At 43.4% G+C, this 576716-nt stretch overlaps 3 protein-coding genes, 2 long non-coding RNA genes and 2 pseudogenes across 11 annotated transcripts; 4 read left to right on the forward strand and 3 right to left on the reverse strand.

Moving 5' to 3' along the window:
- Positions 1 to 916: 916 nt before the first annotated feature.
- RAI2 (retinoic acid induced 2) lies at positions 917 to 61657 on the forward strand. Of its 4 annotated transcripts, XR_015550710.1 has the most exons (3): positions 1358 to 1685; positions 15907 to 16013; positions 17815 to 18209. XR_015550710.1 is itself a non-coding variant. In XM_004435166.2 (2 exons), the coding sequence occupies exon 2, from the start codon at positions 59710 to 59712 to the stop codon at positions 61297 to 61299; it is 1590 nt and encodes a 529-aa protein (XP_004435223.1). In that variant the 5' UTR covers positions 917 to 1098; positions 59686 to 59709; the 3' UTR covers positions 61300 to 61657. The 4 variants fall into 4 exon arrangements, 2 of the variants coding, with proteins under 2 accessions (XP_004435223.1, XP_004435224.1); XM_004435166.2 differs by lacking the exons at positions 1358 to 1685; positions 15907 to 16013; positions 17815 to 18209 and adding exons at positions 917 to 1098; positions 59686 to 61657; XR_015550711.1 differs by lacking the exon at positions 17815 to 18209 and having other exon boundaries at positions 15907 to 16314.
- A 19315-nt stretch (positions 61658 to 80972) lies between these two features.
- LOC147912006 (uncharacterized) lies at positions 80973 to 89030 on the forward strand. The gene is made up of 3 exons (XR_015550721.1): positions 80973 to 81911; positions 86785 to 86834; positions 88446 to 89030. It is a non-coding gene; the product is annotated as an uncharacterized LOC147912006 (long non-coding RNA).
- A 5920-nt stretch (positions 89031 to 94950) lies between these two features.
- SCML1 (Scm polycomb group protein like 1) lies at positions 94951 to 108909 on the reverse strand. Of its 3 annotated transcripts, none has more exons than XM_014791131.2 (8): positions 108789 to 108909; positions 104263 to 104412; positions 102965 to 103048; positions 102393 to 102470; positions 100440 to 100544; positions 99505 to 100063; positions 98014 to 98165; positions 94951 to 96688 (listed from the first exon to the last, which is right to left on the reverse strand). In XM_014791131.2, the coding sequence occupies exons 2-8, from the start codon at positions 104290 to 104292 to the stop codon at positions 96533 to 96535; spliced, it is 1164 nt and encodes a 387-aa protein (XP_014646617.1). In that variant the 5' UTR covers positions 104293 to 104412; positions 108789 to 108909; the 3' UTR covers positions 94951 to 96532. The 3 variants fall into 3 exon arrangements, with proteins under 3 accessions (XP_014646617.1, XP_014646616.1, XP_087283836.1); XM_014791130.2 differs by having other exon boundaries at positions 108677 to 108886; XM_087427710.1 differs by lacking the exon at positions 102393 to 102470 and having other exon boundaries at positions 108677 to 108885.
- A 1260-nt stretch (positions 108910 to 110169) lies between these two features.
- Positions 110170 to 447745, reverse strand: NHS (NHS actin remodeling regulator). 2 transcript variants are annotated; one of them, XM_087427737.1, is made up of 9 exons: positions 446723 to 447745; positions 153616 to 153768; positions 147954 to 148087; positions 126179 to 126241; positions 123951 to 124143; positions 121185 to 121316; positions 117227 to 120208; positions 116796 to 116922; positions 110170 to 114250 (listed from the first exon to the last, which is right to left on the reverse strand). In XM_087427737.1, exons 1-9 carry the CDS (start codon positions 447261 to 447263, stop codon positions 113641 to 113643), a joined length of 4935 nt encoding a protein of 1644 aa, XP_087283863.1. In that variant the 5' UTR covers positions 447264 to 447745; the 3' UTR covers positions 110170 to 113640. The 2 variants fall into 2 exon arrangements, with proteins under 2 accessions (XP_087283863.1, XP_087283864.1); XM_087427738.1 differs by lacking the exon at positions 446723 to 447745 and adding an exon at positions 207229 to 207470.
- LOC106802595 (calcineurin B homologous protein 1 pseudogene) lies at positions 131046 to 139011 on the forward strand (annotated as a pseudogene).
- Positions 191539 to 204989, reverse strand: LOC147912007 (uncharacterized). Its single transcript, XR_015550730.1, has 3 exons — positions 199652 to 204989; positions 193388 to 193481; positions 191539 to 193291 (listed from the first exon to the last, which is right to left on the reverse strand). It is a non-coding gene; the product is annotated as an uncharacterized LOC147912007 (long non-coding RNA).
- Positions 447746 to 454146: 6401 nt separating the features above from the next.
- LOC101391006 (poly(rC)-binding protein 2-like) lies at positions 454147 to 484739 on the forward strand (annotated as a pseudogene).
- Positions 484740 to 576716: the final 91977 nt, after the last annotated feature.

Raw genomic sequence — 576716 nt, forward strand, 5'->3', positions numbered from 1 at the left:
GAGTCATGGTTACTACTCACAGTGTGGGGACTGGAGGTTTGAAGATGCAAAGGATGGCTCGATTCAGACTGCTCTCTGCTCTGATTAAAGTAATTTCTGCTCTGCGGTTCTCTCTCAGATATCTTCATCCTGTTTTGATTACCAAAAAAAGAAAATCTTTACATCTTTAGGGATTAATTAAACCAATGTAGTTGCTTCCTTTGCTCTCTTAAAACACATAGGATTTAGCTTTTTTATTTTACTTTAAAATGATCAATGGTACTACTGATACCTATTATTTATTTACTGGTTTGCAACCGTATATTCATCATCTCTGTAACTCCAATTCTTAGCCCAGTGTCCGGCAAACACGCGGTGCTTAATAAATGTAAGTCACATTAATAAATAAATCACCTCTGGGGCAAGTATGTGGAAATGAGATGATGTCCGTGGACTAATTTTATGTTTAATAATCTCACACCTTGTGAGAAGGATCTTCGACTTGTGTCACAATTGGCATTTTAGGAGGTGATCGGTGGGCCCTTGCCACCTCTCCCGCCTCCATCAGCCAGCCACTTCCTCCCTCCTGGGCTCTGTTCTCTCCCCTCTTCATCCTGGGGTAAGGCATGGTCCCCAGTCCGTCAGGAGGCAGCAGGGTCCCCGTTCCGCTGGCCCTCCCCAGCGCCCCCCCACGCCCCCCGCGTCCCAGGCGCCCCTTCCTCCTGCCACCCCGCGCCGCCCACAGCCACGCCCTCCCCGTGGGCGAGATCACCTGTCCCTCCTCAGCCACCGCCTTCTCGGGTACCCTTTCGCCCCCCTCCTGCTCCCCCTCCTCCGCCACCTCCCCCAAGCCCTCCCCTTCCCCGCCTCCTCCCACCCCTTGGTGTATATAGTAAAGGCCGGGCGCCGCACGCAGACACACACTCGTCCGGACACAGGCGCACACACGCTCACGCACAACCGGCAGCGGCGGCGGCGACAGCGGCTCAGTGACAGCGGCGACGGCGGCTCCCACCGCTGCGCACCCCCTTCAGGCGGCCGGCAGCGAGGCCAGACCGGAGAGTTCCCGCACCCGCGACCACCCCGCGGCTTCCTGGAGGCGGCGGCCGCGATTGCGAGGTAGCGGCCGCGGCGCCCCCGTGCGGGCCGGGGTCCCCCCCCGCCCTCCCCGCGCGGACCTGCCACCGGGACGCAGGGGGCGCGCCGGGCTGGGCGCGCCTGGCGGGGCCCGGCGCCCGGGGAGGGGCCTGCTCCCGGGGCAGGACGGCGCCCGGAGGCCGGGGCCAGCGGAGAGGGCCGGGCAGGGCGGGGACGCGGGCCGAGGCCGCCACCCGTGCGGCGTCGCCGGGCCCCACTCCTGCTCCCGGCGCCGCGCACTGGCCGGCAGGGCCGGGGACGGCCGGGGAGGCGGCGCCGGCCAGCGGGGCGGGGGCCCCGAAGTGGGTTTCGGGCCGCCACCGGCGCTGGCACCAGGCGCAGAGGGCGGCGCGCGGCGGACTCCGCGCCCGGGCACCGCACCGAGCCGCCTCCGGCTCTGCCGCTCTGCCCCGGCCCGGAAAACCCGGCGCCTTCCAGGCCCTTCGAAAGATGGATTCTGTTGACGTATCTGGCAGCCCTGGCGAGCCGGGTGGAAAGTTGGGTTTTGCCAGATCGCACTGGGCTCGTCTTTGTGACGCTCGGCCAGCCCCGCATCATCTCGGAGCCGGGTGAGTGTGCGTCGGCGCCCCGGGAGCCCGCGTGCCCCCCAATGCCCAGCCCCGGGGTGGCCGCACCAGCTCGGGCTTTCTGCCATGTTAGGCACCGAGCAGCGTTCTCGCTGCATTTTTGCGTGCGTTTCAGCCGTGCCTTTTGCTGCGGAGAGAGTTCTTGCTTGTCTCCGCGTTGGCTTTTTCGGGGTTGGGGTTTTGCTCTGTGTGTTTGCTTGTTTGCTGTTTAAAGCCCGACTATTGTTCAGGATAAGCTCCGCCTGGGTGGGGAAATGGCATCCCACCACAGTTGCCGGCGAGGGGTAGAAATGTTGCCAAACAGCTGCTGCTTTGTGCTTCCCTATCAGAAGTCCCTGGAGGAGGTTTGGGGCACGACGGAGAGAGGGATAAGGCACGGAGGAAGAAGGTGGCTTTGGAGGAGCGAATTGTCACCCACCCCATGGCACGCAATCAGCCTCCCTTTCTGCCTGCCAAACTTTTATGAATATTCCTTTTGTGGCAGGGGAAAGCTTAATGAATTCAGCCCAGTTTTCCAGGGAAAAGCAACCCGGCTTTAACAATGGTTTGAGAACTTAATCAATGAGAAAGGCAGGGGGAGGAGGAGGAGGCGCTGACACCATATCGGGGATGTGGCTGCTTCTTGCAGAGTCAGGTAGGGGAGAGGTGGGCAGAGCAGGTCACAGCGCCCGGGTGGCCGCGTTCCCAGAACTGTCGGTGGCTCTTACCTGTGCCCGCTGGAGCCACTCTCCGTCGTACCCCCACCTCACGGTCTGCCCACAACTCGGTGATGGGGCTTGAGGGACGGTTTGTGGCAGTGCGCGGGCCGGCCCCCCTCATCTGGCGTTTTTAAGGATGTGTAAATATTTTGCTGAGGATAAGTGACATCAACAGAATGATATTCCGCAGAGCCCGAGTGTGCAGCGATGATAAATAGATACGACCAAACAAAGTTTTGATAACCGCGGATTCTCATGGCTCGCTCTGTTTCATTTGGGTCTTTGTTTTTGTTGGTTTAGCATTATCTCTCATCCTCTGGTGTGATCCCTTTATTTAGCTGATTCTTCGAAGCTTCTCTTTAGAACAGAGAGAAAAGCAGCCAGCAGGGAGAAAACAATTCTTAGCCGTACATGCAGCAGGCAAGGTTTTCTGTCCTTTTCCCAGGGAATCCTTCCCACTGTTTTCGAGATGTCTCTTTTCCTCCTTTTGAGTCGTTTGTTGATTGACCAAGAGACTTTTGATAACTTTGAAAATGTGCTGTGATGTGCCTTTGTTACAGTAGAGGGGTGGCTGAGTGGGAGGAGGACAGTGGGGAGGCTAGTGGGTGGGAGACACTCACCAGAGCAGCATTACGCCCCCACCCACTGTTTTGTCCTTGGTGTTTTCTTGTCAAAGGGGAACATGGGGAGCTGTGCCACTTTCAGAAGCTGGGGGTGGCCGGAAGGCACAGAATCATAAGCCCAGTGGCATCCCAATCTCTCTGCCCCTTAGAAGCCCAGAGAAGCCACCCACTCACCCCCAAACCCACCCCCACCCCTACACGCAATATCCTGCGAATGGGCACTTGCACCTCATCCTGAAAGATGCCCACTAGAGGCATCCGCAAGGCAGCACGGCACCGTGAGCCGAGTCAGACTGGAACTTGGGGTACTGGCTGCTTTGGCACCAGCCTCTGGGACCATTCAGCCACCCAGGGGGTCCTTTATTATGCAAAAAAGCCCCAGACCTCCAGCAGTGAGGTTTGGCCCTGGAAAACCTGCCCATCTCGGGAACGAATGAGAAAACAGCTTTTCAGGTGATGCCAGTTGCCAATGTGAGAACTTAGTTGGTGGGCAGTTGGGCAAGAACTGTGAAATAAATAAAAAGCCTTGTGGCCAGAAAACAGAGCCACTGAGACAGGGCCTCTGAAAGGCAAGAAAGAAAAGGCTGGGAGATGTGTGACGAGGTGTTGCTATGAGGGCTGTAGCACCAGGACACACATATAGCTCGAGCTATAATGACGCGAAAACTAGATAGGACCAGCCTCCCCAAATCCGTTTGACCCGGAATGGGGGTATTCTGTATGTGGAGATATCCATGTACAGTGTGCTCTGAATCTACAGTAGGAAAATAGCAAGTGTCTGTTCTCTGGCTCCTTCCCTAACCTTAGGTTTAGGGGAGGAGGGTAGTGGAGGGAAATAAACTGGGAAGGGGATTAACATTTGTTGTTGCCCTCTGTGTGCCAGACACTTCACGTGTGGGAAACCATGATGCGATGTAGGCATTATTTTACAGATAAGGAATCTGAGGCTCAGAGAAATTTCCAGTCGCACGTCTGATTCCAGACTTTGGTGGTTATGATTTAAAGGGGCAACATGTTCCTCTCCCCCTCCCCCAAGTCTCTTGCTTGTTTCTCCCAAAGGCCGTCATCCTCAGCCCCTACCCATTCAGAAAATATGGTACCTAACTGGGGAGGAAAAGCCCACCAGTGAGGCAGCCCAGCTACCCAGGGTACATGCTTATGTGCCGAGCAGATAGTCCTAAATAGTCCCTAACTATTTCAGGTGGAAAGACTGTGCGTTTTCATCTTGGAATCCCCAATATCCAACCGTTGCTTAATAAATGAGAGTTGAATGACTAAATGATGGAGCTGATGGAGTGATGAGGAGGCAGCTGTAAGTCATTGTAAAGAGAGACCCAGCAGGGAGAAATCCAGAGATTCGTATGCTTACTTGGGGACTCAGAGTTCCTGGTGTCATGCCCCTGGGTAGTTCCAAGCTGACAAACCCAGGTAAGATGGGCAATAGCATTCCCATCTTGTAGATAAGGAAACAGGCTGAGACAGATTAAGTAATTAGCGCAAGGTTCATGGTGGGACCAAATAAATTTGAGACCATCTCAAATAAATAAACTCTTAATAAAGATGAGGTGGAGTCTGCTATGCAAATGTGTCATCAAAGCAAGTCCCTTAGCCCCATTCCAAACAGATGGTAGCTTTGAACTCCCTAGAAATTCACAAGCCATTGAAAAAGCCAGGATTTGAATCCATATATGAGATGTTTCTGACTCTGCTGCCTCCAAGATCAGAATATGTGGGGGACCTCAGAGAATGAGGCACTCAAGGGGGGTGGAGAAGACGGCTGATTGTACTCTCCCCTGCACAAAAGCCTGTGTGGGCTTCTGAATTAAGCTTGATTTGGGGATCAGGGTGACATCTTTGCTGTAGAGTTGGCAGCTCTTGTCTTTGGAGAATGCCTCTGATTACCACTTCTCCCTCCCACCTGATGGTCTGCCCGAATGCCCATCATCTCATTCTTTCCAGACTCACGGCGTCTCCTTTGTGGCTCACAAATTTTGATGAGCCTCTTGAGTCTACCGCTCTCCTGTGTTCTGATGGCAGCTGGTGAGGGGGTGATTTTGGTGGCCACGTTAGTACTTCTGGATTTTGCACATGACCTTTCTTCTCTCTCCAGCCAAGAACACCCACACGAACACACATGCATGCGCAGACACAGACGCACCTAATTTGATCATGTTTCTGTATCTGCTTCACCAAATTAGATTGCAAACCCAGAATTGTTATTGAAAGAACGTACGTGACTTGGGTGATCTTCTCTCCGAGCCCCTGCCTTAAACAGATCAGAAGAGCTAAGATGGAGGCGGCTCAACCAGCAGATGCCTTGAGTAATGATTATACTCACTGGCCTTTCCACTGCTGTGGGGCAGCCCCCCACAATGTAGGCATGGCTTCTGGGCCTCTCAGACAAGCCCATTTTAATCTCCACTTAGAGGTAGCGCTGGGCTCCTAGAACATCTCAAGCCTTGCAGTTCCCATTTCTGCTGTAATTCTTAGCTCCAATAACTCTCAAGCCAATCCTGCTCTCACCTGCCACTCTTCTTCTCACAGCCTTTTTGGTCGTTAAGCACAGCACTGTCTAATAGAACTCCCTGTGATGATAGAAATGTTCTATATCTGCACTGTCCCCTGCAGTAGCCACTAGTCACATGTACCTATTGAGCAGTTGGAAGGTGGCTAGTCCAAAGTAGGACGTGCTATAGGATAACATATGCACAGGATTTCTAAGACAGTAGAAAAGAAGAACGCAAACTAGTGCATTAATAATTTTTATATTGATTATATTATATAGTGAAATGATAATATTTTGAATATATTGGTTAAGTAAGCTATAGTATTAAAGTTAACGTCACTTGTTTCTTTTAACCTTTTTAACGTGCCTACTTGAAACTTCAAAATTATATATATATTTCTACTAGACAGTGCTGCTCTAGAGCAAACTAACCACCAATCTGTACCTTCAGCCTCGTAGCACCTCCAGATGTTTAGGGGACATAAACGCCCTCCATCTCCGCGGCAGGTGGGAGGTATGGGGCTAACTCAATAGCATCGGGTGACTTTGATTTTTTGTAGCTAAGGTGCCATTTTGGGGGGTCCCCATCAAGCCTATCCTTGAGCATGTTTGCTCAGTCAAGTTCCGTGAGGAATGGGGGCTCCAGAAACTTTATGGAGACAGGAGAGCAGGGAGGGGGGATAGGAGTAGGCAGGGTTGGCCTGAACAAAATGGCCCCTTTCCTTTCCTTTCCTCCACCCCACCCCACCCCAGGTGGGTGTCCTTCTCCACTGGAGAGCTGTCTCCCTGCCTGAGCAACTGATTGCCTTGACACCTGCTCTAATAATATCCTTCCCGGGGATGTGTGCTTGGAGGAGAGTGTCCCAAGTAGACACCCTAATGCTGAGAGTGGGTTATTTGAGGCTGGGGCCAGTCTTAATGAAGGAAAAAAGGGGATGCACATAGTCATTTCCTGACAGCTTGTGATGAATACAAGAGCAAAGAAATTAATACAGTTTCTGTGAGACAGACAGAATAAATGCAAGGAAGCCCAATTTCACACAGTGTGGTGCCACAGATGAGGAAACCTGACCAAGGGACAGTTCAAGGGGGTGGGGGAAGGATCGCAGCTGGTACTGGGGTCTTCCTGGGCCCTTCCCTGGGTGCTGGGCATGGCCCGAGTAGACAGAAAGGGCTGGAATAATGAACTTGGGGCTGCAGTGATTTATAGGTCAGACGCCTGTGGCTCTGGCTCCTGAGGGGGCTGCCCCCACAGGGGACCCTTGGCTGACCTCCTTGAGCGCCTCGGAAGGAGCTGGTTTTGTTTCCCATGGCAGAAGCAGACTGTTTACTGGAGCACAGGAAGAATCCGACATTCTGGCGAAAAATAATTCATTAACAGCCAGGGTATTACCAGTTCCCTGGAAAAGCTCCTCCAGCTGCACTGTAGCAACTGTTCTTTTTCAACAACAGAATCAGGCCTCGCTGGCAGCCAAGACTGGGTGTGTTTGGGCGTTTTTGTCATTGTTGTTATTTTTGCCTTTGTGTGTATGGCCACTTTTGCCTTATAATGCAGAGAAAGGAACGGTGGCCTGGAAGGGCTGAAATGGTATAGCTGTCAGCCATTCTTTCCTTCATGGTTTAAGCCTGAAAGCTCTAGGCCGACTCTAAGAACATGTGTTTTTCTTGACCAAAGCCCATCCCCGTGCTGGGGGCACTGCAGAGCCACACAGAATGTTCTAGAACTATAGGAATTTTGGAAAATCTCAACACCTGCTCTTAAGACCCTCTGGAAACAATGGGTTGAAGGACTCCCACCCCCACCCCTCTACAGACACACACACATCAGGCAGAAAGTCCTATCTTAGCTGTGTGGAATTCTTTGCTTACTATTAATTGGCACAGTGGGGCCCAAGTATGTGATTCATCATCCCAGTTTGGAGGCCATTTGGAAATCCAGGCAGGCATAACCAAGAGAATGGGCTGCATGTTTTGCTCACTAAAGAATGATTGAATCTACAGTAAATAAAATGGAATGATTCAGGAAGCTTTTTGTGCTCTGGAAAAATCTGCTTTAAAAAAAGGTTTTTGTCTGCTTGTTTGTTTTTTAATGCCTCATGCTCAGAAATGTGTACCCAGCTAGCACGAAACGGGAAAGAATGGCATTTCCTTGTTTTCGTTTTTTTAAAACTCTAATTGCAGGTTAAGTAAGATACAATGTATTGATTTTGGTTTTGTATGGAACATAACTAAATAATCATTTTATTTTATGAGATATTAATTTCCATCCATTTAGACTGATGAAATATGCATTTAAAAATGCACCTTACCTACCCCCACCATTATCACAGTATTTCTTTAATGTTCCTAGATTCAGATTGAGAACGTATTTCATTTATTTGGAAAGGAATAAATATGTCCTTAGTCAATATGTATGTAAACCAACCTTAGATTTCAAAGAAAATGGGGTCTTCTCCCTTTGATTACTGCCAAAGATGAATATTAAAGGCCAAGCATAGTTGGCTTTATTTAGAGCATAGTTTCTCCACCTTGGCTCTGCTCACATTTGAGGCCAAATCATTCTTTGTTGTGGGGGTGTCCTGTGCACTGTAGGATGTTTAAAAGCATCCCTGGCCTCTACCCGCTAGATGCCATAGCATTGCCCCCTGCCCTAGTTGTGACAACCCAAAATGTCCCCAGACCTTTCCAAATGTCCCCTCTGGGACAAAATCGCCCCCCGGTTGAGAACCACTGGTCTAGACCAAGATTTAATAAGTTATTTGTGGTTTTTGGAAAATTCAATTTGAAATAATAAGAGACACAATTTTCCCCTCTGACTTTTATATATACAATTTGTAGGAGTGATTAATTAACAGTTGGAAGTGGGTCATGTGCCTGATTTAATTCTAAGATTGGTGAGAGGGTCTATAAGATCCTATAAGCACAGTTTTTTTATGGCAGGCAATCGAATAAGACATAGGTAATGGGGGGCACATTGTAATAACTAAGGGCTTCTCTGGTTTTTCATAAAGAGAACAGGTTGATTCCCCCCTAATTTCTTTTTCATATGCACCTGATTCCAGGCATGCCTTCAAACCACCAGGCATCTTCCTCCACCCCCACCCCGTCATTTCTCCTGTAGCATCTTAAGCCTGAGCCAATTAATTTAGCCTTTTAGTGTACTTGGGAGAGCTCTGCTCGTAACACTGTAATAGACTCATTTCAGATCGTGGCAGCCCTTTACCCATCACTAATTTCTGTATTTTCCAGTACTGTTGAGAAAGTCAATGGTGAGTAGAGTGAGCATTTTTCAAAATTATTGGACATTCAGATTCACGTGGTCTCCACCACCCCTCCAAATTTTTTTCCCTCTTACACACATTTGTTTCCTTGCAGCAATTCTGCTTGAGAAAGAGAACGTCAGCAGGGCTCCTTCAGGCAGCTCGAACCTGATAAGGCCTGCAGTCAGCAGCAGATGAAATGCTGCCATGGGACAAGCCCTTGGCCATCTTCTTCCTGATGGTCCCTTGAAAGGCTGGGCAGGAGGGTCATGCATTCACAGGGAAGGTGTCATGGGGGTAAAACATGGAAATGGGATTGGTGCTTGGGGGACAGAGGGAAAACGGAGACGTGGATCACTCATTACACAGGAAAGTGTCCAAGGTCAACCCTGCCCTGCTAGTCTTTGGAGTGGGATGAGCATTTGCGGGTGCTTGAGGGCTGGGCAGGTGCTCAGTGCAGACATCAGTGGGGGCTGCTTCGTTTTGCAGCCATCCAAGGTAGGCTGACTTTTTCCAAAGTGTGTCTGAAGGAGTTCAGAGTATCGTGTGGAGAGGGATTCCTTTGCAAGCTTAGCCCGTGAGGAAAGATGGAAAGGTGAGCATGTAGTGGGTTTGCCAAGCCAGCAATAGACCTTCATTGGCGACTTCTAGCCTTGCTTGAAGAGTAGTTTAACTCTTCCTTGTCATCGTAAAAGAAGAGGCAGTGGGCTGGCAGACATCCACGGTGCGCTGGGTCCAGGCAGATAAATAATTGATTTGCAGCACGTGACACTTGGTCATTGTAAGTTGCCAGCCCCTCGCAGGCCAGGATTTGGGTGATGGTTGCAACACTGGGAGAGGAAACAGGACCATAAATCTGGGCTTTGGAGGCCAGTTTCATGGTGCAGAGGCCACTGGGGCCACCGCTGTGTGCTGCAGAAGCAAACAGACAGGTCCGAGTGGTATGTTGTTCCTCAAAATAATGGCAATGGAAATGGCTGTGAAAAACATTTAGACCCTTGTCATAAAAATGCAAACAGTCTTCCTGCTATAGGGAAAAGCTAAATAAACTCTATTGCAGCTGTATTAAGTAGAAACAGATTTGAAAATCGGGTGTTTTTTTTCCTGAGACACTTATTTATAGCAGGTTGGGCAAAGGCTGCCACTATCTTTCGCGACTCCGGAAGAGTGTTTTCCAGATGGTCCTTGCTGTTTTTCTCTTTATTAAGCTTAGCTGAACACAGCCTCACTTGGAAGGGCTCATAGAAACTGGTGTTATTTTTTTCGGATTACAATGGCCATTGATTGGCTAACAAATCAATGGATGGGAATAGATTGAGTCTGTGCCGATGAATTTCCTTTTGCATTTAAAAATAAGAAAAATGTTAAAGAAATCTCAAAATAGGGTGCTCTTTCTTCGACTATATACATCAAAGCTTTGAAAACCATTCGTGGCCATATTTTCTATTAATTTACATTTGCCTTTTTTTCTAAAATAATGCCCTCCTCTTTGCTAAAACTGCAACGTTACTGTTTCCTTTCCAACATCTAAACAATGTCCAGATACATTTCAGATTGAGCAATTAGCTCTGGCTGCAGTTTCCTTTCATAAAAAAAAAATCACTAACCCGCTAGACTAAATATGAAATGATTGAATGTGAAAATATCAATATGAGACCATTTGTTCTCGGATCCTTTGTGGCTTATCACTTGCATTTTAAGAAGGCAAGTAAAGACTGCTTCTTGCTCTGTCTTTCCATGTTGGGCACACCCACGCCAGAAACCTCAAGCTTTGTTTTTGCTCTCAGGAGCTGCACAGCTGGATTTGGGGTCATCAAGGCTTGATTCTTACAGCTTAAACCACACAGGGAACCATTTTGGAATGTCATGTAAACCAGTGGTCCCCACAGACCAGGCTTGTGGACCACTGCCTGCATGGAACAAAATTTCTACCCATTCACAGTGGCGTGAAAGAAAAGTGAAAATGTAGTGAGTTTCTTTTGTAAAGCTCAACCCTTTCCGTTTTACAGAACTGCCCTGTATTCTTAAATGGCCTTTCCCACTTTTCTTGGTGTTAAAGTCTCTTTTGTGAATGATCGAGAGAGTACATGGCATTTGTAGTTGGACAGCTTTTTTTGACAAAGTCAGAAGTGTCCAACTCATGTTGGATCCTCCATTTTTTTTAATGTTACTCATCCAGAACATTAGAAAGTCTGGGATTCACCCAGGAGGCCTGAGTGGATCAGGAAGGGGAGGCTTTATGATGATTCCTCAGCCAGACAAACCAATCTGAGCGAGGGTCCCTCACTTGACTTTTCTGACCCATCACCCACAGAGAGCTGGCTTGTCCAAAGCCCAAGTGAAGAATGGAATTGCTTCTCCAGCGGAGTTTGAAGGGGAAAACTGGCCTCGTGGTCATAATGTCCAGATGGCCTCAGCTCGGCTCACCTGGGTGTGGCCCCAGTCTCCTTATTGCTCTGCCCTACATTGCAGCTGTTCTTGCTCCCCAAGCTGCTATTCCTCCCGCTAAAGCACCTCTCTAGCCTCGTCACCCTAGCTCAAGAACAGTCAATGGCTCCCTATTTCCCAATCAGTTAGAATAAAATTTCACATATGAAGCCCTCTTCCTGGTTTCCCAGCCCATCCTCCTGCTCATGACTGGCCTTCAGTAGGGAGGATGTCTCCAGGTTGTACAATTGCTCTGGGCTGGGTTTTGTTTGTTTTCTTTTTTTTTTTTAATTTTATTTATTTATTTTTCCCCCAAAGCCCCAGTAGATAGTTGTATGTCATAGTTGCACGTCCTTCTAGTTGCTGTATGTGGGACGTGGCCTCAGCATGGCTGGAGAAGCAGTGCGTCGGTGCACACCCGGGATCTGAAGCCGGGCCGCCAGCATCGGAGTGCGAGCACTTAACCAATAAGCCACAAGGCCGGCCCTGTTTGTTTTCTTATATGGGGGGAGGTTTACAAGAGTGTTACAAGCTCTCTTGGGCATCTTTCTAGATGAACACCACCGAAGCCTTGAGTCTAATGTAATGGACCATCCCGGGGATTGTGACATCAGTGATTTAAAAAAAAAAAAAAGCCCCACACAACATGAGGCTCTCTGGCTTCAAGAATTGTAGCCTAACTATGAGTCTCTTACACACTGCTTCTGGATTAGAATGCCACCTTTCTGGCCTGCCAGAAAAAGGGGATTGCTTTGGGATGGCCCTGCTGGCTTGTCCTGCTGAAAACAGAGCCACTTACACAAGCTCTGAAATTTGCAATTGAAACGCAGTGGAAGGAGTCCATCCTAGCCAATGCAGACTGTCCGTTCCATTAGAAAATGTCTCCAGTGGCTGCTCATAAAATCATAATGGCAACAATATTACCTGTCATTTGTCAAGCTCCTGCTATAGGCTGGACAGTTGTACCAGGTGACTTACGTTTATTATTTTGTTTCCAGCTCCATAACAACCATATGAGGTAGATGGGTATTATAAGCTTCATTTCATAAAGGAGGAATTGGGGACTCAGAGAGGGTTAGTAACTTACACAAGGTCTTCCAGCTCATAGGAGGTAGAACTGGGATTCTATACGACCCGGTTCAATAGAACTTTCTGCAATGATGGAAATATCCTACATTGTCCAACATGATAGCGACTAGCTATAAGTCACTATTGAGCACTAGAAATGTGACTAGTGTGGCTGAGGCCTGAATTTTTTCTCTTATTTTTAATTAATGTTGTTTAAAATTTTTTTTGTTAACTATTTTTAGTTGTACAGTTCAGTGGTATTACGTACATTCACATTGTTGTGCAACCATCACCACCATCCATTGCCAGAACTCTTTTCATCTTGCAAACTGAATCTCTGTACCCATTAAACAGTGGGTAACTCGCCATGGCCCCCTGCCCCCGTCCCTGGCAACCACCACTCTACTTTCTTTTTTTTTTAAATCTCCCTTTTTCCCTCACATCCCAGCCTCTGGTAACCACCATTCTACTCTCTGTTACTATGAGTTTGGCTTTTTTCTTTTTAATTCCACATTTAAGTGAGACCGTGCAATACTTGTCTTTCTATTTTTAATTTTAAATGTAAATTGCCCCATGTGGCTAGTGGCTACTGTATTGGACAGAACAGCTCTAGAACATGCTTGTTTCACTGTGCCTTTCTGCCCCTCTGCTCTCAGCTTTATATGCCCCTCTCCTATAATGCTCAACAGCTTTGCATCTCTCTTCCTCCCTCCCAGCCCAACACAGCTCCTTCCTTTCTCAGAGGCCTGGAGCCCAGTGGTTCTCAAGCTTTAGTGTGCATTAGAATCGCCTAGAGGGCTTGTTAAAATCCAGATTCCTGGGGCCCACCCCCAGTGCTCTGGAGCGTGGGCCCAAGAATTTGCATTTCTAACAAGTTTCCAGATGCTGCTGGTGCTGCTGGTGCTAGGACCTTTGGTTGAACATTATCTACCTGGGCTTAAGGACTAATTCCTGCATCTTAAAGTGGTGTGGCCTGGGCTTCAGCTGTTACCTCCTGGTACGCAGAGAGCAGTGGGTGCTGGCTCAGATCAGCTGGGAGAAGCTCTTGCCTGCTGCTGTCCTGGGGACCCGATTCTCCCCTAGTCCCAACTGGATTTGGGCCACAGTTAGGTTTGGTCACTCCCTTGGCAATTGTTCTGGAATGCATTTGTTTTAATTTGGGGTTCCTTGGGAGGGGATGGAGAGCCGGGCAGAGTGAAGGAAGAGGCACGATCTCTAGGAATTGCCTGAGCACCCTAATGATGTAGGGCAAGCCCAGACAGAGGCCCATTTGCTGTCCAATCTGCTGGTCTCTGGCAGAAAAGTTAACTAGGAAAGAAAAAGTGAAGCAAGGGAGGCAGACAGGAAACAAAGCTGGGTCCCCTCACCCTTATTTCTTCACCCTAAAGTCCTTGTCCGTTTTGGAGGGCAAAGGCCAAGTGCTCTGAGGCAGGATTGGAGGCGAGGGGTGTGAGTGGCAAGGGGACCTGGCGAGGTCCCTGGAAAGGGGACTGTCATGTTGGCTACCTTGCCTCTTGATCTAGCTTTCATCAGTGCTGAGAATGTTGTTCTTGTTTTTAAAAAATACGGGGGTAAAGGTAGCTGAGGTTACTCCTGAAAGTAGCTGTTAGGCTGTTTTTCTTGTGAATATTTGTAAAATATAAGAGTAAAGTGGAATCATTTTTTTTTCCTAAGTGTGCACAAATCTTCTGTGTTTTCTCCCACAGAACCGATGCTTTTTTCTCTTCTCTCTCTGTTTCTCCCTCTGTGTTTTGTTTTGTTTTGTTTTTGGAGAGCAGAAATCATGTGTCTTTTTTTGTGGCTTGGTCTCAAACCAGCTTTCATTCTCTTGAGCCAGGCAGCACTTCCTAAAGTTCATGTTAATCACCATCTATAACAACCCAGCCCTCCTTGGTTCCTGGCAGTGTGCTCTATGGCACTTAGATGCTGATAATGTGTTTAATAAAAAAAAGTACAAACACACAAATTTCCCCAAGTTTGTCAGTTTCCAAAAGCAAGTCTTCAAAGGCATGAACTCAAGGCCTCATTTCTGTTATTACAGGGGTTCTGTCCCCATTAATTGGTGGTGAAATGTCAAATTCTTGTGCTTGGAGTACTTCCATCTTCCCATGTAGCTCTGTGCCATCTACCCAAGAGAGAGCTCAGCAAATCACAGCACACCACTGGGGCCCCATCTCCCGTCCCTCTCGTCTCTATCACCGCCACTCATTAAGGGATGAGACCCAGCTCCCTCTAGTCAACAGGGCCCACTCTCAACTCCATCTTAGATATTTGGAACACGAAGCTCTTCATCCTCCCTCTATACGAGATGCTTCTTCCCTTCCTTCAAATCTGTTGCTTGCCCCCTCTCTGTAATGGTGAACGCCAAATGCTCCATCCTTTTTTTACCACTTCTATGGATGGGGATGAAGAACTCCAGATTCTCCAAATCCATGATAGAGCTAAACCACCTGGCCAGGAATTTAATATACATGCTCTCACTTAAACCACACAGTAATGTTTAGAAACAGCTATTTTCATTTGCAGAAGAGGAAACTGAGGTGGCAAAAGGGCAGCTATGGACGCTGAGCAGAAAAGGCGGGCAGGGCCCAGATCGTAATGGGTCTTGTAAGCCTTGATAAAGAACTTGGATTTTATCCTGAGAAGTTTCACAGAGGCCAGTGACGTTATCTACTTTATATGTATGGTTTTTCCCTAGTGGAGAAGGAACTGGGACAAGAGGGAAGGAAGACCAAAAAGGCTCTGTTGCAGTAATCCAGAGAGAGCAACGACCTTGCACTGAAGCAGTGTAGTGGCTGTGGATAGGGAGGCAAGTGGCTGGATTCTAGAAGTACTTAGGAGGCTGACTCTGTAGGACTTGGTAATGGCTAGTAGACAGAGTCAATTATGACAACACCCTGGTTTCTGTTGTTTAAGCCCCTTGATGAGCCAGGGAACTCAGGAGCAGGGAGAGATTGGGGGCCTGGGCCCCACCCTCCCTTTGCAGCCAGGAGTGGGGCAGCCCACACCTAGGCGAGTGCTCAGAAAATCTTGGCACTGGCCCATGTAATCCTCTGAGCCCCAAATTTTGAATGGAGTGTGATGAAAACAATGAATGGGCCAGAAAATGGGGGACAAAAAGAAAACCTGACAGATAGTTAACAGCCAGGAGCACCTTCAGTCAGCAGCTTTAAATACACTTTCCAAATTCATGTACTTTAAATAGGTCAGAGTTTGTAAACAATGGGGGACATGGGGTAATCCTGCTGGTTCAGACCTGGCTGGGCGTGGCTGAGGGAGAGGGGTTTGGATGGTGGCCTGCCACTAGGGTGACCAACTGTCCTGGTTTGCCTGGGGTTGACGGGGCGTTCCTGAGACATGGGACTTGCAGCTTTAAAACCCAGGCAGTCCTGGGCAAACTGGGATGAGTTGGTCACCCCACCTGCCAGAGGTGGTATTGCAACATGGACATCTGGGCTTGATGGGGCCAAAGCAGTGGAGACTCAGTTCAGCCTGGGGAGTCCGTATGGGAATTCCACCATGGAGCGGAAAGGGAGCTTGGGAATGGAAAAGGCAAGAACATATCCCAAGCCCTTTCAGATAGCTTCTCAGGGTCCCAATGAAATGCTTCTCTCAAAATAGGAGCCTGAGAACTCCATTCTGCTTTCCTGGAAACTAGCCTGTGCCGTGTCCTCCTTGTAATCCCGCCCATCTGAGGGATTCATCCGGACATTTCCGGTGAATTTCAGGTGAGTGAACAAATTCTTTGGTCCTGCAGCATGTGGGACTTGCAACCAGATGGGACATGGGAATATTTTAAACTGGGTCCTGGGTGAGCAAAACAATTTCTTTACGTACTGTGTTCCTACATCCTTGAAATCATGGTTAGAAAAGACTTTTTATTTTTTTTAGAGGAGCAACACGCAAAATCATTTGTAGCAGTAGACCATTCAGGTCTTAATTTGCAAAGCGACCATGGCCCTCCATTATTCATAACTCTTTTGAAACCAAATGACAATTTGTTTGTCTTCAAAAGCTTTCCTTCTCTGCCTCCACCCCAACGATTTCTGTTGCAAAATAAACCTCAGTAAATAAGCAGACAACATGTTGTAAATGGTAGGACAGAGGAGCACTTGGCCTAGGAAGCTAACGAAATGGATTTTTCCTGTGAAGGCCTGGGCTGGTGCAAGCCTTTAGCTACATTCAGAAATGCAGAGAGAATCAGAGAGTGAGGTGACACACTCGTCTGACACCAGTGACACCAGTGACAGGGAAAAGCATCAGAGTCCATTCTCATGGTGGACAGCAGCAGCAGGAATAAAGGATTCAGTGTGAGGAAATAAAAGAGAAAGGGGAAAATAGAGGAAGATGTGAAAAATGTAAGGATGAGATGCCTCTGGCCACATGGCCCAGGTAGGGAAGGAGCGAGAAAGGCCCCAAATGGGACTTGGGTCTTTGGAAAGAACCTGCAGCAGTGCCCTGTCCTACAATGAGTCCAAGAGTGAACCTGAGCTTTGTCATTTCTCTGTGCCCTTCTGTATCATTTATGAGGAGTGGATATTAGTTATAGCAAAATTGCCTACAGTATATTCTTTCCCAAGCATCAAGGACATGGGGGTAAAAGCTTAAATAATAATATCAGCAATTTAAAAAGGTTTTCTATTTCACATACATTTTAAATAGGTCAGAATTTTTAAGTAGTGGGAGGATATAGTTTATTCTTTTCTTGATAATGTTTGATATTTAAAGCCAGCTATATGGATGGGAGAAGTTCTAAAATTATCCATGATGGATTTTTGTTTTCAGATTTCTGTCTACAGTCCTAACATACATACAGAAATGCGCACGTATTATTAAGTGTACAGCTTGAAGAATTTTCACAAACTGCATACCAATGGAGACAGGGACCACACCAGCCCCCAGAAGCCCCTTGTGTCCTCTTCATTACCCCTCACCGACAGTAACCACTGTCTTCCGACAGCATAGATTAACTAGTTGTTTCTCACACAAGAATATTTCAACTGTAGCTTTGTGAATGAGTACCAAAAAAAAAAAAAAAAAAGTCCTTGTAATTTTTTTTAGGGAGGAGGGCAGAAATTTTGTAATGGTTTCCTTTCTCTGGCTGCTCTGAGTTAGGCCTGTTAAACAGGAAGTTTCCCAGCTAGGTCCCTGCTGGTGCAGGGTTTAGGGCAGGCTGCTCTCTGCTGCCCAGAATGAGGCCCAGGCTGCGAGCCAGTAGCCTGCCCTTGGAGCCACCTCTGCCAAAGGCAGCCACCAAGCTTGCCTTATCTGCTTTATTAAAGCCTCTGTCAGATCTTGCAAAGACACGTGTCTGTAAGCACTAAGGACAGGACAACAAAATGGCTGAGAGTCCCTTGAACGTATTGGCCTTCTGGAAAGGAAGGCCAGGCACAACCACTAAAACAGCATGTCAAACGTGTTCATTTTTCTCCAACTTCCAAATGAGAGTGTGATTGATTAATTTCGCTTCCTCGTAGGTTTCCTCGTAGTTTTTGATGTGCTTTCTGCCCCCTTTTCTTGTTGCTGCAGGAGGCAAACAGTACGAATGCGGGAATAAAGCTATGGAACATACATCGTAATGTGTCTGGAGCGGCATCAGAAAAGGACTTATTTGTTCTCCTGGGCTGTGTAGTGCCGAGTGATTGAATGCTCGCCAAGCTGTCAGTTTTATGAAACAAATTCCCTAACCCCCTTGGCCCAGAGCTTTGCTCAGCCTGAGATGGAAAAGAAATAACTTTTAATAGAAAACTCATTGCTAAAATCTAAGATAAGATTTCAGAGTTACTTCTCTCCTAAGAATAAAATGAAATATTGAAGAAAGCATTTGATGGGGGACTCTTAGGGAACCTTATTTCTCAGTTCTTGGTTAACAAACTATGTTAATAAAAATATTTAGACCTTCGTGATGCATAACGCATTTTTATTCCTAGTGAGCTGGCCTGTTTGTATACACAGATGTTTCCTGTGGTCCTTCTATCATTGCTTCTACTTTTTCTGAAACAATATTTCTAGCAGGAAACAGAATCTTATGTTAAGAACCTAAGCCCCTCACAGATCCTGTTAGTTTGAGTGAGGGTATTTTCATTTCTAGATTTGATACTTGGTGGGGGAGGGGGTGGTGGGAACCTTCTTTTATTCAAAAACACAGAAAACAGTTTTAATAAAAAGATAATGCAATGAATCCACTATATTGAGACATTATTGGACAATTCTTTCTTGGCTTCTAAATTAGATCTGGCCGGTTCATCCAGGCACATTCACTGCTGAAGGGCTGATGGCTTTTCAGTCTCCGTTCTCACTGTCAAAGGCGCTGTGAGTAATGCCTGCCCTTTCATACAAACCTTAGGTGTGTTCAACTAGATTTTACCGATTTTCCAAAGCATTGTTCTCACAGAGCTGCAGTTTCCTTTCCAGCACCAGGAACACTGTGGCAACACAGCTCACCAACCCAGTTTCTCTGCCACTCTTAGGAGCACGTGGAAATCAATTAAAAATAAAATTCATAGGCCAGCGTGCTAAGGAAGGAAATGAGGTTTTACACATCAGCACTTTTCAAAGAAAAAAAAAAAAAAAGATGAACCTGTCTTAATTGAAAAATGGCACAATGCCCTAATGAAAAATTAAGCTTCAGGATTCAGTGCCTAATATCTCAGTGATGAGTGTATATTTCCTCCTGTGGCTACCCCTGTGAGCGAATTCTGAAATAATCAGGCAGTGTGTTGAAATAAAATATCATTCACGTGACTATAGGAGTGAGGCATTGCCCTGTCTGGCTGACTTGTCAATTACCGCTTAAATGCCAGGAGAGGAAGGTTTTAGTTCTTTAGACTTTTATTTTCTTTCTCATTTTAGTAAATTTTGTTTCTCTATGACTACTAAGTAATAAACTTATTTTAGAAAATTTACAATTATAGAAAAGCAACAAGAAGAGAATATCATCTGTAATCCTGCCACTCAGAGATCGCAACCATCAATGTTTTTGGTTCATGTCCTTAAGAGTATTTTTTTTCCTATACTTATATCCTTTATGTTCTCCAGGAGTTTAGAAGGCATAGTTGTGCTTAAATTGATTTTTTTTCCAAAACCTCTGTTAACGTTGTTGTTAGTACCACCGAGTGGATTCTGACTCGTAGCGACCCTATGTACAGCAGAGCAGAACCCTGCCCGATCTTTTTCTACCATCCTCTCACCTTCCAGCACTATATCAGACAATGCTCCACTGCTATTCATAGGGTTTTCATGGCCAATTTTTTCGAAAGTGAGTGGCCAGGTCCTTCTTCCTAGTCTGTCTAGTCTGGAGGCTCCACTGAATCCTGTCCACCATGGGTGACCCTGCTGGTGTTTGAAATACCGGTGGCATAGCTTTCAGCATCACAGCAACACGCAGCTGCCACAGTCTGACAACCGATGAGTGGTGTGGTTCCCTGACCGGGAAAGGAACCCAGGCCATGGCAATGAGAGTGCCAAATCTTAACCACTAGACCATCAGGGCTGGCTTCCGTTAACATATTTCTCTAATTATCAACATCAGGAATGAAAAGATATCTATTTTATTACCTCTCATGTGTGACAAAAATTTTTGGCATGTTTACTCTCCCTTCTACCACTGTCCCTCCACCCCTAGTCTTGTTCACTGCCTTATCCCCAGTACCTAGAACAGCACCTGGCATCTAGTTGTTGCTTAATAAATACTGTTGAATCAATGAATGAATGGCAAGTTTATCCTCACATTACTTCCAGAAGGTGAGCACTGACTCCTGAAGCCAACCTCTTTCCCCCTTCCTTTCTGCCTCTCCCAAGCAGTCTGATTAAGCCATGGGACCCACCGCTGTCTGCTCTGTCTGCTTTCCCTGGTCTTCCACTCACTGTGGGGTGGCAGTGAGGGGTGGCAGTGAAAAGTGCCCAGTCTTGGGACTCAAATAGACCAAATTCCCAGGTCTTCAGATTTCTACATAATGGGACAAATGTCTTAATCTCTCTGGGCCTCAGAGATGCCATCTGTAAAATGGGCAGTGGTGATACTTGCCTGGCAAGATGAATAACAAGTATGCATGATGCCTGGTACATAGGAGGAATCCAAAATCTGTAGCTACTAGTGTTATTCCCATGTCTCTTTCCAATGACAGCATAAATAAAGAGCCCATGGGGACCCAGAACATTGCCTTTCTCTTCGCATTTCCATTCATTTCATCTAATGAGTATAGGAGACTTTCTGATGAGTTACTTTGTGCTTTTGTGCCAAGTAAATCAGAAATGGCAAAGAATCAAGCTTTCTAGTAATCTGTGCTTCCACTCCATCGCACATGCTTCAGCTGCAGCATGTGTCTTGTTGCATTGTAATCGTGTGTCTGCATAGCTGGCTCCCTCATTAGACAGTGAATGGGCCTTCCATCTTGGTATCCTCTGCCTGGGACCCATAGTGTTGTAATTGAGGAGTCATCCAAGATATATTTATTGAATGAGTGAATGAATGAATGAATAGTATCGCTTTTTGCACATCTTGCCCTATCTCAACCACACCTGTGGGCTTTCTGCAATCTCCTGGATAACAAAAGCAAACCAGACTGTAGAATTAAATCTCTAGCCCTCTGAATCTACAATGTAAGCTTCTGACAGATGCGTAAGTATTGGTTCTGCAAAGTGTCAGCTTAAGGAAAAAAAATTATGTTTCCTCTTAGTTCCCATGATTAAGTCCGTGGATTCACTGGCTGGCATATCAGGTTCTTCAGGAGAGGAGTGACAGTGTGTGCACAGTAAAGCTCCTGTCTGCAGCTTTTAGTTTGAGTTGTATGTATGTTGGCATCTCTTTTACACAGAATCTGATGAGTTTGCATTTATTTTTGACAGCATCTCAAATCTTGTGGAAGTCAGAGCTGGGGGCTGGTGTTGTTTTTTAGTAATATCTCAGATAGTGGCAGGACAACCTTGATAATAAAAAAGAGAGGTTTAAAAAGATGTCTTTTCAGAGTTCTTCCAGAAAACTCAAAGTTCAGCAGAGAAGAACTTCGGAACTTCCCAGAGCAAAGGCTTCCTTGAGCATTGGCTTTTTGCAGACTGGACATAAACACACAAACACACAGTCACTGAGGTGTTCTTCCTCCTCTAATTCACTGTAACAATAATTGCTGGTTAGTCCTCCAAACCTGTTTTGTTCATCTTCCCAGGCACCCACCTAGACTACATTTCCCAGCCTCCCTTGCGGTTTTTTGTGTGTGTGTGTGAGGAAGATTAGCCCTGAGCTAACATCCGATGACAATCCTCCTCTTTTTGCTGAGGAAGACTGGCCCTGGGCTAACATCTGTGCCCATCTTCCTCTACTTTATATGGGACACTGCCACAGCCTGGCTTGACAAGCCGTGCATTGGTGCACACCCAGGATCCAGGGCTGCAAACCCTAGGCTGCCGCCGAAACGGAGTGCGCGCACTTAGCCGCTACACCACCAGGCTGGCCCCTCCCTTGCAGTTTTATGTGTGGCCATGTGACTGAGTTCTGACCAATAGGATGTGAGCAGAAATGATGTGTGCACCTCTAGTCCAATCATAAAAGCTTTCCAGGTTTTCCTCCATGCTCTTTTCTCACCCACTGGCTTCTGGGCTAGAGCAAAGTCCCAGGGTAACCTTGGAAGGTGGCGGAGCCTCCTCTGCCTGAGGAGGATCATTGCATGAAACGGAAGTGCCTGATCTGGAGCCCCCACCCAAGCCTGTTACATAAACAAGCAATAAGCTTCCATTAGTGAGCCATTACAAGTGTGGAGCAATTTGTTAGGCAGCCTATCCTACCTTAACTAAGTCATACTCCTTGGATGTTTAAAACAAAAGTAGCTGACAGTTTTCAAAGGCCTTTTATGTGCCACAAATTGTTTATGATACTAATAATCCTTTCAGTTGCCCTCCAAAGTTACCCTCATTTTACAGCTGTAGGTACAACTTCAAGCGGGAAGGGAGTGAGTATTTTGTTAGCCATAATGGCCCCCAGGGTTGGCACAGAGGCTGGCATTGAGTAGGCTCTCAATGAGGCTTGTTGATGATGGAGGAAAGGAAGGCTCAACAATGCAAAGTCACATGCCCAGGGCCCACAGCTGGAAAATGCTGGAACCACTACTTCATCCCAATCTGCCTGGCTTCATGGTCCAGCTGCCTCTGAGTATCCATAACCCCAGACTTTAAAAAGAATGGGTGGAAAGCCAGTGATAGGTCCTTAGAAAAAAGGTTTTAGTCTCTCATCTTATATTTCTGACTGGAAAAAGTAAGACATATTAAAAAATGAAAACATTATAGGCATCTAAAACAAAAAAAGGACACCCCTCTGTCATCTTACCAGAGAAAACTGGTACAAGCTTGGTTTTATTCTGTAAGTTCTTAACATATGCACACATTCAACAAAAATTAGTTCACTTTGTGTGTAGAAAATCTATATTCTCTCCCGCCACATGACTTTTTCACTTATTTTCTCCTTAAATAATTTCCTTGGACATTATTTCCATGTCAGGACATACCAATCTGTGTCATCCTTTGCAATGACCAGTAATATTCTGTGTAACAATCTGCGATGATTAACCAGTTCCCTCTTGTTGTCATTTATGTTGTTTCCAGTCTTTATAACACAGAAGAGCTGTGGTGAACATGCTTGTGCATATCTCTTTGGGGTAGGATCCTAAGAGTGAAATTGTGAGTACACCAACAGGCATGTTTCACTGTCTTCCACATGTGGAGACCTATTGCTGCAGAAAGTCCAAATGGCCGACAGATACTGAAATGGATACTATGGGTTTAGTTCTTCAAGTTAAGGTAGCAAAGAACAGTGGAAGAAAGGGTTTCTAGAACCTCAGAATGTTGTAGGTAAGCTCCAAGCCCATGACAAAAATTAACAATGAGGAGGCACTGGCGTCCCAACTGGAGGAGGTGCCGCCTTCCGGCTGTGGGCTGGTTTCTCTGACCAATGAGTGCCTCTGTTCCTGCCTCTGCTTCTCGGCCTTCTCAGGCTGGACCTTTCCGTCACCTGCTCTTAGAGAGCACTTCTGAGTCAGAGTCTTGAAAGCAGATAGACTCCATGTTTGGAGAACCCAACGTTTCTATTGAGAAGTCTCTGGGTCCCCTTTCTCTTCTCTGTTTTTCAGGCTGACTTTTCTCAGAAAATTGTGCTTTTAATTATTTTTATGTATTCTCGGGCCAGGTGTCCTGAGTCGAGGCTCTGAGAATACGATTTATATCATGGCGTGGATGGCTCATGTACTTATTGATCATTTGAGTCGAGGTTTTGTTTCTCCACAGGAGAGTAATGATTACACCACTACTTGCTTCGGGACTAAAATCTGTGTGTTCCTAGTGCAGGTTCATCAGGGTGTTTTACAGTATCCTGCCAGTAAGAATGTTGCCCCGCCAGCCTTCGGTATTATTCTCTTCCTTGGCCTGATTTAGAATGCCACCACTCAACACCTCCAAGGAGGAGCTGCAGGACTCCAGGCCGCACAGCCTTTCACCCACCCCAGACGAGCAGAATGTCTCTCCTAAGATATCCTCCAGAGAAAACATTTTCTCAGTGTCTTTCTTTATCCTCTGCCTATGCCTCAGTTTCCACATGGCCAGGGCTGATCTGGGCCCCAGGGAAGACACTTGTCCCTCGCTAAGAAGTGAAGCAAGGCTTCCTTTTGGAGGAGGGGGCAGTGGCCAGTAGGCCAGAGAGAAATGGAGGAGGAGGGTGTATACAAGTCGCCACAAGGTTCCTACAGGGGCTGAAGCTGAAGGGGGCAGGACACACTCACTCCTCAGGACTAGGCATAAACCTGATGTGCCTGGACAGCTTTCGGGACGAGCAGACGGCTCCAGGCAGATGTCTTTGTCTGTGGGCACAGCTGTGCGTGCTCTGAGATATCCCTGTCCGTGAGGGATGTTCCTGGAATGATGGCAATGATGATAATGATGATGACAGTGGCCATGGTTGGCAGCGAGAGGAGGGAGATGATTACCCAGACAGTGCTGGAGCACTAAAAGCTGAACCCACGAGAAGGGCTGCCTCCCCTCTGTGTGTGTGTGTGTGTGTGTGTGTGTGTGTGTAAAATCCCGTGTGGTGTGAGCAGCCGCTGTGTTAGTGTTTGTGTGTGTGGATGTGGATCTGTCCAGCGTGATGTGGTTGTGTATGTGAATGTGATGTGTATATGTGGTATGTAGTGAATGTGTGATGTGTGCACTGCTCCATGTGTGTGTGACTGTGTGGGATATGTGGTGTGTCATGGTGGTAGTGTGTGTGTGCTGTGTGTGGATGTGTTTGAAGGGGTGCCCGTTAAATCCCCCAAAGCATTCATGTGGCCTCCCAAAGGATCCACGCTGCTCATTCTGAGTTTTTCCTCCTGTCTCCCCTGTTTCCTCTGGCACAAATGCCAGCTTCACCCAAGAGAACCCTCTCGAGCATTTTCTCCCCTAGGAGGCCAAGCTTTAGAGAAGTGGTTCAGTTTCCTCTGATCACTGCATCACCTGGCAGAGTTAGAGAGAGGGAGGCAGAGTTCTCCAGAGCTGACTTATTTTATTTTATTATTCTTTCTTATTATTCAATTTTACCTTTTTATTGAGGTATATATAACATACAGTAAAGTGCATGGAGCGCACAAATCTTAAGTGCTGACGGACTTTTACATGTGTATACACCCATGTAACCACCCCCCAGATCAAAATAGAATCCATTTCCAGCACCTCATAAAGCTCCCTTGAGCCCTTTCCCAGTCAATATCCCCCAAAGGCAACCATGATTCTGACTTCTGTCTCCATGGATCAATTTTGTCTGTTCTAGAATTTCATATAAATGGAATCATGCAGTCTATAGTCTTTTGTGCCTGGCTGCTTTCACTGAGCACAGTGCTTTCGAGATCCATCCACGTTGCCACCTATCTCAGCAGCTCGGGTCTTCTTATTGCTGTGTAGTATCTTATTGTATGGATGTATTACAGTTTGTTTATCTGTTCTCCTTCTGATGGACATCTGGGTGGTTTCCAGTTTGGGGCTATTGCAAATAAAGCTGCTAGGAACATTCTTGAACGTGTCTTTTGGTGGCCATATGTACAGCTGTCTTAATGTTGCCTGTGATAGCATTTGACAAAGATAGATCTTGCAAAAATCAAACAACAACAACACAACCCTCAACTTACTCTAGGAGGTTTCCCAGGAAGAATGAGGCAGTTGACTTGCACAAGGCTTATCTTCAATCTGACTATTTCTCTGCCTTTGGGAGAAGAGAGCTGCACACGTGGGGGAGAGGCAGGCTCTCTGGGACTCAGAGCTCTGCTGTGAAAAGGACACCGTCTCTGAGGATTGCTGTATTTGTGGAGCCAGGTTTCCCAGTCTAAAAACCACTCCTTGGGTATAAACTGGAGTCTTTGGAAGGGGCATTGGCTGCTGCATGCTCTGTGGGCTGGGATTTGGGCTCCAACGCCAAGATTTTCCCATTGGGATCCACATAAGTCTGGGTGCAGACAACTTCCAGAGACGCCCAGTTTACTTTGAGAGAGTTCAGACCTCGGGAAAATTCGCCCTGTTGCCTGACCCCAGGACACCAGGAGGGATTTCAGGGAGTGAAGAATGAAGAATGAACAGGCCTGCACCTAAACCCTTGACCCTCTCTCTACAGAAGCTCTGGGGCCAACCCCTATGTGCCAGGCACACATTCCACCTGCCTGTGTGCTCACTGCCACCCCCCAAGGCTCTCCCTGAGAAGACTTCTGTGCTGGCCCTGGGAGCGTGCTTAGTCCGGGCTTTGGGCAAGCAAGAGGCGCTGGAGTTGATGCCCCGGGGGGCAGCCCCCAACCAATGCTGCATTGGAATTGGGAGATAGACACCAGCTTCCTCACCTCTGCAGGGATAGCTCTGAGATTAAGTCCCAGAGGAACTGAGGTCCTGCTGCCCACAGCAGGAGCCTGCTCATTAAAGCGCCTGGGAATGGCTGCCTCCCTTCCAGGCTCCCTTCCCCATTCCCCCACTGGAGCTACCTGGGACCCGCTCCCACATAAACTATCTGCACTTCAGTCTTTGTCTCAGGGTCTGCTTTTGGGGGAATCCCAGACGAAGGCATGCTCCTCCCCAAGAAAAAAATGCTGTCTGGCACATACATTAATTTTGTCTGGGAATTTTGCAAATTCCACGGCACCTTTTGCATCACCTACTCTGGGGTTCAGCTAAGCCACCACCAGGTATCTTTGCTGTGGAGAAGTTTGAATTAGTGGCTGACCCAAGGGAGGGCAGTAATAAACGGTATTTAATTTTCAAGCTGCAATGAAAGCAGACAGCCTTCGTCCCGTTGCTTCCTGTCAGCGTCGCTCCCAATACTGTGCATGATGCATGTGACACTGCAGAAAGGTGTGGGTAAATGGAATCATTTAAGACACCCACTGGGGGTGGGTGGAGTGGGATGGGCATAAGACTCCTAAATGAATTTTTCCTTTTGTTTTTGATTTTCCGACATGCGGTTGTAATGTAGGTGTGAACATTTTAGAAAGAATTCTAAGACGAATCCTTTTGGGGGGAAAAATCAGAAGGCACAAGGCAGTTTGTCCACTTTCTTCCTAATCTTTTCTTGGAGGGGTATTTTTCCACATCACTTAAGAAAGGGAACAGAGGAGGAAGATGGGGCTTGGGGCAGAGGGCTATAATTAAACAATATTCGATGATTTGAGTTTGAATTTGTGGTTCTGGAAGGATAAACACATGGACTTATCTCCATGGGGCTGGGGCGATCCAGAGGCCTACAGCATTTAGGGGGGGCAGGATGTCAAACTGCAGATACAGATGGTAGTTCATCTGTGTGGAGGGCACAGCTGCAGCAGCAAGGGGGCGTGAAAGGATTTGAGGACACTGATAAACTTGCGCTACAAGAGTAGGGATGGGGGAGCAGGGAGGGCGTGTTCTGTGTCCTGAAGGACTCCCTTTGTCTGGTTCTGCTCACCATTCCGGCATATTCAGAAGCACACAGGCTGTTTAAGTTACGTTCTATGAACCTTTCCCCAGGGCTGTATTTGCCTGCGTTGATCCGGCACAACAGCACACACATTTTCTAATCGTTTTGCTGTTTCACTGATTGCAGAATTAGAAGCCTCCCATGTCTGGTAGAAGTGGGTCAGGGAAGTTCCCGACTTAGCTATGCTGCTAATAGATTTCTGAATGGCAGCTTACAGGCGCCTGGATGTGACATTTGAGCAGAAGAACAATGGTGATCAGTCACTGACGATTTTGAGCATGAGTCATTCTTTTCTTCAACAAGAGCACGTGCGGGCGAGGGCTCCCAGATTACAGGTGCTGGTGAGAAGTAAAGGAGGCCCCGAACTGCTCCTTTGAAAGCAGAGGAGTGCTTTTATCAAAGCCTCATCTCTCCAGGTCTCCTCTTTTTGTGGTTCTCTGCCATTTCCCTGTCCTGTCACCACTCCCTTCCCTGAGCCGCCACCATGGAAGCCTTTTCTGTAACTCCTAATATGGAATAGCCTCACGCACAGGATCCCATTCCATCAGCCCTCCCTCCTCTCCTATAAGCTGCCTTGGCATAGCCATCTCGCCTCTCCTACCCAGCCTTCTCCCGAACTTCCTTCTTTCTCCTCTTGGTGTTTTAGTCTCTTCCCATATTATGTTAGCTTTAGGAAACTGTCGGCCGTACAGAACCCATAGAAAATGAAACTGCGTAGCCTTATAATAAAATAGTTAAGCCTTTAGGTTGCCTCTAGGAAAAAATAAATTGAATCAAATTATTAAGATCTAGACATTATCAAATTTACCATATGGGCATTGCTACTGTCAAGTAATTATTTACATAGGGTGTGCTGTGGGTATCCCTCTTGCTTGCTCTCTCTACGTTTTTTATTTATTTTTATTATTATTTTTTTTTGTGAGGAAGATCGGCCTTGACCTAACATCTGCCGATCCTCCTCTTTTTGCTGAGGAAGACTGGCCCTGGGCTAACGTCCATGCCCATCTTCCTCCACTTTATATGGGACACCACCACAGCATGGCTTGCCAAGTAGTACGTCGGTCTGTGCCCGGGATCCGAACCGGTGAACCCCAGGCCGACGCAGCGGAGCACATGCACTTAACCGCTTGTGCCACCGGGCTGGCCCTCCTTTTTTTATTTTTAACGTGAACAGTTTTTGTTTAAACCACTTCTTTCTTCTAGCTCCAGACAATGGCAATCATAATCATGCCCAACCAAAACATATTGCTAGTGTGTGTTCATGTTTAATTTGAAAAATGACAACAGTGATTTCTTTGAAGTCTCGTACTCACCCAGAGCTACCCCAGCATTGGTTGTTTTAGAATCCAGAATTTCCTACAGGAGGAGAAGAAATAAATCAACATAAAATGAAATAATAAAATCCTCTTAAATAACAACCAGGTAGTAAATTAACATATACACGACCTTTGAAATGATCATGTTCAGGGAAGTCGAATCCAGCAAACAGCTGGCTAGGTGCCTGCCCTTGACTAATAGGCTGAGATACAGCTGCTGGAAAGATATTTGAGAGTGATGCAGAAAGCTGTCTTTTATAAAAAAAAAAAGAAAAAATCAGATCCTTCGTTTGACAAACCCTAATTTCATTGAGATTGACAGCATTGCCTTTGTCGAGCATACATTTAACAAATGAGATTGAACAACCACCCCACTCAGTTTCATCTAATTTAATTTGACAGCCAAAGCAGGTAGGTAGAATAATGTACTTACAGAGGAGGTAAGAATGCTTTCCCGGGGTTAAATGACAGGCTTGCGGGATCAGGCTTAAGCGAGCTTCTCCTCCATTGCTTTAGTATTTCTGTTGTTTTGTGTTGTATTAGTTTTTTAATTGACATATAAAGTACGTCAAGGGGGCTAATCTTAAATGTACAACGTAATAAATTTTTGCCAATGTGTGCATTTGTATAGCCACCATCCAGATAAACATAGAGAACATTTCCATCCCAGCAAAAAGTTCAGTTCCCAATCCATATAACGCCCCTCTCCTGCCCTCAAGGTGACCGCTACCCTGACTGATTTCTAACAGTATTTGACAACAGCCACCTGTTTTTGAACTTCATTTAAAGTGTATCATACAGTATGTCCTTCTGTGTCTGTTTTCTTTCACCCAATGTGAAATTCATCCAGGTTATCGCGTGCATCAGTAATTCATTCTCTGTGATCCATTATGTGAATATAGCACAGTTTATGTATTATTGATGGACATTTGGGTTGTTTCTGGTTTCCCCCTTGCCTTCAGCTTTAACTTATATTTCTAGATAGTCTATAGAAAGACATCCTAGAAATAATCAAGAAGGTTGTACCTGGGTTAACTTGTTCCAAACGGGTGGCAAAATCCACTCACCATCGCGTAAACAAGCGCTCTGTATCCTGAATGATGGCTCTGTCGTGGGTTATCTTCCCCCTAAGAATCAAACCAGCTCTACGTTCTCTCATCCCATCCCCCACAGAATTGTGGGGCCAGGAGGCTGCTTCATCACCTCACCTCCTTTAACCCTGAGATGAAGGAGAGGGAGGTGAGCAGGGCCCGTGGCCAGTCATATCGAGATAGCTTAGCAAACAGATGGAAAGGTGGGCCTTGGGGTGGGTTTGAAGGCAGCTAGGAAGGGAGAGGAGCCATTTCTCCTCTGGAGTGCCTGAGTATCTGGCACAATGCCCACCTTTGGGCAGACTCAGGGACGCAGCTTCAATTTGAACATCCTTCCTGATCATTCTGACACCCTCTCAATTTCTGAATCTGGGAAATAAAGAAACCATTATTATCTCTCATAAAGAAGCTGACCAGGCAGTAGGCTAGGGTAGGCATTTGTCATTGGGCAGAAACGGGACACAAAGGGTTGTCATCTTGGAAGGCTGCCCCCTCCCTCCAGCTGAGGGGTAAAGCCAGCAGCTGTACATACAGGTGCAGCAGGGCTGGGAACTTCTAGGAGGGGCGGGTCTGCAAGCCGGATCTGGTGGTGTGGAAACGAAGGGAGAGGATAAGCCGCTTACCCATCCCGGTTTGCCTGGGACCTGCCTGGAACTGTTGCCAGGTGAGCACTGAAAGTCCCAGGTCCTGGAACGCCCCTCAGTCCAGGATGGTTGGTCACCCTAAAAGAGGGAGACCTTTTTGCTCACTTCTCTGTGCATTCAGTTAACACATACTATTGAACTTCTATTACACACTATGCGCCGGGCAAGGCTGTGGGGATGGAGTGGTAATCAACAAGGTAGTAGTGATCGCTGCCCCCCTTCCAGAGTACTTCCTCTAGAGAGAAAGGTGGGATTTAAAAAAGTGATTACAATCCAGTGCAACACTTGCTTTGATAGTGATAATAAGGCAATGAGTGCTCTAATTGGGAAAATACTGGAGGCTCTGGAACCAGGTGGGGAAGACAATCCACTACTGGTTCTTTATCTCCTTAGCATATCCACAAAGTTCTAGAGCTGCTCAGAAAGGCAATTTACACCAAACTCTGATGCATTCAAAATGGCTGTGGAACAAAGAGGGTGGGGATGGGGGCGATAAGGAAGTAGACAGAGTTAGGTCTACTGATGTAGTCCTTTGTGTTACTTGGACCCCCGGGCGTGTCTGCCTGCCGCATTTCTTCTCCCACCCCGAGGGCACCTACTGGGTGGTGCAAAGCAGCCAGTTGTATGGTGAGCAGGAGATCTTGGACTTGTCCATGCCCATGAATTCACAATGACAAGCGTGCCCTGGCAAACCTTCTGCATCTTTTCGGGTCATGTAGATGAAATGTGGCAGTGGGGGCAGGGATGATGTACTGGGTTAATAATGCAGGATGTCTTTAAACAGGGCTCTAGGAGCGAAAAGTCAGTGCCAGATTCTCTGTGTGTTGTGTTACAACGGAACAGCATGTACTTCTAAGTATCTAAAACTAATGGACATGTGCTCTTGCCTAAGAGGCCCAGTTATTGTTGGTTAAAAAAAAATTTAATGCATTAGAAATATATTGCAGCTGTTATAAGATCTGAAAGGCCAGCCCAATGCAGGTTCGTTCATTCATTCGTTTATTCATTTCACAGATATCTATTGACGTATATGCCCCTCAACACTTTACTTTCCATCCAGTCATCACATAGATTCAACAAAACAAAACAACGCCCGCCCCCCCCCCCCCGCAAACTAAAGCCCTTATCTCCATGGGAAGGTCCAAACATTTAGTCCAGTGTCAAACACACAGTCAAGCAGAACAGGTCTTCAATTTTAGAATCTCTTTCTTGTATTCCTCAGCCTAGAGGATGTCAGTGGTATTTCTATAAGGTGTGTCCTTTTGTTGACGTCTATAGGAAAGATAGAGATGGAGGATTTTTCTAGAGCAGAATTTTCATTGCTTTCATCATGTGTTAGAAACAGCGCGGATACATTGGGTTGTTTTGGGTTGTTTGTTTTATTTTTTGGTTTTTTTGGTGTGTTTTTTTTTTCTTTTTTTTTTTTTTTTTTGCTTCTTTCCCTACCTTTGCCATTGTGCAATTAAAACAAAGATCCTTCCAAATTCTTTTTCTATCACATAGGAAGCAACACACTGCCCACCTGCTCTGAGTACTGACTCTTTGGGGGTTCCCGATTACCTTGTAGCTCTTTCCAGTCCAGCTTGTGACAGGTTAAAGGAGGGACGATGGTGCCCTCCCCTAGATGACCTCCGAGCTTCCCTTCAGAAGGAAGCAATAATGGAGACTTAGCCATGAGGAACGAAGTGCCTCGTCCCTTTACAATTTGACTATGCCTTCCTTTTGTAGCTTGTTCAGCACGCTTGTCCTGATTTATGATTTTTTGCCATCTGGTTTATTTCTCTTGTTGTTTTGTATTGTTTTAAATATGCTCGAGGCCATCTTTGAGTCTTTTCTTTAAAAAATACAAATTAAAAAAGCAAATCATATGAGTGTCATTTGAAGGTTAGGGATGAAAGAGAAGTTTAAATAGGACTCGGATCTTCCCTGTGAAGTTCAGTAGCTAAAAATAAAGTTCTTTTTACTTTGTCGATTACGTAAGAGAACGTGTGTTCTCAGATGTGAACACTATGGAATGTCTCCGTTGTCCCGAGAATTTTTGTTTGGGTTTTCTTAAACGGAGGTGCAAGAGTTCTATCAAATAATTGAATTCATTCAGTTAGTGACTGAGCACCTACTGGGTGCAAGCCACTTTGGTGGCCACTGTTGTGGATCAGTTTGTGATGTTGATGAGTTTTAACCAGAGGCAGGACCTGCTTTTCACTTGATCTAAACTCAGTTTTCATTCTATTAAGCCAGGCTACTCTTTCTAAAGAAAAACTTGTGCGAGAAGGGAGCTGGGAGGGGATCCTTTTGTAAGAGGAAAGGGTGGAGTTGGGTAGGGGCAGTCTTTGTTTTGAAAAGAGAAGGTACTCTGGGTGCTGTGTGCTGTCTGTGTTCTGGGAAGCCATGAAATATCAGTGACCTGGATAACTATGTTTAAACCATGTTCTTATTAAAACCAGCAGTCCTGGCTTTCCCAGACAAAGAAATTCTGAAACAATTTTGGAAATACGTTCGCAAGAGTGGAATTCATAAATGGAACTGTGCAGCCATCAGCTACACTGTTTAGACATAAAGTTGGATTAGCAAAGGGGGAATTTTACAAGTGTGGATTCAAAGCTTTTAAATGAACTTGCCTAATTGGTAGTAGTGATGTAGAGCATCTTGCTGGAAGGAAAACAAACCACGTAGCTAAAAATGTTCTCTTAGATGTAAAAGCAAATGCAGCTTCAAACAATGCTTGGGAAACGTCCTGGTTAAGGATTTTGGAAGCGATTTAAGGATCATGGGTTAGTGCTTGGCACTTGGTAAATTGCTCCACACAGTTTAGAAACCTCGTCAAGAGGTTCCTACATCCAACCCGGCTGACCTTAGAATTACCTGGGGGGAGTTTGGGACCTGCACATTCCTGGACCTCATCAGATGTATTGAATCAGGCTCCCGGAGTGTCAGAGAATCTCTGTGGTCAAAGGGCTCTCCTGGGGATTTTGATGATTGGCCCAGTTTGAGAACTGCTGGTCTGGTCCATTTCTCTGGACAAGATCCTATCCATGCCATCCAATTTTTTGCCACAAAGATGGCCATGAAATAGCATCTCAGCAAATGCCATTGACTCTGGATTGTACATTTGTTCATTAGCTGAAGCCCGATTTTAAAATCCAATCAACTGTATGATTCCTGCATACGACTTCAAATCAAGTCACATACAGTGCTTCTTAGGCTTATTTTTGTTATTATTCTGCTGAGCTCAGGATATCTGACTGCTCCTGGATTGGTGGCCTAGAGACATAAATAGCTTTTGGATCTCTCGGGTATCAGGATGGTTAAAAGGATAAATGGTGATAACAGAATAAAAGGATGAAGGTTGGTGAGCGAGCGAACAAAGAATCAACAAGGCTCTACCCTCAACCACACACAGTGTGAGGCCCTTTTACCCCATCTCCCGCTGACCCTAACAGCATCTTTATGGGGATATTGCAAACCCATTTCACAGGTGGACGAGACAGAGTGATGATCCCAGGTCACAGAGCTCAGGGACAGAGCCAGCATTCAAGCTGGGCCTTCAGGATTTTCCACACTACCTAGTTCCCCCACCTTTTTCCACCCTAAGTCTGATCCTGAGTTTTCTTCTTTTTATCATCTATAAATAGCATTTCAAATTTTGGAGGGTTCTGCCCTGGGGTCCACCTTGGGGATCTGGTTCAGCCTCAGCTGGGCTCTTCAAGGTCCACTTGCTTCTCCAGAGACCTCCATAACCATTTGGAGAAACAGCACAGTTCTTTTCTGATTTGGCATGTTTGAGAGCAATCAAAGATAGGACGACTCATTTCTCAAGTATACATAGGTTTCCTTTCATCTCTAGAACGTAATTAAGAAAAACGGCTTGAGGAATACCAAATTCCAAGCCAACAGTCTTACGAAGCTGCCAAAGGAAGTGGGTATTAGCTGCCTCTGCTGTGTGCCATATGGGCCAGGACTGCTCTTAGCTTCTCGGCAGGAGGGAGTGGCCGTGATGCCAGGAGACAGGAGAGAGAGGCAGGCAAGGTAAGACTCTTGCCTTCTGCCCTTCAGATTTTGTAGAGGTGGAGCAGGATCCAGGCTGGCATTTCTCAGGGATTCCCAGATGCGCCCTCCCTTGCTGACCTTACCACCGTTTTCGTTAATTTTCTGAAAGTGGTCTCTGGACCACCAGGGTTACACACCCTTAGCAATACTGACATGTGGGACCAAATCATTCTTTGCTATGGGGGCTGTTCTGTTCATTGCAGGATATTTAGCAGCATCCATGTCCTCCATCCACTAGATGCCAGTAGAAACCCCCTCTCCCAAATTGTGACAACAAAAAACGTCCCTAGACATTGCCAAATGTCCCCTTGGCAGCAAGGACAGAATTGCGCCAGGTTGAGAACCGCTGGCCTAGACCTGTAGTAGAAACAGGAAAGGAAGAAGAGCTCTGCTTCAGGGGGAGGAGCAGAGGGTTGAGAATGCTGGCAGGACCCCCAAAGTTCCCACCTCCCCACCTTCCCTGGCGTATAAAGTACATGAGACTTCACCACCCAGGGCTCCCCTAAGGACTAGGTACCCAACTTTCCCACTTAGCCCTTTTCCATGCTGCTTTCCCTCTCACCTGTCCTTGGTACATAGCGCTGTGGCCCTAGCTCAAATCCCAGCTCTGCTACCAAGTAGCAAGCCCACTATTCTTTACATGCTTCAGTTTCCTCATCTGTAAAGTAGTGATAATAACAGCATCTCCCTTATACGATTGTTTGTGAGGACTGAGTGTTTGTAAACGTTTAGAAGAATACTGAAGCATAATAAGCACTTTGTATGAGTGTTTTGTAAATAAGACATAGATAATCTGGATGAAGATCCTCTGTTAAATACAGCCATTCAACAAATGTTCATTGGGGGCTGAACAAGGCCTCACCCCTAACTTCCAGGTGCTCCAAGTTTGGCCATGGGCCAATAGTAATTTAGGCCTGATTCTGTGGCCCAAAAAGGGGTCACAGGTTCACTCAACTCCCTCTCAGCACTAGGCGGCGCTGTGGGAGCAGAGCCACTGCCCTGGCCGTGCTCTCCTGTATGGTCCAGAAGTCCTCAGTATTGCAGTGGACAGGCCATTGGGCCTTAGTGCCCCGTGGAGTGCTTCTTACTCATCATAAATTGAACACTACCTTATATCAGTTCAACATTCCATTTGACAGCAACTCAACCCTATATAGCCTCAGCTATAGCCAAAATAAATGGAACCCATTATTTAAAATTTAGGGGCATCTCCGTGAGGAATGTGAGATATACCAGTCTTTGGGTACACTAGTTGGGAACACTGTCCTCCCTCCCTCACTCCTTCCCTCTCTCCCCCTCCCTCTCTCCCTTCCTTCCTTCCCGCCTCCAAATAAATATTCATTGAGTACTGTCTATGGACTGAGTGTTATTCCAGGTGCTGGAATACTGCGATGAACATGGTAGACAAGGACCTACATTCCAGATGGAATGGAGGAGACAGACTATAAACAGTAAACAAAGAAAAAAGAAGATCATTTGTGAATGTGATAGATGCTAAGGAAAGACACACAGAGACTGATACGAGAGAGAATAACTGGGATGAAAGTGGGGACTTACAGATGGTCATAGAATCTTCTCTAAGGAGACTGTTTTGATTTGAGACTTAAAGGCTGAGAAGGAACCAGCTGCAGGAAGGACATTCCAAGCTGAGAAAACAGCCAGTGCAAAGGCCCTGAGGCAGGAAAAAGCATGGTAGCTTCTAGGAAAAGAAGTATCCTGATGGGAGAAGAAAGTAATAGGAGACAAGACTGGAAAGGGTAAAAGTGGGGCCAGCTCAGATAGGGCTTTGTGGTGCTTGGCTTTTAGTTTAAAGTACAATGAGAAGCCATTGGGAGTTTTATGTAGATGAGTAAAACAATCTGATTTATGTTTGAAAAGAAGGACAGAACGGCCAACTGTGTGGAACTGCTGAGATAAGTAAGACGAGGGCTGAGAGAGACTGTCTCAGTGGATGTGGCCACGTGGAGGTCAACATGACCTAAACGAGAGCAATTGCAGTGGAGAAGTGGACAGCAGCTGAGCTCCCTGTCATTTGGTTTTAGAACATACAGTCTCACCTAGGAATAGGCATTTGCATTTGGAAGGACCGGTAATTCAATAACATTTCTTAACACTGCTTTGGTCAGTTTTCAGGGAATTACTTGGTTTTCTTGTCTCTTCAATAAGAGGCTTCCTACAATGGTCACAATGATATTGTTGGTGGTAATGTCATCCTTGGTATCCAAGACATCACTCTGTGCCATCAACCCCTTTGGTGATTGTCCAGTTGTGGGATGGTGCTGGCCCAACCACACACAGCCCCTGGGTCTCCGTGCGGTCGACGACCCATGTTCATTGCAGAATGGCCAGCTGAGGCTGGGGGCTGCCCGTGACACAGGAGAACTACCCAGGCCCAATCTAAGTGGGCCGTGCGTGACACAGGAGAACTACCCAGGCACATTCTAAGTGGGCCGTGCAGGGCTCGGAGGGGTGTTCTCAGCCTCCTCGGTGCCATGTTCTGATGGCTGTCCTCCTCGTGGCCTTTTTCTTCCAAAATCCACCCAACTCCTTAACCTTGCCTGAACTTTTAAGCCCAAGAATGGTAGGAAATCCCTCAGAATAAATCCTTAAAGAGGCATTTGACAAAGCAGGTATAAACTTACACTTGGTGAAAAGGGACTGTAGAAAAAAGTATGTTTAGCACAAGCTTAAATATTACTGTGCTTTTTATGTGGTCTCCCGCAGCATTTTGGAACCCTGACATTTTTCCTGACTGATCATCCTCTTTGATTTTTTTTCCTCCACTGCTTTGATTTTGTAACACAAGAATAATATTTTTTCTGGACTAAACTTCTTATAAGTGGTCTTACCCAGGGAATGTTTTTCAATTTAAAGATGATTCTATTTTCTCTTAAGTACCAAGAAGTACACACACATACAAACACATTTAATAGCTTTCGACAGGATAGTTTGACTTTTTAAAGGCATATTCACAAAATTTGTTCCTCTTGATTCCAGCCCCTAATTCAAAGTTCCATCATTTGAATGCTGTGGCATACATAGTGGAGAAGGTGCCTCCTCACGTGCATGGTAGAGATCCCGTTCTGAGGACCAGGACTTGGTTCTTGACAAATGGATTCCCCCGACGTACAGTGTCTTCAAGATGGACTTCAAAGAGAATCCATCCCATTTGCAGAAAGAGAAGGTTTTTAACTCCCCCAGGTTAAATCCCCATCTTCAGTGTATTGGACAGGGCTTCAAAATGCTGACACATGTGTTCTTACCGGCTGACAGGGTTGGGTCATGCCATTAACCACACCAGGGCGCTTTTTGTAGTTACCTCATCCTGGGGGGTGCTGATAGAAAGCTGCTCTGCTCACAATCAGACATCAGGCCCTGCCTTACTGTTTTTTTTTTTTTTAATGGTTTAGGTGACTGGCTGGCAGGACCTTCCTATAATCTTTCTCCTACCTGGAAGAGTCTCTTTTGTGTTTACACCACTGAACTTGGGGGTTTAACCTGAGTTCTTATCTGAAAGTCTGTGCAAATCCCAATCCTTAATGGAAAAAAAAAATATTGGCCTAGCCTGAGGGTACCCTTTTCCCATCTTCCCCTTGAAGTGGAATTACAGGAGCACAGTCGCCCTGGGTTGTCCACTCTCCCACTTCTGTCACCCACGGATCTCTCTTTTATCAGAACTGCAGACACTTGGGAGAAAATCCAGCCAGGGCCTGCATTGCCTTGGGGTGATTCCAAGAAGTAGATTTTCTGGGTCAGCGGGTATGAATGCTTTTAAATTGCCCTCCAGAAAGTTTTTAACCAATTTTACTTCATATCAGCAGACATTCGCTATTGTGCTGTATTCATTCATTCATTCATCTATTCATTCATCCATGTATCTATTCATTCACGTACTGATTCAGCACCAATACTGTATTGCAGGCACTATGGACTCACACTCAAATACTAATGAATTCTTGCCCTGGTTGGGGCTTGGTGGGTTTTCTCTGTCTGTGTGAGGAGAACTGAGACTGTGCGTTTGGGCCTCCTGAGGACTGACTAAGATAAGCGCTCATTCGTGCCAGGAGGAGGAGGATCCAGAGCTGGAGGCAGTGTCCTCAGCCCTGGCTGCACATTGTAATCACCTAAGGAGCTCTAACAAATGCTGATGCCCAGGCCAACCATGCAAAATTCTGATTTCATTGGTCTGAGTATCTGGATCTTTCAAAGCTCCCCAGCTGAGTCTCCTGTGCAGCCTGAGTTGATTGTTGCTCCACACCCTTTATCCCGGGGAGTCTGGCCTAATGAAAGCCCCCCATCAGGTCCCCAGTGTCTCTGCTCTTGACCTTGCACTTGTCACTTCAGACTTGATGGCAGTTACTGTTCCGCTGCACACCTTGTCCATTCTGGGCCGTGGGAGGCCAGCACCATGCCAGGCTTAAAACTGCTGAGAAGAAGAATCACCTCATTTTCATCCTATTTATTGCTTATTTATAGTTTAAAATGAAATTCTCACCTTATTTATTTCGTGTTCCTCAGTGAGGGTGCTTTGGCTCGCCATCTTTATGATAAAGCAGTCGCTAAACCCTATCGAGTGCTCACTGTGCCGGGATCTGTTCGAAGTGCTTTGCATGTTACCTCACTCACTCCCTTTGACCACCTGCCGCATATACACTGTTATCACCCCCATCGTACAGACGAGGACACTGAAGCACAGAGAGGATAAGGAGCTTGCTCCTGCCCCACAGCCAGTCTGTGGCTGAGCTGGGCATCTCCATCCTATTTCGTTAAGTAAGGCTCTTCTCCACAAGTTGGAAGGGTTTGTCTTGGATTTGTTATGCTTCCACTTTGTATTTTCTTTCTCAAATTAGAGCTATGAGGCATGAGTGAGGGTATGCCTGTGAGGGCTACCAGCGGCCCGATGCTTTCACAATGGCGAAGAGTGGCTTAGCACAGAGAGCTTAGCAAGGGACTCTTTCAACAGCTTCTCAGCCAACAGTTTGAGTCACTTGAGTTGCATGCGCTGGACCAAGCTGTCTTGGACTTGTGGAGACACAGCTTAAGTAACTAAAAGCAGACGGTTCTTACCTGCGCCAAGAGCCGTCAGGCCCCTCTGCCATTAGCGCTCTCACATCTGCAGACTTTCAGAATTGTCCTCGCAGGAAAAACGAGAGGCGGGGGAAAGCCTGGGCGTGATTTAGAAACAGCCTGAACTCGTCTCTTTGAAAATACGGAGAACCTCTCATCTGCTTATTCTCCCTGGAGAAGTCAGAGGCTCTCGGAAGTCAGTAATTGTGATCTCTTGAGTCATAAAATCTGCAGTTGTATCAGAGCCCAGGGTGGGGACACAAGATGGAAACAGCACGTGGGTCTGTTGCCATAGACGAATCACAGAGTGAAGGGGCTGGAGTCTCCTCCTGGAAGGAAGGGATTAACTGGTCAGAGAGGAAAACAGATTTCAGAAATCCATTTACCCTGAAGGTTTAATAGGGAATGCAGGTCAGACTTACTCCACTGTCTTTAGTCATGGCTCACTCGCTCTCAGAGTTTCAAAAGATGCGAGTAGCTGAGCCTTTAAACCCTGACCTTAATATTTCCATCCACATTATTAAGGATAAGAACCCATCGTTTACTGAACTGAAGAGATGGCATTAAAGTATGTGTAAGATTATTAATCTACTACTTGTGTATTTCTCAGTCATTTGCAGGTTATTAAGAAAAAATTATTGCTTCTACTTATATGATCATAGCACCCAACTCAAATTTCAAAGAACGTCACTAGCATATCCTTGATTTTTCTCTTGAGAATAAATATCACCTATGATAAGAAAATAACTTGGAAATATTCACATGAATTTTGACATGGCCCCAAGGCCATTAAAGAATGTCAGAATCCTAATTAGTCTTCAAATAATCTTTTTTGCAGTAAAGAACTTCTGCTTGGAAAACACCATTTCAATATACGATTTGTCACCTCATTACCTGAAAGCCTCTTGGAGGCGTTTTGTGGAATTCAAACCATTTGAGGGGCCAGAGGGGCAACGCGTTGTCATGGAAGACGCACATAGCCTTGAAGAGAGGAGACTTGGAATTCTCACCATAATCTTGCCCCTAACTAGATGCGTGGCCTGGGGCAAGTCACCTTTTCTGAGCCTTTGTTTCCTCATCTGTAAAATGGGTGGTACTAGATAGTCTTTGTAAAATAATCATAAGGTGAACGGTGATCTAGGCCCCTGCCTTTCTTTCCTGCCACTCTGGAACTTGCTCCCTTCCCTCCTTCTGTCTCTCTCTCTCTCTCTCACACACACACACACACACACAGGTCTTCTTGGAGCGATGGAATGCCGCTGTGCCATGGTGTCTCCTGGTCTTTCAGGTCTTTACTCCTCAGAGAGGCCCTCTCTGATCGCCCTCCCTGAAGTAGTCTCTTCCCCACCCTATTTCCCGGGCTCGCTTACTCTAATCTACTTTCTTCTTAGGGCTTAGCACCATCAGAGAGTGTAATAAGACACTGTGATGCTGGCGAGGGGGTAGACTAAAGAACTGATGGACTAGAATAGAAAGTCCAGAAAAAGACCCACATGATGTTGAGTTGAGTGATGCCTTCATGAGAGTTTATTTTGTTATTTTAAATTTTATAATATTAAGAATGAAACAAACAGTTTTTAAAATAAAACAAAAAATAGTAAGCCAGGCCTAGAACAGTGTCATGGACCGAAGATTATGACTATACAAATTCTGTGCACATGAGGTCCAAAAATTAAGAAATGAATGCTAATTGGGCTGGAGGGGACCCCTACTCCAGCTGAGAGATTGGCATCGATGCCCAGAAAAGACCTTTGGAGTCCAGACATGATTCTCTGCTGAGCGTTTCCGGAATGTCAGGCAGTTTCTACCTCACCGGCAGTAGGCGTTATTTCCTGCATTTCACAGGCAAGGAAACTGCAGCTCAGAGAGGCTGAGTCACTTTCCCAAGGCCACACAGTTCTGAAGAGGCAGAGCAGGGTCTGTGGCAGGCCTGATTGGCAAGCTCATGCCTGTGCCAGTACGTGCTCAAGTCTCCCTGGGCTGTTTGAGGGCTGAACACGGTTAATGGGCGGGACTGCTGCAGCCTCTTCCTAGGGAAATGGAAGATTCCTCTCCACCATGCAGAACAGGAGAACTTTGCCCTTAAGGAACTTCCAACTTCCCTTCAGCCAGGGCTTTTCTCGGTGCCCCACCCCAGAGACCCACGAGGAGGTCTCAGCAGCAGCACTTGGAAGCCTCTCCCGCAGGGCCCCTCAGTTGGGCAGCAAAGACCAACACGTTTTGGCTCTTGCTCGCCTTAATACTCCCTCCCCTTTCCCAAACACAAAAATATTGGCATTTCCTGGAAAGTGGTTTTGGCTCAAAGCCTGATAGCTCTCCCACACCCTTGGGCCAGCTTTCCTTGAGGCCTCTGTTCTTTTATTTCATTGAGCGTTTGTTTGGGGGCTGAGCATTTGTTTGCTGCCTCCTTCGTTTGTACCTGATGTAAAGGGCCCCTGGCAGGTGCCCTGGGGGGTGCCCAGGCCTCCTGCCACCAGCAGCCTCTGTTCCATCTCCCCTCCCTCCACTACGCTCAGAATTGGTCAAAACTCTCAATGCATGCACACAGAACCACTTTGGGTGTTTTTTTCTTTTTTGCAGTTTGATAGTATTTTCAATGTCTTTTTTCTTAAATCGAGGGATAATTAATATAAAATCAAATGATTCTTAAGTGGTCAGATGGATCGGTTTTGACAATTGTGTGCACCTGTGTAACCACCACCTGAAATAGGCTATAAAACAGTCCCATCACCCCAGACAAGTCCTTTCTCCTCCCCCTTCCCTGAGCAACTGCTTTCTGATTTCTATCATTATATATTTTTTGGCCTGTTTTTGGATTTTGCGTCAAAGAATTCTTATAGCATGTACACTTTTGTATCCGGCTTCTTTCGCTCAACACAGTGTTTTCAAGACTCATCTATGTCGTTGTGTGTGGCAGGAGTTCACTGCTTTTTATTGCTGAGTAGAAGTCCACTGTGTGGCTGTTGCACAGTGTGTTTATCCATTCACCTGTTGACAGACATTTGGGTTGTTTCCAGTTTGTGGCTTTTATGACCAGGCTGCTGTGAACATCTGTGTACAAGTCTTTTTGTGAATATATGTTTTCATTTCTCTTGGGAGGATATCTAGGAGTGGAATTGCGGAGCCAGGGGGTGGGCAGTTCTTTAACTTCAGGGGAACGTGCCAGACGGTTCTCCAAAGTGGCTGTACCATTTTACCAGCAGTGGACGAGTGTTCCAGTTGCTCCATAGGCTCATCAACTTTTGGTGTTACAGTCTTTTTTATTTTAGTTGTTCTAATGGATGTGATATGATCCTTTAGTTTTTTTTTTATTTTAAAGGACATTTTTAAGAATTTTCAAGCATGTCAGTCAATGCCAACTCAGACACTGAAAAGCTCCTGTGGGAGGGGAAGCCAAGTGTTACATTTTTCTGGACGGGAGGTTTCTGCTCATCATCCCTGTCCCTGAACCGGAGTCTTTCCAGCCCCGAGGGCTGTCTGTGGGCTGCCGCAGGGCAAGCTCAAGGCCAGAGCCCCAGAGGGGCGAGGCAGGGCAGGAGAAGGAGGCAGGCAAGAGAGTCTGAGTGGAGAGGGGAGGGGCTCCTGCACGGGAGCTCAGAATCACGCTGTGACAGCCGGAGGAGCAGTCTCAGGGCGACTTGTGCAGCACACACACAGACAATGAGAATCGAACACGTGAGCAGCCAGCAGGCACAGACCAGTTCATAAGCCTGTGCTAGGGAGCCCCAGCCGGCTGTCCTTCCAGCTGCTGTGACCACACACGGTATGAAAGCTCCACTCAACGCAGATATGACAACATTTCCCAGGCAGAATTTGCTTACCTACTAGTTGGCATAGATGACAGAAATCCTCCAAAACCAGTTGCCAGGCATGGGACTACTTTGGTGGCAAGCATCAGAGCCATCCCTGGGGGTGCTAGCTATGGGCTTTCCTGGATTCTCCAACCCTATGCACACAAGGGTGAGGACAGCCTCTAAACTATTTTAGCTAATCTATATATCTTGAATATCGCTAATTTTAGCCATTTCTTATAGTCATCAAGCCGCTCATTTCACCACCAAAAGAATATTTCTGATATTCCCTGTGCTCTGTAGCCAAGCCTTAAGTATTGATAGAGAGGAAGAGATAACTAGAACGTGGGAGCAGCCTGGGGATGGGGCCTGCCTGATTAGAACTTCAGCTGACCCGCCTCCTCCCCGCCAGGGTGTGTATGCTTCATGGCAACGCCGGATGACTGGGTGAGGGCTTCACCTAAGTCACGGACAGGAGATGTCCCACTGGAGGTGGTGGTGCCCCTACTGTGTAGAAAGTGTTCTCGTCAGTTCACTCCGATGTGGCAATGAGCCAGAGTCTTTAGACGGATCAGTATTTTGGAGAGGAACCCAGAAAGGGGGCACTAATGTTGAACACAAGGCGAGAGCTTGCTAGAGGTGAAACTTCAGTGTTCAGTGGAGGGGGAGGATACTTTTGAATGAGCAGTCTTTGCCTAGAAAATCAATTATGTAGGGCATCAAGGGAAGGCTGGCCCCAGACCCTTGGCCATAGGTGGTGAGCTCCCCGTAAGGAAAATCCGCAGGGACCTTTCCTATAAAGAATCCGGTGTGCTGGGGAAAGGGCAGAGATCCCAGGCCTCCCTGCTCTGCAAACCAGCAAAACATCAAATGGCACAAAGAGAGAAGGGATGTTGTGGTCCTAGCAGTTTCCTCTGGCCAGATGCCAGGCGCGCCAGCTTCCAGGGTCTGTTTGCCCTGCTGCTTCTCCGTCCCACACCCCTTCCCACTCACACCCACAAGGGCCGCCTGCGGGTCTCTAGGGAGGAAGGCTGCTGAAGGGCCTGCCTCTTCCTGCTCTCTGAAGGCAGCACCACTCCCCCTGCCCTCTCCCAACCCTGCCAGCCCTATGAATGCCAATGAAATGGACTCTTTCAGTGGATATTTATGCAGTAACCAAGCACAAAATGGCCCCAAACCCATGTTAATAAATCGATTCAAGTCTGGAAGAACAGCCGAGAGTGTCAGTGCTTTTGGTGCAGAAAAGTTAGCACATGGAAGCTCAGAATTGGGCTCTGGGCACTTGGGCTGCTCCTGCAGTTCTGGTTTGCAGCTAGTGGGCTTCACTGTGCTCTGAGGCTGCAAGTCAGTCTGTTCCTAGCACTCCTTGTGCACGGACTGGGTACCAGGAAGCACTGTGTCAGTTAAGGTAATGGTAGCTGCTATTATCAACAAATCAAACGTGTATCATGGCTGAAACACAATAGAAGATTATTTCACACACACATAAAGCCCCAGATGGCTGTTCCTGATGGCAGGTGGCCCTCCTCCAAGCCGTGATTCAGGCATGCAGGCCCTTCCATCTCATGGCTCAGCTATCTTCATCAGGTGGCTTCTGAGAGGTCCCTGTGCATCAAGCTGAGGGAAGGAGAAAGAGATTGGAGCATCATGTATGGAAGGTTTGTAGGAGCCAGGCCTGGAAGTGGCACCTATCACTTGCATCCACATTCTGTTGGCTAGAATTCAGCCACATAGCCACACCTAACTGCAAGGGAGGCTGGGAAATGTAGTCCAAGCAGAAAAGGAAATGAGTATGATGAACAGCCAGCCAGTCAGCCACAGATGAAATTTATTCCTGGGAAGGATAGGAATGAACCCCTGCCTGGGATTCCATTGAGATGTAGAAGGAGAGGGTTGTGCTTCAAAACGAAATGGAAGCTCCCATGTCCTTCAGGAGCCAGGACTGACTGGCTGCAGTGGCAGTGGTGGAGGGGGGAGCTCAGGGCTGATCAGAGGCGAGAAGACACTTTCCCCTTCTCTCTCCCTTCCTGACCTTCCCCACCTCTACCTGCCCCCCACACATGGTGCCAGGAACCTTTGCCTTCTCTTTCCCCCTTCTCTCCCAGACCTGCCTTCCCTGCACTGAATGTTGTTCGCGTTCTGGAAAGCTCTGTCCCTCCCTCACGTCAAAACAACCATTCTCTGGGGATTCACAACTCAGTTCCTGGAAAAAAAAAAAAGCAAACCAATTCACACCAAGGTGGTACCCATCTGCTGGGGTTTCTGAGAAACTGAGATGAGAAAATGAATGTAAAATATCTAGCAGGGTGCCTGGCACATAATAAGTAAATGCTTAGTAAATAGTTTATTATCATCATCCTGTGAGTGTGTGTGTGAGAAAGAAAGAGAGAAGAAGGAGCTAGCAAAGCCCTGCAAATTAATCTACTTTCTCTTTTCCTCCCAACCTAACTACTGAATCATGGCCTCCTGTTCAACAGGGCTGTGAAAACATCGAAATTGTGTTGGTTGAGTTGGCAATCCTCTGGGGCACAAGGTGCATTGCTGAGGGGCAACTTTTAACACCCTTTGGAGGAGCCAGCCACCCCTCTGATGTTCACAGCACCCTCTCTCTCCCTCCAGCCCTCACCAGTCCTGGGCTCCAGCCACCGAGCCTGCTGGCCTCACCCCACACCTTTCCTCTTGTGCCTTTCCACCTGTGCTTCTGGAAACGCACTCCCACCTTCCTTCCACCATCTCCTCTGCTGAAATCCTCCTCATGTGGCAAGGCCCAGTTCACACGTCACCTTTGGGAATAAAAGTTTGATGACTGCAACTCAGAGGTGGAGCAGGTGAGAACAAAGTTGAATTGATAGAATTCTGGTTTGAGTGTTAGAAGGACGACAGTTGACCTCATTCCTACTCGCCCACTGTGGGGTGTGTGTATGTAAACACATGCATTCCAGAAGAACTCTTCCCCAAAAGACACTAGGAAATAACACCTATAATCTTCATTGTCAGCTAGCCAGATGTTACCCAACAGATTCTTCCTTCCCCCATCCCAACCTTGCATTGTTTATGTTTTATTAGTTGTAACCACGATTCTTGCTTTAAGACAAATATAGTGAATTTATAGGACTTCAAAACTCACCAACCCTAAGATTCTGCAGAATGTGTTGTTCTGCTCTTGAGAGAGCTCACCTACAGGTAGAGGGGTGCTTCTGACAAAACAGAATTCCAGAAAGAAGCCTCCCTGTTTAAAAGATGAGCACTCTCTGCCCTCTTCTTGCATTATCTGCATACTTCTCGGGTTGAGGTTATTATTATTATTATTTTTAGGCAGTATGCAGCTGATGATGTGAAGTGGCATTTGTTTATTTATTGATTTTTGGTCCCTGAGTGGGAACACAAGATCACAAGAAGAGAAGCTCCCTCTGTGACTCATCCCAGGAACATCTTGCATTCCAGCCAGCACAAATAAGATTAAAAGAACTTTCTCGAGGGCCCCAGTTATATTCTAGCAAAGGAACATGTTAGCCAAACTGACTATCTCTGGACCATTTTGCTTTTGGAAAGAGCCATCTCTGGCTTCCTTGTGTGCCTGGCATTTTACGAGATCTCAAGGCATGGTGCTTGTGGTTCCTCTGTGGCTTGGAGATTGTTATCGTAACAGAGTATCTTCTTCACAGGGGTCATAGAAAGTGCCACCCATTGGGGAAACACCTGGTCATGGTGGCCTGAATTGGTGACATTTGGGTCTTCATATAATAAGCACTGGAACTTTCGAAGGCATGGCTTGTGTAGCAGACGTGGTTGGTGCCCCGCCCCCATGAGCCCTCAGACTGGCCTCTATGTCCCAAAGGCTGCTGACTGAAAACACCTGTGACTTTCCCTGAGGACTTGTGTTTGTTCACAGGAGCACACTAGGCCCGCAGGCTGGGCTAGCTGGAGGAGCCTAGGAATTAACACATCATCCAGGGGCAGCCCTTGATTTGTGATGGATGGGGGTTGACCTGTGGTGGATGGGGGTTGGTGAACGATCGCCCCAACTCCGAGGCATGTGTTCTCCACTGTCTCCCAGCATCCCCCAGTGGAACTGAGGCCCAGTTGCCTGCAGTGGTAACTTACTTGATGAATTGGCTTTCTTCCTTTCCCTCTCTCACTGCTTCACTCCTCTACTGGTATTTTCTGGCGTCTTCTCACAAATAAACTACTTTCACTCAAATCAGTCTGTTTGTGGGGGAACCCAAACTAAGAGAACTAACCAGTTGGGTTCACCAAAAACCAACAGCCTCCCTACTCCACCACCCTCATCATGTCCGCCATCATTGGTGATGATCATTAAGTTTCCATTGTGGCTGTAGCGCTGCAGTAGCGTGTTGTATGTCAGGGTGTGGTCCTTTGAGAGCCCCTAACTTCTGCATAGAAACCTGGTAAGACAGAAACCAGAGTTTCAGGAAGTAGCCAGTTCAGTAACAGGGCCCTGTACCATGAAGTAAGGACAACTCCAGACACTGCTCAAATCTCTGGACCCGGGAGGGACATACTCATGTGGTTCCTGGTGGGTGAACAATAAGTGTTTATTGATTGAGTCTATAAAGGAATGAAGAATTGACTCGCATTCACTTCCTCTCTTAGCTCTGAGTGCTTAAATGTTGAGGCCATGTCCTACCCCTGCCCCCCTACACCCACCTCAAGTGCCTTTTAATGGAGCCAGCAAACTTGGTCATAGTTGTAGGCTCTTGTCTCTATGGAGAGATTTAAAGATAGGTAGGAAGGTCGCTCCCCATGATTGGTGTCTGAAATCCCTCAATCAGAGTCTCATTTCTTTGTCTATAGCTTTATCACTGACTGAATTATATTTATTATGCCAATAAAGGAAACAATTCTTGAACTTATCAGTCATAGACCTCAGTGAGAATGAGTTCATCAGCTTCTTTCGGGAAACCCAATTTTGACAGAGGAAACCCAATTCTGACTGCCCACGGAGGGGTGAGGAGTAGGCAAAAATGAAGATCAGGCACCAAAAGAAGATAAATCTATGTTTTTTTCTAGGACTGACAGCACAGCCAAGGCACAGGTGAATGTACTTGGTGGTTTTAAAAGCACGGGAGAAGCTTTCTCCAAATTTGGGTCGCCTTCCTTATGTACCTCTAGTACTGGTGAATAATTTCTTATTTTCCCCATGTCCTCATTCCACTGAGAAGCTCCAGGCCCACCTCTCCCTCCACCATACTGCTCAGCAACCAAGCTGTTGTAGGTCAACAGCATCCCCTTGTGGCCAGCTGAATAACACTCATCGAATGCTTTTCTCACAGCTTTCTTCAGTTTCTCTTTTTTATTTCTTCCCGCTGAGAACCTCTCTCATTTGGACCTACACATACTTTTTAATCTTCTCCCCACCTCCTTCCTTCAACTCTTGCCCAGTTGTCTCAGAAAATCCCTCTGCTTTCTGTCTCCCTCTTGTCCTTACCCTCTTCCTCTCCTCTTCCATCCCTCCCTTGTTTTTGCTCCTCTGGTGAGTGATAAAATGACCCCAATCCCTCTGATAAGCAGGAGAGGAGAGCTACTTAGGCCCTTGTATCAAGGAGAAGGAAAACTGTAGGATCTGAAGTGAAATTATGCATCGGAGCCAATCAGTGGTAACTTCAGAACCTTCCAGATGCTCATGAGTCCATATTCAAGATCTTAAAGGCTCTGGCCACCTCTTCTTTCTCCCCCAGCCTTTCAGCCTGAATGAGAAATAGATTTTTGTGTTTATTTAATTGTTTTCCCATTGTCTTTCATTTCCAATAGTGCAACCCCGCTGTTTTCTATTTTCACTGCAGTGTTCACTATTTCAGCTATGTTGGGGGTTAAGTGAGTTTTTGTGGAAACCTCGTCATCAAGTGTCACATTAATTCTATGGTACCTGCCTTCCCAGTTCCTAGCAGCTGATTTTAAATGAACCTTTGAACAAACAGGGTTTTAACCTGGGAACTGAATGTACAAACCCATTGGGAGCATTTGTTATGCTGCTTAAGATGCTCAGAGGAAATACGGGCAGTGGATCTGATAATGATGACAGTGACGCCAGTGACAAGATGACAACAATGACGATAAGGATGATGATATATTAACGATGAGTATGACAATGAGAATGATGATGATGAAGATGAAGACAATGATAATGACAATGGTGACAATGATGGTGGTGATAGCCATGTTTTATTGAGCACTTCCTATGTGCTGGGCTCTGTGCCAAGTACTTTACATAGATTATTTCCTTTAATTATTACAACCACCTTAGGTCTTTTTTAAATCCCCATTTTGCACAGAGGGAAACTGAGGCTTAGAACTAACTTGCCCAAAGTCACACAGCTAGCAAAGTTAGGCAAAGCTGAAATTTGAACCCAGGCCTGTCTGAGTTCAAAGCTGGTACTTCTGACCACTCTCACGAGGGGCCTGGTGCCCCAGGTGAGACTGGCACTGTTTCCATGCCAGTGGTTGGTGAGGGGCTTACATGCATTAGAAGAAAGGGAAAATCTGAACTCTAGTCCTTTGTACTTTACAAATCTACACCCCTTTCTTCCAGTGACCCCTTAGAGGGTCTATTTCTGGCACACTAGTCTCTGGAAAATGTCCTGCTAATGACACGGGATTATAAACAGTCCTTTTCCCAGAACAAAAATGTAACCTTTGTATCTCAATCTAATTAGAAGTATTTTCTCTTCCAGAGGCAGGTTTTTTCCCCCCTCTTTGTTCCATATTTAAGAGGTTTCTTTATTGCCAGAAAAATCTCCAAAAACCATAGCTTTTAAAGATGACAGACTCTGGCCTGAGACCTTAAACGTGACCTGTGCTCCTGCACAAGATGGCCGCTCTGACATCAGTGCCCGAGGATGTTTGGGGTTCTGTGTGTCCAGCTGAAGGCTGTGTAGTCTCGGCCAAATGCAGGGACAGACACTGGCTCTCACAGTCCACTGTCCAGGTAAGTGACCCTGCCACCAGCAGCAGTTCTCTGTGATTTCCTCCTGCGATTCTGAGGTGTGCCTCTCACATTCCACTGAGGTTTGCCAAGACTTGAGGAGGGCACTTCCTTCCTCTTCATTTCAGGGGCAGCCCTCTCTGGAAAATGAGCACTTCTTCTCTCCCTTAGAGAGGTCTTTGCACTAACATCTCTTCCCACTGCTGTCTAGGGACTGGCATTCTTTCTTTAGAAACTTACTCCTTTACCTCTGCAAGAAACGTGGGCCTTGAAGGAGCCCTGTTAGAAACATGTAAGCCGGGGAGAATATCGGTTGGTTAATACTTTGGGAATTGAGCCGAAAGAAGGCAACGAGCTTATGGAGAAAACAGCACCAGGGTGGAGAAATAGGAAATGCATGCCTGGCACACAGTAGGTGCTCAGATAGTTTTTGAAAGAATAACTAAATGAATAGACATGAACCTAGTTCCCTATTCCAGCCCCGTACCCAGGCCTGCACGGCCCAAGGGCCACCATAGGTCCTTTGTGGGCAGGCTAGAGGTAATCAGAAGTATGAAACGAGATTGTAAATGCAAAAACGTCTGACACTCTCCACCTGAGCAAGAAAGGAGGCAGGGTAACCCCATGATGCCCTCCCCAGCCAGCCTCCCAGATCCCTTTTGTGCTCTGGGGGAACCCAGCGAAGGCCACCCATGATAGAAAACCAGGCCTGTGAGCTGTTGGCTGTAGTCATGAAGTTTTCCCTGAAGTCTTCGGATTTGTCCAGCTTTACTATTTCTCTTTTCAACCAGCTGTTTACTTAGCAAGGCCCAGCCCCAGCCTGAGACCCTGCAGAGACCCCAGAGTAGGTACGTTTGATATATAGTGGGTTCTTTGCCAGTGCTCTGACGTCTTCAACCCACAGACATGGCCCTGCTATGGGAAGTCGAGTCCCAAGAGAGCCAAAGCAGGATCTGACTGAAGCTGAAGAGGTCTTCTTACCTTCTCCCTTCCTTTCAGCCTTCACTTCTCCCCTGGCCTGGTTTAAAGATGAACCAGAACTCTCGGAAGAACCTGCCTTGTTTCTCCAACCTCTCCCTCGTCACCACTTCTGGTCCCTCCCTCCAAGCTGCACCCCTCACCCCCTCCCATGGCCTTTGGAGTTGGGGGGAGTAGAGTCTTCTCAGTGGTTGTGGGAGTGGCCCCAGGAAACCTCCCCCCAGTTCTGCCCCTCCCTCCACCCCTTTGTACACTTTGCTTCTTCCTGCCAATTCTCCTTGAATGCCCACTCTTTGCCATCCTTCACGGCCCACAGCAGTTCCTAGAAGGCCAGGTTTAGCTCCTTCCCAGCAGGCACCACTCACTCATGGGAGGCCTGAGTTAACTTTCCACCCCACTGTGGGAGTGGGGCAGTACCCCCTGTTACAGAAGAGGAAACTGAGTCCCAGGGACATAAAATGACTTTCCTACAGTCATGAAAAGCTCGTGTCTGTGTGTCTTGAATCTCATCTCTTACTTCTATTTCAATCACTTGTCTATTAGGGATCACAGACTCAAGGGTTTATTTCATCTTTTTTATCAAGCTCCTCACTCATCAAACTCGATTTGACATTTTGATGGTTGAATCAGACCATCCTGCGTACTTTGGTGTTTGGTGCTGGTTACAATAGAGATGTAGCAAGGGACCCCTTAGACTCAAGTGAAATTTGAAACCAAAGCAATGAGCAAGGGAAGGAGCCCAGGTCTGGGAGTCAGTGCACTCTACAACCTCTGAGCCTCGCTCAGCCTCTGAACCTCAGCTTCCTGCTCTGCAAAATAGGAGGGGTGAACTGAGCCAGTGACCCCAAGACTTGTTCAAGCAGGGGGACCCTGGAAGTCTCACTGGGCCTTGAGAGCTTCATCTCTCCTGCTGAGTCACAACTTTTTCATTCTTGAACTCCTGTTAGAAAAAAAAATTTGAACACCCCTCAACACACACACACACACACATGCACACACACACACAGATATATTATTAAATTATATATGTCTTCCTGTATTTATTTATTACATATGCTATAAAATAGAAAAATGGGAATAAAAAGGATGAGATGATAAACTGAACATAAATCAGTTTTATGGCACCCCGGGGGATGACCTGACCCTGCTGCCTGGAAAGACCTTGGAGTACCCTGGTGTCAATGGCCAGTTTATGATGCTCAGGCCCACCACTTCCTCTGCCTGACTCGGCCACCTCTTCCCTTTTGCACCAATATCACATCAAAGCTAAGGTTCGCACTGTGTCCTCTCTGGTAGAACTTCCCCACAGCCACTGCCCATCTTCACGAAGGTGAGACTCAGTCATAAACTGCATGGCCACCACTGTTTTAATAAATTAAGTAACATGTTGGGGAACTCATTTGCAAAGCTAACCTGGGTGGTCGTATTCCTTTTGGAGGGCTGTTTAGATCTCTGGATGTAAAAGGCAATCGGCCATAAGATGGGCGACTATTTTGTGTAGTCTCCGTGTTTTAACCAATTTGGGAATACATTCATGTGGCAGTTATGTTCACAGCTTCAGTAGAAAGGCCCTGGGCTGATGTTTAAAGCTCAGAAAATTTAATCACTGGGGCAAGTAATTGACAATTATTACATCCTATGAGAGGAGCAAAACCATTTTTTACCCAGTTATAATTACTTCTTAGATATTTAGTGCATATCAGGTCCTGAATGGTGAAACCATATCCACGTTGCATTAAAGGACGAAAATTATGCTTTGCTCATTTAACTCATAGTAAGTGGCTGGTGATTTTTATACAGACTTAGGTCAATCATTGAAGGTGTAGTTGAAGTACTGGATCAAAAGCAGAAAATTGACGCAGAATAGGGTGCGATTGGAAGGGGGGCAGGATTCTCAGTGGAGGTCTCTGGGAAATCAGCCTTTCAAGGAGAGACATCTCGTCTTTTCCTGGGGGCAGGGGGGACATGGGGAGATGCTGTGAGGGCGGGGGAGAAGTTGAGGGAATTCACGGTTGATGGCTTTAGTCTTCTCTGCGAAGCGAGAGGCAAGATCAGCCACTAAGAAGAAGGTTGGCTGGCCAGCTGCCTTGTTCTCTAGCCTCTGGATTAAAGGTGCCCAACCTGACTACACATTAGAATCCCCTAGGGAATTTTTTAAAAATCCCAATGCCCCGGCTGCACCCCAGGCCAGTTAAATCAGAGTCTTGGTGGTGGGATCCAGGTATCAGTATTTCTTAAAGCTCCCAGGTGATTCTAATGTGCAGCCAAGTTTGAGAACCAGAGCTAAGCCAGGACTTGTCAGACTTTAATGTGCACGCAAATCACTGAGGAGCTTGTCGAGAGCAGATTCTGGTTCAGGAGGTCTGGGGTGGGGCCCGAGATTCTGCGTCTCTAGCAAGCTCCCAGGAGCTGCTGCTGCTCCAAGGACCCCACTTTGAGCCACAAGGACATAGACGACCCGATTTTGACCTGAAATAACTGATGACTGCCTACAGGCTTCATAAAAACCAAAGCTGTAGATATTTTACAGTTGGAAAACACATATCTTGAGAGAATTATCAGGATATATTTTTTTTAAATGGATGTTTTAGAGGAAGAATTTTATCTTGATAGAAAAATTGAGATGAGGCTTATTTCAGTGGAAGAGGAGAGAAGGTCATATCTGCATGCTGAAGGGGGGCGTCCCCAGGAGCAGGGCCAGGGCCCCAGCCTTTCCAGAACTCATGCATTGGGGTGGAGGCCTGAGGGGGAGACTTCGAAGCCGGTACTGGAGCGTCCAGGTCCTGGGGGTAGAATCTGCCCGATGTAGCCCAGATCACTAAGATGGTTTCCCTGGAGGCTGAGTTTGCTTTCCAGTACCCTCACTCAGGTAGCCCCAGGGTCCTCAGAGGGCCCCCAAGCAGGCAGGCGATGCGCCCTGGCTTGAGTTGCTATGAGGTAACCCCTGCCCACCATACTCAGGTACCCAATCCTAAAGCATTTGCTCAGGGGCGATTGGCACTGCAGACTGGGGGCCTGTGGTCGTCTTGATAGTTGTTTCTGTGGTAAAAATGCTCTCAATTCACAAGATAAAATCAAACCCCTCTCCAGAAAGCAATCTAGCCCTCTCAGAGGGGCTCCCAGCATGCCCCAGGGCTTTTGTCCAAATTCCCGGCTCAGAAACCAGCCTCTGTCTGAGGTGGTCTCAGGAACCCTGTCCTGGGTCAGTGTGGGCTTCACAGCCACATTCTGAACTTCCTTCAGTTTGAGTTCATGCAGGCTCTTCACCATGGGATCATGGGCCCCCATGGGATCATTTAGGATGTGGCTATGGGCATGAGGGGTGAGGGTATTAGATTATTTGTGTGTGTGTGTGTGTGTGTGTGTGTGTGTGTGTGTGTGACTTAGACAGTGTTAAATGCTCACAAGGAAATAGATAGACTCTAGGACCTAGAGAATAGTCTAAATTGTCTGAGTGGTCAAGTGTTTTCGTTTTTTAAATTAAGCCATAAATGAATCCTCATTATAAAAATGTCAATCTGTACAGAGGCCCATGGGGTGAAATGAATGCTTTGTGCAACGCTCTGGAAGCAGGAGACTTGAGAGACAGGCATGGCTTGTGGGGGGACCTGGTGGGGCTCAGATGTGGGCCCGTCACTGACTGACCGCTGGGAGTTGGGCCCCAGGTTGGCTTCTTCATGAACGTAACTCCTTATAAGGCAAGCAGCGCACATGCCACTTTGCTTTGGTTTTCTTTTTCTGGGTGTGTCAGAGGAAGACGGGAACCCAGGATGAATTCATTCCCACGTCACCCCCATGGGACCCTTCACTGTCCACAAAGTGCTTTAATGGCTACTGTCTCAGCAGAGTGTGCCACTGGCTGGTGAAGGTGGGTGGCTGCCATGTTCCCTCCACGGCGGCTGTGGGGCCTGACCCTCTGCTCTTTCCGCAGTGACAGCATGCTGAGCTCTGTAATAACTGGCCTTGGGCGAGTTTCAGTCAGCCTTTGTGTCAGTTTCCTCATCTGTAAAAAGGGTCAGGAAGAGGACAGAGATGTAAGCTTTAATGCCTATTCCAGCCTTGACATGCCATGATTCTGTAAAGGGTGGGCGTGTGACAAGAGGCTGGACATGACAATGCCAGGCTGAGGAAGGCCTAGATACTCATTCCTGCACTCTGTCATTCAGAAAGTGTTCACTGAGCACCTGCTAGTCACCAGGTACGGATATAAAGATGAGGCAGTGCGACAGCCCCTCCCTCCTGGAGAAACGAGCAAATAGGCAATCCCAGGATGGGGGAAGGTCAGGACTAGACAGGGACAAGTCAAGGTCCTGTGGGAGCTCAGTGAGGGAGTGGGGGAGATCTCAGAGGATGAGACCCCAAAGTCTGACAGATGAGCAGGAGTAGCTGGGTGAGGGCAGAGGCCGAGAGGGCTCCAGGCTGAGGGGCAGATCCTAGGGACAACCCACCTCTGGTACACTTAGATCTTTGTGACAGTTAGATGAGGGGTTCAGATAACAATTCTGTGCCCCCCAGGTTTCTGAGCCCGACTACTGCCCCACACAGACCCTCCCCACCTCCCCATCTGCCACGGGCCCTGAGGCTTTTCTCCAGAGTCTCCATCTAGCTCCTAGTCCTCCAGCCCCAGCAGCTGGCCAGGGGCCAAGAGAGTGAGGGTCTCCAGCGACCTGCAGATCCAGATTGCCCACTTCCCACCTGGCCACACTGCCTTCATTTACTGATCCCCGCCCATACCCCCAGTGATAATGGGTGCAGATGGAATGGATGGGTGACCTCATTTAAACCCATTTGCAAATGATGTTTTGAAAAACCCAAACAAAATGGTTCCCTGTCACCTCTGAAGAAATCACGCCCCCTCAACTTCAGCATTAGTTGGTGGCTCCTGTCACACTCCTTGATTTGAAGAAGTCTCCAGGCCCGTGCTAATTAGCAGGGAGGATGGGCCTCTGCCTTCTCTGCAGCCATTATCTGCTCTTGGCTCCTCCTCAGAGACCGAGACTTGCACTTTGAACCCTCATCTCATGAGCTGGTTGTTATTCTCAGGGCGTCGCTGGGGCTTCCAGCACTGGCTCCTGTAGCAGATGCCCACTCTGTCCACACTGGGCTCACTCAGGGCCCCTAGCTGCTGACCCAGAGCTAGGATGCCTGCTGGCAGGGTGAATGACAAGGGCAGGCTGGTGTTGCCCCAGGCCGGCATGGTACCTGGTGGGAAGCCAGTACTCAGTCCATGGTGGAAGAAATGCAAGCCTCATCTCAGCGGGCCAGTGGCTCCCTAGGGAAGGGACTGGGGGTGCTCACAGGGCCTACGTTGGCCGAGTAGTCACGCAGGTCCAAAGCTGTCATGTGGGAAGGGGTGGAAGTGAGATTTTGGCCCGGGGCTTCCTTTCTTTCCCCTTTGCCCCGGCCCCTGTTCCCAGAGACTTGAGGCCCCAACAGGGGATCTGAGGGCCTCCCTATAACTCATGGGTGCTCAGGTGCCCTCCCACCCGTGTGACGTCCATCTCAGGAAGACTGAGGCTGAGAGGGTAGAGGCCTGCTAGCCCTCTGGTAACAGAACCATAACTGCTTTGGGCTGCACCCCCCAAAGATAGGAACGCTCGCGACCCTTCAGCTCCTTCCCCGGTGAGAGGGATAGAGGAGGGCACTGGTGGAGAAAAGAGAATGAGCCAACAGTTCCCTGATTTTCTGGAAAGGACCTGGCCACTACTTTGAAGAACTCTTATGCTCGAGTGCTGTCTCTTGCACAGCTCTGCAGGCACATGCGCTCAGCGTTGAAGGGGAGGCTGTGGAGACGGCTCTTGCCAAGAAACAAAATGCATGGAGGAGTGTGGTCCTCCCAGCTCCCACAGGGAGGCAGAGCCTGGGGTTGACCCTGACCTCTAACCAGCCTCAGTGTACCCTTAAGCTAATTATTTAATCTTCCTCTGGAATCAGTGTTCTCATAAGTAAAATGGGCATAATTATAGGACCCCTCTCGTAGGTTTGTTCTGAGGATTAAATGAGGCAATGGATGGAAAGTTCTTAGCATGCTCAGCAGAGGGTCTGGCCCATAGCAAATGATCAGTGGGTTTTAGCTCCAGCCATCTGTGAGAGGACCAGGGACCTGTGGGAGGCACCCCACCCTGGCAGGGTCCCCTCCTCACACTCTGAGCAGGAAGGTTCTGGGCGAGTAGCAGGCCCAGAACCAGGGCCAGAAAGGGAGAGGAGAGAGGTTTCCAGGAAGAGATGAGAGCTGGCACCTGGCTCATGTGCCAGGAGCAAGGGGAGAGGCATTGAGAAGTTTGCCTTCTCTCCCTTGCGGGGGGGGGGGGGGTGAGGGAGGCAGAGAGGGAATGAGGCTGTCACCTGGAAGTGTGGATAGGTGTAGCCCGTTATGAGAAAGCAGTCTCACTGCTGGATAATCCTAAACCCACAGGAAGCCCGAAGATGGCACAGAACATGTCTTGACTTCTCCCAGTGAGTTGCTTCGCAGGCCACCAGAAGCCACCTCAGATGGGTGGCCGTAGGTGCCTTCTCTGACCGTTGCTGTCCTTGTCCTCACCAGCCCCACTCCAGCTTCCCTTCAGCCTTTTCTCACCCCTCCCTCACAGTTCTGGCCACTGTGAGGGACAGGGCAGACCCTTCTGGAGGAGGCCTTAGGTTTCCAGGGCCTTCACAGAGCTGCAAGCAAGTGGCCAACAAAGCTTTGTCCTATTGACATTGATGCCTCTCCTGGCATAACTTTGATGCCTTATCATGCTGGCAAATCTCTGTCTGATCAAAGATCTGTGCCCCCCACTAGATTATAATCCCCATGACAGCAGGAACCTTGTCTGTGTGGCTCATGACACACAGCAAAGTGCTGGCATGCAGGAGGCATTCAGCAAATTAATTGGTTGGATGAGTGAATGAATGCATGCATGCAAGAATGAATGAATGGTGTATTGAAGGCATGGTGTTTTCTGGGCTGAATCAGAGAGCACTCCTCTCAGGAAAAACCAGGCCCTTCAGTTGGGGCCAGCCCCCTCAGCTTCCCTGGGGGCAGGTTGCCTCTCTACTCTGCCCCAAGGTTATTATGGGCCAGCATGCTGGGTCACCTCGTGGTTTCCAGAGGGCACCCTGCCCCTAGGGAGCCAGGCTCTGGAGCGCTCCCTCAGGGGCACCGCAGTGCGCCCTGTCAAGGGTGCCGCCCACTAGTCCTTCTCCACGAAGTTGTTTACACAGCATCCTTCCCCTTGCCCTCTCCTCCTCCTGCTCCAGAGAAACTCCTTGTTCTTTGCATTTGACACGTTTTGATTGTCTAGAAATATCACAGAATTGTTCATTTGTTAAAGCTGCCTTCCTGTAGTGAGACCTCGTTTTTTTATTTCTAATCCTACCATGTGCTGGGCCCCTTCCTTTACTTGTTTGGAGGTTGTGTTGGTAATTTGAGGGTGAGGAGAGGAGGACAAGATGACCACAGGACTAAAGTCTAGGCAGCTCAGACAGGTGAGGTCAAGAATTGGAGTTGCCTAAGGCCTGCCCAGCGAGACTGAGGATTATTGAATTATTATTGAGCCCAACCAGACTCCAGAGCTGCACAGATCCCTGAGTTAGACATGGTGCCTGCCTTCTCCATGGTAACGAGGCTAAATATGGACGTGTTTCCATGGAGAGCCATATCGCAGCTGCAGCCCTGCTTCCTCCAGGAAGCACCCGTGTTGGGTTCCTTTGGCCTCTCAGGAGGCAGCCAGAGGTGCCACGGACGTCAAGAAAGCGTATCTTGATGCTTTCCAACCTTTGAGGATGCTTGTTTCCAACAAGTGTTCCATTTCTCCACCCCTAGAATCATCAACATCCTCTCTTCTTGACAGCTAGAAGTTAGGAGAGGTCACGGGTCAGACACATGAGCTGATTGGGGAAAGGGACACTGGACCTGATGAGCATTCATGCAAGTTATCCCAACTTTGCCTTGCTCTGCAGAGTGGATTTTCCTATTCTTGGGAGGAAAGGGGATGTCATTGGTTGGAGGGAGACAGTGAGAAAACTGTAATGACCCTCGTGTAAATGCACTGCTGTTCCTCTCATCAAGCCTCTTCTGAAAGAATTACTGCTACAAAGAGTTTTTTAAATGCTTTCCATAATTGGGATGGCCCCCTTCCATTTTTATGGAATATTCTAATGTGACAGGGTTTTACTTTTTTCTTAAAGGAAAGTAAGTCTTTGCTGCCTGTTTGAATTTGAACAAGTCAAAACTCCACATATCTTAACTGTCTGATATAGCAATGTGGAATGAAACTTTGTTTTTGTTGAAGGCTAAACATATAAGCTGAGTATTAGGCTTAAAAATACTCTGTTTAACCTCACTTGGCTATTTAGTCATTACATCATCTGTGTTTATAGCTTAATCGTCTGTTAAATTGGGGCTCTCCACGCACAGCTGATCACATGGGTGTGTTCGTATATATTAGGAAATATCTATAACACATATGTATACATAGAGAGATGGGTGTGCTCCCTGGTGAACTAAGATATGGAAACTTTTAAAAGATGTGGAGAGAGCTCTGAAGGTCATTATAAATAGTCTCAGAAGGAAGATTCATATTGTGTGTTCTGTGTTGCAGGCCGAGTGGCATCGGAGCCGAGTGATGGACGATCTGCAGTCTCAGAACCTCTCCATGGACATGACCGACTCCTCTCCTGCCCTGGCCAATAACAGACTGGAGAATGGCATGGCCCAGCTGATCACCACTGAGGCCTGGAACATCAATTCCACCGACCTGGTAAAGAAGGCCCTAGTGACCGTGCCGGCCCCATCCATCCTGAACCCCCCAGCGGAGTCCCAGAGTGGCATGGCTCTGAAGGTGGCGGCCACCGTGCTGCAGCCCCTGTGCCTCGGGGAGAGCCCAGTGGTGATGCCCATTCACATGCAGGTGGAGGGAAGCTCCGCACCCGAGCTCAACCCTAACGGCAATGCCACCTACGTCATGACCACGCAGGGCCCCGTGCAGCTGCCCGTGGTGCTGGAACAGCACGTCTTCCAGCACCTCAACTCCCCTCTGGTCCTGCCGCAGGAGGCCCCATGCTCCTCCAGTGCCATCCACAACAACCTCTTCCAGGGAGCCGAGGACCCCGAGGCCCAGCCCCAGCTCCTGGACCTGCGGATCCCTAGCCAGCCTCAGGAGCCCACGTTGCCATTTGAAGCTGTGCTCCAGAATTTGTTTCCCTCCCAGGGTGCTCTCGGCCCCCCACCCTGTCAGCCTCCTCCTGGATATGCCCCTGTGCCCCCCCAGCCCTTTAACTCCCCCTTGTCCCCCCTGGTCCCGCCGGCCACCCTCTTGGTGCCCTACCCTGTGATCGTCCCCTTGCCTGTTCCGGTTCCCATTCCCATCCCCATCCCGGTGCCTCAGAGTTCTGAATCCAAGTTCAGCCCCAGCTTCCCCAAGCCACCATCATCCTTTGGCCTGCACCCCTTTAAAGGCACCCAGACCCCTCTGGAGAAGGAGGAACTGAAGCCCTTCGACATCCTCCAGCCGAGGGAGTACTTCCAGCTCAGCCGCCACACAGTCATCAAGATGGGGAGTGAGAACGAGGCCCTGGATCTCTCCATGAAGTCGGTACCCTGGCTCAAGACTGGCGAAGTCAGTCCCCCGATCTGCCAGGAAGATGCAGCCCTAGACCTGTCGCTGGCAGCCCACCGGAAATCCGAGCCTCCCGCCGAGACACTTTATGACAGCAGTGGGTCAGTGGACAGCCTGGGTCATGCCGTGATGGAGAAACTTCCCAGCGGCATGGAAATGCCCTTTGCCCCTGCCACGCCCCATGAGGCCACAGCCATGATGGATAGCCACATCAGCAGCAGTGATGCCGCCGAGCCGCTCAGCCAGGCCAGCCAGCCCAGCAGCGAGGTCAAGGCTGAAAATAACATTGAGATTGTGAGCGAGTCCCAGGCGGCCAAGGTGATCGTCTCGGTGGAAGACGCCGTGCCTACCATCTTCTGTGGCAAGATCAAAGGCCTCTCGGGCGTGTCCACCAAGAACTTCTCCTTCAAAAGAGAAGACTCCGTGCTTCAGGGCTATGACATCAACAGCCAAGGAGAAGATGCCATGGGAAACATGGAGTCCCTTAGGAAACCTGTCAAACACCGGAGCATAAAGTTAAAGAAAGTGACCTCCCAGGAAATACACATGCTCCCAATCAAAAAACAACGGCTTGCCACCTTTTTTCCAAGAAAGTAAATAATGGCTTTTTAAAATTTTTATGATTATAATATGGGGAAAGGTGCATTGGTTTTATAAAAAGGCATTTAAAACAAATTATCTTTGTTAATTATTTGGGGGAGTAGTTGGGAAGCGGGAAGGTGAATTGGCTCTAAAGCCCTGTAAGCTAGTATCATTTTCTTTTTTAATTTTTGACTTTTCACAAATGAATAAATAAGAGCAACCTATTTTTCAAGCAGATTGCACATTTTTTGCAGCTTTAATGGAATATTGGGTGAATCAGAGGGGTAAAAAAGCTATTTTCATTGCCACAAAGTGCTTTGATGATGTAATACCTAATAAAGGGTAGGATGAATATTTCACAATAAATGTTTGTTTGCACTAATTGGTTGCAGTATTCTATCATTTAAAAAATTTGCATTCCTTAACTGGCATGGTTTGGCCAAAACTGTTGCTTGTAAAGCTCTGCAAGTTATCTGAGTTTAGAGACCTAAGCTCTTAGGGGATATTGGGCAAAGAAGAACTATATTGGCCCATGCCCCGCAAAAAAGAGGATTAGGAGTATGGATGACCTTGACCTAGTCGCTTTCCCTCTAGGCCTCAGTTTCTTCATTTGTAAAAATGTGGCAAAGAGAGGGGGTGGGGAGGTGAATTTCAAGTACCTGAGGCCCCTTCCAGTTCAGAGACCCTGCGTGTGTAGAATTCTGTCTGAACCTTACATAGACTAAAACAGACAAATATCTCTAAAAGGAAAAATTATCTGCTTCCTCCCCGCCCCCTCCCAGAATTTAGCTGGAAAGGACGTTCTTTTCAAGGGCAATAAAGCATTGTTCTGAATGACTGAAAGTCTTGCAAGACAAAGGAATGACCGAAGGCCGCTCAGAATAAGAAGAAAGTCCATTACCAGTGGATTAGGAGATGTCTCATAAATATCCCCAGCCCTGGATACAGATATCTGGGAATGGCGTAGAGGAGGGAAGAGAAAGTCATTCCTTGTTAATTTAGCCTAGTAATTCTCGACTGGGGGTGATCGTGCCCTGCGGGGAACATCTGGCAATGCCTGGAGACACTTGTGGTTGTCACAGCTGGGGGATTGGGTGCTACTGGCATTTGGTGGGTAGAGACCCAGGATATTGCTAAATGTCCCACAATGCACAGGCCAGCCCCCACAACGGAGAGTGATCGGGCCCAAATGTCAGCAGTGCCGAGGCTGAGAGCCCCTGGTTACGCCATCTCTTGATGGATGGAAGCAGTGCAGCTGGCAGGAGAGACAGTGCATTGCTCTTCTCTGACAGCATAAAGCCACCCACACAAATGAGGAACTGTGAGTGTACATTTAAAATAGACCTGCTAGGTGGCACATTGCACTTGTGTTTGAAACTGCGCTGGTGAGAGACTGCTGATGGCATGCCTGCTTTTAAACTTAAAGCTCTTTCTTTCACTTCTTGCAATTAGTATGTATCCAGCTGTTCTTGTGAACACGAGCAGGAGGAAAAGCAGTTGGGAGACTGTTCTTTTATTACCAGGCCCTCCGTGGCTAGGGTTACAGTTTTAGCTGGTCCTGTACCATACACCCAGAATAGATTTTCTTTCTCCTGCTCCTTTCCTGTGTTGTTAAAATTTCTTTTTCAAAGTGTGACACAATGGTAAATAAGCAAATAGCTGCTCCTCATCAGGCTAACTAGTCCCGTCCTACGGCACCAGCCACACTCCATCCTTTCAGCCTCTACATGGTGGAGCCTTTTTCCATTTTTACTCCCCCTGTGGGTTTCTGGCCACCTTTCCTGAGCATAACATGTGTATTCTAGTTTCAAATACAACAAACACAAATGTGCCTAGGGACTAGCATTTCCCATTCACCTGATGTCTCTTCTTACCATGTTTGTGGCTGTTTCTGCTGCCCCTGCAGTGCTAGGCAGCCTTTCTACACCAGCCAGCAGGGGCCCTGTCTTCACAACGTACTGGGAAGAGCTGCTGCTTACCTGGCTTTGAGGGAATAGAATTCTCAGTTTGCCCTTTAGAACCAAGTGCTTACAGCTGAGTGACATATAGGTAGAAAGGAAGGCTTTTGGAGCCTGTAATTACATTATAAACCTCAAGCCATGAATTTCTCTTTGTTGTATCTGGAAATGCCCTTTTCTCTTCAGATGTCAGCTCTGGTTAGGTGAGAAATGTTGGCTCCACAGCCAACCCCGGGTATTGAGCCAGCGTGGGCTATTTCCCAACCCTAGTAAGGATTCCTGCAACAGGCCTCCCCACCCCCAGTCATGCCCTTTCGGGGGCCTTGCCATCATCACTGGGGGATTTGGGGAGAGGCTGTTGTGGTGGGGACTAGCTGTAGTGTTGGGAGACTTGCCCACTGAGATCTGTGAAGGCTGCATGCACACGGTGTTGTGTTGGGACCAGAGTTGTACTACTGGGACAGTGACACTCTCTGCCTGCCCCCTTGTCCAGCCTTTGATGGAAACTAGAATCTACTTGGCTTCATGCAGGCCAGGGAATCAGGAGAGGGCAAAGGTCTTGTTGCTGTGGCCAGAGTGAGCCTAGGGTTCCCGTAGTTCATTCCACGCTCCCTCCCCAGTTAGAAGTTTGCAGCCTTTCACACAAACCTTAAGTAAGAACCATCAGGCTGGAACCATGGTTCCTGCTCTGAGCTGTGGGATCACCACAGGGCTCACAGAGTGGCCTACTGGCAAACTCTCAGGTCCCATCATTTTTCTGCTTGATTGAGACAGCTGTGGTCACTCTTAGTTCCCCACCCCTCACAACTGTCTCCAGCTAACCCACTTTCAGTTTCAGCCACGCAGGATTCCATCAGGGTTATTCTCATGGCTTAATTTCCCATCTCTTCTAAAAAAAAACGTTTGGGCCAACTAGCCTAAAGAACAGCATTTCAGAGTCTTTTAGGAAATAGGATTAGTCCCCAGGAATGTTGATATTTGCTCAGACTTGTCAAGATGGCTTCAGCTGGCCTCAGTTCAGAAATGATAAAAAATTGGAACAAGTTACAAAGATTCATATTTGGAGGTAGTGATCCTCCTGGTAAAGTAACAACTAGTTGATCTAGAGGAAAAAAGAAAGATTCAAAGAGGATAGTTACCATCCTAACTTGACAGTGAGTAGAAAATTTTAAAGTGAGGCCAAAGATTTGTTTAGATTCAGAGGCAAAACTCTCACACTTGAAGCATGAAAAAATATGTCTGCAATGATGAAAACTCCAAACAAAAGGGAGGAAGGGAGGGAGGGAGGGAGGAAGGAAGGAAGGAAGGAAGGAAGGAAGGAAGGAAGGAAGGAAGGAAGGAAGGAAGGAAGGGAGGGAGGGAGGGAGGGAGGGAGGGAGGGAGGGAGGAAGGAAGAAAAAAAGGGGAAAAGAAAAAGGTAACCAGTTTCTGAGACAGTACGTCAATATAGTCATTATCTTCATAAATAGCATAATTAATAAAACAGAGCAGGAAAGGATTTAGATTCCATTTTACAAGTGAGGAAATTGAGGCTCAAGAGAGCTTTCTGCTTTCAGTTTTTAAGCATCAATAACTCAGAAATATGTGCTTTGCGATGATTCTTAAATATTGGGTTTGAGGCCCAATGAACCCATAGGAATTTGGATTCTTTGGGGGCAAAAACCAGTATGAATTAGTGAAGAGTCTGAAATACAGATTTTTTTTCAATTATTTTCAAGACCATTTCAGTTAACTGGAACGCCCAGAGGACTTGGCACAATGGTAAAGGGGAGATTTCAAGCTGAAGCGTGGTGATGCCAAGCCTCTAAAAGCCACACTCAAAAGCTGCGAACTTTAACAGCAGGGAGAAAAGCGTTAGAGCTCAGTCTGGCCGACTTTACTCCTCATTAAATAAAAAAGGCAATTTTCCAGAACAGCTCACTACCACCAGGTCAAATAACTGACCTCCCACATCAGTGAAACAAAATAGGGTGTATTTGAGGTCCTTAGGGTACCATTTTAATAAATGGATATTTAATTTTAATTAACATATCGGTTGATTTTATAGTAAGTAGTATGTATGAGTGCTTGAAAGAACTAGTTCCTAAACAGTGCAAATAATCCATCTGTAACTGTTATTAGACCTCTAAGCAAAATGAGATTTTAGCTCTGCCCTGCTGAAATTACGAACAAGTGCAAGTTAAAGGAGATGGACTGTTGAGGTTTACTGTATTAACCCAACTTGTAGGTTATTTTCCATCCAACTGTATTCTATATATACACTCAAATAAGAGTGTAGGCTCACTCTGCTGATAAAGATGATAAAGGTCACCTGGAAACTGTCCTCTCTCTGCTAAATAATTTTTTAAATCTAAGGTTTGATAAGTCAGTCAATTAGTAAGAATGTAATGAACCCCTTTACATAGATAGCGTCACACTGTCAGTCCTGAATGGTATTGGGAATTCTGTTTTATTTATAATCACTTCAAATAAGGACCTTGAAGAGTTTTTTTCATTGCAGAAGTTTTCATTAGGACACATTTCAAGCCATATTAAGAAGCACCACAATGAACAGAGGAAATTCTTTGAGGGCAGGGACTGACTCTCATTTCTTTATCTCAAGGTTTCTCCACCTCAGCACTACTGATATTTGGGACTGGATGACTCTCTGTTGTAGGGCACTGTCCTGTGCATTGTAGGATGTTTAGCAGCATCTCTGGTCTCTACTCATGAGATGCCAGTAGCACCCTTCCCCCGCCCCAATTGCGACAATAAAAATGTCTCCAGATATTGCCAGGAGTCCCCTGGGGTGCAAAGTCACCCCTGGTTGAGAAGCACTGCTTTATCTCTAGGGTCTGTCTTATACCTGGCCCATGGCAGGAACTTAAAAATTCTTTGAAGAATGAATTTAATCAGGAAACAATCAGGAAGAAAGATCTGTAGCTGTGGTCTCTGGTACCCCACTCATATTTTCTGGTTTACTACTACAAGTCTGATCTGACCAGAAAACTATTATTTGGAACTTCCATTCATCCATCCGAAGGGCCATCACTCATCCAGCATGTAACAGGGCCCTCTAGAAGCTTCTCCATATTAAACGGGGTTCAGTAGGATTATTCCACCTCACAGAAAGGGCAGGCGGCTCAGCCAGTTCTGAGGGGATGCCTCATCATTTTACCAACACCATGAAACTGGAAGCACCCATTATTCCACACTCACCTTGTGATGAGTGACTGTGCATCAGTCTTATTTCCAAGGGCAGCATAACCCAGCAATTTACAAACATTGCCAGGAAGTTGGGGTGTTTTTTTTTCCCCTCGTGTTTTACCTAAATCCTTCTTGTTGTAATCGAGCCCAGTTTTTTGTTTGTCCTTAATGGAAACAAAGACCAAATCTCTTTTCAGTAGTTCCCTATTTAAACACCAGATCTTTTTGCAGCCTCCTTCCCTTGGACTCGAGAGTCCTGTCTCCTCTTGTGCTCTGAGCTCCTGCTTTATAATCCTTTCATCATCCTGGTTTCCCTTTCCCCAATTTCTCCATCTACTTTATAGAGTCAAGAACTCCAGGTAGGTAATGAAAATGTTCTAAACTTGATTGTGGTGATGGTTGTACAACTCTGTGAATATACTAAAAAAAAATTGAATTGTACACTTTAAATGGGTGAATTGTATGGTATGTGAATTATATCTCAATAAAGCTGTTATCTTTTTAAAAATAATAAAGGAACTCCAGATAGAAACTGGGAACAGACTGTGGGTTCCAGCAAAGCCTCCTAGAACTGAATAGTCACTTCCCATTTTGGATCAGTTATGCCCCTGTTAATATAGCCCCACTTCCCATTGGGCTCCACCATCTTTGATTAGTTATGTGCCTGTTAATACAGCCTCACTTCCCTTTGGACCCCACCTATCTGACTTTCCCAGGTTTCTCTTTATGGTCAGAACTTTGCTTGGAACATCATCCCCCATGTCTCATTTCTTGGAATCTAGCATCCCTTCCTCCAAGTGGCCTTCCCAGGCTTTCAGCTTGGTTCTCCCCATTTCTCTACCAGAGTTCAAACTATATTTGGCCACAGGCCTCTTAATTCAAACAAAATCACATGAAGAAGACTAGTGTATAAAAAAATCACAGAACAGCAGCTGCTCTGGCTAGGAGTCCCACCTTACCGCACCCTCACCCTGCAGGGCCTGCACACATGGTTCAGAAAAGCTACCACACAATGGTGGCACTGTACGTGCCCTGGCACTGCCGCTTTTGTCACCCTCCTCAGCCCCTGCTCCATCAGGACCCTGGATACCATGGCAGTGTGCTGTCTACTATTTTATCTTACATATTATCAAGGAGTAGAGGACATTCGGGGCACATATGGTCTAACGACCTCTGAGCTCAGAATTAGGGGCCAAGATCCTGACCACCTGGGTCCCTGGGCGGGGGGAGAAACAGCCGTGGATCCGAGCAATGTCCTCACCAAACAAAGACTCAGCCCCTGATTACAGGATGTCAGCAGGTATCACTCCCCAAGGTGGCCACAACGGCAATGGAGACGATTGAAGTGCCCTGGGAATTCGGTCTTCCTGGAGGCAAGGCCAGCAGACAGTTAACAGTTTTTTGTTAACAAGTGATGTTTTTTTAATGCGGCTTTATGATTTCAAGTACTGTACTAATGGAAACCAGCTAACAAGGTCTTGCTGGCAGAAGTCCTTGAGGGAATCATGTTAACACTGGGATAACATTATTTGTAAAGAGGGTATCAACTGTTTGTAAGTGAATGGGTGCTCCTAAGGTACTTGAGGGTGGATGAGAACAGTCTGTTTTCTTTGTGTGGCTGGGGAATGCGACCAGGCAGGCAGTGGGAGAGCCAGATAATGGAGGGCTAATTCTTTAAGCTTCAAGACCTTTTATTGCTACTCTTTTCAATGGGAATCTTTTCAAAATGCATCAAGCATCTCGCAGAGGAAACCTTTCCTTGACTCAGTCATTGTTACAGGCACTGGTGAGCGGCCTGGGCTGGAATGACATGATGCCCTCCAGGAGGTCCAGGGAAGGGGTGCTGTTTGTCTCTAGCTAGTTTTGGCTCTCCTGTCCCCACTGTCCACTCCACACTGGTGTCTCTCTTCTTTTTTCATTTTTTTTTAAATCTCTTCCAATCATATCCTTTCTCAGCTTCCACGACGGCAGGGCATGCCTGGACAGCCATTGCTGGCCAACCGGCTCTCATCCATAACCTGCCCCATAGCATGAAATTGTCCCCACGCCCCTGGCAAGTGCCTCCTCACTGCCCCGTGAGGCGTACCCCTGTGCCACCTCTGGGAAGATCTTCCCCAGCTCCTTTCCTCCACACACTTCTCTGAGACCCACTGCAGAGGAGTGACCCTGCTGGGGAAGGCCTCTCCCACCTTACTGAGCAAGTCTCCGGCCCTTAGGTGGTAAGCTCCCTGAGACAGGCCCATGTCTTAGAAGTGCTTGCTGGGTCCTCAGCTTTTCTCCCACGGTGCAGAGTAGCTAGGAGAGCTCAACCATCGCTTATTGAATCAAAACACACACTGCCTTCTTGACTTTGTTATTTATCACTCCTTGGCTGTACTGGCCCCGGCCCTGGGCTCGGCCACTGTCAGGCCATTCTGCTTTGAGCCTGTTCTGGATCCTAGTCAAAGGTGACCTGCACAAGCACCAGACGAACAGGACACTGGGTTTTAGACATTTCACTCACAGCCCGCCTGGCCTATTTACTTCCTCTTTAGTCCCTTCTCTTGTTGCCACCATAACGGTTAAAATCCAGCAGAGCGCATTTGAGTCATTGCAAATTTCCAAATTAATGAAGTTTTAATCAATGTTTCACTGAAGCTCCTTTCTTTCTTCCCTCCTTCCTTCTTTCTTTCCATCCTTTCTTTGTTTCCTTCTCCCTCTCTTTCTTTCTTTGTTTTTTTTAAAACTCCCAGAAGTACTACTTCTGTTTAATTCTACAAGTGACAACAATTACCCAGGGAGCCATGGTCGCCTCTCAGGCCTCATCTCCCTGACCCTGCGGAGGTGCAGGATGCTTTTACCCCTCTCTCCCTCCTCAGCATTCCTGGCCCGGCTCTCTCCGTGTTCTCCTGTCTCTCTGACTGCCTCTTCCTTTTGCCCTCCTCAGGTAATGCTGCTGAGGCTCCCTGCCTTTCTCTTTCTCTCTCCATCGCAGACTCCGTCCCAGGCCCACAGTTCTTCTCATTCCATGTGCTCTCCTATGGTGACCTCATCCACTCTCATAGTTGTTTCCAACATCCGTATTATGTTTATTCCTCTCTATCTCCAGCCCTGACTCCCACCACCCCATCCCACCTCAGACTAAAATACCCAAGGTCCAACCTGCCATCTTCACAGGGTGGTTCTATAAGTTCTTCAGACTCATCATCCCTAAAACTTAACTCGGCCTCTCCCTTCCTCACCTCTGCCCCAGGTCCACCTGTGCTGCGTATCATCTACCACTGCCCTCTTCTCGGTTGCCCGAGAGAGAAATGTGGAGCTGTGTTCAATGACTTCTCCCTCACCTTCACCTCCCACATTCCGTCTTTCTGACTTTGCCTCCTTGATATTCCTCAAATCCATCACTCCTTTCCTCTACACTTACTCTTCTTGACCCAACCCACATCATACCTTGCCTAGACTTGTAAAATAGCCTCAGAACTGGGTGAGCACCATGCCTCCACTTTTAGCACCCCCAAATCTCTCTTCTGTACTTCCACCAGCATCGTTTTGGTAAAAGCCAAGTCTTGCCATGTCACTCTGCTGCATAAAAGCTTTCAGTGTTGGATATCTCCCCGTACCCTGCAGAGGCCTCCCATGTCAGGCCTTCTGAGATCAGGCCCCAGACCACCCCTGTGGCTGGAGCTCCTCACTTCACCCCATGTGTAAGCTACAGGAATTCAGAAGGTTAACAGTTTCCAGCACAAGCCTCTGTGGTTCCACCCTTGAGTGCCCTGACACTCTCTCCCCACCTTCTTACTCTGGCTAATCCTTCAAGAGTTAGCTTTAAACAACACCTCCTCCAGAAAGCTTTCCATGACTGCTCCAGCATAAGCTAAGAGTTGTCTCCTGCCTGCCCATAGCGACACGTGCATACCTGTTTCATCTCGTCCACCTCATTCAATTGAAAGTATGTCTCTGTCTACCCTATCATAAACTCCTCTAGGGCCAAGATCAAGGCCATTGTAGCTCACATGCCTAGCACAATGTTTGGCATTTACGGGGCTCTCAATAAATGTATGTGGACTCAACTGAACCCACTGGGAAGGTAAAAATATGTCCCTCTTAGCCAGACCAGTACAGCACATGGAATTCCAGACGTACAAAATAGAGATATCTGGAATGGATAATTCAGTTTGCAAAAAAAGATGTACTGATTGATTCTTTTAAATCATATGGTTCGCTATGCTTCAAAACAACATGGCTTCTTCAAAAGTAGTTTCTACACTCTTAGAGAAATACCCTTAGAACATAAAGCAGGCAATAGTCAAAATCTCATCAGTGGTATACAAAGAAAATGTTTCAGCATGAACCTCCTGAGAGTTTGTGGATTTATTTATAACTGACATGCATGGACTATAAATGCATAGATTATAAAATATGTGCAAAACTCAAAATTTTGAAAGAATGAAACAAATATAAAGAGGTTCAATATTTTCTTTCTGCACCCCAATTCATCATCTTCTGTACCCCAGTGGGTTATTGTGAAATGAGAATATTCTAAATCTTTCAACTGACTGAATGAACCTTGAAATCCTCCTATGGATCCAGGCAGCCCTTTGTCAAAATGTGGAAAATACCCAAGTACAAGAGGTTTCTGTGTCGTGCGAACTAGAAACAGTTTGTGTCACTACACCTAAGTGCGGGGGTGGCTAGAGACCCTGGGTGGAAGTTAGGAGTGCTGACTTTAGAGCTGCAGAGTCTGGATTCGGTTCCCACCTCTGCTCCTTTCTAGCTGTGTGACTTTGGGCCAATCTCTTAACCTCTCTGCCCCCATTTTCTCACCTGTACAGTGAGTGTAATGAAATATCTGCTAGGGCACGAGTTAGCACATTTGGGGCACCAAGGACAGAGGGCTCAGTAAACGAGTTCATATTATACTTTGTTGACAGATAGTAATAGAGAGCAAGGCCAACAAAAGCCATGGAAATCCCTGACTTTACAAAGCCTTTTATCGTGGCTGGCATATTTTTAGATTCCACTTTGTTCCACAAAGGTGGGTTTCTAGCCAGGCCCTTTCATGCCTTCCTCCAGACTACTGCTTAATAGGTGAAGCAGCATAAATGTCATCTCAGTTTCCTTCCTTTTGGCCTGAGAGAGAGGTTGGTCACTTGGCCATCAGTAGGAAAATGGACTAGTTAGAAAAGGAGAAAAAGAAACACTGGTTGGGAGAAAAAAACCTCAAAGGCAAAATTGGCCATGGAATCAAAGTGGTTCGTTTACTTAACCCTCACTCTGCTGTGGGTTCCTCATCGGTGAATCCCTGACTCCGCTGCCTTTGTCGTGGGGATGATGACATAACACATATGCCCAGGGCCTGCAAGTAGGAGGCTCACCTGGGCCACCATTCCCTTCCTCTGCTGAAGCAGACAGGCCCCCAGGGCGGTCATGGGGCTCTCAGGGGGCCTCCAGAGACAGACCTTGTCCACAGGCCGCTGCCCAGCCCCGAGGTCCATTGAGAGCCAAGGCCCAGTGGCAGCTCTGTAGCAGCCCCGGGGGCTGTGCAACCTGGTGAGCAGGGCGATGGAGCCTTCCTCCGAGGTAAATATAGAGAGCTCCATTCCCTTTTATCAAACACTTCTTATGAATATCTGATGTCTTGGAGCAGATAAACCTTTATTTGAATTAGAAATATAAATTCGCTTTACAAAAGATAACAGCAGTCTCCTTTTTCGATGAGAGTCTTCTTGAGTGCCCTTTAAAAATGATCTAGCATGGGGGCAACCTCTCAGGACCACAGCTACTAGATAAATAGGGGCCAACTGTGTTTGAAATAACTACAGAAAAGGGTTTGTGAGGTGAGTGCAGAAAAGGAATCCCTTGCTCATCCTGTGTAAGAGCTGCTGACCTCTCTGCCACCGGGAGAGGAGCCTTTGCAGCAAACGAATTTTCAAAAAAGTAAGAAGAGCCACTGCTTCTCTGTCGGCCTGCTGGGGAGAAACCATCCCCTACCCACTCCATTGGAGCTGGGGGGACAGCGCCCTCTGCTGCCAGCTGCGGCGACAGCCACAGGGCACTCCCACACATAGTGGTCCTGACACAGGCACGTTGCTAGTGACCTTGGTCCTCTGAAGGAAGCTAGTCTGTGAGCATCTTAGGACATCCGCAGAAAGGATCCAGAGTGAAAATCCTTGAGGGCCAAGTTTTCAGCAAGGAGCCTCCTCACCCCCTATAGTAACAGAAAACTGTTCCAGCAAAGCTGGGGAAAGGGTCTCGCTGGTCCAGGCCTTTCCAGCTTCCCTCACAGGCTGCAATACAAGCTGCAGAGTGTATGGAGCTGAAGCGATGACCTCCACAATTGTGGGGACCAGAAAACTCCAGCAGGGAAAGGTTGGTGGGGTTCTTGGATGCAACAGAGGGAAGGGTGGGCCAGCTGGAGAGCACCGGGCCCAGACTCCAGCCACTGCCCCCGAGGGAGGGCAGGCAAGGGGCCCAGCTGCATTACAACTGGCATTGGTCACTCTTCTACACGCCTTCCCGACCCTGGCTGCGCCCGGAATCGCCAGGGGAGCTGTAAAGACTCCTAGTGGCCAGGCCTGGGCCCCAGAGATTCCCATGTCACTGGTCAGGGGCGGCCGGGCACTGGGGTTGAAAAGTTCCAGGGCATTCTCACGGGCATCAGGCCGAGGTGCACTGCTCTGTACTCCAGGTGGGTGGGTCACAGGATCATCGCATTTACTTCTCACCCCCCGCGCGGGTTCGTGCTATCAACCCGGTTTATGTGCACATAGAAGCCAGCAGGCCGCGCCCAGGGCGCAGGCAAGAAGAGCGTGTGAAGTGACTTTAAATGCAGGCTCCAGCACCGCCACCCACTGCCCGCAAGACACAGAACAGACACAACATTCTCACAGAACAGCACTGACCCTTCCGGCGTGCAGTACACGCTGACGGTTTCCGTTCGACTCCATGAAAACGATGGCCCCCCGCGGGATGCACTTCCCCAGGCGCGGCAGGGGTCACGCACGGCTCCACGGCGTTAAGAACCCTTCTCGCGGGCCGCGGGCAGGGGGCGGGGCAAGAACGCAGGAGCAAGCCGGACCACCTTAGTTTTCTTTGTAAAGACAGGGAAAGGCCCAGAGGAGGCACAGAGCGCCGGGCTGCGTCCTCGCGCTCGTGAAACTGGCTCTCATGGGATCCTTAACGCCGGCGTGCGCGTGCCTATGAGACAGAGGGAGGGAGAGACACAGACAGAGAGGATGCGTGTGAGAGACAGATGCGACGGCGGCAGAGAAGAGGAAAGGACCTCGGAAGCAGAAGGTGCAAAGAAAAGCTAACACCTCCCCATTGTTGTGTGACCTCCAAGGAGGTGGCCTCGGGCGACCTAAGTCTGACCCACAGCCAGTCTGTCTCCCAGGCTGAGTCTGGGCCTGAGGCCCCCAGCGGGGGGGCGAGGAGCAGGATGGAGGCGGGCAGCAGGCGGCCCAGCTCCGGGGAGCAGCACGGCCAGGGGGTGACACCTCGTCCTGCCCCGTTGGCCGCATGATGGCTGCCAGGTGCAGAACTCAGGGCCTCTCCTCACTTGCCTCCTTTCTGGCAGTAACGCAAGGGCCCGTCGTTTCCCGGCCGCGGTGCGCGGCTGCTCAGCGCCCCGGGTGGGTGGGGAGACCCGTCCGCAGCCCATCACCCGTTCACGCCTGAGAATGGCCACAGGCACACGAGGCCCTCCCCTCTGGGCCCAGAACTTTCTGCTTCTGAGCATGGTGCACAGGGAGTCTGCATCCTGGAATCCAGATCACAACCGGTCAAGGCTTCTGGTTGCCTTTCTGTATTCTTTTTTTTTTTCTTTTTTTAATTGATGTCACATCGGTTTATAACATTGTGTAAATTTCAGGTGTACATCAATATATTTCAGCTTCTGTGTAGACTGCATCATGTTCACCACCAAAAGTCTAGTTTCCATCCGTCACCATACCTATGGGCCCCTTTACCCCTTTCCACCACCCCCACCCCCTTCCCCTCTGGTAACCACCAATCTGTTCTCCTTATCTATGTGTGTGTTTGTGTATCTTCCACATGTGAGGGAAATCATGTGCTATTTGTCTTTCCCCGTCTGACTTACTTCGCTTAGCATAATACCCTCAAAGTCCCTCCAGGTTGTCACAAATGGCACAATTTTGTCTTTTTTTATGGCTGAGTAGTATTCCATTGTGTATATATACCACATCTTTATCCATTCATCAGTTGATGGGCACTTGGGTTGCTTCCACATCTTGGCTATTGTGAATAATGCTGCAATGAACATAGGGGTGCATATATCTTTTCGAATTAGTGTTTTCATGTTCTTTGGATAAGTACCCAGAAGTGGAATAGCTGGATCATATAGTATTTCTATTTTTAATTTTTTGAGAAATCTCCATACTGTTTTCCATAGTGACTACACCAGTTTGTATTCCCACCAGCAGTGTATGAGGGTCCCTTTTCCCCACATCCTCTCCAACACTTATTTCTTGTGTTTTTAGTAATAGCCATTCTGATGGGTATGAGGTGATATCTCATTGTAGTTTTGATTTGCGTTTCCCTAATAATTAGTGATGTTGAACATCTTTTCATGTGCCTGTTGGTCATTTGTATATCTTCTTTGGAAAAATGTCTGTTCAGATCCTCTGCCCGTTTTTTGATTCGGTTGTTCATTTTGTTGTTGTTGAGTTCTCAGAGTTCTTTATATATTTTGGAAATTAACCCCTTGTTGGATATATGATTTGCAAATATTTTATCCCAGTTGGCGGGTTGTCTTTTCATTTTGTTCATGGTTTCCTTGGCTGTGCAGAAGCTTTTTAGTCTGATGTAGTCCCATTTCTTTATTTTGTCTGTTGTTTCCCTTGCCTGAGTAGACATGGTATTCATACTGCTAAGACCGATTCAAAGAGTGTACTGCCTGTGTTTTCTTCTAGGAGTTTTATGGTTTCAGGTCTTACATTCAAGTCTTTAATGAATTTTGAGTTAATTTTTGTGTATGGTGTAAGATAATGGTCTACTTTCATTCTTTTGCATGTGGCTGCCCAGTTTTCCCAACACCATTTATTGAAGAGACTTTCCTTTCTCCATTGTGTGTTCTTGGCTCCTTGTTGAAGATTAGCTGTCCATGGATAGGTGGGGTTTTTTCTGGGCTCTCAGTTCCGTTCCCTTGATCTGTGTGTCTGTTTTTCTGCCAGTACCATGCTGTTTTGATTACTGTAGCTTTGTAGTATATTTTGAAGTCAAGGAGTGTGATATCTCCAGCTTTGTTCTTTTTTCTCAGGATTGCTTTGGCTATTCGGGATCTTTTGTAGTTCCATATAAATTTTAGGATTCTTTATTTCTATGAAAAATGTCATTGGGATTCTGATTAGGATTGCATTGAATCTGTAGATTGCTTTAGGTAATATGGACATTTTAACTATGTTTATTCTTCCAACCCATGAGCATGGAATATCTTTCCATTTCCTTATGTCTTCTTCAATTTCTTTCAATATTGTCTTATAGTTTTCAGTGTATAGGTCTTTCATCTCATTGGTTAAATTTATTCCTAGGTATTTTATTCTTTTTGTTGTGATTGTAAATAGGATTGTATTCTTGAGTTCTCTTTCTGCTAGATTGTTGTTAGTGTACAGAAACGCAACTGATTTTTGTATGTTGATTTTTGTACCCTGCAACTTTACTGTATTCATTATTTCTAATAGTTTTTTTGGTGGATTCTTTAGGGTTTTCTACATATAGAATCATGCCTTCTTGTACTCTTAACCTGGCATTTTAATGCTGAGAAAGCAAATGGGAGAGACAGTCATTAAAAACCTCTGGGCGGAAGTTCATCCAAGACCTCTGCAAAAAGCTGGGCTTCCCAGAGCTGGGGCAATCTTTAAAGTACATGACTACTTCTATCATTTTAAAGAGAAAGGTGGTTGTGTTTGACTGTTCGCTGGCTATAATTAACCCAACAACTCAGGCCACCCTCAGAGGAACACCTACACTTCTGAGAACAATCCAGAAAAAGGTAGAATGAAATCATGGGAGTCGCCGCCAAGGAAAATAGCTGGATGGGATTACATCGAGGGTACTGTGCATAGTGGACCATCAGTTCTGCTTGCTGAGAGCTCTCCTCCCCACCCCCAAGAGCTGCCAGAATGATCTGTCCAGAATGCAGGTCTGGCTGTGTGATCCTCCCCTCCATTGACAATCCTTTAATTGCTTCCAGCGGCCCTTGGGATCTGATCCAAAGCTGACCCAAGAGCCTTCCTGTTCCAGCTCTCCAAGTTCATAATGACTCCCCAGTACCCGTTCCGTGTTTCAGCCTCTCTCAACACTTTGTGGTTTCCCAAATGCCTCAAGATTACACAGCCTGGCAATGACCTGGAATGCAGGGAATCTGTTTTCCTTTAAGTGTGGCCCCAAGTGCTCAAGCAGTCAGCTGAGCATGGGGTAGTGCAAGGAAGAAAGATTTGAACCTGAACCAAGGTAGACTGAGGGAATGCTCACAGGCAGGGCCAAGATTCTTCTTAGAAATTTGGGGTTAGCTCTACCTCACATATAAATAAAGGGCCAATCAAGACCCCAGTTCCTAGGCCAAAGTGCTAAGATCTTACGTTGGTAGCACATAGGTCAAATTAGGCCTGCAAGCACATTTGGTTGGCCTGTGTTTTCATATACTTAAGCCTACATTTTAAAATTGGGAGATTTCACATTAAAATCTGTGTTGCTACTTACGTTTGAAAGACGGGAAGATCTGTAACATAAGACTCAAAATCTTGCTTGGCAATAACAGCAAGGATTACTACCTTTCTTAGGAGCAACAGGTGGGGTCCAGCCAGCCCCAGCCCCCTCCAGTCACCTGTGCACACCTATGCACTACACCCAGCCAGCTTCTCACAGTTAGGCCACCAACCTGGGCCAGCCCCAAAGGATGTCTGCAATCATTTTAGCCTGAAAAATGTCTAAAGCCTTGTGGTAGAAACAATGTATGTGTTCACCAAATCTTCCATTTTCCTCTCCTCTTCTTGGGAAAAGCACTCTACCCAGCTCTCTTGCACTTAAGCAGGGCCACATGACTAGTTCTCCCAGTGGGCTCTGTGTAGAAGTGCCACATGTCACCTCTGGGCTGAGGCAACATAAAGGTTCTTGGAGGCCGTGTGTTACATGAGCAGAGCCACAAGAGAGAAGGAGCAGCTATGGAGAATCAGACTCTGCCTGGGAGGAAAAGAAAAGCCAGTAAGATTTCAGGGTTTGTTTGTTACTGTGGCACAGCATAGCTTATCCTGACCAGTATAAGCATGGTGACCAAAATCACATCTCAATCAGGCAGTTTACTTATTATTACTTAATAATAAAGCTTAAAATCTTTGCACTATTGTCATAAGTGTATCCATTTAGCAGGTAATACAAACACCTGGCAATGTCTGGAGTGGAACTCAGCGCTGATTGCCACCACGCCCCACCCTCGCCAGTGCCTCTCCATAGTCCCCTGATGGAGGGAGGCTCATATGTCACTGACTAACTCAGGCATTTCAGGAAGGGATTATATCAGGGCACTCTTTTCTGACCAGAGTCATTTCTTGTGTACCTGCACTTTTTCTAACAGAAACATTGCTATTGACTTCACCAGCATCCATGCTAACTTCCAAAATATATTGATACATAAATTAATAAAGTAAGATACCACATTAGAAACCAGTAATCCTCACTCAGTGAATATTTCTAAATGGTGACACTCATATGCTGGTTCTACATTATAGATAAATTTTCTGTATAGAAATGAAATATATACTCATGTATAGGAAAAGCAAACAACAAAATATTTTTAAAAGACTAAAAGGGAAAAAATAAAAAGAAGAAGAAATAAATCTACATGCACATACATAATTTCCCCATAAAACATATGTGGTAATTCCTTCTTCTTCCTGGGAGTTGACCTCATTCAGTCATACACAAACATTGAAAGACAAGTGAAAACAAGACCCAGGCACTCCATCAGAGAAAAGATCTAAAAATAACTACCAAAGCAGGTTGCAAATATCAAATATTTCATGCACCAAGAGGAAACTTTGCATATTTTCCTTTTCAAGGAAGAGCATTCACTCCTTCAAAATGTCACTGGGACTTTAGGCAAAGATTTTTCACAGTTCAGATTTGAGAGATCAGGACTTTAAACAGAAACCAGCTAATAAGAAGTTCCCATGCTCCATAGGCAACAGGCAGCTTTTCTACCAGGTGTTGTGGCTGTTATCAGTGGTGGGAGGGAAGCAGGGGGAGAATGGCTTGGCAGTGAGATTTGGGGAAAATAGAGTAATAATCAAAGAAAACTTTTGCCTTTGAAAACAGAGCAGAAAAGGTAGAAACTATTGTTTTAGATATAGATCACTGTGTGACAACAAACGTTTGTTATCTCACATTTTCTGTGGGTCAGAAATTTAGGACTGACTTAGCTGGTTGCCTCTATCTCCAGGTCTCTCATGAGCTTGCAGTCAAGCTGTCAGCTGGGGCTGTGATCTCATCTGAAGGCTCCATGGGTGGTGAAGTGGGAATCCACCTCCCAGCTCACTCACAAAGTTGTTGGCAGTCCTTGGCCCTCACTCATGAGACCTTTCAAGGGCTGCCTTGTGTGGCTGCTGGCTACCCCTGGAGAGAGCAATTTGAGAGAGTGCCTAAGACAGAAGCCACAGTCTTTCCAATCTGATCTCAGAATTGACATCTCCTCACTTCTGCATTCTGTTCATTAGAAGGAAGTAAGTCCAGCCACACTCAATGGGAGGGGATTACACAAGGGTGTGGGTACCAAGGAACAGGGATCATGGGCACATCTTCACTAGTGAGAAGAAAACTGCTTTAAATATTTCTGATGGGGTTTATGAATTTAATGAGGTGAGAGGAAGACCTGAGTATAGAAAATGGAAATAGTGTAAAGATAACTTGGCTGGTATGAAAGGTGTGGGCCAGGACATAGCTAGAAATGAGATTAGCCAGATAGGAGAGAATTGTATTTGAGTTCTGAGGGCCATAATTTTGAATATGTATTTAGCTGACATAAAAATTTATTTTAGATTCGTGGCACACAACATTCTGGAAAAGATAGGAATTCTTGACCATGAACACAGGTAACTAGTGTCTGTAAAATGATGCAGCAAGAATGATGCCAAAAGAGATGGACAGCGGGGGGCCAGCCCCGTGGCTTAGCGGTTAAGTGCGCGCGCTCCGCTACTGGCGGCCCTGGTTCGGATCCCGGGCGCGCACCGACACACCGCTTCTCTGGCCATGCTGAGGCGGCGTCCCACATATAGCAACTAGAAGAATGTGCAACTACGACATACAACTATCTACTGGGGCTTTTGGGAAAAAACAAAAAGGAGGAGGATTGGTAATGGATGTTAGCTCAGGGCTGGTCTTCCCCAGCAAAAAAAGAGGGCGATTGGCATGGTTGTTAGCTCAGGGCTCATCTTCCTCACAAAAAAAAAAAAGAGAGAGATGGACAGAATCAGCTGTGTGCTGGAGAAGGAAGCAACAGAACCTGATAACTGACTCTGTGTGTGTGTGTGTGTGAGGGACAGAGAGAGAGAAATTAGATACCTACTAATGCTGCATATTGAGATTTCCAAGGGGACTCCGGTAACCATCACCCCTCTTTTCCCTGCTCCCCGATTCTGAAAAGTTGAGAAATAAGAGAGTAAAGATGGAGGCTGAATAACATCTTCCTCCTACTAGAGCTAAGTTGGAGGACACAGCTTGGTGTGCAAGCCCAAGGAGCCTACAGGTGAAGTCCAGCATTGGCTGGACTCATCCACCCAGAAATCCCACCCTGCCGGCAGTCTTTCTCCCAAGGGGAAGAAGACAGCGCTGATAGAACATAGCCAGTTATTCTTGCCCAAATCACCGAACAGAAAGATCCCCCACTTCCCCAGGGATGAAGTACACAAAATGGAGACAGAGGCCAATAATTAGCTGCCTTCACTGTTGGGAAAAAGTGATCTCCCTAGCCCAGGACACCGTGTGAAGCCAGTCTACATAGATGGGTGTAATCCTCCATTGAAGGGGAACGGAGACCAAGGCTGCACAGCTCGTGCTTGCTAGTAACTCAGGACCCATGCTGAGATTTATTTGAAGAACAAATTTAAAGTCTTCTTTAATATCCAGGCCACACAGCTGCTTTCCTGGGGCTCCAGTACAATCGGGGTGAGCTGTGAACAGGACATGGAAAAGGGAGCAGCAGGGACTGAGGGGAGGGGCAGTGCAGGAATAAAGGAAGGGAGAGTTCCAGCCCATTGTGTCAAGCTGCTTTCCATCCTCCATCTCCCTGAATTCTCACACCCCTGGGGGAAGGGGGATCCTCAACTCTGAGAGCTTAAGCAGTGTAACCAAAGTCACACAGAGAGAAATGGAGAGGAGGGGGTCTGTCCTCGAGTCCCTTGGGTAGGTCTTTCTCTCTCAGACCTCTTTGTAGCATACCTGGTAAGACTCTGACTCTCTCGGGCCAAGGAGATGCTCCAAGAGGAGAGACAAGGAAAACGCCCAAGGGCCCTTTATGGACGGGGTAAAGCGGGGAGGGTCCTGCCCTGAGGACACTGAGCCAGCACACCCGGTGGCCTGCACAGACCCCCACTCTGGGGCTCCCCACAATGGAGCACTCGAGATTCTCCACTGGGGCCCTGTTACCCTGCATGTTCCGAGGATTGCTCCAGAAGCCTCTGAACCATCCCTTCAAGCTCTATGACTTATCCCACCACAACGAGAGGCCGATGACAACTGGACCCTCCCCTGTCCAGCCCAGTGGCTCTTTGTAACGGTCTCCATTTCTACTGCTCTCTCGAATCCCACTGTTCCACTGGGAACCAATCAAGCCCCCTCCTTTCCCTGAGCCTGAGGCCGTCACTAGTGAGTTCCACCCCAGCCAGGCCTCCTGCCTCTAACTCTCCCTCTGGGCAAGGCCTCCTCCAAACACCACTCCCCGGCTCCTCTGCCTTCCTCTGGGTACCAGAGAAGGGCTCCTTGTGCCTCAGGTCAAGCGCTCTGCCTACACACCGGACACCCCAGGTCCTTTCCCCTGACTGGGCCTCGACGGCAGGGCCAGCCCACCATGAAGGAAAACAAAACCCCTGGCCAGAGGCTTACCTCACCCCCTTTAGGCAGGTCTGTTCTTCTTTGGCCGCCCAAATTCTCAAGTTGCCTTTCCCACTGCATCTACCACCCAGTCTCTCCTTGTCTTCTCCCATACTGCCTTCTACCTCCTCCACGCTCCTCTAACGAGCACCTTGCCCAGAGGTGACCAATGGCTTTCAAATTTCAAATTCACTGGCTAGTCTCGCTTGTCACCTTCCTTGATGTCTCCACAGATTTTAGCGTTATTGACCACTCCTGCCTAGCGTGTAATTACTCCCGGAATTCACTTCACAAAGGCTTACCGAATACCTCTGTGGTGCCAAGCACAATTCTAAGGCTGGGACATAGCGGTCGACCAAACACGCCAGTCACTCCTGCAGCGAGCTCACCTTCTGAGAAAGGAAGGTAAGAGCAAAACAGAAATGGACAAAGTCGTTCAGATGGTATTGAGGGATATGAAGAAAATGAAACTAGATGCTATGGAAAGGAGGAGGCCCCAAGATTAGACAGTCACAGAAGACTTCTCTGAGAGGTGACATCTGAGCTGAGATATGAATGATACAAAGAAGCCAGTCACAAATCCTGAGGCCATGGAATTCCAGGAAAAGAGAATAAGAAGTGACAGGCCTTCGAGGAAGAAAAAACCTGAGCTACTGTAGGGTCGGAAAGATGGCCGGTGCCGCTTGGTAACAGCGAGTGAGGACACGGACATGTGAGGGTGATGGGCACGGACCAGATCACGTGTGGGTGCGGATCACAGGAAGACAACAAGAGATGGGCAGGGAATAAATCATGTGTGGGAATCAATCATAGTAAGACAGAAAGAGATGGGCAGGGACCATATCTTGTGTGGATCTGGATCATAGTAAGACAGAGAGAGATGGGGAGGGGCCAATCATGTGTGGGGATGGGTCAAAGTAAAAGAGAAAAAATGTGCAGGGGCCTGATCATGTGTGTGTGTGTATCATAGTAGGACAGAAAGATGGTAAATATATGTGGTTTTAATATATCAATTACACCTCAATAAAGCTGATTTAAAAAAAAAAGAAAGAGACAGGCAGGGACCAGATCATGTGCAGGTATGGGTCAGAGGAAGAAAGAAAGGATGGCTGGGACTAGAGCCTGTGTGGGGTGGCATCATAGGAAGACAGGTAGTGATGGGCTGGGTCAAGACCATGCATGGGTTAGGATAACAGCAACAGAGAAAGAGACAGGCAGGACGAGATCATTTTGGGGTATGGATCGCAGAAAGACGTGTGTAGGACCAGTTCATGTGTGGATAACGATCACAGTAAGAGAGAGAAAAAGAGACGGGCAGGACCAGATCATGTGGGTATGGATCACAGTAAGACTAAAAAGAGATGAGCATGGAAAGATAATATGTGTGTGTGAATCATAGAGAGGAACAGGGGCGAGTTTATGTGTGGGTTTGGATTTACAACACGGCAGAAAGAGATGTTCAGGGCCACGTTATGTACGGATATGGGCTATAGTAGGACAGAAAGAGATGGGCAGGCACCAAATCATGTGTGGGTGTGGATCATAATAAGACAGAAAGAGATGGGCGGGGGTAAATAACATGTTGATATGGATCACAGGAAGACAGAAAGAGATGCAAAGGACCAGATCGTGTGTCATATGGATCATAGTCAGACAGAAAGTTATGGGCAGGGTCAGATCATGTAGGGCCTTGTGGGCCATGGGGAGGGATTTGGAATTTCATTCTAAGCACAAAACGAAGCCACTGGAAGACCGAGTTTTGAGATGATATTGTACATATTTTTAAAATATCGCTTGGGCTACTGTATGGAGACTGGAGTGCAATGTTTAAGAAGGAAAGGAGGAGACCATCGAGGTGTGCTGCTGAGGTCCAGGGCTCAGGCAGCAGGGGAACTGGGGGAAAGAAGACGTGAAGTGTGATTCTGATGCATCTCTCGTCCCTTCTGTACTCCATTCACACCACTGCTAGAGGCACTCCTGGAATATCAAAATTCCCCCAAGATTTGCTCCATTTCCCTCTGCTCTTCTCATTCCGATTTTAACCCAAAATTAGGTCCAGTCTTAGCCTGGGAGGCTTCAAATAAACAGGTCAGCAACCAAAAATAGGTTGCAAAATTCTAATATTCACTGCTTTTTACATTACCATTGAAGGAGCCGTCACAAATCATCAGTGTGCCTGCTCTAAAATTCCCTTGTCCTGTCCAGCTCTCACTCCCCACATCTGCCCACAGCCTGCTATGCTGCAAACTCACTGATAAACTTTGTTCTTGCCACATTTGCTATCTTACCGACACATAAAATTCAACTTTCATTTCTATGTGGATGATGATCAAACACACGTATGAGACAGAGACTGCTGGTTGTCTATGAAATCAGTTCTCCTGTTCTTAGGTTAAGAGCCTTATGGCTGGGCACACGCGCCTAGTTAAAAGACTCCCCAGAGTGGCTGAATGTGAATGTGGATGTGATGGCAGGAGTTAGAGCAACCGTATCAGGTCACGAGATGGAAGCCACAAGCTGAGGAAAGCAGGACAAGAGGGAAGGAGTATGGATCTCTGAGATATATGGAGCACCTATGTTTCTATCTTTCTGAAGCTCCTGGGATTTGAGGTCTTTCTGTTCAAGTACCCAAACCCGTATCCCAACTACCGCACTAACAACTGCAGGAGAGGAGGGAGGCATTTCACCACTCCACGCTTTCCTTTCACGCCACCCTGGCCCCTCCAGGCTTTTTGTGTGTTTGTTTGTTTAGCGCCCTAGGCCATTGAGAAGGTGGGAGGGTTAACAAGGGCAGCTTGGGGTCAGGCGGGTGTCCTGATGATCTGCGCGTGTGCCACAGGCAGCGGTGGATGGGAAACCCACACTCCTGACAAGACTTCTCCCACAGGGAGCCCTGGCTTCCACGCAGCTCTCCGGAAGGGCCACACGCCTGTTCCGCAGGCTCTGGACTGACCAGCTCCTCTTCGTGGTCCTCATGGTCCTCCAGGCCCCTCCGCCTCCTTCCTCCCTGCCCAGGCTGCTCTCTAGGCTCCCGGACGAGGGGCCGGGAGGATGGATCTTCCGCCAAGCGCCACTGCCCAGGCAGCTCCCGTTTCCTTTCTCTTTCACGTTCTTTTTCTTGACGATCACAAAGCCCTCTCTCATCTCCACCAGGTCAAAGCCTACTTCCTCCATTAAAAAAGCATCCTCTCTGCCTCTCACCTCCATCTGTCCCTTCTTCAAGGAGAGAGAGACATATCCTGTCATCTCTAGTAACTCACTGGTTGCTTCAGACCAGCATTTAAATCGTTTGTCTTCTAACACCCAGCAATGGTTCTCAAACTTCAGAGTGCACCAGAAGCACCTGGAGGGCCTGTTAAAACACAGAACGTGGGGCCCCACTCCCAGTTTCTGATTCAGCAGGTCTGGGGCGAGCCTGAGGATGTGCATTTCTAACAAGTTCCCAGGTGAGGCCGATGCTGCTGGCCAGGGGACCACACTCTGAGACCCACCTTTGGTCTGTTGGGCTGGGCCTTTCAATACTGCAGCCCTACGTGGCTGTTGAGCACTTGGATGGGGCCAGGCTGAAGCGAGATATGGTACATTTGCCACAGCTAATGGATCAATACTGATACATTACTATTAACTAAAGCCCACACTGTATTCAGATTTCCTTACTTTTTACCTTTTTCTGTTCCAGGATCCCCTATTATGTTCAGTCATCCTGTCTCCTTGGGCTCCTCTTGTCGGTTTCTCAGACTTTCCTTGTATTTGATGACCTTGGCAGTTTTGAGTAGTACTGCTCAGCTATTTTCTAGAATGTTCTCCAATTGGGATTTGTCTGATGATTTTCCTCATGATGAGACTGGGGTTATGAGTTTTAGGGAGGAAGACTACAGAGGTGAAGTGCCCTTCTCATCACATCCTATCAATGACACATGCTGTCAACCTGACTTCTCACTCTTGCTGTTGACCTTGGTCACCCGGCTGAGGTAGTGTTTGTCAGGTCTCTCCACGGCAAAGTCACTTTTTCCCCCTTTCCATACTGTCCTCTTTGGGAGGAAGTCTCTATGCGCAGCCCGCACCTGAGGACTCGAGTAATGCACCGCCTCCTTGAGGGTGAGGATCTACATAATTTGGGATTCTCCTGCACAGATTTGTGTATTCTCCCCCATTTGTTCATTTACTCAATCACTTGTTGACGGCAGTATGAACTCAGGGACACCTATTTTATGCTCTGGGTTATAATCCAGTACTGCTTTATTTTGTTGCTCAGATCATTCCAGATTTGGCCATTGGCAGCTCTTTCAGTTGGCTCCTGTGTCCCTTTGACATACCTCATCATTGTGCTTTCTTGAACATATCCTTCTGATGCTACAAGATGCTCCAGACCCATCATGTAAATTCCCTGTCCCAGTCCTAGAATCAGTTGTGTCACCAAGGAGCCCTGGTTTCTGTTATTAGAGAATGGTGTTAGAAATGAATTATTAACTTTTAAAGTGTGATAATGGGGTACTTTTCTAAAAGGTTCTTTATCTTTTTGATATACATACTGACCTATTTAGATTAAATGATAAGTCATATTTGCTTCAAAAGAACATGGAAATGGGAGATGTGGGTTGGAGTGTGGATGAAACGAGATTGGTCATGAGCTGCTAATTACTGAAGCTGGGTGATGGGGGATTCCTTTACTATTCTGTTTTTGCAGGTGGTTAAAATGTACTACAATAAACCTTTTTAAAAGAAGAGCCAGTGTTTGTTGATGGAAACAGATGTTTTATAGGAGATACCAACACCAAGCACCACTTTGACCTTCTATATTTTTATTTTTAAATTCCAATTCCAAAGCATGAAAAAGGTGGCCCCCAAATTAGAAAAATATTAGCTTGCTCGATAAAAATGGAATCATGCAGCAATTGGCTCAGAGACATAAGTTGTCTCTAGGACATAAGACAGCTTTATTAAAACTTGTTTTAAGCGTTTACAGGTCATAGTTATATCTTCAAATCCTACTCTAACACACATACCCACACACATGCTTACTTACGTCAAAGGCTGAGAGATACAACAGTCATTTTTTCTATTGCATCTCTATTAAATTATCCATACGGTCTATCTGGTTTTGCTTCTACTTTGTGATTCTCTGTAATGGATCACACACTAGTGCACGGTCTGTCTTCCCTGTACTTGTGCCTCTTACCAGTGTCACGCCTCCTGATGCATTGACTGCTTCTTGCCTGTAATTCTACCTTGCAGGGATCAGTATTATCACCGTGGCCTACTTTTTATTTATTTGCAGATCAATTCCTGTCCAGTCCTTTATTTTTAATGTTTAAAGCAAATGACAAGGTAAGTAAAAGCATGTAATTATTTTTAAAATCCATCTTGAATCTTTTTAATATGGAGGTTTAATCTATTTATACATAATATCATTAAGATGGTCTTCTGACATAGGTTTTGCTTTTTTCTTGTTTTTGCTGTTTCTATCTCCCACTGAATGGCAATGTGCTTTTTCCTTTTATCTTGCACAGTGATTTGAACGTGATATGGCCTGTGTTTTTGTAATTAAACAATTATTGTAAAAGCAATACACGGCAGAAAAATCAGAAGGTAAAGATAAGCAAAATGAAGTGAAACACATGCAGAAGCCCACCCATCCCGAGATGCCCACTGTAAACATGTTTGTATATTATCATGTCTTTCCGTGTGAATACACCTCCTCCAGATAATTTTGAAAGTCCCCTTCTGGTGGACCTGTTCAGGCTTTTTACATATATTTTCAAACTGCCCTCTCGAAATGCTGTACCAAATTTACTTCTCATCGGCATGAATACTTACTACTGTTTTTGACCATTGCTAATTTGATAAAAGGTGAAGAATAACGTGCATCCTGTTTTGATTTGTACTTGTTTAGTTACCAGTCAAGTTGAACGTTTTCCTGTTTTCTTAACATTTTTCTTTAAGGATTTAACATATGATACAGGTGTGTTTTTTTACTACTTGGGAAAAGATGATTGTTCAGTAAATGACATGGGAACAACTCATTTACCATGAGGGAAAAAGATAAAGGTTTTTAATAAAATGATCACCAGATGTATTTGTGACATCTTAAAAAGAAACCCACAAATCTTCTAGAAGAGCCACAGCCGTGCACTTATAGATGCTCTCCCCCGCTCAGTGTCCTCAGCCTTAAACTAAGCACACCTCCCTTCATCCCTGGCCCTCGTCATCCTCCTGGTCTTGGCTGAATGACACTTCCTCAGGCACGTTGCTCGTGATCCTCTCCAGCAGGGAAAGGTCATCTGGTGTACCTCTATGGCTACTTGACACCTGCCACATTTTGTATACTTCAGTTTTAGTGCTGTCTTCCCAGACAGACAGTAAGCTGCCTGAGGTCAGGGATCTCACCTGTTTGGTTTACTCATATGCCAAGTTGCCTGGCAGCTATTTAGTACCTTTCTGGGGGCACTTTCTCCTACCTCCACTTTTTAAAATACATTAACAAACAAATGCTATTCCCAGCACGTGCTCCCACAGGGCACCTCTTGTTTCAGCCCCCACCTCTAGTGCTGTGCCTGGGGGTCCCGGTGCACGACCCACACGCCCACCTCCAAGAACAGCATCAGTCTCCTCTGCCTGCTTCCCTACAGTTTGCTGGGTGTTTTGGAATTGACGTAACCTGAACGAAAAAGCAAGAGGTGGAGCATGGCCGAGCTATGAATGACTGTGCTTCACGGAATCTGAAGGTGCCCTGGACTGCAAAATGCATGCAGAAATCAGACACGTTCACACGTGCGGAAAAGAGTCTATCTTAAAATTGATGGCGTGGGTATTTTCTGACTCCAGCTTCCAGGACCTTAGAGTTAGTAGGAACATTTCCCAAAACTCTAGCAAAAGCTAACCTGCCCATCTTAGTTTTGGGGCGTACCATGCATTTTCATCATTTTCATTTTCTTACAGGTATGTAGTGAGAAGCCAAGAATGAGTGATTCAATGGCTACTAGCAAGATGTCGTGTTAAACCAGGTGACTGGTTGGGAATTTTACAGTTTTTAATTCTCATCAGAACCACACTGTTCTCTAATAATTCACTCCTTCTTTCTATAGTTTCAATGCTTGGCAGTATGTATGTAAAACCAACCAGAAAATAATCTCAAGGCCAAATGGCAATTTACGGCATTAACTCTCATACTTGTGGAAAAGCTCAGGAAGAATTTGATACAAAAAAAAAAAAAATCAAGCTAAATTTGATTCCCGGGGAGTATGATTCAGTCAACAAATATTTGAGCCCTACTCTGTGCTAGGTGCCAATCTGGACACTGACGACAGCAGGAAACAAGCCAGTGAGATTCACTGCCCTTATGAAGAGTTCATTCTCGTGGGGAAGCATCCAACGTACAAATAAACACGATGTCAGGAAGTGCATCAGCTATATTTCACCATAGGTTTGAGCTGTGGTACTAAGTACCCAAAACCCAGTACGTTACAACCACACACATGGACTTCCTCCTCACATATGCTGTAGGAAGCGGCAGGATGGCTTGGCCCACCCGCGTGCCTTCTTGCTCCAGAACCCAGTCTGAAGGAGCAGCCCCTATCTGGCATACTCTGTGCTTGTAGTGGAAGGGAACGAATGAGGGAGAGAGAGAAAAACAGAGAGAGAGAGAGAGAGATGATCAAGAAACTTGTAAAGCTTCTGCTGGGACGTGGTGTGCTTCAGGTCCACTTACGTCCCATTGGCCTAAGCAGAGTTCAGGGCCAACAAAGGGGTGGGCAGTAGATTTTGCCTTCAAGGAGGAACTACAAGTCCCTTGGCAATGGATGGGATGCAAGATCCTTTGACATGGAAGGGAAGAGTCAAGGACTGGGAACAATAATATAACCAACCTCAAGTTTAAATGCTGTGGAGAAATAAAGCAGGGAGGGAGGATTAGAGGAGCCATGTGTGTTGAGTGTAATGGGGGTGGGGGAGTAACAGGGAAACTGACACATTTCAAGGAGGGATTAATGTGTTATGTTTTGCTATTAGGATCACGATGTATGATCGAGAATGCTAGGTATTTCTTTTTTGTTTGTTTGTTTATTGTAACATTGGTTTATAACATTGTATAAATTTCAGGTGTACATCATCATACTATTTCTGCATGGATTACATCATGTTCTCATGTTCACCACCCAAATACTAATTACAATCCATCACCACACACATGTGTCTAATTATCCCTTTCGCCCTCCTCCCTCCCCTCTTCCCCTCTGGTAACCACCAATCCAATCTCTGTCTCTATGTGTTGCTTGTTGTTGTTATTATCTACTACTTAATAAGTGAGATCATATGGTATTTGATCTTCTCCCTCTGACTCATTTCACTTTGCATAATACCCTCAGTGTCCATCCATGTTGTCACAAATGGCTGGATTTCATCGTTTCTTATGATTGAGTAGTATTCCATTGTGTATATATACCACATCTTCTTTATCCATTCGTCCCTTGATGGGCACTTAGGTTGCTTCCAAGTCTTGGCTATTGTGAATAACGCTGCAGTGAACATAGGGGTGCACGTATCTTTACGCCTTGGTGTTTTCACAAGTGTTGGAGAGGATGTGGAGAGACGGGAACTCGCATATACTGCTGGTGGGAGTGCAAACGGGTGCAGCCGCTATGGAAAACAGTGTGGAGATTCCTCAAAAAATTAAGGATAGAACTACCATACGATCCAGCTATCCCACTGCTGGGTATCTATCCAAAGAACTGCTAGTTATTTCAAAGATCCATTTCCTTGTCTTCCTGGGCCCACAGACTGCTTTTCTGGTCACCATTACAGTCTAGTGTGGCCACGTGACTGAGCCCCAGTCAATAGAATGGGAACAGAAGTGATGTGTGCCATTTCCCCTGCCACCTGGAATCAGAGGATCCCAAGTCTCTAGGGGAAGGCGGAGCGACAAGATGGAAGGAGCCTGTGAGCAAGAAATACCCTTCTACTGTATTTGAGACATAATACATAATACATTTTGGCTCTATTAGTGCCAACAGCCTAGGGTATCCTAAGACATCACGTAGCTTCCCCAAACACCCTTGCCTGGCAGATGCTTTATTTGCAGCACTTCAACCAGAGGAAAACTTGGGAGAAGGTGTTGCCCCAAAGTTCATGTCAAGGACTAGTTAGGGCAACTAATGCAAAGGCCGCACTCTTAGAAAGTGTGCAAACTATAAAGGTTGAAACAGGAAATTTATGATATATGGAAACCCACCTGGTAGTGCCATCGTGCACAGTAATGTTCATTTAAGTGGACTCTCCCTGGAAGGAGAGACCTGCGAACATGCGGAACAGGGTATATTGGCAAAATGAACCATGAAGGGCTTTTTCAGGTATATGTAAAAGGATTACATGTGGGGAAAAAGAATAGAGAAGGAAATAAATCCGTGTGTCTGGAAAGCAAATATAATTAGAGAAATAATCACTGGAATAACCAAATCGAGAGAGAGTGCTAACAACTTGGAAACAACCAGGCCTGGTACTTGGAGGAATTTACCAGAAGGCTCAAGAAGTAAAGAAGCAGCTTTTGAGGAGGTGTGTTAGTGATGTGATGAGAGTCTTCCCTTTCTCACAATTGCTTCTTCCAGAAAAGCCCCTTGAGATTATGCCATAAATTGACAAGTTTGAGAAACATCTATGTTTTCATTCAACAGAATGGCAGACTTGCCACACTGTGCAATTTATCCTATTATTTGTTTCTTCAGTTCTTCACATTGTTTTCTAAGTGCCTTCTAATAGTATTTGCTGACCAAGGAATGCATTTTCACTTTAAACCATATTATTTTATATACTTTACTTCAATCTTGTTTTCTTCTTTAACTCCATCAGGAAGAACAGGTGTTTCTCAATGGTAAGCAGCTTAACTGTTTTCAGCTAATATTAAGAAATCTTGAGGAAGGTGTCTAAATATTATCGTTAACTTACTGAAATTCTGTCTAGACTGAATGTTGCTTAAATTTAGACATCTCAGAAAAAAAATAGAGAGCTTTGTCTTCATATTCTGGACACGTACTTTTCTTAAACTTTTTATTACAGGAATTTTCAGGCATCCATAAGAGTACAGAGATTTGTATAAAGAACTTCCATGTATTCATTACCTGGCCTCAACAAATAACACAGGGCTAATCCTATTTCATCTACACTCCCCTTCCTGACTGGATTATTTTGAAACCATCCCAGATATCATCTCACTTCATCTGTAAAACTTCAGCATGTATTTCTAAGAGATAAGGGCACCCCCCCTTTCAAACATAATACCATTGGCACCATTGTCATAAATGAATGCCTCTTTAATATCATCTAATATCCACTGGGTGTTCACCTCTCCCGGATTGTCTCATAAATGTCTTTTTACTGTTGGCTTCTTTTAATCAGGATCTAAACAAGGTCCATGTGTGGCATTTGGATGACATGTCTTCAAGACTGTGTTACTCTATAATCATTCCAATTTCCTCTTTTTTTTCTTGCTGGATGCAAAGAAATTGTTAAATCTCTTACTAAATGTGATGGCTTCATCCAAGCGTTAGCTGATACCTAAAGGTAAAATATACATTCATGACAAAGCTTTTGGCTTATGATAGTAGATATGCTTTCACATTTCAGTCTTAATAATTGTGAATTTTTGGCAGATCTGATTAGACTGCTTTTGTTTTAATTTGCACTGTGGTTGTTGCAAAGCTCTGACTAGCTCTGCCGTTTTCCTGCTGTTCACTTGGGCTCACATCATTAGCCTTTAGTTCTCAGTTTCTCTGCATTAACACTTTACAACTACCTGTTCAGCTTTTGAGAGTTAACATTTTACGTCATAAGCCACCCACTTGTTTTATATCTTAACATCTATGAAATTGGTTGCATATTATAATTGATGGTGAGTAATAGTTTAATAGGGGGCATTCTTCTTTCCTATTTGATTCCTGAAACAATGGCACATCTTACAATCGAAGGAGTTCTACATTTGATTACATGTGCTAGTTTATTTAAACTAGAGAATATAAAGGCCCCTCCCTGTGGAACGTCTACTCTTCTCTCTGAACAGTGGACAGCCTCTATAGAACAATATTCTGAGGGAGGGTGACCAGTCAGGGTTTGAGTGGGACACACAAGCCATTCTAAATCTTCAGAATGGAAGTGGTTTAATACAAAAGCAGAAGCTTATATAGCTGTTGGAAGGCAGGGGGCCAAGGTGAGGAAGGAAGTTTCCAGAGATGCAGGAGTGCAAGGGTTGCAGGGAAGCTCCCTCAACAGTTTCAGCTTCCTGCATGACTGAAGTAGATGAATCTCAAGATGACATCCAGAGGCCGCTGGCAAGATGCACGTCTGCCTTCTTCTGAGGCCCAAAGGCCTGTCCTGAGCAGCCACCAGAGGAAAATTGCTTCTCCTTACCTTCCTCCTTTCCGCTCGTAGAAGAACCTAACCCAGCCTACTGGTAAGGGAGTGTGGAGCAAAGGAGAGAACTTAGAAGGGCTGGGGTGGTGGCGAGTGTCAACACTCAGCACATTGAACACTTCACGTTAGTCAATCCATGCATTAACTATAAAAGAGCTTCATTTCTCTCATCGTATATAAATATAAAAGGAACATGTAATATATTCGTCCTGCTCCCAATGGATTGACTTCTGCACCTCGCAGAGCATCTACACCCCACTCCTGACATCACTGGACTTGAGCAGCCCAGGGCAGCCAAAGGCAGCTGGACCAGTGAGGCCAAACGTGGACCGGGGCTTGCAGAGGCCAGAAGCCTGCCCTGGCCGCCCCCTTGCTCCTGAGGGATTCTTTCCTCAAACGAATGAGCTTAATTAAGTGCTTTGGTTCTTTGGTTGAAGAGCAGGACACAGAATTACTGAAACATTAGGACACTTATCAGTCGGAATCGTTTGGAGCTGACTCCCATGCTGTAGCACAAGCATCCTGAGGCTCTCCTTCCCCTGAACGTTGGGTCACCTCAATTACGTTCTAGGCAGCTTGAGGGGAGGAGCTAGGTCCCTTATTTCTTAAGGATCTCCTCTCAGTGCTGATAGTTCCCCTAAAGCCAGAGAAGGTGATCCCATAACACCAGAGTTGCCTCTAGGGTAGCAGCGAGAGTGGGCAAGCTCGATCTGAGTATGCGCTCACCGTGGCGAGTTGCTTTCAAGGTTCAATTTCATCAAGCTGCTGGGGAAACGTCAGGAGGTAGAGGAAGGGAAACTGCCATGCATTCCGAAGGTGGCCCCTTGTTTGCACATCTTCCTCACCCAGAGCCCTCCCTCATTCCCTGGATCAGCCTCAGCGGACTTATAAATACGAGCAAGTCTCAGCATCACACTAAAGAAAAAGGAATACAAACATGCTTCATTTACGCAGCCAGCTGTGAGTACGAGCCCTTACGTAGCTTGAGAAAGCAGTGCTTTTCCTCCCAATCACATTGTTCCTAGGCATGATGTTCAATTTTTAATTTCTCATAATATTACAGAAGGGCATGGCTTTTACATGCTTACAGAGGGGGCCTGGGTTTAAAAGTCTGGGAAATCCTTCCCTGGAACCTGTACAACAATTAGACATTCTAACGATTAGAAATCACACAGATGAAAGACGAAAGCAAATGCTCAATGTGCCCAGAGGGCTTTAGAGCTCAAGTTGCAGAATTCTGCTGGCTACAGAGAGCCTAAGGATGGACTGAGAAGGAAAGATCATTTTAAAAGCCTGGAAAGTTCACAAGAGCTAACATGGCATGATATTCTCTGGGCTAAAAATGTACAAAACCAGACAGTGAAGAACAAGTGGTGCTGAATCACCCAAAGTCCCAGACAGCAAGTTGACACCCCCATTCCAGGCACTTGAGCATCATGCCTGGAGCCTCAGTTAGGGCCCCATCGTCTCCAATGAACTGCAGGACACCCTGCTGAGAAGCACCAGCAGTAAGAGTTTCTGGGTTCCAAGCCATCAAGCAGCAGCTCCTGGGGCAGGGTGGGCTGAGGGGTCCAATACTGAAGGCGATTCAACCACAACCCGGAGCCTCTAAGGTTTTTCCACCATGTAAGCTGGGAGAGCTTAAGGCATAGGGAGTATGGCTTCTGGGCCCCAGTGGTAAAAAAGCAGCCAGAATTGCCAGCCAGAGGTATGAACTCAGGTGGGACCAGATAGCTGGGGGCACTGGCATTTTCTAGCATGCTTGCATCATCGATAACTGCAAGCAACAAATGTTTTGAGCACAGATAAAACTCATTGGTTTAACTTCTTACTGCTCCCCTGGGGGTCTCATTTAAGGCCCCTACAAGACGTCAGCCCTCTGCTCCTAGGAATGTGTTTACCTGTAGAATGAGGTCAAGGGTTAAAATTCGAGTATTTGGACATATAAAATCACGGACTTACTAGAGTGCTTCTTGTTCAACACAACCAATTCAAGGATTAATGTAATGCCGTGAAAGCAAATAAAATAAAATCTGAGGCTTTGACATCGATTGTTGCAGTTATTTAACTTTATTATATTTTAAAATCTGAGAACTGTAAAACTGTAATATTCATACAAATACCTGAGGACTCTTCAACTGGGCACAGAATCTTCACACAAACAACTTGAGAGAAGACCGAGTTTAAATTAGCATCTTGTCATACAACACAAAAGGAATAACATAAATGAAACCACTCTTTAAACCACATATGCCCAGTAAATAGTTACATTTGTTTGTAAAGTACACTTGTTTTTCTAAAAAAAAAAAAACAAAAGTACATTCTTGACCCTGGTGAACATTTTATTGGCATTTGTAACAAATGGCTAATACAATTAGCACCAATTCTCATAGCTTATAAACATTACACCAAATGTTATACAATATAACAATGTAATAAATAACAAAATAATAACAATGAATGTTCGCTTGAAAGTTCTAATTTTTAAAATAAAGTCCAAAATGACAAATCAGAACTAATATATCGTCCAAAGTTTAGTAGGATAAATGGCTCAGAAAGAAAATTAACTAGAAACATTGCACAAGACAGAGAACTTCCCTGTACGGAAACCCTGAAGAGTGAGCTGAGAGGTACTAGTGATGACAAATGATGTGCGTATTTTTTACAATAAAAACATCACACTATATACAGAGTTAACCTTTACCTCTGTGGAAGTGCAAAGTGCCATTTTAAATTCACAAAGATTTACTTGTGTGTATACTTCAGATATAGAATAAAATGCAAATATGAAACAAGATCCAAATGAGAAATAAACACAGACAATAAAATATATATCTTTTAAAAATTTGGACATAAGCATCTTTGAAGAGAGATGCGAGCAATGTATGCCTAGTTAAATGTCCAAGTTTCAGCGAAATATGGAAGTTTTAAAATTATGGAAGTTCTAAACTTTAAAAAAGGTATTTAATTGAAAAGAATAAATCAGACTCCATCCAAACTGCACTGTAGTATAATATCTCCTGCATAAAATGACCATTCTATCTTATAATTATTAAAAAACTGGTAAGAACACTTCATGAAAGCTTACAAGGTTGCTTTTTTTTTCTTTAAATAGGAACAAACACAACATACAGAGAAATGACAGAAAGGAAAATAATTTATATGGCTATTCCCTTTCTGGACACTGGTAGAACATGAACAGAACATTGCAGTGACAGACATAAAATATTTGAGAAAGAGATGATAGCTACAGTTGTATCTTTAAATTCCCTTCTAAGGAAAACTTCTCATGGATTTCATTAGAGAACTTGTCAGTCCCTGATATTTTCTCTTTGGGATTTAGCTGTTTTCACCAAAATCAAAGCTGTTTCTCGGTTTCCCGCATGAAGTATGTTTGTAAACAATACAATGAAAATAATAAAAAGATATAAAGAACAAACTAACAGTTTGGATATGCTAATACTAACACATTATATGGTTTCTAAAGAAGTAGACTGAACTGTAACATAGTTCTGCAATTCTGGATATAACCTATTTTTAGAGGAACCTTCCACACAACACAAACTTCTAAGGGCGGAAAAATGATTTTACAGTAAGAAGGCCCTGGTCTCCCCAGAATTAAGTCCAATCTAAATCCACGCAAACATTTTTTCAATTGTTGAAGCACTTTTTTCTTTCAGCCTTTCGATGTAGTGGCACAACTTCACAGTTGTCCCCAGCTTCAACCCCATGTACTTCATCATTATGTCACCCTTGAGTAGTAGAAGAGCTTTCCCATCAATGTCCTATAGAGAGAAGGAAATTACAATAATTAATAATGCTTTCATATTTTATCAGAACGGTTATTTCTTTCTATATAAGAACATGTAACACCAATTAGGGAGCAGCTCATTCCAAATGTATATTCTCTGAATATGCATTTGCTTGATGAAAACTATTAAAAATATAATTTGTACAGTGAAGCATCATTTGATCATTTGTAAATTTACTTGAAATTTTAAGAAAAAGGAAATTTAACCTAATATCTTAAAAATGTCCTAAGGGTCAAACTACCTCATTTTAAATACTGTGTGCTGAATAAAATACTGTATAGCTATGACAAAAAGAGTAAAAACTATGAATTCTAGAAATGAATTTCAGACGGTCATGAACTTTCTTAGAAAGGCTGGGAATATGAGTATGTCAGCATCAGTGCAAACTGTAAATGTGCTCTACAGTATGGTCTTGATGTTGAAAGCTCATCAGTTAGCTGTCCGAAGCTAACTAAATGCTAAAAATTACTGATTTTCTTATCATATTGAAAAGGGTACATCAGATATGTGGCCACTAATTTGATTCATTAGGAAACACTATGAAAGTATTACTTGATAGTCACAAGGCATCCTCCTAAAATTATTTATTACATTAATTGATCAACTGATGTTGCTGAAGCATATTATTTGGTTTTCATGAGTCCTGGTTTAAAAATAAAGCTGTACTGAATCATATATCACTGTCTAAAAAGACCTGAAATCCCTTAAAATCCTGCCTTTGTCAGACACCTTCTATACTTTTTCTACTAAGCAAAACTAGAAATTAAAGAAATTAGAACTTACAAAAATTTAGCCCATGATGTTAGTTTGTAAATGCCATGAGGGTATCAGCATCCCAATATGTCAATAACCATCTAAGGTTAACAGAACTGAGACAAATGGAATCAGTTGCTGGATTCACTGGGTATGATAACAAGGAGGACAGGACACCCTGTCACAGCTTGGTCACCCCCTCCTACTCACAGTCCTGGGGCCGAGCAGAGAGCAGGTGGGGAGGAGGATCCTTGTAGCTGCCCTTACAAAGGAGAAGACGCCTGAAAATGGCCATGCTGAATCATTTTCTCTTGAGAACTTGAAGACTTGTGGTATTTTAGGTACTCAGGTACCCATTTAAAGCACAGATCCAGCCTCGACCATTTAAGGATCTAATTTTGGGCAAAGTAACCTTTCCCACATATGGAAAAATCAGTTGGTAGGGTTCCCCCACCATCCACACTAATCAGTATCCATCTGAAGGGCCTGCACAGAGGTCATGCAAAGGCATTAGGGCAGGAAAACCAGATCAAAAAATACATTACGTGTTGCCTGAAGGTGTCGGCGAGGGAGCATGATATCTGTGGATCTATATGTTTCAGAAACAGGATCACTTCATCCACAGACCAGGTTAAAGGGTCATCAGAGAAGCCGTGTTTTAGCATACCCGGGTCAGCTCTAACTGGTGAACTTGTAGCTTCAATGGGGGAAAAAAGACAAAATCAAACTTGACCTGATCATTATCCTGAAAGAAGAGATGTTAGGTAGGGAGTAATGCTCATTCCTGGAACCTTCTGTTAGGTACCCCAGCAAGGACCCAGGACTCCAAGTGTAAATCCAGTGAAAGCCTACATAAAGATGACCTGAGGATGGCTACCCAGGAGCATCCCATCTGACCTCCCCCAAACAACAAAAGCAGCTTCAGAAGTTACTGTAAAGCTTCAAAGATCATATAACGGACTGAGCAATCCGAGGCCTCTTTGGCCACAGGCAAATACAGCCAAAGATCCGTTACTTGGGTTGCATTAGGTTAATCTATGCTCACCTATTACTCTCTTACTTTGAGTATTTCAATGAATTTCTCTCAATCTCTCTCTTCTTGGTCTGTCTAGATTAGGTTTACTTTACTAATTACAATGTAAATTCCCAAAATCTACAGTTTTATAATTGCCTAAATTTATTTGCTTTAACCAATGCATTTCAATAACCCCATTATCTTAGAGAACCAAATTAGTTATTTTCCTGAATCTCTTTCCTGTATTTAAGATGAATATTTTTAGCATCACTTTACTCTTTAAATTCCTGCCTCTCAGACTTAGATGCTTATCTGCATTTTGAAGAAAACAAGATTATTTTATGCTTAGCTAGGTCAGAAGTAACTTTAACATTATACTGAATACCTCTTTCGAGTTTAATTGCATAGTAATAGATATTTTGGTTGAAGGTTTACAAGTTTAAAAAAGAAATAACTGAGACATGAGACAATTTAAGTACTCAGACCTCAAAAAGTTTTAGCTGTGCTGTTCACTAAGTTGTACTGAAAGTTCTTTGTGTCTAGACAAGTATTCATTTATTCAACCAGAGCGCTCAACTCTCTAAAGTTAGTGTGTGATAACAGAAGTGAGTTTTTTGATTTGCTAGGAAGATCTGTTTATCTAGCCAAGGACCGTCAACACATATTTGATCTTTTTTGTGTGAATTAGCCAAAGGTGTACCTTTTCTTTCCTATCATTTGGGCTCTGGCTATTTCAGGAACATTTTGAGTATTTACCCTGGGAAAGGGCAAAGAAAAACAGAAGATCAAAGAACTCACAATGGGGTCATTGTGAGTATTAGTGGAGAAGTGGCATGTCGGTTGATTAGCACAGTGCCTGGCACATAGTAGTCACTCCATAAATGTTAGTTACCCATTATGAATATCACCCAAAACCAGCCCTCAAAATAGGAAACAAACAGCTTCCACTAGTTTGCATCAAAGATGTTGAAGAATATACGTTAAATAGTGCTACTTATAATACGTGTCATTTCACACTCACCAATGCCAGCCGGCATGCAGCGAGATGAGGCAGTAAGGTCAAAGCTCTTATTTTCCAGTGAAGTTGGGTAAGCCATCATCTCAGGGTTATGTACTGGACTGGGTTCGTCTTGGGCCAGCATGGCTGCAGATCCTGGTGAGGAAGCTTGGGGAGATGAGGCGACACTCCTGGTGCTGTGGGCCTCTGGGCTGCCAAAACAGGTCACGGTGGGGGTGCCCTGCACTGGCTCATCGGGTGTGAAATACGATGGATATGAATGCGAAGAGAAGAGGGAGGGAGGCGACAGATTCTGGCTGAGGCTCGGCTCCAGCTCCTGCTCCAGCTCTGGCTCCAGCTCTGCAGGGAATGACTGCAACTCGTGTTCCGGGGACTCCTGTGACTGGTAAGGTGATCCTACAAAGTTGCTATCGTAATCAATTTCCGGCCTTCTTACCGGTATAGTTGGGCTATAACTTTCAGGGTAAGAGAATGAAGAAGGAAGCTCCTTCTTCTTCATTTTCTGCAATTTGACCTTTCTAGAAAGCAGGTAATAATACTTTTTGTATGAATATCCAAACTTCTGAAATGACACAAACCATCATAAACCAACTGTGAGTAAAAAAGGAAATAAAGTAGTAAACACATTAATATTTATTTTCCATGCAACATTGCTTTATATTATTAAATATTAATGCTCTATTTTGATTATATGATTTTTATTCCTCTTCAACCCTACATTTTATACATTATGATTACAAACATAATATCCATTGTCATACATTTCTCAAACTTAAACTTCAGCATTTTTCCAACAGTTTTAGTCGTTCATCTGCTGCTACAGCAAGTATAGATCAGCCTTCAGTCTCACCGAGTTATTAGTTCTCTCTCACTTCTGACTGGCATCTTTAGAAATCAGAGGCTTATTATAGTTGTGAAAATATTTTTATAACACTTACATGATTTTTCCGTAATGGTTTCACACGAAAACGACGAATTTTTGAAACCTTTCCATTAATGACATCAACCTTCTTATCCAGGTTTTGAATAGCATCATTGATAGCCTATTATAATACAAGCTATTAGTAGTTTCTATTTCAAAAGAAAAGTAACATATAAAAAGATCAATAAGCCAAATTTTAACTGCTAGAAACAAACAAAGTTCTCAAGCCATCAGAAATGTCTCATTTTCCACTTGATGCCTGGCTGTAGGTGACATAGAGCCGAGCTGGCTGAGGTGAGGAGCCCCCACCTCCTCCTCAACTACTCCATGTCATTCTAGCATTTTAAGAAGCTTTACTACTGGAAAGTCAATGTCCCACAATTCCTATAAGCCATCGCATTTATGATGGAGTCATTTTACATCAAGGAAGGTGCCATTTTAGGAAAGAAATTTTCAAAGCTGCTAAAAGGCCAAAGAGCCTCTTTCCATATGATGATGGTATTGAACTAATAGGCAGTGAGCGTTCCACTCAGGAAAGAACAATGAGCCAAACAGAACAGATGTGACTTCCGGCTTCAAAGTATTTTAAAATCATGCAATCAACAATGAACCTTACAAAACCTTTGAGTATACGTCCCCTGCATGCCAATCAGCTGTGTGACTGATAAAACCTGAGAATTCTTGAAATACACAGAAATTTCATTTGGGCAGAAGATACACTTAAATAAGAGGCCAGAACCATTTCTCATTGAGGGCCCACCACCTGTCAGAAATACTTTGCTAGATGCTGGGAACATAGATCTTAAAGAAAACAACAACAACAAAGCCAGCTTCTGCCCTAAGGAACTCCCATTTTAGCTGGAGAGAGAGACAAGTAAAGAGATGATCCCAATAGAGAAAGTGATTAGCAGGCTGAAGCAGTGGTTCTCAAAGTGTGGTCTGTGGACCAGTGGCATCAATATCACCTACTGACTCGGGAACTCGGAGAGTGGGGGGCCGAGATTCGTGTTTTCACAAGCCCTCCAGATGATTCTGAGGCACGATCAAGTGTGAGACCCACTGGCCTCTAGCACTGAGGTAAACAGCACAGGCTCTAGGGGAATGAAGTTGGGTTCAAATACTAGCGTTCTGACACTTATTAGCTCTGTGACCTTGGGCAAGTTACTTAACTTCTCTGTACTTCAATTTCCTCATGTATAGAATCAGGATGAAAATCTCTCTCAGAGTTCTCTTGAGGACAAAGTGAGGTGCTATAGTATAGTCCCTCCTACATCCTACCCTCTGTACATCCTTCCCCAGAAGACTTGATATGTTCCCTTTAAGCATTCCACTTCTGTTCTCTATAATAATGATGATAAAGACTCACATAAACATTTTTTACTTTTCAAAGTATGTTAGTTCATTTTATTCAAGAAACTTTGTATGTTTAGACACATTTATTTTTTATAAACATCATTAGCTCTAGGGTATGCGGCTCGCAAAATCCTTGACAATTACATACTTCTATTAATCTCTACCAACATGCTAGTTTTTACAAAATCCCCTCAAAACTCTAAGATACACTCTTTAAAGAACAGTGGTGGGCTGCCATTTTGATTCACTTGAGATATCTTGATGTGCATTTAGGCACATCCTAAATTTCATCCAAATCAGCCAATTTCCTCTAGAGATTTTATAGGGGAAATTAGTTCAATAGTGAGCAATCTAGACGAAAGAGACATAACTACATTTGATTAGGTTAGGGCTTTTAAAAAAAGCTATAAAATCTACATATTGCTATTTCAAATTTTTCACCTGGAGACGCTATTCTAACTAGAAATTGTTAAAAATCATCACAATGGGGTGCTAATCATAAATAATTTGATACAGCAAAATTTTCATTAATTGTATACTTTCTCTTTTCATGAGATAAAGAGAATTTTAGCATACTATTTTAGAAAACTACATTTGAGAGACAGAACTTTTGTACCTGGCAATGATTAAAGACGTCCAGAATTGTTTTATCTTGCTCTTCATTGTAGGGTGTGTCAGATAGAACACTTTCCTGCTAATATTTTAAAGGTTAAGTAGTTAATGCTTTACTTCTATGAGAGCCAAATTGAACACGAGGAGAAAATAACACTTTATATTTATTTATTTAAATTGTTATTTTCCACCAACTTTTCAAAGGGTTTCAGAAGTCTTAATCTAAAGCAGAGACCAAATAAAATAGAAACTCACATTAATATGAGAATGAAAATGATAACTGCTAATTAAGAGAGGGTATAAGGAAATAATTTATTATATCAGGAGGCCCTTTAGAGTTTTGTACTAAAAATGAGTAAAAACTGCTCTCAATTTCCTACTATATAAAGAAAAGAGGGAAGTAAAATGGTTAAGTGTTCAATGTCTAATGAGAGGAAGCAAATAAATTCAGGAGAGACTAATATGTTCTTGAGCATGAGTTTAGAGGATCTCTATCGCATATGAAGAATTGAAATCTTTTTCTTTACGATGGTTAAGTGTTAGTAAATTTGGCAAATGGCAATTAATGTTACTTACAGTCTTGACACGTGCAGGGTTTGGTTCAAATGCATAAAGAATAGTGTCATCATCTTCATCATGAACAGGTATTCGTGTTCTTATCTAAGGAAGATTTATTAACGTATTAAAAGGAAAGATGAAAGATAGAACTGAAAGAAAAACTGAAGACTTCAATTACACTTTCAAGAAGCTCCAAAAGCCTATTTGTGATATCAAAAGACCTTTGTCCATTGTAAATACCATGGCTACATGAAAAGATGAACTTGCAGAACTGTTTTCTCATTAATCCAACTACACTTAAGACATCATTTTCCATCAAGCTTGACCTCTTGTGTACGTCAGGGTAGAAAGACTAGTAATCTGGTACCAGGACAGCTGTAAAAGCAAATGTTTCTAACCACAAAGAACCCTATTACATGGCTTTTGATTTTTAAATAATCCAACAGTGCCGCTCTGTGGACAAAATAGGAAACACTTAAGCACCTATATTTCCTGATAAATTCATCTCTAAATCACCTTAAAACATTTTTTGGAATAAGACAGGGTATAAATAAATAAATTTAGACAGTAAATAACTATTACATCTCATTTAAGAACTTTATTTTGAGAATGAATCATTAACTATAGAAATAATTTTAAAAGAAACATACTTAGAAGCTATGCATGTCTTTGTTTCAAACCACATAACCAAAATAATATGGAATTGGGCTATAGATTAGTACTTATAAAAATATACCATCTTACCCTTGTATAGTGCCTTATGCTTTTCAAAGTGCTTTCACATAATTATGTCAGAAAAAAATGACTTGGTAGGCAGTTAACATTATCTCCAAAGATGAAAAATATTGGGACTGATAGAAGTTAAGAGAATTGCCTATACCACTTAGGTGACATTAATATCTACATCTTCACGTAAGTAAAGAAATGTGTTTTCTGTTAAGCCAAATTACATATAGTTTAAAAATCTACATTTTTGTTCAACTTCAAGAATCAAGAAACAGCAGAATGTGACAGAAATGTACAACAGCACAACCACTTTGAAAAACTGTTTGGCAGATTCTTATAAAGTTAAAGTTATATCAACCCTATGACCTAGCAATTCAACTCCTGAGTATTTACCCAAAAGAAATGTTAGTATCTGTTCACAAAAAAACATGTATGTGAATATTCATATCAGCTTTATATATCACTGTCAAAACTCATGAACTGTACACTTACAAGCTCTGCATTTCACTGTATGAAATTAAATTCAATTTAGAAAAGAAATATAGCACAATGAAAAGAACAAAGACAGATTTTCAATCTGAAATACAAACCACATCGATTTCACTGGAGCCACTAGACATCTTTTTTGTGCAACAGGAGCAACTCCACTTCCTCTGAGTTGGGCCTAATTATTTTTAAACTTGCTGGAGGGTTTATTTGTAAAACTGCTTGGTCAGCTAGGATTGGTAAACCTTCTACTTCTGAAAAGCAATGCATAAAAAAGTTAACTTCACACACTTACTGCCTTAATAAACTTAATATGGATATGTTCTCAGAATGCCAAATTAAATTGAATTGGAGTCCTGGTTGAATTTTAGAGAGTGACAGAACAATTAATTTCCCATTAGTGATTTAGAATAAATCTTTAAAAATTGAAGGGCTATACTGCCCATGCCTACGAATAAGAATCAAGACCGAACACAATTCCAAATTGTGAAATGAATGCTTCACAACATGAAGGCTATAGAGTAAATGCTGGAAACAGATGAACAAGAGAACTGCTTTTGTCAAGGGGCTCAAAAAGGCTTTTTACTTAGGGAGGCAGCAGGCCTCCAAATGTGAGTCAGGAGTCTATTCCAGCTTGGGCCCCCACCACGGTGTGGACTGGGCAGACCACCTGCCAGGTGAAAACTGGTTGAGATTGTCTCGAAGGTCATTTCAGCTCTAAGATTATGATTGCTTCTGTAGTTACATTTTATATTAAACCTAAATAAATGTATGTGAAATAGAAGTCAAAAAATCTCCAGAATTACGTAGGCTTGGTTATGGTTCTGAGTCATTTAACTCTGCAACTATAGAAAGACACTGAGTGTGATGTTATCATATTATATCTTGTAGCAGAGACTGGAAGGCTGGCGGCATGGTACTGGGAGGGGCGTGTTAATGAGAGCTGACTCCCTTGGTCCATCCTGAGCCAGGGCAGTAATGAGAGGCAGGATGAAGGGAGAATTAACTCTCAAGTTAGATAAATGCAGGCTAATATTGTGGAAAAATTCAAGTTATAAAATATCTCCAATTTGAGCGGTAACTTCAACCGAATTTTACTTTTTAGACTGTTTATTTTTTTCTGATTATAAGACTAATAACAGGCTATGAATAATTAAATTGTGGTGTTTTCATACAAAGGAAGACAACACAGCAATGAGAATAAACCAACTACTGCTACACACAATGAAGACAAAGCTCACAACCATAACTGAGTAAAAGCCGGACACAAAAGAGTGTATATGATTCAATTGATCTAAAGCTCCAAAACAGGCAAAAGTCATCAATTGTGGAAGAAGTCTTTACCAACCAATACCTTTAGATATACTACACTCATTTTAACAGCTTCTTAGTTTCCTATCTTGCAAATAGACCATGATTTATTTAACTAGTCCCCAATTCAAGGATATTCAAGTCACTTCTAAAGTTTTGCTCTTACAAAGAATACTGCAGAGCAGTCTTGCACTTCTACTTGAACTCTCACAGAATGAGAATAGGGAGTTTGTCTCCCAATTTTAAGAGTATTTCTTATACTCTCACTGTATTTCTAACATTGTTTCATAGATTTATATATATAATTTTTCATTAAATATGGTTTCACTATAGAAAATCTGGAATACACCACAAGACACAGATAATAATATCTAACAGATTTCACTGCTTACTCTGTGCCAGGCAATGTTCTAAGCACTTGATGTGTGTTAACTCATTTAGTATGCCTGACAACCTACAGGGCAAGGCTCTATTATTATCCCCATTTTCCTTAAGAGAAAACTGAGGCAAGGAGAGTTTAAATAATTTACCCAGGTCACATAGCTAGTAAGTAGTGCATCTGCCTCCAGAGTCTATGCACTTTACTTCTTCATTATTAAAGTCACCCAGAATCCCTTCTATAACAATAACAAAACGAAACCCAAACTCCTACCATGGCCTAGAAGGTCCTTACACAGTCAGGAGCCTCCACACCTCTCAGAGGTCACCTCTTACCACTTGTCCCCTTGCTCTAAGACTAAAATATTTACTATCTGGCTTTTTATAGACAAAGTTTGCCAACCACTGTTATAGATTCTTACAATCAGACAATTTCCTATTGGATTAATTACAATACTGCCAAAACTTGGTTGTAATTAGACACAGAAACAGCACTCATTGAGTCTACCACTGGACTCCCGCGATTTCTACCTTGTGGCACATTTACAAATCAACACCAATCTTGCACTCTTTGAACCTCTCACTCTGGTCATGCCCTCTGCCCACAATACCCTGCCATCTTTCCACCTAGGAGAACCTATTCAAATTCAAGGCTTAATTCAAGTTCCATCTCCACAAAGCAAAGGTGCTAGGTCACCCCATTGGAAGTGACACTGCTTTCCCTGAAGTACCAAAACATTCACACTTTAATGCTTTTAAGGCAACTGTCACACACTGGCTAGTTTCATGAGCAGCAACATCAAATAGCATTGAGACCTTAGGCTTGGGGCCAGAATATCTGGGTTTGGGTCCCAGCTCTTCCATTTACTAGCTGTGTGACTTTGGACAACTTACTTAACTTCCCTGTGCTTTTTTTTTAACCTGTAAAATGAGGATAACAGCACAAAGCTCATGGAGTTATGAGGATTAAATGAATTAATATATGTCAAGTGCTTAAAACAATGACTGGCATAGCAAGGGCACCCACTGTTGGCTACTATTATTTTATTATTTGGGTATTCACAACATCCTCCCAACAGAACTACTCAGCACGGAGCACATGAACAACAAATCCTCAGGGTCATAACATGTAATTTTCATTCACACTGCACCTGTACACTGCAGATATAGCAACCATTTCTTTTTTTTTTTTGCTAAGGAAGATTCACTCTGAGCTAACAACTGTGCCAATCTTCCTCTATTTTGTATGTGGGTCGCTGCCACAGCGTAGCTTGATGAACGGTGTGTAGGTCTGCACCTGGGGTTCAGAACGTGTGAGCCCTGGGCCGCCCAAGCGGAGCCTGGGAACTTAACCACTAGGCCACCGAGCCAGTCCCTAGCAACCATTTCTTGTAAATGAATTTTAAGTACCAGGGCATAGTGCAAAGGACTGGGATTTAAGAAATACTTGAATCCAAATCCGAATTGCAAAATTTGCTATTTTGCTTGAGGCAGGTATTTAACGTCTCTGTGCCTCTATTTCTTAACCTGTAAAGTCGTGAACCCGTACATCACAGGGCTAAGACCAAACGACATAGTTAAGCACTCAGCATCAGGTCTGGTTTATAGCAGACACAGCACAAATTATAGTTCCCTTTCATTTCTTCCCATAAAGTAAATAATTAAAGTTTCTGCAACACTTTCTTAGAGCCCAGCCATGACCAGCTTACCCAAAATTAATGTAATTCGTTAAATGCAAAATGAGCTTACTTAAAATGAAGCTCATTTATATTTCATGACAGAAAATCTAAACTCTTGATAACATAAGAACAAGAAGCCATCTGGTTTTTTAAAAGACATTTTTTAGACATTAAACACATTTCAAAGACATTTTTCAAGTCGTTTAAGGCTTCTGCACTGAAGGTGCAAGGCATTCACTTGCCATCAATTTATCGCGATAGCGAGGGATGAAAACGGCGTTTCACCCGAAAACCAGGGCAAGGAATACGCAGCAAAACAGGGCGGGTTACAACAGCCAGACCGCTCCAACACACACAACACAACTATGTGTCAATACACTCACTGAACAATCACTTTCTAAAAATTCTGTCAGGACTCTCAAAAGCAGCCCTGCTACGGTCCATATGAAACTTCGTAGACTACAAAGTCGACCAGATGGGGGACAATGCCGCCCAACTGTATCCCATCGCCCAGCCCATTCGAGCCCGTGCCCTGCTTCATAAAACACTGTGCGGAAAAGTTGCTTTTAAAATCACGATTTGTAAACATTAAACCAGTTTAAAACCCGAAAGCAATCCGAATTCGGGGAGAGGCAGGTAGAGGAGGGAGGGAAGCGATCCCCAACAGATGAAGTTATCAAATGACCATGCTCAACCCACATCTTTACGCTCTTTCTCCTCGTTTACGTATTTACAATAAAACAGCGAGGCTGCACGATCTGTCTTGGATCAAACGCGGTTACCATTAAAGCCTCAAAATCAACGTCTCAATCTCAAAAGATGTTATAAGGAATCGACTCGCCACTTTGTCAATCCTTTAAACTCAAATTCTATATAAAGTCTGAGAGTCTTGGTCGTTCCTCACCCCCCTACCCGCCTCCGCCAGGGAAGATAAAGGACCAACTCATCCCAGAAATTCAGCACCAAGGACTCAATAAGCAGCCAAATCTCAGCAGCTCACACGCGCTGGCATCCCGGGAGAGGCAGTGGGAATCACTTCGAACCACCCCAAATCACCTCACCACAGCGCTACTGAAATCTCAGAGTAGACTCGCCCTTCCCGAATAGCAAATCTTCCATTAAGACAAATCCTCTCCCCTCACCCCCTCACCTCTCACGTCCCGGAGCTCTCCAGCCGTTAAGCCAAATCGCTCCTCAATTGCTTCTAGCGCACACCCGAGGCAAGAAAGTTCAAGAAGAGGAAAAGGTGCCACTGGACAAACCTTTTGTGGCGCCAGAGCCTGCCACACCAGCCTCCGGAGGGTGCAGGAACCGGTTACCAGTGCCTGCCTTCCTGAAGGGCAGCGGGGAAGACCGTTAAGACCACTCAACGTTCTACAACCGTCCTCGCACCGGAAGTCGGGCCTGACCACGTGACGCACCCCCCGCAGTCCCACGGAAGCTCCCAATCATCAGGGACCACCCGTGGCGCGCAGGTTCCCACGCGTGCGGCCAGCCGCTGACCAATCAGGGGCCGCTACCAGACACACCTCGGCCATTAACCGACCAATCCCGCGGGTGCCTGCGCAGCCCTTGGGGAGCGGGACGTTGCTAGGGAGACAGCCGAGGGGCGGGGCTTTGCTTTTCACTGCGCAGCGCCAGTGCCGGCCGCCCAGCGCCTGTCGCTTGGCGACGGAGCTCAGGTTTCCTTTCGCGGAGGCTGGTGGGATTGGAACCCGGTGCGAGACCACAGGCGCGAACCTCCAGTGCTAGAGGGGTTTCTGCGGCTGCGCAGGAGCGCCGGCGCGCTCTCGACTCTTCCGGCGGGAGCGAGGCAGGCGTGTGGCCTCCCCGCTATCCTTGGTTGGTTCTTTGAAGCTTTTTTTTTTTTAATATAATTCCGCCCCTGCGCCCCCCATGACTCACCACGGACGTCGACGTTGACTCGATCGTGGGTGTGTGCATGTCAGTGTTGGAATTTGAAGGGCGAGAGGGGCAGGGCCTTAGCAATCGACCTTAGCAATCGTGTTTTGGTACTAACAGGGGAAAAGTTATTTTAAAAAGTTGTTACCTCTCCACACAGACCTTGGAGCCAGATTTGCTGGGTTTGAACCCCAGCCGCAACGCTTAGTCGCTCCATGGCTTAGTTAGTCGCTCTATGGCTTTGGGCAAGTGAAGTAACGGCTCTGTACTTAACTTTTCCCATCTGTAAAATGGGCACAGTATGGGGAGTACATGAGTTAGACTAAGCAAAGCACTTAGAACAGTATCTGGCACATAAATTTGCTGTGTAGTAGAGGGTGCATGACATTATTTAGTGGCATATTGTCTTATGTATCTCGAGGCTGCCCGTCTTGGGAAGGAGGCACAGTCTGAGTAATTATCAGAAGCAGAGCAGCTGAGTATTTCAAAGTAAAGCCATAAATGTTTTCCTGGCCCAGAGAGGAACTAGAAGGAAGGTATACTGGACACTGGAAATGTATTCTTTCTCCTCTCAAATACAAAGCTAGATTAGAGCCCATTATAGAGACAGTATTTATTATTATTTTCTCATACTTTTGCCATAGCACTGCCTCTCCTTTATGTCCAGTTCCCTGTGAAACACTTGCTGTCTGTGAATCCGAAAGAATGCAATTACATAGCAATGAAGGGAGAAACCAATTGTTTAATTGCAGTCACGTTTATTTGCAGTTTCTATACACACTTTCTAGGTAATCAAACTTTTCTGGTACATTTCTTTGAGAGAGGTTCACAATGAAACTGTCACCATTTTTACTAAAAATAAATACAAGACTTAAAGTGTTGCACAGCTCTAAAATATACAAAGGCTTGAATTGAATGTAAACGTTGAAAACATCTTACAAAAGAAACCATTTTTGCAACGATTTAAAAAGTTCATATTTACAAATATTACAAAAATACAAAATGGATGCAAGTCCATAAACCATTGTCTTTTCGGCCAGCATGAACTGGTTCTAGTACCAAAATAGTTACACTGTAACCTTCTTCATAGTTTTAAATCTGTCATGATCTTTGTTCTCTAAGTCTGCCACCACTGCAGCATATGGACTCACTCATTGGCCCTCAGCAAGAGCAAACAGTGTGTTTTGTTTGCTACAACTAGTCCATGTCCTCTACTTAGCCAAAAAAAAAATCAAAAAGTAAGGAAAAAAAATGTTCCCCACACAACATAGACATGTTGTATAAACAAGAGAACAAAACATTAGCATCAGTGCAAACAGAAGAAAAGTTTGGATCGATGTTCTTCACAATACCTAATGTGTGTACCCTGCTTCAAGATGGCAGTGATGTTGAAGACGGCCCTCTAAATCTTGGTCTTATATGCTATGTAATAAAGCCATGTAGAATATCTCAGATTACTAGGGAATTTCTTGCTTTTGTACTCAGTTTGCTACTCAATACTCTTTTCTACAGTGAATTTAAAATCCATCTTTATCTGGGTTTTTTTAAATCTATGAAATATAAAATAGAGAAACTCTGCTATAGATTTTTAGAGTAAACAAAATAAGTAAAACTATGTTATAAGTGTTAGTTCTGTGATCATTACATATAGAAGGTATCTTATTGCCTCACAATTCAAGTCAATATGTATTTTTAAATATATATGGTACCTTACTTAAATTAATGTCAATAATAAAAAGGTGACATATTTATTAAACCAATTCATGTGTTTTCTATTCAAGATTTAGAATCACTTTTAAAGCCCATATACCTTTCTTTACGCTTAAAAAATTCCTAACTACACAAAAGCCATACTGCAAACGAACTGCTTTTATGAAAATTACAAAAGATCACCTATTGTGACTGGAAATGACTGTTTCTCATCGCATTTGTCTAAAAACTTTATTTTTAAAATTTTGCCAAGTGTACTTTTCAAAGCATGAGAAAAAGTTATTCATGTTCCCATGTGGTGTTAAACCATGCTGGTTTTCTTAACTAATGGGTTCCAATGAGAAATGATGGTCCATGTTTTCAAATCCCCAAACATTTTTCTTTTAATAAAAAGTATAACACTTTGTAAATATTCAAACATACCCCTTATCACGTAGCTTATCTATCCCAGCATAAGCGCACACGGGCACACACACACACACACACACACTCTCTCTCCCTCCTCTACCCCGCCACCCCCAGCACCCATATTACATATAAGGATGACAAGAAATTAAGAAACACAATTTGATAGTGAAAACAAATAGTATAAGAAGCCAGACTTTTTTTTCTTTCCAAACAAAAACCAATAGCAATCAGATTCTCTAATTCTTATCTGTAACATCTTAGAAAGTGTTTCTATTAAAAGACAGCATCTTCTTAGACCAGGCTTTCTCCTTCATATTGCATGAATTAAACCAAAACCACAAACCGCCTTCCACACATCCTACTTTCCTAAATGCCACTTGCATAAGCTTAAAGCCAGCCGCTTATCAATTTCTTGGTAACTCTGGTATGTTCTATCATTCTAATCACATTCTATTCTTGTATAGGCCATATCCCTTCTTAGTTCTCTCTACTTTCTACCTTCTCCCATTCAAAACATACTCTAAGTACATAGCTGCTTATTTTTCTGACATATCATTTCAAATATTAGTATCAGTTCATGTTAACATCAGAGGTGTAAAAACCATTTGCAGATTTCAACTTGTAACTACATTTTTTTTCAGTTTTAAGACAAGAAAATTCAAGTAATTTCAAGTAATTCAGCTTGTTTCCCTGCCTTCATTTTATCAGAGCACTTGCCCTAACATTTCCTTTCCCACCCACCACCCCTCCCCTTTTGCCATCAAGCAGATATAGTAAAATCAGACAAAAACTCAGTTGCATGTAGCATTGTGAACCAGAGCTGTTCCCCATTCCCAGTTTAACAACGAATATAAATAATGCATATACACATACCTATTTCCCAACTACATTGTTCACAGTGTCATTTCTATTCATTTCTAGGTAGCATGAATCTCATCAGCACAGAGAGAGAGCTTCACTGAAAACTCATTGCAGGTACCGACTGATAAATCAACAGCTCTGTGGCATGCTTATGTTTTATTTTTGTTAGTTCAAGAACCTGGAGCTCATTGCTAAACGTTTAAGGAGTTTAAAGATTATAGTCATTAGATTATGACTGTTTATATCCCCAGTGGCCTAATATAAAACATAACCTAAAATTAACTATTGTTGTCCTTACTCATTCTCTTTAAAGCAATCCATTGAAAAATTAAAATCTAAAGGACACTGTCAAATGTTGTTGTTAGGGCTGTGTGTTGAGAATGATGATTTCTCTCACTGATTTAAAAAGAAAAATCAGAAGCATGCTTTTCATTCTGTCCAAATTGCCACATGGCATATCACAGCCACGGGTTACTATTAGCTTGTTTGGTGCTGCAATTTATCACAAAAATGGCTAGGTCTGAATTCATTATTTTAAGTTAATCACACTTCCGTATATGACCTCAGAATTGCCTTTATTTCACCACTTTAAAATTCATATTGAGGTTTATCACTCAGAAATCATATTGGTGGAGACATTTAAATATGGTATTTGATATGAAAATGGTATTCACAGAATACAATTATTACACTTTGTTGTGTTCCATAAACAGTTGGTGTGTGGTAGATAATTGGCCACGTCCACTCGTCACTGATAAATCTATTTACACATTTTTATCAAAAATATGGTATTTACATGTGTGCAGTTCTGTCTTCTAAAATTTGCTTTAGTTCATTTTAATGTAAAAAAATACCAAACCTCCAGAGTAATTTCATCTTAAGAATTATGACAGTGAGGGCTTTGTTTTCTGAATAGGCAGCTCTGGGAAAACTTTTTCTAGGTTCCATGAGAAGCAGACATTTTCCAATTCTATATTATCAAAAGGAATGAGATTGGGTAAATCAAACTAAGCTAAAGGAAAATATGTAAGACAGTGCAGCTACTTAAAAACATGGAAAATAATCAAGAAAGATCAAACCACCTTCCGCTTGCCCAGCAAATATTTAGGAATTCATTGGTAAGCAGTGATGGTACCCCATGATGTGCTGACTTCTCTGAGTCCTCTGTTCTGTTACTCCGTCCTCATATGACTAAGGGATTTGGCCTTCGACGGCCAGCCTGGCACAGGCCACCTATGTTGAGCTCTGGGAGGATCGGTCGTCGTGTGGGCTCCCATCGGAATTTTCCGTCTCGCCCTCGGAGATGGCCTGCATGGGTGCGTTGTACAGCCTGCAGCGGACACTGTAGCGGCTGCTGCTGGCCGCAGGGGGGGCCCGGGAACGTCCAACCCTTGCCGATGCTGAGGTGGCAAAGCTCTTTGAGGAAAACCCTTCTGCATTAACTCGTGGGGAGCATGGAGAGAGTGGGGACAATGCCTCGGCCCCAGGTGCCCCCTGATGGGCCTCGTGGGTGCTTTGGGGGGACTCGGCTGGGAACTCCCCGGGAGGTTTGGGCAGAATGGGACTCTTCAGGATCTCAGTAGCAGACATGCGGTAACTGGAATCAGAGCGACTGCCTTTCTTGAGGAGTAACAGCTTAAACTCTTCATTTGATGTGTTGGACTTTTTGGCATTTCGGTAGATGAGGCCAGGAGACCTCTGGCTGTTTGGGGTGGTCACATTGCTGTTGGGTGAAGTGACAGAACCAATGCAGCTGCTGCTACTGCTGCCAAGGGAAGCTCTCGATTTGCTTCGAACAGACATGTCCCCAGAATCTTTTCTTCCAAGTACTTTCCTCTTAGACCTTTTAAGAAAAGGAAATGTCTCAGTCCACAAGCATTTTTATAAAACTCAAACTGTTGAGTCACATTCATGCATCTCCTTAAAGAGTACATTGGTGCCCCCATCTGATCAGTTACTAAGCATTCGGCTGTGGAGAGGAGGAGTCAGATACATTCCTCGCCCTTTTAGCACTCACAGCCTGACGGAAATTCTCCAATAACCAGTGGAAATAAATTAGGTTCCGGAAATGACCATTTGAAATAACAACTAATGTGGAGGCTAGAGGTTCTAGAGGAAGACTTATTGGGATATTTTATGAGAGTATAAGAAAACACTGGTATCTGACTCCCAGTTAGAGTGTAGGTGGGGATAGACTGTAGCTTTCTCTTATTAAATCTGTTTCTGCAATACAGATAAAATGCTCTGATGTCTGGGATTGGCTTCCAATGCATACCAGAAGAGCAAAGTGGATGGGACAGGATTCACCATAGGTTGATGGTTGATAGGCTTGGGTGATAGATATGTGTGTGTGTGGGGGGGGGTGCATTATATTTTTCTGTCTACTTTTTAAATTCCTCCATATAAAAAGGTTTCTTACATGACTTTTTAAATAAGTCAGTCCATTTTTGGCTGCAAATACCATTTTCCATAGCTGCCTAGGAACATCAACCCTGTATTAATCAGTAAGCCAACTTTCTGTGAGGAGCTGAAAACCTGGACTACCTCTGGAGCTCTTAAAGCTCTGTACACTGTAAGCTCTCAAGAAAACAAAATCATTCCTGTCACTGTGCTGTACACAAATAAATAATCCTACACAAATGCAAATCTAAGATTACCAAACTCAGTGTCTACCAAACCTAGGCACCCATCATCATATTATTTCTTTTGATAAGTAAACAGGCGTAAATTCAGTGAATCTTCAGGGTGACTCAGTTCATTGATAAGTATTGGCAACATGCTCTCTCACCAACCTCAAAATCCATAAAGTAGAGAAAACATTAGCTTTGCAATTGGAGACCAGCCTGATTTTGGTTCACTGAAACCTTTATGGCTGTTGTCTTGCATATGCCAGTGTCTGGCACTCCAATAGGGTAGGAGTTTCAAACTAATATTTGCTTTTAGCACCTCCCATATTCTAGACACTAAAATGTTATTTTATCATCAAAATTGTGAGCTATAGGCATCCCCATTTACAGTAAGGGGATAGGTACAGAGGTTTGAACTGACTCATGAGAGGATAGGAAGTGGCAGTGTTGGGATTCAATTCCAGGTCTTTCTGGCTCCACTACTTATGTTCTGTCCACTATTCCAGACACTAGCATTTGGTTCTTTGGGGTAAGAACTTGGCTCTTTAACTTACTTAGCATTTTAGTAACTTGTCCTAAGGTTGAGAATAAAGTGTGGGGGTGAGGGGAATATAATGGGAGCTTAGACTACACACAGGGCAAAGAAAACTAAACTAATGATTCTTGACTCTCCGAGTGGAGAAGTGTGCCTGCTACGGTATACACAGAAGGCATTGCTGATTGGCTCCTTTAAAAAGGTGTTGAAGAGCAGCGCTCCTTCTGTATGAGAGAACCATATCAACAGAAAACACAAGTTCCCTTAAAAAGTAAAATCCCAGGAAAAATGATGGCAAGCTGCTTATAAAGAACTTGCTTCAGACAGTATAACTTTATGAGGTAGAAAAGGCAGTCCCCGCGTTTTGTCCCTTGGGAGTCCCATGTAGATCATTGAGGCCTAGTGGAAGAAGGCAGTCGCTGTTGTGAAAGGAGTAGGCACATCAGGATTGGGTAGCTCAGTCTGATATGGGTTCGGTTTCCAAGGGCTAGTTCCTGCTCTGTTCTTCGGACACAGGTTGTAAGGAGTGTTCTGGCAAATATGGGCCTTGATCACAAGGTTGCAGGTGGCAGATGAGAGAATGTGAATGGGCAGCATGGTCCTGACACTGTCCTGGGAAAGCAGCCCAGAGGCCATCCCCTATCAATGGGATGTGGAGCATTAATTTTAGAGAAGGCCTGTGTTATTAAAGAAATTTAAGTTTTAGGAAGAGAAGAAGAAAAAGGAGCAGTGATGAGTTTGTTCTGAGCTCTGGAAAGGGCAGGCTTATACACTGTTTTGCCTCAACCTTGGAGCTCTGACGGTTTAGTGAATCAACTTATATTTATCTCTGCTAGTGTAGGATTACAGCTTTAAGCATATTTTTTAGGTTCAAGAAATTATTTAAAAGTCATAGATTAGACTAGAGCTTGAGCTTTCACTCTACATTGCTTAACCACAAATTGTTTTCAAATAAAAATTTGTTCCAGAATGTCTTTCCTAGGGAAAAAAACATCTTCCCTCAACAGTTTTCATGAAAGTCTCTCAATTTAGGTCTATGTAACTATATATAAAGACTCATATTTCCCAACTTGAATATGTCTATCAATTTGATTTGGAAAAATAATTTTTCTTTGCTTGCTTTTGTTTTTTTTTGCTGAGTGTATTACAAGTATACAAGGCTTTCCCATATTTGCATTTGATGAGAAGCACCGTAAGAAGCAAAACCTTTGGTATTGTTGCCTCACCTGTGAATAACTGCAAATAAATCCTCAGTTGTTCGAGGTTTGTTTGGAGACACAAACACACCTTCTGCTTCAGCCTGAGAATCTTCACTAAGTGGTGAAATCATAGAGTCATCGCTCGGTGACGATTCTTAAATTAAGAACAAAAGCATCTTTAGGAGATGTTACCCGGAACACTGCTGTGCTTCACTGACTCGGGGAACAAATAAACAACAGTTACCTTACTGCCATTTTAAAAAGAGAGAGAGATCTGTCACAGCTTAGTCCCTCAATAACGAAAGGTCTTTATCTCAATTGTTTTAATAAATGAAAATAAATAGTGGAGGGAAACTAACACCCAGGGCTATACCATGTTATGGGGAACGTAAGGAAGAAAAACTTCAGAAACCGCCAAGAGATACCTTTCTATTGTGACAAAGGTATCAACCACTGACCTTTCAGTGAAGCCTCATCCACACCTCCTTGGGGCTCCTCTGCTCCGCTGTTATCAGAGGCACTTTTGGCTGAAATACCTGAAGCACTATTTTCTTGCTCAGAACATTTTTCAGAGCATGAATTTACAGTTGATGTCTCTGCTTCATAGCTGATATTCCCAGGCACTTTGTCATGGTGGCGGCTCATCCACAGTTGATGCTTAGGTTGATTGCTTATGTCTGTGGCTCTAGTTGGTGAGTTTGACTGAGATGTGAGCACATCCACAGACTCAGGGTGTGCAACTTCCTCCCGATCTGCAGAGGATGCCTTCTGGACCTGTGCTAAGGCTTCATCTGGAGCAGCTCCATATTGTAGTATTTTGCCATCCAAATCATTTGTGTGGGTAGCAGAGACCCTCTGAAATCCTTCTGTGGGAAAGTCACCATTTTTACTTGGTGTGTTTTCTGGGATAGGCTCACTCTCCATGTGTATTTGGTCTTTTGTGACACTTGAATCTAGAAGGTTGCTGCCAGCTGAGGTTATTGTTTCTGGATCACAATGATTCTTCACATCAAAAGTACGTTTTTTTTCTAACTGTAGTTTATCTGGTCCCATTTCAACTGCAGAGGAGTCTAAAAAGGACAGTATGGTGTCTTCAGTGGAGTACTGACGTGATATTGATTTCTTAGCCATATGTGGCCTAATCTTACCTGGAGACAGAGCAGCCATAGTGAGAGTGCTTTCCTCTAAGTAGGGGAGATCCGTATTGTTGCCTTCTTTTGGCTTAAGTTCTTCAGACTTACTGATGGACCTAAGGTTAACAGATTTCAGGACTGTTGGTGTAATTGCAAGGGATGGTGGAGCATTCGACTTCAGTGTGTCTCCCACCGTGTTCTGCTTATTATGACTAAAAACATGCAATGGGTGACGGTGGTGGAATGGTTTATTCAAGACATTATGAAGAGCACTTAGGTCAAGATGGGTAGGAGGTATAATTGGAAGTTCAAGATCTTTACTCAGTGATAGAGCTCCATCTTTTAGAGAGGGTTGCTGTAGTGAGGATTTCCTTTCTGGGACTTTCGGTTTTCTTTTGCTACCTCCAGGAGACAATGGACCAGAAAAGAAAGCTGTAGGGAACGAGGATGTTGGCGTTTCAGACTGGCTTGAGTAGCCACTTGATGGAGATGCCAAGCCAGCCAGCTTTTCCGGTGAAGCCAGTTTAAACTCATTGTCAACAGAAGGAAGGGATGGGGTGGTGGCTCTTGATTCTGATTGGGATGTTTGGGATTCAGAGCTCTCTGGAGATTTGATGCATTCAATAACTGTGGTACCCGTAGCAGTGCTTGAATTAGATAAAGATCTGTAAGGATCATTTGTTTTCAAGTCATTTAGAAGCCAGAGGTCTGCATAGCGAGTTGATTCAGCACCTTCGTCTTTGAATGGTGGAATATCTGAAGTGTCTAACTGAGGTTCCTTAATGCCATGTTCACTCTGGTTCATCCAAGAAGGTTCCTGCTTGGTGGGAAGATTGGCATTTTCCATTCGAGAAGGCGTGTTAGAGAAATCAAGAGGCAGCTTCATTTCCCTGGAACTATGAGGAAGGAGCTGGCCACTGCTTATCTTTGGTTCTTTCTTCTCAGAAATGTCTGCATTTCCATCGGACTTCCTCAATGATGAGCTACGTTTCGGTGGGGTCGGCTTTGCCTTTGGTTTCCTAAAAGAGATGCTTGGTCTCCCCTGCTTCCTCTGGTCTAAGTAGTCCTGCCAAGCACAGTCCGGAAGAGTAGGAGGAACCCCAACGCCCTGGCCGTTCTCTGGGCCCAGGGCTGCATAGTGACAGACATAGCTCTTACTACCTTTGAGACCACAGTCAAAGTGCATCGAGGTGTAGTATCCCTCTGTGTCCACCGAAAAGTGAGAGCTAGTGTCTGCTTTGTCTGATGGAGACTTTTCCAGAAAGCTGTCGTAAGTGGCCATGCTTGTGAAGCTCGGGCAGCCCAGGCTGTCTGCCTTGGGACGCTCAGGACTAAAATCCTGGCGGCAGGAGGCATCATGATGGTGGTGTAGGTAATTCCACTCACTGTCACTTGTGTTGCTATTGTTGGGGTCATCCAGGAGATCTGCCACAGTGGAGGTAAAGGAGTTTGCCCGGTGGCCTCTCACTTTATCCAGGTGGTCATTGTACTGCTCTGTCACAAAGACACTTGTGTCCTCATTAGCATGAGGGGCTGTGTTTAGTGACAACTCTGAGTCACAGTGTGAAGAGCCAGTGAGGGGAGGAGAAGCTGCAGGAGGGATTGTCTCTGAGGTCTGTGAGGGGCATGTGGAGCTGCTCCCACTCCAATTGCCACTGGATGACTGGTGGTCGTCTTTCTGGTCCATGTGGCTGCTGAGGAGGACGCCAGCTGTGGAGATGCAGTGGATGGGGCTCCCAAAGGTGTCTGAGTTGGAAGAGATGTCACAGCTGCCAGAGTCGGCAGCCATTCGGGACAGACGTGACCTCCCTCTCTCACTTAACTTATGCTGGGGGCTGTGAAGATGTTGAGAACAGGACAGGCCCAAAGCAGGCTGGTGTTCCTGTGCACTTGGGCTGCTGGGAGGCTCACTGCAATCATTAGAGGTTCTTTCTTGGTCGCCCACAAAAGGCTCCCCCTCTTCATATGCTGAGGGTTTAGCACCAACTTTGGGCTCAGCATCCCCACTTCTGTTGCCCTCCCGGGGAAGGCTCCGAGATCGTGTGCGGCTGCTCACTGCAGTAGTGAACATGGTGTCGCCTTTGTCTGCCAATGCAGAAATGTTGCCAGCGGAATGAGAAAGGGAAGCTGCAATGCTTTGACCCCTCTGAGCTCTGATTCTCCTTCTGGATGGAGCAGCAATCAGAATATCCTCAGTTTGGCACTCGGAGTCCCTGGTTCCAGACCTCCTATTGACAGTGTTGGAAGGGTCTGGATTTGTGTGCACAATCACATTCCTTTCCCTGGCCACAGGTGATTCATCAGAATCTAGGGCACATGGAAAGCACAGATATTTTATACATCAGCAGAACAATAGACATTCTGAGAGATGCTCACAAATCCGGGTGCTGGCCTGGTGGAGATTTTCTTACAGAAAAAAATCAGCATATAAAATTAGGAGAAAGTTAAAATGCTTTGGAGAATCTCTGTCCCTCTGCCTTTCTGTCTCTGTCTCTGTCTCTGTCTCTCCACACACACACACACACACACAGTATATATGTATGTATGTATGTATGTATACTAAGAGAAGATATGGTTTTAGATCTTTTATGAATTCTCTCTCTCTTCACTATCAAATTACTTTGCCCCAATAAGTGACTACTATTTTTTTAACTAAAGTACATTTTATCTTCTTGGCCACTATTCATTTTTATTTTGTAATATAAATATAATGAAATAAAAATCATAGAATTCATTATAAGAAATAAAAATCTCATTTACAAGAGATGCTACCATAGTTATAATAATAATAAACCATAGGAAGAGATATCCAAAGCACAATGAACAGAAAAAATGTCACCAAGGGTATCATATTATCAATAGTCAATATTTAATTGAATATGCTTGAAATTTATCTTTTAAAATAATTAATGCCATAAAAGTATATCTTTCTTCAAATAAAGATATACTTTTCTATTAGAATCTTTCATTGAATCTTTTTACTTTGTATTAGTAATTTCCACCTTAATACAATTTTTAAAAATTAGCAGAATATTACATTTCAGCTATAAGACCTGAATGCATATGCTTACATGCATAAGGTCAAACGTTCACAGTCGAAAACAGAGATTTAAAAAGTAATGCCACCTGGCTTGCCAAACACAAAACAAGTACACCCCATTTCAAAACCTCTACAAGTTACGTTAACTGTTTCTAAGGAAGCTGGTTAAAGGCCGGCTTCCATTTCATCTCCTTATAATCAGCACCCGACAGAATGTTAACCATTAACAGTTTTATACCACACCTATTTCTTGTTGGACTCTTCTGGGGATACCCGAGATGGTCTTCCTCCTCCTCAGTTTTCGTCTCCGCTGTAGTACTGATTGTGAATGAACAAGAGAGCAGCGTATACTAGCCTCTCTGTCAAAACCAACTCCTGCAATCCACAAATAGGTCTCATTAGCCTTTAGAAATGGCAAACAAATTTTCATTTGCTTGGAACACAGTGATATTTATTGATTGGAAGTAAAGGAAGAGTTTGGATTAAGCCTGTGAACAAATATAAGGGAGCCCTTATTCAGCTCTTATTTAAATTATGCTGCAGTACATTAAGCTTTACTTCTAAATGCAGCTCTCCACAACAGCTTGCACTGCCAAAAGGAACAAGCCAAGAAGGAAAATCAAAAGAAAGAGGAGAGAAAAATCACATCAAAGAATCACTGTCACACAGAAATGGCTCCTTAAGGACTTCCAACCTTTAGTTACTACTATTTACTGGTCTATTTCTGGGCTCTCTGAAGCTAATATCTTTGCACAGTGCATCCGTAGCCAAGATGTTAATCTGAATTAGTTCAGCTAACATATCCTCACCGACTTCTTCATTAAAAGCATCTTTGTGAGGTTTTTTCCCCCCTCCACTCACTATGCCCAAACCCTCTACACACACACACACACTTATTGTGAGGAAAAAACGGCCTCGAGATTTGTTCTTTAAATCATCATGTAACTCTGTCTACTTTCTAAATTGGACACTTTTTGGTTTAGCACCAATGTCTTATCAATATAAAATAAAAATACAAGATAGTCTCCAGGTCTGTACTTAAGTGGATCTACCTTCTATACCAACTCTAAATAAAGCTGGAATCCCCAGTCTTTACAACGTGTGTCTGTTTGCTTTTGTAAATACAGGGGGAAAACCATGATGCTTGTTAGTTTCTTTCTCCATGATCACGTTATTGACACACTACATGCGGTCCTATCAAAACTAGAATGATGAGGGAGGAGGTGAGGAACTCAAATTCCTGTCTGGCACAGGCATGTGCCATGGATTTTTCAGAGCGAGCTTTGCCCCAGAAAGCTGTAATGAAAAAAGAGCTTTGGAATCTGGTTGCCTCATGAGTTGTCCTGAGTGTTAAGCATGGGGCAGGATGGCATGCTAAACCTTGGTTCAGCTGTATAATGAAGCCGTTTGAGTTCTGCTTAGCATCACAGTGACAACAGTTGCTAGAACTCGCTTTGAAAAATCTGTATGAGGTATCACATGATGAATAATTACAAAATTATCAGAGAATTTGTACTAATGGAATTTTCCTTTCTTAGTTCCAACCAAAAATTAAAATCCTTCGCTTTAATTGTAATAATTATAGAACACATGGCATACAGACACTATGTGTTATATGGACATAATTAACAACTTTCTCATTAAAGCTCTTGAAATCAACATCTAATCTAGGCTTTAGCCTGAGAGTTCCTGAAATAAAGCAGAAGGAAAGATCTTCCCTTTTCCTAAATCACAAGACCCATGATCAAAGAACTAAATTTGAAAACAAGATTTTACTTACAGTGCCATGAAGAAAGCAGGTGATGCTAATAATCAGATGTTCCCAGAACTGAAAGTTAGTTTAAGAGGATGCCAAAATGATCCATTTTGACAGCTGAACTCCCCTAATCCATCCCATTTAGATTACGTAGATCAGATAAAGTGCACATCCTTAGAATAATTTATCCTACAAGTTGAATAGGTCATCGGGAAAATTAACTCCCCACTCACAATCAGCTGATCAACAAGAACTCCTTTTTTTCGGGAAGGAAATAATATCTATCCCAGATACCTGATCATCATTTGCTTCCACTTTGTGTGAGAGTAATTTGAGTGGGCTTAATAATAGCTGTGTCCAAAATGCATCATAAGCGACATGCAAACTTTGGTCACGTGGTACCAGGATGAAAATCAGTCATAATATGGCCATTTTGAAATTTTCAATGTACAAATAAGTTAAAATATAGCTATTAGAGATGTTTAAAGAAAGCCTAATGGATAGATCATTTAATTGCTATCTTTGAAAGTTAGAATAATTTATAACATTATTTTACTTATAACTAAGATTACCAGATCCAATTCTGGAATTTACAATTGCTCCCAATAAACTTTTCAAGAAAAGTCTGAGCAGGCTTGCATTCAATCCAGACTAATATTCAAACTCTCAATACCCAGGAGGAGGAAAACAGAGTGAATGGAAGACAGGCTTGCTGAATTGAGAGTAGAATTCAGCCTTCATCTATGAACCTATATGTTTTTAGGTCAAAAATCCCTAAAATCAATGCACAAGTCTAAACGATCTTTTAAACAAGCCTACCTTCATCCAAGGAAGCATGAAAACAGATTTTATAGTTGGTCTACAGGATCACTATTTGCAGTTTTAGAAACCTGGGGTTTGCTGTTTCCTTTCTTGCAGTGCCTCGCATCATTATCATATGATTAATCACTGCCGCTTTCTCCGTTATTTCAGTCAGCTATGGCCAAAGAACTATTTGGTGACTTTTTTTTTTTTTCCAAAAGAAAATGTCCATCATTTACATAACAAGTGGCCCAGCAGAACATATGCAAATTGATGTTCAAAACCTGACAAAAGCGTATTGAGCATCTTCTGGTTGTATTCTGATGAAAAAGGTATTACTTGTTTACAAAGCGGTATCCTTAACTGGTATGCCCAGCAGCACAGGTTTTAAACATATTTAATAGACAGAATATTCTGACCCGACTACCCCTAAGAAAAGAACAGAACAATACCAGTGACATTGATGGGAATAATGCAAGAAGAAATCACTTGGGCATCTTGTTTCATCTTCTCCTCCGGCGTCGGGAGAGGTAGTGCTTTGCTCCAGTTGGTCTGCTTGTCCAGTGTTGAGGGGATATTGTGTACTGGGTTTTTTGGCCTCTGCCCTAACATGACATCTGTATCTTCGTCCTCTGGGGGATGGGACTGCAAATGAAGTACATTCAGACTCAGCCATCGTGGTTATACATAAGCACACATATAAGGAATTTCATAGTTTAGTTAAGAAAAATGAAGTTAGAAGTAAGCTTTTAGGTCAAAGGAAGAATTCCTAGAAATAGTTAGTAAGCACAGCTAATTGAAAGTTATAATTTCAATAGTCAAGCGACAGAAAAGGAAAAAAATGGGCTAAATAAACATGCTTTTTGTGTCAAATGGAATTAAGAGGAGAGACAAGGTAGCCAGAAATCCCCAAACTTCAAACTGAAGAAAAATGTGAGTCTCCAAGAAAGGTAATCCACTTTCTGGATATCCGCCTCGCCATCAATTCCTAGTGAAAGTCTTGAGAGCTCTAGATGACTAGGATCAAAAGGAGATGATTTAGATGCCTATGAAAAGATTTGGAAAATGTGCCAGAAAATCTGGAGTCAGGAGACATTCCAGAACATGTCACCTGAAGGACAAGCCAACCTAATCCAAGAGGCCGGATTAAAACACAAGGAGTCAATTTCACTGCAGGACTATGGTGTTTGTGAATAACATTTTCAAAACCCAGTTTCATCAACAACGTATGCACATAGAAAAGCAAAAGTGAAGAATCTCCCCCCACCAACTCTAGTGGAAAATACAAATACTGTTACTGGGAGGAAAGATTCAAGTGGGTTTCTTTTTTAGATTCAGAAGAGTAAAACGGTCCTGGTTTATTTTCTTTCAGCTTTGCAGTGCGAAGCTTTTCTCCCAGCTGTGTAGTGAGAGGCCTGACTTCTATATGACCTTTGAAAATTCTCCATCCAAACCTTTGATAGATATTAATATTGTCTAACTTTCATTTCAGGGTTGGGCTCCTGGCCCAGATTATTAAAAAGGCTCCATACCAATTTTGATTTTAGGGTTGGGTTTCTAAACCAGATTATTAAAAGACACAGTTTTCACCACTGAACCTAGTTTTCTTTCTTTCCACAATTTAGAGGAAGATGGGTATTTGTATAAAATAAATATTTTTTCCTCTTATTCCAGTTAGGTTTTAATAATATTCTGTCCTAAAATCAGGATCATTTAAAAATGTGATCATCCTCACATTTGGAAGCTTCATGCCCTGTTGACTCAGAGGATTTCACATATTGTTAAATGAACTGTTCTCAAGTGCCCTTAAAGAGAAGATTCGAGAGCTACTTGTTTAAACTAACCCCCAGCATTTGCTTACCTTGTCAGAGGTATCTGCAAAGCCCCCCAGCACACCCAACAGGATATGATTCCCCCCCTTGAGAAAAATGTGTTCGCCATGAACATTTTAGTAAAACATTGCAACCTTCTTTCTCTCTTCAGCTTTTGTGCAGATTCCCAGCGAAGTGAATAGCTCAAATAAAGTTGGAGCACAAAAGACTTTGTTTCCTAGGTAACTTCCAAAAAGAAAAAAAAAAAAGTTTGGTGCATGCAAAAAGAGAGACAGAAAGCGAGGGAGAGAGAGCAAGTGCCGGAGAGAAAGCCCCACCACCAGAGGCCACATTTTGTAGGCGATTCCTTCCTTGAATAACAATGGACTGGGAAACAAAGAAAGAATAGTGACCTGACTACAGGCTCTGACCAGCAGCCAAAAGCACTTTTTATTTAATGGTGACAGAACAATTGGCTGCCAGAGAATCCTTTTGTCCTGTTCCCTTTTTTTGATTTGAGAAGCTGAACCTTGACAGTTCTAATAAATATAAGCCAAGCTGGAATTTCTTTCCTCCTAACTACAAAGTCCAAGAGCGGCAGTAGGTGATGCCCATCTTGAACAGAGCCTTAGTTGCAGTTTAGGGGGGAAAAGTAAGTGGGAAAAAAAGCCAATGGCATCACTGTCTACATTATATTTTATTTAATTCAAGTTAGGAAAATACCACTCTTTAAATTGATTTAAAAGGAAACTGTTAGTTAGTTAGTTAGAAACAACAGAGTTTGCCATAAAGTTAAAAGAGAGAAGAAAGTGAAAGTGTCTGGAGACAGTGGGATAGGGCTGTGTATGGAATGTTCTCAGAACCAATACCTTTCTACTCCATGGGGTCATGTGGCAACACTCAGTGGGGGAGGGCGAACGGGTGCTGTTAAACTATGAACATGAAATGCAAAAAAAGAAAAAATTAAAAACATGCACACAACACACAGTATACCCTGGTTAAGCCATATCTATGATACTGATGAATGAATATACTGGGATAACTCCTTCCTTCCTTCCTACTTTCCTTCCTTCCTTCCAAATGCATCTTTATCTTATGAGAAGTAGCATAAATACAGTTGCGCTGCATAATGATGTTTTGGTCAATGACGGACTGCATATAGGAGGGTGGTCCCATAAGATTAGTACCATATAGCCTGGGTGTATAGTAGGCTATACCATCTAGGTTTGTGTAAGTACACTTTATGATGTTCACACAACGATGAGATTGCCTAACGACGCATTTATCAGAGCATATCCCCGTCATTAAGCAACGCATGACTAGAGCGGTTAAGAGCATAGACTCTGGAGCTAGACTGTCTGAGTTCAAATCCTGGTTCTACCGCTTATTTGCTGTGTGACCAGGGGCAATTATTCAACCTCTCTAAGGTCAATTTCCTCATCTGTAAGATAGGGAAATAATAGTATCTACCCCCCAGGGCTGTTTTCAGGATTAAATAAGTAAATATACGTAAGAGACTCAGAGGAATCCTGGCACTTAATATGCTCTATATGTTGGTGTCAGCTACTACTACCACTGCTACTATTATTATTATCCTTACCTTGTAGCTGGGAAATACCTGTGAAATTGTCTTTGCAAATTGTAACTTGTTTTTTTCCTGAGGAAGATTAGCCCAGAGCTAACATCTGTTGCCAATCCTCCTCTTTTTTTGCTTGAGGAAGATTAGCCCTGAGCTAAAATTTGTGCCAATCTTCCCCTATTTTTTATATGTGGGTTGCCGCCACAGCATGGCTGATGAGTGGTGTAGGTCCACCTGGGATCTGAAACGGTGAATTCGGGCCACCAAAGCAGAATGTGCCAAAATTAACCACTATGCCATGGGGCCGGCCCCTGTAACTCTCTATCTTTTAGATCCCAATCTCATTCGCAAATTTGGGAAAGATTGAATTATTCTCTTTCCTTAGAGTGAGTTTATTTTCCAGTGAACTACTTGGAAGAAAATTTCCTGTGTATAATTTCCTCCTCTGGACTGCTCAAAATTTGCCTCTTCCTCATATTCAGACTATATTTGAAGACAGGACCAGTTTCACAGGCATGTGACCTGTGCAGTCACACAGGTCCCTGCATTCAGGACTCCACACTTGGTTTAATGCTGTCACTGTCTTGAAACTCTTAGTTTTTCAGTAAGGGGCCCTGCATTTTCATTTTGCACTGGGCCCCACAAATTATGTAGCCAGTCCTATTTGGAGAATAATCTGGTAACCAGAATCTCCTTTTCAGGATCTACTGAAAAGGACATTGAAACTGTTTCAAACTCTAAACTATCAGCTTGGGATTCAATTAGGCCTCTATTACAGCTTTCCATGTAGTGTTGCCTTAATGTAACATGAATTCTCCCTGGATATGTCTTTTTCACCTATTAGGTTATGAATTCCTAGAGGTCAAGAGCCATATTTAATTTTCCTTTCAGTCTTCCATGATGCCAGCAAAATGCCTCCTCATTGTAAGAGCTCAACAAATTATTTGTGCACTTGAATGATACTAGCTCTGTGTGTTTTAACAGTGACGGGAAACCCCAATAAAGTAAGGGTCGTGCTCAAGATCTCAGGAGGAAGCAGACACCACAGAATCCAAGGGTACTTACCATCTTAGTGCCAATAGGTGAAAACAAATAGAGGAAACCACAAGCAACACTTGGTTCCCCTGGAGGCTCAGTACTGATTCTGGTTACCCTTCAGCCGATGGCAGATAGGTGTTTGTGGGGCAACGCTCAAGGTCTAATTCTATCCTAAGTTTCTAAATTTTAACTGACAGAGTTGCTCATTAATTTTTAAGCAAAGCAAATGCCGTCTCCTCAGGCCCAGTTAACTTTGATCTAGATCTTATTTAAGACAAAAGATTTTGTAGCGTCTATGGCTCCCTCACTGAAAGTGATCATTTTACTAGATGTGGTGTATGTGGCCTGAGTTCAGACACTAACCTGGCTCTCTCATATGAATCAGTCACAGATAGTGATGTGCAGGTCTCAGGTAAGACAGGGGGGTGTGCAAAATAGAGAGAAAACTCAGGGAAGTGGGAAGCAAAGCCTACATGGAAAAGGAACCTGTTTTCAAGAAACCAAAGGCTTTGGTGTCTCATGAAAGGATTTCAAAAAATTACACAGCAGGAAGCTGCAGAGCAGAAAATATATTAATTATATTAATATATTAATTTTGGTAGTTTGTCTTAAATCTCCTAAGTCAGCTCTCCTGTTGAGTATTTTTTCCAGGAGTGGGGGTGATGAGTGGTTTTTCTTTTCCATCTGTTTGAGAACCACCCCGATCCCATTAAACAAGCATGAGGTAACACCTGGAAATAACTAAGGATGGCAAGGCCAGAGAGGGAGCTCAGACCATTCAGTTCTGGTCACCATCATTAAGTCAAGGTCTCTGTGGGTTATGCTCCACAGAAGATTCCTTCTCAGCTAATCAGCCTCCACTATTTTGATAGTAGCTCCAACCTCCAGCCTGTGAGGGCTAAAACTAGGTACTCTTGAGCTTGTATGTGGAAAGGTTGTGTTCTTTGATTCTACCACCTAGACACAAGCACACAAGTCCCTGCAGATGATCTGTTGATTTAGAGTATTTAAATTTATAATATTCAAATGGGCTATGGTTTTATTTTTGCCATGAATTAGTAACTACCTTAGTGTAGTGTTTTAAAGCATCCTCTTTCCTTGGTGTTTGGTCAAAGGAACTAAAATCGTTTTGAATATTTCTGATTAGACTTTTATATGGTGAATGCAATAATCAGTTCATAGAATTTTTTTTCTAAATTATCTAAGAAATAAAACTGCAAGACAACTGCTCCCTCAGGGCATCTCTACATGGCCCAGCATGCCACTCTTTAACGGGTACAGATGGATACAGTTAGGAAAAGCTGCATGCTGATGAAATTTGTATGAACTAAATTATTCTTTAAAGGCTCTATTTAAATGAATCCCTATTGCTTATTCAGAGTAGGACTTGTAAGGGCAGGAATCATTTCTTCTTCATAACTGTATTCCTATTGCCTCAGTAATGCTCAATAAATATTTGTTGTACTGCTAGCACCCCCCATGTGCCTGGCATAAGCAAACAAAAATCCTCTCCAAAGAAATAATATCCAATTATTTTCACATATAATTTTGCGGTACAACATCTAGCACAAAGTCAAAGATAACAAGGCAAGGAGGAGACAAGACAGCATGAGCAAGAAGCATCCAAAACAACAGATGATAGAAGCAGACCCATAGGGACTCCTGCTTTTGGAATTATCACTCCATGCAGGAGTAGCAGTGAACAACCTTGGCTTCCCCAGAATAAGTGTTTGGGAAGATTGTTAGACCACTCATTCATTCATTCAAGAGCATTTCTTTGATGAGGGTCAAAGTCAGCGCCAGTGGAAACAAATTGTCGGATCAAAAATAATATCACCCTCATGAGTTCACTACACAATTCTTTTGACTTCTATACTTCTGAAATTTTTCATAATAAAATGTTGGAGAAAAATGCAAAAAAAAAATTTCTCCTTCCTTTTCCAGTCTCCTATTCTGGCCCTCCTACCACTGATTTTGAGAGGCCTCAGACTCCAAGTTATACCATTTTAGAATCAGCTACCACCAGTCATGCCTGTCTTGTCCCTGACAAAAGATGCTTCTTTGATGCTTTCACCCCATTTCTGTCCCTGCTGGCCCCAACAGTTATACCGTCAAATCCTTTCCCTAGTTTCCCATGAAACTGCTTCAATAAAAGCTAGAGTTTTACTTATGACTAGTGTTCAGAACAAGAAATAACAGACATTATACTCAAAAGCAGTCAAACAAATTTCTTTGGTGAATAATGAAAGAATATTTTCCAAACTCTAATCTTTCTTGTGGGGTGTGTGTGAGAAAAGTTCATTTCTTCACATTTGTGGCTATGAACAAGCATGTCTCCAAAGATCTCAAGATTTTCCCCAACCTTTCTCTTACTGCCAAAAGAAAAAAATCATCCCTCCACTCCATATTTTACTTTCTTTTTGGTTTTATTTTATATGCTCATGGGGGCTTATTTTGCTTCAAAACTTTCCAAAAGACATCTGTTAAAATGTTGTGGGTATTACAGCAGGAAATGTTTTGAAAAATTGGCTTTGGTTTGTGATCTAACTGATACCACATGGCATTTATAGCAGTCAACTTTCAGAGCTGATTTATTACTATCATGCTGTCTTAAACATGAGAAATATTTACTAGAGAATGGATGTTGTGCTACATTTGAATACAGGAATAAAACCTTAGTGTGAAGATGTCCATTGCAAGCCACACTGAGTTCCTAGTGAGGTGATCTGGGCTCTTATTCTCATTCTTCCCTGGGGCTTGTTTGTCCTTAGATCAAGTCCCTGCGTTTCTGCACATATTATGGCCTGTCTGTGAGATGGAGGGGACCTTGTCTGCTTCAGATTTTTCTTCACTGGAGTGTATGTAAGTGTTGTCCATAAATATGAAGTGCCTTGATCTTTCTGGAAGGCTTAAAGGAGTCTGGCAATACCTTCTTCACATATCACTCTTGCTCCTACAATTACATAGCACTTTTATTACCTTGAGACTGCCCCGAAGTCTCCTACTGACTGGCACTATGCTCTTATCTTCCAAATATGTTTAATAATATCATTTTAACTCATACTGTGCTGCTTCCTTTCCTCTCTCCTCAACTCCGACTTTTACCAAAGTGAACAACCATGGGAAAACAAAATGATGAGGTAAGTAAAAGTTTAGGACACATCTTACGCTTTCTCTGTCCTAAGCCTTTCTTCCCTTTCCTGGTTTATCCTTTGTCACCACTCTCTCCCAGGCAGCCAGGGCCTTCATGCTTCCCCAAAGGGCCTGAATGCAGCACCCCCAAGTACCCAAACCCTTCACACGCTCTCCCAGCCAGCTGTAAGGCTAGCAGGAAGCCCGCAGCACTCACGTGAACGTGTTGCCAACTCCTAGTGATGAACCGAAAGGAATAAATCTCTGACACAGAATTCTGGACAATGGTTGTAGGCTAGGAGGGAGATATTTGGGGACAGGTGCCTACTGGGTTCTTCTTTTTTGAACAACTTTATACAGTAATATCTATTTAAAACACCAAAACGCGTAAATATTCGGGACTGGGAAACATGGCCTTATCATTGTTAAGTCTGCTTTTCCAAATAATACTCTTGTTTCTCTTCCCTGACAGATATTGCCACCACCACTTCCTCAGTTCTCCTGAGCACTTTGCAAAAGAAAATATACAAAAGGCCAATAAGCACCTGCAAAGGTCCTCAACATCATTTCTCATCAGGAAAATTCAAATGAAAACCACAGCGATATACTAGTATACACCAGAGGGGCTGAAATTCAAAAGATGAATAATACCAAGTATTGGTAAAGATGTGGAACAACTAGAACTCTCATAAATTTCTGGTGGGAGTGTAAAATGGTGTAGCCACTTCAGAGACTGGCAGGATCTAATATACTTAAACATATGTCTATCCTTTAATTCCTTCTTAGGTATACAGAGGTAAGAACAATGAGTATGTCCACAAAAAACCTTGCACAAAAATATGTATAAATATTTTTATATATAGCAGCTTTATTCATAAAAGCCCCCCCAAAAAACCCCCACAACTAGGAACAACCCAAATATCTACCAACAGCAGAATGGATAAAGAAATCGTGGACTAATGTATTCATACAATGGAATACTACACAGTAATAAAAAAGAACACACTATTGATACATGCAACATCGACTTTAAAACAGTATGTGGAGCAAAGAAGCCAGACACAAGAGAGTAGGTGCTCGTTCACTTTTGAATCTCATCCTGTTGATAGATTGATAGACATTTTGGGTATAAGATCAGCCTCTAGTAAGCAGAGCTTGAACGGCAGTGGCAATGGCAATGGTGCAGTTTTACCCAAAGAGAGGCTTTCTGCGAGACAGTGTGTAACTGCAAAGAATCTCTCTCCTTTTGATCTCAGCTGCGACTGAACGAAAATTCTTAGGGTGATGGAATGCAAAATTATTTTATGTATTTTAAAGTTCAGGAACACTTTTTTTAATGGTGTTCTGTTAACGAAGCAATTTAAATGTGTAGAACATAACAAAATTATATTTTGAGGTATGTGTGGAAAGTAGTCCCCACGTGAATGGAAAAGAGGGCTCCAGGGAGGCTGGGGTGGCGGGGGGAGAACACTTTCTGCTGCCGCTCAGTGGTTTATTCACAGAATTGCTCTGGCCTGTCAAGAAATACACAGAACAAGGCCCACTGGACCCTGATCACTGTGATGTTGATGCCAGTGAGTATCTTATTCATCCTCTGTGCCAGCTTTGCCAATTAGTCGGGTCACTGCCAAAGGCCACTCAGCTCGTCAGTCCTCAAAGGTTGCTAGCACCAAATAAAAGACATGAGTGGGGAAAAGGCAGGCCAGGCTTTGAAGTGCAGGGAAGAAGGAGGCTTTGAACTCCTTCTTGTACAAATAGCATAAATACCCTCACCCAAATCAGAGTTGCTGGCAGCGTGAGTCCCAGGACAGCCCAGAGGTGTGGGCAGAGTTCCTCCCTCACCCTCCGTGCCTGGCCCTCAGCTGGGGGTTCGGAGGTGCGCCGTGACTGAAGAGATGCTCCACATTTGGTCTCACTCCAAGTGACGCTTTTCCCTCGTAACTCAGGCCAGATGTGGCAAAGGCTCAGTAGCATCATACTTGACCTCACCACAGCAAAGTTTTTAAACATATAAAAAGATAAGACCTTCTCACACATAAGCCATGCACATTCTGCCTTTACTTTTTTCCTTGTTTTTTTTTTCTTTTTTTAATTGACTCTTTTTTTGAGTATAGCTCTATGAATGTTATCACATGCATAGACTCATGTAACCCTACCATGGTCAGGATTCAGAACATTTCCATTTTCCCCCAAAAGTCCCCCATGCTGTCCCTTTATAGTCACAGTCTTCCCCAACTCCTAGCCCCTGGCAACCACTAATCTGTTCTCCATCACTATAGTTTTGTCTTTTTGAAAGTGTCATATCAATGGAATCATACCTTATGAGACTGGCTTCTTTCACTCAGCATCATGCCTTGAGATCCATCCAAGTTGTTGTGCGTGTCAGAAATTCGTTCCTTTTTATTGTGAGTAGTATTCCATTGTCTGCTTATACTTTGAACAGTGAAATGTCTCAGGCATGCAAGAGAATGTCAACCTGAGAATATTCTGTAATGATGTGTACAGAGAAGTAATTTTATTGGCTGTTCCACAGCCAGGCTAATGTTTTAAAAAGAAAGAAAGAATTCCAAAACTAAAATCTGCAACAAGGAATTTTCTTTATTTCTCACAATATTTAATGTAAACCAGACTCACTGGCTAATGCTTTCATTAGCTATTATGCTGGCTATTAAGCTATTGTCTGTCAGCTCCAAATCTATTCTTCCATACTCTGCTCTGTGATACTGGGAATCTGCAAACAACATTTCTTTTTTGCCAGCTTCTCCCTATTAGGTTCTACCCTAGGAATGTCAGCTACTTTCTGCCGTCACTATCTCTGTGTTACCTCAGTTTCCCATTTGCCATGTCAGTCTCATTATACCATCCCTATATTGAATTCTCTCTGTAAAAATAACTGGTGTGGTTTTTGTTTTCCTGATTGGACCCTGACTGATAAAGTACATGGTACCAGGCTTTCAGCCCTGGCTTGCTTGTGTCTGAGGCATCTACTTCCAGTTCCTCAGTCCAATGAGGAAAATATGAACCAGTTTGATGTTCCATGGGGGTGTCAAGATGATAGTGATCTCTGCAGATTATGGTAGAGAACAGGAGAGCTGACACAGTCTAAAAAACAAACTGCTTCTGGTGACCCTTGAAAATGGGTATAGAGGGAAAAAGTATTTGCTGGGGTCAATAGCTGTATCATTCCACATGCTAGGTGCTGTGCTGATTTGCTCCAAGAAAAATACCATATTGTAACAGCAGCTACAATTAAAGTCACAAGCTACTTAGAGCTAGTCTCCAAGATTTGTCTACCTTCTGCAAAGACCAGACAGATGAGTTAAATGGGGAGTATGATAGGCATCGCCACTCCTGTAATCTTATATTTGAATCTAATGTCAGACTCTTCTCTCCCTACTATCCCAAGAAAGATCCTCTAGAACTCGAGGAAGTCAATCCTATACATGTATGGCCTGCTATCTTCATAAAGCACTACTTTTTCTGATCATGTTATTTCCGTACTCAAAAACCTTCAAGAATTTCCCATGCCTATGGAATAAATTCAAACTTTGTAGTCTGACATTCAAGATCCTTCAAGATCTGGTCTTTCGAAGCACTGCAGCCAAACCAAAATATTTGAATTCATGTATACGCACTCCATTTTCTCCTGCCCCTGTGTGCTTGCTCTCGTGGTTTCTTCAGCCTGTAATCCCTTTCCTCCCAGAATTCATATCAAAATTCTGCACCAACCTTCAAGGCCTTCTCAGATGCTACCTTTACCGTGAAGTTTAATCCTAACACCCGACCCCATTCTAATACCACATACCAGTTAGGTATTAACACCTTATATTCAATACCATATAATTTCTTCTAGTATCCATGTATTCTGGATAGCAGAGATTGTCTCACTCATTTTTGTATCCCTCTAGTACATTAATAGTAGGTGCTTGGTTAATTTTTTTCAAAATAAAGGAGTAAATGAGAGGCCACAATGGGAGAAAGGGCATTCCAAGTGGAGATATGGTTTTGAGAGTGCAGGATATTTTCTAGAGAAGCACATGCAGTTTGGTTTGGCTGAGGTCTAGGGTCTATGCAAAGGATTTGTGGGACATTCATCTGAAAAGGTAAGTTAGGACCAGGTTGTACAGAGGCTGGAGAGTTGGGCTGATTTGAACTTATTTCTTTAGGCAGAATGGAGGAACTAAAGGTTTAGGATTAGGGAAGAATTTGTATGTCAAAGATTCTTATACCAAGGTTAGAATTTTTCTTAACTGGTTTAAAGGAGCAAACTAGATGAGATAAAGGGACCTATGCTGAAGCAAGAGAGACTTAATTTGGATGGACAGAACCATTTTGAGACAGGTTATAGAACAACAGAATACTTCTGGGAGAGCTTGCAAATTATGAAGATATTTTATAAAAGCAAAACGAGACCTGTCTAGGACACTGTGGTATATGTAATTCTTTTATAGCAAAGGAAAGGCTTGATCAGCGTTTCCCAGTCTCAGCTCTTATAAACCAATAGAATATCAAAAATCTCTAATGTGGACCCATGGCGACAGGGAAGGAGGGGAGAGGCTGGATAAGAGAAGACAGAGCTGGGGATGGGAGAGAGAGTGAGGCAGTGAGAAAGTCTACCCAGGGCAGGTCAAATACTATTGAAATACCCCTCCTGCCAGCTCTAGTCTTTAATCCTCTCTCCTGGCTTAGAACTCCATTCTCAGTCTTCTAATTCTTCTGTAAGCTAGTTTAGTTTTTCTCAAAAGTTGCTTTCTTGTAAGACCTAGTCTTTTCCTCTTAATAGAAAATGAAAGAGTAAACATGCTCATTGTTTATAGCTCTGGACTATGACCAAGGAGGTCTGGGTCCTAGTTTGAATGATTTTCCTCCATTTACTTCCCAATGAGGCTGTTGGTATGTCCCCTGTCCTTCAAATGCATCTCCTTGGTAAGAAGAAAAGTATGATTTGACAGTCTTTTATCTTAAAATCCCTGGATGCCACAGTGTGATAAGTTAAAAAACCACTATCAGGCTATGAAATGACAAAGAATCCCTGATATCCTTTCTTGGCTAATTTTATCAAGTCTGACAAAGAATATAACTGTGAACACAATATGCTGGAATGAGTTAACTGTCAATCCTGATGATAAAGATTTAGGCCTCAGTGTTCCTCTGGAACCTGATCAACTTTTTCCATAGGGCTCCATCTCATGTCAAGCATCTTCATCCAATACCATAGACACCATTAGACATTCTACCTCTGGATCACTGAAGAGGCTTGGAGAGGGACGCTTGGTGAGACTGCTGGAGTCTCTCACCACATTTGAGGAAGGGTGACTTCTGTGCCTGTCTGTCTAGACATCAGAATCTAAGCAGGGACTTAGACATCAAGGGTCCCCATGGACCTGACTGCAGGCTGAACGCAGCAATAGGAAATGTTTCAGCTCAGGTGCCGACTCTGATCGGTAGTAGCTGTGTGGACTATGTTAGAAAGAGTGTTATAATCTATTGGAAATGCCTGCCTTAGGTGTGTGCAGGGGAAGAGCAGGTGCATGTCCCAAGTATTTGCAGATCTGGGCCTGGATCAAGGGACCTGACTGATGAGAACAGATGAGCTAGACATTCCATTCAGCAGAGGGCGAACTGCTATGACAAACTGACTCCACACTCTGAAATGGGAACCTGTGGCATTAGGGGCCAAAGTGTCATACACCATGGCAACTTCTAATCAGATTAGATTCTCTGTGGTCTTCTAAATTTTGCTAGTTAAAGTAAAGAAATTCTGAACTAAGCATTTCCTGGTTGAACTTACCTTCTCCTGAAGCCATATATCTGTTATAGCACTGGGATATAAGTCCCGACCCAGGAACTGTGAAATATCCACAGCTAAAGGTATATATATATATATATTTTAACTTTCTATTTTGAAATAATTTTATACTTATACAGAAGTTGTAAAAATAGTAGAGAGAGTTCCCATATACTCTTTATTCAGCTTTTCCTAATGTTAACATCTTATATAACCGTAGTACATTTATTGAAACCAGGAAATTAACATTGTTTAATACTATTAACTAATCTATTAACCTTATTTGGATTTTGCCAGTTTTCCCACTAATACCCTTTTTCTGGTCCAGGATCCAATCTAGGATCCCACATTGCATTTAGTTGTCAAATCTCCTTAGTCTCCTTCAATTTGTGATAGTCCCTCAATCTTTGTCTTTCATGACCTTGACACTTTTGAAGAGTGTCAACTGGCCAATTATTTTCTAGAGTGTCCTTCAGTTTGTGGTTGTATGATGTTTTCTTTTGATTAGATTGAGGTTACACATTTTTGGAAAGAATCCCACAGAAGTGTCATCTCAATGCATCACATCAGGAGGTTCATATATAGGCGTGCCCTATTACTGGGGAGGTTAACTTTGATCACTTGGTTAAGACGGTGTTTGTCAGGTTTCTGCAGCTGAAGCTACTATTTTCTCTTTGTAATCAATAAGTATCTTGTGGGGAGAAACTTTGAGACTATGCAAACATCATATTTCTCAACATAATTTCACCCAACTTATTTTAGCATCCTTTGATGATTATTGCCTACAAAAATTGTTACTGTTGTATTTAGCTAACAGTGATTTTTAAAATTTCCATCAATACTTTTACATTTATTAATTAGAATTCTTCTTTAAGGAAGAGCTACCCCACCCCCATGTATTTATTTACTTATCCCAATTTTACTTATATCAGTATAGACTCGTGGATATTTATTTTATTCTCTGTGTTATAATCCATTACTATCATTATTTATATTATTGCTCAAAGTGTCCCACGTTTGGCCATTGGGAGCTCCTTCAAGTTGGCTCCTGTGCCCTCTTTCCCTAATGCTCCCTATTATTTTTTGAGCAACAAGATCTGGGCACTAGATGTGCTCAATGTTACTAGAGTGTCATTGCTTCTAAAGCCCTCTCAGATGACAGAGCTAGGAAATATACATTTGTATACTCATACATGCACATATATACATATTTATTTTATGCCTAGCCATCTGCATATACATGTATATATGTATGTATGTGTGTGAGAGAGAATATATGTATGAATTTGTATTGATACTTTAGATTCTAATCCAACACCACAGGATTCATTCTAGACCATCCCCTTTTCTTATTTGTAACTCCTTTCTCCAACAGTGACAAACTGTCATTATCCACAACATATTTATTTATTTGCTCAATCCTATTATACACATAAAGTAATTTCATAATTTCTAACTCACTCTCTTGTGAAGAACAAATTTACCAACTAGAGTACAATATTTATGTACAATTCCTTTTGTCTTTAGCTTTTACTATTGCTTCAGGCACGGCTGTTCCCAGAGGAGCTCCTGCTTGGGGGTAGAGTCTCAGGCCTCCACATTACTGCAGAGGGAAGAGCTCAAGGAAATCCAGTAGGAGACTAGCTTTTCCCACCATCAGATTACCCACCTCCACAGGTGGTTCACCAGCCTGGACAAAGGTTAGAAAAGGGCCCACAGCTAGGAAGATTTCCAGTGGATTCCAGAACTTGTCATCAACCCACTGGGAGACCAGCTCATCAGTGCCTTCTTTCCAGAGGGAGAAGACCAGGTAAACTTCCATGGATTCATAAAAACTTTGGCTCATTTCTGACCCATTGAAGATAATGCAAAGAACAAAAATAAGAATGGACCAGAAGCACTCAAAGCTGAAGCAACAAACTGTACTTTGTTTTCTGACTATATGATTTGGATAAAGATGATAAGATCCCTCGCAATGAGCATTCCAGGTGCTAAGCATGATGGTTGGAGTGAATATCTCGGATGAGCAACTGAGCAGCATCACAGACAGGAGCATCCAGGAAGCTGATCAGGATGGGGATGGAACCCTAACTTTTGCAGAATTTGTTAAGGTTTTGGAGAAGGTGGACATAGAACAGAAAATGAGCATCCAATTTCTTGACTAAAAGGCTGAGACCAAACTGTTCCTTGCTCTCTAGTACATCTCCTTTCTCCCAAGATACGATGCTGTCTTGTGACAACCTCACATGTGCTCTGTCAACACAAACCTGCCTTTGGTGTAAACAGGGCATTACAGAATGGCACACCCAGTCGATTTCTCTTCAGTATCCATTCACCAGTTCTCCATTTGTAAGTATCACCCCCTCAGTTATGCTGCTGAATGCCACACATCCATCCAGTCTGAGAAAGTGAGAGAGAGACTCATGCTAAGAACCAGCCAAGTAAGCTCTTTCACTGGGTGTAGACTGTAGCCATGCTGCCTTCTCTGCAGTTAGGCTTCAGCACGCTCCTTCAACTTTTTCCATATGTCCTTTGCTTCCTGCTTCTCTGTCACTCAACCTACCATTCACTTGATCTTTCAGTCTTCCTGATTTTTATTATGCCTCAAAATCCCCTCTGTTCTGCCTGGCACCCCAGGCTATGCCTGTTATATATATGTCTAACTTGACAAGATGGTTCTGTGGTCTGGCAGTTTTTATTTACCTTCGCTCATAAATGGCCTCTGGGATGTTGTCTCCTCAGGAGCTTTTAGGGAACCAGCACTTCTCTCAGAAGAATGAGACAATCTCCTGGTCCCCTGCACTCTGCTGTGTCATCAAAGGGCTGCTGAATGGACATAGTCTTCTTGAAATGTGAAAGGTGTCAAGCGAAGTCTTCTAGGTGGCTTGCCCAGGTCACTTGACCTCTGGCCTCTGATTCTGCACACGTACAGTACCTATATGGCTACTCTTGTTAGTACAGTGTTGGTTCTTCAGAAAATAGCCATATGCCTGCGGGTTTGCTCAGCTTTGGGGCATTGTCACCACCAGAATGGCTACTCTGACAATATGCTTGGGGACATTCTCATGGCTTTTTGAACAAGGAGGCTGGGCACCCCAAAAGCCTCCTGTAGTCCCACCTCTGCAGCAATGGTTTATGCCTCAGTGTTGCATGCCCTGGGATGTTTTTCACTTCACATTTCCAAGTAGAAAGATGAGAGGTACGGAGGTGCCTAACTTATCCTGTCCAAGAGATTTAAAGATCGTCCTCACTGTCCTGAAGGTTTTTGCATTTGGCAAATGATTATGCTAGAAGCCATAGTCAGCTCCCAGTAGAGGTCCAAAGCATTGACTGTACTGTCACATTACCTGCCTGGTTACATTGGCTTCCTACCTCCTCGTGTATACCACTGCTAATCTCTTAGAAACACGGGGTCTGGCAGTGATGGCACAACCTGAGGTGGCATCATAGACCTTTCAGCAAGCTAGAGCAGCTTCTTTGCCCAAGTCAGCTTAGTTTAGACCTCATTGAATCAGGCTGTTGCCATCCTAACGTCTAAGTCTATTCAGTCATATATCTGACCGTGGCTGGCTTTCTCTGACTCATTGCTTGCTAGCTTGCTTGCTTGCTTGCTTGCTTGCTTAGGAAGGAAGATGTGCACACAATTCTTTAGGGAGGGAATGGCTAAAGAACACCACTGCAAAGGGAAGGGAAAAGAGTGGGGAACAGAGGAGTGGCCAGGTGGGATGGCTCAAGTATAAGTGCATGAGGAGTTCTGTCTGAAGGATCATTCCAATATTATTGGAATATAGAATATTCCAATAATATAGGAATTGTATAAAAGGGAAAAATTGATACTTATCTATTCAGTACCTCCGAGGGTCTTTGACTTGTATGTTTAAAGTTCCTAAGTTTATGGCTTTTCCCTCTTTTGGCAATATAGCAAACTGTTTTAATCCATGGTTGTGCCTTATTGTTCTATTTAAAATTATATTCATCAATCCATCAATAAATATTTGTGGTTAAAACAAAAATACTTCTTTCTAAAGTTACTTAGCTTAGCTATTATTTTCCCTACCTCCTTCAGTGTGGTTTTGATAGTCATTTGTAATATAGTTAGGTTTATTTGTTATTGTTTGTTTTTCATTTTGGGTTCTCCTCACATTCTGGTTGATGTTAATTATTTATTTATTGGGGGGAGAGGTATGTGAAACATTACCTGGGTTCTAAGAGTTAGAGCTACCCAAAAAATATATTCCAAGAATTGTCCCTCTCCCTCGACCCTCCTACCTCCTTCCGATCCCCCATTCTTTCTATCCCATTCCCACCCACTGCCTATTGGTAAACCAATCTCATTAGTTTCTGGTTTATCCTTCCTGTACAGTCAGTTTTGCTATAATGCTTGTTTTGAAAAAGCAAATTTGTTCCAACGTGATTGATATCTTAGAGAAGAATTTGAGCTTAATGTGCATTTTGTGTTTGTTTATGCATGATTTCACGCATGAGAAATTCTAGGTTTCTGTGAGCTGTGTAAGAATACACAAAATGCACACACCTCAAATATCTCCGAGCTCCCTCAGTTCACTCATGTGTTAGGAGCCACACCATCCACACCTGGGGTTACAACCTTCCCTCTGATTTCAGGTACCCCTCCTTCCACCTCTTCACAGTAACTCATAAGCTGCAGCCCTCTAACACCCACTCCACAAGCAAACTTTAGGGTTTTTTCTAGGTAAAGTGACTCGTTTATTGTATTATGTATTTCTTAACCATTTAATGTGTAAAACTGTGCTACTGTTTTTTTATTAAGTTCCTATCTTTTTGTGCATGTGTGTGTCATGGAAGAAGTTTTTTGAGGGTTGTGCCCTGTTATCCCCAGAAACCCTTCAGTTTTTATTGTGCAACTTTGCATAGTGTGGAGATTTTCAGGGATGCATATGTGTTATAGCAGAATTGGCTATTTCTTTTACACAGATAAGTGGATACCTGTATATTTTCTTATACATCCTTCTTTCTAACATGAAGGGTAGCATACTATTGACACTATTTGGGGCTTTGCCTTTTTCACTTAAGAGTACGTCACGGAAATCACTCCTATTAGTTTGTAAAGATCTTCCTCATTGTTTGTACAGCTGCATAGTACTCCATTGTGTGGATGTCCTGTAGTTTATTCCATCACTACACGTTCATATACCACAGAAAAAGGGCTAATACCACTAATGGACAAATAGCTCTTAAATACCTCCATCTATGTGTAGGCACCTTGGCTGTTTCCAATATCTTGTCATTGTAAACAACACTGCAATGAATAACCTTTTTGTATTATTAGAGGCGTATGTTGAGTGGATTGCTAGGGCAAAAAGTACATATGTAGTTTTGTTAGATGTCACCATATTCCCCTCCACATAGATTGTACCAAGTTTGCATTTCCATCAGCAATGTATGTGAGTGCCTGTTTCCCCCCAGTTCACCAATAGAATATGTTGTTATATTGTTTAATTTTTGCCAATCTAATAGGTGGTAAGTGATATCTCAGTGTTGTTTGCATTTCTCTAATTATGAGTGATGTTGAATAATTTTTCTTAAGTTTAATAAACATTTTTATGTTTTTTTCTGGATTGTCTATTCGAGACTTTTTTCTCAATTTTCTACCAGGTTTTTGTTCCTTTCTTTGTCCCTCAGTTTTTAAGAGGTATTTATCTATTAGTGACATTAGTCCTTTCTCTGTGGCATATGTTGCACATATTTTCTCCCAGTTTTTGGTTGTCTTTTGACTTAGTTTATGGTGTTTGAGCATGCAAAAATATTTACTGTTCAAATTTATCAACTTTTCTTTTATTGCCTCTGTATTTTGAGTCAGAGTTAGAAAGCCTTTTCCTAGGCTGAGGCCAAAGGATAACTCACCCTTATTTTCTTCTAGTACTTTTATGGTTTCATTTTTTGTTTAGGTCCCTGATCCATTTGGAGTTTAATCTTCTGTATGGCGTGAGGTATGGATCTAATTAAATGGTTCTCAACCAGGGACAATTTTGTCCCCCTGGGGGACATTTGGCAGTGTCTGGAGATGTTTTGGGTTGTCAAAGCTAGGAGGAAAGGTGCTCCTGGCATCTAGTGGGTAGAAGCCAAGGATGCTGCTAAACATCACAAAGTGTGCAGGACAACCCCCACAGCAGAGAATTATCTGACCCCAAATGTCCATAGTGCCGAGGTTGAGAAACTTATAAAATTTTTTCTTTTACCAAGTGGCTACCCAGTTGTTCCAGCATCATTAAGTAGAACTCTATCTTTTGCCTCAGTGTTTTGAGATACTACTTTTATCACATATTATGTTTTCATTTATACTTGGGTCAATTTCTGGACTTTGTATTCTATTCTACTGGTATATTTGTCAGTGCCAGTACCATGCTGTTGTTAAGTATAAGGGTTTTAAAGATATTTTAATGTCTGGTAGGGCTAGTTACCCCTTGTAGGTTTTCTTTTTCAGTGTTTTCCTGGCTATTCTTGTATGTTTGTTTCTTCCTAAGAACTTTAGTATCAATGGGTCTAACTAATTTTTTAAAAAGCTTATTGGTATTTTTATTGGGATTGTGTTAAATTTATAAATTAACTTAGAGAGAACTGACTTGTTTATAATGCTGAATCATTCTATCTAAGAACAGAGGACCTCCTTCCATTTGAGAAAGTCTGATTTTGTGTCTTTTAAGAATGCTTTTAAGTTTTTCTCATATAGGTTTTGTATATTTCTGGTAAATTAATTCCTAAGTATTTAATCTTCTTTGTTATTTCTGTAAATAGAGTTTTCTCTGCCACTAGGTCTTCTAATTGGCTACCATTTGTGTAAATGAAGGGTATTGATTTTTATGTGTTTATATCTTGCTACCTTACTGAATTCTTTTATTGTGTGTTAGTTTTATCATTGATTCTGTAGGATTTTCCTGGTATAGTATCATATCATCTGCAACTAGATATATGTTTACTTCTTTCCCAATTCTTATGTCTGTAATTGATTTATTTTGTCTAATTGCATTGATTAATCTCTCTAGTATAAGGCTAATTAGTAGCAGAGATCATGAGCATCCTTACCTTGTTCTTAATTTTAGCAGAAATACCTCTAGTGTTTCCCTATTAAGTAAGATACTGGCTTTAGGACTAAGGTATATATATTTTATCTTGTTAATGAAGTACCACTTAATTCCTATTTTCTCAAGTCTTTTTTATAAAGAATAGGTATTGAACTTGATGTAAAGACTTTCCAGCATCTATGGAGATAATCATATGGGTTTTTTCCCCTTAGATCTATTAATATGGTATATGATACTAATAGATTTCCTAATGAACAAACTTCTCATTCCTGAAATACATCTCATTTAGTCATGGCATACTAATTTCTTTATGTGTTATTGTGTTCTGTTTGCTAACATTTAGTATTTTTGCATCAATAATCATAAGTGATATTAGTCTGCAGTTCCCTCCCTCCCTTCCTTTCTTCTTTTTTTCTTTATCACATTTATTTATCAAACCTTCATAAAAGGTTTATAAAAGAAATAGGGAAGTTCTACTTCATTTTCAATGCTGTGAGACAATTTATAGAGCATTGGGATTATCTGGACTTTGAAGGTTTAGTAGAATTCCTCTGGGAAACCATCTGGGCCTGAAATCCCCTCCTTTACCACCATTGATGAAAGAGGACTCCCAGATGGGCTTTGACTAGGAGATACCCCATGAATTTTCAGCTGATAGAAAGTTTTAAGCTAAATTGGCTGGTCAGTTTCCTGTGAGTTCCCCTTGGAGAACTTTGATATAAATCAAATGTCAAGAAACCAAGCATCCCCTCTTTCTATTTGTAGGAGCTATGAGGCTACTTTGGAGCCATCACCAGATGTCACCAGACAGATGACACTGTGCCCCTTAAAAATTTAAAATATCCCAATTCACCCTTAGGATTTCACTACAGTGCCCTGGGGTACCTCATCACACAGTTTGAGAATCACAAGTATATAGTCTTCCAGCCTTTTTTCCCTATGCATGTGTGTATACATACTCACATATACACGCATATTTTTTGAGATCATACTATACACAATTTTATACACTGTTTAAAAATCCCTGATGATAAAACATACATTTTCCATATCATTAAACATTCTTGTATCACACTATTTTTGATATTGTAGTCTATCCTTTGATTATATCAGAATTCATTAAACTAAGTCCCTATTGTTGGACACTTAGGATATTTGTAATTATTTTTCCTATTGTAAGCAGTGTTTTGATGAACATCCTAGTGAATAAATCTTTGCATACACTATCATTATTGCCTTGGGATAAATTCCTAGACATAGAATTGCTGGATCAAAGGGTATGAATATCTTATAGTTTTGTTAAATATTGGCAAATTGCCCTCTAAAAAGGGTGCAACAACTTATACTTCCTCCAGTCTTATATATGATCATATGTTATAGGCTTTTCATTTGATGGTAAGAATTTTATTATAGGTGGTTATGAATATAGATTCAGATATTCATGTATTTTAGGCACTATGCCAGACACTTTTTCATACACACACACACAATTTAATCGTATTTGTACAACATTGTATTACGTCTTCCTATAAACCTTATAAAATTGAAGTTATTATCCCCATTTTACAGATAAAGAAACTGGGACTCAAAAACATATAACTTTTTCCAAATCAAACAACCAAAAAGTTGTAGAGCTGGGATTTAAACCCAGTTAGACCCATAATCTTATCACTATATTACTGATACCTCAGGGACTTGATTGGCTAATAATAATAGTGATGATGATAATGATGTCTAATAGATATTGAATGCTTATTATGCATCAGGTACTGTTTACAAGTATTACCACATTCAGTCCTTGTTTCAAACTTATGAGGTACTCTCTACTGTTATCCCTGAGACACTGAAATTATTAACTTGTCCAGGGTCACACAGCTAGTAAATGGTAGAGCTGGTATTCAAATCCAGGCAGTGTGGTTCATAGTCCATGCCATTAATGACCAAAGTATAGTATAACCGTTTGCAGAGTTGCAGAAGATTGTACATCAGAATCTCATTGTGGATGCTTTTTTAAAAGATGACAAAAAAATGGCTTAAGTCTCGTAGATGAAAGAAGGAGAGTTGCTGTCTAAGAAAATGTCCATCCAGCAATTGGGCTGCAAATTTCCTGTCCCTATACCTGCAGCCTTTCCTCTCACAGCAGCATACAGCCCTTGTAAGTTTAATGCATAGAACTGTGTTCTCTTCTGAGTCAGCTCCAGGTCTGAGGGTATAACTTGAATGGAAAATCTTCCAATGAACTTGGTGACCCAAACTCAATCGAACAAATGAAACAGTTAAAATTTTCCCAAATTACTTAGAAATACTAAGTATTACCATTTGAGATGGGTAAATTTTCTGGTTTACATAAGTATGATCTAGACTCCTCTCTTACTGATGTTTGTTGGGTAAATGAAGCACCCTCGTTGCCATTTATTACTTTAAGCCTTTTCCTATAGTCTTACTTTGGTATTTAGACATTATTAAAAATTATGCAGATTATGACAAAGGGTAATATTTTTATACCATTTCTGTAAATGCTCAACATTCTTCTCTCCTACCTCCCCCCACCAAGAAAACGAACTTAATGAACCACAAAACATGTTATAATGAATGGGAAAAATATTTTTAGCATTTTTATGCAGAAAATGCCTCATTAAAAGCAAATGCTTCAGCAAGCAGAATCGAGCTTAATAAGAACTTTTGTCGAGCAGGGGCTTTTATGACAAATCACTAGCATGTGTAGCTGCTCTATATAAAGACCTAGAAAAGCCCTAAGAGGCTCTTACCTTCCTTTCTTATCACTGGGCTGCACTGTAGCAATGTAGTGAGCGCGACATGGCACTTAGTAGGCACTTGATGAGTCTGAAGGACATGAAGCCTACTGTTCAGCCACAAGTAGAAAACAGGTCTATGTATTGTCCAATATCACTCACTTTTTCATCTGGGTATGTTATATCATGCAGATTCTCTTGGATGCAGTCTGTTCTCAGCTGGATGTTTGGCATCATGTGACCCAAATATTTTGCATATTGTAAAAGCCATTAGGATGCAGGGTTTATAATCATACATACAAACTTAAATTCAAATAAAAACCTCAATTTGTACCCACACTGTTGTAACTTCTTTAGACTTGGGGCCTCAAACTGGAATGACAAGGGAGCAGGGGTCCAGCCATTCGGGCAGGCAGTGTGGGCTGATTTGATCACAGAGACCATGGCCCCTCACTTTAACGATGCCCTACTCAGAGGCACAAAGTGCTCACTTGTCTCCACGGAGGCCTCAGAAGGCACACCTGGGGTGACGGTGTTGGCAGGCATTTTGAGCTGGGCTCAGCTTCATGATCTGCAATCCATACTTGGGGGCTTGGGCTGAGTTACATCCACACCCACTCAGGCAAGGCTGAAATCACCAGCAGTGATGACATCACTCTGGTAATTGGTTACCCTGAAGAACAAGCCTCCCTTATAGGATGGGGAAGCATGAAGTGATGAGAGGATTCATCTTCAAATGGTAATTTCACATCATTTACCTTCTTTCTCAGCTCACCCCACCGAGTCAGCCGTGCTATTGCCCGACTAGTAATAATAGTAGTTGAGGTCTTACTCTGTGGCAGGCACTGTGCTAAGCTCTTTCCATGCCCTATCTCATCTCATCCTCAAACCCTATGAGTTAGGTACCATGAATATTCCCATATTGCTGATGAGGGAACTGAGGGCAAAGAAGGTAAGTAACCTGCTAAAGCTAAATCTTTCAGCTTGTATGCAGAAGAACTAAGATTGGAAGCAATTTTTTTTTTCTGATTTAGAGTCCTTAACTGTGATTGTTTTACTGTATTGTGCAACCGGTTAACTGAAAGAATACACCTGTATCCCCACTCTATTCCAAAAAATAGGCCTTCCTTTCAGGAATAAAAGGGGAAAAAATTCAGTTTTTCTCAAACCCCCATGGTTGTCTCTCTCAGGCGGCCCAGCCTCCTTCACTAGGACCAGGGAAACTGACTCCCAAGACCCACTCATGCTTCCTGATGGGCCAGGACAGGACTGCCGGCTGGCCACCAAGCTTACCGTTAAGAAGTGCCGGTCCTTAACTTCGCGCCTCCTCTGGCTGTGAGCTGGCGGGTAGGCCGGCAGTGGAGGAACCGCTACGGAAAGGGGGACAGCGGCTCTCTGCTCCCTGCGATCACTCCGGCTCCGGTGTTCTGGGGGCAGAAAAAGCAATAATACAGAAGCATGCTTGGCATTTTCAATTTCTCTTGCCCCCTTGGGAGGATGAGCAAAAGTCTGGGAAAAAATGAGTTTTTGCTAATCTAGCTCATTCATATACTAAATAAGAATTTCTGATTGGTTCTGAACTAAACTTTCACTTCATATTAATATGAAGTTGGACACCTACATTTCAGTGAGTCCATCTCATAATCTTTGTATAAGATGGCTCACTCAGAGTTTGGAAAAAGCAGTATATTTCTCAACGTGCCTCATTTCCAAACAACATGAGCAAAAAAAAAAAAAAATTGAGAACAATGGTGGAAGATTTGCTGACATCAGTGCTGGAGTGGACAGTAGGCACAGACACACCAGAGCCTCCTGAAGAATGCCAGGGACAAATGCTCACAGCCATCCAGCTCACATTGGCTCAGGAGAGCTGATGGCTGTGTGTTCAGGAATTTTCCAAGCCAGTTTTTAAACTGTTGGTAGCTTGAAAAAGGCCATAGTGGGAGTATTTACATCACAGAAATTGGTGAGTGCTACACATCAAGGCTTTTATTTATATATCGTATTTTATTACATTTTTTGTTAGAGAGCCTGTGACCAGCACACCATTGCAGCCATCTAAGCCCTGTCACCCACAACGCTCAAAAGGGCTTTGAAATCATGGGCTCCTAGAGAAAGTAAAGGAATCCCAATGACAACAGTTGTCTGATTTAGGACTAAAGCTACCTCTGGGAAAATCCAAGAAATATCTGTATGTGGGATGAAGTGGACCCAACTTCATAACAAGAATCACTGAGACACCAAGAGCACAATTTAGCTTTCTGGGTGTCTCAGTGAGCCCCAAAGCACACACTGCCCAACATACTGGCCACACCAAAGGCCACCCCACCTACCAAAATCCAGCCCACACTCATAGCCAGGGCCTGAAATCTCGTGATCCCCTCATGACCAAGGTACAAATTTGTGCAGCAGATTTCTTAATCTGCCCTTCTGTTATTTAAAATTGCCATTACTCAGCACATGTACAATAATAATTATGATGCCCAATATTTATTGAGCAATTGCCACATGCCAAAGATGCTTTGTTAAAGCTCTTTATGTGTATCATCTCGACAACTGCACAAAGTAGGCACTCATACCGTCCCTCTTTTGCAGATGCCTAAACAGGCGTATGGAGGCTAAGTCACTGCCGAGCTGGCAGTGGTACATACTTGGCCCCAGGGCCCTGCTCTTGACCACTAGTTGACCTATAGGCTCTATAAGGTCCTAACACACCTTCTCACTCGTTAGAGCAAGACTGCTTAGGTTTGATAGTATTTGATTATAATTAATTATATTTTCTCACATTCTAATTCTTTAAACAATGATAATATAGGAAATGGATATTTGGCAGCTCATAAGACACAACTTCCTTTTTTACCTGTGTTAGAAAACAGAACTAACTGCACTCACCCTCTCAGGTAACATCAGATGCCCTTTCTGCAAAGGCCCTATAGTGCCCAGTGCCCATTTCATTTCTATCATTATATTGATAAAAATCAGGATCTCTCTATATATCTGCCTCTTTCACTAGAAGGAGGACAGAGACTACATTTTAGTCAGCTTTCAATCCCTGTACCCTGCCATGCCTGTGACATAGTGGGGGTCTCAATAAATGTTTGTTGAGTGACTAAAAGGAAGAATGAATTAATGCTTTCATTAAAGTCTTTTAACATTAGAATGCACTCCATACCCCTGTCTTTCTCATGGGGTGTGTTGTTGGTGCCCTCGCTGTTATGCCTTCTCTAGGTCCTGTTGCCTGTTTCCACTGGCCTCCCTATGCCAGCCCCTTTCCACTTTGCTGTATCCAGTATGCTGTGGTCTAAAGTTGTACCTGAGCACTCTAGAGCTTTCTGATCTCTTTCCATGTCTGATTGGCCTGTCCGTGTGGGCCTCCCTGTCTCAACTGCCAACTTCTGTCTGTGTCAGGAAAACACTGCAGTATTCCTCATCTTCCTTTGCTCGGGATTTAGACAAATGTTGACTCCCATTCACAACCAGAGAAAAGTCCTCATCACTGTGTAGGTAGTCTTTGCTAAACTGCCTCTGAAGCCAATGTTTATCAGGAAGACTTTTTGAGATAAATGTCTTCCTTGTTAAAGTGCCTGCCTCCGGGGCCACCCTCATTTTTCTTTGCAAGCAAACAGTGGGCTTTCCCAAATGGGGAGTACAAGGAAAAGCTTTTACATTCCTAAATTCATAATGAAGAGTAGAATACAGCAGTCACTGGTTAGGATAAGGTGGAAGGAGGGGAGGAGTCTGGAGAGAGATATCAACTCAATTTCCCATTCAATTGCTCTCCTCCCACACTTCCTTAAATATATCTCTTTCATTTGCCCTAGGCCAGCAGCAGGCAGGCTAGATTAATGGCTCCCAAATAATACTTTTTCTGGTGGTGAAGTGAGGAGAACATTCGTCTACTAGAGCCTGAAACTGCAGTAGACTTTTAGTCCTTATTCCCTTAGACCAATGGAACTTAGACCCCAGCCCTGAAGCTTGATAGGAAAGGAAATATAAAATATAAATATCTCTTTATAGCCACTTAGTAATCTTTCTCTCCTTGTCTTACAAACATAAATGATGCCATAACTTAAAGCTATTATTGGCTCTGAGCATTAAAGAATTGCTAAGAAAAAGTGGGAAAAAGAGGAATTGGATTCGAGACAACTTGAAATCCATTAAGGTGCTACTTCCTCTGGGAAGCCTTCCCTGAAGCTCCATGGCATAATTAGTGCCTTTCCTCTGAGCCCCTGTATCACTGTGCTGAAATTACCTGGTTACTTGTCCGTCTCCCTCACTAAACCAGGAATTCCTTGTGGGCAGGGACCACACTTTATTGCTCTCTGAATCCTAGGGTTAGTACAATGCCTGGCCCTCAGCAGACTTCGTTGAGGGGTTTGCTATTGAGCAGATCTTGAAGGCAGCCAATTACTAGGTTCTGATCTCAGTCCCCTAGCTCCCTCCTTATAGCCTCATCTCCAAAACGAGCACAGCGTTGCTGCCACCGAGCCTCCCTTGTCTGTGCTTCATTATCCACTCCCTCCTGGTGGAAGCCGGGATATTCCAGCTGTCCAAATAGAGAACCTACAGGGAAGCTCACTGAGGCATTTGGGGAGCAAGGTGGTTGTCTGATAGGTCAGTATTAGTCATGGCCACCAGATGGCAGAAGTGGTATTCTGATGAATGCACTGCTAAGCTACTGTGTTTCTTGGACAAGGTTAAAAAAAAAAAACTCACTTTCTAATTTTAATTCTACACTGCATGTTTTTAATTCTATGATGCCCATAATTCCTGTTTATGGCTCCCTGCAGTGCTATTAAAACTACTACACCCAAGATTTGCTATTGAGACAACCACAAAGCAAGCCAGCCTGTGGAGGGCAAGAAGCAGCTCCATGATCTTCCTTCCAAACCCCAGGAGGCCCCGCATCCCTCTCTCAGCCCCAGGAGGAAGTTCTGAGAAAATTGATATTGGCACTTGCTGTTCCTCAGTTCTGCCATTAAGTCCAAACCTGACAACGTAATGAAATGTGATAGCTTATGAACAGCTTAATGTTATCTGGTTGAGTCTGGAAAAATCTAAACAGGGATGACTTTTGAGTAAAAATAATTATGTCTAAAGGGCTAACATTACTCAAGCTCTCTAATGATGGGATCAGAGAAAGTATTTAGTGAGAATGATAAGATTCCTTTGTTGTCATTCTGTGCCCTCAGTGCTCAACCAGTTTTCTGCAGAATTTGATTCAGTTGCACAAACATTCATTGAGGACCTACTCTATGTCAGGTTCATGCTAAGTGCTTTGAATAAAAAAATTAATAAGATATCATCCTTGCCCTTGAGTTGTTCATGGATTAATGGTGAAAGACAGGCCCATAAGTGGTGAGTTATGATATAAGCTTATAAGTGGCACGAGGGGAAGATGCACAGGATATTATGGGAAGGGTGCCTAATCCAGGCTACAAAGGAGTGGCAAGAGTGTAAAGAAAGATTTCCGGAAGGTGGCTTGCACTAAAAATTTGGTAAAGAAGAACTTTTTAGCCAACTATAAAATTGAAGTGAATAGTAAGAATGCCAGAGGTATGTCTAGAGGATAGTGATCATCACTGTTCATTATAAGTGTCAACAGTATCTGCAACTAATAACCAAGGGGAATTTTTAGAAACAGTTGTGTTAGGGATATTAGTAGGTTAGCTCTTTCATTAAAAGGGAAAAAGGCTAGGGATAGGGGAAGGAGAAGTCATACATATGTGGAAGAAAATAAGCTGAAAACAACATTTGTCATTTTATTTCTCCATCTTGATAGAGACATTAAAATATTTTACTTGAATTTTAATACTTTTGCAAAATACCATTCTGTAAAGGAGCATAGGGAATTTGGAACAAAGATATTGAATGTACAGACGCCACCTGTCTCCATAGCACAAATCTAAAGGCCAAAAAAGCAGGCATGTCAACTTCTGATACCCAACTTAGGGGACTCTAAAAGGATGATGCCAGTTTTTAATCTCCTTGTCCTCATTAGAATGGTTTTAAGGCACTGAAAAGTAACCAGTGTCAGAAAAGGCTGTATCTTCTAGCTTGACTGCTATGTGCCTATTCCGGCTTTCTCAGGACTGAGAGAGAAATAGAAATGGAAATATTTCTGTATTTCCTGAGGACACAGTGTGTGGTGAGGAGGAATAAAGCTCTGGCTGGGGGTCTGGAGGCCCAGGTCTGGGGTCCTGGCAGTCTACCTAACTTGCTGTGTGTGACCCTGAGCAAGTTTCCTGACCTCATTAGGCCTCTACGTGCTCTGCTATAGAATGGACCAGATCACTGGTGCTCAAGAGGAGCAGAAGAGCCCCCTGGGGGAGGTTCTGGTTGTTAGATGACAGCCATCCTCCAATGCACAAGATAGTCCTGAACAATGAAACAGTGCCCCAGGCCCCACCAACATCCCACCAGAACTGCTTGTAAGGGAGAAGCCTAGAATCTATTTCTGAATCAAACCTAATTCCCTTTTAATTATAATACAAAGGTTTATTTTTTTTGCTCATATTTAATGTACGCTGAATGCACCAGTTTTCATGGTGTGTCCTCCTGCCCCTCGACTCCTTCGTTTCCCTATACATTTTGTTCAGAATGGCCTCTGGTTGTCTTTACTAATCCAAACCTACTTTTGATAAGTGCGTTCATTATGTCTTCTAGTGCAATCATGCCCAGGCATTTGCATATTGCAAATATTATTAGTAGTATAAATAATTTTCCTTTTAAATTCTCTTTATTATCATATTTAGACCATAATTCTATTTTAAATTATGTGTATAGGCAGGTTATATTACCCATGAATTTCATTTTAGGGTAGAAAAGGGAATGTTTCAAAGTACTTGCTATAACGAGGGGTGGCGTTGGGACTGATGGGACAGAGAACAACCCCTGGACAGGACAAGCTCTGACTTCTTTCTCGGAAAAGACCCCCAATCCCAGGAGCAGTCACCTCTGCGCAGGGCTTGCAGGCTCTGCCGGGCGTGGCGGTGCAGCTCCTCCACGCAGGGTGGCCTCGTGGCTGGGAGGAAGATGTTTCTCTGCTGGTGCCACGGGGCACGGTAGTACACGCTCAGCTTACTCTCAGTGTCCAGGTTGGAGACAGCTGCAAGACAAACAGAGAAATGGGGCATTATACATCAGTAGCTTTAAACTGTGCATTTGGCAGACTCTGGGGTGGGGATGGGGATGGCGTGGAGTCTGGAAGTCCAGACTGCTGCATTCACATTAGGAGCTCACTCAAGGCTGGAGAAAGGTTTGAAGTTTATGATATGGATATAGGGATATGGATAACCTTTGCCCACAAGCCAAGGGATGGGAGACCCCAGGACACAACCATCTTCCTGTGATCAGCTAACTTCCTCTCCACAACTTCACTTCACACTCTCTGACACAGTTGCTCATCGACCTGTGGCCAGCCATGCTTGAAGGTGGGATGGGGTCTTGCCTTCCAAGGAAGCAGAGAAAAGCCTCAGGGATGAGTTGAAAAGGTTGCCCCAGCTCTAGTCTTCTGGCCACAGGGCTCAGAACTATGGTTCTGCACACCTGCTCCTGATGCCCACCTGAGCTTTGCCCTCCCCTGCCTGCTTTCTCTCCTGTGACCCCTGGCCCCCGACCCTCACTATTTAACCTCATCCTGCCTTCCACCTGCCAACTCTGTTGCCTGCCATGTTTCAAAGCATTGCTCAGTTTACCCTAGTCTCACCCAGGGGAGAGCATAAGCATAAAAGAAACCATTACAGGGATAATTGGTGTTAAGGGAGGGAAACCACAGACAGTGCTGGTGAGAAGGGCATGATCCTTGCAACTCATCCAAGAGATCAAGGAAGGAGGCCTCCTTCCCCCAAACATAGCATTTAACCCACTATATCTTCTTCATGTACACACTGAGCCTAGGACGGAGATCACCCAGGAGTCGAAGATCAATTCTCGTGGAAGGAGCTGTTCCTAAGCAGGAGGATTCTGATCAGGAAATTACTGCACAGAGGAATTCCTGGGCAGCCTGCCAGCCTCAAGAATGGTGAGGACTGGCCCAGGATGCTTTATCCTCCAGACCCACTATCCAGACCAGACCCCTGTCCTGGGCCCACTCTGCTCCTCCCAGTCTCATCACCTCCTTCCGCTTCTTTTCTTCTTAGTCCCAGTGTGTGATTTGGGGGCATTCTGCCCAACTATTCCTGTGCCCCAAACAGGCTTTTGGTTCCTCTCTGATCCTTTTCTTTTTGACGTCTAGTCTACCATTTCACTTTATCTGAGAAGTCTTATATAGGACAAGATACACTACAGATAAAGCAGAGAGGCAAATGAAGAAGAGAGGGTACTTTTGTAGAAGGAGAATAGAAGAAAAACTGGGAAAAATGCAATCGTTTGATAATTAATCCCCCACACACACCAAGTACTGCACTTATGGCAGTTATTTTTGGTTTTGGTTTTGATTTCCATTGCAGTCTTCAGTAGTGTTTTTTTCTAGAATAATGCATCATAACTGCAAGAACCACCAACAGAAACAAAGACACATTTCCAAAGATGCTGAAGAAACATCATGTGGACAGGGTCAAGGGGACAATGCCATGCCTTTAAAACAGTGCTGTCCAATAGAACTTTCTGTGGTGATGAAATGCTCTGTAGCTGTGCCATGCAATGTGGTAGCCACTAGCCACATTGGCTATTAAGCACTTTCTAATTTTTAATTTTATTTAATTTGAATTTGAATAGCCATAAGTGGCTATCATATTGGACAATCATAACCATAAAATCTATTATATTCTCTCACCTTCAGCTACAGACCAGATTACTCCTTTTGACCTAGATTTATTCTTCCTTGCTGTGTAATCTCCAAGAAGAATTCAAGACCAAGGGTTAGAGATCCCAGGATTCTCTTCCTGGGTAGGGTAGAGCATTTTTAGGGGAAAGTTCTGTGGGACCAGGAATAAAGGCAGCAACTTTTCTTTCCTTAGAAACTATAAGTGCTTGGTGAACCAGTCAGGGGTCACTGAGTCCTGGAGACAAGAAGACCTAGGAGAAACGAGCCTCTTCAGGCTTCAGACGAGGCACGGGAGGCCTCGGGGTAGAAAGGGCAAGCCATATCTGGATCAGAGCTTTCCTTCTCTCATGCGTAAAGTAGCGGGGAGTGCTGAAGACAGAGGCTTTATTTAGCAACTGTAGGAGGAATTCTCTGGTCCAGTGACCAGGATTGACTAAAAAGTTAGCCTCTCCCTGGATGCAGAGGTCGACTCTCCCCCAAAAGCGAAGAGGTCATTATCAAACCCACCAGAGGTGGCTGTGAATTCTTCTGCTAGTGACAACTGGGAGAAGGGACAGAACAGAAAGCTTGCCTGGTGGAAAGAAGAGGCAAGAAGTTCAGAGCACAGTCCCGGAAGTAGAGGGGCTTCTGAGTACCTCCTCTCCCAGGCCCATTTCTTCAGGAAGGCAGGAACCAGGATTCGGGGCTGGGCCAGGTGACTTGGGGATAGACCAGAAGACTCTTATAGCCCCGCATTCCCTCAACGCCACTGACCAGAAGCTCAGGGTGTTAACTTTTGATAGCCCTTCAGAAACCAGGTCAGGTGACCATGGCTCCTCAATCTTTGTGTGGGGAAGAGCTGAGCTCCTGCTGTTTATGTCAAGTTCAGACTTGATCTGAAGAAAAGACTCATCAGAAATGCTTGTCAAAAACATAGATTCCTGAGCTCTAACCTAGACTTCCTGAACCAGTATTTTCAACAGAGAGGCCTAGTAATCTGTATATTTGAAAAGCGCCCCAAGACTATTCTTTTATCATCAGGCAAGTTTGAGAAACACAGAATGTTATCTGATGATGGCTTGGGATCTTATGGGATCTTAAGGGAGATGGACAACACGGGGGAAGGGAAGAGACTGCTGAAAATGGAAATATCCATTCACCCATGGAACGTTTTCTAGATAGGTATTATGTCCCACACTCAGTGCTAGGTGCTGAGATACTGCACAGAACAAAACACACAAGAATCCCTGCCTTCATGGAGCATACATTCTCTGCAAAATGGTTCAGGTATGATGCTGCCTGGAAGCAATAGGTTGGGAGAAGTGACCTCTGGCAGACTCCTCCTGTTTTAGATTCCCTAGGGATGTTTTAAGACCTCTAGACTCTAAAGGCCCTAAACTCTGAAAAGATTATAGTCCCTACTCCTCCACCTCCACCTTTCTGCAGTAGGTAATCCCAAATTGAAGAATAAATTAGCATATCATAAAATAAATGTAAAGAAGCTCAGCAAAATTCTATTTCCTTATTATTACATATTAAATATCAGGTTATTTGAAAAAAGCATTTTTTGGTGCCCCTGCTTTGTGATGCTCTAAACACATTCTTACTGTGCCAACTGGGCAAGCCAGTGCTGAGTTTCTGGGCTGCTGATCTCTGCCTGCTGCTCAGGACTGGATTCTCAGATGCACAGACTAATGCATGAGTTCCAGCATGGGCAGCAAGTCATGGTTCCTGGGGAGAACCACCTCTGACAATGACAGCCTTCAGGGCTAGGAATCCTCACCTCCCCCTGTCCGAAGTCTACTTCTTTATCTGCTGAGAAGCTATAACGGATTTCTGCCACACATTAGCAGGTAACATTTCACCCACCAGTTGCCACAATGTGTTTATCGCTTAGACAGGGAAAGGAAGGAAAACTCGTTAATGCCTTTACTTCAGTCTGTCCTTTGGTTACAGAGCATTAACTAGTATTATGTGTCCACCGGAGGCAGACAGACAGGCACTAATGCAGCTCTTCCAGGGAAAACTATCCCATTTTCCTTCTTTAAAAAATCTATTCCTTTTCCTAAGTAACAGTTCAGCAAAAGTTGAATGCACTCATCCATAAGCTCGCTGTGCCACTGCCATTGCAAGGCTGTTGCACATCTTCAGGTTCACCCTGCCCCCTTTTCTTCCCTGTTTAACAATTTCACCATGGCTGAGCCATGCAAGATAGCAAGCTTAGTACTCCCAGGAATGTTTCTTCTCATAAAAATGATACAAAGAGAAGCGAGAAGGTTTCTCCTCTGCTTATCTGGATACATCCAGGGGCCCCTCTGTGGTAGGCAGAATTCTAAGATAGCCCCCACGATTCCTGCCCTCTCCTGTACATACCCTGTATAGTCCTCTCCCCTTGAGTGTAGGTGGAACCTGTGAATTATGTTGCATTACATGGCAAAAGGGATTTTTAAGATCTCTACTCAGCTGACTTTGAGTTAATCAGGAGACAGTTTTCCTGGGTGGATCAGGCCTACTCAGGTGAGCCCTTAAAAGAAGACAAGAAGCAGCAGAAACACTCTTCCTTTGGCCCTGAAGAACAAACTGGCACATCGTGGAGAAGGCCACGTGCCAAGTAATGGTGGGCAGCTTCTAGGAGCTGAGGGCCTCAGTCCTACAAACTCAAGGAACTGAATTCTGCCAACAACCAATGAGCTTGGCAGAGGCCTCTGAGCCTCAGATGAGAACTCAGCCCTAGCCCAAACCTTGATTGTAGCCCTGTGGGACCCTGAGCAGAAGACCCAGTTAACCTGTGCCCAGACTCCTGACCCACGGAAATTGCGAGATCATAAATGGGTGTTGTTTTAAGCTGCTACATTTGTGGTAATTTGTTATGCAACAATAGAAAACTAATACACCCGCCCACTATTTTATCTACTTCCCTAGAGCCAGTCACTTGCCTTGCCTGGTACTTGTCCTCTCCTCCCTTTGTTACTTCTCCCCAAGGAAGAGGCAGGCAATAGCACAGGTTACAGTGGGAAATAAGGCAGTGCCTCATTTTTACCCCTACAGCAGGATAAAGGTTATGTGGATGTATCATTTCTCCTGTCTAAGACTATAGGCTCTTGCAGAGAACTCCAGCCATAAGCCAAGATCTAAGGCAGATGCGTTATATTCATGGTGTCTCCACACAACCCAAAGATTAAAGTATTGCTCGCATTTTACAGGTAAGGAAGCAGAAGCTCAGAGAAAGTAAGTAAATTTCCAAAGTCACACACCTGGCAAGTAGAAGATCTGGGATTAGAATCTCTGTTTGGCTTACAAGCTGCTGCTCTTTCACAAACGAATATTGAAATAAGTTTGCCTCAACTAAAGCTGATTGGGGGAGGGTGTGGGGAGCGACTGTCTGCCACATAAAAAGTATCTAGTGCTTCTCAAAATAAAAATAAAGGATTCAGAACGGCTACACTCTGTATCATCCATAGTATTAGAACTGAGTGAATCTTTCAAAAAGTGCCCAGCAGATTTGTCATATTCCAGAAATACAAACAGCACCACAAACAGATACTACAAAACCCAACTGCTGAAAGAAAATGCCATTGTAGGAAAGGTCCACAGGGCAGTGAAAAGTCTTTATAGACTGAACTTAATTCATTCGCCTGTTGAACTCTGGAGATAATGGAATCGTCTAGACCTTGATTCATAGTGATATATTGAAAGCATGGATATGGTCACTGGGTTCATCTGAAATGAGCTGACTTGAGAGTCGAGAGAAACTAGTGGCCTCCACTCTCTTGGAAAAACCAGGCCCATTTCTAAGGGCAGGAGGAGGCTCGAGTTTGGGAACTGTTGGGAAGGGGTAAAAATCAGGGGCAAATATAATCTTGCCCCAAGCCTCTCCAGCCCTCAGTCTCCCCCTGCCCTGCTAGGGTTGGTACTTGTTCAATATTGCCTTTCCTGGTCTCATGAGCTTCTCACTCCCTTGATGCTGTACTACCCCTAAAAGGAGGGCAAAATGCTTATTCTTGGCCTCTCTTCCTAGAAAGCCTCTCAACTTCAAGTCTGCACCCCTGCCACTGGCTCTCTCTGCATGCTACTCCTTCTTCTTTCTCCCAGGCTCTTAAAAATTTAAAAGAGGGAAAGTAACAGCTGAAATCAAAGTTTGAATGCTATGTGTGGTGAAAATTGCAGAAAAATGTGCAAAGTGACTCAGAAATGGAATTTCTACCCTCTCGGGGAGGTAAGGGATTTTTGAAAAGGTTCTTAGAGTGCCTACAGGACTAACTACCCACATACACCTTGCTAACATCCCTTCCTGCCCTTCAACCCATCACACCCATCCCCATCACACAGCTTTCTGCTGGGAACACATCTCTCCACAAACCATCCATTCTGATGCCCTGTGACAGAAAGCAGCAAGGAGAGTGTTAGCACATTAATATATTAATGAGCATCTGAAATAGTCAGTGTCACAGATATGTCAGTGGTTTGCTCCCCAGGTCCCTGCTATGCTCAAGCTAATTTTCAGCAGCCATCAGCTTGGTAAGCAAGATGGAAATCTACTCGGGGTCTCTGTTACTGCTGCCCGAGTTCTCAGATCTTTTGAGAGACTTGGAGGGGATTTCACCAAGTGAAACCATTCGTTCTCGCCTGCCCTTCCTTCCTTGGCAACCAGTGTCTTGCTCACTCTGCTTGGCAGTGTGGACGAGGGAGCACCAAACCTCCTGCCACCTGTGGAGCAGCCAACGCCAGAGCCAGCTTCCCACAGTCTGTACCGGCTGGGCTTCCTTTTCTGTAAAACCACAATAATTCAGACTTGTTCCCCACTGTGGACAAGGCATCCAATGTGGACACCTCAGCATCAGAAAAATCTAGGTTTCCTAAGAAGTTCCAGTGCCCTGAAACATTCCAACACCCACAGAACAGGAGAACATGTCTGTGTACTTACTTATACACTAAAATGGTCTAGAACAATTTTTCCCCATAGAAATATTTCCTTCAACGTCTAAAACAAAATGACGCTTCATACCATGACTGTTTAATTATTATGGTTGCTATTGTTGTTGTTTTAATGTCCGACATCTTGTGGAAAGACCACTAGAAGCCTGGGTTCTACTCACAGTTCTGTGCCCTTGTGCAAGTCATTGAACCTGGAATCAGGAGTCAAATTCCCATCTTTACAAGTGAGGTTTTGGACTTTCTGCTCTCTGAGTCCTGTCCTGCTCCATTTACGCCTCTGCTTTCTACCAGTCACCAAAATTAAGTGCGGTTGCATCATCCACCAGAAAGACTCTATATTCAAGCTATGGCAGGATGGGTTGGGAGAAAGGCCCTGGGTTCTGGGATGGCAAGATGGGGACTCATCATGGCAGCAGGGGATCTAGAACAAGTTATTTAGAACAACTCTTTGGGCCTCTGTACCCTCCTCTGTAAAGTGGATATCCTAGAGCCTTCATAGAGTGGTTCTGAGGATCCAGTGAAATGATAAAGTCCTTGCTGTGACACTGATGACTAAATATTAGTTCCCTTTCCTGGACTTGGAACAAAAGAAGACCAAGAGGCCAGGATTGGGGACCAAGTTCAAAAGAGGAAAGTCTAGAGCTCTCTAAGTTTCTTTTTTCTTTATTTTCCTGTCTTCTTGGTGAGTGAACTGTAACCAAAGATGAAACCACTAGACATCACTCTTTGGAGGGGTCTTACAATCTGGAAATTGAAAAGAAGGCTGCCCACAACCGGGGAGCCTGTGACCTCTCTGGCAAGTCGGATGTTCCCAGTCTCTGATATTGGTCGACTTGGGCACCATTTGGTGTAATGACTTGGAGATTCCAATTCTCTGAGTCACTGTCAGAGTCGCAGCACTGTACATTATCCTTAGAAGCGGTTTGTAATTTACTTGTTTATCTTCAGGTAATTCTGCTGCCATGTTCTACACCATGCACTTCCTCCAGAATGTAAGCACATAGCCATCTGTCACAGCTCAGCTATTGTTTCAAGAAAATTCCTTTAGGCATCTAGCAGAGTCATTGGATTCTACTGCTGGAAGGGACCTCAGAAATTATGGAGTTCTGTGTTTTTTCAAACTGTAGGGCATGACTCATTAGTGGATTGTGAAATCCATTTAGCAGGTCAAGACTAGCGTTTTTAAAACAATGAAATAGAAGAGAGTAGAACAGAAAATAGCAAAACGCACTGCACATAGTAAGTATTGTTTTGTGAAGCTATTGTTTCTGTCATGTGTATGTGTGCATGTGTATGTGTGTGTATGCTGGGCTGTGTTATAAAAATGTGTTTCTTGCTCTGAGTAGCAGTTGACACACTGAAAACTACTGTTTAGGTCACTCATCCCATGTAATGATGAGGAAATCGAGGTTCAAAGATCTGACCCACGATCATAGAGCTGATTTTTGGCAGAGGCAAAAACAAAGCTCAGGTCTCCTGACCCTGGGTCCATGCACTTCCCTTGGCAACCTCTTCCTCCCATGCCAACATTCAGCCTGGCTGCCACGCCCTTCATCTCTCTCAGTCCTTATTTGCTACCTATCACATCTATCGGGTTGTTCTTTCAAAACACACACACACTTCTCACCTGTTCTCTAAGAAACCAGCCATTTTTATTTTAGTATTCCAGAAGCGCTTCAGCCCAAGGAGCAAAGAACAAGTTCCTCGGGGATGCTGACACTGCCAGTCAATAGACACATATTGAGTAGCACTAGTTTAAAGAATGAGAGACCACGGCAACATTGTAGGTATTAGATTGAACTATATTAAATTAGTGATATTCAACTGTTTTGCTCTACAAAAACTATCTCGATAGCTCAATCTAATAATTAGATCAACCCCAAGGTTATCTTTACCAGAGGGGGGCATCATGCTCTTAGATAGTGGTAAAGTGCTTGCTTTCTAGCAACCTGGACTGAAAACGACCAACCTATCACCAAGTCATGACACATTTGTGCCAGTTTTCAAGGCTTGCATGCCTGAGCTTAAATCAGAGTGGGAGGAATGAGAGCTTGGCTCAACCCTTGCTTCATCAGACCCATAATCCTTAAAGAGACACTGGCAGTTTTACAAGTTTGCAATCAGGTTAAAGTATAGAAAAGATGATACTGATCAGAAATAAGGAATTTGATCTTTCAGGAGAGCCAAATGGATAGTTAAGAAATACTTCCAAGATTCAGAAAAGAGAGAATGTCACAAATCTGTTTTCATTACTTGCAAAGAACCAGGTGAGGTTGGTTATAGGGAAGACCTAAGTATCATCCTTTGGTACTCTGGTTCCGTGAAAGCAGGAAAATGGAGAAGAAAGAAGGTACTCTGCCCACAAAGATGAATATGATGTCTTAAAGTCTCTTCAGTCCTGCTCAAACTACATATGTCATTCATGAACATGGGCACCTTTGACATTCCAGGGAAGAAAGTGGAGCTGGAGTGGGAAAGGCAGGTCAGAAAAAGCATGTGGAAATCACCTTTCTGTTCAGAAGACACTGCACACAACCACTGGATGTAAGAGGAAAGGGTTCTGTTTCCAGCATGGTGCATGGAGCTTCTCTGGTCCTCTTGGACAAATGCCCTTGGCTTGGTTAAATTGTGAAGCAGTAAGATAATTAGCATATGACACCCAATTATATATGCTAATAAATCTCTTCTCCTAGGTAGAGGTTAGTCTCTTAAAATTTACTTAGAGATCATCGGCAATGATGGAAAATTTAAAAATACTCACAGAAGGCCCTACATACCACCTCCACTGCACTTACTTAGAATTATTACTTGCTAATTAGTATCTTCGTAGGTAGAGGAGAAGTGATGCCCTTTATTGGGCCAACAGAGAAGCTATAAATACATGAGCCTGCAAGCCAAAAGGAATTCTTTTCCAAGGACATTTCCACCCCCAAAGCCTAGACATTTATAATGAGTTTTATGCTCTCTATAAAAGACACGGCATGAGCTATATGAATGGGGAACACTTAACACACAATATGTTGAACCTGGAGTCAGGAAAGATGTGTTCTCTTGTGACTCAATTAGCCTGCTTCTAGCTGAGTCTGCAGTATTATCGAGGGAGGCCCACTCTCCATGGACAATGGCTCTTTTCCTCTCTATCTTCCCATGGAATACAGGTTCAGAAAATAAAAAGAAGAATTTGGGTTTCCCCAGGACAGGCACTGAGACAAAGGTTCAGGTACAAGTAGTTTATTTAAGAGGTAATACTAGGAAGCTACCAGTAGGGGGCGTGGGGAAGTGAGAAAGGGAAGGGAAGGAAGCCAATAAAGGATGCACTCATGAGCATGTTATCACTGTAAGTACCTGGGGCTGGATCCCTTTGGGCGCCAGTGCAGAACACACACCTTAGAAGTGAGGGAGTTGGGATATTTATCTACCACTTTCTCTCAGTCGTTGGTTGAGGGCTGCCTAGTTGCCAGAGCAATATTTCCCTGGTACTTCTAGAAAAGCAGGCTCCCTGGTCAGAGAAAGCCCACAGGCAAAGAATGGAGGTCCTGGGAAGTGTAAGTCAAGCTGGTGTGCACTGAAGTGATGAGGGTGAGGGAATATGGGCAGGGCACCAATAGTCTTGGTGGTTTTAGAAATGTAACCCTCACAGCACACAAGCATGTGCATTTCAAATATGGGATGTCTTGATTGTGCAGCTGGCTAATTTTAAAAGTTCTCCAATGCCAAAGTGGCTTAAAATGGATTTATTGTCAAAATCCCACAAGTGTGGCGGTGAAGAACCCTGGTCAGACAGTTCTGGATCCCGGTTGGAACATTAGTTGGGAGGGCCGTGGCCTGGAGGCCTGGCTGAGGGAACGCTGCCTTCTGCGTGGGCATGGACCCAGCACTCTGGCTATTGCCAGAGTCCTGCCTCCTGTGTGGCATTGCACAGGTCACTGGACCTCTCGAGGTTTGTTTCCTCCTCTGTCTGAGTTTCAGGCATGATAAGGTGTCCCAGGTTCATCTTGCACATTTGCTGCCCAGACCTGGAATCGGCCCTTTCTCCAAGAAGCCCTGGCTCTTCTCAGAGGGAACAGGCTTTAGAGACCACATTCTGCATGCCAGGGGTATTCATTGTTCCTGGGTTGTTATTGACTCTTGGCTTCTTCGATAGACAAAGCTGGAAAATATGTAAATTTCAGAAGGTGAAGATAAATCTTGAGTTCAAACCACTATTTCCAATTCAAATCTAAGATTACAGGTTTTAATTTAACTTCCTTGATTTTATAATTGATCTCTTTTCTTTTATGCTGAAAATCTTGATTCTTAATGACAGTGGCATAATTTCTTATTTGAACAGTCTCAAAATGACTACAATAAGAAAACTGAATTCAGCTTTAGATTCTTTTTGTTTTACTTTTGTCTTTAGGATATTTTATAAGTGAAATAAGTCAGAGGGAGAAGGTCAAATACCGTATGATTTCCTTCATTAAGTAGTAGATAATAACAAAGATAAACAAACACATAGAGACAGAGATTGGATTGGTGGTTATCAGAGGGGAAGGGGGGAGGGAGGAGGGCGAAAGGGATAATTCGGCACATGTGTGTGGTGATGGGTTGTAATTAGTATTTGGGTGGTGAACATGATGTAATCTATGCAGAAATAGAAGTATAATGATGTACACCTGAAATTTATACAATGTTATAAACCAATGTTACTGCAATAAACAAAAAATAAAAAAAAAAGAAATGGACAGCAAAGAGTTTAAAAGTCACATGAAACAAAATTGACAAACTCTTAGCCAGACTTGCTAAGAAAAAAAGAGAAAAGGTTCAAATAAATAAAATTAGAAATGAAAGAGGAGAAATTACAATGGATACCATGGAAATACAAAGGATTATAAGAGAATACTATGAGAAACTATATGCCAACAAATTGGACAATCTAGAAGAAATGGATAAATTCTTAGACTCATACAACCTCCCAAAACTGAACCAAGAAGAAATAGAGAATTTGAATAGACCAATTACAAGCAAAGAGATTAAATAGTAATCAAAAACCTCCCAAAAATTACAAGTCCAGGACCAGATGGCTTCTCTGGTGAATTTTACCAAACATCCAAAGAAGATCTAACACCCATCCTTCTCAAACTATTCCAAAAAATAGAGGAAGATGGAATACTTTCTAACTCATTCTACGAGGCCAACATCACCCTGATACTAAAGCCAGACAAAGACAATACAAAAAAGGACAATTACAGGCCAATATCGCTGATGAACATAGAGGCAAAAATCCTCAACAAAATATTGACAAACCGAATACAGCAATACATTAAAAAGATCGTACACCATGATCAAGTGGGATTTATACCAGGGACACAGGGATGGTTCAACATCTGCAAATCAATCAACGTGATACACCATATCAACAAAACGAGGAATAAAAACCACATGGTCATCTCAATAGATGCAGAGAAGGCATTTGACAAGATCCAACATCCATTTATGATAAAAACTCGACAAAATGGGTATAGAAGGAAAGTTCATCAACATAATAAAGGCCATATATGACAAATCCACAGCCAACATCCTCCTCAACAGGGAAAGTCTGAAAGCCATTCCTCTGACAACAGGAATGAGACAAGGCTGTCCACTCTCGCCACTCTTATTCAACATAGTTCTGGAGGTTTTGGCCAGAGCAATTAGGCAAGAAAAAGGAATCCAAACAGCCAACGAAGAAGTGAAACTCTCACTATTTGCAGACGACATGATTTTATATGCAGAAAACCCTAAAGAATCCATTGGAAAACTATTAGAAATAATCAAAAACTACAGCAAAGTCACCAGGTACAAAATCAACCTACAAAAATCAGTTGCATTTCTGTATGCTAATAACGAATTAACAGAAAGAAAGCTCAAAATGATAATACCATTTACAATTGCATCAAAAAGAATAAAATATCTAGGAATAAATCTTACCAAGGAAGTGAAAGACCCATACAACGAAAACTAAAAGACATTATTGAAAAGAAATAGATAATGACGTAAAGAAATGGAAAGATATCCCATGCACATGGATTGGAAGAATAAACGTTGTTAAAATGCCTATATTACCTAAAGCAATCTACAGATTCAATGCAATCCCAATCAGAATCCCAACGACATTCTTCACGGAAATAGAAAAAAGAATACTAAAATTCATATGGGGCAACAAAAGACCCCAAATAGCTAAAGCAATCCTAAGAATAAAGAACAAAGTTGGAGGCATCACAATCCCTGACTTCAAAACATACTACAAAGCAATAGTAATCAAAACAGCATGGTACTGGTACAAAAACAGACACACAGATCAATGGAACAGAATTGAAAGCCCAGAAATAAAACCACACATATACGGACAGCTAATTTTCGACAAAGGAGCTAAGCACATACAATGGAGAAAGGAAAGTCTCGTCAATAAGTGGTGTTGGGAAAACTGGACAGCCACATGCAAAAGAATGAAAGTGGGCCATCTGCTATCACCATTCACAAAAATTAACTCAAAATGGATCAAAGACCTGAAGGTGAGACCTGAAACTATAAAACTCATAGAAGAAAATATAGGCAACACACTATATGACATTGGTCATAAAGGAATCTTTTCGGATGACATGCCTAGTCAGACTAGGGAAACTAAAGAAAAAAATAAACAAGTGGGACTTCATCAGATTAAAGAGCTTCTACAAGACAAACGAAACCAGGATCAAGATGAATAGACAACCCACCAGCTGGGAGAAAATATTTGCAAAACATACATCTGACAAGGGGTTGATCTCCATAATATATAAAGAACTCACACAACTGAACAAAAAAACAAACAACCCGATCAAAAAATGGGCAGAGGAAATGAACAGACGCTTCTCCAAAGAAGATATACAGATGGCCAATAGGCACATGAAAAGATGTTCAACATCACTAATCATCAGGGAAATGCAAATCAAAACAACACTAAGATATCACCTCACGCCTGTTAGAATGGCTATAATCACCAAGACAAAAAACAACAAATGTTAGAGAGGATGTGGAGAAACGGGAACCCTCATACACAGTTGGTGGGAATGCAAACTGGTGCAGCCTCTATGGAAAACAGTATGGAGATTCCTCAAAGAATTAAAAATAGAAATAGCCTATGATCCAGCTATCCCACTACTGGAATCTATCCAACGAACCTGAAATCAACAATCTGAAGAGGCTTATACACCCCTATGTTCATTGCAGCATTATTCACTATAGCCAAGAAGTGGAAGCAACCCAAGTGTCCCTCGACTGATGATTGGATCAAGAAAATGTGGTATATATATATATACAATGGAATACTACTCAGCCATAAAGAAGGACAAATTGTCCCATTTGCAACAACATGGATGGATCTGGAGGGTATTACATTAAGTGAAATAAGCCATAAAGAGAAAGACAAACACCGCATGATTTCACACATATGTGGAATATAAACCAACATACGGTCAGAGAAAACTGTATTGTGGTTACCAGGGGCACAGGGGGTGGGGAGTGGTCACAAGGGGTGAAGGGAGACATGTATATGGTGATTGACAAACAAAAATGTACAACCAAAATTTCACAATGTTATAAGACATCAAAAAAAAAGTCACATGAAATGATTGAAGGTGTTGAATACAATGATTGTTAAAATCCTGTATATTTCTTTGGGCACATAAAATGAGAAAACTATGAGAGACACCTGGCTGCCCCATTCAGGTAGATCTAGTTCATAAATAACTAAAATCCATCTAAAGTTTCTGCATTTTTAATTTACAGTTTATTTGAGAAAAACATACAAGCCTTATTGCCCTTCATGCTCATCTGCCCCATGTGTTGCAATATTTAGAAAACTAAGAGTTCCTTCCCTTCCCTCTTTGTCTATTGGGAACTCTGCCACTGGTCCTCAGAGGAGCTGGACTGGCTTTGTTGAGTAACAGCAAAGAGAAGCCCATGTGGTGATGAGGAGAGCCTTTGATCTCCAGAAGACTTGAAACCCAATCCTGGAGATCTTGGCATTTATCCTAGAGATCAAACACATGTGTTGGCACCTGCACAGAAAAGAGAGATGAACTAGCCATTTTTGAATCCAGAGACTATGATGGAAACTCCATAAGCAATGGCAGAAATTTACCAAAAGCCACAGGCCAATCAGAAGCTATGAGTAGTAGCCTCTTTGGGGATTGCTACCAAGGATTTGGCTGGGATCAGGGATCCCACGGATCAGACCACTTCACCTATGAACAACTGTGAATGAGCCCAAAACCAAGACTCTAGGTTGAACCATCTGAAATTGACATTTTTGTAGGTCAAAATAGTTGGATATTGTCGATTTCACATGGTCCAACTTTATAGCTCTTAAATAAACAAATGAGGATCCAAAAGCTCAATAATGTTTAAAAATAGATAAATGACACCCTATTTCCCCCTCCCAGGTTCAACGCATTTCTGTCATGTTTCTCTTCTCAGGTTGATTTGCTAAGGAGGCAGGCAGAGGTGAGAGGAGAAGAGAGAAAAAAGTTATAGCAGGCAACTGATTCTAGAGGGTGGCATTAGAAAACAAGGGCCTTGTTTCCATTTTGAGGTAAGAAAGATTTGGATATTGGCAATTTCTTATGAGGCAACCGAATATGAAAGTTGGAAAGAGTCTATCAGTGTGAGTCACAGGAGGAGTTCACTGCAGCTGGACTAGGAGCACACACAATGTGAAGCAGAGGGGGGCAGGTTAAGGGCCTCTGAGGAGGAAGACAACACCACTTAGTGAGCATGTACATGAACCAGGCACTGGGTTAGGCTCTTGACAGAAATCTCATTTGATTTCCACAGTAAACCCAGGAAGCACATTTGATTATTTCCCATTTACTGAATAGGCACAGATTAGTTAAGAAACTTACCCAAGGACCCAAAGAGTATAAATGCTAGAGCCAGGCCTTGAAGGGAGTACATCTGATTCCAAAGCCCTACAGCACTTTCTACCTTGCTACTCCACTTTCTAACCCACACCATTTCCCCACACAGAGCAGATATCCATGTGGGAAGACCATGGTCATCCTGGAAATGAAGATAAGAAGTCGTTCAATGGAGAGCCCTCGTGGCTGGGATGAGGAGCCTGCTACATAATGGAGAATATCTTAGTTGCCCCCAAAGCAGAGCTCAAGACAAGCTGTTTGAGGATAGAGATGGGCTTTCTTGTGTATTTTTTTGCATCCTCCAGCTAAGCAACAATCTAGAACACTGACCTATATGTTATAGGAGCTCAAGTATGTGGGTTGAATGGATGTGGCTCAACTCCATAAATGGTTCAATGTACACATCTTGTGGCCCTTTCTGTCTCCTATTAATCTACTTCTTTCCTTTTCCTGATCTCTTTCCTCCCAGATAAATTCTAGTCAATACCCAGTTCAAGTTGTACCTCCTCCGTGAAGACATTCAAGACGCCCAGGGCCAAGTTGGTTCATTCATTCATTGAGCAATGAGTGATTAAGGACCTCCTATGTGTCAGGCACTGTGCTAGGCACCAGGATACAGTGGTGGACATGACAGACACAATCCCTGCCCTCATGGAGCTTACATCCAGGTAGGAAGAAGGCCAGGAAGTAAATTGATTGATAAGGAAGGATATAATCAGGTAGTAGTAAGCACTCTGATGAAATAAAACAAAGATGTGTGAGGGAGAGAGAGAGCAAGGTTAGTGGGAGGCATGGCATGGAGGAAATGACAGTGGAGACCTAACGAGCAGGAAGGCCTGAGATTCTCAACTAGGCATCAGAGATACCAAGGTAAGGAATAGAGAGACAGCGTCCCTGTCCATATAGAGCTGACCTCTAGTGGAATGACCTCTTTCTCCAACTCAGTGTGGCAGTCTGGCCTAGCTGGCTACCAAAGTCATTTCCTCTTCTTCCTGGGCACACAGCTGGACTACATTTCACAGCCTCCCTTGCAGTTGGGTGTGGCCATGTGTTGAGGTCTAGCAGTAGTAGACCTAGTAGAATGTGAGCACACTTGATTTGCACGACTTCCAGCACAGCCCATAAAAACTTCCCACACATTCTCCTTCATGTTCTTGAGACTTTAGAAGCCATATACTGAAGATAGTAGATTCATAAGATAGAAGGAACTTGGATCCTTGAACTCTGGCTAAGAGAGAAGCTACCCACCAATGAAGAAAAACCCATGAAAAACCCATTTTGGACATTACACAGATGAGGAATAAACCTGAATTTTATTAGCCACTGAGATATTGGGGGTTATTTGTTATAGCAGCTCATATTACACTAATTCACTGAAGTCACTGTATCATTGTCATGGCTACTCATTTGGCCCCTTCTCAGTTTAGGACATGGTTCCTATCGTATTACCATTTACCTTTGTACTTGTAGTTCACTTTTCCTCCCTGTAGGTCGCATCCCTTCAACTCGGATGGCAACAGTGCAGTCAGAGGCTTGCTCTTCTTAGGTGAGTGCTTTGATATCTTATCTGCTCATTAAAGTGGGATTCTGCTTTCACCACTATATCATGTCAATGGATGCTTTTATAGCCCTTCAAGTCATTTTTACTTTTAGGTAGGGGAATGATCAATGCTTTCATCTTTTCTCTTTTAGTTTGCTTAGAAGACATGTTTTTTAGACTACCACAAATATAATCCTTATCTCAATCCTTCCCCCAAATTGTGATCATTTCTGAATTGGTGGGGCCTGGGTCAATATGACAGTACCACCCATACACTGTTGTAGTTGCTTATTTCCCGATCAGACTGTATGCTTTTTCAGAACAAAGAGTATTTCTTCTCTATATCTCAGCACCAAGCACAGTATCAGGCACATAGTAGGTGCTCAATAAATGCTTGCTGAGTGAATGAATAAGGTTATTTAATGTTGTTAAATACACCGAGATGCTATGGAAATAATCTGCAAAAGTTTTTGTTCTTCATAAAACATCTCTAAAGCCACTCCTTCAATTTACAGTCAGCGTTACAAAAAGCTTTTCCTTGAAAACCAGATGCATAGAAGTCAGGCTAAATTACAAGTCATTTCGGGGCGTCCACAGAAATGAGGATTGTGCGGGAGGGCACACTAAATAGGTCTCTGCTTTCCTGCTGCTTTGCTAAGTGCTGGCTTTTTTTTTCCTCTTTTGCTCTTTCTTTCCAAATTCTACCTCCAAATTATCTCTAGGAGTCTATAGGCAGAGTCACTATTTGTCCTGACACACACCTCCCTAAGTCACCTACCCAGTGAAAGCTGCAAGCACCTGGTTAGCCAAAACACTGTGCTCGATTTCTCTTCAGGGCCAATACTTAGGCAATGCATGGGCGCAGAGGAGCACCTGTGGCTAGCCTATGCTGAGATACCTTCTTAGTGCCCTCAGAGCAAGTTGCCCAACCCCATATGGGCTCTCGCCTTCACAGTTCCCTCCTGCTCCAGATATCAACTTTCTTTGCTATTCACAATGCAGAGCTTCACTGATCAGAGACACCAAGGCCAGACCAATTTGGCAAAAAAGCAAGATCAGGAAAGGAATGGGCTATACCATAACCTTGAAGGGTAAAGACATTCTTTTATTGTTTTTCTTTTATAGCCTCAGACCCATGCAGCAATAGGAATCAAAGTTAAAACACAAATGCTACCAACCTGCAAACCAAATGGCATGAGTTAATGACATAAGCCCTGAGACCTGTTTTGAGCCTAAGCAATGGTCCAAATCACAGGTAGGGCCACCTTGCTTGTTCTAACAGTTCAACCTCAGGAAGAGGCATTTTTGACAGAATTTCACCCACTGCAAAAACAGCTGGCTAATCTGGTCATTCCAGTAATAAATGAGAAAGATTTATTATTTCATTACACTCACACAATCCATAAACCATCTTCTAAACTGGCTGTTTCCCAAAAGTTGCCAGTGAATTCAATCAAAGGTATAGATTCAGTCCTGTGTAGACATGGAGTAGACCCTTTTTAGTAGGCCATTATGGGGCCCCTTCTGTCATTTTTGCAGGGAATTAAATATTAGGGCAAAGATATTTACATGAGGAGGTAAAGATATTGGAGAGAAGACAAATAGTACCTAAACACAACTTGGGAATCACATTTTATTTAAGAATCAGTTTCAGCCAATGTTCTGATTTTTTTTTTTGAACTTTCTTTTAAAGGCTGTGAAACCAATAGCTGTGGTGAGCATAACATTTATTTGCCTTTTATCCACCCAAGTAAAGGTTTGTGTTTTCCAGGACAAATGCCACTTGGGAAAGTGATACACAGAGGTGTCCAGATTCCGATCTCACTCACCATTGTGTCAGCTTACCACTGTGCCCTCCCGGGTCTTTCTTAGATATTGGCTACTGGCTGAAGCCCATTCCAGAAATACCAGTATCCTCTGTGGTAGGGTTTTCTGCAAACGCACAGAGGGCAGGATCCGCTGAGGCTGTCGAAGCAAACTGCCTTTTCAGGGGTAACAAACTCCAGAAGTTCCCTCCTCTTGGGGTGAATTCAAGCCAGTGGCCTGGAGGAGACAGTTCAGGGTCTGAATCATGGGACTATGAGGGCCATTTTTGTAACAAGTATGGATTTGGAGCTTTGGATTGGGTTGTATTGATTTGGATAGACCCCAAAAGGCTCATCTCAAAAATGAAGAATTGAATATTCAGTTGTTAGTGAGGACTCAAAGATTTTTAGGCCCTTCCTTCACCTCCTGTTTCCCTGCACTACACTTTATCCACCACTCTCTCACTCCACTTCCTTTTTCTGTCCTCTTCACACTCCTTTCCCTGTCATCCTTGGCAAGGGCCTAAGACTAGCCTGCCCTTTTTGGATATATTACATCTTCTAGCCTGTAAAGAAAGTCCTGTTGTTGGTGGTTTTTTTCACTTGATACATGGGGCAAAAGTAATGCTCTCATGGCCATGACAAGAATGAAATCCTTGAGTACCCAGAAAAATCAGACCAAGAAACTGGAATGACTAGTCGTTCTCTGGTCTTCACTCTATCCATTAAAAAACAAAAAACAATGATGTTGCTCATTCAACAAATATTAATCAGGCACCTGCCATGGCCCTCCACCATGTAATGTTCACCTTTGTTCCTGCAACTTATTTCTGCCCTGCTTCTCCCACACTTTCCCATGCTGAGGATAACAGTGATGTCAACAAAAGTTTCCATCTTTAAACCAGGATCAAAATGAAAAGACAACCCACCAGTTGGGAGAAAATATTTGCAAATCATATATCCGACGAGGGGTTAATCTCCATAATATATAAAGAACTAACACAACTGAACAACAAAAAAACAACCAACCTGATCAAAAAATGGGCAGAGGATATGAACAGACATTTTTCCAAGGAAGATATACAGATGGCCAATAGGCACATGAAAAGATGTTCAACATCACTAATCATCAGGGAAATGCAAATCAAAACTACACTAAGATATCACCTCACACCCATTAGAATGGCTATAATCACCAGGACAAAAAAGAACAAATGTTGGAGAGGTTGTGGAGAAAAGGGAACCCTCATTCACTGCCGGTGGGAATGCAAACTGGTGCAGCCTCTATGGAAAACAGTATGGAGATTCCTCAAACAATTAAAAATAGAAATACCTTATGGGGCCAGCCCCATGGCATAGCGGTTAAGTGTGCGTGCTCCGCTGCTGGTGGCCTGGGTTCGGATCCCAGGCGCGCACCAATGCACCACTTGTCAGGCCGTGCTGTGGCGGTGTCCCATATAAAGTGGAGGAAGATGGGCACAGATGTTAGCCCAGGGCCAGTCTTCCTCAGCAAAAAGAGGAGGATTGGCATGGATGTTAGCTCAGGGCTGATCTTCCTCACACACAAAAAAATAATACCTTATAATCCAGCTACCCCTTCTGGGTATTTATCCAAACAACTTGAAATCAGCAATCCAAAGAGACTTATGCACCCCTATGTTCATTGCAGCATTATTCACTATAGCCAAGAAGTGGAAGCAACCCAAGTGTCCATCGACAGATGATTGGATAAAGAAGATGTGGTATATATATATATATATATGCAATGGACAAAATTGTCCCATTTGCAACAACATGGACAGACCTGGAGGGTATTATGCTAAGTGAAATAAGCCAGATAGAGAAAGACAAACACCGTATGATTTCACTCATATGTGGAAGATAAACTAACACACGGACAGAGAGAACAGTTTGGTGCTTACCAGGGAGAAGGAGGTTGAGGGGTGGGCACAAGGTGTGAAGGGGCACATTTATATGGTGACTGACAAATAATAATGTACAACTGAAATCTCACAAACTATTATGAAATCAATAAAAAATAAAATTAAATTTAAAAAATAAATAAATTTAGGGGCCAGCCCAGTGGTGCAAGCGGTTAAGTGCGTGCGCTCCGCTGCGGCGGCCCGGGGTTTGCCGGTTCGGATCCCGGGCGCACACTGACGCACTCTTTGGCAAGCCATGCTGTGGCGGCGTCCCATATAAAGTGGAGGAAGATGGGCACGGATGTTAGCCCAGGGCCAGGCTTCCTCAGAAAAAAAGAGGAGGATTGGCGGATGTTAGCACAGGGCTGATCTTCCTCACAAATAAATAAATAAATAAATAAATAAATAAATAAATTTCAAAAGCCCACATTAAAGTGTTCTGTCCTCTTTGGCTCTGGAAAAAAAAAAGTTTCCATCTTTCTCTGAATACAGTAGTCCCCCGTCATTTGCGGTTTCGCTTTCTGGGGTTTCAGTTACCTGCACTTGGTAAATTGTGGTCAGAAAATATTAAATGGAAAATTCCAGAAATAAACACTTCATAAGTTTTAAATTTCATGCCATTCTGAGTAGCGTGATGAAATCTTGTGCCATCCCGCGCCATCCTGCCTGGGACGTGAATCATCCCTTTGTCCCAGCAGATCCACGCTGTATATGCTGCCCACCCGTTAGTCACTTAGTAGCCGTCTGGGTTATCAGATCGATTATCATTGTATCACAGTGCTTGTGTTCAAGTCACCCTTATTTTACTTAATAATGGCCCCAAAGTGCAAGAGTAGTGATGCTGGCAATTTGGACATGCCAAAGAGAAGCCATAAAGTGCCTCCTTTACGTGAGAAGGTGAAAGTTCTAGACTTAATAAAGAGAAAAAATCATATGCTAAGGTTGCTAAGATCTACGGTAAATTTTACTATAGTATATTGTTATAATTGTTCTATCTCATTATTAGTTATTGTTATTAATCTCTTACTGTGCCTAATTTATAAATTAAACTTTATCATAGGTATTTATGTATAGGAAAAAACATAGTATATACAGGGTTCAGTACTATCTGTGGTTTCAGGCATCCACTGGGGGTCTTAGAATGTATCCCCCATGGATAAGGGGGGACTATTCTGTTCATTCATTCAATAAACAACTACCGAGCATCCACTGAGTGCTATCCTTGCCTGAGGCACTGAGAGACATATGAGGTCTCTGTCCTCCTGGAGCTTAGCATCCAGTGGGAGAGACAGGTGACAAATAAACACATAGATATAATGTCAGGCGGTATAAGTTCTGTGAGGAAGTAAGAAAGTGGGGTAAGGGGATAAAGGGTGATGGGTCACGGTTTTGGAGAGGGTGGTGTAGAGATAAGCTCAGTGCCTTTGCCAGCATCCCCTAGCATTCACCTAGACACTCTGAAGGCCGCTTCCTGTGACCCCCTGAGACTGTCTGCCTGGGGGTGATTTTTTTTCTGGCAACAGGAGAATGCTTGGCCCACAAGCAGGGCAAGCAAGAAGTATTAGAGAATTCATGCCCCTGGGAGTAGCCCTCAACAATGACAGATGCCCTCCTCGGAGGTTAAGCTAACTCAGAAGTGTGGTCCACACCTCTCCCAGAGTTCCTCAGCAGGCCTGAGCTCCAGCTGACCACGTTGTAACTGCTCACTAGCACAGCTTTACTAGATCCATTCCCTCCTCTGTCTCTCTTCCGCACTCCCTACAGGTGTTACCTGGACTCCCTGCTCAAGTAAACCACTTGTACTCTGATCCTTGTCTCAGGGGCTACTTCTGGGGGAACCCAAACTAAGATAGGTAGTTAGAGAAGGCTTCTCTGCCAGGGTGACATTTGAGCAGATAGCTGCCCTGGTGAAGGGGGGAGATAAGTGAAAATGTGGGGTAAGAGAATTCCAAGCAGAGAGAATAGCAAAAGCAAAGGCCCCTAAGTGGGATTATGTTTGGGTGTTTGAGGAACAGCAAAGCCAGACTGCCCAAACAGAATGAGTGTGGGAAAGGGCATTAGAACATGTCTTTCTTACTTTCCTCATTTTATAGTTACAATATCTCCTTTCACCATTTCCTCCGATTGGTTCACTTCTCATTTCTCCAATGGCTCATTTTCTGAGAGTTCTGCTATTTTATTTGCATTTTTTATTTCCCTCTATTCAAATGTGTCTACCACTGATTGGTGCAGGGTTGCTGGGAGACTGTCCACGGCCCTGCTCAGGGAGGCAGCCACCAGGGGAAAAGCAGCAAGCCCTCTGAAGTGGCGCGCCCCCCGAGAAAAATTTTTAAAAGATGGGAGACATCATTTTCTCCTGCTTCATCACCATCATCATTATCAACAACACCTTCTCCTGAGAACCCATTGTGTGCCAAACTTCGTGCCATTTGCTAGGCCTTCATCTTCTCTGACTTGCACACCAGCTCTGAAAACCAAACAGTAACTACAGCCTAGCCCAGGGAGGCACACTTCTTCCCCCTATTTCACCCTCCTGCGGCAGGTGAGGCACTCCCCTCACACCTCTGGCTACACATGACACACCAGCAGCAATTCCCTTGGCCGCTGTGCCCTTGCCATGCATTCCGGCCCCTGCCAAGGCAGCTACTTTGATCCTGCACAGGAGACTCCAGATCACAGAGGATGTGGAGTTCTCTTTAGGCAGCTGCCATGAGCTTAGCACAGACGCCTCCCGGAGCAGGACTGCTTTGCTGCCTCCTGGGAGGTTCATCATCAAAACTTCCTGCCCTGATCCACATCATGCCTCTCTCTATTTGTGCTTCTGGCTGGAGCTACCAGGTAATGGACGGAGGAGTCTATTAGTGCTTCGTTCTGCTCACAGTTCCTTCTGGAGGAGTTGGCATCTAAAAATTAGTTGGCAATAAGTGAACCCTGAGGTGATAACTATTAAGGCCTAAAAGGCAGGCCAGGGAGACTGAGCTCTAGTGGCAGAACTGGTCTGTGGTCTGTGTGGCTGTCTTTAGTAAGTCCCTTAATATCTGGCTTAGGTTTCTCCCAGGCTGGAAGCAGTAACAAATAGTTTTAGGGCTCCTTTTTACTTCTTTCTAATTGTCTTTCTTAGTGCTTACCAAATGTCCATGTGCGTATCTACATTTTCCTGCTTCCTATGCAGTTAGATTGGGGCCAAATGACAGAGTGTCAGCTACTAGCCAGTGGGATGTGGGCAGAAGTAATGTACTTCTCTTTGAGGCTTGGTCCTTACAAAACCTTCCAATAGCCTTGCTTCTCTCTTCTCCCCCACTGCTTGGGGACTACATGTTCTAGGCCTACATTAGACCTTGTGTGAGGAAGAAATGGAACTTTTACTGTGTTAAATCACTGGAGTTTTGTTGGTTAATCTGTTATCATATCTTAGCGTAGCCTATCCTGACTAATACAGTTTTCCTTTGCTCTGCCTGTTCATTCATTCATTCACTCACTCATACTTTCAGATGTCATTCATTCATTTGCTATTAAGTAAGTGTCTACTACATGGCTAGGCACTAGTACTTTTGCATGCATAAACCTGGGGTTCTTCCCCTGGAGGAGCTGAATGTCCTTGAGGAGGTGGATATGGGAGCAGAGACAATAATAGAGTATGATAAGTGTGTACTAGGTGCATAACATCGTGTTGTGTGCAGAGAAATAAATATGCAGAGGCTTTTACCTTTAGAAAACTTCAAGCACTGTACTTTTCCTAGTTTCATTCTTTATCAGACCTCTTTCATCTAGGCAGTGCTCACCCCTGCATACTGCACCAGTTCTAAAAGAATTGCATTTACCGATACTCTCTCCTTTCTACCAGTCCATCATTCCAAATCAATCTTCCTAAAGTACCATTTCTACACATTACGCCCCTGTTTGAAAATCATCCAGGGGGTTTTCATTGCCTACATAAGGTCCAAACTCCTCAATTTGGAACTGATCCAGTTCGGAGCTATCTTTCTGACATTATTTTCCACTTCTCCTTTACCCAAAGCTTCTCCTTCAACCAGACTGGCATAATCCATGTCCAACAACCCACACCATTGGAGATCCCACTCCCATGTCTTTTCTCACACCATTCTTTCCCCAGGACTCCCTTCCTTGTCTGCCTAAGTCTCCTCTTCTCTTCAAAGTCCCACCTCAAGTGATATCTTTAAGTCTACAGTATTAATACATTCAACAACTAAGATGAGATGCACAATTCCTTGAAAAAAACCAACAAGGGACACAGGAGAAATAGAAAATGTAAACAGTCCTATATTTCCTAAAGAAATTGAATTCTTAATCAAAATTCTTCACACAAAGAAAATTCTAGGCCCAGATGGCTTCACCAGTGAATTCCATAAAACATTTTAGGAAGAAATAACACCAACTTACATGAATTATTTCAGAAAATATAGGAGGAGAGAACATTTCCCAACTCATTGTATGAAACTTGTATCACCTTGATACCAAAACCTGATGAAAGACATCTCTGAAAAATCTATAGCTAACATCATATTTAATGATGAAAATTGAATGCTTTCCCCTAAAATTGGGAAGAAATCAAAACATCTACTCTCACCAGTGTAACAAGATATAAGGACATAAGGATAAGAAAGTAAGTAGTAAATACTGTCATTATCAGACAACAGGATTGTGTAGGTTAAAAATCCTATGAAATCTATAAAAAGTGCTAGAACTAAAGAGTGAATTTAGAAAAGTGACTGGATATAAGGTCAATATATAAATGTCAATTATATATATATACACACACTATTAATGAAAAATTGAATAATTAAATAAAAAGGAATACCATTTACAATAGCATCAAAAATATCAAATACATAGGTATAAATCTAACAAAAGATGTGCAAATCCTCTGCACTAAAAACTGCAAGACATTGCTAAGAGAAATTAAAGAAGGCCTATATGATTAAAAACTATACTATATTCAGGGATTAGAAGACCCAACGTTGTTAAAGATGCCCATTCTTGCCAAATTCATTTATAGATTCAAATTAATGGCCAATCAAAATCCCAGCATTTTTTGAAGAAACTGACAAGCTGATTCTAAAATGTATATGAAAACGCATAGGTTCTAGAATAGCTAAAACAATCTTGAAAGAGAAGAACAAATTTGTAGGATTTATACTACCTGATTTCAAGACTTACTATAAATCTACAGAGGTCAAGACAGTGTGGTTTTGGCAAGAAAGTAGACATATAGATCAGTGGAGTAGAACAAAGAGTCCAGAAATAGACCCACACATACAGTTGATTGATTTTTTTAAAAAAGGCATTAAATCAATTCAATGGGGGAAAAGAAAGTTTGATTTTGTTTTTTTACAAGTGGTTCTGGAACTACTGACTATACATATGGGAAAAAAATGAATTTTGATCCCTACCTCACTCCGTACACAAGAAGTAATTATGGAAGGATCATAGACCTAAACATAAAAGCTGGAACTATAAAACCTCTGGAAGAAAATGCTTGAGAAAATCTTCCTGAACTTGATGGAAGCAGATTTCTCTGACAGGGGTCAAAAGGGACTAGACATATAAGAAAATACTGATGAATTGGACTTTGCCAAAATTTAAAAATTTCTGCTCATCAAAAGAACACAACTAAAAAATATATTGGCAAGGCACAGACTGGAAATAAATATTTACAATCCATATATTTGACAAAGAATTTTCATCCAGAACATATGAAGAGCTACTACAAATCAATAATAAAAAGACGAAGAACCCAATTAAAAATGAGGAAGAGGCTTAACTAGACATTTCACAAGAGAAGATATATGAATATCTAGTAAGCACATGAAAAGGTATTCAACATTATTTGTCATCAGAGAAATTCAAATTAAAACCACAATGAGATACCATTTCATATCCACCAGAATGACTGCTGACATACCAAGTGTTGGTAAAGGTCAGAGCAACTAAAACTCTGATACATTGCTGGTGGGAGTGTAGAATGGTACAAACATTTTGAAGAATCTCTGCCAGTTTCTTATAAAACTAAACATACACTTACCCTATGACTAAGCAGTTTCACTCCTAGATATTTACCCAAAAGAAATGAAAACATAAATCCACAAAAAGACTTATACAAAAATATTCTTAGCAGGTTTATTCATAATAGCCCCAGACTGGAAACAGCCCAACTAAATGCATAAACAAACTGTGGTATATTCTTACAATGGATTACTGCTCAGGAATGAAAAGGAATGAACTATTGATGTATACAACAACATGGGTAAATTTCAAAAATATTATGATGAATGAAAAAGGCCAGATATTTTTAAAAACTCGTTCTGTATGATTCAATTTATATGAAGCTCTTGAATAGGCGAATATAATCTATGTGATAAAAATCAAAATAATGGTTGCCAAAGGGGGTGGAAGATTGACTGGAAAAGGGTACTCAAAAATTTTGGGGGTGATGGAAAGGTACTATATATTATTTCAGGAGGTAGTTACACAAATGTATATGTGAGAGATCATTGAACTCAACACTTAAGACCTGTACACAACTTAGTTGTATGTAAGTTTTATCTCAATTCAAAAAAAATTACTCCCTCCACCTCCCAAAAAAACATGTTGGGTGCTACTGTATGTATTGTTATTTATTATTTTCATATGTGCTTATCCATTTTAAACTTTCCTAGATCCCTCAGCAAGACCTGCACAATACTTGAGACTCCATATTTATTGAATGAGTGAATGAGTAATAATCAGACAGTGTAAAAGGGAAAGGAGAGGTAAAGAAAAATTAGAATATGACACCATACACATTTCTACTGTTTCTGTTTCCCTGGGAGTCAACACCATTGCAAACGCAGGTCCCTATCTCCCAACACAAAACAATAACTCAATATCTAAGACATCTTGCTTTTATTTACAATAAAAGAGGAGGCAAAAAAATAAGAGAAAGCTTTTGTCTCCTATATTTTGAGGTAACACCACATAATTATTACTCTATTTCTTAACTCGAGGGAGATAGACCAAAAGACATCTGATGAATCACCTTTTCATTCATAAAACCCTGCTTATATCTTTCATCGCTTTTATCCTCCTAGAATAATAGCAGAGAAACAGTACTTGATGGGCCTGCATTATCAGACGCTATTGGAAAGGTCTAGATAAGAGTGCTGAACCACCTATTAGTATTCTGCATGCAAACCCTTCTCTATAACCCAGAGTCATCCGTATCCTGGCAACCCTCAAAATTTCATTCTCATTGAATTGCTAGATCTTTATCAAAATATAATTATAGCCTTAATTTGAAAGATAAATTTTGATTGCCAGTGCCATGCCCAAAGGAAGAAATAATCAGGTGGGAGAGCGCTTAGGCGCAATTGTTAACCATATAATCAATGTCATGAATCACCCATCCCCTAAAAAAAATAACTTTGGAGGAAGTTGTGAGGGGTAGAGTAAGGAGGGGAAAAATCATTGAGGCATCAGACTAACTTATGACTGTGTTACATTATGTTTGCTCTTTTTCTCGTATTGTTGCTTAAGTACTTGTCATCTCTTCCCAAAAGGAACAGTTTGGGGAAGGCCCATGCTGTGTGTCCTGCTTCTATGTGCGCTCACAGTGGCTTAACCTGTAGCAGGAAGTAACCCAGTCTACAAGTCCCCTATCTCGGGTCAGGTTCCCTGGAAGTAGACTGAGATAGACGTTGGTGTGTGGGAAGCTTAGTAGGCAATGCTCTTTGGGTCAACACTGATGGAGGAACTAAGTAGGACTGGGCAGAGAGAGAAGTTGGGCTGTGATACAGTCACAGCAAAGGCTCAGCCAGTCCCATGGGGAAGCTCTGGAGCTGGGATGGCCCTGCCGAATTGTCCTGAATTGAGGCAAGATGACCAGTCATTGGATGTGCACCTACCTGGGAAGGGGTGTGACCTTGGGCAAGGTGGCTCTCTTCAGCCAAAGCCAATTCCCAAAGAAGGACTTGGCTGTGAGCTGTCAGCCACCAGTGCCCAGCTCTGAAGAATGAGTGTTTGAGGAATGAGTGCTTGAGTCCTGATAAGGAAGGGGGTTTTGGGTCGTGCATCACAGTAGCCACTGCACCCCCACTGGCTATAGTGACTCAAGAGCCTGGGGAAGATGATCTGAAATGGAACCCTGATGGATTGAACCCATTAGCCCATTTCTGCAGGGGAGCAGCTCTACCTCCTGAGGCAGCTCCTGTTGTGCATGCCAAGTCACCTCAGAATGTGTGACTTGCTAGAGAAGAGTAGATGGAGATCAGAAATAGTCTTGTCTCCTGATCCAATTGGTATGCTCTTGACTTTTCAGAAACTATCCTTAGATCATGTCTGAGGGTGGGTACTGATACCTTTTTGAAAGTGGATACCTTTGAGACACACTTTGGGAAGGGCAAAAGAACAGAAGTCACACACTTCAGTTTCCTTTCCTTTTGGGCAGTCACACCTGCAGCCTCGGTGCTTTCATGGGCATACATTGTACGTTAGTTTAGGAATGGAGAAAGAAACAAGCATATACAACAGTCTTTCTCCACTGGAGTAAAAGGAATGGATTTTATTTAACCTACATTTTAATGTATAGTCAACTTCTCCTGAGACCTTTGGGAATCCTCATATTTGTAAATACAGAAGCTTCAGACTTCACCACTATGGGAGTCTGTTTCCACGCCTCCTGGTATTCACACTCTTGGTTAATTCCCTGCCCTGGAATCTGGGCTGGGCCTGTGACTTGCCTCATTCTGTTGGTAAAACAAGTCGCAGGCCCAGCCTTGAGAAAGCCTGGAAGCTTCTGCCTTTGCATCCTTGGGGACCCTAAGCCACTAGGTAATACGTCCAGTTACCCTGCTGGAGAGACCACGTGGAGAGGCCGCTTGGAGAAGGAGAAGCCTTGAGACTACACAGAAAGAGACAGAAGCACAGCCAGCCCAGCATCCCAGCTGAGCCTAGCCCCCAGGTAACATAGCAACTGGCTGACCACCAACAAGACTAGCAGAAGAACTGCCCGGTGAGCTCATCCCAGGCTGCAGAATCTTGAACCAATAGATTGGCTGTTGTTTCTTAAGCCAGTAAGTTTTGGGGTGGTTTCTTATGCAACAATAGGTAGACAAAACAACCCCAACTACCAATTACCTCAAGAGTCAAGTGATTATGCTCGCCTTGCCCCACCCCCACCACATCAACTGCCTTTTAACCTTACACCGAAGAGTCCTTCCTCCTGCGATGGCTGCTTTTCACAAGGAAACATTTTTATTACTTCACAATAGTTACTGCCTACTTAGTGATAAGTAAACCAAAAATTTTAAAAGGAAAAAATAAAGTCTCTACTGGACCATTGGAGCTGGAGGTTGGGGATTAGGCTCCGTCACTAGCTAAGTGGCTCAATCCTGTGTATCAATTTCATACGCTTGGGGCTCAAATTCATGCCTCAGCAAATTTACAAATGACTCCCTGTCATGGACCTTCAAGGTCACTCACTAAGAGAGGAAACTCAGAATATTAAATCCTGAGTATCAGGGTCTACGTTGATAGGACACACCAGAGAGGGCTGGGCCCAGTCTACCAGATCAGAGATGTAGTGTAGTAAAATAATCCAGGAGTGGATTCTGAAGACAGATCGCCTGGGATCGAATCCCAGATCTGTCACTTGTTAGCCATAAAACCTTGGGTAACTTCCTTAACCTCTCTGTGCCTCAGCATCCTCATCCATAAAATGGGGATAATAACAGTGCCTACCTCCCCAGGTTCTTATGAGCATCAAATGAGTTAATGTGTGTAGAGGGCATAGACCAGTGCCTGGCTATTCTAAGCCTAACTATAAGTGGTTTGACAGTAAGAACTGGAAAAAATCTCACGTGGATTTTAAATAATATGAATAGATATTTTTAGTGATTATACAAGATGAAAGGCTGTCCAGGGACTGTGTATCAGCTTTCCGAAACTATATCATATATAACTGTTTTCATAAGAGGGCAGGGTGAACGGAATACGATGGAAGGAGCACTGAGCTGAGAGCATGAGATCTAGGTTCTATTCCAGCCTTGCCGTAACCTAGCTGTGTCACATTGGGTAAGTGGTCTATAACATGGGAATAATGACAATGACCTTGCCTAAAGAGGCTAGACAAGATGGTCCCTCTAGGAGACTTCTATGTCTCAATACCTTACCAATTCCTGTGAGACAGGAAAGGACAGGTGGAATTACCACCATTTTTAAGATAGAAATCAGTATTTGACCATGTGACTTGTCCAAAGCCAAAGCCAAATTCCAAAGTAGAGCTAAAAGAAGGGCATCTTCCATGCCAGAGAGTTTATTGCCATGGCACAGACTACATTTCCCAGACTATCTTGCAATTAGATATGGCCATGTGATTGAGTTCTGGCCAGTGGAATGTAGGTGACGATGAGGTGTACTGCTTCCAATCCTTCATGCTCTCTCTTTCCCCTTCTGCTGGTTATCTGCAGAAGAACCCAGGAAGGACTCTGAGGCCCAAGGGGATGGTAGAGCCTCAAGAGGGCACAAGACTAGGTTCCTTGTCATCACAAGCTAAAAGTTGATTAGACTTTATGTGATAAGAAATAAACTGCATTGTTAAACTCCTGAGATTTGGGGCTTATTTGTTACAGTATTTAGCTTTCCCTGACCAGTACACTCAGTGTGAGTCTCTAGTTAATTGCTGATTCAGGTTCTGAGCTTCAAGAGGAAGCAGCCCCTTTCTGTTTAAGAGCAAGGGATCATTGACATGTTATTTGCTACAGGCAGAGCAAAGTTAATGACATCTTTATGAAATCTGAATCCTAACTCATGTTCTTCCCATCTACTCTTCTAAGCCAAAGAGTTAGCTACTGTTGCACTGGGCCTTTTGGCTACATTGAATCATCAGTAGTCTTGCATCATGTTGCTCTCCGGATCCTGAGAACACAAGGGAACACAAAGATTGGGGACATTTAAAGATAAACCAGCAATTATTTTCAAGTCTCTACTAGAAGACTAGAGGAATGATGGATTTCTCAGAGTTGCTTTCTGTTTCCTGGTCTTTTCTTTCCCCTAAATCAAGCCCTCTATCTTAATATTTGCTCAGTGATTATATTAATGATCTACAGAAAATAAAGGTAAAATTTTAAAATTAAAATTCACTTTGAAAGGGAAGAGAGAATCACCCGGTAGGTTCTATCTTGAATAGAGAACTGATGGTGAGTATTCACACCTTCCCTCTTAAATTCCCATGCTCTTTAGTTTGTTTCTTTCACTGTAGAAAAATTAGGCATTTACATTTTTTCAGCAGTTACCAATGCATTTTTGCAAAAAAAATTCTGATCATTCAACCAAATCAAGAACAGAGGGGGCCTTTTTTCTTTATGCTGGACTTTGCCACCTTTGCCACTAAAGAAAAGGCTAATGTGGGGGAAATGAAGGCTTTTGAAAATAAATAATGGGGGCCGGCCCCGTGGCTTAGCGGTTAAGTGTGCGCGCTCCGCTACTGGCGGCCGGGGTTCGGATCCCGGGCACGCACCGAAGCACCACTTCTCCTGCCATGCTGAGGCTACGTCCCACATACAGCAACTAGAAGAATGTGCAACTATGACATACAACTACCTACTGGGGCTTTGGCGAGGGGGAAAGGAGGAGGATTGGCAACAGATGTTAGCTCAGAGCCGGTCTTCCTCAGCAAAAAGAGGAGGATTAGCATGGATGTTAGCTCAGGGCTGATCTTCCTCACAAAGAAAAAAAAGAAAAGAAATAATGGGAGATGCCTAATAGGCTCTCAGGATCCAGGACCCACAGGAAACCTGGGCTTCCCGCCATCGACTGCAATCACTGAAAAGTCTCCATTCCATGTGGTACCTTCCCCATCAGCTGGGGGTGGCCCCCTTCAGACAGACTGTGTACCTCTCACTTAACAGGAAGATGTTCCTCACTCAACTCTCTAGGGGTTTCTATCTGGAAAGGAAAGAGCGGCACCCCAGTTACTATCTGCACTGAGGAAGCTGGCATGATTTAAGCACCACACTGGACCCTTTGGTCCCCCTGTATTCCGGGCCAAACTCCTTTGGGAGGAGTGGCCTGCTGGCCCCTGAAGCACAGAGGAGGACACCCCATATATATGGCTGGGTAGAACTCAGAGGGAATGTCAAGCTGCAGATGCCCATGGCTGGTGGTGAGAGAAGGGTCCCTGTCCAGGCTCCCATCCCCCAATATTGCAGCCCAGTTACTTTGGGCCTCACATACCAATGGATGAGCTGCTGCCCTTCTCACACAGACCAGCACCCCAGCATCCCTGCCCTGTCCTGACAATGGAGGCTAAACTGCACGGAAGGATGTGTGGACCTGGTCTCAGGCTGTCTGGGGGCCCAAGTTTGGCTCACTCTCACGCAGCTGGGAAGGGAGACCCCGTCCTCGTAATAGTGGGGTCAAGCTAAGCTGCATCTCCAGCCGCAGGCTATTTTTAGATGCTGTTATCTTTGACTTGCTAACAAGCAGCTGTGAAAAACAAACTGGTGACCAGGAGGCACAAAACTGCAAAATAAAAACCTCATAAAACAAGAGCTCCCAAACTCAAGAGCAGACCACACTATGGCTAAAACACTGTGCACCATTATGGCGGGGCCTGCTTAACCTTCTCCTGAGGGGGCGCCAGGAGGGGCTTTGCTCTTTTACTGCCCACACATTCCTGGCCTGGCACGTCCTGGGCAAGTCTAGCTTTGGCTCACCAGCCCTGGCAGGGCTAGTCAGCCAGACAGACCCACTCGTGGCCACAGATGGTGACCCAGGTGGACAGGTGTGCCAAGGGAACAGGCTGGATGGGGTTAACACTGCCACAAAAGGAAAAGCTCCAGCTCCCTCGCCTCTCTCTTCCAGCTCATCCTAACAGTCCATTTGCCTTACAGCATCGCAGCCAGCTCCATGACAGTGAAACCCTTGTACAGGCAAAATGTCACCCAACATCAAGTGGCAGGCAGGAAAACAGGATGGGGCACCAAGCAGGATCCCTGACTTCTCCCCAGCCCGCGGAGCTCCCAAAAGGCCAGCCTCAGGGCGCCCTCCCTCTCGCAGCGCCCTCGAGTCCCCCTGTCCCCTGCAGGAAGCCCATCACTAGACACGGCAACCCCTGCAGCCCCCTCCACCCAGCTGGTAAAGGCCTGGGCAGCCGCGTGGAAAAGTGCCGCCCCGCCCCAGAACCCGGGATGAGGGCTGGGGAGGAGGCGGCAAACTTCAAAGCTGCAGCTGCAAAATGCTTTAAAAAAATAAAAGACCCCTGAAAGCCAGAGCTGCTCCCTTCGCCCCTCAGAGCTATGCGCGGTCCACCTTGACTGCCCTCTTAGCTCTGCCCTGCTCTCAGACCTCGGCCGAGGGGATTTCCTCTCAGGCTAGCGCGCGGCGGGGCTGCGGCTCTTGCCTTCTCTGTCCCTCAAGTTCACCCACCACCCAGAGGTGTGAAAGATTAGTTAAAAATGATGTCACCTACCCATACCCCCTCCCCCCAAGCTGGTCCCATCTCACACACACCCGCATGGCCTGGGCTGCGAGTCGTGCAGCATCCCGGGGGTTTGCGTTGGGGCGCCACGCCGAGGCTAGCCTCCCCAGGCGCCCGCTCAAGCTCAGGCTCGGCCCTGGGAAGCCCGCCCGCGCATCGTTCCCCCGGTGCAGAAATCCTACCGCCCGTGCGCCCTGGGCGCGCCGCCGGGCCCCGCGCCGGCTCCCCGGGAATGCGGCCGTCAGGTGAGGTAGGCATGCGTGCCGGCTCCGCAGCGAAGCAGCAGCTGGCTGGAGCGCTGGGCTCAGGATCTGCCTCTTCTCCCTCTCCCCGCAAAGGAGAGGCCTCTGGGGGCTTTCCAGCGCCCTGTTGCTTTAGGACCGCATTCCCCCTTCCTTTTCCCTTTTATCTTAGTTTCTCCTTCAGATACAAAAAGGGAGATCGCAGGAGTCCATGCCCAGCTTCAGCCTAACTCGGTCCACAGGCAGAGAGAGAATTATGAATGGATGCTGCCTTCTGATGAGGAAGTCGACTGGGGAGGTCTCTGCGCACGGCGCGCTCCATCAAAGCCGGGGCATTGGCCCCTCCACTGCTTCAATGCTGCAGGCTGAGACACCTAATTGACCACTGGGAAATCAGGTGCCGGGAGACCTGGGCGGGACGTAGCCCCGGGGCCACGCTGGGATCGGAGCGCTTTGCCGGTGTAGACAGCTTCGATTTACAGCCCAGTGAATGGAGGGGACTGCGGCAGCCAAACCTCCCGGGCAGCAGGCACGGTTGCATCAACGCTCTGCAGACAGCCGCCCGGCTCCGCGAACATCTCCCGGCTCCGCTGGGCTAAAGGGAACCTGCTAAAAATAATTCGTCCCCTGCCGCCAGCCGCAGTGAGCTGCAGGACTCAGCCCCCAGCCCCAAACTCGGCGGCGCGCGGGAGCCGGCCACAAAGCCGGCCCTGTGCGCTTAGACAAGCCGGGGGCTGCGGAGGATCCCGGAGCCGGATTACTGGTACCTGTGCGTTTCCTTCTCCGGTAGCGCGACCGCTGGTGCTGCGCGTTACCCATGCCCGGAGTGGCGGTGGGCTCGGCACGTCACCAACAGGCTGGACCCAACACTGCTGCTCATCACCGCACCCCCGTGGCTCCCTTCTCACCTCCCTTGTCCCCGATCTCTTGCCAACAGCAGAGGAATCAGAGACGCTGACCGTGCCAACTCCTCCAGGCTGGGCAAGAGAGGGGACAGAGACTGGCCTGGAACATTTGTTCGCGTGTAACAGGAATAGAGCGGCCTGAAAATTGTAGCATTGCGTCCCCTCCCCCTATTCATCTCTGGACTCCGAAACCTAGCATCCTAGATACAACTCACTCTGCCCAGGCTTAAAAACACTGCAAAGACAATGCCTTTGCAGCCATGTGCTAATCTCCAGGGAAGGGTGGGTTACTAAACCAGCTCTGAGGTTGAACCTGGTTAAAAACCATGGCAGTGTGTGCCCATGCCTTAGGCTGGCAGGTTCTATATATAACAGCCACATGCAGAAGACAGAAAGCCATTTAGGGCCACTTACAACACTTATGGGAAATATCCTAATATATAACAAGGGAAAAACCAGTGAATGAAATTATCCAAAGATGCCTTATGTGACGCAGTTTTTGGTAATTTGCCTTGACGCCTTAGATACCCATTTAGGGAAAACTTGACTATTTTCTGACCAGGCCAGCCACCTATTTTCAAAGAGAGATGTTTATGCCCTGGGCAAATTTGCATGCATGGGCAGTACTGTGTCCATGAGGCCGGTGATTCCTCCATAATTCACAAATTGTGGTGAAACACTCAACTTGCCAGGGTCACAAGAAATCAGAGCGTTTGCACAAGCACTGGTAGAGAGTAGTTCCTAATTGACATTACTATGAATTATGATTGTGGTCACATAAAGTATCACACTGAACCCAAGTTAGTCTGGGTTGGCTGTTCTCCTCTGACTCCACTCATGCCAACCTCCTTGGAGGGCTGCCAGCGGCCAGCAAGGATGGAGAATCTGGCTGGAGTTCCCCTGGAAGACACAGAATGTTTAGGATAGGAAGGATGAGGTGGGAGGAGGTGGTGTGGTAACTCCTCCAGTGAGGGTGGGAAGAGAGCCATGAACCTCCAAGTTTAAGGGAGAGGGTAGGCAAAGGAAAAGAGGCCACCAGAGAAAAAGAGAGAGATGGGTCAGAGAAGCAGGCGACCAGGAGGGAGGGAGGACTCCATCTCAGAGACTGGGGGACGAAAGGGTTTCAAGAAGGCAGCACGATCAAGAATGCCAAAAGTCACCAAGAGGTCAGTGGGAGCAGTTCTGCCTGCCAAAGGCAAACCTGGGATGGCTTGAGCTTCAGGAAGTCTTGATGGAGTGGACACTGATAGGAATTGTAGGGTGGGTGGGAAGGCCAGTTGGAGTTTCTAAAAAGAAAAGGAAAGTATTTCCCTTAGCCTTGCTCATCAAAGGACCAGCGGCACCAGCAGCACCTGGGAGCTTGTTAGAGGTGCACATTCTCAGGCTGCACCCAGACAGGCTGAATCAGACTTGGGGTGAGGCCTGGCCATCTGTGCATTAACAAGCTCCCACACCAGCTCCACTTGGGGCACTGGAAGACCCACCACGTGTGGACTCAAACAGCTCAGACCTTAACGTAAGAATTTATGTTCGGGTGAGCAAAACAGCTGCCCTCTACAGCTATCCCTGGCAAGATCATGGGGAACTGGTGGCCAAGTCACTAATCACACATCCCAAGGAGATGAACTGTGTTGCTCTGGGTTTTCAGGGCTGCTCTATCAAAAGAGAGCCTTGGCAATGAGACCTGCAGAACTCCAAAAAGCAATGAAAATGGCCATGTCTTCCCCTTCTCATTGATCTTTACAATAATGAGGTTGTTGTTAACAGTCGTGATGAAAATGACATAACTAGATTGCTTACATTTGAATAAGGTTTTAGCAAGCCCCATGGTGTAGAGGGAGAAAATCTGGGCTTTGGTCCCAGAAAGACCTGTGTTTGAATCCTAGCTCCTCCATCTCTTAGCAGTGTGGCCGTGGGAAAATGATTTGACTTCTCTGAACCTTGGTTTCCTTATGTAAAATGCAAACAGGAATACCTAATTTATAGGGCTGTTAGGAAGAGTAAATAAAATAATAGCTATAAAGCACAATGATGGTGCTTGGCAGATAATAAAAGCCAACTAAAGTAGTTCCTTCTTAACCATGTTTGAGATCTTCACACATAGACTCATATGGTAGTTTTTCTGGGGTCCCTATCCCCTGTATGATAGTTAGGGTACTTGATGCTTCCTATGGCTTGATGGTTCAAACAGAAGCACTTATTGAGCATCTCTTGGATGCCAGGTACTGTGCTGGGTGATGGTAGGGATAGAGCAGAGTCTGGGCCCTGTTGGAGCTGATATTCTAAGGATGGAGTTTATATCCCAGTCCATGTGGGCGTCCCACTTGTTTTTCCTGGAAGCCAAGGGTACCAGGTCTCAGGAGGAAAACAATTGCAAATGTGTCCTCCCTTAGGACAGTGATGATCTAGAGCAGGGGTCAGAAAACTTGTTCTGTAAGGGGCCAGATAGTAAATATTTTAGGCTTTGTGGGCCGTGCAGTATCTGTTGCAACTACTCCACTCTGCTGTTGTAGCTCAAAAGCAGCCATAGGTAAGGCATAAATGAATGGACGTGGCTGTGTTGCAATAAAGCTTTATTTACGAAAACAGGCAATGGGTGGGATTTGGCCCATGGGCCATAGTTTGCCAGCCTCTGATCTACAGCGTGGCTCAGGACATAACTATTCCCTTTAACTGGTATTGCCAGGAAATGTAAACGTCTACATAGGTGATTTTCCATATAACTAAAGTTCGTCCAACCAAGAGCAGTTTTCTGAAGCCTCTCATTGTTTTAAAGCATATTTTATACTTTTCCTCAAGAAACTGGCTAGTTAGTTGTTCACCAAACTGTCTCCATCTGTCTCCTACAGCCAGCCTCCTTTGCAGTTAGGTGCAGCCATGTAACCGAGTGCCAGCCAATGGAATATGGGCAAAGGGATGTGTGCCTCCAGGACTGGCCCGTAAAAACTCCTCCCCATTCCCCCAGACACTCCCTTCTCTGCCCTGCTGGCTGAACACAGAAGCTCTATGGGGTGGTGGAACCCCAAGATGGAAGGAGCCTGGGTACCCAAATGACTATATGTTGACCTGCCTTAGACTCCAATGTAAGTGAGAAATAAGCCACTGAAATGTTGGGAGTTTTATTACCAGAATTAGCCTACCTCGAACAATTCACTCTCCTATCTCTTTAATCAGATGATACAAAACACAATTTAATGCTTTGCTGATTACTTAGGTCTTTATTAAGAAGGCTTATTATTGGTCTCTATGGTAACACATTTCAAAGACTCCTTTTTGGATTTCCAAGCTCTTTCCTTGATATTTAGTTCTCCACTACCATTCCTCTCTCACCCTCCTCTAGCTCCTTTCCCATGATTTGAATCAACAGTGGGCTGGGGAAAATAGACACCATGGCTGGGTAACATCCATCCATTAAAAAAGAGTTACTAGTGGTCTGAGCAAGAAGCTAAGCAATCAAGTGCATGGGCTTGCTCACAACTCTCTGCAGCCTCGGAAAGTTCCTTTCACTTACTCTCGGTCTTAGTGCTGTGTTTCAGAGAGCTGAAGTTACCAGAAGCTCAGCATCTCTGAAAAGAGTGGGGCATTTCAGTATTATCTAGCTTGCACATTTCCAAAGCTTCAATTCTTCTACTAGTCATCTTGGGGGAATCCATACTAAAGGTTCTAGTTCTGTCCCTTGACATTCATGGGATATTCAACTTTCAAAATACTGTCACCTCCTGATTTTCTACACATAGATTACCCCTGTTATATGCCCTAAATCCGTTTTAAACTCACCTTTTCTGCTTCATTATTTTGTTGACACCAACAGATCTTAGTTAACTCGTCTTATAAAAGCTGGAAGAATTGACTTGAAAAGGCTAAATAATTTTATTCCCATTCCAGAGGTGGTATATTACTTTTATATCTTGGGGCAATTTATCAAGAAAACCCAGCTGTGCTTTAGACCAGGTCTTTGGATTGCTCTGACAGGTGGTCCTTTCCCAGCATGAGGTGTGAAGGAGGAGAGGAACGGGTGGGGCAGATCAAGGGGAGGGAGACTAGAGGAGCAGACAGAGTCCAAATACCTTGACAGTCAGATTTTACTTTTTTATAGAAAGAACCAAGATGACAATATTTAAATGATCCTCTTGGTCTGTTTCTTCATCTGTAAAACAAGGAGGGTGGAGATGATCTGTAAGGTTTCCTCTAGGTTTCTCTTTCTGAAAGTCTATTGTTCTACGAAAACTGGAACCAAAAATACCTTCTGAAATGATTTCTGATCATCAGTGCTTATTTCTTCTTCCCGTTTCTGCTGATCATCCAAAACTGACCACTCTACACATAAACTTCAGCATCTGCAAGGGCAATAATATGTTCTGTGATCTGCCCAGGCTGGGTAAACTTTTTGCCCCAAGTTGACTTTGTTGGTGACCTTAGGGATCCCAATTTCAGCTCTACTCTTCACCATACACAGCCCCTCCTTATGTTTACCTAGGGTGGCTTCCCTGCTTTATTCTCTTTGGTTCCAATGATGGAAACCCAGTTTTGCCTCCAAAGTTTACTTCCCTCAGGCAAGTTGGATATCCCCTCCATAGCTATGGATGTTGCTGAGCCTTACTTCTCATCTGTCCTGGTAGCAGCACATTACTACTGCTGCTTCCCCACCACTGCTCACAAGAGAACCTAGGACTTCCAGAAGAAATCATTGCTATAAAATGACTCACTCGTTTATAAGGAACTATGTGTTTATTCATATATATTTTATATCACAACAAATGTAAATTAATTTCAGGGCACAACTACCCAAGCTAGTATCTATATGGCTGCCTGTATAAAATTTCTTTCTCAAAATTCTCCAAACCATCTGGCATAAACTACTGTATTGTGACCTGTTAAAATAAGTAACAGCTGTGATAATCCCTCTCGATTTATAGCAAGCTGTAAAGCTTTGCATATACTGGCAATGCATATAAAATAATAAATAAAACCATTATCATTCTGTGCTGTCTTGGTGGGAATTATGATGATTTAGCCAAAATGGAGCCCTATGGAATGCATCAGAGGAGAAGCAGAGGTTTTGCCTAATCTGGCCCCCCCTAGCCACCAAAGACCAACCTCACAACTTAGAGCTCCTGGATATGTTTGAGAACCTTATCCAATGCAAATGCATCCTTTCTGGGAGAACATCATTCCCATACATTGCTGCCCAACTTCTATTATTTCAAAGCCTTCTTTTCTGATCGTCGGTTTCCAAAATTCCACAGTATATCCAGACCATAAAGAAAAACCAAGCTATGCACAACTCGAAAATGTGAAATAATTTGTAGCACCAAAACTAAGAATTATCTTGGAATTGTTAAGTGTAAGCCTATGTTTGCAAACACTGCTAAGATCCTAGGTTGAAAAATACCATATCAAAGTAATCTCTCAAAGATAAGCAATAAGTAGAGAAAGAAAAGCTGGTATCTGTCAGGGAAAAGGACTGGGCAACTTTGTTTCGAGTAGAAGAGTTACTATGCCCACTACACATGCGTTTCAAAAAGTTAAGGTGACCGAGAAGGAAACTAGCATGAAATGGCTCTTTACTATGTGCTGGGCATGACATCATAATCTCATCTAATCCTCGCAGCAACCCTATGCCTTGGGTCTTATTATTCCTGTTTTATGGTTGAGGAAATTGATGCTTAGAGAAATTGAGTAACCTGCCCAAGGCCATCTGGCTAACCAGTTGGGGACATGGTGTTTGAACTCAAGTCTATCTGATTCCAAGGTTCATGCTCTTTCTACCTCACCACACTGCCTTTTAGACAGCTGTTTGCAACCTTTTCTGCCATGACCCACATAATAGATAGTGCTTACATGGACCACTCATTGTCATGGCCATGGGCAATTCCCACCCTTTTCTCTCCCACTTATAAAGTTTATTTGAATGCAAGCGCGAGTTACCTTATTAGTGGAAGAACTTCAAATTCACTTTAATTTGTATCTTAAAAATTTGCAAATAAGGGTGCTTGGTTATTGTGGTAGATTTCAAAAATAGCCACAGTACATTTCAGCTCTTCCCATCAAGAGGTGGAGTCTTTCTCCAGCTTGAATCTAAGCAGGCTTTGTGACTTGATTTGGCTGATAGAATGTGGTAGAAGTGACATTGTATGTGTTCTGAGCCTGGACCTCAAGAAGCCTTGCAGCCTTTACTTTTGCTGATCTTGGTACCTCCCCATGCTTACTGCCACTCTACAAAGAAGGCTGGGGTGATGAGACACATGTGGCCCAGTTGCCCCCCCTCATCCTGGCCCATCGCATGCTAACAACCAGATATGTGAATGAGGCCACCCTACGTCTTCCAGCCCCAGCTGACTGACTACAGACACTTAAGCAAGCCCTGCAGAGCTCAACTGAGCCAGCCCAGACCAGAAGAACCACCTATTAAATTTTAAGCCACTAAATATTGGGGTGATTTGTTACACAGAAAAGTCTAGCTGATGCAGTTCTTTAAAATAAATTTCTAGCCACATGACAAAACAGATACAAATGGTTGAGAATTGCTAGTTTGAGCAAAACAATGATAAACTAAAGCCTTCTTAAAAACAAAGTAAATCCTTTCTGATGGCTCCAAATATTGTCATAACTCAAGGTCTGCACATCATTTCAATTATGGCCCATGGAAGTGCCAGTTCAGAGAGGCTCCCTATGGCTAGCCTTCAGTCCCAGAAGCCCACCTTCCCTCCTCCCATCCTGGGCTTGTCAGGCTGATGTTGGGTCACGTGGTTTGGGGAAGAGAATAACCAAGGTGAGTGGCCCAGAGCCACTCTCAAGAAACAATCGGTGGATGTAAGGAAGAGAAGGAGAGATGATATGTTTAAAGACTATGAATCTATGAATGCCAATGCATAACCCCAGAAACCCCTCAGGGAAATAGCAGAGTGATGCCGTGGAACAAGAAGAACTACAATTTGTTAGAATGTGGTGTTAGTTTTGTAATATTCAACAATGTCCATGGCTGTCTTCTTAAGAAGATAAGGTATCCAAAGACACAGGTGAGAGAGGGGGAAAAAGATCTCCACCCTTCCCTTCCCACACACTTGGGAAACCTACAGATGGAGACCCTCAAAAGGAAGGAAGGAATAATTACAAACCACGTTAGGGCCAAAGTGAACTATCTGTGAGAGGAAGAAATAATGGTTACAACTAAATACCTAGAGCAGTAGTTCCCAACCTTGGCTGTACGTTGGAATGTCAACATAGGAAATCAACTCCTGCACTCTTAATCACTACATTAATTACTAACTTTATTTAATAGGAAAAAATATTCAGCATTTGGAGTTCTCATCAGTTTCAACAAAAGCCCTTTGTTTTGAAGAAAATGCTGGTGAGTAACATATTGGTTGATTATTTGGCTATCTTAGCATGTGGATGCTTGGGCTTTTTCTTTTCTTTTCTTATTTTCTTGGTAAATCTGGGAACCTTTGAACTTTGAATAATTTCTTTTTTTTTTCTTTTTCTCAGTGCCCTCTAGTTATACAAACGTAAAAATAATTACAGAGGCAGTATTTACATCTATGCGTCTATAGTTTTCTCATCTGGTATTTACAGTGCTGAGTAAATGAATTAATTTAGTTCATTTTACTTCTTGGGGAAAATGTATGTAATGAAAGGGGGTCCCTTTTAGTTGATTTTGGCAAGGTTTTCTAAGGAGCATATAAAAGAGAAGGAGAGAGAAAGAAACCTTCTTTGTAGTCCTGAGAAAATATGTTAGTCTATACCCTAAATAACTTTTGTACATTTGCGGTTAAACATGTATTAATTATATTCCAGAAAAGGGGACGTTTTACTGAGAAACTTTATGAATTACAAAGAAAACCCTCTCTATACCAGTATTTGCAGTTTCTCCCAGTTCAGGCTCTGAATTTGCTTTCCAGCAGCTTTTTCCAGTTAAGAACGTGGCTGGGACACTGGATTCAGGCTCTAGGCTGGGACCTCCATTGGTTGCCTTCCAGGTGGAAGCAGAACTGTCACTTCCAGATCACTATTATTTTCTTCCAATAGACATAAAAATAGAATTATGTGCCCATCTGGGAGGGATGATTTCTTCATTTAAAGATGGGGTCAAGTTGAAGAACAGAAGGAGAAATGACCAGGTGGGGAGAATCAACGGTCCCTATGATATACCGGAAGCTACACTAGAGAAGCCAGGTAGAGAAGTCTACCCTTCTTGTCAGAAGCCCTTTATCCATGTGTCACCACCTGGAATGTGACATGGAGGAGAACTGAGGCCTAGTTTGGCCTGTTCTTGAAGGGTTTTGGTTTAGAGTAATTCATTTCTAAAAGAAGGAAGGGGAAGCTGTGGGAAGTTTCTGAAGAATAATTTCATAATAAATGGATCATGCGTTAGAAAGTTGCTTTGTACATAGGAGCTCCTTTACTCATTAATATTTCTTAATAAACTTAAGATTTTTTTAATTGGTTTTTTTAAGGAGAGACAACAGATGATTCAGGTGTTCATTTGTCTAAGAGAAGGAACAGTTTTAGGATCATAGAGATGCAAATGTCAGCAGGATTTGCAAGAATGAATTTTTCTGGCTTCCTGGGAAGATTACACATCCAAGGTAGTCTGATGATGATGCTGGTAGAACCCTGAGAGACCCGAGGGAAGGACCAATCTGAGGTCATCTCTGCCCACTCCAGTGATTCTGGGATGTCACTTTGTGTCTCTGGCTTTAGGCTTCCTTCTCCCCTCCCTCAGGCTGTGGGTAATAAGCCATATAAACTGAAGCTGCAGGGTGTGGGGGTTTGATGCTTGACTACAGTCAGTCTCCAGCTTCAGAGTGTTCCAAAGTTCATTTGTAAGTTTTTCTTCTTAATTCAGGTCACATTTTCCCATGGAAAAGAAGTTACAAATGGCATTTAGAGTCCCAGGTTTGCCCATCAAGGCTTATTTCCTCCACAATATTGCTGGGGAAATATGCATTTACAATGAACAAGAGTGGAAAACAATACTGGTATCATGGTAGTGAATAAATATTAACATAACTCAAGAAGATGGTTTTAAAAATTAATCTTAAATGCCAGTCCCTGATGAAATGCAAGAATAACTGGAGAAAGAATAGTGGGCTGATGGAGACCTTGGCGTCTACAACTGGAATATCTGTCTCTTTGAGGATTAATGACACTGGTTCTTTATTATGCCCAATATCACTAGAAAGAGTCACTCATTCCAAAAAAGTAATATTTTTTGAGTATCTAAAACCCACTAGGGGGCCGGTCCCGTGGCTTGGCGGTTGGGTGCGCGCGCTCCGCTACTGGCGGCCCGGGTTCAGATCCTGGGCGCGCACCAACGCACCGCTTCTCCAGCCATGCTGAGGCCGGGTCCCACGTACACCAACTAGAAGGATGTGCAGCTATAACATACAACTATCTACTGGGGCTTTGGGGGGAAAAAAATAAATAAAATTATAAAAAAAATAAAAATAAAAAAAAAAATAAAATCCACTAGGCAATATTATAGCAGAGATGAAAGACCTAGTCCCTACTCTGAAGGAATCCATAGAATGGCTGACTAGAAAGACACTGTATTATACATGGTTTTCAGAGGGACTTACACATACTCCCGAGATACAATATGTTGTGCCTCGGGGTTCAGGAAGGCACAGGATAGATGCGAGGGGATCTTCCTGGACCACTAGTTTTACTCAATAATTGTTTAGGGGGAGATTATCTTTTATTAAATAAATAGTGCTAATTCTATAGGAATGTTTAGGATGATGCATACAATTACAAAGAAATCTTAAGATCTTATGGAACGCTGTTTTGGGCCATACCTGACTCTACCTGTCTCCATCACCACCCTCTGGCTCAGTTCCCCATAGGGGTACTGGTTCATCCTCTGCCCTTGGAAGCACCACTAAAATATAGGCATTCACAGCATATGGGCTCTGGAAACAGAGATGTCTAAATCAACTGGGCGATTTCAGGAAAGGCTTCCCAAGGAAGGTGATGTTTAAGCCAAGGCTTCCAAACTGATTAGGAGTTGGCTAGGTGAAACAGGTCATAAAAGCATTCTAGAGAGGGAAAAGTGTACACAAGCCTGGAGGTATGTGAGAGAGCACGGTGTGATGAGAAAATGCAAGCAATGTTACGTGACTGAAACACCCAGTTGGCATAGGGCATTTCAGGGACACATGTATTATCATCCCAAAGTACAACAAAGAAGGTAGCTGGAAAAAGACGTTGAGTCCAAGAAATGTCTGTTCCAGCCAACAGGTGGTGCTGTTGGCCCAGGGCAGCTTGGTGGCTATCCAAAGCAAATGGCCTCAGGAAATTTGGGAAAGCAGATGGTGGTATGAAGACGGCTAAGTGTAGAAGGGAGACATTTAAAAATAGGTTTTTGTAACTACAGGAAGAGCTATAATCATATCTGCTACTTGTTATATTGCTCAGAAACTTTGAATGAGATAAAGTATAATCCCTGCAAGCACCTTCACCAGGATGCTGAAGTTAGGAAATTAGAGGACAAACTCCTCCTCACCACTGAAAAACACCATCTCTTCACGCTGAACAGCCAACACATCCAAGCGATGGTATAGGAAATTCTGCACTGTAACTTCTTGACCTGCCACAACCTCCAGCACTTGTTAATCCATCACCTTTTATGATCCCAGAAGACATTTACAACCTTCTCCTAGGAAATGAATATTTGAACAATATGTCATTGATAAACAATGCCGGGTAATAAATATATCAGTTACAGGCAATTAAGTTAATTAGCAAAAAGTTCTAGAGTCATTATAGGAACTGAAAGAGAAAGTAAAAGGCCTTACCCACCCCCCTCTGTTTTCTCAAGATACAGGACACTACTGGTTCTGTCCCTTGTCTGACACCTCTTCTCAGCTCACAAACAGGCTCATATTTTGGTGGGGGCCATCTCTGCTGATAGGTATTTGCTCCTTCAAATCAGAACTAAGTTTTCTTAAGCAGAGATTACAGCATAGGCCATAGCACATCTTTTAACTCTTAACCTGTATGATAACCTAAAGACACCACCCTCACGTTTAGTTTGGGGTCATTATTTTCAAACCCCTGCAGGCAGAGTAACCTGGTGGTAAAAAGCATGGGTTTTGGAGTCAGACAGACCTGGGTCCAAGTCCTGGCTCGTCAACATCTGAGCTATAATCTTGGGCAAGTCATGTAAATACTCTAAGCCTCATTTTCCTCATCTATGGAACAAGCATAATTGTGCCTGCATCAGAGGGTTGCAATAAGAATCAACTATGACAGAGCAATTACCATTGTCCTGCTGAACACATAATAAGGGGTCATTAAATGACTTTTAATATTAACATCCTGGCTTTCCCCAACCACCGGGCCCAAAATCTCCTCAGCCCCCAATGTCAATGGACAAGCCCCTCTCAAACACATTGTATCGATCATTTATGATGCAAAAGTACTTAGCCTTCTATCTTAACTACCAAACTTTAGAAGAAATAAGTTTCATTGCTTCCTCCCAGAAACACCTTTCCTTTATGACCTGAATGAAACCACAGATTAGAAGAAAAAAATTCCCTGAGTGAATATTTTTTGAAGTTGCTAAAATAAGTTGTTGGAAACAAAAACCCAAGAGAAATGCTTGCATAAGATATTGGGTTTATATTTACACCTTCACTCAAATATCCATCCACTATTGAAATTATAAACCAGTGTATAAGATGTCATATTGGGAAACGGAGTCAGGTTAAAAACATCTTTTGATCTTGGTTGAATCTGCTTTCATTTTGCCAGAGGTGAACTGAAATTAACCAAAGTATGGAAGATATGAAAGATGAGAGTCAGCCTCAGAAAAAATGGGGTAAGATTAGAAGGAAAAGGGTTTTAATTACCTATGAGTGATAGCATCATTTCCCTGTGAAGGACCCTGAAGGTTTTGCTCACATGCTTCCAACACTATCTCCTCATAATAGTAATAACAACAACAAATATTCACTCAGTCCTTATCATGTGCCAAGCACTTTGCTATGTGCTTTATTTTCATTACATCACTCAATCTTCACAATCCTATGAGATTTTGCAGAAGAAACCAAAGCTTACAGAGGTATAACCCCAGAACATTTCTCCTGGATAATGAATTCCTACCAATCCATCAAAGCCTAGCTCAAATCTCAGCTCCTTCAGGAAGCTTCCTTCCTTTTCTCTCTTCACCTCCTTCATCCCCCATTCACTTTTTCTTTGATCGTTTTTGTAGCCTCTTGGTTTTTTTTTTTATAGATACACTTGCAGATGTAATTACACACCAGTTTGGTTTGACCATTCTTTCACTGATGGGTTGGGGCTCTGGATGTGTCTGCAATACTTTAAAGGTAGGGGGAGTCCTCAATTTTGTCCCAAATACAGGGCAGGATGTAGGGAGATTCTGTACCTACAGAATCTGATCCAGGCCCAGACATCTATTAAATTGCAATGAATTGGAATTTTGCCCTTTACTAAGTTTCAGATTTCATAGTTATTTTCTGCTTGATACTTTGGACCAATGGCAGAGAAATGTTACTGTCCTACAGAGAGCTCCAGCCACAAGAATGTTGTGGAACAGGAAAGGAAGTCATTTTTTATCATTGAACTCAAAAGCTTCCCTTCTTATATGAATCAAGGGTGTATCTTATCTCCCAGTTATTTCTTTTCAGTCCATCAGTGGCTGGGCCTGCCACCCTCCTATAAAAGGAAAGTAGACAAAGAGAAGCAGAATGCGATTTGCTGACAAAGAACATTTTTCCCCAGCAGAAAATGGAGTGACTTTTAGCTTATCTGCTGTCACCTTGTTAATGTGATCATTGTTCTTCAAAATAAAATCTCCTCTTCTTACCCATGATGTCTTCCGTGTAAAAAAAATTTTTTAATGAAGCAAGTAAATGCATAGAGGAGAGGGGCAGAAGGGGAAAAAATAAAAGCCTAATCAAGAGAACCTACAAATCAACTTCTTCCCAAGGAAAAGCACTCAATACACAATTATCTTAATTCTCCCAGGCAGCCATTTTGCTTGCCTCCCAAGGTAAGTATGGAAAGTACTAGAAACCTGTGGCCCCTGTCATCACCCCTGGCTTTCAGAGCAGAAGCTACAGGCCTGCATTAGTTAGGATGCGTAATTTATCTTCCGTTTAAGCCAAGGGCTCTGTGGCTGTTGATGTGTGCCCCTGGCCTGTTCTCAAGCACATCCTTATTTCAAAATTAATCATCCAGCTCTAACTTGCTGGTGAAGGTTTCCAGGGATAAAAACTTAGATGGAAGAGGGATCCTAGTTGTTAATGGCCAAATGCCATCCATGGCAAGCATAACACAAAGACAAGGCAGTGAGAGAAGAGTGATTTATTCTATCTTAAAGTATAAATCAAAACTCCCTCTGTGCTACTTTGTAGGGTAGGGGCAAGAAAGGAGCAAAGATAACATTCCTGGGAGGCCTCAGTTCTTCAAAGCTGAGGAAATATTTGCATCTTTCCTCTTATTGGAGTTGGACATTTGGCCTCTGAATGCTGAAGAACCAGTCCTGTGTGTTTCAATTGTGAGAGGATATGGCTGAGATGAATTCCCTTCTGCATCTCCTTTCTGCCACTTTGGGAGCCAGTAGTCATCACCACACTCAAGGTCAAAGAGTTATAGCCACATGCAAGGCCAGCATCCCTCAGGAGACTGGAGTTTCTCAGTATTCCTGCTGACCCAAAAAGAGGCACCGAGGAAGGAGGGAGCCATGCTACCCAACAGAGTGTTCAGAAGCACAGGTGGGCTTCAGAGAAGACTAGAGGATGCTGCCTTGAACACAGACAAGTAACTTCCACCTCAGTGTTCATACAGCAGGGCTATGCAGGAAAGAGAGGGTGTGGACAGCAGATTACAGTTGTTTATACCTTCCTGCAGCCTTATCCCTTCCTAATCTTACCATCTCTTCCACCTCCCCACCCCCCAGACTTAGAGAAGGCAAGAATCAACCCAAAGCAAGTAGGCTTTAATTTTCTACAAAATATTGGCTCTATAAAAGATGTTTCCCTTGGTTTTAGAGACTAGGTACTTTTTTTAGTTTTGAAGATCATCGGAGTGAGCTCATTCTGTCATCATCTATATAACAAAACAAAATAAGACAAAACCAAAAACAAACCCACAAACAAAAATCCACCCAAAACTTGATACACCTTAACCTATTTATCCTAACAGAATCAGTTCAAAAGTCCCCTCCTCCATCGACCTCACTTGGTTTCCCACACCACTCCATGAGGGAGACTTGGTCCCTCCTTCCTGTGGATGGACCCCGAGGTACTATATCTGGCCTTTCTGGTGCTCATGGTGCTCCTGACTTGGCAGTCTTCAGGGGCAGAATGGTGTCTTAGCCATGTGTGATGCCCAGAGCCAAGCCCAGTGACTAGCAAAGAGATGCTGCTCCATAAAGTTTAGCTCCCCAAATGCTAGCCTCCTTCATGGCCCTGGCCATGATGAGCAGTCAAGGCCATACAGAGTGGGAAGCGACCCAGTTGGGTAGCTGGGAAAGAGGCCAGGTTTGGGACAGAGCAGCTCAAATATTCTATTGAGGAAGATTCCACAAGAGACAGAGACTAAGAAACTTCAGAGGAATTTCTCAATGGTGAGTTTTTGTGCTGTGCTGAGTTTTTTCCTGGCTCGCCTCGGCATGCTCAATCCAGTGTAACATTTGGCTGCATGCCCTCCTCTAGGCATACTGTTGGTATTTTCATGTCCCATCTGCCAGTGCCTCTGGAGGACGTTACGATAAGTGGGTTGATCCACAAAGGACATCCACTGTCCTGGCCCTCTGCCTAAGACATGCAAATGGAGAGCAGCTTCCCAGCCACAAAGCTTTTGCCTGTGCCAAAGGCATATTATTTTAAATATGAGTATTATCCATAGCTACTGTGGATTGAGCAGCTACTAGGCATACTATACCAAGTCTTTTGCTTGCATTCTTTCATTTCATCCTCATTTAAAGAATACACAAGGCAGATATTATCATCTCCATTTTAGAAATAAGGAATTTGCAATCCTGTAATTTTCCCAAAGTCACACAACTGATAAATGGCAGCGTAAATATTCAAACCCAGATCTGGCAGACACCAAAGCCCATTTTCCCCACACCATGCTGCCTCTCCAAAACCTAATCATCTAGAGGATGAAACCCATAACAATAAGCCCACATAGTAAAAGCAATGGAAATGACCAAAGCTGTACTCTGAGGTAAATTTATAGCTCTCAGTTCTCGTATTTATTTTTTAAACTAAGCATTCAATTTAAGAAATAGAAAAAAACAAGTTTAAAACTCAAGTAAATGAATATAAAACCAGATCAATTAATTAAAAATGGAAAACACCAATAAAATGGACAAAACAGACTTTGTCACAAGATGGTGGCAGCCTACCCCTTGCTCCCTCTGAATGTGGACTTCCCAGGAATGAACTAGGGACCTGAGCTTATATTCATACTGATGTGAAAGCTTTGTTTCTGGGAAACATAAATGCCCAGAGATCTGGGCATAAAGAATGGCAGTAGCTGTTGGGGCCCCTGGCCCCCGACTATGGGTTGGCATAAGGGTCTGGGCCCTGAGAGCTTGCCTGATCAGCTTAAGTGGTTCTCACACCTGCTCAAGACACCCTTGTAGGCTGGATGCAACAGGAGCCTGAAGCTTGAGTCCCATGCTCCAGTTTTCCTGAAGACCACGCTATCCCTTTTAAGTCTACCCCCATATAGTCTATCAGCTACAAGATCTAACATTGTCAGCACGTGGCTGTGCCTGCCTCCAGGCTGGAGAGATTCGGCAGAGGCTGAGGAGGAAAGAAAGCAGAGAGTTTTATTTTTCCCTGAATTATTCCTATGCTTATAAGGTAATCCAATGGAACAATCGTTCCATGGCTATAAACCTAATCAAACTCCCATGAGACTCAAGTTTGAAAGATGGTGAAGAATGGAATAACTACATTGTGTACATAATAAACACACATTCAAAATTACAGCATTTTTATGATGAAACCTAGTGTAATAAAATTTCTGTTGAGACAAAAAGCAGTCATTTTTCCCTCAGCTTTTATTGTGCTGAATGCAATATCTGCCAAGTCCTACTTGGAGGCATCTTTGATTAAGGTTTGGTCTCCCCACTTGTGAGCTGTCCAGAGTTGGCGGGGTGCCATGACCTTGCTGACACTAATGCCAGAAGATGCCAAACTCATCAAGTGCCAGAAGCTCCAAGAAGTTTGAGCCCTCTGCCATGTAGCCCTGCAGCTTTCCCCATCCCTCCCTGGCCTGCCAGCCACCACCAGGCCTTGGATCTCCAACTCTCCAAGGTAAACTGGGTCAAGCTGTTCTAAAGGCCTTCTCCCCATTGTTCTTCTTGAGCTTAGACTGGAAACTTCTGGCAGGCACCTGGAAGGGTCGTTTTTGGTACTCTCTCCCATTACATAGTCCTTCAGGCCTGATGAATACTACCTGGCTGTTGGACATTCTCCCCTGAATCCACTGATCCTTATGAAAATGTGTGAACTTAGGTCCTTAATTGTCTCACTCAGTTCCCTGAGGGAAATTGGGGGTTAGAGTGGGAGTGGAGTCCTTACTTCTTACCTAAGTGAGGGATTCTCAACCCTGGCTATACCTTAGAATCCACCCAGGGAGCTTTTAAAATAATGCACTGATGCCTGAGTCCATCCCCAGAGATTCTGGCTTAATTGGTCTGAGGTGTGGCCTGCACATCAAATAATGGTTATTCATCATAAGCATATATGATACTAGGGATTTGGATTTGCACAACTTCTCTACCCCCAAATTCAGAAACTGCAATGCCCTGAAGAAACTGACAGAGTTTCAGTGGCACCCACTAGAAGCTGCCTGGTCCACAGGCACGTTTCCTTCCCCTCCTAAGGGATCTTAGGTAACAAAGCAGGCACAAACCAGTGCCTCCCCATCACCACACCTGGAAAAGCAACTCAGAGGGAGTGTTCTCTAATGGCGGGGCAGAACAACGCTTGCATGGACCAGGGCTGCATACAACCGTATTGGTAGTGGTTAGGCCAATGCGTGGCCCTTGGAGCATGGCCGTGCTGTGCATCAGTCTCCACAGAGACAGTGGAGGCAAATGTGCAATAAGGTGGTTTAGCTGGGGCAAGGAGAGTGGAGGCTTCGACAATCACACTGCCCAGCCTCTGCATGCTCAACATGACTGGGAGGGGGGGTGGAGTCTCTAGGAGAAATATAAGAAAGGCACCGTCCCTGACGTCAGGAGCCTGAGTTAAAATGGAAGGACTAACCCCAATGCAGGATGAATATTGCAAATAGTTCAACACTTTTCAAACAGGGTTCAATTGTGTGGCTGACCTTCCATGATAAAGGAATATTGTGAAGTAAGGTTTAGAGGACTACAGAAATCATGACACGCCCTCCAAATGGTTTAAGGCCATTTAAGATGGAACAGAAACTAGAAATTGGGAACTTGGGTCTGGGGACTCCCAGTTCAGGCTGTTTTGGGGCCATAGGGAGATAAATAAATCTCTCTGTGTAATCTCAGGATGAGGGCAGGATACTGAGGAATTCCGAGAAGACAGGAGGGCGCGGGGTGCCAGAGGAGAAAGGGACAAGCAGGCTGGGCCCAGTGCCAGCCGGTGCAGGATGCAGGCCTGAGCCTACAGTGGCCTCTCCCAGCAGCCCCGGGCGAGAGCCTGAGAATCCTGTCCTGAAACCCCGACTTGGGCTACCCTCCGGGGCCTCTTGGAAGACATACAAATATCAGAGTGGAGGAGGAGGGAGAAAGGCTTGTCCTCTCTGTCTTAAGTGGTCCAGCACCTCAGAAGGAGCACAGAGTTGCAAACTTGGCCAGCCAGAATGAATAACTCAAAGTCCCCAAAGCTTAGGAGCCACTGACCACAAGTATCAAGGTCAGCCCTGAGGGTCAGGCACGGTCTCTCTTCCTCACGTCTGTTCCTGTGAAAGGGCTCACTTTCTTCAGAAAACATACTTCTCGTTCGCCCCAGCATAGGAAGCAGCTGCAGTGCAAACCCCTCTCCATTAGGCCCGGCTGGCCTCCCCCAACTCCCCTCCCCCTTTGTCCTGCCAGGAAATGCTGCAAACCCCAAATACCTGCATTCTTGGGCATGCAGCAGGCGAGAGGCATGCTTGGATTCCCGCTCTGCTTCTTAAGGACGGGCCTTTTCTTTTATACAAAGCCCTCTCGGAGTCCCAGAGAGCTGCAAGTTGATCTGCTTAAGTCGGCAGGCAGAGCAGGGGGGCGGGAGGGCGAGAGAGGGCAACCTTCGGCAAGGAGGGTGGCAGATTTTCACACAACATCTGCGCTGCCTCCAGGACTCCCCCCTGGAGGGGGAGATGGTCTCACCCAAGTCCTGGGCCAGCTGCTAATCCCTCCAGGGTTCACTTGAATGGCAAATCAGGACTCCAGGGCAGCCTTTGACACACCCTGTCTCCAGAGGAGGGGCTTAGCACTTTCCTTTTCCAGCCCTGGAGGAGTTTAGAATGCAATGGTACGTTTTTACAGCCTCACTGCTCCAAGTGCAAAAGGCCAGGCAGTCAGTAGCATGGCATCACCTGGGAGCTTGTTAGAAATGCAGACTCTCAGGCCACATCAGTTTGAGAAGCTCTGCCAAGTGCCACGTGGCTATGGAAACCATTAGCACACTGCCAGAGACCAGAAGCTGGACAAATACTAAAACCTAGGGAGCCACAGCAGCCCAGCCTCTATGCCAATTGTCCAATCATGAGAAGGAATACATCCCATTCCATCACCCCACGGCTGCCCCACGTTGCCACCCATTCTTCTCACAAGGCTGGGACTGGTTCACTTGGCTGTGAAATTTTAGGTTGGTGTGAAGGTGAGCTGTTCAACAGGTCTGCAAATATTTGAACACACACTGAAAGGATGGGGGGTGGGATACAATTGGAGTTTGCTCTTTGCAGGTTGCAAATCAATTTCTGATCCTCTCCTACTCCCAACACACACACCACCTGTATCAACATGTTAGATTCCTGTGATGCCAATAACAACAGTAATAGTACATGGCAAGGATCCTCGAGCCCCTTCACAAACATCAACCATCCTGGAGCCTGTTCAAGTCATCCTCTTGGCAAGAAAGGGAGAATGTAGGGACTTCCACAGCTTTAGCTCTAATAGCCTTTATGTCATCATGGCACACACTTGACCTCCCACCTGAACCCAGCCACTGAATCCATGTGCAAAAGCTGGAAGGGTGAACAGAAGGAAAGAAGAGAAACTAATGGAAAGTCAGAGAAGAGCTTTTGTTTTGCAGTCCAGAGAGAACATTGAAATAACTAATAGTGATGTGGATGGGCTTGCTTTCTTCTCAGATAGTTGCCAGGTCTCTGCTGATGGCGTCAGCTCCCTGCATTGGATGCTTCCATTCCTTATCATGTGGAGCAAGAGCCAGAATGGGTAACTTCATTTCTGAAGAGGAACTGAATGGTGCTGAGGTTGTGGGATGCCTTAAGACAGCCCAAATCAACAGAAAGTCTGGCTGGAACCTCAGAGAAGTGACCCAGACAGAATCTTCAGCCTTCCAAGCATCTGTTAGTGGCATCAGCGGATGGCATGGCCATTGCCTAAAATACTGCAAATTGCAAGTGTTCTTGCCTGCATTTCCCTCCCATTAGCAGTGTCAGGGCCCTGCTGGAGGGAAGAAATCAAAGGGCTAGAGAGAGGGTGGAGGGAAAGGCAGCCAGGGATGAAGACAGACAAGAGAGAAAGCAAAGAGGGTGGCTCTGGGCTTCACTGGGATTTGTGTGGACTCGTAAAAGCAATCATGGTGGGCTTTTGAGTAGAAAACCAAACTAAAACAGTTTTTAAAAATCTTCTTCAGAGTCCCAGTCTTGCCTCAAACAACAATCACTCATAAAAAGACTCTCACGAATGGAAGGAAATGATGCCATTGTTTTATTTTCTATGGGAAGTCATAATAGTTTTTAAAAGGTTAATCTCCTTCTCAGCCCTGTTTTTTCCCTTCCAGTGACCCCAAGCTGAAAAGGAAAAATATTTGCACTTGGTGTTTAAAAACCACAGTGAATTAACTTTTGTTGTTCATGGCACAGCCACTATTTAGCTGCCCAGAATCAAACCAGATGTCAGGGAAGAAAGAAGGCCCCTCATCCTGTGAACTTGCTTTTCACCTTTGTAGAAGGGCCGAGGGGAAGGCTGTGCTGAGGAGACAAAATGGAGGGAGTTCAGTGGTCAGCAAACCTGACATGTGGTTTTGATGCAACCACTGTTATCTTTTTGTGGGGTGCTGTCTCTGGGACTAGGATGCTACAGCTCCGGGACCCCAGATGCACAATGCCTCTTGACTTCCAGAAGTTTCTTCTGTGGACACTAGGCCAGCAGCACTATTCCCATAGGTGGCAGAGACTAAAGCAAGCAATAGAGAAGTATAGAGAAGAGAATTAGGAGACAGAAGAAATACAAAAAAGAGGTTTGCTGGAACACTAAATCTATCAGAGAAGGTGAAAAAAAGAAACCGTAAAAGGAAAAAAGAATATATTTTCTTTCTGAGGCCTTCCAGGAGAGTATGAGGAGTAGATTATTATTCAGTCTTGTTTTTCTCTAGCACACCACCCACCACATCTCACAGCTTAAATTAGGCAAAAAAAAAAAAAAAAAAAGTTCCTACAGGGCTTAGTCTGTTTCTCACTGTTTCCTAAATCTAGCAGCATAGGAAAGCAGGAAATCCTCTCTACCGGGAGACCCTTTGCATCCACTCACCAAACATTTACTAAGCCCCGACTTTGGTTAGATATTTGGGTGATACCAGAAGGCCGTGGGTACTATTCCTGCCCATGAGAAGTTTACAGCTTATAGGAGAAGACAGACATGTTCATAACAACAACAACAACAACAACAATAATAATAATAGCAATAGGTACCATTTTTCAAAAATTAATGATTTGCCAGTGACTGCGCTTTCTATATAGTATCTTATTTAATCCTTACAATAACCCTGTGCCGTAAGTTTTATTATTCTAATTTGATACATGAGGAAATTGAGGCTCAGAAAGCTTAAGGAACGTGACCAAGATCACATAGCTATAAGCTAGCAGGAGTCTTTGTTTTTATCATAGATGAAGCCCAAGTGCCTAGAATAGTGCCTGGCACATCATAGATGCTCAATAAACATTTGCTGAATGAAGAAAGCAGCTGGGGTGTAGGGAAGGGCTTTCTGGGGCACTGGAGCTGAGCTTCGAAGCATGGCTAAGATTTACGCAAAGAAGGGGGTAAAAGGCACACCAGGAAGAAAACAGGAAATGAACAAATGCATCTTTAAGGAAACATAACTGTTGTACAACATAGCAAAAATGGGCAGGAGGGTATAGTAGTCAAGAGAGGGATGCTCGAGTCAGAGAGACCTGGGTCCTACCGTGGCTCTGCCACCTATAGCTTGTGTGAACATGGCCAAGTCACTCAGTCCCTCAGTGCATTTTCCTTATCTGCAGAATGGTGATAAGAATATTACCTACTATGGCTGTTAATTTCCTACCAAACCTTCCATGTTTGCCTTCCCCATCAAATTGATAAAAATTTCAATTTTTTAAACTGGGTCCATTGCCATACAATCAAAAGGCTACATGTTCAGGCCTCCCTTGTAGCTAGGGGCTGCTATCTGGCCAATGAGATAAAAGCAATTGTGGTGTGGATTTCTAGAATGTCTCTTTAGGAGACAAGCATGGTGCTCCTTCTTTCATCCTCCTGCTTGGGCCAATGATGTGATGATTGGAGCTCCAGTAGCTATCCTGGACCACGAAGATGAGGGCCACAATCTAATAATAATGGAACCAGGAGCTGGAAGGAACCTTGGTCTCTCATTACTGCTGAGTCTCCATACCAGTTCTGGACCTCTTTTACATAAGAGAGAAATAAAGTTCCATCTTTTGGAAGCCTTTGTTAATCCCCAACTGATATATTTACCTCCAGGAGTTGCTGGGAGGATTAAATAAAATAATGCAGACCAAGTAATTAGTGCTGATCCTTAAACATAGTAAGCACTCAAACAAATCTGAGCAATCATGTTTTGTTGCTATTCTTACCACTGTTATCATCATTGTCATTACAAAATCCAGAATACTCCCTTATTCTGCATTAGGTTGAACCATCTTCATTCAGTTATTTAATTAATCAATTTGCTTAAAATTCCTTAGGATTGTGTCTTTCATGAGAATCTATTCATGAATCTTCCTATCACAGGGTCCCTGATAATAGACCAAAATATTTCTCTTTGAATTTCTTCACCAAATCATCCACACAACCAATAATATTGAAAATCTAGGCCTGTTAGTGACAGGGGGGTTAGTAGGTTAATACTTCTGAGCATGGAGACTGGGAAGCATTAATTAAATCCTAAGTTTGGTCAAATATCCCTTTTTGGAAAGCTCCATGGCAACTCAGTGCCTCAAAAGAGCCTCCCTTTTCCCAACCAAACAGACCTTTACATTTCGGGACACACACGAAAAAAAAAAAAGTAAAGATACAATTTGCTTAAAAAGTTCTGAGAGTCAGCATGGTATGCTGGACTTCAAGAGATCTGCCAAGAACTGAGGATGCTTTTATTTAAATCTCTGCTTCTTCGTATCTTTGACAGATTGTGTGCTTTGTTTCTGAACCTGATCAATAAATGTCTCCTAAAAGATCTAAGCAAGGAAATAAAGATGATGCGTTAGAATGAGTGGTTCCCATTGGTCAAAGGATTGGCTGCATTAAAATTCCCAAGGATCCACTAAGGAACACTACAGAATCTCAGGCCCCACCCTAGACCCACTGAATCAGAATCTCTGGATGTAGGGCCTGAGAATCTGTATTTTTAGAGCTGCCCAGGTGATTCTGATGTGGAGTCAGGTTTGGGACTTTTCTCAAATGCCCCTTTCCGCCAACTCTTTCTTAGCTTGGGTTACTTAGAAGCAAAGTCTAAGATGGGGATTCTTGTTCAAGTGATGTATGGAGGGGGTGCTCTCAGAAGGGGCATGAGGAAAGCAGGATGCAAGAGGGCAAGGGACTAAGCAAGGATGTGGCCTCAGCTGGAGATTTGCTTCAGCCTGATCCCGCAGGAGGCTCTGGAGTACAAATTGCATCACAGAGCTGGTCTCACCTTGAGGCAAGAGGGTTGGCGGGGCTAACATTTGGCAGACAGCAATTCTCTGGGGAAGGAGCAGCTGTAGCCTTTAGCAGCCCACACTCACAGCAGCTGGAGGAGGGGTGTACCAGCTGGTAAAGGAGTTAGAGGTAGGGCACCAACTACATCCACTACCAACTCTGACCTGCCAGGCTGTAGTGGAGTTGGCCTCAGTATTTTTGTAGTTTAGCTCTCCACTGAAGCCTTTTAGCAGTCCACATTCCCTTTGCTGACTTGGCCTGAGTTTACCTTTTACAGAAGGGTCTTGGAGAAGAGTTTAACCTCTAGGAAGGTTTTCAGAATCCGATATGGTCCTTTCAGTGACCAGGGCCACTGAGCTGGCACACCAGATTACCAACGCATCTGCCAGGGTTAACATTTGCATGCTAAATTGTGCCAAGAGTTCACCCCAAAGTCAATGTCCCAGAACCCTTCTCATGAGTTCTAGCCATATTCACTCTTATGCTCCATAACAAGTGACTCAGGCAATCTGGCCATCTGGCGGTCCTTACCCTTGCTCTTCTCCCTTGACAAATCAAGATGCAGGCCACTGGACTTCCTTTGGCTTATCCTCAATGACTCCCAAATAGGTCAAATCTCTTTGGAGACTGGCCAAAAGCTAATTTCATATTCACCGCTGACCTGTTTTATTCCTCTGGCATTTCAGGAAAAAGTTGGGTGAACGCCTTTTCTCCTTGTTTAAGTCCCCATCCCCTGGAGCGAAATTTGCAACCCAGGCCGCTGTGATTTATTCAGAGCTACTGCTACTTGTCAGTGGATTGCTACCCAAGCTTGCTTGCTGCCTATCTGCTGGATCCCTGTACATATGTGAACATGTGTGGAAAAATTACAGGCCCAGCAGGCCCTGGCTGGAGCTGCCCTGCCCCACAGCTGTTCCAACCCCAGCAGCCTTAATGCCAGGGTCCACTGAAGCAGTCCTTAGCACATGGTCAAGAAATGGGGAGCATCAATGATAAAGCATACCCCAGCTCCCCATCTGCCAGTTGCTTTTCGTCAGGAGATCAGCCAAGTAGAGTTTATGGAGCACTTCATCCCCCTATAGAGCCCCACAGCTACTTAGTCTCTGCTCTCATCAAGGAAGTGCCACCATTTTGATTTCTTATATTGGAGCAGAGACCCAGGAAAGGAAGTAAAGAGGGGAGCAAGGAGTGAGAAGTGCTGAAAAAAGGGAACAATATGCTTTCCTTTTATGGTTCATTCAAATCCAAAAGGAAGCTCAATACTTCCAACCAGTCAAAGTCTGGAGCTAGAAAAATAAAAAACCCAGGCCTGGCCCAACTGTCTCTCCAGAAGCTGCTCTGTGGCAATGCCTTTATTTGATTGTAAGATGTCAATCCCCCTCTCCGCCTCACCCCAGACTTCATCATTTGTTTTGTTTTGAGACATTTAGTTGTTGTTTTTCCTTTTCCTTCATACACTGAGAAATAACTGCAGATGAGTCTGCATGGCAATCTGGCCCTACCATAAGAACAGAAGTTGTGATTCTTTTTTTTTTTTTTTGTGAGGAAGATCAGCCCTGAGCTAACATCCATGCTAATCCTCCTCTTTTTGCTGAGGAAGACTGGCTCTGCGCTAACATCTATTGCCCATCCTCCTCCTTTTTACCCCCCAAAGCCCCAGTAGATAATTGTATGTTATAGTTGCACATCCTTCTAGTTGCTGTATGTGAGACACGGCCTCAGCATGGCCGGAGAAGCGGTGCGTGGGTGCGCGCCCGGGATCCAAACTGGGGCCGCCAGTAGCAGAGCACGCGCACTTAACCGCTAAGCCACGGGGCTGGCCTAGAAGTTGTGACTCTTAATAAGATTCTCCTCAATCTTCCCACTAAATCTGAAGCCACCATGTAATGGAAGTTTCCTCATGGTAATAATATAATGAATAACGATAAAATTAATTTTTTGTTCATTCAGCATATCTTTATTATGCACCTCCTATGTGTCAGACATTGTTTTATATGCTTTGTATGTGCCTTTTCAATTAATTCTCACAACAATTCTATAAGGTAGATACTAGTGTTACCTCCATTTTACAGATCAGGAAACTGGGGTGAAGAGAAGTTAAATAACTTGCCCAAGGCATTGGAAGTGGTAACTGGTACAGCTTGGGCTCCTAACCACTATACTGGGTTACCCCAGTGATAAAGGTTAGGGAACTCATTATCCTGCCTCAGAAAGCAGACTCACCATCTCCTATCACTCACATCCCAATCCCAAATCAACCATGAGGCAAGACCAGGATTGAAATCCCAACTACCCCCACAGGAAATACCTGTCACTTGCTTTGCTGAGTGTTTCAGGAGGAACATTCATGTGCAGATGGAGCTTTGTGTGTTTGTGTGTGTGTATATGTACCAGTGTGTGCATGGATGTGCATGCGTGGGTGGCTACATATACCCTCTTATGCAACGCTCTCCCTTGATCCTGGATAAGAGGTCCCCATTCATAAGAAAATTGAAAACAAGACCTTAACCTTTCCACCTTGCTTGGCTCCCCACTGCTATTTCCACAAACTGGGATGGGAAAGGCACTAGCATTACCCTCTGGCAACACTGGGAACCCTCACCCTGGGCCTGAGCTGCCCCTCAGTCCCAGAAACTTCCACTTGGCAAGAGCTCCAGTTTCAGCAAGAACAATTACCATGTACCTGGATCACCACAGGAAGTCCAAAGATAAATTCATACAAATGCAGATGTTTTGGAAGAAGGGGCCAGAGTCTGTTGAGCCACAAGTAGGGCCCTCAAGTTCCCACTTGGGAGCTTTTTGCCCTCCAGGCTGGCATTCCCTCTTCCTCTCTCCAATCCCCTTGCCTTCCTGATATAAAACTAACCACACCTTACTTTGACCTTTCCTAGCACCAAAGTGAAAACACCTGATAATGATTTAAGTGTTAGCCTTTCCTAGGGTATTTGCATTTTAATGGCAATTACAGGCCTAATGCTGAAAGGATAAACCTGGAATGGTGGAACTAGAGAGTCAGCAGATGGAAGAGAATTTGGGCATGGAAGGGGAGAAGAAACCATTGGGCTTTCTTTAGTTCTAGAACTAGCTAATGCTTCACTTAAAATTTCTTGAGGATTCTAGTAAAGCAAAACTACATCTTACCCGGAAAGGGGAAAGATCATTAAAATGGTCTTAAAAGCAAAACCATTCAGGGACAGAGAGATAGCACTAGATAATCTTTAAGGTCCCTAATAGTTCTAACACTCTGATTTAACCTTTTTTTTTTTCTTCCATCTTTTGATGACCCTAGCTCCTTTAGGGTGAGTGCTGAAGAAAAGGCTTGGCTTCCCCAAATCCAAATGTATTCAAGATGGCAGCACAATTACTGTTTTAGTTATGCAATTCCTAACTCTAAGAGTTGGGTGTATTAATTGAAAGACATTTCGTGCCTAGCCAGTATCATGTGGTCATGGCTCCTCTGACACCCTGCACTGTGAACCTGGAGACAGAAAAGTTAGGGTATCCAGTTCAATAAGGAGCCCAGGATAACCTCAGTCTTCACACGTCATCTAGTGTGCAATATTTCAACCAGAATGTGCTAGCCTTCACTGAGCTCCTGTGATGGATGTGAATTAAGTTTATTTAGTTTGGCTACCTCAGATAAGGAAATTCCAGATGCTTTCCAGTTCCTTTTAGATTTATTTGAAATGACATCATGCATTCAGATGCAGGATTCTTGAATGAGTCCAACATTAGGAGAATGGATATGACGGAATGATAAGACTGGCTAAAAGCTTAAGCAGTCAACTTGGGGAAGGGAGAACATTTGAAGGAGATAAAACTCATTTTCTCATTTGCCCACTCAATGACGAGAATCAAACACTTGACCAACTACAAAACTTGCAGTAATGGGACCAAATGGTTAGACTTTGAATTCTAGTCTTTTTTATTTGGGGAGTTCAAGAAAGAGATCCTCATTGTGTAAAATGGGGTAGCTTTCATTCTCCTGAATTTGAAATGGTTTGAAGACGATGCAATTCACAAACAGAACAAAGTCTTTAATGCTGTACAGACTTTCTTTGGCTCTCTCCTTTGAAACTTGTTAAATTACTTTTGCTGCCTTTGAGTTATAAGATGCTAACCTCAGTGCTGCATCTTTACCCTCAGTGTTTTTGGCCTGGAATTTCATTCCATTGCTTCCCTTTACCTTTTGGAAAGCGAATGGAGACAGGAAGACAAAAGGCAAGAAAACCTGCCTTATCTTTCTGACACTGATGTGGAGTTCATCGCTAAGAATTTAGCGAACTTTCCGGTGCTTAGTCCCAGTAAGCACAGCAGCCTTGTCTAAGTCCTTCATGGTGTCATCCCATTCAAGTTCCTGCCATGTCCAATGAGAGAGAGGTCCATTCCAGGGCTGGCTGGGAGCAGCAGTATATTTCACAGCTGTATTAGTAACAGTGTGAGATTATTCTATGTACATGAACACATCAAATGAGAAAGTCCTGGAAACCCTGCCCAAAGGGTACCTGCCATTGCTGACTATAGCTGCAGAGCTCTCTGTCAAACATCCTAACCAGCCTATGAAAAAACTCACTGTGGTGCCAGTTTTCTAGAAAAATGATGAGGATGATTAACTTTTCCTAATCAGGCTTCTAAGCACTGAAGAACTAAGAGATGAGATGGATAAGGAAAGCAGAGGATAAAGTTTAGATTTGCTCTGTCCAATATGGCAGCCACTAGCCATATGTGGCTATTGAGCACTTGAAATGTGGCTAGTGTGAATGAGAAACTGAATTTTTAATTTCATTTAATTTTAATTAATTTGAATACTGATACTCCATTCAGTTATTGGGAGAACTTGAATATGTACTTTTTCAAATTTTGTGGAATTTTATGAAATCTAAATACAGATCAAGTATTTCTGATGAAAATTTAGTATATGAATTGAGATGTGCTATAAGTGAAAATAGACACTGAATTCTGAAGACTTAATATGAAAAAAGAATGTAAAATGTCATTAATATTTTATATTGATTTTATGTGATTTTACTTTCATATGATTATATTTTTGTTGATTTTATATGCCGAAATGATATTTTCTAAATATTGGGTTAAATAAAATACGTTATTAAAATTAATTTCACTTGTTGCTTTTTAATTTTTAAGTGACTACTAAATTTTTTTTTTTTTGATGAGGAAGATTAGCCCTGAGCTAACATCTGTTGCCAATCCTCCTCTTTTTGCTGAGGAAGATTGGCCCTGGGCTAACATCCATGCTCAGGATCCGAACCTGCGAACCCCAGGCCGCCGAAGCGGAGCACGCAAACTTAACCACTATGCCACCAGGCCGGCCCCCTAAAAATTTTAAATTACATAAATGGCCCACATTATATTTCTAATGGACATTGCTGGCTTCGAATGAACGAAATCAAAACATTTCAAATTAATGTTTTTACAAGTAAGGATTATAAAGTGTTGAGAAGAAAATATGAGTTTTTAATCAGCTAAGAAATGAATTAACTCATGGTGGTTTGGAGTAAGGTAGCAAATCCCCCCACTGAGAGGGCCAACTTGGGTGCCTGTTCACTGGAGGTTTCCATGCTAAAGCTGTTTGTTCTAGAGCAGTGGTTCTCCAGTTTGGATCAGGGGATCCCTGGAGGTCCCCAAGATCCTTTCAGGGACTCTGCAAAGTCAAAACTATTATCATAATGATACTAAGACCTTCCTTGCCTTTTTCACTATCATTCTCTCCTGAGTGACATGTGATACCATACCAGCTAGAATACAGAAGCAGATATGAGAATCCAGCAGTCTTAAACCAGACTACTATTCAACAGAATGGCAAAAAAAAAAAAAAAAGTAAAAGAATGCCACTCTTCTCACTAACGTTTTTTGTCTTGGAAAGTATGGCTACTTTTCTTCAAAATATTTTATTTATAAACATGTAATGTGTATAATGTAGAGTATGTACTTACTATTGTTAATTTTGAAATAAATTACCAAGTAAATATTTTCTACTTCTCAGTTTTAATTCCTAACATGATAATCATTGATATAACTCATATGAACTAAAGGTCTTCGGGGTCCTCAATAATTTTTAAAAGTGTAAATGGGTCCTGAGATCCAAAACTTTGAGAACTGCTGTTCTAGAAGGACTTGGTAGCAGATGCTGTTGATGGCCCATCCTATAGCTCCTCAGCCCACCTCTGAGTCCTCCTGCAGCCACTGTGGACAGTTTTTCACCTCAAACACCTGGGTCTCTCGGTTGTTCTGCCTGAGGGCTTTCTCTCATGCTGCAGGACTGTTAGTGCAAGTCCAAAATCAGAAACAACCAAATGCCAATTATCAGTAGATTGGCTAGATGAGTTCCAGTACTTTCACACCATGGAATACGACACAGCAACCAGAACAAACAAGCCACTGCTACATGCAACAACGCGGGTGAATTGTATAGATACAATGTTGAGTAAAAAGAGCCAGACACAAAAGAGTACATGTTGTATGATTCCATTTGTATAAAGTTAAAAATCAGGCAAATCTAATCTATGGCATTAGAAATCAAGGTAGAGATTTGCCTTTGGGGAGGAAAAAGAGCCTGTGGGGGATTCTGGGAGCTGATAACGTTCTAGGTCTTGACCTGGCCGGTGGGTACAGGGGTGTGTTCATTTTTTCATAATTCACTGATCTGTATGATTTGGGCACTTTTCTGTATGTATGTTAGACATCACTCAAAAGGTTAAAAAATCAAATATTAATTATTATTTTTATACAATGTTCTGCTAGGCACAGGAGAAGATAAATAGAATTTTCAGACATGGCTTATGGTTTCTGCCTTTACATCAGTCCTCCTGAGAGATAAATAATAGTAGAAGATAGAATTTGGGAGTGGACAATTTGGGGTGGGTTGTTTGGCTTGGACAGCACAATGACATTTTTTAATTTACTTTGAACGCTTTTTATTTACTTAGAATGCACACAGTGTCTCAGGCCCCACCACTCCTTCTTATGCTACACTGGCTCTGTCCCACAGTTAAGCTGCCTGCCTGACCCTGAAGGCACTCGAGTTTGAGGCCTACAATGTAAGCGATGATTCCAGAGGTGACCGGAGCTATTATGCAATGGAGACCCAGCTCACTGCACTGACAGTGATGGCCGAGGTGTGGCTAGAGAGGGGTAGGGAGGGAGTGTTGGCATGAGGAAGAAGAACATGGAGGGTGGGAGTGAGCCAGGTTGTGTGCTGTGTTCTCAAGGGGCCCTCTGAGGGAGATGGTGAGGACATAGATTTACAGGCCAAGATTTGTGACGAGGGCACTGCTGTCTAGGGGATATAAATGTGACCTTACCAGGAGGCCCCTGGGACAATTCTCCAGTCAAGAAATCACTTTTTGCCATCATTATCACTTCCAATCCCTGAGTTTCCTATCAGTCAGGACTCACGCCTGCATCCAGTCATTCACAGGGGTCTCTAGGGGACCTTGTGAAGACCTTTCAGGAGACCCAACACCCTAGCCCCCACCTTAATCAGGAGTAAGCTACACCACCTAGCCTCGCCTCTGTTGCAGTCCCCCACATACACACACACAGACACAAGCACATGAAAGGTGGGGAAAGAGCCTGGGCACCGTCAGGCCTGGCTCCACTAACCACAAGGAAGGGTGGGAAATGTAGTCTGATTGTGTGGCCAGGAAGAAGAGGAGAACAGGGACATTGGTGAGCAGTGGCTGCCTCTGCCTCAAGTTAATCCCCTTCTTCCTGCCTGGAGAGCCGACAACACCTGGTAAGGGGCATAAAAGAGGCTACTGAGAAGCCCCTCTCTGCCCTGGCACCAGAACTCAGGTGGAGCCCTCCAATACACCCTGCCTCTAGCTCCGATGTTCCAGGCTCCTAGACCTCTCAGACCTTCACTGAATCTGGACCCTAAATGCATGACCAGCTGGACTACAATACCCGTCACATCCCATGTCTGCCAGGATCCTTGTTCTGCCCCTCCTGGCTTGGCCACTACTGCTGCTGAGTGGAATCACAACCCATCTCTGGTTACAGCTTGTTCACCCCGTGTACCCCAACAGCCTGGAGACTATCAGTTTAGGCCTGCCCCTGGGCAGGGACGGATACTGCCTCAGACCTCTGCACATGTCCCACCCTGAAGTGAGATAACAGCTCCCCAAGGTTCTAGAACATGATTTTGTTTGGAGGCCCTGACTCCTGTCTTTGCTGGAGGAGGTAACATTGCTTCAGGACCACCACAGACAGTTAGTAGACTGTCTTCATAATGGACAGACCCATTTTCTTTCTTGAGCCACTCAGAAATGTTTGCCCAAATACCAGGGCCCATAAGCACATGTTGGCATTTAGGGAGCCCTTGATTGGGCATGGATAATTGTGCACTGGACCCCATTTGCCAATGACTTCAAAGCCAAGGTACATTCTCTCCTCCTATCTCCAAGACTTTGAAATCTCTCCTGCCCTCAATAAATGAAATTCGGGAAGCAACAGGAGGGGGAAAATTAGGCCTGTGGAATAGTACCTCCTCACACCTACATTGGAGTCTTAGGAATTCAGATGCGCTCAGTCAGATGGTCAAGGTTTGAAACTGAAACAAAGCGGGAGGTTCTGTGTGTTTTTAATTGAAGCTGAACAGCTGCAGCCCACCCAGCCTCCACAGAGCCTTGCACAAAAGAACAAAAGCCATTCTCTCTCAGGGACTGAAGGCTATTATACCAGCTCCTGCTGCCAATTCTGGAAGAGGCCACTCACTTCGCCCTGGGGGCTGAGGCAACCTAGAATCCGAAAATGTTAAAGCTCAAAGTACCCTTCAGTCCAATCCCCTCATTTTACGGATGAGGAAAAGGAGGCCTGGACCACACAGCCAGAGAATGGCAGATCTCAGACATCAACCCAGGCTTGCACACAGACTCCAGCAGCACCCTCCTCATCAGTGATGTTCAGGGCATGAACCATCATTTGAGGGGCTCATTCCTTAGAGCTGCAGTAAGTAGCAAGACCATATGACAGGAAAGAGAAGATCTCTGAGGATAAAAGCTAATGGGTAGAAGCAGAATGGAGAGCAGAAGCCAAGACTGGGTCAGACCAGCTTGGAGAGACAGAAATGACTCTTCAGCATCTTGAAAAGGAGATAGGCAAGGAAACGAAAAACAACAAAAGATGTCACATACAATCAAGTGGTTAGAGTTCAGAATCTCACCTCAACCTGCCTTTCCTTGTGTCCTTCCTCTGTAGCACAGAGCTATCACCTGATTGCTTACTCAGAATGCCCTCCTCTTTTCTCTTGGCCTCGCTACATATTCAGTTGTCTCCTGCACATTCCCTGTTGGCAATGCCTTAGATACCTCAGATTCACCATGTCTAGAACTCCTCAGCCTCCTGTGCACACCTGCTCCTCCCCAGGGTTTCCTATCGCAGAGGAAGGCGCCCCCACCTCTACCTCCACTGCCCAAGCCAGAAACCTGGGAATGCCCTAGATTACAACCCTCTGCCTCAATCCCCACATCCAGTTGATTTCCAAGTACCCTAAGTGCTACCTCCCAGGGAGCTCTGAAACTGGCTGCTTCCTTGCACACCTTCAGACCGCTCCTCTAATCAGGCCTCCATTTGGGGCTTGGGTTGGGCAGTTTCTCCACAGAGCAGCCAGTGTTCTTTGTACAACACACATCAGCTCATTTCTCTCCTCTGCTTACGATCTTTCTCTTGGATCCCCACTGCTCACAGGCTAAAATACAGACTCTGGAAACAGAGCAAACAAGGCTCTCCATAAACGACCCTCTGCCTCATTCTCTTGCCATCACCCGCCCCCCTGCCCACCCTCACACACCCAATACACTCTCTGCTCCCACCACTCAAGACATTCTCCTATTCCTTGACAGGCTACTCTCTCACCTCAGGGCCAGGTAAAACCTTAACATGTCCCTTTGCCTGGAATGTTCCCTTCCCAGATTTCTATATCGCTGGCTCCTTTTTATCATTCAGGCTTCAGCTTACACCTCAGGGAATACCCATTCCCCCAGAGGCCTTCCTCACCACTGATGGAATCTTCCTGACTGGGCATTTTCAATCACATTGGCCTGTTTGAATTGTTTTTCACAGAACATTATCTCCATCTGACATTTTCTTGATGTTTATGTCGGTCTGTCCCCCACTTGACTAGAACCTCCTTGAGAGCTGGGCCATTTTTTGCCTTGGGCACGTGTCCCAGCACCTAAGACCAGGCTCTGCCCTGGAAGAAGCTCAATAAAGGTTTGGCAAATGTACGCATGAAAGAGTAAAACATCAAGATCCGTCCTGGGCCATAAACAAGGTGATTTGGCTCTAACTGCTACTTGTCTTTTGTTCTCACATGTTCTCACTAAGGGACTCAGGCCATCAATTAATTGAGCTCCAGCTCTTAGAAACTCACAGGGCTAATAAAACAAAACCTGAAAATGGATCCTGCTCTTGTTTCTAATATTGATTTGTGTTTTGACTGCTGATAAAGCTAAAGTCAGTTTGCCTCCTTTAGTTTCCTGTTTTTAAATAGGAAAAAAAAAATTCCAGCCTTCCTCACTTAAGTGGTGGTACCAGCTCATGAATGATCCTAAGGCTATTTCTCATGCCTGATAACCAAAATCACATTGGCATTCATTCCCTTAATCATTCGGTCAAGAGCACATATGTGCCAGGCACTGGGTGGAATGTTGGGGATATAGCAGTGCACCTAAGTTGAAATGGCCCCTGCTGTCTAAGACATACATTCTACAGGGGATGAGAGTCAAGATGAAAAGCTAGACATGACCAACCAGTGAAGTAAGACGTCTAATGAAGGTGCATGGGCGGTGACGAGACCACAGGGTGTAGGTATGAGAAGCAAGCAACTCAGACACGGCTAGGGGTTAGGAAAGTCTATTTGGAGAAAACAAAATTGAAGCTGAAGCCTGAAGTCCTTGCTAATTCACATAGATTTCTGCACCCTACCCCCCATCCTCTCGGAAGCTGCTTACTGAAATGATCAGTTTTCACTACATGAAACTGTCCGTGGTTGCATCCGCCCCAGATAAAAGGCTGACTCAAACCAGAAAATCACAGTAACCATGTGGCTTAATTGGACATGGTGATCAAAGAGCCACATGCCTCATTGGTTACGCATTTTCACAACCTACCGTTCAACACCAGCAATGTGCTCTGCGTGTTCCACACCCCCTTGAAATTTGTAGAATGCGTATAAGGAGAATATTGATTCTCTGCTACATCTATAAGAATATTAGTTAGGGTAGACTAACTAGTGTAACAAACGACCCCCAAATCGCATTGGCTTTATACAACAGAGTTCAATTTCTTGCTTATGTCATACCCAAGGCACTTCAGCTGAGATACTCTGCCCCATGCAGTCATTCAGGGAACTAGACTCCTTCTATCCTGTGGTCCTGCCATCCCTCAGGGGCCCAGGTTCCTCTACTGGATTCTCTGCACCTAGCTAACAGGCAAAGGAAGAGAGAGGGTGTGGAGGACTAGAAGGGAAGATTTTAAGGCCAGGGCTGAAAGGGAATTCCATTACTTCTGCTCACATCCCATTGGTCATAACTTAGTCACAGGTTCCACCTAACTACAAGGAATGCTGGGAAATGTAGTCTATCTGTGTGTGTGGGAAGAAAAGAAAATGGGGTTGAGTGGACACCTAGCATTGTCTGTGCCACAAGGACACTTAACAGTGAGATAAAGTACAGAATGGGTCAATGTAATGAAAACCGATTGGTGATATTGTGTAAACCAAACAACCAATCACCCAACCACAAACAAACCATGAGCTAACTCTTAAATATCTAACTGTATTTTTCAATTGGTGAGTTAATCCTGTTTATTTAGTCAAAGGATTTTTCTCTTCCAGGTGACAATTAGAAAGAGTTATTAATTGATGAAAGTAATTTCTCCTGCTAATGGGCAGGATGTAACTCTGAAATGTTCAAGTATATAAAATTAGTAGAAGAAACTAATGTTGGCTATATTCTCAAGAGCATACCTGACTCTGTATCTAATCACTTACTCAAGGGATATTTATTAAATATGTCAACCCGAATTTAAGTCTGCACATTACATGTCTATATTCCAAAGTGAACACGTAGAAAGCCATAATTTTTCCTGCCCATTGAAAAAACTCAACATGAATAAACATGCTTAAATATGCAAAGTTCTCTGAATATATATATTTGTACTTAGAGAAATAAAAGTTTGCAGAGGGCCTTGCAATTTTCTGATGAAAGTTACTCTCTAAGTGCAAAGCATTACTTGATTTGTCTGAACAAAATGGTGGAGCAAGGTGAAAGACTGGAGACATTGGGAAGAAGCCAAGAATTAATGATGTGGATTTGGCTGTAACTATGCCCAAGAATTTTTCACATTGGCGGCACTGTGCTAACTTCAAAAGTAATAATGATTAAATATACTGAGTACTTATATATCATCGACTCCTAAACAAAGCCAAAAAACAGATAGTTCCAAGGGCAAGAAATGTGTCAGCACCACACTGTCACAGATCACAAATCCAGACCACCCTCAGGATGGTTATTTGGATATGTAATGAAATAATTGACAAAAGCCATTCCGAGGGCCATGACTCAAATGTGTCAGCAGATCTGATTGTCTAAAGTTCATGTAGCTTGGTAGCACAGAGGCCTGCACACATTTTTCACATTAGGGAACAGATGGAAGCTGTAATTCCCGCCATAGCTGAAGGATGCCTTGCACCCAACAGCAGCAGATAATAAGCTCATTTGGGGAGAAATTTGCCATTTTCATCCAAGAGCTCAGTGAACTGCTGCTGAACCACTCATCCAACTGTGGAGAGCATGCTTCCTGGAGGGAAAGAGGAGAGACTGCACCTGTTTCAAAATTCTTAAGGGTCTAGAGTCATTTCGGTTTCCCCTCAGGCCTCAAATCTTACATCAGAGCCAGCCACGGGAACATGCCTTGCCCTCACAGAATTCTGGGGAAATCAGTTCCTAACCCCAGTTTCCTATTATAAATAAGTAATGCTGAATGCTTTCACAGTTTTGCGTGAGACATGGGCGGCTAGATACTGGGTTAGGTGACACACCTCATTTTCATTTGTTCCAGAACATTTTTGCTCTAAACTTTTCAAGCTTTAAATTGGTCTCTGGGGTGTCATTCAATGGGAAACTTGAAGGAAGGGGAAAAACATATTCAACTATTTTGGATTTCAAAAATATGCTGTTTGACTGAGAAAGACGTTTTCCATATATTTGATCACTCAAAAGCAGTTAAGCACTGAAACTTCAAATATGTTCTAACCTAATAAAAGCCGTGAGCATCTAAAACTGTGTCATCCCAGTGCTGCAGACGATAAAACAGGCAATTGACACATGTGCTGTCAGACGCTGGTGTAGACCTCGACTACAGAAGGAAGCACACATCAGTGTGGTTGTGCAGGGGCAGCTGCTATGTAGACACAGACTCCAATCTACAGTCCTGCCTGGCCAACAAGCCTAGGAATTACACGGGTCGTTTCATCCCTGGATTTTCAAGTGCTTTGTCAACAGAATCCTATTATCTTTCATGGCAGCCCCAGGAAGCCAGCAGCAGGCCCCAGTTTCATGAAGAAATTGGTGGCAAGGCTGGCTAATTGGAGTTCTCTAATAACTCTCCCCATAACACTCTTTTCTTTTTTTAAAATTAAGTTATAGGAGCAAAGGAATGGGCTAAATGATACTTAAAAATACTTGTGCTCTAAGGCTGCAAGTCCTGAAACGGTAGCCACTAGCCACATGTGGCTATTGAGCATTTGAAATGAGACTAGTGCGACTGAGGAATGGAATTTTAAAATTTTATTTAATTTTAATTAGTTTAAATTTAAATTTAAAAGCTGCTGTTAAATTCAGTTATTGGAAAAATTTTAAACACGTTTGGAAGAACTTGGATATGTGAATCTACTTTTTCAACTGTAAATTTTATGAAATCTACACACAGATCAAGTATTTCTGATGAAAACTTAGCATTTGAATTAAAATGTGCTGTAAGTGTATGATACACACCAGATTTTGAAGACTAAGTACAAAAAAAAAGAATGTGAAACATCTTATTAATAATTTTTTAATGTTGGTTATATTCTGAAATGGTAATAGTTTGGATATATCAGGCTAAATAAAATATATTATTAAAATTAATATCACTTTTTTTACTTTTTAAATTTGAATGCTAGAAACTTTAAAATTACATCTGTGGCACACATTTCTATGGGACAGTGTTACTCCAGAGTAAAAGGAGCCTCACACAGATATCTACCTGCCTCCCCAAGTTCTTGCCATAGACACACATACATGCAGCTCCTCCACGCCAATGTATAAAATATCAAATGGCAACCGAACATCTAGTACCAAGATCTCTGAAAGAAGTGGAATCACCTAGCCACTGAGGATTGTGACAGAAGTGACAGTGTCCCCAACTTGACTTGCCCTTTGAAGGACTTTGGACAAATGAATATCTTTATCTATTCTTACAGCAGTTGATGCTAACCTCTCTTTACCTCCAACACAGGGATATCATTCACTCCCTCAGTTCATTTACTGAGCTCTCCTTAGGGCCAGCCCACTTGCTAAGCACTATAGCAGGTTCCAGAGCCAAATGAGACACCATCCCTGGGCTCAAACAGCTTGCAGTCTAGTTGTTTCCAAGCACATAATTAACTAACTAGATTGCTTTCTAGTTAGTTAACTATTTCATGCTGAAATAAATGCCAGAATGGAGCTCACAACAAAGGGATCCAGAAGTACGGGATGAAGAGTGATTAGTTCTGCCTGTGGAGATCAGGGTGGGCTTCCCATGCGGTAGCATGGAAGATGAACCATGATAGACGAGGAGGATTTTATCAGTGGGGAAGTGGGAGGAGGCATTCCAGATGATAGAAACAGCCTGAGCCAAGGAAAGGATGTGGGTAAGATGCACGGTGTGTTCAGGGAATGGTGAGGGGGTAAAGGGAGAGAAGTCCTGACAGATGAGGTTAGAAAAGTCCAGAGACCAGATGATGAAGAACTAGGAACGCCAAATGAATCAGTTGGGACCAGTGTGGCTTTCGAAGACAGGAGTGACAGGCTCATGGAGACCATGGCAATATTCCAAGCAAGAAATGGCAAGAGCCTGCCCTGGGAAGGGGGAAGAAAAAATGGCAAAGAGGGGGCATATGCAAAAGGCACAGTGGAGGACTATTAGGCTACCAGGGCAGTAAGGGAAGAGAAGATGGAGCTAATGGTATTGTCATTAGGCAAGATTAGGGAACACAGGAGGAAGAACAAATCTGACATGATGTGGTGTGTAAAAAAAAAAAAGTAGCACTGCAAACTCTTTGGAAGAAAGCCTGGATTAACACGAGACACTGATAATAGACCCACAGGCCCATAAACCGACTGTTTGCCTAGTGCTGTATTTGGCAGTTACCAAAAATCTTTATCACACAATGAAGATGAGATATTGCCAAGAGGGAAAATCTTCATTTTGGGATTTCCTGAGTTAATTTTCAAACAGGAGGTAGCATAAGTGTAGATTGTTGACACTTAATACATGAAACTTTGGAAATGAAACAAACGCATATTAAGCGTGGGCGCTAGAGTCCTAACAATACACCTATAATCAGTTGAAAGTCAAAGCTGTGCCCTTGGAAAATGTAACCCACTGTGATGAAAGGATTATGTAATTTTTGCAGGGTCAAATTATCAGAGGGTTTGCTTGTACAAGTGAACAGACACCAATGCCCCCAACCACCCACCTCCACAGCAACAGGAGCTCAGGTTTCAAAAGCAAGCTTTTTGCCTAGCCCTCAGGCTGAGGTTCTGTGGCTTCAGATTGGTTTTGGCTTCAAGCAAAGGCAAGTCCCTCCTTCTGCTCTCTGAACTAATTCCAGCATTTACGGCTGAGCCTCGTGGCCCTTTGTCTGCTGACCATGTGGGAAGCTTCAAAGTCTTTTAGATGTGATTATTTGTTCTGTCAACAGCTCCGTGCCTCTGAAAAGTGAGGGCCACTGCTTATAGCTATCACTCATCCTCTCTCTCTTTCTGTATCACTTCTCAACAATGTAGACCTTCTTCCGGAGAATGCTCAGAATTTTAACACCACCTCCCCACCCCGATCAATACTAAGTGATACCAGACGTCTCTTTTAATCTCACAAGAACAAACCAAATACTATGTTCCTGTTCCCACCCCCAAAAGAAAGTGCATATTGAGTGAAATAGAAGGTTTACTAGCAGATTAACCACCAACCCATTAATTAATTCCATCTCACGGGAGCTGATGGATCCGAAGCTCCTTTGTATTTTATCCATTGTTTTTAGTTGTCTTCAATAGACCCATTGGTCAGAGTGATCTAGTCGACTGTTATCCAAAGTGCAAATCCCTAGTGCTTAACTGCCCTCTTCAGTGTTTATCCTACTGCCACAATTTAAATATTTCTTTAAAAAGCCATCTTGAGAGGAGCCAAATGAAGCGAATGTACTGTGGAGGCGAAGGGTCATTCTCTCATGAGAAATTATGAAAACAGAAGTTGGGGTGTGCTTGAAACACAGAACTGAGTTGAAGTTAGACACCAGGGATCGTTTTTCCCCCATTGCTGCCATTAGATATGCCTTCAGAAACTCAGTTCCTCAAGCTCCAAAAAGGGGGCCCAAAAATCCTGCTTTCTTCACAGGCAAAATCAGAAGGAAAGAGCTCTTGTTCAAAACATTATGACAACCAGAACAAGTAGAAGGTCTAAAGGAAATGAAGCCAGGCCCTCAAATAAACCGAATCTGGAGGACTCATTACTTTTAGTAAAAATGGCCATTCAGATCCTGAACCTGGACCTTGGAAGCACTGAAACACTACAGTAAGATGATGGTGAGACCCACCTTTATCTCCCCCTTAGCACCAGTACTTTTCTGTTCAACGTCATTACTGCATCATTACTATGAGATGTGTGGAAGACTGATGACAACAGTGGTTACTTTTGAAAAATAATCAATCACTATATCTATACAGCATGCCTATTATACACAGGCAGCTAAGGGGATGCAATCTAATTTGAGAGATAAGACATACACATTGGGGGGAAAAATGACTCGCAAGGCTGTGTTTGAGGGTAACCAAGGGAGTGGTACAGGCAGTTAGAGCTATAATTGAAGGAGATATCACTTCCAGCTGTGGAAGCCAGGGCTGGCCTGGAGAAACAAGCAGAATTTGGATGGGTACGCAGAAGAGGAAGGCACATAAAGCATGAGAAACAATGGCCCCCAAACTGGAAGATTCAAGGCATTTCCAGGGTGTAGTGGAAAACAGCCCAGCAATCTGGGCATAAAGTAATATGGATTTATTTTCCCTTCTGTAAAATGGGGATAATTACCTTTCTCATTCGATTGCTGTGAGGATTAAATGTGATAATGTGTAGAAAGCGCTTTGCATGGGGTCTGGCACAGAAAAAGCATTCAATAAATGTGGGGGCAGTAGGGCAGTGGCAACCAAAGGGAATAGAGAAGGCTGGGAGAGGTGTTTCCAAGGGAGACCCATCAGGACCTGGCTGGACATGGAGAAGCAAAGGACAGGGAGCACCAAGAGTGGCTCTGAAATATGGGGTCTGGGAAGTGGGAGCATGGAGGGATGATTGACAGAACGAGGGGAGAGGGCAGGACAGGACACGTTTCAAACATGTGGTGCTCAAAGTGCCGGAAGGCAATGTTTTTCTATTTCAACGAGATGAACAACCACATTTTCACAATAATAAAAAGCACCTAAAAGTTCATGGGGAAACACACAAAGTAAATTTGGTATCTGAATCGATCTGATTCAAATTCCTGCTATTTGTTCCAGTTAGGTGATGCTGGGTACTTTGGAAAAACTGTGCTATTTGAAATTTTTCATAATAAAATGCTGGGGAAAAACAATCCCAGAAGAAACTGTTGTTGAATCTCACCTTCCCAAAAGTTAAATTCTAGTTTGCTTCAAATGCACAGGATCTGAACAGCAACTGAGATTTATATCATTTTTTCCCTGATATTTCTCAAACTGGCTGTGTCTATGCTCCCCGAGAACACACAAATCTCGCAAGGCCCTCTGCTTGATGGCTGGATGGTCTGGACTTGAAGACCCTTGCCTTTCACTCCCAAAGAGACAAACTCTTGACACATTCAGATAGCAACAAAGAGAAGCGCTCTCTTCTGGTAAAACATTAGTTCTGAACTTAACCACCTGAGAAAGACTCTTCTAACTACTGGGGTATGGATAATTTGGCTCATTCGTTTGCTGAAAATATTGGAATCTTGAGAATTTTGCCCCACAGTCTTCCCTAAATTCCCAATGGATGATTATTTAAATGGAACTAATATCGCTAAGCCAACTTTATTATGAAAAAGCCAGGCAAGTTTCTATTAGGTAAAAAGAAAAACTTTTAAAAATGTTTCTTTCCCTTTGATAATTCTTTCCCTCAACTTTTGTTTTTTATCCAGGGAATCACATGTTATGTTTCAGTAGTGGGAGGGGTAAAAGCCACTGGCTATCTAAGAGCACAGTTTGCCTATTGATTTAGGCCTGAAAGTGCCTCTCTGCAGGCACAGCTTTGGGCCTGAATGCAGAAAAGGTGCCTCTAGAACGGGAAAAGGCAAACGGAGGGTGGGAAGGAATCCAACGAATTATGTTGGTTTCCCCATCCCCTCTATTGTGTTCACTGGCTTCCCTCATATAAATGGAAGTCTGGAATTAGTTCTTAAATCTGACAATGTGCCTAATGACAGGATATGGTTTGAGATCAAATAACCAACCAAAACAAGGGGTCTGTTTCACCTCAGCCACTCAGCATTTTGCTTTTATCTCCCCTATTTGTTTCATGATAACTTTCAAAGGATCTTACTGATTCTGATCAAATGTGGGGCAGGGCTAAAGGGTTTCAAGATACGTCTTAAGCTCAATTTGTGGTTCCGCCAGCCATCCTGAAACAAAACAGTAGCCAGTAAAAGTTTCTAAACGGGCATATCTGCTGTAATCTTTAGCAGACTTCACTGAAGTTCATACATGAGTAGTGGTTACAGATCTATGTGATTACACGGAGTGAACTTTGCAGATTACAGACCCAAGAAGGTATCTAAATTCACTGCATACAATGACTTCTCACAGCCTTTCTAGAGGCAAGTGTTATCTCTGCTCAGACAGGGGGAATAAAAGCCTTAATACAGGAGGACAAAGTTACATTACTTTGGCTATATCCTGTGAATGATTCATGAGAGAAATAGTTCAATAGATGTAGAATCCAACCCAGTAGAAACAAGCAAAGCTCCAGTAGCTAAATCTCTGTAGTTGAAACAGAATCTTCAAGAAGCAATGCAGCCACAAGTTGATAAATCTGGATGTCCGAGGAGAAATTGTTCAGCCTGACATATTGGAATGAAGTCTTTATCATGGTGGCACCAAAGGATGGTTTGGACGGGTATTAATCCCTGCAAATCTCCATCAGACTCCCACCAAAAGCCACCCAAAATGAACAAATAATAATTCTGCCTCTATAAACCCATTTAAGTATCCTTTAAATGAGAACAACATGTGTAGCTACATGTTTTCATTAATCATGTTTGTTTTGTTTCATTTGTGTTGATCAGACCTGGGCAGCTGATGATATTACTCATGTAGGAAGAATTGTTTTGGTAATATTCCTATAATGATTTATTTTATTTTATATTTGTTCTTTTTCCTTGCCCTATTTTTATAGACCTGTAATATGCAATTCAGTTAAAAATAATGTGCTTCTTATGCAATACAACTTCCAGAGAAGCCCCCTTCCGGCCAGGCAGTCATCTTTAAGTCCTTCTTAGATAGAAACTCTGCAGTCACCATGGGACCTTGAATATTCAATTGTGTAATGAATAAGGAAAGTCAATCGAATACAACAGATGATTAACAACTCAGGAAGAACTGAAAGAGAGAAGTCTTCGTGCCTAATTGTAGGGCTGGAAGAACATGCTAATGGATTTCCAACTACCTGCTGGAGCAAGCACCTCAAAAGTCTCCTGTCCAGAGCTGAACATCCCATTTCCACCCAAGGTTACTGCATCTTAGTTATGAATGTCCACTTCCACCAAGTCCACTGAGCTGGAATCCTCAGAACCATACCCATCTCCTCCCTGTCTTCCAAATCCAATAACCAACTGCTGTTGATCGTACCTCATAATGGCTCCCAACTCCATCCATTCCTTTCTTTCCATTGCCTCAGCTACTGCCATAGGCCAATGGTCCCCTTAACTCTCATGTTAACTGTTGCCTCCTCACTAGTTTCCCTGACACTGCTCCATTTTTCCCCTCTGGTCACTCTGTCACATAGCTGTAAATGCCATCTTCCTACAAATCAAACTCCACCATCACTTACCTGCTAAAACAAACTTTATTGGCTCCCTGTTGCTTACAGGATTAAGTCTATTTCTGGCATCGCATTCAAAGCACTTCAGAATATGACACCAATGTAGATCTCCCACTTCATCTCCTATTGCACTCCCCACCCCGACCACCACCACTACCCAAACTCTATGCTCCAAACATATGGCACTTGTGATTCCTCTCTCTGGTATTTCACACCTTGTGGCTTTCCACTTATTGTGCCCTCCACTGGAATGCCCTGTGTCCTGATGAACTTCTACTCATTCTTCGAGACCCAGATCAAATATCGCTTTCTTCTTCAAACTTCCCTGATACTCCTGTGTCAAAGTAATGACTTCTTCCTCTGCCCTCCCACAGATCTTTATAAATACTTCCATTTTAGCTTTGGCTCAAGTTTTTCCATAAGGTAATTATGTGTTTGCATATCTGTCCCCCTCACTGTCTGACTCAATTTGACGTTAAATAAATCAATGATGGGTAGCTCAGTGCCTTCTCACTAAAATAATTTCATTTCCTAGAGGCTTGGCACAGCCACAATATTCAGGGGTGATATTCAAAATATTTAACAACTAACTGTACAGCATGGGCACTGACCAATAAAATGGTTTTCTGGCTGGGCTGGTGCATCCCAAGTGAACATCAACCTTGGCCATAGCTCAATGGTCAGGGTTTCAGTGAAGAGTGTTCCATATCTGATTCAGTCTTTTAAAACTGCTCAAGTTTCAAGCTGATTAGGTCAGCTAGGGCTGAGGCTTTGGGTCCCATTTGTTAAATCCTTCAGGATCCAAGAAATTGCCCTGAGTTAGACAGCAGGTTAGAAAAAAGTTACTATCATAATTATTTTTAGAAGGACTGGAGCCAAGAAGGTGAACAGTAGCCAACTGTAAGATTGCTTTGTAGTGACAAGGGCTTCAACACACACACACAAACTTATATCCAAAAAAAGTCTTTTCATTGTCTCTGCAGTCACAGTATAGCCACACAAAGCTGGCTTTCATTTATGTCTCCCTCTCTCTGGGAAGCCAGGCCGGAGAGTAAAAGATATCTTAATGTTCTCTTTCAAGGCTGCCGAGATTTAGAAACACAGATTGTTGGTAGGATGCTACAATATCGGCCTTTCTTTTACTCCCCTCCTGCCCTTTTTCTTAACTTCTACTTGCCTTTTTTTAAAAATAATTTTTAAGCAGCTCCTGTTTTACTTAGCTACCTAGAAATGTGTTCAAAGTAAGTAGCAGTGGGAAGAAATTCAACTGTGCAGGGAAAGACCGAATGTGGGGTTTTGTGGCCCATGTTCACGGATTTAAGTTTTAATCCAACAGTGCACTTTTGAAAGCTGCAGCTCTGGCCACCTATGCAAACTTTTCCTAATGAAATTTAGGAACTTAGAATAACCTGGACCAGGTTGGGAAGAGGGGGCTTGATGCCATGTTCAGGGTAGGAAAGTTCTAGGGCTGTGCAGTCCACTACAGAAGCCACCAGTCACATGTGGCTATTTATATTTAAATTTTAATTAATTAAAATTAAATACAATTTAAAATTCATTTCCTTAGTCACACTAGCCGCATTTCAAGTGCTCAATAGCCACATATAGCTATGGGCTACCCTATTGAACAGCACATAGAACATTTCCATCATCATAGAAAGTTCTATCAGCAGTGTTATCAGTGATTTGACTTTGGCCAAAGGGGTGGGAGTGGGGCAAGTCATGCTGGGAAACAGAAAACTCCTTATCAGAAGGACTAACAGAAAATCCTGGAAGATTTCTCCTTCCTCCTCTTTCCTTGCTTTTAGACTTGTTTTCCTATCCCTCATTCTCCTCTCCCTTGACTTTGTGAATAGGAGAATCTGATCAGGACATACACCAGAATGAAATCGCCTTGAGGGCAGGGAGTTGGGGCCCTTTGGCTCACTGTTATATTCTTCTGCAGTCAGTACAGTGCTTAAGAGCAGGTGCTTAGTAAGTGCTTGTTTTGGAGGAGTGATCCCAGTGGGGTGGGGTGTCTACATTTTCCTCTATAAGGCAGGAAACTAAAACATCTTCCACCTCTTGCTTGGTCGGTGGGAAGCTACTGTCTGGATCCACCAAGTACAGCAGAGACCGTCAGGGACATTCTCAAACAGCTTCAACCCTCACCTCCTGGATGCTGGACAAAATCCTGCCTTCATTATGAGACTCGGAGGGGCAGCTTGCCATAGGGGTTGAAAACTCAACTCCCTGGGTGTGAACACTGGCTCTGCCACTTATGAGCTGTGTGGCCCTGGGGGAAGTCATTTAACCTGCTCTGTGCCTCAGTTGCCTCATCTTTAAAATGAGGATAATAGATAATAGGTCCTACCTCATAGGGTTGTTATTTACATGTTAATACACGTAAAGGACCTGGAGCAGCTCTGGGCTCATAAAAAGTGCTCACTTAATGTTAGCTATTGAACTCCTCCTGCCAAGCCCATTCTGCTAAATGATGACTCTCACTATGAATTGTTGCCAGTGAGCCCACAAATAGCAGTGGAGCTGACTATACTGAATAAAATGAAACCCTGAAAATCTGCTCCAGCCATCTGAAGCAGGTATGTTAGGAGGCTTCTGGGAGTGCAAGGTGTTTGAGAGATTTAAAAGCAGAATGAACCACCCCATAAATAGAAAACATAAAACTTTTAGAAAAACTGAGAGTGGAAATCCTTTTAGGCCCCTCCAACTGGTCACTTTTGTTCAAGGAAGATTAGTCAACGGGGTTGTTTTTAATGGAAATGGGCTCTGAATATCTTCCAATGACAGAGAAACAACTCACCATAAACTGAGATTTAAAGGGCCAGACCAGCATGTGTTCTGAAACTTGACAGTTAGACAACACGTCACATCAGCCCCAGCAAATGCTGAGAGCATGCCCACTCTCTCATGACTCTAATGTCAACCAGGGCCTCCATCGGTTCAACAAAACATTCTAACTCCCAAGACTGTCATAGGCCACCACTGGTGTGAGTCTACTCAGAAGGAAACTGGCTAGGAACCACCACCGGCCAGCAGGGCAGCTTCAGGCGTCCCTTCTCTGCGGGGGTCCTTACAGGAGCTCACATGCTGTCCAGGGGCTCACCTCTGGCCACCTAAGTGACAGCTCAGCTGCAAACAGGCAACATGCACAGCAGAGAGTGCAGAATCCATCTTGGCTGAGAAGTCCGCTGCCCCACAGGAGCTAATATCTCTTGTAAGCAACTATAGTTTCCAGGAGTCCCGAAAGGGACGTGCCAGTCCCAAGAGTCCCACACTCAGGGAAGCCCAGAGCTATGGCTTCCCGCCAGGTATTTAGATTCATTTACAATCCTGCTGCACCAGAAGCAATTTAACAATTGGGTCATTTTTACTATAAGCAATATTGCCTGGTAACACAGCTGACATTCCACCTTTACCAGGTTTCCAGGGCAACAGAGCTGGAAAGTTAACACAAGGACAGATTTCTACAGAGAAGGGGAAAGGGTTCTGTTAACCCTTTACCCACAGTGACAAACTCTTCCATAGAAGGAGGCCTGCCAGTCCCTGCTAATTGGATGCAGGGATGGGATGGAATGCAGATAAGCTGGACCCCAACCCAGGCCTGAGGGGAAGGACCATTGGAAACCCTAAGAGAAAAGAGGCTTCCTAGGCAATGAATGATTAGGATTGGGGTTAGGGCCAATCCTGTGAGGGAAAGACCACGGGCAAGAGGTCTTTAGGACTTCCATACTACAGGTGCTAAGACGGCTGACCCATAATGAGAAAGCATCATGATTTGCACCCCAGGGAAAACATTATGAACCCCAAATAAAGAGAAGGAAATTTAAGTTAACCGAGCTACTCACTGACCTGCAGTGAAGGGTCTTAGGATGGGCCCTTTGCCTAGTTTCCTGGCTGAGCATTTGCTTGGAGGATACACTTCCCTAACCTCTGGCACTGCACCCTCATCATTTTTGTTCCAATAAGATACATATAACTGATGGTGCACGCATGTACAGTTCCCAGTAAGCAAGTTGTTTTCTCATTCACTCAAGAAAGCATATCAAAATGGGATGAGAGTGAAGTTAGCTGTAGCCTTAAATCCACCCCAATGTATATTTAAAAGTAAATTGTTCCCAAATGTCTGTCATTAATAACAAAGTACTTGAGGCTTACAACTTGAGCTTAAAACTGACACACTGATGTGTCAGGACCTGCATCTGAGAACCAATGCCCTGTTATATCAGCAAAGGAGCAGGGAGGATATCCCCTGTGCTGCCCTCAAAGCCCGCCTCAAAATGTAACCAGACATGCTTTCGTCTTTCTCAAGTCAAACTGGGAGGCGTCAGGCACCTCCTGGCCAACTTGCATTGCTCTTGAGTATTTTATTGGGATCAGGCTACAGTTCTGGTACACCCAAAGTGAGGCAGTTCTGGTATTTCTTCACCTGATTTGGTCATTTACCTAGGGTAAGGAATCCCAAATCCTCAGAATCCATTTTATATGCTCATATGACCCTGGGTCAAAGAAAATCAGGATCAGCTAGTGCTTGGCAGAACTCAAGCTTGGAGAAAGCATTCATTCATTCGTTCACCCAACAATCAAGTATCAAACATTTATGCTAGATGCTGGTGTGGTGACCTCAAGGAGTCCTCATGGAGTTTCTGGCCTCATGGAGTTCAAGACCTTGCTTCTTCAGATACCTAATCATCCTCTCTCCCCAACTCCTACCCCCCTTCCTCCCACGGAGAAGTCCCAGAAATTCTTTATTGCTAGAGGCATGGCCTACCTGCTGGAAGGGATCGCTCTTGCAGAAAGCTGCTTTCTAAAATGACATCTCTTGAAGTGTGTTTCATGGAACCCAAGACCCAAATGTGTTAACAGAGCTCTGTGGTCAAATGAATTTGAGAAATACTTCATGCTTGATCTGCTTTTACAGAGTCACAATATACGTCAGGATATTAAAGGCTCTGAGAGGTTCTGTAATAAAGAAACCTTTTTTTTTTTTAACTCATCCAGTTTTCTCAAACTTTTTTGACCACAGAAATGGTGTGTGTGACCTACTAATATTCTGAGGAACCCACGTAGTTTGGGAAACACTTTACTAAAGCAATGCACCCTTCACTTGTCTCCCACTTGATATAAATATCCCATAACTGGAGATGTATTTATTAACATATATTTGTACATACATAAAATACCTTACATTTGTACACTATTGTTAATGTGAGCAATATCTTTTAACCCCATTATTAAAAATAATATTAACAATATTTCATTATCAGGACAGAAATATTGTCTAAATTACATTCTTAAGGTTCCAGAGTAGGATGCTGTGGGGTGGAGATAATAGGTCATCAAAGAGGCAAATTCATGGTCCTCAAGGAGTCTACAGTCTTCTCTGAGAGGTCATTGAAACCAAGCCAATTTCTTTTCCTATTGACCCATGGGTCCTGGCGGCTTGGGCAAAGAAAGTTTTAGCACTTTATTAAAATATGTGCCCCTCTCTTACTGCCACTCTAGCTTTGGGTACCAATCAGAGTTAGGACTACAGAGGTTTAATGACTTGGCCATGGCAGCAGTAACATTAAGATGGTGTTGAGCCATGGTGTGAAGTCACAGAAACATCTTTTAGCACTTATAACTATATTTTATTATGTTCTTTGTTTGAACCATTAATAATGGGAATGTGAATGACTGAATAAATGTCTAACTATATAGTAGGTTTGGCAGGCATTCGTGAGAAGCTGTGGACTCTGGAAAGAGAAAAAAAAGAATGCAAATTCCTTTTGTTCTATTTTCTGAGCTCTGAAATATCTTGGAGAGAAGTTTGAAATGGTTACAAGTATCAATTCAGTGTCCCCAAATGAAGCCGGCATGTTTTGTCTGAGACTGTACTGGCACTTGGCCGACATATTTCTTGAATCCTGCTCTTCAGAAAGAAGGAAAGTAGTTTATCTTGAGTTAAACCCCCAAGCCTGAAATCACTGTTGCTAAATTCCTCAGAAAAGAAATGCAAGTGTGTGTGCAAGTGTATAGAAGAATGGAAATTAAAAGTTTAATAAGTTTATTGTGTTAACAGTAGCTGGGTTGTTGCCAAGTAGCCTTATGTTCTAAGGGACCCCCCACACAGAGAAGAAACTCCACTTAAAGAAGTGTAAAGAATTTTCTTCTTTGAACTTTTTTCTTTCCTTAAACACTTTTCTCAGAGAAAGAAAGGTAAAAATTGACTTGTTAGCAAGCAGCAAGGAACTTTCAGCATCCATGCTACGCCACTCTATATTGCTTTCCATGCAGGGGCACAGATATCTCACCAGAATATCTCCTCTCCAGTCTACAGCAAATACATTATCTTTCTCTAGTGGTAGCTCACTGGCACCTTCCAGAGCCTACTTTCTTAGACTGTATTGGGCCATCTCCAGTTGAGCAATCTTCCCTTTTCTTCCTCAGGAGCCTACCTGCCCCAGTTTCTGATGAATGACAGGAGGCATCTTTAGTTACTACCAAAGACCAAACGCCAGTAAGGAAGGAACTGTGACTCTGCATCCCTTCTCTGTCTTACTAATTCTAAGTATTCAGGATGCTTTCCTGGGAAGACTCTAAAATGATTTCTCAGATTATCCCTTAGTGCACCAAGGAACACCTTGAGAATCACATAGGTTTGATTCTCTGGTTGTGTGCGTAGGGTGTGTGTGTGTGTGTGTGTGTGTGTGTGATCAGTTCTTTAGGAATCCTAGCTTGCGTTATTTAGAAGGAGGAATTGTGTTTGCTGTCCTAGCCAATAGCTCTAAAGCTCCCCAGAAGGACTTTGCTTCTGGTCCTGTTTCCTTCCTGGCATGCAGGGACATCTCACATTTGCACGTTAAAGTCCACTTTTGAAGAGAACTGATGGAAAGCTACTCTCAAGGTTAAATAACAGCAGTTGGAAACTTGATTTGGGTTTTTGAATAAGCTTTGTGACTTTAGATAGTGACTTAACGCCACTGAGTTTAAATCTCCTTTTATGTAAAAAAGGCTGATCTCTCTCACAGTGCTAAAAAGAGCTTTCAGCTTGTTGCTCTTTTCCCAGAATACGAGGGTGAGGTCAGTTGAAGTACCAGTTAACAGCAAACCCTTAAAAAACAAGTAATTATGTTCCCTCCAGGCTGAAATGTTTCATTTATCATTAATAAGTTATCATTTGGGGACTGTGCTCTTTAAGCCACTTAAAAATCTACTTGAGGGGCTGGCCCCATGGCTTAGTGGTTAAGTTCAGCACACTCTGCTTCCGTCGCCTGGGTTTGGTTCCTGGGCATGGACCTACACCACTTGTCCGTGGCCATGCTGTGTGGCATCCCACATACAAAATAGGGGAAGATCAGCACAGATGTCAGCTCAGGGCGAATCTTCCTCAACAAAAACAACAACAAAAATCTATGTGAGACTGCTAGTATCCAGGCCAATCTGAATGAGTTTTTCAAGCAAGAATTTCTAAGATACCATAGAAACATCTTTTAAAGCTCTAGACATAATGTTCTCCTTCATCCAATAATTATGTAATTTTTAGGACAACTGCTCTTTTCCATCATCAAATCCACTTATCTTGATTTAAGATGTGTAAGCTGCCCATTGTAAACAATTCTGCCATGCTCAGGGTCTTTTAGTATTTTCCTTCCATGTTTACTTTTTACTTTATTAGGGAACTAATGTTCATTTTCTGGCCTGTAATTGGCAAGATTGTGCTTTATCTGCCCCCCGACCCCCGTCCCCAACAAAACACAAATGCTCTGCTTGACAACCTTCCTGCTTCTCCGTGATTTTTCAAAACATAATTGGCAGGAGACAGGGTGCCCATTTCTCTACCACACCAGGCTATTCATCCATGAGATCTGCTGAGTCTGCAAGTTTGGGTTTTCCAAGCAGCTTAAACAAAATTAATTCCATACCCTTCCTCTGCTCCACAACCTACCACCACCAACCCCTCCAATGCCACCCCCTCCCATGGTTTCCCCACTTCTTAATTAGTTACAACACTAGCATCCACAATAGTTTCCCAAGTGTTACCACCAGAATTTATCATTGACCTACTTTCTCTCTCGTTTCTTTACACTTCCTGTACCAAGACCAATCCGACAAATTGCTTATTTTAGATTCCCTTTATATTTGTTCCTGGGGGGTTGATCTTGGCATTTATTATTATATGACTGGCACATTTGCCTTGGGGTCCATCATGCCAGATAATATACCAGAGGGAAAAAGTTCGTAAGCTCCCACTCACATACTCATTCTTTCTCTCTTCTTTCTCTCTCTCTCCCCCTCTTTTATCCCCTACCTCCTTTCCTCCCTCTCTCCTCCCCTCCCCGTTCACTCAATTTACTCTCTCTAAATTCCACCTCTCCATGAATAGAGTCTGACAATACCAGACAGCTGAGATCTACTGGAAAATACTAAAAATAATTGCCTTTTGTTATTAAAGTCAAGATCAGGGCTGCTGTTCCCTCCCAGGAATTTGTAGAGTTTCCTGCAGGGATTCAGAGGTCTGTACCCCAGTGCTTTTTTTAGAACAAGAAGGGCTATTTCAATAAACATGCCACTAAATTGACAACATCGTCTTAATGGGTATTGTCTCTTGTCCCATTTAGCTCTGACTGCTGCTTTTCTGGAATTTGCTATTGGAATATTTTACACACTGATCTCTTCCTGCTGTGCTCCACACCCTCTTTGACATTAAAGTTCCTCTTGAGATTCCACGGGGGCCAAGAGCCCTAACTCTGTCTCAGCTTCCTTATCCTCTGGGGACCAGCTGCATCATATATGTTTTCCAGTACAATCTTTTTTAGTCAAGGTCTTGGGAAACCTAACTCAAGAGTCATCCTCCTTAGGACTCTGGTATTAACAGGCTGCCTTTTTGCCCACAAGCCTTTATTTTATTAAAATAAGTACAATGTGAACTCAATGAGTGTCTTAGTCCTAGATGCCTAGCCCGGAAAATGATATGACCCCTGGATTTAAAATATTATAGGTACTATTTACTGGGCTTGCTTTTCTATGCCTAGAACACAGATTATTAGGATTTAGAGTGCATTAGAACTGCCTGAAGTTTCTTGTTCAAAAGGCACATTCTTGGCCTCCATCCCCAGAAGTTTTGAGTCTTAGTGTGGGATGGGGACCAAGGACCCGCATTTTAACAGGAGACCCATGTGCTTCTTTGGGCCACATTTGGAGAATCTCTGATTGAGAATGATGATCATAAAGGTTTACACCAAGTAACAACTTCCAGCATCATCTGGTGGGTTTGACTTTTTCAAGCAAAGAACTGCACTAGAGTCATCAACCCAACTCTGGTCCATGTGAATAATCTAACTGTGAAACTGTTACCTAACAGTCCTCAATTTCACAAAAGGAGAAGACATTAACACATTTATTCATTTCTCAGGTGAGTTTGCTGTTTAACAAGCATTACATGAATGATAAGGTATCAATATTGGTTCATTAATTGTAACAAATGTACCATACTAACGTAAGGTGTTCATAACAGGGGAAACTGGGTGGGGGGTAATGGGAGGTCTCTGTACTATCTTCCCAATTTTCCTGTAAGTTTAAAACTCTTCTAAAATAGGCTATATTTTTAAAAAGTATGATACATGCCACTCACCAGAAAGGCTGAAAATAAAAAGACAGAAAATTCCAAGTGTTGGCAAGAGTATGGAGCAAGTAGAACTCTAACACACTGCTGGTGGGATTGTAAATTGGAACGCCCACTCTAGAAAACTGTTTGGCAGTATCTACAAAAGCTGAAGATTTGTATTCCCTATGATTTTGCACTTCTAGGTATAGACACAACAGAAATATGTCCATGAGTTCACCAAAAGATGTGTATATCACAGCACTATTCATATCATCCCAAAGTGGATATTAGCAAAATGTCAACATCATCAATAATAAAATGGATAAATCATTTGTGATATGTTCAAAAACCAAAATACTATACAGCAATGAAAACAAATAAATTTGAACTATATCCAACAACAAAGATGATGCAGAGGGAAAGAAACCAGACATGAAAGAAAGTATACCATATAATTCTATTTGTATAAAATTCAAAAAGCAGTTCAAACTAATCCATGCTGATAAGTCAGGATAAGGGTTATCCTTGGGGTCAGGGTAGAGGTGAGGGGGTTCCTCTGGGACTGGTGATGTTCTATTTGTTGGGGGTGGGGGTGTCGGGTACATGGGTGTGTTCAGTTTGTGAAAATTCATTGAGCTATATACTTAGGATTTCTGCCTTTTTCTGTACGCATGTTATACCATTTTACAAAAGCAACCCACATTTTCTTTGCAGAAAGAACATATAAAGAGTCAGCCTAGTGGAGATACGAACACAGACTCTGAAACTAGACAGCCTCGGTTCAAATTCCAGCTTTACCACCTATAAGCTGCATGACCCTGGGGAAGCCATTAAGCCTTTCTTATCTCTACATCCTCATCTGTAGAGTGGGGATAATAATAATAGTACCTATGTCATGGGGCTGTTGTAAGGATCAAATGAATTAATATCTGTACAACACTTACTTAGAATAGTGTAAGGCCGAGAGCAAGTACCATATAAGTGTTTGTTAAATAAATAAAAGTTTCCTTAGGACAGTGCACTTAAAAAAAAGTCTTTCAATGATCACTACTCCAAAGGAGATTGAAGAAGAGTTAAGAAAACAAGACAGGAGTTGAACTTATTTCCTAGGCAGAGTTCTTGATTATGAGGGAAAATGTTATCTTGGAGCTTGGCCAATTAATTCTGTTCTTCTTGACTGGGAGTCTGGACTTCCAGCAGGATCCTGGGCACCAGTCCAGAGGCTTGACAATGAGCCACATTTGGGACTGCCAGAAACTGCCACAAAGAGTCCGCCCCAGAGGGCCTGTGGGAATTGCTGGGGAGGGAGAGCACGATGCAGTCAGGATCCGCACCAGGCCCTGCGCCAGGCTGGAGGCCCCTGACACTACCTGCTGGTTAGGGCAGGCCCTAAGCCCTTACCCTGTCTCCAGCTCTCTGCCAGAACCTTCCCTTCCATCACAGGTCTCCTCCAAAAAGAGCTGACTGGGCCAGGGCTGCATTCACAGACAGGAAAAGAAAAGAAATAAAGAGAGAGAATTGAGCAGGAGTGTCCTCCCTTTCCAGAAATGAGCCTGTGCACATTCCGGCACCCTCTCTCAGTCGAGTTTGTTCTTCCTTGAACATCCCTAGTGAATGAGGAGCCTGAGGAGCCTCTCCTTTTACAGCCCACCTCCAGAGTCCGCCACAATCAGGTGCCTGCGGCGGGGTTTGACCCGCTCTTCCTCTCCCGGGTACTTTCTGACACAGCTGGGTCCTCAATCAAAGCACGTTTCTCTCTCATCTAATCCTTTGCTTTAGTAAGTTGAACTCACCCTCTAAAACCTGTGCCTGAGCAAAATAAACCCAAATGAGAACAATTTTTATCTTCCATTATGAGTGTGAGTGAACCTATTCTAACTTGGCAACTCCCCTAGAGTATCCCACTAACTTTTAACTAGTTTCTTGCCTGCCCTCTTTCTTTGCTCTTTCTCTAGCTCCCTTCCAAATGCTTGCTGAAGAAGCCATGGGTGGCAGACCGGCTAGACTTACACAAAAGCATTTCCCTTTACATATTGGGCACACAGATTTCCCAGCCTCCCCTGCATGTTTGTGGGTCAGGTGACAGTTCTGGCCAGAATATGTGTGGGCCCATAAAACTTCCCATGCTATCCTCCACGCTTTTTTGCCTCATCTGCTGGCTGGATGCAGTAGCTCAGGAAGTACAGGGTTAGAAGGTCCCAAGGGATAGTGAAGCCATAAAATGGAAGGAGTTTGGGTCTCTGCCCACAGGAACACAGCCCCCTTCCCCTTGGAATGTGACATAAGCAAGAAATACACCTTTATTTGTGTGAAGCCCTGAGCCTTGGAGCAGTTGGTACAGCAGTTAGCATACCCTGACTGATACACCAAGTTCCAGATTCTCAAACTTCTTTCTACAAGCCTGGACACTCCAGTCCTCTCTCTCAGTGGTGCCCCATGCAGGCGTCTCTGCGTGGTAGGCCACACACCTGGAGTATTAGCATCAAAGTCCCATGTCCTGACCCTCAGCCTCTAACCTTGGCTCATGTTTCAACTTTTAAATTGGTTTCCTGCCTGTTCATTAAAATATACTTGTTGGAAGTGAACTGAAAGTCTCATAAATGGTGCCCATTATTCCCTTAACTGAGTCTTCGCGCCATATGCTCTGTGCATCCATGTGGGCATGTTTGGGATATTTGAATTAGTCCCATTGGCTGCAAAGTCCCAAACAAGCAAAGAGATTGGAAGCTGCCAACTCCCTCCAAGCTGGACAAGTTCTCCCAGGCCATCCTTCCCAATCTAAGGCAGAACAATTACAAGCACATTACAAAGAACAAGCCGTTCAGCATCTTGGCTTTGCCTATGTCCTGACTTGCATCCATAATGACAAGAAACAGGCAACTTTGTGGTAAACAGAGGCTGACACAGACCTACAGACTGAGAAAGTGAGTTGATTTATTATATTTGACTTTGTGAGATTTGGGGCTGCCAGATTTCAACGAATAGTGGTAAGTACAACAAATGTTCAGTGCTTTTTTTTTTTTTTTTTTTTGGAGTGGGGCAGTAGGTGAGTAAATTATCTGTAATTTAAGCCCAGTTCAGGACTCTGAACATCTTTCAGTCAGTTCCTACTTGGCGGGAAGTTGGAGCTCTTAGAGCTACATAAAATTCACTTTTCCATTATTAAAGAACCAACACAAGTAACTGTTTGACTCAAGTTAACATTCACTCCTTGGAATAGATGATGAGTAAATATTTACCCACTGGCATAGCCGTTGAGTAATTGCCCATTAAGAAAGTTAAATGTTAATCGCTTATTTCTGGATTGAATAATTCCAACACGATCCTATGACTAATCCTTAAGGTTTAAAGGCAAGAAAAAAAGTCTACATCCATTGGTTTCTCTCCATCTTGACCGTAAAGGAAAGGCACACTCTTAGGACTGTCTCAAATTAGACACATAACCAGTTTTCACTCCCTTAGCACTCAAAGCCAGCTTGACTGCTTTTTCATTGTTCTTCACCCAAAGAAACCTTGTCCCCAGGTTAAGTATTAACAGGATTGGAAAGGGAAATGTTGGACAGGAGTTTAGCAGGAATATGGGAAACATCTGAACTAAGGGAAGAACTAAAACTTGTGGATAGGAGACAGAAGATATAACCTAGATGCCATGATGTTGGCTGTCCTACATCAAAGGGAACCGTGCATGATAAATGCCATTGAAGTAAAAACCCTAGGCTAGACTTTACCAAGAACATTAAGTTTCGACTGAGTCAGAGGGGGACCCCAGCAGCAGATGGCCAGCAAAGAGTGAGTGGGGAAAGTCTCTAGACTGGCAGGCTCATGGGAAGGATCCTTGCTTGGTACTCCCTCTCCTCCAGATCAAAGAATGAATTTCTAGGTGGACTATTTCCACCCGGCAACTCAATCTGCATTTGGATGAGAAGGGCAGTGGCCAGAAATTTTGCATACACTCCACGTCAGCAGGAACACAGATGGGAGCTTGGTGGGCGTAGTGGATGCTATTGCTACTCTACCCAGATCCTCTTAACTGGGCTGGAATTCCCTTCCCCAGCTACTATGGCTGTTGGCTGCTAACGGCAACTCACAGCTGATCCCTTCTCTGGAGAACTGCCCTTGGTCAACGGGACTTACCTAGCCCATAAGGTTATGCCCCCTTCCCCAGGGGCAGCCCATAGCTAAAGACTGACTGATACGGTGACGCAAAGGTCAGCACTTGCTTCAAGGTAGGATCAACTCTTTGGCACAATTCCTGCTTCTGTGAGACGAGGCTGAAGCCAGTCTCTAGCTAAGACCACAAACGTGCTTAGATCTTTTCCCCTTGCCCCATCCTGCTTCTTACTCCTCTTCTCCTGAGAGCACTCCTTCAATGAAGCATGTGCACAAGAATCAATGTCTCAGTTTCTGCCCGTGTTCTGCTTCTTTTTCTGAACCTGAACAAAAACAGTAGGACAGGGAAGACATTTGGTCTCCCTTCACTGCTTCCAGATTGCTTGAGAATTTGTTGGCAGAGGTTGCCTCTGTGGACAGGTGGGGTAGTGTGATCCCAGGGGTAGCCCAGGCAGAATGGAGATAGAGTAACTCACCTCACTCCTTCGAACCAGTGACTGAGTTCCACTTGAAGGAGAAACCTGAGAGTATAAGACTGCTTGGTATCTCTTTCCTCCCTGCATTGACCTATGCCTTCCCCTCATCTGCCACCCACCCTCCAATGAACATCCAAGTGAAGACTCCCTTTCTTCGGTTGGATTTTCTTCTGACTAGTGACCCCTGCCTCTTAGAAATGTATTTGAGTTAGTGACTCTCTTGCTTACTTCTATACAGGTACAGAGGGTTTTTACTATAGGTATGTCTGCTTTGCGTGACATACAGGAAAGAGCATGGACTTACATGGTGTGTGAACTTGGGCAAGTTCTTCAACATTTCTGAGCATGGATTTCTTCATCTGTAAGATAGTATAAATAAGGTTTACCTCATAGAGTGTTGTGAGGATTAAATGATATAAAAACTAAGTGTTCACTGACACCCCACTTGGTACACACAATAGGTGATCAGTGGTAGACTATCCGGCATACAGTAGGTTCTCCTTAGTGGGAAATTTTTTAAAAAGACAAGATACAAAAAAGAAGCTGAACAATAAAACTCTACCCTTAGCACACATAGGCATCCTGCCCCAGGTCAGTTTCCACCATCAATCCACCTATCCATCCATCTACCACCCACCCACCCACTCACCCATCCACCCCTCCACTCATCCATCCACCCACCCACCCATCCATCCATCCCCTCATCCTTCCCTTCCTCCCTCCCTCCCCCACTCTATCCATCCAAAAAACCCCTCAGTCCTTTTTTTGAGCCATGTATTGAGGGTACAGAAGTAAATTATACACAGACTCCATGTAAGATGCTCGCAGGACATTGCTGATGAAAGCTGCATGCCTCTTCCCCCCGGGAATCCAGGGACATCTGGATAGAGCAAGAAGCAGGAGATTTGGGGCTCAGTTCCACACTGAGAAGTCATTTAATTTAGAAGTCCTTCCAGTATGGATTCTTACTCTTCCATCCAATGAAACAACTAGGTGTCCCTTGGGATTTGATGGGATATTCTCCCCATTAAGTTGTTGTTGCAGCCTGGAAGAGGCTCCCAAATCATTAAGTTTCAAGAAATTGGGACTGCTGGGCTGGTCTTCCCTGTGTGACCTGAGAGCTCCTCTTTTCCTGAAGACCAAAGGAATGGCTGCTCCCAAACATTGCTCCCTCCCAGTGGGCCCACTGGAATCCATTGGGATTCTTAATCCACTTAGAATATTAATAATAAAAGCAGGCACCACTTTGAGGGAATGCCTACCAAGGCCAGGAAGAGTTCTAGGTGCTTGACATATATTAATTTCTCATGGTCTCAACAACTCTGGAAGGTGGGTGTTGTATTCTCATTTTATAGCTGAGGAGACCGAAGATCAGTGACTTGCCCAGGGTTACAAATAGAGTAAGAGACATGATGTGAACCCACGTCCTACTTCAAAGTCTGTGCTTATTATAACCTTTGTGCTATTGTGTTCTAATAAGTATAGTATTGTATTAAGTATGTCGTTTTTCTCTGCCACTAACTTATTGAATGACCTTGGCCAAGTTTCTTTCATTATTATTATTATTATTTGGGGAAGGGAGTTTAGGGTCTTATGGAGAATTCCTAACTTACCCCCAGAGTAGACAGAACTTTACAATGAAACTCCACATACTCATCACACGTATGCAATAACCATCTAGGGCCCATCTGCCCCATTCACACCCCCATCTACTTCTTCCCTCCCAGCTTAGCAACACCAAAAGTCAAACTCCATAGGTCTGGCTCCAAAACCCCTTTATCACGCTGGCCCCTACTTTTTTCCTAGCACTGGGCACTATTTCAGCACTTCCCAAGGCCACTTTAAATTATCATTTCTTATATATATTTCTCTTTTTAAAAAAATTCATTGTCAAAATGAATAAATTTGATGGAATATTCTAATTGACTGTAGAGAGCTTTTCCAGGTTTATCCTTAGACTTCCAATTGCCTGGCAAAGTTCTAAGGTGCCATCACTAAGCTACTCTGGCAATTGTTGAGACAATGTTAGAGTAGAATAGAATTCAAAGAACTTTTTTGCTCAAGCAAAAATAAATATATAACCAAATAACTGGCTTGCCAATTGGGGAGTACAAGTTGTTCCTTTTCCTCTCCTTAATTACCTTTTAATGGAACATTCTAGAATACCCAGGGGGTAAGTTTCCACTAATCTTCAGGCCTCTCTAAAAGCCAGTGCCGATATAAAAGTTAAATATAGAACAATATCCTATAAACAAAGTCCTGAGTCTTAGGACTTGAATGATTCTGATATTATTTTCATTCATGGCTTACAAAGAAAGTCACATGAATTGTGTCAATAGTCCCAACACCGCTAGAGAATATCATATTGGAATACAAAAGACATAGAAGATCACCTTCAAGGAATTTATAATATGGTTGAGTGTATGGAATATGCCCAAATGAAATGATAGAGATACACAGAAATATAGAGACAGTTGCATACATAGACTTATGACCACATAGTGCCACACACACACACACACACACACACACATGCATTGGCTGACCACTCCATCTCAGATGCACAGAGTCACAATGTGATGCAAATGGAAAAACACACGACTACCCAGGGACAATGAGAGTCTGAAGCCTTAGTTTTGGTTTCAAGTCGGCCACCTCAGATAAAGGCAGCCTGAAGGAAATGGGGGAAGGCTGCTGGACAAAATTCTTAAGATTGGAATATGTTCCATTCCTGGATCAGCCAGTATTGAGTCATTTCTTTAAGACACTTGACTTCACTGGAGCTCAGTCTCTTTGTTTCTAAGGCTCCTTCCAGCTCTAACATTCTATAATGCTATGAAGACTCACTTGAAAAACAGCCCACAAGGGCAATTGCACACACTATGGACTTGTGGAACAAGTGATGTGATCAGGGCTCACACTTTAGTCGGTGCACCTCACTCGATTTAATCAATAGTTATCACAAAACCGAGCAGTGTCTAGTGACTTTGACATGGGCATAAAGGCAGAGAGAGCACCTACTCTATCTGGAAGACATGGAAGATTCCTTCTTCATAGGAAAAACTACGGGAATAGTGGAGACAGATGTTTTCCTACCCATTATGAGGGCTTGAAATTTAATCGGCAACTATGCAGCTGTTTCTAAACATTCTGGTTTGGCTAGTAAATTTCGGGTTTGGTTCTCAAAGTGTAAAAATTGCTGTGTTGACACCTCTTGGCCACCAGAGAGCTCCATGCATCCAGCCAGAGGCACCTATTGGATCAGCAAGCACAAGTTTAAAAAGAGCAGGCTGCCCTTCAGTCCCTGCAGCCTGGAACACAGGTAATCTTGCAACTTCTTATACCAGCAAAATTCACTCATCTGTCCCATCAATAGGAACTCTGGCCTTGTCCCTCTACCGTTTAGAAGGTGGGACTTGGTGCATTCAGGAGGTAGAGGATAAACATGGGTACCAGGTCCCTACACTGGTCAAATGACTTCCCAGCTGTGGGGCAGGAAAAGCCTGGGCCTTCAGATTTACTTGTTTTGCTGGTGGCTACCAGCATTGATGGCTACGTGTAATATAGTACTCAAGAAAACTTCTTTTTATAGGTTTTATTTGGTGGTAACTTTCTTTTGTGCTTGTAAAAATAATATATGCCAATCATGGAAAATACAAACTAGTATAAAGAATAGAAATGGCAATAATCCATCACTCCACCATCCAGAGAAAATCACTGATAAGTTTTGGACATATTTCCTTCCAGTATTCTTTTACTTTTGGGATATGTGGGTATTCTTGCATAGTTGGAGTCAATGTATTCTGATTTTTTTGGTAATTTTTCTAACCTGGTATTTTCTCTTAATTTTATAAGTGTTTTTCCATGTCATTACATGTGCAATGCAAGACAATTTGGAGAATTCAGAGCAGCATAGAAGTAAATAAAAAACTCCTTGTTTTTCCAGTACCCAGGGATAATCATTTTCACATTTTGGTGTTTTACCTTCCAATCACTTTTCTAAGCATGATATTTATTTACTTTTATAAAACTGGGACCATGTTGCATACACTGTTTTATAGACTGCCTTTTTAAAATAAATATTATATCATGACCATTTCCCCACATCATTAAATATCTTCCAAAAACATGATTATTAATATCTGGGTAATATTAAAATATATGAATGGAGTTTAATTCATTTAATGAATTGTCTATCGTTGGCCATTTGTGTTGATTCCAATACTTTTTATTCCAAATAACACCTGGATGAACAACTTTATACTAATTATACCCTATGTTCACATCATTGATTATCCATCCAGCATAAATTCTTAGATTTTGAATTGCTAGGTCAAAAGTTTTTAACAATTTTAAAAGACAGATTCTAATGGCCACATTGTCTCCCAGAAATGTCATTATCAGTTCATATTCTCATGAGCAGTACCTGAGAGTCTCTGTCCCATCACACCCTCACCCACACTAAGGATTTTTTTAAATCTTTGCCTGTTTGATATACACGCACACACAAAGTTATTTCTCATTGAATATTTAAAACTTTGTGTATTGGCCATTTTTATTTCTTCGTTTGTGAATTCTTGAGAACCTAATAAGAATCCAGCACTGTAATGCATGTTTCATAACAATTATCACTAAGCCTTCCAAAGAACCATGAAAGACAGATGTCAGAATCTCCATTTTACAGATGAGGAAACTGAGGTGTAGAGTGTAGTGAGGTGTAGAGTTTAAGTGTCTTCTCAAGGTCATACAGTGAGTAAATGACAAAGATTGGCTTCAAATTCTGATGAGTGAGTCCCAATCTCATGCTCTGCCTACGATACCACATTGCCTCCCTGAGAAAATTTTCAAATGTATTTTTATAGAGGAGATAAGATTAAAGAATTCCTCTACTATCCCTATAACAAATGTTGTGAGACTGCCGGTTAATGTCTACTTAAACCTCAGAAGGTATAGAAGGAATGAATGAGAGAACCTTGGAGACCTTTTTGCATTTACGGAGTCCAACTGCCTCATTTTTATAGATGAGGACTCTGAGACCCTAAGGAGTTAAATGACTTGCTACATATGGAGGTTTGACCAAAAGATGGGGGAAAGAGGGCAAGAAAATACAAATAGCACAAGAATCTGACAAGCTCTTGCATGCCTCTATGTCTTTGCACATTGGGTTTCCTGTTTGGATTTCTCTCCTCCATTCACCTGGTGACTCAGCTAAAAATGTCAGTTCCTCTACAAAACCTTCCATCATTTTTCAAGGCAGAATTAACTGTCTCTGTACTCTGTATGATCTGTACTTATTGTATTAAAAGCACTTATTGTATTCCGTGGCAGAGATGTCCAATTGCACAACAAAATTTTTAATCTCTTCCACAGGGATCATAGGGACTGAGTTGATGATGGAAAGTGGCTGCCCAGCCAAACTGGATTTCCGGGCACCTCCCTTGCATCTAGGTGTGGCCATGTGACTTGTTTTGGTGAATAACATGTGAGTGGATGTGATCTTCTACCGCCCCTGCCTTGCTTACTGCTTGTGAACTCTGTCATTTGAGAATATGATACTTGGAGCAAGACAATCATATTGCAACCATGAGACAACGAGCCTCAGGATAAAAAGCCAACATGTGAGGATGGCAAAGCAAAAGAATGGGAAGAGCCCGGTATGAACGATATTGTCGAGCTACTGAACCAACCCCTAGAACCATCTACCTTCAGACGTTATATTTTGTAATATAATTAAATATCTTTATCATTTAAGCCACCATTTGTTGGGTATTCTGTCCTTGTAGTCAAAAGCATCCTACTGCTGTCTTTGATTTCTTGCCTCTGTCTTTCACTAGATTATTAACTTTCAAGGGCATCCTTCATATCTAATTCATCTCTGTATCCCTGTTCCTCAGGCCTATCACAGAGCCCTACAGGAGCTCAACAAACGTTCCCTGAATCAAATCCACCAACGATGTTCAATTTTGGTAAAAGACAGCACTACAACAAGTAATTCTTGATTTTCACTGGCCAATTCCTATAAAAACCTATTTACTTAAAACCAAACTCTTCCAACTGTGGCTCCATGAAGCTCTCTGCCATTCACACAGCCTGGTACAGAATTTGCTAGGCAAGGGTTCATTTACTGCTCGTTAATTAGTCAAGTGCTGAGTGTACCACATGACTCATTTTTACATTATTTGCACAATTAGCATTTTAAAAAGTTTTCTAGGAGGCTGGCCCAAGTAAGTTTACCTTGAAAAATGTCACAAAAGGAAAAGAATAATTAACAAATCAGTTCCCAAGCAGATTTAGTGGACCATTGGCTTCAGCCGGAAAGGCACTGCACGGAAGACTTGCTTTTAGTACGTGGCCAAGGAACTGACTTTTGCTGGACTTCAACCTCAAGGATCCTAGCTCCTACCCGCAAAGCAGCAGACCTGGTGAGAAAGGGAAGGAATTCATTGTGCTCGGTAGTGTTACGTGGTTTTTATACTGCTCAGTTCAACAATTAACTCAGGCACCTGTTCGATTGACTCCAACTCCAACTAATTGGAGTTCGGTAGTTTGTTTTTGGAAGAAGCTAAAGAAGCATGTGAGAGGCATCTCATCTTTATTATTAAGTGAAAAAAAATGTGCATTCTTTAATGTAGATTTGTAGCTGCTGCATGAATTAATCAATAAGCTAATAAATGTCAATATATTTGTATCTTCCCTCAGAAACTCCAACTTACTAAATCAGCACTGTCTTGGGTATTCAGAAATCCAATTTTTAGGCCCCTTCGTTCCCCCCACAATTCACTAATAAACAAGGTGACTCTTGGCAGGTCACTTAAGAAGTTAAGAGAAAAATCTTATTATCATTCCCTGTCCTGTCAACCTCAGAGGGTTCAGAAAAGAGACATAATCAGCCTGTGTAAAGCCTATAGCACAGTAAAGAGATTCATTTCAGGGCTCCTCTGCCATCTTGGCCATAGAGCAGTGGTGGCCATGCTTCTCACTGGGGTTGCCATCCTTTGTTTATGGCATCTCGGCCCAGCTTCCCAAGTCCTGGTGGAGAAGCACAGTTGATTAGAGGGCTGGGTTAAAGAAGTTATGGATTCTAGTCCTGTCAGGGGTCGAGCGACATTAGGGGCACTCTCAGACCTCAAGTAAATGGCTGTGTTTGCTCACAGAAGGTGGCCAGGGTGTGTGTGGCTAAAATGGAGAGCCTGATCTCTTCACTGAAAAAGCAACTGACAAGGTATCCTGTCACTGTCAACTGCTAGTGGGCTTCTAGCCACTTTCTCTCTCGGGCATCTCTCTTACTCTGAAATGCTCTTGTGGTGACTCTAATTTTATCTTTTTCCTTAGTAAGTGTTCAGGGAGCTTTTACAATGTGTGCTTTGGGTTCTCTTCAGTTCTAAGTCCTTTGAGGGCAGTGGCTTGTCTTCTGATTCTCCTGTAGCTGTTCTCAGTTTGGGCACCCAGACCTCTACACACTGAGAAGAAAGCATACAGTACAGAATGGACAGATATGCCTACACTCACCCAACAAATGTGACAATGTGACCCATTGTCAGATCTCTCATTTCCCTAAAATAGCTCTGTAGGGCAGGAACCTCTAGGCTCATTTTCTTAAATAGATGAGACACCTGGGACACAGAGAGGTTAAGTAACTTGTTCCAGGCCACAGATGGCAGTACCAGGACAAGGAGACAGGTTCTCTGATTCCTCCACTGGACTATTTAAATTAAGTTATCTTGGGCCAGCCCCATGGCTTAGCGGTTAAGTGTGTGCGCTGCGCTACTGGCGGCCCGGGTTTGGATCCCGGGCACGCACCGACGCACCGCTTCTCCGGCCATGCTGAGGCCGTGTCCCACATACAGCAACTAGAAGGATGTGCAACTATGACATACAACTATCTACTGGGGCTTTGGGGAAAAAAAAGGAGCAAGATTGGCAATAGATGTTAGCTCAGAGCTGGTCTTCCTCAGCAAAAAGAGGAGGATTAGCACGGATGTCAGCTCAGGGCTGATATGCCTCAAAAAAAAAAAAATTAAAAAAAAAAAAATAAATAAAGTTATCTGATAACGAATACTCTTGGTTTTGAAGAGAGACAAGAAAAGCATCTGCAGTCTGGTCTTGCCTTTTGTCAGATGGCTTGGAGGTTCTTCTCATTTCTTCTGCTTTCTGTGCACAAACAACCACACAGATATACTCTTATTATGGTTTTCACAGTGAAATTAGCAAAAGAAACAAAATAGCTCTTGTTTTCCACTTCATTAAAAAAAAGAAAACAAAACTAAAACCCCAATTAATTTTCCTTTTTTTAATTTTATTTTTTTAAATTTTTTGTTTATTGCAGTAACATTGGTTTATAACATTGTATAAATTTCAGGTGTACATCATTATACTTCTATTTCTTCATAGATTACATCATGTTCACCACCCAAATACTAATTACAACCCATCACCACACACATGTGCCGAATTATCCCTTTCACCCTCCTCCCTCCCCCATTCCCCTCTGGTAACCACCAATCCAATCTCTGTCTCTATGTGTTTGTTTATTGTTGTTATTATCTACTACTTAATGAAGGAAATGATACGGTATTTGACCTTCTCCCTCTGACTTATTTCACTTTGCATAATACCCTCAATGTCCATCCATGTTGTCACAAATGGCTGGATTTCATCGTTTCTTATGGCTGAGTAGTATTCCATCGTGTATATATACCACATCTTCTTTATCCATTCGTCCCTTGATGGGCACTTAGGTTGCTTCCAAGTCTTGGCTATTGTGAATAACGCTGCAATGAACACAGGGGTGCATGTATCTTTATGCATTGGTGTTTTCAAGTTCTTTGGATAAATACCCAACAGTGGAATAGCTGGATCATATGGTAGTTCTATCCTTGATTTTTTGAGGAATCTCCATACTGTTTTCCATAGTGGCTGCACCAGTTTGCACTCCCACCAGCAGTGTATGAGAGTTCCCTTCTCTCCACATCCTCTCCAACACATGTTGTTTCCTGTTCTGTTAATTATAGCCATTCTGACAGGAGTGAGGTGATATCTCATTGTAGTTTTGATTTGCATTTCCCTGATAGTTAATGATGTTGAACATCTTTTCATGTGTCTGTTGGCCATCTGTATATCTTCTTTGGAGAAATGTCTGTTCAGGTCTTTTGCCCATTTTTTAATTGGGTTGGTAGTTTTTTTGTTGTTGAGATGCATGAGATCTTTCTTTATATATTTTGGAGATTAAGCCCTTATCAGATGTGTGGTTTGCAAATATCTTCTCCCAATTGTTAGGTTGTCTTTTCGTTTTGTTGGTGGTTTCCTTTGCTGTGCAGAAGCTTTTTAGTTTGATGTAGTCCCATTTGTTTATTTTTTCTGTTGAAAACCCCAATTAATTTTCCATCAGCTCATCTAGTATGCGATTTTGGTTCGCTCTTCTTTCTATCTAAGTCAATCTGAGCTATTCTTTTGGCCCTAAATCCCCCATCATATTCCCAGGAAGTGGAGCTTCCTCTGGGTGATGGTACCCATATTAAGGCCCCAGGGGTTTAGATGGGAAGAAATAACCTTATCTGTCAGGACCCTCCTCAGAGCAAAAGGCCCAATCCAATCTTTTCCTCTCCTACTCAAGAAAGCTTAGCGTTTCTTAGAAGCCAGGAAGAAAATCAAACCACACTGGATCCCACTAGAGAAAACCAAATAAAGGGCTGGGTTTCTTCACTTACATGGGCCCTATCCTGAGTGAAAATGCTGTTGGCAAAATACTGCTCACTGAGGCTTGGCCATACCCTTAAAGGTCTGAATCTAGGAAAGATGCAAAGTCAACACTGATGTCTAGAAAAAGTACATGCTGCTGACAATAGCTAATATTGGTTAAGCAGAATATATGCCAGACATTGTACAAAATCCTCACAACAACCCTATGAGATGAGTACTAATATCACCCCCTTTTACAGATGAAGAAACTGAGGCATAGAAAAGTTAGGTATCCTGCCCAAGGACACACAAGCGGGAGCAATAAACCATGGTTCACTCTGGAGAATGGTTTGAAAAGGTGCTACTATCCACTTTTAAAAATTGTACACATTACTGTTTTATCTTTATTCTTTTTTTGCCACAAATAACTATATTATTTTTCTAATTAAAAAGATGTAACCAAACTGTAAAGTAAGCCTAATTCTGACTAAATGAAAAAATGGTAAGTTCTTTTATTAGCGACAAGTATAAAATATAAAATATTATTTTAAAAAGTATAGTTTAGATCTTTAAGTATTGAAGCCAGATCAACTAAGTGCCATGCAGGCAGGTTTCCTAGGGCAACTGTTTGTGAAGCGGTATTTGAAAGTAAGGACCCTTAAGTGACTGGGGATGCTTAAAACGCTTTATCTTGGGAAACATGTTAAGCATTCTCTCAGCACTCCCATCATTACTCTTTTTCTGGTTCTTGGTGAATCAGCATCCAAAATTCCACACTAGTGGCCTCCAGTCTAATAAGGTTTGTTCATACTACGAGGACAGAGCAGCTGAACACAATTCACGAAATATTGCCAAACCCGGGCCGGCCCCGTGGCGTAGTGGTTAAGTGCGCGCGCTCTGCTGCTGGCGGCCCGGGTTCAGATCCCAGGCGCACACCCACGCACCGCTTGTCAGGCCATGCTGTGGCGGTGTCCCATATAAAGTAGAGGAAGATGGGCACAGGAGTTAGCCCAGGGCCAGTCTTCCTCAGCAAAAAAAAAAAAAAAGAGGAGGATTGGCATGGATGTTAGCTCAAGACTGCTCTTCCTCAAAAAAATAAATAAATAAATGAAAATATTGACAAACCCAACGTTTGCCTTTGGTGCCACCTCCTTTTGCAAAACAAAACTTTGTGTGGCAGCTGCCTCATAGACCCCAATGTGCACAAAGACCAGTGAGAGGCCCACAAAGGCGACGATCAGAAGGAAAAAGAGAAACAAGACACCCAGCTCCTCTGCCCAGGAAGCAGAGAAGAGGCCACAAGGAGTAGCCTGTGGGCTGGGCTGGGTGCCCCACTCTGCACACTTACTTCCTCCCTCCCCAGAGGAGGGGCAGGCTCTCCTTTGTCCTCCCTTCTCAGAGCCCGGCTGGGGTGAAAGTCGAAACCCAGAGGAAGTTCAACAGTGTCGGGATGCGATTACTCAGGAAGGACAGACTTCCTTTGAGTCCCTGATTTTCAAATCAGAGAATCTAGAAAACTCAGCAGCCCCACCACTCCTCACTGCCCATCATCCCCTGGAAAGGAAATCTTGTCTCCTTACACAGACACAGAACAGCCGGTCTCAGTGACTGACTTATCCATTTTGATCAGGGCCTCCTCCGCGCCAACTTCTAACACAGAAAACAAAGAGAGGGAGGAAGAAGAATCAGGGACATCTGCTGGTTGCCGCATCCATCTGCATAATTGGATCAATAATCTCAAGTTTGCAAATGGCCTAAATATACTTTCACATGAATATTGTTCTGAAAACTCAATAAGAGTCAACTTACAACTCACCGAATAGCAGAGAATCCTCACTAGAGATATGATATCCCCAGTCAAACCCAACAAAGGAAACTGTACAGGGAAATCCAACAACAATCTGTGGACACCTCTGGCCTGAATGTGAATTGGGGGAGGCTGGGGCTGTGTGAAGACCAACTTTCCCTTCTTTCCTTTTGGAGTCCCATATGTGCCAGAAATCCCTCCCCCAACTGCCAGTTCAGCTCTAGGCCCACAAAATGCCCTTAGGTGTAATCCTTTGCCAGAAATAATTTGTTTGTGTGGCCATGCCTGGCGACATTGCCATGCTGAATGAGTTTGGTTCAAAATTAACTGCCCCAGATCACTCTGTTGAATGCAAGATGCCTCATTTAGGGAGGAAGGGGAGAGGAATGATCTGTGTAAACACCTGGAGGTCAGGCAGCTCTTTACATCCTCAACTGCTCCATCAATACCTGCTGAATAAATGAATGAATGGATTTGGAGGCAGTAATTGTTGAGAGATGGATTTGTGACGTCTTTTCCGTAGCACTCAGCACCACCTGACATAGTTTCTTGTCTGCCTCTCTTCCCTAGAATATAAGCTCTATGAGGTCAGGGACCTTATCTGATTTGTAGCCTACTGTATCTCCAGCCCCTAGAATTATGTAGTAAGTACACAATAAATATTTGTTGAATACTACTCGTGACAAAATTAGCTACGGGATATCATTGGAAAGTGGCACTCCAAATGGCATGAAGAAAGAGCCTGTGGAATGTTCTACTCCAAAGCCCATAAAACAAATGTTCAGATGCTTCCTAGAGCAATTAAACCCTGATCCATGACAGGAAGACAGTGACTCAATCAGTAGGTTGGCACGTGGTCCCAGTGGGAGTCATGTGCATATGATCCTGATCAAGTTAGCTCAGACTCACAGCTACAGCCCCTCCTAACTTGGCAGCCGTCACTAGTGTATTCATGTACAAGTGTGCATGTCTGCATGTAGGCACACACTTTTATGACCTGGATTTATTATCTTTATTTTACAGAAGAGGAAACTGAGGCATGCAGAGACTAAGTGACTTGACCCAGGTCATGCAGTAGGAAAGTTTGAGAGGCAGGATTCACCGCTGAGCACTTAGCTACCTCTGTATTCATTTAGCTGCACCCATCTAGACAGCAGGGAAACAGACAGTGCACCCAGGAGGCCTCTCTGTGCAGAGTCGGGTCATGCCCCGGCAGGCCCAGGGAGCGTGCCATCCTCTTCCATGTCTGAGCGACCCTAGCACACCCAGGAAAAGCTCAAAGGTCTTTCTCTTCTTCTCAAAGCCACCAGAAGAGCAGTTCTTGTCAACCCTCTCCCCTCAATTGGACAACCCTTCTCCCTTCTAGGCTTGCGTGGAGTCAAGAGGGAACATCGCTATACAGCCTTTCTTTTTTTTTTTTTTTATCCCCTATGGTGTTTCAGCTTTTCTTGGAAAAGAAATACATCCATTCTTAGTCATCCTTCCTAAGTAACAGGGCACAAAGAAAGCCACAGAATTTTCTAAAATCTCCTTTTGGCCAGCATTTCAACTTCACTTCATACCAAATCTTCTTCCCAGAAACACTCCAAGCAGCAAAATAAATGGCTGATTTGAGTTTTATTTCTTCATCCCCTTTCCCCCATGGTGGGTCTAAAAAGTGGGAAAATAGCCAAAAAAGCAGGTAATGGAAGAGGAAACAGGAGGCACTTGAGGGAACTGAATGAAAGTAAGGCCTAAATGCCAGCCCCTGAAAACCCAACCAAATTATTGACACATGCTGGCCTGACAGGTCCAGTGCAGTAGCCCCATGAAGAAAGGGAGAGGGGGAGGTGGAGCCCTTGGCAACTTTCAGCAGAGCAAACAACACAACTTCCTCCCTCTGCAATTTGGGAGCCCCTTTTTTTTCTTTTTTGGAAGAGAGATTAACGTCACTAAATAATAGAAGACCTATATTCTTGAAAATTTAATGACTGCCCTACATCAAGCAGCTGTCAAATTTATTTGTTTGTTTTCCTGACAAAGTGTTTCATCCCAAACGTTCACAGAGGATCTTGCCTTCATCAGTCTCAAGTCACTAAGAGGGGGGAAGGTGAGAGGCAACCAGAGAAAGCAGGAAATCCCAATTTCCTAATTAACCCATTAATTCTGAAGACTAGATCAGCCTGCCTTTCCCCCAAGCAATTCCACAGAAATCACAAAGCAGAGGATAAACCAGACACAGACAATCTCATTTTACTTTGTTGGAGTTATTAGCCGATTTGAAAAGGACACTAATGTGTGTCTTTGACTTGTCTCCCTTCCTTCAGTTTGCTTCATGGCTGGTGGTCCCAATGCCCAGAACACTCGAGGTGGCTTCTTTGGCTCCTCCCCTGCAGTCCCTCTTCCCTTCTCTGGGAGGCCTCTCTACTGTCAACCCTTTGGTGCAAGCACCTATTCCTTCCTCAACACCAGCTCTCCACCTTCCTCCCCAACTGTTGACTTTGCCCAGTCCTCTTTCCACACTTGCACTCCTCTCTGGGAACAACACCAGGAATAGGCGCTGTCATAAATAACCTGAGCTTTGTCCTTAACCACTGATGCCACTGTGTGAGGAGGGATATTACAATTGCCCCCTGCTCCCTGTCTCTCTGGTAAGCCCATCCAAAGTTGCACCCTTGAGACCAGCACTTTGTTCCAGTATTATGTCTGCATGGTCCCAGGAGGCAAAAGAAGGTGAAACTCAAATCTCTCCACTGTGCATGAGAGCCACCCCATGCCCTTGAAACTAATGATTAAGCTTCAGTTTTAATTACAGGGGAATTTGAACTAGGCACGCCCTCCAATTTCCTCCCTGCCCTTCCTGCCCCAGTGGTCCTGGCTATGGCAAGGTTAGCCATTAAAGTTCAACTGGACTTCAAACAGAGAGGTAGTTCCTGACATGCATGCGTCATTCATTGAACATTTACTTCTTGGTATCTACTGTTAGCCAACCTCCAGATGTGAGTAAAGAAGTCAATGTGAGCAAAGAATTTCATCTGGAGAAAAGGTAGACATGTGTTTCCTGTCCTTAGTGACTATTAATAGCATTAGCTTCTCCTTGGAGACCGATTTGGAAAATGAGGCGGGAGAAGGAGGTTATCTGGTGAGGACAGCCCATCCCAGCATCAAGCTCCATAGTCTTCCCTCTGCAGGAGACAGAAAAGCAACTGACAACCAGAGTTCAAATTGCAACCAGCCCCCTACACCTCCCCTTGCTGATGTCCCTTGCTTAGCTTGATTTCTTTAGTCCGTGGCAGTTACCACTTTCCAGCGTATAATATACTTTATATATTCATTACATTTATTGTTTATGGGCTGTCTCCCTCCACTAGACCACCATGGCCATGAGGGAGGGCAGGGATTCTGTCTGCTTTGCACACTGATATAATGCCAACACCCAGAATAGTATGTGGTACATAGTAGGAGCTCGAGAAATATTTGTTGAATGAGTTAATGAAAACTAGCAACCGAAGAAACCTTAGCTTCAAGAACCTAAACAGAATCGTACATCACAAACTGAAGTATGGCATAAAAAACTCTCCAACAGAGGGACCCTATTATAGTTATATAGAGAGAGAGTCTTTTCTCATCTTTTATTCTGGCTTTCAGAGAGAGTGGGGAAGGGGCAGGATAAGGAATATAATTGGGTAAATATTTTTAGGTTCTTGTCCTATTTTGGGTTTCCCCAAAACGCAGCCCCTGAAGGGATGATTTGGGTGCAAGAGGTAATTCTAGAAAGTCCAGCAAGAGGGGGGGTGGGGGTGGGAGAATGAGACAGGAGAAGGAAGGAAGCCGATGCAAGTCACTGTAGGTGATCAGGCTCGATCCTGCTGGGGACCCTCTGAGAGAATGTGGACCACATCTAAGGATTGTCCCATGAAGGGGGAAAGAGGAGGAATCTAGGGTATTCTTCCACCAAACCTCTCCCTCCTTGGTGGGGGGTTACTCTGCTGGGGGGGGGGTTGCGGGGGAGAGGAGTGTCGAGCATGTTCCTGCAGCCCAGAGAAAGCCCTCAGACAGAGAGTCTGCACTGCTGGCACGAAGAAGCTGTAGGTGTGTAGTCCATTGTCTGCTGAGCCACAGGCTGACCTCTGCGGGGACCTAGGGGATAGAGGTGGAGCACTGACAGCGTCTGCTCCCGTTTCCCACTGTTTCCTTCTGGACCCGGCATACCTACGTGAAGAGGGGTAATTGGTTTTGTTCTTTGTTAGTTGTCACGTCAGCCTGTCTTTCATTAGCCTGGTTGCCTGATGTTTAGATTTCTCCTCTCCTCCTCAATAAAAGCAATTGAAGTGTTTCCTTTGGGGAAAAAAGAGAGCAAGAGAATGGAATCCTGTGGTGCTTGAAAAAGACAGAAGAAAGGAGGCTGCTTCCAAATCAAAATAGCATCAAGACAAAAAATAGGAAAACATGCCCGCAGAAAGTTCCGCTTTTTCTCATTCATTGTTAACACTCTAAAATAAAGCACTCTACAAATATGAAGCACTGGGGTGTTTGGAGAACATCAACCTACTCAAGTTTAAAACATGACACACATTCCTGAGAAGCTAACTGTAAATTGTGTCATGTACTGAGAATTATTTTTTCACTTCTTACTTGCTTTTAAAATGCAAGATTTCCTGGCCAAAACAATCTGATCAGAGGAAATGTTTCTTGCCTAGAAATGACAATAAATGTTTAAAAGGAATTTGAATTGCACCAGGCTTACAGATCTGAATTTGATTTCCTGCAACTGAACTTTTGGCTGAGATAATTTACTGAGTGAGTTATTTGATTTGCCACTAGCACACACCTTCTTGTCCACTGGCACACACTCACGTGCGCGCACACGCATGCACACAGACACACACACACACACACACACACACACAGAGTGGGGGGTGGGGTGGCAGCATTATTTCTGGGCTCCAAGGAAGCTCTTAAAACCCGCTCTCCAACATTTCAGGAAACGGAAGCTGTATAGTGAGTAATAGCTAACATCTATCGAACACTCGCTGTGTGCCAGGCACAGTTGTAAGCAGTTTTGTCTTTTTTGGCAGAGATACAATGCACTCAGAATATCTTGGACAGACAGATCTAAGAAGAGGCTATAATACCAGTTTTGATTATTTCATAACACCAATTGATTTTCTGCTGTATGTCAGAAAACATTACAGCCTTACTTCTAGTTGCTAATGGTTGTTATTAAATATAAAATGATACTATTTATGCTCTGAGCATCTTGACATGTAGAAACTTACTTAGTCCACACACCCAGAGCAACTAGTTACTCTTCTAGTCCCATTTCACAGAGGAGGAAACTAAGACACAGAGAAGTTAAATAACTTGCCCAAGGTCATTCGACCTATAAGTGGCAGAGCCAGAATTTGAACCCAGGCAGTTGGGCTCCAAGCCTACTTTCTTAACTATCAATTAACCCAATGCTGCGATGCAGGAGGGCAGGCTCTACCTCTACCCATGTGTAACCTTGATGAGGTATGTAATCTCTCTGGACCTCTGTGTCTAAGAGCATTCTTCTTAGTTATTGGGTGAATACACTTCTCTGATCATTTCCAACAGCTAGAAAATGCTAAAAGTCTTTAATATGAGATATTGAATGTTGGCAAAATTAAAGAGCATCATTAATCATAGCATCATTCAGTAGAGCTGTTATAACCTCACTTTGTAGCACCCTTCAACAGCATTTATGAAGTGGCTACTGCATATTTAACAGACATATTTTATATCATTTCTGGGATAAAAATGGTATCGCATTCATCTTTTTCTCTTTCATGACTAGCACAGTAGCACCTGAGTGGCACTCAAACAAGTTTGTTAAATGAATGAATAGCTCAAAGTTATATCAGGACATATATATTCCATTAAATTGAAGAACTGTAGTACCGCAGAGTCCTTAGAAATACTCTAATTTAACCCTCCACGCCCACCCGTTTTTAGAGATGAGGAAATGGAAAGAGTTTAATGAAGTAGAGAAGGTGGAGGAAGGGAGAGAAGACAGAATGAGGAAAATGTAGACAGGCTTCTAACTCCACCTGAGTCAGTGCCTGCATTTCTCCATCATGGGATTTGAAGCCAACTTTCAGTACGTCAGCTAATAAACCAGGAACAATTTCCAAAATCAAATGTGAATGATTTCTGAAGTCTTGGCAACTTTTTTGGCCACTTTCTATTAGTCTGAAAAATTGATATTGGTATTATATTTAATTTACTTTAGACCAAATTCTGAAATTTAAGTGACTAAGGGCATATAGATGTTTGAATCTAAGCCGGCTTTAAGATATTCATCATATTCCATTCTCTGACGTAGGTATTTAGGCTAATATAAGAGGTATTTGACCTAATCAAAATGAAGAAAATTCAACTTAAAATTTAAATAGTGAACTATCAGTAACCCTAGGAATATGGAGCGTCAAGGTTCCAGATTGCTGGCATCTCCAGAGGTTGTCTTCATTTCCTCGCGTATCTGAACCTTTTCTCAAATTAGGTCCATGAGGATTTCAATGGATCCATTCTAATTCCCTGGGCTCCTAGTTATCTTTCATGAATTCTGATTATGATTCATAAAAACTTACAAAGCTACTTACTGAGACACTGGGGAAGTTGCTGGACCCTGGAAGTTTTGGATTTAGGGCTCAGGGAAGAAACATTGGCTACACTCAACAGCTGTGAGGGATAGTCATGTCAGTTCCATTTGCTCTTCCCACTGGCAGGGCAATTAGGAGAAGGAGGAAAACCAGAGAAGGATGTAGGTCCGAAACCCCAATCTTGGGCAACTGAGGTCCACCAGATAACCTTTTCTTTCTTTCCTTGTTTGTCTGCCTGTCTGTGAGCTGGGAGGAGAATGAATATACTATTTGTTTTCTTTGAAGATTTCCTTCTGATGAGAGATTCTGGGAATACATCAAGGCTGGATAAGTGCCCATCCCTCAACCTTAAGATGATGTAAATTGAGCAGACCTGGATGGGGTCCATCAGGTCGCCTCTCCCCATCACTGCTCCTTGTGAAAGGGAAAACAATCGCGTGTTTATGCTCACCGCTGACAGTGTGCAGATGTGTTTTCTTAATGGCACTTGCGACACGTTTATTTATCCTCTTTGGTGCTTGGAGCCTGTGCTTTTCACATCTTTTCCAGCTGTACAGGGTGAGTCTGTTGGTAACCTCCTATTTTTTCAAGCTGATTCTCCTACCCTGGATTGTTTGTCTTGTTTTTTAAATAATTTAAACCACACAAGTAACCCTTGGGAGAAGGGTTATTTCATCAAGAGAAAGTTGTTTAGAACACCACCCATGAGATCTTCCCATAGTTCACCCTTTGGCCAGGACAAAGGTGGGGGGATAAGAAAAAAATGAGGTTTGCCTTATACCAATCTTTCTGAGAAAAATTCAAGGAATGTCTGGAAGGTGGAGGGAGACCAAAATCTGTCCACTTTTCTACCTTTATCAGAGAATGTCACTAGTAACATAAAGGAGAAATTAATTTCCAGTGGTGCAAAGCTTTGTTCTTAAATGCACACTTAATTAGCTCATTGGTTCACATTCTGTAATATTAAATTATTTGAGAGTGAATATATACATGATTAGCTATGCTGTGGGTCTTAGATCCAACTATTTCAGGTGGCTGAGGATAGCGAGGGAGTAGCATATTAGGTATTCTATAAGTGCTATTTAGGGAGTAGCATTTCCTGGATACTCTGGACAATAAGAGAACTATTGAACATCTAATATCGTTCTACCTTTCCTTCTGCGTACTGCCACAAGGCCAAGACAGCCAGTTGCAACAGACACCATCTTTTCTTGCTGTGCAAGGGATCTCTGGCCTCTTTGCATTGAAATTCCAACAAGGGAACAACTCTCTGAAATGAGAAAGGCCCACGCTCAGCTCTGGAGCACAAGATGGCAGGCAAGAGTGTACCAATAAGACTTTCGGCAGCCAGGGAAGTGAAGCAAGGTGGTCTCCAGCCATAGCCTGTCATGTCTCCAAATGCACATCCCAGACATTCCAGATACACTAGCCACTCATGTATCAACAAATATTCATTGCACGGCTACCCTGACCAATGCCTTGTGCTAAGTGCTGAGGATACAAAAGCAAACAACATAGGCATGATATTGCTCTTACAGAACCTATCATTTAGTGGGGGAAGTAGAGAGAAAGCAAGGACCTAATCAAAGAAATGAAAATGCTTCTCAATCGTGAGAAGATCAATGAAGAATAAAAAGAGGGTGACGAGATACAGAAAAATGAGGATGGAGGGGATACTGAAGTATGAGCAGGGTTCTAAAGGATGAAGGGATGGGGAAAAGAGCAGAGGGAACAGCACGTATGAATGCTCCGAGGTAAGAAAGAGCTTGTGTGTATTTAAAAACTGGTGACAGGCCAGCATGGCAGGAGAGTGCTGGCCCATGGGGAACACGGCATGGTATGAAGCTGGAGAGGTGGGCAGAGCTTGCCAGGTCATGCAGGGCCTTACAGGCCACGGCAAAAAGCTTGGATTTCATTGTAAGTGCAACAGGAAGGGAATAAAGAGTTTGCAGAGGGGCACGTCACTGTGTGGCCCATGAGTTAAAGGATCACTTTGATGGTTGTGTGCAGAATGGACTGTAGCAAGCACAGTGGACATAGGGAGGCTAGAGAGGAAGCGACTGCTGTGGTCCAGGCAAGAGGAGGCAGTAACCTGGTTTGGGCGGTGCTGCTAGAGATGGAGAAAAGGAGGTGGATGTAAGTGAATTCTCTCCTGCCCTCGTTGTCACTGTCTCTTCTTATAATGGATGGGAGCCATGTTAAAACAGATCCTCATGTCCAGGTCCTGGGAACTGGGGCCATTCTGTGCCGGGCACATAGTGCTAAAAAATAAAATTGTTCGCTATTAGTGTGACATCACATAATAGTATCTAATATTTCCTGATCGTTTACTACATGCCACATGCTTGATATAGATTATCTCAGTTTTTACCCCAAATAGTGATAATACATATGGCAAACCATATGGGTTCTCCATCGCGTTAGAACAAACATTCTATCCAGCTTGCATGGAGGGTGAAGGCCCTCTCTGGGACTGCTTTCTAAATGGGACATCTCACCTAGATGACACTCTGGGATTGGAACAGTTGACACATGGACAGTTCTTTCTGGCGTGCCCGGCAACAAGTCAGTGGTTTTCATGTGAGCTAACCACGATGCTAGGAAGGTGGGATCTGGTCTCCTTGAACTTTGTAGCCAGATGGCTGTGCAGCAGAGCGGCAGACCCCACAGAAATGCTTAAATTCTCTAGTGCTTCTGAGGAGAGACTACCTGAGGCTTTGTGCTAGCGCTTCTTCAGTATATTTTAGAGTTAGATCCGAGGACTGGGGAGAAGGGTACTTACAACTATATCTGGAAGGACGGAGGGGGCAGGAAATTAGGGAGTTTGGAAAAGATATTTTTAATAGCTTTATTCACTCTTTGAAATCACTATTTGAATCACTCTGTCTTTTTTAAGCTAGTCCCTTTCACTCGCTTGCCTTCTTTCATCTTCCCTCTCCCTTTTTTTTCTTCCCTCCCTCTCCCTCCTCCCTTCTTCCCCCCCCTTTGTCTCTCCCTCTCTTCTTCTTTTGCTCTTTTCTCTCTGTCCCTCTCTCTCTCTCTCCCCCATCTCTCTCTGTCTCTCGCTCACACACACACACGCACACACACACGCATGCATGCACAACTAGAAACAGCTTCTTTTCTTCACTGGCTGTTCTCTCCCCGGGGCTCAGGGGCACGGCGACATGGAGAGGAGGTGGAAGCCAGGGAACCCATCCATTTCCTCCTAGACAAAGGACAGGGGTGGACTTTGCTTGTTTATTTATTTTTTCCTTCGAAGCTATAGCTCATTCTTGAGTAGATGAGACAGCACATAACCCCAGTGCAGTCTGCCAGGGACGCAGCCTGTTGGTCTGCGTGGGGGACTGAGCTGAGGGGGAAGGAAACCAACTGTCTTTCTCATTTAGGTCATCACAGAAAATGAAGTGAGCGGGTGGCAGGGGGATGGGCGTAGCTACTCCTAATCAGAGTGACCGCAGAGTAATTCCACCGTAGCTTCACCTTCTGCCCAAGCCTGCCGCCAGAGTTGCCACATTCTCATTCTTTCAAGCACCCAGCACACAACTGGTTACTGAGAAACACTGAGAATCAGACCACTCTTGGCCCGCACTGGGACGATTCTTTTATGGCTTCTGTAATTATTTTTAAAGTAAATGAATTAACTATAAGCCTCACCCTAGAGGCCAAATCTTCAGTTCAGTGTTAAGTAGAATCAAGATGAGAACTATTATTAGTTTCATATCAGAGAAGGCCATTTTGCTTTCACATTCTGGAGCACAGAAAAGGGCTTGGCTTGACAGGCAGATGAACAGTAATAATCATGTAACTCTGAGAGGTACATCTGGTGCCCGCTCAGTGCCCGGGTGGGCCAGGCAGCCCCTCAATGAGTCATGGGGCCAAGCAGAGTAGGCAGAATCCTGCTTTCAATGGCACAAGGCCAGCCCAAAGTCAGGGTGTTCCCAGTGTGTTCCATTGAGCCCAAGAAAAAATCCTCCATGTTTCCTCGCCCATAATCACCAGCTGTGACAGGTCAGTTAATCAGGTGTGTCAAGTGGCTTTTTAAGGGAATAAAGTCCCAGAATAAAAAACAAATGCTAATCCTCTCTGAATCTCAGTGTCCTCACCCCTCAGAGCAGAAGGCAATGAATTCCAAGCTCTCCTCCAGCTCTCAGCTTCTATAATTCATTCATCCATCAACAAATTTACTGAGGAACAACCAGGAACCAAACCCTGCGCTATGTACTGGGAATGCCATGAGCGAAGAGAAAGACAGAATTTCTCTTCTCTTGTAGGTGAAGTCCAGCGGGGGCCGGTATGTGCAACATTAAAGAAATAACTCACAAAGAATTATTGTCACGAGTGCTAACTACAGTTTTCCTTAGCTAATAAAGAAAGGGCTTCCTAAGGCATCTTCTATAGATCAAAAGACATATTCAATGATAGCATTAAGATAGAAAGTGAGTTAATGCCCACCATTTGTGAGGAAATTCTTGGTTTGAAATACCCCCTTCTAAACTATGACAGTAGGAAATGGAGGCTTAAGATATTTTCAGTCATGTAACCATGCCTAGGAGATGTGTCATGGTTAAACTGAGCATGGTTAAACTGGGTGTATATGTGTGACATTTGTATGTGGTGTATAGAACATGTCAGACATCCACTACATATGGATGCTATGTACGTAATCATTCTGTAGAGCAGACACTTGGCCTTTATAGCTTTTACTCGTTAAGTTTTTGACCCTTTCTCATGGCTTCCAAACATAGAAATCAGCAGTTTTCCTGAAGAATGTGACTGGATGGTGCCCATTGGGAGGCTGGTGTGAGGGTCTGAGACACTTAGCTAGTGAGTGATACCAGCGAACCAGCCAGCAGTCCAGGGGAGCATGGCTTTGCTGCTCTCTATTTGAAGTCATACTCTAATAGATTGTTAAAACCATAAAACCACCAATAGGTGTGTATCAGTTATCTACTGCTGCATAACAAACCATTCCAAAACTTAAAACAACGATGATTATTTCTCATGAGTATGTGGGTCCACTGGGTAGTTCTTCTGCTGATTTCACCTGGCCTCACTCATTTGACTGGATTTAGCTAGAGGATCAGCAGACTTGAAGGTCCAAGATGGCCCTACTTACGTATCTGGTAATGTAAGATATGTAAGTAGGCCTTGGCTCTCCTCCACACAGCCACTCATCTCCCAGTAAACTATGCCAGCTTCCTTACAGGGCAGTCTCAGGACAGTGGCCAAGAGGGCCAAGGCAGAAGATGCAAGACCTCTGAAAGGTCTAGGCTCTGGAACTTGAACAACGCTACTTCCACCACATTCTGTTATTCAAAGCAAGTCATGAGATCAGCCCAGACTCAACAGGGTGGAGAATATACTCCACCTCTTAATGGCAGTCACTGCAAAGAATTTGTGGCCATATTCAATTTACCACAGGAGAGAGAAATCTCGAGGGGAATTTTGCAATTTGGTGAGTTTGTGGTATGAGGCTCTGCTTGGAAAACATTAGACTCGCCTTAGAAATGTGACTGAGAAGAGTCATGAGCCTAAACAAACGTTTCCACATTCCAGAATTAGAGAATTTCCAAAGGTGTTCAGGACATATCTCTTAAAGTCTGTGTGTTTAGGTTGAACCTTATGAAAACTGCTGATATTTCACCATTTGGGCCACAAAAAAAATGGCAATTTGATATGCTCTAACACATGCTGAAAAAAAACCCATCTGATCTAGAGCTGTTAGAGAATGGCATGCCCTGGTAAGACAAATGTCCTGGTTGGTCGTTTGAACATTGCCAGTTCTCTCATGCACACCACTCATGGAATCATTCCATTTAAATGCCTGTAAGGAATTCTGAAGCCATATAAGAGTTATCACTCGAAACTCCCAAATCACACAGAGCAGTATAGCAAGTGTTGGATTCTAGGACCCACTAGGCCCCTATCTAGGCCAGTGGTTCTCAGTCAGAGGCAATTTTATCCCTCAGGGGACAATAGCAATGTCTGGAAACACTCTTGAATGTAACAACTGAGGGGAGGTGATACCGGCATTGTGTGGTTAGAGGCCAGGGATGCTGCTAAACATCCATTCCCAAGACAGTCCTCCACAACAAAGAATTACCTGGCCATAAGTGTCACTAGTGCCAAAGTTAAGAAACCCTGGTCTAGGTGGATGAGAGGTCAGTTCCCACGTTCAAGCCTCCATTGCCTCATCTTTAACAGGAAACAATACAATTGCTTTCTAGGGTTCTGTCTACTTCTAAAATTCTACTCATTACATATCTGCAATATCATTGTACTTCTTTGAGTTTTCTGATTATTTAAATTTTGCATGAATAAGATGCTTAGGTGTGTGTGTGCATCTAAATGGCCAGGTAGTATTGGTTAACATATCTAGATTATGTTAGCTTTAGGAACAAACACAGTAAGAAGATGCTGAGTCTGGAAGAACACAACCTGTTGGAAAAATACATATCTATCCCAAACTTTGTAGAATAAGCACACCACCCTGAAAATGTGACTCACACATACACACCACCATCACCCTCTATCCTTCCTTGCACACCTTTCCTCTTCCGCCCCCTCCCCCATCACACACACTTGCCACCCACAGGAACCATACACGGCCCTTCCTTCTTGGCTTTCCATTCAACCTCTTATCACCCACCAATCCCAGAGAACGACAAAAATTTTCTTGCGTGACTGATCAACCCTGGGAGGCTTTTGTGGTTAAGATATCAAGTTCCTGAAAAAACCTTTCCGAATCTGAACAGGCTTGCCGTGACATCAAAGCTTTTCCTGTTGAATGCCTTTCATCTTTTTCAGCCTCTGGCACTCTACCCACCAGCGTCAAGTGAATTAATTGAAAAGTCATTAGAAAGGCCCTCTGCTGTGAAGGCCCACCTGGGCAGCTCCAGATCTGGGTCCTTTGAGAAAGAACAGAAGAGCCCAACGTCCTCCACATTGTTGGTGCTTCTCCCACCTCCACCCCTCTCTGTTCTCAGCTGAGGCTGGTCCCAGGAGATAGCAGTGAGCTGGAGGGAATCTGCTCAGCCCATCAAACATTTATTGAGCACGCACTATGCTCCAGGCATTGAAATCGAACCTGGCCTAGTGCCCATCCTAAAACATCATCTCATCCTCATTTCCCTATCCAGCTGTGGCAGGCAGACTCAGCTAGTTTGACCAAAGAGGTTAATTCGTAAGATCAGAATCTTTCTCTCTCAATTTCTTCTGCATTGCAGATGTTTGACCTGTGGCCTCAGATATGGAATCCCTAGCCATTTCTCTTACAAAATGCATGCCACAGTCACAAGGAGAACCTAGCTAGGGCCACATGGGCACAACCCATGGCACAGAAGTAGCTGAAGGAGCCTGCTTTGTTGTTTGGGAGTCACTACCCAGAGAACAATGCCAGCATCCCATTTCAACATTCCCTGACTGAAATTCTAGAGAAAGGGCTTCAACTGTTGGTCCACAGCCCAGGTAGAATTTCAGGGATTCAGGCAAGTACACCCCAAATACGCAGGAACTTAGGATTCTACTGAAAGATATTAAAATTTGGAATTTCATATCTGCTTCTTTTTAAATTTAGGTATAATTTACATACAGTAAAATACACAGATTTGAAATGTATAGTATGATTAATTTTGACAAATGTATATACCATGGAACACACACCACTATCCTCTGGTTTTTGAAAAGCTATCTTTCTTTAAAAATTTTTATTATTCCCAATCTTCTGTTATATTTTATTAAAGGGTAGAAATATTTATAGAGACCATAATTGTGAGAAAACTCCCTCCCCAACAATCTACATACACACCCCTATGTGATTGTAGCAGCCACCATCAGTGTCCCCCGGATAGCCCTCGGACCTCTCACTTCAGTGCACTGCACTGCAGCTGACTTCCAAAGGCCTCTCTCTGCATCTCTGTGCCTGACTTTTTTCGCCATTACTGAGAAACGCCACTCTGTCCATAGGCTTGGCCAGAAATGCTGGGAAATTAGCAACCCCCAGAGCATCTCTTAACAAACGACTCTTGGGAATTGGAGTATAAATACCCCAGCTCCCTCACCCCTCAGGGGGGAGCACTCTGAGTGTCCTCTACTCTCTCCCAGAGTCCCCCTTGGGATTCAGCTCCAGTTGCTCACGGTGGTAATTCACTTAATGACTCTTTCACGGCTTCATTCCCTTTCCCATCTCCCTTCCCCACTCTGCTACCAGTGTTTCCTTCACCTCTCAAATAAACTATTTGCACTACAGCCTTTATCTCAGGGTTTGCTTCTGGGGAACCCAAACTAAGATGGTCATCCACAATCCATTTATAGAATCTACCATTTTGATGCAGCAGCATAGGGTTTTTCTACATTATGCACATATACACACATACTAAGGAAAAGGCTGAGAACAAATATCAGGAAAGAGGAAAACCAGAAACTTCAGACCCTGGCTCATCTGGACAAGGGTTCTGTTCCTGACCAAGATACACATTTAGATCCCTCCTATCATCCTGCAAGATTAGACAAAAGTGCCCCCAACTCCCTAATCTTTCTTCTCACAACCCCTTAAGACCTTTTCAATATTTTATTGCACTATTTTGGGAGATTAACATCATGTTTTCTGTTCCCAGGGAAAGGGTCTCTTCTCTGACTACTTCAGTGCCTTTTATTTCTCATTAAAGCTTCACCCATGAGCCTGGGTCATTTCTTTATTTTCTAAAAGTTGGCACCATATAATGGGCAGCTCTCCAAGCTCTAATCCAACCCTGCCAAGCAAAGCCATGCTTTGGGAAAGGCATGATATGCATGTGTGTGTGTGTGCACTTGTATGTGTGCAGACCTAAAAGTGATTCTACCCACTGGCTTGAGAAGTCTAGAGCTGGGAATGCAGGAAAGAGGGCTTCTCTTTGCTCTCCTTCCTTCCAAGGCCCTACAAGGGAGGACTTTTCATTTCAATGTACTCTTGATACTTCTGTGAATCCTCTTCTCCTTCTCAGACAATGGAGTGGAGATAGCACCTCTGCGCCTCTCCCAAGTGGGTGATCTGGCAAAAGTAGGAGAAGAGGCCCATGGGGCTTGGGATTGAGGAAATAGCAAGAGAAATGTTTATATTTTTGCCTGTTCCATCACCATAGATATTGTTCTCACTATACACAGACACGACATCTATTCAGCCAAGGAGTACGGAGTCAACGGGAAATTCAAGGGAACTTGGAACAAGACAAGGCTCATCGACCTTATGCCCTGGATAGTCAACCTGGCAGGGCAGAGGGATGCCCAAGACTTTCCCTACAAACCAGGCCTCATTGGATATCCCTTTGCTTCAGATTCATTACTGAGACAATGAGCTATTTGTAAAGACAAGAGAGGTTCTCTTGAGCAGGACTGGTGGGCAGGTGTGGGGGTGCGTGACACTCTCCTCAGATGAGCACTCTGGGAGACTGTTCTCAGGAGGTTGAAGCCCACCATCATTTAAAGGCCACTGGGCGGCCCTGGGGAAAATGGCCTTTGGGTGGGACTGTTAGTTTGTGCTGCCCCAGGTCTCCTTCAGCCAGGCTGAGCCAGCAGAGAGGGCCTTTACAGTTGAATTTGGAGGTTAAGGAGCAACTTAAATTTGAGTGGCTAAAAAATGTGACCACCTAAAAGACAACAGGAGGCTTTGTTCCAGGCAGAGAGAAAATAAGGGAGTATTCAGCCCTCCCAAATCTTTATGTTGAGGCCCGTGGAGTCTGTTTTCAAGCCGAAGGCTGTTTGAAGTGTGTTTATATGTCTACACAGTGCTGAACCATATGTAAAGCTGGCAAGTGAGAATATTCACACCACCCTGATATCATGAGGTTGCCCACCATGTAACAGCAGGATGATTCAAGAAGTACATGTTGCATGGTCTTCCTTGCACAGAAAGCTGAACTGAGAGAACCCATATGTTTTCCAAGGGCAGCAAAGTATTTGTGAAGAGGTTTTGCCTGATTCTGAACTTGGAGATTTCTTTTTACTTCATTGGAATTCCAAAGTAGTGAAATTACTCTTTCAAATACAGGAGAGTCTAGCAAACCCAATCCTGAAGATCTCCTTCCAGTCAGCTAGCCTGTGACCCACAAACCACCACCGCAAATCAACAAGAAAGCCCAAGCCACATTAAGTAAGTCAAATGGGTCTTGGAAGCAGGTGCCCAGGGAGAGAGGGCTCTGACATCAACCTCATGACACCAAATCAGAAGACTGGAAGGGGACCTTCCAGGTTCTTTAAACCAGTGGCCTTCAAAATGCAGAGTGCACACCCCAGGGGTGAAGAAAAACATTAGGCCATGGGTGTGTGAATGTATATGTATCTCCTCCTTTTAAATTTTCTATTTTTATATGTCTTTTAAAATGTAAATGTTTTAAAACATAAGTAAGTTGGGTTTCTCTAGCAGACTCAAAGACAAGGATTCAAGAGTCAAGAGTTTATTTGGGAGGTACAGGGAACCCTGGTAGGGGTGTGTGGAAGTAAAACAGAGAAGGGAAGGAAGCCAGTAAAAAGAGTGTTAGCAAGTAACTGGAGCTCAGTCCCACTGGGAGACTCTGCAAAAGTGGCACAGAACAGATACCTCCAAGTATTTTCCCTAGGGGCAAGAGAGCTGGAGTATTTACACACCAGCCCCCATCATTAATTGGATGAGGGCTCTTCATGGGTATTTGAATTCTCTTGCACTTCTGGCCTGCCCAGGGAGACAGCAGTGGGGTCTTCTTCATCTTTAGAGAAAGCCCACAGGCAAAAAGATGGAAAATCTGGCAGCTGGCTATCAGAAGGCTTGCCCTAAGGGTTAAGGTGCAGGGACTGCTACAGAAAGCAATATATTACTATAGCAACACATGTATATAATTCCTAAATAAATAATATGCATTCTATTTTTTTACATTGATTGGGGTGCATAGGGGCCACTGCTTTAACCCTGGCTCTGGCAAAAGAACACCCCTCCTCACCTTAGCTGAGAGGCCAGAATCAAGCCTCTGCTTAAAGGTCTCTGGAGTCAAATATTACAACCTCCTTCTGATGCAAAGGCCAATAGCTAACAGTTGGTAAACCAGTGGCGATGGTGTCCTAGTGGCAGGCAGGACTCCACAGAGAACACGTCTACATGGACTTCCATCCCACAGTGCTGCATTTCCTTCAGGCCATTAGCTCCTCTCTTCTGCTAAGCAAAAATCCCAAAGGCCAGCGCTTATTGGAGCACCTTCTCTTGATGGAACGACCCTACTCAGGCAGCTGGAAAAGAGGAAGATTTGAGCCACCTCTGATGTTTTTGCTACCCTGGACATGAATAACTGCTCACAAATAACTCAGATTCCCTTCCCAACCCCTGGGAGATCAAAAGGCATTAGAGTTTTAAAGAAGATTGGTCTTCACTTTCTTTAAGAAATATTCTTTGTTGAATGAATGAGTATAGGAATGAACAAATAAATCAAGGAATGAATGAAACAAACTTCAAGTCTACAGTAGGAAATTCAACTTGGGATCAAACGTGAAATTATGATGAACACCCGTTCTTTTTGTGGCATCCCAACCTTGTTACCTTCCAAAGCATAGTTTGCCCAGCCCACTCATGAATTGGCAAATAGCATTTGGGTGTTAAGAGATCTGGAGGAAACTTTCCTCACTTTCTCAAGTCCTTACTGTGCGCTGGGCATGCCCTTCAACTGACACATGTTTTCTCATGTATTTAATCCTCCAGGAATCCTTGAGATGGGTATTGTTCCTTTCATTTATCACATGAGAAGACTAACATTTAGAGAGTGTAAGTAACTTTCCCAAAGTCACGTAGCTGGTAAGGGGTCAGGACTCAAATCTAGCTGCAAAGTTCACATACAATCCACTGCTCTGGCCAATGGGGAATCTTGGAGAACAGACTTCTAAAATGTACCATTACCACCAACTTAATGAAGACGTAGTTGAAGAAATGAAAAAACACTTTTGATATGATACTAACATCTCTCTAAATCCGGTAATGAGAAACACATCCTGAATTGATTTTGTTGTTGATTATGATGTACTTTGGGGAGAATGAGATGGGAGTAGGGGTATGGGCAAGATTTAGAAGCAGCCAAACATGTGGCTACCGCTGAGGATTAGAGAGTTGGTAATGCCAGCAATCAGTTATATTTTACCAGTAAATATATATATTTTTTTTTTGTGAGGAAGATCAGCCCTGAGCTAACATCCATGCCAATCCTCCTCTTTTTGCTGAGGAAGACTGGTCCTGGGCTAACATCTGTGCCTATCTTCCTCCACTTTATATGGGATGCCGCCACAGCATGGCCGGAGAAGCGGTCGTCGGTGCGCGCCCGGGATCCGAACCCGGGCCGCCAGCAGCGGAGCACACGCACTTAACTGCTACGCCACAGGGCCGGCCCCTATATTTTTTCTTTTAAAAATTTATTATAAAATATTTTAGACATATTGTACTATGCAAACCTCTAAGATGTCGCCAATGTTCCTTATCACTTGGTATTCATGCCCTTGTGTGGGCTGGCCCTCCCCTTGAGTGTGGGCCTGACATAGTGACTGGCTTCTAATGAACAGAATGCAGCAAAAATGATGAGATATCACTTCTATAAGTAGGTTATAAAAGACTGTAAGTCCTTTCTGTCTCTCCCTCTCTCTCTCTCTCTCTGTCTCTCAAAACCGTCTCTCTGATAAATCTGCCTGCCATGTTGTAAGCTGCCCTATGCAGTGGGCCACATAGCAAGGAACTGAGGGTGGCCTTTGGGCAACAGCCAGTGAGGAACCGAGGCCCTCAGTCCAACAGCCTATGAGAATCCAAATCCTGCCAACAGCCACATGAGTGAGCTTGGGAGCAAATCCACCCCCAGTTAAGCCTTGAGATGCCTGCAGCCCCAGCTGACACCTTGATGCTGCCTGTGAGAGGCCCTGAGCCAGAGGACCCAGCTAATCTGTGCCCAGATTCCTGACCCACAGAGGCTATGAGATCATAAATGTTGTTGTTTCAAGCCCCTAAGTTCTGGGGTGATTTGTTATGTGGCAATAGATAACCAATACAAAGAGGTATGAAGAATAATATAGTGAATATTTACTCCGCCCATTCAGCTTAAGAAAAAAAATTACAAACACACTTAAATCCCCTTTTGTATTTCTACCCCAATCATATTCCCTTCCTGGCTCCCCAGATATAACCACTCTCTGGAACCAACTTTGGATGCAAGATATATATATATATATATATATATATATATATATATATATATATCACATTTATTTATCCCTTCTCCATTCAATGAGCGTATATATATATATATATATATATATTTGATTAAAACATATGAAATTGCCAATATTCAGCCACTTTTTACCTACAAAAATAGCTCTTTCATGTTATTCAACCTAATAAATTTTCATACACATTAACCATGGCCCTTTATTTACAATGATAATGCTACTGATGGTAATCACTATCTAAACTTATTCCTGGCCTGGGCGTTTAAGTCAGACAACTGTGTGGCTTTCAGAAAATTACTTCTCTTCATTTCCTTCATCTATAAAATGGAAATAATGATAGTACCTACTTTATGGAGCTAAGCGAGGATTTAATATGATGATGTGCATGCAGCCAGAAACACGATGAGGACCCATAAACATTAGCCATTGCTGTGGTTGTTTCTTTAATCATCTTTGTGATGCATTTAAACCTGACACTGACCCTTTTCCACACTGAGGGACTATAGAGGAAGCCTTTGGGGTGTGACCATTTGCCTGGCCTGTGGGCCTTCACTCTGTGTGGGGCCTCTTACTGCAGCCTCCCCTCATTGCCTTCCCCAGGATTGATCCTTAGCCTTTGGCCAGAAATCCCAAGAGAATATCGTCTCTCTCTTCAGATGAGACTTCTAAATCAGCCTGCTATAGAGCAGAATGAAAAAGCTCGAAATTCTAGGAACAACCTTTACTGCAGTCCAGATGTTTCTGTCACCCCCAGTCCTAACCTAGGAAGTATTTCAAAACAAAAAAAAATGAAAATAAAACCCAGACTTGATTCTCCTCCGTAGTCTAACTCAAAACCCCTTTAAATGCAGTCTGGGACCGAAGGCCAGGTTCCACAGAATGTGTATTTTATCCAAACCCGTCTGCTCTTCTCTCTTGCCAGCAACACATTTTTTAAAATCTAATCTCTGTTTTCTTTACATGGATCTAGACCAAATGTGATTTCTCCCCTGCATGTGAAAATAAATTATTTCAAATGTAATTTTCTCCTCCGGTTTGTTCCTGCTCCTCCGGAGACCTTTGAAGGGTGTAACTCCAGATGCAAACTGCCTGCTACTGCAGCGCCAACAGGAACTCCCAAGTCCCCAAGGTCCCCTGGGGGAGTGGATGGAAGAGGGAGTATGGGGGGCAGCCAGGCTATCCCCTAGCACCTAGGATTCCTGCTTTACAGTCTAAGATGGTATCTTAACTCCCCCCGTAAATGAGGATTGGGGAGTGGAAATCAAGAGCTAGGCTCAAAAAGAAAGGTAGAGATCACACTGAGTTCTTCTTATCCTGACATATTCAGTCTGTGCTAAGGGGGAGCTAGTAAGGGTAATAGCACCTCTTTTGGACCACTGCTACTCAAAGTGTGGTCCCCACACCAGCAGCATGGGCATCACCCGGGAGCTTGTCAGAAATGTCAATTCTCCAGCCCCACCCCAGACCCACTGAATCTGAGTCTCTGAGGGTGGGGCCCAGCAATCCGGCACTGCCAAGCTTTCCGGGTAATTCTATGCATGCTCCAATGTGGGAAGCCCTGCTTTAGGTGGTCAGCCACACACAATGGAGACCCATTGCCTTGGAGCTCAAATCTGTCACTGCAGTCTAGTGAGGGGACAAATGAACTACTGAATGTGACACAAGTCCAAACCAAGGTTTGAAAGACAACAATCCACTGCCAGCCCCCTCCCACTTACTGAACAGCCCTCACACAGCGCCCTGCAGCATCAACACAATGACGTCGCCGAGAGAAAGGGTCTTCTGACTAGAAGAGGATTAAAGGTCACTATAGTTGTAAACATGGCCAGTGACCCTTTAAGAAGAGCTGTTCCTTACAGTACTGCAAATAGAAACATAGGTCTTCCAGTTGGGCTTCAAACTCTTGGAGACGAATACAATGAAGAGTCAAATAGCCCTTCATCTTACCATATCCCAGTCGGCAAGCAATGGCTCCTACCAGAATGGTCCTGTTGGGCCGACCATGCCATAGTTCCTAGTTCTGCACAATAGAGAGCTTCCACAGTCCAGGGGTGAGACTGGCTAGGCTCTGCCTTTGTTTGCCTGTTGTTGATAAATGGGGCCTAACATGCCATCTTTCATTCACTTTATCATCCCTGCCTATCATCAGGACCTATGTCCCCCTGCAGCTCTGGCCTCTGTCTAGGAATATGAAACATTTCAAAGGTCTCTGTAAAGTGTTCTGAGAAAAGGCGTTGGAGAAACTCAATCACAGAAGCTTGGACTGAGGAACTACCCTGATACCCCACAGCTGTCCTAGACAGCAGACAGGTCTGAAGCAGCCCAACAAATTCTATACCAAGGCTCCTGGGTCTACCATTTCCCTGAATCCAAAACATCTCTTGTACAATAGCAAAGAGGTTAAGACAGAGATAAATACAGACACACTGGGCTGCAGTGAGCTGACTTGAGGCCCTGGAGAAAGCACTAGGTCTCCTTAGCTGTGTGGGAGAGGTTCACAAAGCTCCCACGGGCCACCAGGTTCACAACCAGAATGGCCAAACTAAAGGACCAAATCAAAGCTCTCAAGGAAGTTGCCCCAGCTTCTCTCGGATGTCTTGCCCCCTCTTATAGGTAGCACACAGAAGTTCTAGTGCATTGCACTGTGTTACTTGCCAAGTGACTCCCAGACACCAGGCTTCAGTAGCCGGGTCCTGTCTTCTCCTTCCCACTCCAGCATGCCCACGGTACATATTTGTTAATGGAGCGTGAGGCCTGAGAAATCAGTCATTCCCCGGGGCCCCTCAAACAGGGATTTCTGGGCAGCCACATGGGCTGCCCAGGGCATGAAGAACGAGGCTGAGCAGCAGAAGGGGGAGGACTCGGAGGAGGTTCGAGGTCAGGAAAAGTTGTTTTTTTTCCACTAATAAATCAGATCGCTCCAGCTCATTCCTGTTGCTCTTGGCTGGCAGGACTGAAAAATAACTCTGAGTCACCAATGCTCCTCATGACAAGTGCTTCCTGTGTGGGATTCGGGCATTTCTCTTCTGTTTTCTTGGCAGAAGGAAGAAAGCAACATGAAGGGGTAGAAGAAAGGAGTGAGAAAAGAGTTAATGTGCTGTGTTACCAGATTCTTAATCCAAAGCCCATTCATGCTGGCTGTTGATCTATTATTAAGTCCAGTAATGATACCTCTGAACCACCTGGATAAAAAGCCCACAGGGTTCTTAACCATCTCCTTGCCAGCTCTCCACACCACCCACCAGGAGGGCGGGGCTCTGCCATGTTCCTATGCTGATGAGTCCTGGCTCAGGCCTTGTTCAATCCCATATCCCAAAGGAAAGACCTTCGGTCTGTCTTTCCTGACCTCTCCAAGGAAACTTTCTAGGCTTCCTGCCTTTGAGTTATAGGCTCTGTCTTGATAGAGGCAGACGGAGAGTAGGACCCCACATACAAAAGCTGACAGGGTGGTTTGCCTGGGACTGGGGAGTTTCCCAGGTCAGCGCTAAAACCAGGACAGTCCTGGACAAACCGGGATGAGTTGGTCATCCTAGAGCTAAAAGCTGTAAGAACTTTGGTGGAGGTCAGGGAGAAAGTCCTGTGCTCTCGGTCTATGTTCTAGAAACAGCACTTCTCAAACACTAATGTGCACACGGATCACCTGGGATTGTGCTCAAATGCAGATTCTGATGCAGTAGGTCTGGGCTAGAGCTTGAGCTTCTGCATTTCTAACAGGCTCCCAAATGATAATGATGTCAGCATCAGGGATCCAGAATCACTCCCTACTTCAGGGAGGTCACAAACCATAGCAGAGCATCCTTCTGCCTTCTGATTCTTCTTCCATGCTTCAGCCCAGGAGGACAAAAAAGTCCTATTGGCTTGGCATAGCCAATAAAGAATGGGACACTGCTGGCCACAGGGTCTGCTAAAAATGCTCCCGGCCAGGAAGGCAAAAATATTGGTGTGGCAGGCACTGTTGGCCCAGAGTTCCCTCTCCAACCCCTCTCCCTTGTCGCCTTCCCTTTCAAAGCCTTGAAATATAAAATACTTTCTTTCCCAGTCTACAGCTAAGGGTAGCCCTGTGACGCAACTCTGGTTGATGAATCATGAGTAGAAATCTTCTGGGAGGTGGAGATGGAAGCCTGGGAAAGTTTAGCTTTCTTGAGAAAAAGGAAAGAGATGTGACTGATGCCCCTCTCTCCATCTTCTTTCTCCCTAGAACACAGATGTGATGCTTCGAGCTGTAGCAGCCATCTTTGCAACCTGAGGAAAAGGCCAAGAGAATTTCTGAGACACTAAACCCAGCATTGTTGAGCCACTGAACCAATCTCTCAGCCACTTATCTCCAGACCTTTGGCTATGTGAGGAAACTAAAACCTCATTTTGTTTAATCCCCCTGAGAGTTCAGCTTTTCTATTCCTTGCAGGGCAATGCATTCCTAACTGATACAACTGGTCTCCCTAAGCCAAATGCTATTCCCAGCAGATAGTCAGGGTGGCTGTATACAGCCATGTAGATTGTGTACTCCAAGGGGCATCATTCACAATGCATTTGGAGTTGTGCAACCTGCATTACCATACAAGGTAGCCATGGAGGTAGTGTGGTACATGGCGTTTGGAGCCAGACCTTGGTGGAAACCCAGTTCCACTATTTACTTTCCTAATCAGCCGTGGACCAGTCTTGTAACCAATCTGAGCCTCAGTTGCTTCTCTTTAAAGAGAAATGATAACGCCTCCTTGGGAGGATTCTTGTAAAGATTAAAGATATGCGTAAAACACCTGGCACGTAGCAAATACTCTATGAATAGCCAATATTATTACAGAAAACGTCATGTGATCTGTGCTGGCGTCTGTTTGGAGCGCCCTGCGTTGAACGGCTGCAGTGATTATAAGGGTCTCCTCCTCCCACAGCTGCAGTGTGTCAGGCCCAGGCTACTGCCAGGGACATCTGTGGAGGGGTGCGGGGAAGGCAGGGGGTAGGGGGTTCAGGGAGGGTGAGGGAGTGCAGGGAAGAGAGGGATGCTGCACATCAAGGAGGCACGCTGAGAGGCTGTCCTGCTCCATTTGGATGGCCTGCACTTGTGCGGCTGCCGTGTGCTGCCATTTTTGGGAAGAACAGTGTCCTCAGTGGAGCCCCTGCACCCCACCATGTGAAGCTGTGAGTTCAGACAATGTCCTGGGGAAACTGCCTCATCACCAGACCAAGGAGTTCTCATAGATGCCACAATGGAAACAAACCATTCTCTGTGTTTCAAGACGTGTGTCCACGGGAGGAATAGCAGACCAGATGGCTTTGGCCATTCCTGGGTACAACAGTCAACATCAAGACCACTGGGGAAGGGGACAGTCTCCCAGAGACACGCCATCCAGCTCACTCTAGTCATCAAGGCTGAGAAAGAGTTTGGCTTCTGCAGCTCAGTGAAAGCATCAGTGTTTGAGTGACAATTTGAGTGTCATCCCGGAAAGCATTCTCTGGTGTGGGTCCATTCATTCCTGCCAAGCACTGCTACAGGCCTTGCAGGTACAGTATTGAATAAGACAAACAAAAATCTTTGCTCTCACCGAGCTGGCATTGTAGTGGGGGAGGCAGATAACAAACAAAACATAGATGTAAAACATAGTTTGTTAGATGGTGATAAATGCTATGGACTTGTTCAGGTCCCCTCCCTCAGACTGAAGGTGTGGCCCCATTCAAACACACTTGTTCCTTTGCCGGGGTTTAAGGGCTTTGCAAATTCTTTCTCTCCCCATCCCTCCTCCCGCCCCCGCCCCCCAAATCCCCCAGCTGTTTTCCCTAAGTGCTGACATCAGCTGTCCTTCCACCTCTGAGAAAATCATGCCAAGCGTCCTCTTGGAGAATAAGTGGTGCCCATTTCTGTAAGGGACTATGGCAGCAGCTGCCACCCTGCCCCCTCTGGCTTCCGCCCAACAGGAACGAGCTTTTCTGCTGTGCGCGTTCTCACACTCGCGCTGTGAAGAGCTGACTTTAACGCCATTGAGTGTTGGGATGGAGGCTGACACTCGAGTCAGCTGAAAACCTCTAAACATAAACAAGAGGAAAGCCCTGAGCTGACTGGGAGGGGCGGCCAACAGCCTGTCTTTCTTTTCCATTCAGTGGGATGAGGCCCACATTTTTGCTGATGATGAGACCTGGGAACAATGGGCCGTCAGGACCACAGAGGACTTAAAGGAACAACTCAGCCCCTAGGGCAGCAGGGACAGTGCTCACTCTCTTCCACATTTTCCGAAAGAGCCTGTTATTCACAGTCACTAATGTCACTGGACCTGGCCACCGGCAGGCCCTAATGGAAAGCAGGCACTGATGTGGGTTGCTTCTCTGATGCTAACCTACAGCCTGGCTTTTTTTTTTTTTTAAATGAGGGGCCTACTTCTCTTGAAACCTTTTTAAATAAGTCTCCTCCCACCTCAGCCCCCCCACCCTCGTTCCTTCCCACCTGGCCACCAGCTCCTCTGTTATTAACATGAAGACTTGTTTCTCCCAAATGTGTCCACAGAGATGGGAAAATTCATTTAAACAGACATGTGTCAACCCCGTTCTTAAAAAAATGGGACAAGTGTGATGTACAAAAATGTACTTCAGGATTCGTTATGTAGAGCAGAGCATGGTGGTATCTTGATTCAACAGTCACCTGCCTTAAACGGGGGAGGGGAAGCTTCCCCCAGCACCTGTTCCCACTCTTCTCTCCACAGCCTGGTTTTTATTTGGTAATTCTGGGACCTCCTAGGATGGGCTTCCGTGAGTCATCTGAGGTTGTCTGCAAGATTGTGCATGTGCGTACACATTGTGCATATGTGTGGTGTGTGCACACGTGTGGTGTGTGTGAACACGTAGACATGTGGCCATGGGCACATGTGTGGGTGGGGGTGAGCATGCGTGTGTGGGAGCCCGTGCATGGACGGATATGTGAGTATGTGTATGCATGTGGGACATGTGCATGTGGACATATGTGTGTGTCTAGCCTTTAGCAGAGTCTCAAATCTCTCCTTCATCTTTTCTCCCATTATCTCTGTGTCAAGAATTCATACGTTTCTACTACATTACTGCCCCTACCCCAGCCTCTGTCCTAGGGGATCTAAAAATCTGGCACATAGATGGAGCTCGGGGAATATTTGTTGAATGACTTCGAGTAGTCTGTTAGATGGTAGTGGGGTGAGACCCATCAGCCCACCCCAACCTGCATAGAAACAAAATTTCATTCATCAAATCTGGTCCTCCTTCAGATTTTCTGGTTCTCAATGGTCCCACCATTCCTCTCATCCGGCTCCCCCTCCTTGACACCATCACAGCTGGCCTCCCTCTCGCTGGCCCCCACATGTAAACAAGCTGCCAAAATGCCTCTGGCACCTATTACCTCCTGTGGAAACTGTGTGCAAAATGGCCCTTGGGTCATCCCCACCCACGCTGACTCTCGCTTGGCCTTACGACTTGCTTTGGTCCAAGACACAATAGGAAACCTGACTCAAGCAGGGACATGCAGAAGCACCTGGGCTTCCAGGCTTGCCCTCTCTTGCTGCTGGGGGCCCTTCCAACACCACGCGGACAAGCCCCGGCTAGCCTCCTGGAGGGTGAGAGACCACGCAGAGAGGGGACCCAGCCAACGCAGCTGTCAGGCTGAGACCCCAGGCCTGGGAGTGAGGCCATCCTAGACCTACCAGCCCTGGCCAGGCCGGCCCAGACCAGATCTGCCCAATCGACCCACAGGATCATGGGAAAGAATAAGTATGCGTGGCTATAAGTTACAGCACAAGCTAACAGATACACCTCCGTTACATCCCCCCAGTCACCACCTCTAACACTCGACTTCACTGTTTTCTGACTCAGATAAAAGGTCTACAGAAAACAGAAAACATTAAATCACATTTGGTTATATATTTAGAAGTTGCCTTTATTGAGAGGAATAAAATTATATGAATCAGGACCATCTTGGAAATGCTAAGTTAAATGGGTCACCATAATGACAGCCTAGAAATAACCCAGTGCTTGGCATAGAATGAACCCTCAGTAAATATTGGCTGGATCCTGAGCTGATCTAATCTGACTCCCCAGTTTAAAGATGAGAAAACAGAGGCCCAAGAAGGTTATGTGGCTTCCCTCAGTCCTAGTCCTATGACTAACGGCAGGCCTCCGCTGCAACATGATATTCACTATAAAAAAGGGGGTGTCCAGAGGACCTGTGACTTTCCTAGATCAGAGGGGAGGGGGCGAGCCTCAACAGTACGCACCATCCACTGATTCAAATCCATAAGCTCTGTCTTGTTCTTTGTCACTGGCACACAGTAGGTGCTCAATGAATGTCGAATGAGGACATGGATGTGGAAAACTCGCCACACTAAAGGAAAATCTGCAGTTCCTACCTGCAGGGCCCTTTCTTTCCCCTCACACAGAATCACAGAAAATGTTACTGCATTCCAATGTGTTAGAAAAAGGTTCACCCTGAGTGCTCTGAGGCAAATGCCTAAAGGATGCACATAAAAGGAGCAGACTCCTCCGTGCACCCCAGGGAGGAAAGCAGAGGTCTCCAAGAGGCCAACGTGCATCAGCTGCCCTCATTTATTTTATACTTTTCTCATTCCGTTCAGTCAAGGTCAACCTCCACTTGATTTGCCCCCTGATCAGGAAGGCTGCTGGCTCGGAAAGCAAATCCAGGCAACAGAACAATTGATGATCTCCATGCCAGGCCAAGGACATGCTAAATGCCACTTTCTCCTCTCTTTTCTCCACCAAGAAGAGCTCAACTCATTGCCATACAATCCTCCAGCAGAGGCAGCCAAGAAGAACAAAGGTCTCTGCTCGCAAGCCCAGATATCTTTCAGTGCTTCTCTATTCCTTTTCTTGTTTATACCATCTGTGTGCCTACCTGCATATGTGTATACACGTGCATGTACGTGCTGTGTGTGCACGTGTGTGGTGTGACCTCCTTGTGGACAAGAACTGCCTCATTTATAGCTCTATCTCCAATACCAAGCACATGCCTGGCATTCAATAATATGTGTTCAGTGAACCAGTGAATGAATGCATTGTACTCAGAGGTCTCTCTGAGTGACCCTTTGAAATTCCACTGTGGTTGCACCACGTAACCAAAACATAAATTGTGTGAGTTTGAAACAAAAGCCCCTGCACCAGTCACTAAGTTATTGTCTCTCAGTTCCAAATTCACCCTTTCTAGACGCTGCTCCGTGACGCTGGGGCTGGGACTCTGCACACCTCCTTTCTGCTTTGTTAGCTGCTCCCTGCTGGGCTCTACCAGTAGGGGGAGCTAGAGGGAGACTGGCAGGATGGAGCAAGAAAGGACTTGTGCCTTTCTTTGCTTCCTGTTCCCATGAGCATCCCCTCAGTAATAGCCCTTCATTCGGGAGTGGCCACTGGTTCCAGAATCTAGCTGTTTTGTTTTTGTTTTTGGCAATCCCAGAACCAGCCTCATTGTGCCCCCTCTGAGACACCAGCACTAGCCAGGCAGCATTTCCTCCTCAGGGGTCTGGGTCCCAGCTCTGCAGGGTGTCACCTCCAAACTTCTATGTTTTGATAACCTCAGCCCCTTCCCTTTGTTCCCCCTTCCCGGGGGTGGTCGCTGCTTCTTGCAGTTTCCATCTCTGTTTCACTTTTTGCCTTTTCAGTCTTCTAATGCTTGTTTAAGCAATGGCCTCTGTTAAAATGACTGGCATGGCTGCTCTTCTCCTGGCTGAATCCTGATTGATATGGGAATCAAGGTGTTTCTAGGGACAACAGTGCCTTGTGCCCTTCCCCAAAAGATTAGAAGTCAGGCACTGTGACCTCTACTTAGTCTAGAGTCAAACCCTCCAAATTTGGCTCTGACCAAAAAGACAAAAGACAAAACTGCCCATGCCTACACCAAACAGGACACAAACGGCATCTATGGGCATGACACAGCAGACACTCCACAAACATTCACTGAACAAATGAATGTGCCTGTGGCCGAGACTGCTATGTGCTCCCCAGGACCTGTTACCTCTTCCTTCTCAAAACAGGGCTGGACTACATTTCCCAACCTCCCTCACAGTTAGGGTGGCCATGTGACTGAATGCTGGCCAATGGAATGTGCAGATGTGATGTGCACCACTTCCAGGCCTGGCCCATAGACATCTCCCATGGGTGAGACTCCTCTGTCGACCAGTCAGATTTAGAAGATCCAATAAAAGACTGTGAAGAACCACAAGGTGGAGGGGCCTGGTCTCAGGATGACCAGGTGGAGGATCTCCTACCGAATGTGGAAAGAGAAAATGATGAAACGGAACTGTTAGCTGAGCGCACAATAAATGCCTATTGTATTAAGCTGCTGAGATTTGAGGGCTGCTTGTTGCAGCAATTAGCCTCCCCTAACCAATAAAGAGGCCAAAGGCATGAGTTTGATCTCTAGCCCTGGCCATCCAACCTTCCACAGCAGGCTTTGGGTCATGGAGGTGGCGAAACAGGAATTTGGACGATCAGCAGAAGCTCATTTCAGCCACTGGAGGAACAGCTCAGAGGGCATAGCCTCCCGACAGCAGGTCTCTGCTCAGCAGGAGAGCATATGATTACAAGCAGTCCTTCCATCCAGATAATGGAGTCAGCCACTTTTGGGGCCTCATGTAGGTAAATCTACAGAATGATTAACCAAATTGACTAGCTCCTGCAGAGTTTGTGTCCCTGGGACTCTTCACAGAACAACAGAAGATCATCTGCCTGGGATGACTTCAGACATTGAACTAGGAGGAAAGAGACTGAGCTAAGGGATTTTTCTTCCAATTAATAAGTAAAGTATATTTTATTGTAAAAGTAATATATTGTCATTGGGAAAATAATTAGAAAATCAGAATGAAAGAGAAAAAGTCCATAGTGGTACCAATGCACCATCCAGACAAATCATTGTCAAAAGGTTGATATATTTCCTCCTAGAATTTTTGCCTGGCTTATATTTTTTTTTTTACCTGGTTGTGATTATACACAAATAAAGCATCATGGTTAAAATCCGAGCTCAAAATGTCAGATTTGAAGCCTATCTCTGCCACTTCCTAGCCCTACAACCTCGAACAAGTTACTTCACCTCTTTGTGTCTCCATTTCTTCATCTGTAAAATGGGGAAATGATTCAAATCTCATTCACCTTGTGGCAAGAGTTAAATGATGTTATGCCTGAAAGCACTTAGCACAGTGTCTACCTGGCTGAGACAGAGCATTTCTGAAGCCTTAACCTACAGCTCCATTTCTCTTGCATTTTGTCCTCAGGGAGACCTAAACTCAGGGACTCCCAGAATCCAGGCACTTTTGAGCGAAGGAGCCTCTGGTGTCAAAAGAAGAAAGAGAGGGCACGGAGAAAGGAGCAACATCCCAAACCCTGAGTGACGGCACCGACATAAGAAGACGTGAGGGAAAATTGACAGGACAATCTAGCCCCTTATTTTGATAGCAATGGTATTTGATTTTCATGTCTCATAACTACAAAAGAAAAAAAATCAAGAATTGCCTAGAGAGTATTCCCGAAGCACCTTTATTTCCCTCTCTGCACGAGCTCTGTGCAAGAGAAGCAGACAATGAGCATGTTTCCCTCTACCAGCACCATCTGCCTCCCTGGGGAAGGGGAACCCACACTTCTCTGTGACGGGGATATGCTCTGACTTCTATGTAGCATTCAGGTTCAGCAATGGGATCAGCCTTCAAGCCCCAAGCATTTCTTAGTTATGTCAGTTTTTTCTAGGCATTAGCTTCTGCCTTCCTGTCTTATCAATGCTTAGGACAACGTTAAGCATTAATTCTGCAGCCGAATAGAATAAGAGTTACAGTCAGGTAAAAGTCACATGATTCTATGTGGAGCCTGTGGCATGAGCTAAGATGAAATGCATTGCTTCCATCCGTCAAATGCTTCAGAATATCTGCTGCAGATAAGGATAACGCTGTCCTGTGGTTTATACCAATGCTATTCAAAGTGTGGCCCATGGACCAGCAACACCAGCATCACCAGCATAACTAGCATCACCAGGGACCTTGTTAGAAATGCAGACCTGTGGAATCAGAATCTCTGAGGATGGGGCTCAGAAATCTGCATTTTTACCAACTCTCCTGATGACTCTTATGCACACTAAAATTTGAGAAGCGCTGGTTTATACCACCTTCCCTAGACGGTCAAGCACCCATGAGAATGTTAATAATAACATATAAGTTATAATAGCACCTAGCATTAATCCAATACTTACTTTGTGCTAGAAACTGTTAATTATTACTTATTATCTCCTTTACTCCACATAACAATGCCACAAGCTATATACGATTATTATACCATTTCATAGATAAGGAAACTGTGGATTAGAATGATATGTAACTTGCCCAAGGTGACCCAGCCTGGGAGTGATGGATCCTGAGCTTGAATCCAGGGCTAACTGATGCAAAAGCACCACACATCTCAACTTTTCTCTGTCTCTCCACCTCTCTGGATTCAGGACTTCCTCGAGGAAAAGTTCCCTGGGGTATCACTTTGTTGTAGCAGTTGTACTTTCTCTGGATTCAGGTATCCGAATCATAGATGCCTGTGAAGCTGACCCAGGAAGCCACAACTGCTTGGAGACAGGAAGCTGTAAGGGAATGAGCAGCTCTCTCCAGTGTCTTCAGCACTAGTTTTAATGACAACAGGGAAGGTTCAAGCATTCTCAGGCCGCTGCTGCAGTGGAACTGCTTGGCACAGCCACGGTGGCATGCTTGGCACCGTCCCTATTCCTGCTGGCATGGGCCAATGCCAGGAAGGAACGGGCACCAGTGCCAGGCAGTGATGCCAAGCCTCCCCGGCAGGCTGCTTTGCCACAGCAGGTCAGGCAAGTGGCAGAAATGTAAAAACTGCTTCTCGCAACTGGGGAGCGGGCGTGCAAGTACACGGAACCCCAGCAGGCTCTCTGCAGGCCGCTTCCAAAGGCTCTGGCTGCCTTGCATGATGCTGTTGGCAGGCAGCTGGAATGAAGATCAATTCACGGCAGGCCCAGCTCTGTAACAGATGTCAGGCAACTAGTGGGTGATGACTGACCAAGCCAAGAAGATTAAGCCCTCCTCGCCGCACCTCTTTCAAAGGTTTAGATGCCCCTACAGGGTTGTTTTTCAGTGTTTCCTCTTCTTGCCCTTTCCGGGATTATAAACTACTGGACAGAGTTTTGACTCTTGATGTTTCACTCTCTTAGGTTGTGTTCTATGGAAAGCAGACCCTGAAAGAAGACTCGTGTGCATGTGAGGCTGTGAATAATGACATCATCACAATTGTAAGAGCTCCCACTGATGGAATGTCAACTGGGTACCAGCTCCTTGGCTTCAGCGGGTCACTTGACAACTCATGTCACCCTCTCCACCACGCTGTGAGGTGGGCACTGCTATTATCCCCATTTCACAGATGAAGACTCAAAGGCACAGGGAGGTTAAGCAACTTGCCTGGAGTTAAGTGGCGGAGTTGGGATTCAAACCCAGACAGTCTGGCTGCAGAGTGAGGTGTGAAGGTGACAATGGTTCTATAATACATCAGGTGACTGCGCGAGGCTTTTCTACGAGATGTAGAAAATGCTTTAGTGGACACATCTCTCCGTCTTTCCCCCTGGAAGTGGGGTTAATTGGTATTTGTCTCCCATCTTCCTCATAGGGTCGTTGTGAAGATGAACAGCTTAGTAACTTGGTAGGGGTGGGGGCAGTGGTATGGCCTTTTGGGAAATACCTGATGTTTTGCCCTAACTAGGGTTCAGAGAAGTGAAATTAATTTTCCAAAGCTCTTCAGAGGGTTAACTGTTAATCAAGGGCTAAGCCCAGATTTCCTCATTTCTGTACACTTCCACTCATCCTCTCTCCACCACCCATATCAGAAGCTTGGTAGTCTTGGTCTAATCAGTTTCTCTCTCCCTCAGCCCCACATTCCACCTTCTCAAACACCAAAGTCACCTGCTATGTAGACCCAAAGCTCACATCTAATTGCCCCACCCCAGGCCGCTCTAGCTTTCATCATTCACAATCGGTTCTGCCTTTCTCTAGTAACAAATCTCTTCATTCTAAGTCCAGGTCAAGGCCCAAATTCACCAGGAAACCTCCTGATAGCCCGATGTCATGGAATTTGTTTCCTCTTCTGACGCCCAAGGCAGCATGCCATGTCTACCTGGCTGAGATATTGCATCTGTGAGAGAGACTGGGTCCTCAGCAACTCCTCCCTAGGGCTTCGGTGGAAGTCACAAATTAAAGCATGCACACACATAGACACACACACACACACAGATTGAACATCTGTCCTATGGTACAAGATTGTTTATGAATGAGAAAATAGGGGTTCAGAGTGAAGTGACTTACCCACAGCAAACTCCTAGTACTTGATTATATTACTTAGACTAGGCTAGATTATGCTACAGTAACAAATAACCCTCAAATTAAAGGTTTTTGTCCATGTCATATGTCCAAAGCAGGATAGTGGGGGGCTCTGCTCCACATCATCACTCAGGGACCCAGGCTGAAAAGTTCCACCATCTCCACATGTGACTTCAGGGTTTGCTGAGTCAGGTGACAAGAGCATATGGAGACCTCACACCTGCTTTTCTATACCTCAGCCAGGAAGTGACACATCATTTCCACTGAAAGCCCATTGGCCAGAACTAGCCAATGGGTGGATGGAGCATGATCAGGAGAGGCGTGCGGGTAGAGGGCATGTGCCAATCAGATAGGCTTCTCTAAAGCATATGGTATGGCCCTGCCCCATTGAAGAGGGCTAAGGAGTGTAATCCTCCATGAGCCCAGAAGAGAGGAGAGCTGGATACCGGTGAGCTAGTAATGTCTAGGACATTGAGGGAGCTAAGCTCTGAACCTAGGGGTTCCAGCCAAGTTCTGCTGGGCTCCAAAGCCTCCGTTCTGTCTACTGCATGAAGAGAAACCTCCCTGGGGGTGTTTAAACTTTAGGGCAAAGAGTCCTGTTAGCCTTCCAGGCACTGTGCTAGTTGCTAGAGAAAGGGGGAAAGAAGGAAACATGTCTAAGCTCCATGTATCTCCATCGTACCATTCATTCATTCAACAATTTTGTTCCACATCTACAACGTGCCAGGCTCAGTTTTAGGTTGGGGATGCAGCAGTGAACCAAACAGACACAGGTCCCTGCCTTCATGAAGCTTACATTCTAGAGAGGCCAAGCAGACAAGTAGATATGTGATGTGATTAAACAAATAAATGGTATGGTGTGCCACGGAGTGTTAAGGACTATGGAGAACAATAAAGCAGGGAAGGAGGATGAAGATAAGTGGCTGTGTCATATTTGAAATGAAGTGGTTGGGAAGGGCCTCACTGATAAGGCATGATGTGAATGGAGACCTAAAGAGGAGACAGAGCCATGTGAAAAGTAGGGGGAAAGTGGTCCATGCAGAGGGCACTGCAAGGGCAAAGGCCTTGAGACAGGATCTTGTGTATTTGGCATGTTCCAGGGATAATGAGGAGGCAGTGCAGTTGCGATGGGACGAGAAAGAGGCAAAATAGGAGCATGATCAGAGAGGTATGCAGGTAGAGGGCATGTGCCGATCAGGTGGGCTTCTGTAAGCCTTGGCTAAAAGGGAGGCAAGGAGACAAGGGCTAGAGGAAGAATCACTGTACGTACAACCTGAACATCTAATGTGCTCCCATGAAAAAGAAAAGTGTGCACCCCTAGAGCACAGAAAATCGTTTTTCATCTATGTGATGTTGAGTCCCCAGAGAAATCTTGCCTGGACTTCAGAAAGGTCAGCCTCCCCGCTAGCCAAGGAGGCTGGCAAGAGCTTGACCAGAAACCCGTCTGGTGAAGTCCCTCCCCCTTCTGTACGTGCCCATGGCTCCCTGCTCCATGCACCTGCGACATTCTGTCTGAGGGCTTTCTCTGGCCACAGGAGCTCAAAAGTGCCCAGGACTCAAGGCCTCTGGGAACAGCAGGAATTGCGGATTCCTCACCCTCTGGGTGGGAAGCTCTGAAGTGTGTTCAACTCAGTCTCCCAGAGGTCCCCAGCAGGACTGAGCCCACTGGGAGCTGCTCATTAACATGCCTTCCCTCTCTTCCCTGTCTCACCTCCCCAGTCCCTTACCACGGCTTCCTGGGATCATCTCCTAAACACACAGCTTGCACTCCATTCCTCGTCTCCTGTCTGCTTTTAGAGGAAGCCAACCAAAGACACTGACAGAGTCTAGGAAAGGCACTTCACTTTTCTAGTCTTGTTTCCTTAAGAGCACCTTAAAATGAGGGTGTCAGACTGGATTAACTGTTCGGCCACTTTCTGCTCCACCACTCTATCAGTCCAGGAACCTCACCAGCCCACAAATGAGGAAATGACACAAACCTCCTGGCATTTGAGCTGCAGGAAAAGTTCATGGACCTGACCCTTCCCACACCTGCCTTTCTCTCCTCTACGTGCAATGGGCAAAGCCTCACAGGCCCCGGGGATGTTTTGTCTTGCACAAGATGAGGGCACAGTGGCCTCCCCAACCAGGCCACGTAGGAAGCCCTCCTGCCGGCGGCTGGCTCTGCAGTCCTCCCTTCCTGTGGATGTGCTGGGAACAGCTTCCCCTTTGTTTGCCCCTCTGATCCTCATCTGCTCAGCAACTGCCCAAATTCAATTCAGGCGTCGCGTGCCTCCAGCCTCCAGTCGCCCATTGTCTCTTAGGAATCACGCCAATCCCCCCAAACAAAGGCTCTCAAATCTGAATAAACCCTCTGACATCAGCCTAGCGGGTCAGGACACTGAGCAGGACAGTCCCCATGCCCGCCTCTTTGAAACTCTTTGGCTTTGCTGACCTCTGTCTAACCCCCTCATCGCAACGTAGTCTCCTGTCACCACCAGGCCAGACGCCACATTTCCTGGTGGACTTAGCCACTGTGCTGAGCCAACAGGACACCTCCAGTTTTTTGTGACCAGAAGCCTTCTTTTTTTGAAGTTCAGCTTTGTCCTTTTACAGAAATTAACCTCTGTAGGGTCTGATTTGTGAAAAGTTGACCTCATCAGCAGGGCAGCACCAGGCAGGACTCTGTGGTTACCTCTGCCTGGGATGGACTAGGAAGCATATTTTCCAGAAATTCTTCAGCTGTGTAATTTAGTTCAAATGTACTTTACTTTCTCCTCCTTAAGCAAAGAGATACTGTCTTCTTTTAGAGGTAGATTTGCCCCAGTTTAAACCTGTAATCACAGATATTTCATCGTTCATTATGCTTGGAATCCAATTTAAAGACCAAGCTTCCCTCTCCCTGTGGTGCTTTTGACAGAGCTCAGCTGGTGAGTTTTGCTGATGCCAAAGCCTCAGGGAACAGGCAAAGTGTCTACCAGCAACTCCTCTTGAAGGTTCATGCCATATGCCTGCCTGAAAGATGGGAGCAAAATGCCCCATTTTTAATTCCTTTTTTTGGATTGGCCCTTGTCTTGCTTGGACATGAGAAGAGTCATTGCTTTGCTTCCTATCTCGCAAGTCTTTGCTGCTATTTCAATAAGTTTTATGACTTATATTTCAATATACCTCCACAATTTAATCACTTTATGGGAAATCAAGATAAGAATCGCCCTCAACTTTCCTTCCTGGAAAAAATAAGCTCACCACACACCAAAGAAGCATGGTAGCATGGTCTTCCAATGCCTTCTTAGAATGGAAAAAAAAATCTTTGGAAAGAAAAGTTCTCAAAGGTTTCACACAGTGAACAAGAACTGCTTGTTTGTTGGTCAATTCAGTACACATTTATGGCAAGTTTCCTACGTGTCAGACAGTGGCTAGGTGTATGACATAATGAGACCAATCTTTCCCACACAGGAACATATTCTTAGATTTTCTTCCAGAAAAAGAAACAATTTATTGGGCTCTTGAACCCTTGTGTAAGAAACCAAAAGTAAAATAGTGGTGGCCCCAAATAACTCCAGTGGTAGAACAACAGACGGCTCAGGAATAAATCACAAATCTGACTCTACCTAAGACAGAGCAAACCTTCCAGAACTTTTTCTCCTTCTCTCTTCTTCTATACTATATGTGTGGCTCTCTGACAAGGTAGAGATAACCAGACACATTGTTACCCAGGGATGAGCCTGCTCTAAGGAAGATCCAGTGCTTTCACAGCATGTATATGTCTGCAGGCAAGCTTTTAAAGTTCCTCACTGACTACAAAAGCAGGGAAACCCTGTCAAATGAATGAAGGCAGAAATGGGTCAAGGAGTATAAGGAAACAGAGGGACTGAGTTAAACATTCCCTTCTTCAACGTTTCAGGAAGGAGGCAAGTCAGTGGTTATTTCTGACATCATAGAATGTACTCAAGAGTCATCATTGAACAGCCCTGCAAAACTGAAATATGCCATGGTGGGTGTGGCTCCACGTCTGAGGTTCTTGACTGATAAAGTAATGGTAGAATGTCAAAACCAGAAGGGACTCCAGAAATTATCTGGTAGCTGTTCTCTACTTGGGATGGTGCTGCCTCCTGCAGCTATTTGGCAGCGTGGGGGGTGTTTTTTGTTTCACCATGACTAGAGGAGGGCCCCCCTTAGTGGTTTTAGTAGGCATGGCCAGAGATGCTAGATGACTTGGAATGCCCTGTTCATCCCACACAACAAGCCATCGTCCCACCCAAACTGTCTATTGCACCTCAGTTGAAGCAGCCCATGACCCTCTTGTTGTAGAAGAGGCAAGATCTCAAGAAATGAAATTAATTGCCCAAGGCCAGAGACAATGATGGAGCTGGGGCTGATAACCCACGTTTCACATTGTACTTCAGTAAATGAGATCTTTACTTTTTTTTTAGGGACACTCTGAAATGATAGCTTACGATGGACTCCCCCCAAAGCTGACCCTGAGGCAAAGATTCAAGTGTAAGTAGTGTATTTGGGGAGCACGGTAGCAGAGTGAGGAAGTGAGACAGGGAAGGGAAGGCAGCCATAAATGGTAGGTTATCAAACAGGTTTCTACCATGGGCAATGGAGGTTCAATCTTGTTAAGGGCCTCTGGAGGATACTGTAAAACTCAGCTCAGAGTTGTCCTACTTGAGGAGTGAGGAAGCTGGGGTATTGATCCTCCAACTTCATCCTTCACTGACTGAAGGTTGCTCCCTGGAGCATTAATTCACAGGCACTTCTGGCCTGCCCTGCTTGCAGGCTGAGAATTGTAGCTACTTAGGACACTGTCCAAGTATGCACTGGAACAGTGAATGCACATGGGTGGGCATGAGTAGCATCTGTTAGAGGTACAAAAACCTAAATTGAACAGTGAGTCCTGTCGCTTATTTGGTTCATGAATCAAACAACCTTGGCTTATAGAAATTGCTGAAAATTGTTTTTTAAACACTTGCTTTTATGTTTGGAACAGTTTATACCATTAAGTTTTGGACCCCCAAAGCAGATTTGGCCAAGGGTCCCTTGTGAAGCCACAGGCCCTGGGGAATTGCCATTTATGGGGTCACTAGAGCCATAACTATACTTTTTATTTCTCTCTTTGAAGTGGTTGCTGATTTCCCAGCCCCAGTCCCTAACTTTAAAAACAGGAGAGCTATAGCAACACAAAATCCACCAAAGGCCACCAAGGTCTCTAAACACACTGGTTTCTGAAGGTGTGTGCAGGGTGGGCAAAGGTAGCCATGGGCCTAGGGGAAGAAAAACATGGCATCACTTCCCAGAAGCCAATGTCCCAGGCACCACTAGCCACATTGGCTTCCTTGTGACCTTCTTCAGGAGGCATTCTCTAATGTTCTGTCATCAAAATATACAATTTACTGCTCATGAAATCAAGTTGTGGTCCCAATCCTACGACTTCCTTCCAAAGATCCATCAGCTGCCAAGGAATCATGAGTGTGTCCTGGGAAAAGTGTGTTAATGTGGGGGTAGACACACATGCACAGACAGAATGACCTTTCAGACTACAGAATCTGAAGAAGCCTTTTTTTCTCTAGTAGGTGAGAGAAATCATCATCAAAAGGAGAAAATAGTAAAATATCACACTCATAAACTCCCTTAATTTGGCTTTGTAATTAATTCTGTTAAGTGCTGACAAGGCTTTCGCTCAGAGAAAGTGCATATTAATGGGAAAAGAAGGGAAATCAACAAGTTATTGGACATGCTGTTAGACACTTTTGTATCTATGTCATTTAATCTTCAAAACAGCCCTCAGAATAGGCATTACTATTAACCCCATTGTACAGGCCACGAAATGGGACTTAGAGAGGCCATGCAGCCTACCCAAGGTCACAGAACCTAAGGGGCTGTGTCAGGATGCAAACTCAGTTCTGTAAGACCCAAGGCCATGCCCGTGACCCTCAGGCCTGCCCATCTTCTTAGCGGGAGTCAGCACTGTGTGCTCAGTACTTGGAGGTCATGATCCCTGATTGCTTTAGATGTATTTTTTTAAACCCATAATTTTAAAACACAAGCAGCCTTACAAAAAAAGGTTGTTGAAAAATCTGTAAAGGACTTAGAGTAATAAACTGTCTAACCACATGGACTCAGGCACTTGAGAAGATTCCATATAAAGCCACTGTCAATGCCCTTCACTTTTCCAAGAGCTTTGACCGGCCAGCATTTCTTTGATGCCCCAGCGCTCCTGTGTCGTGAGCAGGGCAGACACTTACCAGCAACTTAATAGGCTGTTTTGGTGATGGTGGTTGTTCAATATAGAAAATGCCACATGGGTTTTTGGTAGGGACTGCTCTGTAGGCCTGATACTCATCATAACATTAGATTCAGTATCTCCATTTTACAGGTACTGTGCTGTGTGTGCTATGTATCTCGTTTTGTTTATTCCTCGCCATGGTTCTATAGGTAGAGATTATTATTCCCATTTCACAGATGAGGAAACTGAGGGTCACAGAAGTTCAGAAAAGTGCCCAAGTTGCCGACCAGTGAGTGCCAGGGTCAGGATTTGATCCCAGGTGAGCAGTTAGCTCACCCTATCCCCCAACCCGAGCCCCAGCCCCTTCCCTGGTCTGGGCTCTTTGCAACAAGGTTGATATTTTCACTGAAGTACCAAAATCTCACCCCCTCCCTGGAGACATTCTGCAGATGCCTCATGGTGATGTCTCAAGCTCTCTGAAGTGCGAGGTGCGGGGAGCGCTGAGGTTGATGCCAAGCTCAAAGCACACTTCTGGTGCCACCGTCCATACTGTTACTGAGTTCTTCCCTGCTATTAAACTCTCCGGGGGCCTGCCATCTGCCTCCCGTCCCCTCAAGGGCAGAAACTGCATCATTCATCTCCTACGGCTCCAGCCCAAGGCCCAGCATATAATCAGGGCTGAAATGTGCTGTCGATGGGTTGATTAATTTACATAGAAATGGCTTCCGCTTTGTCCTAATTAAAGCCAGAGCAAAGAAGCCTTCCTGACCTCGAGGGCCGATTCATGCTACCAATTATGGAGACATTTGGAGCTGAATTCTTATATATTTTAAAGACAATTTTAAAAAGGCAATTGTTAAAGGTTTGGAAAGGAGTCTGGTTTTTGTTTCCCAGTATCATATTTTTGGAGACCCACACTCCCTCACACCTCCTATGTGAGGTGGACAGTCCACCCAAGGTATGCACGGTGTGCGTGCCACTGCGTGGCATTGCAAAGAATCCCACTGGTTTCATCAGCAAATATTTATTGGGTGCATTCTAGATGCCAGCTCCTGAGGACACAGGGATCAACACAAATGAATCAGGTCCCTGCTGCATGGAACTTACAGTCCAGGAGAAGAGACACACATTGATTCAACTATCACGCTTTGAAGGTACAATTGCAAAGGGCAAAAAGCACTTCGAGGACGAGAAAGTGAATCTGTAACAAAGGAATCTCACTGGTTGGGGAGGGGTCAGACAGGCCTCCCTGGGGAAGCTTGAGGAGCAATGTGAGGGATGCTGAGGCATTAATCAGATGAGGTGGGGGTGGGGAGAGCATCTCAGCTCATGCAAAGGCCCTGTGTGGACCTGACAGTAAGGCCAGTGCGGCTGGAGCAGAGCACAGAGCAGGGTGAGGGCAGCAGGGAGGAAGATGAAGCAGCAGGCAGGGCCCACCCACAGTGCCTCCTGGGCCATGCTTAAGATTGTAGGCTAAGATTAATAGCTGAGGTCCCCATTTCAGACATGAGGAAATCGAGGCACAGAGAGGTCAAGTGACTTGCCTGGAGTTAAGTGGCGGAGTTGGGATTCAAACTCAGACGGTCTGGCTGCAGAGCGAGGTGTGAAGGTGACAATGGTTCTGTAATACATCAGGTGACTGCAAGAGGCTTTTCTATGAGATGTAGAAAATGCTTTAGTGGACACATCTCTCCGTCTTTCCCTCTAGAGGAAGGCTTAATTGGTATTAACCAATTATTAGCCACTGACAGGGCTGAAGTGGTGTCAGGGGAGGGGAGGGAGTGATGATGGGGGAGACTTTGAAAAGGTCACTCAAACTTTGAGGGCGAAAAGAGACTGGACAAAGACAAGAGGGGCTACAAGGAGCCCACTTGGAGGACACCAGCCCGAGAAGATGGGACTTGGACCACAGTGGTGGTAGTCAGAGTAGAGGGGAGACACTTGGGAGGTGAAGCAAATGGTCCTGGTGATAGAGTGGACATGGGGCTGAGGGAGTGGGAGGCCCCCAGGGAGCTTACAATCTGACGGGGAAGCTATCCGAGGGGGAAGAGAGAGCTCAGAGGGGCTGTGAAAGGTGAGTGTGGGCCTGGATTCACAGGCACGAAGTGGAAGGGAGGGGAAGGGAATCAAGGAGACAGGGAGGGAAAGCCGCATTGGTGTGGAGGATTTACATGGAGGCAGGAAATAAAGGGTGTTTGAGGGACCAGGAATCTCAAACTGTGGTCCTAGCCCCTAGCTCCGCAGCCTCACTAGAGAACCCATTAGGATACAGATTCTCAAACACTGTATTGTATAGTTGAAATTTGCTAAGAGAGTGGAACTTAATGTTCTCACCAAAAAAAAAAAAAGCATAAATATGTGAGGTGATGGATGTGTTACTTAACTTGATGGTGGGAATCCTTTCACAATGTATATGTATATCAAATCACAGTGTACGCTTTAAATATCTTACAATTTTGTTTGTCAGTTATACCTCAATAAAGCTGAAAAAGTGAATGAATGAACAAACAAATGAATAAATGCAGATTCTCGGGCTTCGCCACAGACCTGATGGATCTGAGAGTAGGGCCCAGCAATCTGTGTTTTAGCATGATTGCTAAAGACGGTGATTCTGAGGCACACTCAAGTTTGAGAACCACAGCACTGGCCCAGGGCATCTCAAACATTAACATGTATATGAATCCCCTGGGGATCATGTTCACAGCAAATTCTGACTCCATCAGTCAGGAGTGGAGCCTGAGATTCCACATTTCTAACCAGTGCCCAGGGAGACGATCCTACTGGTGCAGGCCCATACTTTGAGTAGCAAGGGTCCAAGAGGGTAAGGGACCATCCGTCTGCTCACTGGTGACAAATGAGCACTCAGCACAAAGCCAGAACATCATCTCTCCAGAAACCTGAGAAATGTCATGCTCCTTAACCGAATTTCTTCCAGGGAAAGCCCAGTACATGCTCCTCACTCAGCAGGGCTGGAAACCTAGTGAGCAGATAAAACTAAACTATGCCCATTAGCTGGAGAGGAGAGGCAAGATTTGAATCCAGAGACCAATGGGTGTGTTTGCTGAAAGTCAAGTTCTCCTCGAGGCATTTTTAAACGATTAGCTCCTTTAAGAGGGGAGTTCTCTCAGCTTGAGCTTGCAGTCACTGCAGGCATCTTGGTTCTTTCCTCTCTGTGGCCCAGAAATACAGAGGATGAAGCCCCCTCGGCTGCCACCAAAGAGCCAAAAGCCACACGGCATCACACACATCCAGAGAGTCCTGAAGCAAAGTGAGAGGTGCAGGTCAACAGGGTACAGCAAAGGGGGAAGCAAACACACACACACACACACACACACACACACACACAGACACAAGCAGCGAAAGTAAACAGGCTGCAGTGGGTTTCAGCCGACTTCCTGTCCTATGGACTCCACACTGTCATCTCCCAAACACGAAAGTTCCTCCTGAACATGAAACTTAAAAGCTCTCTCGGGACTAATCAAATCCTGACGAGAATTCCCCCTTCTGGCTTTTTAAGACCTACTGTGAACTGATTTTTTTTTTTTAGAGAAAATGTGCAAAGTAGCAAGAATTGAATAAATAATTCAGAGACTTTGAGTTGGAGTCTGTGTGGACTCTGGGCGGCTCGGTCTCATTTCTGTTTTATGCTGCTTGTCTGCACTGGGAATGTGGAGGGAGCGGATTTTTTTCCCTAGAAAAACAGCATGTCAGCTCTCTTGGCCGGCTCAGTGACACTAAAGGCATCGCCGTGTTAGCCAAACTGGAGCCAACTGACACTTGCACACTCCTGAGCAGGAATCAAGTCATCCGCCGCAGCAGACACTTCCTTGTCCCCCAGCCCCTCCACGTTTCTCTTTTGATCGCTCTTCCTATATGTGCCTGTGTTTTCCTGTGTTTCATATACGTACACACATCGACATCTCACTAGCAATTTTTAGCTCTCTGACACATAATAAAGGCATCCGTTTCCAGCTAAATCAGGCCTTGTGTTCAAAGCGTTTTCCCTAGAAAATACGGCATCTTCTAATTAAATAACGCACAGAGTGGCAGGAAGGGATAATGTGGAAATTAGAGCAGCATTTCAGCTTACATAGCACCTTCTTGACAAGTAGCCCACGATAGTTGACAGGCTTCAGAAAGCCGAGCTGTGTTACCTTCCTGCTGATGTGCTGAGATAGAAAAGGAGGAAAGCAGGGAGGGAGGGAAAGAAGGAGGGAAGGAAGGAAGGGGGAAAAAACCCTGCTAGTTAGTGTGGTTTCAGAAAGAATGTTTGATCCAAGGTGAGGTGAAGCAAGGTGGTGTGCTGGGCAGCAGTCTTCATCACAGAAGTAGAGGTGAGACGAGCAGTGGGGAGAAGCTCAAGGGAAAGAAAGGGAGACCCACTGGGAAAGTAAAGAGGCAGAGAGAAGAGAATATGGAGGGAGACATAAGAGGCCTTTGGGAGATCTCATTCAGCCCTGGCCCTTCCCTGGGAAGATGCAGACAGAGCCAAGGCCCTTGTTCTCCTGGCTCTAGAATACAGGTCTTCCTCAGCATCTTGCGGTGGCTCTCAAGATTTCTCAGTGTGCTCCAGGAAGACACTTTGAAGAAGGACAGAACTGAAAACCACTGCACAGATTGCAAAGGGCGACTCTACCTCCCATAATTCCTTTACCTGGAGGGATCAGACAGCAAAGGACCACATTGGGCATGGAGAGAGCCTGGAAGCTTGAGAGGGTGGGCAAGTCCAAGTTGCCAGAGTATCTCTCTTGGGTTATTGCGATGACCTCCCAACTGGCTCCCTGTGTGGGCCCTGGCCTCCCAATGTCTAGTGTCCACACGGTGCCAGAGCGACCCTGTTAGGATGCATGGCAGGCATGTCAGTCCCCAACCCAAAGTCACCACTGGCCCCCCTCACACTCAGAAGCAACACCCAAGCTCCTGACTCTGGCCTCTATGGGCCTATGATGTGATCTGCCCCCACAGCCCCTCACCTCTCCTTTGTCTTCTCCTGCATCTCGCCCCTTGTTCACTCCCCTCCAGCACCACCAGCCTCTTTGTTGCTCCTGGAACCCAGCAAGCACGGTCCCACCTCAGGGCCTCTGCCCTTGCCCTTCTGTCTGCTGGAATGCTCTTCCCCGGGCAGCCACACAGGACTGGCTCCTCTGCCTCATTCAAGTCTCTGCTCAAATGTCACCTCCTCTGAGAGGTCTCCCTTACCCATCCACTTTCTATCTCCTTACCCAACTTCATTTGTCTTTATAGCACTTATCACTACCTTCTTCTTCTCCCCCCTCATTTTATCTATTCTGTATTGTCTGTCTCCCCCACTAGAATGTCAACTACAGTGGGGCAGAAGCTCTGATGGTTGTGTTCACTGCCACCTCTCTAATGCCTAGAACAGTGCCTGGCACACAGTAGGCACTCAACAGATGTTGCTCCATGTTTAATGAAATGATCCTAGGAGAGAGGAAGAAGAGGAAAGAGCCAGAAGAAGCTATCCTGGGAATGGCCGTTACGAAAGGTGTGGCTTGTGAAAGAGGTGTAGCCAGCTCAAGGTGTCAGTTCTGACACCTCCTGGCTATACACAGGTCAACCCATCATCATTCCCTCGGCATCACTCAGCTGTCAATCTGGTATTGGTTAGTGTACTGTGCTTATGAAGAAGGATGGTGGCCCAGGGCTGTCTAACTTTCCCAAATGACAAATCTGGAACATTCCGAGGAGCCCATATATTTATAAATATTTGAGAAATGGGGCATTTCCAGTGTAACATATATTCAGAGGGGTTGCCTTGAAGTGTGAGTGTTTTAATTTATTTTTCTTTCTTCCTTTTTTTTGTTTTTTTTAAAGCCAGCAATCCTACCCTAAAGCCACACAAGCAGAGGCTTTGAAGAAGTAGTGAGCTAGTCAGCACTCCCAGAGAGAATTGGTTCATCGGAGAAGAGTCAAAGATTAGCTGCCATGAAGCTCCCCTTTGGGCAAACCCAGCACAGCCGCCACCCAAAGCAACCCAGAACCAGGAGTTCTGTTACAAATTCTTAGTGCCGACATGACCCAGTTATTCATATACTCAAGGATTTGAGGGTCAGCAGCATCCTTAAGGAAAAATTCTCTCCTTCTGTGGGTCTTGATTATTTAAAGGCAAGGTTGATATAACCAATATTAGACAGGAGAACAGTCCTTTCCAGGAAGGAGGGAGGGAGGAGCCATACCTGGAAGTGAGGGCAGAATCGACACCCCAGGTGAGAACCCTGGCCCTAGACAAAAGCCACAGAAAACAAGAGGAAACAGTAGAACAAGTCAACAGGCACCAATTAACTTGGGGGTGGAGTGAGGAAAGCAAAGAGAAGGTAGGAAGAAATGTAGAACCATAAGAGCAGAAGTTCAGAGAGGAGGAACATCTCACGGCTTCAGCCAAGAAGAATTCAAATTCAAATTCATCTTGCAGATAAGACCAGTGGGTAGAGTCTTCCAACACAAGAACTCACCATGCTTATGGGTCCCTTTGAAGGTAGCAGTGAGTTTACAAGCAGGCCAAAGGGGCAGTGAAGCTTCTTAAAAAGGGAGTGTCTTGTGGCTCAGCAGATATCTTATCAAACTTACTTTAAGAATTCAAAGCAGTAACACACTCCAAATGCCACCCCTGAATGCTCCTTTCTTTAACCTTGAAGACTAACAAAACTTTCTGTCAACACATAGGAGCCTGAAGTGATTAAAGCAAAAGGGAGCACTCCCTCTATTGTGTCTGCTTTTAATCCTCAGAGAATTTTTCTTCTAGACACACATACAAACAGCTTGGGATTTGTTTATGCTAACTGCAGAGGGGTTTGCGCAGAGAGGGGAGGGGGAGCCGCTGAGACCAGGAAGTAAAGTGAAGGGGGAAATAGAGGCAAAGATAGAGGGGCGGAGAGAGTTTCCCTCCCCAGCTTGGAGTCAAGAGCAGGCAGAATTCAAGGGCCTTTTGCACAGTCAGTGGACTGATCCTCCAGGTGCCTGGAAGGGCAGACCCAGGGAGGCTGGCAAGGCCCTCCCTCTCTTCATCATTCAGAAGCCAAATCAGTCACTGGAAAGTTACGTGCTGCCTTTATCATACAACAAAGGACACTGCAGAGTGCCTCCAAGCCTCCAATGCGCTTAACAAAAGCTAACTAAATAAACAAAAAGTCTTGAGAAAATAAAAATCTTCACACCTGGGTACCCTCTTTATTACAGACCTCAGTTTAGCAGTAACCTGCCAAGCTCTGACCTTGCGTCAGAAACAAGCCAAACAGGGTGAACTGGTCAGAGAAGGCAAAGCTGGACGTATCTTCCAGCCTTCAGCCCTTGAGAGGAAAATGTCTGCTCTGTGCTCAGATTGTTTTGCAATTTACTCAATTACCCATTTTGTGAACATATTTGAAGCTTGGTTCGCTTTACTGTCAAGCTAATCCTGAGCTTCATTTTTAAGTAAGGTTGGGGACCTCAGGTGACATACCCATTCAGGATAATAACAATCAACACTTTTAGAGCACTTACTACATGCTAGTTCAAAGTGCTTTATATGGATTAACTCATTAAATCCAAACCGAAGCTTTTAAATAACTTCTGCAATTATAACTTATCTGTATCTAATTTTCTTCCTCCCCTATAAATTCTCCCAAATCCAAAAATGGGGATAAAAATAACAGCCAGTCACATATTTAGTTGGTCTCTGCACTCGATTGTGAAAATGGCCACAACCATTCCCCTCCTGGTATCTCCATCCCTTTGCAATGAGACCTTGCAGGCCCTCCCATCAAGAGACAGAGTCTATTTCTGGCATCCTCAAATCTAGGCTTGGTTATGTGACTTGCTTTGGCCAATACACTGCAGCAGAAGTGGCATCGTCTAAGTCTGGGTCTCAGCAGGCCCTGCATACTTCTGCTCACATGCTTGGAATCCTGTGACCACCATATGAAGAAGCCCAGGCTGGCACGCTGGAGGATGAGAGAACACCTCCAGGAGAAGCACCAGATGAGGCCAATCTAGATCAGCCAGTCCCCAGCTGACCTGCCAGTTGACTGTGGACATACAACACAGCCTAGCCAAGATGGGCTAAGCCAGGACCAGACAGGAACCACCCAGCTCAACCCCAGACTAGATACATGTTTGTTGTTTTTAGCCACTAAGTTTTGGCATGGTTTGTCCCCCCAGCAAATGTGTACCATTCAGAGCATTGACTATACTCTTTTACCTTGTGATTCTCCAAGAGGGAGTTATGATTTGCAGTATTTTTGAAACTTATTCAACCACAAACTTACTTTCTCTTTCCCTTTCTCTCTTCTCTGTGTAGGCACACATGCACATTCCAAGGAGCACATGCACTTAGGGAAAGACCGCTCCAGATCACACATCACAGGAGTCACTAGCATTTGTTCGTTTGTAGGTTTTATGGAAAACAGCTGCTTTTCCTTCATGTCCACTTATAGCTTTCACTGCTGTTCTGAAAACAGTTACCTTAATGGGAACTGTAACAACCAGTGTTACAACAATATATGAGCTGAGAAACCTCCCCAATGGTCCCCTCTCTTCCTTTGTTCCTACAGTGGGCTATAGAGAACGATTTGAAAAGATAAAAATCAACACCAAGAACTTAATGGTCCAGCCCCAGAAAAACAACAATCAGAGGTTCCCTGATAGAAACTCTTTCCACAAATAGCAGTAAATTTCTGTAAAAACTAGACCAAAATGAACTGGCTAGAAACAGGTTAAGGATTCATTTTGAATCAAATCAATAAAAAACCAAAATTCCAAGCAATGCCATTCACTGCTTCGACCCCCCAAAAAAACGACCCCACACAAGTATTTTGAAACATTCCTGAAAATTCATGTCTTACTTAATTCATCTGCTTCCAATAGCTCGTTTTCTTTTTCAGTCCAACCATCCTTCTCAGAGTACAATCTCTCTAATTTTCCTCCTTTCTCTGGAGCAGGTTCAGATGGTGAGAAGGTATCATTAACACTTCAAAATGATCAACTTTCTGTTGATCAACACTGTGTAAAAGATCCAGGTGCAATTTTTCCAGCAGGCGCCACAAAAATAAATTATAACATACGTGACCAAAATTCTACCTTTTTTGTAGAGCATTTAAAAGGTTATTCCAACTTATACAGTGATGTATGTCAATTATTTCTCAATAAAACTGGAAAAAAAAGGTTATTCAAAAGTCATCGAGTATACAATAAGTATTTCCAAAATGAGTCACTACTCATGTCAACATACACACTCAACAGACCAGGACTGCATTACAAGAGTTTGTCGGTCAGCATCCAAGGAGGACATGCAGGCCCCTCCTCCCTGGGAGCTCAGCAGGGCGGATGTGCCTTCCCACCCGATCACAAATACAAAAGGGACAATGGATGCAACCCTCAGAGCAAATGTATTTACTCATCAAGAATCATCAATGAATGCTAAATCTAGGTGGTGAGAGTTTGAGGAGGAATGGGATATTTGCATAGTGTCAAAGTATCTTCCCACAAAGCATACTTGTTCATTACAAAAGGAAAAAGAGTGACTACACAGAGACCACCTTCACCAAGTGAGCAAACCTGACATTGCCAATAAGGGGCAAATGGACATCTGTGCCACCTGATATGGCCCCAGAGAAGGACGAATCACTTACATCACTTATATAGTATTCCAGCCAAAGATGCATATATTTGATCAAAACATGAGGAAACAGCAGAGACACCTAAATTAAGGGACATTCTATAAAATAACTGATTAGCATTCTGCACAAATGTCAAAGTCGCAAAAGACAAAGGAGAACTTATAAACTATTCTGAATTAAAAGAAACTAAAGAGACAGAACAATTAAATGCAATGTGGAATCCAGAACTAGCTTGTAAACCATAAGAAAATTGTTATAAAGGGCATTATTGGGACAAAATTAGAATATGGACTATTCAATCTAATCAATATTACATTTCCTGAATCTGATAGCTGTATATAGTTATGTAAGGGAATATTCTTGTACTTAGAAAATACAAGGGGTAAAGGGAATTTTATGTCAATGGCTTACTTGCAAATGGTTCAGAAAAAATGTACATATATACATGAATATGTGTGTGTGCGGAAAGAGAGAAAAAGAAAGAAGAGATAAAACAAATGTGGCAGTGAATCTAGGTAAAGGTATACAGGAGTTCTTTGTGCTATTCATGCAACTTTCCGGTAAGTTTGGATTATTTCAAAATAAAAAATAAAACATCATAAACACAGAAGTTTGCCAGTGGCAAGGCAGGGCAATGCTGGACCCACAGAGCAGTCGATCAGGGAGCAGTCTCCCTTCCCAGCCACCTTCCACAGCACTGTCTAGAGCCTTCCCCAGAAAGGACCCCCTCTTAGCTTCTTCTGTGATGGAGCTTTTGTGACCACAAGCCCCTGGCACTCTGGGACACTATGTGTCTTGAAAGTCAGGAAACTGAAACCACTCCAGGCCACAGTTCAATTCTTCTTGAACACTTTCTTCCTGTGGGTTTTCCATTGTGGTGGTCGGAGGCTATGTAGTTCCTTTGCTAGCACTGCAGTGAGAGAAAGATACAACTGTGCTTTTAGTGAGGCGCGAGGGGGCCTAGGGAGCCAACAGAGAGACGGGCGGGAAACCACAGGTTCCAAGATGATCCCTTGGGATGTTGGATGCCGCCCCATCTCAACTGTCTTCTACTTTTTGTGGAAAGATCTGCTGAGGTCAGCTTATCTGGAGTAACTGTCCCCATTACTGGTTCTGCCTCTGGACTGTCAGGGGCCTCGGGATGGGTCTCATGGCTGCTCTGAACCTCAGTTTCCTCTTCTGCTTGGTGGGGATAAGCAATCCTGCTGTGTGGGTCTTGCCATCTCTGGGTGAGGTGGGCCCTGGAAGGACATTCCCTAGCAGGACAACCAGGTCTCCGTCCCTCAAGTACCACTTGCTGCTGAGTCTCCTACTTGCTGCTATGTCCACCCAGTCACGTGACTGGGTTGCTACCTCAGTTTCCTTTCCAGCACTCCTGCATTCTGCCAGGGCTGGAGTTCTGCTTAAGACTCAGCCTGAGGGTGGTCCAGCTCTTGCCCGGCTCCCGGCAGAGCCATCAGACGTGTTGTGCTTCCTGCTGTCACCCTACTCACCAGACTCCACCTCTGTGAGTACACTTGCCAGACTCATGATGCTCAGACAGTGATAGAATCATCTTGCTGAGTGCAAAGGACAGCTCCTCCAAGGACACTCACCAACATGAGAAGTTTTCCCAGCTAAAGAGTCTTCCCTATCCATTCTTTTCCTAACAAGCCTTGGAGAAAGTAACCCCAGAGATGAACTCTGACCTCTAGAGCCATAAGCCAGCATAAACCTGACTTCTAGATGTACTAGGCAGGCACTAGGAAAAAGATCCATCATAACGGCAAGAGGGAGCCACATCACTTCCCCAACCGCAGTTACTGGGGATTGAGTTGCTGGGTTCTCACATAACCTTGAGAGGAATTATTTTAAGAAAAGGAAAGAAAGATTTCGGGACAGTGCCACAAGATGGCTCCTCACAGGCCAGTAGCCAAAGTCAGAAGTTAACAGAACCAACACTTCACAAAGAAAGGCTCCCTGCTACAGGCAAGCTGGCATTTGCTGTAAGCCAGGCCTGATCAAAAATCCAGTCCAGGTTTTCCAGATGGCAGCACCGGGAACTTGAGAAGAGCTGCCACACCCCTGGCGGTGGCTGCTCCTTAGACCTGGACCACAGAGGGTTCTGGGCTGCTTCTCAGAGGCTTCCGGCTACTATTTGAGCGAATGTGTCTGAAGCACCACAGGCGGAATTTGTGGGCCTGGCACAGAGCCCCACCCTACCCCCCAAATAGGTTCCTTTCAAGGGCTATGGCAATCACCAGGCCGAACCATCCTGCAACAGCCAAGGCCAGAACATTCCCAGGTCAGCTTCTCGCACAGCCCACACATCCAACATGACAGTCTGGTGGCTGGAAGAGCCACTGCATTTCTCTGAGGCCAGAATCCACACACTAATGTGAGAGCTTGCTCCAGGTGACTTGGGGACCAAACACAGTGGATATTCAGGAAGAATGACCTTGAAATGCCACAAGAGAACAGTGGACTCCATCTCCCGAGTGGCCCAGGAGCTGGAAGTGGCTGTGGCCCAGGGCCCATCTGTCTCTGTCCTCCAAGTTTAGGCCTCACTCCACAGCCCCCAGGGGAGCAGAGGCCAAGGTGTCCTGCCTTTGATGAAACCCAGTTACGGGCTGAGCGTGCGGGCTGCTTCCTCCGCCAAACCAAAAGGCAGCGATGAGGCAATTAGCCAGAGAATTGGAGCCAAACCCTGATTTGCCAAGGTCATTCAGTGACATGGAGGCCATTCTTTAATTTTCCACTTTGCTTCAGCTATGGCGACCTGGCCTTAGCCAGCTTGAGATTTTAAATGAAGCCCTATCAAATAAAAATACATTTCGTTTTGCTAAATGAATGAATGAATGGGGAAAATTAAGCCAGCAAAAGCACCATCTCTCCCAAAGAAGCACTTTTGGAAATATATAATACATCAGACATAATAAATATTTGCTGGGCAAAGGCGAGGGGATAGTGAGCAAGGGACTAAGGCAGAACTTACTGGAGATTTCTTCAGTGGCAAAAACATAGAGAAATGGGTTTAATTCTGCAAGGTCTCATGGGTCATATGTGACAAGGAGAGAAGTCTCAAACTGATCCCCTGCCACTCTGCCCCTGCCATCCTTCCAACAAGACTGCTGGAGCAGAGCATTCCTATTTCCACCATGGATATGAGGTTATGGAACACACAGCCAGCCCCTCGCTTCGTGCTCCTTGGGGAGGGCCAAATTAAACCCCTGCATGTCTCATGACTGGGTAAGAGACAGTCGACCCAGCAAGAGAATTGTCTGTAGCTTTTTAAAAATCCCAAGAGCAAGGCTTCCTAGACTACACTGTGCACACAAACCACCCGCCCCAGGCCCTCGTTGAAATGCAGATTCTGACTCAGTCCGTCTGGGGCTGGGCTGAGAGTCTCCATTTCTCAGGAGCTCCCAGGTGATGCCTATGCTGCTGGTGTCACTCACCCCACTTTAAGAAACCAGGCTCTACAATAAACCCACAAATGAAGGGGATGAGGGCTGGGGATGCACCCCAGTTCCAGTAAACTAAAGCACTCCCTACTTCCAATCTCTTCCCCATCTTGAGATCAAACTTCCAATTACAAAAGAGGAGTCAAGTTTGCAAAATCTCATCCCATTAATGAGGGCATCATTTAGGGTAGACGGAAATGTGTTTCTGCTTTCCAGTCATTCTTAGGAAAATTCCATTTACAAATTACTAATTTCCTCCCATCCACCCTCTCCCTCACTTCCCCTGCAACTCCTCTCAACATGACCTTAAACATGATGCCCTGCAGCCAGCCCAGCTGGAGGGCCACAACTCTAGAAGCAGTTCCTAAGAGGGGTAAAATGTTTCTGGTCCAGCAATTCTCCTTTCTGTCTAAATAGAATGTGAGCAATCCATGCTATCCTCCGAGCCAGCCCCAAATCCCTACGGAGCTTGCTTTCTTGGCAGTCAGCAAGACTATCACTGTCTGTGCTTTCGTTATCCACTCTTAGATCTTAATCATTCGGAGACATTTTCCATGTTTGTGGGAAAGAAAAAAACAAAAATGAAAAAATACCTTTCTCATCAAAACCACACAGAGATCAGAATTTACAGAAATGGCATCTTATTGGTCATCTAGCCTAATGCTTCAGGGACCCTTGCAAAATTGTTCCCTAGGGTGGATTCAATGGGTGCAGCCAAGTTTTAAATGTCTACAAAGATGAGATTTCCCATAAATTCACAAATGTCAAATGGAACTAACTCTCTGATGTGTGTGTCATATGCAAAGAATTAGGAATGATCAGGATATAGTTCCTGGAAACAGAAATATAAGTCTTGACATTTGCTCGTTAAATTATTAAAAATCCCATAACCAAAAACGAGGGGAAAAAGTCTTATCTCAGGAATTGAGAGACTAAGAAGCAAAGAACTTGCCAAATAAACGTTAGAAGGCTGAGAAACCCTGCTTGCTTATTTTAAAAGGAACAGGGATGATGGAGGTATGGCAGCGACAACCTGCCCCCCTCCCTAAGGGAAGTCTCCAAGGATGGTGGCCCCAGTGGGTTACCATTAACCACAAAGAAACATAACTAAAATCAGAAGCAAGTGGTTAGAGCTCTTTTAAGCTGGGTGCCACCCAGCCCCTTCCCGGCACTTCCCGTGCTTCGTGTTTAATTTCATAGTGAAACCCAAACACACGCAGGAACATCTGGGGGGCTGGTGTGCGTGTGTGCGCGCTCCTCTGGTCTTAGCCCAGCTGGCCCAAGTCTCCTGGTTGTGTAAGGCCCTGGAAGGAAGTCCAAACGCTGCCCTCCCGGCTTCTAAACAGCCTGCTCATTCATGTGGGAAAGTGAAATGAGCAGGGAAGCAAGGGAAAGACATTTTGAAATTGTTGCCTTTCATTCTTTTCTTGTTTTACCATAAAAGCTTCCTCTAAATAAGCCCTCCATGCTGCAAACAGGAGAATGAGTGGTGAGGGCCCAAGGAGGCCCTGAGGTATTTTTCTTCTCTGAGGCCCTGAGAAGTCAGGGAAAGCCAAGAGCTGCCTTCATGCCCACAACCTAGACCATCGTGAAATGCAGTCATGTTTAATAGCAGTGTGGCTTTTACAACACACCACTTCTTGACTGGCCAACCTATTAGAACAGGTGCTTTTCCAGGGGGCATCGGTGCAGCACAGGAAGCACACTGCAGCATGCTAATAATCGCAACAATAGCAAAAACCATTATACTTATTGAGCACTTACTAGGATCTCGATACAACACTTACTGCTTTATCCACCTCTCATATGACCACCACAAGAGTCTACCAAAACCAAGCAGCAGAGAAATAAAGAAACTTAGGCAAAAGCCACACATTTGAGAAATGGAGAAGTAAAGTTCTGACCGCAGGTCTCAGCTGGCTCGGAAGCACGTGCTTTGAACCGGAGGTCCTCGGAGTTTGCATTAGAATCATCCAGGCCTAGGCTGCGCCCAAGACCAACTCAACCAGACTCCCTGGGGGTAGGACCCAGACATCAGTATTTCTGAAAGCTCTCCAAGTGACTCTTGGGTGCAGCCAAATTTGGGAGCCAGTGTTGCCAGCCACCACTCTTCATTGTCTCTTCAGAAAATAAAGAACAGCTGGATAAGCTGGGCCCAGCCTTGCCCTTTGTTTAAGTCATCAGAACACCCACGTGAAGAGCAAACAGGCATCTTTCAGCAGACAGAAGGATTTTGAAAAGGCCAAAGGTCCCCAGAGGCCAGCCTGACAGGAGTTACTGCTATAATATGCCTCAAGGGCTCTTGTTTGGTGTGTTCAGCATGAAAGTGAACTCCAGTAGACCACCAGGGGGAAAAGAGAGGTGGGCAATGCTAGCTATGAGCCAACCTTGGACTGTGGCCACTCAGGCACTTCTTGGGTAGATAGGAGTTTGTGACGCTCTTTACTGTGGCATCTTTCACTGCTGTGGTGGGTTGTTATTATTGTTCTCACCCTTATCCCTGCAAAGGGCTGACACATCCCTATCTCTGCTCTCTTGAACTCAGAGTTGGCTTGGTCGCCTGACTTGCAGTGGCCAATTAAGTGTAAGCAGAAATGTGTTACTTCTGAGCATAAGCATTAAAAGCAAGTATTTGATTCACCGTTTTCTCTTCCTCCATCTACCACTCGGACCAACAGGGTTCTAGGCAGATATTGATCCTATCAGCCTCAGTCCTGGAGTGAAGGTGATGTAGGACAGGCCTGCAGCTGACTCATGACGGACATTTTTCATGGGCAGGAAATAAACTTCTGCTGTTGTAAGCCAATGAGATTTGGAGGTCATTTGTTACTAGGCCTATTCTGACTGATACAATCAACCACCCTCAGAATACTCTGATTTCATCTCTGCTCTAGAGTGGATGAGACACACCAGAGCATTCCCTTCTCTATGAGAAGTAAACTTGATTATGCTCCTCTTTTTTTGTGTGTGTGAGGAAGATCAGCCCTTAGCTAATATCCATGCCAATCCTCCTCTTTTTGCTGAGGAAGACTGGCCCTGAGCTAACATCCGTGCCCATCTTCCTCCACTTTATGTGGGATGCTGCCACAGCATGGCCTGACAAGTGGTGCGTCAGTGTGCGTCTGGGATCTGAACCCGGGCCGCCAGCAGCGGAGTGCACACACTTAACTACTACGCCACGGGGCCGGCCCCAGCATTCCCTTCTCTATGAATAAACTCTTCTCAAGAGGGAGGGATGGAGACATCCAATATTAGTTCCCCTCCCCTGACACCTTAATTCCTTTCTGAGATTAGAAAGGGCCTAACAAATTAAATTAAAATAAATGTATTTTCTCTCTCCCTTACAAGTGCATTACAAACAAACAGTATTTGAATTTAGACACTGACATGCCCCATTTTTCTCTCCTTGGTCCTCTAATTTTCCACCAAAAAAGGGAAGGCTCATTTATAACACAAACAGCCCCAACCCCAGAGATTCTGATTTAATTGGTCTAGAATTGGGCCTTGGCATCAGCATTTTTTAAAACACTCCCCAGTGACTCTCATGTGCATCCTGGATTGAAATCTAATCCCACTTCCTTTCTTACACCAAAGGCCAGAAGGATGGAGGTCATATAGCTAGTTAATGGCAGAGGTCAAGACTAAAATCTTTCATCCATGATCTTCTCACTACAATATGTTGTTTCTCAATGATGAGTGTTTCTCTAGAAGAGCCACTTTCCCCCACGAATTTAATTAACAGAAAGATGACAATACTAATGGCTAGTGTTCTTGTTGGCCTGCTGAGTGTTCAAGGGCACCTCTGTGCATTTTATTCAGCAATCAGGGATTGCTATCTTCTATAGAAGGATACACAAAATAAACATTTGCTCTTCAGGACTTTAAAACAACCCTGTACTCTTCTGAGTTGAGTTGATGTCCTTCATAAAGCTTAGTGCCACTAGTAGACAAGCATGAGAGCTCTGCTGGAGTTCTGAGCTAGCCACACAACAAGCTTGTTTGCTCCTAAGGCTTTAGATCCATACACTCTTACTGCTAGGTTAAAATATATATATTTCATTTAAATATATACATATATATATATTCCATTTAAATTATATTGGGGCCAAGATGGCAGTTATGTGAATGTTGAGCTCAGCCAGACAAAAGAAGGTATGACACAGGCACCAATAAAACACCTCTTCCTTCCTATACATTTATATTGAATCCTCAATCCAATGAAATGAGTACATTGACAATAAAGATGCGTGTGCGTGTGTGTGTGTGTGTGTGTGTGTGTGTGTGTGTAAGTTAATCCCCTTTCAAGAATATTTGTTGGCAGTTAAATATAAATATTGTTGGGTGTGCAAAGAAGGGTGTAAATGCTTGGGTCCATTTGTAGAAGCCTGGCCCTGGACAGAAGTAGCTACAGAACTCTGTCAAAATATGGAGAAACATTTAAGGTCTCTCTCTGACTCGAGCTAAGCAGGATTGGAAAACCATCTTTCTGCCTTTCAAAAGCCATTGAGACTCAGTTCTCAAAGCCTAAAGGTTCTCCCCAAGTATCAGCTAAGGCTGCGTGGTCCAATATGGTGGCCACTAGCCACATGTGGCTTTTGAACACTTGAAAAACAGCTCATCTGAATTGAGATGTGCTGTAAGTATAAAATATACACTGGATTTCAAAGGCTTCATACAAAAGAAAAATGTAAAATGTCTCATTCGTAATATTTTTTAGTGATCACATGTTGAAATTATAATATTTTGGATATGTTGGGTTAATAAAATATATTATCAAAATAAATTTCACCTGGTTCTTTTTACGTCCTTAAAAATTTGGTTCCTACGGGGCGACCCTGTGGCGTAGTGGTTAAGTGCACGCGCTCCACTGCTGGCGGCCCGGGTTCGGATCCCGGGTACGCACCAACGCACTGCTTGTCAGGCCATGCTGTGGCGGCGTCCCATATAAAGTGGAGGAAGATGGGCACAGATGTTAGCCTAGGGCCAGTCTTCCTCAGCAAAAAGAGGAGAATAGGCATGGATGTTAGATCAGGGATGATCTTCCTCACAAAAAAAAAAAGAAAAAAAATTTGGTTCCTAGAAAATTTAAAATTACATATGTGACTTGTGTTTTGGTTATCCTGGACAGTGCTGGACCAAGTGAATCATTTTAATGTTTATTCCACTTGGTTCAAGTCAGAGATAACAAATTGTTGACTACACTTGAAGAAGTTGAGGCAGAATAATACTCTTGTTAAGGACCTATACTGCCTCGGTTCCAATTGGAGTTTGGTCACATGGACATCTGTGTGGCTCTGGTATTTAACCTCATCTGTAAAATGGTAATAGTCATACTTCTACCCCATAGATTTGCTGTGAAGATTAAATGAGCAAAATACATGTACAATGCTTAGAACAGCACCTGGGAGGTGTGAGTGCTCAATAGATGTTCAGTATTATAATTATCCAAACCATATTGACTTTTCAATAATTTAAAAATATCCCAAAGGGTTTTCCAGACTTTAATAGGCTACAGATGAAAGAGGTTCCACATGTACGCAAGAGCATACACAAAACATCATTTTTTTTTTTTGTGAGGAAGATCAGCCCTGAGTTAACATTCATGCCAATCCTCCTCTTTTGCTGAGGAAGACCAGCCCTGAGCTAACATCTATTGCCAATCCTCCTCCTTTTTTTCCCTTTTTCTCCCCAAAGCCCTAGTAGATAGTTGTATGTCACAGTTGCACACCCTTCTAGTTGCTGTATGTGGGACGCCGCCTCAGCATGGCCAGAGAAGCGGTGCGTCGGTGCGCGCCCAGGATACGAACCGGGCCACCAGCAGTGGATCGCGCACACTCAACGGCTAAGCCACGGGGCCAGCCCCCCAAAACATCTTAATAATATACATGAACTTGTAAAATATCACTAATTAGCACTCAAAACATCCTTCTTTGTACATTATCTGACAAACTTTATCATTGAATAATAGGCTCATAATGTATATACATATTCCTTAGGACATAATATAGACTCTTAGAATTTCAGAACTGGAAGTTGAATTACCATTTATGCTACACATGAATTACCAGTTTTCAAAAATTCATGTTACAATGGAATATTCCCAATGTTGAAGTGATATTGAGCACTCTAACTCTTCATTAATGATTTAGAAGGTACTTCCAGATCTTCTAGTAAGCAAGGGTCAATAACAAATGCAGCATGGGAGTACCAGTCCAGGCTCTGTCCTAGGTGATGAATAGGGCTAGCTTTCATGGTATCATGTATGTATCAGTTAGGTAATAAAAATTGAGTATGTTTGACAAAAAATCCACACACACTGACAGAATAGCCCATTTCTGCATCTCCAAATTTGTGTTCTTTGCACTAACTCTCCAAGGGCCCTTAATCTCTAGGATGACTTGAGCTGACCTGATTTAAACTTCAATCATGGATGCTGGAGAAGGCATCTTTAAGAGAGTCAGCTACCACCCCCACCACCCTGATTCCACCTATGTGAAGCTGCCAGTCTGTGCAACAAGCACATCTCTGCTTATCCGGAGAACTTTGTCACTTCTCAACCACTCAGACATGAAGAAACCAAGGAAAATAATGACAAAGGAAACAGCCCTATAAGGGCAGCAGACTCTGGAGAAATCCCTAAGGGTCCAAACCAGGGTTTCTCAATCTCGGCACTATTGATGTTTGGAGCCAGATCATTCTTTGTTGTGGGGCTGTCCTGATTATAGGATGTTTGCAGCATCCCTGGCCTCTACCTACTAGATGTCAGTAGCACCCCCTTCTGAGTTATGGCAACCAAAAATGTCTCCAGACATTGCCAAATGTCCCTGAGGGGTACAATTGGCCCCAGTTGAGACCCACTGGTCTAAACCTTTGAGTTTCAACTCTTGGTGCACATAAGCATCATCCGGTAGCTTGTAGAAAAGGTAGATCCCTGAGCCCTACTCCCAAGATATTTTGTTTCAGGAGGTCTGGGGTGGAGCCCAAGAAGCTGTGCTTGTAACAAGCTCCCTAGGGATTCTGATGTGGGTGGTCTGAAGTCCACACTCGGAAAAACATTGATCTTGCAGCCTGGGTGGACATCCAGGTCAAAAATCAAGGCTACAGAAAGTATGAACTTGAAACCGAAGCAGAACCAGTTAAACAAATGAGCCATGTGGTATATAAGTTGCTTGATTGTGTAGAGCTACACGTGGGAGAAATCAGGTATTGAGATTAAAGAAGGTGTAGAATAGAAAAGAACCCATTTGTAATCTACCATGGGAAATTAAGAACGAGCTGAGCTCGTGCTGTAATTTTACCTCCTGGGAAGCACTGAATGCAGGTAAATAATCTATCTACCAAGGTTCTACTTTAATCTTTTTTTTTTCCCAATAAAGGAAAGAGCTGAGCCTTGACAAAATTCTGTTCCTGCTCATAATAATCTGACATTTGATTTTAGGTTTAAATCAGTTCTAAGAAACTGCAAATAAGCAACCAAGATTTTCAGGACTTGTAAAACAGGGTCATAGTTCCCTAGTGAGTTACAAGTAACAAGTGGGTGAAAGCATGTGGCTCAGGGTGCAGAACCTCCTGCAGGGGAAATTTTTGCCTGGAGATTCCACTTCCTACATCCAGCAGTCTCTGTTGAACTCATCTGGGTGTGAAGGAGTTTGTGTTTTATATATCAGCTTTGTTCAACACGAGATAGATCCAATTAAAAAATAAAACCACCATAAAGCTGCCATTAATAGGTATCTTACTTTAGGTTTAGAAACAAGGAAGCCATTGGAAGTACGGTCAGTTCTGCTCTAACACTTGTCTTGAAAATGCAAATTGCAACGTGATTGATATATTAGAGAACCATTGGCGCATCATGTGAATTTCGCATTTGCTTGTGTGCAATTTTGTGTGCAAGAAACAGTAGGTGAATGCAAAAAAGTGCACCCAGCAGAATGGAGCCACATTTACAAAATGCACACACATGCACGCACCTCAAACACCTACCAGCTACCTCAGTTCACCTTAGGAGCCCGAACCATCTACACCTGGTGTTACAACTGTTCGTCTGGTTTCTCATAACCCTCCTACCACCCCTTCTCAATAACCCACAAGTTATAACCCTTCTGATGCCCACTTCTGCAAGCCACCTTTGGGTTTTTTTTCTAGGTAGAGTGCCATAGCTATTGTTGTATTTATGCGTTTCTTAACCATATAACATGTTTAAAATTATGCTACCATTTTTATTAGGTTCCCATCTTACTTTTTTATGTGCTACTAAGTTTTTAAGTGTTGTGCCCCTAATCTCATTTATCCCATAAGCCCTGTGGTTTTTATTGCATAATTTTGCATAGCACGGTGATTTTCTAGGAACTCATGTCATGTTACAGCAGAATTGACTGTAGTTTATTTGAGAGGCAAGAGAACGCTGGTAAGGGAAGAAGGAAGCGAGACAGGAAGGACAGACAGCCTATAAGTGCGCTGTCATGCACGTTACTACTGTGGGCGACCGGAGTTCAATCCCACCGGGAAATTCTGGGAAATAGTGCAAGACACAGCTCAGATTCATCCTGCCTGAGAGACGAGGGAGCTGGGGTATTTATACACCAACCCCTCTCCTGCCCGGTTGAGGGCTGCTCCTGGGGGTGTTAATTCCAGCCTGCTGAGCCCTCAGGAAGGCAAGAAGATGCAGTTATTGACAGATGGAAATCCCCCTGGAGCACATTGAAGTGTTAAGACACAAGGGATATGAGTCATCTCCCTATGAGCATCTGCCATGAAGGCAAAAAAGGGAAAAACATTGCAGAAGAAAAGAAGACAAGAGTGTGGGATTGCACATTTCAAAGCCGTTTACTATAAACCAGCGTTTTCCAAGCACGCCTGGTACTAGGAATCACCTGAGGCTTGTTAAAATACAGATTCCTGGGACCCACCCCACATCTATTGAATCAAATTCTCCAGAGGAAGAGCCTGGGAAGCTTCCTCATGGTGAACAACACCCCCTCCCCCTCACTGCCATCCTCCAAAGGTGACTGTCTCATCCAGCAAGCCTGGGCAACATTGCCAGACAAATAATCCACTAGTTCTGCCAGATTCCGACTGGCCACGGGGGAAGTTACCATACTGAGCCCCAGGGGCAGAAGAGTGACTACAAATCACTGTGGCAGAGGCCTAAGGTTGTGCTCAGCCCCTCCACTCCCCAATTGCACCCACTCGCAGAAGACAAAGAGGTGGCAGGCTGGCTGTGGTCTTTTGTCTCTTCCTTTAATCTTCAACGGCAGTAAGTGGCTTATGGAGAGCGAGGGGCCAGGCATGCGGGCCTCCCATCCAAGGTCACATCCTGCCCACCCACAAGCAAGGTCACTCAAGGCCCCAGAATAGCTTCTCTTATCCTAGAGATAACTCGGCTTCAGGAAATTGCTGTACATTTAATCTCCTAGAGTTTAACGCCAAGGCAATCCCACCTCACTACCCGTGGTCAAGCACAGAACTAGAATTCTGCAGACAACTGGCCCATCTAACAACCAGGGTCAATCTCTTGTGCATCAGCCTCAATTCCTTATTTTTCCTTAACTTAAACATGGCTCATTTCCGAACCTGGTCAACCGAACAAACCCTTCATCTATGAAACGGAACAAAATAACTTGATGGAGAATGTTGCTCTAGAGTTGATAAGTAACTAAACCTATGTCATCACTTAAATTGGCCATCGAAGCCTTATGGCTGCATGAAAAAAGTCCAGAAATAAAACGCCAGAGTAATGAAGCTGGAGTTTATTTTTACATGCAACAATGTATGAATCAGAAGGATAGAATTGTCCCTCATGGCTAAGGGGATATGGAGAGACCAGCGACTCGGGATCCTTTGGGAAAATCTAAACAGCTTCACCACTCAATTCATAATCTCACTACTTAAGTACCACCTTGGCTGCTGCTATAGAAACAGTGCTAACCTTCGACATGTGTTTGTATTAGGCATCTTGGAAAGCAATGCTTTCCCCATCGCTCATTAATGGCAGTTCATCACACTGAACCCGTCCCCATGTGACATCTTCTGAACAAATATGCCAACAGGAAAGGAGGAGGTGGGTATCTGCAGACCAGTAAACCCCTGAGGAGGAATGAGACAGACCAGGAGGCTGTGTAAAAGCCCATGTCCAGTACTCAGGGCGAAATGGGGTGGGACTGGCCCTCCAAGGAAAGGCAAAGCAGTTTGGGAAGTTCTAGAAAGTCATTCAGAATTCTGAGTCCAGCTCTTACTTCCTACTTGATGTCTCTCGTTTCCAGGTCCTCATCTATACAAGGGAGATGGTTCATACAACCCAAGAAAGTGGGAAGATAGGGAGAGGTATTTAAAAAGAGAAAAAATAACAGTTCCTACCTGTAGTGAAGGGTAATGTCACCAAGGGTGGACAGCTGCCAGAAACAAACTTTGAAGTAGACTCTAGGCTATGAGGGTGCACTTTTCAGAGTTGAGAGCTTTTATGATGCTTATTCCAGATACTAAGGTGCTGATTAACAAATCACTTTTCCAACTGCTTCTGATTGCTGATTGGAGAGGCAGCATGGCACAGCGGAAAGACCATAGAAGACCCAGCATAAGCCCAGGATCACCTACCTTTAAGCTGTGTGACTCTGAGCAAGTTCCTTAACCTCTCTGAGCCCCAGTTTCTTCATATGTAAAATGGACATGCAAGTTATAAAGTTGGCCCTTCCTACATCAGATGGTTGTTATAAGGACCAAATGAAAACTGTATGTAAAAATCTTTTGTAAAAGTAATATGCCATATAGACTTAAATTAGTTAGAACTATTACCTGAAGTTCAAGAATAAAGAAGGTTGCCTCCCAACAACACTATTTGCTGGAGAGCAGCGGATGCTTTAAAGGGATTCCAGCTGAACTCCATCCATGGCTGCTGGACTTGCACTGTCGGTACTAAAGAGCCTTTGTTATAAGTTAGTTCCCTGGGAAGGACTCTAGGGACAGCGCTGTAGTGTGGCTACAGGAAGCAGCATAGCATGGTGGTTACATGAAGGCCCTGGATTTAAATCCTATCATATCCTTAAATCCTATCAATCCTTATTAGCATACCCAACCTCTCTGTACCAAAGTTTCCACATAAAATACCAATAAAGAGTACCAACCTCATATATACTCAAAAGAAATGAAAACTGATATTCAAACAAATACATGTACTCACATGTCCATACAGTACTATTCATAGTGGCCGAGAGGTGGAAAGAGCTCAAAGGTATATCAGTGAATGGACAGATAAACACAATATGGTCTATCCACACAATGGAATACTATTCTACCATAAAAAGGAATGAAGTGCTGATACATGCCACAACATGGATGAACCCTAAAAACACTATGCTAAGTGAAAGAAGCCAGACACAAAAGGACAAATATTGTATGATTCCAATTATATGAAATGCCCAGAATAGGCAAGTCCATAGAAACAGAAAGCAGATTGGTGGTTGCCAGGGCTAGGAGAGGGGGTAATGGGGGCAACTGCCTAATGGGTATGGGGTTTCCTTTGGGGTGATGAAAATGTTTTGGAACTAGATAGAGCCGGTGGTTGCACAACATTGTGAACATACTAAATGCCACTGAATCGTTTACTTTAAAATGGTTAGTTTTGTGCTACGTAAATTTCACCTCAATTTAAAAACTACAATTCCAAAAATAATAATAATACCAACCTCAGCTTACTATGAGGATTAAATGAAATAGTATGCATAAAACACTTAGCACTCTGCCTGGCGCAGAGTACACATTCAATAAATGCTGACCTTCATCACCACTGCCCTCATCTTTCAGAGAAAAAGAGTGAAATACTTAGCAAAGCCACACTTGGAGAGATGAACTAGATTCTGACTGAATGTTGACCTTGGCTCCTAATAAAAAAGGCTAATATAACTCGTGCTCTAAAAACAGATGAACACACCCCTTTCCCTCACATAATGAACCCAAAAGCTCTCTAGCAGTTTTGTCTGTTTTGGGCAAGTGCCAATAGGAAGATAGACCAGACACTTCAGGTAAACCACGGTGTGAGCAGGCCAGATCTTTACGGAAACTCCCCATCCACCACAGAAGCAGCAGCAACTGTTTTACATTCTAAAAGGGAAAACCCTTTCTGGCAAGCAGCACGGAGGATCCCTAGAGGCGAAATTTTCTGGAGATTTAAAGACACACCTAGGATGTCTTGCCATTCCTCATTTTTTCACTTTGATCTTCATTACAATATGGTGAGGTATGGTTTTAGGTATTTGTGTTTTTCCAGCTCAAAGCAAAAATCCAGCACAAGTGAAGGCCGGGAAAGGTGTGCCAGACAAGTTCACAGGAGCATACAAGTCACAATAGAAAAGATGTCACCACATAAATACCCCAGATGTCAAAACAGCAATAAAACCATCTCTTCACTCATTTCATGATTGTTAATGACCCATGAGCTAAGTATCCATTTATGAAGCCCATGAACTATGGCGTCTGAAGATGTCACCTTTTGCAAATGAAAGGTTAGAGTTTTTTTGTCCCATTTTTGTTTGCTGGCTATTTGGAGATTGTTTGTTTTAGCAAAAATCCTAATAAGACTGGCATTGGGATTGTAAAAATCCAAATACAGGCTGAAAAAACCCAACTATAAAAGATAATAAGGAATCTTAAAAATAGACACTTCAAAATACACTCCATCACATAAGATTGGTTATCTAATACAACTGGTGTTTTTTTCCCAGCCTTAAGTGTGTCCAGGAAAATATATGTCACAGATTTATTCCCCAGAAACCAGTGTACCTGAAAAAACCCCAGCAGATTCAAAAAGGCACAGCTACACCTACTTGACAAAATCTAATTTCCAACAAGGACCCAGCTGCAAGGGAGTCTGGGAAATGTAGTTTCTAGCTTTCCAGCCTCTCTAGCACAGTACAGGAAAGTGTGCTAGAGGGAGGTGAGACTGGATGCTAGGTGCCAACCCACCAGCTTGTCAAGCATTAGCAAGACAGAAAGTCTTGTAGGTCCCCTCACTCTCAAGGAATTACCAATAGTCTCAAGGAGAGAACAGCAGAGATTAAAAAGTCCCTGAAGTGTCTCCAGTGCTATCAGCCCACGGGCACCTGACCTTAATACGCGGTGTGTGTAATATTCCCATCATTCTGGCAAATATGTTTGTGAGAATAAGAGATGGGAGAGGCAGCCTGTTTATGCTGCTTCTAGAACTGGGTGCTTTGGAGATGCGAGGTGACAAAGTTCTTACCTGGTTCTTAAATTTCACAGATGGCCTTTTAATTCCATATTCTCTGGTTCTATTTCAGTGGGATCCTCAAAGTGATGATTTTGCTGAGAGTCAGATGAGGAATAATAATACTGGGTGTGAGATTTAAATCAGATAATGCAGAGGGAAACACCTGAGGCTCAAATGTGAATTTGTCAGGGTGTCAAGGGGGAATAGTTGGGAGAAAAAGAAGAGAAAAGATCCTACATTCAGTCATCTTCCCTTCTCAAGTCCCGGCACCATATTATGCACAGACATCCATGCGATATTTCCACCCTCATCCCTGCTGGAGAGACAATGCAATTTAGTGGAAACCAATTAAATCTTGAATCAGGAAACCTGGTTTTAATTCTCTGTTCCCTCCCTGCTTGGCTCGGGCAAGTCACTTTCCCTCTGAGCCTTAGCTTCCTCGTGCAAAATAACTAATCCCAACATCAGTATTCATTATGTAAATTAAATGAGAGAATGTAATCTAAGGTGTTCTATAAAGGAAGTCACAATGAAAATGATAGTTATTTTCAATCGGTAAATATACCTTGTACCACCTATTTCAGATGAGGAAAGGTTAAAAGCTTGGTAATACCCAGAGGCATTGCAGGTTGGAAGAAAGAAGGCTCTCTCGTATACAGGGGAAAAAGCATGAATAGTGCAACCTAATCGGAGGGCAATTTGGCAGTCTCTCTCCAGCTAGAAGACGTACCACCCTTTGAACTGGCAATTCCCAGATATACTTGCAAAAGTAAGTCAAGTTATAAGTAAAAGACTATACAACGCAGCAATGTTGATAGCAGAAAATGGAAAATCCTATGTCTGTCAGTGGGTACTGGTTCAATCAATTATAGAGTTTTAAATACTATGCATCTGATGAAAAGAATGAGTAGCTCATTTGGAACTAGAAAGATTTCTAAGGTTTGTTATTAAGTTCACTAAAAAGCAAGAAAATGAATATTGTGTGTAGTATGAGATAGATTAATAGAGAGATATTCATGCAAACACACACACATAGATAATCGAATAAAACCTTCTGGAATGGTACACATGAACCTGTTATTGATGTTTATCTTTGGAGAGAAGAACTAGAACTCAGGGGAGGGAAAGGCTTTCACATTTCATTTTATTTTATTTCTTTCTTTCCAGTTGGAGGTTTTATTTTTAATCTCGTGCGTATATTTTAATTTTTTAATTTCAAACTACACAGTATTAAAAAAAACTAGCAAACGGAGTAAAGAAGCCCTTTTTGCAAGTGGGCGTTGTAAAAATAATACAGAAATCAGCAGATGGAAACAGTGATGCTGCATGAGGTGGCCCAGGCTCACTGTTTAGGAAACATTGCTCTGCCGGCTGCCAGTTCTCTCGCTCCCTGGATATCCTTGTCTTCGGGAATCATGAAAGGTAGAGGGGACAGAGAAAAATAGGAGTGGAAAGCCAAGGAAAATAAATATGGAAAGAGCCCAAGAATAAGTGAGGAGAAAATATGATGTAAGAGGAAGGTGAGAAGAAGTCGATACGTAACCATGTTCTCAAGCTGGCATGACGTGGTGAAGGGAGAGGTGCCGTAAGCGTCAATTTCACATCTCTACATGTACAGTTTGTATGTAAGTGAATATTTTCACCATAAGGATGGCTGTGGGTGAAGCATACATGTCTTGTTAGCTGAGAATCCTGAGAGGTAGCAGATATGTAATCTTTTTACAGAAGACTCCCGTTGTTCCTAATATTTATCCAGCTATATATACACAGATGGTACCAACACAAAAGAGCTAAACTTTCAAATCCTTGCAGATTCAAAGGTGTAGACACCATTTACAAAGAATGCGTAAGCCAGTGTGTCCTTAGTGTCTGCCAGAACCCCGGCTCTGAGGAAAGCTACTCCAAGAGTGGATTCCATGGTAAAACAGCGATGGTAAACACTTGGATAATCAAAGTTGAATAGGTTTCTTGACTGTAGAACATCCAGGTTCCCTTAACAAGTTCATGTGCACTGTGAATTCCAAGAGGGTAGGGCAGGGTATGCAGTGCTTCCCAAAACTCCTGCCTGGGAACCTTCTCTTTTAAGCATGATGCTGGATTGGTGTGCCTCAGAATGTGCTTTGGGAAGCCAATGCATTCAAGGGTTGTTTCTCCTCCTCAATGTTGAGATCAGAGAAGGGGTATGGGAAGCAGAAACTACGCCACAGAATACTGTACCCAAAAGAACTGTTTCAGCCTATGGATTAGGGCAAAAATTACAAAAGGCAGATGTTGTGCCCAAAGAAACCCCTGAAGCTATCAGTGTCCTCCATCATATTAGTCCTAGAATAGAATTTAGAAATAATACAGTTCATCCCCTTCATTGTACAAATAAGCAAACGGAGCCCCAGATAATCCTAAACAGAGAGGGAACAGAGCTAGCGGTTCAGAGCCAGGACTCTGGAACCAAAATGCCTGGCTTTGAACCCCAACATTCTGCAGGACCTCAGGCAAGTTACACCACCTCTCTGGGCCTCCATTTCCTCACCTGAAAAGTGAAGATAACGGTAGTCTCTACCACATAGGATTGTGATAAGGATTAAGTAGGCTGATATTTGTAAAGCACACAGGCCAGCACCTAGTACATGGTAACTGGTAGATAAGTGTTTCTTTAAGCAAAATAAAGTTACCGGGGCCTCGGGGTCCTAACCTGAGGCATCCTTATTCCAACATTACCATTCTTACACAACACTTCCACTCTAATAAAATAGTGATTTAAAAAAGTGAAACCAAAAGGATAATAGTTTGGCCATCATCAAAAAGTCCATGTTAACGAGAAGTTAATAGGCCCACCATTGCCAGAGCAAATCTCAAGAATTCAAATAACACTTCTCCCTCCAGAAACACATACTGTGTAATTAAACAAATATATGGGCCAGGAAGGCAAGGGATACATTGATTTCTTTTCCTTGCCAGCCTTAAGGTTCTAGAAAGATTAGGTCATTTTTTAAGAAGATGTTCACAGTCAGCATTGGAGGCTAAGGGGGTGGGGACTGGAGACTCCGGATGCAGGAGGGTCAGGAGAGGGAAGAGGCGAAAGTGGGATGTATTGGAGCTCACAGGCAAATGGGGGTGTTTCTGGCAGCAAAGTGGATAAAGTCAGGATATAAAGGTGGGATGAGGTTCCTCCCTCTTCTTTAATTTGTTTTCAAGCAGGCATGTTGGGCAGAGTAGAAAGCTCTGCCTCTTGAAATGCAGGCTGTTCTTAAGTTAAATGGCACTAGTTGCCTTGCGCTGGCACTTGAGTTTCAGCCTGAATGCTGAAATGCGTATTTGCTAACTGGAGCATGGAGAAGCCTCCAGACAGAGAAGGGACAGAAAGGAAGGGAAGGAAGGGAGAGTGTCCACCTGTCCAGCCCTCCATTCTCCCTCCCCAACCGCAGAGGGTAAAGCTGGGCAGGGATGACAAACTGCCCATGAGACCCTGTTCACCTGACCCTCCTTGGGAAATGGGCCCCTCCTGAGCCTTGGAAGGACATTTCCAAATATTTGGCCAGGAGAATGGGGAGATAGAAAAAGATGGAAGGAGCCAGAGCCGACAAATGGGTTCTTTTTTTTCCAAGCTGACATGGGCATCAATTGAAAGTGGTATTTAAAAGTTCGGCCTATGATATCAAACATTAAGGTAAAAAAGAATTAACTGAATTAAACAAACTCTCCACTGAACAATTTAAAATGGAGTCATAAACACCAAAAGTAACCCCACGAGGAAACTGCTTTCTTTGAAGGTGCTCCAAAGACTCCTAATATTCCCAAGCAGGTCTGTCTAAAGGTGCATTTTCCCACAAGAACAGTGATCATATTTTATAAACCCCAAATCTGTACATTTGGCTGCCCACTGAAATGGATTATCTGTAAGTGTAACTCTCCTGGAATATTTGAGACATATGGTCACCCTACCCATGCATCTTGAAGGCTGCCTGTCACCTTCCTGTTTCCCACCTTGCCTGGGGTCTTAGGGAACTAATTCCCTCAAAATATCCTAATACTTTTCTTGGTCTCCCCAAGAAGGGCTGTTAGCTCTGGTCTATGTCTACACTCCCGTAAACCAGGAATGCAACCGAACTTTCTTAGCAAGCCAGAATAGCTGCTACTTGTTGAGTCTTTACAACGCAACAGGCAATTTACACAACACGATCTCATTTAATCCTCCAAACCACCCTTTAAGATAGGTATTATTTTCCCCACTTTCAGGTGGAACAACAGAGTCTGGGAGCAGTTAAGGGCCTCAGCTAAGGAAGTTTCCACAGCTGATAAGTGGTGAAACCAAGACCCAACCCCAGTCCCCACACACTTGTCCCTGTTCCACACCGCTTCAAATCCTTGTCATTCTCTCTTGAAGGAGGAGCTGAAGATATCTGCAGAGACATAAATTCCTCATTGAGTCACATGTAAAGCTCACAGACTCCTTTCCCCAGCCTCCTACAGAAAGGGAGCTGCAGTCTCAGCTATTTGTTCCTAGTGCCACTTCTTCAGAGTGGAAGTTCTAAGCAGACACCCAGGAGGAAACGTGGCCAGACATTACAACAGGCAACAATGGGACCACAGCCGGGACATTGCTATGAATCCCTTCCTCCCTCTGCACAACCTCCAGATGACAAACAAGTGATAAGACACAATCAGAATCAAGGAAGGCTCCCAGCAAAAAAAAACCTGACCTCAGCCCAGAAAACATTCACTTCAGTCATCTGGGTTCCCCAGGTTTATGGCTTAAGGAAGCAATTGTATCCAAAGCTCCTGGGTCTGCTGTTTGCTTTCCATGCCTCAAAGCCCCAGCTTGTGAATCATCTCTGGGAGCCCAGACTGGGAAAGGCACTGGCCTTCCTTTCCCATCTACTTGGGGATTAATTTCATCATGCCACTTATCCTGGTTATCAGTTCACACATGTGCCTTAGAACGCTTCTCAACATATAGTCAAAATGGCTTCCAGGCACACTGAAAGTCCCAGATTCAATTCCAGCATTAAGATTAAAACAGCAAAGATATATTCAGACCTGCAGCCAAAAGAAAGATGCATTATTAAACAAAGTTCTTTCAGAGCACTATATATCCATGAAAACTGTGCTCATTATTTGCCTACCTATGTGAAGCCCATCCCATTCCAGAGCCCTACATGGCAGTATGTGAGAGCTGGGAGTGTCATGATCTGTTGCCAGTCCACTAGGTATCCCAGAAGTACCCAAAGGGACAGTGGTGCCCCACCCAGATCCCCTTTACCAGGCCTGTGCACCTATCCTCCAGCTGCTCTAAGTGGTGGCTGCTAGCGGTTCACAACTACCCCCTTCTCAGGAGAGTTGCCGTTGGCTGATGAAAGCCACCTTGCCCGGGAGATGAGGCCCACTCCATCCCCACAGGCAGCTCCCAGCCATTGACTGACTGATACAGTGTACAAAAGCCCTCACTGTGAATCAGAGCAAAACTAGTCTCTATCTGAGCCCTCATTGTTGCTCAGCCACCTCCCTTTCCCAATTCTGCTTCCTTCACACCCTTACGAGTTTCTCCTTAGAGTCCTCTCCCAATAAATCCCATGCACTCAAATCTCTGTCTCAGGCTCTGCCTCTAGGGAGCCTGACCCAAGACACAAAGTTGGAAGCAAAGATAAGCAGTAGAGTAAAACCCGCAGTGAGGCACCCCATGATAACAAGACTCTGGATGTAATGCAATTGGTGATAGGTTGTGCTTTCAAATAGGCCCAAAGTAAAGTTCTTATTTGGGGGGAGGGGGATAGAAGGAACGTGGAGGGGAAGGTGAGGCTAGACTGGGAAATGGCAGGCAACTTTGCCTCAGCAAGTGACACAGGGAGGAGGAAAAGGAGGAGAGTTAGTCCCCTGAGTCCCCAGTATTCTCCTGGCCCAGTCCCCCCAAGATAGGCCAATGAAAGAGGGGCCAAGTCACCAGGAGATTCTTGAAATATCCTAGCCAACCATGGGACTCAGAATTGTCCCTATTGATATTTAAGCCAGAGAGGGCCACCGCCACCAGAGAATGCCACCAGAGACTGCACTAGGAGAGATTTGGATCACACAGTCAGACTCCTGGAACTCCTGGTCAGGTAGCTATGTAGACTTGTCCAATTTTTCACTGGCAGAGCATTGTACATGTTTGAATTATTTTGGGGTCCTCATTTGCATGCTGTAAGAGAGGTTTACTGGTTTAGGGTTAAAGTTGCTAAGTTCAAAGTGGAAAACAATTATAGCCTCACCAGTTTTCACCTTTTAAATTTTCTAAATCTTTACAAACACAGGGAGAGGAAGTTTAATATGAGCTTTCAGTGTGGGAGCAGGTTAGAAAGCCTCACTTAACTGTCCAGAATGCCCAAAGAGAGAGAACATTAGGGCTAAAAGATATTTCTACACTGCTGTGGTTTGAGTAAGGTCAAGGCTAGGATCTCTTTGATGTTTCTCCACAATCACTCTGATCTAACTACCATGGAAGTCTGGGGTTGGCTGAACATCTTGTTTCTCCAGCTGCTCAGGGGACGATCACATTGGATCTGTGGCTAAGCAACATTATAACAATATCGCCTGTGTCATTTGTCATTTGGTACCCCCAAAATTAGACATCACAGATGAGTGCCAAACCATGCCATGAAAAGTGTTAGACTTTTAGACCAAGTAGAAGGGATGGCAGGAACCTCTTGACTGCAACCCCTTAAACTGCAAAATAATGTGGTATTGGGTGCCCCAAGCTTTGAGTTACACTTTGTGAGAACAGTTCCTACTCTGCAACCTTAGGGCGAGGCAAGATTTTATCAGGGGATGAATCAGGTGGAAGCAAGTGTGGGAGGCCATCAAAGGGATAGCTCTCTGCCTCCTTTGAGATCCCTGCGGGGATAAGAACAATAAAGTTTAGGGGAGGAGATGATGCCACAGGAACAAGAGATCTCATACTCTGCTGGTGGCGTCTCCACTGGAACAACCATTTTAGAGAATAATTTGGCAATATCTAAAAAGCTGAAGAGGAACAAACCCTTGGACCTAGAAATTCATTTCTAGCTCTATACCCTGAAGCAATGGTTGTGAATGCTGGCTGCACATTGGACTTATCTGGGCGAGCTTTAAAAAAATATAGATGCCTAGATCCCACCCCACCCCCCAGTGATTTTCATTTAACTGGGCTGGGTGCAGCCTGGCGCTGGGACTTTTAAAAGCTTGCTAGGCAATTCTGATGTGTAGAAAAGGTTGAAATCCACTGCCTAGAGACCTTTTCCCCCATGTGCCACAGGGACATTTGACATAATTGTTTGTGGCAGCATTGTTTGCAGGAGGAAGAAATTGGAAGTAACCTAAATACCCATCAATAGGAGAGTGCATGGATAAATTGCACTTACTCCTTTAATAGCATTCCTCAGGGTGGGGAAAGATGAATACAGTAGAGCACTGTGTATCAATATGTGTAAGTCTTTATAAAGCAAGTTACAGAATGACATATACAATATTATAAGATTCATGCAAAGTTTAAAACATGTCAATACTGTTTTTGAATATATAAATATGTAGTAATAATATTAAAATGTATCCAGGCAAGGATTGATAAACACAAAAATGAGGATAATAGTTACCATTGGGGAAGGAGGGGGTAATCTAGACAGGGAATATAGGGCTTTCAATTCTAACTGTAACATTTTCTTTCTTTAAACAAACATAGAGCAAGCATGGGAGAAATTTTAGGATTGATAGAATTGGATGGTGGGTACATGGCTGTCATGTTATTCTCGATTTGGAAGCTTGCATAATAAATATTTAAAGCTACAGAACATAAAAGTGATCAAGCTTATAAAATGAGTCAACATGTGCATAAGCCCCCAGTTCATCATGAACTCAACAGGACAGAGAGCAGGGGTGGTGACTCCCTGAAAGAACCAAAAGCAAACAAAACCTTGAAGATACTTTATTATCCAGGCCTTATTAAGTCCCCAGAAAAACTCCAAGACATTAGTTGCCTGCTATCGAATGCTGCCATGTGTATTTAAAACAAAAAGGCACCTGTCAAAGGAAATGAACAGGGTACTGTACCTTTTGCGTGTTCCCATCCATTCAGCGAGCATTTCTTTTTTGAGAACCTATTGTGCGCCCAGCCCTGAATGAGGTGTAGGGTTTCCCTTTTATCTCTTCCCAATCATGAACCCAAATGACCGTGAGTCTCCCTTTTCATTGGTAAGAGTTCCCAACACTGTGCTATGAACCACAGAAATGATTTTTCTTATGCCAGGGTTTTCCCATTTTGGTTTAAGGGCATCAGATGTCTCCAATTATCTACACGGAAGGTTATGGAATGAAAGAAAAAAAGTCCTGCAAACAAACTTACCTTTAAGAGAGAAATATATATACGGAAAACGGAACCCTGGGAGTGGAGGGAGGACAGTGAACACAGGGAGACAGCAATCCTGCAAAATCCAGCCAATCAGGAGACAGTTTTGCAAAACTACAAAGGTTGAAATGAGTATTTTAATCAGGCTGATTAAGTAGTATCCAGAAGAATGGGTGATGTATGCCAGTCCTTTGGGTCTATCAGCTTGTTGCCAAACCAGTTCTCCTGGCAGGGCATTTGGCAGCGTTCTTTCTGACATCTGCTTGCCAAGATATTCATTGACATGGTCCTTTGTTGGGTCACTGGAGCTTTGGTCTCTGTGTCCCAAAAGCAATAGAAGTTTCTGTCTGGGCCTCAAATGTGTAACTGGACCAATCTAAATCACTTTCTCTCGCCTTTGCAAACTCCCGAGCATGTCCTTTTTTGGGTTCTGAAAAGTGGTCAAAAACGGATTACTGCCAAACCCGCTGAAGAGGGAGGGAGGCAAGTGGGAGAGGGTGTTATTAAGGAACCAGGGAGAATCAGGATCTTGGGAGGAGGAAAACTTGAGGACATGAACCTAGTTCTGGGACCATACCCACACCTAGGAGCAGAAGATGCCATGCTGGCCCTGTGCCTGTTACCCCCAGATCCATTCCTCAACTCCCCCTGCTCTGCATCACAGGGAGGGCTCACCCTCACAGACTGATCTTCCCGGTCCGTTGACTTCCAGCTAGGCTCAGCCAACAGGAGGCAATGAGAGGAGATTGAAGGGCTAGTGGAGGGGAGAAATTATGATATTTCCTCCCTTCACTCTTAGCCCATGGCCATGTCTCCTCTGGGGTTCCAACTCCCACCAGGCTGGCTCACCATTGTTTCAGCCTCTGCAAAGGGCCTCCAGCCCTTGGGTTCTGGTAGTGTTGCTCCTGCCCTCCATCCCTCCAGCTTAAGAATGGTAGCAGCTTCCTGCCATTGCTAACCTATGGCTTACCTCGCCATTCTGTTTGGCTTCTCAGCTCTTCCAGGGTCAGTGTAACCAAATCCCTGTATTAAATTTTCTCTGTATGAAATAGCTAGAGTGGTTCCATTTTCCTGGTTAAATGCTGAATGGTACAGGCACTTTGAGGCAGCTGTGTATCAATGGGTTTACAACTGGCTTATATGTTACTCTTGGCTGATATATGCCAACAGGCAACTGGTTTTGAGTCAGAAGACCTAGGCTCATATCCCTGCTCTAACACAGATTAGAGGTATAACATTGGGCATTTACATAACCTTTCTAAGCCTCAGTTTTCTCATTTTTAAAATGGAACTAACAGTGTCTACTTTACTGGATTGATGAGAAGCTTAGATAAAATGATGTATAGAAAGGGCCTATATATCTATGAAATGCTAAACAAACTGAAGCAAGTATTACTGTACTATCAGCAATATCATTATTATTAAGTTTTGAGTCTATGGGTAATGTTTTTATAAAATGATTCATCTTATAAATATGAAATGTTTGCTCTTTCCTATCCATCCATCTCTAAAGGGCAATTTTTATAAGATATTTTAAAGTGAATATTTCCCTTTCTTTTATGGAAATGTTTACCATGTAAATACACAGCCAGGCCAAGCTAGAAGGAGGATTGCTGAGCTCTGTTGGAACAAGCCCCAGGTAAACACAGCATATCATGTAATGGATGCGTGAGACAAGACTGGGGAGTGTCGGTGGGGGACAGTGAGGAACATTCACCTTGGCTGTCACTATTCCCTGTAATCATTAAAAAGCTTGAGTCCTGCCGCCCTGCATTGTCCAGTTGTTTAGAATCCCTCCAGATTTTAGGACATAGAAAAGTGAATTTAAAAGTAAGAATTGCCTTGAACTGTCCAACTACCCTTAAGCGGAACTGACTTGAGCTTGTCAGTCTATGGTTCCAACTAAAAGAAGTGGGCATGACCATCAGGACTCGTAACACCCAGGGCCAAAGCAGGCACTTGTCCATGTGATGTGATTCCAGAGGCACACACATATGCAAAGGTTTTTTTTAAAAAAGATTTCCCTCACCAGTCTTCTGATACCTACATCAGGGGAAAAAACTTTTATTCCACAATTGAGGACTCAAAATTCCTGAGTCCTGGGAATGGAATGCTTTGTGATTGCTGATATTGGATGTTTCGCCTGGGAGCAGGACCTTAGGAGACAGGACGTGTGATGCCCCAGAAGGAGAAGGATGTCACAGAAAGGGGGAAAAGATGCAAAAGTGAGAGGCTAGGCGCACCAAAGCCAAGCCTCCCACTTGACAAGTTTTCTAAGCACTCTCCATGATTATGGTCAAACAAGAGGGGAAAAGATTTCCAAAAATGGTCAAAATTATCAGAGCTGTTGAAAGATGAACAAATGTTATTCCTTCATATTTTGGAAAGATAGCCATGAAAAATTAGCCCAGGGGTTTTCCAGAACCTGCTCTGTACTCTACACCAGAGTCTGCCTCATTTAGTCTTTCCATGGCACTAGGAGATATGCCTCATTCACCCCACTTTTCAGATGAGAAAATAGAGGCCTACAGAACCAATAAGTGGGCAAAGCAGAGTTTACACCTAGGATGCCTGACTCACAGGTGAGTGCCCTTCCCTGCCCTCCTGGTTGGCGAGGTCTTTGAAATCACGATGGGAAGCTCTTCCTGGTTGGCATTGTCACTCTCCCAGGTCAAGGGAGCAAATCAGTGCTCCTTAAACTGTGAGGTGCCTACAGAATCACCTGGGAATCTTGTTAAAATGCAGATTCTGATGCAGTAGGTGTGGGGTGGGGCCTGAGATTCTGGATTTCCAGCAAGCTTCCAGAAGATGTCCCTGCTGTGGTCCAGGGATCCCACTTTGAGTAGCAACATCATACATCCCCATACCCTACCTTGCTTCTTTCAGCCATTCACTCATTCAAAATACATTGCATTTACTACGCACTTACTAAATGTCAGGCACTGTGCTGGGAGCTGGAGATGCCGCCATGGACAGGGAGACCAAGCCTTTTCTCTCATTAGGTTTACATTGTGGTGGAAAGAGACAGAAAAGATATGTGGAAGTGAACAAATAAATAATACAGCATCAGATACGTGCTGGGAAGTGGAGGATAGACAGTGACTGGGAACGGGGTTCTCTGACCCAGGTCCACTCTCCTGGGACACTGATCCATGAGTGGAACCAAGTGCTGCTAATGGCACTTCTGAATCAAGCCTCTGGCAATCCACAAAGATTTAGTGGCCCACCTGCTACATATATATCAAAGTATAGGATGAAATGATATAATGTCTGAGATTTGCTTCAAAATAATATGGGAGGGCCGGCCCCGTGGCTTGGGGGTTAAGTGCGCGTGCTCCGATGCTGGTGGCCCGGGTTCGGATCCCGGGGCGCACGGAGACACCACTTCTCCGTCCATCCTGAGGCCGAGTCCCACGTGCAGCAGCTAGAAGGATGTGCAGCTATGACATGCAACTATCTACTGGGGCTTTGGGGGGAAAAAATAAAAAATAAAAAAAAAAATCTTTAAAAAAAAAAAATAAATAATATGGGAAGTGGGTAAGGGTATAGGTGAAACAAAATTGGTTGTGAGTCAATAATAGTTGAAGCGGGGTGATGGGTACCTGGAGGAGATTCATCAATTTGTTCTGCTTACTTACTTAGATGCTTGACATTTTCCAGAATTAAAAAAAAAAAAAAAAAGAATTCAAGTATGTGAGTGGTTTGAACATAATACCTCAAAGAACTTACAAACCGTTGTGCAGCCTGATTCTACATCAGGGGCCCTTGACCTAGAATTCAGGGGGTCTGGGAACTTGGAGGGGAATTTTACATTTTATTTCACTCATCTATAACTGAAATGTAGCATTTCTTTCAGTTATGAATGTAGGTACAAACCACAGTGGTATTAGCAGGACCTGTTAGTCTGTCACCAATAGAAACCACAGGCATTTTCATATCGTAGTAACTGTTGTTACAGGTATCTCAAAATGTCACACCTTTACCCTTCAACTAGATCTTGAGAATTAGCGGGTTATTAAGAAGCTCATATTCTACTATATCACAAATTCATATTTTAATATCTATATTTCTTTAGTAATGATATTTAATGATTGGTCATTTATAATTCTATATATTTTATACATTTCCAAATCTTAGTCTGAGAAGGGTCCGGGTTTCACCAGTCCACCACCGGGGTCCATGGCATAGAAAAGGTTAGGAATCCCAGTTCTAGGTCAGGCTCAGGACATAGAGTGACCGCAGACCTCCACCACTGCCCAGGCATGGCTGCCACGCCCCCTGCACACCCACAGGAGCCCTTTCTTGCCTGTAGCGGCAATAAATCTCCCCTTCCCCCCAAAAATGTATGTCCTCCAGCCCTGAAGCCCAGATGTCATCCTGACTGGAGCACTCTAAACTGGGGAAAGGGGGCTGGAAGCATTTGGAAGTTTCCAGTGCCTTGGAGATAAGCCTTGACTCTAGTGTGAAAGAGAATTCAGGCAATGGGTTAAGAAACATTGGGCAGTGAGCCAAATAAAAGTAACATTCTTTTCTGCTGGTCCTTTCTGGATCATTGGCGCCTTATCTATGGGAATCTCTGCCTGTATCGGAAACTCCTAAAGGACAGGGGTAGAGTGGTCAGATTCTGACAGGAGAGAGGTTGAGAGGTGGGAGGGAGGGGGCAGGTGTAACGCCAGCAGGGCACAGGTGAGGAGATATACATTAACCAGATTTTTGCTGGTGTGGAGACATTTTCAAATGGGTTGCAAGGATGGGAGTATATTGGCACAACTCCCCCAGCTGATGAGCGGTAAGCACAGGGTCATGTTCAGAGCTGTTGGTTTGCACTTTATTTGGGGGTTGGGACTTCTGGTTCCCTGGAGCTCCCACAAACTGGTGGCTTTGGACCCTCTCATCGCTTTGGGGTGAAAATATTGCTCGCACCCCAACACTTTATTAACATTTTGACTTCCAGCTGAGGCTCTAGTGTCTCCACACAATCCAGACATCCTCAGGGCTGTGCTTTCTCCCAGGTTTCAGGAGACGAGCCCTGTGGCTTTGGTACACCTGTTAACACAGCCTAAAGAGCCCCCTTCACTCCCCCTCGCCTTTCATCCAGGACTAAAATTACAGCCGCTGAGCTGGCCTCGCTCTTCTGAGCCAGTAACCAGACACCACGGGACAGCCCTGGCTGCCACAGTGCTCTGTGGAGGAAGAAAGCGAGGGCAGGCTGCACGGGGGAGGGAAGGGGACACTTGGGGACATGCCATGTCATGAGAAACTAAGGATTCGGAGACCGTGAGAACTAACGTGCAGCTCTCTTGCCATGGCATCAATCCCATGCCAAGGAACCAGGGTGCAAATCCCCTGGCCACAAAATAAATAAATAAAGTAAAAGGATGCCCTGTAGGGTGGGAGCCCTAAATTAGAAGCCTCCCAAGGACTGAAGGCAGAATTATAAAGAAAAAAATACTTGGTTACTGTCGAGTTGCTCCTTATTCACAGAGGAGGAATTCCCGCTAGGAGCAAGGCCCAGGACTCCATGTCGGCTCAGCCACTTCCCAGCCCAGTGTGACTTGGGCAAGTCCCTTAACCTCTTGGAGCCTCAATGTCCTCCTCCGTGGTAAATGGAGAGAGAGCAAGACCTCCCCTACCTGGGCTCCCACAAAAGTTAAACGAGCCGCTATCTGTGCTAGCATGTTGCAGACTTGAAGGTGCTCCAAAGTTGTTAAGCATGCTTCTTGCTATCTGGAGAGGGAGGTCAGAGTGGTTAAGAGAGTAGGTGTTGGGATTGGACTGGCGGGGTGAGAGTCTTGGTTCGGCTGCCTGCTAGATGTGTGTCCTCTGGCAAGTGCATCAGTAATTCGGTGCCTCAGCTTGGAGCCTAAACGTAACAGCGCTACCCCCTACAGTTGTCATGATGGTTAGATGAGTTGATTCATGTCAAATGCTGAGAGTCATGCCTGGCACAGAGTAGCATGCAATAAACGGCAGTTATTATGAGAGTCTGGATTATTGTTCAGTGATTATTAATTTCCTACATGGTCCCACTGAGGGCAGAGTATACTTCACCACCCATAGCCTTTGGGCTTGGCCATACAACTTGCTTGGCCAAGGGGAAGTTTGAAAATCTGATGTGAACTAAAGCTTAAAATGTGCTTGTGCTGGGGGGCTTGCCCACTTGTGCTTCTGCCATTGCCATGAAAAGAATACACCCTGGTTAGCCCACTGGTCCCAGAAGGACAAAAGCCACATGGAGCCAATTAGAACCAAACCCGAAGACTAGAGCCAAGCTCAGACCAGACTAGCCAACTCACAGACCTGCAGCTTGAAGCAGAGTCACCACAGCTGATGTGCAAATCTGCAAGCCTGAGACTAGGTACTTACTGTTGTATGCTACTGAGTTTGGGGGTCACTTGTTATGCAGCCATGGCTGACTGATAATTATTATTTTTACATTCCAGCTACAGCTTGGACACTTTTGGGGTTTTAATGCTAAATCTTAAAACATGCTCCATTCCATTTTTGGACAACTCTCACTATAAAAAAGAACAACAGGAAGGATTGCTGTCTTTCCACTGTAGGATATATAAAACAAGCATTTGTTCATTCACTCAACTCCCATTTACTGAGCACCTACTACAAGCAGACACCACACTAGGTGCTGGGGAAACATATGCTTCAGAGCCATCTGCATTTAATTCCTGCAGCTAAATTGTCTTCTGCTGCCTAACATGCTGATTCTTAGAAAGCCAACTTGTGCCCTGTGATGCATTAGTCCTGGCCAGGGGAGGAAGGCTTACATGCCATGATCACCACTGGAATCCACCAGTCTTTAGCCAGCCATGTGTCTGCTCAGCAGGAAGGCTGTCAGTGTCCAGGATCCTCTCAGCCCTGTAGAAAGTTCTACAGCCTCCAAATTGCCACTGCCGTTCAGAATCCAAAGCACTGCCATCATTTTCCTGGATAAAACCCAGTTCACACCTAGCATCGGAAAGGCACTAAGTTATATCTCTCTCCCTCAGGCTAAAGCAGTCCTGGTCTTTAACAGCCAAATGCTTTTCTGAGGCTCAGCGGAATTGAAAAGCAGTCCATGTGGAAACTCTTCCAATAGCTGATGCTGTTTAGAACCTGGCAGGAGCGGGGATCAAGGGCTGGGCCGCTATTTTATCATTCCTTCGATGTAGGCCATCTAAAAGTCTATTATCCAACCCCAGGCTAACTGGCTAAACTCCAGGTCAGCACATTTCAGAGTCAGAGGGTGCCTCAGAAGCCATTTCCCCATGCTGCCCTCACTGCCCTCTGCCCCAGCCCTGGGGATAAAGAAAGGGTTTAGTCTGCAGATTATTCCATTTGGACTCCATTGCGAGCCATGAAATAATAGACCTCGTGTGTAGAACGTTTACAACTCTCTAGAAGGCATATTTCTTCTCTTAAGTGCAACATAGAACGTGGTAGCATAAAAAGAACTGGCAAGTGTTTATTTCTTCTAAATGCTCACTTGCTTTCTAGAAACATAAAATGTGGGGACCCTGAAGTTTGAACTAATGCACAGAGGGCTGAGACTGGTGCTATGTAGGTAACCCGGGGACCTCTGTAGACCTATCATAGCATAGTTACTGCAAGCTTTGAATTGGCCATAAATCTCAGCTTTTACTTTCCATCGTGCTTCTTAGGAGAATAGCCGTAGCTGCCAGTATGTGTGATGTGAGACCTTCTCACCATTGCAGCTAGAGGCGGCAGGGGGGTGTCTCACACTGCTTATCTGGAAACCACTCCAATCCAGTGTGGCTGCCTTCCACTCTCAGAAGAGTGTTGGCTTCTGTATCAATCATGTATTTCTATTCTGTATTTTTGATGCTTGACATCTTGGGGCTTGATGATCCTAGAGGGACTGCATCTCCCAGGGCTAGCTAATTCCTAGAGATAGCCAAAAACTCACCTGGGAGCACATCTTTCATATACAAACTAGCCAGTCCATAGACCTGACTCCCAACCACCTCCTTTATGGAGCTCTTGCACTCCAGGCCACTATCCATCTGCTCTAATCACCCCAGGGTCAGGTCCTAGACAACTAGGGACAGCTCCTATATTTCAGAGCCCACTAAAATCATTCTAACTAGCCAATCCTAAAGCTGCTTACCCTGTCTCACCCATTCCTTCCCTTGGAAACTGCAATAAAAGCTCTTGCTCATGGTTCCCCCTCTCCCTCTGCCTCCTGACCCACCCTGGGGCTTCCCCATGTGCCCCCCACCCCATGGTTTGGTGTACCCCTCCTCTTGGGATCTGTAACAAACTATCTTTTCAATGACAATCATCTCCCGATCTGTTGGCCTCATCATATCTGAATAATAATAAAACCTACATTTTAAAATAGCTTCAGAGCCCAGGAAGGGGTGGGGAGGACAGTAAGCAAGTAAGCCAAGACCTTGTGTCACCAAGGCAAACTGGTTCCTCCAGTTGTGAGGTGGTTGTTCAAACCCTTTCCTTTGGAGGGATGAAGACTGGGAACACATGAGGGACAAAGAAGCATGTTCAAAGGCAAATATTTAGCAACTAGTTTTTAAAATAAAAAATTCCCTTATTAGTGGTGTTTCAGGATTCCATCACATAAATAGTCCTACCATGGCCGATCACAAGCTACCAACATGAGAAGAGATGTGCACAATCAGCTCTTGTGAGCTTTCTGCGTCAGCTCTGGCACACCACTGGAGAGGAGCTCCTACTGTTTGCTGGGGAGCTCTGGGGAATTCTCAAAATGTGGCCCTGGAGACCCAAGAGTAAAAAAGGCTCCTTGATACTCCCACAGGACGAGCTTTCAGAATAGATAGGAGCCTCTCTTCTTCTCAGAGAACTATGGAAAATCCAAGAAAGAATGCACCCTCCAAGGTCTTTTAAAAGCCCTTGGGCATCCCTCATGCCAGTGTCTCTTAGGGGAAACTGCAGCTCAGGGCACGCGGGGTGTGGGAGCGGAAACGTAAGCCCTGGGGTCACAAAGGCCTGTTGTGTGACCTTGGGTGAGTTAGTCCGACTCTGAACCTCAGTTTTCTTACCTGTTAAATGGGAATAACAACAACAACTCCAACACCGCTGGGTTGTGATAAAGGCTCGGAATAATGCTTGTTCAGGGCTTAGCACAATGCCTGACACAGACAGAGGTTCTTAATTTGGTCAAGGGAACCACGGAAATATTTTTCTCATCAATTTGTAACTGAAATTTAGTATTTACTTCAATTATGAATGAAGGCAAGAAACCACAGGGTATTGGCAGTACTTGTGAGTTTGTTGCCAGTAGAAATTGCAGATATTTTCATCGCATATTACAGTTGATATCTTGAAATATTATTTACATCACCACTACTTCAAGTTATGATGGTTGTTGGATTCACTACTAAATATTATTTAATGTATTAATAAAGAAGCATGTGTCTATTTGCTGTTGTTGGTGTTGTCGAGTCAATTCTGACTCCTAGCACCCCGGTGGACAGCAGAGCTGAACCCTGCCCAGTCTTCCTGCGCCATCCTCTCACCTTCCAGCGCTCTATCAGACAATGCTCCACTGCTATTCATAGGGTTTTCATGGCCAATTTTTTCAGAAGAGGGTGACCAGGTCCTTCTTCCTAGTCTGTCTTAGTCTGGAAGCTCCGCTAAAACCTGTCCACCATGGGTGACCCTGCTGACATTTGAAATACCGGTGGCATAGCTTTCAGCAGCACAGCAACACGCAGCCAGCACTGTATGACAACTGGCAGATGAGTGGTGTGGTTCCCTGACCGGGAAAGGAACTTGGGTTGTGGTGGTGACAGCACCAAATCTTAACCACTAGACCACCAGGGCCAGCTATATATCTATTACAATATCACAATTTAAAAAATATTTTGATAACTGTATTTCAATATACTTGGCTTCCATTGTAATCCTATGTATTATATTTTACGCATTGAGAAACATTATTCTGAGAAGGGATCCATAGATTTTACCATATTGCCAAAGGGGTCCATGGTTCAAATAAATGTTAAGAATTCCTGGATTGATACTATAAATTGTAGCTAGATGATGATAATGATGATGATGATGATTCTCACAGCCTCTGGAGCAGTAACAGCCTTGCCTGGGTGACGCCCAATGGAGCAACTGCCCCCTGGAGAACATGCCAGCTCCGTGTGCCTATGAGCTGTCAGAACATCAAGAAAGCCATTGAATAGGAGGGCCATGCTTGCTGCCTGGTGTTCTCTCTTATTCCTGGAAATCCCAGCCATTGTTCACCTGGCCCCAGACAAGGCTCTCTAATCCACGATGGCACCAAGTGTGAATCCCAGCTCCCTGCCCACTAACTGGGTGTTTCCCAAGTTATTTTCATGCTCTGACCCCTGCAGGAGCCTGCTACAGCCACTCCTGGAGCTGGGAAACATGGCTCCTGCATGTCCTCGACAAGTACCAATTGCTAATACTCTGCCACGATCTGTGGTTCAGCAAACCTAGACATGGCACCTTCAGCCCTAGAAGAAGTCATGGGAGGCAAACCAAATGCCCTTGAGGCCAGACTGTCTGCATCTGTGAGCTGTTTTGGAGCTTGGAAAAATGTTTGGAAAGTAAGTAATTTTATTGGTTGAGTTCACACATTGCGGAGGAAATGGAGCTTCATTTGTAGAGAAGGACTGTGGATAAATTGCTACTTGGGCAGTTAATACTGTGTCATCTAGCTAAGGCATTTTAGGAGCTCCCTACAAAATCACTGAGTTGTCTCTTGTCCTTCCAACTGGGAACAACTGGGCACCCAAAAGTTGGCAGCAGAAATTCCACTGCAGGAGCTCCCCTGGCCTACCCTAGGCACTCAAAAATAATTTGTTGAATGAAGCAGCTCTTTCATTCCTCTCCACAAACCTTTGAGTTAAATACTATTACTACTCCCATTTTAGAGATAAGAAAACTAAAGTAAAGCTATTTGCCCAAGGTTGCACAGGTAGTAGGTGGTAGAAGCAGGATTTGAACCCAGTTCAGTGTAGCTCCAAAGCCTATATTCTTAGCCACTATTCTAAATAGATGTATCCTCAAAGAACTACAAGGACTGAAGAGCTCACTGGATGATTAGGTACATTTAAAGCAGTATGTGGTGTAGTGGTGACTTTTGATCCTGGATAACTCTCTGGCTGTAGTCAACAGATCAGCCTCAGGTATTGAACTTGACAAGATGAAAGTGCTGGTTGATTTGACAATTGGGAGCCAAAGGATGCTTTGTCAGCTGAGTTACTATGATGAGAGCATCAGGGGCATGGAGACAACCCGTTCTGGTCCCTTGTCACCCTGTCTTTCTCTTAGAGGGATGTGTCAGAAAGGATCATTTCAGCTGAACTCTATGCTGCCCTGCGGTGAATGCTCCAGATTCCTATCCCTGAGTGATGTCAGGCTTTCTGCTTCTAGCTTCAGCAGAAAACTCCAACCTCCTTTCTCTCATATTATTTTCAAACAAACCAGGACCATTCATCACAATGTTCAACCATTAAGTTTCCCAGTCTAAAATTCTGATAGATTCATTGATATTCCCAGATCAGATATAAGCATTAGCTGGAATTCTTCTGCAATTTCACACAGCGCTTTCAAGTCTGCAGAATGCCTTGTAATTATTTCCCTAAGCTTTTCCGAACAGCGGCATCTATTTTACTTGACATAATCATGCACTCAGTACCAGCGATATGCTGGTAAATGTTTAAAAACTGACTTTCCATAGAAAAAACAAAAACCCTGACTTGTAGTGTTTGCTGATTTCTGTGGTGTAAATACTCATACCTTGGCTGATTTCAAGTTACCAACTTGATGTCACTGAACATGGAATTGGTAAGAGAGGCACACAATTGGCTCTGGCGGACTGCTACCAGCTGGCCCCAGCACACCACAGCACAGGACCCAGCACCCAAACATGTTATGAAAAAGCTCATCTTTTAATAGTTCTTGGAATACCAAAAACTCACTAGGAGTCCATGATGAATAACAAGTGATTAACAGTATTTGAGACCCAGCCGAGCAGCAAGATCTTGGGAGCTGATAGCATTGTGCCTCTTCTGTTCAAAGCCAACTGCTAGGGCAGCAAATGCCGGGATCAGGCAAAAAAGCCCAGGCATCCACCACAGTCAGTAAAGCTGTACACAGAGGAGACAAAGCTCATGCCACGACATAGCTCTCAAGCACTTTATATCCAGACAAGCACTATCCCGTGGTTCTTAAGCTTTATTCCTCAAAATAACTACGAGACTGGTCAGTCACAGACCTCTAGCTTCCCCCATGCCTCTGAGATGAACACCAGCTTGGGTATGCATTTTGGGGCCTCAGCTTTGTTTTATTTCCCTTTGATCATATTTATTAGTTTTTTTTTTTTACTTCATCCTATATATTTTTCTGTCAACTCTTTCAAAAATGTTCAAGGATATCAAAAAATAAATAAATCTATATAAATTAAATGAATGAATGAATGAAATTTAAATACTTTGTAAACTGCAGAACAGTTGTTGTTACAACTAACAATAGCCCACCCATCACACATCCCTGTTCTCAGAGTCAACCTCAATGGCATTCACCTCCACTCCAACTCTTAAAAGGGTCCTAGATAAGCAAAGAGCTAACAGTCTTCATCAGGATGGTAATGAAAATAGCAACCACCAATTACCTATTATGTGACAGATATTTGACATATATTATGGGGAAAACACTAATGATGTAAGAAAAATCACAGCTTCTTTCTCTCAGATTTACTTGAGTGAGAGGAAAAGAATAGAGGTAAAAAGAAACGGGAAGAAGGATGAGAGATAAGGACCCATATAGGTGGGATATTCGAGACATCTGGGAGAGTTTGGGAGACTTGAGAAAGACTGAGGCCAAGGAGAGAAAGAACTTTATAAGATGCTTAAGTGTGTTTGAGAGATGAAGAGAGGCAGGTTTTGTTGTTTTTTGTGGGGTTTTTTTTTTTTTTTTGAGAACTATTGCTATGGGTTATGAACTGGATCCCCTTTAACATTTTGAGAAACATTTTGAGGAACAAGAATTATATTTAATCACTTCTGGCTGCTAGATATTTCTTATTGTGACAGTATACTAAGGCTGGACCATGTGGAGCTCCAGTTATATGGGAGTAAAATAGATTATCTCTGTTACTTAAAACAGTTCTTCTAAGTAGGCATTTTTATTCTCATTTTATGGATGATGAAACAGAGGCTCAGAGAGAATAAGCAACTATTCCAAGACCACACAAATCAATAAGTGACTGAGCCAAGATGCAGTCTCCTAGTGGGAAAATAATAATAATGTTGAATATAATAAGAGCAGTAATATTCTGTTTTCAGAATATTAAAAACAAACAAAAACAAATCAGTTATTGGGGAGATATCTGTGTACAAGTGATGACTTAACAACAACTGTGCTTAGCAAGAGTTTAGGTGGGATGACTGGCGTAATTGCTCCAAGGAGTCAAGAAAGTTCTGAGAGGTTCTCCTGGGCTAGGGCATAAAAAAGCTCAACACTGACACCTACACGCTCATTGCCCCAATTGGGGTGTGTGGCAATCCCAAGAAGTAAGCTGTGGCAGAGACTTTTTATAATTTCCCAACACCTATCCCTCTTTTATTCCACATTTATATGGGCACAAGGCCTCTCAGAATAAAGATGACCCTTTGCACTTGAGGGGAAGGTGGCTGTGAATCAAGTTCTGGTGCACGCAGTCTCAGCAGAAGTGGTATGCCCAAATCTTAGGTTTGTCGTTGCAAGGAAGGGGCATGCTGCCAACTTTCCCCTTTGCCCTCCTACCGTTGTCTGGAATGTGGATATGGTGGTCAGTCATCTTGGGACAGCAGAATGAGGGCCTCACCCTGAGAATGGCAGAGCCAAACCGCTGTTAGATTGGGTGTTTGTCAGAGCAGCCAAATCTTCCTTTTAATCTGATAACCCAGCAACTCCACTCCCAGGTATATACCGAAAAAAAGGGGGCGCAAAAGCCTAGGAAAGGACAAGTACATAATATTCACAGCAGCTTTGTTTGTAATGGCCAAAGGCTAGAGCCAATCCGAACATCCATCAATGGAAAAATAGAGAAACCAATTGCGGTATAGTCACATAATGGAACACCTATACAGCAATCCAAAACGAAGCACTGATCCATTCAACAACATGGATGAACCCCAAGGACATAATGTTAAAAAATACACTTTGTGTGATTCCATTTGTATGGAGTTCGAGAACAGGCAAAACTAATCTATGGTGACAGAGTCAGAATAGTTATCTCCGGGCGGGATAGATTGACTGGTAGGGGACATGAGAGAACTGCCTGGGGGTGCCAACAGTGTTCTATATCTTGATCTGGGTGGTAGTTATACAGATATTCATATAGTCCTGGTTAGAGTTGTAGTTATGTATGTATCTGTGTAATATATTTTAATCTGCCTTTTTAAATTTTATTTCTTCCATGTGTTTTTCTTCTAAATAAGATGGAACAAATTCCATGTGGAGGAAAAGCACTTGCACACACACATATCCACACACACACACACACACACGTGCACACCCCTCAGAATAAGACAGAAAGCTCAAGCGCTATGGAAAACATACTCTACTCACTACAAATAATTGCACCATCAGACACACAAAGAAGAAATTAATTTGTGGCTACATGTTGAAAAAAAATAGATTACTTCCAAAACCCAGAAAACACAATCTCCCTCTCAGGAAACAAAGTTTCCATGGATGTAAGGCCAGAGTCAAGAGGAGAAGAAAAAAAGTCACGTCAGAAGCAGCAAAGTTTGTCTTTCTCTCCTCAAATGTCATTGCCCACTGATCACTAAATCACTCCCACAGCTTATTAAAGTAAATGTCACAGAAAGTTACGGACACTACCTTATTCATTAAATGCACTTGAAGAGCTTTCTGGGGAAGAATTTTCTTTTCAATCGAATAGGAGGTTTGCATTGCAGTGAGAGGGTTATAACCCACACCTGCCGGGAGGTTATTCCTAACAGTGAATGGGTGTTAGATGAGATGTTTTCATTCTCAGGCTGCACTAAAAATACGAAGAATGTAAAGTTTAAAGTTTAAGCCAACTTACTCGCAATGAATTCAGCTATCTCCATCTGGGATTCAGGAACTCACAGGAGTATATGGCCGCCATATGCTAAGGAGTCAGGGGTACATCTTTTTAGACCATCCATTTGCTCCACGGTAGAGTATACATATTATAAAGAGCAAAATCACAGAAATTATAAATGCAAAATCATCATGCATTTTTAAGCTAAGACTTCCAAGTAATTTTGTACTTGAAAAATTGAACCCCAAACCATCAAGGTATTCATTCTCTTTTCTCTACCATCAGGAGCACTTCAGTGGAAAAAATTGAGAAGTACTATCTAGAGCTGCACAGTCTAATATGGTATTTAAGTTTAAATTTAAATTAATTAAATTTTTAAATAAAATCAACGCAAATTAAAAATCCAGTTCCTCAGTTGTGCTAACCACATGTTAAGTGCTCAATAGCCATAAGAGGCTAGTGGCTGCCATATTGGACAGTGCAGATACGGAACATTTCCATCATCACAGAAACTTCTATTGGACAGTGCTAGTCTAGATTATAAAAATCTGGTTAATCTATAGAGATGCTTCAAGATCCTTCCCTTCTCGCTTGAGAAGAAGGGAAGGTCTTAAGTATCAGATAGACTGTTGTAGAAACTGACCTCAATTCCATGGTCACATTAATTGAGAGTCTACCAGGTGCTAGGTGTTGGGAGGAGAATCAAAGAAACGGGCACAGACCTTGGCCTCAAGAAATATGCCCATCAATTACCCTAATACAAGAACATAGTACCAGGCCTTTTGTCAACACTACATTCAGAATACCACTCTCCACCCAACCCACAGAACCTAAAATAGTTTCAATTCCCAAATCAAGCTCATCCATTGGTAAAGCAGGTAGAAAACGAATATTAACAACTGGCACAGTTTTCCTCTTGGGGGTTAGGGGTTAGGGTTTGGGGGTCCTGATTTTGGTTGGGAAAATCCCTTTGAAGCTACTGGAAGTGAACTGTGAGATTCAGTGCAAAGTGGTCAAAAGCAAGGTTACTGATGATCTAGCAAAGTGCTCTTCATGACACAACGGATGGGTGTTTGTTCTCAAGAAGGACATGGAGGGCTAGAAGAGGCAGTAATGAGAAAGGAAAAAGGAAGCTGACAAAAGGACATGGTACTAGGATTAAAGGGAGCAAAGAAGTCAAGTGAAAGTGCTTCTCCAATTTGTTCCCCCATCTCTAGTTGGCATATGTATACCCACTGGCATAGGTGGTGGCTATGGTCTAAGACGACTATGGCACATCTTCCTGGACATTTCATTTTACTCCATAATATGAGGTGGGGTGGCCCAAGGATATTTCAAGAACAGGGATATTGGAAGTTCAATTTGAGGTTGTTTGCCATGGTAGATTGTTTGCAAAAATGGCTGCAATAATTTCCCTTCCTGTATCCACACTCCTTCGCAAAGTGACTTTGTAGCTCCTCCCGTCAAGAGGTGAGTCTATTTCTCCTTCCTTTGAATCTAGGCTTGTTCTGTGACTTGTTTTAACCAACAGAATGCAGCAGAAATTGTATTGTTCCAGTTCCACATGTGGGCCTCCAGAGGCCTGTTCCCACTTTCATTTTTTATTCATTTATTATGGAGTAAAATGGAAGGTCCTGGAAGATATGCTTCCTAATGGGTCTCCCTGTTTCCACCCACTCCTGTCCTACCTTGGTATATTCTCAGCACAGCAACATAAGCCAGAACATGTCCCTTCTTTGCTAAAAGCCCTCCAATAGCTCCCCACTTCATGCAGAGTAAAACGCAAAGGCCTTACAATCGCCCACAATGTCCTGCATGATCTGCAGTGTAGCCCTACCTCCTGACTTTTCTGAGTTCATCCCCCATGGCTTCATGCCTCACCCCCTCTGCTCCGATCACATAAAGCAAGGCCTCCTTGCTATTCCTTGAACATGCCAGGCACATGTTTCTGCGTCAGGACCTTTGCACTTACTATTTCCTCTGCTTGGAACTTTCTTCCTCCAGATATGCACGATTCATTCCTGCCAGGGTTTTACTCACATGTCAACTTCTCAATGAGGCTTTCCTTGACTGCCCGATTTAACACAGCACCCTCAGCAATCCTTATCCTCCATCTTTATTTTTTCATGGCATTATCACCACCTAACAAGCTATATAATTTATGTACTTTGTTTATGTTGGTCTCCTCATAGTCTAGTCTCTTTACTAGACTGTAAGTTCTCTGATGGCAGAGATTCGTATGTGTTTTGTTTACTGATGTATCCTTGACACTTAGGACACTGCCAGGAACATAGGAGTGGCTCAATAAATAGTTGTTGAGTTAGTGAATGAATGAATGAAACTTAGCTACTGTAGCAGATAATCAGTGCCCCATGCATATCCCTCAGACCTTTTAGGTAAGCTCAAGTAGCTTTCCAACTGTCCGTGCCTGAATCTCTGAGCCTGATGGCCAATTTTCCTGAACCAGCACTGCAGGAGGCCACTCTGCCTGTGCACAAGAGGGGCTGGCAATGCTGGCGAACTAACACCCCCAGAAGCAGACCCCAACCAATGACTCTTGGGAGGCTGGAATACTCCAGCTCCCTTGCTCCTTTGATGGGATGGTTGTCTTGCAGGATTAAGCTTGATAATGCCCCTTTAGTGGCTTCCGCCTTTCCCTCTATCATATCCTCATGACCTGCTAGTGTTCCTGAATCCCCCCAAACTATCTGCACTTGGCTCATTGTCTCAGGGTCTGTTTCTGGGGGAAGCAAACCCAAGACAGCTGAGATACTTGTCTAATTACACATTGAGTGAACATTTTCTGAGCCTCCACTATGTGCCAAACCCATGTGTTGAGCCCAACACAAGAGGTTTAATTCCTGCCCTCAGCCTAATGAATGAGGCAGAGGTAGACTTATGAAGGCTGGTGAATTATAAACTATATGACTATCCTCGCCATTTACCACTTTCCAGGAGGAAAAGAGAGAGAAGGATTAAAAAGGCCATTACAGCTTTCCTCAACAGCTGTCCCCAAGCCCCAATGACATGTCCCCAACCCATCTCTAAAATTAAATAAACAAAGGCTGCTCTGCTTCTTGTTTAGGCTTCTGATAAAATGCACTATGCTCATCATGTGGCTTAACCCAACTAATCCAAGCATCGTGAAGCCATCACAGATCTAAAAACTATGGCCCTTCCCTGCCGCCCCCCCCTTTACTCCCTTTCTTGGTCCCCACTCTCCCCCACCCCCATCCCCCTAGAGTCATTCCCTCTGGCGGATAAATCAGAGCTCTGAATTCTCTTGTAATGTTGTTACAAGCTGGCAATGGGCATGACATGTAGCAGGGGAGGGCATAGGAGCCCCTAAATCAGAAATAATGAGATTTCTCTCTCAGAGGCAGCGTGAAATGAGAGGCAAAGAGCGAGGCGGCTGGAGATAGGAAAGGGATGAGGGGGAGGGAAATGAGGTAGCTGGGGGCAGCTTTAACCCAGTTTGCACTAACATGCTTTTAGAGGTATGTGTGAGTTAAAGAGTGTGAGCACAGACACGGGCAACACACGCAGCTGTTAAATTACAGATAACTGACAGGAGAAGCAGAAGAGGCTTATGGGAAAATGCTCCTGTCCAATGATCACAAGGTGTTGGGCTTCTCTGATTAATCAGCATTTACAAATAGGCAGGGGAGATTCTTGAGAAGTAGTACCAAGATGTAAACTTGGCCTAAAGGACAAAACAGAAAGCAGGAAACAGAACACCAGATAGATGGACAGACAGGCACACAGAACAATCAGAGTCAAGCTCCCAGGGATCAAGCGGCTACCAAGCTCTTATTTCCTCTGCAGCAACTGCAGGTCACTCTCGGGAGGAATTGAGGGCTGGGACCTGCTCTTTCTTGGCTTGTTATCTGAGCGACATTCATTCTCCATATGGCTGGAAGCCAGTGGAATACTAGTCTACACTGAGAGTCTTGACTTCTCTCTAAATTGATCTGGGCAGCGTGTCTGCTCTGGGACTAGTTTCCTTCTCGCCCTTCCTGCCCCACGTTTGTGAATGGCTGCTGGGCTGTGGCTACAGCCCAATTCAGAAGTTAGAGGAAAATAAAATGGCTCTCTGCAGATTTATAACACCGGGGGATTTATGAGTGGTTGAGCCACTTTGATTCATCCTTCTAGTCTCCTTCTCCATTCTTCTCTCGCCTGTTCCCAATCCCTTAACCATTCTGTGCTCTAGAAGTTATGGCTCATTCTAAAGCAGGAAGGAGAGGAATGCAAGAAGATACATACCCTACTCTGCATTCTTAGGCACAGGGAGGTTTTTTAGTTCCCTGAGTCTAGGATGATGCGTTTAAAAGGTTTTGCATGTCTGACTCTGGCTGGGGGCTGATGGTTAGAGCAAGACTGAGATGTCATAGTGGATGCTGTGGTGTGCCACCCAGAGCCCCATTCTAGACAGAGCTACTCCTTCCCCCAGCTTCTGGGAGTTTTGGCTGCTGAGGGCTCACAGCTATTTCCTGCTCTGGGAATTGCCTTCTGTGGAAGGGAGCTGCCTCACTCAAGGTTCAGTCCCCTACCTAGGGGCAACCTGATCAAAAGACTGGTCAATTGGAGGATACAAAGGCCCAACCTCACCTCAATTGACACAACTCTAAAGGGCCCACCCACCTCCAAAGCTGAGGCCTCTGGTGTGCTGCATGGTAGTTCAGCACCTCCCCCTGCCCGTTCTCTAACTTTCCTCGCTCCTGTGTTGATCCCACAGGCACCCCCAGTACGCTTCCTGTACACAAATCTCCGTCTCAGAATCTGTCCGGGGAAGCCAACTGAAGACAGCTGTTAGGAGGAAGCACATTGTCCTGAAACCATTTACCAACTAGATTCTTCATCGAGCTCAAGGCTTAAACAGAACACATCAGAGTTCAGTAAAACCTAGCTTTCTCAGCACACAGAGATTTGCATTAGATAAATCACCTAGCGGTGGGGTTTGGGGAACAGAAGGAAAGAGCAGGGAAAACTTTCAGTTCCACATGAGGCTAGAGGGTCTACCATTTTCCTTAGATCCCAAGTCATTTCAATCTTCAGTGGCAAAGCCTTAGCCACCAAATGTGGTGCCTAAAGCACTGTCCAACTGAACTATAAGGCAAGAATGCAACCCACGTGTGTAACTTTACTTTTTCCAGTAGCCGCATTAAAAAAAGGAGAAAGAAAAAAAAAGGTAAGGGGCCAGCTCCGTGGTGTAGTGGTTGGGTTCACACGCTCCACTTCGGAGGCCCAGGGTTTAAGGGTTTGGATCCGGGCACGGACATACACACCGCTTATCAAGCCGTGCTGTGGCGACCTCCCACATACAAAGTGGAGGAAGACTGGCACAGATGTTGGTGTTAACTCAGGGACAATCTTTCTCAAGCAAAAAGAGGAAGATTGGCAACAGATGTTAGCTCAGGGCCAATCTTCCTCACCAAAATAAATAAAGTAAAAAGAATCAGGTGAAATTAAGTTTAATAATGTATTTTATTTAACCCAATATGTCTAAAATATCATTTCAACATATGATCAAGGTAAAAAATTACCAATGAGATATTTACTTTCTCTTTTTCATATTAAGTCTTTGAAATCCTATGTGTTTTTTATACCTAAAGCTCATCTCAACTTGAGTGGTAAATTTTCATCAGAAATACTTGATCTCTATTTAGATTTCATAAATTGTTGGAAAAGTAGATTCAAATACCAAAGTTGTTCCAAAGGTACCAAAACTTTTCCAATAACTGAATCAAGTATCAATTTTTAAATTTAAATTAGTTAAAATTAAATAAAATTTAAAATTCAGCTCCTCAATCACACTAGCCACATTTCAATTGTTCAATAGCCACCAGTAGCTAGTGGCTGCCATACTGGACAGCACAGCCTTAGAGTGCTTGACAAATGAATATTCTGGGTCAATAATAAAGTGGTTATTTAGTTGAGAAAATAAACAAGCAGGTTACTCTTCCTATGGGAAGAAGTGTCCTCCCTCTCAGTGGTCTGGCTTATTCATATATGTCAAAGAAAAAGCTTCCAGTATAAATGGACCACTGTTCAAGAACACTACACTTATTTCTACATGGGCTCTTTAAAAAGAATTCCATCTACCACCACTTCTTCTTTCCCACCACTTAGTAAGTTGGGTTCTCATTTTTCTTCTGGTATCCGTCAAGATTTTATTGGCACACTCATGTTTCCTGGCTTGGCTTGATATACTCGATATTCTGTGGTAAATAAATCATGTGTGTTTATGTTCAAACTTTTCACTCTTTGCATATCATTGGAAAACTTGAATCTCCCTTATTCAATACACGGTCCCTCTTCCTTTGACACCTTTGAAAAAGTAGAATATAACCTTTTCTTCTCGGTACAGCTGCTGTCTGGAACTTCAATTCCATTTGCTAAAAGAACACATGACTCTGGTATCACTCATTGAGGGACTCACCAGTGAAAACAGCTCTGCATAGGGTGGCTACATCATTCCACTGGCTCGGTGCCCTTGGGGTCCAAAAAATCCAGACTGACTCCCACCGGACACTACAAAGTGCCCTATTCTGGGTCTGTGATGGTCTAGACACTGGACCCAATTGCCTCTGGACTCAGGATTTATAGGGAACATTTCTTGTGCTCACAAGTGGACAGCACTAGGGGTTAACCACTGACCTTTGACCTCTCAAGTTATGTCAAAAGCTGTCCTGCCTTGCAGAGAATGTTTTCCGTGTATTTAGAATCAAAGGGCCGTCCAGATGGAAGGAACATTAAAAATCAACTCATCTCTCACCGTGGACCTCAATGGTGGGAGCCTGAAAAATTGGATTGGGCGAAATTTTCATCTTTAAGAGGGCAATAAGATCCGCTTTTTCATTATCCTAAACAGCCCAAATGTGTATGTCTGTCACTGTCATTCTCATTCTTGCTCTTCATCTCTCTCTCTCCCTTTCACTTTCTCTTTACTTCTTGCCCCTAATCTCCCTTAAAGTCAGAGACGATCCCTTCAAGATGCAGAATCCTTGGTGCATTCCCTGATCACATTACACATACCAACTAAATGCCCCCATCCTAACACAAGTGGACATGGCGTTGGAGACTCCCTGGGAGAATCAAGCCTATCGGATTGCAGCCCAAAGCCAGAATGAGACACAAGAATCCCTGAACAAATTTACGACCACTTCTCCGCCACTTTATAAGGCAGAGTTCATCAGATGACATTTTGCTGTGAAACCATTCAGTGTTCTCTGCACTGAGATTTCACCCCAGAGGTTAAGTGCCTTAACCAGATATTAAGCTCCCATCAATCCCTTCCCTGTCCCCCAAGCACACATCCCCATCCCCAAACGTCCATGCACAGGGATTCTCCTTGTTCACATAGGCTTCATTTCCTACTGGCTTATATATGCACTGGGAGAAGCATCCCTTAGCCATGCACCTTCTGACAGTTTGATTCTGACTTCGTTAATTTCCTAATTATAGAGATAGACTTTCTGTCTTGCTATTCTAACATAGTTAGATTTCACTTAGACCCAAAGAAAAGAGCCCCAAAATATGGTTTGAACTTTTTCATTCTAGCGTAACCTTCGTCTCCCCATGGTTTTAATTACAGCAGTAAAATAATAGAAGTAACACTGCAAACAATAGAATACATTTGTTAAAAGGGAATTAACAAATGACACTATAACAACGATCATGTTCAGAGGTTAGAAACCAATCCACATCAATTGAAATGTTGTGTAAAAATAGCTTGGTTTAAATGATAATTGGATAATCTGTGATTTTTTAAAAATCTAAGTATTGCTCTTTTCCACCCCAGTGGCTCATGCAAAACTGAGAAGGCAGGAGAAGGAGAGGTCTAAACCACGACTCCCAGCCATGGAGGTTCGAAGGTCTAACCTAGGCAGCAGATCTCATCATAGCTGTGGTTGCCTATGGTCTCAGCACTCCAACCACCTTTAATATATAGAGATAAAACATACATATACAAACCAAAGTAAATAAATATAGTGCTGAACAAGAAGAAAGGCATGCAATAAAAGACTTAACCAAACCAAAAGCTGGTTCTTTGAAAAGCCTAATGAAAAGATAAACCTCTGGCAAGAATAATCAAGAAAAAAAGAGAAAATGCAAAAATAAATAATATTGGAAATGTGAAATGATACATCACCTAAAACTTTCCTCCATTAAATATAGCTTCCAGCTATCCTCCTTGGGTATCAACTTTCTGAATTTTAAAGCCAGTTTCATTCATTCATACATTCAATATTTATTGATGGGCCAGGGATACACAATGATCAAAAACTCCCAGCCCATCTGAAGCCCAACTTGTCTGTCAGCTGATATAAAACAAAGCAAATCAATATATCACATGTCAGGTAGCAGAAGTACCTTGAAGAAAAGGAAAGCAGGTCAGGAAGTGGAAAGTGATGAAGAGGTTATTTTATACAGGGAGGTCATAAGAGGTCTCTTTAAATTAGGTGACTTTGAGCAGAGCCCTGAAGGAAATGAGAAAGCAAGCCATGAGAATATGTGGGAAAGAGAATTCCAGCCAGAGGGAACAGCATGTGCAAAGGTCCTTAGGCATACGAAGGAGGTCAGCGTGGCTGGAACCCAGTGAAGGGGTTGGGGGATCTGAGCAGGGAGAATGGCAAAATAAGGGCTAATATTCATATCATCATTATCTCACAGGTTTCTAGCAACCATCACAGAAGGTTGAGCATGTGGAGGGGCAAATAGAAATGATTAAACTCAGCTCTGAAATGGACTTAGAAAGGGGAAAAAAGAGGCACGGGGGATCATTTCTATTTGGGCCTGTGTCTATTACACCTTGGCTTCTTGGCAATAGCTTTACCAGAGAAACAAAAACTTGGACCAAAAGGGTCAACCACTGTCACCATAATGCATCACGCAGGCCCTTGACAGTCTGAGAGATTGCGAAACAGGCAGTGCGTGGGAACAGAATATTCTGGTTTGGATAACTAAGGAGGGGAGCCCTGGAGTCAGACTGCCTGGATTCATCTCTGTCTCTTTTAGATGTGTGTCCTTAGGAATGTCACCTAACCACTTTACCCCTCAGTTTACCCAGCTGTAAAACAGGGATAAGAACCTGGCTGCCTCGTAGGGCTGACGTGAGGAGGAAGGGAAGTAACACCCGTCAAGCGCCGGCACTGCGCATGTACCTCCTCCCGAGGGCTGCCGTGGAGACCTGGTTTCCCCCTCTCAAGTGAGGACAATGAACCAAAATCATCTGTTTTCAAACTTCTTTTTTTTTAACGACAGAACTCATTGTTAAAACAAAATATTGTGTGGAATTCCAACACTGTCTCAGAGCCAGATAAAAGAGGCGTTGCTCTGGTTGAAGGCAGAGAGCCCCAGAGCCCCACTCAAGCTCCTCCCTTCCCTCAGTGAAGACCCTTGAGCTCCTCAACCGAGGTGGGGGAGAATCAGAAAAACACTGGGCAGATAAATGTTTTTGTGAGGCCCCTTCCAGTCCTAAAATCCCATAACTACCTTACAGAAGATGGGGGGAAAAAACAAAACAAGATTCCTGGTTAAATAGTCCCTCTTGAATGATCCAGAATTTCCTCTCTTAGATATATATCCAACAGCAAAACAAACACGTGTTCTCCAAAAGTCAGGTACAAGAATGTTCATAGAAGCGCTGTTAGTGATAGCTCTAAACCAGAAAATACCCAGATGCCCACGGACAATAGACTGGATAAATACATGCCCTGTTGGCCTACTTACACCATGGAATGCAATGTAGACATGTGGATGAATGAGCCCCTACCATACACCACGACAGGGCTGAATCTCACAAACATACGTTGAGATACAAAAAGGCACATACTGTATGATTCCATTTATATAAAGTATGAAAACAAGCAAAATTAATCTATGGTGTTAGACATCAGAATAGTGGTTACTGTGGAGGCAGTGGGGGGTGGATAGAGACAAGACAGGCTTCTGGGGTGCTGGTAATGTCTGTTTCTCGTTCTGTCTTGAGGTAAACAAGCCATAAAATTTCATCAAGCTGTACTGTTAATTTTGGTACACTTTTCTACATTTATTTTATACTTCAATTTAAAAATGTATTGGAGCAAAAAAAAAAAAAAGTACTGGAAAGGAGTTCTTGGTGAGGCCGAACTCTGATGGTAACTAGCCCTTCGTGTGAGCATCGGTTTTGGTGCCACAGCCGGGTGTCACTCTCTCCTAGTTCCTTCAAACGGTGTGCTGAGAGTGAACAGAAGCAGCAAGCCCTGCGCTGAGAGACACTTCTTCCATTCAGGCTGCCCTGTATATGGCTGAACCTGCCAGAAGCTCACATCTCAAGCTGCAAGAGAAATGTTTTAACGTAGTTTACAAACTGTGAATGATGGTGAGGGACTTTTCATTTTGGATGTCAGGGTGAGCTTATTCCTTATCTTCTTTTAACACTTGCAAATAGCACAATAGGAAAAACTAGCAGTGGATGTGGTAGGTGAGAAGAGTATAAGAATTCCATGCCATGTCCAGAAATCACATGGCTTTGCTTCCTTTGTCTATTACAGTAGATTACTGAATCCATTTTATGTGTTCATAATATAAGCAGAAACAGCCCATTCCCAAATGCCCAGGGTACAAGTGGGGTTTACTGAGAGATAAAAATCAATATGATGATTTATATTAATGTGTTCAAGTCCACAGATTTGTTCTTTCCCATGAAGAGTCTGTAAGTATATTTCACATGCTTTTAATTGACTAAATTTTTTTAAAAGCCAATTAATTAAGTTAAAACCTTGGCTCCTATCAATTACATGATATGCCTTTTTTTCAAATTTTTTTTATCCCAGTTTCACCTACATACCACAGATCTGATCATCTGATGGTTTCAGAAATATTTCTTGTTAAGAAAAAATCCTTGTGTGAATTTTGTTCGCTTGTTTTCTTTTTTGCTTTTGCTATTAAAATCTAGGCTATCCAATTATTGGGTTAAGAGCCAATTAAGTAATTAATTAGTGAAATGGTAGTTAATTTAATTTTTAAAAATCTATATCTAGGGGAATAACATTAAGTGAGAAAACTCAAGTTCTAAAAACATGTTCAATTATAATTGGCAAAATTATAACTTGGAAGAATGGTAAACTCCAAATCCAATTTTAATTACTATGCAAGTTGATGTCACCCCCTCCATGACCTCCACCCCCAAGAAAAAGTCGTAAAGGAGTAGCAACCCAATATGCCCAACTCTTATGACAGTGCAACCTTATTAAGTTCATTTGTTTAGTTTGAAATGAAACCAAGAGATGAAATGCTATGTTTGACACTGAAAGGATAGAGCAAGAGTTTGGGGAAATGAGATGTACCCCCTGTGGTAAGTGAAGGTACATTTCTGTGTCTCCTTTTGAAATGTAAAGGGGAGAGAGGCAACTTCAATAGGACCCTCCTCATTCATTCGGAGCATTAAGGTAATGTAAGGGACGAGACAAATTAGGAAACAGATAGTAGAGCAGAAAGAGCACTAGATTAGGAGTACAGCTAGAGACCCTGGACTGTCCCCTTCATCTCACCACGTCTAAGAACCAGGGATCTGAAGCCCTCCCAGGCCTTCTAAGCTCTCATGTCCTGGGACTAGATGCTGAGCATGGGAGCCCATAAAAAGGAAGCCTTCGCTCTATGTGGAGCCACTGGCCATTGTACATTAACAGCTGGTTCGCGGGGACATCCAGGGCTTACGCATGACTGTTTGCAAGTTTGATTTTCTTCAATAAAAGCCCATGAAAGGAACCTATGAGGAGCACGTCCAGCTTCTCACATCATAGGATCAACCACATCAAATGAGCTTCCATCATCTCTAAACATACAATCAATAGTGTTACAGTCAGATGAGTGCATTGCTCAGGGCAGCAAGGTCTACATTTTTGGACTGCATCAAAAACCCCCTCAGAGATGATAATAAAATGTGAAATGTTAGGGGTCTGATGCTGGTTAACAGATCTCCTGGCAACAGTTTCTTCCCCAGAGATGCAAAGGAACTTTCTGTTCCTCCTTTCCATTTTATTGTTGACAAGATTACAATAAGATTATTTTCAGACTCGCTTCTTTCCACTAAGCGGTGCTTGACTACCCCAACTCTGGCCAAGTCTTTCCACTCAAACCGTGCCTGATACACAGACCTAGCCTTTCCATTGATTGATCAGCCATGAATTAAACATCATTATTCAATGTTTAGTTATATACCAATCCTTCCCGGGAAGTTGCTTTGTATCATCTAATTCTAACCTGTCTTGAGCACTGAAATCGTTTCTAACGCCCTAATATCAACACATTCCTTAAAATACCTGAGGACAACAAATTGGATTTTTCCAGACTTCTCCCATCTGTTTTCCAACCACTTCCATATGGCATCTCTATCTCCCCCTCCTCAGCCTCGCCTGCCTGCGTGCCCCACTGAGGCTCTCTCGTGGCCAGTGAGGTAAATATGATGCCTGTCAGGGCAGGAGGGCACAACTTTATTTGACCACCCCCACAATAAGCACGTCTGTGCTGTTTGCATTTGCAGGAAGGCACATGCATGTGGATGCATGTCATTTTGTAGCACATGCTTACACACCTAGTGTCACAGCTAATCACCTTATGCTAGACGTTCAAATTCTGTTATATACAGAGGGCAGGCCACACACGAAAGAAAGGACAGGCAGAAGGCTGCTTCTTCTGGGGCCAGGAGGGTGCCGCTGGGTAAACACCTAGCCAGATTTAAAGCGCCACCAGGAAATCTATATAAAATGGCTTTGGCGTATTGGACATTACCCATGATAAACTAGCACCACACACTGAAGAACTTGATGCTTTCAAAAGAGCCAAGGCAAATGGACAAATGGAAACTGCTACACGTACAAGCATGAAAAGGTGAAAAACAAACTCAAAAATGATGTGTTCCCAGAGAAAGAAAACACTCTCTTAGATCCTAACTTCCATTGTGTAAGGAGTACATTTTTTTCCCTGGAAGATCAGTTTCTTCTGAGATGCACGCAACCCTGTTCTTGCGCCTTCATCTACTACTCCAGCGATCTGAGAAATTAGCCAAGGGGAATTTCATTTTTCCTTCCCCTCCACAGATACCATTACAAGTATTAACAGTGGACAACCTCCCCCCATCTGAGCCCCACACTGGCAAGGGCACAAAGAGCCCTTTCCTTTTATGCTGCCTGCTGCTGTCTTGACCACAGATGACACACAGAAAAGACATTTCGATGGAGGCCTCCACAGTGCTACTTTAATGCTTTCCATATTTTTTGCTTTGGGGCATTGATGAAGACTTTTATGGGCTGAGCAGCCAATTGCATCATTTATTCACCCTGCAGTATCATTGCACTCTTGCCAAATCCATCCAAAAGCTCCTGGCTCCTGGTCAAACTCTGCATCACAGACACCTACAATCCACGTTTGTAATCCCTCAAACCACCTTACCTTGAAACATGGGTCGCTTTTCTCACTGTGGCCCTCAACAGCTCTCCTGGCCCCAGTGAAACCACATTTGTGCATCAATGACTCGCTAGCCACAATGAATGCCCTCACAGTCTGGTGGCAAGTTCCTATCTTCTGTTCTACATCTTTCTTCCCAGGAATTTAAGGCATTTTGCAAACATAAACCCAGTGTCCAAATATTGCCAGCTAGAGCATCAGAGAACATGTCTGCTTGGTTTGTCAGGCTGGCATTTCCATGGGGCTGGCTCTCCCCCTCTATACAGACTTTCCTGCTCTTCTGTCTCCACAGATTCACTGCTGCCATGACATAGTTGCCTCTGGTCTAAAAGCAGACCCAGCTATATATAAGAACTTGAGACATTTTCCTCTGTTATTTTTCTGAAATTTCTCTTGAAGTAAGGGAGGACAATGGTGGGACCAACGGAGAACGAAGGTTTTAGCTGAGCACAATGGTGGGATATTTTCCAGTGGCACACTCAACTGGGATCTTCCAAGTTGTTCCTTGCACCTGGCTTCTGACACCAACCCTAGAAATTCAGAGGAATCACCTCTCCCATCATCTTCATTTTCCTTCCATTACCTGAACTCAAGAGCACTTCAGAAATGAGAGTCATTTTCCATCATTATGGGGGAGGCGTGTGGAGGTGGGGACTCGTTTCAGCGTACTGGTGAATCCAGGATAGACTTGCTAGTTGTGGCTTCCCATTGCCATGCACTGACTCTTCTCCCAAACCACCCTGAAGGCCAGGAGCAAACCCTCCCAGTGGAGAACCAGCCACCTCTTGAGTCAAAAAGCTGCTCTTTCACAAGTCTTAAATGGTCACTGGGCCACTTCCTGGATCCCTGAGAGCCCTCACTCTTTGTCATTTAGAATTACATCTGCCCTGCAGAAACCCAAGAGGCAAAAATATGAAAAGTCAGAGACCTCAAGAGGCCACTGCCACCCTGGAATGTCAGTTTCAATAATATCTCATTTATCTGGCATCTCAGGGGATGAGGTGCTCCACCCAGGAAATATTAATATCATCATCATCATTATCTAGGGCAATCTTTCCAAATTACATTATTTAATTCCCTCCCCGATTGAGAAAGCATATGAACACAATCTAACCTATTTTCCTCTCTAAAAACCAACTACTGTACTAAGTAGTAATACAGTGACCCCCCTCAGGAGCTATGGAGCTCTTTATGGGCTATTTGTCCCTACACAAACACACACAAAACCTCATACTTTGAGTTCTTGTGCTTTTTGGTAAACTAGTTCTTCTGAGTCTTCCTTCATTGTCCAATTGTAGTGACTGTATAAGCTTTTGTCAAACTTTTTAGCCTAGTCCTGTTTTATTTGCTTTGCTAATCTATACAAGGTGGAAACCCAGAGGAGTGAGCTTGTGAGCACTGAAAGAGCACCACACTGCACACTCCAGTGCATCATTGGCATCATAGCCCATCCGAACAGTGCCCCTAGAGTGGGGATAGTGCACAGTTGGCTCAGCCATGTACAGTGGACAACAAACTAATAAACTCCCCTAGTAAATGTGTAAGCTTTGTGACAACAACTCTAACTTCTCCTCTAGATGCCTTTTTTTCCTTTTTCTTTATTATCATCTATGTTCTGGAAAGTTCCCAGATCCCCCTCTTCCAATATTGTAAAGTGAGACTGTGAAATAAAGCCTGGATAAGTGAAATGATGCTGTGATTTAGACAAGAGTGTTGACTCTTTGGACCTGGATTCAAATCTTCGCTTGCCTGTGTACAAGCTGTGCAACCTTAGACATATAACTTACTTCTTGGAGCTTTGGTTTCCTTATCTGTAAAATGGGGATAAAGGCAGTCCTTAATGGATCAGATTGCTAAGGGAATGAAATGCTACAATGTACCTAAAGTGCTTGGAACACAGCCAAGCACATCCTAAGTCTTCAATACATGCTAGTATATATTAGTCTTATTCTCATAGTTCAGTGGCACATCAACTAAATTTCACTAAGTTGGAATTGGGCAAGATGGCACAATGGTTAACAGCCCACAGTATCTGGAGCCAGACTGCCTGGATGCGAATCCTGGGGCCACCTCTTACTAGTTGTGTGACTCTGGGCAAGTTACTTAACCTCTCAGAGACTCAAGTCATTCCTATCAAAAATGGAAGAACACCTAGGTAACACCTAGCTCTTGGGGCTGTTGTGTGGTTTAAATGACTTAAAGTACTTCTAACAGTACCTGCGCCTTAGAAGCATTTACTAGATGTTGGCTAACCTTGTTGCTATTATAGTCTCTGACTTTGTGAATGGTTATTAAATGGCCACAGACTCGTCCTCTCCCTGCATTCACACCCTTGCAATATGACATTGCAGATCTCCCATCAAGTGGTGGAGTCTATTTTCCCACTCCTGAATCAGAGCTGGCCATGCGACTTGCTTTGGCCAATGGACCATTAGTAAATAATGCAGCAAAGGCTTGAAAAAGTACTTGTGAACTGGGGCTTGCCCTCTGTTGCTGCTCTTGGGAGCCCCGTGTCTACCTTGTGAACGAGCCCAAGCTAGCCGGCTGGAGGATAAGAGGCCACATGGAAGAAAACTAAGGCACCCTAGCCAATAGCCATACCCTGACTAACAGCCTGCCAACAGCCAGATTTGTGGCCCAGCCACGAGCCAACCTGCCTACTGGCCACAGATGCACACAGGAGCCCAACAGAGGTTAGCTGAACCAGTCCAGAGCAGAAGTGCCCAGACAACCCACAGAATTATGAGCCAAATAAATGGTTGTTGTTTTAAGCCATTAAGTCTTGGGATGGTTTGTTACACAGCACAAGCTACCTAAACCAGGCCTTCTAGAGTCTAAAATGCAACTCCATGTACCATTCTTACTCCTGAATCCTTGTCTGTGAGGCTTCTGTGGCCAGCCCAAGAACTGGATGTTGTGAGGCACTTTAAAATAAAGACACACACACACACACACACACACTGTGCCTTGGCTAACCAGTTTTTCTAAAGAGAACAAAATCCCTCAAGACACTTCTATTAAAAACAGCTTAAGAGGAAAAGCTTCTTGGTATAATTATAGACACACAGATGGGATCTAAAAGTTGGAACATAATAAGCAGAAAACTTTGTGGGTGGAAGGGACATTAAGACAAAGGGTGGGCTCTAAGCAATTACAAGCTTCCACTCCTGCAACTTGGGACTGATTAGGCCAAGGGGCTAGAACTGGCTCAAGGCCATCTCCTCTGCAAAGTTTTCCTCAGCTCTTCCCACTGACATCAACCTCTTCCTGTTGACTCCCTATACCTGGAGTACGCATTTAGGCTTTAGATCATATACGATCTCATGTAGAGGATCTACATTATCACATGCCTCTGCATCTTGGCTACCAAATAAGACACTAAATTCTTTGAAAATAGGAACTTGTCTCAATATCTCACAGTACCTAGCAAAGTTCTAGGCACAAATTAGGCATTCAAGAAAATCTTATCAGATTGCACAGAACTAAGCCATGTATTTTTAGAAATTCAGTGGTCATTATGTACAAAAAGCTCTCCAAGTAAGAAGTGAATATATATTCTGTACCCATGGAGAGGCAGCATAGCAAGAGGGTCCAAGAGCACAGACTCCAATGCCAGACTGCCTGGGTTTGAATCATTACCCTCCAAATTACTAACTGTACCTAGTTTCCTCATCTGTAAATGATGATAATAAAAGCAGCTAACTCCTGGGGTTGTTATGGGGTGAATTGAGGTCATAAATGTAATGCATTATATTTATCTCCAGAATACTATTTGGCAATAAAAAGGAACAAACTTCAAAAACATTACGCTCAGTGAAAGAAGCCAGTCACAAAAGATCACATATTATATGATTTCATTTATATGAACTTTCCAGAAGAGGCAAATTCATAGAGACAGAAAGTAGGTTAGTGGTTGCCTGGGGCTGGGGATAGGAATGGAGATTGACTGTAAATGGGCACAAGAGGTGAGAGAAATGTTCTATAATCAGATTGTGATGATAGTAGCATGATTCTATAAACTTACTTAAAAAAATCATTGAATGGTACACTCAAAACAGGTGAACTTTATGCTATGTAAATTACACCTCAATAAAGCTGTTTTAAAAAATGTAAAGGGTTTAGAGAACAGTGCCTGACCCAGAATAAGCACCATATAACTGTTTATCAAATAGTATAAATAAGCATTGTTCTTGGCAAAACCTGGCCTTAGCAGTGTACCCAAGGATGCTGAACCACCCTAGTTTTTCTAACCCGTTGTTCAGCCCACCTCCTCGTCCCGGGGCCCTACACCCGAGGATCCTCTTCCCAGGAGCCCAGGATGCTGCTGAGCCAGCCATATGTATCTCCTTGGCTGCTACTGTCCCTCCCACTGCCAAAACGCTACACAGTTTATTAAGTGCCTCTTGTTTATGTAGCTCACGATGCCAAGCTGTATTTTATTATATTGAGCCAACTGCTCTTGTGCAAGGTTTTTGGTGGGGGAGGTGTTTGGAGGAGGGAATGATCACACTATTGAGGGAGGGAGATTCCTTAAAACCATGACTCCAAAAACAGCTGCTGATTACTCACAGAAGCCCACACATCCCTGCCCTTGACAAATGCCATGCCACAGGGTAGCTTTAACCCTCATCCAAGTCTGGACAACAATACCCTCTTAGGCAGAAAGAAAGAAGGAGCTAGGCAGGGAGGGGAGAGTCCAAGAAAGTAAAACGGGAAATGGGATGGAAGAGAAAACCCAGTTTGAAATAGATTTACAGCAAGGCTCTGCCACAGGAATAGGGAGGATTTAATTTGTAATAATTTCCTGGAACAGACAAGAGTCCCAAGCATACAATTCTTGTCAACTTGTGGTTTTAGCATCTTGCCCCAAACCATCTGCATGGAGTTCTCACTCCACTCTGTTTTATCTCCTGGCCTTCACTATGCACTGGCCCATTCACTTGGTTCCCATCAGGTCACATGCTCAGTTGCTCACCATTTCCCATATCGATGATGTTGGAGTCTATCTTCCCAGCCATTTAAGTACATCCATCCAAATCTTATGAGAGGAAAAGAAACATGACTCAATATCCCTACAGTCTCCTCAGACTTGCCAAAATGGATACCTGGAGTCATGCCCACACCTAGCAAGACCAACCCACTTCCCCTACTCAATGTCAATATGCATGCAATCATTCAAAGACTATTTATTGAGCATCTACACGTGGCAGACCTGGGTTCCATACCCTAGCAGTGCTTCTCAAACTTGAGCATGCATCAGGATCACCCAGAGAAATGTTAAAACACAAATTCCTTGGCCCTACCCCCAGAGCTACTACTTCAGAAGGTCTGAGGGTGGGGCCTGGATTCAGCATTTCTAACAAGCTCCCAGGTGATGCTAATGCTGCTGGTCCATGGACCACACTTGGAGTAGCACTGTTCCAGAGGCTACAAAGGTGAATAACAGGTGGAGCTTGCCTCAAGCAGCTAATAGTCCATTACTGGACATACGACATGTGCGTGCACTCAAACATGCACAAAACAAAACTATAACGTCATGTAAAACATAATAAATCCTAGCCTTAGGAGAGACCCAGACAGCAAGTGAGGGAAATCGAGAGGAGAGTTTGGACAGAAGTGATGTCTGTATACACACCTGTGCATACATATTTATGTCTGTACACCTATATCTCCATACATGAGTTCTTCACGGGCAAAGACCTCATCTTATTCATTTTTCTACTTCCAACATCTAGCACAATGCCTGGGACACAGTGATGCTCAATGGAATGTTTATGAAATGAATGAGTGAATGAATAAACATGAATGTAAGCATTTGTCCATTAAATTGTATGTAACAAATTTCCTGTCTTGGTAGCACATTTCTCTGCCTCATCAAAAATCAATGGGTCAACAGGCATTGAAAGAGCACAAGGACTGTGCCTGGAATATTCTGTGCTGGATTGCATGGTGAGCATGACATATGTGGTTCCTGCCTTCCTAAAGCTGAGAGCCTGAGGTTCCTCTGCAGATGATGCTCTCCAGACTTGAGTTCAAAGCCCACTGGGGCCTTTCCTAAGATCTATCTCTAGTTGGAATGCCGTAGCCCCTGGCTCTAAACCCTGGTTTGCTGGCTACGGGTCTTAGGGTAAGTTACTTAACCTCTCTGTGCTTCTTTTTCCTCATCCCTAAAATGGGGATAATAGTAGAACCCCCATCAAAGGACTAGAGTGAAGACTGAGTTCATTTATGTCATGCACTTAGAACAGTGCCTGGTGCATGTGGTTGTTAAATGCTCACTTATTTTTATTACAATCATTATTACCGTCATTATTACTATCTTCATCATCATTATCATCATCAAAAGCTGACACCCACAGGAACGCAAGATGCTATCAGCCTATAAAGTGTTAAGCTGAGAAGTGAGTAGAAAGAAAATACCTCCTGAGCCTCAAAAAGCCCAGTCCAGTCTTACAGCTTTCTTCCTCCACCCCTATTTTTCCCATTCTCCCCCACTCCACTCTCATAACAGCTTCTTGAAACATCCAACTCGTTTGCAAATCAGGGCCATTGCTGGGATGGCTCGAGTCCAGGCCCAAGCTGGCAAGATCAAGGAAAGAGGGGCCCCTCTCATTCAGCCACACACAGTCTACTTGTCACCCTTTTGGAAACCAGTGACTCAGATATAACTCTCCTGCAAGGTGGCAGCTGGTGGGTTTTGGCAAAGCACACAAAGGGAGCACATTCTCTCTCCTAGTGACCCAGGGCACCAAGGAGAAGGTCTTAACGCAGCTCTCATTCATGCTTTAGCCTAATTAAAATGGCATTACCAGTTTCAATGGTGGGTTTCTTCTGCCAGCTGCAACTGGTTTTCTTCTCTGGAGCTTTTTCTTCTTGTTTTCACAGTTTATAGATCTCCAACATGGAACTGAGGATGGCTGGATTAAAAGATAGCAGCTCAGCTCTCTCTCTTCTCTCCCCTGCCCTGTCTGAGATCCCAGGTCTGCAGAAAATTATTGCTGCCTCTGTTTATGTAAACTGGCTCAGAGGCCTCACAATGGGCACATTTTTATAAACCAATAGCCCAAACTCTTCTGGGTTAACAAATGGACTTTATTTTATAATTTAGCATCAGATCTTCCAGGGACCAGGAGCCCACATTTTATACAAACCAAGACACCTCTTGACCTGCCCATCTCAAAAAGACACAGTGTCCATTGTGGTACCTGGCAGGCTGAGATGACAGGTAACAAAATGGACCTCATATCCCCTCTGCAAATTCTAAATTCCTTCCCCTCAGGAGGGGGCTACTTGCCTGCAAATATCTGCAGGAAATTCTGTAGAGAACTCAGTTTTGCCTGCCTTGACTACAAACCAAGCACCACCGTGCAGTTCATGGCTCAAGAGCCCTTTAGAAGCAACATGGTGGCATTTAGGGAGGAATTCAACTGCCACATCAAGCAAAAGCAGCTAAACTCTGAGATGAGATTTGTAGGAACAGAGCAACAGAGTTTATACTATTTGACTCGGGAAGTGAAGAGACAATAAAAGAATAAATAACACCCTGGTAAATTCACCACCATGACCCCCAGACCTTTTTCACTCTGTGGTATTTATTCTTTCATCCATTTGCTCATGTGTTCATCACACGTTTATCGAGTACCAAAGAAACCGTATATGACATGCTGGATGAGGGCATGGGCTTTGGGTTCAAACAGACCTGCTCAATTTCCAGTTTTACCATTTGACAAACTGTGTCCTTGGACAAGTCATTTGGCTTCTCTAAGCCTCAGTTGCCTAAGTGCAATTGAGTATGGTTGTGGGAGATAAATGAGACTACGTATGTAAACAACCTGGCACAGTGCCCCACACAGGGATGAGCTAGGGCATATATGATGATCATGATGGTGACGTGATGATGATGAGAATGAGGAGGAGGAAGAGGAGGATTAGGAGAAGGAGGACTTCTCTTGGGTTTTGGGAAGTAGCCAGTGGTAGCTATTGATCTGGCTATTAGTCCTGTCCGGCTTTTCCAACTCCAAGATTCCCAGCCTTTTTTGGATGAGAAACTACATTTAATCCTTCCAAAGTCTTGGGATTCCAGCTCACATTTTCTGGGGAAGCCAGCTCCTGATAAAGGTAGTAGACATGGAAATCAAGAGGGGGTTCCATTTTGCTCTTCACTATTACCCATCATCTCCTCTCTTCTGGGACCCTCTGTGATGGCCAAATTGGACCCATGAGTAGAAGGAAATCCACCCATTCTCCAATCCCTCAAGCGTGGAGTTCAACCTGCTTAGGGGTAGAAACCAACAGGGACCTTGTTCTAATTGAGCATAAAATTCAGCCCTTTCATCACAATTTGGCAGATGACCACTAGAGGTATTCCAGGCATCAAACAAACCTCAGCCCTTCAGACTCTTCTCTTCAATGAACATTCAGTGGAAACATAAGATGAAATTGCCATGAGGCTCTTGTGATGGAGCCCATAGGTGCCTTATGAGATTCCTTTCTTCTTCTCCATATGTTTCCATACCCTTTGATGCTCATAAGAATTCTAAGCAAGGAACTTATTGAACTCATTTAATAGATGAGGAAACTGAGGTGGACAGAGGTAATATGGCACTCCTAAGATCACACAGCTGTCTCTAGAACCTCGGTCTCCTTACACCAAACTTGTGCTCTTTACACCCAGCAGCCTTCTAGCCAACATTCAGCTGCTGAACTGAGCTTATCAACTCCTCACCAGCAGAATGAGGGGATAGATTGCTTGTTATTGGAATAGGGGAGGAGTCAGTAGTCCTGAGTGCAGGTATCAGGGAAGCCTCAGAGCTAACCTACATGAATGTCCATCTAGGATTGGCAGTGGCTAGGGACACTGATAAGATGGTGTCCATGAAGAATTCTCAACTTGCCTCCAGTCCATATCTTCTTGTCTTGACTCCAACTTAACTCCAGTCCTCCAGTCTGTGGCCCCTTCTGCCCTGAGTTTATTCCTTCATCCCATCCACCCAGTGGCTTCGTTTACTTGGCTCTCCAATGGTGAAGGCATGGACAAACCAGCCTAAATGAGTTTCAGTGACCTCAAATGGCCTATAAATCAACAGGGCTCCAAAGACTCTGACTTGGGCTCCTGCACAAAATGTACCCACTCTACTTCCTTTTAAACCACGGAAGAGAGGCAACAACTTAAAGTCTCGTATCATTCCAAAATGATATGAGACACAAAACACGTGAGGCTGATTAATGCCAGACAAGAAGACATGCACTCCATGGAATATGTTCACACACATACCATGGGGTGGGTGCATCAGGGCAGCTTTCATTAAAGGCCTCCTGCCACCGTCCTCTATAAGTTACTGTTCTACTCCTTGCATACCTTTGTCCCTTGACTACAAACCACCTGAATCACTCCCCCAAGGATCACTGCAGGATTTCAGCTTCAGGCTTTCCCTCCTTCAGACTTCAGACTAACACACACCGGTATAGCTTCAATGAATTAGAGACCCCAGAGTGAGCAGCAGCCTCCACAGTGAGTATGCGCGTTGAGGATTACTTTCTTGAACAGGGGTACCTAATCTTTGCTATGCCATGGGCCCTTTAGCAGGGTGGTGAAGCCTATGGGCCCCTTCTTAGAATTCATAATGCATAAAATAAAATACATAGGATTATAAAGGAAATCAACTGTATCAAAATGCAGTTATCCAAATACTAAACAGAAAATTGGTCATAGAATACTATGTGTGCTTGTTTATCAACACATGAAATAACAAGATCTAGTGGTGAGTCTAAAACCACCATGATTTTAAAGTAATGAGCATATTTTGAGATCTCTCTAGGGATTGTAATATGATACAGAAATGCCTATTATTTCTATTAATGACCAAGTCACAGGTACAGCTAACACTACTGTGGTTTGTGTCTTTGTTTGGTATTGAAGGGAATGCCAAATTTCAGTTTAAGGTTAATGAAACTAAAGATGTCATTTCTTTTCCTGGACTTCATGAATCCTATCCACAGACCATTTTGCAGGGGAGGGATACCATAGATTCCAGGTTAGGAATGACCCTTGTCCCAGAGAGGGGCTACCTGCATGGATTGCTGAAGAAGAAATGGATAAGCCCTCTATACCAATGAGGTGGAATGTCAACAACTAGCTGTTGTTGGGGACAGCGGAGGGACAATTCCTAAATATTGAAATGACACTCTGAGCCCCTAACAATGAAGAAAAGATGATGTTCTGGGGCACGGCATCACAAGCAGGGTGAAACCACAACCAAAACAATCCCAATGCCAGTGATCCAGAGACCTGCCCTGATCCTATTAAAGAGATAGGCTCCTGGATTCTTCCAACTCACTCACTTGTTATCCATCATATTGCTTCTCTAGGTATTAAAAGAACTTTCTAGATCAGTGCAGGCCTGCCATGCCACATGCTTGGGTAAACTGTCCAACCTACCACGGCCCAGAAAAGGTATATGTGTAGGAGGGTGACTTTGGTGGCCATTTTTTGTATATGTCCCTGCCCCTCCTCATGCCATAGTTGATTGGACCAAGGGTGAGCACCAGATTCAAGCCTAGCCTAATTATTGGCTGGTCAGCAGCCAATGGTATGGCTTGATTTTTTTTTTTTAATGATCTGAGTCAAATAGCCTCTCTTTCTCATGCTCTCCTTGAGAATGTGAACTGAGAGGAGGCAATTCTTGTGGAAGTCAAAGCTGAGAGAAAACACAGAAGAAAGCCAGACTTTGACTCCGGGTCATAAAAGGGAAGAACCCAGAGAGAAGCTGAGCCCAGCTAAGAGCGCTGGGTGGAGCGCTGTACTGGAGACCATGAACCCCAATGATGGGTCCCTAGGGTGGCCTCAGATTCGTACTGCCTTCCACTTTGTGTCTCCACAGTAAAATCTCATGAATAGAATTCAGCGGGTCCATGAAAAAAATCACATTTTTATTTTCACTAACCTGGAACTGAAACTTAGCATTTCCTTCTGCTTCCTCTGGGAAGCCTTCTACAACCACTCAGATTGGGTGAGGTGCCCCACCAAAGTGATCCCCAGCTCCTTTCACCTACTCTTATCAACGTAGGAACAATGTTCGTTGTAACACCTATGTACATATCTCCGTCTCACTTTAGACCATAAGTTCCTTGAGGGCAGGAACCCTGTGGCCTCCTGTGGATTCCCAGGGCTTGGCAAAATAATTGTACTGTAGTATATACTTAATAAATTTTATTGAATCAATCAAGGAATGAAATTTCTATAGGAAGTCATGGGGACATAAAAATAATTTAATGATGGAAGCCACAGCTCCTAAGAGGAAAATAATGGAGCAGATACCAAACCCTGTAGGAGAATATTTGAATTAAGGCCTCTCATGCAATGGTTGTTAAGGCAATTCAGTTCACTGAACATTTACTGTGGCCTACTGTGGGTCACACTCCCTTCTCCTAAGGATTTAACTAATACGAGAGAATAAGGCATGCAGAAATATCTCAAACACAATGCAGAGTAAGATACATACTATACAAGATAGATCATTTGGGGGAAAACTGCCATTAGAACTGGAGTCAGATGACCTATATCCAAATCCTGGCCCTACAACTTATGAGTAATAGAAACCTAGACAAGTTGCTAGACAGCCTCAATTTCCCTGTCTGTAAAATGGAGCTAATGAGACTTATCTCATAGAAGAGGTATGAAGATTAAATGCAACCATTATGTGAAAGGAGCTGGTGCCACAACTGGTAAATAACAGACATTCATTAAAGGCATAGATCTTTTCCCTCAGATATAAAAAAAATTTAATTGCATAATCAGCAAGGTAGTGGTAGTCGAAGACAGGAATTTGATCTCTGGCATGTTACTCCTAAGTCCATTTTTCCCCTGACTGTGCTAGAACAAAATTTTACTGTATTTGGAGCAGACTAGAAAGAAGGTTTCGCCCAGTGCTAGAAACCAAAACAGAAATACCATGTGAGCCACACGTGTAATGTTAAATTTTCTAGTAGCTATATTTTTAAAAAAGTAAAAAGAAACAGGTGAAATTAATATATTTTATTGAGCTCAGTATATCTAAAATGTTATCATTTCAATATATAATCAATATAAAAACATATTAATGATATATTTTACACACTTTTTCTCATACTAAGTCTTAGAAAGCCGGTGTGTATTTTACACTTAGAACACATTACACCTCAAGTGAACATCTAGATACATTTTACATGCTCAACAGCCACGTGTAGCTAGTGGCTGCTGTACTGGACAGCTCGGGTCTAGCTAGCACGGTGATAGCTGTGGGGATCACCCCACTAGAAACTGATTTTATTTAGACAGAGGAGAAGAGCTCAGACTCTGGAACCAGACTGGGTTCAGATGCCATCTCTGTCACTTAACAGCTGTGTGACCTTGGGAAATGACTTCATCTCCCTGTGTCTAACTTCTTCATCTATAACAGAGCAATAGCAATACCAGCTTCCAGAGTTGGCACGGATTAAATGAATTAAGGCATGTAGAATTCTTAGATCTGCATCAGGCACATAGTAAGCCGTCAATAAATGTTGAGTCGTGTTATTATTACAGCTCCAGAGTGGGGCAGGAAGAGAGTAGCAGAGAAGGATAAAACCTATAAAGGATTTGAGGTTTGCTACTTCCTTTCAGCATCATCCAAACTGATTAGACAACTTTGCTGTCCTCCCTTACAGGCCAATGAAAGCGAGACTCCTGGTACACAGTGTCCCAGCCTGAAATGGTCCTGGGCGGGTGGCGGGCCCTCAAGTTTGCAATCTCAAAGCAATCTGAGGAGCTATGGTTCCAATTAGGAAGGCAGAGCTGGCCCAAATACCATTCCCCACAGCTTGGCAGGAAAAGCCATTTGCAACAAACCAGACCATGTCTCCCATTTTCTGTCTTTGTTTCTCTGTTCAAACATTTGTAAGTCGTTCTGAATTTGGGAGAGGCGGCAGCAGCAGCAACCGTTTTAAAAGGCAGGGCCAGGATCAAATGAAGGCAGGCAAAACACACAAGCAGTCAGGGGCATTAGAAGCCAGAATACAAATCATAAAAATAAAGAAGAAATTAAGACTAATAAAATTAACGTCTGCAGAATACAAGCAATTACATCTTCCTGGAAATAACCTCTGCTTCTTACAGATTAAGAGCTATCTACACCTCTAACCCCCTGACTGATTTTTCTTTTAAATCTCACTCAGATATGTCTATTTCTCTTCCCCAGCATTCCTGGCACGGCTTCTACAATATTGGCACAGGTCAATCTGTGGAGGCACATGCCTCCATTTTTATTTACTTTTTTATTGAGGTATCACTTACATTCAGTAAAGTGTATAAATCTTAAGTGTACAGCTCAAAAATTTTTTGCATATATCTACAGCCAGTTAACACCATTCAGGTCAAAATATGGCCTATTTCCAGTGGTCCAGCAGACTCCCTTGGGCCCCTGCCAAGATAAGTACTCTTCTGACCTCTATCTCCATTGATTAGCTTTGCTTGGTTTTGAACTTCATATAAATGATGTGCCTCCCTTCTCTTTCCTGAGTCCTCGAGCACGTACTTAAGCATATTATAACAGAGACGCAGAAGAGAAAGGAGCAACAGGAAGTGACCGAGGACACGAGATCTGCCTCATTTATATAATCCAATGCCAAAAAAGGGCACGAGAAAAGCAGCCCCTGAGAGGATGACAGGTCCCCGAACACATCAACATGCTACCCTCAGGTCCTTGGACTCTAACGCATGAACACTACCTGCCTCAGGTTCCCAGGGGCCCAGACCCACTTCTGATACCACTCTGCACTGCAGAGTACTAAGCTGCATCCTAACAAGATTCAGCTTTATCTGGGGAAAGCTGAGGAGGTCTTGCTTCCCCTGGGGACATCCTTTCCAGTTTAGCATGCAAGTTAAGAGCTGGAGACAGCCAAGCTGGGTTTGAAGCCTAGCTTTGCCACTTCCTAGCTGTGTGACCTCAGGTAAGTTTCTTCACTTCTCTGTGCCTCAGTTTCTTCATCTGAAAAGTGGGGATAGCAACAGTATTTACTTCATTAGGTGTTGTAAGGATTAAATGCCTAGAACAGTGCTTGAAACGTGGCACTCCATAAAGATTGGCTATTATTATTATTATTATTATTGTTATCATTATTATTATACCTAGACAATATCCTTCCTGCCTTCAGGGACATCTGGAGTGTACGATATAGACCAACGAATGTGCAGCGTGCCTATACAAACACATGCTCATAGGTGCACACAAACACACATGGGTGGACACACAGGTGCGTACAAACACACATGGGTGGACACACAGGTGCGTGCATGTGCACATAAATGCGTATGCATGCATGCACACATATATACGCACATATATTTGCACACACGTGCATGTGCACACACACACATATGCACCTTCAACTCTCCTCTTCTCAGGATATAGATGACAAAAATTCTCCTAACCTTCCTAGAAAGCTCCTGCCCATTAAAACCCAGAGGCAAAAGATCAAAGGAAAGGAAGTGTAAAACAGAGAGGAACCTCATTCATAAGGAACATATTTGCCATAAGCAGGTCTGGGGAACGCAAATGTCTCACTCCCAGAATGCACGCTGAGTTCACTCATCCTGAGATGACATTGTGTGAGCTGGAATTCACAAAATGGCCACAAAAGACTGGTGGGAGACAAGACTCATGGCCCCAAACCACAGTGAGTATTCATGAGAGGAGAAGGGGAGTTGGGTTATTTTCATTCTCACAAAACCAAACACTAGATATAAAATCAAGTCATCCCATGATATCATCTTAGAAATTCCGACCACCTCTAGAATTCCATAGCACCTATGAAACGTCCCAAAGCCCCAGGGCTAGAGAGTGATGGGTAAGCGGCGTTAGGCAGTATCAAGGTGTGCTTGCCTCTAAAAGGAGTATCTACCAACTCAAGATTTTTTTTTCTAGAGAGCAATGAAAATTTTCGGAGATGCTGTGATCATAGTAAGAAAATTCCTACTAAAACATTTTCTAGTATAATTACAAATATTCCATAACACATTTCTCACCAGCATCTCACCCAGGAGGTTCTGCCATACTTACTGCACAAGAGGGTCAGAAGGCAGCAACTCCAAACCCAATCTTAAAGATCGGTTCAATGAGGTGGGGATTGGGCAGTGATGGAGTTAAGATCTCTGAAATCCCAGGAAGGCCAGGAACTTATCGTGAAATAAAGAAAGGCCTTTCTAAGCAGAAATAGTTATACCTCTTTATGGCACATGTAAGGAAGGACCTCAAAGAATTTCAGATTTAGAAATTTCTTCTTGTTTTATGGTTAAAGAAGAAAGGACTAGAAAATTCTCTCTCTTTCTTTCTGCCTGTCTCTCTCTCTCAATCTCAATCTCTCCCTCAGCCCCCATGTGTGGGGGGCTGCGAGTGTGTGTGTGTGTGTGTGTGGCCAAAGTCCAAATTTTATTATTGACTCAAAATCTTGCTAATACTGTGTCTATTTGTTCTCAAAGTGCTAGCCAGCAAATGTTGATAGGAGCCAAAATTACTTGGACTTTAGCCATAGCATGTGTATAAAGACAATGAAATTTTATTTCCTTTTCCTCATCATTAATGAGCTTATTGGCCTGAAGTGCTTTAAAGTTCTCCCAAGTTGTTCTGTGGTTTATAAACACTCTAATAGCATCCTCAATAAAAACGACAATGTCCACCTGTCTCTTTGGCCACCAGAAGACTGTGTGAGAATTAGGGATCCGATTACCATTTAATCCCTTTTGGTAAAAAGGAAAAAAGTCAACCAACGCCCACAGGTTCTAGTTAACAGAATTGAATTATTTCATAAAATTAAAAAGGTGTGCCTTCAAAATTAGAATCTTGTGACCCTAATGCCTAGTGGACACAGTGTGACTTTTTGGCAGGCGGGAAAGAGAAAATTCATAATCCCGACCTAAAGGTGAGTTAATGAAAAATCACCCCTTAGCTCTTGACTTTCTGAAAATATAACCAGAGATTAGGACACTAGACACCTAATATTGGCCTTCATTTCAGAAACACACAGAGACTCTCCCATCTTGACAACTATGCCCACTCAGCTTCTCGCCACCCAGCAGACACCAACTGGCACCCACAAGTTTGGGGCAGTCAAATACACCATTAAGACAAAAATTAATGTCTGCTTTCCTTCAAAAGAGTTGGCAATGTTACTTACTTATTGCAATTTTATGACAATAAAAGCTGTTTAAGGCAGCTCATAAATCTCATGCAAAAAAAAAAGTTTAAAATATATTAAGCCCAATTTTTCTATACAAAGAAAAACTATGCAACCATTAAAGAGGATGTTGCAGAAGAATATTTAGTGACACAGAAAGATATTCTTGTTCTAGTAAGTGTCTAATAAGGAAAAAAATCAGTTTACAAAGCAATATGTAGACTATAAGCCCATTTGATTAAAATATGTACAAAATATCTCCTGGAAGATATACACTAAAATATCAAGAGTGATTCTCTTTGGGTGATAGATTTAGAGATTATTTTTATTTTATTGATCTTTATCTTTTAAATTTGGTTAATTTTACAGGTTTTGTACTTCTATACTAAGAAAAAAATTAAAAACTGCTGCTAAATTTAGTTTTACTCAAGTCCTAACTCCACCAAGAGGCCAAGATCAATATTTGGTCAAAATCCTTCTCTACAGCTACACACAACAACATGGGTGGATCTCACAAACATAAGACTGGATAGAAGAAGCCAGACACAAAACAGCACGAGCTGAATGATTCATTTACCTAAAACACAAAAAGCGGCAAAACAACACTCTGAGGTCAGAAGTTAGGGTGGTGGTTACCCTGGGGCTAGTTGAGGACTGTACTCCCAGCATTATTTAGTCTTCCGCATTATTTTCAGGGTTTCTCGCTATGCTTAGTGGGGAGGAGCTGGGAGGAAAGAGTCTCTGCCAACTTGTGTGGGCTGCCCAGGATAGGAGCCTGTTTAAAAACACCTTGCCTACCCCCTTATAAAAGACAATCTGGTGGCCAAATGAAATGCCTCCTGTGCCCTGGGGCTTCTGACCTACACCAGCACCAGCCAACAACACACACATCCAAAATGTCATAGACACAATATGAGTCTGGATTCCAGCACAGGCACTAGGAAGGAAGCATTTTTGAACTCAGTTTTTCCCACACTGCGGCTCCCACCAGCTGGCAGTTGAAAAATAAATAAATAAATGAACCAGGAATGGGAAAAAAAAAAAAAAACGAACAAATGACGTTCTTGCCATAATGTTGCAAAAACACAAGGACAACCAACAAGACAGTTCTGGATGAAAATAATGCATACGGACTCCCGAACTCTTCTCAGCATCGGTTCCCAACATTCTCACACCTGGCACCGAAAGAAAACTCTCTTTTCAAGAAGTAGGAAAATGGGAACTCGGGAAGGGTTCCCATGTGGTGAAGGTGGGAAGGAAGAGGACCTCTGGGTGCCCTTGATGTGCTTGCTGGCTGGCTGTTACCTCCCCAAATCCTCCCAGCCACTTGTAAACCAGGCGATGTAATCTCCCCTAAAAACTGGGGGGGCCCCAGTCACAGCCAGTGCTTCCCAATCTTGGCGGCACATTAGAATCACTTGGGAAGCTTTTAAAAGTCCTGATGCCCAGGCCCACTGCAGACCAATTACCTTTGAATCTCTGGGGGGTGGGATGTTGGAACTAGCATTTTAAAAAACCCTCCAGATGAATCCAATGTGCAGCTAAAGTAGAGAACAGTGGTTTAGACCAGCATGTGTTCAAGTTCAGTGCACATCCATTGCACAGGAAAGGTCAGATTCTGATTCCGTATATCTAGGGCGGGGCCTGAGAATGTGATGCTGTCGCTCATGGCCCCGGATCCCCACTTGGACTAGGGAGGGTATAGACCACAGCCTGTCTGAGGATGTGAGGAACTTAATGAGCATGCATTTCAAAAAGGGGCAGGGACATTCTAAAATAGATTTTTTTCCCACTTACACACAGTGGGATTCCAAATCTGTGTCCCTCTATACTAAAGTAGATGTGCGGGCCCTCCTTTTGCCCTCCTCTGCTTTAAAGAGAGGCCAATGGAAGTGCAAGACACCAAATTTCTGGAACATCAAGTCAGAGAAAGGCAGCCAGCTCCCCCAGCCCCACCCCATTAATCACTAGAGGCTGCTCAAGAAGTAATGGCTCCCTGCAGTTCAGTGGTTTGCAAGCGCCTTCTATACGCTCCCCTATTTGACAAGATATTAGGCACAAGCCATACCAGAGTGTGCATTAATGAGACCCACATGTAACTGCTTAAGAGTAAACACTCACTTAATCCTATGTAGCTGAACGGTCTAACAAACGAATTAGCTGGTGGCATCCACTTAGGATATATGATCCAATTTATATTATGATTTCTTTCTAAAGGCTGAACTGATTTTGACACATATAAAAATGTGGTTTCAATCACCCACAATTGCAACATTTGAACAAGGGGGAGAGAAAGGCTTTTAAAGGGCCCAGACCTGAGGGGAGCAAATAACCAGGTGGAATGGAGATTTGCACTGGTGCTGGGAATGCAAGGGGGGGACCTTCTGGGCATTAGTACTGCCATCAAGGAGCCCAGGAGACTATCATCTCAACTGCTGGGGCCACTCAGCCATGGGCCACTAATCCAACATGTAGGCGCAGCCTGGAGAAAGAGCTCAGAGAATTTCTCACCACCTCCTCCCTCAGACTGCATTCACGTCCATCGACAGTTCAGGGGCCTCAGAATCACTGAAAGACACTCGAGCTATGGGGAGAGGACAGGGCTCTGTCAGGCCTAGGATGGCCCTCCTAAGACCAAATGAAGGCTAACAGGTTCATATGCTCAAAGAACCTCCATATTGGCCTCAGCTAATGACGCCAAGGGGGAGAAATGGCAGAATGCCACAGGGCTAGGAAATTCATGAATCTTTCTCCAGTACTTCCCTTATCTTTAGCTTTTTCTCATCTTGTCGTCACAACAACTGTATGAGGTAAGTAATATGATTAGCTCCTTTTTACACATGAGGAAACCGAGGCACAAAGGCCAAAATCACCCAGATGGGTTATGGTGTTGATTCCAGGCAGTGCAACTCCAGAAACCAAGTATTAACTGACTCTTGCTGTGGTCTCGGCCTAGGCCACTCCCTTGGGCCTCCTAGGCCGGCCTGATTCCCTGTGGGATGTCCGAGGCATAAGGCTGCAGCCTTGGGAACAGCCACCCAACTGCTGAGAGGGGGCTGTGCCTGTGTCCTTTCAGAGCTGAATCCCACAGCTGTCCACATGAAGGGGCTCCCGATGCCACAACATCTTGGCTATGTCTGTCCGTCTGAGTGTGGCAAACACAGAAATAACTACTCTCTGTTGTTATGTCCTCGGCACTGGGCTAGCAATTTTCATATATCATACCCCAATTTTTATAGAGAAAAAAACAGGTACTGAGAAGTTACGTAACTTTACAAAGTCATCTGTCCAGGTTTTCAATGAAGAGCGTCTGGGCCTAAATCTGGTAATTATTTTTCCCACTCTACAGCTGTTCTGTAATGATGCTAAATAATGACCTGAACTGTCTGCAGCAAATTTCCTTGGAAGAGCATGAAACATTTATCTATTCTCTCAACACAAATGTTCCTTTCCAGTCAAACCAAGTTCCTTGTGGATCCTCAGACTGTGGCAAAGACTGCTATATATTCACTCTCTGTTTCCTTTTCTACCCAGGCCCTTCGCTGGGATGCATTTCCCAGATTCCCTTGCAGTTAAGCGGAACTGTGTAACTGAGTTCTGGCCAGTGGCACATGGGCAGAAATGACGTGTTTCTCCTTTAGGCCTGGCACATAAAAGCCTTCTGCACAATCCTCCGTTCTCTCTTCCCTCAACTGCTGGTAGATTTAGATGCTCTAATGGAGGACTCGAAGTCTCCAGGGAGTGGCAGAGCCACAGATAGAAGGAGCCTGGGCCCCTGAATGCTTTCATGGAACAGAGTACTCCTCCATCAACCCACACGGAACTGTAACAGAAACAAGAAATAAAACTTTTATTGTTACGCCATGAAGACTTTAGGGCTTGTTTGTTATGACAGTTAACCTACTCTGACTAATACATGGATCACACTCACTTCCTTTTTCTTGCACTTAAAAAAAATCTTACCTATTGTTTAAGTCACTGATTTCCTAAGTGTGGTCTCTAAACAGCAGCAGGAGCTTTTTAGTAATGAGAATTCTCAAGCCTCGCTCCTGTCCTACTCAATCAGAAATTTAGTGGGGGGGGAGGGGTTGGAGTCCAGCCATCTGTGTTTTAACAAGCCCTCCAGATGATTCTGATGCACCTCAAGTGTGATAGCCACGGGTTTACGTGAACTGAGATCTACTGATGAAATCTACAAGGCTATCTCCAAGCCTCATCCAGCTCCTCCTTCTCTGATCTGTGTGCCATCCACTCATTTCAGCCTTTAACTATACATGGTCACTGTCATTGTGACCACACTGCTTCCCTTGTGCTGTACAGGCTTGTCGCAAGTTCCCACGGGCAGAGACCATCTCCCTTACCTATTGGTAAATGCTGGAAGGAAGAGAGGGAAGAAGAGGCTTACTCATCATACAGAACAGGGCGGGACAGCCAAGTCATTGACCACCCCATTCAACAGACGGAAAATGTCAAGTGCTAAAAGACTAGGTGACTTGTCAGGCCATAATTCAGTAAACATACTCACTGTGGGGGGTTTGATGTCATCACCTGTAGGTTGCAGAGTGAGGACATCAAAAGGAGCTAAGAACTTGAGTACTAAAGCCAGACCTTCTGGGTTCAAATCTGGGCCTTTGCACTCACTGGCTGTGCAATTTCAGGCCAATTATTTAACCTCTCAGTTTCTTCATCCGTAAAGTTAGGATAATAATGGTACCCACCCTCATTGAGAATGTGATGAGGATTTAAAGAGAAAATTGTATAAGGTGCTAAGAACAATGCCTGGTGTATCAAAAGTGCTCCATAACGTTAGGAATTATATCTTATTTGATGAGTGACCTGGGGAAGTCACCTAAACTCTGAGTCTTAGTTTCCTCATCTATGAAAAGGGGTGTTGCAAGGATGAATTGAGATGATGAATGGTAGGTGCTGAGCAAAGGGACTGGTACAGAGGAGGGGCCAGGTGAGGGCTTGAGGGTTCCCTCCTCTCCAAAGCCTGCCTTCTGTACATCTCTACGTCCTGCTTGTATAGTGTAGAGTGAGAGAGAACACACGAATACACATTTCCAATAAAATAGGGCACAAGTCAGAGAGCAATCAGTTTACAGAGAGGGCTTTGTCTTTCCTTGGGGGGGCGGGGGGATGGCAGTTCAGGACTAGAGCAGGAATTGACCAGGGCCCCCAGAGAGATGAGCTATGGGAGGACAGCTCCTTGGGCTCCTCAAATCCCTGCTTCATTTCTAAACAAGCGATAATGATGGCACCATTGACTTTGATCCAGAGAAATCTTTGTCCAACTTTGAAAAACTGCCCACGGCAGCTAGAGAGCAAAGGTTAGACACAGCTCTCCTCAGACTTGTGATTAATGGATTCCAAAAAGGAAGGGGGTTGCTTATTTATTACCTCCTTCCAGCTTGCCCCTTCCTGAACTGAGGCGAGAGAGACAGGAAGATGAGGAATTTCCTTCTAAACTTTTTTTCTTTTTTAAGATTAAAAGCAAATTTACAAGGTCAAGAAAACCCACAACGTTTACTTAGGGTTAAGAGGCATGCAAGAGGAGTGAGGAAGGTGGAAATTTTAAGCTTTACTTTTTTCTCACTCATTTTTTAGCTTCTATCTGTCCTTGGGGTCCATTTTTTCTTGAGATTTTTGACTTAAAAACTCATCGAAGTGTGAATTGGTACACTTGGAAGAGGAATTTGGCAAGCTCTTGCAAAGCCAGAGATACACATAGCCTTCCACCCAGCAAGTCCATCCCTAGGTTGACCATGACCCACACAGTAAGTTTAATTTCATTAAACTTGTTTCAGTTACAAGGTCACTGGGTATCAAAGTAAACTGTGTCGCCTTGTAATTGAAACAAGTTTAATGAAACAGTAACTCCTCTTACCATGGGCAACATATTCTGAATTTTCTAATACATTCTATTCTATTTCATTTTTTTCAGTGCCAGTTGCAACCCATTGGTTTGAGTTCATGACCCACAAATGAGTCACAATACACTTTGTGAAAAACACTGCCCTGAAAAACTCATACATATATGCACAAAAGGGACATATGTTCATTGTAGCATTGTTTGGAAGAGGAAAAACTAGAAACGACTGACTTTATCAACAGGAGAATAGATAAATAAATGGAAGTACTTTCATATAATGAACTATATACAGCAATTTAAAATGAATCAAGTAGAGCTACAAGTAACAGTATGAATAAATCTCCATATATAATATTGAGCAAAAAAGGCAAGTTGCAGAAAGATACACACAGTATAAAACAATGTACACAAATTTAAAATCAGGCAAAACAATACTAAATGCTGCTTGGGAATACATAGATGTATGTTAAAATATAAAGACATGCCTAGGAGTTATTAACACCAAATTTCATGGTATGGGTGAAGAAGGTGATGCTATTAAGAAGGAGTCTACATTACAATTTTATTTGTAATATTTTATTTCTTAATCTGGATGGTGTTTCTTATATTATTCTCCATCTTTTTCTTATATCTGAATTTTTATAATTAAAATTCCTCGATGGAATAAAATCTTGGGACAATTTTGCTTCTTCCTCTTGGATTCAATGGAATACACTCCACTTTTAGCCCCAATTCCCATCACAGAGCAGAAGGTTAGCCCAGAATGTAGACCTGTGGGAATACGCCTCCACCTTTCTTCCCAACCCAGCCAATGTGCACCAACTTCGAAGAAAAATGTAGGAGCTGGTGCTAGGTCCAGGAAAGATGGGGAGACCATGCTGCAATTCACCAAGGGCCTGAGAGAGGTGTTGGTGGTGGTAGAAGGCATTACTCCAGGGAATGAAGTCTAGAACAGCCCCACAATCTAAACTATGAAGTCTGTTGTTGATCAGCAACATCCCTAACAATGCATACGGCAGCCAGTGCCTCATTTCCAACTCTATCCTCATTTCCAACTCTATGGGGATTCTTAACACCCTCTCATCCTACTAGAATTCAGGCAAATGGTGGCTCGGAGTAAGTTTTACTGGTTTGACCTTCTCTGCATATCACCAAGGAGAATGTTAGAGAACGGGAAGAGGGTATTTCTTGATGAAGACATCCCCCTTGCGTAAATGGAGTGATTCATTCATCAGAGCTAGAATTAGAACTTTCCAGAAAAAAAGAATCTTCTAGCTGGAAGGAGTCTTAGATCAGTGCTTCTCAAATGTTAACATGCAAGTGAATCCCCTCAGGAACTTGTTAAAATGCAGCTTTGGGTGCAGGAGGTCTGAGGTAGCCCGATGACGCTGGGCTAAGAACCACCCTGGGAACAGCAAGGCCTTACAGTACCCTAAGCTGCCATCTCCTCTAAAGGTGGGAAGCTGCCAAGACCGAGGGAGGGAAGTGACATGCTCACTGTCTCTCAGTACTTGGCCAGGACGAGAATCTGGCTCTTCAGAGTTGTGCTTCACTATTTTTCCATTCGTCTACAGCAGGCCTCAGCTGCTGGACTCACCAATCCAGCTAACTGGCCATGGGCCCGTGAAGTTTCTGGTTGTCCCAAACTTACAGGGCAGCATTGGCCCACTGTCACCTAAACTCTTGCTTGTCAAAGGGGGGTCCACAGACCAGCAGCATCACCATCACCTGGGAACTTATTAGAAATGCAGAGTCCCAGACCCTCAGCCCCGATCTACTGAATCAGAATCTACATTTTAAATAAGATCCCCAGATGATCCATATGTGTATTAAAGTTTCAGATGCACCAGCCTAAACAATACACAATCTCGGTACTAGATGACAGTTCTCTATAGTGTCACTGCTTTTATCGTCAACACATCCCACCAGCTTGCTCGCTTGCTTTTCCTCTCCCTCCCTACCTCTCTCTCTGTCTTTGAAATGCTCAAACACACAGCCATGCACAAAATTAGTGTACACAACTGATGCTCCTTCAAGGGCTCTGTACTTGTGACTTGAAAATAATACAGAACAGTTACTGGACACTTGCTGAGCACTTTCTATGCTCTATTTAATCCTCATGACATTCCATGATGTGAGAACTATCGCTATCTCCATTTTACAGATGAGGAAACTGAGGCTTGGTGCAGTTAGGCAACTCACCCAAGCCTTCCAGGAAGTGCAATTGGTTGACGAGGAAAAAATTGAATGTCAGCTGCTCCCAAAAAAGTGATCCAAACTGAAGCCAGGGAGCTGACTCTGACATCGAAAACTAGAACCTCCCTGGGAGAGGCCCAAAGGATCTCATTCTTGTCCTAGAGGTGGGACCCATTTCCCAGGAAGGGACTGGCGAGCAATTCTGACCCTTAGCCAAAGAGTCTGCTTCCCAGGGAAACGGGCTGTGGGAGGGAGGGCAAAGGGTAAGAAGAGAGGGAAGTTCTAACTTCAAACCGTCAAAGTGAAAAATGCATCAAAGCCTCCAAGTGTAAAGCATCTAATTCTTCTAGACGATGAGAGGTTTTCCCAGCACTCTTGGATCATAGTGTGTGTGTGTGTGTGCGTGTTTGTGTGTGTGTGTGTGTGTGTGTGTGTGTGTTTGCCATTCAAGTAAACTCCCAAACTGATTGCCTGCTTGGACCAGAGCCATCCACCATCAGACACAGGAGGAAAAATGGAGGGAAACTTGCATCTGGAGGGTGGGTGACAGGATCGTTTTGATCTCATTTTCCACTCCCTGAAAAGTATGTTAGAGACACTGAGTGGGACATTGCAGGGTCAGGAGTTCTGATGGGCCTCATTCAGAAGCATCAAGAGAAAGTGCCCCAGTAAGCGGAGAACGCTCTGTTCTCCCCCTCTAGGGCTTCCCTGTAGGGCTGGCAAACATGGCTGGCAGGTCATCCTAAAGAATTTTGGGCTTACACTAGCAGAGGAGTGGGGCAACAGAAGCTCTAGAACCTGCTTTAGAAATCAAAACACAGCATGGTATAACAGCTGGAGAGACACAAAAAGTGCAGCAAATCCTCTCACCTGTACCCCAGGTAGACCAAGCTAATAACTTACAGCACTTCTTTTGAGTGAGTAAATACAAGGTCTCAGAATCCTTCTCAACACAGTGATTCTACAGCCACTATTAATGATGAAGACCAGTATGCAATCAAACACCTGCCTGCTATCTCTGTTAAGGTAATAAGCCTTCCCTAAGCTTCAGGAGACCAGGTTTCTGGTCCCAGCTTTGCCACTACGCAGTTGTGTGACCTTGCACCAGGCACTTGACCTCTCAGGTCTTCTGTTTTCTCAGCTGTCAAATGGGAGAACTGAGAAGTAAGAGCCCTTGAGTTGGAGAAGGAGGCTGTTTCTGGCAAAGAACTCAAGTTGACTCTCCTGGGCATCTTGGTTTTTTTTTTGTTTTTTTTTTGTTTGTTTGTTTTTGTTTTAATTTTTTGTTTATTGCAGTAACATTGGTTTATAACATTGTAAAAATTTCAGGTGTACATCACTGTACTTCTATTTCTGCATAGATTACATCATGTTCACCACCAAAATACTAATTACAACCCATCACCACACACATGTGCCGAATTATCCCTTTCACCCTCCTCCCTCCCCCCTTCCCCTCTGTTAACCACCAATCCAATCTCTGTCCCTATGTGTTTTATTGTTGTTACTATCTACTACTTAATGAAGGAAATCAGACGATATTTGACCTTCTCCCTCTGACTTATTTCACTTTGCATTATACCCTCAATGTCCATCCATGTTGTCACAAATGGCTGGATTTCATCGTTTCTTATGGCTGAGTAGTATTCCATCGTGTATATATACCACAGCTTCTTTATCCATTCGTCCCTTGATGGGCACTTAGGTTGCTTCCAAGTCTTGGCTATTGTGAATAACGCTGCAATGAACACATGGGTGCATGTACCTGTACAAATTGGTGTTTTCAAGTTCTTTGGATAAATACCCAGCAGTGGGATGGCTGGATCATATGGTAGTTCTATCCTAGATTTTTTGAGGAATCTCCATACTGTCTTCCATAGCGGCTGCACCAGTTTGCACTCCCACCAGCAGTGTATGAGAGTTCCCTTCTCTCCACATCCTCTCCAACACATGTTGTTTCCTGTCTTGTTAATTATAGCCATTCTGACGGGCGTCAGGTGATATCTCATTGTAGTTTTGATTTGCATTTCCCTGATAGTTAATGATTTTGAACATCTTTTCATGTGTCTGTTAGCCATCTGTATATCTTCTTTGGAGAAATGTCTGTTCAGGTCGTTTGCCCATTTTTTAATTGGGTTGGTAGTTTTTTTGTTGGTAAGATGCATGAGTTCTTTATATATTTTGGAGATTAAGCCCTTATCAGAAGTATGGTTTGCAAATATCTTCTCCCAATTGTTAGGTTGTCTTTTCGTTTTGTTGATGGTTTCCTTTGCTGTGCAGAAGCTTTTTAGTTTGATGTAGTCCCATTTGTTTATTTTTTCTATTGTTTCTCTTGCCCAGTCAGACGTGGTGTTTGAGAAGATGTTGCTAAGACTGATGTCGAAGAGCGTACTGCCTATGTTTTCTTCTAGAAGTTTCACAGTTTCAGGTCTTACATTCAAGTCTTTAATCCATTTGGAGTTAATTTTTGTGTATGGTGTAAGGTAAGGGTCTACTTTCATTTTTTTGCATATGGCTATCCAGTTTTCCCAACACCATTTGTTGAAGAGACTTTCTTTTCCCCATTGTATGTTCTTGGCTCCTTTGTCAAAGATTAGCTCTCCATAGATGTGTGGGTTTATTTCTGGGCTTTCGATTCTATTCCATTGATCTGTGTGTCTGTTTTTGTGCCAGTACCATGCTGTTTTGGTTACTACAGCTTTGTAGTATATTTTGAAATCAGGGAGTGTGATACCTCCAGCTTTGTTCTTTTTTCTCAGGATTCCTTTAGCTATTTGGGGTCTTTTGTTGTTCCATATAAATTTTAGGATTCTTTGTTCTATTTCTGTGAAAAATGTTGTTGGAACTTTGATAGGGATTGCATTGAATCTATAGATGGCTTTAGGAAGTATGGACATCTTAACTATGTTAATTCTTCCAATCCAAGAGCACGGAATATCTTTCCATTTCTTTGTGTCTTCTTCAATTTCTTTCAGAAATGTTTTATAGTTTTCGGTGTACAGATCTTTCACCTCTTTGGTTAAGTTTATTCCTAGGTATTTTATTCTTTTTGTTGCAATTGTAAATGGGTCCTGGGCATCTTGGATTCCAACAGGTCTTCCTGTGTGGCAACGGGAGTTACATTCAAATATCTGAGCAAGTACAAGTCAGGCCGCAGTACTGCCATGGTGGCTGATCACCCACAGTGGAAATTCATAAGGGGTGGGGATGGCTTGATTTTTTTTTTTAGCCTAAATATTTCCCTGAAATCTCCTTGCAAAATGGCTGCAGTATATAATCATAGAGATAATCACTACAATTTTATTTTTAAGGCAGTTTCTAGATATTCATATATATATATACATGAGGTAAGTATCCAGACATAAACCATTCCCAAACCTTTGTTCCCACACCCAGCATCCAGGATGCCTAGAAAAATGCGTGCCCAAGAGGGCAGCCAGAGGACAGAGCTCGGGTATAGAAACGGAGGATTTTTTTTTCCTTTATCTCTGAGGAAAACCCAATAACCACAGTTTTTCTGTGAGGAAAATAGTAAAAGTGGGTCTAAACTTTTCCTTCAGTTTTATTCTCAAACAAGCTGTCCTCTATATTTGAGATGATTTCCCCCACAGCTCACAGCCTTCTGAGAAACACAGCCCTGGCTTTGGTTCAGTACTCAGCCCCAACATTTTTACACCTCCAATTAGGTAGTTTGAATGAGAAAATCATAAGGTTAAAGGCTTTATGCTTTCCAAACAGGAAGAAAGCGCTTGCTTTTCATGTTAACGTAACTCCTCATGGTGAGCAGGTGTGTATTTGCTACCAAAGATGTTCCAGGGGCTTCCAAACACATGGTGTGGCCTGGGGAACGCAGGAGGCCTACAAAAACCCAGCCTGTTTAGCATGCAGGCCTAGGGCCCGGACGTCCCTGCATTCTCCTTACCAGGGAACAACTGACAGGCCCAAGAGGAGGCCAGAAACAACAGCCTGTGGACCCCTCCATTATGTGCAGGACCCCATGCTGACCAGATAAATCCCAATGGGTTCTTTCTAAAGGAGCTGTTGCGTGACCGCTCATGAGCTTGCTGAATGGTGAGCTGACAATTCTAAGGCTGCACCTGCACCCTGCCTGGCCCGGCCCCAGAGAAACACCGACTCCAGCCGGTCGGGCGCAAAGCCTGCACTGTGGCCCTTCTCTGCTTAAGAAATCAAAGAGAGGCAGGTTTTTATTTACTCCATCCTTGCTCTTGTCCTACCTTCCCACAAACCACCAAAGGTGATGAGATAATTAGACACCGTGGGAGGAGTTTCGGTTTTGGTGAAGCCCAGCAGGCTGAGAGCTCCTGGGAAGTGGCTTCTCCTCAGCTAAGCATTTCCCCCTCTGCCCTGCTCCCCATCCACCCCACGCCTCAGTGGGAGCAACTTCACTGTGAAAAGCTTTCAGTCCCTCACACACATGGCCTCTCTTTGAAGCTGCTATTCTAGTGATTCTTGACCTTGGCTCTGCACCAGAATCACCTGGGAAGCTGCTTTAAAAAACAAAACAAAACCAATGCTTGGACCAACCCCAAGATTCTGAGTTAATTGGCCAAATCTACCCCAAGTGGCTCCAAGCTGCAGTCAAGACTCAGAGCCACTGAGCTATTCCCTCTGCCTGGCACACACCTATCCACACCACTGCCCTGCCTTTCTCCAGCTGGCTAAGTGTTAGTACCCCTCCTTCAGGTCTCAGTGTAAATGTCATTTTGTTCTGGAAACTTGTCTGGCTCTTCCAGACTGGCCTAGGTTCCCATAGCACCCTATTTCCCCCCACATAGTTCTCATCTCATGGAATTTGCACGTTCAATTGCCTGTCTTCTGACAGATGCCAGCTCCAAGAGGACAGGAACTGGTTCTGATATTGCCCACCATCATGGCTCCTGTACCCAACATAATGCCTGACCCAGGGTAGATGCTTAATGGAAAACTGTTTGAATGAATGATTGCCCTTGGCTTATTCAGTGTTGGCCCCTTCCCTAGGACACACTGGTAGCAATTTTTAAATCAAGCATTTTCCAAACCACAGTAAAATACCCTGTCCCTCCTTATGACAACTAAGAGGGGGAGTTTCCAGTTTGGTTTTTGTGGAAGAGATTGACTAGTTTCTCACCAAACCATTTGCCTTTCCTCTGAGCATGCTGCTAGACCACATTTCCCAGGCTCCCCGTGGCTAGGCATGGCCGTGAACTGAGGCTGGCCAACGGAATGTGGGTGGAAGTGATCAACACCATTTCTAGGCCTAGCCCATAAAAACTGCCTTCACGGTCCCCCATATTTGCTCTCTCTCTCTCTCTCATCCCTTGACTGCTGGCTGGATTTGGGGATCCAGTGGAGGACTCTGAGGCCCTAAGTGAGGGTGGAGTCACAACACGGAAGGAGCCTGGGTCCTTGAATGACCGTGTGTAGCACAGCACCCTCCTCTGCCCCCTGCCAACCCACATTGGGTTGTGGTGTGAGTAAGAAATAAATATTTATCAGAATAAGTCACTGAGGTTTGAGGGTGTTACAGCAGTCAGCTTACCATAGATAATATACTTTTTAAAAATTTTCACTAGTTTACCAAAACTTCCAGGTACGTGTAATCCATAAATTCAAAGATCAAAGTGAAGAAAAACTGCCTTGACCCACTCCATACTTGCGTTTTGATGCACATGGCTTCTTTCTGCAGAATATGTGGGAACAGGTTCAGTGTAACTCACTTCTCTACTTCCCAACTTGGCCAAGTGTTACCTGATCCTAAATAAAATGGGAGATCTCTTCAGGTACCAGTTGGCATCCACCTCCCTTTGACCTGTCATCTGTTTTCAGGGCATCCAGGAAGGAGCCTGGCCTGCATGTGGACCAACCCTGCTCGATTCTGGGCCACTGGCCAAGTGACTTCTCATTCTTTCCAACCAGCCATGCCGAAGAAGAGACAGGCCTCAGCTCCCCACTAAACAACCACGGCATTCCCAACCATGAACCCAAGAAGCCCAGTGACAGTGATTAGCTTCAAAATCCAGAACCCAAAGCAAATAATCCATTATTTTTCAGACAGAACCAAAGAGTCTTTGTGTGCTTTTATTTAAAAAAAAAACACACATTTGAAGGAGTTCAAAGCAAAATGAAACCTATATATTTTCTAAAATTGTTAAACTCCAATGAAACTTTAACATCAACGTGTTCTTTGAACTGAACTCACATTTTTATTTATTATGAGTCTCTGGCTCCCACTGTCACCCACCTCTTTAACTTTTACCTTTATCACTTCCTTTAGGAAAAAAGAAAGAAAGCTACCTGCCATGAAATTTTTAGAGGGATACCTTCTCTGTACGCATATGTCTTTCTGTTTGTCCCAGTAAAAACACACAGCAATCTAATGGTTTAAGACCATTGTTCCCAAAAGTGATTAATTATTTACCAAATATTTATTGCTCTCCATGCAAGGGCTCACAGGAAATACCAAAACAATTGACCCAGGCTCTACTCTCCAAGGGCTGACCATCTGCATAAGGAAGTTACATTTGAAGCACAATTAACTCCAATAAAGGTTAAATGTGGAAACTCCATAAAAGGAGGTAGAGATATAGTGCTATCAAAGCCTCAAGGAGCAATGGATGGCCCCCAGATGGGAAAACACATTCATTAATTAATCCCTTACTCATTCATTCATTCATTCAACAAATATTTATTGAGCATGTAGTATATGCCAGGCACTATGCTGGGTACTGTGCACACAGTAGTGAGCAAGACAGACACTCACGCAGGCACAGCTTCATAGAGGAGGTGGTGTCTGAGCTGGGCCAATAGCCATAAGTGGATGGAACATAGGAAAATAATAATAACAAGAAATACAGCTAAGCACTTACTAAGCACCCTCTGTGTATTACATCTGTCAAGCAATTTAATCTGCCCAACAACTGTATGAGGTAGGTACTATTCTTATTCCCATTTTACAGATGAGGAAACTCGTTTCCAAGAGGTTAAGTTCTTGCCCAGGGTCACCTGGAGCCAGTATTATCCCCAGGCAGTCTACCTCCATTGCCTTCATTCATATCCACTACACCCTAAATCATGGATGGTCCTGAATTCCTGAGCAAGGAATCTCAAGCCCAGCCTTTGCCATGATCTGAGGCACCGCTATACACAAGATGAAGACACATAAATGAAACTTGGAGCCCAAACCTGCTGGTGGTGTAAAACAGGGAAGGCATTTCACCTCACATTCAAGTTGGTTCAACAAAGCAGAAGAAAATTGTTCTGTATGCCCCAGAACATAAGTGATAAAGGTCTCACTTGACACTGCCAGTGTCATGGAAATCTATGCCAGGGGGCCATTTATCAGTGAAATTGCACCACAGACCATTTTATCATTTTAGTAATTAAAGCCCCTGGGAAGGGGGTCCTGTATGGAAAGTAGAGGTTTTTCCAGCCCAATGTGATTCTCTTTTAAAGGTAGTTTCTCCTCAGTGTGCCATGCCCCTCCTCACCACTACACACACACTCCTCTCATTCTTCATGGAATAGATGAATCATTGGATTCCATCAAACATCTTACTAAACTGTTGAGTTTAAGATAAAGCAAGGCCCTCCAGTAAAGGCCCAGACACCACGCAAATAACAGACTATGAAATGAAGGACCCAATTAAATGGGGCTGCCAACTGCAAGGCTATAACTTGGGCCATTGTTTGCGGAAAAAAAACCTATGAAAGGCAGTTCCAGATGAGACGGGAGCTAACAGAGCTGAACAGCTGGTTTGTGTTCCCTGCAGATACGGGGCTGACAATCCATCAAACACTCTAGGAGGTCATGTTTCACAGGCGTCCCTCAAGAGAGGTTAAAAATCAAAAATCCCTAGTTCTGGCCAGGGTCACAGACCCAGGAGGGTTGTTAGTCTCTGGAAAATAAGGCCACAAGGGCTGGAAATGAGCTTGTTGTGCCCATCAAAATGGCACTGCCAGGGTGGGCACTGCTGAGACCCACCAATGTCTACCCTGTAACAACTTAACACAGGACAGTAACAGGTCAAAAATGCATAACCTGTTCCTCCAAAGGTCATATGTAGTTGCCATATGACCCAGCAATTCCATTCACAGGCATATACCAAAAAGAAATGAAAATGTATGTTCACACAAAAACTGTACACAAATGGCTACAGCAACATTATTCCTAATAGCTAAAAGGTGAGAACAAAACAACAGGTGAATGGATAAACAAAATCTGGCCTATCCATACAATGGAATATTATTCAGCTATACAAAGGAATGAAGTCCTGATACATGCTACAATAAGGATGAACCTTGAAAACATGATGCTAAGTGAAAGAAGTCAGACATAAAAGATCACATACTATGTGATTCCATTTATGTGAAATGTCCAGAATAGGCAAACCTATAGGGACAGAAAGTAGATTAGTGGTTGCCAGGGGCTGGGGGGAGGGGAAAATGGGGAGTGGCTGCTAATGGGTACAGGGTTTCTTTTTGGGGTGATGACAATTGTCTAAAATTGATTGTAGTGATGGTTGTACAACTCTGTGAATATATTAAAAACCACTGAACTGTACGCTTTAAATGAGTAAATTGTATTTCAATAAAGCTGTTACTTAAAAAATATTTTAAAAAGTAAGCTCTTTACTCAATAAATGTTTAGCATCCAGTAAGCAGGAAAAAAAGAAAGAAAAGAAGAGAAAAAAAAGAAAACTTGTATAACCTGAATCTAGTCATGCAAAAACATCAGGCATACTCAAGATAAGGAAAATTCTACAAAGTAACTGGCCTGATCTCTTAAAAAATGTCAGTGTTATAAAAGGCAACATCGGTGTCATGAAAGGGCTCTTTGTATTGTTATTGCAACTTTTCTGTAAGTTTGAAATGATATAAAAATTTTAAATTACCAAATTAAAGAAAAAGAAAGATGGAGAGAGACCTGGCAGTGACCACTACTGGTCTCTGGGCACTCAACGATGTCCAAACCTTCACCCTCTTACAGCACTGAGCCTCTTTCATGAGTTCCCCAGCCTTCGGCCAAGTTAACCAAAGGGGGATGGGGGAGAAGGCAGCAAGTGCTGCAGGCAAGGCTGCAGTGGCAGGCATGGAGGGGAGGGGACTGGGGCAAGGAGTCCTCAATCAGTAATGGTGAGAAGTTCTTTGATGCCACCCAGAGAACATTCTCACCACAAACACCCAGAATGATCTCACCTCACGTAGAAAAATGAGCGGGCCGTTTTACAATTATTAGCGCTAACAGCAACTCAGCAATAACCTGACCCCAGGACCAGAGTCAACAAGTTACCATGGGCCACAGCTCCAGGAGGGCACTGGAGTCTCTCTGCACCATTTCTTTTCTGATGCATGGATCCTGGGTTTCTCTGACTGCCCCAGTGCAGAAACAGCCACAGGGCCCTAATGGCTCTGCTTTCTCCCTAATCAAGCATTTGCTTATTTTTTTGCATCTTAAATCTTGTGATTGGCAGGACACATGCCTAATGGGTGATAAAAGACTCTGTGCGTGTGTGTCTCAGACAGAAAACAGAATGAAATTATAAGACTGGCCTAAAAACCAATAAAGTTCCCCTTCTCCAATTTCTCTGAAAGTCTTACTGGATTTTGATTCCCAGCAAGGCTCCTCAGATGCCTTGGAATTGCCCGCAGAAACACTTGATGTTACTGTGGACCAAATCAAAGGGAATTGAACATTAAAGCACTTGGATAACACTGCAGGTCTGTGATGGCTTGAGCTATAATGCGCATGCATGTGTGTGTGCACGCGTGCATACACACACACACATACACACACACACACGCACATGAGGCAGATGCATCTTCTCTTTAAAGACTTCATTATCCCTTCTTTAGGAACTTCCCCCCTAATAAAGAGGTTGAGCTGCTAGGTTAACATTGGAAGTTTCTTGTCATCTCTTCTTTTGAGATCCTACAAAAATCTCTATATGATTCCCACAAGGGTTTTCATATTGGTTACCAACGGTGACTGTTTCCCTGTATCTCCATTGGTCACCTCCATATTCCCAATGCATGGTACAGTGCCTGATGCATAACAGGTGTTAAATAAATATTTGCCATATCCAATTGAAGTTGGATCTCAAGAGTAGAAGGCGAAACGGGCAGAAGCTTTGGTCATGGTGAACTGAGGCTAAACTTCTTTAGTTTAACATAGTTGCACATGCATGCGTATGCCTGGGCACACACATGAATTCAAGGGCGAAAGGAAGATTAAAAGGCTTGAATCCGGGAAGTCCCAAAAGGGTATTAATTCATTCTCCAACTCAATGTTCTTAAACTGGGGTTCACCTACCACTGGGGTCCCCAAAGACTTTGTGGCAATATGTGGGCATATGGATAGCTTTAAGAGATTCAGTTTTCAGATCGTCAGCTTCCGTATGTTTGCCTCCCTAAAGCTAATCTGCCAGATCTGTGCTCTCCTGCTTCTCCTTACTCCTCTTTCACAGCTCCTTCCTCCTCCTCACTACAGAAAGGTGGATTGCCCACCTATCCTCAATCTTACCAGAGTGCATTATCCCAAAGAGTAAAAATCTCCTGGCACCCAAACAAAGGTGTCATTTAAGACAGCATCAGTTTAGAGGGAGAATCCCAAGAGTAAAGTAAAGAAAGCTTCAGTAAGAAATACTGAAGGCTACAGTGCCATATTTTATTCAGGAGACAAATTCATAGCATAGCTTTGTGTCTTCTATATTTATCTAGCCACGCAGCTACCCATCCATCCTAGAATCAGAACTCAGAAGGGAGAAGATTGGCCAAACACACATATTAACACATTCACTTGTGTTAGTGACACAAGAGTGACAAAGAAAGTCGATTCCTTTTACTGACTAAAAGCAAGTCTGGTTTGTCTGATTGGTTTGACAATAAGAAATGGTTTCTCCAATGAGGGCATATAACAGACCTTTTTTCCATAAACTGAGAGGCTTTGATGAAGATACACTTAAAGCATGTATATGATATACACCAGTGCTTCTCAGACTTTGTGCATGTAAATCACCTGGGAATCTTATTAAAATGCTGATTCTGATTTAGCAGGGCCAGGGAAGGACTCGAGAGTCTGCATTTCTAACAAGCTCCCAGGGGATGCTGAGGTTGCTGGTCCGTGAATCACATTTTGAGGAGTGAGAATATACAAGGTGTTGGAAAATACATTTTTTGCAAATGTATTTGCAAAAGTAAAACTTATCGTAAAAAATTCAGATATCAAATACAAAATGTACAAGGGTGCTTAATTTTTAAAAATATATTTAGGAAGTATTCCCACAAGAAGTTTGAAGACCTCTGATCTGGGCCACTGTTGGCAGTCTGAAGCTAAGAGGTTTGCATCCAGCCTCTGTTGTCTGTACAGGACAGAACTCTCCTTCTCCTCTGAAGTTGAATCCCAGAGGAACTGACTTCTTTTCCAGCCCTTCTCATACCTTATGCTTTTGGTGGCAGACTCAGTGGCCTAAACCTTCAGGGGTGGGGATCATGGCTGCAGCCACTGAGTGCAAACAGCCCAGTTGGGATGGCAAGGTCGGTAACCAACCCCGCAAACAGTCAGCAGAGCCCTCAGGATTCCCGATTCAAGAGTAAATGGCCTCATAAACACAATCACAATAACAGCTGGCATGAGTTGGCACATGTCAATGTGCCCATTTGGGCAGAGAGGGCTCATCCCATGGACACATATTTCTGCAGGTGCTGAAATATGGGCCTACATGTCTTGACAGCATTCTAAGCAAAATCACAAAGTTGCCCGTAAAGGTGGATTTGATCCCTTCTACATTCCATTAAGTCTACCCTCAATCCCCAATACAAACCCACACCACTCTTCTTTTAAGGAATTTTGAGGAGAAAGCTTTATTTAAACATGTATTCCAAAATCTTCTGGACTAGCAAAAACCTATTCAGGGGTATTTCCACTTCAGAGACATGGAAAATATACAGAGTTCACTCATCAGATCAGACAGGCCAAGCATGTCAAGTAATCTGGGGTTACATACAGCAGATTAATCTCAAAACTGGAACTTCTTTAAGACCAGGAAGTAGCCTCTTTTCTGATCGAGAGAAGATAAGTCAATAATTCCAGACCCTCCGTTCACCATTGTGCTAGACCCCTTGTAACATAGGCACATTCATGCAGCCTTCCTTGGTGAGTGACCGTGAAGGATACTGACTGCTGCCTTGAAAGTGCTTTGACACCTGCAGATAAAAGGAACTAATTAATGATGATTCTCACGTGGAAGGGCCCCATTCATTCATGCTGGAGGTATAAGTCTAGATAGAAATGAAATTATTGGGAGTCCAAGATCTGGAGAGAAAATGAGAGAGCTTTGAAGGGTCCCCAGCCTTTAAAAGACATGACATTTCCCAGCAGCTAAGCCCTCATCGAATCACAAAATGTCAGAGCTAAAAGGAAACTTAGCAATCACCTAATGATCCAAATTACTTTTACCATAGTGAAGAGGAAGCTGTGGACTAGAGAGGTAAAATGACGTCATATAGCTTATTAGCGAAAGGAGCAGAATCATCACCCTGATGATCTTCTGCCACACAGCCCACCCCACAATGCTCTCTCTCAAGCTGAGTATATGAGTTGAGAGAACAAGGGGCAGTCTGCCTATACACAACAGGAACACGCAATGAAACCACAGCAAAGGGAGTCCCTTCCCTTTAAGCCAAACAGCCCCATAAGTGAGGCTGAGGGGATGTTAGGGGTGATGAAAACTTCCTGTGTGTGCTGGTAGATGTTTAACAACAAGCTTGAGTGGTGGCAAGCCCTGATTTGCAGCATTTGTCAACTTCTGTGGTGTAAATACTCCCACTATGGCAGATTTCAAGCTACCAATGTGATGTCACTGAACACAAGTTGGGGAGAGATGTCCACAATCAGCTCTCAAGGGCTGGTACAAGCTGACTCCAGCACACCACTGGAATTTCTGAGAAGTCAAACACCCGGGTTGGAGGATGGAACGACCTTTTGCTTCAGAAGGAAAAAACATCCACGTTTGTGAGAAAAATTCTAGCAGTACACCCCCTCACTCATTGAACCCTAAAGTCTACAGTTCCAATGTCCATGGGACCCAGAGAGAAGCAAAATTTTGAGAAGTCACTTGGTTCATCCTGCCTGCATCTCTGAAGACTCCAGGCAGGAGCACTGAGAGGTGGAATCAACCTTCCCTATCTTAATGCTCTGGGCAACCAAGCGTTCCTTTCCTAGCAGCAATGAGATCCAGTTTCCAAGGTGATGCATGAGCTCAGACCTCCATCTTTGCCAATGTCAAAAGACGTGTTTGGATTCAGCTTCGGGCAGCCCTCCACAGGTCTCACAAGCAGGAAGGAAAACACGAAAAACCAAATTCCTCCTCAATTTCCTTTTGCTGAGAAGAGCTCCAAGGCTGGGCACAGCAACTCATCAGGGAAAGTTCCTAGCCTGTGCTTTCTCTTTGCCAAACATTGATTGGCTAATGGAGAAAAAACTGGTGTATAAACAAAGGTGGCTGATGACATCCCAGGATCCGGAGCAATTCCTCTACATCGCTCTGACAGCTAACAAATGGAAACAGCTCTTAGGGAGCATGTTTAAGGAACAGCTGGAACATGTAACGGACATTTTTCTGCAAGTTTGACAGGTTGAGCTCCATCACGATTGAGCTACACTCACTGGACACCGATCAGAATGAACTCTGCCATTCCTTGGAAGGTTGCCAAGAGGCCTTTAAAGAGAAGGGAATCCAGGGCCTCGGTTTCAGAAATGGAGGAGAATAAATACCAGACAGATGATAAGCAGGCCTGATTTAAAGAGAAAGACCTATAAATGCCAGGCTCTCAGCTTTCTCCCTGGTTTCTCGACCGTATGATCCACCCCACCAAAATGACATAAGCACAACCCTTTTCAGAGGGTCACTTGGGGAGAGATCCTGCCATATATTGCCTATTGGTCCTTAGTCTCATCCCCCCACACATACTTGATAAAGTCAACAGATGTAAGTTCCTGAAAGGCATAGAATATGCAAGATACTTTGCCTTATACAAAGATTCACTCTAAGCATTATTTAAATCACAAACTCCCATGGGCCCCCTAAGATAACCTGATTTACCAAAATCTGGTTTGCCCTCAGCATTTCAGGAGCATACCCACTCTCTAAAGCAACGTAGTTTTCAAAATCAATAACCAGAGAAACTTCTCAAAAGAATTAGGTAGAATTTTTAAGATTACACGATTCAAATCAACAAATAGCTGAGTACTCCTGGTACTATTATTTTTCTTCTTTCAGGCTCAAAGGAGATATTACAAACAATAACATGACTAGAAAAGATCCCGAGAAGGTTGCATGATCTAAAGAAGCCACCAGTGCAAGAGTAGCAGACATGCTACTCACCACAGCCCCACATCCAGCCCCCTCACTGCCAGCTCCATCCTAATACACAAACCTTAGGGCAGCAAAGGATGAATTGATTAGCTGCAATCGGCATGCCCAGTCAGTCCATTCTCATGGTATGAGGACCCTCATGGAATCCTTCTTCTAAGTCTAGGCTGGGAAGGGGAAATTCATCTCAGGAAAGACATACTTGAAGTAATGACAGCCTCGAGGAGCAAGCTACTGCTAAGACAGTGGAAGTTCTATTCCAGTTTGTAAAAGTGAGAACACAAAGCATTCTCCTGTCAGCTTCTCTCTCCCTTGCAGTCTTCTCACTTTTCATAACTTCAAAAATGGCCTCCATTGCGAGAAATCCTTCCAACTCAAGGCCATCTGGCTTGACCTCTTCTAACTCCAATTCCTCTCTCTACCCCAAAGTAGATTAAGCTCACCTTGGATAACCACCAGAACTTGATGATTAAAACATTCTGAGCTAAAGATCTTCAGAAGTCATGCCAACTGATAAGCCAAATTAGTACCACGGCATAAAATAAAGCGGCACTGTCTTTGTTCTATACTGATCAGCGCATCATCCTGCCCACCAAGCCAGTACTTTGCTCCGTGAAACACACTTAAAAGTCAAGAGAAACACTACTGCTGAAAAGACAACGAGAAAAATAAGGGTACTTCCAGCAGGCACTTGCTGCCTTTTTAATACTCCTCAGCACTTCCACAAGCCTTTCATCTTCAAAGCACTTGAGGAACATTAGCTAATTAATCCTCCCAACAGCCCTGCAAGGTGAGGAAGGATTATCTCCATTTCACAGATGGAGAAATGGAATATTTTGAACACAGGCATAAAACTCAGTGACAGACAGAATTGCCAGAAACTGGGCTGGGCTCCTTCCCAGTGTCTTTGATGCCCACCCAAGCTTGCCAAGGTATCTCATCTCCAACCTGAGCACTGCCACAGGCTCCTAACCAGGAGGTAGCTGAGCAGACAGAGGGCCAGAGGCAAGACAGACAAGGCTCTCCAAGACTATAATTAATTCATGATTTCACCGGACTGTCTGGTTAAGGGAGGTCCTTTTTGAAGGTTAAATAAAGGAGGAGGAGATGCCTTCTCAAGTCGTCTTTTGAGTAATGATTCTCATGCTCCTCTATCTCCACTCTGGTTGACATTTTAAACCAATGCTGAAGATAGCACATGCCATGATGCGTGACTACCTTAAAACCTTCCTGGAACCAAAGCAGGTTCTAAACAAATAAATGAAAAGCCATCGGCGTTGTGCTTTTATTATTCAAGTTTTCTCATATTTTAGGACAAAACTTTCTCTGATCAAACCCCAACTGCAAATGCCAGTTGGAATCCTGTTCAAAACCTCATAACTAAATTCAGTATAGGAAATTTATATCTACCTCAGGCCTATTACTCAAGGCATAATTCCAACCTATGGTGGTCTTAGAAGTTCTTGAATTTTCAAAAGCTCTACAAATCACTTAGAGATTCAGACTGTGAGCACACTCTTCAGAATTGCCACTTTTAAGTTTGACCATTTGCCCTGTCAACAGCTACCATAAACCTTACCAATTCTACCTTTGTTCTTTCTTTCATACTATTCTCCACCTCTAGAAGTGACATCTGTGTGCTTTGTGCATCCAGGTACATAACAAATGGAGAACTTGGAGACCCCTTTCCCCATTCCTCCAAAGTGTCTTGTAGGTTCTTCCTATTAGAAGCACATAGTAAGTATCCAAAAAGAGTGTATGAACTAAAATGTAGGGAGCAGCAGCAGTATGTTTAGGACAGTGGTTTTCAACTTAGGGTGCTACTGCCCCACAGGGGTCATCTGGTAATGTCTGGAGACAGTTTTGGTTGTCATGGCTGGTGGGGGGGTGTGTATGGATGCTGGATACCAATATCCAGTGGGTAGAAGCCAGGGACGTTGCTAAACATCCTACAGTGCACAGGATGGCCTCCACCAGAAAGAATTATCCAGGCCCAAATGTCAATAGTGCTGAGGGTGAGAAACTGGATTAGAAGAGAACCATCTAGATGAAGCACACGCTGAGCACATAGTAAGTGGGTTTTCAATAAAAACTGACAAACTGATGGACTAAATCATTAGCTGCCTCCTTCATCAGGACCAACCCCTGTTGCCAAAACAAAACAAAGTCAGACAAACCCAATTAAGAGCAAGTCAGGTTTCTTAGAACCTAGCAGAACCTTGATCATTTTGTCTGTGAATATAAGCACACAGTTTATTTACTTTAAATGAATTGTGAGATATTTGATGGCAGGGACCATATCTTATACTTCTATTATCTCCAGTGATGCTGGGTACATAGGAGGTGTAAAAAGAAATTGTTAATGGATTGATGAATATGGACCTCAATTACATCATAAGGGAGTAGACAAACAACCAAATACAAACAGAAAAGAAACAGAGCATTTTAGCTCAATCCTATTATGGTTTTGAGATAACACACCAGGGGAAGCAGTCAAAAATCAGTCATTATATAAAAATATAACACAGCAATCCAAAAACAAGCTCTTCAATACACAACAACATAGGTGAATATCCTAGGCATAATATTAATCAAAAGAAACCCTACACAAAAGATATATACTGTATGATTCCATTTGTACAAAGTTCAAAAATAAGAAAAATGAATCTATGATAGAGGTCAGAATAGTAGCTACTCTTTCGGGAGTCACTATTGACTGAAAAGGGGCACAAGGGAACTTTCTGGAACACTGGATATGTTCTATATCTGGATCTGGTTGGTGGTGAGATGTGTATATAAACACAAAAATTTATCAAGCCGTACACATAAGATTTGTTCACATTACTGTATATCAGTTATATCTTATTTTTAAAAAGGAAAATATTAATTAAAAATACAAACTACAAAAATGAAAAAATCAGCCACAGTATAAAAGTTTAAAACAATGGTTTTAAACAGGTAGGCTTATGTTAACAAGGCTCTTTCCAATGGTAAATATTCATAGCTTTCATCCAAATTTCAGCTCCAAGAATTTTCTTCTTTCTTAATTAAAATGCAAATACAGACTTGACGGCTAGAAAACAAGGCAGGAAAGAAATGACTCTCTTGGCCTGAAAGAACACACTAACTTATTTCCCATTCAAACAATGAAGGTAAATCCAAGTCTGACAGACCAGGTCTGTCTCCACAATCTAGGCCAGTACCACACACAGACACACACACACACACACACACACACACACACACCTGCCTTTGATGTGGTTGCCTGGGGCAGCTCATAACAGGAGTAATACTACTTAAAAATCTAAACAATTGCATTTCATAATTGCACATTTCATAACCGCCTCTGCCCTCTCCCTCCCAAGAAACAAAAAATCATTAGTTTCCTGCTACTGAAAAAAATATGGTGAGTCTTTTGAAAACCAGTAAATTCTCAGCTATGTCCCCCTGCTAAATTCCTACTGGCTTCCCTGGAGCCCCTGAACTCCATGTAACATCTGCCTCTATATTTCTTATTTCCATTTTAAAAGCATACCTTTATAGATGATTATAAAAATGCTGTACCTGTAAACAAGAAGTCAGAAGAGTACAAGAAGAGAATATTCAGTTGCCAAAGTAGAACTTGCCTTCTAAAACAATAACTATTAAAGAATGCCCAATACACATTTACTGTGATTAGGCCACTGTCTAGTTGAAGAATACTTTTCTACCAAGAAGTTCAAAATCTTTATAAAGAATTTTTTTATTTAGCCTGTCTCCCCACTTGGATTTTGAGCTTTTAGAGAACATGGACTATTTTGTCAACTATATATATATATATAGAACAAAAATATATATATACATATATATATTTGCTGGAAAAGATTCACCCTAAGCTAACATCTGTTGCCAATCTTCTACTTTTTTTTCCCCTGTCCAAAGCCCCAGTACATAGTTGTATATTCTAGTTGTAGGTCCTTCTAGTTCTTCTATATGAGCTGCTGTCACAGCATGGCTACTGACAGACGAGTGGTGTGGTTCCACGACTGGGAACCAAACCCGGGCCACCAAAGCAGTAAGAACGCTGAACTTTAACCACTAGGCCATCAGGGCTGGCTCTCAACTTTATATTTAAAATACTACGACATGTGCAAGACCATCATAGGCCTTCAGCATCCGTCTGGTGAATGACCAATGGATGGGTGGATGAACAGATGGAGGGAGGGAGGGATGAAAGGATGGGGAGATGGATGGACAGATGGATAGATGGATGGATGGATGAGTGGATGGATAGATGGATGGATGAATGCATGCGTGGATGGAAGAGCAGACAGAGGGATAAGAAGATGAGAGTCAGGTTAATGGGTAAATGGATGAATGAACCAAGTACTAGCAAATGGATTACATGCTTTGGCATGTTATTTTTAGCTTATCAAAATGTTTTCATTAGACATCTACTTATAACATCTCCCAGAGTCAGGTTCATAGTAGGTTCTCAGTTAATACTTATCAATTTTAGAAAATTAAAATATAACCTCATTTTAGAAAGGGGAAGGAATGAGCAGATTGCACACCGAGATAGAATACTATGGCATAGAGAAGTTAAAGAAATAGTCTACAGCCACCATTCAGATACCAGATTTGTTGAAGAAAGCCCAGGTTAATACAACAGAAATCTATAAATCCATGGAGAACATGGACAAGGTGGACACGCATTTGCTCCTCACATCTAGAAATATTAGGAAACATTTACAGAATCACTTACTCCAAAAGTGTGTTTAAGCAGGACACTTTAATAATTCAAAACTATGAGTGTCTAGGAAAGAAGCTATTATAGACTTCATCTTTAAAAGTGACATCAGGAAAATTTTAGCTTTTCATGACACATACCTTACAGCTGGTTGGTGGCAGAACTCTTGGCTGGGTGGGTCATGGTCATGACCAATGGTTTCTCACCTTCTAGACCTTCTAACCCATTATTCTTTAGACACTAAATCTAGAGATATTCTTTCTCTCTGTCATGCATGTGCACACATGAGCACATATTTGGTTCTTAAAGCATCAAACCAGTTTAAACAACATTTCATAAGCTTAAGCAGCCCAGAACAAATACCACCCAGGTTTCCCACAGACATTAAAGACAAGAGTTATTTTCTTTTCATGTTTTCTACCTGTGCATTTTGTCTATATTTTTGCTCACACTTCAAGCCAGAAATGACAGTCATCCAAAAGCTTTCTTCAAGTGTTATTATTCTGAGAAACACACTAGATTGTGGAAGTTTATGTCCAAGTTCAGAAGGTCCACTTGAAAAAGAAAAAAGTTTCAATAGAGAATTTTAATACAAACCAAAGATAATAGTTCAGAATCCAATTTTAAAATGTTCCTGGTGCTGATGGCAAGCCATTGAAGATTTTCAACAAAAGATCCTCCCATAAGAAAGACCATGCACTTTAGGTTTCCAGACTCTGCATTAAAAAGTGAAAATTCTGTTTATAAAAGTCTATAGCAAAGCTTGCTGCTTTTAAGATCCATTGATCAAAGGAAAGGATCTATGTTGAACCATAAAGACACTAAGATAAAACTGCAAGGAAAATATTTACAATGGAACAACCCCATTTATTTGTGGTCCTATCCACAAACACATATACACAAACTGGATGGAGAGGTCTCTGCTCTGAGAGCCTTAGCTGTAAAACATAACGCTTATCAGTCACCAAGCTGAATGCTGATGTTCTCTTCTATTTGCTCTTTGCTGTTAGATTTGCTCCTTCTTTGCTGCCTCCTCCTCCTCCTCCCAGCGTTCCTTATTCATTCTCCAACTCTCTCTCAATCTTTCCATCACTTCAATATCAGATGGGCTGGATGAACATCACCTCAAAGGTAAGCCTTTGGAAAATTCACTGGGAAGGACCCTTGGCCCAGGCCTTGGAAGAAATTTATCAGAGGCTCCAATGCCACATGGAGATTTGAGGACTAACACATCCTCAGAGGATGGAGATCTTTCTCTTCTACAAAGTCAGCCTGAGCATGGAGGAAGTTGGAATTTCCAAGCCTCCTTGGCACTGGATTGAGGGCAGTTAAGCGTGAGGAGAAAGAAACTATGGTGTCCTGACAGATGGGATTTGAGGCCTCTGAGGATAGGCTCCTGGCAGGCACAGCTGGAGAAACTATAGTGCTCCCGGGAGTAAAGGAGGACATTGCCCACAGCAGCCTGGGCCAGGCAGGGTGAGGGCCCTGGGCAGAGGGAGCACCTCCTGGGGAGGCCAGAATACTTTGGAAGGGAGAGGCGGGGAAGGGCCAGCTCCTGCCAGGATGATGAAGAGGTCATCTCTACACTCCCAACCTTTTTTTTTTTTAATGAGCAATAATGAAAAGACTCCAGCATTCAGAGAATGAATGAATTCTCTGAATGCACCATCTTGGTTCTCTCAATATTAAGGCATTGACACATATATTTGTAACTCAACTCACCATTGTTTATCTTTTCTTTTTGCATTGATATCTTGCTGCTTAGTTTTGTCAGAAAGAGCCCTTGATGTGCAAGAACAGGATACCACCTTCCAAATATTCTGCAGTGAAATCAGCAGTCTCCATGCTTAAGTGGAGATTTGAGCATCCCCAAGATAAATAATAACAATGAAGCCCACGCTTCTGTAGAATTTGGCAATTTTTGAAGTTCTTTTGTGCACATGCTCTCAGGTGGTGTGCATGACCTGAGTTGCTTAAAATGAGGCATTTGTGAATATGGCTACAAAGAGAGGCCATCGCTGACAAAACCAAAAAATGCAAAATTAACCAAAGGCACGACATTGACGTACAAAATCCATGGTCTCTTATTCCTCATCCAAATTCAAATCATTAGAGTGGTTCAGAGAATAATCTGCAACCCTGTTACAAAATATGCAAATATCTTGACCACACTGTAACTTCTACAAACATATTTTTAATGCCCAATTCTGATTGGTCTGATGCCGAAAAGGAACAGTAATCTTCTCTGGAAAAATTCATCTTTCTCAGATAAGCCAATGTTTAATCATTGTACATGAGAAAATGAACCATGGAGACTATAAGTAAGCCAAAATTATTGCTAAAAACTTGGATTTTTGTATTGCAGTTTATTTTACTTGGGGCAGCTTGAAGAGTTTCATCATAAATAGTTGTGGTTGACATGAAAATAAATTGATTCAAAATACAATCACCCATTCTCAGTGTATTTGCTCCTGCTGTATCTCCCTTCACAGGGTATATATAATTCCAAAAAGTTGCAGGAAAAATAATTTTAATATAAAATAATTTCTGAATATTCACTATTCAAAAGTAGAGACTTTGTACGTTAATTTAAAAATCTTTTATTTAAAAAAATTATGTTTTTTAAATTATGTATTTACTCTTTTGTAAATTACATATTGTCTATGGCTGGTTTGTCTCTACAAGACAGACTGGAATAGTTGTAACAGAGACTAAATGTCTCGCAAAACCTAAAATACTTACTATCTGGCCCTTTGCAGAAAAAGTTTGCTCTCCCCTGGTATGTAAAAACTCAATGAAAAAAATCTTAATTTGTGTGTTTTTAAAACTGAGTATGTGTGTGTGTATGTGTGTGTCTTCTGAAATTCACAAAGACTTACAAATCTCAGGAAAATACAGAAGCATTGTATCATCTCATAACAATATTGGGTGTTTGTGCAGAAAGCTGATAAAGAGGGTAGATGTAATTATCTTGCTATTTCTTAAAGGAAACATCCCCTCTTTCAATGCTCATTTTAAGAAAACTATGACTCTTTTGTAATTAGATAACAACATCAATTGCAGTAACTGCGCTCTCTTCTCTCACTTGCTCTCTCTTTCTCTCTCTCTCACACACACACACACAGACACTATTGCACATTTTCCTCATGGGCCCCATCCATTCATTAAGTAAATATTTATTGAATGCCCACTGGATGCCAGGCACTATGCTGGACCCCGAGAATCCAAAGCAGAACAAGACATGGCCCTTGACCTCACTGGGCTGGCAGTAGACTGCAACAAGCATGTTACAAGTGATTATGGTCCCATGTGGTAAGTACTGTTCAGAGGAATATCTGTAAAATATGAAAATATTTTGGCAGCAAAATGGATGGAGCGAGCAGATGAAGAAGTTAGGGAAGACTTCACAGAGGAAGTGACATTTGGCTTGGGGTTTGAAGTCTGAGTAGGAGTTGTTTCCAGTGAAGAAGAGAAGATAGAGTATGTTAAGCAGCAGGAACAGCATTTGCAGTGAAGTGAAACAAACATGGCAGATCCAGGAACCTGCACATTGCGTGTGCCGGCGGAGTCCAGGGGAAGTTGGGGAGCGTAAAAGGATGATCTGGAAAAGTGGGCTAGGGTCAGACCTATGCCTTGCTAAAGGAGTCTGGGCTTTATCTTTAAAGGTGGGGGCTATAGGCATTTCTTAAGCAGAGAAATAACATGCTCAGATTTCTGTTTTAAGATGATAACGTTGGAGGGAGGATGGTGGGAGGATGAGTGGGAGAGAGACTGAAAGCAACATCTTCCCAGATTTATCAGTGTGGGTCCACCCATGAGCCCTCCCTAGGCACACCGAGTGAACAGGACCTCCATAAATGGAAGATATCCTAGTGCCTGAGTGAACCGAAGAAAAAGTTCATGCAATCCATTTGTTGGAAAATACAGAACAGTCATAGAATGCCAATTTTACTTCATAAGAGGCAAAAACCCTTCTCCTTTCTATTGTTGCTTGTGTGTCTGAAAATCCCCAGTATCCAGAGCAGAGCCCTGCAAATGGCAACAAAAGTATACAGAACTGCTACAGTTACCAGCTTTTGTACTTGTGGTCAAAAAAGAATGAAGACTCTGTTTCTAAGCCCAGAAACATCGATTATTACAATATCCCGATCGCAGCACAGACATCTCCAACTTGTGGAATGTTTGCTCCATACTCTCCTTTCAGAAATGCCTCCTCATTATAGAATTCTTGCAAAAGTGAAATAATTCCAGCTACTGTTTTTCCCATAAAAGGGACCACTGTGCTTCTGCTACTTTCCCCCAGCATGTTTCTGTAGGTGGTCATTTCAACAATAAAGGAAGTTCAAGGGTTCAGACAGATTTCCACTGTTACAGCCCAAAAATTTGAGGTTTTTTCAAGGAAGTCCCCCCTACCGAGCAATTATGCTTGAATTCAAGGCTGGCTCTTTCTTACCAAAGCTGTGGGGAGAGGAGGACTGAGGGGAAAGGGGTAGGAACTGGGGGAGGGAAGAGAAGATAAGAGACTAAAGAAATCTGAGTGCTCAATCAGGAGTAAATGGTTGCAACCAGCCATCTGATACCATGGAGACTCGGGAAGGGGAGGGAAGAGGAGTCTAGGGGATTGTTTCATTCCCCACTCTTACTCTTGGTGAGTTTTTACTCTAATGAATCGATACACTTAGGAAAAAAAAGACCTACAGGGGCCATATGGGGACTACAGCATGCCTCAGGAACATGTTCAGAAGGTGCTGGAAGGAACCAGGTAGAGCTGTAGCGTCCAGCAGGGAACATTTGCTTGTTCACTGTGCAGTCTTGTGATCACCCCACTGCTCAGCCCTTCCCAGCAAGGTCTCCACCCCTATGTGATGTCCCATGACCTCCTCGGGGCAGGGCAGGCCCACCCCAAGATGCCAGTCTCTCCCTCCCCGCATGCAGTGTTGCCAAGGGCAACAGAGAACTGCTGCTTCATCACTTTCTCTTCTTTCTGTCCCCCATTCCTGGAAGGTCTAAGAGTGAAGGTGACTCCAAAGACCCATGGGTAATGGCCTTGCTGCTCCACCCTGAATCTTTCAACTCTTTCCTTTGCCACAGTGTGTTTGTGTGTGTGTGTGTCTGTCTGTCTCTCTGTCCATCCATCCGTCCATCTTTCTCTCTGTGTTGCCCATCTCAAAGTGGAATTCATTATCCTCACCATTTTCAGAGTAGATGCATGAAAACATCAGAGGCTAGAAAAGTCCTATTTCCCTTTTCCTCTTCTGCTAAAACTGCTGAGGCCCCAGCCACCCAGTCGCCCACCTCCCACATCCCAGTGGAGACCTCTCACAAAAGCTCCTAGGGTGCCACTGCTAATGAGCACACCATGAGTAACCTCTTCAAGAAAACAGGCCCAGCTAAGAAGAGGCATTCTTTTAAAAGTATTACCCAATTATTTCACTGAGGGGGGAAAATATTATGAAATAAAAACCTTGAAAGCCCACATATTTTTAAGAGCAAATTGCACATGAAAGTACACCACTGTCAGTGATTAAAATGACTGAAACATCACGTGAACATTCACGAATGCACGTGCTGATGGGATTTATGAATGCACAACTGCACCTCGAGCCACATGAATTCATTTCGGTCCTTCTCCCCTCAGGTGATTTTTACATCTTTGCTAGCTGCTGCCTTCTGCTAAGGATTTGCTCATTTTACAAAGAAGCAGAGTAAGGATAAAAGAATGTGGGTGGTTTTGCAGAAATGTTACAACCAGTTGCACAGAAGGCAGTAAGGGAAAAAATTCTCATCTGGACACTGTCTGGGCTAGTCCCTCCTAATAAAATTTGGTGGATTAGAAGTCCAGAAGAAGTAGCCTGGACTGCAAATGTGCTAATATTTAAAAAGGATGGGCCAGTGTCATTTGGTGTGCCTTTCCACGCCTGCAGTGTAGATGTGGGGTGCATCAAAAGGAAACGAGTAGATCACTAAAAAAAATTAAAAGCATGTTTCCTCAAGCTTCCCCAGGTTAAGAAGTGTCTAACTGTGTTTATTTGTTTGGATTTTGCTAAGATTAGTTACCTCTCATAATGAAGAGGTCATTCTGTTTCTATAGGGCTTTTGAGGTTTGGGGGGATGGATGCCTCAAAATATAGGCATCCATCTATATCCAAAAATATAGACCTATATTGAGGATTTTTTGACAAATTGGGTGTGCTTTGTGCTGTCTTAGAATGCTAAGACAGTTTCCATTATGGTTGAGGGTGGGGAAGGGACAGAATATCCCTTCTTATAGGTAGGAGATCTCAAGAAAAGTCTTTGGGAAAATAAACATCATTTCCTAGAAATAAAATATAAATGATATCTGCATTTTTTTTATTTTATTGAATTCATATTGGTTTATAACATTGTGTAAATTTCAGATGTGCATTATTATACTTCAGTTTCGGTATGGACTGCATCATGTTCACCACCAATAGTCTAGTTTTTATCCATTACCCTACTGCCTTTTTTATTTGAATTTCTAAACTTATATGCCCTACTGTCATTTAGCTAAGTGAAAATCATTATTTTAACTTAAATTATTCCTCTTTAGGAAACATCAGTTATTTCTCTGAAAAACAAATAGAAATGAAAGGTATGTTTAGCCCAAGAGTTAGAAAGTAAGACCTGCAGCCTGAATCTCTATAAGACAGAGCTTCTCAAATACAAGGCAGGATCCAGTTACAAAAGGCCACAGCTCTAGTCTGCCTGCCTGCCTCTCACAAGGAAATGCTCCTGGATGCTGATCCAACATGTAGCCAAAGTAGAAGAGTCATTTTTTTCTATGTATATCAGCTTTCTTTGGTCCAACTTTTGAAACTGTCTATCATTTCAGCCTTTCCAGTGCAAAAGGATTAATAAAGAGTGATAGTTCCCCTGAGGACAAACAGGTGAGCAGATAGTACAAGCCAGATTTATCATCCCAATAAATCCACTTCTCAAAGCAAACAGCCTTATCATTTGCAAAAGCATTGTTCTCTCCCATTTCTGGACAAATGACTACAGTTTTTTTCTGGGAAGAAAGAAAAGTATTTTGAATAGGGTCTGAAAAGATTGATCAATCTGACCAAACCCGTGATTTCATTTCAATTAATGCCTAGTTTAAAACTATAATGATATCAGTAGAGAATGACTCATAACAAATATGACTTGCATAGCCCACATTAAAAAAAAAGAAGGGGGCTGGCCAGTGGCGTAGTGGTTAAGTTCACGTGCTCTGCTTCAGCAGCCCGGGATTCGCAGGTTCAAATCCCGGGTGCAGACTGACACACTGCTCCTCAAGCCACATTGTGGTGGCGTCCCACATACAAAATCGAGGAAGCTGGGCACAGATGTTAGCTCAGGGACAATCTTCCTCACCAAAAAAAAAAGAAGTCCATGTGAATAGCACTGTCACCACTAAAGAGTATTAATTAAGCAGCCCATATGATTATGATGCAATAGACTTGAGAGGGAAAATGATGACACTGCATAAATTTTAGATGGATAAGGTAGCCACAATCCCAGACAGAATCAGAATATTTATTTAGAAAATGAAGCATATGTATTTACTGTAAGACAAAATTACATATACAGGAACTCTTCTAGACTGATCTGAAAAAGACATACAAACATTCCATCATCTTATTCTTGTGTGTGTGCATGTGCACATGCATGTGCTAAATACACAGGTATTCACATATTTGATTGGGGGCCATATATAAATTGTTTTTCAATTAAGCTATAGTTTAAAAGCTTCATAGTTAAGATCAGAGGTTGAGAAACTTCAGCCCACAAGCCAAACTAGCATATCATCTGTTTTTATAAATAAAGTTTTATTGGAATACAACCACGCTTGCTCACTTGCGTATTGTCTATGGCCGCTTTTGCATTACAAGGACAAAGGTAAGGAGTTGCAACAGAGACTGTATAGTCTACAAAGCTTAAAATATTTACTATCTGAATCTTTACAGAAAAAGTTTTCCAATTTCTGATTATGACAATGAATATTTTTTAACTCACATATAAGTCAGCCTGCACACATTGTTCAGATTTGATTCAACAAGCTCTTGACTTTTTTTTTTAATTATTGGAAAGTGTTACTAAATATCATGACACACTAAGAATTCAGATAAAAGGAACTTTTGAAACTTAGTATAATTACTACCTTTGTTTGGAACCTTAATTTCTTTGGAAACATTTTTGAGCTATGTTCTTGATATGATGATATAATATATATATTATTTTATTATAATATGTGTTATAAATACATTATTTAAGTCTATAAATATCATTGAGATGGAGCTATACCAATGTTACTCATCCATGTTTCAAGAGCTTCATACACACACAGGATTTTTCTATTTCATATGAACAGACACATATAACTCCATAACTACATTTACTATCATACATTATCATTTCATTATATTTCATCACAAAATTCAGGGAGATATATAACAATCGGGCAGCTGAACAGCCATCTGAAATCCCCTGTTACCAAAAGTATGAAGCGACATGTAATTCTAATACCATTGTGAAATACATTTCCCACACTCATCTTTCCTGTGTCTAACAACCACTTACCCCTTACAAGATGAGTTTATCCTATTTCAAAAAAATGACTTGTTCTTGTTTCTCATGTTCTTGTTTCTCATGCACTGTGTTTAAAAGAGCACTTGGGGCAAATATTATCATGGAGTAAGCAGCCAGGGAAAGGAAAATGTTACAGAATATGGTCATGGGTTATTCTATACTATCCGAATATATTTCAAGGAATATGCCATTTTTTCCTCTAAGTTCAATAATTCTGATTTCATTTCTCACATGGAATCTATTAAGTTATCCCAGGTGATATGAAATTATCTTCTTTAAAAAAATCTAAATGTAAGGCTTTTACTGTTTGAGGCTAAGGATTGAGCATAACACACAACGTTACCATGATCCTCTGCCAAAGCCTTGCCCTGAAGATGACAGAGACAGTGATGAAGTGCAGTAGAGGAGCAAGGATTGGGTTATTCTGTGTGTAGATGCAGACTGTCACATTAATGATTTGGATCAAGGGTACATGACCTCATTCTATAGCTAGTCAACCAAGAGCAAATGTAATTTATTGGAGCCAGGAGGCCTCATTATGATCTGGCATTCGACACAGCCCATTCCTCTTACTGAAGTAACTCCCCTTACAAAGAAAAATGATAGCCACGTGAGAAATCCGTGTTACTAGTCTTCATTTTATTGACAAGATTTCTAAGGTAGTAGAAAGAAAATATATTACCCAGGGTTTGCCAACCCATTATGGAACATACTTGGCATATTAAAACGATTATGCAAAATGAATAGGGAAAATCATTCACTTGAAATATCATTGGAAACTTTGGCTTTAGGGTAACACTTTTATGACACTTAGCCAAAATCACCGTCTCCTGGGAAAAGTTTAACCTACCATTGCTTAACTTAGGATTCCAAAATATCCTTAATGTCTTGAAAGCCACTTGTTAACTACCATTTCTCTTTATAGGTAGAAGTACCTCCATCCATACCACACTGCTTTCTAAGTTTCACACAAAGACAATATGGCATGCTGGCTCTTTCCAAATGATTCATAATGGGCTCTTTTAAGGAAAATTGGAAGCCATAGCCCAAGAGGCAGAAGTTTCCTTTGACTAAGTGATTGCATTTTTGCTTTTTGATGTAAAGGCAAAATTTAGGAGCAAGGAAGAGGTGTGATATAGGGTGTAAAATGGGACAGATGTTAGCTAATAACATCTGTTCATGGGCTTATTTGAGATTTTTCCAAGAAAGTCCCATTATAAGAATTTAAACAAAGGCAGTCACTCCAAAACTAATGGAAGTGAAGGCCTGTGCATTGGGAAGTCCAGGGAAGGGGAAAGAAGGAGGAATATGGATTTCCTTACTCACTGGTGTTCTAAGATCCGTTTAAAAAATAGAAGAGCAGAGAGCTGCTGTCAGAAAGGTCAGTCTAGTCTCCTTTCCATGCTGTTGCTGAAAGCCTGCACGACCTTTATTTGGGCAGATAATGAACTAGTTATTATCTCAACGGAAGGTCCTGACTCTTTCTACGCTCCCCATCATCAACTCACCATGCTTAATTCAATCTGTGTTTATGCAGCTCAAACGTAATCCCACCAGATTCAGCCATCCTCTTTCCAGACTGTTGCTAACATCAGGCTGGTATCACTTTCAGGAAGGATGGGGAGAAAGCTTTATCATTACAAGGAGACCACCCTCAGACACAACCATTTTTTAAAATGTTTTGGCATGTTTGGGGGTTTTCATTTCTCAGTGGATCTGAGATAAGCCACCTGGAGAGCTTTTAATTGTTTCTTTGAGGCTATTGTTATTTATACTCTATGGACACTTGAAAGGCAACTCTCATGATCTCAATGGAAAATAGTTTCATTCTCTGAATCTCATTCTAGGCACAGAAATGCTCAGCTAGGCAAGAAATCCTGGATGTTAGAGTTGTTTTGCAAACAGATTTGTTTTTTAAAAAAGCATTAAGTAAATAAAACTTCTCATTTGTGCCACAAATTTTACCCAAGTTCCATCCACATTTATCTAAGCCTAATTATTACTCCATTGTAGTAATAATCAGTGCTGTTTGCCAAATACTTTAGCTTTCCTCTTTCTTAGTAAGATTGTTTCATCAACCTCTTTGAGGTTGGGTGTGGCCATGTGACTTGCTTTAGCCAGTGAAGGATGAGCAGAAAGGGCTATGTGGCACTCCTAGGTGAAAACTTTTAAGAGCCGGTGTGCAGTTTACTACATTCCCCTTTGTGACACTTGTGTCAAAATGGAGCCTCCATCAGCCTGAATCCCAGAACAATTATAACTAGCAGAGCGCCCCTGTTGACACGCATGAGACGTGGTGTAAGAGAGAAATAAACATTTGCTTTATTGAGCCGCTGGGATTTGGGGGATGTTTATCATCACAGCAGAACCCAGTTTACACTGACTTTCCTATTCCACCTCTTTTTACTGTGCTGCCCTGTCTCCAAAAGACAGATATCTTTCTGCAATGGACATGCTCAGGAGAATTCCCAGGGATTCCAAAAAAAATCATAATGGAAGGAAAAGACAAGGGTATGGTAAAATTAGGTTCAATCGACCACAGATTTTCATTAAGTACTCCTACCTGATTCCTTTTAGACTCTTCACACGTGGTTCTATGCTTCTTTACATGAATAGTCTAGTACTGTGCTTATTTTTAATCACCTTTTTCTTGATCAGGAAACTGCAGATGTTACAGTAGGCAACAAGTACTTTGGGTTACTGACTGAATGTTTGTGTCCTCCCAAAATTCATATGTTGAAGTCCTCACCCCCCACTGTGACTGTATTTGGAGATGGGGTCTCTAAGGAAGTAATTAAGGTTAAATAAGCTTATAAGGATGTGGCCCTGATCTGATAGGATTAGTGTCCTTATGAGAAGAGACATCAGAGAGCTCTCTCTCTCTTTCTCTCTCTCTCTCTCCACCATGTGAGGACACAGCAAGGAGGGGGCCACCTGCAAGCCAGGAAGACAGTTCTCACCAGAAATTGAATTGGCGAGGACCTTGATCTTGGACTTCCAGCCTCCAAAACTATGAGAAGTAAATTTCTGTTTTTTAAGCCACCCGGTCTGTGATATTTTGTTATGGCAGCCTGAGCTGACTTATATGCACTGGGACTAGTCACATGGGCATACAATGAGATGAGTTGGTGATTCTGTGAAAGAAATTTCTCTCAGGACTAAGACACTAGGATAAAAAAAGAGCTCATCCTACGGAAGGGGGTATTTGAACAACCCTTGAGGGATGGACAGGTGTTCTGTGGGAGCGCAATAAATATGCATTATGTGCCAGGCACTGGGCGTGGAGTTGAGGACACAAAGGCAAATGACACATGGGCCCTGACTCCAAAGAACTCACGATCTAATGAAAAATACACTTAGTAAACACATTAGTTCAGTACCACAAACATTTGCTGAGCACCTACCACGTGCTGTTAAACACCATACTGGGAGTTGAATCAGGCAATACATAATTATTAATCACGTCATCATTCTTCATAGAAGTGCATATACTGCTCAATTAGGAGCAGAAGCAATAACCAGGGGGTTGGGTTAGGGGGACAAACACTTAATGGCCTCCTCACCACATGGCAGTGCTATTGTCTTCAGAATGTTGCCATCTTCTCCCTGAGCTGGTCTCGGTCTGGCTGACTTACCCTTGAAGATCTCAAGAGGAGTCTGACCAGCATGGTGTCTTGTAAACAGCAGGCACTCACAAAAGATGAACCAGTAATAGCCACATCCTCAGCTCCACCAGGCAAACACTTGGCTCACAGAAAAGGTTATATGATAACATGTCTTAATGTACAGTTCAAAGCAAGTGGTCATTGCATAGCACAGTATCTGAATTAAGCACACCATTAGGCTGTCATGAATAGTAAGAGAAGCAGGTTTGAATTCTTACCCGAATACTGGCAAAATAATCCCCCCAAAAAGCAACACCAATACTCCTCAGAGAGAGCTGGCTTTTCAGAGCCTTTCCTAAAATCTTATGGACCAAGCATCATTTCTTCATGTCAACCTCACTCAAGGGACCTTAGGCCAGATCATAAAAGACATGGAACTTCTCTGTTGGAGAAAAACTGGGTTCTTTCCTAAGAGAGGAAGCACAGATGCCATCCAAATTGTTTGGGCTTTTTATTACTATTAGGAAAAGTGAAAAATTGGAGAAGGGCTTCAAAATGTGGTTTATAGGGATGTGAAGGGAAAGCAAAAAAGGAAAACAGAAAACAGTGTTAATAAACAATACTCTGCCAGCAGAAGGGGAAACACCACAATCTCCCCCTAACTCGGGATTTACTACATTAATCTTTTAATACAGAAAGGGATTTGCCGAGACAGATATCAACATACATACTATTAGATGTTGGTCATGCTCTGCTTCTGAAAAAACAATGCATGGGAGATGATGCCAGAGGATGTGGGTTTCCCAGGTATACCTGAGCCAGTGGGAGGGAGGGAGGAAAGTTTAGGAACTAACACTAGCCAGTGTTTCCTCTACGAGGATACTTTGTGCTGCTGGGATTTTGATGCTAGAAATTCTGTTTTTGGTACTGTGTGATAAGAAACTGATCCTGACCTCCTCTGCCCCTTCCTACATCCTCCCACATCACAGCCAACCATGAGCTTTCCCTCCTCCTCTGTGCTGGCAAACCCCATAAACCAGACTATGATAGACTGGGGAAACTATAGCCTTCGCCTTTAATTAGGTAGGATGGCAAGGTAATGTCAGCTTTCTGTCTGAGTGAGGTTGGGAGAGAGGGTTAAGGATTCCTGGGAATGCAACAGTAGTGCTCGGCAGCAAGTGTGCACGTGGACATTTATCGAAACATCCTAGCCGTGGGCTTGCTTTGTTTTGTTTTAATAAAAAAAGAGTCCCTTGGCACAACCTCACATGGATCCTCTTGTAATTAACTGGGATGTGGGGCACTGCAGCTTGGACAACATTTTAGCTATCTTTGGTTTTCTCCGCCAACACTTGCAGGGAGGACACAGATCCACAGCACACAGAGATATAAACATAGGGGAGGATTTTGTGGTAGCTTCTTGCAGACCCACTTGTTTAGACAGGAAAATAAATGGCCAGCGTTGAGAGGTAAGGTCAGCCATCAGACATATTTTCCAGTCTCACTAATTGCAAGCTAAGAGGGAATCTTCTGGAAAATAGTTTGCAGATTCGAGCAATGGAGCTTGGGGTGGAAATGGCTTGTGCGGAAGAGCAGCCACATGGTCTTGGGAAAGTCATTCAAGCTACTTTGAGCCTCGGTTTGCTCATCTGTAAAGCAGACATAATAACCCTTGGCTTTCTTACCTTACCATGTTGTTATGAGGATGAAATGAGATAAGGTGTGGGAAAGACTTTGGGAAATTCTAGAGCCACCCACAGGCAAGGAGTTATTATATCCCAGCCCATCCAGAAGCTGGGTCTTTGAGGCTAATTTCCAAACTACATTGTTGGTCACTGGTAGCTATCACCGTGTGGTTCTCTTGCTTCTTCCTATCCATGTGGGGAAAGAGGTTTTGCCATCCACAGGGGACTGGGTTGTGGGAGAAGCCTAGCTGGCCACTTCAGTCAGAGGGAGCATGGCCTCAGGGATGCTCTGATTGTGGAATAGAGAATGGACATGTCACGTGGGCTACACACACCTGCTCCCTCCAGGGCAGGAGAGTGACAGGCATCCGGCACACGCACAGGCATGCCACACGCTTCTTCCATACACCTAGGAGCGATGTGTGAAAAAGCTGACACCATTACATTCTACAAAATACAAGAAGCAGTCCTCACTCCTCCTCTCTATTACCTCCTCCTTTGTCCCCTCTGAAAAAACAAATTTTAGTATTAATAAAAATCTCTTCCCCTGGAGGACTTGAAGGGGAGCACCTCGCTGTCTGGGTGCCAGATTCCCAGACTACACTCTCTTCCCTTGACCAGTGTCTGTAATACTTCCAAGGTACCCAGGACCCTGGAATCCACTGGGCTCTTCCTCTGTGATCTGTCATCACATGTCCCTCTTGATGATTAAATTGAATCACCTAAGAATTATGATGGAGCCTAGAATACAACATTCATTCATTCAACAAATTCAGCAAATATTTATTCGGTTCCTACCATATGCCAGGCAAGCACTAGTGTGGCAGAGACCAGCTGCTTGCTCACCAAGCCTGCTCACAACTGGATGACATTTCCTGGCATCCTCTGCAATTATATGTGATCATATGACTGAGTTCTGGCCGATGGAATATGGGTAGAAGTTAAGTACACAACTTCCAGACACGGTCCATAAAAACTCTCCTATATGATCTCCATTCTCTCTTCTCCCATTTGCCTGTCAGATGCAGACGGGGAAAGAGAGAATAGCCCTAGGGGATGAGAGGGCTACAAAATGAAAGGTGCCTAGATTTCTGAATAATCTGAACAACCATGTGGAAGGCCATCTACTGAACACCCACATTGAACTGTCATGTGGGGAAGAAATAAAATTTCTGTTGTTTTCAGCCACTTAGATGTTTGGGGTTCTTTGTTACAGAAATGAGCCTACCCTGACTAATACAATTGGGAGTACAATGGGGAATAAGACATGGTCCCTGATCTATGAAGTTTTCAGTTTAGTGGAGGAGCACAAAAACAAACAAGTAATTATAATAGATTGAGATGACTGTCATGGAGAGGGAGACACAGAGTGCAGTGGCAACTCACTCAATGAGGCTAATGGGGTTAGGTAGGAAGGCTACCAGGAGAAAAGGGCATTAAAATCAGGACCAGAGGAAGCCATAGGAGCTAGAAAGCATGGCATATAAGAGGAACCGGAAGAATCTTAGAATTGGGGCCACAGCAATCAGTCTAGGGACGCAAATGCAGAGATGAGACTGGAGAGAGGCTGGGACCAGATTCACATGGTCTTGAAAACCAATTCATGTAGATGTTGGAAGAGTAATAAGAAGCCATGGAAGAATGTGAACTAGGGAGTGATGTGATTGGATTTGCCCCTTGCAAGATTCACTCTGCAGGAATATAGAGAATGGATTAGGGGGAACAAGACAGGCAAACACGATGACTAATTGGAAACCTCTTCAGAGCACCAACATAGTGCATCAGACCCTTGGGCACTGACACCAACACAGATCCCACCCACCATTACCCCACACCTTGGCCATTGTTATTTGGACTGTTGGCCATCTCTGAGGGCCCACTCTCAACAAAATCACTTCTCCCTGGCTCTGGAGCTCCCCTTTCCTGGTTTACTCTCCTCTTCCTGCCAGCCTGTCCCCAAGGTCCCAGCATGCCTTTCAACAAAGCCCACCGGGGCTCACGCCACAAAGGAAGAGGTTGTATTATTCCATCTTACACTCTCCATAAACAATGCACATTAAACATCCAGCATTACACCAAGAGACAAGTGCTTCTGAAGACAGAGACAGGCCACTGAGGTGATTTTCACTACAGCATTAGCAGCCAGACAAGCAGTCCATCAGAAAGACAGACAGCAGTACAATCACTACAGAAATGTCACTGAAAGAGCCAGACCTGTCAAGGCAGCCATGAAAACTTATGAAAAGGCACTTGGGGGAGGGAGCTTCAGTCAAGGACCCACTCAGGTGAACTGGTTCCCGAGCAGAACTCAGGCCCCTCGGCCACAAAGGAGCGGATGTGGCTGGGAGTGAAGGACAGGGAGAGAGAAGGAGCAAAGAACAAAAAGATCAAGAAAGGCCTGGGGCAGATTTCTATTTAAAGCACAACCTTAAAAGGGGACAGATTCTTATTTTTATTCATCCCAAGTCCAAGTGCAAAGTTTATTTCCCACATTCGTCTCTTGCTCCCCTTTTAATGACAATGTGGACGGCAGGGCTACATTTGTCATTCCATAGGAGAGATGCTAAAGTGTTCAAGGTTGCCCTGGTCTTTATTTCCCTCCCCAGGCATTACTAACGAAGACTGGGCTACATTCACCCGCAGGAATGTGCTCCATTACAGTGCTTTCCACCTGGGAATGTTCCACCTAGAACAGCGGGAGAAAAGTACTCAGACCTGCTCTCAGCGGTGACCACAAATACATGCCACCTCAAGCTGGGCTCTGAGCCTGCAATCCTTCTCCTCGTCCTTGGTCAGCCCTTGTAGCAGAGGCTGGCTAGCTGTTCAGCAAACCTGTTTCCCTTTTCTTCTCGAACATATAAGTAAACTGTATGTGTCAATCTCCCCTGCAGGTAGGTGTGGCCATGTGATTGAGCTCTGGCCTATAGAATGTGAGTGGAAGTGAAGCAAGTCACTTCCACGCCTATACCATAAAACTCCCCCATGCTCAATCTTCTACTCTCTTTCCCCACTCAGCAGCTGAATGGAGACAGTGTCAAAGATCTAAAAGAGGGCAGAGACAAAAGATGGAAAGAACCTGGGTCCCTGAGTCACTATTTGGAGGACAGCCGCTGCAGATAGCCACCTGACCAGGATCAGACAATTGTGTGAGAGAAAGAAACTTGTATTGTGCTCAGCCACTGAAAGCTGGGGGCTGTTGGTTGTGGCAGCTAGCCTAACGTAACTAACACAGCCCTCTCTCCTATTCTTTTGAGTGAGGATTCCAAATCGTTAACATTTTTCTCAAGTCCCATAACATCCCTATTCCTGGCAGAGGACTTCACCTTATTTTTTTAACAGCTTTATTGATATATAACAACAAAAAACAAACACAACAAAATTCACCCTTTAAAATGTACAATTTGATGTTTTTTAGCATATTCACAGAGTTGTGCAACCATCACCACTATCTAATTTTAAAACATTTTCATCACCCCTAAAAGAAACCCCATACTCATTAGCAGGCTTTTTCCATTCGCTCCTTCCCCCAGCACTAGGCAACCACTAACCCACTTCATTTCTTGATAAATTTGCCTGTTCTGGACATTTCATATCATTGAGATCATACAATACGTGTTCTTGTATGACTGGCTTCTTTCACTTAGCATGATGTTTTCAAGGTTTACCCATGTTGTAGCATGTATCAATAATTTGTATTGCCTTTTATCAACTTTTTATTGCCAAATAATATTCCATTGGACGGATATGCCACATTTTCTTTATCCATTTATCAGTTGATGGACATATGGGCTATTTTGATCTTTCAACTATTATGAATAATGCTGCAAAGATCATTTATGTATATGTTTTTGTTGGAACATATGTTTTCAATTCTCTTGGGTATATACTTAGGAGTAGAATTGCTGGATCATTGGTCACCCTATATTTAACATCTTGGGGAATTGCCAAACTGCCCTCCAAAGTTACTGTACCATTTTACCTTCCCATCAGCAACGTATAAGGGTTCCAGTTTCTCCACATCCTCACCAACACTTGTTTTGTGATCATCTGTCTTTTTTATTTTAGCCATCGTAATGGGTATGAAGTGATATCTCATTTTGATTTGCATTTTCCTGATGACTAACGATATTGAGCATCTTTTTGTGTGCCTATGCCACTTTTATGTCTTTTTTTGAGAAATGTCTATTCAAATCCTTTGCCCATTTTAAAAATTAGGTTATCTGCCTTTTTATTGTTGAATTATAAGGGTTTTTTATAGTTCTAGATACAAGTCTGTTGTGGGTTGAACTGTGCTTCCCCAAAAAATACGTTGAAATCCTAACCCCCAGTACCTATGAAGGTGACTTTATTTGGAAATAGGTTCTTTGCAGATGGAATCAAGTGAAAATGAGGTCATACTGGATAAGGGTGAGCCCAAACTCCAATGACTGGTATCCTTATAAAAAGGCCACGTGAAGACACAGGGACACTGAGACACAGAGAGGAGAGTGCCACGTGAAAAGGGAGACAGAATGGAATCATGCATCTACAAGCCAAGGAACACCAAGTAGTGGCAACCACCAGAAGCCAGGAGAGAGGCAAGGAAGGATTCTTCCTTACAGCCTTCAGAGGGAATACGGCTCTATTGACACCATGATTTTAGATTTTAGCCTCCTGAACTGTGAAAGAATAAATTTCTGTTGTCTTAAGCCACCCAGTTGGTGGTAGTTAGTTATGGCAGTCCTAGGAAACTAATACAAAGTCCCATCTCAGATATATGACTTGTCAATGCTTTCTCCCATTTTGTGGGTTGACTTTTCACTTTCTGATGGTGTCCTTTGAAGGACGAAACTTTTTAATTTTGATGAAGTCCTATTTACTATTTTTTTTTCTTTTGTCACTTGTGCTTTTAGTGTCATATTTAAGAAATCATTGCCTAACCCAAGGTCATAAAGATTTACTCCTATGTTTTCTTCTAAGTGTTTTATAGTTTTAGTTCAAATTTAAATCTATGACTCATTTTGAGTTAATTTTTGTTGTGATGATGTAGGGAAGGAGCTCAACTTCCTTATTTTGCACAGGTATATTCAGTTGTTCCAGCACCAATTGTTGAAAAGATGATAGTTTCACCCATTGAATTATCTTAGCATCCTTGTCAAAAATCAATTGACCATGAATGTAAGGATTTATTTCTGGACTCTCAATTCTATTCCATTTGTCTATATGTCTATCCTTATGCTACTACTACACTGCCTTGATTACTGTAGTTTTGTAATAAGTTTTGAAACTGGGAAGTGTGAGTCCTCCAACTTTGTTCTTTTTCAAGCCCATTTTGGCTATTTTGGGTCCTTTGCATTTCTATACGCACTTTAGAATCAGCTTGTCGATTTCTGCAAAAGAGTCAGCTGGGATTTTGATATGGATTGAATCTGTATATCAATTTGGGGAATATTGCCATCTTAACAATACTAAGTCTTCTAATCCACGAACATAGAATGTCTTTTCATTTATTTAGGTCTTCTTTATTTTCTTTCCACAATGTTTCATATTTTTCAGTGTACAAGTCTTGCACTTTTGTAAAATTTATTCCTAAGTATCTTACTATTTTTGATGCTATTGTAAAAGGAATTGTTCCCTTAGTTTCTTTTCTTTTTCTTATTATTCCTTGCTAGTATATAGAATACAATTGATTTTTGTATATTGATCTTGTATCCTCAAAGCTTGCTAAACTCATTTATTAGTTCTAATAGTTTTCTGTAGATTCCTTAGGAATTTCTATATACAAGATCATGTCATCTGTGAATAGAGATACTTTTACTTCTCCCTTTCCAATCTGGATGCCTTTTTTTTTTTCTTTCCTAATTGCTCTGGCTAGAATCTCCAGTATAATGTTAAATAGAAATGGCAGGAATGGACAGCCTTGTCTTGTAACTCAGGGGGAAAGCATTCGATTTTTCACCGCTAAGTATGATGTCAGCTGTGAGTTTTTCATAGATGTCCTTTTTCAGGTTGAGGAAGTTACCTTCTATTCCTAGTTTGTTAAGTGTTTTTGTCATGAAAGGGTGCTGAATTTTGTTGAACGCTTTTTCTGCATCTATTTATATGATCATGTGGCTGCACCTGCTAATTACAAAGATGATAAATGACCACTAAAAAGAAATCCAATTTCCAGCCCTCTTCCCCATCATATTTCACTGTAATAATCTGTTTACCTTTCTTCCTTCCCTTTCAGACTATGAGTTACCTGAAGTTAGGGGCCCACCTTAGACATATTTGTATCCTCAATATCTAGTTAAGTGTCTGAAACACAGGATTCACTCAATAAATGTTTGTGGAAGTGATGAGGATGAATTCATTCCTCAGAGGCATCTAAAAGAATCAGGGTGACCAAGAGCTGAAGGGTCCTTTCCATGGAAAGGGCTGTTGATGGAAAGATTGTGACTGGGAGTAAAGTAGGGATATTCTTAAGGTACAATGTCCTTTACCACAAGCAGTAAATACCACCTGTCTCAAACATAAAGAATTTGAAAACTCAAGTAGGCAAGAGGCCTCACAGTATATAGAACTAGTCATAGCTATGGTCTTCTTGTAAAGATGGCTTTGGAATTAGATAGCACTTTCAAACATATTTTTCCAATACCCAAATTAAGAAGAGAAGACATGGTAATAACTCAGTATTCTTGTGGTGGATAGCAAAAAGGAAACAATTCTTCCTTTCTTGTATCCATACTCCCTTGTAATTCTCCACTCAAAAAGTAGAGTATCTTTCTCCACCTCCTGAGTCTGAGTTGGTCTTATGATTTGCTTTGACCAGCCCCAAGCCTAGGCCTCAAGAGGCTATGTACACTTCCCTGCTCTGTTGGAACCCTGTTGTTGATGAAGGATTCCAGACTCAGTCACCTGATTACCCCAGCCAACACCCAGCCATCCCTCAGATGTAAGGCCATCTTAGACCAGTCAGTTCTCAGGTGACCTGTCAGCTGATCAGCAACTCATCACTGACATGAGTGAGCCTGGCTGAGAACAGAAGAAACACCCAGCCAAGTCTAGCCCAAATTGCCAACTCATAGAATTATGGGCTAAATAAATAGTGGTTGTTTTAAGCCACTGACTTTTGGGGTTATTTGTTACACAGCAAAAGTTAACTCATACAGAGGTAATGTCCACATAAATTAGAAGGCCACGTCTTCTTCCTGGATTGTTAACGAACCAATTTTACAACCTTGGGCAAATCACTTCACCTTTCTGGGCCTCAATTTTCAAACCAGAGGAACAAAGAAAGATGGAGGACTGGTCCAGTGCTTTGTAAGTATCATGAAACAGACAAGGGCTTTCCTCAAATGATACTCTACAAGGAATCTCAATATATGAAACAGAGGAAAAGGGACCTGCTCTGGTTCTCAAGGATGCTAAACCCCATCTGTTCAGCTTTCCTCTCACTCGTCCCTCCTACTCCCACCTCCACTCCCTGGAATGGCACCCCAGCAATCTTTGGATAAAGCCTGGAAAGCATTGTGCCATTCAGTTTTTCTAAGGCTTCTTTCAGGCTAACATTCCATGAATCTAAGCCTGAAGGGGAGACTTAGTTTTGCATGAATCGAGCCAGGTTGGCCCCTCTAGTAGCACTGCCCACACTATGTGGTAACTAGTTATTTATTTGTCTGCCTGCTCCACCAGACTGTGAGTAACTCAACCACACAGACTGCTCTTCCTCCTTTTGGAGTTCTTTCCCTACCCCAGTGATTGCCACATGCCCCTCAATCCAAAGCATCTAGTCAAGAAATACCATGTAAGTGGATGCTTGGATAAATGAATGGATGGATGGAGGGAGGGAGGGAGAGAGGGAGGGATTGATGGATAAATGAATGAACAAATAACCACACAAATGGATAATTATCAGATAATAAATGAATAAATAAAGAAGCACATGAATAACTTTGACATGTTATTCACAATGTTTCAAAGATAGAATGAATTTAGCCTTCTCCTTGAGCGGAAGGCCAGGGTTCCAAATAACATTTTAAGCATTGTCAGATTATTCTCAGCAAAAAGTCTGAAACAACAGTAACCAAATTAGTACATCTTGGAAAGCAACTCCAGTTATTTTCTCAGATTTCCTATCATTAATTCCTTTCAAGGACAGGAAGCACCTCTCTCCACGCTCCTACCCTGGAAATACCAGCCAGCCTCTCCCCAGCCCCAACTCTATGGGTAGCCTTCCCTCTCTTGGCAGTTGGCACACGGAAACAGAACTTGGGCTCTACGGAAACAGAACTTTCTGCAGAAATCTATGCTCCATTTGTCCACAAATGATCTTCCCAGAGAAGAGCCAGGGAAAGCTCACTTCATACGCCCCCTCCTTTGGTTGTGTGGCCATGATGGGGGATGGGGGCCACCTCCTGGGGCTGTTCTGCAGATTCCCAGCTGTGTGCTGAGAGCAGGAAGCTCATGGGGAAGTGCACTGGCTGAGGCCAAGGATCCTTCCTGTCCTCCTTTAAAGCTTCTGCTTCCTGCTCTAAGTTCTTAATGACTACCTTCCATTTAAAATCATCTTTAGCTTTAAAGGAGGCGAACTTCAACAGTACTGTAAACCAAGATAATCTGGCCAGAAAGTAGCCTGATTAATATCCTTTTTTTTTTTTTAAGGTGGGAATGAGTATGAAAAAATGCAATCTGGAACGTAAATAGAAATAAATCCCAGAGAATTGATGCAACATCACTGGGGTAAAGCAATAAGTAGGGACACTCGGGGATCTTTTGAGTTTAAAGAGGTAAGGTAATGTTCCTATTATTTAAACTATGTGTCTCGATGGATACGTTTTCCCTGCCATAATGTGCTTTAAGTTTCCCAGAACACTCTGAAGGCCCAATAATTATGGAGTAGAGTAGGCATCTTATTTTATATAATCAGTAGGTTCCTAAAAAGTTGCAGGTATCAATTTGTTTTTAAATGGAATCATTATGTCATTTTAAAACTTTCATTAGCCTTTGTATTACATAAGTAAGAAGGAGAAGCAAAAAGGACCCCCCTTCTGAAAAGAAAAGTTATCTATAATTCCACCTGTCAGAGACAACCACTGATAACATTCTAGAGCAATGTTTTTCAAACTGTGGCTTGTGGCCCATTAGGAGATCATGAAATCAACTTAGTGGGTCATGACCAGCATCTTAAAATGAAACAGAAGAAAGGAGAAGAGAAGAGGAACAGAATCAGAATAGAGTAGGGAAGGATAGAACAAGATAATATAATATGGTAAAGAAAAGAAAAAATAGACATAATCAGAATGCATCATATAGAGAAGAGTAAGTATTGTCAATAAAACTATTGCTTCAGCTACATGTGTCTACTGGGTCACAAACGCAAAATGTATTTCTCACTGTGAATCGTGATCAAAATATGTTTTAAAAATACTGATTTGGCATATATCCTTCCAGATGTTCCCTCCCTATGTTCCTACATCTTCTTAATAAACATGTAATAATCTACATACTATTTGGTAGCAAGTCTTTTTAACTTTGGAATGTATCATAAACATATTTCTGATTTAATAAATATCCATTTGTATCATTTTAATGGCAGTAGAGTATTTCACTGTTCCAATACGCCCCAATGTTGTTTGCTGTACCAATGCATAGTAATCTTTGATCAATCAATTTTCTATTGTTAATCATTTAGGGCATTTCCAATACTTCTTAATTATAAGCAACACTGAGGCATCTATACATTCTTTTATTTTACTTTTCCAAATTTTTTTAGGTTAAATTCTTTTTTTAAATTTTTTCTCCATAATTTTATTCTTTAAATTGAGATATAATTGACATATAACATTATATTAGTTTCAAGTATACAACATAATGACTCAATATTTGTATATATTACAAAATGATCAGCACAATAAGTCTAATCAACATCCATCACCACATATACTTACAAAATTTTTTTTTCTTGTGATGAGTTAGGTTAAATTCTGAAGTGAAATCTCTGGCATACAGTTTTTTGTGTATTAATTTCATAAAGGCCCACTGCCTACCACAAAATTTATACCAATTCACAGTTCCAACAGCAGTGTTTGAAAGTACCTTGGTGCCCATCACCCTCATTCCCACCTCAAACCTGACCATTATCATTTTTTCATCTTGGCCTATTTGAATAAATGGAAAAAAATGGCAATTTATTTTAATTTGGATTGATTCATTATCTGAATTGAGGTCACCCACAGTTAATTTACAGTAGCCTTCAAGCAACACTATAGAATACAGAAGGGCAACCACCAAGCTAAAAAGGAAACTCTGTGCATCCGTGAGGTGAATCTTTTGGGTTTAGGTAGTAAAGGCCCTGATATATAAAATGACTCCTGCTACAGCAAACGACTTATTTTATACAATCAGTATGCTCCCCAAACTATTAAGTTACAACTGAATAACTAATTAGTTACAGCCAGACATGCAGCCACCACTTTGCCCAATTACACATGTTAACATCCAACATAGCCATATGCTGCACTGAGCGCACAGTAGGTACTTCTTGATTCAAGGGGCCTTTTGTCCAGAGGTCCAATCCCCAGCCCTTCTGAGCATCCAAAGACCAACCTGGACATCGTCTTCATGTCTCCTTTTTCTGCCCCTGCTTCCTCATCATAAATTGGGAGGCAGAAGGATATAACAGTGGTGATAAGGTGGTAATGGTGGGAGGAACCGTGTGCTTCACAGAGAGGAACTGGGCAGAATAGATGGAACACCAAAACTGAAGACAGAGAGCTACATGTGAATCCTGGACAGGGCTCTTTTGAACAGTGTGCTCTTAAAGCCACTAGCAGAACCTCCATTTTCTCATCGACCAAAAGAATATCATATTCCCATCGCAGAATTTTGAGGGGCTTCTGAAATAACGCGAGATAGTACTAGCAGAAAGTCACACAATAAATGTCAAGGGTGCGTGTGGTGCATGTGCATGCATATGTGTGTGTGTGTGTGTGTGTTTGTGCATGTGTGTGCACCGCGAATTTGCTTGGTATCCACCTGAACATGTTTAGAAGAATCCCCTTGATAACACTCAGTCATCTAAGACAAAAATTCAGCCATAGTCCAAAAACTGGGGGCAGGGCTGGCTACAGGAAAAAGTCAAAGGAGTGAAGAAGAACTGTCAGCCATGTTCTCAGCTGTACCCTAGGGAAGAGAAAGACAACTTGGGAGAAGCAGTGGATTTAAGCAAGAGTTACTCAGGTCCTCAGAGTAAGTCTGGATCTTTAAAAGCCTCTTATTCTGCATAAAGCTCTTTTGCATTTCACACCTGGTGAGTAAAGAAAAGCATATCCCCCCTTAACCCCATCTGCAGCTCTGACTTCACAGAGCTGTCTCACTAGGCCTCCAGTTTTTAAAAGCCAAAAGTCAATTACATAGTCACCTCTACATTTGAAGAAAATCTGGGTTAATGGTCCAAAGCAGTTCTCTCATGGAAAAATCAGCTCACCTATCCTCTAGTAGGGAAAAGGAATGAAGCAAAGTATAGTAAAGTTTAAAACCATGTTCAAATCTATCATAAAACTCCACTTTCAAAGGCCCAGCTGTGTGTCACTCAGCAGCAGGGTCCCCTGGGGGCTTCTCACAACCATTTTTCAGACTTAACTGTAAAGGCTTCACACCCACAGTGAACCAAATGTTCTATCAAAACACAAGGCAGCCAGGGGGCTACTTGAACCTCAAAGATGTTTCAGATATTCCTGGGATGCTTGAAGGGGAAGGCTCAGACTAAAACATTCACCCCTCAATTCTCCAGTCATGATCATTTCAAACCAAACAGTGAGGAAGCCTGTATGCCTGGGACGGGGGGTGGGGGGGGCAGTGGAGTTACACCACGCATTGAGTCCAGGATTTCAAACCTTGGCAAAGGAGTCTGGGAAGCTGAGCCTGTGTCAGGGTTTGAAAGCAAGTCCTGTGGGCAGTTTTAGAATTTGCCTGATGCCTTTTCAACCCTCAGAATCCACAAAGTTCCGTCTAGCCAGGGTTGCTACTTTGTGGATCAGATATCCAAGACCCTGAAAGCAAAGCCACAAGAATCAACCCTCTCAGGGGGGCAGAAAGGCCTCCCTCTCTTCTTTGTCTCTTGCCCTTCTGAGGAAATGTTCTGCTTTGCCTAGATTTTGCATAAAACCTTGATGGTAGGAGCAATTAGAGAAGGTAACTCCCAATAGCTCTAAGCTAATCCAGCCAAGTGATTAGAGAACTCATCACTCTTCCTCCTCCATTCCCTCCCCAAGGAAAGGAAGCAATTTGAAAATCCAAAAGGATTCTCCTTCTCACAGAGGAAGAGCTGAAGCAGTGCCAATAAAGATTCCAATGTCAAACTGCGACTACATGGAGTTTGCAAGTGCTTTGAAACACAGCTTTGTGAAGAGCCCTTGTCTGAGAATTAAAAGGCCCCATAACTATGATTTAATTTAAAAGGAGGAGAAAACGGTCCTTTTAAGTAAATCATGTTTCCTCCATTTTAGACGTCAAAACTTTGTCATTAGGGATCAGTGATAATCTTTACATTACGAAAAAATAGAACAAAACTTTTGCTTAGTCTAGAAGTCAAGGGACAGCAAGGAATAAGAACAGTCACTGTCACAACCTTGAAGTGTCTTACTGAGGGAAAGTTTCGTGAAACTACAAGTCAGGGAGCTTTTACCCAACGGAAATGTATAGGTACATGCACCAAAAGACAGGAACTAGAATGTTCATAGCAGCATTATTCAAAATAGCCAAAACTGAAACTTATCTAAATGCCCATCGATGATAGAATGGACAAATAAATCATGGTATATTCACATGAAGGACTACTATACAGCAATCAAAATAAATGAACTACAGCTACATGCAACAACATGAATGGGTCACATAAATATAATTTTAAGCAAAAAAAAATCTGGATATAAAAAAAGCACATACTGCATGATTCCAAAATAGATCAAAGTAACCTATGCTGTCAGAAGTCAGGATAATGGCTACCCTTGGAGAGGTATGACTGCACGGGAACCTTGGCCGGATTTCTAGAGGGCTGCAAATGTTTTTCTTGTTCCACGTGCTGGTTACAGAGGTGTGTTCAATTTGTAAGAATTCATTGAGCTGTACACTTATGATTTGTGCACATTTCTCTATTTGTGTTATAATGAGATCTTAAAAGTTTTACAAATAGATGTATATTATTTCTATATGGAGAGAGAGAGAGAAAGAAAGAGAGAACAAATTCTTTTGGTTCTAGGTAGCAACATTTTTCTAGAAACTAGAACTCTGTTAACAAGCTTTTATTTCCATTTGCTTCCCTGGGGAAAGCTGCCACACTGCTGTCACACATAGAAACTCTTTGGATGATTCTCAGAAAAAGAAGACCTTACATTTCAGTGCCTCTTTATTCAGTGAAAGAACACCAAATACTTCAGAGTACTTTCATCATCTGTGCATTTTCAGGAAAACCAGTCCTTTTTTCTCCCTGCACTGTACCTTTGTGTTAGTCAGGGTCAGCTAACTGGTGTGACAAACATCCCCTAAATCTCACAATAAAAGTTTACTTCTCCCTCATGTGAAATCCAACTAGGTGTTGGCAGACAGCCTTTCATGTGGTGATTCATGGACCCAGGCTTCTTCCATCTGGTGGCTCTACCATCCCTTAGGACCTCAGAGTCCTCTGCTGAACCCTCTGCATGCAGTCAGCAGAGTGGAAAAGAAATAAACTGCAGAGGATTGTGTAGGAGCTTTTATATGCTCATCCTAGAGTGAAGCAACTATCCCTCCTACATTCCACAGGACAGAACTCAGTCACATGGTCCCACCTAACTGCAAGGGAGGCTGGGAAATGTAGTCTAACTATGTGCCCAGTTGGAAAAGGGAAGGAGTTGGTGAACACCTTAGGCATTCTCTGCCATGCTCTTCCCAGATCGATCATCTCCTCTCTTCTGCTAGCTGTTCCACACCTGATGTCTGACTACAATAAGCAGAAGACAAAGCCCTGGACATGTCATTATAGGAGAAGATACAGACAGTCCCAGAAAGTGAGGACGTGGGTGTCTGCACTCGGCATCACTTCCACGATGGCACACATCCTCAGCCAGGCCTCCCCTGCCATCAGTAGAAGTCCACGCCACTCCAAGAATGAGGGCATAATGGCAGCCAGATGCTAAATTGTTCTTGCAGTGCTCCACGACATGAGTTAGGCCAGCCAAGCCAGAAAGCGGAGTGGCATTCTTCTGTCCTCATTTTCACCACGCATCCAGCTGATGGAATATTTACACTGGTTGAGTAGCCACAGGGGCTGGGTTTTATCCATCTTTATACCTATTTCCTTTACCCAAGCCCCCTGGTAATAATAATGATAAAATAACAACAAAATTAGTAGCATGAATGGCACAAACATATTAGCCCTTACTATGTATTCTGTGCATGTGCTACACACTGCTGGCACTGTCCATGGATTGATTCACTTAATCTTCACAACAGTTCTACGTGGTGAGTAATAATAGCATCCCATTTCACAAACAAGGACACTAAGCCACAGAGACTAAGAATTGGTCCATGGTCGCACAACTGGCAAGTGGCAGAACTCAGAGAATCAAAGGCCAACATATACTTTTACTAGAAAGACGACAGGGATTAGGAATGCATGACAAAGTCCCAGTCCCTCAGGGAGCAAACCTTGAACCTAAGCCTTCCTAAGTGCAGGGCTTGATCCAACCAAGCTGACCAGGCCACAGAAAAGCATACAGAGCAACTTGGAAAGAAAACAAAGTACAAGAAGAAGTAAAGGAGAGTGTCTCTTTGGTTTTTTGTTTTGTGAATTTTCCTTCTCACTCAACAGCCATTAAAACCTTCGAATTGACAAATCAGTCAAGAAAACCCAAAAGGGCTTCAAATCTACATTGACAAGCCAATACTCTTAATAGCCTGCCCTACTCATCATCTTTACTCAAATATATTTGTCAGTGAATCCCATTTCTCACTATCACTTCCTACCCTATCACCAGCCTGAGATTCACTGGTCTTAGGATTTTGGGCAAAGGGTTAAAATAAAGCCACACAAGCAGCAACCTTACGCAATATATTTTTCTTCGTGCAATTGGATTAGTTTTAATTAGCAAAGGCTAAAACTTTGCCAGATGAGCACTAGTGACATCTGATACCTGAGCAGAGTTCCAACATCTCTTCTCTCACACTAAAGGCATTTAACCCAAGTGAAACTCTTAGAAAACCTTCCAGGGCATCCTTCCCTGTGTCTCTTCTTGGTTTGTCCACTTACCCCAACATTGCCCCAAACTTTGAAGCATCCAACTCTCCTGTTTATGAAGCAGAAAGCCCCATGACATCTCACGTGGAAAAGGATTTCTGCGGTATTTATCCATGCTGCGTTTTTCCCCCCTCGAAGTTCATCTCTAGACTCAAGCTCTCAATGAACATGTGCCATCTTGCAATTGAAGCACTTCAGGAGTAAGGAAGGTGCTGGCTGAGACAGCAGAACTCTGATGCAAAATTAAAAAGGAAAATACAGCTTTACTCACATTATTAAAATATAAATACAGGCTCGAGGAACAGAGTCCAGATGCACGCTGGAAAGAAATATAAATATTGATGTTATATTCTAATGAACATTATGTCTCTCTGGCTGTCATGCTTCCTCATAGCTACTAGCTCTTCCCTCCCCTAGATGTGTGGTATTAGAAATCAAGAGTAGCTGAACTCTAGAATAGGGCTTCTTATTTTACAAATCTAAATGCACTTAGATAGAATAATCAGAAATCAAATTTTAAAGAACTTTCTTCATCCTCCATCCAGTCTTCAAGCATCAGCATTAACTGAAAAAACAGTTACAAATCAGTATTTCCTGCTACTCAGAAATTTGCCTAAGAGTAACAAATTCATTCTTTTTCGTGTCTTTTTAAATGTTATTTTAACTCTATCTTAGAAAAACTCCAACTTCTAAGTTACTCCTGGGACCTCTAAGGCCAGATTCTTATCCTTGTCCCCAACCAGCTCCTCCCTAAAGCTTGGCACCAAGATGTCATAAACAGCCCAGCACCATCAGACCAAAAGTGAGGAAACTCCACTGTTCCAATTTGTCTTGGAAATCCTATACATGCAATCACTAGTTCTTAGTCTGAGCCTGCTGGAGAGCCCAGAATTTCCTCTGGAATCTTCTTTCTTCCATGCTTATATTCATACAATAGCCCGGTAGGGCGCCAGAGTTCAAATGGTCTCTTTCTTAACAGGGGTGTGGGTTACAAAGGTGAATACAGTTGTTAAAACTCATCAAACTACACACTTGAGATCTGTACATTTCACTGTGTAGAAATTATACCTACTTTGATTTTTAAGAAGAGTATCATTTAGAACACCTTTTAAATTTTTCCAAGACAGCAAAATAAGAGTAATCAACAAGACTCTAGAAAAGTGCCTACTTCCTCAACATTCGGAAGCGGCTTTACAAAACACATTAGACATATGTGAGAATTTGGTTTTGCTCCTCCTAGAAGGAGCACAACACATTGTAGGATGGTTTCCTTTGGAGCAAGTCTGGCGGAGTAAGAGGGGAGGAGGGCTTTCCTTTCCTTTTCAATTTTAGGCCGTTCTGTGTGGGTTGAATTGTCTAGCCCTAAACACAAAACAAAAAATGTCAACAGCTCTAAGTTGGATCCAATCACTTCTCATTACTTCCACCAAACCACTACCATCTCTCACCAGGATAATTGCAATAGCCTCCTGCTTGGTCTCCCTGCTTCTACCCCTGCCTGTCTCACAGTCTCTTCTCATCACAATAGCCAAAGTGATCCTTTTAAACTCTAAGTCAATCATGTTACTCCTAGGCTTAAAAGCTTCCAGTGAGTCCCCACTCCACTCAGAGTAAAAGGCAAAGTCCTCGCAATGGCCTACTAGATCCTACATGAGCCGCCCTCCACCCCACCTCCCTGGCTTCCTCTCCTCCCACTCTCCTCCTTGCTCACTCCACATCCACCACACTGGCCTCCTTGCCGTCCCTCTATCAAACTAGGCATTCTCTCACCTCAGGGCCTTTGCACTAACTCTGGTTCCCTCTGCCAGAACACTCTTCCTCCAGTTATCTACATCATTAACCTCCTCACTACTTTCCATCTTCACTCAAATGGCAACCCCACTCCAATCCTCTAGATGCCCTCATCCTGCTCTAGTTTATTTTTATCCATAACTTATCACCTCCTAACATGCTTTGTAATCTCCTTAAATGTATTATGCTTGTTGTTTATGGTCTGTCTGTCTCCACTGTAAGCTCTTTGTAACTTTTTGTTCATTGATGAAACTCAAGTGCCTAGAATAGTGCCTGGCATATAATAAATGAATGAATCTGGATGATAAGATCATTGATCATTTTTTTTATTTCTATACTTCTCTGCATAACAAAAAGAGGCCACAAAGAACACAGAAATCTTAATAGGCATCTGACCATGTAGAGGGACATAGCATTGCTTGGTCAGCTGTCTCCTTCTCCCTGACACAGCATTTCAGAGATTCAGGCACAGGTTTTCACCTACTTGAAAAAAATTAACACCTGCCTCCCATTCTGTATAATCCAATTATGATATCAGTAAAATGATAGCCAATAATTGCCAGTGGCTCACCATGTGCCAGGCACAGTTCTCAGTGCCTGTACACCTTGACTCCTTCAGTCCTGTCAACATGCTGATGCAGTAGGTACTGTTTTTATCTCCATCCCATAACAGATGAAGAAAAATAAATATTCAGTAAACTGTCTAAAGTCATACAGCTTTGAAGGGGTGAGCCAGGATTTGAACCCATGCGGTCTGACTTCAGAGTCCACACTCTTAATCACATACTCCCTTGCTTCTCAACTAGATACTCCAGACACTTGCCAACCTTGCTCAAACTGAGCCTAAGCAAACTCCAAAGATCATGTATTACAAACCAAAGGACGTAAGGTTCTCACCAGGTATCCTAAAAGAAAGGAAGAGATAAGTACCCTGATTCTCTGCCTTTTATAAACCAGGCACTTTGGAGTCAGAGAAATGAACTCTAGGACCCAGAGAGTCCCCTTGCAGTCTAACGTTGCAGTCTTTCTATGGCCAAAACACCAAAGCTGATTCCCCAAAATAAACTCTTCATCCATTATATACAAGAAAATTTAAATGGCCCCTCTGATGGCTGTGAGTCCAGTTTGAGCTAGACTAACCTCATTTCCCTTTCGAGTAGGGTTATTAGACTGGGAGATCAAAGGAATGCTACAGACATATGGTATCTTGATTTCAGCAAACCATTTGACAATCGCTCATGATGATAGATCTTGTGGACAAGGTGGAGAAATGTGGTTTGAATGGGAAGGTAGGGGGAGCATTCGTGGCTGCTGCAACAATGGTACCCAAGGAATGTTGATTAACAGACATCAACCTGGAGGGACATTGCTAGTGCTGCCTGCCAATGGGCTCTGGCCTTGAGTCCATCTGAACAATAATTTTATCAAAGATGTGGGTGATGGGCTAGAATCATGTTTATGATGTCTGCAGAGAGCAAAATGCTGTGGGCAGTAGTTGACACATTGAATCAAGATTTTAAACCATCACCACTGATTGGAAATGAAAGAGCAAAGCAAGCAAGATTCAATTTAACTGAGAAGATGGGGGAGTCTTTTGAAATTTAAGTTCAAAATGCCACTTGCACAAATGGAATAGAGAGAGGAAACCTCATGTAAAAGAACTGCCACTATAAAGGAAAGGAGTTTGTTGGGCCATAAGAGCAATAATGCACCAACACTGTCATGCAGTGGTTAAAACAACAAGGGCCACCTTAGTCCCAGTGGGGCATTCATATGAAGAAAGGAATGGGTCCATTCGTGCTCTGCACCTGTGGCAAGGGGCTACCAGTGTGAGAGGGAACAGGAAAATTGGCAGTAAGAAGCCTGGTTGAAGGAAGCTTAGAAGGGACCATCACAGTAACCTCTAGACACTTAAAAGATGTCCTGGATAAGAGTTTATAAGCAGATTCCACATGGCTCCAGACACCAGAATTAGGACTAAAAGGCTAGCATTACAAAAAGACAGATTTAGTCTCAGTGTAGATAAGGATTGTTTGAGAATGGGAACTATCTAGCAATAAAGTTGGGGGGGGGGGGTGGCCACTTCTCACTCCCAGGAGTCTCAAAGGGCATGGAAACCGAATGAGCTGCCATTTGAGACATCTTTTTTAAAAAAAAAAGTCCCACCCTGGGTGGGAGGTTGGATTTGATGGGTGTGAAGATCTTTCCCAACTCTAAGATCCCAAGATTCTCTAACTCTTGTTAAATTCATTTTATTCTTGGTTAATTTCACTTGGAAGGACTTAGGCACTTCCTCATTAAGTAATTTTTCAGCATATGGATGCCCAGGTCCTCAGATTCCTATTTCAGTACACCCAAACCTTCTCATGTTCATTAGTGGATTGAGGGATGGACATTAATGTCAGAAACAAAAACTGATCGTGCCTGTCTTAGTCATTCACCAAGATGAGCTAGACAGGGTCTCTGCCCTTTGTGGGCTTGCAGTCTGGTAGGAGAGCTCTCTCTCCAAAACCTTGTTTCAACAAATTTAGACCTTAGAATGAGAGCCTTAGATTCAGAAGTCATTTCCACCTCATTATTTTTTATTTTCATTTATTATCAAGATATGATTCATGAGGAATTCTTGATGCAAAAAGAACTTTCAGGAATTTTTGTGATTGATGGTTTGTTCCAGGCATACTCTTCCCATGATTTTTTAACATAGTGTCCAACAAAATTTTGTGTTTCACAATTTTTAATAGAGTAAAAAGAAATTAAACTGAACTGTCAAAACAAAATGCCAACTACATTTAAATTGTCTTTGTCTCTAAAATTTCAAAGTGTAATATGAAATCAATGAATCCTTAAGACTCTTGGGTTAACATGGGACAATAGGAGAGATTTCATATGTCATTGCAATTTAAACATAACGTCCATTAAAGGTAGACTAGAAGCTCTGAGACTGAAGACATTTCTGAGAGCTTATGTGGAATTTACACTTTCCTGACTGCATTGTGTGGAAAAGACCTCCACAAACAGGAAGAAAGAAATCTTCATTGTTACCATCTTAGCAATATCAGCCCAACAGAATCTCAAGGATTTCCTAGGTAAAGTAGTTCGGTAGTTTTGAGTTAAAAGCCCAATCCAGTACAACAAGAAAAGTCAAGAAATAAATGTGTTGCTGTTACCGGTTATGAGGAAATTACAACCATGAATTATTAACTTTTCAAAGATTACTTTCTTCTCAGTTGTTCTGTGATGGGTTTAAAAGCAGCTTTCAATAGAGCTGTTAGAATCTCATAATGTCTCTGAGAAACTTGCTGAGAAGAGACAGGAGGGAAAGAAACCTAACCACAGTTACTAAAACATCCAAAAAAGCATATTAACCAGACTGGAAAGGGTTTTTATGAGTGGCAGAATGAACAGAATGGGGAGGAAAAGGATTATCCTTCCAAAAGCAGAATGAACCCATGATTAGTGTTACCATACCAACACAAAATGATTAATTTACCCAATGTGTTACTTCCTAGTTTCTTTCTCAGTTGAGCAGTTTCTATGTCTGCTCTGGCTGTAATCATGCCTCTCAAATAGGGAGTTTGGATCTCCTGGGGCTGCCTCTGACCCCATTCCACAGGACAATAAACAGTATTCTCAAAGGCTGGCCAATGGAACATTGAGGAATGTTGAGTTCCTTGAGTTCCTTCCATGCCCTTTCTCACCCCTGAAGCACTGAAGATCTCCTCTAAAGGGTAGTAAGTTATTTCCAGACCCACTACAGAGTGTCTGGGAGGGGCCGGGAATGTGGCTAATATAACAATCCTGGGGAAAATAGTTTAAGGAAAAAGAGTGAGCAACATCACCTCTATGATACTCCCAGCCCTAGGTCTTTGCCCTCACAGTTCAAAAATTAAACAATTGTTTTGGTCTGGGTTCCCCCAGACCCTGTGAGTGTGAGTACAAGTTCACGAGCAAGTAGTTTACGCGGGAGATGTCCCCAGGAACCACCCATAGGTGAGTGAGAAAGTGAGATGGAGAAAGGAAGGCAGAGAATACATGGTGTGTTATCAAATAAGCCACCACCGTGGGCAACTGGAGCTCAATCCTACTGGGGAACCCTGAGGGATAGTGTAGAACATGTGCCCGAGTTCTCTCATCCAAGGAGCAAGGAAGCTGGGGCATTCATCCACCAATGCCATGTCCATCATTGGCTGAGTGCTGCTTCAGGGGCATTAACTCACTGGCACTCCTGGCCTTCCCTATGTGCAAGACCAAGCGTGGTCCCTTAGCCAGAAAAAAAACCCCTAGGCAGAGTCACAGGAGTTTGCAATAGGCAGCCTTCAGCATGAGAGCCAACACTGTCTACTGTTCAGAATGAGAAAAGCTAAGATAAAGGTTAGCACAGAGTTCTAGAAAACTCATAGGTGGGGAGTGGTGGGCAAGGAATCAAGGACACAGAAAAGATGATGTGTCAGCCAAGTATCAAAGAATGAGTATGGGGCCAGCCCAGTGGCATAGTGGTTAAGTTCATGTGCTCTGCTTCGGCAGCCTGGGGTTCACCGGTTCAGATCCCGGGCGCAGACCTACACACCGCTTATCAAGCCATGCTGTGGCAGGCGTCCCACATATAAAGTAGAGGAGGATGGGCACAGGTATTAGCTCAGGGCCAATCTTCCTCAGCAAAAAGAGGAGGATCGGCAATGGATGTTAGCTCAGTGCTAATCTTCCTTACCAAAAAAAAAGAATGAGTAGGAATTAGCTAGTGAAATGTTCCAGAAGGAAAGAGTAGTATACACATAGGCATAAAGAATGAGAAAGTCTGGCAAGTTGGGGAACTCCCAATAGTTCAGTATGACTGGATTGGGTTGGAAGGTGGAGAAAGCAGGGAGGGACATTGGGTAGAAGAGCAAGAGATGAAGCTTGTCAAGTGGACAGAAGCATATTGAGACGGGCCTTGATTTTAATATAGTAATGCCCCTGGATTTGTGCAGCAATGCATGGAAGAAAAGTCTAGTGCTTAGGAACATAGTTGGTGGACTCAGGCTTGGATCCTAATTCTAGACTCCAGCATTTTCTAGCTGTTGCTACCTGGAGCAAGTTGCTAACCCTCAGTAGAGTGGGAAAATAATAGTACCTCTCTCATAGAGTTATTGTGAAGATTAAATAAGGTAATTCACATAAAAATCTTAGCACAGGGCCTGACACATAACTCAATAAATGTTAGCTAAAAATCAATCCACTCAATAGATGACAAAGGTGTCACTGCAGTGCAATGGGGAAATGATGGTCTCTTCAGTAAGTGGCAATGGATCAACTGTGCAACTATATGGAAAAAAATTAATCTTGGCCCCCCCCACACCATTTGCAAATATCAGTTCCATATGAATCATGGATCTAAATGACAGAAGCAAAACGAAAACTTCTAGAACATAGGAGAATATCTCCATGACCTTGGAATCAGTGAAGAATGAGAACAAACAGAACAGAACACAAAAAACACTAACCATAAAGAAAAGGATTGATAAATCGGACTACATAAAAATAAGAACTTCTGCTCATCAAAAGATAACACTAAGAGAGTGAAAAGGCAAGCCACAGAGTAAGAGAAGGTATTTGCAATACCTAGAGCTCACAAATGACTCATATCTACAATATATAAAGAATTCCTACAAGGCAATTAAAAAAAGATACAAAGAACCTTAGTGAAAAAGGAGCAAAGGCCTTGAACAGGTAATTCACAAAAGAGAATACCCAAATGGTCAAAAATATATATGAAAAGGTGCTCAATCTCACAAGCCATCAGAGGAATGCAAATTAAAACCACAACGAGATTTTTACTACCCATTCACCAGAGTAGCTACAATTAAAAAAACAATACCAGTGTTGGTGAAGATATGGAGCAACTGGAACTTTCATATACTTCTGGGAGGATAAATTGGTACAATCAGTTTAGAAAACTGTTAGGCAGTAGCTATTAAAGCCAAACATATCCATCCCCTTTGATCCAGCAATTCCACTTTTAGATATATACCAAACAGCTGTGTATACATAAGCTCATCAAAAGACATGTAGAAAATGTTTGTAGTAATAGCCCCAAACTGGAAACAACCCAACGTCCATCATCAGGAGCATGATCAACAAATTGTGGTATATGCACTCAATGGAATTTTATTCAGCAACAGGAATGAACAATCAACTGTATATGCAACAACAAGGAAGAATCTTACAAACATAATGTTGGGTGAACAACGCTAGATACTAAAAAGTATATACCATATGACTCCACTTACATACACTTCAAAAAGAAGAAAATCTCATTGATGGAGGTGGAAATCAGAACAGTGGTGACCTTTAGGGAGTGGGACAGAGACTGGTAAAGGGCCTGAGGGGGATATTTCAGGATACAGTAACGTTTTATTTCTTGATCTGGGTGATGGTTACATGAGTTGCCCACTTTGTGAAAATTAACCAAGCTATACATTTATGGTCTGTGCACTTTTCTGTAAGATTGTTAAACTTTAATATAAAACTTACTTTAAAACTCAGTAATTAAATATAATCAACAGCAACAAAAAAGCCAACTGCATTAAAACGTCTAAGGATGAACAGCTTGGGGTCGAGGCCCATGAAGTAATTCCAAAGTCTCGGGTTTTAGTGACTGAAAAGCTGGTCTTACTTCAAGTTTATGATCATAAATCTCAGAAGGCTCTCAACACAGCCAGGTAATCCCCCTACACTTCCTTACTGCAGCCATGTTCCCTCCCTGAGACAACATTAACACCTAGCCTTCTCTCCTCATATTACTGTCACCCTCTCAGCTGATGACCTCACTGCGTACTTCACAGAGAAAAGAGATTGTAATCATCTACGAACACCCCATCCCACCGCCATCAGTTCACCAGCCCACTTGCCCCTGTCCATATCCTCCACCTTCCCTCCTGTTCCCAAGGGTGCTCTGATCCCTTCCCCTCTCAGCTTCTCAAGGACTTCCATAATTATCCAATGCTTTCTCTAGCATCACCAATCCCCCCCCCACCAGGGAATCTAAACGGGCCTAAATACTAACGCCTTATAAGAAAATCTCCCTTGACCCTGTACTCCCCTCCAGCATGGCTCCACTTCTCCACTCCCCATCAGAGCAAAACTCCTTACAGGAGTTGTCTATGGTTGCTACCTCCTCTTCCTCTCCTCCTGCGCTCTCTTCATCCCCTCTTATTCCACCTTCATCTCCACCCCTCCACTCAAATGGCACCTATCAGGGCCACTACTTGCTTACAAGTTACCAAACTCAGTGGTCTCATCTCAGCGCACATCTCACTCTCAGAAGCACTTGACCACATTGACTTCTCCTCCATTCTTGAAACAACTTCTCCCGGCTTCCATTATACCACACTCGCCTGATGTTCCTTCTAGCTTGCTGGCTGCTCTTTTGCAGCCTTCCTCCTCCTCTACTAAACTTCCAAAGTTGGACTGCCCTAGGCTAAGTCCTGGCTCCCTTTTCTTTACTATCTATGTTGTCCCTAGCTCCAAGGCTTCACATACCATCTTTACCCTTATGTCTCACATTTACGTCTCCAGCCTGGACCTCTCTCTTGAGTTCTGAACTCACACATCTAATTGTCTAAGACACATAAGGCATCTCAAGTTAACACGGCACAAATAGAAAACTATTGATTACATCCCTCTCTACAATAAAATTTCCACTCTTCCCCTAGCCTTATCCATCTCTGGAAATGGTACCACCTTCTATGAGTTGTTTAAACCAAAAAAACTAGAAGTCATCCATAATTTTTTTTTCCTCTCACACCCTGTACCCAATCCAATTAGTAAGTCCTGTCAATTCTATTTCCAAAATGAATTCAGAATCCAACCACTTCTCACTGTCTCCATAGCTACCTCCCTAATCCTAGCCACCATCACCAGTCACACTGTCTAAGTGGTCTACCAGCCTTCAGACTTGCCTCCAGAGTGACTTCACTAAAGTGTATGTCAGATCATGTCACCCCTGCAAAAACCACCCCAGCCTGACTCAGGGCAACAGGAAGCAACTGTCCAAGGATGAAGCAGCAAGTAGATGGCACAGGGAATGGTGATCCAGGTGGGAAGGCTATACAGGGGATATGGAGGCACCCAAACACCTTCAAACAGGAGAAAAAGGAATGTGGGTCACTTTTAGGCTTCCTCTCCCTTTGAAACTCCCCTAGGCCTTGAGCAATGCTAAAGGGAGATGCATAATGTAGCAGATGCCCCTGGTACTCCATCCATAGCCCCTCTGCCCTCCCCAGAGGACCCTTGCAGACATTCTTGTACACACCACAGGCTTTTTGCATCTCTCTACCTGGCCCCAGGGGCATGCTGAGCCCACAGTTGGGGAAGCTCCAGGAGCCAGGGAGTTCACTCCAGGTGCCACTTTCCATCAGTGAAGGGGGTAAGTTGGTGGATAAATACTCCAGCTTCCTCACCCCTCAGTGGAACACTCCTGAGGTGTGTGCTGGATGCATCCTGGTTGTCCACTGTGGTAACCAGCTCACAACGTGCATGGGCTTTCCTCCCTCCCCTGTCTCACCTCCCCACTCCCTCCCTGTGCTTCCTGGGATCCCCTCTCAGATAAGCTACTGGCACAGAAATCCTTGTCTCTGCCTCCGCATGTTGGGAAACCCAAAGGAAGACACACAATGTTGTGCTTTTCCTCCGAACGGTAATGCCTTTTATGACATCAAACGAAAACAATTCCATCCTCAGTTTATATGGACAACAGAAGAGAGAGGTCTGGACACAGAGTGTGGAGACAATGTTTTTAAAAAATTTAAAAATAATAGGAGATGTTAAGTCCATCCCTGGGTATTATATTAGCCCCATTTTTATTTCTTTATTCATATATAAATATGCATAGAGTATATATTCATCAACTGTATGCACACACTAAAAATCTTCTTTTTTCTCCATTAACCATTTGTTTGTACTCCAAACAGTTAAAAGGACTTGAAAGGACTGTGTTAAATTCCAGGTACATAACTGCCCACCGCTGCCTCTGAAGAAAGAGGGGAGAAGAGGACACATTCTGCTCCAGAACTGAGTTTCACTTGTGTGAAATCTAATTTAAGGAGCGGTGTGTCACACACACACACACACACACACACACACACACACACACGGGAAATGTACGTAACACTCAACAGTCTGCAAAACTTCCCTCCAGTTCTTTTGAAGTGAAATCACCACTCACCCCAACCGCACTCCCCAGATATCAGCGCTGTTGAAAGTGAAGGGCCTGTCCCCGCTGTGTGGTTTGGGGTAAAAAGGAGGCAGGATTAAAGCGCTCATTTCAAGTCCCAAAAGTAAAATACGACTTGGCCTACGGCAGTCCTAATTCTTTCCAGAACTCATCCCCGGAATTGCCCTTTTAAACAACCAGTGATTAACCCAACTCTGGGTCTTTTATAGCTGCGAAAACCGATCGCGCACATCATTTACTCATTATGCTTATTATTATTGTTATTGCAGAAAAGCAGCGAATTCCCGAGGCGGGGTTCAAAGGGTTTTTGGGGGGCCGGGGGAAAATGCGCGAGCGGGAACGGTCGGGGAGGAGGCTGGGCTGGGTTGCAGGGCAGAGGTGCCCGGAAATCCCCGGGGAAGGATGCAGCGAGAGCGCCCCCGCCCCGCGCGCTCCGCGGCCACCGCGCACCGGCGCAGCTGCTGCAGCAACCGGGGAAGCTTCTTATGTAAGTCAGAGCCGCTGACATCACCTTCGCCGCGAGCGTCGCAGCCGGACTAGGCGCCAAAGGATCAGCGCGCCAGCCTAGTACCCCCGCCCACCGTCCGGTCGTTCCTAAATGATTCCGCCACCGCCAGATTTGGCTGATCGTGCGCCAGGGGACCCTCCTGAGCGCCTCTCGGAAGGCAGATGACACAGAATGACATTTATTGGGAGCCCTAGGGTGTCGGAAGAGTGCAGTTAACGGTCAGCAAAGATGCCTAGGTGTTTCCACACGCGGGTGGATTTGGGTAACAGTACACGGTGGAGGGGGGGCCCTCCGGGATTCTCGGAGGACACTTGACACAGACAGCCATTTAATAGGAACCCTGTGCTGTTCAGGGCAGAAAAGATGCCCAGGGGTCTCACCGGTCGGGCCCAGGACACTCCTCCCTCCACGCCCCTCTGGGCCACAATGTTGGAGCAGAGCGCTTCGGAGTTCACTCCAGGAGGCGTGCGGCACCGCGCTACGTCGCACACGAGCGCAAGGCACAAGTTCGGGGCTCGGCGCAGCCCTTGAGGACACAGTAAAAGTGACAAAACCGCCACGGCGTTGCAGAAGCCCCAAAAGGACACTCACTACTCCTTGAGCCCCTCCAAATACCCATGGGGGGGCTATAGGGCTCAGGGCTGGGCTGCTGGAAACCACAGAAGTTGCACCGACCCGCCGCTCCCCGGGAGGGACGGGGAAGGCGAACCCCGGAGGCGAATGACAGAACCCTCTGCCTCCTGTGTCCCCAGAAACGCTCCCTCTCAGCCCGAAGCTGCCTGGGAGTTCTGAGGCCGCCCCTTTAACTTTCTCGCATCCGCGTCTGCATCCGTGCATCGGAGTCCAGCCGGAACTCGTGGCACCCGGAGGACTGGGTTGGGTCCCAGGGGAGGGGAGGGGTGGGGAGGCAAGAGTAAGGTGCAAGCTGCAGCGAGCGCGGCGCCGCGGGGCTGGGATTGCGGCGACCGGGGAGGGCGCGAGAGTGCGGCGTAGGAGCGGAGCGCCAGGCGGGCGGACGGCGCGGGTACTCACGCACTGCCTCCTGCTTGGGGTCCAGCGTGCCGAGGACGCGCTGCACGCCGCCGAGCTTGCCCTGCAGCGCCCAGACGCGGCGGTGGGTGAGCTGGATGTCGCTCTCGAGCTCCTGGAAGAGGCTGCACGCGTGCCGGGCCATGTCTGAGAGCTGCCGGAGGACGCGGGCCAGCGCGGCGTTGCTGACTGCGCACAGGTCCAGCATGAGCAGCACGGCCGCGGCCGCCGCCGAGGACGCTTCGCCAGCCGCGGCCGCCGCCTCCGGGACCCCCGCCAGGCTCTCCTCGCCCGCCGCGGGTGCCTCTCCGTGCGGCGGCTGCGCCTGGTCGGTCGGCCCGGGCAGCGGCGGCGGCGGCGGCGGCCCGGGAGGCGCAGGGGGCGCCCGGGGAGGATCCTCCGGCCCCGGCGCCACGGCCTCGTCCCGTCGGCCGGGCGGCTGCAGGGGCGGCGGCGGCTCAGCGCTGCCTGCGTTCGCGTCCTCCGCCGGGCGCCGCTGCCGGCACAGCCACTGCGGCTCCACGATCCTCTTGGCGAAAGGCATCCCGCACAGCCGGGCCGCGACTTTCTCGTCTCCTCAAAGCGCCCCTTGCGAGCGGGCAACCCGGCGCGCCCACCTGGGCGGAGAGGGGGCAGGAGTCGGGCAAAGGCGCGATCGGGCAGTCGGGATACTCAAGGGGCTCCTCCGCTCACCTGGCCTCCTCCTTTTCCCCGCCCTCCCCCTAGCAAATCAGTCCAGCCAGTCCTCCTCCCGATGCACCGTTCCCTGGGGTGGATGACAAGCGTGGGGCACAGAAATCTCGGGGTGCGCCTGGGATCTCCTCACTTGCTTCCAACCCGGGTCGGCTGGCTCAGCTCCATCATTCCTGCGCTCGCCGCCGCCGCCCCGGCCGCTGCCGCCGCGACCGCCTCTATAAATGGGTGTGTGTGTGTGCGTGTGTGTGTGTGTGTGTCTGGGTGGGTGGGTGTGAGCGTGTGCGCGCGCCTCAGTTTGAAAGTACCCCGGCGCAGGCCTCTCCCCGCGCGCCCCTCGGCCGCTCCGGGGAGCGATTGCGCCCGGGATCTCTCTCCCTCTCTGGGCGGGGAGGAGGTTTCGGAAAGGCGCTTTGAAAACCCGGAGAGAGGAATCCGCCTCCAGCCCGGGCGCAGGAGGCGGTGCGGGGGCGGCGGGGCGGACGCAGGGCGGGGGGAGGCCGGGGCGAGGGGGGCGCAGAGCCCTGTGCGGCCGCTGGGAGTCACTGGTGGCCTCGCCGCTCGGGGCGCATTCCGACGCAAAGCCACTTCGTCGCATCCAAGGAGTTAGAATTGAGACTGTCAGCGTGGTGGGGGCGGGGAGTCCTCAAGTTGGAGTTGGGGGTGTGGGTAGCGAGCGCAGAGGCAGGAGGGTGGAGTATTGGGGATGCGGCAGATTTGGCGTGTTGGAGCAAGTTGCCTAGCCGAATTCCAACTCTGAGCAAGTCCTTTGGGTTCTTAGCAGGGAAAACTGGGCTGCCCCTCGAAGTGCCCTGGGCTCTGTGAGCGCAGTGAGACCGCTGGGGAGGGTGACGCGGCGCGGGCGCATCCTAGTGCGGCCACAGTGGCCAGGGTGCTGTTTATACCCCTTCCTGGGCATCACTCGGCCTCTTGCGCTGGGCCAGGTCTCTAGAGTATATTATGAATGAGACCCAAACCACCAATGAGCAAAGACCCCAGAAAACTGCTTGCAAAACTCATTGACACGTTAGGTGAGATAAGCCGGATTACCTCCCTGTCACTCTTCTGTGCAGATCATACACGGGGATTTTCAAGTTCTCCATCAGAAAGATGATGATTCACAGAAGAAAGGAAAGTTTTCCCCTTCAGTTAACTGAAAGGTATAATTTCTAAAAAGGCACGTTATTTCTATTGTGGCAGTCTGCGGGCCGGATGCTGTCAGCCTAAAACCTAAAGAAGAGTTTGGGAAATGTTAATAAAATACATGCTTTCATCCCTCCAAAAAGAATACTGTAAAAATATTTTTTATTTTAAAGCCACAAGCCAGATCTTGGGAATGCAGCCTTCATTTCATGTGTCTAAAGAGAACATGGAAAAAATATGTTTTATGGCAACAATAAAGTCCTCCAGACCTGCGGTGGGGTCTCCTCTCCTCTCTCCCCGCCTTTAGTGGGAGCCTGCACAGGGCCCCACAGTCAGCCCTTTGGATTGGCCCACACTTTGGTTATAAAGGCTTCAACAGACCCTTCTCTTATTCTACCTAAAAAAATAACATTTTTGGCAGAGGAATGTCCTTGTTCATAAAAGATCCAGGCTGGGGATTTGGGGGTAAAGGGTCATGATGTCTGCAAGGTACACATAAATGGCTCGTAACAACAACAACAACAACAACAATAGTAATAATGTATATATACAAAAAAGAAAACATGGCAAAATGTGCAAAATAGTGAGTCTAGGTGAAGAGCGTACTGGGATTCATCGTGCATTTCTTGCAACTTTAAATTTGGTTTTGTTTCCAAATAAAAAGTGAAAAAAAGAATATTTTGGAAAAGGGTGTTTTAGGAGTTGTTCTTTAGCTCACAAATCTAAAAAGCTTAGAGATGGCTGTTTTCAAATTTAGCTTGACTTTTTAATATGTTCAAAATTCTGAACATGAGTTCTGCTAGGTAGCCAAGCCACACACTCCTCCCTAAACATATTGAGGCATAAAGAACAAGGAGGGGTATTAAAGCCATCCAGCTAGCAAGCCTTGTGGCCAGTCTGCCCTGCCTCTCACTCCCCCTCACCCAGCACTATCCTATTAATAGCAGTCAAGGGGCCAGCGGAGTGGGCTCAGCTGAATACTGACAGGGACAATAAGTGGTGTTGGGCTCTAACTCCTAAGGGGAGCTTCAGATTATTGGCCAATTCCTTCCTAGGCCGGAGGGTCCCTATCCACCCAGAGAGGTGATTGAAGGGGACGGCAGAAAAGTCTGATGGGAGGGGGAGTCCTTCTTCAGGCCCAGGAAAGGGAGGATAAGTTCAAGAACAGGCTAGCTAGTTTGGGTTCTGCCCCAAAGTGGTCAGCAGAGACTCAAGTCAAGATTTCAAAATGATTCAAAGCACAGTTCAACTATGCAAAAAGGAATACTCTTTTTGTAATCTCCTGGACGCCTACTCATGTGCTAATAAAGCCATTTGGTTCAAAATAAAAAGCTTTGACTTTGGCTTTTGATCTCCATCGGTCTCCCTCCCCCCCCCCCCCCCCCCCCGGTAGTCCCCAGTGACCTCTCCAAGATGACTTTAGTTTTTTATTTTTGGTAACTTTGAAGGACGGCTGCCTTCAAAGTCCCCCAAAATAAAACTAATACAAATAAAAATATTCGTTGATATGGTTGCTGATGTTTTCTCAATCCACTTCAAGGTGTGAATAAAGGCACCTTTAGAAAAGTGATTGTTATACATCCGTAACACCATCTAAATAAAAACTGTGTGCTAGCTATGCAAGGGCAGCTTCAAGACAACCTCCTGGACTCACTGTACCCCTTCCAACTTCAAGCCCCTCCTGTGCGGCTTACCCCCACACCCATACCCCTGATACCCCCGCACACATATTTTTTGGTTTGGCTCCTACTTAATAGAACTGAAATACTAAAATCAATAAAAGTGTAATAACCACATGTAATCATGATGGGATGTATGAATATTCTTAATGCCAATGAGTTTTCAACACATCCAGGAGCTGTGCCTTTCTTATTCAAATCCCCGATTACACCATTTTACTCTGAGTTTTCCCACAAAAAGCTCTGATGAAATCAAAGTTGATATCTTAGGCCAGATTCTTATACCTACTTATGCATGTATTGGTCTCTCCTGATCATATACCCTCCCCAACCCATGTACACATATTTATTACCATGAGCTTATAGCCAAAATGGAAAGGAAAGGCAGCATTTAAAAATGGCCCCATTGCCTAATCCCCAGCAGTCATTCATGCAGCTCAAAGGCCAGCACAAGTTCCCCCTAAACTCGAATTTTGGATCAGTATAAACTTTATGCCATCATAAAATGAATGAAATATCCTGTCTGTGTCACCATGCCCCACAGTTACACTCCTGTCTGCTGCAGCCCAGTAGGAACAACATCTTTGTCAAAGGAAAGAGCTGGCATTGGGAGCACCGTAAGGCACCTCCACCCTCAGCCTGGCTAGCCTCCCGCTTCCACAGAACTGTGGTCAAGTTTCCTGTAGAACCTTACAAGCAACAAAGCAGAGATTCCTGAAAGATCCTTCACCAAAAATGTTCTGTTTCAAATGTCCCAGCATTGATGCTGCACCATCACTATTTATACTTGAAAAATATTTCTTTTGTCTCAGAAATTCCAGGAGATACATGGGCTTGTTAGCATAATCATGTAATTATAGTGACTGAAGTCTCCCTTCCTGCACCCAATTGCACCTATTCCTCACTTAATCGCTTTAATTCCCTCCTAAAAGCCCTACCACTAAGTAAAAAGCTGTTAAATAAAAAATATTTTCATTGATTTTATTGGGAAAAACTATGAGCATTCCATCCCAAACAAAGTTACCCAAACCATTTCTAGAAAAATATATCAAGTTTACATAAGTAAAAAGCAACAATTTGAAAGTAAATGAATATGGTTTGTCCATAAAAATGTAATGGAAGTGCATGATACATGCCAAAGGAGGGAGAGCAGATTTGAGAGCGGGTAGCAATGGCTGGAGAAGGAGGGAGAGGTTGCCATTCTTGGGAAACTATTGGAGAGTCATAGGGTTCACATTCAAGCAGAAAACTTTTTGGAGCTCATGGTTAGCCTATGCTCAGACTGTACCCACAGATAAAGTTATAGCACAGAGTAACACCTGTAGGGCAAAATAAAGACTAAAGATGAGAGAGCCTTGAAACGTGTGGGAAGAAGGCATACACACAGCTAGCAGAAGGACTGCAGAAGATGTTCCTCACCCCTTTCTCCCCCACATCAGGAGACCACCACCCTCACGCTCCCCAGGAGGTTCTCTCAAGTTTTATGTTAGCAGCTGAGCTCTGAGATTCACCAACTCCCTCTCTCCTTTAGCTTTGCTGGTTCATGGGAGGAAGCCAGCAGCCCATGGTGGTATGCCATCTTGTCAGAGGGACCATGCATTCTTCCAGATCTCTGGTTCACGGCATAAACATTACATCAAAAGCCTACATGGCTTAGTGTTTGAAACTCAACAGTCCAAGTTTTTCCAGTTTGAGAACCTTAAATTTGGCTTTGTGCACCTGTGTTTCCAGGAAACACCAGAGGAAAAAAAATCCATTAATATATCACAATACAAAGCAGCCACCATACACATAAGTACAGGTACACGCATATCGACAACAGTCATGCGTAGTTTTAAGGTGAAAAAAGACTATAGACCACTACTGAAGGTTTTCCTTTGTTTTAGTTTGTGCTTTTCTTCCTCAAAAATCCTCATTTGGTTTATCAAGTATGAAGGATAGGAGTTTCTCTCTGCATTTTACTGACAGGGAAACATGAGCAGAAAAAAAAATGCTATTAAATGGTTTTCCCAAAATGCCAAACCCCATGAATCTAAAGACTGTTCCAACCAGCCTTTCTATCTTTCCTGCAAAGCACTGTTGATTATTCACATTGTTTCCAATAGGAGAAATTTTGACTTCTTTCTTATCTTCAAACATCCTAGCCTCACATTTTACAACTGAATATAATTTTAAACATGCCAAATCTGGATCTAGTCAGAACTGCAAATACATCAGAATAACTGACAGAGTTAAAGCAGATGGTGATAGCAAACAAGGGCGTTTCATTCACGTCTTTGTTCCTCTGGTTATGCCACAAACACTTACCGGAAGCTTTATTTACTGAGTGCAAACATTTATTGGGTGCTCAGGCCTCTGTTAGCTGCCAGGGATATAAAAGGAAAGAAGATGTAAACATCGCTCTCAAAGGGTGGAGTCTAGTAGGGTAGATAGAGATGTAAACAAATAATGGTAGTGCACCGCCAGCAAGCTACAATAGAGATAAGAATTAAGTGCTGCTCAGAATCCCAGAGCGATTAACACTGTCTGTGGGGAATACCAACCCAAGCGGGGAGTCTAAAAGCAACACAGGCTTCAGGGTTGGTTCTTACAGCTTAGAAACAGAAAGACTAAAGCTGAGACGAAGCATCACCACGTGCTTGAAAGCAAAACAGAGTGGTAAAAATCCAGAGACCCTCCAACCAGCCGCAAGAAAAGATGTGCTTTTGACTAGAATCATTAAGTGGCATTTCCAACAAGTCTTTAAAAAATCCAGAAAACCAGTTGGTAAGAGAAAGAATGTGAAAATTATGTTGCCTTTTTTTTTTTAAGCTGACTTGTAATTTTCACTCTTTGGCAGGGCTCAGTTTATAAAGAGGAAGTGGATTTTTAATATATTTCCTATAAAGAAAAGTCTTCAACTGGATAAGATGAACCACAGTCTCTAGAGCCCATGGTGCTAATAAAGTAAAACAGCCATTCCCCAAGGGTTCATGTGCTCCCTCCTGCCCCCTTTTTTATAAACTGTTCAGAATTTGCTCTCCAAGCACCCTTCTGTGACGAAAACGCCCAGCGCTGGCCTTGGCCCAGAGGAAGTGCCTTTGACTGTGGTGGTCCTGAAATAAATCAGCTCTTTTTGAGAGGAACTTGAGGGAGTAAAATCTACAACTCACATTATCAGTCTGGGATTGAGTCCTTGTGAACAGCAGAGGCAACAAACTTCAAACTTTATCAAGATTGTAGTGCTCATTAAGGAAGTGAAATTGAGCCAGGTTTGAAGGAAAGCACTGTAGTAATTACTGAGTTATGAAGATTTAAAAGCTATGCGCCTGGGCACGCAGAGAGCAACGTGTTTCCTTTGGGTTCAGAGACACCGCAATTACAGGGCTTAAGGGGAGCAAAGCACAGAATTAGAACTCCCCATTAGTTTGATTAATCACTGATGTAAGTGCAGGCCCTGGAAATGGCTATGGCTCAGCCTGATCTGTGTCTCTTCCTAATCTTCCCCTCCCCTTTTCTCCCTCTATTTCCTTTACAAGATCAGGGCGCCAGGGAAGAGATCAAACCTTGTATTAATGATAAGAAATTGGGTGCAAGAAAGTTAAAACTTCCTGAAGCTTAATGATTTCCCTACATCGGTGTTGGCTTTGCCAAGAATTGTATAATAGCATGTTCTTTCTTCTTCCCGGGCTGTTAAATCATAATGGTACAACAATGACATGTTAGTAAATCTAATAAGAAAACCAGAGAATAAACTATTTCATGTGGGTGTGGAACAAGTTAACATCCCCATAGGAAGCTCACTGAGATAATGATATATGATATTGCATTAGATGGGCTTTAACAAACAAAAAAACCTAATATCTAGCCAATTAGCAATAACGGGCAAGAGTCTGGTTCTTTGGAAAAAACGGTTGCGCCCTTTTGATCAACATGACTAACAAATCTACTTGCAGAAATGGTGTCTTGCCCTGGAAAATGATGCTGCTGGTGCAAGGTAAGTATTTTGGGGTCAGGATATTTGACTCGGTACCTCCACATCAATATAACCAAAAAGTACAGCCAATTTTTTATGAATGGGGAACACAAAGGGACAAAAAGGTCAATGCACTAATTCAACCCCAGCGTGACCACTCAGAGAAAGAACTCTGTAAATGAAAATCCAGAACTCTTGGCACAAAGGCACCTCACTGGACGGGCCAACCTTTAAATTGTGCGTGAGATGACCCTTGATGGGAACGGTGATTTTGTCAGCGGGAGATTTTTAAATAAAAAATGTCACTGAAATTTTCTTACATGACCCTTTTCATATTTTTGCATGAACTACAGGGCTCCTGGGATCAAACGTGAGACAACCGACCAGCCATGCCTCTTAAATTATTTTTCCGGAGGTGTTTTCTTTCTCCACCTCAATTGTAAAGATCCAGGAGTAACAGCCCAGTGCACAAAATAGACATTTTTATTTCTCATCCTGTCTCAATGGTCTCATAAGGGGTTGAATAAGAGTCTGGAAATAATGAAAGCTTCTCCATGAAGAAACACAAGACTCACCATAAGGCACAATAGCACCTAGGAGTCTCCTATAGTAACGGCAACACTAGGGGAAACATTGCAAAAGTCTGAATTTCCTACTTAAGAGAAAAAGAAGAATTTAAAAGGTGACCGTCCTATACACTCACTAGTGTACAGATGGAATCACAGGCCACTAAGACGAAAATCAACAGTTGTCCAAGAATTCTGTTGGAAAAAAAGTGGTAAGCAAGTCCCTGGATTACAGGCTTATTTTGATCTGTTTCGAAACATGTTTAATTTCCTACTGTCTTTGGGGAGAATTTCACCCCTGGTTGCTAGGAAAGTCATAATAAAAGGATAGAGAAAGTGAAAAAGAGAAGAAAAAGGATTTGAGTTTTTAAAATTATTTTCCATTTTTATTTTCATTTTGCCTTTATTTGCCCTTGGGAGAGAGAACGTTCATGTTTAACCACCCATAGTTCTGCTACAGTGGCAGACACTGTCATTTGCTTACCCACTATTTCTTTCTTCTTTTCTAACAGGATCTCGATTTTGTTCCATGTGGCAATGGCGCCAGCCAATCTGCTTCCAAGGCACCCTAGACTGCCTTGCATTCAGGGCTGTTCAGATGACGCAGTTCTGGATAAAGACGTCTACGTGGACATCTGCTAGAGATTTCTAGGAATGTTTTTGCTTTCCTGATACCGGTGCTGCCCCTTCCTGCTTCTTTCTTCTTTTTTGGGCCTGGAGAATGGACTTGAGGCTGAGATGGAAGGGCTGTCCTGTGACAGTGACACACATGAGGAAGAAAGCCTCATGCAAGTGGATTAGGCTCCTGGAATACAAATGATAGGGCAGAGCGCTGCTCCAGACCAGAGCTCCCTTCTCCCCAGATTTCCTGTATTGTGAGAAAAATAACCCCTTATTTGGGTCAGCTCCTATACATGCAGTTCTGACGGATAGGAGTACCAATTCCTTACAAAGCAATGCTCCAAAATTCAGAAGACCAGGGTTCCAGATCTTCCTCATTCATTCATTCCATAGATGTTATTCAACAAACACCTACTACGTGTCTGTGACTGTTCTAGAAACCAAGGAATCATCTGCAAATTAAACAGAACAAAGACCTGCCCTCATGGTCCTTACTTTCCAGTTAAACAATGTTAAATAATCATTGTTCAGTAACAGTTTATACATTCAAAAGATGGTTCTAGTGGGTTTATATACTTAAAATAATAAAAAGAAATGATGTCTGTAGCAGATGGATGTTAATTTCCTTCCAGAATTCCTTCACCTGGCTGGAGCACTCAACCCCACACTGTGGTGGATGTTGGCTGCTCACGGCTGCAACCTGCTCTGGAGGCGTTCCTGTATCTCAGGAGGAGCCACCCAGGAGGTTCCCTCCCCCTAGAAGGGCAGCCCATGGCCAATGACTCAGTGGTATAGTGTGGAACACACTCCGTGCTGGTATTCGCACTGCAGAGCTCTTTGTGGGCTCAGGCTGAAGCTGCCTTCTCCTGAATCCACATCTTTGCTTAGCTCCTTCCCCTGCCAACCCTGCTTCCCTCACACCTCACAGGTTCCTCCTGAGAGCTCTCCCTCACCACATTATCTGCACCAAACATTCCCCACCTCAGGCTCTGCTGGTGGGAACCTGACCTACAACCGTATCTGACTCCATTTTTCTTTAATTAATAAAAAATATAATTTTTTCACTTCTCTCCTTTGTACAAACTATCTGAAAACTTCCTCATTTGAATTAAGGTTAGCCGAAATTAGAGGGGCTTAGTTATAACTCACACAGTTTGTCATCATTCAACTAACTACAGCTAGCCACCATGTTGGTTCTGACCAGTATAACATCCTAATTGTTTTAACTAATAATAATAAACCATTTCATTTTCACCCTCAATTGACCACAAGATAAGATGCATAAGGATTCTTAATATTGAAATACAAGTCTATGAGAAGCATAAAAACAAGAATTATGATAATCTCCTCTAAATCAGCATTGAACTGATTCAAATCTTATACACACATCAGGAAGATGCTGGTATCTCAAAAACTAAGGTTAAAGTGAAAATATCATGATGATTATATCCATTTTGCATTTGCATTTATTGGGAATAAAGACTATCCATACGGTGATTTGTTATGCTCATAATTAATAGCACCAAAACTTTCCTCTCATATTATGTCTTAGCTCGGGCCGCACATAACAAAATACTATAAACTGAGTCACAAACAATAGACATTTATTTCTCACAGTTCTGGAGGCTGGAATTCTGAGATTAGGGTGCCAGCATGGTGTGGTTCTGATGATGGCTCTCTTCCTGGTTTGTAGACAGCTGCCTTCCCACTGAGTCCTCATATGGCAGAGAGAGAAAAGACTCTGGTCTCTTCCTCTTCCTATGAGGGCACTAATCCCATCATGGGGGCTCCACTCTCATGACCTCATCTAAACCTAATTACTGCCCAAAGGCCCTACCTCCTAATACTATCACAAATTATTTTTTAAAACCCCAAAATATGTCATATATAAAAAGTACAAAATGAAGGAATTATTAACATCATGTCATGAAAATAGTTTTTGCCTATTTTGGTGCCTGAACATAGATTTACATTTCCACTGGACTGTAATATACATTCAGTCTAAGACCACATACAAAATAATACGTCAATTTAAAATCAACTTCTTGACACAGTCTACTTTTTCTTATATAAGCAATTTAAGGTAAATAAAATGTCACTTGTTAAATAGCAAAATATAAAAATTTTATCTTTATAGATTGTGAATAGTAGTACAATTGAATTGAAATTAATGTCCTGGTAAAACTTTTAATTACTTGTTAATCCAAAATTAAACAGTATTTGCTTAAAATCGAGTTTTTTATCATTCACTATACAAAAAGGGTAAAATTATTTTTTAACATTTTAAACATTAAATATTTAAACATTAAAAGATTGACATGTCACTTTCAAAGGGATTCAAGTGTACATAAAATAGAAATGCTGAGATAGTTGATCTCTGGAGTTGCATATGATCTGAATAACTATGATTCTCCTGTCATAAGCTAAACTGGGAGCTAGCTGTAGCATGCCTGGGGACCTTCATTTACCTTTCATTATATTAGTAGGTAGTTGGAGAATAGTCCTTAAGTATTTAAAAGCTGAACAGTGCCCCACTCTGCCCCATTTTATCATTGCCTGGCTCTAAAGCGACTCCCTCGTTGGTATCCCACAGCCCATGCAGCCGTCCTCTGCCCTAGAATCTGTCTTGTTATACTGTATTTTTTCTAAACAAGAAGCACTGGGCTTACTTCAGGAAAAAAGTGTGTTGGATGTGAAATGAACCAAACAATACAAGTCTCTCAACTGTAGAAACCCTGAACTGAGTTTATGGATTCTCCAGTCCTAGAGATCTTTTAGGATGTCTCCAAACTCAATATCCTGGGGTTTAAATATTCAAATACCTAGAGGGAAGGAACTGAACTAAATGACCCTTTCAATTCTAAGATTACAGTTTCCAACCACTGGTGTTCAATATTAATCCAAGCTGAGCTCTTGCATGCTGCTTCATTGTTTTCAACATTAAAATACATGAAAAGCACATTGTAGACTATGTCTACACCACCAGTACAAAGCAGTGTGTACAGTGAAGATAACCAAAGAGAACCGTGGGATCTGGAAGATGAGAAAAGATACCCAAATCAAGTTTCCATTTGGACTAACTCATCAGCTTTACAATAACTGGTTTAGTTTTTCTCACCAAAAACAGAGGATTCCATCTTATTAAAGCCCTGAAACCTGTATGACCTTTTTTTCTCCTCAGTCTTGTTCTCCTATATATGCCAATTGAGTGACTAAAACCTAGAACTAATTGACAGGTATGCCCATGCATCTTCATAGCTCTGCAAAATCCCCTTGGGCAATTCTGTGTAAACAGAAGTATTGACCATGTAAAGAGGGCATTGTAATTACACATTATATTGAGTTATAATACCCAACTAAAGTACTTTATATGAGCCCTCTATATATTAATGTCAGCATCTATTTATTATGTATGTTGCACATAGACAAAAGCAAATCCAATTCTGTGCTATTGAATGGTGGTTTACTTTGCTTGTTTCCTCATATTTTAAGAAATCCTGTAATGGATTTAAGAAGTTGTCACTGTAAGGAGTTTGAATTGTATGAAGTTAGCCCTCTGTGGTTAGCGTAGCATCCAAAAGGTGGAGCCTGGGACTCAAAGTTGACATCCCTGAGCACAGCACTCTCTCCCAGTGATTTCAATGACTTAAAAGAATTCCTTGGGCAAGCCACCCATTCTTTGTTTTCTCGCTTCTCTTTCAAGTCGTAATTCCCAGCTTCACATACGGCAGTTCTGAAAACAAGCCTCAACCAAAGGGCTAAGCAATTCTGAGACGAAATGAACCACCAAGTACTACTGTATCCAGCATGATGTTTTTCTGGGGGAAAATGACTCCTAGGGCCTTTTCTCCCTCACTGTCTAAAATGGTTTCCTTGGTAAACACAGCTGGGGGTTTGTCCATTGTAAATGACGCAAACAAAGAATCCTCCGCAAATCCCTGGAGTTACTCTTCTGTGGTTTAAGAGGATTATTAGGCAACAGCTTCCCAGTACCCAGTCTGAAATACATCCCCATTACTTATTTTCTTCCAGTGTCTCCACCCACCTTACAAAACCATTTTTCTGCCTTCAGGGTTCAATTTTGGAGATTAACACATGCTGGTTCTTACCATGGTGCAGTCCCAACCCAAAACGATGACGTGCTCCCCTTCTCCCACAAGCTAACACTATTTCTGGACATGTGAATTGAACGTTCAATTCACTCAGCAAGGCTTTTGATTTTTCTGAAAATTTTTCTATTAGATGCAGTATGAGAAGTATAGGGTTACCTTGGTCCTACTTCATGATTTAATATGGTTCCCAACCTTGGCTGCACATTGGAACCAGCTGGAAAAATTTTTAAAAATAATGATACCCCGGCCCCCACTACCAACCCCACCAAGAAGTTCTGGTTTAATTGGTCTAGGGAGCAGCCTGGACATCAGGATTTTTAAACTCCCCAGGTGTTTCTAATGTGCAGCCAAGGTTAAGAATCAACTGGAATAAGGAGACTTGATTCAAATGCTGCCACTAATTATCTATGTGGCCTTGAGCAAAAGAAACATTCTTTTGTCCAACAAGTATTCATTCCTTGATGGCTTGCTATATGCAAGACAGTGCTAAGGGTCTCTTCTCTCCAGCCTCCAAGACAAGTGAATTGGACTCAACAATTTGCTCATTCATTTGGCAAATAAGTATTCAGTGCCTACTACCTTCCAGGCACTGTGCTAGGCACAAGGGGTAGAGCAATGAATTAGATGGACAAAATTCCTGCCCTCGTGGAACTTACAGTTTAGTTGGGGGAGGCATAACCATATACAAGTGGTGAAAACTTAAATAGCAATGTCAGATAAAGGATGGGAAGGATGATGGGAGGGACTGACAGCCAACATGGAGGCAGTGGTGGGGGTGGTGAAGGGGTGAATGGAGAGAGGTAGACAGGTTGTAGAAAAAGTCAAGGAGATCACATCTCCAGGACTTGGTGATGGATGTGATATAGGGGTAAGAAAGAAAAAGGGAAGAAGGCCAATTCCTAGAGCCCAAGATTGATGGGTCAGTCACTGGGGCAAAGAATGTGAGAAAAGAACCTCAGCCACCCAGGGGGTTGTGAGAGTCTAGAGCTAAGGTGTATGAAACTGGGGCAATGAAACCAATCCCCATCCCAGACAGAGATCAGGGCAGAGGAGGGTCCTTAGCTAAGAAATTCAAGGGCTCTCACAACTGGTCATTTCAACACCTGGGCTGGGTCTTTGTATAGCTAAAGGGGAGGCCACTAACAGCCTGTTCCCATAGGTCCAAAGCTGAACAACTTGAAAGAGAAAAATGCAGAGAAGAACCAATTGTGATTGTATAATGATGTGAAGTACCAAGTCCACTGTGGAAAAGGGGACCTTGCAAACCATGGAGGCACTTGGGGAAAGAGTTCTCTTCCTCCTTCTGGGTGTAGACTATGTTGTCTCTGAGAATTCATATTTGTCCTTGGGAGACCTTTGCAAGTGTGTAAGTGCACACGTGTGTGTATGTGTGTGAAAGAGTGAGAGAGATGAAGAGAGAGGGAGAGAGATCCATAGCTACTGTTGGACAATCTGAAGAGGAAAGACATGCATTTGTCCCTCCCTTCAGCGGGCAGCTCTTGAAGGAGAGCGGCCAGAATACGGCCCACGGGAGACTGCAGAGGTACTTGTTGACTAAGGCACACTGGAGGAAAGGTCCTGCTGGGGGGAAGGGGATGTAGCCTGGGGTGAGAACAGCCTCAGTGGATGAAAATTTCCAAAAGGGAGAGGCAGAGGTGGAAGAAGGAGGGGATTCCACAGAGAAGAGCAGACTTGAGGGCAGGGAAGCAAGGACAGGAACCGAGGTGTGCCTCTAAGAGTCCCCCTGTGAAAGCTTAAACTCCTTGAGGGTTCTCGAGGTTTCACATTCTTTCCTTCACATGTGGTTTTTTCCCCTTTGATGCTCCTCAAACCACGAGAAAAGACTGACAGACCCACTTAACTGTCTGGCTGTGTTAGGAAGGAAAGTGCAAGTTGGGACTCCCAATTGCCCTCTAAAGCTCCCAGACAACCTTGCAGAGGGAACAGCAACTCACCGAGGGGAAGGTCCTCCCGAGTTCCAGACCTCTACCCACAGTGATGTTTGTAGCGCCCCCTGGTGGAGTAGGGAGTAATACACGACTCAGAGAAGCCGAGTGAGGCGGACCCACAACTTGAGAATGGACTAGGATTCAATCCATCCCTTTCCCAAATACCATGGGGAAGCAACCCTTAAGAATGAGATGGAAACTTTCATTTGATTTACAGAAGCAAAACACCAGGCACAGTGCCTGGTTCTGAGTTGGCACTCAGTAATAGGCAGCCATTATGATGATTACGATGATTATGATTATTGAGATACAGTTGCTATAGATATCCTGTGGCCTTAAATGATGTGAGAATGGTTCACAGAGTAAGAAGTCCTGCAGGCTCAGAACACGTGGATTGTAATGTGGAGGGTTTGAGGGCATAGTCAGTAATCCAGCTCTGAATCAATCCTTAGCTTGTCTTCCCAGCAAGTATACGTTGGCCGGATGATGCTCATGTGCATCACACTTAGACCAGATGTCTTCAGACCTCTGGGGGGCTGTGCTTCTTGCTCCAGAAAAGCTCATTCCTTTCACTGTAGCTGTTGGTGCTGTTTCCCAAAGGGTCAGCAGTCGTCTTGGAAAGCTCACCATGCATCATGCTAGAGGCCTAAGGAGGCCAGAAGATGCTGCAGGAGGAGAGAGAAAAATTAGAACAAAGTAGGGTCAAGGGGTGGAGTGGGAGTGGAGAAGAGAGGAAGATAGGGCCAGTCAGGGTCTCAACAGGAAACAAATGGCACATTCAACTGAGAATGATTAGAAGAGGGTTCTTTTACAAAGGGACTAATTACACAATGGCAGCAGGTGGGAAAATGCTGGAATTCGGGGTAAGTGGCAACAGAGCTGTTACCACCCTGAGGCCTGAAGGGATGAGAGGAGAGCAACGTTACCAGAAGGAGAGAGTCATGCAGGCTTCCTTGAAAGAAGCAGTGACCTTAGGTCAATGACAGTCAGCCCAAAGAGGGAACTGAGCAGAATAAATATCTGGATCTCACTGTTCTCCCATCCTCTGATCTACTTCCAGAACTCTCCATAGTTCAAACCCAACTGGAAACCCGTGGACAAGGGAACCCTGTTGACATAATCCACATAGATCAAGCACCCAGACCACGGAGCAGGCTGGAGAAGGGTGGAGAAGGGCAAATAGAAGATGTCTGGCACAGTAGAGGAGGGACATCTAAGGATTGATATCAGTGTTTTTTGTTTTGGGGGGTTTTTTATCAAGAAGCTAAGACCATAGGCCCATCAGCAGCAGGATAGGCTGAGTATAATTATCCCAAAAATGATGATAGGTTTATCTTCAACCATCCAAATTCTCTCTTTGCTCTTGGGGTGAAAGACAATCCTCAGTTTGGAAACAGCCATGTCCAGGAGTAGGAGTAGGAACAGAAACCCTAACAAGGGAATGGAGTTTTCCTTGTGGCTGCTAATAGAACCACAGGGAACTAGAAAAGGTATTGTGAGGGGCAGGAAAAGGTGCGGGGGTGGGGGGTGGGTTGGGGGAGAGCAGAACTGCTCATAAAGGAAAGCAAACATCTGGCAGTCAGAGAACAGCATGCAGTAGAAAGTGACTATACAAGTGTAGTCGAGGGTCCTTAATAAAGGGCCTCGGCCTGGAACTTGGGGCTGGTGGTGGGGGCAGGGAATGGGGTCCAGTTGAGATATCACATTTTTTCATAGTCCAAGATTCCACTTCCTTCTCTTTTCACCCAACGTCCTCCTGGAAGTCATACAGACCTTTCCTTAACATCGCTGTGTGTGTGTGTGTGTGTGTGTGTGTGTGTGTGTGTGTGTGTGTTTTCACTTGTCACTAAATGATCAGCATTCAATGAAACGCTTCTATTTTGGGGGTATTACCATCTCTAAAACAAGACGCAGAAAAGCAAAGGGAGGCAGCGAGGGGCTGCATTTAATCTTCTCTAATATCGCAGTACGCAGGAAACTGGGGAATGAAAACATAGTCATTTAGAAAATGGTTGATGAGTCACTGATTGGCACCGGGTGGAGAAAAAGAGAAGTCATTATTCATTCAGAGTATGCCTGGTCTTTAAAAATAGGCTCCTCACTCTGCTGGAGGGGGCGTCTGGGCTTTAGAGACTGCGAGGGTGGCAGAGGGCAGGGGCCAGGACGGAAACTGCCCAAGGCGGGCAGGGCCCTCCTCCTCCAGCTAGATGCATTGCAGCCCTTGAAAGCTCTCCAGCTTTAAGAAGCAGAAAGACAGCTTAATGCCGCCTTGTTCCTCCTGTACCTCTTTCTTGAGGCCTTAATAATACTTTTTGGGAAACTTCAGCTTCAGGGGAACCGGGCCAAGTAGAAGAGATGGCACTTATTGTGACCATAATTTTGCCAACAGACCCAACACTCCGTTACTCTCAGAATTCCCTTTCCAGGTCCTGGACTACCCAGGTCTCCCTGCTTTTGACCTCTTTGTTGTTTATGAGTTGTTCTATAACTGAGTTGGTGGGGTGCGGGGATTAGAATCCGTCAAATTAGAATATGGGGAAATGGTTGCTGGAGGAGGAACATTAAAATCCTGAGTAAACACAGATTTAAGGATTGCCTGGGAATTTTGTTTCTGCATGTGTTACAGGAAAATGAAACAAAACAAAATAAAAATCTAGCCTGCTAAGGGTTTTGTCTTTGTATGACAGTTCTTGGGCCTTAACGTGCAAATCTGGGCAATGGGTGAGGCAGTGAACCAAAAAGAGATTGATTGCTTTACAATGAGAAGGGCAGAGAAAAGAATGGATCTAGAAGGTGAGAGGTGGCAAAGCCCAGGTCAGGCCGTGTTGGAGAGGAAGCCCAGGGACATTTTGAGAGACAGGGAAAAAGAGGGACACCTATTGGGTTGTGATGAAATGGGGCTTTGGGGAGAAGGATGACTGAAGAGAAACTTGACTGTGTGCTATGAATGGAATTCCTTCTTTACATTTTGTTGACACTATAGGAAAATTTAAATAGTTTTTCAATTATTTTGGGTTGTTGGAATGGTGTTTCTTCTGAATGCAGCACTGAGCTGAGGTGGACAATAGGGTGGCGCAGATTTATGCAGAGATTTATGCAGATTACAGGCTCGGAGTGCATCCCACCCATGCCTATGGCTGTGCCCCTCCCGACAACCTTTACAACATACTCGCAACTCTCTTACATTATATTTTGGCTGTCACTTGTTTAGTTAGTTGTCCTCACTCATAACTGGGATAAATTTACCTACCCTAAGTAGAGACAAAATGGGAAAGTCTGATGCTGGATCTAGTTTCAGAAAAGGAGGTAGATCTGCAAGGCCCAAATTAATCTCAGATTGGAATTCTATCCTAATATTCAACTCTGGATATCCAGAATCTTCCAATTTTCAGTCTCTATATCCTTCAAGAAACTGTTAGGGTGCTGGGAGGTAAAAGAGAGACTCAGTAGCCTGCAGACTGTTGAGGAACATTCCCGTTTTGTTGGGAGCCTGCAACTACAGTTACTTCCCATACAACGTTGAACATTTTAAACATTATTATATGTACAACAGACAGTTTCACGCTTACATATTTTGCACTTTTATTTTACACACTCCTTTTAGTCCCTCAAAATCCTGAAAATGACTTTTAGGCACATACATTCTCCTTTTGTCCAACCAAGATGTAACGCTTCCAGAAAAAAAATAGTAAAGCAATCTACTAAAAGAATTATACATCGTAATCCAGCAAGATTTATTCCAGGATTGTAAGGTCTCAATAGACGTCTAAGAGGCATTTGATAAGATACAACGCCCATTCCTGATAATAATTCTTAGTCAGCTAAGAATATAAGGATACCTCCTTAACAAGATAAAGAATATCTCTCTTTAACCAACAGCCAACATCATGTTTAATGTTACCAAACAAATTACAAAAGAGCTAGAAGTATCTCCATTAAAGTAAGGAAGAAACAAAGAATTCCTGATATCACCATTGTTGTTCCATTGATCAACATTGCCCTGTAGGTTCCAGCCACTATGATAAGATGTTAAATAGCAAGAAGTGGAAAAACTTATCAACATTCTCAGATGATTTACTTGTTTGCCTGGAGAAATCAAAAGAATCTAATGAAAACCCAATGGGCCAAATAATCAAATTCATTAAGGTGTACCAGTTATAAAACAAATACACAAAACTCATTTATATCATCTTTTCTATAAATTAGCAATCTCCAGTTAGAAAATATATTGGGAAAAGATTGTGTTTCTCATAGTAACATATGTTTTGTTTTTGTATGTGTGTGTGTGTGAGGAAGACAGGCCCTGAGCTAATATCTGTGCCAATCCTCCTCTTTTTGCTGAGGAAGACCGGCCCTGCGCTAACGTCTATTGCCAATCATCCTCCTTTTTTTCCCTTTTCTTCCCCAAAGCCCCAGTAGATAGTTGTATGTCATAGTTGCAACTCCTTCTGGTTGCTCTATGTGGGACGCCACCTCAGCATGGCCGGACAAGCAGTGCGTGGGTGCGCGCCTGGGATCCGAACCCGGGCTGCCAGTAGCGGAGCGTGTGCACTTAACCACTAAGCCACGGGGCCAGCCCCTAACATATGTTTTTAAAAGTTGCTTTCCATATGCACAAGGTGTTCCACTGCATGTTCATCTGTGACTTCCAACAACAGAGATGATCACTTTATTGAGTATTTATTTTTTTCCAAGTACTGAACTGAGGCCAAGCTTCCTGAAGTGTATATTACAGAGGAAAAACTAGCACATCTAAACTATGATCTCATGGATATCACTGCTTAGGATGAGACTTGAGAAGTCTCCTTTTTAAAGTAAATGTATTTCAGTTAATAAAAGGGGGTTTCTTTAAAGGGGGGAGAAGGGCAAACGTTAGTAGGGGGGATGTGCTGGATCGGTTCCATTTGCCCCTCCCTACCCACCCATTCTTCCTTCTCCTCCTCCCTGGAAGGCTGGTCTTCATGGATCACATCATGGGCTCCCTTGCTTCTGGCTGGGCCCAGCCAATGGGGAGCCCCAGCAAGAGATGGGATGGCCGGAGGAGAATGAGGCTGGAGTACTTATTCAGTCTCCTGCTTCCTCTCCAGCAAAGTCACTGTGGGTTGACTGGGTCACGGTCTTGCAGTCTTCTCTAAACAACTCCCAGTTCTGTCCATGCTTTCTCCTCTTGCCCCATTCAAGCCTGGCATGATAACAACTTTCCCCAATTGCTAGCCTTGGATCCTGCACTATCCCTTGGCTGGTTTCCTTGAACCCTGCCCACACTTTTGTAACAGATCCCTTTACTAAACTTTCTTCAAAATTACCCTGACTGATACAGTGATGTGTGAATGACTCAAGTTTGGGAAGCCAAACTGTGCTATTAAGTCATCACACCAACATTTTAAGATGAGCATCATTATCCCCATTTAACACAGGAGGAAAGTGGAGCTTAGAGAGTCTAGGTAGCTTAGCCAATGTCACCAAACTATTAAATGGCAGTGGTGGACCGGATGGGCTGTCTGGGGTTGGTCTGCTGCTTTAGCACTTCACCACACCGCCTCTCAGGTAAACCCAAAGCTGTATCCAAGCTTGCTGCTAACCCATCACCTCCTTGTTTCTCTAAGTAAAATACAATACTAACTCTGGCCAACTGTGATCTAACACCTCGGGTTTCTTTTCTTTAGGCCAAATGCTTCAAAAGGCCCTGTTTTGAGGAGTGGTTGGTCATGTATCCCTGCATTCAAAATCCCTTCAACTAGCTAGTGGTTTGGGGGTTCAGGGAGGAAAAGGAGCCCTATACTAATCTTTAGCCTCCCACAGAATTGACAATGCTGAAATTGGCTATGTCCCATTTGAGGTGATAGAAAGAAAGCAGAATACACCAATAGCTACGCAAGAGTGGCAGACTCCTGGGGCTGGCCCAGGGGCATAGCGGTTAAGTGCGCAGGCTCACTTCAGCGGCCCGGGGTTCGCAGGTTCGGATCCTGGGTGCGCACTGACGCACCGCTTGTCAAGCCATGCTGTGGCGGCATCCCATATAAAGCAGAGGAAGATGGGCACATATATAAAGCAGAGGAAGATGGGCATGCATGTTAGCCCAGGGTCGATCTTCCTCAGCAAAAGAAAAAGAGGAGGATTGGCATGGATGTTAGCTCAGGGCTGATCTTCCTCACACACACAAAAAAAGAATGGCAGACTCCTGAGGTGATTCCAGCCCTTCCGAACCCACAAGAGATCTCATAAAATTTAAGCCGAGTAATAATGACTCATGTTGTTCTCTATCCTTCCATGAATTTTAAAGGTTTCATTAGCAACACAACACTTTATAAAATCATTGTTGGGAGGATGAGGACTTATACTTTACTCTGTAGATGGAGGAAATAAAAAATTTTAAATAATTTGATGAATCTCACTTAATGTTTTCACTGAGGAAAATCGGAGCCATCTCAATCTTTTCTTTAGTGTTTCCTTTTTGCTTTCTTTCTGGAAGGACAACTATTCTTAGAGATTCCAATATTTACTTGTTTTTTTAAGTAAAAAATATATTTTCAGTATTTAATAACAGTAAAATAAATTCAAATCCTCAGATGGTCCTTAGAAGGAAGTGTAGCATTGTGGGTAAGAGCTTGAACTTTGGCATCAGCAGCCCTGACACTGACTCCCCAACTGTGTTATCTTAGGTGACTTTCTTAACCTCTCTGTGTCTCAAGTTCCTCATGTATAAATGAGACTAATGATGGTATTTACTTCATAGGGTTATTGGGAGAAGTAAATGAGCCAATTCATGTAAAACTTTAAACATGGTGTTTAACATATAGTAAAGACTCAATAATTGCTATTTATTATTATTACTATGTTGAAGCTTTACAATAGGCACTGAGGAGAGTCAAAGATGAAAGAATCTCTGCATGCAAGTGGATTATAATTCTAAAGAGAAAAGTGAGCATAAACAACTATAACACAAGGCAGAACTAAAGGATGGTCTGATAGAAATACAGAGTGTCGTAGCAATACAGAGGATGGAGAAACTATTTCCAGCTTTGTATTCTAGAGAAGGATGCACGACGAAGTGCCATTTGGATTGACCCTGAAGATGGTTGGGATTTTGATAGTTAGATTAGGAGGGAAGGAAATCTTAGGCAGAGGAAACAATGGCTACAAATGTCCAGAGGAAAGGGGATCAATGTCATGCTCAATGAAGAGTAAATGTTGAAGCTTAGCTGGAGCATAATATGCATAAGGGATGAGGGGAGACCAAGGGACTGGAAGGATGGACAGGAGGAGACAATGCAGAAGATAGGCTGCAGGTGGGTGGACATGTGGACATGTAAGAAACTGAAGCCAAGCATAAAAGGAGAACTGGAATGGAGCCAGAACTCTGGGTGTCCTACTCCTGACTTTCTCCTCATTGGGCCATGAGACGTCCGGATTCAGTTTCTTCATTTAGGAATGGGGGGCATTGGAGCAGATGATTGCCAAGATCCTTTCCATATATATCACTGTGAGCCTAAGAAGCCAAGGCGGTTAGTGGGCCATCTGCAGCCTGAGTTAAAATCCAGTTATGAAGTGGCAGAGCCACAGTGGTGCTGACAATACTTGGAGTTGAATGACCATGTCAGCTGTTCTGCATGAATCCTCAAACTCAGGCCAGGGTACATTTCCTTCTACACAGTTTGAAAGGGGCACATCCCCTGTGGAATCAGGGCTGTACATCTTTCCTAACAGAGCTGAAAGGTCCCCCCATGAAATGGGATAGGGACACTTTAAAGAAAGAGGAGCTCCTCATCATCTATCTTGGGGCAAAAGCAAAGACTGCAGGGTTTGGCCTTAGTGATGATGCAATGGATCAATGGAGACTTGTTTATGTAACATAATAATAGTATTTGAGGGGCTTCCAGTTTGGGTAAGGGGAAAATAATAATTCAGACCAACACTCCCACAGACAACAGATAAAAAATGCTGAGTGAAATATCAATCGAGGTCTAGCCGGGAGACTGAAATCACACCAGTTATTTTAACAAAGAGAATTTAATATAAAGAATTGTTAACTAGGTATAAAGTTGTTAATTAGGTAACTGAAAACGCAAAAAGAGAACACTGAGGTTATCCCAGAGGTAGCACCTGCTGGAGGCAGCTACTGCTCCTGGAGCTGGGGACAAAGGAAAGAGGTTGGAATTATCAAAACGTAGGGGTCCCCAGTCCCATGGGGCTGGGTCCCAGACCTCTGAGGAGGTGACATCAACCAGTGGTGCTGGTGTCTCTTGTGTGGGTGGGAGGAGCAGGGGTGAGGGTGGTAGTGAAGTTGACCCGGAGTGTTAGATGCAAACTGGATTTCACTGCTACAGGAAGGAACTGCTACTGCCAAGGAGCTGTGCATCTGTTGTGATGCCCACAGGAACAGAAAGCAAACAGAAACGAGAAAGTCCTTCCTCCCTTCTATAGCCTTCTAATCTACTCTAGTGCCCCCTATTGGCAGAGCCTAATAGGCAGCCTGCTTGAAAAGCAGAACTGGGTTTGCCCAGAAAGTGTTAAGTATATTTATATTGATGTGAAACAGATCTCCTCAACTTTTTCATCTTGCAGAACTGAAACCCTATACCCCTTAAACAACAACTTCCCTTTGCTCTGTTTCCCCCAGCCCCTGGTAACCACAATTCTACTTTCTATATCTATGAAATTGACTACTTTAGATACCTCATATAAATGGAATCATACAGTATTTATTTTTTCGTGACTCGCTTATTGTACTCAGCATAATGTTCTCAAGGTTCGTCTATGTTGTAGCATGTGACAGGATTTCCTTCCTTTTTAAGGCTGTGTAATATTTCATTTTATGTATATACCACATTTTGTTTATCCATTCATTCATTGATGGACATTTGGGTTGCCTCCACCTCTTGGCTATTATGAATAATGCTGCTATGAACATGAGTATGCAAATATCATTGAGACACTGCTTTCAATTCTTTTGGAGATATATCCAGAAGCGCAATTCCTAGATCATATGGTAGTTCTATTTTTAATTTTTTGAGGACTCTCCGTACTGTTTTCCATAGTGGTTGCACCATTTTAAAATCCCACCAATAGTGCATAAGGGTTCCAACTTCTCCACATCCCCACCAATATTTGTATTTTCTGTTTTGGGGATAGTAGCTATCCTAATGGGTATAAGGTGATATCTCATTGTGGTTTAGATTTGCATTTGCATTTGATTAGTGATGTTGAGCATCTTTTCATATGCTTGTTGGCCATTTATATATCATCTTTGGAGAAATGTCTATTCAAGTCCTTTGCCCATTTTTTGATCGAGTTATTTGATTTTTTGTTGTTGAGTTGTAGGAGTTCCCTATATATCCTGGATATTAACCCGTTATCAAATATATGATTTGCAATATTTTCTCCCATTCTGTAGGTTGCCTTCTCACTTTGTTGATTGTGTCCTTTAATGAATAAAAGTTTTTAAGTTTTATGTAGTCCAATTTATCTAGTTTTTCTTTTGTTGCCTGTGCTTTTGGTGTCATGGCCAAGAAATCATTGCCAAATGCAATGTTATGAAGCTTTTCCTCTTGGTTCTCTTCTGGGAGTGTTATCATTTTGTATGTCACCAGCCCATAAACTTATCAGTTGTGCAGGGCCTTGGAATGCAGTGAGAAGCCCAAGGGCACCAGAGTGGATGCAGCAGGAACATGTTGGGTCCAGACACCAGCAGTGAGAGCAGTGTGGTAAAGAGGTGGTGGATGACACCTCGGGACACAAGCATCAGCTCCAACACCGGGGCCCCGAGGCTGCCATGGCTGTCATTGTTCTCCTGCTCCTCCAAGATTCAGTTTTATGCGTAAAAGAGTGATATAACGAAACTCCAAGAGTCTTCCCAGCTCTAAACATCCTCTCATGCATGAATTCAATCTCCACATACCATGCATCATCTACGTAGGAGACACAGTTCTAAGCACCTTGCATGTGCTAACTTTTTTCATTCTCAGGATGCACTAACTAAGCATCTACTACGTCTCCAGCAAAACTGTAGGCACTGGGGATTACAGATGACTGAGACACACCCCTTATGCTCAAGGAATTCACCACCTCTCCAAAGTCACAAGGGTTTATTTTCACTTTCATATTTTTCCTTCTCCGTCTCTTTCTTACACTCTGGCTCTTTCTTACACTCTTTCTGGCTCTCTTTCTGAGTTCTTCCTGGCTCTTTCTTATACTCTATATCTCTTTCTCTCTGACTGATCTTCCATATAGCTCAACATATGTTAGGCTGTCAACATATGGCATATTTTGCAAACAGATCAACAGTGGCACATATGCAACCATATATTCCTGGCACACAGATACCCCAGCTTGGCTTTGTCAGCCTCAGCAGAAAGCATTTGGTAAGTCTCTCTCAGAAATTCCAGAATGCACAAGCAGCCCATGTATCCTCTGACAAGTGGTTAAAATAAGTTGTTCCATGTCTTCTTTAGTGCAAAAGCCAGAACACTGTCTCCCCGCCTTTTCAATTCAGAGGCATGTAATACCAAAGGCTCTGTCCTCACTCTCAACTATTTGGGCTGTTCTGACCAGAGGTCAAGTTGCCCACTAAAGATTCTTTTGTTTTTCCATTTGGCAGTGATTCATTATCTCCTCTGCGCCAGTGGATCAGCCCTACTAGGACATGGATGGGCTGTACTCTAAGAGTCTTAGGTCTATTTTGTCTGCTTAAAAATAAAAATATGTCTGTGTAGCAGACTCTGTAAATGCCCCAACCCATATCCTTCAACACTCACCATTTCCCTGCATGCCAGCCTGAATGCCTGAATCTGTATTTCTTTGTCTGAGGGCTTTCTCTGCTCATGCACACAGTAGGCCAAAGGTGCTCCTGTATCTCCTCTCCCCAAGCTTCCTTCAACCAGTGACAGATGAGAAATGATGGATAAATGCCCCAGCTCTCTCACCTTCTGTGGGCTAATGCTGAGGCAGTGTATCCCGGAATTCCCACTGGGAAACTTGCTTGATAGTGTGTCCTAATTGGCTTCCTTCCTTTTCCTCTCTCTTCCCCACCACCCACTGCCAGTGTTTCCTGGAATTACCCCATAAACAAAGTGCTTGCACTTGAATCCTTGTGTCAGGATCTTCTTCTGGGGGCACCCAAATTAAGACAATTTGTAATTCAACTTTGGAAAAAAGGTGATCCATTATAACACAGGATCTCCTTAACCTTGGACTTTTGACTGGTGGCCCAGGAGGCAATCTGCACTTCAAAAACGCTCCTGGATGTCAACAAAAGCAGCAGCAGATCCAAAGCTGTTGGAAATACGATGCCCAAATTCTACTTGGTCACTTGATCTGGTGAGAAATTGTCCCGGCAGCTAAGCATAATTGTCCTGCCCTGGCCATGTGCAAATGGGAGTGGAAGACAGAGGGAGAAAGTTAGATTCTGCCACTGTTTCTACGCCCGCGTGGCTTCTTGCCTCCTCCTTCTTAAGATCATACTTTGTTCTTTTTCCTTGTAAAGATTAAAATGTACACAAACAATAAGATAAAGGAAAAGAGCAATCGAAGAAGAAAGTGAACATGACTGGTTGGTTGTTGTAACAGCTCATTGGAAGCTCAATGTGTACTAAACATGAGTTAACATTTAACCACTCCAACTCAGGTTGGACCCAAGGAGTCAAAAGTCACTTAACAGAGGTAACTGCAGACAGAAAGTTTAAAAAGTATCTTCATACTATTGCCCTTTAACTAGCTATTCCAAATTTTTCAGGGAAATCCCAGTGGCAAAATTTGATTTGTTATAAGCTGAGTATGGGGAGGAAGAAAACAAGAGTTTGAGACGAGAGTGAGGTCCATTATATCTAAACCCTTGATCCATTCAGTAAGCTCTAGCCCAGCACTGTCCAACAGAACTTTCTGTGATTATAGAATGTTCTAGAGCTACACTGTCCAATACAGTAGCTGCTAGCCACATGTGGCTATTGAGTACTTGTAATGTGGGTTGTACATTCAATATGCATTACAGTTATTTAAATAATTCATATATTGCATTATTATATATGTTGTACAATGTAGCTTTATAATTTTATTATAATTACAATAATGGTTATTCCAGTTCCAGCTATCTTTCTCCCATCCCCTTCTCCTTCCTCTCTCCAGTGAAGCCCTGGCTTGAGCTCATTTTTCTGTCTTTGACCCAAGTACCCCCTTCAGGATTGATTTTCTGTTCTTGCTCACCAGAGCTGTTCACTGTCCACCACTTCCCAGCCTTGGGGATCTATTGGTGGGTTTGCCCTCATGAGGGAAGTATCCCATAGTTGCCAATATCTAAAGCAAATTCCTCTATAACCTCTTTCTATTGACTCAACCTGGGGGCGGGGACACTGAAGAAAATACGGTGATTTGCCTCAAACATTATATCGCCTACATAGTACCTCCTTCCCTTCATACCTGGGCTTGCTTCGAATGTATGGAGAGACCTTGACAAATTATCCCTTGTGGAATAGTGAGGCAGACACTGGCAGTTGTCTGCACTTATCCCCTGAGAGCCCTTCACCATCTTCATGCACATCTGTCACTAGCGCCCCCCCACACCCCCAGCTGGCACCTACATCTCTTGTTGGAGGACAATCCTCAGGCTGCTAGAACCCACTTTGTCCACGGAAGGAGATCCAGAAGTGCCTGGGAATCTATGCTGCAGTGGGTCCTGATCCACTGATTATCATCCTATCAACACTCCAGCTCCTTTGTCCTTTGATGAGGACCTACACTATCCCCAGAGCGCGACTGAGCCCAAGTTACCCTCCTGGGGACTTTGCTTGATATATCACCCCTCCTTGGAGCTCTTCCCTTTCCAGTTCCATTTCCTTACTGGTTTTTATGAACCTTCATCTCAGAGTCTACTACTGGGGAATCCAACTTAAAACAAGTATTTTTTAAATAAAAAAATCAAACCCTAAAATCCACTAAATTATTTTTTGTAATCTCTTTTCTTTAAAAAAAAAAAGTTTGTTTTTAAAGGGGTCCGTGGGTAGAAACATCTTCCAATTAAACATTTAAAAAATATTTGGGGTGCAGCAGAACAGATCAGTGTTACCTTAAACTCTTGAAAATGTTGTTATCTGTCCAACAGATATGTTCATACAGGTCCTCAATCCAAACATTTGCATCAGTAGCTCAGTGTCAGGCCTTCGGAATATAAAAGGAAAGAGAGGGATGCTTTTAGATTCAGCAAATATTTGTTGCGGGTGCACAATGTTTGAAGCATTTGTGCCAGATGAAGAGATGAAAGCAACAGCGTACCCCAAGTTGCTTTCAATTTCACACAGTTCCAGAGAAGGAGTCTGCTAATCACATTGCTGCTTTGCCAAACATACTCGGGGACAGGGACTTATTAAAGATGGGATTGGGCTCTTCAAATTCTTTTTAAAACATTCACCAAAGGGCTATTTCATGACCTAGTTTCTTTGTTAAGTAATAACGTATGGAACGTCTTGTTTTCAGTCCTCAGCAGCTGCCAAAACCTGAATGTATCAAATCCAACAGATCACAGCCATCCGGGAGATCTATTAATAGCAAGATAATTTTCAAGTCCACTGTACTGAGTAGCATTTTGTTTTTTGGTTAGACATATAATGCATTCCATGTCACGTCTGGTGAGCTGTGTTTTGAGGTTGTATTTTTAAAAATAAAGCAGGCTTGTTTTAAATTAGGACAACAATAAATCTGTCGTTTGCTATTTTTGCCTGGGATATTGTGGTACCACAACTAATATCTAGGTTTGTAGAGCCCGAATTAAAACACACTTGTCTCTTTTATGTTCTTGTACAGTGTTTCTTGGTGTTTATCAGGAATCACAGAAGTGTAAGAAAGAAAATAGCTCTCTGGCAAGGAAGCACATTGTGATGATCCCATGAAGCATATTATCTAATCTGGATTCTGGTCTACTTGGGGGCATCTCAAATGAGGGGGAAGAACTGCACGGGGTAAGAAAACACAACATTTCCCCCTGTTCAAACCATTTATCAAGTCCTTGTGCATGTGTGTTTGTATGTGTGTGTGTCTGGTTTAAAACTCCTTCTCTACCACAGGGTCATAAAGCTATTGTGATAGTTAATTTTCTGTGTCAACTTGGCTAGGCTATGGCGCCCAGTTGTTTGGTCAAATACCAGTCTAGATGTTGCTGTGAAGGTGTTTTATAGATGTGATTAACATTTACTTTGATAAAGACTTTGATAAAGCAAATTACCATCCAGAGTGTGTGTGGGCCTCATCTAATCAGTTGAAGGCCTTAAGAGAAAAGACTGAAGTTCCTCAAGGAAGAAGGAATTTGGTCTCAGAACTGCCTTCAGACTCAAGACTGCAACATCAACTCTCGCTGGAATTTCCAGTCTGCTGGCCTGCCCTGGGGATTTTAAACTTTCTGTTCCACCCCTACAATCGTGTCAGTCAAGTCCTTAAAATAAATGTCTCTCTCCCTCTCCCTCTCTCTCTTTCTATGTATATACACAGCCTATTGGTTCTGTTTCTGTAGAGAACTCTGACTAATACAGATATTCTCCTGTGTATTCTTCTAAAAGTTCAGTTTGGGATTTCACAAGTAACTTTTTAACCCATCTGGAATTGATTTTGTAGATATATTTTTAATTTATTATTTCTTCAGTCAATTTCATGTGCTTTGGGGAGTAAGAAGAGATAAATCCGTGTATTTACCAGGCCTCTTGGACTGTAAGTTTGTGTACCTTTTTAAAAGAACAAACATCTAGTCCTCATTGTAGAAATTCTAATTCAATAGATCTGAAGTGGGGCCTAAGCACGTATATTTTGTTAATATAGGCAGTTCTGAAGTTCACTATCTTAGAAGAAAAGATAGATGAATATGTTTATATCCTTTAGATAGGAAACATCTGAGAATAATATTAAAGACAAAATCCATTCAGAAAAAAGCTTGAGCTATTTGACCATATTAAGTATTTTTAAACTTATAAAAACTATCGGTTATAAGAAAAATAAGGTCTAAGGATCTAACGTCTAACATGGTGACTATATTTGATAATATTGTATTGTATAATTGAAATTTGTTAAGAAAGTAGAACTTAAGTGTTCTCACCGAAAAGAAAAAAAAAAGGTAAATACGTGAGGTGATGAATGTGTTAACTAACTCGATGGTGGGAATCCTTTCACAATGTATACGAATATCAAATCATCACGTTGTATATTTTAAATATATTACCATTTTATATGTCAATTAAACCTCAATCAAGCTAAAAAAATTAAAATTCATATAGAAAAGTGCATCTGTAAAATTTTTAAACTCCGGTACAACAAGCAACAGCATAAGGAAAGTTAAAAGTAGAAGGACAAACTAGGAAAAGTGTACAATATGTATTTTAAAAATTAATGTCCGTATGTAAAAAGCTCTTATAAGTAAATAGTACAGGAGCAATAGAATAGATCAAAATGATGAAGAACCTGAATTACGGGATCTGACTGCCTGGATTTGAATCCTGGCCCCAGTACTTACAAAGAAGATCCTGGTGGGCAGATTACTGAATCTCTGTCTCTGTTTTCACATCTCTAAAATGAGAATAATAATAACTTTACAGGGTCATAGTGAATATTAAAAATAGGTAATGCCTATTAAGGGCTTAGAATAGTGACACATTATAAGATATCAATAAATATTAGCTTTTTAATGAAAAGAGTAACATCTCAAAGAAAAAAGGGCAGAGAATATAAATGGGCAATTCATTAAAAGCAACAACAACAACCCAATACAAATGGTGATGAAACATAAAAAAGTGCCCTCGCTTGTGGTTAGAAAAATACAGAATAAAAGATGGTATTATTTTCATTATTATCATGGATCAGCTTGGCAAAGATTAAAAAGACAGACAACATCTACAGTTGCAGAGGGGGATGGGAAACAGATATTCCCACACACTTCTCTGTGGCTGATATTTAGTGTGGTTGTAAAGGTAAAAGACAGTTATCGCACCACTAGCACCTTTGAGTGTCACCCACTACCCCAGCTACTTGGCCTTCTCCTCTGGGACCTGGACCTCCCAACCCAGCAATTAAGGGTTTCCTTCAGGACACGGCCCCATGCTAAGGTCAGTATCCATTCTGTCATTGAGTATTTTGGATATCATCTCCGGATATAATCTTTCTGTAGAGTATTCTTGCAATATGTCAGAGGTTGAAATATGTACACCAAGGAACTAACGAGAAAAATGTATGAAAGTCTACATATTCAGAAGTTTATTGCAAAATTGGAAACAACCTAAAAATCATACAAGAGACTTTGGTTAAATTTGTCATGGTAAATCCATACAATGTAATATTATGCACATCTTAAAATGAGGACATTAAAATGTCCCCAGTATATCATTAATGGGGAAAAAACAAGTTACAAAACATCATGTTTAATACGATTATTTTTGTTTGGGTGTATATTTTTTCATGTATTTGTATGCGTAAAAAAGTATATATATGTGTACAACATATACACACATACATACACATATATACACATTTTATATATGTATGTAATATTTAACAGTATTTATCTGGGGTGAATTGCAAAAAATAGCCTCAAACTATTCCTATCTCTGTATGCTTGTACCTTTGGAATGTCTCTTGACCGCTTAAATCCATGCTTAGGGCCGGCCCCGTGGCTTAGCGGTTGGGTGCGTGCCCTCCGCTGCTGGCGGCCCGGGTTTGGATCTCGGGCGCGCACCGATGCACCGCTTCTCCGGCCATGCTGAGGCGGCGTCCCACATGCAGCAGCTAGAAGGATGTGCAGCTATGACATACAACTATCTACTGGGGCTTTGGGGGAAAAATAAATAAATAAATAAATAAAATTATATCAAAAAAAAAAATCCATGCTTAGCCATGTAACTTGTTTGGCCAATGGGACATTGGCAGACATGGTCCTAGGAGAGGCCTGAGAAATGCTTGCGCTTTGGTGCTTTGCCTCTTGTTGCTGTACTTGGAACCCTGAGACTCCCATGTGCAAAGGTGAACAGCCTATTCTCCAGCAGGTGAATAGCCTGCTGGAGAGGTCATGTGGAGGAAAACTGAGGTGCCTTGGCCAACAGCCTGCCAACTGCCAGCTATCAGTGAGGCCAGGCTTGACCATCCAGCCCCAGCCAAGCCTCCAGAAGACTGCAGAGATATGCTGAGCCTAACCTGCCAACCCACAGAATTATGAAGTAATCATTGATTATTGTTTCAAGCCACTAAGTTCTGGATGGTTTGATATATTATATCAGGATAGTAGAATTTGGATACTCAAAATTTTTATGTGTGTGTGTGAGGAAGACCAGCCCTGAGCTAACATCCAATGCCAATCCTCCTCTTTTTGCTGAGGAAGACTGGCCCTGAGCTAACATCCGTGCCCATCTTCCTCTACTTTATATGGGACGCCGCCACAGCATGGCTTAACAAGCGGTGCGTCGGTGCGCGCCCGGGATCTGAACCGGCGAGCCCTGGGCCACTGCAGCGGAGCCTGTGCACTTAACTGCTTGCGCCATGGGGCCGGCCCCTGGATACTTAAAAGTTTGAAAGCAATCTTTTATAACTCTGCATTTTCTAAACTTTTACAAAGAACATGCATTACTTTTAAAATCAGGAAAAAAATCGCCTTTTCTATTAAAAATAATTTTAACTAGTTTTTAAATTTTTTAAAGTAAGGAAATGAAAACCTTGAGCCAGGCTTGATGGCCTAGTGGTTAAAGTTCAGCACGCTCTGCTTTGGTGGCCCAGGTTCAGTTCCCTGGAGAGGAACCACACCACACATCTGTCAGTAGCCATGCTGTGGTGGTGGCTCACATAGAAGAACCAAAAGAACTTACAACTATACACAACTATGTACTGGCGATTTGGTGGGGGAAAAGAAAAAAACAGGAGGAAGATTGGCAGCACATGTTAGCTTAGGGTGAATCTTCCCCTGCAAAATAAAAGAAAAAGAAAATGAAAACCTCTACCTGATTTAAGCTGTTCAACAGAATAATAATATTAATAGCTAACATTTAAATAGCACTTACTATGCGCCAGGCACTATGTGTTGTACATATATTATCTTAATCTCCACAATAATTCAATTGCAAAGAATACTATTATCATTTCCTTTTTCCAGTTGAGGAAATTGAGGCCCAGAGAGGTTTAATAACTTGTCCAAGGTCACACAGCTAGTAAAATGGCAGATCTGTGGTTGACCTCAAGCAGTCTGTTTCCTGAGTCTATGCCTTTAACTGGCATGAGACAGAAACAAAACCATATGTAAATGTGAAAGGTCATTTCTCAATGATTTGGTATCTGAACGTTACAGTTGTGAGATACCCAGGATGCTCCCTGCTCTCTCTTGGGTTTCCTAACTTCATACACTTTCATCAAGCAATAAAATGTTGGGGTGGATGTGGTGGAGAAGATGTGCTAGGAGTCAAACTCTTCCATTTGCTGCTTGTTATCAACTCCCTTATAGGGATTTGTTGAGGGAGGTGGAGGGTGCTAAACCTCTAACTAAAAGCAGGTTTGTCAATTGACAAGGTTCTTGTAATTTATGCTTTCCCTCTCCACCAAGACCGCCAACTAGAGAGAGCTATTTATAAGGCTGTTTATCTCAAGTTCTATTGTACAAGAGGCGTTTTTTAATACCACACTTCCAGCACAGTTCTGCACACACTACAAACAGTGAATGCTCAAGAAAAGTGTAGATGATGATGATGATGATGATGATGACGATGCTGCTGCTGCTCAAACATACCCAGCAAGTTCTCAAAAGGGGGTGGTGTGGCTGAGTAGTTAAGAGTAGCACTTTAGAGTCAGATTAGACCTGGGTTCAAATCCTGCTGCCACCATTTACAAATTGTGGGTCCTTGGGCAAGTTAGCTAATCTCTTGGTGCCTCTGGTTTTTCCTGTGTCAAATAGACATAAGAGGGTGTCGTGAAACTTAAAAATGATTCTTGGCAAGAGCTGCTACTCTCTATCATCATTATCATCATCATCATCATCTCACTTTATCAATAAAAAGTTTAGAAACTATGACTTCATCAAATTCTAAATTATCTATAGACTTCAATGTTATCCAAAGCAAAGAAATAGGAGATTTTTACCAGGAATGACAGAACTGAGAGTCTAAAATTCTTGGTGACAATCCTTTCTTGTGGTCTTGATAGTGTAAAATCAGCACAAGATGGTGGCCTTAGGTGGTCAAACAGAATCAAGGTTGGCAATCCCATCTGGAGTCACTTGATGATCCTTGCCATTTCCTGAGAGAAATTACCTCCAAATACTGTTGTGACTTGGATCTCTTTCCAACTCAGCATGGCTACAGCCATAGACTGTCAATGCCTAAAGACAACAGAAAGCAGGCCTGGGCCTGTTCTGCCTTTTCCTTATTGCCTCCTGCAGCCATAATTACCCAACATGACAGGCTTCTTCTCTTCTAACAGGCAGGGTTAATATGTCCAGCCTTAGATGATAATTTGAAGTCTGCAACAGCTAAACTGTAAACAAGACAGAGTCATGTTGAAAAAAAACAAGGAACAGATTTTGTTAAATAAAAACAAATGAAACTAAAGGAAAGGTCATAGTTTTTGTATTTCTACAACAAATGCAATCTAACGATAATTCATATCTGCTAGAATCCCTCTGTTTTTTAGATTATAATTAAATTTCTCTTTGAATAATCATCTTGCATACTTTCCTTAGGAGAAACTGTTTACATTTCATCATATCTTTGAAAACGTAATAGATCTCTGTTTTAATCAGCCTTTCTCCTATTTGGATCATTCCTTTAAAAGACTGATGAACAAGTTTGTTTTTAAAAATACAACTCAGCAGTGAATTTGACTGGTATCAGAGGTACCATAAGTCAGTGTAGTTTTAGAGATAGTTTTGACAATGAATGGCTATGATGCCAGAAGTACCTTTGGCAGATTGATGCAGTAATGGCTCCCAAGTTGTTCAAGTCTCCCTGTATCTGTACCCTTGGGTAGTTTCCTTCTACACTGACTCTAGACTTGGCCATGTGATTTGTTTGACCAATAGGATAATAACAAATGTGATGCAAGCAAAGATTTGAAAAGCACTTGCACATTGGGGGTATCTGTCTCTCTTGCTATTCTTAGGATTCTTGTTACAGCTACCATGTGAACAAGCCCATCTAGGGCTGCCTGATGGATGATGAGAGAAATCCACGGCTGGAACTCAAATGGCTGCCTCAGCTAATAGCTAGCCAATATCCCAGCTGACCTAGCAGCTGCCCACAGACACATGAGTGACACCCAGTTGAGACCAGCAGAAGGCTCATCCATCGGAGCCCAGTACAAATTTCCAGAGCACAGGATTGTGGTTGCTGTTTGAAGCCACTAGGTTTTGGGGAGGTTTGTTATACAGTGAAAGTAAACTGACAGTGTCCCAGTGAGAGCAGTGTTGCAGCACCAGCTTTGGGGCAGATGTTGGAATCCATCAGAATGATTTTGCTTATAAACAACTATGATTGACATCAACATAAAACAACAAGAAGTGAGCAAATACAGGTGGTCCATACATCCACATGGTGACTATGAAAACTGGAACAAACATAGCCAGAGAGTATGGGTATGGGTATGGATTGATCTCTCACGACTCAGCGTTTGGGATCAATTGAGTAGAGACTTGCAAGTATGAGGATTTTAAGAATAGTGAGGGCCAGTTCAGCACCACCTAAAATTTTGTTTGTTTGTGACTTTGCATTTTATACTTTGCGTAAAGCTCCTGAAGCCCTTGGTTGGACTAGATCAACTGGTTCGTGAAACTGGGACTTGCTTTATGATGTTTTTTTCCACCTACTTTTCCTAAGCATACATTCTGTAAGACATCCCTTAGGAAAAGCGTTCTGTGGTCACATAAATCATCGCATACTCTTGATCCCTCTTGAAATTTCACAATGTACCTTGGCATAGTAAAGACACGTTTGTCTTCATTTATTCCAGTGCTGAAGTGTATTTGATCATGGAACCCTTTTTGTGAGTAACGTATATTAAAATCTCATTAACCAATGTTGCTCAGAGCCTCCTTTGAGAAAGTTTTTTTCTAACTTTCTTATAGTGTAATACAGCACACATATGGAAAACTACATGAAGCACAAACATGCAGCATAGTGAATTATTGTAGACCAAACACTCTTGTAACTACCACCCAGGTCAAGAAATAGAACATTGCCAACCCCTCCACTAAACCCCTGCGAACTCCTGGCCCATTATAAATTCCTCCCTCCTCCCTAGAGGTAACCATTTCTCTGACTTGATGGTAATAACTTCCTTGCAGTGTTATATTGTTTTGCCACCTAAGTATGCATACCTAAATTATAGACTTGTTTTGTTTTTGAAAGCTATATAAACAGAATTATACAGTATGTATTAGAGGGGCATAGGGTATAAGTATCTTCCTCCCAAATCGAGGGTACCAATTCACACTCCTACCAACAGTGTATGAGAGTTCTAGTTGCTCCACATCCTAGGTTATACTTGGTAATGTCAGCTGTTTTAATTTTTGCCAGTCTATTTGATGTATAGTGGAGATTTGCATTTGCATTTCTCTGTGTAGTAATGATGTTGAGCACATTCTGTTACGTTTCTTGGTCATTTGGATATCCTCTTTTGTGCAGCTCACGCTGAAGCCTTTTGCTCATTTTTCTACCGAGTTTCTATTTCTTTCTTAATTTATAGGAGTTCTCATCTATTCTAGATAAAGGTCCTTTGGTGGGTATAGGAGTTGCAAATATCTTCTCTTACTCTAGCTCTTGCTTTTTCTTTCTTAATGGGGTCTTTTGCTAAACAACAGCTCTACATCTAAATGTCATCAAATGTATCAGTTGTTTTCCTTTTATGCTTAGTGCTTTGTGTGTCTCCTTTAATCACACCTCCATGTCCAGTGCTTTCTGGGGAGCTGGACTTTGAAGGGGCAAGTCTTTGGTCACTGGTAGTGGTGAAAGCCAAAAAGTGCAGGCGCCAGGAGGAAAGGGGAGTGTTTGGGAAGGGGAAGGGCAGAAGGCAAGAGGAGGAATAGGGATTGGCAGGAAGGCAACAGGGTCCCTGCAGGCAGTTGGAGGGTATGACTGAAGATGGATTTTTTTTTTCCCCAAAGCCCCAGTAGACAGTTGTATGTCATAGTTGCACATCCTTCTAGTTGCTGTATGTGGGACGTGGCCTCAGCATGGCCGGAGAAGCGGTGCATTGGTGCACGCCCAGGATCCGAACCCAGGCCGCCAGTAGCAGACCGCGCGCACTTAACCGCTAAGCCACCGGACCGGCCCTGGAGATGGATTAAATGTCACTTTCACTGTCCAGCTCCTTATGCGTGGAAAGGAAGTTATCAGTATCATCAGAAAGAAAGGAGAATCAGTTAAGAAGATGTGTAGGGAGAGTGGTGCACATATCAACATCTCAGAAGGGAATTGTGCTGAGAGAATTACCACTTTGGCTGCACCCACTAATGCCATCTTTAAAGCCTTTGCTATGATCATTGACAAACTGGAAGCGGATATCAGCACAAAAGCACAGCTGCCAGTAGACCCTGGTCACCCTGAGCCTGATGGTCCTTGCTAGTCAGTGTAGCTCCCTCATTGGGAAAGGTGGTTGCAAGATCAAGGAAATGTGATGAGAACAGGGGCTCAGGTCCAGGTGGCAGGGAATATGCTTGCCAACTCAACTGAGCAGGCCATTACAACCGCTGGCATTCAGCCATCTATCATCAAGTGTGTCAAACAGACCTAGACTGGTCGTGTTGGAGTCACCCAACTCTGAAGGCCATCCAGCTCTCTGGTCATCTTTGCAGGCGGTTAGGACAGGTATAGCACAGGCAACAATGTGTGAGCTTTTCTCACGCCACCCCATCCATGTCCTCAACGCTGACCTGGAGGGACTCCCTCTAGAGGCCTATACCATTCAAGGACAGCAGGCCATTCCACAGCCACATGTAACCAAGCTGCCCATGTTGGCAATGCAACAGTCTTGTTTTCCCATGATGCATGGCAACCTTGGATTCAATGACATTGAATCCACTCTCCAGAGGTGAAAGTCTATTGGAAAGGTCTGGATGCATCTACTATGACTATTCATGAATTCACCGTTCTAAGCATTTTAATTGGCCGTATAAGGGGGCATTAGTGTGCCAAAATCGATAAGATTGATGTCTTACCAGATGTCTGCAGCACAGATCAAAATTGCAAACCCAGTGGAAGGATCTAGTGATAGGCAGGTTACCATCATTGGATCTGCTGCCAGCATTAGCTTGGTTCAACATCTAACCGTCAGGATTTCCTCAAAGACGGGTGGCATGGGGAGCAGCTAAAACAACACAGATTCAGCTATAATCCTTTTTGGCTATTCACCACCCTTAATCCACCTGTGTGGTTTCTGAACAGTCAGCAACTCCAAGTTTTAAATAGTCTGTAAAATTTCAGTTTCTTTACATTTTATCATCCACTGGTAAATTGATTTTTAAATTATTCTAATTCCTTTCTCCATTCAGATGTTAGAGCTGAGTTCCATATTTAGTTTTATAAGCTTCTCCGTGTTTTGTTTTATTTGGGGGTTTTTTGCTCATGAATTTTTTTGTTTGTCATAGAACTATAAGAGTGGGATATTGGGCCAGCCCTGGTGGCCTAGTGGTTAAGTTCAGTGCACTCCGCTTCAGTGGTCCAGGCCTGGTTTCTGGGTGCGGACCTACACCACTCGTCTGTCAGTGGCCATGCGTGGTGGTGGCTCACATACAAAAAGAGGAAGATTGGCAGAAGATGTTAGCTCAGGGTGAATCTCCCTCAGCAAAAACAAACAAACAAACAAAAAGAATGGGAAATGTCAGAAATTTTTCAAAAAATAAAGATGGACTGGAAAAAAAAATTAGCCAGATGTGGTTTTCCTCATAGTTATCTTTACACTGTTTTGCAATCACATGAAGCTTGGAATCTTCATATGTTCTTGCTCTGGGTATCTGTTTGCTTTATTCCCCCATGACAAAAGCTACAAGGACAAGAACATTCTATTCTATTAGCAGTGACTGTGGAGCAGCCTATTGGAGGTCAAAGAACTGACATTTATTGTTTTGCTGCTCTATCCCAAGCCCTCTATTGAGCTGTTGATGTACATTACATAGTTCATTCTCTTAACAATTCTGGAGGGAGGTGTTATTTTCCCTCTTTTATAAGTGGGGAAACTGAGGTTCACTGAGACAAAATAACTTGAGCAAGGTTACACACATGAAATAGCCAGTCAATGGCAAAGGCAGGATTTGAACTCAAGATTGAATCTAATGCAAAGTTTATGGCTTTCCCACTGCAACATGATGCCATCCAGTAGGAGCAGGAGACTTGATAAAGTCGGTCTGTGAAAGGGAGTTATAAAGCGTTGCCTTGGCTGCATGATACTTGGGTGAGGAGGAATCCTTATATTCACTTTCTGTCTTGGTGTGGGTTATCCTAGAAGCAGAAACTAAGAGAAGGGTTTGAGTGCAAGTTGTTTCTTTGGGTGGTGATTCCAAGAAACACCAGTAGGAGAGGTGAGACAGGAAGGGAAGGCATCCAGTAAAGGGAATCTATCAAACACTGGGGGTCACTGGAGCTCAGCCCTGCTGGGGAACTCCCAGAGCCCCATACCCCAGAGTTACCCCACCTCACAGTTGCTCCAATGGAGGGCTGTGGCAGCTGGGTATTTCCCCACCAACTCCCATCTATCATTAGATGAGGGCAGCTGTGGAGGGATTAGTCCTCCAGCACTTCGGGCTGACCCTGAGGGTGGGCCCAGATGCTCCTCGGGCTGGAAAAGGTCCCGCAGGTGAAGCATTGCAGGTGTTTGCAGTAAAGAGCCTTTGGCCTATAGGTGGATATGGAGGGGATGTGGCAGAAAACCAATACTGTCTGCTACACCCTCTACTAGGAAAAGCCAATGCAAAAGAGAAATAACACCAGCTCTGGTAAAGGAGAGAAGGCTATAGAAAAGTTTCAAATCCCTCCAAAGGGCTGTGCAATGTAATATTCCTGAGATGTTCACACTGGCACCTTCAAATCTAATTTGCCACACTAAGGAAGTGACACCCTCCACACTACAGTTTAATAATTTAGCTATTATTCAAGAGCGATCCTATTAACAGTCCATTCATTTTCTCCACGGTGGTTCAGTCATTGAAATTCACCCACTGTATCTTGTGACTGTTAGTGATACTCTGGGAAGTATTATTTATGAGTGTGTACAAAAAAAGATTTGACAAAGATTTCACATGCAATCTGATACTAAAGACGTGATTTCCAAATCTGACTGGGGCATGGGCTGGGCTGGGTTTAGTCTCAGACATTCTCTTACAGTTGGAGTTTTTCATGTCACTTTCCCATTCACAAAATGGGGGGAGGGATGGAGAGTGGAGTTGGTATTTAGAGATTTTAAATACCGACTAAATAAAGGGGCTTTTTAATGCTAATTAACCCACTTAATCCCCTTCAGAGACTAGCACTTTCAACAGCCTTAAAATAGAAGAAAAATGTAATAAATGGGGAGGGGAGGAGGAGTTGACTATTTAAGAAAGCAACAACTGAAGTTAACTTGCACTGAGGGTAGAGGTCTATGAGGCTGGATAGACTCAGAGCAAACATTAGAAAGAAGAACATGACAAAATTGAAATAATTTTCAGTTTCTGGCTCAATTCCTTGTTCAGTGATGGACAACTAGTGCCCTGCCTTGTACAAAGGTGCTGCCATTGAATTCATCGGCTCTTGTAAGAGTATTTTTACACCACAGAATAAAAGTAAAATTAGGCGAAGTGGTTATCAAAGCAGTCACTCTTTTCTTAACCCCCCCCAAACAAACGCGTGCACACACACACACCCATACACACATACCTTTTTAAAGACAACATTTTCTTTCTTAAATTGAAATGATTTCTAAGGTGTTCTGATGCTTGGTCTGTATTTCAGCCTCAGGACGTTCTTATTAGGGTCAGTTAAACTGCTCGCTGATCAGAGCACTAATGATGGAGTCAGACTGACCTGGGTTAGAGGTCAGGTTCTGCCACTTACTGGTCTTAGTTTTTTGACTCGCAAAGCAGGGCTAATCATAGTATATTCCTCATCAGCTGTAGGAAAAATTGCGCTTCGGTGGAAAACTATGCAGTGTCCAGAGCAGGGAGGTCAAGAAACCTTTGCTGTAGACGGCCAGATAGTAAAGGTCTTAGGTTTTGTGGGCTACACGGCCACTGCTGCAAGAACTCAATTCTGCCATTGTAGCATGAAAGCAAACATAGAAAATACACAAATGAATGTGTGTGGCTGTGTTCCAATAAAACTTTATTAACGAAAACAGGCAGTGGGCTGCATGTGGCCCACAGGCGGTAGTCTAACACACACCTTTCTTGGTTTATGATTCTAGCCTTTCATTGCCATTGAGCCAACTCTGTATTTGCAAAATAATTCTTGTCTATAAACTTGCAAATTCTGCCCAATAGAGGTTCAATTGACTTCCCTCCCCCACTATGGAAGGGATCAATTTTGCCCCTATTTGCATATTCATTTCAATATTCCAGATCTATAAAATGTGTCTGTTCTTTGGATTCTCCCTTGAACTGGTAACATTTTACCAGTTCCCTCATTAGTGGGTTAAATTAAATACTCAACATTGTTAAAGAAAAAATTATTCTGACACTTGTTAAAATGGTAAGGAAGACTACCCAGGACTATTGCAACAGGTGTCAAGACTATTACAATAGGGGAGAGAGATCAGGCTCAACTCTGAATATGGCAAAGACAGCTGGGGACTTATAGCCAACGAGCAGCATGAAGGAGTCAGTGGATAGAAAATTACTAAGAGAAAACATCAGGGATGAGGAAGATTCTGGCTAAACCGACTTAAGAGGATTCTTGCTGAAGACAGGCCAAAGTGATCAGATATCAACGGAGCGAGATGAGAAATTTGATCTGATATCAAGGGAAGTGGGACACCACAGGTGGGGGATTCTGGCTAAACTGACTCAGTGGGCTTCTTGAATAAGCAGACCAAGGACAGAGCCCACAGTTGGGGTCGTGAGGGCTTAGAGGAGCCTGACTAGAGCTGGGTCAAGGAGAGAGTCTGTCAGTCAACATGTGTTCGCTTTATACCTGTATGAAAGTCACAATTGTACCTTTTAAAAAAATTAACCTTTAATCCAGCCAATACTTTTGAAGGAATTAACATAGCAACTGGCACATGGCAAGCACTCAATAAAGTTGTTGTTACTGTTGCTTTTGCTGTTATGTTTATATGAATGAGAATTCCAACAAGAAGCAGAACTCAGCCCAGAGGTTCAAATGAAGAGACTCCAGTGAAGGGACTAATTTGTGGGCAGGTTAAGGGAACCGACAAGGGCTGTTAAAGCACCCAGAGACTATAAGAAGCCATTACCACTCATGTGCTGAAAGGGACAAGGGGAGGAAATAGTGTCACTGGATGGCAGCAAGAGCTGGGGCCATGGACGAGAGGCCACCTATCAGGATCTGTGGTCATGGAGGGACCCAGCTCTTGCCAGAGATGGAGTGCTGAAACAGGGAGGGACTAGAGAAGAGACACTCTCAATCTCTCTCTCCTCCTGCCTTCTGATTTCTTGCTGGGCCTTCCCATTGGCTGAACCCAATCAGAAGTCAGCTGACAGGAGAACCTGGGTGATGTAGTCTGCTTCTTGGGGCATAGAGCAGGGCAAAGACAGGTGGAGAATGTATCTTGGGGAGTGGGGGAGGGTGAAGAATAACCAGCATAATTATTACTATTATATTATTATAATGCTCAAAACCCACCGAATGTACAACACCAAGAGTGAACTGTAATGTAAACTATGGACTGTGGGTGATTATGATGTGTCCATGCAGGTTCACCAGTTGTAACAAATGTACCACTCTGGTGGAGGGAGTTAATAGTGGGGAGGCTTGTGTATGTTGAGGGAGGCAAGGGATATATGGGAACTCTCTGTACTTTCTACTCAATTTTGCTGTCAACCTAAAACTGCTCTAAAAAATAAAGTCTATTAAATTTTTAAAAAATATTTTATAATGCTTTATATTTTCTAAAACCTTTGCATAAAAGTTGTTGTGAGGGGATAAGGCACATATAGTATCCTCATATTACAGACAAGGAAAGTAAAGCTTCAAGTACTTTGAGTTCAACTAACAAGTGGGAGAGCCTTCTGATTCTAAGTTCCGTGTGTGTAGCACAGAGGCCAGTCTTTTGTGGGGTGAAAGGGAAGTTGAGGAAGAAAGCAAAGAGAAATTTTCCTGTTTTGTATGTTTTGTCCCCCATAGAAACAGGAGTGGATCCTACTTACTTCTGGCCAACAGATTGTGTCCAGGTATGAGGGTGTGTGTGTGTGTGTGTGTGTCTAGGGGGGGTCAGCCTCATGTGATCACTCTCTATAATTCTTCTCCCAGAACCCTTATGTGTTGAGCTGGTTGTATCTTGAGAGACCCTCCTTAAATTTTAACCTCCCCCCTTCCATACACCTGCCTCTGCTGGTGTCCAAGGGCAGAGTGGTCCGCAAGAATGCCCCACGCAGAGTGTGTCCAAAGCTCAAGGGTGGAGGAGAGGGCTATCAGTGCGCCAGCTTCAGAACCTCTCTGGCAATTTGTCCCTCTGCCTGAAAAATCTCCTGTCTCACCTCTACTCCCGCCTGACTAATATTCCTCTTTAGGGCCTCAATTTAAAGGTTACTCCCCTCAGAGATGCCTTCTCTGACTCTCAGTATAAATTAGGTTTCTCCCATTATTCTTTTCCCTATACCTTGTTTTTTCTTCAGAGATCTTATCACAATGTATGATTGTGTATTTGCCGATCTGTTTATTGCTAGCGTTCCTCTCTGTAGACTATAAGGTTCGTGTGAAATGAAACATCCTTTACCACCAATAACCCAGTGTTCAGCCCAGGCCCTGACATGGAGGTGATAATCAATAAGTGTGTGTTGAATAAGTGAATGCATGAATAACTGAATTAAACAAATTAAATTAAATGAATGAAAATAGTCACCTCTTCTAACCTCACGTAACAGCCTTCTCTATATCCAACCACACTATGGATATCAAGATACCAGAAGGACAGTAAAGGATTTGGGAATCAAGACAGACTTTACAGATGGCTATAACCACTTGGGCTTGGATTCTGAGTGATATAGGAAGCCACTGGAGGGTTTGAGACATCTTTTGTTCCACCCTCTACTTCGCCTAACACTCCCTCCCATCCCTAGTGACTCATAGGAGGCACTCAATAAATTTGTTGAATAAATGCATGAATGAATGAATGAATAAAAACATGATCTCTAAATCCCTGAAGAACGTATGAATGTTGTGATAATACGCCATTCACATTCATGGAATTAACAGAGAATTCCAGGAATGGAAGGGGGTGCAAGACACATGCCAGACTTCGACCAAATATTTGGTGAAATAAACTTGGTAATCACATTTATATATTTCGAATTGGTTTGTTGTCTGCCTGGTTTCCACTATTTTAATTATAAACAGCTTCAGACCAGAGCCCAAGTCTACAACTGATTCAGATCCCTGGGGGCCTAGCACAGAGCCAACGTCATGAGGTGTACCAAAAATACTCTTCTGGTTCTCATGCTGCTTCAGCAGGTTGGATTAATTTTAATGCAGTGCCACATGCCAGCCCTCTAGCTAGACCCTGGGCAACTCCTCCTGGGGAGCTACCAAACGTGGTTCCTGTCATCTTGCACAGCCAAGAGACGGCTCTGAGGATTCTAGTCTTTCCTTCAGTTGTCCTGACTCTCCAGTCCTCCCCGGTGATGGGGGTGGGAGCAATGGTTGTTGATCTGGAATCATTGGCTTTTCTGTACAAAGACTAGGGGTGATGCTCCAGGATGGTGGAAAAAGCATTGAACCTGTTTTTAGATTCAGCTCACTATCTGTGTGTCTATAGACCAATCTTTTCATCTCTCTGGGCCTCAGTGTTTTTCACTCATAAAATTAGAGGGTGGAGGATGGATAAGAGAATTCCCAAGATCCCTTCCTGCTCTTCTAGGATTCTAATTCCTGATGTGACATGAGAAAATGATTCCTTAAATGGCCACAATCCATCTTCTAGCTTCCAGAACACTCCTAAGCCATATATTTGCTATATCTATGGACTATTTCCAGAGATTTCAGATTTTGCTCATCCTAGAGGCTCTCTTATTTCTGAAATGCCAGACTCTGATCAGTTTAGTAACCGGAGCTTATTTTTATTTTTTGGTGTTGGATTTCTGACATCTGGAACAACTTCCTGTCAGATCCCAGAAGGTTCCCTCCCTGAGTGTCTTCAACAGCAGCAAACAATTTACACCCACCCAGGACCCATCATGCCTAAGATGTCTTGGAGCATCTTATTGCAATTATGAGAAAATGAAACCAGGAGCTCAGTCTGATGAAAACTGAGGTTGGAAGCTAGTATTAAAATAGAAATCTTTAATGCAGGCAAAATGTAGCTGAAAGTGCCAATTCGTGTGAGGTAGCACATTTGGGAGGGCAAGGAGAGAGTGCCAAGTAGTTATGTCTCCAGTTCTGTGGGACAGGACAAACTCAAGAACAACATTAAGCATCTACTCGTTGGTTAATGTGTCAGAGATTCTGATGAGCTGATAAAACAGGAGAAGCCACTGAAAGGCTCCTGGGACAGTGCCCTTAAATATCATTACCTTATAGGGCTAGTAATTGACTCTTTTAAGTTGCATTCACCCAGATGCAGACTCCAAGAAAAGGATGGGAGTGTAGTAGTTTACTTAGGAAGTGATCCCAGAAAGCACTTGTAGGGGGATGGGGAAGTGAGATAGGGAAGGGAAGCAGGCCAATACAGGGAGTATTATTGAGCAGGGTATCACTGTGGGTACTGAGGCTCAATCCTGCTGGGGAATTCTGGGAAACTGTAGACCATGCCTTAGAGCATGCCACCTGAGGGGCATGAAAACTAGGGTATTTTTCCTCCAACTCCCATTCACCATTGGCTGAGGGCTGCTTCTGGAGGCACTGTTGGCCTCCCCTCCTGCAGGTTGATAGAGAACCTTAAGGGGAAGAGCTGTAGGTGCCTGAAGTAGGATGCCTTCAGCATGTACTAGAATGATGAGTGCTGAGGGGATGTGAGTAGGGACTGACAGAGCCTGCTACATTAACCTTGACCACAGTTCACACTGTTGGGTACTCAATTCACGATGAGTCAGGCATGGGGGAACATCATAGCATCTTTGAGATGAGTGCATCTTACCAATCTCTGGCCTATCCCCCTCATTTTCCAGATAAGAAAACCAAGGTTTAGAACAGTACTGTCCTATAAAAATATAACACAAGCCACATATGTAATTTTAAAAATTTTAGTAGAACATTTAAAAAGTAAAATGAAACAAGTGAAATTGATTTTAGCAGCATATTTTATTTAACCCAATATGTTCAAACTATTATATTTTAACATGTAATCAACATAAAAATTATTACTGAGATGTTTTGCATTTTTTGTACTATGGCTTTGAAATTTTTCACTTACAGCACATCCCAATTCTGACTGGCCACATTTCAAATGCTCAATAGCCACCTGTAGCTAGTGCCTACCATATTGGACAGCACAAATTTAGAACATTTCCATCACCGCAGAAAGTTCTATTGGACAGTGTTAGTCTAGGTAGTTTGTGTCATTTGCCCCAAGTTAGAGAGCTTGTGGGTGGTAGAGGTAGTTGATGACAAGCGCAATTTAAGAAGAGAATCCTAGGATCTCTGATTAGGCTGGAACCCTGACCTTTAAATCTTCCTCCAAACAGGAAGAGGGACAGGGTTCTTACGGGGCCTCAAGCCATTGAGTGCCAAGATTAACTTGGCTGGTTGTACAACCTCCTAGATATAAGAAGATCCAGAGGTTAAGCTCAGGTAGACCTCTGGAGGGAAAGGGCCAGGTCTCTGTTGTTCATTACTGTGTCCCCAGCCCAGGACCTGGCCCCTAGGAGGCCCTCCAGAGATCTTTGTTGAATGCTGATTAAAAGCATCCTTTGGGTGGCTGTCATAGAGTCACTAGTAGGTGAGGGCTGTGGAACACCTGTGAGGTAGTCATGAGCATCATCACCATTTTGGAGGTCACCTGGGTGAAGAAGTCAGGAGCAAACTGGTAAAGGGACAGGGGGACCAAGGAACCCAAAAGAGAATGAAGTATCTTCCCACTCATCAATCCTTTCTTAACAGACCACTTAACATGCCATCCTACAAAGAGAGAAACAGAGGCACAGAGCGGTTAAGAGAATTTTCCAGGAAGACCGTTGTGTTTGCCTGGAGTGAACTGCTTCGACACTGGGTCCAACACACACATTTAACAAGAGGCAATTTGCCCAGGGTTTTATTCCCACGATAAATCTTATCATTCTCTGCTCCTTAGACTGCTTGTCTTCTCTTCTCTGCATTGCACTAACAGCTCCCCTTCCCAGCAGCAGTGGTAATAAATGGTGTGCTGGCAATGTAGGTGAAGCCTTTGGAAGCGATTCCTTTGTAATTTCATTTATGGCCATGCCATATTTCATGGTGCAACTCACAACTCTGTGGGTGGCTTTGTGTGTGTTCCAGAGAAAGGGAGAGTGAGATGCATCCCCACCCACCAATCCTCACAGACCCCTCCCAGTGGAATTTGGAAGTTAAAGTACCTCCAGGGTTTTTAAAGGGAGATTTTAACCTCTCCTGATGTTCATGTGGAGAAATGTTGGAGCTGTGGCTGCTCCAGGAAGCCTCTTCTAATCCCTTCAGCGCACCATGAGGCCCCTTCCCTAAAATTCCTACAGTAATGACTGTCAAGCCAGGCCTCTGTCTTCTGTCCACAATTAGACAGCCATTTCTCTTGAGAGTGGCAACTAGGGAGGGATGTTACCTTCCTGCCTGCTTCCCTGCTCCACACACACAGCCCAACCCCACCAGAGCACTGGTAATTGGTTGACTGACTTAATGAATGATTGGCAACCTCCATTTTTTGTGTACTAAAGTCATCTCATTAGTATGGCCTCTCTAGGGGGCAAATAACACAACATGATTGGTTCACATCCTCCAAGAAGGGTCCAAGAGTCCTAAAACCAAGGAGGGAAGAAACCCAATGCAGTAGTCCCCCCTTATCTGTGGGGGATACGTTCCAAGACCCCCCCGTGGGTGCCTGAAACCGCGGATAGTACGGAACCATAGATACACTATGTTTTTTCCTACACATACATACCTATGATAAAGTTTAACTTATAAATTAGGCACAGTAAGAGATTAACAACAATAATAATAAAATAGAACAATTATAACAATATACTGTAAAAGAAGTTACCATAGATCATAGCAACCTCAGCATACAACTAAGTCGAAAACTTTCACCTTTTCACTTAAAGGAAGCACTTGATGGCTTCTCTTTGGCATATCCGAAGTGCCAGCATCACTACTCTTGCACTTTGGAGCCATTATTAAGTAAAATAAAGGTTTCTTGAATACAAGTACTGTGATACCACGACAATCATTCTGATAACCAAGATGGATACTCAGTGACTAACGGGCGGGTAGCGTGTAGAGTGTGGATCCTCTGGACAAAGGGATGATTCACGGCCTGGGTGGGATGGAGTGCGACAGTGCAAGATTTCATCACACTACTCAGAATGACACGCAATTTAAAACTTATGACTTGTTTATTTCTAGAATTTTCCATTTAATATTTTTGGACTACAGTTGACTGCAGTTAACTGAAACTGTGGAAAGTGAAACTGTGGAAGGTGAAACCGTGGACAAGGGAGGACTACTGTATATATGTCTGCAGTCCAGATCAATTTGAAGTTCTGTGTGAAGCCAAAGCATAACTGACTTTGTACACAGACTTCCCCAACACACACACACACACACACACACACACCATGAGAGATCCTTTAGGACTCCTTGAGGACACAGTCAATATATTCTTTATCTGATATATAGCAGATGCTCAATAAATATTTGTTAAATAATATCAGTGAAAGTGGCCGCCATGACTTTGCTTATCCTGGGAGGCTGTATGATGAAGTCAGAAAAGCATGGGCAACAGACCTGAGTTCAAATCCTGCCTCCAACTCAAGTTGTCTGAACGGGCTTGAGCAAATGCCTTAACCTGTCAGAGTCTCAATTTCTTCATCTGTAAAATGGGAATGATAATATCTACTTCCTAGAGTTGTTTTGATGATTACACAAGATGTTCTCAATAAAACTCCTAGGTACCTAATAGGCACATGAGAAACATCTGTTACTTTCCCCACTGTCTGGAATGTTCTTGCTCACCTGGCAGACTCCCAGGCATCCTCTAAGCCCGTCCTGAATATAACAGGCCAGGAAGAGGTGATTACTCCTTCTGCCCTGTTTTCCTTGTATCTCTTCAGGTAGCTATTACTGCACTTCTCATTTGGGTCCCTTGCTATCTATCCTTGAGGTCAAGACCAAGCTTCCACCATTTTGTATCCTCAGTGCTTAGCATACTGCCTGGCATGTAGTAGGCACTCAATAAAAACTTCCTTTTCCCACGTAAGAAAAAAGATAAGAAGGACACACACCAAAAGGTAACAGTGGTTATCTACTGTTGGTGGGATTATGGGTGGCTTTCTTCTTTTTGGGGGCTCAACTGTATTTTTTTTTTTTTTTTTTTTTTTTTTTTTTTTTTAAGATTTTATTTATTTATTTTTCCCCCCAAAGCCCCAGTAGATAGTTGTGTGTCACAGCTGCACATCCTTCTAGTTGCTGCATGTGGGACGCGGCCTCAGCATGGCCAGAGAAGCAGCGCGTCGGTGCGAGCCCAGGATCCGAACCCGGGTCGCCAGCAGTGGAGCGCGCTCACTTAACCACCAAGCCACGGGGCCGGCCCTCAACTGTATTTTAAAAGGCGAAAGATTTGTGCGATCTGAAGAGAAACGAGTATTCATCTATATTTTAAAAAAACGTTTTCCCCTACAATGGCCATGTTTTATTTGAGTAACAAAATGATTCTGTAAAAATAAATAAATGTATGCTCAGTGAGACGATGGATGGATAAATGGATGGACAGACGGAATGATAGATGTATTCAATAAATTTAAGCAGTTTCATTCCTCCAGATTCTCAGTATCTGGGTCTAAGGCTGAGTTTGCTGCAGGGTGAGAAAAGATGTCCACGCCTCATGAGCCTGCTCCCTATTTCCTGCCAAATGGCTTTGAAGTTCCATTCCTTCTGTTCAAACCCATATTTCTGAATACCCATTCTAGGAAGGAAAAATCGCCCCCATTTCCACCATGGTCTATGCAAGGCCTCAGCCAACTTTTTCTATAAAAGTCCAGATAGTAAATATTTTAGTCTTTAGGGGCCATAAAGTCACAGTTTCTCAACTCTACTGTTGTAGCACAAAAGCAGCCATAGACAATACATACATGAATGAGCATGGCTCTGTGCCAATCAAACTTTATTTACAAACATGCAGCAGGCCAGATTTGGCCCAAGGGCCATGGTTTACCAATCCCTGGTCTCTGACTTTGCCCATGTTGTTCCCCTTCCGGGAAGGCCCTCTCTCCTGCCTGCCTACTTAAATTCTATCCATCCTCTATCTTTCAAGTATAACATTACTACTTATCATCTACTGCCTTAGCCTGCTATTATTGCACTGTAATTCCATGTATTCTAGTAGGTGCTAGAGAAATATTGAACAGTTTGCTGAGAATTTTTCTACTTTTGTGAGGAATTTTTTTAAGGGGTATGTTTTGGAATTATGCTTGGAAAGTACTGGAATGGGAGAATGTAAATAATAAATATTCATAACAATAGTGTACAAGGCATTAGCTTCACAATGATGTGATCAGCATAGTGATTCCTATCTTAGAAGAAAAACACATACCAAAAAAAAGTTTAGCAGCTCTAAAATGACCTAATGGCAGAGTGACAAAGAGAAGCAGGTACTATGACTCCATTTCTCATTCCTTAAGAAGTGTCCTCCCTCTATTTCTCAAATCTAAAAGAAAAATATTAGAAACTTCTGTTGGAGAATTTAAGACCCAAGTCCAAAGGAGTTTTTAGTGTCTTTGGACAAGCTGAGGATGATAAATCCAACCCCACTGCTGGAAATATCGAAGTTTCCCTTCTAAATCAGCCACCATAGAGCAGTCTGTCGCGGAACTCTGGCTTCAGCTTTTGGTTTTCATTTTTCTTCTCTCCCGAACGCTGAGCTGTGCTCTTGGCTCCGTGTGATGGGCTAAGGTTTATGCTTAGGATCACGTGGCAGCCCCAGCAGCTCTCAGCAAATGCGGCTGAGTAGTCCATAAATGGTCCTTGTTTGGTGGCAAAATGCTTGGCTCCCTCTCCCTAAAAAGGAAATAATAAAGAAAATGTACCTTATGGTTGCAATGCCACCGATAACACAACTTCCTGGCTTTCAGACCACTTGCTGACAGAGCAGACCTTTGGAGAGCAGAGATGCAAAGCCTGTTGATTCACACTTGGGGCTTTTCTGAACATTTGACAACCCAGTACTTTCAGCAGCAGCAGCAGCTCTGTTTGTAAGCACACACCATCTGCTCCCAGAGCCGCTGGAAGCAAATGAAGGGAATACATTTGAATAGAACTTTGACCTGGGGTTTTACAACACGCCTCCTATGGCTTCCTTTGGAATTACAGACTTAATGACTCTTTCCTTCCCCTCAAGTCATTCCAACCATACCACATGTTTTTCAACAAAGCTAGTGTTGAACAGAGTGTTCATTGACTCAGTCACTCAGTCACTCATTCATTCATTCAGTAAGTCAGCATATATTGAGCACTTCACAAATGCCAATACTTCAGATATGGCAGTGTAAAAGCAGACATGGTCCCTATCCTCCCAGAAATCACAGTTGAGTAAACAAGACAGACACTAAACATTGACAATTAAGTGTAAGGAAGGTTGTATGGGGGACAGTACAGCGTGCCATGGGTAAGATGGCTATGCAATTTGCCATCCAGACCCGGATGATTTGAGAGTAAAAAGAGGTGCTATTAATAACTATTCCAGAACAGCAGGTTATGCTAGGATTGTCCTGGGCAGGCTGGGTCATAAGTTTCCTCTAGCTTTGGCCTTGTAGCGAGGGACCTCAGTTTATAGGTCCACGTCCCCTCCTCCCCCTTTGTTACTCTGTTCCTGCCTTCCCCCATTCTCCTCCTGCTGTTGCTCCTTGATAGGGTAGCAGAGTTAGGTGGCATGAGTGATGGAGCCCATCAATGTCAGTGCTTTAAATCCAGCACTTGGCAGTGTTGCTAGGCATTGATCTGTCATCATTTCCTCCTACTCCAGGTTATCTTGAGAAGAACCTTCACCACACGAAGGCTCTAAATCTTGACTCCTGCCTTTGATCCCAGCTGCCTCCCCATATTTCGAGAATGTGGCTGGGCCTCTGCCTGGGATTTTATACTCCTTAGCAATACAAGGAGCAGGCTGGCTTTGATGTTCTGGAGGCTCCTTCTTCAGGGGTGATAGGCTTCCAAAAGCTCAAAGCTCAGTAGTGCAGCGGTCACCTAGAGGGCATCCCAAAGGTATAAATACCTAACCAACAACCTATCATTTTGCTCCGCCTGTAAGTCTGAGCTGTCAAAGATTCCACTTTTCATTATCAAGGGTGGACCTGCAAAACTGTACCATTAATGACAGCCTCAGGGCATGTGGCAGATGGTAGTGAGGCTCCACCCATAGCCCCTAGGCCCACCTCTGAGTTCACTTACAGCCACAGTGGATACTTCCCAGCAGGCTGGTAGCTTCTCACTACAAACACCTACAAATCTTGTGTCTGAGGTTTTACCAGCCCCTCCTCAAGCTTGTTCAAACTACACAAGGCAACTCTCAACCAAAGAGGGACAGGAGACAATGGATGTGGTAGCCAGGCTCCATGATGGCCCCAATGATCCTTGCCTCCTGGTATTCATGCCCTTGTCATAATACCCTCCCACAATGAATAGTGCTGACCTTTGTAACCAATGTAATATATAGTGGAAATGATGGTGCGTGACTTTTCAGGCTAGATCATAAAAGATATTGCTGCTTCCATCTTGCTCTCTTTTGGATCACTTGCTCTCGGGAAATCCAGCTGCCATGTTGTGAGGACACTCAAGTAGACTACGGAGAAGGCCACATGGTGAGGAACTGAGGCCTCCTGCCAACAGCTAGCACTGAGTCGTCAGCCAGGTGAGGGAGCCATCTTGAAAGTGGATCCTCCAGTTCCAGTTAAGCCTTCAGATGACTGCAGCCGAGCCAACATCTTTACTGCAACTGTATGAGAGACTCCAAGCCAGACCATCCAGCTAAGCTAACCTCAAATTCCTGACTCTCTTAAAACTGTTAGAGATAATAAATGTTAATCATTGCCTTAAACTGCTAAGTTTAGGGTAACTTGTTACACAGCATTAGATAACTAACATGGTGGATAAATACTCTAGCTTCCCTAGAAGCACATTCCACATGGTTCCTCAGGCAATCCTCAGTGGGATTGAGCCCTGGATGTCCACAGGGGTAATCTCACTGCGTGCTTTTTATTTTATTTATCTATTTTTCCCTCTGTGTCTCAGTCCCCCTACTCCCTCAGTTCTGCTTCCTGTGATCATCTCCCAAATAAAGTACCTGCCCCCAAGTCCTTGCCTTGGCATCTGCTTTGAGGGAACCCAAACCAAGATAGAGCATCTTGTTCATATTCACGGATCAACTTTTCGAAGGAAGACTAGCTTTTGTAAACATTTTTGTGTCTTTAGCAAACTCATATCCTAAGTCTTTATCAAAAATAGCTGTACTATATATTGTATTATTCCATTTATACAAAATGTCCAGAACAGGCAAATCTATAGAGACAGAAAGTGGATTAGTGGTTGCCTAAGACTGAGGGTGGAAATGAGGGCTGACTGTAAATGGACATGAGGGATCTTTTGAGGGTGACAGAAATATCCTAAAACTGACACACAGTGATGGCTGTACAACTCTATATATTTACTAAACATCATCAAATTATTCACTTTAAACAGGTGACTTTTATAGTATATAAATTATGCCTCAATAAAGCTGTGTTAAAAAAAAGAAAACTGATTTTCATAGTTGAACCATGTGTAGAAATGAGAGAAAAAGGAAGAAGTAGGACAGAGGAAAATATGAAGGAAAGGATTCCTATCGCCAGCCACTTTAGATCCATAAGAACTAGATTTACTACAGTCTCTTCTGAAATAAACCAACATATTTGATACACGACATGTAATAATTAGGCCAACTATGCCTACTCAAACACGGAAAACTAATATTAAAGACAGAATCTCATGCAGGCTTTGTCTAACCAAAGAAGACTCCCCCAGAAATGCCACCTTTGTGTTTTTAGGAACCAATATCCATGTCTAATATATAAGAACACTCCTAGGGAACTTGTCTTAGGAGAGCCATCAGCAACAAGCAACCCTTGTGGGGTATGAGGTGTGGTATGGGAGGTTGTGAGATTCTGGCATCTAAACCCCATGACGAGAAGGAGGAAAGCACCAATGGTTCTCATCCATTTCCTTACAATCAGAAGAACACACACATATGTTCCTTCATCCCTCTTGCTGAGGCTGCCAGAGAGAAGCAGTGTCCCAGGGAAATGAGTGGTGTGGCCCATTCTAGGACCTCTTTTCTTCAGATTGGCCAGGTCTCTGCCTGGCCAGGATCCAAGTTCAAGAGCCTGGGGCAGGCGAGGGATGAGAGAGGGAATAGGAGACTGATCACTTACTCCTTCTCTACATGTTTATTTATGGCGTGTGGAGTTCCTACAGAGTATCTGAGTAAAGGCCTTACCTGGACTGCACTGATTTCAGAGTATGTTGGGAACATCAATTATGGATATAGGGGAAGATGTAAGAGACCCACACACAGACACACACGGGCACAAACACACACACATATATGTACCAGCTACTTAGTTGTATCAGTTAGCTTTTGCTACAAAACAAACTACCCCAAAACTTAGTGGCTGAAAACAACTACCATTTATTTAGACCATGATTCTGAGGTTTGTCCAGGTAGTTCTTTTGGTCTGGGCTGAGATTTCTCATTTGCCTGCAGTCAGCTAGTGAGTTATCTAGAGGCTGGCTGATCTAGGATGACCACACTCATGCATCTAGTATCAGCAAGCTATTGGCTGGGGCAACGGGGGCAACTACATGTCTCTCACCACCCTGCAAGACATCTTGGGTCTCAGGGTCCCAGGAGCCACAGAGAGCAAGCCCCAATGCACAAGCACATTTCAAGCCTCTGCTTACTTCACGTTTGTTAATGTCCCATTGGCCAAAGCAGGTCATATGGCCAGACTCGGCTCAAGGGGTGAAGAAATAGAAGCCACCTCTTGATGGGAAGATCTGCAATGCCACAGGCAGGGGAAGTATTTGGGGCCATCATTCATATAATCTACCACATCTGTTTGTTTTTGTTTTTTTTAATTCACTTCTCATTTACGATCTGCAGGTTGTCATTCTTCTTCTCACTTGCTGGAGAACGTGTTTTGTTCAACAGCTGTTCTAGCAGCTAGGGAATATAATTTATTTTGAGATGGACCATTTTGCCCTGAAATTAATTAAACTCTAGCTCTTTCTCTTGAAGAGAAAATTCTCTGTTGCCCTAATCAGCTATTGACTGCCATGTAGAAGCCCCCAGAGTCTGGTTACAAAACAAATATAGGACGCCATTCCAGGGACCTGTTGACAGTGTGGATTTGGCTCACAGGTCATGGTGGGCCTGAAGTAAAGAAAAATGGCAGTGTCAAAGTCATGAAAGAGGAGGGGGGAGAGGGAGTAAGAAAGTGAGAGGAGAGGAAGTGCTCAGTTAATAGAACTGGCATTGGTGTCACCATGGAGGAACACCCAAGCACATACCACTCAACACCTCAGGAGGAATTTGTAGCCTGGAGACCTTAGCTGCATCTTTGTAAGGGTGATTCAACTGCATATGGGGTAAAGTTTGACTAATCACAGTGGAGGGAAAATGCTCTGTGTTCAATTATATACTGTCACAGCAAGTCAACACTGTTGGGGTCTGTGAGGGAGGAGGGGAGAGAAAAGATTGTTGGGTAATGGAGGTAGGTGGGGAAGGGCACATCTGGCTTGGGAGGATTTTCCAGGAAAAGAGAGAGAATTGAGACTTCAGTTTCAGCTCCCCACTGTGAGACAAACATGCGGGGGAAGGAACTGGGCCCTTCAGCTCACTTCCTCCTGCTTTACTCAGCTCCTGAAACACATTCGGCTCTGGCTTAACCTGGTATCAGGCAAGGGTTCAAGAACTAGTAAATAACCTTCTTGCCCAAAGCCCATCACCCCATGGTGCAAGCACACACACACACAGGGCAGATGCAGGATAGGCAAAAGTAGAAAAAACTCTCATTGAGGCCTGAAGAATATTGTTCTTCTCTCAAAGCATGGATGGAACAGTCTCCCAAGCAGCCTCTTGGGGGATTTGAGGGCTTGCTCTTTGGGGTGAAGGCTGCCAATTGTCCATTAGAATTCACTTTCCCTTTCTTACTGGGCACACAACTTGACTACATTTCCCAGTCTCCCTTGCAAAGAGGCTTGGTCATGTGATTGAATTCTGGACAGCAGGGTGTGAGAGGAAGTGATGTATGCCACTTCCAGAACTAGGATTTAAGACAGTAGACATGTCTCCTCCATATTATCTTTCTCCTTCCTACCACCTGGAACCCACCATAATCTAGCTTCATTGACACAAATAACAACAAGACCCTAGGGAATGTCAGAGCCACAAAACAGAAGGAATTCAGGTTTCTGATTGACTGTGGAACAAAGCTGCTTCACCAGTCTGAACCATATACCTCTGAACTGTTACCTGAAAGACATTAAACCTCTTGGTTCTGTAGGGTACTGTGGTGTTAAGTCTCTTTGTTACAGCAACTTAGCCTTTTACTCAACTAATGCTTTTGTTCATTCAACCTAAATGTTGCAGGGCCTCTTTGGGAGATTCTCCTCTGATCTTGAGGTCACTATGAGGCCAACCTTAAACATCAATGAATAAAAAATCAAAATATATATCCAACTCTGAAAAGATGTAGAATGATAGATGCTTTCCCTGAAATTTTCTTGGGGAGGGGGGCAAAAGAGGTGTTGGCATTGCACATGACTCAGCAAAACTGCTTCAGAACATCTTTTTTTCTCCCCAAAGTTTACTCCTGCGGCAACCATCATCCTCTGTATGTGTGTTGTTTCTCATTCTTTCTCTTACTCTTATGCTCTATACACACACACACACACACACACACACACACACACACCTCCTTCTCTTGGGCCTCTCTCCCCCTTCTGCTCTTTGCTCTACTTCTGCAGGCTCTTCCTTCTTCTAGTCCTTTCTCTCTTGGTTTCCCCTATTTGTATCCTTATTGTCCATCCAGGTCACAAAATACAAAAGCTCATCCTTAGCATCCATTCTTATTAGGAGACAGGAAACTCAGTGAAAGAGTAACTATTTTCTTGTATTTGAAGTCAGAAGGAATATAAATAATTTCATATTTTTCTCTGTTCTGAATAGGGAAACAAATTCTAATTGAGCATCTACTATGAACTCACAAGACAGACATAGAACCATCGGGAAGGAATCTTGAATAGCAACCAATGAGAAAACCAAAGCTCAGAAAATTGCTTGCCTGAAAATTATTAATGGAAGAACCAAGACTAGACCTTGGTCTCCTAACTACTCATGCTCAACTTCTAGCCCCATGCCCCTTCCTGACTTGACCACACTCCCTGCTCTGAAACATGGAGGAAAGTACCTGAGGCCCCTCCACAGAATGCTTTCTGGAACTTAACACTCTACGCCCAGCAGAGGGGAGGAAGGCAGGCCAGACAGAGGGCTGAGCTATCATGTGAACTTCTTTTTGGATAAATAAAATCTTGGAACTCTTAGCTGCCATGCGAACAAACCTGAGCTAGCCACCTTCTGGAGGATAAGAGGTACATGGCCTGTTGTCTGCATCACCCCAAGTGACAGTCAGTCAACCACCAGATATGTGAATGGGGCCCTCTGGGACCAACCAGCATACCAACTGAGTTCAGACCAATGAGTGAACCCAGTTGGGCCTAGTAGAATCATGAGTTAAACGAATGGTTGTTTTATTCATTTAATATTAAATTTTGAGATGGTTTGTTACATGGAAAAAACTAACCGATACATGTGATAAAGGAGTGAAGTTAGGTGATCAGGTAAAGCCTTACCGAGAAGGGGACAATTAAGCTGAGACTTAAAAGATGTCAGGTAAATGTTGCTAAGAGGGGGTAGGGCATTCAAGGCATAGAGAACAGCAAGTGCAAAGGTCATGACATAGGAAAGGGCTTTGAGGGAATTGTATTTTGAGGGAATTGAAAGAAGATGAAGAAATGCAGCTAGGACTGAGGAGCGGAGAGAGAGAGAGGAATGAGGGGCACATGGAAAATCTATTCATACACTGACTCATAGGAGGAAAGAAGTCATAATAACATGTTCTTTATTAGTATCCTTCATTAATAGGGTCTTATTCAAGAAAATATTCTGAATATGTAGCATTTTTATTATATATATTACTAATAGAGAATATATTAATAAAAATTATTCATATTCTTTTTACAGCCTTCTCATGCTCTTCACTCTCCCCTTTCCCTTCTTCCCAGGCTCAGCTACAGGAGGAGGGAGCTGGGGCAGAGGTAAACTGAATATTCCTTAAAATGAAGACAAAATGAAAACTTATCGACTAAACAAAAGAGTTCACAAAAACAAGACAGTGGTGTGAGCCGGCCATTCAGCAAATTGGCCATTTGGCAAACTGGATTCTGGAAAATTGGCTTCCAGCTCTGCAACCTTGAAAACTTCCAGCTCTTCCTTCTCTGTGCTTTAGTCCTCTCAGAAAATAGGCTGGATGAAGCCTAAGTCCCTACTAGCTCTAGTGTAATGAGGTTTTATGGGACCCATGAGTTTCATGGGGTTGTGTGTGAGTATGCATATGAGTAAGTAGAAGTTAATTAATCTCATATGTCTGAAAAGCATTAAAATAGAAAGGGAGTGAGGGGCCTTGGAGCTTGAAGAAGGAGAGACAAAAAAAGGGGGAAGGCCTTCACTGGATCGTCTTGAATTGCTCCAGATTTTAGTTCAATATTAAACTAGTCCTGTAATTTCAAAGTCTAATGCTTGGGCACGAATGTGTTATAACAGGAGAATGGATGTGGAAATAGACCAGAATTGAAACTCTCGCCTCAACAATCAATTAAATTCACCAGGCAAATCCCCAAATAAACTTTGTTTAGTTTTATGTTCTTAAATGAAGGAAGGAAACTACCATCTGGCATGGAAGCAGACTTCCAGAAAAAAATAAGAGCAAATGTGGAAAGAAAATTGAAAAATGCATCCTGCCTAAGGCAGTAATCAGGAGACCAAGGATCTAGACCTGCTCCTGCTATTAACTAACTGTGTAACATGGAGAAAATCATGTCATCTTTCTATGCTGCAGTTTCCTCTTAGGAAGACATGACTGGATCACAGATGGCAAAAACTTAGCATGCCAGATACCACCATCTCTGTCCAGGCCAGGGAGAGATCTCAATAATCAGTCACAGAAATCTTTCCTGTAACATCTAGAGATGTCCTCAGAATCCATCTCAACACAGTGCTTCCAGTAACCACTACCAAATTAACAGAATTGGCTCTCAAAATTAAACCTATCTACATAATCTGAACTAGACCACTGGTTCCCAATGTGTGGGCTGCAGACTCCTGGGATGCTGTGAAGTTAACTGAAAAATGTCTGTTAAGTCATATGCTTGCCAAGTCTTATCTGTAGGATCAATAAGGTGCTATCTTATCAGTGTCTTCATTCCCAAAAGAGATTGGGAATATCTGGCCAAGGGCGTTTCAAACTCCTCCTCTGCTCTGGTATTTTCTATTCTGAGGCTAAATTTCTCTCTATCCCCTACCCACTTCCCCTCTACCTCCTTCCCCCTACTCAAGATCTCTAACACTAATATGGACTCTTCAGTCAGGAAGGAATTTCCCAACACTCTGTTATAAAGGAAAGAACCAGGCAGCACATGACAGCAAATGAGTCGCAATAATCATCATTGCTTTGTCCTTGAGATGAGCTGTGACCAACTTGAGGGTCTTTTGCCAAAACTGGCTTTGGACTTCACCCTCATATTTCAGGTCATAATGCTAGGGTCTTTCCATATCATTTCCCAGATTTTCCTAAATGTTTAATATCACCCCAGATTCAAGTTTAGTTTCTCCTTCATCATTGTAGGGTGGAAGGCTAAGACCCAAGGCAGTATGGATTATAACCTTGGGCCCCATCACTTACTAGTTGAATGACTGTCGACAGTTTTCTTCATCTCTTTGAACCTCAGTTCCTTCATCTGTAAAGTGGGATAGTTGTGGTGATTAAATAAGATAATATATGTAAATTACATAGGACAGAGCCTACCACATAGTAGGTATTCAATAAATGATAATAATCATGATGATAATAGATAAGTTTATTGGACACTTATTATGATGCCAGGTACTCTGTTAGGCATGTTACAGACAATCTGTTTAACCAAATATATTTCCTTTTTGTGATAGGTTGCAAAAATGGCCACAATTCTCTGCAGCTTCTCTATCTCCACTCCTTGATTCTGGGTATTGGCCAATATAATGTGACAGAAACTAGATTGTGTAAGCCTCAACAGACTTTGCAGACTTCTGCTCTTGCTCTTGGGACTCTGCCCAGCTGCCATGTAAACAAACCTGGCCTAGTCTACTGGAGGGTGAGAGACAAATGGAGCAAAGATATGCTTTCCCAGCTAAAGTCATCCTGGATCAACCAGTCCCCACCCAACACGGCAGCTGACCACATTTGCATGAGTGAGCCCAGTCAGCTGATCAGGTAAGCCCGACTTAGATTAGCATAACTTCCTAGCTAACCCCAGCCCAAACTGCCACCCCACAGAATTGTGAACTAAATAAAAGATTGTTGTTTTAAACCACTAAGTTTTGTGATGGATTGTAATGTAGCAATAAGTGATATACTTTTCTTCCCGAGTACACAGCTAGACTATATTTCCCATACTCCCTTGCTCCTAGATTGGCTATGGGACTAGCTCTCCCCAATGAAATGTGAATGGAAAGTGACATGTGTCACTTTCATGCCAAAGTGCTTTAAGAGGTGGTGTGTCTTCTCACTTTTTCTTCCTGTCTGTTGACTGGATGCAGAGGTTCTAGCAGAGGGCTCTAAGGCCTTAGGGGATGGGGAGTTACAACATAAAGAGAACCTGGATCCCTGAATCACCACATGGAGGAGAGCCACCCACCAAATAAGAACATCCATTTGGACTATACATGATCAAGTAATAAACTTCAATTGTGTTAAGCCACTAAAGTATGAGGATGTCTCTGTTATGGTAGTCAGCATTATCTTAACCAGCACACAGGGAGCGTATAATTAAATTATCCCCATTTACTAATGAAGAAACTGAGGTAATGAGAAAGTAAGCTAATAAGAGTTGGAATATGAACCTAGGCTGTCTGATTCATAGCAACTCTACATCCTATCTTCCCAAGGTAGTTGTAAGTTATTATTATTAAGATTCCTTGAGGCTTTAATTTATTTGAATGATGAGTTACTGTGTAGAGACACAACAATGCAAGCCTTTGCCATTTCTTGCCCTTCCCTCATTCTCCAAACTCCATAGGCTTTGAGGCTGGTGTGGAGGGAGGAATTCATATTGGTGTCCCTGTCTATTCAGACTCCAGCTGCCCAGTCTGTCACTGTCAAAGAGACTGGTCTGAAGACCTTGCATCTACAGAACTCACTAATGAGGGAGCTGCCTTCATTCACAGCTTTCTGCAGTGCTCTGGGTCCACCACAAGTTGCGTGCTCCTATGCCTTTCAGCATTCTCCTTTACTTCCCATGCCTCTCAATTCATTTACACCATAGCCTCTCCCCAGTGTTACAAGGATCAAGGCAGTGGAAGGGACAAAGAAATGTTCATTCTCTGTGCTTTCATTCAACAGCTACTTACTGAGCACCTACTATATGCCGTGTACTGTGCTGGGCACTGTAAATATGGTGGAAAAAAATCTCTGCCCTCACCAAGCTTATATCTGAGGGTAAAAAGAAAAGGAGTAGATAGGACATTGATAGAGGTGTGAATCTGCTTAGACTCAAACGAACACCCAGAGCGGATGAGTGATTATGTATATGGTGATTATTTTGCTAAAATCTAGGGCAGCATTTATTCACTTTAGCTTATATGAGAATCAGGCAGAGAGGCTTTACTTTAAAAAGTGCACTAAAGGGCCTCATCCTCAGAGATTTTGATCTGAAATGTCAGGAGGATGGATTCAGGAATCTACATTTTTAACAAACTCACTGGGAGATTCTAAATCAGATGGTCCTTTGAGAAACTCTAGTCTGTGGTAAGGTGTGGCATTTCCACAGAACTTTGTAGATGTGGTACCAAAACTCATGGGCAGATCTAGGCCAGGTCTCTGAAGCCAAAGGCTGGGGACACCAGGCAGCAACATGATGGTGCATAGAACTGCTAGCAAGTCAGCACCACGGAATGCCCAGAAGAACAGAGAACAAAGAATCCAATTAAATCCATTGAGTCCCCATGAAAAGATGGAGAGAAAGGGCAACTGTCATCACCAAAGTGACAAATAACATGCTGAACGTGAGTACTTTGCTTGAATTCAGCTAGCAGAAGGCTTTTGGGGAAGCTGCTTGTGTGAACACATTAAAATAGGATAACAGACTGAAGTACTTTATGGGAAACTCAGATTTTTCTTACCTTAAATCAAATATTCATCGAAAGGAAAAATTCATACCCAAAACAAGGAGCACTGAATTGTTTCAAGAAGAGGCACCAGTTATAGCTGTGTCCCTGGCCAAGGCCCAGCTCCGGGAGCAGATCCCTGCCCTCTAATAAGGGATTTCGTTCCTGAGGACACAACAAGGACAAGTGGGTAGAAATTACAGGAAGGCAGAGTTCAGCCTGCTGTGAGGAATAACTTTCGAATAATGTAAAAATAAAACAGTTTGCCTTTTTGGACAGCAAACTGTTTGTTATTTGAAGAATTCAATCCAAGTCTAGATGCACTGCTGTGTATTTGCCTAGCTTTCTTTGTATCTAGCGATACAAAGCCCTTAGCCTCAATGGACTCATAATCTAGTGGGGACGACAGACAAATAAACCCACAATTATAACAATATGCAATGAGACCACGACTATAATATACCCGGGTACTGCAAGAGCCCAAGAGAGCAGGTTCTGGCTCAGACGGAAAGGTCGGGGAAGGTTTCCTAGAGGAAGGGACACAAGATTTGAATGCTAAGCCACTCAGAGAAGAAGGACTGGCAATCTGGGCAGACAGAACAGCACACATGAGGGCCTAGCGGCATGAAACAGAATTAGGGGGAGGAGAAAAGGCAGAAGAAAGTTCAGTAGGATGCACTGTAGGGCAGTGGAGGAAGGGGGTAGGACAAAAAGCTAGAGAAGCAGGCACAGATAAGATCATGAGGAATTTCTTGGGCTAAGGTGAGAGGTTATCTCGAAAATGGTGAGGAGCCATTGAAGATTGACCTAGACGACTTCTGAAGCCCTTTTCAATCAAAAATTCTTTGAGTATAGAAAACTATTTGTTTCTTTCAAAATTACTTGATAAATCGGTGATGTTTATATAAAATCAATGCAATTTTAGTCATAATCAAGCATTTAAAGGATCTGGGTATGTGAATGAGGTGGTATCATAAATCAATAGAGAACGAAGACACTATTAATAAATAGTATTGGGACAACTGGTTAGCCATAAGGAAAAAGATCAAATTAGATCCATACCTCACAGCATCCACAAGCATAAACTCCAAATGGATCAGAGATCTAAAGGTAAAAAAACAAAAACAAAAATAAAAACAAACCACACAAGTGCTATAAGAAAACTTAAGTTAATTCCTCTATAATCTGGGGGTAGGGAAAGGCTTTTTAACTACACCTCAAAATCCAGAAGCAATAAAAGGTTGACAAACTTGTTTACTTGAAAATAAATTTTTGCATGGCCAAAAACACTATAAAGTCAAAAGACAATTGACAAATGGAGAGGAAAATTCTGAAATATTCCATAGAAAAAGCATTAATATTCCTAGTATATAAATAACTCTTAAAAATGGAAGGATAAGGAGCTGGGGGATGGGTGGAATGGAGAGTGATTGCTCAATGGTTATAGAGTTTCTGTTTGGGGTGATGGAAAAGTTCTGGAAATAGATAGTGGTGATGGTTGCACAACATTATGAATGTACTTAATGCCACTGAATCGTACACTTAAAAATGGATAAAGTGGCAAGTGTCATGTTATATATATATTTTTACCACCATAAACATTTTTTTAAATCTTTGAAAAAAAATTGAAAGACAAAGGACAAAAAAATCTGATGGAAAACTTGGATAAAGATGTCAACAGACAATTCACAAAGTTATAAAAATAGCCCTTAAACATAAGAAAAATGTTCAAACTCATTCATAATTAGAGAAATACAAAATGAAGCAAAACTAAAATACCATCTCTCACCCACCAGATTGGTAAAATCTTAAAAGTCTGACAACAAATTGTGTTGGCAAGGCTGTGAGGAAACAGGCACACTCATATGTTATTGCTAGGAATGGAAACTGGTACAACCCTTCTGGAGGAAAGTTTAGCAATATGTACAGAATTATATATGCAGGTTATCTTTTGACCCAGCAGTATCTCTTTGGGGAAATACAACCAACAATACAAAAATACATATGCACAAGATTATTTATTGTAGCATCATTTGTAACTGCAAAATATTGGACACAACCTAAATGCTGATACATGGGAGAGTGGTTGAATAAATAAATGGAGCATCTAGACAATGGAGCACTGTGTGCAGATGTGAAAAAAGAATAAAGAAGATTTCTATGAACTGATATGGAGTGAATTCCAAAACATAATGGTAAGTGAAAAAAAAAAGGACAGTGCAAAAGAGTACCCATAGCATGTTCCCCTTCATGTGAGAATGAAGGGGATATAAGAAAATAGTCATGTATCTGCTCTATTGTGCAAAAGACATATAGAAAAGACAAACTAGAAACTGAGGAGACTGGGTAACTCTAGGGGATGAGTGAGAACAGACTGGGAAAAATGGGGGAATGGGAACAGGGTAGTAGAGATGAGAGGGTTTTTTTTTTTTTTTTTGGAGTATACGTTTTTGTTTACTTCTGGCTTTTAGAACTACGTTCATGCTTTGATTACCCTAAAAAAATAATAATGACCAAAACCAAGATGTGAAGAGAGCTCAAGATGGTATATGATCAGCAACAAATGAGTCTAACTGTATTACATGTGAACAGTATAACCACACTGAAGGGGAAATAACTAACCTAAGTAAATTTATTAAACAGTTTGTCTATAAGGTTAAAGACATAAAGAACTGTATATTGTTCTCTAGTTAGTACATTGCTTTTCACAGGGGTTTAGTTTAGCAATTCTGAAACTACTTTATGTGTGTACTAGGACTGAGCAAATATATAAATTTATCATGGATAATGAGAGCTAGGTTTCTCACTGTTGGAGAAAGGAATTACAAATAAGAGAAAGAGAAAGGCTAGAATAAACCCTGTAGTGTTAGACTGGAGGAAGTATCAGTATAAACTCATGATTTTTAACATACGTACATATGGAGAGGCAGAGAAATAAATATACGAGTGTGTTATATATGTGTGAGCATACATGCATATATTCCCCAGCTCCGTTTACTGAGATCACAAGGAAGTAATGACACTCCAGGAGCAACAAGCACACCTACCACCCACATCTTGGTTTCTAAATACCATTCTCCAATAAAAGGAACCAGGGCTCCTTAGAGAAATGGTGATTTCAGGGCTGGGGCAGGGAAAATGCAAGATAAGCCGGGTACATGTTGTGGTGCCAAAAAGTAAGGGAGTGCTCAAAAAACGATGGGGCATGTTGAAAGGACAGAGAGAACCAACTCAAAGGAGCTCTCAGTGGTCAAGTCTGGGGCAATTTGAATAATAAAATAATGATAGTAATGGATTATAGTTCATAAGAAAAAATATCTGTACTGACATAAATAAATAAACAGGTAAAAAAGCAGCTGTTCCTTACAGTAGAATTCCAATTAATAAATGTAGGAGAAATGATGGAAATTGAAAAACATCATATGACAAAGAGCACAGTAATAGTTTTTGCAGGCAAGAATCATTGATGGATGATGTTATGGACTGAATTGTGTCCCCCCAAAATTCATATGCTGAAACCCTAACGTCCCCCCAAAATTCATATGCTGAAGCCCTAACCCCAATGTGACCTTATTTTGAGAGAAGATCTTTCAAGAGGTAATTAAGGTTAATTGAGGTCATAAGGATGGCGCCCTAATCCAATAGGAGTGGAGTCCTTATAAGAAGAGGAAGAGACACCAGGGATGCACAAGCTCAGAGGCAAGGCCACGTGAGGACACAGTGAGAAGGTGGCCATCTGCAAGCCAAGGAGAGAGGCCTCAGGAGAAATCAACCCTGCTGACACCTTGATCTCAAACTTCCAGCCTCTAGGACTGTAAGAAAATAAATTTCTGTTGTTTAAGCCACTCAGTCTGTGGTATTTTGTTATGGCAGTCCTAGCAGACTAATATGGATGATAAAATTAGTGAGCAAAAGTATTATAAGAAACAAGATATTTACATTGTCTCATCTATCCTCACAAGAGTCTTTTTTAAGCACAGGGGTTAAAATAGTAACTTTACAGTGGAGAAATCCTTACAGACATCACCTTAACCAAGTGATCAAGGTTAACATCACTAGTAATAAGACCTATTGACATCATGAACCCCTGATATGATGACCTGAGATGGACACAACATCATTTCTGTGGAATTCTTGCCTGAAATGCATAATCTCAATTAAAAAATGAGAGAACAGACAAATCTAAATGGAAGGACATTCTACAAAATAAGTGGCCAGCACTCTTCAAAACTGCAAAGGTCATAAAAGGCAAGGAAAAACTGAGGAACTGCCACAGATTGGAGGAGACTAAGGAGACATGACAACTAAATGTAATGTAGGATCCTGGACCAGAAAAATACATCAGAGGGAAAACTGGCAAAATCTCAATAAGGCATATAGATTAATTAACAGTATTTTATCATTTTAATTTCCTGATTTCAATATTGTACTATGGTAATGCAAGATGTTAACAGTAGGAGAAGCTGGGTTCAGGGTATATGGGAAATTCACACCATTTTTGCAACTTCTCTGTAAGTCTAAAATTATTTCAATATTTTTTTTAAAAAAACATAATGTCGAGTTAAAAAGCCAGGTGTAGAACGTTACACTATGACTTCATTTACATATTCTTCTAAAATATACACATACACATACAAGCAATAAAATGTATTGTTCATAGATAGATACACATGTACTAAAATTATGTAAACATGAGCTAATAATTAACAAGACAGGAAACAACATGTGTTGGAGAGGATGTGGAGAGAAGGGAACTCTCACACACTGCTGGTGGGAGTGCAAACTGGTGCAGCCACTATGGAAAACAGTATGGAGATTCCTCAAAAAATCAAGGATAGAACTACCATATGATCCAGCTATTCCACTGCTGGGTATTTATCCAAAGAACTTGAAAACACCAATGCATAAAGATACATGCACCCCTGTGTTCATTGCAGCGTTATTCACAATAGCCAAGACTTGGAAGCAACCTAAGTGCCCATCAAGGGATGAATGGATAAAGAAGATGTGGTATATATACACAATGGAATACTACTCAGCCATAGGAAACGATGAAATCCAGCCATTTGTGACAACATGGATGGACATTGAGGGTATTATGCAAAGTGAAATAAGTCAGAGGGATAAGGTCAAATACTGTATGATTTCCTTCATTAAGTAGTAGATAATAGCAACAATAAACAAACACATAGAGACAGAGATTGGATTGGTGGTTACCAGAGGGGAAGGGAGGAGAGAGGATGGCAAAAGGGATAATTTGGCACATGTGTGTGGTGATGGGTTGTAATTAGTATTTGGGTGGTGAACATGATGTAATCTATGCAGAAATAGAAGTATAATGATGTACACCTGAAATTTATACAATGTTATAAACCAATGTTACTGCAATAAACAAAAAATTTAAAAATAAATAAATAAATAAATAAAATAAAATAAAATAAAATTATGTAAACATGAGCTAGACAGTGGTTTGGCACTCAGTTTTGGCTGCACAGTGGAATCACCTGGGGAGCTTTAAAAACTACTGATGCAGGCTATGTTAAAAGAGGGTAAGTTACAGTCCTTCCCTTTGTCACCTAGCACTCCCCAGTTTCAAGAAGGAAAACGAAGACCTATCCATATCTACATTAAATAGGAGGTTCAAAATATACATAAAAACATGCTTAAGAATCTGGAAAACCATACTGAAGTAGCGAATAAAAATCACTTTGATTTGGATAAAAACTAACTGATGCTTGAATTCCCCCTTCCTGCTCTTCCCCCCTTCCTGATTTTATTCATCTGGCATGAGGCCCAGGTGCTAGGGATTTCTAATAGATTCCCAGGAGATCCTTAAATACAGCCAGGGCTGAGAACCACTGGGCCTGAAGGAGACATAAGAAATCTGTGTTGGTTGCCTCTGGGGAGGGAGAGAGAAGCATGGAATTAGCAAGAGGAAACCTCAACTTTACCTCAAATCTGAAGCAAAAAAAAAAAAGACTAAATGTTAGGATTTATAATTCTGGAACGTGAGACCACAGGTATTTATTACATTATTCTCAATTTTTCTCTATTTATTTAAATTTATAACATTTTTTAAAGATTAAAAAATAAACTTTTTTGTGAACACATAGGAGTGTCATTTGACGAATATAAAATATAATCAAGAAACATTGTTGGTTTTGTTTTATAGAGACAAAGGAACAAGGAAATAAAGAAACACAGGCTTCAGATTTGCAGCTTTTGAAGGCTCATTGGAAGTCCCATCAATAATCTTAACATCTTCTCCAGATCTCTTACCCACAGCTGAAACACATTAATCCTTGTTCTAGGAGTTCACCCTTGATTAATTTATGGCCAATGCTATAATTTAATGGTTCAATAAAGTAGAAAAATAAGTGGTTCCATGATAAAAACAATTAACAGCAATGTTGTTTATAAACAGAAATTATTTTTTAAAAGATAAGCACTTGCAATTTTTTAATAATCCTGAACAGGCTAGTATTCAGCCTGTTTGCACAGCTTTGGCTGTACTGGTTGTTTTCAGCCTGATTGGTCCATTGTCGTGCTGTACCAGCTGATAGATATTTTGAATACTCACCTTAGTCTTGTTAATCTGTTTGCACTGATCTATCTTCCCTCTCTCATCTTGCTCTCCAGTAGGACCAGTGGCATGCCTCATCAAGAATGCCACTAAGAGTGCAGTCTGCAGCCAGAGAATGGAGCAAGGCTGATGGTCTCCCAGAGGGGATCAAGTCCATGGTCATCAGAAGGCTTCATCTAACCAAGCAAAGAGAGGGTACTCCAGCAAAGAGAATATCAATTAACGTAAGGAAGGCCGCTGTGGGGTAAAATTATATTCGGTGTTGAAAAAAGGAAAAAAAAAAAGAACTCTGAACAAAGGATAGAAAATGTGAGTTCTAGTCCCACCTCCACTAAAGTGGCTATGACATGTTTTATTTTTATACCTCCTCTTATTGTCATCCATCTCCCTTCCTCCCTCCTTTTTTTTTTTTAATTTCAATCAACAAACATTTACTTATCCAAAAGGAAGTCCAAATGTTTTTGGAAATAGTTTGGCTTGTCTGACGTTATCAACAACTGCATTGCCACTCAGCAGGAGAAAACCTCTCCACCATAATGAATGAGAAAAAGGAAACTTCATGAAATGGTTGTTTTTCTAAATTATAATGTGTTTATTGTGTGATGTATGCTCAGTAGTCTAATACTGCACAAAACTTGGACTATCACACATGAATTAAGCTGATATCCCTCTCTGCACCCCATTCTACCTGTTCAATGCCTCTATAGTCATGTTGAGTGCTGGTTAATTTCTGATACCTCTGTCTTTCCACCAGATCATGGGTCCCTCAAAGGCAGGAGTCTTGTCTTGTTTATCTCTGTATCCTCAGTGCCTGGACCACAGTAAACACTCATATTTTTTTGAATTGACTATAATTGACACTTAAAAAGAGCAGATTAGTATGTCATCTGTCCCTGGCTCCCTTCTAGAGAAACTTCTTTGGCTTTGTTTCTAGTTCAATATAGTGGATGCCATGTTGTGCCTCCCCATTCCTCCCTTCAGGATTGAAATATTCATTCCCCCAGCTCACTGGAGTGTTGGCAGCCGAGCGTTCTTCTCTTGATGGAAGAGAGCTGCCTCAGCAAGGGTGTGCGCCTTTACTGGTTGCCCCTTTACCCACATCTAACGACTGGTTGATCCAGAGATATGAAGACCTGGGCCCTCACCCTGGACAATTCTGCAAGGTTATCCCAGCTCCAGAGCTCCCCACAGGATCAACAGAAGCTTTTGTTGTGACTGCACTGTAGCTCAAATTATCCCCTGCCTTGTCCTGCTTTCTCTTCTTTCACAGGGGTTGATCCTAAGAGCACCCCGAATAAACTGTCTACAAACCAATCTCTCCATCAGAGTTTGCTTCCTGGGGAACACGGCAGGCAACCCTCTCTAACCTCTGCTTTAGATGTGCCCTTCTCAGGCCTGATCCATAAAACACTGAATACCTATTGGAGCCCAGACATACTTTGAGCTGAGTTTTCACTAAAGTGGCCTGGAGGATAAGGAGACAGGGCCACCATCTCACTCACAAGACACTACTCTGTTCTCCTGCCCCCCTCCTTCCCACTCCCCTACAAATGTCTACACATCCCTACTCAGAGATCCTGTTACGATCCAAACAGACAAAAATTCCCTCTTTGGGTCCAAAGTAACTGTAAACTGAACACTGTTTAGTTGAAACTGAATCCCTTTACAGGAAGTGCCTGCTTCCAATATCTTTTAGCAACTGAGCACATCCCAAGTTCAAATCCCAGCCTCCCTGCCGAGAGGCCGGCCTGCCTCACACAGCAAAACCCTCAGCTCAGCAGAGGCACCCTTGGCACAGATGAGCTGATCTCCAACCTTCATTTGCAGAGTTGCTGCAGCTCGGGTTTTCCACCACCTGGAACTCCTTTCAGCTGGGGATGGCTTTTGGATTCCAGTGGAGGAAATGGCTCCCACTGCCCCTCAGCTGAGCTCAGCCTGGAGCTTTCCCAGGCTAGTCCAGCCCCAAGCCAACAAGAGATGAGAATCATTTAGAAGAGTGAGAAAATGAGGGGAACAATCAAACACGGATTTGACCTGACTGGTTTTGAGTTGACAGATAGGGCAACAAAGTCCCTTCACTTCCACCCTGGATCTAACCGCCATCTTGTTGCATCAGATGAGCTCCGCAGATGCTGGACCTCAGTCACAAAATTGTCTGGGCATCACTGTGCAAATGTCTCTTTATTAGCAATATAGGCCTTTTCATCTATTTTTCTCTCTGCTGTGGAACATTCTCTCATGCCCACAAAAAAGAAAGTCTTCTCAGGAGGCTCCAACATTCCTCTTTCAACCATCCCCCTCCCCAGTAATACAGTTTTTTCCTTGTATTTGATAGAATCAAAATCAGATGCATTGCCATCAGGATATGATAAATTGTACTCTTGGTGTTTCATCATAATAGCAGATTTGGGACTAAAGCCAAACAGTGGCAATTTCTTCCCTTCAAAAAAATTGCTGTTAAGAATTAAATAAAATTCCCCTTCTTCACACCATCCTCAACAGACCCTTCCCCAACCTATGGTACAATATTTTATGAGGAAGATCTTTTTGTAGAATATCTTGAACATTTCCATACTTCAAATCAATATATTTGATGCCTTTGGCAAAAATAAATAAATAAAGTAGCTTTAGCAAATCATTTCAGAGTCACAGGCCAGATAAAACTAAGGTGAAAGCTGCCCTAGAGAGGAAGGTTTTGAAAAAACAAGTAGAGGTGGAAGAAAGAGTATACTGCCTTGCTCTGTAAGCAGAGAGAATTGATCTGGAGTGGAGATTTGCTGGACTTTAATCTTACCCCGGGTATTTGGGGGCCTTCCAGCACCCACACATTTTTGTCAAGCAGTGTTTACAAAGAACTAGAGAAGCAGCAGCAATTCAGGAAAAGATTTTGTTTCAGGATGGAAAAGATTAATCAAGAAGTCACGTGGTCTATTATTATGCAATAAGAAGTAATGGACTTGTAAGTAAGTGGTGAAAGAAATGACTTAGTAAACAAGCTTTTTTCTCTCCAAAGGAATAAGTGGAAGAACAGCTAGAGACAACTTCAGTGCTACTTAGGAGGTGAAATTCAAGGTTTGATCATTTTTGCAGACCTCCAAAAGAGCAGATAGCATTTCTGAAGCTATAGTAAATATTGATTGTATCATTGCTATAGATTTACTCTGGGGCTCTTAAGAGAAATAATTTTCTCAGATTGAGGTTTTTCCATTGCAACTAGCCTGCTGGGACAAAATGATCATTTCTTCTACTTCCTGTACTGCAATTTGTTTGTTGAGAGCTGTGTGCAATCAGCATTACTGTCAATCATCATCATCTAATGAAGATAATGGTGATAGTGATGGTGATGATGGAGATGAGAGTGATGAGGGGGATGGCGGTCGATACGGGATGGTAATAGAGGTGGTGATGGTGATGTGGCGATAGTAGTGATGCTGTTGGTGGTGGTATGTGGTAGAGGTGCTGATGGTGATGGTAGTGATAATGGTGACGTGGTAGAGGTGATGATGGTGTAAGAGTGATGGTGACAATGATGATGTGGTAGAAATGGTGTGGTAGAGACAGTGGTGATGCTAATGCTGATGGTGATATGGTATGGGTGGTGATAGTAATGGCAGTGGTGATGATGGTGATGATAGTAGTGGTGACAATGACGGTGGTGAGGAAAATGGTGGTGATGGTGATGTTGATGGAGATTATGATGATGATAGTGAGAGTAATGGTAGTGGTGTTGATGTGGTGGACATAGTGATAAGACCAGTCTTTTGCAGAGATTATGTCCCTATTCAGAAGGCTGCAAGATCCTAGAACTCATTTCTGAACTTCCTTTAATGAGTCTTCACAGTAATAGGTGGATTTATTTATTCTGTCATTCAAAAAGTATTTATTCAGCATCCACTATGTTCCAGGTACTGTTCAAGGTACTGATGATACAGCAGTAAACAAAACAAAACAAACAAAACTCCATGCTCTCCAAGAGCCTTCATTTTAGCCAGTGAGACAGACAATAAACAAAATAGACAAGTAAAACATGTCATAAGTAGGGTGATGATAAGCCCTAAAGAGAAAAAGCAGGGGAGGGGAGATAGAGAGTGCAAGCAGGGGTGGGGGGTGCACGTGTGTATATGTGTATGTGTGATAGCGTGGATGATTGTTCAGGAAATATTCTCTCTTCCCCCTCCCAGTGTGGGCAGAGTATACTTCCCTAACTCATTAATGTTGGGCTTGGTCATGTGATTTCCTTTGACCAATAGAATGTTCGTGGAATATGATGCAAGCAGAGATCTTAAATTGCTTATATTGTTTGGCTTGGCTTTTGTACTCTGATGATATACCATGACAAGAACATGCCCTGGGTAGTCACTGCCCCTTCATTCTGGGCCTCAACACAAGCACACATAGAGCAGCCCTGAACCCAACCTGCAGCCTAAAGCACAGCAGGCAAGTTAAGCCCATCCTAGAGCAATCAAGTCTCAGTCCAACCCATGAGTGTGGAAATAAATGCTTGTTGTAAGCCACTGAGATTGGGAGTGGTTTATTATGCAATAATAATTGTGGCAATAGTTGACTAACACAGAATAGTCGCCATTTTAAATAAGGTGATCAGGAAAGCCCTCATTGGGAAGATGGCATCTGAGAAAAGATCTGAAGGATGTGAAGCAACAAGTAACGCAGGTAACTAGTGAAAGATCATTGCAGGCAGAGGGAGCAGCAAATGCAGAAGCTCCAAGGTGTGAATAGAAATGACATGTTCAAGCAAGGAGGTCAATATGTCTGGAACAAAGCAAGAGAGAGAAGAGCAATAGGAGATGAGGTTAGAGAAGTAACGGGAGTGTGAGGCAGGTTGTGTAGGGCCTTGTAGGTCATAATAAGAATATTGGGAAGCTATCAGAGGATATGGGGCAGGAGAGCGACACAACTTGTATTTTGAGAGGGTCATTCTGGCTTCAGTGTGGGTAAACAATAAGCTCCAGGGAGGTAGGAGCGGAAGCAAGGAGACCAACTGGAAGGCAACTGCTAAAATCCCAGTGAGAGATGATGGTAGCTTGGATGGGGCAGGGAGGGGGATGAGTTTCAGTGGTGACTTATTGTCTTGGACCATCTCCATGGGATGGCCCAGACTCGATCATTCCACCCTAGTAGCTGAGGAAGAGGAAGCCATTAGGGTTGGGTTCAGTGGCAGTTATCAGTAACAGAGCCAAGATGAAAGTTCCCACTCCCACATCTCCAATCTGTTGCTTAGCACAGGGAGCGTCGCCACTCCATCCCTCTATTGTCTGGGGGGTCTTAGTGATTCGGGAAAGGAGGATCTTTTCAGAACAGCTCAGGCAGACACAAATACAGTCTGACAGGCCAGCCACAGTCTCTTGTGTGCGTGGATCCTTCCTGCTTTGTTTCAGTTGGCAACATGCCTTTTATCCCAAGCCTCAGACGAAGAGCTTGCTTGCATCCTGGGGGCCCTGGATGCTCTTAATGTTTCACAGTGGCACCTAAAGAGCTGGGATTCCTTCATTCTAAACCTTATTTTCATACGCTCCATTTGAAACAAATCTGCCTGGTTCAGGCACTCCAATAACCTTCCACCTCCCCATGGTACCACATTGTCCTTAACCAACCGCCTCTCTACTTGGCCTTGGACGTCTGTGGAATAATCAAAAATGCACACTTAGTCCAGCATTTTCCAAACTCTGTGCGGACATTACTATTTTCTTCAAGTTTCATCTAAATATATGGGAAGGTGGCTAAGGGTGTTTGTGTGTAGTTGTGTGTATGTAGGTATGCTAGGAGAGGATATTGCTCAGAATATTTATTTGAGTGTTATCAAACAATATTTGATTATTATTATCTGAATATTAATAGTTATTTAAGCTTGTGTTTCCTGCCTTTTTTTTCTTGGCTCCAGTTCAAGCACTCACAGAATATGTTTTAGAAGAGAAGATAATTTTTTCCAAGTCAAAAGATGGCCTAAGATAAATGCATCTATCTGTAAGAATGTTAAAAAAGACTAGCAAATTGAACAAAATTGGCCCCAGTCCTCTCTTATTTGGTCAAGTGACCTCTAAGAAAAAAGTGGAAAATTTGTGAAAAGTTATCAGAGGCTAAATATTTTGTTTCCTATCAGTGAATCATCAGGTTTGGAGAAATACTCTGTCCTGACCTTCTGTAGCCATGTATGTGAGTCCATTTGGCTGGATTTAGTGCTGACCTCAGAGCCTTTGGCTGCAGGTTACCATGGCAACAAGCTCCACCCCAGTGAAGGGAGAGGGAGGAGGTTTTCAACAAGAGAAAAACTCCAGGCAGAAGTATTCTTTTGCTTTTGGGGAGAAAAGCTAACTCCATCTAGAATCTAAGCCGATGCTCAGGGTAGAGGTCACAAGATGATCTTCCAGCGTCACAGCATGCTGGGACTGGAGAGGGGAATCTGGGAGCATCAGTTGAGCCACCCCATTTTACAGATGAGGAAACTGAGGCCTAGTGTTGGAGGTCACCACATCTGGTCCCCAGTACAGTCCTTGGGAAGTGGAGGCGGTGTTTCTAATGCAGTTCAGTTGCACATATAAATGGCTGATCAGAGGTGTGGAAGAGCATTCATTGAGAAATTGAGTAATGTAAAAGGTTGCTGTGCGGTGTCAAATTTGTTTTGTGTTCATGATGTGTGAGGATTGGATACAATGTTAAAGCAGGGCCACTGCTCTGTTTAGATTCTCTTCAAGGACTGTATTTGAGGACAAACCAAAAGTATAGAGCTGGCTGAAAAAGAAAAAGTAATCGAGTAGTCCCCATCAGCTGATGGTGGTCTGAGTGCACTAATGACTAGTCCCTCCCTGACTCGTAGCTCTCACAGCCTGACTTCCCAGGGGAGGCTGTGGACTTCCTACCTTCATACTTTCCTACCTTCCCTCCAACTGTATTCTCTAGCCATGCGGCCTTTAACTAACTGCTATCATTGTAACTGACCCTGAGATTTTCATGTATTCTCTCATTCTAATCATTTAGCAAAACAAGTCTCAGGGAGAAACAAGTTCAGTGATTTGCCCAAGGTCACATATCTTCTAAGTACCAGAAGCAGGTCTCTGGGACAAGGGATACAGTGCCTTCTCCACCAACTATGCCCTTCCCGCATCAGAAAACTGTTACAGATTGCTAATTGGATGGCACAGTTGAACACTAGAAATGGTTAACAAGTAGAAATGCCACAAAAATGCATAGGTAAGGACAATCTGTAAGTAAGGCAAATGAGGAAAATAATTGCTGAAAGCTAGGAGAGAGACCAAACCATCAACAAAAGGAAAAAGTAACTATTTGATTATCTGGACAGGCAGTCAACGAAAGGAGAAAATTGAGTGGTGCCAACCTCAACTGCTGTTAGATCATGAATCTAAGGTAGTAAAGCCGAGTCAAATGCCAAGATAAATACAGAATTTTACAAGGGAAAGACTTATAAAAAGCAAGATAAAATAAAATGCATGAGTTTGATATGGGCCTCTTCTACGAAAAAAATTAAAACACCTCCATATGATTGCAAGCAAGAGAAAAAAACTCTGATTGTCTTAAGCAAATGGGGGAATTACTTGCAGGCTATCAAGGGCTAGCAGAATCAATGAGAAGCTGGAGTAGAAGGCTTGGGACAACCAGCAGGACCCAAGGGTGCTGCTGAAGTAGCAGAAACTCTTGCCAAAGCCCAATTGCCATAGGCACAGTATTTTCCTCAACTTTCTGCTACCACTGCTATAAATCTGAACTTTCCCTATGTCTTTGTGCCCCTTGTTTAAGATTCAGTATCCCGGGAGCAAGTGTCTAATTGGCTATTTAAACCTTGGCTGTAGCAGGGAGCAGACAGAAGGGGGAACTGGATCCCTTTGCCTTCCATAATGGGAGCAGCAGCAGGAGGCTGAGACGGCTGTTGCCCTCCTACTAAGACCATGCCCGATGGGGATGTATTAGGGCAATACTAACTGCCGTAACAATCCAACCCCAAAGGTTTAATGGCTTGACACAATAGAAGTATATTCCTCAGGCATGTAACTGTCCAACACAGATATTCCTGGGTGGCAGTCAACCTTCCACAGGATTATCCATGACCCAGACTCCTTCCTCATTGTGGCTCCACCCTCCTCCTGGGCCCTGGAGTCCTTTGCATTCAGCTGGAGGATGGATAAAGACAATGAAGGTACACCCACTGTTTAAGTTTCTTGACCCAGACATGACATATATCATTACTGCTCCCATTCCATTGGTGAGAACCAGGCCTGTGGCCTTAATTACATATAAGGAGGCACGGGAAATGTAGTTTCTGGTAGGCAGATGCTTCCAATCAATGATTCTACACTCTGCAAGAGGGAGTCCAAATCTTCTGTGGACAAAATGTTGTCTCTTCTATGGGAGACCTCCGACAAAGAGATATGGGGGCCAACAGGAAGGGAGTGGGTAAGATGTGTGACAGCCAAAAGCCAACATAAGTCTGTTACAAAATATATTTCCAGACACTTGTAAGGAAGCCTATACATTAATTTAAATGAAGTTGGCTGTGCCTCCTTCACCAGAGTTTATATCTCTCAGGATCAGATAGTACCCTGAGAGGTCCACCTGCTGCCTAGGCTAGAATTTCCCTCTGGCACTGCTGATGACAAGGCAGTATTCAACCTGTACTCCCAAACTTCCTTAGGAGCAGTGTATCAACAGGATGTTTTAAGCTAGACATAATAGAAAACCGCAACTCAAAGTGAAATCCAGAGGTAGGAGGAGCCTTCAGGTAGAGAACAATTAGCAGCTTAATGGACAGGTTCTTTCCCTTTCTCTGCTCTGCCATCCTCAGTGCTGATTTCATCTTAAAACTGGTTCCCCTCATGGCCACAAGATAGCTGCCAATGAGAGTCACGACTAATGAGTCCTGACGCACATTCAGCAGGAGAAAGGGAAAATCCCTCCCCAAACCATGAAATACAAGAGCTTTCTTTAAGTCTGATTGGGCCAGCTTAGGGTATGTACCAACCTCTGAACCAGTAAGAGCTACTAAGAGAATGCCATGTGCTGAACGGCTTGGATTAATCAGGATCCATCCCCGGAGCTGGGGATGGGGTCCCTCTCCCATAATCACATGAAGATGATACTGCAACAAAATTGTGGTTCTGTAGTCAAGAAGAGGGGGAAATGGACGCTGAGTGGTCAACCAACAGCATCCACTAAAGATGGAGAAGGCTTTACCTGGTAAGAAAGGCCATCCCACTTTGGGGCAGTGCTAAGGATTAGAAAGTTTGTCTTTACATTGAGCCCAAACCTTGCTCCTAGCTTTGCTCTCTGGAACTCCACAGCGGAAGTCTAAACCTTCCTTGTGACATACTTTCAAAACTTTAAAGACAGATATCGTATATTCTTACCCCACACCAAAGTTTTCTCTTCTTTAGGCTGAACCCTCTTGCTTTTATTCTCTGCAATATATCATTTCCCACCTCCTCATCACTCCTGTCTTTCATTTATGCACATGTTCCAGTTTGACAAAATCCCTCTTACAGGGTAATGTTCAGGAAAGAACAGCAAAACTGCACCCTCCTTTGTTCTTCTTGAAATCTCTCTATTAATACAGCCAAAGACTATATATTTAATTCATGAAAGCTACTGTAACAGATAATCCCCAATATCTCAATGCCTTTACACAATAAAGGTTTATTTCTCACTCACATAAAGTCCTGATTGACAGGTGGCTCTCCAAGTAGTGGTGACCCATGCCTCTTCCATCTTGCGGCTCTGCTATATTCAACACACAGCTTCCAAAGTCACCTTTTTTATCTGTGTCAAGCTAGAAGGGAAAAGAACACGAAGGCTCTTGTGTGGGCAGTCCTTAAAGGCCAGACCTGAAAAGAGAACACCTCACATTCTGTTGGCTAGAACTCAGTCACATGGCCACACCTAACTGCAAGGGAGGTTGGAAGTGTAATCCAATTATTTCTGCAACAGATATTTAGCCATTGGGCACCTGCACCCCACTGATGGTTTTTCTTGAGCTTGCTATTGCCCAGACTCTACTAGACTTTATCTTAATGAGCTGTTGCTAAGAGGGCCTCCCTGTCCTAGAATTATAGAATCCGTCTTTTGAACCTAGGGGCAGGGCTCCTCATTGCTCCCACTCATTGTCCATTTGTGCCTCTCATTTTGCTTGCTGCTTCTAGTACTTTCCTCCCTTTTAGTAAGGTTTCTTTGGGCTTTGTATAACTAAGACCCACCTGGAGAAGAGCAATTTTTAAGCGAGTGCAATCAAGTTTTTATAAGTCAAGCAATGGTGATGACCTGTTTCAAGGATATCAAGGGCCCAAGGGAGTTACTAGTTAATACCTCCAATGAAAATCACATGTTGACATTGTCACTTTCTATTTCCTTTTTGCCACTGTGGGATTGTTTTTTTTTTCTGAATTTGCAGATAGATTTCCAGATCCTCTGTTGGTCATTGTTCTGTGTCTTAAAGTGCCACATGAAAAAGAGGAAAAATTGTATGGCTGCCTCTGCTCTGCAATGCTGAGAATTTTGAAAATGAACTTGAAGTCTATGTTGCTTTCATCACTTTTTGAGGCTTTGTGGGCCAGAGCATTTGCTCTGTGTATCTATTTCCAACCCATATGCAAGACATGTAATTAGCGGTGTCTCCGCCTCTCCCTGGCAAGCTCAATCAGGCAGAGCCCATCCAAATGTACTCCACAGACTCCTCTTCCACAGCAAACCAGGGCAGATGTTTCTTACTCCAAAGCACCATTTTCAAACAATTCTCTAGCCAAAGAATCATCATTGGGATCTCACTAAATGGTATTTGCTCTGGAGCAGCTCATATTAATTAATAGGGTTATTAAATACTGGACATGGGGTTGTATGTGGCTAGAATTCTGTTACAATAAAACTCCAAAGGAGCTGTTTGTACCACATAGATCAAAAAATACCTTAGAAGATTCTTTCCAAAAAGCCAATATGTGAGGCAGGAGGGGGCAGGAATGAGCCCTCAGGCATGTAGATGCAGACACCGGCAGTTGGAAGTGGGCCAGAGCACCCTGAAGGACCATGGGCCATAAGCAGGGCACCACCTCAACTACATTGTGTCACAATTTTTTTAGACCTGGAAGAAATCCATACACTCATTCATGCATTAAAGGATTTACTAAGCCTCTACTGTGTGCCAGGCACTAGAGTAGGTGATAGAGATAGAGATGAATCCCTGGCTAGAGAAGCTTCCAGGCTAGTAGGGAAGACAGACATAAATCGGCAATTTGATATAACAAAATTCAGTGGAAATATATTAGACCTGGATGAAGTCTCACAGATCATCAAGTCCAGTCTTTATCAACATTTTAGAACCAATACTCCCCTTTATATAAAAATGAAAACCTCTAGGCCACAGGAAACTACAATATCATCCCCACTCCCAGGAGACATGAATGAATCTTTTAGGAACATGGAGTTGTCATCTGTGGTTCTTGGCCAGCCCAGAAGATTTGTTCCTACTTTGCTTTTTTTGTAGTTTTATTTTTTTTTTCAAATCTCAATGTGGGGCCGGCCCGGTGGCGCAAGTGGTTGGGCGTGCGTGTTCTGCTGCGGCAGCCCGGGGTTCGCTGGTTCGGATCATGGGCGCACACCGACGCACCGCTTGTCAAGCCATGCTGTGGCGGCGTCCCACACGGATGTTAGCCCAGGGCCAGTCTTCCTCAGCAAAAAGAGGAGGATTGGCAGATGTTAGCACAGGGCTGATCTTCCTCACACACACAAAAAAATCTGTTTCCTAAATATTGAAATGCTATTTTAAAACTCCTCCCTTCTCTCCTCCCCCGCATCTACCAGCCCAGTTAGCTTATCTAACCCAAGCCCCCCGTTTTCAATGTGAAGACATTGAGGTCCAGAGAGGGGAAGACCAAAGCTCAGGGACCCTGGTGCCTCCAATGTTGTTTGGGGTTAATAATGATGTGGGATGATAAAAGAAACAGCAGGACTGCTTTAAAGAATAGTATAGCCTTTTCTTCTCAAAATGCGATCTGTGGACGGGCAGCATCAACATCATCTAGGAGCTTATTGAAAATGCACAATCTCAGGCACCACCCAAGACCTACAGAATCAGAATCAGCACTTTAGCAAGATCCCCAGGGGATTTGTATGTACACTGAAGTCTAGAAGCACTGCTGTAGCAGTCATTGTTAATGCCCCCATGCCATATCTCGTTTGCCCACCTGAGTTCCTCAGCAGATATGGTAGATAGTTTCTAACATTCCAATAGCTTCCTATGTCAAATGCCTGCATCTTAATTCCTTACAAGTATGGTGGAGTTAATGCCCCAGGGTAAACCCTCAACCAATGAGAGATTGAAGCCAATGGATAAATGCCCCATTCTCCCCATCCTTTAACCAGAGAGTTGATTAACACTCAGTTGGTACAGTTTGTCCAATGATGCAAACATCTTACCAAAAGGAATACCAAATAATCCTAAAAGATTTTGTCCCAAAGCTGACTAGAGGATCACACTGACTCTTATCAGGATCTACTTTGTTCAGGTGATAGTTTGGTTTTTCCCTGGCTCCTTGCCATTCCTCCACCTCCTAGTCATCTCTCATGACTTAGGATTACCCCAGGCATGGGAAAATAGCACCCAGTAATTTCTTGCAAACAGACTACACCTGCTTCTCTCATACAGGTTCCCCATGTTGCTTTGGGAATTCATCCAACAGTCTCTACCTTTCAAAGCGTTGAATCAGACACCGATCTGACTGAGGCTGGAATTTCAGGGCACTGCTTTCTTTATTTGGATTGGATTTGAATCATAGGCTTGCCCTTCTCATGTCACACTGACCATAGTCCCTCAGGGTCTCTAATTTACTTATTTTACTTACTCTTTCTAAGAGGTATGCCTTCAGTGGATGATGAATGTTGATATTCTGCCACCTAGTGGAGGAATGGGAACTGCAGGGATGGCGCCTAAAGGCTGAAAAGAAGGGATCAATAATTTAACTACCACCATGTTCTTATTGAATGAATAAATAGGAGCTCATTTAATCCTCATAATAGCCCTATGATGAAATTGTGATCCTAGTTTCACAGGCTGAAGAAAATGAAGCAACTTGATGATAGTGACACAGGGAAAGGACAAAAACCAATAAATGAGCTCATTAATGAGTGGGTCACAGCTCTGGGCAACTGAGGCTCAACTCTGCTGGGGATCCTGTGATAAACCATGTGGAACATGCCTCAGAATCATCCCACTGGAGGATGGAGAGGCTGCAGCATTTATACTGACTCCTATTTCTCGTTGGTTAAGGCTTCCCTCAGGGAGACTAAATCACGCACAATTCTGGGTTGTACCTACTCGTGGCTGAGCAGACTTCAGGAGTCTCAGAGAACGCTCATAGGAAAGAAACAGCAATTCAGCCTCTTGAGTTGGGAAGCTGCTCACATGCTGGAAACTTAGAAAGCGGTAGAATAAGATTCTGGTCCAGGGATGTCTGACTCCAAAATCCATCTTCTAACCTGTCCATCATACTGTCATAATAATAATAATAGCTCAGCCATGTATGAAATATATCACTCATCAAGTTCTTGCTACAAAGTTCTTCCATGTAGTCACAGCTCTAGACAGTGGCCAGTCAGACCTTGAGTTCTCCTATCAGTTCTGATTCAGATTGTAATTTGAAGCCAGGGTCCATGTTTTTTATGGCTCCCTTGATTCACTGTGGATAATTATGGTCTTTGATCTGCTTCATCTCACCATGCTCACAAGCAGGTATGTTGCATCAACTTTTTGAACTTTAGCCTGGAAAGACCTGATAGGTGGAAATCCTAAAGCAACCAGCTGCCACCTAGCGCAGGTTGTGGACATGCGGAGCAGCAGCCCCACAGTTCTTGGCTGTATCCAGGCCCTGCAGTCTTTGATTTGGAGTCTTGTTCAATATCACCAAGATACAAATTGTTATTAGGGAAAGAGCATGGGCTTTCACCAGACAGACCCAGATTTCAATCTGAGCGCTGCTATTTACCAGCTGAATGAACTTGAGAAGATCACTTGACCTGCCTGAGTCTGTTACCTCATCTATCAATCAGACCTGATAATACCTACCACCTGAGGGTTGTTGTAGTGATTGGACAAAACAATATGTATAAAGTAGACCATGATACCAGGCTTCGGGTGCAACTAGTTTATTGGGAGGTGCAGACAAGACTGGTAGGGAAGCAGGTGAAGTGAATCAAGGACGGGAGGACAGCAAATAGAGGGTGCATTGTTAAGCTGGCTACCACAGTGGGCAACTGGAACCTCAGCCTGCGGGAAAACTCTGGGAAACAGTGTAAAGTCCTCAGCTCAGAATTCTCCCAAACAAGGTTGAGAGAACGGGGGTATTTATATGCCAATTCCTGAGAGTCATTAGATGAGGGCTACTCTAGGAGGGTATTACTTCTTTCATCTTTCCACAGTCATGGGGGCCGGAGCGGGCAGGAATGAGCCCTCAGGCATGTAGATGCAGACACTGGCAGTTGGAAGTGGGCCAGAGCACCCTGAAGGACCATGGACCATAAGCAGGGCATCACAGCATCTGCTCTAAGTAGCCAGCTTGTGCTAGGCACAGAGGAGCTGCTCACTATATTCGCCCCACTCTCTTGCCCCTTCACCATCACACTCCCCCTCAAAGTCTCTCTTCCGCCATTTTGCTGAATACAACATGTGAGGCACTTGCCATTCTCCTCCTCCGTGTCATATTCTTATTTAATCCTCACGCTTCATGCTTAATCTCTTTTCTGTACCACGTTCACCTTTCCCTCCAGCCTATATTACTACTCTCTTCTACACACTGTCTTTGCTCAAGTCGCTCATGTTTGAGCCATTATTCTTTGTTTCCCCCTCTCTGGTGACCATCAACTTCTTTCCCAACTGTTTAGGAGTCAGCCTTTGTGATATTTCAGAAGTCTCTTCTCCCATGACTTATGTTAGCAAAAGTGTTTCCTTCTCTCCTGTTCCATGAAAGATCAGGTTACTCTTTCAAAATGAGTGTTAAGGAAAAGAGTGCTGTGGATTGCTCAGCCAATGGCCATTCGATCCCCTTCTTCTTCTTACCAAGAACACACTGATTTTTTTTTTTACCCTTCAAAAAGAAGTCATGTCCTTCAGAAGAGGTCAAAACCAAAGGAGAAATACTTTTCGGTCTAAGCCAATCAGGGTACTAGCCTTTCCTTTGCAAGTGACTGGTTTAGACATTGTCACAGCAGGCAATTCTGGCCAATGAGACCTAGCAGATGCCCAACGCAGGTGTCTGTGAAGGTTTGCCTTGCTCATGAAAAGGGATCTTTTTTTCTTCTGCTTCTGGACATTGTCACCTGCGTGTAGCACCCAGACTTGCCACAATCCTCTTGGAACTTTGAGGGAAATACAAGAGAATATTAAAGAAGTGGAACTAGAGCAACTATGTTGTTGAGCCACCGACTCCACCAACCCTAGAGCCAACCTATCTGATTGTTTAAGCCCATGTTAGCTGAGTCATCTGTCACCTGCAACCAACAGCACCCTGAAATGTTATGATAAAGTCCTTAGACTTTAGAACTTAGTTTTTAAAAACTACTTGTGAGAGAATGATTTTAATGCATAGATGATCTGCTCACAAATGTTCTTAATGGCCCATGTAGTTTCACTGGGCTTTTGGCCACATTCTTGAGCAGAGCGTCATTATGCATGTAATGTCGGTAAGAATCAGCCTGTAGAGACACAGGAGCACATCTAAATGAGCCCATCTGCCCTTTAATTAATGCAACTCCTGAAAAGTCGGGGGGAATCTGAATTTTTTCTACACTGAGAGCAAGCTAAGTAAATTAAATAATGTTTTTGGAAGTGTTCTGGATAAACCTGAGGTAGTGGTAGCTTGTGAATCACTTTAAACGATAAGATTTCCTATAAATAAGCAAGCCCACGGCAAATCCTTTTGGGATCAGAGGAATTCTTTTATAAAAGTATATATTCTCCCTGTCATGAAAAGTTCCTTAAATTGGGGTTTGGCTCCAGGGAATCTGTGAATCCCATGAAATTATAAGCACCATTCTGTGTCTACGGGTAAATGTGAATTTCTCTGAGGAGTAATTACTAAGCTTTCATCAGATTCTGAAAGGAGTTTCTAACTGCCCTCCCACCTCCAAAAAAAGCAGTTAAGAGCCACTGCTAATGTAGGTGTTTTCAAAGCCTGGGTTTTCTTAAAGAAGCATACACTTATATTTGAGGGCAATCTGACAGAGGACTAATGTAATATTTTGAGGAACCAATGTTCATATCCAATTTGTGAATTCTCAGATGTCACACCAGATGTCCTTATTTTCATGAGACCCCTTAGGCCCTATGAGAAAAAAATATGCAAAGGAGATTTTGGAACTAGTTGCCATGCCCCACATTCTCAGGAGCGGTGGTAGATTGTTACAGTAATGGCCTCCAATTTTTTCGACATGTCTCTGTATCCAGACCTTGGATAGTCACCTCCCATACTGACTCTGAGCATGGCCATGTGACTTGCTTTGGCCAAAGGAACAATAGCAACTTTGACAGAAGCAGAGACTTGAAAAATACTCAAATATTGGAGGTTTCCCTCTTTTACTGTTATTAGAGTCCCTGCCATCACCTCCATATGAAGAAGCCTGGGCTGACCTGATGGATGATGAGAAACATATGATCCAGACACCCACACCATCCCAGCTGACAGCCAGTCAATCCTCAGAAGCAGAACCGTGTATATGGGTGGCAGCTGACTGCAGGCACGTGAGGGAGTCCTGATGAGATAGCAGTAGAACCACCCAGGTGAGCCCAGCCCAAACTACCAACCTTGTAAACTAAGTAAATAGCTTATTGTTTTAAGCCACTAAGTTTGGGGATAGTTTGTTATGCAGCAAAAGCTAACTGATACAGGAGGGAAGAGAATGGCGGTTCTTCCCAAGCATCAGCATCAGTTGTGGCCATGCATGGTGGAGACAGCAGGTAAGAGGACCAGAACTGCTATAACAGCTTCAGACCATAGGGAGGCTCAATGGCAGCCCCTGAAGCCATGGTCAGCAAGCCAGGCTGAGCAGGATGGGGGGCCAGTGAGCAGAGGGGGAACAGGATCCCCATACTGGCTCCTCACTAACCCTGGCCTAGCTGGGCCCCAGAAAGAGGAGACCTACTGGGCTCCTCCCTTCAGCCACTCTATCTCCCACCAAAGGAGGGCCTGGAAGGTGGAGGCTAGAAAAAGGTTTTTAAGGATTACTCAGGCCACTGTTTTTTCCCATGCTTGGCATGATTTGGCAAAATGAGAGTTATAAGAGATTAAGTAGGAGAAAAGAACATCAGGAATTGAGTGTCCGAGAATGAGAAAGGGAATCAAAAAATGAAGGAAAGAAAAACACATGAGAGAAAGAACAGAAGAGAAAGAAGAGATGTCAAATATCACCCAGACTTGATCATCAAGACCAAGAAGGAAAACACATCATTATTATTTTCAGGTGCTTGCATGGCCATTAAGCCATTTAACCTTCTTAACTCTCCTGGGGAAACTGAGGCTCACATAGGTTATGTAAGTTGCTCTAAGATGACACTGCCCCAAAGTGGCAGAACCAGGACTTGAGCCAGTACTCATCCCACTAAGAAAAGAAGCCTTGATGTGGGTAATAATAGTAGACAACACTTTGGGGGTGCTTCCTATGTGCCACACACTATTCTAAGTGCTTTACATGGTTAACTCATTTGATACTCAGAACAGCTATTCACCACGATTATCATCATCCCCATTCCACAGATGAGGAAACAAAGACATGGAGAGACCAAACAACTTGCCCAAGACTTCTTAGCTAGTAAGAGGTGGAGGAAGGACGTGAACCTACCTTGCCTGGCTTCAGAGTCTGCACTTTCAGCAACTGCATTGTAATGCCTGTCAGAATGCTACCAGGTTCCAACCCCCCTGCTGCTGTTGCTGCTGCCACTCTCGGGGCTCCCAAGTGGCCCAGGGATGGGCTCGTGATACCAGGACAGGTCTCAAATGAGGACTGATCATAGTGTAAAGATCTGGGAAGGGAGAAAAATCCTCGAGGAGATCAAGTGAAACTTCCTGCACTTTCAATAGAAGCAGTAAGTCCAGTGACAAGGCCTGGCTACCTTATGCTCTTCCCAGAGCCAAGCATACCTCTGGGGTATAAACACGTGGAGCATGGGATCTGAAGACCAGCTGAGTGCACTAAACCTCACAGGAAAGAGCCAGAAATGGCTTCTTCTCGTTTTGATGTCTGGGCCTTTGGAAGCTGGAAAGAGACTTTGCTGGGAGCTGATTGAAGAAAGAATGAGGGGTTGCATAGGGGAAATGAGGGCAGAGAGACAATACTGGAAAGACAGGTAGAAGGGAAGGGAGCTATAAATGAGGAGATGAGCCCCAGGGGGTGTTTTTGTGTTACTGACTGCATAGCTCGTAAATTTATTTTAAGTCCATTGGGAGCCACAGGTGTATCCCAGGTGCACCCAACATGAGTCTGGTTCAGAACTTGATTCCCTAGAAGTCTCTCACTGTTTAGATCTTAGATAATAATCCCAGAAGAAGAAAGAGTGGAAGATTTTAGAAAGTAAAATTTAATTCAGAAATCTGTCTCATTTTTGAAGCTCCTCTAAAAGAAAATCAATTGCCTTTGTCTCCCAATCTCCACTAGCCTTAGTCTTTTCTGATTTTCTTCTCACTAACACATTTAAGGCACTTCAAGGCAAGACACATCAGCAACAAGTTTAGCATGAGGATTCATTAAAAAAAAGAAGAAATGAAAAGAAGAAACGAAAGGCTTTGATGATAGGAAGCACCCCCAAAAGTGTTGTCTACTATTATTACCCACATTGCTCATTTTTGTGATATGAATCCAATTGGAATAAGGAGATCGTGGCTTTGGCAACTTGGGGAGTCTTTTTTTTTTTTTTTTGCTGGAAATCTCTAGATCTCTGGGCTTCAGGGGGTTTCAGCATCAAATCATCTGCCCCATTGTGCGTATAACAGAAGAGAAGGAATGTGAAGTCCTCGATTTCTCTCCTCTGTGGTTTGAAGTGTTTTTAGGGAGAGTGTCAACACTCTCAAGAACCCTAAGGTGTGTATTTAAATTTCTGAGATGGAAGTTAAAGGTAAGGAGAGAACACAAGGTTTCCAAAGGGAGAATTCCAGAAGAAGTAACCATGGAAACTGTTCCAAGGTCTTCAGAGTAGTGTCACATTGAGCCGAGAGACAGCAAGCCCCATTAGTGGGAAACGAATCCCTAAAGCAGAGAAGCTGAGCAAGGGAGGGAAATGAATGGAAAATGAATGAGGCAGTTTTTAATAACCAGGTGAATCAGACTCAGTGAGCAGTGAAAATCAAGAGAGGAAAAATCATCTGCTTCTGTAAATCAAAGATGCAAACATAGGTACGCTTTTAGTAGGCCTTCTTCCTGTGGGCTGTCTTCCAATTATATGCATAACCCTAGGATTTTCAAGAGCACCAGCACCAGATTTCAAGACTTTATTCATTCTCATACATTTATGCATCAGTCCACTCTTTCATTCAACAGCTATTATAAGGTATCTAGTGCCACATTTATTCATCCATTCATTCAATATTTATTGAGTACCTACTATGTGCCAGATACTCTGCTATGTACTAGAGATAGTACAGTAAACAACACAGATATATTACCTGTCTTTACAGAACTTGCCATCTAGCTTACACTGGGCTCAGCAATATGAAGGATTCAGAGAGGCAAAAAACTAAGTTTGCTAACCTCAAGGAACCCACAGTTTCCTTAGGAGAAAAAAATACAGGCGTAGTAAGAATTAAATACTTACACAAGAGCTAGATCAGAATTACAGACAAGAATACAAGCAATGTCACAGACAATATATTTCCACTTTCCCATTTTATCACTGCCCAAGCTCATTCCCAACCTTATCTCCAGCTATTTAATACATTGTGAAGTTCCTTTGTGAGGAGAATCCTTAATGAGGTGACTATCTTGAAGTAAATCCACCCAATGCCTGTCTACATTTCATCTATTCCTTAACCTATATCACAAAAGACAAATTTGGAAATTCACCTGATGGAGTGGTGGGGTGAAAAGAAATACATTTTGAGTCTAGCTACTTTGAGGGCACCATAAATGGCTGGTCCACTTTGAAACATGTCCCTGAGCCAGCTCCCAGCCTTTAGGAAGTACCAAAGGTATCTTCACTCTCACCTTTGGAGTTGGCTCAGTACTAGACAGCTCTGCAGAATTCAGAATAAAACCTTAGGTTCCTGCCTTCTAGAAGACCAGGAAAAGGTGTAGGTCTTATGAGAAGAGAAAAAATAGAATATGAGCATCAATCTTGACAACAGATCTCGCAATGATGACCCTGTGAAAATAGTGCAGAGTCAGGGCCAGGTGGAAGGCAGCCCTGCCTCCCTGCTCTCACCTGGCACCTGGCATAGCTCCCTCCCCTTTTTGAATGACACAAGATGACTAATTCATCACTTGGGAAGACAACTGTGCTTACTCCAAGAAAGTGACCACTGAGTCATAGAAGTGAGACTTTTTTGAATCTTGGCTATATAATTCTCAAGATAGGCTGGTGGAAAAAGCTATGTGATAAGTGAGAGAAGGATTATTATTTGGGGAGAGAATACTCCCATGGGGTATGTTTCCTTTCTATTTTGTCTCTAGTTTACTTATCACCGGCAAAGAAACGAAACTTAGTGAACAAAACAAAACCATGATCCTGGGCTATCGTGGATCCAAGGATGGCTAAACATGAAGAAAGTGGGGTTGGGGGGGGCGAGTCCCAAGAGTCTATGGCAAGGTCAATTGATGGACTATTCTCAGGCAAAACCATGATGGTCTTGATGAAGAGAGAATGCAGACTCTGGTTAATTTCAATTTCCTCAAATTTCTCAATGAATCAAAATCATTTTCACTTCATTGAGTTTTGATGGTAATCGGGTGATAAGCTACTCATTTGTCAGAATTTTCTAATTAGCTCAGAAAGAAAAGGAGTCTTCAACATTGCTTGTCTTGTTTGCCTTCCTCTAAGGCAGAGGTCATAAATTTATGCAGTTGGCTACCTTCATCATGGTTTTTTGTTTTTGTTTTTAATTTTACTTGGTAGAGGGAGGGCAGGGAATGGGGTCTCCAGTTCTGACCCAGGCTCACAACTTTATACCTGGCCTAACTCTTACCACTCCAAAACTTAACAGCTTAAAACAACAATCACTTATTAGCTTATGATTCCGTGGGTCGGCAATTTGGCCTGGGATCAACTGGATGGTTCTTCTGGTGGTCTCACTTGGACTTATGCATACAGCTGCAGTCAGCTAGAGCATTGACTGGAGTCTGGTCAGTCTAGAGTGGCCTCACTCACGTATCTGGTGGTTGGTGCTGGCTGTCGGTTGGGACAATGTGGGTAATTGGGCCACACATCTTCGGCAGGCCCCTAAGCTTATTCATATGATAGGGTTCTCAGGGTCCCCAGGAGCATCAAGGCAGGACAAGCCCAGTGCAGCACTTCTCAAGTCTCTGCTCCCGTCGTGTTTTCTAATACCCCACTAGTTAAAGCAAGTCACACGGTCAAGCCCAGATGCAAGGGGTGGAGAGATACATTCCACATCTTGATGGGAATTGTTGCCAAGTCACATTGCAAAGGGGGGGGGCATGCAGGGAGGACAGGAGTTATTGTGGCCACTTTTGCAAATAATCTACCACACCCCTGTTGCGCTTTGAGATAGCAGCCCATGCAAGGACTCTCTTTTGCATCTGGCTGGCAGTGTTACAGGCTTGATTGGACTCCATGTTTCATGTTTTTCCTGTGGTAAAAATGAAATGGTTTGGAGGAAACAAAGGAAAAGATGTGTAGTGTTTAAAGTTGCCAGAGGGTATTGTTTCAATTATATTTCCATATCTCTACAAGAACAAAATCACACACATATGTATATTTGATATATATGTATATACACACACAATTTATGTATATACACATGCATACTGTGTTCTTTTGGTAACTACGCACGCTAGTACAGAGTCTGGGCACTTCTTTTTTTTGTCACAGCAATATTGATCATGTGTAGTCAAATAAATAAATAGTCCCAGTCTTGACTTATTCATTTGATAGAAAGTTTTCACAGTAATTTGTAAACCGATCCATGTAATCCTCGATAAAATACACACGTACACACACACAGTCATTATATTTTCAAGCTAAACAATAAGTATTTATAAGTGATAATATTTTCTTTTCACTTTCTTACCTTTATGACAACATCTGTTGATCCACTCCTGTTGTTTTGTGTAAGGAGCATATGCTGGAGATTACAAAAACAATGGTGATGTGGGTAGGAGACGTATTGTATAATTTATCCAGGTGGGAATACTATACAAAATATATATTTTAAAAATATATTTAACCTTGAGGGACATAATAAGATAATGGCTGAGTATATATTTCAACTGTTTAATCAACTTTATCATGGAAAGCAAACAAAGGGATTATAGAGACCCTCTATCAGTCAGGGGTTGGTCAGGAAATTGGAAACCACTCTAGGTATTCCAAGAAGAAAAAGATTTCATTCAGAAAATTAAATGCTTACTAAACCATTGGAAGGGCTTGGGGAAATGAAGGTCAGGAAAAGCTGCCCCTAGCTTTTAAGGAATCTGGAAGTTGCAGGAATTGTAGAAAGGTGCCATTGATGGTCTCAGCCGCCTGCTGCACTGAAATGGGTGACTTACAAGAGAATGTCTAGAAGCTGCTGAAAAACCTCACATCAATTGTCTGGCAAAGTCCACACACCTACCTGTTGCTGTTCTGTAAAGGCTTCTGCTTCTCTTCTGTTTTCCAACTCTTGCAAAGGGGCCTCTCATCAGAGGACTCTATCCTGGAAGCTGGCTGGTACAGGTTTCTAGAAGATGTAGCTCCCAGGCTTCTAGCCCCTCAGGAGAGGGGAGATCATATAAAGAAATGGGGATGAATACCTGTCAAAATAAAACCATACAGCACAGACCCCCAATTCTTCTTAACCTTATAGCATCTACTATTCTTAAGACAATGACCCCATAGTGTACAGACATATTTTAACAAAATGCAACCAATCTATACATACTAGTTTTGTGCTCTTTTTTCCTAACCTAAACTGATGTAGGTATATGATGTATACATATAACTATCAAACCTATAAATTGATAATTTTCATGGTAATAATATATTTTTTTATTTAATATATTTAAGCACCCTTGAGCTCTTATGCAAGTGGATTTCTTTTTTTTTTTTAACTAATATGTTTTATTTTTTTTTCCCCAAAGCCCCAGTAGATAGTTATATGTCATAGTTGTGCATCCTTCTAGTTGCTGTACATGGGACACGGCCTCAGCATGGCTGGAGAAGCAGTGCGTCAGTGCGTGCCCGGGATCTGAACCTGGGCCGCCAGTAGCAGAGCGCGCGCACTTAACCGCTAAGCCACGGGGCCGGCCCAGCAAGTGGATTTCTTATATCTTTTCCTCTGTCATAAAAATAGTTACTTCATACAAATAGCTACTTCTCCCCCTTTTTGAGTTAATTTCTTAAGTGTTATTCCCCAAATGAATTAACGGGTCAAAATGCATAATCAGTTCTTTAAAAGATATTATCTTGTATAAGCTAATGTAGAATAGTAAATTGTACTAATAAACATTATGCAGTGTAATATTATACCATATGGCATTAATCAATCTGTTACTAGCTTTTGTTTTCTTCTGGGTATATAAGAGATTAAAAAGCACAGCTTCACACTAAGACATCTGGCTTCAAAACAATTTAAATCACAAAGAGATACATATTTCTTGCTTTCTCACCATTCTTCCTTGAGTCTTACAATCCCACTCTCAGAATTTTTGGCTAATCCCTCTAAAAAAGTCCACCTGCCAAACTTTTGATTACTCCTATCCTTCCATAATTTATCCAGCATAACCCCATGGTGAACTCTCTGTCACAGAATGGGAAGGGTCTCTGGATGCCATAGGCCACATCTCAGGGGTCCTGAGAGGCCTTGGGAGTCAGCCCACACTCCAAAACTGCTGTTTGCCTGAAAGTGGGCCAGCGCTCCCTGCTCCAGGACCTGTGGGGAACGTGATTAGGTCACCACCACATCTCAACTTCTACATGGAACTTTCTCCCTCAACTCTTGACATCTTCAACCACTCCCCTTGATTGCCCTCTCCCAGCCCCTCAGAAGGTCAAGACTGTGGCCATGATTCAAAGCTATGCTCGAAGGTTACCTCCTCTAAAAGGCCTCTCTTACTTCCCAAATAAAATAGATCTCACTGCAGAACTGCCACAGTATTTCATCTGTATTAGTTTTTAAATAACTTGAATTTTTTTCTCATGTATGAAGAGATCCATGCTCATTGTAGAAAAGTTGAGAAATATGGAAAAGATTAAAGAAAAAAATCACTCAATCCCACAACACACAGAGATAATCATTGTTAACATTTTCCTGCGTTATTCCTTTAGCCTTTTCGATGATTTTTTTTAAACATAATTGAGAGCATACCATGGATACAATTTTTTTATTTAAAATTTTATCATGAGCTTATTTTCATGTTGTTAATTTATTGATGTCTCATTTCAACAAGAACATAAATTCCATTGTGTAGATGTACCATAATTAACTAATTCTCAGTTGTTCAATATTTGGGCTGCTTCCAATTTTATACTATTATACATAATGCTGTGATAAACATCCTTAATAATAAATCTTTGTCTACATGTCTGACTATTTCCTTAAGATAGGTTTCTAAAAGTGGGAGTATTGTAGTGAATTAAACAATTCTTTTATTTAAGAATTAGACAAAATTAAGGATCCTCTCCCAAGAATAATACAATTAAACATATAACCACACTTTTGCATACACTGTAAAGAAATTTACCTGAAGCTCACATGTGGATTTCCTAGGGCTCCAAGAATCTCTGGGTTAAATATATTTGCATTACTAGGTCAAGAGATATGAAAAACTTAGGATATTGAGAAACAGTCCTAATTTTTTTTCAGAAATATCTACCTGTCCCACTTTTATGGTGCAGAAACTACTTTATGCCTTTTACCATCGCTGTTTATATCTTCTCTCTTCTGCCAGACTGTAAGCTCTTTAAGGGAAGAGTCATGTCTGATTTGTCTCTGAATTTTCACAGGACCAGGAAAAGTGCCTAAGCCACAATAGATGCTCAGTAAAGGGTCATTGAATCAATAACTCAATTTCAAAGTCAGCAACTCCAAGGAAAAGAAAGTTCCAAGTTTGATCATCTGGAAAGTGATTTGGGGTATGCTTCATACCCATGATGAACGGCACCAAGAGATGGTCACTGGAGCCTTCACCAAATCTGGTGAGCAGAATGGGCATGCCACTTTAGAAAGCTAAATGGACAATCCTGCAAATAGATCTCCAGATTTCAACGCAAGTGCCAAATGCTCCATTTTCTGCAGTGTGGAGGGTGGCTATTGCCTATCTCTGAGATACTGAGGACTCTTTGCACCAGCAATTGTCTATCCATTACTTGCCAGTGAAGTATTTCTAAGAACCACAATGACCTATTAACTCTGTGACTAAAATTATATATAAGTCATGGGGGCCAGCCCGGTAGCACAGTGGTTAAGTTCATGCGCTCCACTTTGGCGGCCTGGGGTTCTCAGGTTGAGATCCTGGGCGTGGACCTATGCACTGCTTATCAAGCCATGCTGTGGCAGCGTCCTGCATATAAAGTAGAGAAATATGGACATGGATGTTAGCCCAGGGCCAATCTTCCTCAGCAAGAAGAGGAGGATTGGCAACAGATGTTAGCTCAGGGCTAATCTTCCTCACCAAAAAAAAAAAATATATATATATATATATATATATGTATATGTATAAGTCGTATTACCAACCTCAGTTAACTCCTTCATAATGTACATTTTCCAAGCAATGTGGGAGGGAACAGATATCTTGTGGCAGACACGCTTAGTGGCCTATCCAACAGCCAGGCCACCCCCCTTCTCTGTGAGAAGATACTCTAATTTGGTTTGGGTTGGCAATGTGCCCGGGCTTAAAGGGTGACTATGATAAATGAGAAACCAATCAAGACAATTCCATTCCCCCTTTCTAGGTAGAGACTTACCTTACATAACGACTATTCAGTTAACAACTTTTTGTCATAATGGCTCTTGAACAGTTGTACCACTTTTTGAACAATAACTCCCTTTTTTCCCAATATATTGACTTTTTCACCCCCAAAACACACTAAATAAATATGCTATAAGAAGTGATATGACATCATTTCAGTTTCAGGCTAAGTCACTCTCACCAATTTTACTCGACATACATTTACTAGTCAGAGCATATCATATGGAACAAATTTGAATTGAGCATCATGTTAGAATGAGCCCAAATGTTCTGCTTTGCATATGGATACCAAGCGAGAGGGATAGAGAAGTATCATCTACACCTCTTTAGTCTTTGTGCATGTGCAATTTCACATATTTTAAAGCACTCTCGTGTTTATCTTTTATTTTGTCCTTAAGGTAATTTCTAGGCTATAACTTTATATTTAAGTGCAGTGAGAGTACAAAATAACCATGAGTCCCCTCTCCAAAGTCGGAAAGCTGGTGAAACAAGTGGTGTAGACAAAAGAATTCACCTTCCAAAGAATGACTTCCTCACCTTCTCCTCCACCATCCCTATCTAGTCTACTTTTTCTATATTGCATTTTGTGTACAAACTGTATTTATTGGCTTTCAAATTGTTCTTAATTTCTTATATAAACTTATTTTCAATGTTCACTTGAAATATTGTCTTTTCTTTTCTTTTTCTTTTTTTTTTTTGGAAGATTGGCCCCGTACTAACATCTGTTACCAATCTTCCTCTTTTTCTTTTTTCTCCCCAAAGCCCCAGTACATAGTTGTGTATCATAGTTGTAGAGTTGTAGCTCTTCTATATGGAACACTGCCTCAGCACGGCTTGATGAGCAGTGAGTATGTCCGCGCCCAGGATCTGAACCGGTGAACCCCAGGCCGCCAAAGCTGAACACGCGAACTTAACTGCTAAGCCACCGGGCCAGCCCCTGACTTGATATATTTTCTTATCTGTAAAAATTATATGAATATCCTGGATTGGGACAGAACGTATTGTAATTTTTCCCATTAAAATTAATGGAATTTTAAAAATTAACATCTTTCCACCTAGTGGCAGGGCTTTCAACAACAAATTAAAGTCATTAAGTTAGAGATTGGGGTACTTAACTTCTCGGCCCACCTTGCAGCTAGGGATGGAAATGAGAGTCAGCTCTGGCCAAAGAAAGGTAAAGTCTCTTGGGAGGCTCCTGGGAAAGATTCTTCTCCTCATTACAAGAACTCTTTTCTCCCTTTCCCATCTTCCTACCCTGAATTTTAATGTATTTTTCAAGACTGGTTTGCATAGAGATATAGTAGCCTTCATGTGACCTTGAGGTAGAGAACAACAGGAGAATCACGCCATGCTAACCCTGGTAGAGTTGAAGGAACAATCCCAGAGCCATTCACCGAAGACATTTGTACGTGAAGCCGACTAAGGTTTGAGTTTATAGCACAACAAGGCCAAACAACTGAAAGTTGACTGTCAGACGTTTTTATGGGTATAAAATATTTAGGCCACCCCTCCATGTTGTTTAGCCATGCTGCTAGTCTTCTAAAACTCCTTGCTTACCCAGTTTGGGGACTGTCATCTCAGGGACTCCCTGAAAGTCCCATTCCCCTCACGTTATTAGGCAAAGTCTTTCAGCTCTGTACACCTCTACCTAGGTGGGCGGCCACTTCTGCATATCATTATTCTATATTTTGTTACAAAATGGGCCAAATACTCCACTGGCAGAGGTTTTGAACCATCCACCCTTGCCTTCTCCCTCACTACACAGTCCCTCTGAGGAAAGGGGGCAGAGATTCAGTTCTTCACTGCTATGAATTATGCCACCACTTTAGAAGGCAGAAGAGGATACAGTCAGTTTGGGTTTTAAATAGTAATTTTTTCTCAATTTCAAAATATTAGGGTTGGGAAGGACATTGTGATAGTGTATATGAAAGAGCATAGAACTGGAACTTGGCAGACCTACATTTCAGTCTAACTGAGCTCGACTATTTACAAGCATCTCAGGATCCCAGTGTCCTCATATGTAGAAACACGAGGGAGGGATGCGCTACAGAATAGCTGAGGTCCCATCCGGCTTTAGCAGTTTCCAGATGAGGAATCTGAGGCCTGAGAAGCAGGTGACATAATATTTAACTTACCAGGTGTGATCAGTCTCCTTTCTATTTTCACCTCTGAGGCTTGAGTTATCAAGGTGAATTGTACACTTGATATTTTGTTCAGATGCTCCATTTCCTTCCCTTGCCTCCAAAGTTATACTGATCTTAGTACTGACACTGCAGGCAGAAGGAGGAAATGAAAGGTTGTGAAATAAAACTGAGTGAACGGATATACTTACACATGTTGGAAAAAATGTGTGTACAGAGCTGCTTATCATGGCTTTATTTGTAATAGCAACAGAGTGGAAACAATCTAAATGTCCATCACTAGAAGACTGGTTTACCAAATTATGTCATATTCCTAATATGGAATAGTAGGCAACCATTAAAAAGAATGAGGCAGATCTTCATGTACTGGTATGAAAGGTACTCCAAAATAGATAGATAGATAGATACACATATATCTATGTATATGTGTGTGTGTGCGTGTGTGTGTGTGTGTGTATACACAGAGAGAGAGAGAGAGTTATGGTGCCCCATAATGTGTATACTATGCTGCCATTGATGGAAAAAATACATATATTTCCTTGACTATACATAGAGTCTCTCTGGAAGGATATATAGAAAAAATGATAACAGTAGTTGCCTTCTGGGATGGGAAATAAGGATCTGGGGGATAAAAATAGGAGGGAAACATCTTTTATTGTTTATTTTTTTGCATCTTTTAAAGTTTGTACTATGTGCATGCATTGTCTGTTAAAATATAAGTTCAATTCATTTTTTAAAGATTGCAAAATCCTTTAAAGAGAACTCCAGAGTTCAATGAGGTATGGGCATTACTGGTGGGTTTCAGTTGCCCACACTGTTCCTATCTTAAACTGATAGTCCTCCATGTCCTACCTAGGTCTAGAGAAGATTTTGTGACCTAAGGTTGTGATGATGAGTGGTGTCCGGCTTTGTAACCCTGCCTGAGCCTTGCCTCCTCACAGTCACTCATCAGACCTTAGGTGCTGACTTTTGAGCTCATTAGAGAAAAGCCTGTGTTCCCTCCTTGGGACCAGCAGTCATCATTGGGCGGCTGCTGCCGGACATCTCCGACTTTTCCTGACCTAAGTTGGAGGCAGCGTTGGATTCGTGGTTGAAAAGGCATGGGTATTGGAGTCAGACAGACCTGGATTGGATCACCTGAGCCACCTCTTAATAGTCACATGTTACTTATGTTCCCTAAGCCTCTAGCTCCTCATCTATACGATGAAGAGATGGCAACTTCTTCACAAGGTTGTTGTGAGACTTTAATGACATTAGCAATGCACACAGTTGGGGCTGAATAACTGTTCATCCCTCTTCCTCTCTCTCTTCACTTGCTTCACTGTCACCCATTCATCATCACTCTCCTCAGCTTTCATAGTGGTACCTGAGTTGATGTTCCCTCAACAGTTTTTCTAGAGCAGTGGTTTTCAGCCAGAAGCAATTGTACCCCCAGGGGACATGTGGCAGTGTCTGAAGACATTTTGTTGTCACAACTGGAGAAGGGGGTGCTACTGGTATCTAGTGAGTAGAGAGCAGGGATCCTGCTCAAAATCCTTCAATGCACAGAACAACAAAGAATTATACAGTCCAAAGTGCCAGTAGTACTGAGGCTGAAAAACCGTTTTAAAGGTTTTTATAAAAGCTCCAGGTGGCTGTTTGTACAAATTGGCAGGATACTACATTTAAGAAAATAATTTGATTTTACAGCAGCCTATAACCAAATTCACTAAGGAAAATTTCAGCAGTTTCCACCATTGCTCTGTTTTCAAGACCATGAGTCTATCTTTAAGCAAAGGAGAATGGAAAATTGGGGGAAATAATTACTACATCTTTTATTCCAGGAACTTGAGAAACTTGCCCATGCCCTTTAAGACTATGAACTGAGGTAGCTTTGTATCACTTATCTATTGCTGTATAGCAAACCACTCAAAATGTAGTGACCTATAACAACAACCAGTATTTAGTTTACATTCTGCTGGACAATTCTCTGATCTGGGCCAGACTCAGCTGATCTCGGTTAGGTCAGATCATAGAAACCAGCCAGACGGGCCTAGTCCAAATTGCTGACCCGCAGAATCATGGGTTGTTGTTTTAACTGCTAAGTTTTGGAGTTGTTTGTTATACAGCAGAAGCTAACTGATACAATGAGCATTTGGGGCTTTTTATTTCAGTTTGGGGCTCTTGGCAATAGTGCTGCTATGAACATTCTTGTACATAACTCGTCCACATCTGCATGCAGTTCTGTTGCTTATAGGAGTGAAAATGCTGGTAGATCTGCTTCATTCTTGAAGTTCCAAATTATTCACACACACAAACACAAAGTTTCATTTTCTTTTCATAACTTCTGTTTGTTGTCTTCAGTTGCAGCAACTTACATGAGCCCATTTTCAAAAAGAAAAGGCAATTGGCAGGAAGCTAGTTCATGATGATATTTCATAGCCAGGCCAGGAGCTCAAACTTCTGGTGCCCTGTCTGTCATCTCTCCCACAATGAAAACATCTTCTTCCATTTTTAAAAAAATACTTTTCATTTTGAACAAAGAACTGTTCCCAAACATTTTCACACATAAGAAGGAAATGACCAAGAATACACAATAGGAAAATATTCTCTCAGGCATGAGAGAACATAAGAGCTATTGTGGTTTTAGAAAAGCACACTTCGATGAATAAGACAGGAGTTTTGTTTGATTATGAATTAGGACTTTGAGGTAGTACATGAGTAAGAACTGCTAATTCCTGTGGGTAAGATGAATATATGTCAGGAAGAAATATATGAGTTGTTCATGTAATCACTCAACAAATATGTGTTGATTGCCAATTGTGTACAGAGTGCTGTACTTCTAACTCCTTTGGACCTTGAGGAAGAAGAGATGAGGGCCATGAGCTCAGCCTGTGGCCACAGGTGCCAGGAGATTGAATCCCAAATCAAAAACTGGTCCCATCCACTTCAGATTCCTGTGATAACCACACTGACTTGGTTATTTTCCTCTAGTGTGACTTAATTTATTCATCTCAAAAACTGAGAAAAAAATATATGGGCTTAGGCAGTCCTATACTTTGGAGGAATTTACTGGACAATATCATTAAATCCAATAGACATTTTTTTCTTCTCCTCTGATTTGTCGTCATAAAAGCTTTAGCCCCTGTGGACCACTCACTACTTTCTAAAATCTTCACTTCTCTTAGCTTCAATGGAACAACACACTTCCATTGTTTTCTTCCTACTTTTCTGGGCTCTCTGTCTGCTGGATGGCTTTGTCCTTCTCTACCAAGCTATTAGATTTTAGAATTCCTCAATCCTTGGCCTTTGACCATCTCCCCTTCCCACTCTCCCTCAAAAATCCCATCCACACCTGTACCTCAGACATCTATATGACAATGGCTCACAAATTTCTTCTCCACCCTAGACCTCTCTTCTGAGCTCTAGACCTCACCAATGGCCTACTTGACACCTCCTCAGGGATGACTCCAGGGCACCCCAAACCAAGCAATTCCAAACCAAACTCATAAGTATCCAAAACAAACCTAGTCCTTGTTCACGATCTATTCCCTATCTCGATGAGTTTCACCATCATTCATCCAGGGGATGCAGGGCCTAAGCCAGTTAGTTATTCTTGGCATCCTTCACTCCTCCCTCTTGCTGAAGTCTCATGACCAAGCATTACCAAGTCCTGTTGAGTTTCCTCCTATATCTCTTTCCCATCCTTCCACTTCTCTCCATTTGCAGCTAGTACAAGCTACCATCATTGCTCACCTCAATTACTAGCCCCTCCAGTCCGTTCTCCACACCCTGCAGCAGAATTATCTTTTCAAAGTGGAAATATGAGCATGCCAACTTCCCTGCTTAAAGCCTATCAATGTTTTCCCATGGCTCCAGGGATCAAGGCAAAATTATTTGATGTGGCCAAAAAAGGTCCTATCTGGTCTAGTTCCTGCCTACCTCTCCAGCCTCTGCATGTCCCACCCTCTCTCTAGCTTCTGGACTCCAGCCACACTGACTTTATTTCAGTCCCTTCTATTTGAGATGCTTAGTCCAATTACAGGGCTTTTGCACATTCTGTTCCTTTCACCTAGAATGCTCTTATGGTAGACAGAATATCAGCTGCCCAAAGATGTTCCAGAATCCTATCCCCAGAATCCATGAATATGTTACCTTATATGGCAAAAAGGACTGTGTAGATATGATTAAGGTAAGTATCCTGAGATGGGGAGACTATCCTGGAATATCTGGGTGGGCCCACTGTAATCACAAGAGTCCTCATAAGGGAAAGAGGGAGGCAAGAGAGCCAGAGGCAGTGAAGGAGATGTGATGATGAAAGCAGAGGTCATAGAGGAGAGAGATTTGAAGATGCTATGCTGCTGGGTTTGAAGATGAAGGAAGAGGAAGGGGCCAAAAGCCAAGGAATGTAGCCTCTAGAAGCTAGAAAAGGCAAGGAAATGGATTCTCCCTTAGAACCTCCAGAAGGAACGTAGTCCAGCTAAAACCTTGATTTTAGGACTTCCGACCTCCAGAACCATAAGATAATAAGTTTGTGTTGTTTTAAGCCACTACGTTTGTGTTTATTTGTTACAGCAGCAACAGGAAACCGATATACCACTCTTCTTCATCTAATGGATTCCTACTTTCCTTCAGATCTTAGCTCCTCAGGGAAGCCTTCTCAGCATTCTGGCTAGGTCAGATCTCCCTAGTGTAGGCCCTCCTAGATTGAGTACATCTTCTTTCCAGCTTTTGTCACAGGTGTATGATTGGTGATTACCCCAGCTTAAGGCTCCATGAGGGTAGGCATTATGTCTATTTTTGTCCATCTAGTTTATCGCCAGCACCTAGCACAGCGCCTACCATATAGTAACTCTTAATGTTTGTTGCAAGAAATAATATAATAAAGCTCTAAAAACAGTTTTTATCATAAAATGAGCTTACCCAAAATAAACAAAGTGGTAGTGTTGGACATTAGGAACAAACATCAAAATGCATCAGAACCAAACAGTCTCCAACAACCAACTCTCTCCAGGAAAACTTTCAAATATACCTTTATTTCTTCTGAAAATGGGGGTATTCTTGTTGAAACTCTGACTATCACACCATCCTTCAGACCACATTCTGGCACAAGTTTACATAAAGAAATCACACTGTAAGGTCCTTTATAGTTTATAAATGAATATCACATATATATTTTATCTAATCCTCAAAACAATCCTATGAGGTAGACTCAGCTGAATGTCTTCTAGTAGTTCCACACAAGGAAACTGATGCTCATAGGTATGAAGTGAATTGCCCGGTGAACCACAATGCCCAGAAACAAAGCTAGATCTCAAGCCCAGCCCTTTTGCCTCTAAATGCAGCATGATTCCCATTGCATTGTGCTCCACACTATGTCATGTCCCAGTGGATTTAGCAGCTTTCCTCATTCCAGTGTTGAGCATGCTATTTATGGGTATTGCTCATCTCTTTTAAGCAGCTCTTAAATAAACTGGCTAAAGCAATCCTGTATTAAGGGTATTGTGAGTAATTTTGTAATGCCGCACCTCTACTTTTTATAGAATCAGAACACCTGCTTGGACTTGATGCCTTGGAAGAACAGAGATTATGAAGGAGACAAAGGAATTGGAAATAATCCCAGGGTATGACTATAAGAGTGTGTGGCTGAGGAGGGGAAAAACAAAATCACTGGAAGAAGGAAAGTCAAAGACAGAAAGGCAGAATATTGATTAGTGACATGGTATGGAAACACCCAAGAATCAGGACAGGAGCAGTATTAGAGAGAGTGACAGTGAGGGGGATCTAAAATCTTAGAGGAAAGAGGGAGAACGACACAGGGTTGGCAGATGATTATAACCAGGAGGAGTGCTGGGTGGTAATAGTCCGATGACCTGACATTCAAAGATGGGGATGGGGTGGTATTAGCGAGGAAGAAGAGAGAATGGTCTGGGGAACTAGAAATAAATAGAAAGGAAAGGTACCCATCCCACCTTCTAGTCTAGAGATATGAAGAACATGGGAGAGAAAAGAGCTACCACCTGAGAAGGTGGCAGGAAAAGCTGTGTCCTCAGGAGAAAGTCAAGTTTCATGTAGAGCAAGAAGATAAAGGAAACATTCAGAGAAGAGATTTAGGATAGAAGGAATTTTGTTGATGACTGAACAAGAATTCCAGAGGGCACAGCAGAAAAGTTTGAGGAGTTGGGGAAAGGTGGACAAAAAGACCAGGAAGTGGGGTGTGTAAGCTAGTCTCCAAGGATTCCCGAAAAAGTCCTGCCTTCCCTGTATGCTCATCAAGAGGTGGAGAGTCTATTTCGCCTCCCCTTGACTCAGTGCTGTCCTTTGACCAGTAGAGTACTTCTTTCCTTGGACTACACCCTTTTGGGACCAGCTACCATGCTCTGAGAAGTCCAAGCCATATGGAGAGGCTACATGGAGGGGAACCAAGGAATTCTGGTCAACCACCCCCTGGAGCTTTCTGCCAAAAGCCTGCATCAACTGCCAATGATGTGAGCAAGCCATATTGGATATTCTAGTCCAATCAAGCCCCCAGATGACTGCTGCCCCAGCTGACAACATGAGCAAAAGAACCATCCAGCTTAGCCTATTCAACCCATTGAATCATGTGAAATAATAAAATGGTTGGTGTTTCAAGCCACTAAGTTTTTGAGTGGTTTGGGTACAGTAGATGACTGAAACAGGAATGCACAAAGTCATCTGGGGACTAGGGTAAGTAAGTGAGGGATGACCAAGGAACCTTGAGTTTCTTTTGTGATTGACATCATCAGGGATAAAAGCTTAATGAGCTAAACTTTTTTTTCCCTGAACAATTGGAAGAATGGAATTGCCTTGGGAAGTGTGCCTTCTCCCTGTGGTCTCTGCACTGAGTCACATTACAATAATGACTTCTTTTACTGCTTCAGGACATATTCTCTGCCACTGAGACATGCACATCTGCAGGATACAGAGCCCCAACCCCAGATCTGAAGACGAGGTCTCCAGATGAATTGTGGTTTCAGGCTGAACCTTAAAATTTTTTCTACTTTGGAAGTGCCTTCATCTAAAACCATCACCCAGACCCCTAGGAATTAGGACTCTGCCTCACCCTTCATGTATGATTCCCTTCCCTCTTGAAGGAGATCCTCTGAGAGGTTTTCAGGTTAATATGAAAGAAGCTTGAAAATGCAAATGAATGTCATGAGTAACCATGACAACAAAGAAGGGAAGAAAACAAAACAAAACAAAACAATTATGCTTATGCAAATTCCTTCCTGAACCATCAAGATGAGAGAGAACAGGGCTGTCAGTAATAATGTCTAATGGCCGATGACAAATGCAGAATGAGTTAGGGCTAGTGGCACCTGTGGGGGCAGCTGTGGTAGAGGAGGAAGCTAGACTTTCACAAGTCACTGCTACGTGCCCACATTCACAATGGTGGCATATTTGTGGGTAGTGTGTGTGTGTGTATGTGTGTGTGTGTGTGTGTGTGTTTTAGTGTTTATTGAGCACCTATATACCAATGACTCTCAGATAAGGTACATTATACTTCACCTAATTATCTTCAGTTCAGGCATTCCTAGACTTTTGCTCTAATAGCATCTTAGACACAGCTCCACTGAAGCCCTTAACTCATCAAACTCCAATTGTCATAGGGTAGAGCAGTCCTTCTCCAACTGTAAGGTGCATATGAATCACCTGGACATCTCGTTAAAATGCAGATTCTGATTCAGCAGGTCTGGGGCGGGCCCAAGATTCTGCATTTCCTACCAGCTCCTCCAAGAACCACACCAGAACCGCTTCATTTGAGAAGTGAAGGTGGAAGTTCAAGAGTGTGGGTTCTGCATCCAGACTAGCTGGGTTCAGATCCTGGCTCTGTATATTAGCTATGTGACTTTTGACAAGCTCCCTGGCCTTTCTACACTTCTTTGTTTGCAAAATGGGGATGATAAAAATAGCAAAGAATAGCATCTACTTCTAAGGGTTCTTGGGTGACCTAAATGAGTTTATGCATTTAAAATGTTTAAGCAGTGGCTGGCATATAGTAAACTGGCTGGCATATATTGAAAAAAAAGTTCAATAAATATGAACTACTGTAATCTTCTTAGGTCTTACTCAATAATTGAACATTTTCTACATACTGGGAACAACGTATTATGTGCCTTACCTTGACCATAGATATTAATTCTCACAACTCTGTGAGGAAATTGGTCCCACTTTACAAAGAAAAACAGAGGTTTAGTGAGGTCACCGAGCTAGTTGGAAGTAGAATTTGAAGGCAAGCTGTCTGATTCCAGAACCCACAACATCTATGCTGTGAGTGTCATGAGAGAAGAAACTATATTCCTGACTGTAGCCTCAGGGAGCTAGCACAAAAACAATATACATCTACTAGGTGCTCAAAAAATATTTGTTGAGTGAATTACCTAATAGGTATTTTTGCCCTGAATCTAGAGATAACTAAAGCTCAAACGAATTTTTAAACATGCCCAATTACACCACAAATGAGAGAGTTGGGATTGAAACCCAGATCACCTATATATAAAGGCAGTGGACAATTCTCATCACAGAAATAATCTTGACCTTATCAACTGGGAGAGATGAAAGTGAGTCAAGAAGACTGACTGGTGAGCAAGCACTTGAAAACTCAACAGGGCTGCTTGAATTGTTTTGAGGATAATTGACCAACGGAAAGCTAAAATTAATGCATTTGCTCATATGAAACTTCTTTGCCAAAGTTTCCTCCCTCTGTCAGAGCCTCTAAAGGGTATCAGAATCACTAACCCATGCTTCCTTGCACTTTCAGCTAATGGGTTAATGGAAGCTTCCTTAACAGTCTTATATAACACATGGAGGATATCTCAGTTTGGGTTCCCCCAAGAATTCAATGCAAGTAGTCTATTTGGGAGGTTGGGGGAACACAAATAGGAGAGTGGAAAAGTGATTCAGAGAAGGGAAGGCATCCAATAAAGAGTATATTATCAAGCCATCCACCCACAATATACAATTGGAAATTAATCTCATGGGGAAGCTCTGGGAAATGGTGTAAAACACAAGTCTCAAATTTATCCCACATGAGGGGAAAAGAAGCTGGGGTACTTAAACCCCAATAGCCAAGAGTCATTGGTTGAAGGTTGCTCTCAGGGGTGTTAATTCCTTGGCACTTCAAGCCTGCCACACATAGGAGCATAGTGGCCCCCACTGTTCCAGAAAATGCCATCTGGCATAGAAATGTAGATGCTGCCATTTGGAAGTCAGTGAGACCCAGCACTCTGAAATGGTAGAGTTCAAGGGACATGGACAGGTAGCCAACAGAGTCTGTTAAAAAAGAGCTTCCCACTATAGCAGCTCACCAACAGGGGAATTATATGGGGAAAAAATTACCTTCTTGTCCAACTGGGGTTGTTGGGGAAAGGGTATGCAAGTCCTATACCTAACCTATAGGTTAGGCATTGCACAGTCATTTCCAAAAAGGGGGATGCAGGAAACAATGGACCACATCTACTGGGCAGATTGTGGGTAAGTGGCCCATGTCTGTACCTCTTAATGCTGAATTCAATTAAATGGATTCTTGAATTTGGTTGTGGGAAAGGGAATAAGATGATCTGTACATGGGGAATGGGGACTGGTAAGAGAAGGCTCAGAGGAGGTGTCCTGTATGTGTTATTAGATTTGTTCTTAATTCCAGAAGGAAAGAATACATATATTTTCTGAAACATCAGTGTTTTCCAGAATCAGTGAGGTCATGGAAACCGTAATCTTTGCCATGTGCTCTCACAGCCACAGTTATGCTAACTAAACCAGGGGGCTCTGGTGAACATGGTGAAATCAGACTTGAGTCTGGGGGCTGGAGGGGATAGGAAAGCATGTGGAGGCTTCAGCAGTTGTTTTTGCATTCAAGGCTTAGGTATGAGGCCAATTGGCCCCTGATCTTCCTTTTATTTTCCTGACACCTGGGTCTTGGAATCTGCCCATACTTCAGAGTGTGGAGTAGCAGACAGCAAGATATGCCATTGCTGTTAATCTGATTCGTCATCACCAATAACAGGAGGGAAACCATTCTAGGAGGGTTTTAAAACTGGATCTGGGGTCTAGAGGACTTCAGATGTTATTTTTACTCAGTTTCTTAAACAAAGGGGTTCTGACACTATTGTGGAATTACAGTAACGTGGACCTCAAGAAGCCACAACAACCAGTTGCTAGCATTTGGAGCTCTACTTCTAAAGGTAGGGTTAAAATATTGAATATGCTTTCAAATCATCATACAACATTTACTCCAAAGACATCTAAGAGCCTAGGGAAGGTAGATTTGTTCTGTGTGTCTATGCAATCCTGTCTCTTTCTTTCTGTCTCCTTCTCCTTCCTGCCATCCCTGGTTCTCCATATAGAAAATGTCTTTAAAGCATAAAGTGGGTCTGTGTATATTTGCATAACAGCAGTCCTCTATATAAAAATAAATCCTGAATAGATTGCTCTATTGTATATATGTGTGGGTATACATGTCACATGCATGGATTTATTTTTCCAAGAACAAATGTCTTAATGTTTCTTCTCCTTGAGAAAAATTACCAACCGCCAGATTCTCAAATTCCGTGTGGAACTTTGCAATAACAGAGACAATATATGTTGCAAGCCACAAAGAAATGAAATTTAGCGAGGACTCAGATTTTTGTTTCAAATAGCCCTGAATTTCCAAAGAAATTTTCCTTCTACTTCACAAGTCAAGAAGAAAGCTATTCTTGGAATGGCTTTGTCCTCTACAGTAGGTGAACAATCTTTGGGACACTGGACAGTGATTAAGTAACCAAGGCTCATTCTTTCCCTGAAGCAAAGAGAGGCTCTGGCCACAGGATTGCTACAGAACTGTGGAAAAATACAGCTTTGGAAACAGACTGTCCTGAGTTCAAATCCAAACTCTGCCACTTACTTGGGCAAGTTTCTAAACCTCTTAGGATCTGTTTTCTCATATAGAAAATGGGGCTATTCACGCCTACATCACAGGGTTATTGTGAAGATTAGCTATACTGTATGAAAGCACCTGGCACAAAGCAGGTGTGAAGAACTGCAAAGGGTCTCAGATTTTACCCTGCTTGCAAACTAACAAGCTCGCCTGCCACAGTTTCCTGGATGCTGGGAGAAGACACAAGACTACTGGGTCAGAGATGAAGGACAGTTTCTTAGAACAACAATAGTAGCCAGATTATTAGCACTTTTTGCATCAGTTTCCCAAACCCCAATTCCCACAGGGGATGTGAAGAGGGTCAGGTGACACATGCACATGCAGGTGGTTTTATTACAGGAGAGGAACTGGGGTAGGTTGGGGTGGGGAGTGGTGGATCAAGGGGGTGTTTGGGGAAGTGGGCCCTGGAGACACAGAGGAACACTCTTTTTGGAAGAGGATGGAAAGGGAAAGAATGTGGAATAAGACCCCAGTAAAATCAGGGAGTTGAGAGGAATTAAGTTGAAGGATGTCTAATGGCTTCTAGTCTTGTACTGAGAAAGAGAATAGACCTGTGACATAGATATTTTCCAAAAATGGCCTTAACAATGTTTCCAGTTCCACATGCTTTTCCAGAACCTTGCCACTCCCCCATCAAGTGGTGGAGTCTGTTTTTCCTCCCCTTGAACCTAGGTAAGCCTTGGTAACTGCCTCAACAAACAGAATGCAGAAGTGATATGTGACTTCCAAGACTAGATTAGAAAAGGGAATATATCTTCCACTTGGTTCTCTCTTGAGATGCTCATCCTTGAAACTGAGCCACCATATTGCGAGGAAGCCCAAGCTACATGGAGAGGTCATGTGTACATGTTCTGGCCGATGACCCCAGCTAAGGTCCCAGACATGTTAGTGAACAAACCTGTAGGTGATTCTAGGCCCCCAGCTGTCAAGTCAACATCAGCCTGTGAGGCCCCACTATGTAACAGAGATAAACCATTTCTGCTATGCCCTGTCCAAACTCCTGACCCACAGAATCCATGAGTATAATAAGTGGTTGTTTTATGTCACTGAGTTTTGGGGTAATTTGTTAGGTAGCAATATATGACCACAACAAGCAGGCTGGGGAGTGGGAAGCCTTCTTAAATAGAGCAATGGGGAACTGAGACCGTGTCTTTTAGGAAGAAATGAAAAGTTTTCAGTGGAATGGAGGCTACCTGAGGAATGTGAAGTGCAGATTTGTAGAGGCAATGGGCTCAGTGTGTCAACAGTCTTGAGCCAAGCTCAGACCCCATAAACAATGGACGGTCAGTTCGGGCAGGCAGAGCGAAAGAAGGCCCCTGCCTCCTCAGCAGCTCCAACTCATTATCCCAGCAGCATCTCTAACCAGGATTCCCGACTAACTGCCACACCTTCTCCTTCTGCCAATCTGCATTCTTCCTCCTTATTTCCTGTCTGGGGAAGGTCAGCAGCACTAACCAGCCACCCAAGCAGGAGACTGAGGCATGTCCCTCTGAAACTGAACCCCTCTTCTTCACCCCCAGGCGTGTGCCACAACTGCTTGGCCCATTCTTCTTTGAATAAATTATACTTTTAAAAAAGTGTTCCAGTGTCAACATTTAAAACTTACAAACTGGGGTGTGTGTAAATATAACTTTCTTTATTTCTTGCTCTTGAGCTCCTAGCTCCATTGATGGTGCTAATTACAGACATCTCAGTTTCCTCTTGCTTTAATTGCTTCTTTCAGGTAGTCACTTAGTTTTTCAGTTTTGCCTATCAAGGATTCTTCCTCTTCTTTTTTCCCAATATGGTAGCTAGGTGCATTTTGATGGTTGGGGGAAGATGGCCTGGTCCTCCTTCTGTTCTCTGGGGATGGCTTGGCCCACCTGATCACTTGGCATCCTGCCCTGGTCTCCACTGAGGTGTGGCGGGTCTTCTGGTCATTGTGCTGGCACCCTCTGCTGTCGATCGTGGCCCTTGCCGTTGCATTCATTCCAAGGTCCCCAAGTTCTGCAGGGGGTCCCCTCAGGCCTTCTTGAGTACATCTGCCCCCTCAGTGCTTCCACCCCCAGGTCGGGGACCAGGAACTCTCTCCTGCCTTCTGGAGTATGCAAGACTATGAGGCTGCTGTTGCTTCACCTCTCCCTCCTCAGGGAGGATGAAACACAATGCTATCACTGGTTTCTCTGAGATGCTTGCATTAATTCAGGATGGGCATGGTAAGATGGTCACTTACCCTGATGCTTTCAGATTCTCCCAAGCCTATGTGGCCGTCTCTACCACCCCTTACTTCTGCCCCCATGGCCTATTTGGAGTGTGGAAAGGGTCGAGAGGTAGGGGGACATTTGCTTCTTTTCTCTGTGGGCAGCTTCACCTCGCAGAGCTGGAAGGATGTTCCCTGTCCTGTGTGCGGGAGCTTCCCTTACTTTGTGTTCTCATCCTTCCTACTCTATGGCTTTTCTATGGTCAACCCTCTAAGCTTTGGTTTCTATTTTATAAGAGCCCAACTTCGGGAATCCTGAGAAAACCCTTTTCTTTCCCTTGTTAGTCTGCCTTTCAAGACTATTGTCCCAGTAATGGCTTTTTAAAATCTAGTTGAAATTTAAAGCTAAGCAATGATTAATTTGTCCTATGCTGTATCTACCTCCTCCCAGGACAGTAAGCCTCCATCTTAAGGCATAATCTTAATGACAGAAGAACAGCAAGTGATTTCTTTTCTTTCTTTTTTTTTTTTTTAACAAGAACTACCTGCCATAGAGGGAAAACACATTTGGATAATATTTTAAAACATTATCCCAATATCTAAGCTAAATTGAAGAATAAAGTCATGGGAAGTTGTGGAGTATTGGCTTCTATTTTTAATTATATCAACTCTAAGAAAATGAAAATTGGTTAGTCAATAATTAGAGTTATTTTTATTGTATTTTGTGTGAATCTGAATTCAAGTTTACTATCATTATCCAGAGGGGAATTTTGACGCAAGAGGGAGGAATTTTTAAATATTACTTCAAATATACCATGTACAACATTTTTAAAGTGTTTTCCCAGGATAGAAGAAGGAAGATCATGAATTTAGAAGACAAAATTCTCATCATCAATCATTGTCTGATAGATTTAGAGCACCCACCAGAAGTCCCATTTGTGTTAATGACAATTTGATTTCCCAATGTGCACATGCCCTTACAATTTTAGGCTGAATGTTTTTTAAACTTGGAACACATATGTGGAAGATGAGCTTTGTGTGTGGATGAGATTAGAGCGGTCAGGAGGTCATGTTGGGCTATTTAAACAGAGCCAGAAAGGGTGTCTATCCCTAACTACCTTTCCCAACCAGGTGCCAATATGCGGAACATTTCACCATTAGAGAGTTATTCCTCTAACTTGGGAATTACCCTAATGAGCAATCCTCTTTTAAAATCCTTTCTTTAGCTTCATCAAATATTTAATGAGTACTATATACAAGTCACTATACTAGGGCTCAAAGATGAGTTGGGGACGGGAGGTGGGCAGAGATGAGGGAGAAGCAACAAATTAATTAATTAATCAAGTCAGCAACACCTTAGTGTGATTTAGTCTTTCCAGATGTTTTTTCTTCCTTTGGAAATTAGGCTTAAGGAGAGCCTTGGGTATCTGAAGAGAGAGCAGGAAGAAGGAGGAGAAATAGAAGATGGAAGTTGGGGGAAGAGTAGAGAAGCTGCTAGAAACTATCATATTTCCTTGATTTAAGTTGTAATTTCTCCCTCCCTCACATCCACACATATTTTAATGTTTCTCAAGTCAGGATTTATCCTGCAATCTATAAATAGACTTAATGAAGCAGTACATTTCTTCTTTTTTCTTAAGTTATTAAGTTGAGCTTGTTATTAAATAATTCTTCTTATAATCCATGGCATGTGATACTTAGAGATCAGTAGTATTTTTAATTGAAATCTTTATTGAGATAATTGTAGATTTACATGAAGTCATAAGATATAATACAGAGATAGCCTGGGGACTCTTTATGCAGTTTCCCCCAATGGTAACATTTTACAAAACTATAATACGATATCACAACCAGGACATTTACATTGATACAATCCACAGATGTTAATTGGATTTCCCCAGTATTACTAGTACTTGGGGGGGGGTGTGTATGTATTTAGTTCTATGTAATTTTATCACATGTGTATGTTTGTGTATCCACCACCACAGTCAGGATACTGAACAGTTTCATTATCAAAGTTCCTTCATGGTGCCCTTTTATAACCACACCCACATCTCTCTCACCCCTTCACCCCATCCCTAACCCCTGGCAACCACTAATCTGTTCTCCATTTCTAAAGTTTTGTCATTTCAAAAATGTTATATAAATGGAATCATACATTATGTAACCTTTTAGGATTTTTTTTCTCTCGGGATAACACTCTGCAGATTCATCCAAGTTTTGTGTGTATCAGTAGTTTCTTCCTTTCTATTACTGAGTAGTTTTCCATGAGATGTACGTACCACGGTTTGTTTAACCATTCACCTGTTGAAGGACATCTGAGCTGTTTCCTGTTTTGAGCTATTAGATCAGTAATATTTATAGAGCACCTACTATATATGTTAGGCACTTTTGTATCTGTTGTCCCAACTAATCTTTACCCCCCAAAATCCTTGTGAGATAAACATTAGTATCTGCACTTTATATATTAAGAAATTGAGGTTAATGCCAATTAACATGACAAAGTCACACAATTGGTAAGTGGCATGGTCCGAATTCATACTCAGATCTTCAATCCCCGAGCCCGTGGTGCTATCTGCTAGTTGATTTGATGGTTTTTCCTTTGGGCTAGCATGGGTATCGGGGCTAGGGCTGGCCAAAATGAGCCCAGAGCGAGAGCACTCAGGGCTCTTTATACATCCACAGGTTTCTCCATTATTCTCCCACCATAAATCAGGACAGGCCTGAGGAACCAGGCAGTGAAACGCCTGGTAGCTCACCTGCCTGATGGATTTCTGTTTTAGAGGTGCCTGTGCTTAGGGCATCATCGAAGAACAAACCAAATAAAAAAGGTGAATGTGAGATTCGGTTTCCCCCATCTTGATAAACATTCAATTGTTTCTGTGCTCTTTTCCCACTTTCTCTTCCAGTTGACAAAAGTGGCAGGGGAGTGGTAGTTAAACTGACACATTGTCATTCTGAAAACAGATGACTGGAAATGCCATGCCAGCTCATATAGTTCCAGAAAAAGCTTCAGAGCAGCCCATCTGCCCAGGGGAGGGACACATTCTGCCTGTCATAACTCAAGCACAGTCTCCTGGAGGAATGAGTATGCCTGTCAAGAACGAGCCAGCTCTCTGAGGGGACAGCCTTCAGGAAAAGAGGCACATAGATGCTATGCCCTCTTGGACTCCAATGCTAGGACAATTCCTAAGCCCTCTCTCCTAGTGAAAGTGCCTCTCCCACCAGCCTATCACCTACAATTGCCTCTTCCACTCCATACCCCTGAAACCAATCAGAAATCTGGAATCGTGGCAACAGTTTCCATCAGAAATTGTGGCTATAGCAAGGGGGCACATGTACATCTCAAGGGGGGAATTAAAACCACAATGATATACCACCACACATCCATCACAACGGCTAAAACTAAAAACACTGACAATACCAAGTGCAGACAAGGTGCAAAGCAACAGGAGCTCTCACACATTGCTGATAGGAACACAAAATGGTACAATCACTTTGGAAAACTGTTGTCTACTAAAGCAAAACGTACACATCTCCTGTAGCCCAGCAGTTGACTCTTAGGCATGAACTCAAGAGAAATGAATGCTTATGCCCACCAAAAGACATGTACAAAAACGTTCATAGCAGATTTATTCATAATAGCCTCAAACTGTGAAAACCCAAATGTTCATCAATGGGACAACGGATAAATAATTGCTGAATATTCATGCAATAGAATACTGAACAGCAAAAAAAAATACTGATATATACAGAAGCCGAACTCAAGAGTACACACTGTGTGATACCATTTATACGAAGTTCGAGAACAGGCAAAATTAATCTATGGTGATAGAAGTCAGAACAGTGGTTACCTGTGGAGGGAATGAGAGATGCTTACTGACCGAAAAGGGGCATGAGGAACCATCTAGGGTGCTGGAAATGTTTCTGTATCTTGATCTGGGTGGTGGTTACTTGAGTATATACATAGGTAAAAATTCATCAAGAAAAACACTTAAGATTTGTACACTTTGTACCTTTTACTATATAAACATTACACCAAAATCGTAAAAGTTAAAAAAAATGCAAAGGAGAGTGGCTGCTCCATCCACCTCAGGGGACACTAGATCGGGCTGGCCTTCTTTCCCGTCCTCCTCCTCATCATCATCTATGGATCTGTAGACACCAGAACGTGTGGCAGAGCCAGTTGAGTGCTCCACCCAACGGATTATTTGGGGGAGCCAAATTGATACAACAGTAGGCATAATTAGTGGGAAACCAGATGAGAGATTGGCACTGCAGTCTGAGGCAGGATAAGCACTTCATGCTAAAATGCCTCCAGAGACTTCTCCTGTCTCCTGCTAACAAAAGGGTGACTCACACCGAGGCGGAGACGGGGGAATTATTTGAGCATGGATGATTTCCGCTCCCTTGGAAACGTGAGTTTGGGAGACAGACAGAAACACACACACACACACACACACACACACACACACACACACACAGAGGGATCTACTTCTGACAGGCACTGATTCCAGAGGGATTTAAGTACTCAAAATGAAAGATAGAGATTTAAAAAAAATTAGCAGGGTGTGCCAAACACGCATAATGTGTGCATTTCTTGTTTTTATTTATCTATTTCTAATTTGCACAGAGGGAAATTCACTCTTTCTGGTATACAGTTGTATAAACTTGAACAAATGCATACAGTTGTGTAACTACCACTACTATTAAGATACAGAACAGTTCTATCACACCAAAAAGTCCCTTGAGGTGCCCCTTTGTAATCAACCCCTTGTCCTTCCCAACCCTGGCAGCTGCTGACCTGTTCTCCATCCCTCTGATCCCTATAGTTTTACCTTTTCTACAGTGTCACATAAATGGAATCATTCGGTGTGTAGCCTTTTGGGTCTGACTTCTTTCACTTAGCATAATGCCTTTGAGAATCATCCCCATGCTGTTGTCTATATCAATAGTTCATTCCATTTTATTGCTGAGTAGTATTCCATGGTATGGATGTAGCACAGTTGGTTTAACCATTCACCAGCTGAAGGACATTTGGGTTATTCCTAGTTTTTGGCAATTATGAATAAAGCTGCTACAAACATTCATGTATAGGTTTTTGTGTAACTATATCTTTGCATTTCTCAGGCAAATACCTGTAAGTGGGATTGCTGGTAAGTGTAGGTTTAACTTTATAAGACACCAACCAACTGTTTTCCAAAGTGCTTGTACGATTTTGCTTTCCCACTACGAATGTATGCGAGTTCCAACTGGTCCACATCCTTGCCAACATTTGGTATTTTCACTGGAAAAAAATTTTAGCCATTGTAATAAGTGTGAAGCAGTATCACATTGTGGTTTTAACTTGCATTTCCCTAATGACTAATGAAGGTGAGCATTTTTTCATGTGCTTATTTTCCACCCACATATCTTCTTTGGTGATGTGTCTGTTCAAATCTTTTGCCCATTTTTTAAATGGGACGTTTGTTTTCTTACTGCTGAATTTAGAGAGCTCTTATTCTGGATACCAGTATTTTGTCAGAAGTATGATTTGCAAATATTTTCTCCCAGTCTATGGCTTGTCTTTTCATTCTCTTAAGAGCATCTTTCAAAGAGGAGAAGTTTTTGATTTTGATCAAGTCTAATTTATTGATTTTTTTCTTTTATGGATCACGTTTTTCATGTCATATCTAAGAACTACTTGGGTCACGAAGATTTCCTCCTATGTTTTCCTAGAAGCTTTATAGCTTTACTTTTATGTTTTATAATTTTATATATGATCCATTTTGAGTTCATTTTTGTGTAAGTTGTGAAGTTGGGTCAAAGTTCATCTTTTTGCATACAGATGTCCAACTGTTCCAGCACCATTTATTGAAAAAACTATCCTTTCTCCATTGAATTGCCTTTGCAACTTTGATGAAAGTCAACTTACTATATTTGAGTGGGTTAATTTCTAGACTCTATTTTATTCCATTGATCTATGTTTCTATCCTTTCAACAATAGCTCACTGTCTTGATTAATGTGGTTTTACAGTAAGTTTCAAAATCATAGTGTGAGTCCACCGACTTTGTTCTTTCTTTTTCAAAATTGTTTTGGCTCTTCCAGTCCATTTGCTTTTCCATGTAAATTTTAGAATCAGCTTATCAATACCTACCCAAAAAGTCATGCTGGGATTTTGATTAGGATTGCTTGAACCTATAGATCAATTTGTGGAGACCTGACATCTAAAGAAGAGTTTTCCAAACCATGAACATGATATATTTTCCCATTTATTTAGATCTTCTTTGATTTACTTCTTTAGTGTGTTGTAGCTTTCAGCATATAGATCCTGCACATACTGTGTTAGACTTAAATGTTTCACTTTTTTTGGTGCTGTTGTAAATAGTACTGTTTTTAAATTTTGAATTTCAATTGTTTAGTGTTAATATATAGAAATAGAATGAATTACTGTATATTTGACTTGTATCTTGTGACCTTGCTAACTCACTTATTAGCCCTAGGAGCTTTTTTGTAGATTCTTTGGGATTTTCTACATAAACAATGATGTCTTCTGTAAATAGAAACAAGTTTAATTCTTCCTTTCCAATCTGGAAGCTTTTTACATATGCATTCTAAGGTCAATCCCATCCCTCGATAAAAATTTTCCCTTCCAAAAGCCAAACCTTGCATTTCTTAAGATGTTGCCCATCTCTCATATTGCACACTAATAACTAAAACTGGAGACCAACTAAACTGCCTCAGTCAGGATAGGTTAGGTTTTTCTGTAGTAACAAACAGCCCTAATATCTCAACAACAAACATCTCTTACAACAAAAAAGTTGTAAAATCTTGCTCATAGTATAAGCCCATTATTGGTTGACAGGAGGACTCTGCCCTTCATGGCCTTTCAGAGACCCAGGTAAATAGATCAGCCACTGTCTTAAATGTTGCCCGTGACTATGACACAGCAAAGGAGAATTCCAGAGAATTCTTCACAGAAGATTCATTGGTCAGCCCAGAAGTGACTCACATACATTCTGCTCACAAATCATTGACCAGAACAAGTCACACGACCCCACTCCACCACAAGGGGGCTAGGAAATGCAATTCTACCATATGCTTGGAAGTGGAAAGGTGGAAATATTTGGTGAAGAGCACTAATGACTATCAAGGCACACACACACAAAGGAAGATAAGACATAAAATTCATTCTAATGCAAGCTAGAAAGTGGTATGTGCCTTTAGAGAGGTATAGAGAAAGTGCAACCGGAGTTAAGAGAAGGTTTCTCTTGTATGAGCTCAGGGCAGGCCCCAGACAGCAGTAACTTTTGACACTAGGCCTTGAAAGATGTTAGAAATTGCATGTTCAATATGTTTATATTTCACAACATAGTATAGTAGTTAAGAGCATGGGTTCTAGAGCCAAATTGTCTGGGTTCAAATCCCAGATGTGCCCAATACTAGCTGTGTGACCTTGGGCAAGCCACTTAACTTCTCTGTGCCTAAGTTTCCTCATCTATAAAATAAGGTTATTAAAAGTATGTGCTTCAGAGGTTGTTGAGAGGATTAAATGAGCTAATATTTGTAAAACTCTAGAATAGCACCTGGCACATAAATGCTATAAATGGTAAGCACACGCATGCATGTGTGCACGCGCGCGCGCACACACACACACACACATCCCTGTCTTCAACCAATTTTAAATCCTTGAGATTTTTTTCTTTTGGTGAAGAAGATTGGCCCTGAACTAACATCTGCTGCCAATCTTCCTTTTTGTGTGTGTGTGTGTGAGGAAGATGGGCCCTGAGCTAACATCTGCCAATCCTCCTCTTTTTTGCTGAGGAAGACTGGCCCTGGGCTAACATCCATGCCCACGTTCCTCCACTTTATATGGGACGCCACCACAGCATGGCTTGCCAAGCGGTGCGTCGGTGCGAGCCCAGGATCCGAACTGGCGAACCCCGGGCCGCCGCATTGGAGCGCACGCACTTAACTGCTTGCGCCACCAGGCCGGCCCCCAATCTTCCTTTTTTCTTGCTTGAAGAAGATTGCCCCTGAGCTAACATCTGTGGCAACCCTCCTCTATTTTGTATATGGGGCACTACTACAGCATGGCTTGATGAGCGGTGTGTAGGTCTGCACCCAGGATCTGAACCTGCGAACCGCAGGCCGCTGAAGCAGAGCGCATGAACTTGACCACTATGCCACCGGGCCGGCCCATAAATCCTTGAGATTTTTAAATGCAGAGACTAGATAAGAAAAGAATTACAAAATTAGTTCTCTCTGACGAAATTTACCCCTGGTTCCGGTGAGCAAGGGCTGCAAACTGACAAAGCCATCCATTCACCGTCTCCTTGACCCTGAAGCATTGGGCAGGGCTCTTCTTTTCGCTTTACAACCAGAAGTTCAAATGGGATTTCTTAGCTGTAGGTCGGCCATTTCCCTTCCCCGTCCAGAGCAATACCAGCTGAGCCTTTCCTAGGAGACTTTCCTCCCTGACTTTGGAGACTAACTCCATTTAGGAAAGTCTTTTCACCAAGCTATGTGAAAATAAACTGTCACTCATCGCCTGCCTGGGGATGTCTGAGTACTGAGGAGTAGAGACCCCGCGGGACATATAAGCATGCCACAATAAGGAATTTGCTCAGAGACGCCTTGTCAGGAAACGGACAGAACCAGCAGTAGGAGACCTCCACATCTCTTTGAAGATGAGCAACTAAAGAAATACTTGTACTGTAAATGGGAAAATCATACGTCTCAAAAGTAGAGTAATAATGAAAACTTCCATTCGTTCAGCATGTTTGAATGAATAAAGCTCTCTCAAGTATATTTCCGTGTTTGATTCTCATAACAGCTCTATAAGGAATGCAGAGCTGGAGCTTAGTATTCACTCTCATTTCACAGATGAGAAAACTGAGACTCAGAAAGGTGAAGTGACTTGCCCATGACACTGCAGCTGGTAAGTAACAGAGGAGAAACTTGAACTCGGAGCTCCTTCTCATGGTCACCTCTAAGGCCCTGTCTTCAAAAAGGTGGAAGGCATACTGCCAGTGCAGTGCAAAATAATTTAATTTGATAAATTTATTAGCAAAATGTAAAACCAGAACAAACTAGTAATTTGAAGGTTGCCTTTTCAATAAATTTCATTTCTTTAAAACGTTAGTTTAAAAAAAATCTTAAGCAATTAGTGGTATAGATGGCACAAGGATATGGAAAAAATTGTGAAGATGGTCCCCAAAAGATCGAAGGCTGGAAACCCTGCTGTAAGGTGGTTGGAAAGGACAGTGACTTGGGTATGGGTGCTCTAGGCCTGGCTCTGTCACTAAAGGGCTGTGGGACCTTGTACTAGCCATGACCTCTCTGAGCTTCAGTTCTATCCTATGTAGAATGAGAGGGTTAATTGCAGTTACTTCTGCAGCTTCTCCAGCTGGAATCTTCTAAGATAGAAGCTGGCCGTTATGTCCAAGAAGTGTGAAGGGCTGGGTTTCTCTGGCCCCCTTCTTCTGCAGTCAGCTTTCATTTGCCTGAAATAGAGCCGACAGGAGGCTGCCAGATCTAGGGCACATTCTTCTGTGTCAGCTGCTCAGGATCTTCCCTCAGGAGCTTCTAAGGAGGGCCCCTTCGGCAGCCTGGATTCTAAACTCTCCTTCCCTCTCCTTGGCTGTGCACCGTGGGCCCAGCAGCCTGCTTAGGAGGGGAGACCATGAGGGACAAAGAGGGAAAGAAGGGGTTTCCACAGAGCCATCCAATAACGAGGGAGCAAAAGGGAAGACTTGTAAGATTCTAGCAGGGAGGAGATTTAGGGCAGCAGGAGGAATGGGATTCATGACAGGCCCACTTTGAATGGGATCGGGGTCAGTGGGAAGGCTTTATGGAAAGAGCCAGGATTCCCATTTGAATGTGTTCTGAAGGTACTTGTGGGTGGGTAGGTGGGTGGCTGCTCTCCCACCACTGAACCAGATCAGCACCCAGAACAAGGAGGTACAGGAGGTTCACCATCAGCTCACGAAATTATGAGGAAACCCGGGGCCACCCTGACCTTCTTTGTGACCTTGGGCAAGAACTTAATCTCTCTGTGCCTCAGTTACCCTATCTGTGAAATGGACGTAATAACTGTAACTATCTCCTAAGGTTATGGTGGGGATTAAGTCAGATAATACATGTAAAGCCTGGCACGTGGTAAGAATAAATGTTACTGTTTATGCTTATTATTGATAATCTTAGACTGGGCAGCCAGGATAGTGTTCCAGCCTGGAGTTAGACAACCATGGGTTGAACTTCCGGCTTGGCAACTAATTAGTTTTGTAACTTTGGGCTTCAATTTCCATTGATAAATAGTGATAGTAATAGTACTCACCTCAAGAGAAGGGTGTCGTAAAGATTCCATTGCACACTAGCATAAAGCATTTAGCAGAATGCCTGCACAGTGGAGTTGCTCGATAAATTAGAGTTGTGACAGCATGGAGCGGCACCCCCCAAGTCCTCCCTCGAGGAAAGCCTCTTTGCTCTAGCTGCGGGGAGTGCTGCTAGCAGACAGGTCCACTGTCAGTGCCTTCAGGGCCTGTGTGGCCCTAGTAAGTTCCCTGAAGGCAGAACCTCCCACTTCTTTGGTGTCCCCAAGATATTCAGCACAGCACTGCAAACATAGTAAGGTCAGTTCTAAACACTTATTGATGGGTGGGCTAATTTAATGATTTACTTCTGAAATACAGAGCATATTTCAATGAAGCCAACTTTGAAACATTTCAGATGAGAGGAAGGGAAAACTCCACGTAGCCTAATTCCAAGTCCACAGCAGGGATGAGGTTGCCCTTGCCAGCATCTCTCGTCAGCTTAAGAGGGTTGTTTTTGTTTGTTTTTAAGATAGGATACAGAGCACCAGCTTTTGAGGATCAATTTAGTTCTAGTCACAATCCCTCCACTCTCGCCCTGGGCCTGGCTGGGCGGGAGGCCACTGGCTTTGTGCTGACCTTGCTCCCGGTCAAGACTGCCTGTGAAAATGCAGTCTGGGCAGATGTGCCCTTTCGAGAAGATTTTTATCTTACAGAACTTGACAGATTTTCGGCCTCACTCCTTAATTTGAAGTTTCTCATGTTACTCCCTCCCCTCTCGCCATTCCGGCTTGCATAATTTTTCTCTGAAGCGACAGTTTCTCAGTTGGTGGCTGCATTCCAGAGTGGGTTAATGTGAAAGGCAGAATTGCCACATCTTGAATGACTTAAATCAAAGTGAGGACTGAATATGGGATTGACCAGAATGTAGCATAGTCCTGGTCTTTTGAGCAGTAGTTTGCAAACATCAGTCCATGGATCAGGGCCAAGGTCCCGCTCCCATGGAGCTACGATCCAATGGGGGCGTGGTAAAATGCAATAATGGCCACCACACTTTGCAGCTCCTCTCATCAAGAGGTGAAGTCTATTTCTGCACTCCTTGAATCCAGTCTGGCCTTGTGACTTGTTTGACCATTGGAATGCAACAGAAGTGATACTGTGTCGATTTCTAGCTTAGACCTCAAGAAGCCTTGAAACTTCTACTCTCAAGCTCTTGCGACCATGTGAACAAGCCTGGGCTAACCTGCTAGAGAATGAGAGAGCATGCAGAGAAAGGCAACAGTGCCCCAGCCTTCCCAACGAAGGCCATTATAAGCCAGCCAGTCCCAGCTGACCCATGAGCTGACAGCAGATGCAAGAGCAGGCCCGGCCAAAATCAGCCAAGCCTGGCCCAAGCAGAGCTACCCAGCTGAGCTTAGACCATATTGACATCCTACAAAATCATGAGTAATTAAATAAGTGATGATTTACATCACTGAGTTTTGGGGTGGTTTGTTCCATAATAAAACAGATAAAGGGGTAGACTAACCTGGGGGAGACAGAAAGTAAAGAAGAACAAATAAAAGACCAAGATCATACAAATCATGACATATACAATAAAGGAAACAAACAGGGTGAGGTGATGGAGAAGGACTATGGATGACAAATTTGGAAAAGATAGTCAAGGGAAGACCTCTCTAAAGAGGTGACATTTTTGCTGACACCCAAATGAGAGGAAGGAGCCCATTAGGTGAAGACCCAAGGGCAGAGGAAATCGCAAGTCAAAGCCTCTAAGACGTGTTTCAAGAAACAGAACAAAAGCCAGTGTGGCTGGAGCCCACTGAGAGAGGGAGAACGTGGCCAGAGGTAAAGTCAGAGAGGGAAAAGTGCGACAACAAACCACTGGAGGATTTTAAACAGAAGAATGACACCATCTGATTTCCATCTTTTAAAGGTTAACCTAGCTGCAGTGTGGAGGACAGATTGTAGAGTGCCAAGAGTGGAAGCAGGAAGCTGGTTATTGCAAAATCCAGGTGACAGAAGATTCTGGCTTAGACTAGGGAGGTATCAGTGGTGGTTGTGAAAAGAGGTCAGATTCTGGAACTATTTTAGATGGAAAGCTTCTTTACTGCACATATGCTGGTTTGAAACCAAAGTTTGTTATTTGATCCATATGTCTAATAAAGTTTAGGTCACTGGTATTGCTTTACTATTCATATGCTTATTCCAAATTTTTATGGAGAAGTTTTTAATAAGTGTATAATTTACTCATATTTTATACCAGTTTTATTGTTAATTATTAAGAGGTATGTAAGGTTTTCCCCATACTTAAAAAAAAAGATGGATAAAACATAAATGCAGCATCTGGTTGTACACAGAATAGAGTATTTGGTTGATAATTCTTATATTCACAATTTTTTGAATAGGATTAAAATTTTTTCTATTCAAAAATTATTTTCAACGTTTTTACCCAGAATCCCCAATATAGTCTCCCAAGATGTCAACGTTTGCTTATAAACCATTTACTTAAAGTGTTATTTTTCTTAGAAGTTACTTTGGAAACATTTGTTTGCTTAATAATTATTGAGAAACAGTATAGTTTGGTGATTAAAATCATGGACTCTGCAGCCAGTCTGCCAGGTTCAAATTCCAATTCCACCATTTATCACTTGCAAGACTTTTGGCATGTTATTAAAAGTGAGGTAATAATAGTACTTCCCATATGGTGGTGTTGTGATGATTCAATTATTTAATACATGGAAAGCTCTTAGAACGGCCCCTGGTACATAGTAAGCACTCAGTGTTAGCTATTATTATTTAACATTGAATGCCTTGAGGATGCCAGTCACTGCACTACATGTCTTTGTTAGTGTGGCTATTTCAAAGGCACATTTAAAAATTAACAAAAAAATTATGTCAGATTTTCACTAATCCAGCATTCCCTTCCTAATTTTCTGTCTCTGTTCTGACTGTATGTTGTCCACTAATGACTGACTGGTCCTCATGCTTAGTGTACCCTTGGCCAGCGTTAGCCTTGAGTTCTCAACTGTGGATTGCATGTGTAAGAAAAAAACATGTCCACAGCACAGTGCATGGTGACTATGCCAGACACTGTCGTGGAAAAGTTGCCTGTTGCTCCAAAAGAGGTGATTATAAGAGTTGTCCATGAGGTTGCACTTAGAGACCAGGACTGAGGTCTTCTTGCAGGCTTATTCAGTCAGATGTCTAGTGCCTGGGCTGGGAAGACTCAAACAGCACCTCTCTACCTCTGTGTGATCTTTCCCTGTGGCTTCTCCAACATGGCAGCCATAGGGTAGCCAGACTCCTTATATGGTGGCTCAGGACTCCAACAATGCCTGGGGAGGGAGAAAGGGAGGTGGAGAGAGAGAGCGCCCATGAGCCAGGAAGAAGCTGTGTTGCCTCTTATGACTTAGCCTTGGAAGTCACATATTAGTCGCAACTAATATTGTCACAAATGCCTACCTGATGTTCAAGGGGAAGCAACATAGACTTCATCTCCTGATGGGGGGTACAGTAGCAAGGTTCTGGAAGAGCACGTGGGACTGGAAATATTATAGCCATTTGTGGAAAATATGCTTTGGAAGAGCCAGTCAATCAAAGCATGACTTGTGCTGGCCAAGGAGATGACATCCACCCGAAACAAAAAGCCACAGGTCCAGGCCGGCCTGGTGGCATAGTGGTTAAGTTTGCGTGCTCCGCTTCGGTGGCCTGGGGTTCATGGGTTTGGATCCCAGGTCAGACCTACATACCACTCATCAAGCCATGCTGTGGAGACATTCCACATAGAAGAAGATGGGCACAGGTGTTAGCTCAGGGACAATACTCCTCAAGCAAAAAGAGGAGGATTGGCAACAGGTGTTAGGTCAGGGCCAATCTTCTTCACATACACACACAAAAAAGCCACAGGTCCACTTGAGCTGGTTTAACTTGTAGCTTTACCTAAACCTATACCTTTACCTATACCTCTCTGTATCAGGTTAAGAGAAAGAGTGATTATGGGGGCGAGGGGAAGGGGAAGAAGTAAAGCCGTATTTATCGAGCACCTATTATGCCCTGAATGCTTCACACAAAGCTGACTGTGGATCAACAACTATTCAGTTCATGATTCTTCGGGATGGCAATTTGAATTCCATTCAGCTGGCCAGTTATTGTGATCTAAGCCAGCCTCGGCTGATTGCTGGGCTTGCTCGTGCATCATAGCCAGCTGCCAGGTCAGCTAGAGGCTGGCCGACAGTCAGCTCAGGCGCTTGGTTCTCCCCCACACGGTCTCTGTTCATATCATGGAAGGGGCCTGGAGCAGCAAGCCCCGTTATGCAGTCACTTTTGAAGTGTCTTCTTATGTCATGATTGTTATTGTCTCATTGACCCAATCAAGTCACATGGCCAGACAAGATCCACAAACATTGCAAGAGTGTGGATACAGGGAAGGGAAGAATTTGTAGTCACTTTTGCAACTTACCCCAGCAGGAGATGTAAAATTTTGTTCACCAACTTCTCCACAATAATTTCTCACAGAAAAGAGGCATAGGGAGAGAAGGACCAGGCTGGAGACTCCTTATGCTTCCCCTAGGAGAGCAAGGGAGGACCAGGAGCACAGAGTCTCTGGAACTTCTAGTCACACTGGAGCTGCCCCACATGGTCCACAGCAGAAAGAGAAGTCCAGGGACCACTTCCAGCCTGGAATGAAGGTAACCTACTTTGACACAAGGATGAACTGAATGGGAGAAGAAGAGTGAGAGGAAATTTTGCGATATTGGGGATTTGGGAAGTAGAGAAAGAGTGAATTTTTGTGTGTCACTGAGACAGTATGGTTAAGAAGGCTGGTTCTGCAGCCAGACCGCATGGATAACAATTCTGGTGCTCTACTGCTTACCTATTATTGACCTTGGGATGTGATAATACACATAAAACACCTAGAAAGTTCCCAGCATATAGTCAAGGATCAATGAATCATCATCATCATCACCATCATCATCACCATCATCTGTGTGGACGTTACTGAGTGGGAAGTAGAAGGAGAGAGGATTTTGATGAAGTTTTGTAACATTTCACTTGCCCCACCCCCCAATTCCCTTTTGACATTTCCTTGAGAGAGAGAGAATAAAAGCCTGAAGTACTAATTTCTTTTTTGTCTGCTGGACTGTGTTTCTTCAAATGGGATGTCAGCCAAGACTGGATGTGTGGAGCTAAGGTTTATTTTGGGGTTACTCACACAAAATGATGTTCTTGTTTAATCCTCACAACCACTCTGCAAAGTAGGTATTGTTATTCTTCCTTTACAGGTGAGGAAACAAGTCCAGGGAGGTCGGGTGGCTTGCTCAAGGTCCCTTAGCATGTGGCAGATCCAGGATTCAAGTCTAGATCTGTGAGAGTGCAAGTTCCATGCCCTTCATTCCTTTCTTTCTTAAATTTAATAGGAAAGTTTCTTTTCTTTTATTGCATTTGTTTTATTTCAAAAACAAGATATGCTCATCATACTTGGTGAAATAATCCAAAGATTTAGAAAGTTAGTATTTTTACTCTAAGACTCTCCCTCTTCAGTAGCACCACCATGACCATGGTCCCTGCCTGCCTCACTCCCGTCTTGCTAAAGTAACCAATGTTATCACCATGGTGTGTATCTTTCTACACAATTCTCCATACTCCTATAAACATATATATACATGTATAGAGGGGGTTGATTGCTGTTAATTTTTATAAAAATTTGATATTATAAATTACAACTTTCTTCTCTACCGTACAATACATCACAGACATCTTTCTAAGGCAATTAATATAGATCTAATTGAGTCTTTGTAATAACTGCAGTCTACACTGTGGATCGGACACACAATTTATGCAACCATTTCTCTATTGACTGATGTTCTGGGTGCTTCAAGGTTTTATTCACCTATAGCCAAGGCACAAAGACATCCTTATAGATCTACTTATATACTAATGATTGCATACCTATAGGATAGATTCTGAAATGTAGGACTTCTGGGTCCCAAATGTTTCAATGACATATTACTGTGCAACAAACCACCCCAAAACTTAGTGGCTTAAAAAATAAAAATAATTTATTTTTGACCTCAAATCATCTTTGATTCAGGAAGGAGTAAGCAGGGATGGATCACCTCTGTTTTCAGTGGTATCAGTTGGGGCAGCTCAACTGTGGGATGGAAGATACACTTGCAAGATGGCTCACTCGCATAATTAGTAAGCTGGTGTCAGCTGTTGATTAGGAGCTCAGCCAGGATTGTGGGTCAGAGGTCTTGGCTCCTCTCCACTTGGGCCATTCCATAGGCTGCTTGGGCTTCCTCACAGCATGGTGGTTGGGTTATAAGCATGAGTGTCTCAAAAGAACCAGGTAGAAAGTGCATGATCTTTTTATAACTTAACCTCAGAAGTTGTGCAGTATTACTTGCACCACGTTCTATTTGTGGAAATAGTCACAAGTCCACCCAGATCCAAGGGGAGGGGAATTAGATTCCATCTCTAATGGGGGAGGGCAAGGTTCTAGAAGAGAATGTGGGATGGAAGATATTGCTTCCACCATCTTTGGAAAATACAGCCCTGTCAGACAAAGATCACATAGCTAATATGTGATGGATCTAAGACTCAAATCGTGGTCTGTTTTTCATTCCATAGTGTGATGTTGTGTTTCAGTAATATTTGGGCAGAGTCATCTCCTGAGGGTTGAATTTGGGGTATGCAAACCAAGTCACGGAAAGACTGAAGAGGGCACCAACTGTGCACTAAACCTTATGGAAATCAACCTACCAGGATTATCCAATGACTTTCAAAAGCCTGTGTCTGCAGTTAAACATCTCTCTGCCCATAGTAGGACAGGGTTAAGGACAAGATGACTAGGGATCCAAAGAGACTTCCTAATGGCCTTGGCAACCAAGCCCCTTCCAGAGGATGTCAGTCTAGCACTGCTGCTCCCATTCATCATTTACCACCTATCCCAGAAGGGAGTTATCATTCAACTTCAATACATTCATACTATAATCAGCAAAAAAATGTAAAGCAATTCAGTTCTGTTCTTTGTTCTATTTTTTTTCTTTTTACATTTTTGTTTTGATAGAATGGAGCAGTTCAAACCAGGAGACTGGAAGAACAAAAGGTCAGCTGGGGCAGGAAAGCTACCTACCACATAAATGGGCAAGGTTATATGGCCCGACAAAGCCCCAGAGGTAAGTATGTTATTGTGCAAAGTGAGGCCATGAGTGCATTTCAGAATATTAAATTATTTTTTAAAAATTGTCCTTGGGTCTTTGGCCTTCTTTATTTCTTCCACTTAGATGTCTCATTTATACCCAAAACATAAACGACAGCCTTCTTCTGTGGCTACATCTATTTTGGGAGGTTAGTATTTAACTAAGCTATGAACAATTTGTCTCCAAAGAACAATTTCCATCCCCTCTTTTCATCCTCTTACCACTCCCCCACCCCCACAGCTTGGCAGCTAACCCCTTAATGGAGTTCCAAATGTCTGTTCCTCTTTTATTCAGAAAGATTAGGCCGGTGGAACTGAGACTAGACCCTGACAGCAGACACATTCTTGCCCGAGGTCTAGGACAACTTCTCCCCTACTCCTGATATCCTTTCAGAGTCATGTGAGCTGTAGGTAGGACACTACTTTATTTCAGGCTGTTCTTTTGGGGAATTTCCCAAATTCATAGGCCTGGTACTGCAGGTAGAATAATGGCCCCCCCAAAGATGTTGTATTACTTTGCTAGGGCTGTGAGGAAGAATCTTTTCCAGGCCTCTCTCCTAGCTTCTGGTGGTTTGCTGGCAACCTCTGGTGCTCCTTGGCTTGTAGATACATCACCCCGACCTCTGCCTTTGTGTTCACGTGGCACTCTTCCTATGTGTGTGTGCATGTCTCTGTGTCCAATTTCCCCTTTTTATAAGGACACAGTCATATCAGATTAATGCCCACCCCAATGACCTCATCTTAATCTGATCATCTGTGCAGAAGCTATTTCCAAATAAGGTCATATTCACAGGTACTGGGAGTTAGGACTTCAACATCTTTTGGGTAGATACAATTCAACCCATAACAGATATCTACACTCTCATCCCCAGAACCTGTGAATATGTTACCTTCTATGGCAGAAGGGAGGTTGAAGATGTGATTAAGGTTATTCAAGGGACTTTGAGGTGGGGAGAGTATCCTGGATTATCCAGGTGAGTCCAATATAATCACATGAATCCTTAAAAGTGGAAAATCTTTTCACACTATGGAGAAAGAGATACGAGAGGATGGAAGAATGGTCAGAGACGTGACATTGAAGATGATGGAAGGGGCCACAAGCCAAGGAATGTGGCGGCCTCTAGAAGCTAAAAAAGGCAAGGAAATGCATTCTTTCCTAGGTCTTCTAGAAAGGAATGCAGCCCTGCCAACACCTTGATTTTAACCCAGGGAGACCCATGTCGGACTTCTGACCTACAGAACCTTATAGTTCTTATAGTATCTTATAATACTAAAATTGTATTATTTAAGCTGCCAAGTGCGCAGTAATTTTTTAGGCAGCAATAGAAAACTAATACAGCTGATATTAAGCCTAAGAAGGTCTTAGGTCACGTTCCCGAGAAGCAGAGCCTGAGACAAGGATTTTTGTGCAGGTGATTTATCAAGGGGGAGCAGGATGGGACAGGGGAAAAACCTAAGCAAGGATGTGGTTTCTACCAGAGACTAACTTCAGCCTGATCCCATGGGGAGCTCTGGAGCATAGATAGCACCACAAAGTTAGTCATATTTCCGCAAAGCTTTTATACACCCATGCCAGTCAGTCATTGGTCAAAGTCTGCGGGAGTATGGGGGACAGATGTTACTGAGTAGCAGAGGGGCATAGCTGGCAGAGACAAGAGCAGCTATGAGTTTTCAGCCAACATCCCCAGTAGCTGGGAAATGGGGGCCCTACAGGTAACCTTGGGCAAAGCAATCTAACCTTATGGCCCTCAGCTGCCTCGTGTATGTACCACAAGGACAATATATTTTTCACAATTTTAGGATGCATTTCTCCTGTGCCTTTTCAAGGACATGACTTCGCCCTGGTCAGCTCAAGGCATTTATTTGCTGGGCATTGGGCTGGATGGGATGAGGGGAGATTGAGATTTTGCTACAGAGGGAAAATGGAGAGAAAGACCAAAGTAATATTTGGCTTTTGATGTTCAAAATTGAAATATGCAACAAGGGGCTTGCAAGCCAAGAGATTGTCTTGGTAGATTCATTAAGGATCACATAAAAATGACTTTTTTTGGCACACCCCATGTGCAGGTAAGTCAGCCCTGGTGGTCTAGTGGTGAAGATTCAGTGC

The sequence above is a fragment of the Ceratotherium simum genome, chromosome X, assembly GCF_057802395.1.
Source record: "Ceratotherium simum simum isolate JZ-2026a chromosome X, ASM5780239v1, whole genome shotgun sequence".
Taxonomy (NCBI): domain Eukaryota; kingdom Metazoa; phylum Chordata; class Mammalia; order Perissodactyla; family Rhinocerotidae; genus Ceratotherium; species Ceratotherium simum.

Coding starts and splice junctions, on each gene's coding strand:
- RAI2 (XM_004435166.2), top strand. CDS start 59,710: ATGGACGATCTGCAGTCTCAGAACCTCTCCATGGACATGACCGACTCC.
- SCML1 (XM_014791131.2), bottom strand. CDS start 104,292: ATGTCTAGTGGCTCCAGTGAAATCGATGTG. Junction 102,471..102,964: donor ACCCTGCACGTGTCAAGACT/GTAAGTAACATT, acceptor TTAAAATATTAG/CAGGAAAGTGTTCTATCTGA. Junction 100,064..100,439: donor AACCATTACGGAAAAATCAT/GTAAGTGTTATA, acceptor GTGTCATTTCAG/AAGTTTGGATATTCATACAA.
- NHS (XM_087427737.1), bottom strand. CDS start 447,263: ATGCCTTTCGCCAAGAGGATCGTGGAGCCGCAGTGGCTGTGCCGGCAG. Junction 121,317..123,950: donor TATTCCCATCAATGTCACTG/GTATTGTTCTGT, acceptor TGTGGATTGCAG/GAGTTGGTTTTGACAGAGAG. Junction 116,923..117,226: donor GGATGAGGCTTCACTGAAAG/GTCAGTGGTTGA, acceptor TCTTAATTTAAG/AATCGTCACCGAGCGATGAC.